General features: G+C 37.3%; 1 protein-coding gene, 1 long non-coding RNA gene, 1 other non-coding gene and 1 pseudogene across 7 annotated transcripts; 2 read left to right on the top strand and 2 right to left on the bottom strand.

Moving 5' to 3' along the window:
- Positions 1–108,129: 108,129 nt before the first annotated feature.
- GUCY1A2 (guanylate cyclase 1 soluble subunit alpha 2) lies at positions 108,130–537,936 on the bottom strand. Of its 4 annotated transcripts, XR_004815602.2 has the most exons (10): positions 536,971–537,342; positions 507,249–507,310; positions 498,929–499,050; positions 465,702–466,420; positions 338,964–339,449; positions 317,395–317,538; positions 252,547–252,701; positions 209,538–209,640; positions 108,396–108,576; positions 108,130–108,263 (listed from the first exon to the last, which is right to left on the bottom strand). XR_004815602.2 is itself a non-coding variant. In XM_035715874.2 (9 exons), the coding sequence occupies exons 3-9, from the start codon at positions 498,972–498,974 to the stop codon at positions 209,433–209,435; spliced, it is 1,839 nt and encodes a 612-aa protein (XP_035571767.1). In that variant the 5' UTR covers positions 498,975–499,050; positions 507,249–507,310; positions 537,816–537,936; the 3' UTR covers positions 195,345–209,432. The 4 variants fall into 4 exon arrangements, 3 of the variants coding, with proteins under 3 accessions (XP_035571767.1, XP_035571766.2, XP_025321454.3); XM_035715874.2 differs by lacking the exons at positions 108,130–108,263; positions 108,396–108,576; positions 536,971–537,342 and adding exons at positions 494,480–494,560; positions 537,816–537,936 and having other exon boundaries at positions 195,345–209,640; XM_035715873.2 differs by lacking the exons at positions 108,130–108,263; positions 108,396–108,576 and adding an exon at positions 195,345–195,544.
- On the top strand, positions 372,065–373,802 carry LOC112671418 (protein dpy-30 homolog; annotated as a pseudogene).
- On the top strand, positions 473,054–473,163 carry LOC112671587 (small Cajal body-specific RNA 7). The gene has a single exon (XR_003143713.1). It is a non-coding gene; the product is annotated as a small Cajal body-specific RNA 7 (non-coding RNA).
- Positions 537,937–544,293: 6,357 nt separating the features above from the next.
- On the bottom strand, positions 544,294–576,485 carry LOC118354684 (uncharacterized). 2 transcript variants are annotated; one of them, XR_004815604.2, is made up of 4 exons: positions 575,987–576,485; positions 550,215–550,465; positions 549,295–549,427; positions 544,294–544,895 (listed from the first exon to the last, which is right to left on the bottom strand). It is a non-coding gene; the product is annotated as an uncharacterized LOC118354684 (long non-coding RNA). The 2 variants fall into 2 exon arrangements; XR_004815603.2 differs by lacking the exon at positions 544,294–544,895 and adding an exon at positions 544,978–546,356.
- Positions 576,486–576,716: the final 231 nt, after the last annotated feature.

Below are 576,716 nucleotides of genomic sequence, written 5' to 3'. Positions count from 1 at the left end.
TCTAACAAGGTTGCCAAAGTACTTCACCATCAAATACTCTGTTATTATTAGCCTTGTGCGTGGGAGGAGTTTAGGCTTAGGACTCAATATAATATTGAAGTTTACATAGCAAATCAGTAGCCAAGAGAGAAAATGAGCCCTTCTTAGGTCTCATCCTGTGCTCTGGCCTGAGCACAGCATATCATCAGCATAATCTGCTCAGAGCATTCAGAGCATTCATTAACTAGGTCATGTGGATGTGCCTGGAATGTACAGTGATGTTACTGAGCATTGTGGAATCACAAACAGCAACACTGAGTTAAACAGACCATGAAATTTCAAGTCTGCAAACCAATAAATACATATTGCAGAGGGGAAAGGAGATAAAATAGCATTTCCTTATTCTATTAAATCCTATTTTATAAAGTTTTATCATAACGAAGAAGGCAAAACTATTGGAATAATCATATGGAATAAAGGTATCAATAAGCAGCTTGTTCAAACAGTTATGAAATTGATAAAGAAGTATTTGTTTGCAAATAGGTGTGGTCATCTGGATCACAAGTTATTATCAGTTGTCTTTTTTATTAAGCTACCAAATAACATGGAGGAACATAAAGTTGATATTTTAAATCTGAAGTTTGATTCTTGACTCCCTTTTCACCAGCTTTACAGAATATTTTTGAGAAAGACATTAGACTAGCAATATTACATATCTTCATTTGGTCAAGTATGTGCATTTGGTAAAAAAAAGAAGCCAAATACAGATTTAAGATTTGTACACTTATCTGAATATATGGTATACATCAATAACATTTAAAAACTCCTTTAGAAAAAAAAAAACTCCTTTAGTTTATTTTAAATGACAAAATTTTCTTGTATAAATTTATTTTTTTTAATTTTTATTTATTTATGACAGTCACAGAGAGAGAGAGACAGAGAGGCAGAGACATAGGCAGAGGGAGAAGCAGGCTCCATGCACCGGGAGCCCGACGTGGGATTCGATCCCGGGTCTCCAGGATCGCTCCCTGGGCCAAAGACAGGCGCTAAACCACTGCACCACCCAGGGATCCCTTCTTGTATAAATTTATATAACATGATCCAGTTTTCATTAAAAGTTTTAAAAGTCTGTGTTCATCTATAATACATCATCATACATACGTGGAGGAAGTTATAGAATAGATACCACACTGAGGATTTATGAATTCTCTATGGAAATGGGAAGAAAAACAGAATTGAAAAATTTAAAGAAAATGTTCTATTATGTATTAAACTATGTATGTGTGTATACATGTATATATATGTATGTTTATGAAGATACATGCATATATATGCACATATATGTATGCACATAAATGTGTCTACATTTATACACATGGACATGCACTGTTTTAATGAATTGTGTCATGTATTACTGCAACTTGCCTCTGCATTAGAAGTTTCCAGGTTGGGAAGCCCGGGTGGCTCAGCGGTTTGCCTCCGCCTTCAGCCCAGGGTGTGATCCTGGAGACCCCGGATCCAGGCCCATGTCGGGCTCCCTGCATGGAGCCTGCTTTTCCCTCTGCCTCTCGGTCTCTCATTAATAAATAAATAAATAAAATCTTAAAAAAAAAAAAAAAAAGAAGAAGAAGTATCCAGGTTACCACATACAGATTTACCTCCTTGCCACTTTTTTAAAAACTGCTATGTAGTATCCATGGAAAGAATGGATCATGTGATTTTACAAAAAATCTCTCATTGATGGATTTTGAAACCATTTTCTTTTCTTCTTCTTCTTTTTTTTTTTTTTTTTGGTTACTACAAATAATTTTTAATGTACCTCATTGTATATTTGTTTCTCTAGGGTAGGTAGGAGTTGATTATTCACAGGGTATGAATCTAATTCTCCGATGTAGCTATACCAATTTATATACCTACTAGAAATATGTAACAATCTCTTTTTCCTCACTTCCTGTCAAAAATGATTTTATTATCTTCAATTCTTTACCTGAAAATTGAAAAATAACTTATATTTATCTCATTTGTATTTGCTGCCTTCTAGAAAATTATATTGTTTGTATATAATGCATATTGAGGTAATGTCCATCTTTATAAATTCTCTATTCCTATTATTTTCCCATTTTTATTGGGTTTTTCATATCTTTCTTCCTGATATGTCTAATATATTATTTACAAATAATTTTCTGCTGTTTGGTTTTTTTATCCTACAGATATTTTAAAATATAGTATGATCAAATTACTTGTTCTTTGTAAATTTGTCTTGTGCATATTATTTAATAAGTTCCACCAAAAAGTTCATTAAATGATTATTATCTTTCCTTCTAATAGAGTAATAATTTTTTAAAGTAATTTTTTTTTATTTTCATGAATGATATTACGCATGTAACTAACATTTTACCTCTTTATTTTTACTGGACTTTAATTGAATAGAATAGTATTGTTACAATCCTTTATTCATCAGACTTTTAAACATTAGTCCAAACATTTTGTTTGTATGTTTGTTCTTTCTCATGTGTGAGCTCTTCTAAATCAACTATCTCAACAACAATAGGATCTTGAAAATAATGTACATATGCCTTCTCCCACTATGCCATCCTTGGTCACAAGGCAAACTTTATTTTAAATTCTGAATTTATTATCCCTTTTTTTCTAGTGTATTTTAAAAATTAACTTTATTAAAGCATACATTACATATAATAGCACCTTTTAAATGCAAGGTCAGTGATTTTTGGTAAATGCAGATACTAATTATGTCCTTAATCTAATTATATATCATTTACATCCCCTCAGAAAGTTTGGTCATTCCTTTTTGTAATTACATTCCCCTACTCTCCAGTATACACAACCACTGATCTAATTTCTACTATAACAGATTAGATATGTATGCCCCAGGTGTCAAAAAAAGGCTGCTACTTCTCAGAATAATGTGTTTGAGATTCAACCATATTGTGTGAAGCAGACATTTCCTCATTTTCATTGCTGAATAGCCTTTTAGTACACAAATATATATATTTGAATATGCAATATATAACATATATACATATATGAATATATTATTTGCTAATGGAATCTTTTTCCTAATTTGGTACTATTATGAATATACCTGCTCTGAGCAGTTACAGGTCAATATTTTATGGATGAATGTCTTCATTTCTCTTGTATAATTTTCAAGATGTGGATATGCTGGGTTACATACTAAATGTGTTATATGATTCTGTAAGGAACTGCCAAATAGTTTTCCAAGGTGGTTGTACCATCTACACTCTTACCAGCAATGTATGAGAGTTCCAGTTGTTTTAAGCCTCTGTCAACGCCTGGAGTTGCTAATCTTTCTATTTTTAGTCATTTGCATGGGTTAAAAAAATCTTATCTTGATGCAATTTTGATTTTTGTTTTTATGTTACTAATGACACTGAGCATTTCTATGTGTGTGCTCATTGACTAGTACTGGTATAATGTCATTTGTGAAATGTTTGTTCCAATTTTTTGTGTTATTTATATATTGGGATATCCTCTCATTGACGTCTGAGAACTCTTTCTGTATTCTAGATAAATTTCCTATGTCAGATATAGGAGTTTCTACTATTTTCCTCTAGTCTGCAACTTACGTTTTCATTTTCTTGACAGTGTTCTACAAAGGGTTATATAGTATATATTATTTGATAAAGCCAGTTTATCAATTTAATTTTTTATGGTTCATGCTTTTGGGTTCTGTGAAATATTTGTCTATCCTAGGCTATCAATTTTATTCTCTGTTTTCTTCTAGAAGCTTAATGATTAGGTCGATAATCTATTAAAAATAATTTTGCCTATCTTGTGAGATTATTTGCTCACAACATGGATATCTAGTTGTTCCAACTCTACTTGAAATAAATTTTCTGTTATGCATTGAATACATTGAGTGCCACCATTGAATTACACTGACTGTCATGTTGAAAAATCAGTTGGCAATATATATATATATATATATATATATATATATATATGGACTCTGTTCTGTTCTGTAGAGTTTTATAACTATCATTATTCCAATATCTGTCTTGATAAGTATCCCTTTTTTTTTATTTTGAAGAAAAGTTGGCCTAAGTCCCCCAGTATTGTTATTTTTGTTGAAATGGTTTCAATCATCAGGTCCTTCGGATTTTTACCCAAATCTTAGAATTACCATGCATATTTTTATAAAAATATTTCTGGGGTATTTGATTTAGATAGTATTTTATTTATAGTTCAATTGGGGTAGAATGGATATCTTTATAATAGTAGACATTCAAATACATTAATGCGTTATTTATCTACATTTGTTTAGGTTTTAATTCCTTTCAGGATTGTTTTGTACCGTTCAGTGTACAGGTCTTCCATATGTTTTGTCAGATTTATCCCTGAGTATTTCATGTTCATTATTCTACATAAATATATTTATTTTAATTTCTGATTCTTCAATGAAACTGTGTAGAAATACAATTGATTTTTTATTACTAATCTCATACCCTACCACCTTGCTAACTGACTTGCTAGTCTATAAATAAAGACAATTTAATTCTTTCTTTCCAATCTGGATGCATTTGATTTGTTTATCTTGCCTAATTTCACTGGTTAGGGTTGCCAGTCAATGTTATAGTGGTGGGGGAACATTCTTCTCTTGTTAATTTTGGAGGAAAGCATTTATTTATTTAATAAACTTCTGTTGCTGATTTTTTTTCTTGTTTGTTTTTTAGGAGAGAAGTTGGTTTTGTTGAAAGCACTGTGGCTTCTACTGAGAATTATAATTAACTTTTTCTTTTTTGTTGTTTGTTCTTTTGGTCCTTGACTGTCTTTTGAATTTTAAATCAACCTTGTATTTGAAAAAAAAAAAAAAAAAAAGAGCCTTCCCTATATATATTGAATCTATTGCTTAAATTCTTTTTATTGCTTAAATTTTTGTTAGAAGTTTTGCATGTGTTCATGAAAGATATGGGTTTGTAGTTTTCTATTCCTGTAATAGTTTTGGTCAAGTTTTGGTATCAGGTTAATGATGGTTTCCTCAATTTTTGATGAAGTTTGTTGAAAATTGGTATTATTTATTTCTTAAATGTTGCTACAATTGACAAGTGAATCCATCTCAGCCTGACATGTTTTTTGTGGAAATAATTTTAACTATAAACTCAGTTCTTTCAATAGATATAGAACTACTCAGGTAATTTATTTCTTCTTGAAGAAGCTGTGGTAGTTTCAGAAATTCATCCATTTCACCTAAATTTGTTGGAATTATTAGCATAAACTTGTTCATAATATTTCTTTTCTATCCTTTTAACATTTGTAATAATGCCACTTTCTCTTCCTGATATTGGTAACATGCCTTTTCTTTTTTTTCCTCATCCATATGGCCAGAGGTTATCATTTATTGATCTTTAAAAAAAAAAAGCTTTTGTTTTCGTTGATTTCCTCTATTGTTTTTGTTTTGTGATTTCCATCAGTATTTTATTGTTTTTCTTTTCTTTTCTTTGTTTTGGTTTTGTTTTGGTTTTGGTTTTTTGTTTTTTTTAGAGAGAGAGAGAGAAAGAAAGAGAGAACAAGTAGTGTGCAGAGGGCAGAGGGAAAGGGACTGAAAGAATCGTCAGCAGACTCCATACCCAGCACAAGCCTGAGGTGCGGTTCAATCTCACAACTCTGAGACCATGACATAAGCCAAAATCAAGAGTCAGACCCCTAACCAACTAAGTCACACCTCTGTTTTCTTTCTTCGACTTACTTTGAATTTTATTTGAACTTTCTTTCCTGGTTTCTTGAGAAGGAAGTTGAGGTCCTTGCTTGATTCCTTCTTTTCTATTGTAGGCACTTAGTACTCTAATTTTTCTCTCAGTTCCTGCTTTAGGAGCATCCCATAAACCTTGGTGTGTTGTATTTTCATTTTCATTAAGTTCAAATTACTTTTCAGTTTTCCTCTATTCTAATTTGTTGACCTAGAAGGGCTCTTTTGTTGGTTTGGTTTGGTTTTTTGATGTGTATTATTTAGGTCCTATCTAGAGATTTTCTGAAAATCTTTCTGATAGAGATTTCTAATTTAATTCCATTATAGTCAGAGAATATACTTTGACTTGAGTTCTTTTTAACCCAGAATTGGTTTACTTTGGTAGAGATTCTGAGGTTGTTGAAGTAGTCTGTAAATGTCATTTTTGAATGAAGTATTCTATGTCACTTAGGTCAAGTTGGTTGAATTTTTCAAGTCCTGTATATGCTTATGATTTCTGTCTGCTTGTTTTGTCAAGTTCTGAGAGAGAGATAGTGAAATTTCTGATTTTTATTTTGGCTTACCTGTTTCTTCTTGCATTTGAATCAATTTTTCTTTCATGGATTTTGGAGATGTGTTATTAGATGCATAAATGTCCTCCTGATGAGTTAGCCCTTTGATTTTTATTAAATACATTTTTTATTCCTGCTTATATTCTTTGTCTAAATATAACTCCAAAATCCACTTTGTCCTATAATATATAGCCACACCAACTTTTTGATTTATGTTAATGGGGTATATTGTTTTCAAAAAATTCTGTGACAAATTACCACAAACTAGATGGCCTAACACAATAGAAATGTACTCTTTTAGCAGTTCTAGAGGTCAGAAGTCCAAAATCAAGGTGTCAGCAAGGCTAGTTTGTTCTCTAGGCTTTGAGGGAGAATCTATTACTTGCATTTCTTCTAACTTCTAGTTGCTACCAACAACTAATAATTATTAGCATTCCTTGGCTTGCAGACACATGAATCTTTAACTCTGTGTTCACATGGCTTTCCCTTCTTTGTGTCTTGATCTGCTTCCTCTTCTCTCTTATAAGAACTTGCCATTGCAAGGACTCACTCATAGGACTCACTCTAATCCAGGATGATCTCATTTCAATATCTTTACCTTAATTACATCTGTAAAGACATTTATTCCAGATAATGCTACATTCTGAAGTTCCAGATGGACATATCTTTTAGGTTCTACAATTCAATCCACTACATTTGGTGTATCATTCACCTTCCTTTTACATGTAACCTATTTGTATTTTTATATTTATAATGAGTCTCTTTTAAGTATGACACGAATGGATCTTTTTACATATTCTAGTTAGGCAATAGCTGTCTTTTATTTAGGTTTTAGACCAGTTAGGTTTTATGTGCTTATTGATAGTTAGGTTTAAATCTACCCTATTGCTATTTGTTTTCCCTTTCTCTTCTTTCTTTTCTTTTCTCTATTTTCTTCCTCCTTTTGTATTAATGATACATAATAATGTATTTTATTTTCTGATTTTGTTTTAATTTCATTCTTTCCTTTTTCAGTGAGGATTTTAAATAGATTAATTTTGTTAAGTTTCTTCTTGTTATATAAACAAAAACACTAAATAGGACACCAGAGCAGATTTCCTCTAAGCCAAAGTATAACAATATACTGTCTCATAATAGCAACTACTATGAATAAGGCACTATTTTAAGTATTTTACTCATACCAACTCATTTAACACAGCTACTCTATCAAGTAGATGCTATTTTATATCTATTTCATAGATGAGAAAATGCAGGGATGAGGAGGTTAATTAATATGTTTTCAAAACTAACATACCCAGAGATCATGTTCTTAACCAGAATTCTAACAAAGCTTCCCAGGTGCTGACTTTGTTGGCTTGTTGTGCTTGTTGTTGATTTTCTTTGTGAGCTTTGAGTGAAAGGATTTCTTTTAAGTTTCCTTTCATACCTGTTGATTTGATTGTTGCCTTCATCTAGATACTGTCCCCAGCTGAAAATCAGGTATTAAATTGGTGTTAGCAGACTTTCTTCTTTTAGAGTATCACAAGTTCAGGTTCTTAATCAGCAGCAGCTTTTTTTAAAAAAGATTTTATTTATTTATTTATGATAGAGAGAGAGGCAGAGACACAGGCAGAGGGAGAAGCAGGCTCCAGGCCAACATGGGACTTGATCCCGGGACCCCAGGATTGTGCCCTGGGCCAAAGGCAGGCGCCAAACCGCTGAGCCACCCAGGGATCCCCAATCAGCAGCAGCTTGATGCAAATTCTGCCTGGACAGCCATCTCTGCTTCTTTCTCAGCACTTGTACAGAAGCCTGGTGAAGGCCACAGCTCCAGAAAAGATTTAGCCTCCACACTTGGGGCAGAAGTCATGGTCCTACACGCCTGGTTCTATTTGTTACCTGTGGGTCTTTTTGGGTCCTGGTTCCTTGTGTCCCTGAGGGATTAAAACTCTAGGCAACTTCTGCTGGATTTTGGTTCAGAAGTCATGTATGTATTCTTTTTCAGCATCTCTTTATTATTTCCCTCTATTCTAAGATAGTTATTATTATGTCCATTTGGGCAAATGTAGACACTGGGTCTCAAAATAGCTATGCAACTTTCCCAAGGTCACCTAGTTAGTAATAGAGAGTCAGATGTAAAATCCGTAGCAGAAACACTCAAAAGTCTATGCCATCCCACTTTCTTTATACATCCTTCCAAGACATAGAATTAAGTGTTTACCCTTTGGGCTAGGACTCTGTAATGACACAAGATAATACAGCCCTTCACATTCTGTGGAAAGCGTATTTCCCTCTCTGTGGAAAGCTTTTTCTCCTCATTGCTTTTCTCTGCTTCATTGCCCACAAGGAGGGCAGTGTCAGCCCTTTCTAATGAGAAAGATGGTAACATAATGAGATTAAAATAAGGGTCAAAGCTGAGCTGTGTCATATGCACATACATTTAGTAAAGGCAGAGTGAATTTATTAAGCACCTGCCTCTAGAATAGGCTGAAAAGATTGATTCTATTGGTGGGATAATCTTAGCAACAGTATGTGAAAATGCTACCCAGGACACAGATTGCCCCATGGCCCCAGACAGGACATGTCAGAAAGAGAAAGGAGTTACATGCAGCATTTGTATAGCTAGGTTTCCATTAAGAAATTTTACATTCAGGATGCCTGGGTGGCTCAGCAGTTGAGCGTCTTTGGCCCAGGTTATGATCCCAGAGTCCAGGGATCGAGCCCCACCTTGGGCTCCCTGCATGGGAGTCTGCTTCTCCCTCTGTCTGTGTCTCTGCCTTTCACTCTCTCTGTCTCTCATGAATAAATAAATAAAATATTTTTAAAAAGGAAATTTTATATTCATTAATTTGCTTGTTTAAAAAAAACTGAAGAGTATTTAATGAATAATTGCTATCTTTAAGAAAACAGACTTAGAGGAATTAAACAATTTGCTCACCATCACAAAGGAAGTAAGCAAAAGCCCGAGTTTCTCTGATTCCATTATCAGGGGCTTTCTCTTTTTTACTGGCAAAGTTGCCCTTTGTCTATCTTCTTACCAGGCACTTGATGGAAGACATCTGCTTGATAAGCAATTTTTAGTTTTATAAGTGCTTCCTTTATCATGAAAAAAGGAGCTACAACTTCTGTTAATACTGGTACATGTATTGGTCTTTGTTCCTGGACTAGGCACAGAGGTTGATCTGTCACTGAAGAGGCTTCTCTGAATGACGTTGCCTATGTTAGCTTCTATGGCAACAGACCTTGCAACTACTACTGCAAAATGACCCTGGCTGGGCCATTTATGGGTCTCTCTCACCTGGACTCAGTAACTGGTTCGACAGGTAGATGGATACTTGACCCATAGGAGGCAACTCTGAGCTTTTCCCTTGATATGATATGATGGAGACAAGACATATCTCTGCAGAGTAAGTTAAGGTCATCTTATGAAGTTGAGGAGAAAGTACACTTAAATTTGAAGACATCAAAGCAAGTAAACTGAGAGAAATGTGTGTGATGGGCAGTTTCCTAGTGTCTAGATCCAGACATCTCTAAGAACAAACCTCCTCCTGCCTGTTCATGATTGGCTTATCTAAGGCATAAAGTTTGCTAAAGCTATTTTGAGTTGGATTCATATTCTTTGCAATCAAAAATATCTTGCTTGATACAGCTTACTTCTGAAGAGAACAACAAATTACAAATGAGAAATCATGGAACTTTTACCCATGGAGTATTTTTATTTTGTCTCTCTCCCCAAACCTGCAAAGAATAACATTGATAGAAGACATTTAATCGGGTGATACCATCACTTTTATGAATGTCATGACTTTTACAGATTACACCAGAAAGTGCAAGCTACACTCACAAACCCTCCCCTCAAATTATACAAAGGAATAAGTGCTTTGGAGTGTGTGGGCATTTTCTATTTGACATTGCCAAGAAACAGGCAGAAATGTGAAGAATCGATTTTCCCAGAACTGACCACAGTGCTCTCAACAATGTTTCTGGCTCAGAGAGTTGGCATGACAGGCAGGTAAACCTTCAGCTGAACATTGAAAACTTCCAGTTAAGGCACCAGAGGCTATTGATTGCTTGTTTCCTTTTATCGTTTAAAGAGAAATGCCTTGAGTAGGCTGTGTGGCTCAGCGGTTTAGCACCGCCTTTGGCCCAGGGCATGATTCTGGAGACCTGGGATCGAGTCCTGAGTCGGGCTCCCTGCATGGAGCCTGCTTCTCCCTCTGCCTATGTCTCTGCCTCTCTCTCTCTCATAAACAAATAAATTAAAAAAAAAAATAGAAATGCTTTTAATTTCCCCTCAGAAACCCTGAGGAACCATCCTCAAAGTGGTACACTCTTGTCCTTTGCTGCTTCAAAAAACTCTGACTGCCTCTCTGAGGAAGATACCAATGGTGTCTCATGATAGGACAGTATCTTTCAGGTCACCCATTGACTACTTAAAAGTGAAAAAATTAAGAAAATAGAAAGCCCGGAAGTGGCTTATGCTAATCGGGGTGCCTCATCTCTAAAAAGATTTGGTCCCTTAAGACAACTTTTTTCCCTTTGAACTGTACCTTAATTTTTTAAAGCCTCTCTTTGGGATAAAAAGATTTTTCTTATTGTCACCCATTCAGTTCTGAAATACTTTATGCATTTACTCTCAGCTTCCTTTATGCTATGTACCAGTTATGTTGATGAATTCTCCATTCTTCCCTAGATCAGCTCTCAGGGAAGTTCACTCTTCAGCTCACCCTTTTCTCTGACTGTTTCTTACACAACACTGTTATAACCATTCTCACTATGGTGGCCACAGACCAGTTAATCATCAAACACAATGGTCTCTGCTGTCTATGTCTTACCTAACATCTTAGAGGAGATTAGGAAATCTCTCCTTTGGTATTTGTGGTTCTTCCTTGGTGGTCTATTTTTGTAGTCACTCCTCAAATTTATTTCCTGGACTCTGTTCTCTTCTAAACATTAGTATTTTTCTGAAATTATTTTAGGCCTTTTTTCATACTACTCTCTTCCTAAACTATACTATTAATACTAGCTATATATTGATGACTCCAACACCTTCATATAAATGTCAGATCCAAGTATCTAACTGCCTGTTGGGTATTCTTAAATTAGGATTGCAAACAGAATCTGAAGCTCAGGTTATTTAAACCTAAACTCATCATTTCTCGGATTACTTCAAAAATTCTTTCTTGGCCTATATTTTCCACTTAAGTGATTTACAGCACACAATAATCCAAGATTTTTCATTCTATATCAGTTTCTACGTGTTAAGACCTCTCGAGTTAGTTTCTCAATAATCCTTCAGTTGGCTCTCTCCTGCAAATGACTTTGCTTCTTTCATAGAACACATTCTTATTATTTTTGTTCTTGGCTTTAGCTGTTGTCCTGTGCCTACTCTGTTTTCTACACTACTGCTGAGATGAGCTTTCAACAGTGGAAATTGGATCAGATTCCATTCCTTCTGGAAATCCTTCAGTGGTTTCTATTGTCTTTGGTATGAAATTCAAGCCCTGCTCTGTAGTGTTTATAGCTCTTCATCTCTCCAACATCATCTCCTGTTTCAATCACTACACTTGATCCATGTGAAGTTCTCAGATTCTTTTTCACGATTCTGTCCCTCAGCTGTTGTTTCTCATTAGACACAATCATATTATAAAACAAGAAGCCTGATTTAGAGGTGTGTGTATTTCTGTAATTCAAAGTATCTTCCAAAATGTAACATATATTGACTTGTAGAAATTTTCTATAAGTATCTAAATGGTTCTGGAAGGACTATAATATAATCCAATACAATGTTTTTCTGATTCTGTTGGAATACTTAACAAATATAATATATGTAACAGTAACAGCATCTTGCATACTTTCATACTGCATTCATACTTGTATCAATTTACATGTATTCTTCATCAACAACATCATTGTCTCACACTGAAAAAACAAAAACAAAGGAGATGAAATGAAATACTTGGAGAAAAAAAAAAAAAAAGAAATACTTGGAGTAATAAGTCATACCCATGGATGAAGTCTTGATTCACTGTGTGTTGGGATCATGCAGGAACTACCTAAAATGGTGAAGGGAATCATCTGAAAATAAACTTAGAGATACATGTTTTACTTACACTTTTGTAGTTTTGGACTTAATGGTGTACTGTTTATATTTGACAGTATGCTAAATTGGTCACTAGCAAACAAAAATTAAGTACATTCATTATGTCCAAGAAGCAAGTATAGTCTGCAAAGACTAAAACGCTAAAAAAGAAATACTTCTTGAATTTTAGAGAAACAAGAATAATAGAATAAACTATAATAATAACAATACTAGAAATCACGGGGCATTTATTATACTCTAGTTGTTTGTATCCATTTAAATGTCAAAACTTTCATAGATTAGGAAATTGATCTTCATAAAAGTAAAATTATGATCCCAAATCCACATACTTAAAAGTGGCAAATCTAGTTTTTTTCCCTACTTTCTGAAGGGAAATTATAAAATAATTATTATTCATCTCTTGGTGATGATGTTAGAAAACCTTTATCATACACAGAACAGAACAGATACATCTGAAAAGCAGAAGCCAAGAAAGAAGTTGCCAGTAATGAGTGTTGAACCATATACATTAAATCAATATATGGCCATTTCTGATACAACCACATTAAAACAAGCACTATCTCATCCATAAGCTGGACCTTGTGTCCATTTGCTGTATCTTTACTTCTGTAGTTTCCAAGATGTTTTGGCTGTGATGAAAATTGTGTGTTAGAAAGATAGAATACCTTGTTAACTGGGCAAACAAAAGCTTTTGTGCTACAGAGAGCTCTTTCCTGACAGCACAAATAACTTGTAGAGAACTAGAATGTCTGAGGAGCATTGGATCTCCGCTTACCATCCTGTTAGGAAGAGAACATTGGTTTTTATCTTCACAACACTGGGTTCAACTCCTTCTTTGAGATTTTCCCTGTGCAAGCTCTGAATTCACCTGAGTAAATTCTATTTCCTTTTATCATAGACATTTCTTTTGTGGCTTTAGAAAACACATCCTCTAGTGGAGCTGAAATGGAAAAATTATCCTTCACTTCCTATTTTGAATTGAGGACAAAATAATTATTCTTGGAAGTGCCTCCCTAGAATCAAATCCATTGTACTGTGTGGATTGTACCTTTTATGCTTTTAAGTGATGGGACATTTTTATTTAGTGCCAATCCAGAAGTGACCACAAAATAAATTAGCTTTCTGGTTTTGCAGCATTTTATCATTCGAATATTAAAGCTTTTAGAATTATTGCTAACTAAAGAATCAGAAGGTAAATTCGTAGAACTTCACCTCTGTATTTTCAAGTCTTTGTATTCATGCACTACTTTCTTCAAAAATCTTTCTCCAGTTCTTCATGAGAAAATCAACAGATAAAGCAATGAAAAACTGTGCTACCTTGACTGAAGTGGGAGATGAGGAAGGGAGAGTCCCCTTGAACATTCTCTAGTCTTTATCATGGTCTCTGAGAGAACTCAACATTTTGGTTGACAAGCACAAATCAAAAAACACCAGACCTCAGAAACTAAGAAGAAAATTGATAGGGCATTTTTACAATGCTTTCCATAGCTTCCTTGATGTATGGTCATATAAATGTCTGTTTGAATATTTCCAGAGCCATAATGTTTTTCACTTAGCCTTTTACCTTTGTGACCAAATTGGTGAGTATGTTTTTGCTTATGCTGAACAAAAGCAGTTACATCTCCTCTATGCTACACACTAAGTCAATTCATTTTTCCTTAAACCTTCTTGATATGATATTATGATTTCTTAAAGTAATCCCTTATCAAAACCAAATGCCATTAATTATTTCAGTCATTCCACAAAGATAGTTCTGTAAACCACTCTCTTTTTCGGCAAATCTTCTCCAGAATTGATCCTTCTGTCAATGCTCTTTTTAAAACCAGACTTTCTAAAACATAAAGCTACCTACATGGGATCTGACTAGGGTAAAATACACTAGGACATTACTTTTTTTTTTTTTTTTTTTTGGATTGCATATTAGGTTTCTATTATGTCCAGATTTGGAGAACTTCTTTAGAAAGAGATACAAAATAGGATTTGGAAACAAGGAATACATAAGAATTATTCAAGATGAATATTATTACAATTATTATTCCCAGTCTCTGCTTGCTATTTTGGCTTTAAGTCTTTAAAGTATCAAAAGTAAAAGGGAATATAATTACCCTCTAGCATAAACTACTAAAAACACAGACAGAACATATGAAACAGTGACACTCAAGACGTTGACTACTAGACAACAGATGATAACAAAGCCTGCAAGATGAAAACAGAAGGCAGGCGTCCTACACCTGCCTGAGTTCACAGTTTGGTGAAAGCTTCCAGGCCACACAGGGCAGGGAGGGGAGTGGAGGCATAGTGTAGAAAATCTCCTGGATTTGAGGATTTGTGTGTCCAGGAAAGCCAAGGAAGCTAGAGTTCAAAAAGCGCCAGAAGGGAGAGAGCTACACAGAAAGAAAATTCTGGACATGTGCAGGTGATTTCCCTTGAGTATCCAGTTGAGGACTAGTCAGTGCCTATGCACGAGAAAATAACTCAAGGCTGGGAAAGAACCACTCAAAAAGCATTACAAGGAACAATGCCTGGTGCTTGTGTACCAAAAATAATAATTACTTGGTTAAAAACGGAGACTATTTTTTATTTAAATCTCTTTAAAAGAAAATCAACTCTTCAAAATAAAATAATGACATATGTGCAAACTTATAATTATGTAGAAGTACAACAAAACTATAAAAGCTGAAGGAAATTTGGAAATACAAGGCTTTTACATGTATTTTAAACTACATGTGAGGTGGAATGCTATCATTCAAGCTAAATTAAAGAGCTATCCTTTAACTTTAAGAAAACCATTAAAATAACACAGCAAATAGTTATAGCACCAAAGAAGGGGAAAAAAAGTGAAATTATAATATCTAATCAAAAATGCAGATAAAAAGATAAAAGGAATTAATAATAAATAGAACACATATTGCAGAGTATTAATCAGTATTTGTGTGTGCTGTATGTGTGTGTAATTAGCTCATGCAATTTTAGAAACTGGGAAATCCAGACCAGGAGACTTGATGGTACAATATTCAAAGGCCTGAGGAGCAGGAAAGTTTACAGTACAAGTTCCAGTCTGTGTCTGAAGGCCTAAGAACTAGGAGAGCCAGTCCAAGTCCATCTTCTGTTTTTTTATCCAAAGATAGATTGGGGGCAACTGGCTGGCTTAGTCAGTAGAACACGTGACTCGGTCTTGGAGTAGTGAGTTCAAACCCCATGCTGGGCATAGAGCTTACTCTAAAAAAAATTATAATGATAAAGATAGATTGTTAGATTGAATATAAAAGGCAAGACCCAAGTACATGGTGCCTATAAGAAACCCACTTTAAATATAAAAACACAAACAGGTATAATGTAAAAGGAAAAAAAAGAAAAAGTATACAAACACAAACTAAACAAAAGCTAGATTGGTTATACTATATTAGATAATGTAGATGAGGTAGGCAGAATAATGGCTCTCTCAAAGATACCCACATTGTATGTTACATTACAGAACAAAGGAGAACTAAGTTTGCAGATACAGTCACCTATTAGTTTGGTCGCCTAAACTGCTATTACATTTGGGTGGGACCAGTGGAATCATGATTTCCTTAAAAGTGAAAGGGGATAAAAAAATAAAAAGGAAAGAAGTGAGTATGAAAGAATGATCAGACAATGCTGGCTTCGATGTATACAGTAAGGGCAGTGAGTCAAGAAATGTGGGTGGCCTCTAGAGGCTGGAAGGAAATGGATTCTCTTCTAGCCTCCAGAAATTAACACAGCCCTTCTGACACCTTGACTTTTAAAAAATTGAAGTATATTTAGCATAGAATGCTATACTAGTTTCAGGTGTTCAACATACTGATTCAACAATTCTGTATATCACAATGCTCATGACAATAAGTAGACTCACCATCTGTTAGCATACAACACAAGTACAATATCAAATGATTATGTTCCTTATGCTATACTTTTCATCTCTATGAGTTACTTATTTTATAATTGGAAGTACATACCTATCAATTTCCTTTATCTTTCCCCATCTACCCACTAACCTCTCTTCTGGCAATGACCAGGTCTCTTCTTTGTTTTTGTTGTTTTGCATTTGTTTTGTTTCTTAGATTCTGCTTATAAGTGAAATCATCTGGTATTGATCTTTGTCTGATGACATTTCACTTAATGTAATACCCTCTAGGTTGATCCATGATGTGACAAATGGCAAGATATCATCCTTTACTGTGGCTGCATAATATTCCATTATATATAAATACCACATCTTTTTTATCCATTCATCTAGCAATGGATACTAGGGTGGCTTCCAAATCTTGACTATTGCAAATAATGCTCACATAAGCAGAGGGGTGGATATAACTTTTTGAATTAGTATTTTCTTTTCCTTGGGTAAATACCCAATAGTAGAATTACTAGATTGTATGGTATTCTGTTTAATTTTTAAGGAACTTCTATGCCTATGTACATAGTGGTTGTATCAGTTTATATTCCTATCAACAGTGCACAAGGATTCCTTTTCTCTATCATCTCACCAACACTTGTTATTTTTTTGTCTTTTTGAAACTAGCTATTCTGAATACTATGAAGTGACATCTCCTTGTGGATTTGATTTGCAAATACCTAATGATTAGTGATGGAGAGCATCTTTTCATATGTCTGCTGGACATTTGGAAAAATGTCTATTCAGGTTCTCTGTCCATTTTTTTCAGATTTTTTTTTTTTTTTTTTGGTGTTGAGTTGGGTAAGTTCTTTGTATACTTTGAGTACTAACCCCTTATTGGATATGTCATTTGCAAATATCTTTACCCATTCACTAGGTTATCTTTTTGTTTTGTTCTTGGTTTCCTTTGCTGTGCAAAAACTTTTTATTTTGAGTCTTAATAATTCACTTCTTGTTTTGTTTCCTCTGTCTGAAGAAACATATCCATAAATAGGTTGCTAAGGACATGTTCCCTTCAAACCTACTTTGTTGAGTTTTTTGTCATGAATGGATATTGTATCTTGTCAAATCCTTTTTCTGCATCTATCAAGATGCTTATATAATTTTTATTCTTCCTCATGTTAAGATGATATATCATATTGATAGATTTATGGATATTCATCACTCTTGGATCACTGGAATAAAGCCCATTTGATCATGCTGAATAAATTTCTTAATGTGCTGTTGAATTGAGTTTGATATTTTTTTCAGGATTTTTGCTTTTATGTTCCTCAGAGATACCGGTCTCTAGTGTGTGTGTGTGTGTGTGTGTGTGTGTGTGTGTGTGTGGTCTTTGATTTGATATCAGGGTAATGTTGGCTTCATAGAAGGAACTTGGAAGTTTTTCTTCCTCTTGTATTTTTTGGAAGAGTTTGAAAAGAATAGGTATTAACTCTTCTTAAATGTTTGGTAGAATTCAGCTGTAAAACCATCTGGTCCTGGACTTCTGTTTTTGGGGAGTTTTTTGATTACTGATTTCATTGTAGTTCTCTGTTCTCTTCCTTCATGGTTTGATGGCTTTCTTTAGTGTTATACTTGGATTCCTTTCTCTTTGTTTTGTGTGTGTATCTAGTATAAGATTTTTTTAAGGTTTTATTTATTTATTCATGAGAGACACACAGAGAGGTAGAGACATAGGCAGAGAGAGAAGCAGACTCCCTGTGGGGAGCCCAATGCAAGACTTGATCCCAGGACTCCGAGAACAAGACCTGAGCCAAAGGCAGATGCTCAACCACTGAGACACTCAGGTGTCCTAATAAGCCTATATTGTTAAAACCACTAAGTTGGTTGTAATTTTTAACAGCTGCAGTAAGAAATTAATATAGTAGATTTCAGAAAACAAAAATCGATCAAGATTAAAGAGAGTTATTTCATAAAGATAAGATGGTCTATTCAAGAGAAGGACATAAAATTTTTTAAAATTATTTGTACATAGTAGCAGAGCTTAAAAATGCATAAACACAGACATGTAGGAGACTGCTAGAACACTCTGGAGATGGAAACTGGTGGATGCCATATTCATAGTCTCCCTTTGCTATGCTCCACATCACCAGTATCTTTTTGAAGAGAGCTTTTACACATATCTGGTGCCCTGATTTTTGTGGCATCTTCCTAAGGGAGGTATGTTGATCACCTGGTTCTAGATACCAAGAAAGCTCGTGTTTTTGGTCCCATGGGACTGTAATAACTGTTGTCACCCAAAAAACAGCTCCTATCCTGTCTCTTCCTCAGTTTTTGTGACTCCTTTCAGGGACTCTGCTACATTGCTTGGCCCTGATGGCCAATGGGGCTTACACTAGTGGGTGAGTCTCACAGGACCGTAACTAGAGAAATAAGGTTTCAATAGCTACCTCACCCAGGGCACAGCAAGAGACAACAGACTTAGGAGCTTGGCCTTTCTGTGAAGGGGTTTTTTTAGCTAAACATCATGACTACAGCTGTAGGGCAGACTTCTAATTAAACATACATTTTGAGGGTGGCTATAATCCATTCCAAAGACCTCAGAAGATGGGTACTATTGTTGTACTTACTCTCTGACATACTCTAGAGCACCAGTGTGTTCTGGAGGGGAGTTTCACATGCATTGGGTGCTCCAGGTTTTGTGACTGTCACCTAGGAGATGCCCCTCGATTAACTGGCTTTGGTGGCCTGTGGAGACTTGTATATCTACACCCCATGCAACTGTGTAGTTGCCGAGATGTGGAAGTTAAAAGAAATAAAAACAAAAATAACAACTAGGATTGCAATAATTAGTTAAAGGATATGCAAAATAAATAGAGGTAAATGTGACATCAAAAACATGAAAAGGGAGCAGCCTGGGTGGCTCAGCAGTTTAGCGCCACCATCAGTCCAGAGCCTGATCCTGGAGACCCCAGATTGAGTCCGACATCGGACTCCCTGCATACAGCCTGCTTCTCCCTCTGTCTGTATCTCTGCCTCTCTCTCTCTCTCTCTCTCTCTCTCTGTCTCTCATGAATAAATAAATAAAATATTTAAAAGAACATGAAAAGTTGGGTGGGAAATAATAACATTGAGCTTCACAATGGGACCAAAAATAAGTTGTCATCAACTTAAAATAGAGTGTTAATGGTATAAGTTGTTATATATTAGCCTCATGGTCACCACAAAGCAAATCCTATAGTAAACAGACAAGAAAGACAAAGAAATACAAGCATACCACTAAAGAAAATTATCAAACTCAAAGAGAGGATTAGAAGAAGAAATGAACAGAGAGTAACTATAAAAACTGCCCAAGAAAAGAATAACAAAATAACAGTAAGCCCATATCTGTTAATAACTAGTTTAAATGTAAATGGACTAAATTCTTGAACAAAAGACATGGAGTAGATGAATGGATAAAAAACAATATCCATCTATGTACCACTACACAAGACTCACTTTTATGTAAAGACTGAAATCAAAGGATGAAAAAAGATATTCCATGCAAATGAAAACCAAAAGCAAGCTGGAGTTACTCTACTCTTATCAGACAAAACATACTTTAAGACAAGACAGTAATGAGAGATAAAAAGAAGGAAGTTGTATAAAATGGTAAATTCAGCAAGAAGATAAAACCCACTTTGTAAATATTTTTGCACCCAACCTAGGAGTACCCAAATATTTAAGGAGATATATTAGCTTTAGTGGTATGAAACTAGAAATTAATTACACAATGAAAACTGGGAAAATCACAAATATTTGGAGATTAAACAACATGTTACTGAACAATTAGTGGGTCACAAAGAAATCAAAAGAATAATTTAAAAATACCTTGAGAAAATATGATCAAATAGGATTTATTTCAGGATCCAAGGATGGTTTGACATCCACAAATCAGTCAATGTGATACACATTAACAAAATATAGGATAAAAATTATACAATCATTCCCAAAGATGCATAAGGAGCAATTTGACAAAATTCTATATCCTTTTAGGATTAAAAACTCTCAACAAAGTAGGTACAGAGGAAATGTACTTCAGCATAATAAAGGCTCTATATGATAAGCCTACAGCTAACAGCATACACAAAAATGAAAAGCTGAAAACTTTTCCTTTAAAATCAGAAACAAGACAATACACCATTTCTATTCAGCATTGTATTGGAAGTCCTAGGCAGAGCAAGTAAGCAAGAAAAAGAAATAAAACATATCCAAATTGGAAATGAAGAAGGAAAACTGTCACTATTTGCAGATGACATGATGTTATACATAGAAAACCCTATAGAATCCCTCAGAAAACTGAAAACTAATAAATTAATTTAGTCAAGTTGCAGGATTCAAAATCAATACACCAAATTATCTGTTACATTTCTAAACAATATCTCTTTAACTTCTGTACACTAACAATGAACTATCAGAAAGAGAAATTAAGAATGCAATTCCATTTATAATTGCATCAAAAAAATACCTAGAAATCAATTTAATCAAGGAGCTAGAAGACCTGCATTTTAAAAATATTAAGACATTGATGAAAGAAATTGAAGATTACACAAATAAATGGAAAGATATTCTATGGTCATGGATTGAAAGAATTTGTCTACACTACCAAAGTAATCTACAGATTCAGTACAATCACTATCAAAATCCTAATGACATTTTTTCATAGTACTAGAACAAACATACTAATATTTGTATGAAACTATAAAAGACCATGACCAGCTAAAGCAATCTTGAGAAAGAAAGAAAAATCTCGAGGCATCATGTTCCCTGATTTCAAACTATATTACAAAACTATAGTAATTAAAACAGTGTGGTCTTGGCTTAAATACACACATACACATCAATGGAACAGAATAGACAGCCCAGAAATAAATCCACGCATATAAGATGAACTAAAATAAGAATATACAATGGGGAAAGGACAATCTCAATAAATGGTGTTGGAGACACTGAACAGGCTCATCCTAAAGAATGAAAATGGATCACTATCTTACATTGTACACAAACATTAACTCAAAATAGATTTGAAACTTAAATGTAAGACCAGAAACCATAAAACTCATGGAAGAAAATAAGTGATAATCTTGACAATATGTCTTAACAATGACTTTTTTTGATTCTGACACCAAAAGCAAAAGCAAAACTAAGTAAGATTGCATCAATCTAAAAAGATTCTGCACAACAAAGGAAACATTAGCAGCATGAAAGATAACTCCCTGAATGGGAGAAAATCATTAAAAATCACATATCTGATAAACAGGTAATACTCAAAACCTATAAAGAACTCATATAGTTCAATAGCATAAAAAATCTGATTAAAAAATGGTCAGAAGATCTGATTGGCATTTTTTCAAAGAAAGCATGCAGATGAACGACAAACACAGGAAAAGATGACCAACATAATTAATCATTAGGGAAATATAAATCAGATTCACAATGAGTTATCACCTCACACCTGTTAGAATGGCTGTTATTAGAATGAGAAGAAATAACAAGTATTGGCAAGAACATGGAGAAAAGGGAATGCTTGTACACTGTTGGTGTGAATGCAGACTGATGCAACCACTGTGGAAGAGTATTAATGTTCATGAAAATATGAAAAATAGAACTACCATATGATTTAGCAATCCCATTTCAGGGTATTTATCTGGAGAAAACAAAAACACTAATTCTGAAAAGCACTTTGAGAAGTTCACTATAAATTATTAAATGTTGAGTCTCACTGATGAGAAAAATATTCTAATATCAGGAATAGAGGTGATATCATTACAGATTCTATAAATATTTTAAAAGGTTAATAATGGAATATTATGAATGAATTTTGTCACTAAACTAAAAAAAAAAATATTGAAGAAATAGACACCCCTTGAAAAACACAAGCTCTCTCATTCAAGATGAATTATATAATGTGAGTAGTCCTGTATCTACTAACAAAACTAAATTTATATTTAAGTAATTTTCCACAAAGAAAGTCTCAGGACTTAAGTGATAAGTTTACCAAACATTTAAAAAAGAAAGAATACCAACTGTACTCATTTTTTTCCCAGAAATTGGAGAGATGTGAATTTTTCCCTATTAACTCAATAGGATCAGCATTATTCTGATTCCCAAAACAAGACAAAAACATTAAACAAAAAAGTACTAATAAGCAAACATCTATGATGAACATAGATACAAAAATTTTAGGAAAATTGTCACCCTTTAAGCCCAAAAGTATAGAAAAAAAATACATCACAACCAATCATGATTTATTTCCAGAATTCAAGTTGATTTAACATTTAAAGATCAATTTAATTCATTATAATAACAATCTGGAAAAGAAAAAAAATAACTATGGTCATCACAATAGATTGAGAGGAAGTATTTAACAAAGTTTAGTATTTGCCATCTATTTATGACAAAATTCTCTAGCACAAATGGAATAGAAGGGAATTTTATAATAAACCTAAACTAACATCATATTTAATGACGTCAGACTAACTGCTTTCCTCCTAAAATCAGAAATGAATACCCATTCTCATCAATGCTTTTCAATATTGTACTGGAAGCTCTAACCAGTGCAATAAGAAAATAGTAAAATGCATCCAGATTGAAAGGGAAGATACAAAGTTGTTCATTCACAGATGACTTTCTTGTTTACATAAAAGACCCTATGGAATCTACAGAAAAAGCTATTGGAATTAATAAGTGAGTTCAGCAACACTGCAAGATAAAGTCCATACAAGAAAAAAAATCAAGTGTTTATCTATATACTAACAATTTAAAAAACTCATTTATAATAACATCAAAGTATAAATTTTTTACAGATATATCTGACAAAAGGTACACAAGACTTGAAAACTATAAAAATATTGCTGATAGAAATTAAGGAAGACTAAATGTGTTCATGAATTGGAAAACTCAATATTGTTAAAATTTCAACTCTACTAAATTTATTTATAGATTCAGTGCAAATAAGTAAAATTTAAAGCAGAACTTTTTGTAGAAATTCAAAGTTGGTTCATATGGAAATGCAAGACAACTTTGAAAAAGAACACATTTGTTCGACTTACATGGCCAGTTTCAAAATGTATTATAAAGCAACTATAATTAGACAGCTCATGTTGATATCAAGGTACACAATGGATCAAAGGAATAAATAGGCCAGAAATAGATTAATATGTATGTTATGGACTGAATGTGTCCCCCTGAAATTCATATGTTGAAGCCCTAACTCCCAATTTGTCTATATTTTGAGATAGGACCTATAATTAGGTAATTAAGGTTAAATGAGGTTATATAGATTGGAGCCTAATCCAATAGAATTAGTGTGTCCTTATAAGAAGACAGCTCTAAGGCAACTATATGCAAGCCAGAAGAATAGCTTTCACCAGAAACCAAATCACCTGAAACTTTGATCTTGGACAGTTCACCTCCAGAATTTAAAGAAAATAAATTTTTGTTGCTTAAGCTACCCAGTCTAAGATATTTTGTTATGCCAATCTGAGCAGGCTAATACAGCATATATGGTAAATTAATTTTTGATCAAGATGCAAAAGCAATTTTATGAAGAAAGGATAGTATTTTCAACACATAGTACAGAAGCAATTGGAGGTCCATTTTTGTTAAAAACACATTTGTGTCTACATTTTACACCCTATCCAAAAAATAACTTATACTATATTATAGACTTCAATGTGAAATCTAAAACTCTAAAACTTCTAGAAGAACATATGAAATATATGTAACCCTGGGTAAGGGAAAGATTCCTTAAACATGACACAAAAGAACAATCCGTGTAGAAAAAAATTGACAAACTGGATTTCATCAAAATGAAGAACTCCTAATGTTCCAAAAGACATGTCAAGATAATGAGACACAAGCCACAGATTGAAGGAAAAAAAATGCAGATTACTTATCTGATAAGGGATTTGCATTCTTTGTTTTGATAGGCACTTTGTTAACATAATAAAAATTGGGATGAAGAAAAGTTTAGTTTGAATTGAATTACACTTACTAAATACATCTTTGATCCTATTATCTTGGGTCATTACTTTTTGAATGGATGAGACATTGATCAGCATCAGATTCACTGGTGAAAAACAACTAGTCTTCAGTCTCTGGCTCTGTCCTTTTTGGTGGTATGTATCTCAATGGCTAAAGTTTTCTTTTTTTCTTTTTTTTTTTTTTTATTGGTGTTCAATTTACCAACATACAGAATAACCCCCAGTGCCCGTCACCCATTCACTCCCACCCCCCGCCCTCCTCCCCTTCTACCACCCCTAGTTCGTTTCCCAGAGTTAGCAGTCTTTACGTTCTGTCTCCCTTTCTGATATTTCCCACACATTTCTTCTCCCTTCCCTTATATTCCCTTTCACTATTATTTATATTCCCCAAATGAATGAGAACATATAATGTTTGTCCTTCTCCGACTGGCTTACTTCACTCAGCATAATACCCTCCAGTTCCATCCACGTTGAAGCAAATGGTGGGTATTTGTCATTTCTAATAGCTGAGGAATATTCCATTGTATACATAACCCACATCTTCTTTATCCATTCATCTTTCGTTGGACACCGAGGCTCCTTCCACAGTTTGGCTATTGTGGCCATTGCTGCTATAAACATCGGGGTGCAGGTGTCCCGGCGTTTCACTGCATCTGTATCTTTGGGGTAAATCCCCAATAGTGCAATTGCTGGGTCGTAGGACAGGTCTATTTTTAACTCTTTGAGGAACCTCCACACAGTTTTCCAGAGTGGCTGCACCAGTTCACATTCCCACCAACAGTGTAAGAGGGTTCCCTTTTCTCTGCATCCCCTCCAACATTTGTTGTTTCCTGCCTTGTTAATTTGCCCCATTCTCACTGGTGTGAGGTGGTATCTCATTGTGGTTTGGATTTGTATTTCCCTGATGACCAGTGATGCAGAGCATTTTCTCATATGCATGTTGGCCATGTCTATGTCTTCCTCTGTGAGATTTCTCTTCATGTCTTTTGCCCATTTCATGATTGGATTGTTTGTTTCTTTGGTGTTGAGTTTAATAAGTTCTTTATAGATCTTGGAAACTAGCCCTTTATCTGATACATCATTTGCAAATATCTTCTCCCATTCTGTAGGTTGTCTTTTAGTTTTGTTGACTGTATCCTTTGCTGTGCAAAAGCTTCTTATCTTGATGAAGTCCCAATAGTTCATTTTTGCTTTTGTTTCTTTTGCCTTCGTGGATGTATCTTGCAAGAAGTTACTGTGGCCGAGTTCAAAAAGGGTGTTGCCTGTGTTCTTCTCTAGGATTTTGATGGAATCTTGTCTCACATTTAGATCTTTCATCCATTTTGAGTTTATCTTTGTGTATGGTGCAAGAGAGTGGTCTAGTTTCATTCTTCTGCATGTGGATGTCCAATTTTCCCAGCACCATTTATTGAAGAGACTGTCTTTCTTCCAGTGGATAGTCTTTCCTCCTTTATCGAATATTAGTTGACCATAAAGTTGAGGGTCCACTTCTGGGTTCTCTATTCTGTTCCAGTGATCTATGTGTCTGTTTTTGTGCCAGTACCACACTGTCTTGATGACCACAGCTTTGTAGTACAACCTGAAATCTGGCATTGTGATGCCCCCAGATATGGATTTCTTTTTTAAAATTCCCCTGGCTATTCGGGGTCTTTTCTGATTCCACACAAATCTTAAAATAATTTGTTCTAACTCTCTGAAGAAAGTCCATGGTATTTTGATAGGGATTGCATTAAACGTGTATATTGCCCTGGGTAACATTGACATTTTCACAATATTAATTCTGCCAATCCATGAGCATGGAATATTTTTCCATCTCTTTGTGTCTTCCTCAATTTCTTTCAGAAGTGTTCTATAGTTTTGAGGGTATAGATCCTTTACATCTTTGGTTAGGTTTATTCCTAGGTATCTTATGCTTTTGGGTGCAATTGTAAATGGGATTGACTCCTTAATTTCTCTTTCTTCAGTCTCATTGTTAGTGTATAGAAATGCCACTGACTTCTGGGCATTGATTTTGTATCCTGCCACGCTACCGAATTGCTGTATGAGTTCTAGCAATCTTGGGGTGGAGACTTTTGGGTTTTCTATGTAGAGTATCATGTCATCGGCGAAGAGGGAGAGTTTGACTTCTTTGCCAATTTGAATGCCTTTAATGTCTTTTTGTTGTCTGATTGCTGAGGCTAGGACTTCCAGTACTATGTTGAATAGCAGTGCTGAGAGTGGACATCCCTGTCTTGTTCCTGATTTTAGGGGAAAGGCTCCCAGTGCTTCCCCATTGAGAATGATATTTGCTGTGGGATTTTCATAGATGGCTTTTAAGATGTCGAGGAATGTTCCCTCTATCCCTACACTCTGAAGAGTTTTGATCAGGAATGGATGCTGTATTTTGTCAAATGCTTTCTCTGCATCTAATGAGAGGATCATATGGTTCTTGGTTTTTCTCTTGCTGATATGATGAATCACATTGATTGTTTTACGGGTGTTGAACCAGCCTTGTGTCCCAGGGATAAATCCTACTTGGTCATGGTGAATAATTTTCTTAATGTACTGTTGGATCCAATTGGCTAGTATCTTGTTGAGAATTTTTGCATTCATGTTCATCAGGGATATTGGTCTGTAATTCTCCTTTATGGTGGGGTCTTTGTCTGGTTTTGGAATTAAGGTGATGCTGGCCTCATAGAACGAATTTGGAAATACTCCATCTCTTTCTATCTTTCCAAAGAGCTTTAGGAGAATAGGTATGGTTTCTTCTTTAAACGCTTGATAAAATTCCCCTGGGAAGCCATCTAGCCCTGGACTCTTGTGTCTTGGGAGGTTTTTGATGATTGCTTCAATTTCTTCCCTGGTTATTGGCCTGTTAAGGTTTTCTATTTCTTCCTGTTCCAGTTTTGGTAGTTTGTGGCTTTCCAGGAATGCGTCCATTTCTTCTAGATTGCCTAATTTATTGGTGTATAGCTGTTCATAATATGTTTTTAAAATCGTTTGTATTTCCTTGGTGTTGGTAGTGATCTCTCCTTTCTCATTCATGATTTTATTAATTTGAGTCTTCTCTCTCTTCTTTTTAATAAGGCTGGCTAATGGTTTATCTATCTTATTAATTCTTTCAAGGAACCAACTCCTGGTTCTGTTGATCTGTTCCACAGTTCTTCTGGTCTCGATTTCGTTGAGTTCTGCTCAAATCTTTATTAACTCCCTTCTTCTCTTGGGTGTAGGATCTATTTGCTGTTTTTTCTCTAGCTCCTTTATGTGTAAGGTTAGCTTTTGTATTTGAGTTCTTTCCAGTTTTTGAATAGATGCTTGTATTGCGATGTATTTCCCCCTTAGGACTGCTTTTGCTGCATCCCAAAGATTTTGAACGGTTGTATCTTCATTCTCATTAGTTTCCATGAATCTTTTTAATTCTTCCTTAATTTCCTGGTTGACCCTTTCATCTTTTAGCAGGATGGTCCTTAACCTCCACGTGTTTGAGGTCCTTCCAAACTTCTTGTTGTGATTTAGTTCTAATTTCAAGGCATTATGGTCTGAGAATATGCAGGGGACAATCCCAATCTTTTGGTATCGGTTCAGACCCGATTTGTGACCCAATATGTGGTCTAATCTGGAGAAAGTTCCATGTGCACTTGAGAAGAATGTGTATTCAGTTGAGTTTGGATGTAAAGTTCTGTAGATATCTGTGAAATCCATCTGGTCCAGTGTATCATTTAAAGCTCTCGTTTCTTTGGAGATGTTGTGCTTAGAAGACCTATCGAGTATAGATAGAGCTAGATTGAAGTCACCAAGTATAAGTGTATTATTATCTAAGTATTTCTTCACTTTGGTTAATAATTGATTTATATATTTGGCAGCTCCCACATTCGGGGCATATATATTGAGGATTGTTAAGTCCTCTTGTTGAATAGATCCTTTAAGTATGATATAGTGTCCCTCTTCATCTCTCACTACAGTCCTCGGGGTAAATTTTAGTTTATCTGATCTAAGGATGGCTACCCCTGCTTTCTTTTGAGGACCATTCGAATGGTAAATGGTTCTCCAACCTTTTATTTTCAGGCTGTAGGTGTCCTTCTGTCTAAAATGAGTCTCTTGTAGACAGCAAATAGATGGGTCCTGCTTTTTTATCCAGTCTGAAACCCTGCGCCTTTTGATGGGGTCATTAAGCCCGTTCACATTCAGAGTTACTATTGAGAGATATGAGTTTAGTGTCATCCTGATATCTATTCAGTCCTTGTTTTTGTGGAATGTTCCACTGAACTTCTTCTTAAAGGGGAATTTTAAGAGTCCCCCTTAAAATTTCTTGCAGAGCTGGTTTGGAGGTCACATATTCTTTTAGTTGCTGCCTGTCTTGGAAGCTCTTTATCTCTCCTTCCATTTTGAATGAGAGCTTTGCTGGATAAAGTATTCTTGGTTGCATGTTCTTCTCATTTAGGACCCTGAATATATCCTGCAAGCCCTTTCTGGCCTGCCAGGTCTCTGTGGAGAGGTCTGCTGTTACCCTAATACTCCTCCCCATAAAAGTCAGGGATTTCTTGTCTCTTGCTGCTTTAAGGATCTTCTCCTTATCTTTGGAATTTGCAAGCTTCACTATTAAATGTCGAGGTGTTAAACGGTTTTTATTGATTTTAGGGGGGGATCTCTCTATTTCCTGGATCTGAATGCCTGTTTCCCTTCCCAGATTAGGAAAGTTTTCAGCTAGAATTTGTTCAAATACATATTCTGGCCCTCTGGCCCTTTCGGCACCCTCGGGAACACCAATTAAACATAGGTTTTTCTTCCTCAGGCTGTCGTTTATTTCCCTTAATCTATCTTCATGGTCTTTTAATTGTTTGCCTCTTTTTTCCTCAGTTTCCCTCTTTGCTATCAACTTGTCTTCTATGTCACTCACTCGTTCTTCCACCTCATTAACCCTCGTCGTTAGGACTTCTAGTTTGGATTGCATCTCATTCAATTGATTTTTAATTTCTGTCTGATTAGCTCTAAATTCTGCAGTCATGAAGTCTCTTGAGTCCTTTATGCTTTTTTCTAGAGCCACCAGTAGCTGTATAATAGTGCTTCTGAATTGGCTTTCTGACATTGAATTATAATCCAGATTTTGTAACTCTGTGGGAGAGAGGACTGTTTCTGATTCTTTCTTTTGAGGTGAGGTTTTCCTTCTAGTCATTTTGCTCAGTGCAGAGTGGCCAAAAGCAAGTTGTACTGGGAAAAGGAGTAAAAGGAGAGAAAGAAGGAAAGAAAAGAGAAAGAGAAAAAAAAGGAAGAAAAAAACGAAAAAGAAAAAAAAAGGGAAGAAGAAGAGAAAGAAAAAGGAGAAAAAAAAGGGGGGTGGGGGAAGGAAACAAATCCAAAAGCAAAACAAAACAAAACAGAACAAAGAGGGATCCCTGGGTGGCGCAGCGGTTTGGCGCCTGCCTTTGGCCCAGGGCGTGATCCTGGAGACCCGGGATCGAATCCCACGTCGGGCTCCCGGTGCATGGAGCCTGCTTCTCCCTCTGCCTGTGTCTCTGCCTCTCTCTCTCTCTGTGTGACTATCATAAATAATAAATAAAATTTAAAAAAAAAAAAAAAAAAAAAAAAAAAACAGAACAAAGAAAAAAAAAAAAGAACCACGGGGGAGTATCTTCTGATTCTGTGTACTTTAAGTCCCTTGGCTTCCTCTGGAAGTTGTCAATCAGTCCTGCTGGTCTTCTGGGGGAGGGGCCTGTTGTGCTGATTTTCAGGTGTTAGCAGTTGGGGGAGCTGCTGTGCCCCTGCCTGGTGCAGGGCTCAGTGGGGGTTGTTTACCCCGTGAGGCCGCAGGAGGAACAGCCCCAGTGGTGGGGCCAGCTCTAGAGCCCTGGAGTCAGACCCCGCAGTAACTCCGGAGCTCTCCGCCTGCAGGGCCTGGAGGCTCCGGGGCGGGGCCGCTGATCTGCTCAGCTGAGGCAGGAGCGTCCTCGCCGTCCTGGGCCCTCCCGGCCTCTGCCTGTCCCGGGGGAGGCGGGATCCTGGGCTGTGTCCCGGCGCCCTGTGCTCCGGGGCCTGCGCTGTTGGATTCGCGCTCCCGGGGCCGCGCAGCCCCCTCCGCCGAGCCGCCGCCCGAGCCCCTCCGAGCTGCTCCGGGTCCCGCCGTGCGCTGCAGCCCTTAGGGAGCTCGGCGCACTCTCCCGGGGCGCAAGTGTCTGTTAGTGTCCCCGGGAGCCCGAGGGCATCCCCGCCCTCCTGGGTCCTGCTCCACCTCCCTGGAGCCCCTTTCCGCCCGGGAAGGTCGGTGCAGCTCCTGCTCCTCCGGGACGGGCTCTCCTGTCCTGGGGACACTCGCCCCGGCCTCCGCCCGGCTCCTCGAGGGGCCCCTCCCCCTTGGAGGCCTTTGTTTCTTTATTTCTTTTTCCCCGTCTTCCTACCTTGATAGAAGCGCAAACTCTTCTCACTGTTGCATTCCAGGTGTTCTCTCTTTAATTCTCAGGCCGAATTCATAGATTTTCAGGATGATTGGAAGGTTTTCTAGGTAATTTGGTGGAGACAGGTGATTTGGGGACCCTACTCTTCAGCCATCTTGCCCCTCCCCCCCCGGCTAAAGTTTTCTAGGATCACAGTTGTACAAGTTTTCAGTGCTCTGGTGATGGGGGTGACGTGAAGAAATGAGAACCTAGGGGACAGGCTTAGCAGTTTCTTGATGATCCAAAGTGCTACTCTAATTTATAGTATTTGGTACCAGATAATTTCTAGATTCCTTCCCAAGTTCAGATACTAGGTTTTTGGTTTAAGAAAAAAGAGTACCCATCTATCATGGTGATTACATTTACTTATCTTTGCTCCCAGACATCATCAAATGTGTTTAAAGCCCCTGAAGATAAGGATCTGTGGGCATAGAGGATAAAAACAGCCACAGGGATGTGTTGCTTTTAACCACTTTTGCTGGGTTCTCTTCATTGACCCAAAGATCACAAGGCAACTGTTGGCTGGCTGCAATTTTCAATGTTTACCATCTCCTTTATCTTATTCCTTAAAGCTTCCTTGTCTGACCTTTGCTTTGACAGGATTATCATCTCACTCCATTTATATTGCTGGTTCTAGGAGAATTCTTTTCAGTACATCCATCCTTATGCATGTACATTAAGCCTCATCATATTTATTTGCATTCAGAGCACATGTTCAAACTTACACATATATATAAGCACATATGTTATACCTTTGCCTTTTTGATTGCACTGTGCATAAAGACCAGCCTCTTCTATTCTTTATTCTAAGCTCCTTATGGACAGAGCAATCTGGAAATTCAGTTTTTCTTAATGGACCACCTTGAACACAATATTCACTCAAAGAGCATTTGCTGCTTCTTAGCTCATAATGAAAACATGAAAATAGAAGCTAGGCTCAACACACACGTTAGCCGTTGCTTTTAATTTGCCAACACATGCAGTGGCTGGAAGAGCAGTTAACAAGTGACAGGATTGAATTAGGTGTCCTCTTCTTGATGGAAATTTTAATGAGGTGGGTAATGAACCAAAGGGAGAGAGAATCAAGCAGAAAGCAAAACTAGATGCATGAATAGTTTGGAAAACATATAATCCACCAGACTGATAATGCCTGGACTAAATCAATGAGTTCTTGGCATATTTAAGCAATGAATATTTTTAATGGGGTCACTGCTGTTCTTTCAAAAAGAACAAACCAAGAGAAATAAGCCCTCACAACTTTAGAAGACTGGTCATTATTTAGGTCATTTTTGCTGTCAATAACTAATTTCCTTGATATTTGAATGTGATATTTTCTAAATGTTAGAACTTGAGAACCTATTAGAGAAAGCAGGAACTTGAAATTTTCAAGGATATCCTTTTTTTTGTTACATTGAGGTCCACCTGCCATTCATCTGGAATGTTCACACATATAGTAGCACCCACGTCAAATTGGCAAATATGCTCCTGAGGTTGTGCGGCAATAATTAAATTTCGGGTGACTAAAAGGTAGAAGGGATATATAGAGTGTCAGCTTATTTGGGGAATTTTTATATTAACAGCTTTTATTTGCATGCTGCTCTTTTCAAACTTTGCTTTTTATATTTAGCTAGAAGATTCTAAGTATTTTTTTTAGCAATCAGGGAATTTTTATAGTATACATAAATTTATATGTAAAATAAAATTTTCATGAATAAATATATATATAAAGAGAATATTTATTTCATATATATTTAAATTCAAACAAGTTGTCTTGGAAACAAAGAAGGGATTGCAAATGTAATTTCAATTTAACTTGATTTAGCATATAGACAGTGTGACGTGGTAGAAAGATCACAGTCTTTTGGAATAAAACAGGCCTTGACTTAAACCTGACTTTGCTGATTGTAAATTGCACATGTTGGAACAAAGGACTACCAATCTGTCTGCGTCTTGATGTCCTCATCTGCAAATTGGGGTTAATTCCTCTGTATGTCATTATATATTTTCAAAGATTGAATGAATTCATACAAATAAAAGATGTAGTATTTTTTTCTTGAAGAGAGGGAAACCCATAGGGTAGCAACAATAGACATAAAAATAATCCCAAAAGAATATAAGTATGCCTGACTGGAGAAACATGATGGGGACTGCTATTCTAATAAAAAATAAAAATAAAAACATCTCACAGTGAAGTTAGAACAATGATGAAAGACATTAACCACCAATGCATACTTACTAGAAATACTATTCTGTCAAAAGTAGAGACAGAAACATGCTTTACTAGTCTCTTCTCTGATAAACAAGAAAGAACCAATTAATAAAGGGAGAATGAAGGCAATATTGGGGGGTGGGGGATCATTATATCATTCTTCAGTTTTGACAGCCAAGAAAAAGAAAACAGGCCAGATCATTAGGAAATGAAAATTGCTGTACGAGAAATCTTTGAGGAGAAAATTTAAACAAGATTTTCTGATCCTATTCCCCAAGAATCACTGGGTATGGATGGCTCAAGAGTCTGAACTTGAAAAGTCTTCCAGGTCAATCTTGTATTAGCTAGGGTATGAAACAGGTGTCCAAGACAACAGAGTGACAAATATAACAAAGGTCATAGAAAAGCATAAATCCATAAAGAGACGATAGACCTGGAGGAATGGGAGAGTCTCAAACAGGGTTCTGGATGAGAAGAAGAAGTGGGAGTTTTATAAAGAACTGTCAAAGGCACTCACATTTTCAAAGGGCTTGTACATTAGATGGGAGAAATGGTATTTTAACCAAAACCATAGTGACAAAACTTTAAGGATTGCTGAAGTTTCCATGAACCAAAGATCTAGTACTTGGGACAGATAGAATACTCTTAAAAATCAGAATAAGTAAAAACATTCTGAGCATGATTTTTCCCCCTCTCAATTTCTATATAATAGAGACTATTATTATTATTATTATTATTATTATTATTATTTATTGTAGTTGACACACAATGCTACGTTAGTTTCGGGTGTACAACCTAGTATTTAACAAGTCCATACATTATGCTGTACTCACCACAAGGGGAGCTACAACCCATCACCATACATTATTACATTACCATCAATTATATTCCCTGTTATACCTATCATCCCCATGAATTATGCATTCCATAACTAGAAGCCTAAACCTCCCACGATCCTTCACCCATTTTGACCATCTCCCTTACCCCCTGCCCTCTGGCAGCCATCAGTTTGTTCTCTTTATTTATGGGTCTGTTTCTACTTTTTTCTGCTTATTCATGTTTTGTTTTTTAGATTTCACATATAAGTAACATCTTACAGTATTTGTCTTTCCTTGTCTTATTTCACTTAGCATTATATCCTCTGGATTCATTGATGTCACAAATGGCAGGATCTCATTCTTTTTTATGACTGATATTTTATTGTATGTATATACTGCATCTTCTTTATGCATTCATCAATGGACACTTGGGATGTTTCCATATCTTGGCTACTGTAAATAAACCTACAATAAACATGGAAGTGCATATATATTTTCCAATTAGTGTTTTCATTTTCTTTTGATAAAGGTCCAGTAGTGGAATAACTATCATTTGGTATTTTTAACTTTTTTTGAGGAAACTCTATATTATTTTCCACAGTGGCTGCTCCAGTTGACATTCCCACCAACAGTGTACAAGGGTTCCCTTTTCTCCATATTCTTGCCCATATTTGTTATTTCTTGTCCTTTTAATACTAGGCATTCTGACAGGTTTAGGGTGATATCTCACTTTGATTTGCATTTCCCTGATGATTGGTGGCGATTAGTATCTTTTTCATGTGTCTGTTGGCCATCTGTATTTCTTTTTGGAAAAATGCCTATTTGGGTCCTCTGTCCGTTTTTTAATCAGATTTTTTAGTGTTGGCTTCTATGAGTTTTCTTTATATAGTTTGGATATGAACTCTTTATCAGATTTATCATTTTAAAATATCTTCTCTCATTCAGTAGGTTGCCTTTTTGTTTTGTTGATGGTTTACTGTGCAAAAGCTTTTTATTTTCATGCAATTCCAATAGTTTATTTTTGCTTTAGTTTCCCTTGACTGAGGAGATATAGCTAGAAAAATGTTGCAACAGCCAAGAATGATCTTTTAATTGGACAGGATAGAACAGGTTACTAGTAAAATATTGCTTCATGTTAGCTCATCCTCCTCCTAGAACCAGCAATCTATCCAGGAGGCGTTCTTGTGAGGATGTCAGATGGACAAGAGGGCATGCTCTATTGTGCAAGCTAATGCCAATGCCCTGTTCGTACTGTGTTTACTTAAATTCCATTGGCTAAAGGACATCACATAGCTGAACATTTTGGAGGAAGAATTTCCAAGTTAAATAACAAAGGGAATAGTTGTAGGGATAGGTGGTTTAGGGCCAGTAATCCAATGTATCACAAACATTGATGAAATCATAGTATAATACCTATTTTACTATATCATAGCATTTAATGCCAAAGTTATTAAAGATTTTCTTAGGTGAGGAGGCCGATAAAACATATGGAACCTATCTGTGAACCTAAGCTCAATGTTCTTTCCAATAGAAATACACTGCTTCAGAATATACAAGGCACAATTAATGTTGCTGAATATTCAGGAATGTTTAAAAATTCTTTGAAAATGTATTTATCTGTTCAATATCTTTTGAGTTCTTGCCATGTGAGGGTTAAAACTCAACTGTGGAGATTTTATAATAAGCAAAAGAGGGTTCTTTATATTAAGGAATATGTAGGCTAGTGATAATTTTAAAATAAGTCATATAAACATTAATAAATATCTTATTAAAATTTGTTTTATTTTCTATTAAAAAAACTAATAAAGATACAGTTAACACTTAATAAGGTAGAGATTTGGGACACCTGGGTGGCTCACCAGTTGAGCACTACCTTTTCCTGGGATCAAGCCCTACATTGGGCTCCCTGCATGGAGCCTGCTTCTCCCTCTGCCTGTGTCTCTACCTCTATCTCTCTGTGTGTCTCATGAATAAATAAATAAAATCTTTAAAATAAATAAGAGATTTTTAGAGATTTTTAAAGACTAATGAAGAATTCTATAGTGTAATTAGGAGAAAACACTGAATTAAAATCAGAGGATATGCTTGAGGTGTCCCTAACCCCCAGAGATGAAAGGAGAGATTGGATCAACCATCAATGGTCAATGATTTAACCAACTGTGTCTATGTAATGAAGCCTCCATAAAAGCCCAAAAAGATGGAGTTCAGAGAGCTTCCAGGTTGGTGAATATGTGGTGAATATATGGAGCTGTGGTGAGAATGGTGCATTGAGAAACAGCATGGAAATTCATTAGCCTTTCCCCATACCTTGTCTAGGCATCTCTTCCACCTGGTTGTCCCGGGAATTGCATCTTTTTACAATAAATAAATTACATCCTTTTACAATAGCTTGTTGCCAATCTAGTAAAAATAAAATTAAATTAAAAATTTTAAAAATCAGAAGATATTCATTCCAAGTATGAATCTGTGCCTTACTAGCTGTGCTGACATTAAGAGTGATGTAACTCCTCTCACCTTTTGTTTTCAGGTTACTAAAATTGGTATAATGATACCTATTCTTTCTATCTCAGATAAATATTACATACCAAACTCACTGTAAAGTGCTTTAAAATTGAGGCACCATTGAAAAGTTATTTTAAAAGTATCAGAAAAATAGACAAAATAATGATTGGACTTCCTGGCATAAACTTAATCTGGCATTTTTTTTCTAAAACTCTCAGTTCTCCAAGATCCAAACCAGAAAGTTAGAAGGAAAATTATTTCCAAGGACTTTTTACTGCTGTGACTCTACTTGTGTAAACAATTACAAAAAAAAAAAAAAAATCTTATTTTCCCTGGGCCACTAGAGCTTGAATTTGTTGCCATATTGCAGAAGGCTGATTGAATATCAAACACCAACATATGCTCCTGCTTAAGCATCCCATATGGAGATTTCACTGCTATTTTTGATAATCTGTTACTCTGGTAAATCAGATATTGTCCACTCCCTTGAAAGCTGAGTAAAATTACTTAAAATGAGATTAATTATTACTTATGGTTGAGTTTTAATTAGGGATTAGCATTTCATTCAGGAGCTCACCTTCATACTGTTTTGTGTGCTGCACTCAAAGAGATTTCCTAAGAAATTTTTTTAGTAAAACAAGGATGCCCCCACAGTCTTTGCCACCATTACTTCTGATATCATTCTAGACAGCTTCAACATGCTGGAGAATGATTTTTTTTTATTTGACCTCTTAGTTTTTTTCATATTTCTGGTCCTCAGTAGCCTTCCCATAAGGCACTCCTCCCTGGATCATATTCTTGATACTGTCTTGCTCAAATAACATATGACTTCTAAAATACTGACCTCTCTGTCTACTACCACCTGTCCCTCCAGCTTACTCAATTTGATAGTTTCATCCTAGCAATTATTTACTTTCTGGAGACTTTTCTCTTTTTTTTTCTGCATTTGTTTTTAAATGAAATTTCAAATTGTAGAATAGCTTAGATTTATAGAAAAATGGTAAGGAGAATTGTTAGTTCTCATCTTAGTTCTCATCTACTCTACACCTAATTTCCTCTATTATTATTTTACTTGTTGCAATTGAACCAATATTGATATATTATTAACCATTGTGTATACTCTATTGAGATTTCCTAGGCTTTTACTAGTGTTAATTTTCCTTTAAAGATTCCATACAGGATATCTTGACACATTTGGTTTTATATCCTTTGACTCCTCTTGGCTATGACAGTTTCTAAGACTTTCCTTGGCTGTATTGATGAGTACTAGTTTAAAATTTTGCAGGATATAGATTTGTCTGATTAGAATAAGGTTATAAGTTTTGGGGAGGAAGACCATATTGTCCTCATTATCATCACATCAAGGATACTTACAAACAACATGTCTTTTTGCTGTTGATGTTAACCCTGATTAACTGACTGAAGTAGTATTTGTTACTCTTTTTTCTCTAATGTAAATCTACCTTTTTCTCCTTTTCCCATATTGTACTCCTTAGAAGAAAGTTACAACCTACATTTAAGGAGTGAGGAGGTATACTCCATTTTCTCTTTAAAGATTCCATTCCAAATGTATCTTGACACATTTGGTCTTATATCCTTTGTCTCCTCTTGGCTATGACAGTTTCTAAGACTTTCCTTGGCAGTGTTGATGAGTACTGGTCTAAAATTTTGCAGGATATACATCAATCAGTAGATTAAGTGACTGAAGTAATATTTGTTAGTTTTTGTTTTTTTTGTTTTTTTCTCTAATGCAAATCTACCTTTTTCTCCTTTTCCCATATTGTACTCCTTGGAAGAAAGTACAACCCACACTTAAGGAGTGAGGAGTTATACTCCATCTCCTTGAGGTTGGAATATCTATATAAATTATTTGAAATTTTTCTGTACTGAACATTGTCTCTTTTCCATATTTACTTAATCCTTTGTCTACCTCAGTATAAACCATGGATACGGGATCCCTGGGTGGCCCAGCGGTTTGGCACCTGCCTTTGGCCCAGGGCGCGATCCCGGAGACCTGGGATTGAATCCCACGTCGGGCTCCCGGTGCATGGAGCCTGCTTCTCCCTCTGCCTGTGTCTCTGCCTCTCTCTCTCTCTCTCTCTCTCTGTGACTGTCATAAAAAAATTAAATAAAAAATAAATAAATAAAAATAAACCATGGATACTTATTTTTTACTTTGGATTATAATTCAAAGCTACATATTTTTAACAGTGTTTCAATTCCAGTATAGTTAATATACACTGTAATATTAGTTTCAGGTATACAATATAGTGATTCACTTCCATACATCACCACCTGTACATCACTCCTTAATCCACATCACCTGTTTCACCCATGCCCCTATTCACCTTCCATCTAGTAACCATCACTGTTTTCTATAGTTAAGAGTCTGTTTCTTGGTTTGTCTCTTTTTTAGTTTCTTTGTTCCTTTGTTTCATTTCTTAAATTCCACATACGAGTGAAATCATATGGCATTTGTCTTTCTCTGATTGATTTATTGCACTTAGCATTATACTCTCTAGCTCCATCAATGTTGTTGCAAATGGCAAGATTTGACTATTTTTTATGGCTAAACAATATTCCATTGTATATATATATATATATATATATATATATATATATATATATATACCACATCTTCTTTATTCATCTTTCAAGGGACACTTAATCAGCTTCCATATTTGGCTCTTATAAAGAATGCTACAATAAACATAGAGGTGTATGTATCCCTTTGAATTAGTGTTTTTGTATTCTTGGCTAAACACCCAATAGGGTAATTCCTGCATTGTAAATAATTCTAACTTTAACTCTTTGAGGAACCTCCATACTGTTTTCCAGAGTGGCTGCCCCAGTTTACATTCCCACCAACAGTGCACGAAAGTTCCTTTTTCTCCACATCCTTGCCAACACTTGTTTCTTGTGGTTTTGAGTGTAGCCATCCTGACAGATGTGAGGTGATATCTTATCTTAGTGTTGATTTGCATTTCCCTTATGACGAGTGATGGTGAACATCTTTTCATGTGTCTGTTGGCCATCTGGATGTCTTCTTTGGAGAAGTGTCTGTTCATGTCTTCCACCCATTTTTAAATTGGATTATTCATTTTGGGATGTTGAATTGTATAATTTCTTTAGACATGTCGACTACTAGCCCTTTATCAGATATGCCATTTATGAATATCTTCTCCCATTCCACAGGTTGCCTTTTAGTTTTGTTGTTTCCTTTACTATACAGAAGCTTTTTATTTTGATGTAATCCTACTAGTTTACTTTTGATTTTATTTCCCTTGCCTCAAGAGCCATATCTAGAAAAAATGCTGCTTTGGCTGATGCCAGAGAAATTACTGCCTGTGCTCTCTTCTAGGATTTTTATGGTTTCAGGTCTCACATTTAGGTCTTTAAGTCATTTTGAATTTATTTTTACATGTGGTATAAGCAAATGGTTTGGTTTCATTCTTTTGCAGTTAGGCTGTCCAGTTTCCCAAACATTTATTGAAGATACTTTTTCTTACCTCTCAAAGTTACATATTTATTTTGTTGTTCAAATTGTTCTATCTTTGGCCATTATAAGATCTTTCAGTTAGCTTCTGTGTCCCTTTGACATACCTTTCATCATTCTATTTTCTCTTGTACCACTTTCTTACTTTCTAGCATTACAGGATGCTTCAGGCTCATCTTGTGTATTTCTTGCTTCAGTTTTAGAATTAGCTGTTTCTCCAAGGAGCCCTGGTTTCTTGTACTGGAAAATGATTTTAGATAAACCAAGATCTAGGTACTATCCTGGATACTTGGTTCATTTTTCTACCACTTTCTTTTTTTTTTTTTTTTAGTTTTTATTTATTTTTTTTTTTAATTTATTTATGATAGTCACTCAGAGAGAGAGGGAGAGAGGCAGAGACACAGGCAGAGGGAGAAGCAGGCTCCATGCACCGGGAGCCCGACGTGGGATTCGATCCTGGGTCTCCAGGATCGCGCCCTGGGCCAAAGGCAGGCGCCAAACCGCTGCGCCACCCAGGGATCCCTACCACTTTCTCACTATGAACCAGTCTCTAGTTTTTCTTCCTGTGTTCTAATTTCTACTCTTCAGATGACTATTTGATACCTTCTCTTTTCTATTCAAACTTTAACACTCTGATGCATCCCTTTCATACTTACTTGATTATTTTGACTCACATTTTATTTATTGTATATATTTATATTTATTATTTTATTATATATATTTTATATTTATTTTATTTTTTATAAATATTTTATATTTTATAACATTTTATACTTTTATTTTATTTTATAAAATATATCTATATATATCATCGAGAAAATTGATGCAACAAGGAAATCTCCCATATTTTTACCACCTGAGCTACCCATATATCCATCTTTACCCAAATTGTGCCACTTTATCCAATATTGAAGTTGAAATGTCTACATTCTGGGAACTGAGGAAATGAGATAAAGATTAATTTCTTGTTCTTGCATGTGAAAAACCCCACCTAATTTTTTTGTTGTCAATATTCTCTTCACCCTTGTTCACAGCTATTTCTGTGTCTTGTTTTCCTGAGTCATCTGCTTCTTTGGTTCAACTTCTCTAGACAATAACTTCCATCTTCTGCCAGAGTGGAGACAAAGTAAGGTACTCATTGGTAAAGATAGAAGAAATTGAGTTTCAGTCTGCTTCAAATCCGATTTTGAGAGATACCTAGGAAACCACTTCCAGATATTTTCTAGGTTCTGTGGTTTGAAGAAATCCCTTTGGGGACTCCATTCTCTACTTCCATTATACTACTCCCACCTAAGTCTGCAACCCATCCCCAGTCACTTAGATTTTATTTTCTTTGCCAAAATAGTTGCCATTCACAAATATGCTTCCATGCATAACTTATTACCTCCAGTTTTCTCTTCTCATTAATCTGTAAGATCTATGATTTTTATATTTATTTATTACCACTTTAGTGAGATTTTGGGAGATGAAATAAACATGCTCAATTTGCCATTGTTTATCAAAAGTCTCAGATTTCAACAATCCTGCTACCTCAGATTAACTTTTCTATTTAATCCTGTATTTCTTCCCAAACTTCCAGATTCCATCATCACTGCTGGAGTTGAAGGATCAAAATCTAGAGGGAAAAGAACGTTTGTCTTTCCAAGAGGCTCTAATTTGGATCCTAATAACTCTGTCTATTGTTACATAACATCAGAATTAGGGGTGTAGTCTTAAAACAGAAGAAATTCTGTTTCACAATCCTGTAGGTCAGAAATGCAGTCTCAGTGTTGCAGCAAGGCCACACCTTCTTCAGAGGCTCTAGGGGAGATTGCAATTCCCGACCTCTTGTACCTTCACTGTTCCTTGGCTTGTGGCTGCATTTTCCCAATTGCTGCCTCTATCTTCACATAGTCTTCTTCCCTGTGTGTGTCTTTCTCTGCCTCTCATTTATGAGGACACTTGTGGTTCCCTCTTGTCAAAATCCTTAATCATTAATTGCATCTGCAAAGATACTTTTCCCAAGTAAGTCAATATCTACAAGTTTCAGGGATTGGATCTTCATATTCTTGGGTAATCATTATTCAACCTACTACTGTAGGTGTGTCAATGAGGGCATTTGCTTGCAAGCAACAGGAACTGAGCCTGGTTGTCTTAGAAAGAGCAAGAATCTATTGCAAGAAGGTACAGGAAGCTGATGACTGGAGACCTGAAATTCAGCTTGAGGAAATGGTGAACAAGAGCGAATGTCCAGAGGCTAGGCAGTAAGTGCATTCTGCCCCAGGACAATGTCACTGTGAATAAATTGTAATCAAACTTTCACCTTTGAGTTATTTGATCAAGATTCAAAAATTTTTTCCAAGGGCAGCAAGTTGGCTAGCCTAGGTCAAGTCTCTGGTTCTCAAAGGCAGAGAGTTTAGGGCACTTGCCAAAAAGAAGTATCCCAAAATAGGAGAATGGGATTAGATGTTAGGAAAAGAAGAAATGAAGGTGTCCACTATAAGGAATAACTATATTCCTCAGTTTAAAAAGATAAAGAAACAGGTACTCAATTCAATAAACATGGAAAATAGGATCAAATTTCAGGGATCAAATTCCAGGATCAAATTATATATATATTCCCTAATTCGCAGGGTAAATAAATTTCAAAAACATAAATGAGGAGTTTGAGTGAAAGTTTGGCTCTCCTCTCTCCTAGAATATAAAAAACATTCAAACTTCATCCTTCAAATAAATATTAAACAGGACTCATTCAAATCTAATTCTGAAAATTCTATTTTTTAAAATAGTGCTGTCATTACTCAAAGCAATTTTAGAACTCCTATTTTCAAAATTAAGACCACAGTCCCCACATTGCAGGTCTGTATCTTAAGGACCAATCATGCATGTTTAATTTACATTATTGTGTCTACTGAAATATTTATTTTAAATGACATCCTGAAAAATAAAAAGATGCTTTCAAGAAACAATTTTTAGCCTAAATTTTACTCTGCAAACATCTCATCAGAAAATGCTGGTTGCTACAGAAACCACTAAATTCAGATTTCAAGTTCTATAAAAAGTTAGAAAGGGAAGCCAGCAACCTTTATGAAGACACTCTTGACTTGCCAGCTTTGTAAGAAAACAAAATCTCTATTTTATAATTAAAGAAATTAAGAGTTTATATATATCTATTTCAAGATCTTAGAGCTATAAGCACTCAGAGCTTTAATCTTAAACTGATAAGAAAACCCAGGCAAATTTTCAACTTAAAGATAAAGGAAAGTAGGCTTTATATAGCAATTTTCATTGCAAAAAAGACAAGATAGCTTGTAAAATACAGCTGGGGAAAAAAAATCAGTTTCTTGGTTTCTCTCACTTGAGGCAAAGTTGAGAGAATCTCTATGAGAGAGAAAGAGACAGAAGGAGGGAAAGAGAGAGAAGAAAGGAGAGAAGGAAGGAAGGAAGAGTAAAAGAAAGAGAGCACATAAGCACAATAGGGGGTGAAGGACCCTTCACTGGAGGGTAGTAAATAATCCCTTCATTGTTTACCAAGGAAAAACAAAACAAAGCTTATTATGTAAAACAAGTGCTTAGTGGAAGAAATATTAAATTGCTTTAGTTCATTCTTTCTTTTACAAAACGGTCCTTATAATTCTAAGTTTAGTTGTTTGAATGAACATTTCCCCTGTCCATTGTTTCAAAAAACAATATATGAGAAGGAAAACACTCTTCTTTTTTTCTCTTATTTAGCTATTTAATGACTTTTTTTTTTTTAAGGACATGTGGTTCAGGCTTATTAGACCATAGTCTCAAATATTTGGAATTACGGTTTATACTTAATGGCTTGTTACATAAATAACTTGACATGTGCTGTACCTGCTGACTAAACATGTGGCCCCTTTTTATCTGGTGGCTTCTGCTCATTCTTTCCACTCAGCTCACACAGTGGCAGCTCTGCAAAGCCTTACTCAGCCTTCCCAGACTACCACAATACTTGATAATATTGATTCTGAGTTATGCTATAATTACTTATGAGCCTGTCTCACACATGTCCATGAGTACCTCAAAGATAGGAATTGTGTATTACAAAGTTTTTTATTCTGAATGCCAAGTATAGCATCTGGTGCAACTGACTAAAGTTATCACAAATGTGCTTTTTAAGTGGATACAGGATATCTGAGTGAATGAGGAAAAAACTGAATGAGCAAAATTCTGTCTCCCGTGGGTTGAATAATGGAATACACTGATTCATGGAGTCAGTCATATTTTTCCATTATGAGCTCTAGCTTTTATTTTCTGTAATTGGTTATTTTGTCCATGTTGTTGAGAAAATGGTAAGAAGGACAGTAAAGAATGATTATAAAACAGCTGGGAACTTAAGAGTTATTAGAGAGGCTAGCCCTGTACTAATCCCTGCCAATTATTCAAAGTCTCCCACACCAGTTCTTGGAGCCAGCTAAATAAATGCCTGTGAGGGGCAGTCCTGGTGGTGCAGCAGTTTAGTGCTGCCTGCAGCCTAGGGTGTGATCCTGGAGACTCTGGATCAAGTCCTGTGTCAGGCTCTCTGCATGGTGCCTGCTTCTCCCTCTGCCTGTGTTATCTCTCTGTGTGTGTTTCTATGAATAAACAAATAAAATCTTAAAAAAAATAATTTAAAAAAATAAAATAAATGCCTGTGAGTTAGAAGAGGACTCTACTTCTGAGCTGGGGTGTCCAGGGCAGAGTCTGATATTCAAGTGGCAAACACCAGAGTATATTTTAACTCAATAAGGTGAAGCCATTCCTGGTTATTTAGCAGATTTTCCCCACCCTTACATGAATTCCTTGACAAAGCTCTAGGTCGTTAGAGCTGAAGACTTACTAGAAAAGGAAGTATTTTCTTGTTTTTCTTGTTTTTCTAAATATTAAAAAGCAGTCATTTCTGAGATTTTTCATCTGAACTTTTGGACTCACTCTCAGAAGGAGAATTGTGATGGGTGAAAATTCTTGCCATAGTAATGTTTTCAAGATAATGAAAGGCACTTGTTTATTTCTCTAAGTAGACTGAGAGACCTCTGACATCTTCTATGTAAACTGGTAGCTTCCTTGTAAACATTTATAGGAGTTGGAAAAAAATCATAAGGAAAGGAAGCGAATATATACATTTTCTCATCTGTTTAAAGAGAATACTGTAAATACCCTACCTTACTCAGCCTGGGAAACATCAAAACTATTGTTTAGGGGGAAATGATTGTTAAATCAATTAGTAAAGAATCAAAACATTAGTGTATGCTATTTATATACAAATGTATTAAGCAAAATTTTTCTAATTCTGCAATGCTATAGAACTTATTACACACTAAATCTACAATTGCTGGAAAAAGTCTGATTTTCCTTTTAACCTAAAAACTTTTTAAAGAAACAGACTATTTCTTTTGTAGCTCTGTTGCCACTCTCTAGCTCAATATATTCTCACTGTGGAATATTAATATTAACCCAAGAGTCATTTTTTTTCTTTTTTCTTAAAGGCTCTTTTCTTTAATATTTGGAAGAAGCAGGAGACAGGTTGCCTGAAGCTCTCCTCTACTTCATCCACTTAATCACTGCTCCTGTGAAATACTTGATTTTAGCTTGGAGTGAAGAAGTATAGAAAGATAAGCCTGGAAAATCATTTTCCAGAAATAAGAGGACTGTGAAGGGAAATGAGGTATTGTCAAAATGATACATGAACCTCTTGAATAGACTCTTAATGTCCAAAGATGGGACAGTTTGAGTTTCAAAAATAATAATAACTGTGATTGATTAAAACACATTTAATATACAAAAAGTGATGCATTCATAATTGTATCTTTAAAAAGTGAGAAAAACAAACCAAAACTCATTGGATTTTGGACATCCATTACAGATTCTCCGGGCACCAATTCAATATTCTGAAAATTGGCAACTGAACGGAATGAACTCAGCATTTACACTGCCATCTGAAAGTAAGTGGTATTTCAGGATATCCCTTAGGTCCTATGGATGTAAGAAAGAGTTTCATATAGAAGCATTCCCAGTTAATAAATGCAGAAAGAATGATGGAATTAGAAAATCATTACACAACCCTAAATGAAGTAACTAACAGGTAATCATCGGTAGATGATAAAATTATTAAATGTGAGGTTGATGAGTGATTTGTTGTTCAAACAGAGACACTTTGCAAATGAAAGATGTACTGTGAATAATAAGGCAGGACAACAGACATGAACTGGGTAAATCCAGGCAAAGGTATGTCCTGTCATCTGATGCTCAGGAAACTAACAGTGAAGAAAACAGCCTGTCACTGTCTGAATTGACTGATCAACTTTAGTAGATCAAAAGACAATCAAACATAATGTGCCTTCTGATGTGTACAATGAAGAACTCAGCACTATCTATGATGTATTCCTGCAAAATAACACATAGATATGTGTATATATGTATATATTATATAATTATATAATGTACTATGTATAATTTATCATATATTATAATGCTATATCAATTACAATTTATAATATATACATTATGATATATTATCATATATATGCATATATCGAGATTTTAAATCTTATCTCCAGTTAACAAGAAACACAGGGGATGGAAAACCAGCCAAATGATCCCAGGGGCAGTACTTACCCAAATCCAGAAGATGGAGTCTGCTGCAGTTCCTTGAACATTGCAACAATGTTTTAGAAAATGATTTAAACAGATTTAAAAGAGACTAAAACATATTAAAATGGCTTTTAAGTTGACTTTGAAAAAGCATAATTCAAATAAATTAACTGAAAAACAGGCAGTCTGGGGACTAGCTGGGTAAATTTTAATATGAATTTGGCATGAGGTGATATTAAAGAATTGTTAAGTCTAGAGGTGACATCAAGACATCATGATGCTGTAAGAAGTCCCTTGCCACCTCCACCCCCATTTTTTTTTAAAGAAATGTGTTGAGATACCTAGGAGTAAAAGACATAATGACTGGAAATGGTTTTAAATTTCTGCAGCCAAAAGGGAGGGTGGTAGATGAAACATGTCTAGCAAAATACTGATGATTGTTGAATGAAGGCAGGTGAATTAGGTTTGGCAGACCCCCTGCATTGCTTCTCCATGTCTCCCAACCCTCTGCACTGAGCCACGGGCTTCCACTGCCTCCTTGCTACTCGCTGTGGACTGGGAGTTACCTTGAGCAGTCCTCTAATCTCTTTTTCACTGATTTGTTATTTTCCTCAACCTACTACCATACAAAGTTGTACTGTTACATCAAACTTCATGAACAGGGGAAAGTAGAAGAGAGTAAATGGAATGACAAGACAGGAAATAATGCATTCCTAGCTTTTATTCTGACAGCTGTTTTGTAAAATTCCATGTATAGGAGTGGAAAACTTTCCCCTCCTCCCTTTTAGATTCCTTGGCTTGTCTAATGATTCAATTGACATAAGATAGATTAACAGGGGAAAAAAACAAATTTTGTATGTATGGTAGTCTCATAGAAATATAAGATGGCCTGGTAGTCAGGTATTTGAGACTTATACCATCCTGAGCTAAGGAGTAGAGGGTAGATGATTAAAGCTTGGAAAAGGATGAGAGCACATGTTTAGTAAATAAATATTTGCCATGTAATGCAGACATCTTTCTGATATATAAAAAAATTAAAGTTATCACTGGTAATAGCTTTCTTCCTAGTACAGGTCCCCTATCTAAATTCTTTTACTCAGTTAAGGGGGAGGTTAAAAGCTCTACCTAAATCTGCTGGGCCTTTATTGTCTTCAGCTTAAAATAATCCACATGCCACAGTGGCACATTCTGGGATAGCATATTCTGGGACGTTGATGGTAAATTCTCGCTACAGTAGTACATTTTCTCTAAGTCTGAGTAAAACTATTGGATCTCACACACAGGCACAGATGCACATTCACACACATGCACCCCACATACCCACACACTCCTCCTAATGGTCTATTGAGGGGAAAAAACCTATTTCTAACTGCTTCGTAACTGCAACTCTTGGTCAATTAGTCCTTTATATTATTATGCATGGTGGTGGTAGTTTCTTCTCTTTAGTGACATCTTGGTCCAAAATAAGTATTGTTGAATAAACTAGAAAAATTAAAGAGTCTGTTGAGCCACATACCCTTTAATGACATATCCCTTAGATATAAATAATTCATGTCATGGCTTTAAAATTGTAGTTTGTAAAGACCCAATTATGTCTCCAGACCTGGTACTGACCTTTTCCCCAGTCTGGCATGGAAGTGGGGAGGTGGTTTCCAGTCTCCCAGTTACATTAATTTTAATCAAATTAAATTAAGTTAAAATGAACTGAAAGCTCTGAAAGTCATGCTGTTATGTAAAGTTTGAGTTTTGAGTGGTATAATTTATTCTAGGGAAAGTAGCATCAAAATCATCAAAATGAGGGCAAGTACTACTCCAATTACTTCAGGGAATTAGACTGACTCTAGATAGTACTGATTCTCTTTCAACAGAAAAATTAGAAGCCATGGAAACAAAAGCTGTAGGCTAAGGATTGCCTGCATGAATAACAAAAGCTGACATTGAACCATATCCCACAGGATTACAGATTTAGGCATATTCTGTAACCTGAGAACTTAATGGGCTTGGAATCACACTAAAAGAAGCAGTAGAGTTAGAATGGAGTGTATACTTGCTGTTTCATAGCATGGGTTATTAATCAACACTAGTAACCTGATGGTAGGTATTGGGCTAGATCCTATGTTTAGGACCTCCTAACATGAAGGGTACTTAAAATCATGTTACATAGATAAAAACAAGCCTGATTATATGAAAAGTCAACATACAATCTACTTTTAAAACTAACAAAATAAGAAATGCTTTGAAAAGTAATATAGTTTTCAAGAAAGAAGTAAGAACAGTGAGTTCTGAAAAAGTTAGAAGTGGACAGATTCCATTTTATCCCAGGAGATCAGAGAGACATTCTAAAATAGATGGAACTTGATGTTGGCTTTGAGGGGCGGGGAAATAGGAAAGATGGGTTGGTACTATTGTCTTGTGGTTCCTTACATAGTGCCTCCTAAGCATTAAGATTCTGTCCTCTGTTGGGTACACACAATGCCACGGAGCTTACCCAGCAAAATAGTGGGTCAGTCCTGTGGCTGAACACCGTAGGACTTTCTTCTAAGCATTTCTTGTTCTCCCCTTCTAAAACATAGCAATCCTGTAACTAGACTTTGCCTGATTCTTTGCCTCTCATTGTTCCAGAAGCAAATCATTCATGAAATGTCCAAAACAAGTCCATTCCTGATATAACTCAACACTACAGCTTTGAATACATTTATTTTATTACACAAATCCAGACTTCAGATTTCTAATTTTACTGTGACTTTCTCATTTCCAAACTAAGATATTTGTTATTTTCATTTATTCACTATTCCTTTTTTTTTAAACCCATTTGTAATGTTCCTCATTGCCATTTATTTTTTACTCTGTCCAGCGGAATACTATTTTCTCATTTATTTTAATTGGTTCAGGAGTTCACCTCCTTGACTATTTTTCCTGAAATGGGCTTGATTTAAGAAAACGGGCCCTGATTGTTTTAGGTAATTGCTTTTAACAATGTACTATTATGCAAAACTTTGTTAACTTTTTCATTAAATGCATCTTTAACTCCAAACAAGCAAAGCACTATTAATCATCCCTGCCCCACTATACTACCAACCTTGCCCACTGCCGAATATAAGCAAATGACTGTAGGTTACATTAAAACCTAATAGGGTTTTTGGTTGCTTAAAGTTGATGGCTCATTTATTTGCAATGAACAAATATCTTCTCACACTAAGTCAAAGAAAGGATAGCTTATTCTACAAATACCAATGAACTAGAAAATAAACATTAACAGGAACTAAGGCAGCCCTAGGGACTGGCTACTCACTTTCTCTCAATTACCTACCACATTGTCCTCTTTTAGTGTCTTTGCTTTACTCTAAGAATACACTTTAGGCACCTGTCTGTATCAATCAGCATTTTTTAAACTTGTAAAAATTCTGATTCTTCAAAATTTCAACTTTGCCTTACCATGACTGTTGTAGCCTGGACCCACCTCACAGGATTCCTCTAGATAAATGTTGTCTTCTCTCTAATATTTTTCAATGCAATAATTCCTAGAGAAGAAAGTGATTGCCTCAGTATATCTTTTCATGCCAAGCCATGGATTTAAAATTATAGATTATACAATAATATGTTGGTTTGCCAATTGGCTCATTGTACTTAGGTCAAGTGCCCAACTCTGACAGTCAATGACTAAGAAGCCAACATACTCTAGTACAAGTTAGTCACTATCCCCTTAGCAGTGCCCTAGGTGGAGCTATTTCTCTTTGAAGGGAAGTAGACATGGAAAGCCCTAAACCTTTTAAATATAGATGTACCACAATCCCTGAGAAGTAGACCCATGGAAAGTATGAAAGGACCAGACTTTGTACTCTTATGAGAAGAAGAGATTCTTAACTCATTGTTAGTCTTAGGGAAAAATGCAATAGGTGTTGATTTTTTTAGGGGTGTGAGTGAGGCTCTGGATTTATTCACATACTGAAGGATGCCTGAGGAAACTGAAAGTTATTTCCTTCTGAAAAACCCCTCTGCAGAATTCCTGACAAGGGGTCATCCTATTTTATTTTGGTACCTCTGGTGATAGGGAGCTCATTTAAAGGCGCTCTGATCCTTCTAAGGAACTGCCATCCATGAAAGGAAGAGTATGTTCAGTTATATTCAATATTTATGTTTTATTATGAAGAACAGAGTTCTCAGCTGCTTATGCATTAGTTAAGACATAAATAACAGAAACAGACTCTGAGAGCTAAAACACAAAATAAATACATGGATGGAGTATTTTGTATCAAAAACTCAAGAGGAGGCTTGAGGAAAACAGGAATCAGAGCATCCATGGGAATTTCATGAGTTAGTAAATCTTTCCTCTAAATATTCCAAGTAATGTTACTCAGTTACCAATAACTCTTACTCTTGTATTTTCAAATTTAAAATTCTGAATTCTTAAAAAGAACCATTTGGGTGAAAGAGGGTCAGCAATTCACCCTTGAGTAGTCAGCTTTGGTTACAGGGTTAACTGGTAGAAATATCTTCTTGGAATCTTCTCCTGGGAAAGGTGGTGGGCAGTTCTGGGAGAAGGGTGATGCAGAACACAAAATGACCATCACAGGCATAAATAAAAGTCCAAACTCTTTCAGATAATATTCCAATGTCTTAGGATCCAGTCTTAACCTCTTTTTTCAGCATGATGTTTTATTACTTATTTTCCCTGTCTAGCCTTTTATTTGGGTCACACTCGATGACATGATAGTGACTAATGATACTTACCATCACATGTTTCTCATGTATGGAAATATACATGAGAAAGGGTGAGAGGAGGAAGAAGGGGATGGAGGGACGGTTTATGAACAACACCTCTGTTCATACTGTTCTCACTGCAGGGAAGCCACATCCATAACTGTCCCATCAATATCTCTTTTTTAAATTTTAATTCCTATCAGTTAATTTAATAGCATCATTTTAAAAACATATTGTCCTTACCTTTCCTCAGTCTTATTTCTGCTACCTACAGGCAACTGCTTTCCACTGTTGTGGCTGCTTCTTATGATATTTACATCCAGATTGCCTCACATAAAATTTGTATCCTTCCATTGTACTTTCTATTTTTATTTTTTTAAATATGATTTTTTAAAAAATTTTATTTATCCATTCATGAGAGACAGAAAGAGAGAGAGAGAGAGGCAGAGACACAGGCAGAGGGAGAAGCAGTCTCCATGCAGGGAGCTCTAGGTAGGACTCCAACCCGGGTCTCCAGGATCATGCCCTGGGCTGAAGGCAGCGCTAAAACGCTGGGCCACCAGGGCTGCCCATCTATTTTTATTTTCATTCATACTTACTGGCCTCCCACTATGGGAGCTTTCTTCTCTAGCCATTTACACTTTCTCTTCTCCATGTTTCCAAGATAGTTTATATGTTTATGTTTTAGTGTGATAACTCCCCAAAGTATACAGTACTAAAACAATGTAAATATTAATTATAAGTAAACCATATTGTGTATGTCTATTTTCTTGTGTAAACTTTTCTTTTCCATGAAGCTAATAATTGGTTAATTCTTAGTTGCTGTATTAATTGTGTATCTAAATATCATTAACTTATCCACAATTTCTCTACCATTAATATAAATCTCACTGATATGTTTAAAGGTATTGAATAATGTATCCACCTCATCTTTTTCTTTGATACATTCCTTCTAGAGTCTTCCTTTCTCTGAGTACAATCTAGATGGGCTATCTTCTAGAACTGACAACTCTATTACCCTTGGACATCTCTTTACCATCTTCTGGGACCTTCTCTTTCCTTCTCTCCAGTGTTAACTCCAATATCTTCCTATTTTTTCATGTTCTCCCACAGTTCCCCCAAAGTGCATGGATGATTAGATGTAAAGAGCTGTATGGCAGAAACTATCCTTATTCCAACCTTACCCTTGATTACTTTGGCTATATATAGAATCTTGTTGAAATCATTTTTCCTCAAAAGTTTGAAAACAATGAATCATATTAATGTAGCTTCCACATTGACCATTATAAATTCAATAGCATTATAATTTTAAAAACCTTGGACATAAACCGTCCCTCTATCCCCTTCTTCCTCCTCTCACCCTTTTTCATGTATATTTCTATGTTTCAGATTTTAGGATCTTCTCTTTGTCCACGGTGTTCTCAAATTTCATGATAATGCAGGTTGCCCTGTGCCTTTTCTCATCCATTTTGCCAGACAATTGAAGGGCCCTTTCAACCTGGAAACCTTGATATTTCAGTTTTAGAAATTTCTATTGCCACTGCATGATTTCATATGGTAATAATTCCTTTCTGAATCATGGTGGTGGCTATCTCATTACCTCTCTACCTTCAACCTTGCCCATATTCAATTCATCCTCTATACTTTGGTCAATGCTTTTGTTACAAAATATATAATTGATTGTGTCTGCCCACAGCTTAAATTATTCTTTTTATTGGGACCCATTAGTTTTTAAGGAAAACCCGAATTCTGAACCATGCCAATGAAGCCATTTTATGAACTGAAGTCTTGTAGACCTCACTCCTGCTCATGGAAATTTATGTTCCAGCCATAAGTGGTACATCATTTGTGGAATCCACCACAAAATAAAAATATAGTTGACTTGTTAAAGTATTAAGAATTTCAAGATGATGATGGAAAAGCATTAAATCAAACATAGACTCTTTCTAAATGTGGGATTAATGTGATTGTACAGATTGCATACTCATGAAGCCAGTTCTTGCCCCAGCCTTTAGTACTAAAATTAATTATAGATAATGCTACCACTAATAAAGACCTTTTTCCTGTGACAGTTTTCAAACCCTGAAATGGGCCGTGATTCCCAATCCCCTACCTTTTCTTCTTTGGCTCAGATAGTTTCTTAATCCTGTGCCTGCTGCTCTTCTTCCATCTGGTATACTTACTATTTCATAATATACTACTATTCGATAGGAATACTAAGATTAAAAAAAAAAAAAAAAGAATACTAAGATTTAGCCAGCTGTACCTGGCTGAATCTTAGTATTCCTTATAAACTCAATTCAGTTACCTTCAACTCTGGTGACATTTTCCTGGCCTCTCCCCACTTCTTAACTTCCATCTTGGATTACATGTTTCCCTGATATGCTCCTATCATCCCACATGTGTATGTTTATGGTGCTTTCTATAATTAAATCACTTATATCTTTGTCTTTCCCCCAGATGTGGGCTCTTTGACATCCATGAAGGCTCAGACAGCCTTGGCTGGCACAGAGTATATGCATAATAAAAGATTGTGGAATTAAAAAAAAAAAAGATTGTGGAATATAAGATTAAAGATAAACTTATTTGAATAATAAAGTTTAGAATTTTACTTCTGTATTTCATAGCATATGATTCGTACCCTTGCACACAATAAAAAGTATCTATATTGTTAGCATATACAGCATATACTATGGGGTTTTTTTGTATATTTTTTTATTGGAGTTTGATTTGCCAACATATAGTATAACACCCAGTACTCATCCTGTCAAGTGCTCCCCACAGTGTCCATCACCCAGTCACCCACCCCCTGCCCCACCTCCCCTTCCACTACCCCATGCTCATTTCCCAGAGTTAGGAGTCTCTCATGTTTTGTCTCCCTCTGTGATATTTCCCACTCATTTTCTCTCCTTTCCCCTATAATACCTTTCACTATTTTTTATATTCCCCGTAAGAATGAAGCCATATGTTTGTGCTTCTCTGATTGATTTACTTCACTCAGCATAAAACCCTCCAGTTCTATCCATGTCGAAGCAAATAGTGGGTATTCGTTACCTCTAATGGCTGAGTAATATTCCATCGTATATACAGACCCTTCTTTATCTATTCATATTTCAATGGACACTGAGGCTTCTTCCAGTTGGGCCAATGTGGACATTACTGCTATGAACATTGGGGTGCAGGTGTCTTGGATTTTCACTGCATTGTGTCATTGGGGTAAATCCTAGCTGTGCAATTGCTGAGTCATAGGGTAGCTTTATTTTTAACTCTTTGAAGAACCTCCACGCTGTTTTCCAGAATGGCTGTGCCAGTTCACATTTCCACCAACAGTGCAAGAGGGTACCCTTTCTCCAAATCCTCTCCAACATTTGTTGTTTCCTGTCTTGTTAATTTTTACCATTTTCACTGGTGTGAGGTAGTATCGCATTGTGGTTTGATTTGTATTTCCCTGATGGCAAGTGATGCAGAGCATTTTCTCATATGCTTGTTGGCCATGTCTATTTCTTCTTTGGTGAAATTTCTGTTCATGTCTTTTGCCCATTTCACAATTAGATTGTTTATTTCTTGGGTGTTGAGTTTAATAAGTTCTTTATAGATCTTGGATACTACTAGTCCTTTATCTGAAACGTCATTTGCAAATATCTTCTCCGGTTCTGTAGGTTGTCTTTTAGTTTTGTTGACTGTTTCTTTTGCTGTGCATAAGCTTTTCATCTTGATTAAGTCCCAATAGTTCATTTTTGCTTTTGTTTCCCTTGTGTTCATAGATATATCTTGCAATAAGTTGCTGTGGCCAAGTTCAAAAAGGGTGTTGCCTGTGTTCTCCTCTAGGATTTTGATGGATTCTTGTCTCACATTTAGATCTTTCATTCATTTTGAGTTTAATCTTTGTGTATGGTGTAAGAGGATGGTCTAGTTTCATTCTTCTGCACGTGGCTGCCCAATTTTCCCTGCACCATTTATTGAAGAGACTGTCTTTTTACAGTGGATTCTTTCCTGTTGTGTCAAATATTAGTTGACGATAGAGTTGAGGGTCCATTTCTGGCATCTCAATTCTATTCCATTGATCATGTGTATGTTTTTATTGTGCCAGTACCATACTGTCTTAACCACAGCTTTGTAGTACAACTTGAAATCTGGCATTGTGATGCCCCCAGCTCTGGTTTTCTTTTTCAATACTACCCTATCTATTCGGGGTCTTTTCTGATTCCACACAAATCTCCAGATGATTTGTTCCAACTCTCTGAAGAAAGTCCATGGTATTTTGATAGGGATTGCATTGACCGTGTAATTTGCCCTGGGTAGCATTGACATTTTCACATTATTAATTCTTCCAATCCATGAGCATGGAATATTTTTCCATCTCTTTGTGTCTTCCTCAGTTTCCTTCAGAAGTGTTCTGTCGTTTTTAGAGTATAGACCCTTTACCTCTTTAGTTAGGTTTATTCCTAGGTATCTTATGCTTTGGGTACAATTGTATATGAGATTGACTCCTTAATTTCTCTTTCTTCAGTCTCATTGTTAGTGGAGAGAAATGCCACTGATTTCTGGGCATTGATTTTGTATCCTGCCATGTTGCCAAATTGCTGTATGAGTTCTAGCAATGTTGGGGTGGAGGACTTTTGGGTTTTCTATGTACCATATTTAATATCCCATTTAAATATTTGTGTGTATCATGTCATCTGTGAAGAGGGAGACTTTGGCTTCTTCTTTGGCAATTTGAATGCTTTTTATTTCTTTTTGTTGCCTGATTGCTGAGGCTAGGACTCCTAGTACTATGTTGAATAGCACTGGTGAGAGTGGACATTCCTGTCATGTTCCTGATCTTAGGGGAAAGGCTCTGAGTGTTTCCCCATTGAGAATGATATATGATGTAGGCTTTTTGTAGACGGCTTTTAAGATGCTGAGGAATGTTCCCTCTATCCCTACACTCTGAAGAGTTTTGAGCAGGAATGGATGCTATATTTTCTCAAATGCTTTCTCTGCGTTTATTGAGAGGATCATATGGTTCCTGTTTTTTCTGTTGTTGATGTGATCTATCACGTTGATTGTTTTACGAGTGTTGAACCAGCCTTGTGTCCCGGGGATAAATCCCACTTGGTCATGGTGAATAAACTTCTTAATGTACTCTTGGTTCCTATTGGCTAGTATCTTATTGAGAATCTTTCATGTGTTCATCAGGGATATTGGTCTATAATTCTCCTTTTTGGTGGGGTCTTTGTCTGGTTTTGGAATTAAGGTGATGCTTGCCTCATAAACTGAGTTTGGAAGTATTCTGTCCCTTTCTATCTCTCAGAACAGCTTTGGGAGAATACATATTGTTTCTTCTTTAAACGTTTGATAGAATTCCCCTGGGAAGCCATCTGGCCCTGGACTTTTGTGTCGTCGGAGGTTTTTGATGACTCCTTCAATTTCCTCGCTGGTTATTGCTTGAAGCAAATAGTGGGTATTTGTAATTTGTGGTTTTCCAGAAATGCATCCATTTCTTCTAGATTGCCTAATTTATTGGTGTATAGCTGCTCATAATACTTTTTTTAAAAACATTTGTATTTCCTTGGTATTGGTTGTGATCTCTCCTCTTTCATTCATGATTGTATTACTTTCAGTCTTCTCTCTTTTGTTTTTAATAAGACTGGCTAGCGGTTTATCTATCTTATTAATTCTTTCAAAGAACCAACTCCTGGTTTTGTTGATCTTTTCTACAGTTCTTCTGGTCTCTATTTCATTATGTTCTGCTCAAATCTTTATTAACTCTATTCTTCTGCTTGGTGTAGGTTTTATTTGCTGTTCTTTCTCCAGTTCCTTTAGGTGTGAGGTTAGCTCGTTTATTTGTGTTTTTCCAAGTTTTTGAGGGATGCTTGTATTGCTATGTATTTCCCTCTTAGGACTGCTTTTGCTGAATCCCAAAGATTTTGAATGGTTGTATCTTCATTTTCATTAAATCCATGAATCTTTTCAATTCTTCTCTATGTTCCTAGAGAAGGGTTGATTCATCCATCTTTTAGTAGGATGCTCTTTAACCTCCACTTGTTTTTGAGTTTCTTCCAAATTTCTTCTTGTGATTGAGTTCAAGTTTCAAAGCATTGTGGTCTGAAAATATGCAGGGGACAATCCCAATCTTTTGGTATCAGTTGAGACCTGATTTGTGACCCAGTATGTGGTCTATTCTGGAGAAAGTTCCATGTGTACTTGCGAAGAATGTGTATTAGTTGCGTTTGGATGGAAAGTTCTGTATATATCTGTGAAATCCATCTGGTCCAGTGTATTATTTAAAGCTCTTATTTCTTTGGTGATGCTGTGGTTAGAATATCTGTCATTTGCAGAAAGTGCTGTGTTGAAGTCTCCTACTATTATTGTATTATTATCTAAGTATGTCTTTACTTTGGTTAATTGATTGTTATACTTGGCAGCTCCCACATTACAGGCATAAATATTCATGATTGTTAGGTCTTTGTGTTAGATAGACCCTTTAAGTATGATATAGTGTCCCTCTTCATCTACTACTACAGTCTTTGGGATAAAATTTAATTTATCTGATATGAGGATTGCTACCCCTGCTCTCTTTTGAGGACCATTTGAACAGTAAATGGTTCTTCACCCTTTCATTTTCAGGCAGTAGGTTTCCTTAGGTCTCAAATGAGTCTCTTGTAGACAGCATATAGATGGGTCTTGCTTTTTTTATCCAGTCGAAAACTTGTTTTTTTTTTTTTATCCAGTCTATCCTGCGTCTTTAGATGGGATCATTTAGCCCTTTCATGTTCAGAGTTACTATTGAAAGATATGAATTTAGTGTCATGATAATACCTATTCAGTCCCTTTTTTTGTGGATTATTTCTTTGGGCTCCCTCTTTCTTTTACAATGTCCCTCTTAATTTCTTGCAGAGCTGGATGGTGGTCACATATTCTTTCAGTTTCTGCATATCTTGGAAGCTCTTTTTCTCTCCTCTATTCTGAATGAGAGCCTTGCTGGATAAAGTATTCTTGGCTGCATGTTCTTCTCACTTAGGACCCTGAAATTATCCTGCCAGCCTTTCTTGCCTTTTAGGTCTCTGTGGAGAGGTCTGCTGTTAATCTGATATTTCTCTCCCATATAAGTTAGGGATCTCTTGTCTCTCGCTGCTTTATCTTTGGAATTTGCAAGTTTCACTATTAAATCTCAAGATGTTGAATGATTTTTATAGATTTTGGCAGGGAGACCTCTCTATCTCCTGGATCTGAATGCCTGTTTCCCTCCCCAAATTAGGGAAGTTCTCAGCTATGATTTGTTCAAATATATTTTCTGGCCTCTCTCCCTCTTGGCGTCTTCTGGAACCCCAATGTTACATAGATTCTTCCTCCTCAGGTTATCGCTTATTTCCCTTAACCTTTCCTCATAGTCTTTTAATTGTTTTTGTCTTTTTTCCTCAGTTTCCTTCCTTGCCATCAACTTATCTTCTATATCTCTCACTCTTTCCTCCACCTCATTAACCCTCATCATTAGGACCTCCAGTTTGGATTGCCTCTAATTTAATTGATTTTTAATTTCAGCCTAAGTAGATCTAAATCCCGCAGTCATGAAGTCTCTTTAATCACTTATGCTTTTTTTCCAGAGCCACCAGTAGCTTTATAATTGTGCTTCTGAATTTGCTTTCTGACATCAAATAGTAATCCATATTCTGTAACTCTGTGACAGAGAGTACTATTTCTGTTTCTTTCTTTTGTGGTGATTTCTTCCTTGTAGTCATTTTGCTAAATACAGAGTGGCTGTATGAGTGGGCTGAGTCAAGAATATCAACCACAACCTTAGTAAATTTCAGCCTAGATGATTCTGATGAGGTCAGACACCAGAAAACGAAAATAAAGATCAGAACAAAATAAAACAAAAGGACCACTAAAGTGAAAATAAATCTTAAAACAAAGTAGTAAAAAATAAAAGGCCAAGAATCCCAAAGAAGAAGAAAAAGGGGGAAAAAATGAAAAAAGAAGAGAAAAAATCAAAAGAGAAAAAAAAGAGAAGAAAAAAGGGGTGTTACTGGGAGATGGTGGTGGTGAAGCAGTTGTAGTGGAGGGAGAATGTAGTCTACCTGAGGGGTCCTAGAGGGTGATCCTCTTGCTTCTGGGTGTATTAAGTTCTGTATGTTAGAATATGCTTAGTCCTAAATTTATATAAACAGGCAATACTTGTAGAAAGCTCCAACTTTGACCACAGATACATAAAGGAGATAAAAGAAGGGGCAGAATGGGAATGAAATCAGAATATAATCTCACAGAATGAACCAGCACAGTATCCCACTTGGTTCTGGGTGCATGCTGGTCATGTTTTAGAAGGTATTAATTTCCACCGTTGTAGAACAAAATGAGGCAGAGAAAACAAAAAACATAAAACAAAAAAATATATCTCATATACCTCCCAAAATTAAATTGAGTATGTTGACGGGAATCTAGAAGTGGAAAATATATCTAAGACCTGTTATTGTAGAAATATGAAAGTCAAAAAGGAAGATATTAAAAATGATGAGGTGGTAGAATATTGTAGTTAAGGTGGGAAAAGAGAAAAAAATATTGGAAATTTATAGTCTGATATAAAAACAAGTTGTATTGGAAAAAGAAAAAAAAAAGGAGGGGTACCCGCTGGTTCTAGAAACTGTAAATCCCTTGACTTCTCTGGAGCTTTCCAGCACTACTTGGTAAAGAATTTGCTCTTCCCCTGTACTTCTAGATGGTGTTCTCCAGGAGAGGCCTGTTGTGCTGATTCTCAGGTGTGTGCACTTGGGGGAGCTGCCCACCCCCCGCTAGGTGCCAGGCTCAGTGGGAGCTGTTGACCCCCTGAGGCCAATGTCCCCTGGCAGCCCCACCCCTCCCAGGCACAAGGTGACACCAGGAGGAACAATACCACTGGCCATGGCCAGCTCTCTAGCTCTGGAGTCAGCTCCCCGCAGTAACTACCACAGTCTCCCAGTCCTCACTGGCCTAGATGCTCCCGAGGCGGCACAGGGGGACTGACCTGCATAGCTTGGGGGTGCCTGGTTGCAGGAGAGTCCTCTCTGTCCTGTGTCCTCCCCACTTCTGCCTGTCCCAGGGGGAGCGCAGGATCCTGGGCTGAGTCCACTGGGCCTTTGGGATCCAGGGCCTGTGCTGCTGGAATTGCATTCCCGGGGAGTGGCTCCCGAAGGCATCAGGGTGCGGGGCAGCATTCTAGCTCTTTACCGAGATTGGCCCACAGTGTGTGCTGCACTCTCCCCCAGTTGCACTTCCTCTATTAGTGACTCCGGGAGACTGGAGGCTCCACTGTTCCTCCTGCGGTTCTGCTTGAGTTCCCAGCAGCACCTTTCCCGCATATGCTATGTTAAAACAGTCTTCACTATGTGTCATGAAGATTAAAGGGAATAATTTGACCTTTAAAGTTAATATGAGTCTATACTACAGTTATTAAATAACCAGTTTTAATTCAGCCCTTTGAAGCATCAGATTGTAGCCTAATGAATAATGAACTTTTCAGAAATTTTGCATATTTTCAAATTCTCTGGAGCTTTTTAATTGATTTTTATATGTTTCTTAGCTCCTTGCTAATATTTTCAGTGACATTTAAAATCTAAAATTAATCTAAGAACCAAGGAAATAAATCTGTCAGTATTTCCTTTTTTCTCAGGCTCTGTTTTTTGCTGTCAGAAATGATGTATCAGTTCATATTTACAGTAGAATTTTAGAGCAAAATAGAGTTTTTCATGGAGTCATTTAGACAAATACAAAATCTCCTTTAACTCACACTGAATTTTAAAGAGGAAAAACTAAATTCCTAACATAATAGTTTCCCCAAATCTTTTTACTAATAATATTTTAAGAATAACCTAACAAACCAATTACTTAAAGCATCCACAGCTGAAGTGTTTCTTCCAATGCAATTTTTAGATATTGGAAAGATCAGTACTGAAAATTTCCCCCCCCACACATAATTTACATTAGTTACAGTACTTAAAATTTTTATTTAATCTCATATCAAAATTATGTCACCATGTTATTAAAAAACATATTAACATAAATGTAAAAATTATATAATGCTTTCATATCAAGATATGAAATAAGTATAAATATAGCTTTATTTAATGATTTCCTTTTTTGTAGGACTTCTCAATTGTTTTCATTGAAATGAATAGTACTCGAATATATATATACTTATATATATATGAAATATATATATATATATAAACTTTTTAAAGTTTTAAAGACTTTAAAGTTTTATTTTCCTAAGACACAGATAAATGGGTCAAATTGCATTACCAAATTACTTCCCATCAGGATTCTACCAATCTGTATTGCAAATATCTATGCATTGGCCATTTCTAACATTGTATATTTTCTTTTACTTCATCTCTTTTAGAAAATATTTAGTAAAAATATTGTTTAAATATACATTTGTTTAGGGATGCCTGGGTGGCTCAGTGGTTAAGCGTTTGCCTTCGGCTCAGGTTATGATCCTGGGGTACCCAGATCAAGTCCCACATCAGGCTCCCAGAATGGAGCCTGCTTCTCCCTCTGCCTGTGTCTCTGCCTCTCTCTCTGTGTCTCTCATGAATAAATAAATAAATAAAATCTTTTTAAAAAAATAAATATACACTTGTTTCATTACAAATGATATTTATGAATTTTGTACAAATGATATCTTTTATCCATTGAAAAAACATATATCGAGCACCTATGTTTCCATCATTGTGCTATGGACTAGAGCTAGAGCACTGGGGGGCAGCTCTGCCCCCAGGGGACATTTGGCAATATTCAAATAGTTGTTTGGGTGTCTCCACTGGGATGGAGAGGAGTGCTAGTGGCATGTAGTGTTTAAAAGCCAAGGATGCTGCTAAACATCCCACAATACAGAGCAGAGGACTGCTCTCTGTAACAAAGAATTATTCAGCTCTGAATATTAATAATACTGAGGCCGAGAAATCTTGAGGTAAAGCAACAAATTAGATTGAGATAATCCCAGCTCTCAGATGGTCCCCACTCATTGAACTTGTGGTTAAGGGGGAAAAAGTTCCAGGAGTGGAAACATGCCTGTAAATATAATTATGTCTGATTCATATTATACTAAATATATTTAGCACAGCTTTTAGCCGAAAGAGGGTAAACAGTGAACATGCATTGAGTAATAGAAGAGGTGATACAAACCTCCTTATTTTTGCTCTGTATATTGTTATTCAAGTATGGATATATGGATTTGTGTGTGTGTGTATTTGCATGTGAAAGAATATGTGCTGTTGGAATGTTATATTAATTTATTTTAATAGCTTTATTCAGATATAATGAACAGACACTGTACTATGCTATTTGATAAATTTTGATATGTGTATATACCCATGAAAACCTTACAAAAGTCAAGAAAATGAAATTATCCATTGCCACCAAAAGGTAACTCATGGTATTTTGTTATCCCTCATTCCTGTTAACCATCCATTTTCTAATACCAAGGCAGTCACTGATCTGCTTTCTGTCACTGTAAATTAATTTAACTTTCTATAATTCCATATAATCAAATCACAAAGTATGCACTCTGTCTTGTCTATCTACTTTCAGGTGGTAAAAATATTTTGAGAAGCAACATAGTTTTTGCATTATTACTTCATGCCTTGTTGTTGCCAAGTAGTGTTCATTTTATAGATATACCAAAACTTCTTTCTACAGATATACCAAAATTCATTCTTCCACAATGGACACTGGGTCTATTAAAAATAAATTGCTGTAAATACTCATGTGCTTTTTTTAAGCATATGAGCATTCATTACTTTTGGATAAATACCTTGGATAAATACTAGGATACATATCATATGATAGGTGTATATTTCATTTTGGGAAGAAACTCCCAAATTATTTTCCGTAGTGGTGGCATTACTTTACATTTTCATCATTACATTACTCTTTCATTGTGAAAGAGTTCCAGTTTCTCCACATGCTAACTCTTGCAATAGTTACTCTTTATAATTTCAGCCATTGTAACAGGTTTGTTGTGATTCATGGATCTGTGGGTTTCAAATTTGGAAATGCTTTAGTCTTATTTAAATATATCATATAAAAAATAAATAAATATATCATATGATTTTATCTTCAATTACACATATATTAGGCTGCTTGAACTTTTCCCATGACTCAGTGATTCTCTTTCCATTTTTCTTCAGTCTTTTTTCTTTGTGTGTTTTACTCTGGATATTTGTTATTCCTGTGTCCTCAGGTCCACTAATTGTTTCTTCTACAATGTCCAATCTGCTATTAATTTCATCCAGTTTATGTTTCAACTTAGACATGATAATTTTATATCTCTACAATTTTACTTGCTTCCTTTTAAAATATATTACTTGTTTCTACTCAACGTCTCCTCTACTTTCTTCAACATATGGAATGTTTAAATGTCATTTTCTAATATTTCTATCAGATAGATCTTCCCCTGGACTTAGAAGCTTTCCCCCACAAGGTTTTACTTGTAAGTTCTCACCTGAGATCATTAGGAGGACCCTGTGTCCATCTCTGGAATCATCCCTCTCCATGGCTCCCTCATTTCTAGTACTCTGCCCTGTGAGCAGGCTGCATTGGCTTCTTCAGACTTCTGTGTCTGTAACTCTGGCAGTGTATCCAGGTTTACCATGGTTTTCCTCCTTGTCCTCCTGCAACTCACTCAGGACAGTAAGATGGGGTAATTATGGGATTAATCTTTATTTTTCGTCTCTCAACATCACTGCCTTTTTTGTCTCATGATTGATTTTCCTAGTTTGTTCAGTTCATTTAGTTATGTCAGATGGAAGGGTAAATCCAGTCCTGGTTACTCTCTCTTGACCAGAAGTGAAGTCACTGTTCTTGGAAAATGATTATTTTGTCCCCTTAGATTCAGGTCTATCATAGGCCAGCTGGCTGAACAGTCCATTTTGTCTCATGTACCATCTTCCTTAAATAACAGTCTTTTAGAGACCAATGTTTGGTGCTCCACCAAAGACAGGGTTCCTATTTATTATATATCAGAGATTTAGAAAGATGTGACTATTACTTATATTCTGCAGTGTAATTAAACATGAAATGTAATGCACATGATCACATTCTGTGTTTTAAGTTCTGTGATCCTAGTAACTAAAAAGAAAGAAAAAGTGATCAATTAAAGATGTTCCCATGCTGAAGGCATTTTCATATTAATATAGAAAATCCAAAAGCACATATGAAGGCACATAAATATGACAGAATGCATCATCATAAAGTTATAAGAGATAACTAATAGGTTTCTTAAGCTCTGACAAACTGTATCTTCTTGGAAGAGAATCAAGAAAACCATTAGGAAAACATCCACAAATTCTCACCATTACATCTGCTAAATTGCTGTTTTCTGTACCCCCAGGCTCTGACTTCTCTTCCAAAACTTTACACATTCCAAACTCTGTGCATCACTTACTTTCTTTTCTATTCATAAGCATTGCTCCAGAAATTCTTTAATCTCCTGCATCAACAATTTTTCATTCCTCTTCTATCTTTCTCACTAGCGCACTAGCTTACAAATCTGTTTTTAATACTCACATTAAAAAAAAAAAAAACTACGTCTTGACAGTTATTTGTTCATCTACAATGCCATTCCTCTCCTTCCTCATGCAGTCAAATTCCTTACTTTCTCCAGTATCTCTCCTTGACATTCTTGAGTCCCACTCTAATCTGGTTTTATCAGATTTGCTATTATCAAAGTTACAAAAACATCTCTATTTTGCTAAATACAAGGATAAATTCTCAGTTCGCATTTTCCATGCACTAAGAACAATATTTCACACATTTGGTTTCTAATCTCATGAAAAAAACAAAACAAAAAATCCTTCTTTGCCAAAACACAATTCTCCAGGCTTCTTATCACTCTCGGTAATCTTTTTTTCAGTTTGCATTGCCAGGATCTCCTCTCTCCCAGCCTCTTGGGCTCCACCTCAAGGATCAGAAGTCTTGGTCTTTGAATTATTGCTTTTTTTTTTTTTTTTTTTAAGATTTTATCTATTTATTTTAGAGAAAGAGCATGCACATGCATGTGTGCACATGAGTTCAGGGATGGGCAGAGGAAGAGGGAGAGATAATCTTAAGCAGATTCCACACTGAGCATGGAGTCCAACATGGGGATGGATCTCATGATCGTGAGATCATGACCTGGGCCGAAATCAAAGGTTGGATGCTTAACTGACTGAGCCACCCAGGGAACCTCTGGATCATTACTCTTAACTACACTAATTTTCTTGATAATCTCATTCATTCTCATTATATTAAAAATGTTTTGCTATGACTCCCAATGTGTATTTTAAGCCTAGCACATTCATCTAACCTCTTCTACTACCTCTTTTATAGCGTTCAGGGTATATTTTTTAATATAAAGCCCAGGAAGATATAATAAAAACACTAAAACATCAATTTTTTTTAGCTTTCCCTTAGATAAGACTATATGTATATATTTTATATGTTTATATACATGAAGAAAGTGTACTGCTGAACTGTAAGTCTTCCTATTAGATGTTTGCATCCAGCTACCAGGTTTTTTTCTATTTGTCTTTAAGTAATGAAGGCAATGATTTGAACTAAACCAAACTTCTCCCAGGCTCTACTGCCTCTTTAGCTTCTCAGATCTACAACTTGTTTTATTTTTACGAAGTTCACACACAATATATTTCTTTCCTTCTTTTTGTTTCTTGATATTTCTACTTTGCTTTATTTAAAACTTTAGGTGGAAAAGTTATCTTTTTTATTAGCCTACATCTACAAATGTTTTTCTTCCTTAGGATTTCTTTCTGCATTTAACTTTGCTGTATTATTAGAAAACTGACAGTATAAATCACTTATTTCATAAGTCTTCTGTAAATGATGACATGCACAATGGTATTTTTAAGTAGAACTTGCAACTCTGATCACTGATGGCAAATTTAAAACCTTGGTAACATGTGTAGGTGTTTTTTTTTTTTTTTCTTAGTTTGCCAGAAATGATGGCTTTCCCTTTTACACTGCTTTCTGTTACTAATGAGAATATTAATGTGAACTAAACCTAAGTAAAATGTACATTAGAAGCCAGAATTATTCACTTAGATTTCTGGAAAGGAAAGCAAAAAAAGAAGACAAATAAATGAATTTATAAAATACTGCATTAGGACAACTGATAAAGAAGAAATTAAAGCAGAGGAAAACAGACAAGTATTGCTTTTAGGAAGGGGAAGTTTGAGTTAGTGTGGTCAGAGGTGGCCTGAGGTGATGTAATTTGCCTAAAGAAGGTGAAGGATTTACAAGTACCTGGAAAGTGATGAACAATCAGAAAGAACAGTAAGTTAGTTGCCTGGAAAGTTTGAAAGATAGCAGTGAACCTTTGTACTTGGAGATGAATATATTAGAGAATAATAGGACATAAGAGCAGAGAAGTGAAAGAGAGCATGTTGTGTAAGACTCTAAGATTATACTGAGAATTTAGACTTTTCTCACAGTCCATTTTAAATATGTTGGGGAATGGGAGGAGTGGTTCAGCAGAGGAGTGCTATGAGCTCAAGTAGATTTTGCTATGGACTGAATGTTTGTGTTCTGCCCCCCAAATCCACATGTTGAAACCCTAATCCCCATTATGATGGTATATGGAGATGATGCCTTTGGTAGGTAATTAGGTCATGGGAGTGGAGCTCTTATGATGGAGTTGGTGCTCTTTAACAGAAGAGACAAGAGTGCTTGCTTCCTCTCTCTATGCCACATGAGGACACAACCAGATTTGAGAATCTAGATTTGAGTAAATTTGAGAATTATCAGCACATAGATTATACCTAAAGCCATGATATCATGAGATCACCAAGGAAGTGGGTATAAATTGGGAAAAGTAGAAGTCTAAGTACTAAGCCCAATCACATATTGAAAATAACAAGTTGATGAATTAGAAGAAACCAGTAAAAGAGAATAAGGAGAAGTAACTAAAGGGACAGAAAGAAAACCAGCAGAAGGGTCTGGCAGACCTTTGAAGCAAGTGTTTCAGGAACAGGAAAGAGAAAATAATCAACCATCTCAAATGCTACACTTAGATCAAGTAGAAAGAGTCTGCTCTTGGTTTCAGCACTATAGAGGTAACTGGTGACCCTGATCAAAGAGATTTTAGTAGAGTGTTATAAGAGAAAGCAAGATTAGAATGGCTTTAAGATAGAATGAGAGTTGGAAAATTGAAAGCAGAAAGTATGGAAAATTTTTCCAAGGATTTTTATTGTAGAAAGAAGGAAAGAAATGGAGCAGTAGCTGAGAGGTAATGTGAAATCAAAGAATTTTTTAAAGATGCAGATAATAAAAGTATATTTGTTAGCTGATAACAAAGATCCAATGAATATCTGGGACCATATCTTTGAGTGAAGGAAAAGGGAGTGTGATTTGCTTCTCTAGTGTAAGGTGTGGTATTTAGTAGGATCACTGATATTTATATAGACAGAAGAGGGAGCTGATTCCTTGGACATCCATAGAGGCAGGAGAGAAACATACTGTGGGAATGAGTGGAAACTTCTCTTGATTATTTCTACTATGTTCACAGTGAAATTGAAAGGAAGATCATCAGCTGAATATGATGAGGAAGAGATATTGGAATTGGAAAAGGAGATATGAAATAGTCACCTCAGAGAGTAAATAAATGAATACATGGAATAGACAAATACGGTAGACATAACCAGGTTGTCACATGAATTCAACTGTTGTTTTGGTTTACAAAAGTGAATGCAACAAAGTGAAAGGGGAGCAAAAGAGAAGGAATGATTACACTGATGATAACAAGTTAGCAAGTTGTAGAGCTAAAGGGGGAGTGAGGCATTAGGAATCATGAAATGTTGATAGGATAAATGGATTTTAGCTTTCTTTGTTGCATTGAAGAATTGCTGGAATTGGAGAACTGGAGGGAGTAAGCTAAGTTAGAAGTGGTGGTTAAAGGCTACAGCACTTGAAATTGAGCCTCTAGAGGGGTTTCAATTATTGATAATTATATAGTAATAGGATGTGCCCATGGGCAGCACTGCCTGAAGTAGGGTAGAAGACAATGTTACTTGAAGAAAAATGGTCAAGGGACTGAAATTATTTTTTTTAAAGATTTTATTTATTTATTCATGATAGACATAGAGAGAGAGAGGCAGACACAGGCAGAGGGAGAAGCAGGCTCCACACAGGGAGACCAATGCGGAACTCGATCTCGGAACTCCAGGATTGAGCCCTGGGCCAAAGGCAGGCGCCAAACGGCTGAGCCACCCAGGGATCCCCAAGGGACTAAAATTAATGTGGATGTTGTCAGTAGACTTTAGTCTCTGCTTCCATTAGCTGAAGTTCAAATGGATCCATAGGACTTAAGTGTGCTCCTGGTCAGATCCTTATGTCTATCTGCCTGGCGACCTTCAGGACTTACATTGTTGTTGTTGTTGTTTTTTCCTGTTTACATATGTCACCACAGGAAACCCAGGATTCCCTACTCATGCACCGTCCTCCAGACCTCCAAACTCCCAGTATGGCTCTGTACATTCCTTTCCCTGACATTGTCTTCTACCTTAACCTATTTTCTGAATCCTTTCACTCTACTCCCTGGATCTCAGGATCAATCATCAGCAAAATTTCCCATATTCTCTTCCCAACATCTTCTTCATTTTCTTTCTCTAATGTCAACCTGTCTCTTCTCTAGGCATAGCTTCTTTACTGATCCTCTCCAGTGATAGATGTGTTCTCTCCTACACCCCTCTTACCTCTGGACCTGGAGATGGGGGCTCCTCACTGCCTTATCCACATCCCTTTTCTCATAAACATACCAGCTGTCCATCTTGTGTCACTAAAAAGCACCACCCACAGACTATTTGTTTCAGGGATCTACTGGCCCTGTGTAGAAGGGGTAACCTTCTTACCCCTTAAAGGTTTTAGCTACATGCTCCTTCCCCATCACATTCTCAAACACTATTTCTACCAAAATCCTTGGTGATTTAAATATCCTTGGTAACATGGCCAGTGTTACATTAGATTACCAACCAGTGGTCTGCCATGATGTAGGTGCAATCTCCCTGGAAAATCAGAAATAATATGTCTTGGTAGACTGAGAAAAAGAAAGATAAACTGTTCTAAATAATTTTCTATTAAATATTTAATAAAATGGTTCTGAACTGAGGGTGATTTTGCCTCCCAGGAGATATTTGGTAATGTCTGGAGTCACTTTGTTGTCACAAGTCCAGAGGTTGAGTGTGCTACTAGCAGCTAATAAGTAGAAGGTATGGATGCTACTAAGCATCCTGCAAGGCACAGGACAAATCCCCACGACAAAAACTTATCCAGTCCAAATTGTCTACAGTGCTCGTTGAGAAATCCTGATTCAGAATGGTGAGTGTTCATCACTTTAAGATCTTCACCCATGAAAACACAGTGGCTTATCTCTCTTTAGTCTGAAGTAGAACACTAGCAGATTTAGATAAAATTAGGAATATAGAAAATACTTTTTAAAAAACAAAACACTAAAATCTCTAGAGGATTAAAAGATTTCTTTAAATATGAAAAGATAATGTTCACATTTTTAGTGCCTCCAGGTTTTTATAATCCCCTCCCTCATGAGCACAAAAAGTCTCACTAGTTGAAATGGGGCTTAGTTCATAGCTCCAAGTTTCTGTTTCTCCTTTATAGCCCAAGGAGCTTTTTATTTAGCCTCTTTTCTCCTGGGCCTCCATTTGGAAGAAAAATATTTTGAAACAGAATGTGGTACCATTGACAGAAACTACTCTGTTTGTGAACTTGGACTTTGGTGTGGTCCTTGGAGTTGCTTTCTTTATGTAAACTGGGTAAAAGAATGTTAACCTCACTGGTAACCAGTGGCATTACCATTAGGATTGTTGCCTTTATTCCATTGTCATTCATTTCCATCCATTCACATATTTATTTCAAAAGGATTTGTTGCATTTCTACTAAATGATAAGTGATGTATTGTCAGTGAGGATGTAAGGATGAATAAGAAAAGGGTTCTGACCTCAAGTGGCTTTCACAGTGGTAGAGGAGAAAACCAGAGAAAGTATAATAATTTAATAAAATATTCTTTAATGTATTATTTTAATATATTATGATAAATAATAAAAAAGTGTTATAATAGCACACAGAAAGAAGGAATTATAATTCTGTGTGGTGTTGGAAAGAAGTTCCAGCATATTTACAAGATCAGATGATACTAGAGCTGAAAGATATGGATTAAAAGAGTAATTTCATATTTTAGGGGTATTCACCATGAGCCATACCCTATGCATCTGATCTTTTTAATGAACTTTTTTGTCATTTAATTCTTTCTATAACCCTGGATAGTACATTATCTACATTTTATATATGAGGAGACAAGCTCAGATAGACTGGTCAAGGTTACCGAGTAAATAAGTAGTAGAATGGCGATCTGGCAATCAGACTCTTCATAACCACATTCCTTCCAATAAACCAAAAAGAAGGGGCATTGAGGGTGCAGTATACACACATGTTCCCAGGTATGCCAGACTTATTCTCCTGTAACCTGCCTTGTCTATAGACCCTGAAACATTTGATTCCATCTTGACTGCTAAGTACAGCTAACCTGGCCCACAGTGAACCTCTCAACATACAGAGCTGAGTCAGTAAGATTGTCTCCCAAGAATTCATGGCAGTGTCCTTGTGATGATGGTTTGCTGCTCCTGTAGGACACATCATGAAGAAGCTGAAGTAGACTGGAGAGAAGGAACTGAACCAGTCATTTGTAAGCCATCATGCTGTAGGATCAGAAACCATGCTTGAGCAGAGAAAACTGTCAGAAGTAGAAGAGATGAGCAAAAAGAAGCTTCTAGAAAACATAAGACACTGAGACAGCAACAGAGTTCTTGAAGGAAGCTTTCTGTTTCCCATTAAGCCTGACTCAACGTCTTACCTCATTATCCTTCTTGCCCATATATACAAGCCTTTAACTGGAGTTAATTTTTTTTTTTTTTTTAGAATACTTGTAATAAAAAGAGATTTGACAAACATTAGTAAAGGTAAAAATTAATTAATTAATTAATTAATTAAACCATATATGAGAGAGTAAGGGATGAGATCTTAGAATCAATGGGACAAATCAACTTGTTTACAGTTGTGAGCCTGGAGAGGGATGGGACAAGGATATGAACTGTTTTTTAGGCTTCTCCAAGAACTAAGACCCTATTCTCAAAGCATTCTGGAGACTTGAACTATAATGTGTGGCTCTGTTATCCCTGTATCAATAGCAGCTGGCTGAAAGACTTGTACACAATTTATGTTTAATAAATATTTGTTGCAACAATGAAACAAAGGAGAGAAATAAAATTAATCAAGCAGTTCATTTATTCTATTCAGTAACACTGACCTCTTTGCTAGTCCTTGAAGACACCAGGCATTGTCCTATATCAGAGTCTTTATGCTTACTCTGTTCTGTACCAAACACTCTTCCCCAGCACATCCCAGAAACTCACTCCCACATTCTCTTTGCTTTCTGCACAATGTCACCTCAGGAAGGCCTTCTTCTTTAGTATCTTAAAATCACACACCCCCTAACCCCAACATTCCCTTTCCTTCTTCCATTTTATTTAAAAGACTATTGTTTTTTTCAGAGCACTTTTAGACTGACAGCAAAAGTGAAAGCAGGCACAGAGATTTCCCATATACACTCTATTGGCACACATACGTAGCCTGCCTTGTTACCTACCTCTGCCATGAGAGGTATATTTGTCAAGCTTATTCTATGCTTTTTAAATATAGCATTTATTATCATCTACCATACTCTATATTTTTATTTTGTTTATTATGTCTCTCTTTATTAAAATGTATGCTCCAAGATGACTCCAATGTATTCGGTGTGACATATTCCTTGGTTTCCCCCAGGACAGTGGCTCTCCACAGCCTCCCATTCAGACCATAGTGGGAGTTTCAATGGATTATATCCTTGCTAACACGTGGCATTGTAAGTCTCTTTCTCTCTGGCCATTCAGATAGAAGGGGGGAGGATTTGCTCCCTGAAGGATGAAAGATGTTGTTTCTGGAAGAAGGAATATATACTATGGGACAAAAGTACCAGGATATACACACCAGCACAGAGAAAACACAACACTATACTATGTACCAGACTTGTAATAAATAAAAGTGTGGATGAGCTCAAGCCAATCCAGACTTCTCTAGGTTAAGCATTCAACTGAATGACAAAGGGATAAAAAGGTGGAAAATTTTAATGACTAGATGGCATGTGCCAAATTATTTCTCTTCTTCTTCAGTAGACACCGACAGAAAATCCCCGTCAGGCTTTTGGAATATGAGGCAGATAGTTGTTAATTTCATGCTTTTGAAAAGTTGGAGAGATTTTACAGTTGTTATATAAAACATCATTAAGTTTACTAGAGCTAATTTTAACTGTGTAGAATTTTCTTATTTTTTTACATTGTTGAAATAGAATTTAAATACAGTAAATGGCATTTATTATAAAGTGACAGCTCAGTCAATTTCACGAATTGAACACATTAGTGTAAATGTTACCCAGATCCCAAAGTCAAATATTTCAAGCATTAATGGGTCTTTTTTTGCCTTCCATTCTACTATCTGTTGTAAAGAATAACCACTATTTGGGTTTCTTCCTGATTACGTTTGCTTTTTTTTTTTTTTTTTTTTTTAACTATTTTGGTAATAGACTTCTCTTTTTCAATGTTATTTTTGTAAAACGAATTCACTTTGTTGACTATAGTTGTAGCCTGTATTCTCATGCTGTATAGTACATAACAATTCATTTACCCATTCTACTATTAGTGGGTATTTGAGTATTTGCAGCTGGGGCTATTGCTCTTAACTGCTATTAATGTTCTAGTGCATGTCTTCAGTGAACACAACATACACACACAATATACTGTATATACACAAAAGAGAGAAATTATTAGCTTATCATTTACTGTTTATTTTTTTAGAATACAAGGGTTTTAGTTAATTTTCAAAAAATTTTATGTAAATTTCAGTTAGTTAATATATACTGTAATATTAGTTTCAGATGTACAATATAGTGATTCAATATTGCAGTACAACACCCAGTGCTCATCATGGCAAGTGGACTTCTTAATCCCTGTTACCCATTTCATTAATCCCCCAATTACCTCCCCTCTGGTAACCATCTATAGTTAAGAGTCTGTTTCTTGGTTTACCTCTTTCTCTTTCCCCTTTATTGAATTGGTTTTTTTTTAACAATAAACATATTTTTCATTGGTGTTCAATTTGCCAACATACGGAATAACACCCAGTGCTCATCCCATCAAGTGCCCCCCTCAGTGCCCGACACCCATTCACCCCCACCCACCGCCCTCCTCCCCTTCCACCACCCCTAGTTTTTTTTCCCAGAGTTAGGAGTCTTTATGTTCTGTCTCCCTTTCTGATATTTCCTACCCATTTCCTCTCCCTTCCCTTCTATTCCCTTTCACTATTATTTATATTCCCCAAATGAATGAGAACATATAATGTTTGTCCTTCTCTGATTGACTTACTTCACTCAGCATAAAACCTCGAATTCCATCCACATTGAAGCAAATGGTGGGTATTTGTCATTTCTAATGGCTGAGTAATATTCCATTGTATACATAGACCACATCTTCTTTATCCATTCATCTTTCGATGGACACCGAGTCTCCTTCCACAGTTTGGCTATTGTGGATATAGATGCTATAAACATCAGGGTGCAGGTGTCCGGCGTTTCACTGCATCTGTATCTTTGGGAAAAATCCCCATAAGGGCAATTGCTGGGTGGTAGGGCAGGTCTATTTTTAACTCTTTGAGGAACCTCCACACAGTTTTCCAGAGTGGCTGCACCAGTTCACATTCCCACCAACAGTGTAAGAGGGTTCCCTTTTCTCCACATCCTCTCCAACATTTGTGGTTTCCGGCCTTGTTAATTTTCCCCATTCTCACTGGTGTGAGGTGGTATCTCATTGTGGTTTTGATTTGTATTTCCCTGATGGCAAGTGATGCGGAGCATCTTCTCATGTGCATGTTGGCCATGTCTATGTCGTCCTCTGTGAGATTTCTCTTCATGTCTTTTGCCCATTTCATGATTGGATTGTTTGTTTCTTTGGTGTTGAGTTTAATAAGTTCGTTATAGATCTTGGAAACTAGCCCTTTATCGGATACATCATTTGCAAATATCTTCTCCCATTCTGTAGGTTGTCTTTTAGTTTTGTTGACTGTATCCTTTGCTGTGCAAAAGCTTCTTATATTGATGAAGTCCCAATAGTTCATTTTTGCTTTTGTTTCTTTTGCCTTCATGGATGTATCTTGCCAGAAGCTACTGTGGCCGAGTTCAAAAAGGGTGTTGCCTGTGTTCTCCTCTAGGATTTTGATGGAATCTTGTCTCACATTTAGATATTTTGTCCATTTTGAGTTTATCTTTGTGTATGGTGCAAGAGAGTGGTCTAGTTTCATTTTTCTGCATGTGGATGTCCAATTTTCCCAGCACCATTTATTGAAGAGACTGTCTTTCTTCCAGTGGATAGTCTTTCCTCCTTTATCAAATATTAGTTGAACATAAAGTTCAGGGTCCACTTCTGGGTTCTCTATTCTGTTCCATTGATCTATGCGTCTGTTTTTGTGCCAGTACCACACTGTCTTGATGACCACAGCTTTGTAGTACAACCTGAAATCTGGCATTGTGATGCCCCCAGCTATGGTTTTCTTCTTTAAAATTCCCCTGGCTATTCGGGATCTTTTCTGATTCCACACAAATCTTAAAATAATTTGTTCTAACTCTCTGAAGAAAGTCCATGGTATTTATATAGGGATTGCATTAAATGTGTAAATTGCCCTGGGTAACATTGACATTTTCACAATATTAATTCTGCCAATCCATGAGCATGGAATATTTTTCCATCTCTTTGTGTCTTCCTCAATTTCTTTCAGAAGTGTTCTATAGTTTGAGGGTATAGATCCTTTACCTCTTTGGTTAGGTTTATTCCTAGGTATCTTCTGCTTTTGGGTGCAATTGTAAATGGGATTGACTCCTTAATTTCTCTGTCTTCAGTCTCGTTGTTAGTGTATAGAAATGACTTCTGGGCATTGATTTTGTATCCTGCCACACTGCCAAATTGCTGTATGAGTTCTAGCAATCTTGGGGTGGAGGCTTTTGGGTTTTTATGTAGAGTATCATGTCATTGGCGAAAAGGGAGAGTTTGACTTCTTCTTTGCCAAATTGAATGCCTTTAATGTCTTTTTGTTGTCTGATTGCTGAGGCTAGGACTTCCAGTACTATGTTGAATAGCAGTGGTGAGAGTGGACATCCCTGTCTTGTTCCTGATCTTAGAGGAAAGGCTCCCAGTGCTTCCCCATTGAGAATGATATTTGCTGTGGGCTTTTCATAGATGGCTTTTAAGATGTTGAGGAATTTTCCCTCTATCCCTACACTCTGAAGAGTTTTGATCAGGAATGGATGCTGTATTTTGTCAAATGCTTTCTCTGCATCTAATGAGAGGATCATATGGTTCTTGGTTTTTCTCTTGCTGATATGATGAATCACATTGATTGTTTTACGAGTGTTTAACCAGCCTTGTGTCTGGGGATAAATCCTACTTGGTCATGGTGAATAATTTTCTTAATGTACTGTTGGATCCTATTGGCTAGTATCTTGTTGAGAATTTTTGCATCCATGTTCATCAGGGATATTGTTCTATAATTCTCCTTTTTGGTGGGGTCCTTGTCTGGTTTTGGAATTAAGGTGATGCTAACCTCAGAGAACGAATTTGGAAGTACTCCATCTCTTTCTATCTTTCCAAACAGCTTTAGGAGAATAGGTATGGTTTCTTCTTTAAATGTTTGATAGAATTCCCCTGGGAAGCCATGTGGCCCTGGACTTTTGGGTCTTGGGAGGTTTTTGATGACTGCTTCAATTTCCTCCCTCATTATTGGCCTGTTCAGGTTTTCTATTTCTTCCTGTTCCAGTTTTGGTAGTTTGTGGCTTTCCAGAAATACGTCCATTTCTTCTAGATTGCCTAATTTATTGGCGTGTAGCTGTTCATAATATGTTTTTAAAATCGTTTGTATTTCCTTGGTGTTGGTAGTGATCTCTCCTTTCTCATTCATGATTTTATTAATTTGAGTCTTCTCTCTCTTCTTTTTAATAAGGCTGATTAATGGTTTTTCTATCTTATTAATTCTTTCAAAGAACCAACTCCTGGTTTTGTTGGTCTGTTCCACAGTTCTTCTGGTCTCGATTTTGTTGAGTTCTGCTCGAATCTTTATTAACTCTCTTCTACTGCTGGGTGTAGGATCTCTTTACTGTTTTTTCCCTAGCTCCTTTAGGTGTAAGGTTAGCTTTTGTATTTGAGTTCTTTCCAGTTTTTGAATGGATGCTTGTATTGCGATGTACTTCCCCCTCAGGATTGCTTTTGCTGCATCCCAAAGATTTTGAACGGTTGTATCTTCATTCTCATTAGTTTCCATGAACCTTTTTAATTCTTCCTTAATTTCCTGGTTGACCCTTTCATCTTTTAGCAGGATGGTCCTTAACCTCCACGTGTTTGAAGTCCTTCCAAACTTCTTGTTGTGATTTAGTTCTAATTTCAAGGCATTATGGTCTGAGGGGACGATCCCAATCTTTTGGTATCAGTTCAGACACGATTTGTGACCCAGTATGTGGTCTATTCTGGAGAAAGTTCCATGTATACTTGAGAAGAATGTGAATTCAGTTGAGTTTAGACGTAAAGTTCTGTAGATATCTGTGAAATCCATCTGGTCCAGTGTATCATTTAAAGCTCTCGTTTCTTTGGAGATGTTGTGTTTAGAAGACCTATCGAGTGTAGAAAGCGCTAGACTGAAGTCACCAAGTATAAGTGTATTATTATCTATGTATGTCTTAACTTTGGTTATTAATTGATTGATATATTTGGCAGCTCGCACATTCGGGGCATATATATTGAGGATTGTTAAGCCCTCTTCTTGGATAGATACTTTAAGTATGATATAGTGTCCCTCTTCATCTCTCACTACAGTCTTCGTGGTAAATTTTAGTTTATCTGATCTAAGGATGGCTACCCCTGCTTTCTTTTGAGGGCCATTTGAATAGTAAATGGTTCTCCAACCTTTTATTTTCAGGCTGTAGGTGTCCTTCTGTGCAGACAGCAAATAGATGGGTCCTGCTTTTTTATCCAGTCTGAAACCCTGCGCCTTTGATGGGGTCATTAAGCCCGTTCACGTTCAGAGTTACTATTGAAAGATAGGAGTTTAGTATCATCATGATATCTCTTCAGTCCTTGTTTTTGTGGATTGTTCCACTGGACTTCTTCTTAAAGGGAAAATTTAAGAGTCTCCCTTCAAATTTCTTGCAGAGCTGGTTTGGAGGTCACATATTCTTTCAGTTCCTGCCTGTGTGGAAGCTCTTTATCTCTCCTTCCATTCTGAATGAGAGCCTTGCTGGATAAAGTATTCTTGGGTGCATGTTCTTCTCATTTAGGACCCTGAATATATCCTGCCAGCCCTTTCTGGCCTGCCAGGTCTCTGTGGAGAGGTCTGCTCTTACCCTAATACTCCTCCCCATAAAAGTCAGAGATCTCTTGTCTCTTGCTGCTTTAAGGATCTTCTCTTTATCTTTGGAATTTGCAAGCTTCATTATTAAATGTCGAGGTGTTGAACGGTTTTTATTGATTTTCGGGGGGGGGGGACTCCCGAGGGGAGTCCACCTCGTTAACCCTCCGTAGTTAGGACTTCTAGTTTGGATTGCATCTCATTCAATTGATTTTTAAAATCTGCCTGATTAGATCTAAATTCTGCAGTCATGAAGTCTCTTGAGTCCTTTTTGCTTTTTTTCTAGAGCCACCAGTAGCTTTATAATAGTGCTTCTGAATTGGCTTTCTGACATTGAATTTTAATCCAGATTTTGTAGCTCTGTGGGAGAGAGGACTCTTTCTGATTCTTTCTTTTGAGGTGAGGTTTTCCTTCTAGTCATTTTGCTCAGTGCAGAGTGGCCAAAAAGCAAGTTGTATTGGGAAAAGGAGAAAAAGAGAGGAGAGAAAGAAGGAAAGAAAAGAGAAAAAGAAAAAAGGAAGAAAAAAGAAAAAAGAGAAGAAAAAGAGAAAGAAAAAGAAAGAAAGGGAAAAAAAGGTGGGGAAAGCAAACAGAAATCAAAAAGAAAAAAAAAAAAAAACCAGGGGGAGTATCTTCTGATTCTGTGTACTTTAAGTCCCTTGACTTCCCCTGGAAGTTGTCAGTCTAGCTGGTCTTCTGGGGGAGGGGCCTGTTGTGCTGATTTTCAGGTGTGAGCAGTTGGGGGAGCTGCTGTGCCCCTGCCTGGTGCAGGGCTCAGTGGGGGTTGTTTACCCCGTGAGGCCCCAGGAGGAACAACCGCAGTGGCGGGGCCAGCTCTGGAGCCCTGGAGTCAGCTCCCGCAGGAACTCTGGAGCTCTCCGTCTTCAGGGCCTGGAGGCTCCGGGGCGGGGCCGCTGATCTGCTCAGCTGGGGCAGGAGCGTCCTCGCTGTCCTGGGCCCTCCCGGCCTCTGCCTGTCCTGGGGGAGGCCGGATCCTGGGCTGTGTCCCGGCGCCCAGTGCTCCGGATCCTGTGCTATGGATTCGCGCTCCCGCCGCCTAGCCCCCTCCGTGGAGCCGCAACCCCAGCCCCCCGAGCTGCTCCCGCCCCGCAGCCCCCTCCGCGGAGCCTCCGCCGAGCCCCCCGAGCTGCTCCAGGTCCCGCAGCCACCTCTCTGGAGCCGCCGCCCGAGCCCCCCCGAGCTGCTCCCGCCCCGCAGCCCCCTCCGCGGAGCCCCTCCCCCGAGCCCCCCCGAGCTGCTCCGGGTCCCGCCGGGTCCCGCGTGCGCGCTGCAGCCCTTAGGGAGCTCGGCACACTCTCCCGGGGCGCAGGTGTCTGTCAGTGTCCCCGGGAGCCCGAGGGCATCCCCGCCCTCCTGGGTCCTGCTCCAACTCCCCGCGAGCCCCTTTCCCCCGGGAAGGTCGGTGCAGCTCCTGCGTCTCCGGGACGGGGCTCTCCTGTCCTGGGGACACTCGCCCCGGCCTCAGCCCGGCTCCTCGCGGGGCCCCTCCCCCTTGGAGGCCTTTTGTTTCTTTATTTCTTTTTCCCCGTCTTCCTACCTTGATAGAAGCGCGAACTCTTCTCACTGTAGCCTTCCAGCTGGTCTCTCTTTAAATCTCAGGCCGAATTCGTAGATTTTCAGGATGATTTGAAGGTTATCTAGGTAATTTGGTGGGGACAGGTGACTTGGGGACCCTGCTCTTCAGCCATCTTGCTCCTCCCCTCTATTCCATTGTTTTGTTCTTAAATTCCATATCTGAGTGAAATTATGTGGCATTTGTCTTCCCCTGACTGGTTTCGCTCAGCGATTATCCTCTCTAGCTCCATCCACGTCCTTGCAAATGGCATGATTTCATTCTTTTTGTGGCTGAATCATATTCCACTCTGTGTGTGTGTGTGTGTGTGTGTGTGTGTGTGTACCGTATCTTCTTTATCCATACATCAGTTGATGCACACCTAGGCTACTTCTACATTTTGGCTATTGTAAATAATGCTGCTATAAACATCAGGTGCATATATGCCTTTGATTTAGTGTTCTGATAGTCTTTCGGTAAATATGCAGTATTGCAGTAATTGCTGGGTTATAAGGTAGTTCTATTTTTAATTTTTTGAGGAATCTCCATAATGTCTTACTCAGTGGCCATGCCACTTTGCATTCCCACTGGCAGTGCAGGAGTGTTCTTTTCCTCCACATCATGTGCTCAGCTTCAAATGTTAATAAATACTGCTGGCATTGCCATTTGCTTCCTTATAATACACAACACATTTGATTATAGGAAACAACATATTTTACTTTGGGGTTAGTACAAGGAAATAGGTAAGTTGCTGATATATGCACAATTTATTTTGCAATTATATACTGTAACAAACCCTCTTTATTTTCCCTTAGGAATCATAATCCTGTGCTGCCTATTGACAACATGTGTTTTATATATCGTTTCCAGTTTTCTTATTTTTCCAGCTTTGAGGAATAATGGACAAATACAATTGTATATATTGAAAGGGTACAATATGATGATTTGATACACATATACCTTGTGGAGTGTATATACACATATACCTTGCAAGATCAAGATAAGTTATCCATCACCTCACGTGGTTAACTTTTTGTTGTTGTTGCTGTGAGAATGCTTAAGATTTAATCTCAGAATTCCCAAATATGCAATACTTAATTGTCAACTGTAGTCACTGTACTTCCCATTCAGTCCTCAGAATGGATTCTTCTTATAACTGAAAGTTTGTACCCCTTGACTTAAATCTCCCCATCTCTCCCTCTCTCCAGCCATTGGCAACCATCATTCTATTCTGTTTCTATGAAATCAGCTTTTTAAAGATTCCATGTATATTGTTTCCATTTTTCTATCTATTTACATATAAAAAGAAATTCATTCATCTACCACAGCTGGAAAGGAAGTCTCCTTTATCTTCTTGCAGTTGGTTTTGAAGTGTAGAGATCTGGCATGAAATTTATTAATTCCTAGGTGTTTGATGATTTTTAATACTATGATAAAATACATCTTTAATATTTTTTTCTTCTATTTACCTTTTGTTGGTATATAGAGAGGCATGGTTGATTTTTAAACACTAACCTGGTATCCAGCAACCTTGCTAAATTCAGTGATTAATTCTAATAATGTATCAATGGATTATTTTTGAATGTTTTAGTAGACAGTTAATCATGTACAGACTGCCCAGCTCTAATCTAACTGGAAGTCAAAGAGAAGATTAATGAAAGGCTTCACAGTGGTGGTGACTCACACACTCAGCCCTGAGTAAAAAACTTGAGTGTGTCAGTTAGAAATGAGGGAACAGGCATTTTGGGCAGAGAGGACAGTTGGTCCAATGATAGAAAGAATTGACTGGGAAGGATGGATTCTGAGATTCTTAAAAAAAAAAAAAAAGAAAAAAGAAAACACACAGAAAGAGTGACAGGAGATGCAACCAGGGAAGTAAATGAGCAACTAGTAAAAATTCCTGTAAGTCAAATCAAGGAGTTTAGAGCTTTCCTACTGAGACTTTAGAGTTACTAACATATTTTTAGGCAGGGAATAAAGTGGTCAGTTGGAGACTGAAAGACTTCACTCCTGAGGCCCAAACTACCCTCTGTGATGATAGACATTACATTTGTACCGGTCCAGGGAGTGCTCTTTACCTCCCAGCCAGGTAAACAGTACCCCTGAAATCGTGTGCCTTGTGGAAGCATAGTGGATAGATTGGAGAGGTGTTCCTGGAGACAGGGAGACACCTCTGAAATAAAAACAAATCCAAACTTAAGTGAGAAACTCTGTCTGAAAAGAATATGGTAATAAGGAGAAACTCTGACTGTAAGATATGCAAGGGTCTCAAGGCAAGACAGAAAAAGGCCTTTCTTAATATAGGGAGGAGTAAGCAAGGCTTGAAAGAACCAAGGTGAGTCAGTAGGACAGAATGCACCTCCCGCCCCACCTCCACCCAGATCAGCTGATGATGCCTGGGAAGGGTCCTGAGAAAGAAGGTTCTGCATCCTGATGCTGGTCAGGCTCAGGTCTAAGTTCAGGGTCACATGGGGAGAGGAGACTCTCAAAGTCAAATTCACAAGCATTTTGTTACTGTTGACCAGTGGGGACAAACTATTCAGCTAATCACTGATAAAGTAAAAAAAGAGGGGGTTGGGGGGGGGACTGTGCAGCAATAGGCTGGTTATTCACAAGTCTTTCAAAGACATTTAGGAATCTTGGCTTCTTGTGGTAAATCTTTTCCTAGTACACAAGGGCTCGGGGAACTCATTGAACAATTGCTACTTCCCAGGTTTAAGGGGCTTGAGTAAAGTTCAAAATTATCATTATTGAGGAAACTTCTGTAACTGTCCAGGTAAAAAATAGTTAGAAATTAATATATTTAAAATGAACATATTACATGTATCCAGAACCCTCTTGGCTTTTGAGTCATATTAAGGGTCAACAGAACAACATCCTTATCTTGCAAAAGAAAAAGGAGTTAATGGGATGGATTTTTGTTTGTTTTTGTTGTTTTCTTTTGTGGAGAAGATGCCTCTGCCTAACTGTCCCAGCAGCAGACCTCTTTTCTGTGGTTTTACTCTTTTACCCAGAGAAACCTTGATATTCTTTGCATCCCACTATCTCATTAGGGATGTTGTAAGTCCTAAAAGTCGTAATTAACGTGAAGTATTAACATATAGCTTGGTACCCAGTGAGGTCTCCATAATTGTTAGCTTTTTCAGCTTTTCTTTTTCTTGTTTTGCTGCTGCTGAACAAGGAATATGTGGTCACTGGGTATGCAGATCCGGCCCACAGTCTTATTTAATTCATGGGTATGGTAGATGAATGAAAACTAGAAATTTGATTATTAATTACTGGTCAAGTTCTTTGGAAGCATAATGCAGATCTACTGTCTACAAATCACTGTTCCAAAGGCCAAGGATAAAAGAGATCTTCCTGCCCCCAGTCAGCCCCGCCTAGCACACGGGCATGCACCCTTTTCTGTGGTGGGAATTCACAAGTGTGAATTATTTCCATCTTTTATTTTCAAGTTACATGCTCCAGCACTGTATCCTGTTATAATTCATTGTATACAAGTTGTTGGGCGGTCACAGGGAAACTTTTTCTACATTCTCTATTATACTATTACTTCCAGTAATCACTTCTAATTATGCCTCCAACTGAGACAATTAGTAAATAATTACAAATTCCTTTTCTTGTGATTTTCATTGGCTCTATTTAAATTCTGAGAAGATGTATTAATTTTGGTAGCTTTTAGTAATTTCGCTTTTCCTCCCCTAAGAAAAAAAGAAGATTTGGTGTTCTCAAAAGCTTCCTTAAGAATCATTGCATATTAATGGATTGCACGCAATAAGCAAGACCGATTTTCTAAAGGAAAAGCCAGATTACCTCAGTGAAACCATTGAGGCCATAGGATAGTTACAAGTTATATCTGAACAAAGAAAGGACTCTGAAGCATTCCATAAATATTTGTTTACATTCATAATAATTGATTGCATTAGTTGGACGTGTCATTTTAACTACCTATCCATACATGTGTTGATATTTTTCTTGAGAGAAAATTTTTAAAAAGAAAAAAAAAAACAGAAAAATACTCATTTGCTCAAATGTCCTGCCTTTAGATATTGTTTTATGTTCATTGAGTCCTGGGGTGCTCTTATATGTAAATTTTAAACAGCAATTTACTCTGCAATCACAACACATGCAATCATACCCCAATTCAAACCAATGAGAAGACATATTTATCTTTTTAAAGATTTTATTTATTGATTTTTGCAAGAAACGGTGAGAGAATTCTAGAGAGCAAGCATGAGCCAGAGGAGGGGCAGAGAAAGAAGCAGACTCCCCACTCAAGAGGGAGCCCAAAGTGGGACTTCAACCCAGGACCCTGAGATCATGGCAGAGCCAAAGGCAGAGCTTTTATTGAGCTTAACTAACTGAGCCACCCAGGTGCCCATTATATATTTAATTTAGGTATTTTATCTCAAAGAGGTCACCCAGGAGCTTAATGGAAACTTAAGTAATCTCCAAAATCAGAATTTGCTCTTTATCAAGATCCCAGGTGAGGCAAATACCTATAAAGTTTGAGCAGCTCAGTGAAATTTCAGCTATGTACATCTCCCTCATCTTAAAACAATACAACTGCCAAGCTCCTAGGCCAGATTTACTGGAAGTAACTCTTTAAAGGTGAGATGTAGGAATTGCTAAAAAAAAAAAAAAAAAAATTAAAGTTGATTTTGATACAATGCCAGAACTGGGAATTACTGATCTAAGAGAATCTTAAATTTATAGGGTGATTTTACCTCTGACGCTAATTTGCTAAGCCACTTATCTACAATTTAGAAAAGCAGTCTGCAAAAATAAAGATTCAGGATTGTATCTGCTCCCATAGACAAAGGTCCAAATATAGAAAATACCTAAGTAGGATAAAATCAATACTTGCATAAATGGGTGCATCTTAATAATTTCTGGAAGGAAGAAATAAGTGAAAGAATCCTTGGTTGCTAAGTAGTGATCAGTCCAATTTGCTAAACTTTTAATAGATCATGTACAAAAAATGGCTATAGTTGGCTAATAAAAATTATAGCTAAGTGACACAGACTATATAGTGTGAACACTATAACTCAGAATATATTCATTTGTTTACTTTTATTTCCTCTCATGTATTTGTTCTGACAAATATTATGTTTCATTGAATGCATCCTAAGTGCAAACCTTGCCACCAGGAATTGAATAAGCTAACATGTAAAACCTTGAATGCAACATATATATTCTCACAGCTACGTTCAGATCAATGAGATCAGATAGATCCCTTGTTTAGAAAAAGCTATAATTTTAGCAAATAACAGAGTAAGCAGAGTGACTCAACCCTTACTTTACTTCTCTCTTCTCTACCATTAAGAACAATATACTAACAGGAAAGAGTAGATCAAACATTCTATAAAAGGAATTAAAACCCCAAAAAGGAAATAAATCATTAAGAAAACACATAGTTATCAATTGACATGCCTGCAAAATTACCTGCCGATGCATGGCAGAAACTTGCAGATGTGTTCCCAGAAATAGAGTAAGCACTGAGAATGTTAAAATCACAAATGATGCTTGCTTTAGGGCTTTGACTCCCTGTATTTTGCCTTTTCCACCGCACTATGCTATATATTCCTTCAATATTTTTACCTGAATTTCCTCAACCAACTCTTTTGTTACAAACAGCACAAAATAACTTTTAACCTGACTTCACTGTGTCATCAATTTAAAATTAAGAGACACCACTTGTGGGATCTTAAATGTGTTATTAATAATGGCTTACATTCAGTGGTATTCTGGAGCTAGTCCCAACAGACCTAGACAAGCTGATTGTGTATATCTCTTCCCAATCTTCGGTTCAGGACATCTTATTGGATAGTTTGAAATTGGCCATGTTAATATTTACACAATTGAAATCAGTAAGTGCTACAAATGAGGGTCTTTATTTTGAGAGCTGGTATGTCACATATCATTAGACATTATGTTTGAATGTGTTGGTTAAGGCTGATTTAAAAAAATGCACTGCTGAAACAAAAAATCAGGGAAAACTAAAATTTGTTTAATTTCCTTTTTCCCCCCATTACCAGCACTTTTTTGTTTTCTAGCTGCTATGATTCTAGAAGAGACCTTTATAGTTCTTGGATAAGATATTGGAATAACCCTCTTAATTCTTGCAACTCTATGGATTAATTTATTTTTGTAACTCCATAAATTAATTATGGAATAAAATGTTAATGGAAATTTTATAAATGGTTTCATTCACTCTAAGTTCTTTTATATCTGGCATCTTTTTTTTTAAGTTAACATACAATGTTATAGTAGTTTCAGGTATATAACATTGATTCAATAATTTTATACATTAATCAATGCTCACCACTCTAAGTATAGCCACCATACACTGTGGAGGCCGAGAAAATTAAGGCCATTCCACTTTAAGTTCAGCCTTAGCACAAGTACAGCCATCCCAGGCCCCTGTGAATAAGAGCTGAACTTTACCTTACTTCAGTTACAGGAAGAAAATACCTAGAAAGCCCCTATTAGAATGAGAACAGAGCCCAAGCCAAGGGCAGGAAGCCCCTATTAGAATAAGAACAGAGCTCAATGCCCTTGAAAGCCCCATATCAAAATGTAAACAGAACTTGAGAAATTCCTCCACCCCTTCTGAAGATCCCCTAGACCAGCCTATAAAAACTAAGCTGAAACCCACCTCTGGGCCCAAGTCCCTGCTCGGCTGTGTCGGGTGTACTTGGACCCAAGCTCGAGCTTGTAAATAAACCCTCGTGTGTTTGCATCGGTGTCGGCTCCTTGGTGGTTTCTCGGATTCGCAATCTTGGGCACAACATACACCATTATCACAGTATTATTAACTATATTCCCTATGTTGTAGTCTTCATCACCATTACTAATGTATTTTATAACTAGAAGTTTATAACCTTTTAATCCCTTTATCTAGTTTACCTATTCCCCCATCCCTCCCCTTTGACAACCACTAGATTGTTCCCTGTATTTAGGAGACTTGTTTTGTTTCTTTTTTTGTCTGTTTCATTTTTTAGATTCCACATATAAATGGAATTATATAGCATTTGTCATTCTAGGACTTATTTCACTTAACATAATACACTGTAAGTACATCCATGTTGACATAAATAGGAAGATCTCATTCTTTTATGACCAAGTAATATTCCCCACTTTTAAAAAATTATTTATTTATTCATGAGAGACACAGAGATGCAGAGACATGGGCAGAGGGAGAAGCAGACTCCCTTTGGGGAGCCCTTTGCAGTACTCAATCCCAGGACCCTGGGATCATGCCCTGAGCCAAAGGCAGACACTCACCTGCTGAGGCACCCAGGCATCCTGCCCCCACTTATTTATACACTCATCTATTGATGGACACTTGGGTGGCTTCCTTATCTTGGCTATTATAAATACTGCAATACACATAGAAGTGCATATATATATTTTCAAATTAGTATTTTCTTTTTCTTCCCAGTAGTGGAATTATTGGATCATATTTTATTTCTGTTTTTTGTATTTTGAGAAAACTCCATACTGTTTTCCAGAGTGCCTGTGCCAGTTTATATTCCCACCAATAGTGCATAAAGGTTTCTTTTCCTCCACATCCTCACCAACATATGTTATTTCTTGTCTTTTTGGTACTTACCATTCTGATAGTTGTAAGGTGATATCTCATTGTGGTTTCGATTTACATTTCTCTGATGATTGGTGATGTTAAGTATCTTTTCATGTGTCTGTGGACCATCTGTAATGTCTCCTCTGGAAATATGTCTGTTAAGGTCCTCTACTCATTTTTAATAGAAATTTTTTTTTTTTGTTTCAAGTTGTATGTTCTTTATGTATTTTTGATATTAACCCTTTATTGGATATCTCATTTGCAAATATCTTCTCCCTTTTGATAGGTTGCCAAGCTTTTTATTTTTGCTTAGTTCCGATAGGTTATTTTTGCTTGATTTCCTCTTCCCTCATATTTAGAAACAAGGGACATATCAGAGACAGATCCAGAAAAATGTTGCTAAGATTAATGTCTAAGAGATTACTGTTTTGTTTTAGGAATTTGATGGCTTTGGGTCTTAGATTTATGTCTTTAATCCATTTTGAGTTTGTTTTTGTGTATAGTTTAAGAAAGTGATCCAGGTTCATTCTTTTGTATATATCTGTCCAGTTCTCCCAGCTCCACTTAATAAAGATTCTGTCTTTTCCCCATTTTATGTTCTTTCCTCCTTCATCATCGATTAATTGACCATATGGGGTGTGGGTTAATTTCTAGACTCTCTATCCTGTTCCATTGATATCTGTGTATATTTTTGTGCCAGCACCATACTGTTCAGATTACTATAGCTTTGTAGTATATCTTGAAATCTGGGCTTGTGATACTGCCAGCCTTGTTCTTTTTTCTCAAAGTCACTTTAGCTATTCAAGGTCATTGGGGTTCCATAGAAATTGAAGGTTTCTTTGTTCCAGTTTTATCAAAAATGGTATTGATATTCTTATAGGGATTGCAATAGCAGATTGTTATGGGGAGTATGGATATTTTAATGATATTCTTCATTCTTTGAGCATGGTATATCTTTCCATTTGTGTTGTCATCAATTTCTTTCATCAGTGTCATTGTTTTCAAAGTGTAAGTGTAGTTTTTTAAATCCTTTTCATACAATTGTAAATGGGGTTGTTTTCTTAATTTCTTTTCCTGTCACCTTATTAGTATACAGAAATGCACTAGATTTCATTATTATAATTTTGTACCTGTAATACTACTGAATTCATTAGTCATATCTAATAGTTTTTTTTAAGTCTTTTTTTTAAAGATTTTATTTTTTTAATTTTTATTTATTTATGATAGTCACAGAGAGAGAGAGAGAGAGAGGCAGAGACACTGGCAGAGGGAGAAGCAGGCTCCATGCACCGGGACCCGACGTGGGATTCGATCCCCGGTCTCCAGGATCGAGCCCTGGGCCAAAGGCAGGCGCCAAACCGCTGCGCCACCCAGGGATCCCTAATAGTTTTTTTGGTGTTTAGTTTTCTATATACAGTATTATGACATCTGCAAATAGTGGCAGCCTTACTTCTTCCTTACCAGTTGGATGCCTTTTATCTCATTTTCTTATCCAATCATTGCAGGTAGGACCTCTAGTACTAAGTTGAGTAAAAGTTGCTAAAATGGACATCCTTGTCCTCTTCCTGATCTTAAATGAAAAGCTCTCAGGTTTTCACCAATTAATATGTTTGCTCTGGGTTTTTCATATATGGCCTTTATTATATTGAAGGAAGTTTCCTTGAAAATCCAATTTGTTGAGAGGTTTTATCATGAATGGATGTTGTATTTTGTCAAATGGGTTTTCTGTGCCTTGTGAGAGGATCATGTGTTTTTGTCCTTTCTCTTATTAATGTAATATATCACATTGATTGATTGGCAAATATTGAATTCCTACAATAAATCCTATTTAAGTGTGGTGAATGATTTTTTTAACGTATTATTGAATTTGGCTTGCTAATATTTTGTCAAGGGTTTTTACATCTATGTTCATCAAAGATAGTGGCCTGTATTTTTTTGTTTTTTTTTTTGTTTTGTTTTGTTTTTTGTAGTGTCTTTATAATAAGGTAATTTGTCCTTGTAGAATCAATTTAGAAGTTTTTCTTCCACCTCTAATTTTTTGAATAGTTTGAAAAGAACAGGCATTAACTCTTCTTTAAATACTTGATAGCACTGCCCTTTGAGGCCATCTGGTCCTAGACTTCTGTTTGTCAAGAGACTTTTTTATTACTGATTCAATTTTATTACTCCTAATTGGTCCGTTTAAATTTTTTATTGCTTACTGATTCATTTTTTGAGAACTATATGTTTCTAAGAATTTGTCCACTTCTAGGTTGTCTAATATGTTCATTGTACTCTCTTATAGTCACTTGCAATACTGCAGTGCCATTGTTATTTCTCTTTCATTCCTGATTTTAATTTAGCATTTCTTGATGAGTCTTTTTTTTTTATTTTTATTTTTTTTTTATTTATTCATGAGAGCACAGAGAGAGAGGCAGAGACACAGGCAGAGGGAGAAGCAGGCTTCATGCAAGAAGCATGATTTGGGACTGGATCCCAGGACTACAGATCATGCCCTGAGCCAAAAGCAGACACTCAACACACCCGGACATCCCTCTTGATGAGTCTTGAGAAGGGTTGATCAATTTTGCTTATCTTTTCAAAGAATGAGCTCTTGGTTTCATCATATTTTCTAGATTTATACTCTTTATTTCAATTATTTCTACTCTAATCTTTATTATTTTCTTCCTTAATACTGGCTTTAGACTCTATTTGTTCTTCTTTTCTTGCTACTTTAGGTGTAAAGTTAGGTGGCTTATTTGAAAATTTTCCTATTTCTTGAGGAAGAAGGCCTCTAGTGCTATAAAATCCCCAGTTTGAATGTATTTTGCTCTAACCTGAAGAATTTGTACTGTCATGTTTTAATTTCATTTGTATGCATGTATTTCTTGATTCTCTCTTTGCTTTCATGGTTGACCCATACATCGTTTAGTAACATTTGATTCTCCTTCTCATGTTTGTCTTTCTTCCATATTTTTTCTTAGGATTGATATCTAATTTCATCCTGTATGGTTGGAAAGCTGCTTGATGTGATTTAAATGTTCTTAAATTTATTGAGACTTGTTTTGTGGCCCAACATGTGACCTAGTCTGGAGAACATTCCATGTATACTTAAAAAGAATTTGTATTCTGTGGTTTGGGATAGAATGTTCTGTATATATCTGTTAAGTCCATCTAGTCTAGTATGTTGTTCAAAGCCACTGTTTCCTCTTGATATCCTATCTGGATGATCGATCCACTGATGTTAGGTGAGGTGTTAGAGTCCTCTACTATTATTGTGTTACTGTCAATATTTCCCTTTATGTCTGTTAATATTACTTTTATGTATTTAGGTGCTTCAATGTTGATTGCATAGTTATTTTTAATTGCTATATCCTCTTGTGGGATTAATCCCTTTATCATTAGGCAATGCTTTTCATTGTCTCTTGCTAATGTCTTAGTTTTAAAGTCTATTTTGTCTGATGCAAGTATTACCACCCCAACTCTTTCCCCCCACCCCCCATTTGTACGGTATATGTTTTTCCGAACTTTCATTGCCTCTGTATGTCTTTAAGTCTGAAGTGAGTCTCTTGGAGGCAAAATATAGATGGGTCTTGTTTTGTTTTGTTTTATTCATGTTTTATTCACCCTGTATCTTTTGTTGGAGTATTTAGTCCATTACATTTAAAGTAATTTTTCATAGGTATGTACTTACAGCCATCTTGTTAATTGCTTTCTGATATTTTTGTTTGTTTTTTTTTTGTTTAAGGTTTTGTTTTGTTTTAGTTCTTTTCTGTTCTTTTCTTCTTCTTTTGTTCTATCCCCTTGTGTTTTGATGGCTTTCTTTAGTGTTATTCTTGGATTCCTTTTCCTTTATTTTTTGTGTACCAATCACAGATTTTTCATTTCTGATCATGATTGGGTTCCTATATAACATCTTATGTGTATGGCAGTCTATATTAAGCTCATGGTTGCTTAAGTTTGAACACATTCTAAAAGTACTGAATCTTTACTCCCCACCCCATTTTACATATATGATTACATATATTACATCTTCTTATTTTGCATATCCCTTGACTAATTTTTCATTTTCATAATTTTCATAATATCTTACCTTTTCTTTCAACTTAAAGAATTCCCTTTAACATTTCTTGTTTGGCTGGTTTAGTGATGATAACCTTTAAATTTTATGCCTGGGAAACTTTTCATTTTTCTTTCTAATCTAAAAGACAAATTTGCCAAGTAGACCATTCTTGATTACAGGTTTTTCCTTTCATCACTTTGAAAATATCAGGCTCTTCTACCATGCAAATTTCTGCTGAATAGTCAGCTGATAGCTAGATGAGGTTTTCCTTATATGTAAATGTTTTCTCTTGCTGCTTTTAAAATCTCACTTCATCAGTAATTTTTGCCATTTTAATTAATATTTGTCTTGGTGTGTACCTTCTTGGGTTCATCTTGGTAAAAGCCCCCTGTACAGCCTGGATATGGATGTGTTATGGGGTTTTCATTTCAGATTAGGGAATTTTTCAGCTACTACCTCTTTGAACAAATTTTCTGCCCTCTTTCTCTCCTTTTGGGATGCCTGTAATGCAAAGGAATTATTCTTGGCAAGGTCGCTGAGTTCCTTTAACCAATTCTCATTTTTTATTACTCTTTTTTTTTTTTCTCTTCAACTTGGTTACTTTCCATTACCTTGGCTTCCAGATCACTGATCTGTTCTTCTGCATAATTTAATCTGCTGTTGATTGCCTCTAGTATATTTTTTTATTTCATCTGTTAAAATTCTCCCTTCTGACTGGATCTTTTTTATATTTTATCTCTCTTTGTTAAAGTTCTTATTGAGTTTATCCACTCCTTTCTCAAGTCCAATGAGTATCTTAATAATCATTACTTGAAATTCTTTATCAAGACATATTGCTTTTCTCACATTGCCTTTAGTTCTTTTACTGTGATTTTTGCCTTTCTTCAATTTGTGACATATTCCTCTGTCTTACAATTTTGTCTAACTCTCTGTATATGTTTTTACCTATTGGGTAAGTCAGGTATGTCTCCTGGCCTTGAGAATAGTGGTCTTGTGTAGAAGTGCTGCAGTGCCCTATAGCGGGATATGCCCTGGTCATCAGAACCAGGCATTTAAGGAGTGCCCACTGTGTGGGCTACATGTGCAAAATGTTGTAGCTCAGCCATAATTGCCATTAGCCCAGCTGGCTGAAATGACTTACTTTTTCTGTGGGTGCACAATTGCATTTGTTGCCTGCTGAGAGATCTGCCTGAGGCCAGCAACTGAGACTCTAGTTTGTGGGTGTAGTCAGCAGTCAGCCTCACTTGTATGATTAACCTATCTGCTACAGTTTCTGGAACAGCAAACAGTAGGGTTTGTTCCATGCATAGCCAAATAAGGCTCTCATTGGTGAGTTGGGCTGGCACTCAGACTAACTGTCCTCATTAATCCTCTGTCACAGCTTCTGGGCATTGCTTGCTCTCTGTGCTACCAACTAAGAAACCAGGCTGCTGGAACTGTGGGCATACTGGTGTGTGATGTTAACTCTCTCCCTCCCCAGAGCAGGAGTCACTTTGGAGCCCCTGCTGGGGCTGCCAACAGGATGTGGTGGGGCAGGAGCCATTTTGGAGGGATGCCTGCTAAGGTAAGCATGTTGGGCAGATCTTCAGAGGAGCAGCATGGCAGGGAAGAAGTGTCCTCTGCAATGTCTGGCATCTACACTGGGGAGACAGAGATAAATGGCACCCACAGCAGTATTGTCCCTGGAGACATTTCCTGAAGGCCCTTGCCCTGCAGTACACATTCTTAGATTAGTCAGTAAATCTTATTCACTTTACCTCAGACACTTTGCAACCTCCTGCTGCTGGCTATATCTTGGGCTGAGGTATTTATTATGTTGATTATGTAAAGGCAGGCACTCCATTTCCTTTCACCCTCTAGTTCTCCCACAATTAAGCTTCGCTGGTTTGTAAAGCTCCCAAAGTTAAGCCCTGCTGGTTTTCAAAGCCACATATGATAGGGACTTCTCTTCCCAGTGTGGGTCCACTGTGCCAGAGCTGCCTGGTGTGGGGTCTGAGTCTCTTGTTTCTCCATGCTTGCAGTGTCCCTCTCAGCTATGTTTAGTCCTACCAGGGATTTGCTTCCAGCCCCATCTCTGTGCTTCCTAGCCTTTTTGATGTGGCATCCTCTTTAGGATCAACTATAGGGAGACACCTGGGTGGCTTAATGGTTGAGTGTCTGCCTTTAGCTCAAGGTGTGATCCCAGAGTTCCAGGATGGAGTCCCATGTTGGGCTCCCTGTGAGGAGCCTGCTTCTCCTTCTGCCTATTTCTCTGCCTTCTCTCTATGTCTCTCATGAATAAATAAATAAAATCTTAAAAAAAAAAAAAGCATCAACTGTAGGTCTATTCTACAAATCTTAACATTGTTTTCAGAGTTACTTGTTTAGACATAGATGCTACCTCCTATGTTCATGGAACAAGTTGACCTCTGGATCCTCCTGCTCAGTTTTTCTGGGTCCTTTGACCCATGTGTGGCATCTTTGTTCGGTGTTAGACTATTCATATTTATTCATATAGAATTTATTCATTTTCATTGTTGTATAATATAGCTTATAATATATAACATTTTTTCCCAGCTACTACTGATAGACTTTTGAATTGTATCCTGTTTGGTATTATTACAACTGCACATTTATATGCATTTTGTTGGCCAGAGCTAGGACTAAAATATCTGGGTCAAAGAATATGTGTATGTTTCAACTTTAGTAAATATTGCTACAGACTGTTCGAAATTGCTATAGCAGTATATATTCCTGTTCAGCAATCTATGAGATTTGAGTTACTTTATATCCTCATATGCACTTGACATTGCCAGTCTTTTTAAATTTACCCATTTTAGTGGATGTATAGTAGATTGTCATTGTGGTGATAAGCAAAGAAGAAAAACATCTTTTCAATGCTCATTGGTCATTTGGATGTGCTCATTTTTAAAGTTCTTCTTCAAGGTTGTTGTTTTGTTTTGCCAGTTTTTCAAATGATTTTACTTTTTCTATTGATTTGTGGAAGTTCTTTATATATTCTAGAAATGAACCCTTTATCAGATGTAATTATTGAGAGTGGATTTACCTTGTCACTCTCTTAATGGAATATTTTTATTAATGGAAATATTTCAATTTTAATATTGTCAAATTTATGCTTTGTTAAGATTAAAAATTAAAAATATGTAAATTATATTTTATGCTTTCCCCTTCATGTTTAGATTTAATTTCACATGGAATTTATGTTTCATTATGAACTAGAACTCAGATTTCCATCTGCCCCAAACAGAACTAATTGTTCCAGCATCATTTTCTGAACAATTTTTACCTATAACCCTAAATTTTATAATCACATGTCCATATATGTATGGACCTATTTCTAGAAATTCTAGAACCTCTATTCTAAATCATTGGCCTATCTGGACAATAGGCCAACTTATTTATTTAATGTAGTTCTAACACATCTTGATATATGACATCTAGTATCTTCATATGTGCTCATTTTCATCAAGATTGTCTTAATGATTGGAGAACTTTTAATTTACATATGCATTTTAGAAATGGCTTGCCAATTTACACACACACACACACACCCTGGAATTTTGAAAGAAATCATATTGAGTCTATTATGTATGTTTTCCTTTTTCCCTAGGTTTTAATACCAAGATTGCACAGAATACATACAATATCTTGGGGAGTATTCCATTCCTACTTACTCTTTAGAAATTATTTATAACAGTGATTTCATCATTTCTTTAACCATTCATTAGAAATCATCAAACAGATGGGAGGAGAGACAAGATGGTGGAAGAGTAGGGTCCCCAAATCACCTGTCCCCAACAAATTACCCAGATAACCTTCAAATCATCCTGAAAATCTACGAATTCGGCCTGAGATTTAAAGAGAGAACACCTGGAATGCTACAGTGAGAAGAGTTCGTGCTTCTATCAAGGTAGGAAACGGGGGAAAAAGAAATAAACAAAAGGCCTCCAAGGGGGAGTGGCCCCGCAAGGAGCCGGGCTGAGGCCGGGGCGAGTGTCCCCAGGACAGGAGAGCCCCGTCCCGGAGAAGCAGGAGCTGCACCAGCCTTTCTGGGCTGAAAGGGGCTCGCAGGGAGTTAGAGCAGGACCCAGGAGGGTGGGGATGCCCTCAGGCTCCCTGGGACACTAACAGAGCAACTGCGCCCCGGGAGAGTGCGCCGAGCTCCCTAAGGGCTGCAGCGCGCGCACACACAGCTCGGAGGGGCTCGGGCGGCGGCTGCGCAGAGGGGGCTGCATGTCCCGGGAGCAGCTAGTAGGCGGCTCCGGCAGAGGAAGAGGCTCCGTGCAGAGGGGCTTCCCAGCTCCGGGAGCAGCTCGGAGGGGCTCGGGCGGCGGCTCCACAAGAGTTCAGGTTTTGCAGCTCAGTCCATACACCAAAATGTGTATTACACTATTAGAGGTGGCTGCGCGCGGCTGGAAGCGCGAATCCAACAGCGCAGGCCCCAGAGCACAGGGCGCTGGGGACACAGCCCAGGATCCGGCCTCCCCCCCGGGACAGGCAGAGGCCGGGAGGGCCCAGGACAGCAAGGACGCTCCTGCCCCGAGCTGAGCAGATCAGCGGCCCCGCCCCCGGAGCATCCAGGCCCTGCAGACCCCGAATAGCCAGGGGAATTTTAAAGAAGAAAACCGGGATCCCTGGGTGGCGCAGCGGTTTGGCGCCTGCCTTTGGCCCAGGGCGCGATCCTGGAGACCCGGGATCGAATCCCACGTCGGGTTCCCTGCATGGAGCCTGCTTCTCCCTCTGCCTATGTCTCTGCCTCTCTCTCTCTCTCTCTGTGTGACTGTCATGAATAAATAAATAAAATCTTTAAAAAAAATAAATAAAGAAGAAAACCATATCTGGGGGATGCCAGATTTCAGGTTGTACTACAAAGCTGTGGTCATCAAGACAGTGTGGTACTGGCACAAAAACAGACACATAGATCAATGGAACAGAATAGAGAATCCAGAAGTGGACCCTCAACTTTATGGTCAACTAATATCCAACAAAGGAGGAAAGACTATCCACTGGAAGAAAGACAGTCTCTTCAATAAATGGTGCTGGGAAAATTGGACATCCACAAGCAGAAGAATGAAACTAGACCACTCTCTTTCACCATACACAAAGATAAACTCAAAATGGATGAAAGATCTAAATGTGAGACAAGAGTCCATCAAAATCCTAGAGAACACAGGCAACACCCTTTTTTTAACTCAGCCACAGTAACTTCTTGCAAGATACATCCACGAAGGCAAAAGAAACAAAAGCAAAAATGAACTATTGGGACTTCATCAAGATAAGAAGCTTTTGCACAGCAAAGGATACAGTCAACAAAACTAAAAGACAACCTACAGAATGGGAGAAGATATTTGCAAATGACCTATCAGATAAAGGGCTAGTTTCCAAGATCTATAAAGAACTTATTAAACTCAGCAGCAAAGAAACAAACAATCCAATCATGAAATGGGCAAAAGTCATGAAGAGAAATCTCACAGAGGAAGACATAGACATGTCCAACATGCACATGAGAAAATGCTCTGCATCACTTGCCATCAGGGAAACACAAATCAAAACCACAATGAGATACCACCTCACGCCAGTGAGAATGGGGCAAATTAACAAGGCAGGAAACAACAAATGTTGGAGAGGATGTGGAGAAAAGGGAACCCTCTTACACTGTTGGTGGAAATGTGAACTGGTACAGCCACTCTGGAAAACTGTGTGGAGGTTCCTCAAAGAGTTAAAAATAGACCTGCCCTACGACCCAGCAATTGCACTGCTGGGGATTTACCCCAAAGATACAGATGCAATGAAATGCCGGGACACCTGCATCCCGATGTTTCTAGCAGCAATGTCCACAATAGCCAAACTGTGGAAGGAGCCTCGGTGTCCATCTAAAGATGAATGGATAAAGAAGATGTGGTCTATGTATACAATGGAATATTACTCAGCCATTAGAAACAACAAATACCCACCATTTGCTTCAATGTGGATGGAACTGGAGGGTATTATGCTGAGTGAAGTAAGTCAATCGGAGAAGGACAAATATTATATGTTCTCATTCATTTGGGGAATATAAATAATAGTGAAAGGGAATATAAGGGAAGGGAGAAGAAATGGGTGGGAAATATCAGAAAGGGAGACAGAACATAAAGACTCCTAACTCTGGGAAATGAACTAGGGGCAGTGGAAGGAGAGGAGGGAGGGGGGTGGGGGTGAATGGGTGACAGGCACTGAGGGGGGCACTTGACAGGATGAGCACTGGGTGTTATTCTATATGTTGGTAAATTGAACACCAATAAAAAATAAATTTAGTATAAAAAAAATAAAGTTTTTGTGTTTAAAAAAATATATCATTTCATTCTACAGTGGTCAGAGAACATATCTGGTATGAGTCCCACACCGGCTTCCTAAATCTGTTCAGACTAACTTACCACCTTTTATATTGTCAATTTAGTAAATATCCTATGTACACTTAAAAAGAATGAGTGTTCTAGAACTTTATATACATTGTTGTACATAGTACATTAGGACAATTTTGTAAATATGATGTTCCATATTTAGTCATGGTGACTTTTGTTTGTTTGTTTTTTTAGACTGTTAGTTACTGAGAGAAATATACTAAAATATTCCATTACAGATGTTGAAAATTCCTCCTTGTATCATTTATTTTTCCCTTTTATCACTTGTTTTATTATTATAAGCCTCATCATAAATTAGCACCCTGAAGTATTAGATGTGAAGGTCGAATAGGTTATAAAGCAGATATCTTCTTTTAAATCTTTTATTAAACAATCATAGTTATACTGTACTTTATCTTGATTAACACAGTATAATGTACAGAAATGACCACTTTCCTACTCCTGCTCAACGGAGGCTCACAGTTGTATTTAATAGACAAATCCAGAGAGCTGCAAGCTAACAAAGACTAGATTCAGTGCCACTGCTGGGAGCTGTCACTGGTGAATAACAGTCAAGAGTTCAGGTTTTGCCGCTCAGTCCATACACCAAAATATGTATTACACTATTAGAGCTGTGGGCCATGGGTCAATCACAAATTAAGTATCCAAGGGAAAATAATCAGTTTCATTAGGCTGCCACTCAACATGGAAGTACAAATTAGTAAAAACATTCATAATTCTTAGGCATGAAGAAAACCTTAAATATTTGGTAAATTAACAGAGCTCCTCAAAGACAGAAACTATGCCTTCTGGATTATTTCAGTCCTAGGGCTGGGTCTTCTCCTGGCATTTGGTGACAGTCCATAAATATTTGTTGAAGGAAATTCTTGGTTCTGCCTGAACAGAGAGGAAAGAACAGTAAGTCATATATTTCAGTGAGCCTGGAAATCTATGACAGCACAGGTTGGGTCTCTAAGGCTTCAACAAACTCAAGAAATAACACATTTTCTCTTACACACAAGACAGGTAAAGCTACCTACACTAGGATAATCTCTCCTGTGACTGTTACCTTCCTGTATCTTAGATCATTGGAAGAAATGGTTACATTCATTGGCTCTGGAAATTGGATAACCTAGCTCAAGATAAATCTAGGCAGCTTAATGATTCTTTCTTTCTCTTCCTCTTTTCCTGGTGTGCAAACTTAAAATGGCAGCATCCATTCTCAAGAATGATTAATGAAGTTTCAAAGGAACAAAGATATATTTAACCTAGAGCCCCATGGATTAGTCTATATATGTAGTATATTTTCAGAGGTAATTGTTTTAAAAGTAATATGCCCTTTTTAAAAAGCACCCTGATTGTGTAATATTAGTCCTTAAGAAGAGAGTGGAGACTAAATACCAGTGAGTTTAAGGATCAAATGTCATTGTACTTGATTTGAGTAATTTACACAAAACTTGTGAGACAGATGCATCTTATCAAAGTGTTCTTGCTTTGTTTCCTTGCCTCCTACTGAGTTAGGGACAAATGGGGCTAGGCAGGGCTAGGTAGAGGGCCAAGGAAGTAGACTCACAAAAATTCCAAAAATGCTGAGATGAAAGTAAACCAGAGCATCCAGTCCCAGGTGCCAGATGTGGGGTCTTATTTTAACAGCTACTTGTGACCCACAAAGAATTACTGGAGCCTAAAATGGAAGTAAGCCATTAAGATGTTATCACTAGCCCTTACTCAATGGTGATATCAATAGATATGTTAAAAGATTTAAGTTCCCTGTTTGGCTTTAAATAAAAGACCAACTCTACAAGCCCTCAGTGGCAACCCTGTTGGGACCCCTCTCATTCCTGAAACCTTTCTCTGTATCTTTGCTTAATAAACTTCCATCCCTTTACTCATTCTCCTGTGTCTCTGCAAGATTCATCAACTCAATGAGACAAGAACCAAGCTCTTCCGTATCACTACCCTCTTCCTGTTCTTATTCTCCCTTTCCTTCTTTTCCTCTCACTTTTTCTCTCTCTCCCTCTCTCCCTCCTCCATACCTGCCTTGCCTTTATGTTAAATTCTGAATAATCTGCTCTTCCACCCACCCCAACCCTCTTCCACAATACACACTATTCCCTGCTTCTTATTCTTTCCTTGCTAAAACTAATTTAACCAAGATGTTAAAAACTACATATTGCATCTTTTCTTTTTTACTTTTTTAAGGTAACTTTTATGTAGTAACAATGGGTTTTATTTGAATAAATCCAGAGTAGAGAATACCTTTAATCTAGCAAGACATGATAATGCTGTAGTGACAAGCGTGGACTTTTACATACTAGAGAGAGAGGAGAAATATAATTCTCATATTGCTACACATTAAGCAAATGGGTGGAGAGAATAAAATAATCCAGGTTGTTTTATTCATATTATCTCGACAATCTAAGTGATAAAGACCTCAGTGGCATCGTTTGCTCAGAGAGGCATGAAATCCCATGAAGTTAGCTTTGTCTCAGACAATATCTTAGGATCATCTGGAGCTCCAAAAAACAGTGTCTTAACCCCATATTTATTGCAAATTGCAATTTTCATACATTTATTTCTCATTCATTTGACTCAACTACAATATTTTCCTTCAATCCTTGGATCCCTAAAATGATTGACCTTTAGATTCCTCTTTTATAAAATAGGAACAACAATTATTTAAAATAAACAATTATTTACTTTGAAATTTAAGTAGAAAAACAGATGTAAAGTATCTAACATAACCTAGCACACAGCAGACACTCTGATAATGGAAGTAGTATTATCACCCCCCAAACCTTCAAAGGGATCTCTCCCATCTCTGATCACCATAATACTTACATCACTGCCTTTCTGCCTGATTGCCTTTCTTGAATTCTTTAAATATATATATATATATATATATATATATATATATATATATATATATATATATATTTAAGGTTGACCACTTGTAGAGTAGAGCCCTGGAAATTCTGGAGAGACAAATAAAGAAATCAATTCACCTTTAACAGTATAGGCCAAGTGAGCTGAAGAGAATTTCCCTTAGCTGATCAATATTTGGGGTCTTCATGACAAAATGCAGTTTCCCCAGTGTATACAAGGGAATATTTCTGTAGCCCCTTTACAGCTCAGAGGATAAAGATCCACTATGGAGGCCAGTGTACTGACACCTGTAAATTTGGTCATGATCTGTCATCAGAAATAATGGCCTGGAGATAATTGTCTTTTAAGTTAAAAGTCAGCCAGGCTGCCAAATAGACCAGGACAGGTTATCATTCACTCTGCTATTTCAAAGAGCTTCCTATAATTGTTTCCTTTTTTTTTTTTTTTTTTAAGTCACCAGAGAAACAATTAGAAGAGTAAGAATTACTATGACCTTTCTTCAAAAATCACCTTTTTTAGGGAAACACCAACTGCTTCCTTTGGTTTATAATTGTCTCATCTGTGTTTGGCAGCTGGCCACTGCTAAATCTAGATGATCTGCTTCTGAGTGAGTTGCATCCCATCCAACAGATGGTCTTGAATCCGGGCACTGTATATTCACCACAGTTTTGGACAAAGTTCTAGTCTAAGTACAGCCAAACTACAGAGATATGGGATTTGGCTTACTTCTATTAGGGCAATGACTTACACTGAAAACCTTGCTGGGTAGAAGCTGACCAGGGTATATTAATATTTAGGTCTCTCTTGCCTTCCTGCTGTGAGTCAAATACCAAGCCAGTAGAGCTATGAGACTCCACTGATTTCCCAAGAAACACTGTCCTTGGGCTGCCCGGGTGGCTCTGTGGTTGAGCATCTATCTGACTTCAGCTCAGGGCGTGATCCTGGGATCTGGAATCAAGTCCTGCATCAGGCTCCCTGTGAGGAGCTTGCTTCTCCCTCTGCCTATGTCTCTGCCTCTCTCTCTCTCTCTACCTCTGTGTCTCTCATGTCTCAAATAAATAAATCTTTAAAAAAAAAAAAAAGAAACATTTTCCTTGCTTCTTCTCACCCAAATCCATTGCAATGACAAGTCCTGTCAAATTTATCTTCCTCTTTTTTTTTCTTTTTTTTTCAAATTTATCTTCCAAATACCTATTGAATACACTCACATCTCTCCATTTCCACTCTCTGTCTATCCCAACTACCATATATTCTAATTTAGTCTACTTTAATGTCACCTAACTGACCATCTTCTGTGCACTTCTGGTCCCCTTAACTCTTCTGTGCACAGTAGCAAGAGTAATCCCTTAGAACATAATTGGGATCACATCACTGCTGAACCTAATACCCTTTAATGTCTTTCACTTAACTCCAAACTTATGGTCATATCCCTCATCTTTTCCTTCATTGGAATGCAAATTCCATGAGGTAGAGACTATATCTGTCTTGTTGACAGCTAAATTATAGAACCCAAAATTAATTAGTGGAGTTGGTGGAACTAGAATCCAGCCTTCTCTCCTAGCAAACTCATCATAGCATTAGTGGAGGTATTCCTCACCCAATTCAGGAAACCTTTTCTAGACAAGACTCTGAGGTCTGGGCCCTAGAAGCCTGGGTGCAAGGAATAGTGGTCACATTTCTCATGCCCCATTTTTGCAGCATGAAAGATGATGGGTGAGTGAAGACAATATCTAGAGAATTTCAGGCTGAACACAACCTAAAAATGAGTCAACAAATCAAGCAGGCATAAACAAAGAATAGAAAGGTAAGAGGACAATTAAAATGAAGAACAAGGGGGAATCTGAAAAAAGACCTTTGAATCAGATGCTAGAAAACAAGGATTGGAGAAAACCTTGATCCTCAGTGTAAGAGTCATAAACTTTAATACTCATGGCTTGACCCTGATAAGTGTCAGAGGCAGAGTGCACAGAAGTTTTCAAGCCCCACCACCTTCTTCAAATACACACAGTGCACTTCACGATGTACTTAGTGTTTACTCATTCACTTATTCATTCACTCATTTATAATATCATATTTATTGAGAATTTGTGAATGTCTTTGGAAACTAAATACACTGAATTGCAGCTTATCTCAAAGCATCATATTATCACAAGGCAGACTGATCTTCCCACTTCTAAAACTATTCCTTCTTTCACTTGTCCTCAATGATATAAAGAACAAAAGCAAAAGAAAAAAGATTAAATTTCCTTACAACTTACAGCCCATTGACAAATCCTTGAAACAGGCAGAGTGACCTTCCTGTAGGAAATCAACTGCCTCAATGTTAATACTTTGCTAAGGGCAGATGGCAGCCTTAGCTTAACATTAGCCTGCCCTCCAGAACCTTGTAAATCTTCTTTAACATATAAAATTTCCTTTGGAAACTTCCTTTATCTCTACTTCCAAAGCTATATATTAGCAATCATCCTCCAAGCATATGGCCTACTGATATATATCTGCAGGGTCTCATGACTCAGGTTTTTTATTGAACAATAATAATAAATGATCTTTTCCTGACAACAGCTAGCCCCTCAAGGTCCTGGAAACCTTGCTTCCAAATTATTTAGAGACGTATGCTCTCCACCTCCAAAAAAAAATAAAGGGGCACTGGGGTGGCTCAGATGGTTAAGCATTTGTCTTGGGCTTAGGTCATGATCTCAGAGTCCTGAGATCAAGTCTCACATTGGACTCAGCTCAGCAGTGAGTGGGCTTCTCCCTCTCCCTCTGTGCTCTCCCTCACTCACTCTCAAATAAGCAAAATCTTTAAAAAGAGAGAGGGAGAGAGAGAGATTTATGCTCTCCCTAACCCCCTGCCAACTTGAGAATATATAAGCAGCCACTCCGTACAACCCCAATGCAGCTCTTTCTGTGTATAGGTCCTGTCCCTGTTCTTTAATAAAACCACCTTTGTGCACCAAAGACATCTCAAGAATTTTTTCTTGACCATTTTCTCCTGAACCTCAATATTTTCCTATCACTCAAGATTCAGGAAAAGTCCCCCTGTGATCTAGGGTTTTTAAAATTTCCTCCAGTTGTCCCTTACCTGAAATTCCTTTGCATGTACAATGGCCTCACATCTTTTAATCCTTGAAGGTGGCTTAGGGGTAGAGAGTCTGTCTGACTTTGGCCCAGGGTGTGATCCCAGGGTCCTGGGATCCAGTCCCACATGGGCTCCCTGCATGGAGCCTGCTTCTCCCTCTGCCTGTGTCTCTGCCTCTCTCTGTGTGTCTCTCATGAATAAATAAAATCTTAAAAAAAAAAATCCTTGAAGAGTGGCTATCTGTAGAATTTCCAGATTGTGTAATACCTTAAAAATGGCACATCTTGGTATATCTTTGTGTTTTCCTTATGGAACCTAGATATGGATATTTAGCATATGATAAGTGCTCAGTAAATATTTCAGATCTATTTGGTGCTTTGTAGGGTCAGTATCCCCAGGTTAGAACTCCAGCTGAGTTATTCCTCTTACTTGCTAGTTAATTTGGATATATGAGACCTTTCTCAGCAGTTTCAGACTTTTATTGCCTCTGTCTCCTAGCCAGAACCCATTCTCCTGTCCTGCCAGCTTGCTCCTGTAATAGCTCTTTGGCACATGAAAGCCAGAGTAGATTTTTGTTTGTACCATTTGATTCTTGGACACCTCAAATCCTTTAATGTAACTAATCCAGGAATTCACAAACATTAAAAGTAAATGCACTTTAAACATACACATATGTATTCATTTAGAGAACCTTATTAAAGGAGCATTCTTTCAAGTTTGTTATACTTTTTTTTTTTTCATTTTTAAAGTAACACATGGAAATTAGAAATTTTTGCCAGAGAAAAGAAAATCTTTGTAAGTCCAGCTTCACAATGAACTTTGCATTTGGAAGTATGATTGCATTTTTGTCCATTTCTCTTTCCCCATTTTATCTATTCATTTTGGAGTCTGCCTTTTTCTTTCCCACTTAATATGGAAATCTTTCATGATGTACATATCAATTCCCTCCTATTCTTTGTTATCCTCTTTGCTCCAAGTCTGTCAACTTCCCCTGAGAGGTTTAAATGAAATAAAAGGAGGTGCAATGTACTGAATATTCTATCAGGAACAATTTTCTGTGTTGTTGTATATGCTTCAAACAATTATCTTTTAATATTTCTGTGAACTGTATGTATACTCCGTTGATAATATTTTCATAATTCACATTCAGAGGCAGCGATGCCAGCATGGGCTCATTTTATTTTGGCTTCTATAACTGTTTCACAGCTCCTAGAGGTCCATGGTCTGGGTCACTGACACAAACAACACACCTGCAGGCTACAGCTCCATGGGGGTGGTCAGGAGAGGGGCATCAATCTCAGGAGGGAATGAGAAGGAAGGCACACAAGGCAGGATGAAAGCAACTCTCAAGTGGAGGCCTCTTCTGGTTCAATTGCTTTTGCAGCTTTTCTCTTGCTCTTTGTACAGAGTTAGAAGTGTGACATTTTAAAGTTAGTTTTTATAGAAACAAATGTCAGGAGAGGTGAGTCATCCTAATATCTCTAAAAATAGATCCAGATTGTCAAAGAAATCAAAACTTTGTTCTCAAGTTTAGCTGGCAAGAGAGCAAGAGTCTTCCCACCCTGTGGGTTGTGCAGCTGCTTCAGGTAATCCCAGAATCCGAGGGTTGCATGGAGCTGAAAAGGCTGAAAATAGGAAGCAGAGAGAACTCAGAATTTGGTCCTTATTTAACTGGGACGTGGCACTTAGGAAATGTACTATATTGAGAAAGAGAGAAAGGATTTGACTATTTCAGATGAGTGCCAAGACAGGCTTCCTAGGGGAAGACCCTCTATTGTTCAGATTTAAAGTGTAGCTTCTGTGGCAGCCTAAAAAGTTTATATGTGACCATCAGCATCCATAGTAGAATGAATTCAGAGGGAGAAAAAAAAAAATTCCAAACCCCTCCGTGGAATATTTGGGATCCTAGGCTACACCCAGTATGTGCCCTGATTCAGACACATCAGCGCCAAAAGGAAATAAAAATGGAGTCCCAATTTCAGAGATGGTAAAGCCATCTGTGTTTGGTTTTCTCTCATGTTCCTTCCCCATCGCCCTCTCTCCTGTTTTAACAGCCATCCATGGACCAGTACCCTTTGGCTTTCTTGCCCAGGCCTGGCCATGGAATAAGTAAATATTTTTCCCTCTCTGCTCTCTTGAAAACAGCAGTTGGTCAGGTTTTGTTGTTGTTGGTTTTGTTTGTTTGTTTGTTTGTTTGTATCAAGAACATCCCTGCATTGTGCTGGGGATTGATGATACAGTACTGAGGGAGAAAAAGTCTCTGCCATCACAGAGTTTCCATTCTACTGTGAACACCAGACAGTAAACATACTGACCATAAATATATAATAGAACTAATGCGGGGTCATTGAGAGCAATGATCAAGAAAGAATTCTTGAGACATTTTATGGTGCAAGAATGTGTTTTTTATTATAGCACTGGGACAGGACCCTGGGGGCAGGAAGAGCTGCACTGGGATCGTGAGGTGCAACTGATTCTGTATTTTTAAGTTGGGGGCAGGTGGGTGGAGCAGAGGTAACTGAAATCTCTAAAGTGATTTCCATAGGTTAAAGAACCTTTGCAGGATCCTGGAGGTCTGACTATTGTCAAGCTAAGATTGATTTCAGTTTCTAGCAAAGCATTGACATTAAGGCCGTTGTGAGTCCCTTGAGGAATATCACACTCAGCACATCTCAGGTATTTATCAATGGACTGCAAATTGTAAGATAATCTAATTTTATCTACATTTCTCTTGCCTTTGTACTCCTCCTCATTTCCCCCCCTGAGCAATTTTGACCCTTAAATCTTTAAGGTTGCTGGTGGTGGAAGGTCTTATCTCCTAAAGCTTCTCCCTGCTGCACAGGGGCACAGGTGATGTAGTTTTGGAATATTGGCAGGTTTGGTGGGGTGGGGTCCAGAGCCAAGGACTGGAAGGAGGTCTTGAGAGGTCTTTGGTGCAAAATGGTGGTTTATTAAAGCACAGGGACAGGACCTGTGGGCAGGAAGAGCTGCTGTCCCAGGGTTGTGAGGGGTGGCTAATTATAGACTTGGGAGTTGGGGTAGGTAAGGAACAGGGAGGTTTTAAGAAGATTTTCTTATATTAAAGAGAACCTAAGGATGCTGAGACCTTGCCATTGTCAAGTTAAGGCTGTTTTTCCCTCTAGCAAGGCATTAACATTAAGATGGTTCAGAACTTCCTGGAGGAATGTCACACATATCCCATCCAGGAGTAGGGGGAGGGGTTTGCAGGATGTCAGCTTGTGTTTTGTCATCAGCTCACCTTCTGCTCCCTCATCATAGTGATGTCTCTACCTATGGGTTAACATTGGTCAGGTGGGGAATTCTATATATCAGAGTTACCAAAGGGAGAGACAGCCAAAGCCAAGGCAGGCAACATACATGAACCTCCTTGAGCAGAAAGCATCATCTATCAGCTGGAAGTTATAGCAGTGTAGGAGTCTCAGCATCAGGCAAAGAAACATCAGAAAATGCAACAAAATAAGATTAGGATTACTATGATAAAAAGAGGCCCAATAAAAAGACCTGATAGTTGTCCAAAACCCACCTCCAGTCCAGGAGTTTAGCAAATCACTAAAGTAGAGAGAGATCGTTTAAAACACCAATCCATATCTGCTGGCAGTCCTGTTACATTTTTGTGATAATCTGGAATATATACAACATTCTATTTTAATAATGGCTCATGTTCCTCCTCATGTTGCTGTCAAGACTTTTAAGGCCATTCAGTTTTATAGAACTGCTTTACTCATTTGTGTTATTTCAGTGTTTGATAATGTAATGCTATTTGAAAGTCACTTAAGGCCTTAATTGTGTAGCAGGTGGTGTTAGCCATCATATGGACTCTGTTTTGTTTAGCAGGAAATCAGGTAATTATGAGGAACTTCTATGGAAACAAAGGGAAAATTTAAGTTAATGGTTGGAGCAAATGACAAACTCAATGTCCAAGTCTCCAGCGCTGCCACTGAGATTTTTAGATGTCAGGCTTGAACCATCTTCAGATAGAATGAGAACAGGCAGTGTGAATCAGATGGGTTTTCCTGGTTTGTAATTCAAATGTCTTTGGTGATCCTTTAAAATGGCCCATAGAGCGACAGGTGCAAAGATTGACTTTGCCAATCTTTGGCTTTCTCTGAAGCCAACCTCAAGTTGTCCAGCATCATTGTTTAGGGCTTCCAGAAAAACAGCAGTTTTAGTTTTTAATGACATCAAGTTAAGAGACTAGAAGAAGAGTGGAAACCTTAGTTTGGAGACCCATAGCTAGATATTTGTAGAAACCAGAAGAATTCATAATTTAGTCCAGTTTATAATAAATTAAAATCTAATATCCACAAAGATGTGTTATTGAAACATTTTCTCTCTATATAGTCATCCTCATTTTTTTAAAAGATAGCCAAATCAAGACTAATTTGTTTGTAAAACAAGTCTCCTTTTAGATAACTTGGCCTTGAGCTTAACTTTACATAAGCTCAGCAAGAATGTCAATTGATCATACAGATCTTTTAAAATCTGCTTTGGTGGAACTTTTATAAGGAATCTCTAGATTGAATTTTTTTTTTCTAAATTGAATTTTTAATTGCCTCTTTTTTTTTTTTTTAAGATTTTATTTATTTATTCATGAGAGACACAGAGAAAAAGGAAGAGACATAGGCAGAGGGAGAAGCAGGCTGCCTGCAGGGAGGTCGATGCAGGACTCAATCCCAGGATCCCGGGATCATGACCTGAGCCAAAGCCAGATGCTCAACCACTGAGCCACACAGGTGACCCCTCCTTTTAAAAATATTTTATTTATTTATTCATGAGAGACACAGAGAGAGAGAGAGAGAGAGAGAGAGAGGCAGAGACACAGGCAGAGGGAGAAGCAGGTCATGCAGGAAGCTCGATGTGGGACTCAGTCCCGGGTCTCCAGGATCAGGCCCTTGGCACTAAACCACTGAACCACCAGGGCTGCCCCAGGTGCCCCCTTTTAATCATGTGGGACCCAAGAAATTCAGAAAATGTTCCCCACCCTTGGCTCCTAGATAAGCAACAGGAAAAACCGCTGAACGCCCTTGAAAGCCCCATATCAGAATGAGCACAGAGCTTAAGAAATTCCTCCACCCCTTCTGGAAATCCCCCTAGACCAGCCCATAAAAACCCAGCTGTAACCCACCTCAGTGTCCAAGGCCCTGCTCCGCTGTGTGGGGTATACTTGGACCCAAGCTCGAGGTTGCTAATAAACCCTCCTGCGCTTGCATCAGTGTCGGCCCCTTGTTGGTTTCTCGGATTTGCAATCTTGAGCACTACAACTGCTTCTTGAGGCTGGAAGCTAAACCAAATACTTGTCATTAGACTTGCCTGCATTGCCTGGAGATTTGAAATTTGAGAAAATTCCTATTCTTGAGTGCCCCAAATATCCTGAGTTTCCTGCACCTGACAGGAGGTAACATTCTCTACTCACCTGGGAAGGCTTCTAGGAACTCTGTAAGCAGGTATCACACCAACACTTCCAAGGGACTTTATGGCTCCATAAAGTTAGTTCCTTAAAGCCATCTGGTTATATCTGAGTCTATGCATGTCTCTCTCAAATATGACATCCCAGTCAAAGCCTTGGTAATATAACCAGTATTTCCAATGGTGTCCTGTTATAAGGAGAACAGATTCTCATTAAACTTAAGCAAATAATTGTAATTGCCATGGATGAAAGAATACTCACTGAGAGTTTCTGAGTTTCAGAGGGACCAGGTAGGGGGAAAAGTTAGATGCTTCAATTTGTTCAGAAAGGAATATTTTATCAAGTTTTTATATATCATGGATACCTTAAGAGAAAGTTTCCTTAATCTTGAAGAACAAACATTAGAGAACCAGTAACGTTTCAAACAAGAGTAATAAAAAGTATAGTCATCTTCTTCATTTCATTTAGTATCATGTTACTATTTCTGGTTCAGTTTGAATGCAGATTTTTCCATTAGTTCTGGAAATTCTTAGCCATTTTAGTTTTATGGTATTAAAGATATCAAAAACCTGTATTTGTCAAAAGTCATTTCCATGAATCTCCTTGAAGATGAAACACATTTTGCAAGAGAATAAGAATAATAACTATAAATGACAAAAGATTCAAGAATGGACATGGTTAAAGTTCTGATATGAGAGTTCATTATAATATAGCTGACAAGGAAATCTGCTTGTTTCGGTGACACATAACATTTCACTAATCAAAATATCAAGTGAAGATCTTATACCAGAATATATTAAAATGTCAGGAATTTCATGTCATTTCTGGAACAGTTATAGCATTTATCTAAATAATACAACCTAAGGTTTATTATTATTTATTTGACAGTGCTTCCCAAGTACCTTAACATACCAAAGTCAAAAAGATTTCATTTACAATTCAGATCTTGTGAAATTTGTTAAAACCCTCAGAAAAGGGACATCTGGGTGGCTCAGTGGTTGAGCATCTGCCTTTGGCTCAGGGTGTGATCCTGGGTCCAGGGATCGAGTCCCACATGGGGCACCCTGTGAGGATCCTGCTTCTCTCTCTACCTATGTTTCTGCCTCTCTCTGTGTCTCTCATTAATAAATAAAGAAAATCTTTAAAAAAAAAACAACTCAATATTTTAAAGCTCTTGCCTTAAATAGGATTACAGATAATTATAAAATTAAGACTTATATTTAACCAAGATAGCAATAAGGGATTCTACAGGGAGTTGTATAGGTGTTGGTAGAACTTCGCTTCTTTAATATTGAGGAAGTTTTGACTTTATTAAGTAAACAAAGACTTGAGAAAGACAAAACATAGAAACTTTGGTTTTCTGAGCAGATGAGGAATCTGCTTTTTTAATTTTTTAAAAATATTTTATTTATTTATTTATTCATGGAGACACACACAGAGAGAGGCAGAGACACAGGCAGAGGCAGAAGCAGGCTCCATGCAGGGAGCCCAATGTGGGACTTCATCCTGGGACTCCAGGATCACGCCTGTGCTGAAGGCGGTGCCAAACCGCTGAGCCACTGGGGCTACCCTGCTTTTTTTCTTTATCAAGAACAAACCAACAATTCAAGAAAACTTTGTTTTTAATGGAGAGAAAAGCAGAATTTCAGTCTTATACCAGTGCACTTTGAAAGTCCATTCATTTCAACCTTAGTCCTGATCATATATAAAATTCTTGTGCAAAGATTTCCCTTCACAAACCTTCTACAACTTTCTTTTTTTTTTTCATTCAGATTTTGTCCTAAGCTTTTTCTCCCTAAATAACCAGTCTCATTTTAGGGAAAAATTACTTTCTTCTTCCTTCAACAAAATATATTCTCATTCCTTGTATCTTTCTCCTATAGCTCCTATTTTTCTATTTTTTGCTTCCCCCATTGTTCCCAGTATTCTGAGCTATATTTATCAGAACTTTTACTCTCAGAAGCCTCAGTCTCCAGTGAAAATTAAGTGATAACCAATTGTGAACTATTATACCAGAATTCTCTAATTCTGAGATTTATAAATGTATTTCATAATATATTCCATAGTACAATCTTATAATAAAGCACAAAGCATGTTTACCAACAGACCCAAGGATCTTCAGTTTCTCTGCAATAAGAAGCCAGAAGCACAAACCTCTATTCAGTAATCAATGCTTCAGTACTTTATCTTATTTGGAAAAGACTTAGTATCCAATAAATTCAATTCAGTTTATTATCTAGCTAAGCAGAAGTTTAAAGTTTTATGTTACCAAATATTTTTTTAATCTCCATCTGCGATTTTTTAAAAGATTTTTATTTATTTATTCATGAGAGACATAGATAGAGTGACAGAGACATAGGCAGAGGGAGAAGTAGGCTCCATGCAGGGAGCCCGATGTGGGACTCCATCCAAGGTCTCCAGGATCAGGCCCTGGGCTGAAGGCAGGCGCTAAACCGCTGAGCCACCCGGGCTGCCCATGTTACCAAATATTTTGAACCAAGAAGCTTTTTATTTATTCAACCTACTTGTTTTTTTTAACAATCACCCATGAAAACTTTTTTGACCTTCAGTAAATCTTGGTAGATTGAACATTTTATACTTAATGCTGATAATTCTAAAAGCATATCTATTGGTTTTGGCTCAGGTCATGATCTTGGAGTCTTAGGATCAAGCCCCACATCAGGCTCCTTGTTCAGTGTGGAATCTGCTTAAGATTTTCTCTCTCTACCTCTTCCTCTGCTGTTTCCCCCTCTGTCAGTACCACCCTCCCTTCCACTTGTTCTTGCTCTCTCTCTCTGGAATAAATAAATCTTTACCAAAAAAAATTTAAAAGTTACTCAATTTGTTCCCCACTGTCAATTTTTACCTGGACACCTGTGGGAAAATCTGAAGTAGGTGGTTTAAGTACAGGAAGGTGTTCCTGGATTAGGGAGGTGATCCACTTTGAACCTCATAAGGAGATGGCCCAACAGTTTGGGAGCTATTTGCTCCTTGATAGCAAGGGTAAAAGAAGCAGAACCGGTGGTACAAGAGGCATTGAGGATGATGTAGGAGCAGGTTATGCAAGCCATGTCCATGGTGGATGTGTTTTTGTACCCTAATCCACAGCCAAAGAGGTGAGGTGGTGCCAGCAAGGGTGGAAGAGATAAGAGCCTTGAGGGCAGAGAAAGAGGATTCTCAGTCCTAAGGCTCATCAGCTTAGATGAACAAATATCTGTTTTCCTTCCACCAGCAAAAAGTGAAAATAGGCAGTCCATGTCAGGCAAGAGAAGAGAGGCAACCTCCCCTAAACAAAAGAAGTTTTGGCAGCTGCTTGGGAATATTCCTTAAAGTCCTCATCCCAAGGTAGATTAACCAGACAATTGGCTCCAATTATCATAGCTATTAACCCGAGAAATGAATGAGGGAGAAAAATCTCCCATATAAGAGTCAGGCCACATTCATCTACTTCTCTTAAGATATATTTCAGATCTTGAGAAGAAACAAAGATGGGACAGGTAATTCAGGAAGAAGAGGGAAGCATGTACAGGATCATGGCAGAAATAGTACTGAAGTTTAAGAACCCACTAATGGGCTATCTTTCCTCAGCTCCTAAGGAGTACTGAGGCCATGTGTCATTGTAGAAGATGAGTTTTTTGTTTTGTTTTTTTTTTCTTTTTATCTTGTAATCCAAATTGGCTCCAGTGGGTTAAGAGACACCCCAAGGCAGACTCCTTGGGGACTGGAGAAGAAAAGTCTATTATTATAATCCCCCCAGATTCATGGGTCACATATCACTCAGGATAATGTCAAGGGTCCCCAGTGTTCAAAACAATCAGAAGTGTCCCTCAAAAAGTCATTATGAACACCTACCTGTCCTCCTGAAAAGGTGTTGATGCTCCTTTGCTTTTCTATTATTCTTCCTGGGACATAGTAGATGCCAATAGACCAAAAGAGACTGCCTGTTGTTTTAACCCATGGAGATGCTAAGAATTTTTAGGAGGAATGTGACAATCTAAGTAGTCAGTAGGGGTCATTGACATAGAATAGCAAAATGTAAATAATAGAATGGAAATAGTGAAAATGGAAATCCACCGTGGCCTAAATGATATTCCAAAATGTGTGGTCTTTATAGCGATATCCCTACGAAATGGTCCCTGATTGGGTTTTAATTAATTGGGTACTGGTTTTGATATGGGAGAGCTAGGTTCTTGTCTCATGGAATCAAAGAATGAATCTCACAAACAAAGGAGAGTGAGTAAAGGGACAGAAGTTTATTATTAAATAAAGATACAGAGAAAGCTCTCAGAAGTGAGAGGGGTCCCAACAGAGTTGCCACTGAGGGCTTGTAGGGTTGGTCTTTCATTGGAAGCCTAATCAGGGAATCTAAATCCTTTTAACATCTCCATTGATATCACCTGATATCACCGTTGAGTAAGGACTCATGATAACCAGGGTCTGGTTATTCTTTGTTGGTTGCCAGTAGAAGTAATAATGAGACACCCTCCCCACCCACACCTTAGGGCTGGGTGGTCTAGCTTGTTCATTTATCTCTGGTTTCCTTACACCTCAGCATTTTTAGTAATGTTGTGAGCCTGCTTCCATGGCCCCCTACCTAGCCCTGCCTAGCCCTGTTTGTCCCTAACTCAGTTTGGGCCTGCTCCATGTGGAGGTCTGTTGACCAGAAGTGGCTAGACCAGGTGTGTAGAGCGGATCACATGAGGCCAATGAGAAGGAAATCCTACAGTCTTAAGATTGAAAACTTCCTAGTGATATGAGGGGCTACTACATGCCCAAGAAAGACAGCTTTTTAGAAGAATAGAAATAAAAAGGGAGCCTCAATTTCTGGGTCTTATTCCCATTTGGCCAAGGTACAAACTTCCAGCCAAAACTCAGGCTTTTCTTCCATCCCATAGAGCAACCACAGAGTAGAGGTCTGTATCCTGAGCAATTGACATGAAAGTGTTCCAATAAGACTGCACTCCTTGAAAAGCCCCTGAAATGAAAGTAAAGAGAGAAAGAGTAACTCACCAAGTTTGTACCGGTGCTCAAAGTCCCAATGACAGAAGATGCAATTCCCTGTATGTACAATGATGTACATTGTACATCAATGATGCAGGATCATTGAGCTCAACAGTCAGAAAGAATTCTGGAGATATTTTCCAGTGTAAAAAGGTGCTTTTTATTATAGTGCAGGGACAGGACCTGTGGGCAGAAAAAGTTGTGCTGGGGATCTGGCTATTGTCAAGCTAGGATTGATTTTAGTATCTAGCAAAGCATTGACATTAGGGCAGCTATAAGTTCCTTGATGAACGTAACACTCTGCATGTCTTAGGTGTTTATCAATGGGCTGCAAACTGTAAGGAAATTTAACTTTATCTACATTTCTCTTGCCTTTGTTCTCTTCATCATAATGTTGTGCATCATAAAGATAGCATAGAGTAAGAAAATAGTGATTTACTGATTATGTGTTGGTGTGGAGAGGTCTTAGAGACATCCCTTCTTCCAATTGATATATATCATACGTGCATATGGTATATATTTAGAAGTACAGGAAGGCATACAATTAAAAGAAAGCCTCTCTGTTCCACTCTGGTGTTTAGCAATATAGTACACCTCTAGGAGACAACCACAAGCCAGTTATACTGGCTTCTCAGATATGTTTCCGAAGGTATTCTATGCATATGCAAGCATAAAGTCATTTATATATTTATACTTACATAATATTATGAAATCTTTAAAATATATAGCAATGTTGAATGAATTTTACAGTAAATTCCTCTAGACCTGCCACATAGACTCTATCATTACCATTTAACAGCATTCATTATATCATTTGTGTTGCGCCTAAGATCGGGAATCCGAGAAACCACCAAGGAGCCGACACTGATGCAAACACACGAGGGTTTATTTACAAGCTCGAGCTTGGGTCTAAGTACACCAACACAGCGGAGCAAGGACTTGGACCCCGAGGTGGGTTTTAGCTTAGTTTTAAGGGCTGGTCTCCGGGACCTCCAGAAGGGCTGGAGCAATTCCTCAAGTTCTGTTTACATTTTGCTATGGGGCCTTCAAGGGCATTGAGCTCTGTTCTCATTCTTTTTTTTTTTTTTTTTTTTTTTTTTGAGCTCTGTTCTCATTCTAATAGGGGCTACCAGCCCTTGGCTTGGGCTCCGTTCTTATTCTAATATGGGGCTTTCTAGGACAATAAGCTGTAAGCTGTTTTTTTTCCCTGTAACTGAAGGAATGTAAATTTTAGCTTTTATTCACAGGGGCCTGGGATGGCTGTACTTGTGCTAACACTGAACTTAAAGTGGAATGGCCTTAATTTTCTCAGCCTCCACAATTTGTCTATCCATATACCTATCCTTTATCAATCCATCTTACTCTCCATGCATTTCAAAGTAAACTTCAGATATTACAGAACAACTCCTAAACACTTCAGTATACATATCATTAACTAGAGCTCATATTTTTTAAGATTTTCTTTTAATGTAGAGTTGAAATGGAGCTTTTAAATCTTTTCCAATCTATGATCTTGCTAATCATGCTACATTTATTTAGATCTCCTCTAATTTCTCTTAGCAATGTTATGAAATTTTTCATTGATATCTGATAAATATTTTGTTACATTTATTTATGTGTTTTCTGTTTTCTGTTGGTACTCATCTAACAACATACCCAATGGTGAAAGAGTGAAATGAAAGCTTTTCCTCTAAGGTCAGGAACAAGACAGGATGCCTGCTTCTGCCATTTTCTTTTCTTTCTTTCTTTCTTTCTTTCTTTCTTTCTTTCTTTCTTTCTTTCTTTCTTTCTTTCTTTTTCTTTCAGATGTTATTTATCTATTCATGAGAGACAAGAGAGAGAGAGAGAGGCACAGTGTTGTGCTCAAGATCGCGAATCCGAGAAACCACCAAGGAGCCAACACGATGCAAACACATGAAGGTTTATTTACAAGCTCGAGCTTGGGTCCAAGTATACCTGACACAGCGGAGTAGGGACTTGGACCCCAACGTGGGTTTTTTTTTCTTTTAATTTATTTTTTATTGGTGTTCAATTTACTAACATACAGAATAACCCCCAGTGCCCGTCACCCATTCACTCCCACCCCCCGCCCTCCTCCCCTTCTACCACCCCTAGTTCGTTTCCCAGAGTTAGCAGTCTTTACGTTCTGTCTCCATTTCTGATATTTCCCACACATTTCTTCCCCCTTCCCTTATATTCCCTTTCACTATTATTTATATTCCCCAAATGAATGAGAACATATAATGTTTGTCCTTCTCCGATTGACTTACTTCACTCAGCATAATACCCTCCAGTTCCATCCACGTTGAAGCAAATGGTGGGTATTTGTCATTTCTAATAGCTGAGTAATATTCCATTGTATACATAAACCACATCTTCTTTATCCATTCATCTTTCGATGGACACCGAGGCTCCTTCCACAGTTTGGCTATTGTGGACATTGCTGCTAGAAACATCGGGGTGCAGGTGTCCCGGCGTTTCATTGCATTTGTATCTTTGGGGTAAATCCCCAACAGTGCAATTGCTGGGTCGTAGGGCAGGTATATTTTTAACTGTTTGAGGAACCTCCACACAGTTTTCCAGAGTGGCTGCACCAGTTCACATTCCCACCAACAGTGTAAGAGGGTTCCCTTTTCTCTGCATCCTCTCCAACATTTGTTGTTTCCTGCCTTGTTAATTTGCCCCATTCTCACTGGTGTGAGGTGGTATCTCATTGTGGTTTTGATTTGTATTTCCCTGATGGCAAGTGATGCAGAGCATTTTCTCATATGCATGTTGGCCATGTCTATGTCTTCCTCTGTGAGATTTCTGTTCATGTCTTTTGCCCATTTCATGATTGGATTGTTTGTTTCTTTGGTGTTGAGTTTAACAAGTTCTTTATAGATCTTGGAAACTAGCCCTTTATCCGATATGTCATTTGCAAATATCTTCTCCCATTCTGTAGGTTGTCTTTTAGTTTTGTTGAGGTATCCTTTGCTGTGCAAAAGCTTCTTATCTTGATGAAGTCCCAATAGTTCATTTTTGCTTTTGTTTCTTTTGCCTTCGTGGATGTATCTTGCCAGAAGCTACTGTGGCCGAGTTCAAAAAGGGTGTTGCTTGTGTTCTTCTCTAGGATTTTGATGGACTCTTGTCTCACATTTAGATCTTTCATCCATTTTGAGTTTATCTTTGTGTATGGTGCAAGAAAGTGGTCTAGTTTCATTCTTCTGCATGTGGATGTCCAATTTTCCCAGCACCATTTGTTGAAGAGACTGTCTTTCTTCCAATGGATAGTCTTTCCTCCTTTATCGAATATTAGTTGACCATAGAGTTCAGGGTCCACTTCTGGGTTCTCTATTCTGTTCCATTGATCTATGTGTCTGTTTTTGTGCCAGTACCACACTGTCTTGATGACCACAGCTTTGTAGTACAACCTGAAATCTGGCATTGTGATGCCCCCAGCTATGGTTTTCTTTTTTAAAATTCCCCTGGCTATTCGGGGTCTTTTCTGATTCCACACAAATCTTAAAATAATTTGTTCTAACTCTCTGAAGAAAGCCCATGGTATTTTGATAGGGATTGCATTAAACGTGTATATTGCCCTGGGTAACATTGACATTTTCACAATATTAATTCTGCCAATCCATGAGCATGGAATATTTTTCCATCTCTTTGTGTCTTCCTCAATTTCTTTCAGAAGTGTTCTATAGTTTTGAGGGTATAGATCCTTTACCTCTTTGGTGAGGTTTATTCCTAGGTATCTTCTGCTTTTGGGTGCAATTGTAAATGGGATTGACTCCTTAATTTCTCTTTCTTCAGTCTCATTGTTAGTGTATAGAAACGCCACTGATTTCTGGGCATTGATTTTGTATCCTGCCACGCTACCAAATTGCTGTATGAGTTCTAGCAATCTTGGGGTGGAGACTTTTGGGTTTTCTATTTAGAGTATCATGTCATTGGCGAAGAGGGAGAGTTTGACTTCTTCTTTGCCAATTTGAATGCCTTTAATGTCTTTTTGTTGTCTGATTGCTGAGGCTAGGACTTCTAGTACTATGTTGAATAGCAGTGGTGAGAGTGGACATCCCTGTCTTGTTCCTGATCTTAGGGGAAAGGCTCCCAGTGCTTCCCCATTGAGAATGATATTTGCTGTGGGCTTTTCATAGATGGCTTTTAAGATGTCGAGGAATGTTCCCTCTATCCCTACACTCTGAAGAGTTTTGATCAGGAATGGATGCTGTATTTTGTCAAATGCTTTCTCTGCATCTAATGTGAGGATCACATGGTTCTTGGTTTTTCTCTTGCTGATATGATGAATCACATTGATTGTTTTACGGGTGTTGAACCAGCCTTGTGTCCCAGGGATAAATCCTACTTGGTCATGGTGAATAATTTTCTTAATGTACTGTTGGATCCTATTGGCCAGTATCTTGTTGAGAATTTTTGCATCCATGTTCATCAGGGATATTGGTCTGTAATTCTCCTTTTTGGTGGGGTCTTTGTCTGGTTTTGGAATTAAGGTGATGCTGGCCTCATAGAACGAATTTGGAAGTACTCCATCTATTTCTATCTTTCCAAACAGCTTTAGGAGAATAGGTATGGTTTCTTCTTTAAACGTTTGATAAAATTCCCCTGGGAAGCCATCTGGCCCTGGACTCTTGTGTCTTGGGAGCTTTTTGATGACTGCTTCAATTTCCTCCCTGGTTATTGGCCTGTTAAGGTTTTCTATTTCTTCCTGTTCCAGTTTTGGTAGTTTGTGGCTATCCAGGAATGCGTCCATTTCTCCTAGATTGCCTAATTTATTGGCGTATAGCTGTTCATAATATGTTTTTAAAATTGTTTGTATTTCCTTGGCGTTGGTAGTGATCTCTCCTTTCTCATTCATGATTTTATTAATTTGAGTCTTCTCTCTCTTCTTTTTAATAAGGTTGGCTAATGGTTTATCTATCTTATTAATTCTTTCAAAGAACCAACTCCTGGTTCTGTTGATCTGTTCCACAGTTCTTCTGGTCTCGATTTCGTTGAGTTCTGCTCGAATCTTTATTAACTCCCTTCTTCTCCTGGGTGTAGGATCTATTTGCTGTTTTTTCTCTAGCTCCTTTATGTGTAAAGTCAGCTTTTGTATTTGAGTTCTTTCCAGTTTTTGCATGGATGCTTGTATTGTGATGTACTTCCCCCTTAGGACTGCTTTTGCTGCATCCCAAAGATTTTGAACGGTTGTATCTTCATTCTCATTAGTTTCCATGAATCTTTTTAATTCTTCCTTAATTTCCTGGTTGACCCTTTCATCTTTTAGCAGGATGGTCCTTAACCTCCACGTGTTTGAGGTCCTTCCAAACTTCTTGTTGTGATTTAGTTCTAATTTCAAGGCATTATGGTCTGAGAATATGCAGGGGACGATCCCAATCTTTTGGTATCGGTTCAGATACGATTTGTGACCCAATATGTGGTCTATTCTGGAGAAAGTTCCATGTGCACTTGAGAAGAATGTGTATTCAGTTGAGTTTGGATGTAAAGTTCTGTAGATATCTGTGAAATCCATCTGGTCCAGTGTATCATTTAAAGCTCTCATTTCTTTGGAGATGTTGTGCTTAGAAGACCTATCGAGTATAGAAAGAGCTAGATTGAAGTCACCAAGTATAAGTGTATTAGTATCTAAGTATTTCTTCACTTTGGTTAATAATTGATTTATATATTGGCAGCTCCCACATTCGGGGCATATATATTGAGGACTGTTAAGTCCTCTTGTTGAAAAGATCCTTTAAGTATGATATAGTGTCCCTCTTCATCTCTCACTACAGTCTTTGTGGTAAATTTTAGTTTATCTGATCTAAGGATGGCTACCCCTGCTTTCTTTTGAGGACCATTCGAATGGTAAATGGTTCTCCAACCTTTTATTTTCAGGCTGTAGGTGTCCTTCTGTCTAAAATGAGTCTCGTGTAGACAGCAAATAGATGGGTCCTGCTTTTTTATCCAGTCTGAAACCCTGCGCCTTTTGATGGGGTCATTTAGCCCGTTCACATTCAGAGTTACTATTGAGAGATATGAATTTAGTGTCATCATGATAACTATTCAGTCCTTGTTTTTGTGGACTGTTCCACTGAACTTCTTCTTAAAGGGGAATTTTAAGAGTCCCCCTTAAAATTTCTTGCAGAGCTGGTTTGAAGGTCACATATTCTTTTAGTTGCTGCCTGTCTTGGAAGCTCTTTATCTCTCCTTCCATTTTGAATGAGAGCCTTGCTGGATAAAGTATTCTTGGTTGCATGTTCTTCTCATTTAGGACCCTGAATATATCCTGCCAGCCCTTTCTGGCCTGCCAGGTCTCTGTGGAGAGGTCTGCTGTTACCCTAATACTCCTCCCCATAAAAGTCAGGGATTTCTTGTCTCTTGCTGCTTTAAGGATCTTCTCTTTATCTTTGGAATTTGCAAGCTTCACTATTAAATGTCGAGGTGTTAAACGGTTTTTATTGATTTTAGGGGGGGATCTCTCTATTTCCTGGATCTGAATGCCTGTTTCCCTTCCCAGATTAGGAAAGTTTTCAGCTAGAATTTGTTCAAATACATATTCTGGCCCTCTGTCCCTTTCGGCACCCTCGGGAACACCAATTAAACGTAGGTTTTTCTTCCTCAGGCTGTCGTTTATTTCCCTTAATCTATCTTCATGGTCTTTTAATTGTTTGTCTCTTTTTTCCTCAGTTTCCCTCTTTGCTATCAACTTGTCTTCTATGTCACTCACTCGTTCTTCCACCTCGTTAACCCTCGTCGTTAGGACTTCTAGTTTGGATTGCATCTCATTCAATTGATTTTTAATTTCTGCCTGATTAGCTCTAAATTCTGCAGTCATGAAGTCTCTTGAGTCCTTTATGCTTTTTTCTAGAGCCACCAGTAGCTGTATAATAGTGCTTCTGAACTGGCTTTCTGACATTGAATTGTAATCCAGATTTTGTAACTCTGTGGGAGAGAGGACTGTTTCTGATTCTTTCTTTTGAGGTGAGGTTTTCCTTCTAGTCATTTTGCTCAGTGCAGAGTGGCCAAAAGCAAGTTGTATTGGGAAAAGGAGTCAAAGAGAGGAGAGAAAGAAGGAAAGAAAAGAGAAAGAGAAAAAAAAGGAAGAAAAAAGAACGAAAAAAAAAAGAAGAAAAAGAGAAAGAAAAAGAAAGAAAGGAGAAAAAAGGGGGGTGGGGGAAGGAAACAAATCAAAAAGCAAAACAAAACAAAACAAAAAACAAAAAACAAAACAAAACAAAAGAACCACGGGGGAGTATCTTCTGATTCTGTATACTTTAATTCCCTTGGCTTCCCCTGGAAGTTGTCAGTCATTCTAGCTGGTCTTCTGGGGGAGGGGCCTGTTGTGCAGATTTTCAGGTGTGAGCACTTGGGGGAGCTTCTCTGCCCCCTGCCTGGTGCAGGGCTCAGTGGGGGTTGTTTACCCCGTGAGGCCGCAGGAGGAACAACCGCAGTGGCGGGGCCAGCTCTGGAGCCCTGGAGTCAGCCCCCGCAGTAACTCTGGAGCTCTCCATCTGCAGGGCCTGGAGGCTCCGGGGCGGGGCCGCTGATCTGCTCAGCTGGGGCAGGAGCGTCCTCGCTGTCCTGGGCCCTCCCGGCCTCTGCCTGTCCCGGGGGAGGCGGGATCCTGGGCTGTGTCCCGGCGCCCTGTGCTCCGGGCCCTGCGCTGTTGGATTCGCGCTCCCGGGCCGCGCAGCCCCCTCCGCGGAGCCGCCGCCCGAGCCGAGGTGGGTTTCAGCTTAGTTTTAAGGGCTGGTCTCGGGGACCTCCAGAAGGGCTGGAGCAATTCCTCAAGTTCTGTTTACATTTTGATATGGGGCCTTCAAGGGCATTGAGCTCTGTTCTTATTCTAATAGGGGCTTCCTGCCACTGGCTTGGGCTCTGTTTTTATTCTAATATGGGGCTTTCTAGGAAGTTAAGCTGTAAGCTGTTTTCTTCCTGTAACTGAAGTAAGGTAAAGTTCAGCTCTTATTCACAGGGGCCTGAGATGGCTGTACTTGTGATAACGTTGAACTTAAAGTGGAATAGCCTTAATTTTCTTGGCCTCCACAAGAGACACAGGCAGAGGGAGAAGCAGGCTCCATGCAGGGAGCCTGACATGAGACTCGATCCTGGGTCTCCAGGATCAGGCCCTGGGCTGAAGGTGGTGCTAAACCGCTGAGCCACCCAGGCTGTCCTGCCATTTCCTTTCAACATAGTATTGTGAGTTCTAGCCAGAGCAAGTAGGCAAGAATGAGAAATAAAAGTTATTCAAATTGGAAAGGAAGAAATAACATTTTTTCAGTTCACAGATGGCATGATTTTATATGTAGACAACCCTAAAGATTCACAATCACATGCATACATACAATCTGTTAGGAAAACTGTTCAAACTAATTAAAAAATTGAGCAGAGTTACAGGAAACAGAATCAACATGCAAGAATTGTGTTTTTTGTATTTTTTTAAGATTTTACTTATTTATTTATTCATGAGAGACACAGAGAGAGAGAGAGGCAGAGACACAGGCAGAGGGAGAAGCAGGCTTCATGCAGGGAGCCCGACGTGGGACTCAATCCCGGGTCTTCAGGATCAGGCTCTGAGCTGTAGCCAGGCGCTAAACCGCTGAGCCACCTAGGCTGCCCCTAGTTATGTTCTTATACACTAACAATGAACAATCCATAAAGGGAAAAAGAATTTCCACTTAGAGTAGCATCAAAAAGAGTGAAATACTTAAGAACAAACTTAACCAAGAAGGCAACAGATTTGTATAATGAAAATTATAAACATCACCGAAAGGAATTAAAGAAACAAATAGAGGTATACTTGAGAGATATTGCAGGTTCAGTTTCAGATCACTGCAATAAGATGAGTCGAATGAATTATTTGTTTCTCAATGCATATAGAAGTTAAGATTACACTATATAGTAGGCTTTTTTTTTAGTAGTTGAAATTTATTTATTTTTAAAATATTTTATTTAAATTCAGTTTGCCAACATATACTATAACATCCAGTGCTCACCCATTAAGTGCCCTCCTTAGTGCCCTATGGTAGGCAATTCAGAATGCAATAGCAGGGGCAGCCCTGGTGGCGCAGTGGTTTGGCACTGCCTGCAGCCTGGGGTTTGATCCTGGATACCTGGGATCGAGTCCCACATCCGGCTCCCTGCATGGAGCCTGCTTCTCCCTCTGCTTGTGTCTCTGCCTCTCTCTCTCTGTGTATGAATAAATAAATAAAATCTTAAAAAAAAAAAAGAATGCAATAGCATTATGTCTAAAAAAAAAGTATGTAGTTTAGTTTGAAAAATACTTTATTGAAAAACAATGGTAATCATCATCTGAGCTTTTAGGGAGTCATAATCTTTTTGCTGGTGGAGGGTTCTGCCTCAATATTGATGGCTGCTGACCCCTGACTGATCAGGATTGATCACTGATCACTGCTTTATCAACAAAGTTTATGTAATATTCTAGATTCTTTGTTGTAATTTCAATAGTCTTCACAGCATCTTTACCAGGAGTAGATTCCATCTCAAGAAACCACTCTCTTTGCTCATTCTTAAGAAACAATATTCATTAAAGTTTTTTTTTTTAAAGATTTTATTTATTCATTCATGAAAGATAGAGAGAGAGAGAGAGAGGCAGAGACCCAGGCAGAAGGAGGAACAGGCTCCATGCAGGGAGCCCGATGTGGGACTCAATCCAGGGACTCCAGGATTACTCCCTGGGCCGAAGGCAGGCGCTAAACCACTAACCCACCCAGGGATCCCCTATTAAAATTTTATCATCAGATTGCAGTACTTTAAATATAATAATGAAAAATATTGAAATTGTGAGAATTGACAAAATGTGACATGGAGACATAAAGTAAGCAAATCCTGTTGGGAAATGGGACCAGTAGACTTGCTTGGTTCAGGGTTGGCACAAGCTTTAGCTCGTGTAAAAAAAAAAAAAAAGTATCTAGGAAGCACAATAAAATGACATATGCCTGTAAATGGAAAGACATCCCGTGTTCAGGAACTAGAAGACTTAAAGTATTAAAATGTCAGTACTATTCAAAATGATCTACAATTTCAAAGCAATCCTATTAAAATTCCAATGACAATTTTTTGCAGATATAGAAAAATTTATCATAAAATTTATATGGAGTTGCAAAGACCCTGAATAACTAAACCAAACATTATTTTTTTAAAAAGATTTTATTGATTTATCCATGAGAGACACAGCGAGAGAAAGAAGCAGAGACACAGGCAGAGGGAGAAGCAGGCTCCATACAAGAAGGCCTATGTGGGACTTGATTCCAGGACTCCAGGATCATGCCCTGAGCCAAAGGCAGATGCTCAACCACTGAGCCACCCAGGCACCCCTAAACAATCTTTAAAAAAAGTTGGAGAGAAAAAAAAAAGAAAGTTGGAGATCTCACACTTCCTGATTTCAAAACTTAATACATAGCTGCACTGTGGGTACATTTATATATATATATATATATATATATATATATATATATATATATATATATATGATTTTTTATAAAGGTGCCAAAAGCATTCATTGGAAAAGAAAAGTCAAGAAGAATTTTTTGGGGGGTGCCTGTGTGGCTTAGTCAGTTAAGTATTTGCCTTTGACTCAGGCAGGTCATGATCTCCTGGGATTGAACCCCTCATCGGGCTCCACACTTAGCAAGGAGTCTGCTTGTCCTTCTTCATCATTCCTTCCCCAACTCATGCTCTCTCTTTCTCAAATAAATAAATAAAACCTTTAAGAAACTGTGGGAAAACTGGACAGTGAAAACCATGCAAAAACCTTACATTAGACCCTTATGTTACACCATATATAAAAATTAACTCAGAGTGAATCAAAGACCTAACCATAAAAGCTAAAACTGTAAAACTGTTAGAATTAAACACAGGAATAAAGCTTCATGCATGGCATTGGCCTTGCCAATGATTTCTTGGATATGACACCAAAAGCACAGACAGTAATAACAAAAAAGAGTAGATCAATAGGACTATATCAAAATTTAAAATTTCTAAACTTTACAGAGTGACTACAATGTCCACAGAATAGGGGCAAATATTTGCAAGTCATATATCTGATAAAGAGTTAATATCTAGAATATATAAAGAAAACTACTATAACTCAACAAAAAACCCCTCAATTTTAAAAAATGGACAAAAAATGTGAATAGGCATTTCTCCAAAAAAAGACACACTAATAGCAAAATAAGCTCATGACAAGATGTTCTATATCACTAACCATTACGGAAATACAAATCATAACCACACTATGTTACCACATCATATCTACTAGGCCACCTATTTTTAAAAATCAAAAAAGAAATTTAAAAAACTGAGTGTTGGCAAAGTTGTGGAGAAATTTAATCCATGTGCACTACTGGTCAGAATGTAAAACAGAGCAGCTACTAAGGAAAAAACAGTATGGTAGTATCTCTCAAAAAAAAAAAAAACATTAGAAATAGAACTACCATATTATCTAGCAATTCTACTTGTGGATTTATACTCAAAAGAATTTACAGCAAGAACTCAGACAGATATTTGTACAGCCATGTTCATACCAGCATTATTCACAATAGCCAAAAGGTGGAAGCTTCCCACGTGTCCATTACTTGATAAATGGATAAGCGAAATGTGTTATATGCATATTTTGAACTATTGTTCAGCCTTTCAAAGGAATGGGATTCTGATACATGTTAGAACATACATGAACCTAAAGAAAATTACGGAAAGCAAAATAAGCCAGACCCCAAGGGACAATTACTGTATTATTCCACTTACATGAGGTATATAGATAGTTAAAACCATAGAATGATGGTTACTAGGGACTGATGAGAAGAAGATATGGGGAATTGCCTTTTAATGGATACAGAGTTACAGTTTGGGCTGGTAAAAAAAGTTTCAGAAATGGGTAGTGTTCATAGTAGTTATGATATGTATGTTCTTAATGCCACAACTGTACATTTAAAAATAGTAAATTTTATGTTATGTGTATTTTACCACAATACAAAATAAATAAAATGTCATAGTATAGAAGTAGGGAGGCATATAGAAAGCTTCAGTGCTCTTCTCTTAATTTTGGTGTGAACCTGAATCTGGTCTTTAAAAATGTTATGCTGGGATGCCTGGGTGGCTCAGCGGTTGAGCATCTGCCTTAAGTTCAGGGCGTGATCCCTGTCTGGGGATTGAGTCCCACATCAGGCTCCTCCACATCAGGCTCCCTGCGAGGAGCCTGCTTCTCCCTCTGCCTATGTCTCTGCTTCTCATTCTGTGTCTCTCATGAATAAATAAATAAAATCGTCAAATATAAATAAATAAATAAATAAATAAATAAATAAATAAATAAAGTTATGCCATTTGGTTTTCTTCTGGTTGTCCCCTTGTAAAACAAGGGTTTGAGATGAATTTAAAACATTTTGGCCAGGATCAACAATAAAGAAAAGGCAGTAGTCCATCATACTGCCATCATCCCACCTTGAAGTGTATGCTGGGGCCATTTTGCACTGGCTGTACCATTGCAAAGTGCTTACACCACTTGCATTCCCACCAGCAATGAATTAAGAGCACCTGTTGCTTCTCATCAGCATTTGTGTTATCAGTATCCTGGACTTTGACCATTCTATTAGGTGTGTAGTGGCATGACATTGTTGTTTTAATGTGGATTTTCCTAATGATGTATGGTGTAGAGCTTTTATCCATATACTATTATCCATCTGTGTATCTTTCATGAGGTGTCTGATAAAATCTTTGGCTCATTTTTAAATCTAGGTGTTTTCTTATTGTTGAGTTCCAAGATTTCTTTGTATATTTTCAATAAGCTGCCTCTATAAGAAGTGTCTTTGCAAATATTTTCTCCCACCATTTTACTTGTCTTTCCATTTTCTTGACATTGTCTTTAACATAAGAAAAGTTTTTCATTTAAATGAAGTCTGGTTTACCAATTGTTTCTTTCATGGTCTCTGCCTTTGGTCTTTTATCTAAAAAGTCATCTTCCCCAAGGTCATCTAGATTACCTTCTGTGTTATCTTTTTGAAGTTTTATAGTTTTGGATTTTGCATTTAGGTATGTGGTTCATTTTGAGTTTTTGGTTTTTATTTGTGTGTGTGTGTGTATGTGTGTGTAGACTCTAAGGTCTTTGTTTAGATTCTTTTTTCTTAATTTTATTTTTGCATGTCAATGCCCAATTGTTCCAGCACCATATTTTTTGAAAAGTCTTTGCTCCATTGTATTTCCTCTGCTCCTTTGTCAAATATAAGTTAACCATATTTGTGTGGGTTTATTTCTGAGCTGTCTATTCTGTTCCACTGATGCATTTGTTTATCTTTTTCACCAACACCACACTGTGTTAGTTACTGTAGCTTTATAGTAAATCTTGAAGTTAGGTCAGGTCAGTCCTCTAACTTTTTTCTTTTCCTTCAATATTGTATTGGCTACTTTGAGTCTTTTTTGCCTTTCCATATAAACTGTAGAAACAGTTTGTCAGTATCCACAGAATAACTTGCTGGGATTTTGATTGGGATTGCATTGAATTTACAAATGGAAGGAACTGACATCTTAACAATATTGACTCTTCCTATCCAGTTAGATTTATACTTTGGAATTTTATTTAATTTTTTGGATTGCTAATGTAAATGGCATTGTGGTTTTTTTTTTTTTTTTTGGCATTGTGTTTTTAATTTTAAATTCCACTTGTCACTGCTGGTATATAACAAAATAATTAACTTTTGTATATTAACGTTGTATCCTAAAACCTTGCTAAAAACCTTGTTTATTATTTATAAACCTTGTTAATGATTTCCAGAAGCTTTTTAGTAGTTCTTTCTGATTTTCCACATATACAGTTACGTCATCTGTAAATGGAGTCAGTTTTATTTTATTTTTCCAATATATATAGCTTTATTTCCTTTTCTTGTCTTATTGTATTAGCTAGAACTTCCACTATGAAAATGAAATGGAGTAGTGAGAGGGGACATCCCTGCTTTGTACTTGATCTTATTAAGAATGCTTTGAGTTTCCCACCATTGAGTATGTAACTAGGTTGTTTTATAGATACTTTTGTTTTTTATCAAATTGAGGAAGTTCCATTTTATTCCTAGTTTACTAAGAGTTTTTATCATGAGTGGATGTTGGATTTTGTCAATTGCTTTTTCTGAATCTATTGATAGGATAATGTCATTTTTCTTTTTTTGTCTGTTGATGTAATGGATTGTATTTATTAATTCTCAGTTGTTGAACCTGACTTACCCTTTACCCAGGGTAAATCCCACTTGGTTGTGGTATATAATCCTTTCTATACATTGTTATATTCAATTTCCTAATATTTTATTTCATATCTGCATTTTTGCATCAACAATGGCAAGGCATCAGGCCTATGCTAAAGCTTTCAAGCAGAAATCAGGGAGGAGAATGTGATCCCACTTCTACAGACCAGTCCCCACTAGTAGATCGTTCCATAGTTATGATATACATTTTGAGTTTTGGTTAAGAATCTTGAGTGCTCTATCTTGTAGAAAGATGCTGATTAAATCAGCAGGACTGTAAAATAGCCTTTTAAAAAGTTATTGGATAAATTTTTCACTCCCTGCTACACTGTAAATTCCTGTGAGAAAACAAAGAATTCACAAAGTTGGGACAAACATGTTGAAATAGAACTATGTCTTTAGCTTTGAACATTATGTGAATCATGGGGTTGCAGAAATAAGATAAATAACTGAACTTAGGAGCCACCATAAATAATAGGTCAAATAATTAAACAATTTTTTGACTTTTCTGAAAATTTGGCCTTGTTGATTTTGTATCTAATTTTTTAAATTGTTACCTTGGATTTAAATGGTGGAAAGTTGGTACCCATGTTTCTTTTTGAAATAGACTGAATTTACATGATCCTTTTTTCTACTAAGGTGCCTAAAGTACTTTACATTATCAAAGTGTTCCATCAAATGTCCTATTGAAGGGGAATAGGGACACCTTTCAATGGGTAATAGATGACTAAGAGATAAAGTAATCTCCACCGGATTACAAAAGAAATTAGAGGAGGACACTTTAAAGAAAAAAGAAGTTCTCACATTCTCAAATGCAATATGTTTTATGGGATTTAAGAGCTGCTGAATAGCTGTTTCTGTTCCAAATTATCCTTTATTTCATTTTTAAATTCTATCTGAAATTATGCCAATTAGAGATTCATTTTAGATAATTCAGTATTAAATAAGAAATAACTCTAGTACTCAGAAGCTCTTTGTGGTTCACACATCTTTATGGTTTAGTTTTTTTTTTTTTTTTTTTCCTAATTGAGCTGAACTGTACTGAAGAAAGTAATACTGGATGATGGGAAGGAAGTGAAGGGATAAGAGATAATTGAGAAGACTAGGGCACTTAATACACTATCATTAACCACACCAAGGTAGTGGTCTGAATCCTGGCTATATGTTAAAACTACCAAGGGAACCATTTTTAAATGATCTAAACCACAAAACAAACAAAGATCAATGCCTCAGCTCCTCATCCCCCAAAGACAATTATATCAGAATCTTTGTAGGGGGAAGGTTTTTGGTTTTTTATTTCCTTTATTTCCTTTTTTTTTTTTTTTTTTTTTTAAGATTTTATTCATTCATTCATGAGAGAGAGAGAGAAAGAGAGAGGCAGAGACATAGGCAGAGGGAGAAGTAGGCTCCCATGCAGGGAGCACAATGTGGGACTTGATCCCAAGACTCCAGGATCACCCTGGGCCAAAGGCAGGTGCTAAACCCCTGAGCCACCTAGGGACCCCCTGTTTTTCATTTCTTTTTAAAGTTTCCGGGATGATTGTAATTCAACAAAAGAAATTGAGAACCACTCTCTCAGTCCTGAGTGAGGTCCAGGTTATACCTTGTATCAGTTAAATTAGAGTATCTGGAGCAAGGGAATTGAGCATTGGTGGGTTTTCCCCAAAGATCCCCAAATGATTCCACTGTGTGGTACAGCTTAGGGACTTGAGCTCATATCAGAATAACCTGGAGGACTAGTTCAAAGAATTATTGCTGGGCTCCATCCTCAACATTCATGATTCAGCCGTACTGGAGAAGAGCCTTTGAATCTGTATTTCTAGCAAGTCCCCAGATGGTGCTGATAATACAAGTATGGGAACGTTCTGGGTTGCATCTCTTTGGGAACCTGTACAGTATTAACTCCTAAAGGAGTTAATATAACTCCTATATAACTATATATGACTTATCCAACAACTTTCCCCTAGTATGTTGCCTGTAAAAATTCATATTTTTATGCACCAGGAGACCTGTATAAAAATGATTCTTAGCAGTATTATTTTTAATGACCAAAAACTAGGAGCAACCCAAATGCCCGCCAGTAGTAGGATGATAAAACAATTTGTGGCATGTTCAAACAGTGAGATAACATACAGCAATAATAATATAATAAAAACTTATATGTCTACACACCACAATATAGATGATTCTTTAAAATGTAATATTGAACAAAAGCCAGACCTATACACAAAACATATACAATATTATTTCATTTATATACATTTCAAATAAATTGGATAAGTCTCAAAACTTATACTGAGGAATTTATACTTCAAGGTTAAAACTACAAAAAAAGGTCAAATATTTAATTAGTTTCCTTAGTATTACAGTGGTTTCCTCTGGGAGTGACAGGATATTTTTATTGGGAAGTGTCTTGTGGGGGCTTCAAAGAAATGGCAGTGTTTCATCTCTTTACTTGGAAGATGGCTATATAGATGTTTTTTTTATAATTGCAAAATATTTGTGTTTTATGTACTTTTGTATATGTCTATAATAATTCACAATAAACCATAATCAAACATCAAACAATAAAATTAGGAAGTCACTAGTAGAAAAAAAATAAATAGAATTAATGCTAAATTAAAAACTGAAACAAGATGAATTTCAAGTTATCTATAGTAAGGAAAATTTTATTGAAATCAGTTCTATGAACTAAGTAGAGAATATTTCAATCATTTTGTTTAGAAAGTTAGAGCTATTGTGATTGATTTTGATCTTTTAGGAGAAAATGATGACAGCCAGGGCCTTATGAGATAAACTGGTTTATACCTCTTGCCCCAGTGTATTCTTAATCGTACCATTTCATTCCCAAAGTGTCCTTAATAATGCTTTTTAGCATTATTTAGTTAGACACCTGAAACATTAGGAAAACATGTCTTTCCAATGATGAATTTCAGTCTATGCAATAAGAATTTCCAACTGGGGGAGGAGGTGCCTGGGTGGATCAGTTGGTTAACCACTCAACTCTTGATTTCAGCTCAGGTTATGATCTCAGGGTTATGAGATGGAGCCCTGCTTAACATTCTCTCTCTCTTTAAAAAAAACAAAACAAACAAACAAAAAAACATTCCAAATGGGCAAATGGAGAATGGCTTATTCATATGTATATTGTTTTGAAAAAAAAAGATTATGCATTTTCAAAGCTATACCTTTTCTTTTATGTTACAAGGTATTTTCCTTTCTCTCTATCTAAAAGATTTGGCCTAATTTAATAGTTCCACTGAAATTAATCCGTTTGAGTGCTCACATCCAACTTGCCAAAAAACAAGTGGACTTCTTAAAAAATAAAAAAATAAAAAAATTAATTAATTAATTAATAATAATTTAGAAAAAGACCAAGTACACTAAGAGCCCCAAACCTAACAATTAAATATTCAACATCTGCAGTGCCAATGCTTTTAAATGTAGATGTCATTTTCAGAAGTCTTCCTGATAATCAGTGAAATTGAAATTCTGCAAGAAGAGTGCAAGAGGACTAGAAGGAAGTTAGGGAGGGAGGTGAGAGTCAAAGCAGAGAGGAAGAACCTGTGCTAAGTTCCTTCCAACTTGAACTTCCCAAGTAAAATCACCAAGTAAAACACAGGGAACATCACCATGTTCCCACATAGTCACATCCTCCTCTTCTACCCGCGGGAAGGAAAAAGCTAAAGCTTTCATATCAGATTGAAATAACTCAGCAAAATGTATTAATACTCCCCTAATTCTTAGGCCCTCAGGATAAACTCCCATTGACATCAGTAGGAGATTTCTTTTGCAGACCGTTGTGAATCCATCTCAATATGTCTCCACTGTGTTATTTAGACCACTGCAGTTTTAGGAGGAGCTTCAAAGCCCTCACCTACTGATGCTAGGGAATTGGCATGGAGAGCCCCAAATGCCCAGATGCAATAATTTCCTCCTGGTGTTTCTGAAGGATGCTGCTTGAATTTTGTTATCTGCAAAGGAGAAATAGGATGAGAGTTTGCCCAATTCTGGAAAATTCTTTCATGGTCATTGTCAATTTGAAAGTGTAAGGATTGGCCAATACAAATGATGTTGCTGACTGGAGGAGCCAAGAGTCAATTCAAACCATGTCTACACACAGACTGCTTAGGGGAGGGGGAGCTAGTTACATTCAGTCACAGACCTTTCTAGAAATTAACATATCAGGTTAGGATCAATCAGTGCAAGGAATAAAGCCCATTTAAACCAGCTTAAGGGGAATTTAGTTTTAGCCTAAAATAGGTGGCCTCATAGCCTTAAAGACAAGAAATGAAATAGAGCCTTGCCTCCTAGGGACAGAAACTAGGACAAAAAAAATCTTTTGCACACTCTTCCTTTGCCTTTCTAAAGCATGAAATTGTCCCTCATCTCCACTGCTTCCTTTTTTTTTTTTTTTCTCTTATTGAGTTTCCTGTGGTTCCACATTCCTCTACTTGCCCTGACATTTCCATTATCCATTATCATCTAAGTAATAACTCGTATGTCTCCAAGTGCAACTTCTCAGGAGAAAGAATCTAATTAGTTCAACTCAGTCTCAGTACTGGTTCTTCTTGTGTTTGCTTTCAACCCTCACCAAGTAAGCAAGTAGGTGAGGACTCACTTCCTACAAAAGGGGCTGTGAATGGGATACATTCTAGAAAAGGCAGCATGACCTGGGTGAGCACTGCCAGAATGTTTGCATAACAAGTTGATACAAATTATTTAAAATTATTGTATCCTCTATAGACCTGTGTAGAGATGCTTAAATCTCCAACTCTTCTTCCAGATCCATATGAAATTCTATCTGGAAATAGATAACCAGCTTTCGGATGACAATGTCGAGGCCACAATTGGAGTTTTTAGTCTCCTGCAGTGGAAATGTATTTTTTAAAAACTGCATGAAAATAAATAAATAAATAAATAACTGCATGATCTCCAATATCTATGCCTTTCTTTATCAAAGGCCTCTGAGCTTGGGTTGCTTCCATTCCCTTAATGAAGGATTATACATTTCTAGCATATTTTAGGCTAACACTCTTTTCCCCAAAACCTGAAATGAGGAGTTGCTTATACTTTACTTTAATAATAAGAATGCATTTGCATTTTGTTAGTATGATTTCCAAAGTGTTATGCATTTGGGTCCTACTGAGCTTCTCAGAGTATATTTAAGAGCCAACGGAGTAGTTGAAATCTTGATATTTGGTTGCCCTGTTTTTCTGTGGTTTAAATTTCATCTTCTAGCTAATATTTTCTCTAAAAATAGAATAGTAAGTTCATTTTCTCTTACTTGAAAGAAAAACAAATATTAGTTATTTTTTGATAATTTCAAAGTTAGTTTTTGCAAAAATTACATATTCTATTTTGTGCTGGCTGCTAGAGATTTATACAGGGCATATCTGATCCATTTCCAGGAAGAATGAACTGTTTTTCCTAACACATTTGAGGAGGATGAAGAAAAGTCACCAATGCAGTGAAAAACATTAGATTTTCCTCTTTTATTTGGACATATTTTCTTGGTTTTAATATTGCAGGAGTAGAAAGTTTGGGGTGCTTCTTATCTTAATTGTCAATATATTATGTTATATAAATGTGTAAAATTTCCATTTGAATTTTTAGGCTTTTCAGGATGTAGCTATCACCACTTAGGAGTGTAATAAAACTTAGTTTTGCAATTTATTTATTTATTTTTAACTAACTTATTCTCAAAACTTATGATCTGAGGTGGAGTAGGGAAGGTAAATAAAAGCTTTCAGTTGCTTAATCTTCAGCTGGGACATATTATCTGTGGCCAATCTCTGATAACTAAGTTCTGGGCATGGAAATAGTTTGGCCTCATTATGGAAATCATGCACGCTGAGTGTCTCCTGGCTATGCAGTGCTGCACATGTCACTTGAATATCTGTGGCAGTTAATACCAAAGGAAATGTCAGCTATTAAGGATGAGCTTTTATTTTTTTAAGTGAGCAACTTGATTAATGGATTTAACCTTATTCAATCATTTACTGGTTCAGCCATTCACCCAATGAAGCAGCAAATGTTTAACAAGTGTTTTTCGAACAGCTAGTATGTACCAAGCTCTCTGCTAAATATGGGGATACAAATGTACTTCAAAATAATGCAGTCCGTACTTAAGCTCAGGGGGGAAGAAGTCACACAGATGAATTTTTTTTAAGATTTTATTTATTTATTCATGAGAGACACAGAGAGAGAGAAGCAGAGACACAGGCAGAGGGAGGAGCAGGCTCCATGCAGGGAGCCGGACATGAGACTGGATTCTGGATCTCGGGATCATGCCCTGGGCTGAAGGTGGCGCTAAACTGCTGGGCCACTGGGGCTGCCCACAGAGATGATTTTCTGTAAAGGGCCATAGGGAGCTGTGTGAAGGAGAGGACGAAGGCATAACTGAGGTCCAAAGGATGCTTTAGGTAAATAAATGAATGTTAAGTAGGAGATAGGCAGGATGGTTGTGAAGTAGGAAAAAGATTTTATATTTGGAGAACTGAAGAGTCATAGTTCTTGGCCCATAGAAAGCTTTGGATAAAGTGGCTCATGGCAAAACTGACTCTGAAGAACAAGAACCCAGTAGCCTGAGTTCAGAATCCACATTAATAGATTGGGGTTCCATCTTAGGTACATTGGAAAACAGTGCATGCATTCTGAGCCACGGATGCTGTGATCTCATCACTGGAATGAAAGAGTCAAGAGGGAATATTCAGTAAAGTGACTTTAAATTAGAGTGAAGGCAATGGAAATAAGTAATAGCAGATTGATTGAAGCCCCTTGGGGTGTGTATCCAGTCTGTCAGCTGCTCTCTTGTTGATGTGAATAACAGAAGCAAAAACCATGATTAGGGTTGAAGCATTTGGGTGTATCGGAGTGCCATTTACTAAGATAGGGAAGATTGAAGAAAGAGCGTGCTCTGGATTGAATTGTGCCACCTCACATCCCTGTGTTGAAGCCTCAACCCCCAGTGTGACTGTAATGGGAAAGGATCTTATAAGGATGTGGTAAAGATATGAGGTCATAAGGGGTAGGCTTAGATCTCTTACAAGAAGAGGAAGAGACTTAAAAGTTCTCTTTCATTCTGCCACATGAGGACATAGTGAGTAGGGGGCCAACTGCAAGATAGGAAGAGAGCCTCATCAGAAATCAAACTGGCTGAACCTTGATCTTGGATTTCTATACCTTTCTGAGAAATAAATTTCTGTTGTTTAAGACACTGGCCTATGGTATTTTTGTCATGGTGGACCTAGCTGACCAGATATAGGACTTCAGAGGATGGACCTAGCTGATGGACACATCAAAATCTAGACAGCATTAGCATTTATAAGCTATTCGAAGTCACCAATCTAAATGAGATCATCTAACACAAGTGTGTATATAGAGAAAAGAACATGAATCAAAACCTGATTATCCCTTATCCATAGAATTTGTGGCAGAATTTGGCACTTGCCAAATACATTGAGAAAGAGTGGCCAAAGAGGTGAGAGACTGGTTATCAGGACTTTGTGATATTACTAAGGGAGGCTAAGAGAAGAGCGTATTAAGCAGAACAATAGTAGTCAACTATGGTGAATACTGCTGAAAGGTTAAATAATAAGAGGAAGACAAAGAAGCAACCATTAGATTTGGCTGTGTGAAAGTCACTGGTGACTACTAGAATGGTTTTGGTGTGATGGTGTAGTCGAATCCATATTTGAGTGAATCAAAGGTAAAGAAGTGGAGGCATCTTTCACAGATTGTGTATGTGTGTGTGTGATATTTGAATGTGACAGGAAGCAGAGTAGTTAGAGGATAAATGATCTAATGTGTGTCAATGATTCCCCGGGGTTGGTGGGGGCGATCACGTCTAGGATGAGTCATGTTAGTTGCTCCTTAGGCAATGAATGTGTCTCTACATCTAGTACCCAAAAAATCATATAACAATGTCTTTCACTATCATCTCTTTTGGAAAAATTACTTTTGATATATTTATTTTGGGGTTAGGTTTTCAAGAATGTACCTCCACTGTTATGGCAAGAGCTGTCTATAGTTCCATTTGTTTGAAAATGGAAAACTTTTACATCCTTTCTCCAGTCAGGAAGTAGCTTTGTGCCCCTGAATCCTGGTTACTTTGGTTGGGTCCTTGTGACTTACTTCCAGATCTTTGGAGCAGGCTACCTGCCTCCCCAGTCATCTGCCTATTTCCTGCTTTCTTAATTTCTTTACATGGAACTTGGCCCATTTTCAGTGAATGAAGTCCTGCATACTTTTAGATCTCCATGATGCCAATCTGAGTTTCTGGATCATGTTCTGTCACCTGGTGTTTGAGCCTCTTTGTCCACCTGCTCTGATTTTCCATCATCATGGCATCCAGGTTGTGTATGGGTTATACACATAATGGGTTAAGAGTTCTCTAAGCCTGAATCTTTCCCCTGTAAAGGTCGCTGAGAGTACTAAATTAAATACCAGCTATAACATTTACCTAAAACAGAGAAAATTCCAAATTAATGATGACTATAATTATTATATCCAGTAGTGACCTAAAATAAATTCTTTAGCTAACTTCATTTTCCTTCTCAGATTTATGATTTTGTTTGTCTTATTAAGTCAGCTGGAGTCTAAATAATAGGAAAGGTGATCTTTAAATCTGTCTCACTTCTTCACTTTAGAAATTAATGAACTTTAAACAATCTATAACACTGTTTTAAATGGTATTGTGTCCTTCTGATTGTTTTGTGACTTAACTCTTTTTGGCAAATAGGAGAAAAAGTCTTCACAAATGGCTCATTGGTCATTCAATTACTTAAATCATTTACCATTTCTGGATTCTAGTAGAATCATATACTCTAAAGTTTAGGGAAGAACACAGATGAGAAAAGAGTAAGTGATGTGATTAAGAAAGTGAGAAGTGAATGTTGGATTTACCACTACATTTTTCTTTGTACTGCCAGAATTCACTTCACTTTAGTACCAGTTAAATGTTAGGCAAGATATGCTTGGTAGAAACATAAAAAGCCACACATGTAATTAATTTTTTCCCACATATGAAATTTAAAATTTTCTACTAGTGACATTTATTTTAATAGTTTTTTTTAAAGATTTATTTATTTATTTTACAGAAAGAGCCTGAGCTTGGGAAGGGGTAAAGGGAGAGGAGGAGAGTGAGAGAGAGAGAAAGAGAGAGAGAGAGAGAGAGAGATAAATAGACTCCCTGCTGAGCATGGAGCCAGACTTGTGGCTCAATCTCATGACCCAGAGACCATGACCTGAGTTGTAATCAAGAGAAAGACACTTAACAGACTAAGCCACCCAAGTGGCCCTTAACAATTCATTTTTATTCACTTGTTTATTAATTTTTGTTTAATCAACTTTATTGGTACATAATTGGCCTATCATATAATTCACCCATTTAAAACCTACAATTCAGTAGTTTTTAGTATATTCACCAAATTGTACAATAATCCCTACAGTCAATTTTGGAGTATTTTCATCATCCTCAGGAGAAACCCTGGAGCTTTTAGCTGTCACTTGCCATTTTGCCTCAGTTTCCTATCGTGGCCTTGGACAGTCATGAATCTACTTTCAATCTCCACAGATGTGCCTATTCTGCACATTCTCCTGGGCTGTCATTCACATTATGTAGCATTTTGAATAGACCCACTTTCATTTAACATAATGCATTTGAGATTCATGGGTATTGTAATGTATATCAGTGGTTCATTCCTTTTTATTCCACTATATGCTACATCAGTTATTCATTTATCTATAGATGGAAAATTGTGTCATTTCCAGTTGGGGTGATTATGAATAAACTTGTTATAGACATTCCCTTATTATAGACCTAAGTTTTAATTTCTCTTAGATAATACTTGGCGGTAGGATTGGTGGATCACAGGGGAAGTGTTATATTTAACTTCATAAGAAATTGTCAAATTGAAAAAAAAAAAAAAAGAAATTGTCAAATTGTTTCCCAAATGCCTGCCCCATATTACATTCTTATGGCATTGTATGGAGTTTCAGTGGTTTTGTATTGTTGCTAGCACTTGGTACAGAATCAGTGTTTGCTTTTGTCTTTTCTTTGCCAATCCAAAAGGTGTAATGGCATAGCTACATTTTAAAAACAGTAAAAAAGATGAAAGTAATGTCAATAATATATTGTATTTAATCCAATGTATAAAGATTTTATCACTTCAGCAAGTAATAAATACACCAATTACCAATATATTATTTTCTAATATAATTTCTCATATCAAATGTGGAAATCTGGTATTTTACACTTACAGCACATCTCAATGTAAATGCTAAATATTCACAATTAGAGTGAGGTAGAATCCTATCAAAACAAAGTTCTGTTTAACTGAAAATATTTTATACTGCTTCAGTTTTTAAATTTAAGTTGAAATATATTGAAATAAAATAAAAATGCAATCCCTCAGGTGCACTAATCGCATTTCAAGTGCTCCCTAGAGAGATTCCCCATTCACTCTCACCCACAATACCTGATTGATTTCCCAATCTCTGAACCATGGGGAACATATGCCTTCTCTAAGAGGTACAGACCTACTCAAGACTAAACAATATTTAATGCCATCACGTTGGATTAAGTGCCTCATTTGAGGATCCCAAAATAATTACACTCTAATAGTGGATTTAATTTTTACTCACTTATTCCAAGTTCCTCCTTGCCACATGCTATGTCTATATTTTACTTACCAGTGCATCCCCAACACCTAGACTAGCGCCTAGCATACTGTAGTAGGTACTCTGTAACTATGTATTGAATGAATAAAGGAAATTAATGTGAAAATACTGTTGGATTACTGCAGTGACACTTGGTCAAAACAAAAGGTTAGTTTCCTATTGTATATATGGTATTTAGTCTATTGGCACCCAGTTGAGGATGATCTTACCTATCTTCAATGATGAGACTGGCATCTAGTTGAATTTTTACTTCACATTGAATTTTATCAGTTTTAGGGAAATTCTATTTCAATCAGCTGCAGCCAGCTCATAGAATTCAGTTGTATTCCAGATAAAGAAAATTACTGAGAGAAAGCATGGACCAGCCTCAGAGGTGTTCCTTCTTGTCATTTGAGAACAGGAGCTGTGTCTCTACTGTAAGTTCTGGCTCAAGCTCAGTGGTGGAAGCAGAGGAAAGCATAAATGTAGTCCCTGTAAAGCAAAGATCTAAGATGAGCACAGTGCAGAAGGCCTGGGGACCAGACCAGTATTCAGAGAGAGGGATGGGGTTGAGGAAGGGGAAACATTGCTCAGAATCACAAAATAAATATACCACTGAAGAAGAAAGAGGAGAAAGAGGAGAAGGGAGGAGGAGGAGGAGGAAAAAGAAGAGAAGGAAAGGAAGGAAGGAAGAAAATAAAAAGCCCTCAGAAGATCGTTGGAGAAGATAAGTAGTCCAAGTCAGAAGCATGAATGTTAAAGGAATCTTGGGAATTATGTGTTGAAAGAATCTGAAATGTAGGCAGGCATCTTATACCTGTCCATGCTGGCAGAGAGCCCCCTTGTTTACATTGTTACACCTGAGACTGCTTCCTGAGAAAGGCTTGCCAGGGCAAAGACAAAGGCACATTAGGCCTTAAGACCAAAGGACCCATCATTGATTGGCAGTGTGAGTGAAATAAACAGGAATAACAGGCCATGCATAGACAACAGCCTTAAAACTGTGCTTTTAGAAGTGACTTTTGTAGACTTGAATAACACAGCTCCTACCAAGAGGCAAGTGAGCAGGGCTTCTCTGGTGGTTCAATTTATGTCTTGTCCCACCATGGGGAGAGAGAGCATGGTGTGATGGGGAGAGAGGATGCTTAGGCTGACTGCAGCTATTGAGAGTGCAGGGGCTGCTCACTGAATGGAACACCAGATACTAGAGAGAATTGGGAGCTGTCTCAGGCAACCAGCAAATTCATTTACTGTAGATGTATTACACTTACAGGCTGAATTTTGTCTCCCCAATTTTCATAGATGGAAATCTTCATCCTCAAAGTGACTGCATTTGAACACAGGGCCTTTAAGGAGGCAGTCAAGGTGAAATGAGGTCATAGAGGCAGGGCCTGCTTTCAGCAGAAAGCAACACCTTGAGCCTGTTGGTGTGGTACTTGTGGCCTCCAGAACTGGGAGAAAACACATTTCTATTGTTTCAAGCCACCTCATCTGCCGTTTTAGTCATGGCAACCTGAGAGGACTAGAACAACCACCCAATCCACTCTTTATTTCCTTGACCAGAGCCACAACCCGAGGAAAACAGAGGATCAGGCCTGTGTTGCTGGCTCCTCAGCATGTCCTCATTTCAGGGGGATAGCGCTGAAGTGGTCCTGGAGTTAGAGATCAGTTTCTGAATCAGGTATTCTGGTTCTGTCCACATGGTATTCCTCTTAAAAACAAAAAACAAATATGTAAAAAAAAAAAAAAAAAAAAAAAAGCCAAGCTTAATCAGATATTCAAAGGATAAAGTCATGATTATTCAATCCCAAACTGTGTTCCAAAAAAAGTTAGGAATTGGAAGGCAGAGTGTAGGAAGAGCCAAGGGTAAACTGCTTTGATTTTGTTCAAGCGAAAGGTCACCAATGGAAGTGGAAAAGGCATGTGTTTCTGTTTGGATAATGGTACTGGTATTCCCCTTCACATTTATGATGTATGCTCTGTGTCCTAAGCACCCTTTTAAATCAGTGAGATCTATTCCTTCTGTTTAAATAAAGTATCTGCATATGATAGACTATCATAGAGTCATTTAAGACACTGTCTTGATAAGGGAAAATGTCCACGATGGTGTTAAATATATTTAAAAAGTAAGCTTCAGACCTATTTGTATACTATTTTAAGTATGTAACCGCCTATAGAAATCTAAATATTATAAATATAAATGCATATGCATGGGAGCTTTCTGGTAGCATACCCATGAATCTGATACAGATTCCATCTGGAGAGTGGACTTAGGGATGGAGTTAAGGAGGAGGGAGATAGTTAATTTCAATAGGCATGGATTATAGTTGGTCTCCAGGAGAAGTTAATGAATTCACAATCTAGTTACAGAAGAGATGAGTAAAAATAAATGCATTAACGCATTCTAAGGGACACCTGAGTGCCTCAAGTTTGAGTGTCTGACTTTGGCTCAGGTCATGATCTGAGGTTCTGAGATCAAGTCCTGCATCAGGCTCCCCCCGGGGAGCCTGCTTCTCCCTCTGCCTGTGTCTCTTCCTCTCTCTATGTCTCTCATGAATAAACAAATAAAATCTTCAAAAAAATATAAAGCATTCTAAGTATAAGATAGAAATACGCATAGGGGGGTGCTTGGGTGGCTCAGTCTGTTAAGCATCTGCTTTCGGCTCAGGTCCTAGGATCAGGTCCCACATTGGGTTCCCTGCTTAGTGGGGAACTTGCTTCTCCCTGTCCCTCTGCCCCTAACTCATGCTTGCTCTGTCTCTAGTGCTCTCTCTCTCTCTCTCTCTCTCATAAATAAATAGATAGATCGATTGATAGATACATAAATAAAATTTTTACAAAGGAATATACCTATGGTTAAGCAAAGATATAAAGAAGAGAGTGTTCATTTTTATATGGAATGGTCAGAAAATACTTTTCAAGGAGAAATGATGCACAAGCTAAGGTTTGAAAACTGTGAAATTAAAAAAGGAAGCAGAGAAGCCCCATATGAGGAAGAGACAATCCGAGCTAGGAAACATCACGGAACATTTGAGAATCTGCATGTAGTCCTTTAAACCCACTCTAGGAAGCTTAATACATGGGGGGCGATGTAGGGAGGTATGGCCATGGATAAGATTGATGAAGGAGGTAATAATAAGCATATTTAAATATTGTCCTAAGGGTATTGTCTTTACAGAGGATGGTGGAGAAGTTGAGACAAACTTTGAGGAAAGATTGAGTGGACAACAGTATCAACTAGTACATCCAGGATCAGCCTGGAAAGAGCTCTCTGATTCAAGGATTATGAGGTCACTGGTTAGCTCTCTCACAGTGTCTCATGCGTTGAAGAATAACACGTATTCTGGCCTGTGATAGACCTGTAGCTTGAGACACAAGCTGAGATGATTAGATTGCCTTTTGCCCCACAGGTAGACTGGAAGTTGCTTAATATCCATTTTCAGCCAGTGAAGAAAACTGTCCACAGGAAATGACAGAAGAGGACACTGACCTGGAGCTAGAACCCCCACAGCCATGGTGGCTGGGTCTTCTACAACTTCATGATGTTGAACCCAAGAAGCTTGGAGCATCTGGGGGGAAAGGACCCAGATGGCTGGGAGCCCAGAAGCAGCCTAGGTAAAATAGCCCTTGAATGAAATAGTTCTCTTTTGAAAGTCATATAGGTAATTTGTTTTTTGTTTTATTTCTTTTAAGATTTTATTTTTAAGTAATCTCTACCCAATATGGGGCTCAAACTCCTAAGCCCAAGATCAGCAATCACATGCCCTACCAACTGAGGTAGCCACGTCTCCCTTAGAGGTAATTTAGAACTTCTTTCCTTTGAGATTTCTGGGGATAGACATCTAAACACATTCCCATATGGTTCTATCCAGAGCTCTTGTTCCCCATAAATAATTCCTTGTGCCTTAATTAAAATGTCTCATTGGGTTCACTTTTGCTTGAAGGTTAGAAACTAGGCATTCATTGTTCCATACTCTGACTTAATAACATATGAAAAAAGTGTTGTTAAAGCAACCTTTGATGAATACCAAAATATGTTAGCAGAAAAAAGTTGTCTGAAAATACCAAACAATGAGCAACAAACCCAAAAACCTAGTGTCAGGCATCAGGCCCACTTGGACTCAAGACTTGGCTTTGCCACTTGGCTAGGTTGACTTCAAGCTTCCATGGCTCTGCCACAAATTGGGAAGAATATGTAAACTACCTCATGAATTTTATTGGACATTCAATTGAGAGAGGGTATTTAAAGGCTTCAGCATAATGTCATACAGAAAATAAGAACCTTTAAAAGAGCTGTATTTCATTACTATTATTTTAAGAGTTTATCACTTCATAATTTTATCTGACGAGTTTTGTTTGCAAATGAACTCAATATAGTTTATTTTCAGGTAGGTAGTTGAAGGCAATCTCAGTTTTTAATAAATATTACCGAGGGTAAACCATCTGAAATCCTTTGGGCTCTATGGCATATTTTTTTAATCTAATAACAAAGCACTGACTATGTATAGGAATTCATTTTCTATGACTCTGTACTCAAAGGGTAGTGAATTTATATATTACTCATTGCCCACCTTAAATATATGTGAAGTGCCCCCTTTGTACTGATTTGAGTGATGTGGTGTAGTAGAAAATGTGATTTTCTCTTTGAGGGTAAATAAGTCCAGATCTGATTCCTGGAAGTGTTACTTACTAATTCCGTGGCCTTCTGCAAGATACTTTAAATTCCAGCTGAGCTACGTGGTGCAATCACTATACGCCAGTGCATTGCCAGTTTGATTCTTAAAACACAACCCTGTACTAAGTACTGATCATTCCATTTCATGAATAGGAATATGAGGGAGGCGGGCACCTGGGTAGCTCAGTAGTTGAGCATTTGCTTTTGGCTCAGAATGTGATCCTGGGTCTGGGATCGAGTCCCACATCGGGCTCCCCACAAGGAGCCTGCTTCTCCCTCTGCCTATGTCTCTGCCTCTCTCTCTCTCTCTGTGTCTCTATCTGTTTCTATCAGTTTCTATCTGATGACACATTTTACCACATGCTTATTTTGTGGGAAGTAAGGAAGAACTGACAGTTCTATTAAAATTTTTAATCAGGTTAACAAGGAATTTGTGGGGTTTTTTAAAATGCCTTTTTTATTCAAGAAAATAAAAATATGAGGTAAGTCAATTGGAGAAGGACAAACATGATATGGTCTCATTCATTTGGGGAATATAAAAAATAGTGAAAGGGAAAAAAGGGGAAAGGAGAGAAAATGAGTGGGAAATATCAGTGAGGGAGACAGAACATGAGAGACTCCTAACTCTGGGAAATGAATAAGGGGTGGTGGAAAGGGAGGTGGGCAGGGGAGTTGGGGTGACTGGGTGACGGGCACTGAGGGGGGGACTGGATGGGGTGAGCACTGGGTGTTATGCTATATGTTGGCAAATTGAACTCCAATAAAAGAAAGAAAAGTATGTTCACAATATTTTGTTATTATTCTTTTTACAATTTTATTCTTAATATTTTTCTCTCTGTTTTTACCAGTTTTAGCTTGGGTGAACTCAATGAATACATGAAAGCGAAAAACTGACATCATTTTCAAATACATCAAATTATGCCACAGAGATGCCATTTTGCCATATATATTTTAAATTGCAAGTAATGATTAGCATTCCTGTGTTTGTTCAACTTCATAAACAGAAAAGTAGCCACACTGGTGTGTTTTACTTTATATCAAAACAGTTCAGGGAACTGCTAATTAGTGAGCCACCCCCTATCCCCTTTCAAGTCCTCAGGTTCCAGAAACACTAAATTATCCAGACTAACAGACTGGAGAGGAGGTGTAGGGTGGTGAGGGGTGCTGCTCCCAGTCCCTCTGGGAATGGGCTTCCCATGTTGATACCATGTAAAACCCTGTCCAGGTACCCGCCCTCCCCCCCACACACACACACAGATTGCCCAAAGAGCCGAAGAAAGAACAAACCTTAGTCTTGCTCAAGGAGTAAAAATAAGCCCAGCCTCTACTCGTGTATAATTTTGGATTTAGTGTCCCCCAGTAGATGAATACAAAGTTAGGACAGCTCATTATGGTTAGACCAGGGGACATGCTCACCCTCCAAAAGTATTGATATGTCAGTTTTCATGATGCACTTGACCTCCTAGTCCCCTATCTCTGCCAGAAATCAGCACCGCAGCTCATTTCCAATCTATGATTAATAATTGAAATAGCCTAAGTAAGCTCTTTTTTTTAAATTCAGTTTTGATTCTGTTGTTATATAAGTCTACATATTTTGGAAAATCAGCTAAAATGTTAAGTATTTGGCTAACACTTTCCAAATTAGCATTTTCTCCCCTTCTCTCTCTCCTTTTCCTTTTATCCCCTTTCTTCCTTTTTCTCTCTTTCCCATCTCTCTCACCCTCTATTTCTTCCTTATTACCCTTTCTGCCTTCCTATCCTATCAGCATTTTATTCTGTGTGCTATGGTTATAATATAAACACATATATATATATCAGTTATCTTATACTAAAAGATGTGGCAAGATCTTATCAAGGACCCTTAATCCAGCTGACCAACTGGCCATTTAGCTTATTCATTAAAAGCTAATCAAGGAAACCTTAAAATGATTTACCTTAAAATTTTTCAAGTACTAGACCAAGCTTTGGTATATCGCAACCATACCATGGAGAAAACAAAGAATATTTCAAGTCTTTTTCTCCCTTCTAATGTAGATTTGTGTCCATACATCAGAAGGCAGGATATCTTCAGTCACAATTCTCTTCAAATTATAAGATTTTTGTTGAGGAAACTAAGCAGAGAAAATGATCTCCCTCCCAAAGCTTTTGTGAGACAGACAAGAGGTACCTGAATCAGGAAGAGACTTATTTTTCTATTATTTTCATCATGGAAATGCTAACATTAAAACACTGTGCCTATTTTTCTCTATTCAAGCTGTGCTGCAAGCACTGTTCATCTGCTTCTTGCACCACTAGTCCGGCATGTGACAATTTCATCAGGACAACTTTTATTGCAAATACACTCTTAAATGAAATTCAGGGCAAAGGAGCTAAAGCTAGGATGCCATTGGTTTACCAGTGCCAATCTTCTACTCACAAAATTCAAGTGCTACTTGTCTTTGTAATTGCAAGTATAGGGACACATCTTCCCTCACTTAGAAGCACTCATGTAATAACTAGATCATGATCAGGCAGGACGGCATATGAATCTTAAATTTTCACCAATCCACATCCATGGTGCAATTTGCTCTATAGTGATTTGGAGGGTCAAGTAGGAAATAAATTTTGGATTTCTTTTGATTCAAGTGGGGACATCGAATAGGTTTAAATGTTAGTGTTCTTTTTTCAAAGACCAATATATTATAATTTTTTAATGCATATCCATTTAAATATGAATAAATTGGTACATTTTGACCATTGACTTTCAGGGTTTCTGTCCACCTAGTGCTAACCAGTGTCCAGAGGTTATCCTGTTATGATTGGCAAGGGGACAAATGTCAAATAGAAGGATGAAGCAATGATGTCTTCTCAGTAAAGACAGGCTGACAGTGAGGATGGATAGCCACCTCCTTTATATTTAATGTGAAATATATAATTGTGAGCCTATACAGGATCCAGTGTGTTCATGATGGTGAATGATCTTTCTCTTTTTTAGTTTCTGCTCCCTATAATGTAGGTGGAATTAAAAACGGTTACTGTGGAAAAGTAATCTAAGCCTTTCTTCAGGTGGATTGTAGAGAGGTGGTTAAAAGTCTTGCTTGAAAATAGGACGTAAAAACAAGATGCTTTCTGCAAGAGTTTGACACAGAGTTAAGAGTATACTGACCTTTTGTACTTCAGGAAAAATATAGAGCTTAATAGATTTAGAATAAGAAAAAATTTCTCATTAAGCTAGAATGAGACTAGTTAATTGAGTAACTCCGGATGATATCTGTATTTGCGGGCAACTGTGCTTCTAGCAGTATGAATATAGGCTAAGTAGCATCTAAATATTGGCATTATAAAAATAGGCACTATTAAATTCAGACTGCTTTCATTAGCATATAATTGCATAATATTTAGCAACACTCATTCATACAATTTTTAAGACTCTGCTTTCTAAAATTTAAGACAATATGAGTTGCAAGACCCACTGTTATTTATGAATCACTATGAAAAACAAAAAGTCTGCCAAATAAAATATGGCACAACGCATTAAAGAACATTTTTTTGTGATGCATGAATTGTTGACACAGCATCTTACTGTTTGGAAATTACTTTCCTCTGTTCTAATCTATGGATCATGGTGATTTCCCCAGACTTCTGTTGTGGGTACTTAACATGTTTGAGACAATTCCTCATGTTACAAACAGAATATACCTTGGCTTCATCTTCTCATGAGTATCTTCCTTTCTTTGAGCCTATACAGCACTTGGTCATTATTTTGAAAGACTATACAGAATTGTGGTTATTCTCCAAACTATGGATATATGCTTCACTCGCTTCTTTTCCCATGTCATTTTGAATAAAGAGAAGCTTTATTTTTCTATAAAAATACCCACTATGTAATCTTTTAATGCATTTTAGATAAAACTCAATCCGGGTAGTATTGCCAGTGTTCATAACTTTAGAAATGTGAGTAGCTGTGATTTAGTCCATCCTTGCAGGAAAAGAAGACAATGGCATGACTTCTGTGTAGTCCCAGAGAGCTGTAAGCACCATGGATTTTAACAAGTATCCTTATTCCAGAGATTTTAGGATCAATGAAAGCAGTACTTACTTTATAAAAGTGTATCTTTACATAAATATATATCGATTCCATGACTGTATTAATAAATACTCTGGGACAAAGGAGAAGACCATAAAAAAAAAACAAACAAACAAACAAAAAAAAAACTTTTCCAAGCCACCAGGGAAGTTGAGGGCTTGAAAGCAAAGTGCCCCAGAGGAAGTATACAAATTCTAGAACACTCCCTGCAAACTCATATCTATAAAGATATGTCAATGTAAAGTGATAGGAAATTATAAAGCAGAGTGCTGGTACTTTGTTAAAAATATTAGAGTGAAAAATAGTAGAGTTGAGAGAAATTGACAGAGGTGGTGAGGGTGTCAGGAATTAGTTGTTACCAATTACTGAAAACTAAATAGTAGGAATAAGTCAAGTCTAGTCTCCTGAAAAGCATAATCTAAGTCAGGGGGTCAGGGGTTAGCAGACTTTTTCTTTAAAGGCCAGATAGTAAATATCTTAGGCTTTGTTGGCCACATACATTATCTGTCATATATTCTTGTTTATTTTTGACCACCTTTAAAATCATAATATTTAAAAAAAATAAAATAAAATCATAAAAACTATTCTTGTCTCAGGGCCCTACAATGAGATTGCAAGCTAGATTTGTCTGTCTGGTATCAGTCTACAGACTCTGGCTTAGATCACTGGTTGTCAAATTTTAGCTTGCATCAGCATCATCTTGAGGGTTTTCTAAAACTGACTGCCTCCCTTAAAATTTTGGATTCAGAAGCTCTGAGCTAGAACTTAAAATTTTGCATTTCTAACAGGTTCCTAGTCAAGGTTGGTGCCAAAGATCCAGGAACTACATTTGGAAAATTACTGGTCTGGTGGTAAAGAGTGGCTTGGGAACAGTAACATTTAGGTTAAAATTCTCACCATTTTATTCTACACCTGTGGGAACTTGGGCAACTTACAGAACTTCCTTAAACTCATAGCTTCAGCTATACAATAGAGTCTCATATTCTGGGCTCCTATGAAGTTTATTTTATTTTTTATTAATTTTTATATTCTATTATAGTTAACATACAGTGTTATATTAGTCTCAGGTGTATAATATAGTGATTCAATGATTCTGTGCATTATTCAGTGCTCATCATGGTAAGTACACTCCTTTTCATTCCTTTCTTATCATCTCCATTACCTATTTCACCCATCCCACCACCTCCCCTCTGGTAACCATCAGTTTGTTCTCTACAGTTAAGAATCTGTTTCTTAGTTTGCTTCTCTCTCGCCTTTCTTTCCCCATAATCATTTGTTCTGTTTCTTAAAATCCATATCTGAGTGAAATTTTATGGTATTTGTCTTTCTCTGACTTATTTCACTTAGTATAATACCCTCTAGTTCCATACATGTCATTGTAAATGGCAAGATAACATTCTTTTTATGCCTGAGTAACATTCCATTGTATATATATATATATATACATATATATGTATATATATATATATATATATATATACAGAAGATGTAGTGTATATATACCATTTATCCATTCAACTATCAACACTTGAGCTGCTTCTATAATTTGGCTTTTGTAGATAATGGAGCAATAAATACCAGGGTGCATGTACCCCTTTGAATTAGTTTTTATATTTTTTGGGTATGTGCTCCTGTGAAGTCTAAGATAATATTTGTAGAGCACTTAGCACAGTGCTTCACACAGAGTACTTGCTACATAAATGTTAATAATTATTAGTCATATCAGGTGGGAAACCATGTTGAAGGAGCCCAAAATGGAATGAAAAAAAGAAGTTATAATCTTTTACTTTATATCAATTTGTTTGAGGTGAGGAAAAATATAAGTGAGAAACTTTAAAAGAACACAAAGGAAGTAGTAATGTAGCAGAGCCTGGGTGGCTCAGTTGGTTAAATAACTGCCTTCAGCTCAGGTTGTGTTCCCAGGGACCTAGGATAGAGCCTGTTGTCAGGCTCCCTGCTCAGGAAGGAGTCTATTTCTCCCTCTCTTGCTCATGCTCACTCTCTCTCTTGCTCTTGCTCTCACTCTTGCTCTCACTCTCACTCTCGCTCTCTCAAATATATATATATATATATATATATATATATATATATATATATATATATATATATTTTAAAGGAAGTAGCAGTGTAGGCATTTCTGGAAAAGATATAAGATTTTTTCACATGTGAAAATGCATGGCATTTTTTCTGAAAGTGGTTCATGAAATAAATGGCTAGCTTAGTAGTTCATGATCAAACCTTGTGATGACCTGAGTGCATAGGAGGCTGTTCAAAAAGTAAAAGCGCTGAGAGGTTCTTCTACAGGAGAAATGTGGAACTCATTTTTAGTGGCAACATATGTTTTTAAACAGCTGCTGATGTTTTGTTGTCCTAACGCTCCAGCTGCTCAGAAGGTGCTTGAGCAATGTCTCTGCTACCTGGTGCAGCTGTTAGATAGCTGTGAACAGTCCCTCTGGTTCTGTTTGGAGTTCATTCCTGCTGTGTGGTAATGCCAACAAAGAAGTAAACAGCTCAGTTATCAAAAACACCTTTGGGAGTTGCTGGAAGATGATCCACCTCCACCAAGACAGAGATAAAATGAGTGGGTTCCCCATGTTAAGAAGCTGGCCTCTAGTGTGCCTGGTACATAGGATATTCTCACCACAAACAATGAGAATGAAAAAAATGCTCCTAGCACCCAATGAATGGATCTATTTAGCAGATCACTATTAAAAACATTCATAATAAACCACTGAGCCCCATTTGTCTTTGCGTTAGGCTGCTTCCATTACACGTGTGTGCATCTTCTAAAACAAGCATTCTCATGTCCAGACACTGATGTAGGGATAAAGGATCCCAGTCTTTGGGCCACATAATCCTAGACATGCATTATGAATCTACAGGAAGATCTTGGCAAATCACTGAACTTCTCTAAGCATTAGGTTTCTTCTACATCATTATCTGTCCCATCCTTTACTCTTTATTTTGTAAAAGCCATCACCCATTTTTTTTTAATTTTTATTTATTTATGATAGTCACATAGAGAGAGAGAGAGAGAGAGAGGCAGAGACATAGGCAGAGGGAGAAGCAGGCCCCATGCACTGGGAGCCGATGTGGGATTCGATCCCGGGTCTCCAGGATCGTGCCCTGGGCCAAAGGCAGGCGCTAAACCGCTGCGCCACCCAGGGATCCCCATCACCCATTTTTGAAAAGTAAATCCTGTCAGTTCATTACCTGCTTAAAACCCTTCTGTAGCTTCAGTGACACTTGTAATTTTGTACTAACGTCTTATCAAGATCTGCAACATCAGATCACCTGGGAGCAGAATAGCCCTACCACAGAGCTCCTAAAGCAGTTATTGTTCCCTAACGAGATGGCCAGATAATTCTTATGTACATTAAATTTTGAGAAGCACTGACCTATAAGGCCCTCCTGACCTCCCCATGAATCTCCTACTTGACTCACTTAACCTCCCCTTCATTAGACTCCAGGCACTTGATCAATCCTAGAATCAGGACGTGTAGGGTCTTTGCCCTCTACCTAGGATATCCCGCACTCAGATCAGCTCATGACCGGGGACTCTTTGTTATTTGAATTTGAGCTTAAATTTTGATTCCTCAGAAACATTCTTCATTTGTTTTCTTCCTTATCATATGCTTCCACCCAGTATAAAAACTGTTAGAACTGAAATCTGACCTATCTTGTTCATTGCTCTATCCCTAGTGCATAGAATGGTGCCTAGTATATAGTATATGGTCAATAAATAACTTTTAACACATCAAGAAATTACATTAACAACCCAGGATTGTACTGGGGATTCAAGTACATTATAGTATATAGTGGTTGCTTACTTTACCTATTTAATTGCATTGCCTTCATCTTTCCCCCCTGCCTTTGTCTGTTTAGTACTGATATGCCTGGACTGTACAGACTGTGTCTGTGGTAATCCAAAGCAATCTATATTGAGATCTTAAGAAAGGACCTAATAATTGTGTGACCTTTTGACTTCTTTGAGCATCCATTTCTTCGGAGTCTAACCCTAACAATTTTCTCCAATAGATGATAAATCTGAAGCACACTGAGGTAAAGCAATAATGAAAGAGATAATAGAGGCATATCTTCTTACTGATATTGAGACATAGCTGTACTCTTTACCTGAGTCTTGATGGTCTTAGATCTTAGGTGAGGATAATCTGAGCAGGAATGTGCAACATAACTGCTCACTTACATACAGGAAATTTGGAGTGCTGAGAGTTCGAACCTGTATAGTTATTCATATATTTATTTTTTTAAAGTTTGGTTGTCAGAATGTGGAACACAGTGTGTGGCTAATGTACCCAATTGTGTAGCCATGATATCTGAAATGGTTCACTTTCAGTACAGTTGAGAATACTAGGAAAATGCTGGGGGTTGAGAATTGTGGGAGTGAGCACAGCAAGAATATCTGTGAAACTTGAGGAAGTGAGTGGAATGATGTGTTGATGAGAAACAGTTTGGAGGTGGCTTTGCAGGGGCAAGACCATGGGCTTCAGAGTGCTATGGATAGATGTTGGGCTTGTCTGATAACTAAGTATAGCAACAGTAATTACCATTGTTTGCTAACTGTGGAGCATTACTTAATTCTTCCGGCCCTTGGACTCTAATCTGCAAGAGGTAGAAAATATTAGTACCCTGCTCACAGAGTTGTAAGGAAGAGATGAGATCTGCAAGTAAAGCTTCACAGTGCACACGGCAGGCAGGCAGAGCACCTGGCAGATTGTAGTTACTCAATACACACCAGTAATTACTATAATTATTGGGATTCAGAGAGCAGACTGACAGGGCAACATTAATGCCACCTTCCTATCTCAAATATACGTAGACATCTTCCAAATGTCCCATTTGTCTCTGTTTGTGCTCTCATACCTTCCTATTTCCCTCTACATTTATCTTTTTCCTCTGGACAGAAATTCTGCAATGACCAGATAGGCCAGAAACACAATTGGAAATGAGCAGAGTAGAAGAACGAAGGGACCAGGTGGATAGAAAAATCAAACAAGCTCCATTTTGTGCCTCATTCAGATAATAAAACCTAAGAATTCATTCCTGCCCCCAGATAGCATTGGCTGCTTCAGGAAGTAATTGCCACCAGGACCAGTTCGGGAACATCCAGGAAAGCAGTGGAAAGAGAAGCATGAGACAGAGTGGAGGAATAGTATTACCTACGCTGGGGTCATTAACTGTAAGGGCAATTCCTCCCTGGCTGGCAAACCAAAATGAGATGAATATTCCACTTGATAGAACTTGAGAAATGAAACTAAAAGTTAACACGGATGGAATAATTTTAAACAGTGTCAGAATGAGTATATAATTGATCTAATATAGGAAGGTCAGCACTGATAATTTATTACAATGAAATATCTGATTTTTTTCTTTATTAATTATGTTGGTGGTAACATTGAAATAAACTTAATTCGTCTCTATGAGGTTTTGTAAGCTTGTTTCTTTACTGTAATGATATAAAGGAACATCCTAAATATCATCTTTTCTTTCTACTCTTCATGAACTTCTAATTCTGTGCTATTTATTTCCCATGAGCTACAGAGCTGGAACTATTTAGCACACTTCATTTATTATTCTCCTAATTAGCTGGCATAAATGTGGGCAAATAATCTGTATCATTTCTGATAAACAAATTTGCTAGATGTGCCATTAAAAATAATTTACTTGTATTCTAACCCTCATGTTTTCCAACAAAGTCTAAGAATATGAATGATTTGTCCAAATACTTATGTATTTGGCTGAGATTGTTTTACTTTTATTTCATTTCAAGCTCTCGTCATGACACTACATGGATTCTTTTTGCATAGAAAATGGATTATACTTTAAGTGACTAATACTGGAAACTCCAGGCTTTTAAGATTGAATTTTTGGTAGTTGGCCCCGGACCTGTGGTTAATTCTAAAACCTGCTAAAATATAAACCAGTGAATGTCATTAAATCTCCAGACAAGAAGACTACTGTGTCATGAACAGCTTTATTAGACAGGGTGTATTAGTTACTGATTGCTGCTGTGACGAGTGAACCACAAAGTAAGTGTCTTAAAGTGAAACAAATTTATTATTTAGAAGATCTGGAGATAAGAAGGCCAAAGTCAGTCTCAGTGGGCTAAAATCAACAGAGCTGCAATATGATCAAGGAATGAAAGCATTTCCTTGTCTTCTCTGGTTTCTGGAGGATGCCTTAGGTCGTGGCCTGGCATCAACCCAACTCTTGTCACATCTGGATCTCTGACTCTAATCCTCCTGCCTTCTCCTATAAGGCCCTTCATGATATTATTGAACCCACTTGTACAGTCCAGGATAATCTCACCTCCAGATCACAACTTAATCACCAATTCCCTTTAGTTAGGTAAGGTATCGTATTCACAAATTCTAGGAATTAGGATGTGAACTTCCCTGGGGAGATTATGCAATTAAGTTCATTTCATATAAATGAACTATTTTGTGTAAGATTTGTTCCACTCAGCATACCTTTTTGAGATTTATCTATACTGTAGTATGTATTATGAGCACCTTCCTTTTCATTGCAGTAATATTGCTCTGAGTAAATATATCACATTTTATTTATACATTTTTCCATCTAGGGACACCTGAGCTGTTTCCAGTAGTTGAGGAGTATTAAGAAAAGTGATGTGAAGCATTCTTGTGCAAGTTATTTTTTTTAATAAATATATGTCTAATTCTTTTTTTTAAAAAAAGATTTTATTTATTTATTTATTCATGAGAGACACAGAGAGAGAGGCAGAAGGAGAAGCAGGCTCCACACAGGAAGCCCGATATGGGACTTGATCCCAGAACTCTGGGATCATGCCCTGGGCTAATGGCAGATACTCAACCACTGAGCCACCCAGGCATCCCTAATTCTTTTCAGTAAATACCTAAGAAGTGAAATTTTAGGGTCATAGGGTGAGTACATGTTCAGTTTTATTTTTTTAAAAAGTGAAATTTTTGCTCAAAGTGGTTATATTCCATTTACATTCCCACCAAACATTGTATGACGATCCCAGTTATTCCTTATTTTTTTAAAGATTTTATTTATTTATGAGAGAGAGAGAGGCAGATACACAGGCAGAGAGAGAAGCAGGCTCCATGCAGGGAACCTGATGTGGGACTTGATCCGGGGTCTCCAGGATCAGGCCCTGGGCAGTGCTAACCACTGAGCCACCTGGGCTGCCCAGTTATTCCATATTTTGACTAGTTTTATAGTTGTCAAGTCTTTTGAATTTTGGCCATTCTGATGGGTCTGCAGTGTCATCTAAAGGTGGTTTTAACTGGCATTTTCCTGATGGGTAATGCGGTTAAGCAGAATTTCACATGCTTATGGGTTATTTCTATATGTTTGCAAGGTGTCTTTTCAAAACTTTACCCCATTTTATTGCATTGTCTTATTCTTGTTGGAGTTTTTATATACACCGAACCCTAGCCGTTTGTCAGGTATAGGTTTTGTATTGCCCAATAATTTGAGAATTAGCATGTATAGCAACCATGAGTATTGAGTATTTACTTCATGAGCCATTGAGTATTCAGCAGAATTCTGAGGCTGCAGAGATTACACAGGAAAGAATCAATAATCCATTATCAAGGTGTACAATGAGTGCAGGAGAGAAAATATATATATATATATATTTTTTTATTTTTGCCTTTGACTAACATAGTACTAAGTGCAAATGGAACATATTTTAGTCAGCATGGGTTTTTATAACAGAATTCCAGAGATGGGTTGGCTTAAGCAACAAACATTTATTGGTTTCCATTTTGGAGGCTGCGAAGTCCCAGAGCAAAGCACTGGAGGATTTGGTATCTGGTAAGGGTGTACTTTTGGGTTTATAGATGGTACCTTCTGGCTTTAACCTCCCTTGAGAAAAGAAGCAAGCTGGTTGTGGGGTCTCTTTTATAAGGACACTAATCCCATTCATGAGGGTCCCACCCTCTTGACCTAAGTAAGCCCCTACTAAAGGCCCCATTTCCTCATACCATCACATTGGGCTTTAGGTTTCAAGGTATGAACTTTGGGGTGAAACAAACATTCAGATCCTAGCAGGAGGATAACAGAATAGAAACAAACTGCTGAAGTGAAATGCAGACAGTGGTGATCACAGGATAGATGGTAGGCCTGAAAGAGATAACAAAGTTGAGTATGATTCTAGATGGCTAGCTCATACCACACAAGGGCTCAGGTATAACTACAATAAAAAAGAGGAAGAAAATATAATGAGATTGATTTGGGACTTGCTGTATTTTGAGATTTGGACATGAAAGTGTAGATGTAATGAGAAGTTGGACATGAAGGTCTAAAACTCTTTACAGAACAGCAATTCCATGGCTCATTTGACTGATTTGGAAACAAATATCCTAGAAAGGAAGAGTAACTTGATCAAAATCCTGGTGGCAGGTCCAGGTCTAGAACCCAGGGTTCTTGCTTCTTTATCTTATATTTTGTCTACCCCTCAGGGCACTCAGTACCTACTCAGGGTACTCCCACAGTGAAACTTAGAATATTAGTGCATAAACAGAACTTTATTTGGTAAACATTTAAATCTTTTCTCCAAACAGCAGTACACCAAAGGGAACTATCAGATGCATTTCTGCAGTTCATTAGCTGCTTTAATGCCAGCTGCCAAGTTTGTTCACCAATGGTGATTAGAGGTACAGGTTGCTTCAAATGATGCCAGGTGTAGTTCAATTCCTTTGGCTCTTCCATCTTTTCCTCTTTAAAGGAGATTAAGATTTGGATGCCAATGTGGTATAGCTTATTGACTACCTGATATCAAATAAACTTGCCAAAAACAGATGTTTGCTAAAGCAGATGCAAAAGTGAAAGAAACAAAACAATGGCTGTGATCTTTTTTTGGAACAGATTGGCTCTACATTCTGTCTTGCTTCAGCAAATTATTTTTTAAATAGTAAATAAGTTCCAATTGTTCATGGCTAGTATATAGAAATACAATATATTTTAGTATATTGATCTTGTATCTTACAACCTTGCTAAACTCATTACTTCTAGTATTTTTTTAAGTTTTAATTTAAATTCTCATTAATTAATATACAGTGTAATATTAGTTTCAGGTGTAGAATTTAGTGGTTCATCATTTATACATCACCTGGTGCTTATCATGACAGCTACCCTCCTCTTTCATCCACCCTTCCCACCTCCCCTCTGGTGACCATCAGTGTGTTCTCCATAGTCAGATTCATCTTGATTCTGATTCAAATGCCAACAATTTCACATGTACCGTTTTATAAAAGTCTTGAACTTGACCTTTTAATTACTAAAACCAAGACCAATGACTTCTTTGTAGACTTTGTAGACTGGCCAGCAATACAGTCTCTGTCCACCAATTGTGCAGAGTCCAGGCATTATTAAAATTAATTCATTTCCAAGAGTCACTTTAAGCATTCTGGGATTCAGAAAAGAAGCTCATGAGTATAACTTTATTATAGGGAATACCATAAATTCTAGCTTGGAGGCTCTTTCATATTCATGAGTAAAACAAAATATAAACATGCAGACTTAAGAGGATTTGATGTTATGCATGTGGAAGCAAGAATTAAAATACTATGTCTATCTGTTTATTAAAGAGGTATCTTACCAGTGAGTATAGAATTAGAGACTTTTAAAATTGAGATTCCAAATGAGAATTGCATAAGAATTCTAAGCAAATGCTCTATGGTCCCAGAACTTCTTCCAAACTGATTTGTTTCCTTGATCAGCCTATGCTTAACTAATTCAGAACTGCCACCTCAGATGCGACTCTCCTCCCCTATCTTTCCCTCCCCTCTAACTCAGAAACAAATGCTCATGTAGAAACAATTGTGCTTTGAAAATCATAATAATACATCTAAGAAATTATTTTCCTTCATCACCTTATATCACTAGTTATCTGGATTTCATCATTGTAATCAGGTCCAAAAATTCATTTAACAAATAAAGTGCCAGCTGTGGATTAAGAGTTAGGTCCTATGACCTAAGAAACACAGCAGGGGATCCCTGGGTGGCCCAGCGGTTTGGCGCCTGCCTTTGGCCCAGGGCGCGATCCTGGAGACCTGGGATCGAGTCCCACGTCAGGCTCTCGGTGCATGGAGCCTGTCTCTGCCTCTCTCTCTCTCTCTCTCTCTGTGACTATCATAAAAAAAAAAAAAGAAACACAGCAATAAACAAAATATAAAGGAAAATCCCTGCTACCAATGCATATATGGTCTACCAGATAGTAAGTATATCTGTATAGTGCCTCTTCTGCTACCCATGTCCTAAGTAATTACATATTTTGTATCATTGACTTGTTTATTCTAGAAAACCCTAGTGTTTTATCATACAGATAAGCTGAAGTACAGAGAGGGTAAGTAACACACTTGAGGTCAGACATCCAGTACATGTCAGTGTTACAATACAAATTCACATCCTGGTTTTCCTTTCTACTCATTTCATACTCATCCAGTCTTCTGTCTTTAAATAACACTGACAGGGGCATCTGGGTGGCTCAGTCAGTTAAGTGTCTGTCATTAGCTCAGGTCACGATCCCAGCGTCTTGGGATCGAGCCCCACATTGGGGTCCCTGCTCAGTGGGAAGCCTGCTTCTCCTTCTCCCTCTGACCCTGTTCATGCTCTCACATACTCTCTCAACTAAATAAATCTTTAAAATAAATAAAATAAACACTGATATGGCTATGGACCCCCAAATTTATATCTCACATTTTTTCCCTCCCAAATACTAGGTTCATATATCCCATTGCCTATCAAATATCTCTGCTTTGACTTCTAACAAATTTTAATTTAAAATGTACCAGATTGATTTCCTGATCTCCCCTGGACTATTTATAGTCTTTTCCTTCTCCATGGATGACATCTGTATCTGTATCTTTCCAGTTGTTCATTCCCCAAACCTCTGTTTCTACTATACCCAACATCTTGGCTCTACAATCAACATTCTCTAATGCTTCTTGTCAACTCGTTGCTACCCCCAACATGGGAGCCACATTCTCTCTCCCTCGAATTGTTGCAGTCTACTTTAGCGACACTGTACTTTTGGTCTTCATTGAACAGACAGGCTTCTACTTTATGGCAACTGCACACAGTCTCTGCCCTCTACTAGGATGTACCCCACTCCCCCAAATATATATGTACATCTGAAATCTTGCCCCTCCTTCAAACGTCTGGTCCCACGTTACTTTCTTAAAGAGGCCTATCATGAAATTGATATTTAAAACTGTAATATCCCCTTCACTGTTTTTGTATTCCTGCTTTAATTTTTCCCCCTTGACACTAAATCTCCTCTATTACTTTTCCACAGGATTTTTCATTTCCTAAGAAATTACATAATTTATCTGTGTTACTCATTTTTCTATTCTGCTAGAATGTAATCTCCAAGAAGATGGCAATTTTTATCTGTTTTAGTTCATATTAGTGTTTCCTGACAACCTATAACAGGGTCTGATACATAATAGCTGTTCAGTAAATAATTCTTACATCAATTGAAAACGAGTTCTTTATAAAAAGTCAGGGAAAGTAGCATTCCAGAGTTAGGCAACCATTAAAGAAAAGAACTTAGGTGAGTGTGACCTTGGCATTTTTGTGAAATTGAAAGATTAGTGTTGCCATATTCCATAACTGGGGGAGAAGTACTATGAAGTTGTCTTGCAGAGGTCAGAAGAAGCAAGGTTGCAGAGGGCTTTACAAGCAAGGGTAAGAAATGTGGGCTTTATTCTAAATGTTATGTGAATCATCTGAGGGTTTTTAAGCAGAGTAGAGACATAACCAAGCTTAAATTTAAAAATACAAACTGGCTGCTATGTGCAGAGTGAATTGTAGGGAGGCAGATTTCAAGCAGGCAGGTAATTTTGGAAAAATGCTTGGCATTATGTACTAAGGTTGAACATGAGTATATCCCAGATTCTGCAATTCCATGCTTAGTTTTATACAGAAGGTAAGTGTGTTAACATGTGTTAACATGTGCATTAAAAGGGCCGGTAGATGGGATCCCTGGGTGGCGCAGCAGTTTGGCGCCTGCCTTTGGCCCAGGGCGTGATCCTGGAGACCCAGGATCGAATCCCACGTCGGGCTCCCAGTGCATGGAGCCTGCTTCTCCCTCTGCCTGTGTCTCTGCCTCTCTCTCTCTCTGTGTGACTATCATAAATAAATAAAATTTAAAAAAAAAAAGGGGGGCCGGTAGAAGGTGGCTCATGAGAGTATTACTCATAATAGATGAAAACTAGAATTAAGACAAATGACACCAACAGTAAATTGTGGCACATTCATGCAATGAAATAAAACATGGCCATAAGAAGACCCTGAACATGGAACCACATAAATGAAGGTCACAAACATATTCTTAAGTAAAAGAACCTGGACACAAAAGATAACACCATTGTGGCAGCTATCCCCCAAAATGGCCCCAAATAGACTAGGCCACTAGGAATTTTATACAGATGCCTACAGCAATATGGCCTCACCTGTGACTAACTTTTACTCATAAATGTGGTAGAGGTGACGTGTGCCAATTCTAGCAGAAAGGTTTAGAAGGCTGAGAAGTTTTCACTTTGGTGCATTTGAGATTTCTGAGCCGCATGTAGCTACCCTGCTGGAGAGACCAGTTGGACAGGCCACACGGAGAAGAGAAGCCTGAGACTCTCATTGGCTGCCATCTGAGTGTAAGCACATGAGACAGGCAAGCAGAACCATCCACTGAGTCCAGTCAATCCATAGAACCATGAGAAACAGTAAACCATTATTTTAAGCCACTACATTTTTGGATGGTTTGTTGGGCAGCAATAAATAACCCAAACATAACTTAGAGGTGGGCTACTGCTCTAACAAAACCCTAAACATTGGCTTTGCCCATGGGCAGCATACTGAGGCATGAAAGCCTCATGGTTACTGTTGAAAATACATTTTCTGTGGAGGCTGCAGTCATGGTGACCCATGTAATGTGAGGATGGATGGAGTGTCAACACTAATCTGCTTTAACATGGAAATAGAAGCTGTACCTCATAAACTTGGTGGATTTGGCTAAGGGAATTTTCAGGCATGATGTTAGAAGCACCAAACATGTTCCTTTAGCTTTACTTAATAAAATATGGATATACAGAAAGACAAATGTAAGTGGGAACTGTTTGGTTTTTAAGCAAACAGAGGAAACATTTCCAAGTTAGAACCTTCTGAGTCCCCAGAAAAAGAATCTCTGTGTAAGAGATGGCTTGGAGGAAACTAGGAAATTCAGAATTGCTCAGTAAAAATGTGATCTTCTGGTTAAGATCCCAAAGGTAGTCCCTTATAGACATTCTCAGTGCATGTAGGGGCTTTTTAAAACCTCAAGAATGTTGTTTGTTGGCACTGTCATGCTAAACGCAGTATAGAGAGAGTCGTGTCTTGAAGAGATGTGTGGGTATGGCTTTTGTCTAAATGAGCAAATTGTCATTTGAATTATCAGAAAGCTGACAGAGTTTTTAAAGAAAGTATAGCATTTGGGACCTACTGAAACGGTGAGGGACTATTCAAAATGCTAAAAGGCGTTGGGGGCCCTAAAGCCTTATGGACAGGAAGCTGGCTAAGGAGGCTATGAGATGGGTTATCTCTTATGGAAAATGAAGAATGGCTCAGAGGCTGGAGCCCAAAGGCATGCAGAATAACTTCCATCAGAGGAACAGGATGGGCCTTTGTCAGGCACTGGCAACTCCTATTCTACAATAAACCCTCTGAGAGTCCTAATGTAACATTAAGAAAATGACTAAAATATAATAGATGCTGTTTGATGTCTGCTATAAAACTTTCTCTTTATGACAATACTACTGGATCATAAAATCCAGGCTGGAAGACTATTTTCAGCAGCTTTTTAAAAAGAAAGATGATTTCATACTGCATTGTCTTTCAGAGCAGAAATGAGGCATGTAAGAAAAGGGCACAAGAATTAGGTCAGAATGTCTGTGTTTGAATCAGGGCTCCGTCACTTATTAGTTGTGTGACCTTATTAAAATAGCTTAAGCTCTTTGAGCCAGTATCTTTATATGTAATTTAAGGATAATAACCCCCCCACACACAGTTGAAGATCTGTGTGAAAATATTCACATAGTTCATGTCACAAAGTAGTCACTTAATGAATAATCCTTTCTTCCTATACTATGTTTTACATTTGCAAGTATTCTATTATGTCCAATTTAAATTTCTTATGCTCTTTGTTCTCTATTGCAAATGTGTTAACAGAAACTATGCCACAAATATGATGCTTCAGAGGTTGTATACTTTATGGTTTCATACAATTTTTAAAATTATTCTATTTCTGTGAAAAATACACCATTGGAGTTTTGATAACAATTGCATTGATCTATAGATTACTTTGAATAGTATGACTTTTTTTTTGATAGTATGACATTTTAATTCTATTATTCCATTCCATGAGCACAGAATATCTTTCCATTTATTTGTGTCCTTTTCAATTTCTTTCATCAATGTGTTATAGTTCTCAGGGCACAGAGCTTTCACCTCCTTGGTTAAATTTATTCCTAGTTATTTTATTCTTCTTAATGCAATTATAAATGGGATTGTTTTTGTAATTTCTCTTTCTGATAATTTGAAATTAGTGTAGAGAAACACAGATTTCTGTACATTGATTTTGTACCCTGGAACTTTACAGAATTCATTTATTCTGACAATTTTTGGTGGAGTCTTTAGGGTTTTGCATATTTAATATTTCATCTGCAAATAGTGACAATGTTATTTCTTTCTTTTGAATTTTAAAGCTTTTTAGTTCTTTTTCTTACCTAATTGCCCTGGCTAGGATTTCCCATGTGATATTGAATAAAAGCAGCAGGTGTGGACATCCTTGTCTGCTTCCTGATCTTAGAGGAAATGGTTCAACTTTTCCCCATATGGTATGACGTTAGCTGTGGGTTTGTTATATAAGGCCTTTATTATGTTGAAGCATGTTCCCTCTATACCCAGTTTGTTGAGTTTTTAGCATAAATGGATGTTGAATTTGGTCAAATGTCTTTTCTGCATCTATTGGGATGATCATATGATTTTTACCTTTCATTTTTAAAAAAATGGGTGTATCACATTTTTTTTTTTGCAGGTGTCAAACCATCCTTACATCCCTGGAATAAATCACACTTGATCAAGTGTGTGATTCTTTTAATGTACTATTGAATTCGGTTTGTTAATATTTTCTTGAGGATTTTTTGCTTCTATGTTGGTCCAGGATATTGACCCATAATCTTCCTTTTTGGCAGTGTCCTTGTCTGTAAAATGAGTTTGAAGTGTTCCCTCCTCTTCTACTTGTTGGAAGAGTTTGAAAAAGTTTGGTGTTAATTTTTTGAGTCTTTGGTAGAATTTAACAGTGAAGCCATCTGGTTCAGGATTTTTGGTTTTGGGAGGTTTTTGATTATTTGTCCAAACTACTTAGGAGTAATTGGTCTGTTCAGATTTTTTGTTTCTTCATGATTCAGTCTACAAGTTTGTATGTTTCTAAGACTATCCATTTCTTATAGGTTGTCCAATTTGTTGGCATATAATTGTGCATAGTAGTCTCTTCTGATCCTCTCCAGTTTCAAGATAACAGTTATAACTTTTCCTCCATTATTTCTGATTATATTGGGGGAGTCCTCTTATTTTCTTGGTCATTCCAGATAAAGATTTGTTAATTTTGTTTATCTTTTCAAAGAACTATCTCCTGTATTCATCAATCTTTTCTATTGTCTTTTTAGTTTTTATTCCATCTGTATCATCTCTGATCTTTGTTATTTCCTTCTTCTTACTAACTTTGGGCTTTTATTGCTTTTTCTAGTTCCTTGAGGTATAAAGTTAGGCTGTTTGTTGAGTTTTTCTTATTTTTTGAAGTACTTATTTATTGCTGTGAACTTCTCACTTAAGACTGCTTTTTACATCCCATCTGTTCTGGTATATTTGGAGGCATCATGCTCCTTAATTTCCAAATATATTACAAAGCTATAGTAGTTAACATAGTAAGGTATTGGCAGAAAAACAGACACAAATCGATGGAATAAAGTAGAAACCAGAGAAATAAACCCATGCATATATAGTCAATTAACCTATGAAAAAGGAGCCAAGAATATACAATGTGAAAAGGACAGTCTCTTTAATAAATTGCATTGGCAAAACTGGATAGCCGCATGCAAAAGAAGGAAACCAGACTCATATCTTACAACACTCATAATAATTAACTTAAAATAGATCAATGACTTGTATGTAAGACCTGGAAATGTAAAACTCCTAGAGGAAAACATAGGCAGTAAGCTCATTAACAGCAGTCTTGATGATGATTTTTTGGGTTTGTCACGAAAAAGCAAAGGCAACAAAAGAAAAAATAAGTGGATAACATCAAAGTAACACACTTCTGCACAGCAAAGGAAACCCATAACAAAATGAAAAAACAACAGAATGGGAGAAAATAGTTGCAAATCACATATCCAATAAGGGGTTAATATCCAAAATATATATAAAGAACTTATAAAATTCAGTAGCAAAAAGAAATCTGATTAAAAAATGAGCAAAGGACCTGGATATATATTTTCAAAAGAAGACATCCAAATGGCCAACAGACACATGAAAAGATGCTCAATATCACTTATCATCAGGGAAATGCAAATCAAAAGTATAATGAGATATCACTTCACACCAATTGGAATGGGTGTTATCAAAAAGAAAATATATAGCAAGTGTTGGCAAGGGAGAAAAGGGAACCCTTGTGAACTATTGGTGGGAATGCAGACTGGTGTAGCCACTATGGAAAATAGTATGGAGGTTCTTCAAAATATTAAAAATAGAACTACCACATGTTCCAGCAATCTGGTTTCTGAATATTTATCTTAGAAATTGAAAACACTAATTCAAAAAGATATATGCACTCCCATGTTCATTGCAGTATTATTAACAATAGTCAAGATATGGAAACAATCTAAGTATCTATCAATAGAGGAATGGACAAAGAAATTAACACACACACACACACACACACATACACATATTTAAATGGGATATTATTCAGCCATAAAAAAATGAAATCTTTGGGACCACATGAGTGGACCTAGAGGGCATTATGCTGAATGAAGTAAATCAGAGAAAGACGAGTAGTGCATGATCTCACATGTGGAAGATCATGTGAAGGGGAAATCTCAAACTGATAGATACAGAAGACATTGGTGGGTTAGGAGGGTGAAATGGGTGAAGGAACAGAGATACTAACTTCCACTTCTAAAATAAATAAATCTTGGGGATGTAATGGACAGCATGGCAGCTCTAGTTAATAATACTCTATTGCATACTTGGACATTAATAACAAAGTAAATCTTAAAAGTTCTTGCCACAAGAAAAAAAAATTCTATAAGTATGCATGGTCTTAGATATTAACTAATAGTGGTGATCATTCTGCAATATATATATATATATATAGTCATTATGTTATATATCTGAAACAAATATAATATTTTATGTCAATTATACTTCAATAATGAAAAAGTTATAATTTTCTAATTAAGAAGGATAACCAGCTTTTTTTTTTTTGTATATATTTTAATTGGAGGTCGATTTGCCAACATATAGTATAACACACAGTGCTCATCTGGTCAAGTGCCCCCTCAGTGCCCGTCACCAAGTCACCCCACTCCCCACCCACCTCCCCTTCCACTAACCTCTGTTTGATTCCCAGAGTTAGGAGTCTCTCATGTTTTGTTACCATCTGATTTTTCCACTCATTTTCTTTTCTTTCCCCTATAATCCCTTTCACTATTTTTTATATACCCCAAAGAGTGAAACCATATAATGATTATCCTTCTACAATTGACTTACTTTACTCAGCATAATACCCTCCAGTTCCATTGACATTGAAGCCAATGGTGGGTATTCATCGTTTTTAATGGCTGAGTAATATCCCATTGTATATATAGACCATATCTTCTTTATTCATTCATCTTTCTATGGACACCGAGGCTCCTTCCACAGTTTGACTATTGTGGACATTGCTGCTATAAACATCCGGGTGCAGGTGTCCCGGCCTTTCATTGCATCTGTATCTTTGGGGTAAATCCCCAGCAGTGCAGTTGCTGGGTGGTAGGGCTCTATTTTTAACTCTTTGAGGAACCTCCACACAGTTTTCCAGAGTGGCTGCACCAGTTCACATTTCCACCAATAGTGCAAGAGGGTTCCCCTTTCTCCACATCCTCTCCAACATTTGTTGTTTCCTGTCTTGTTCATTTTCCCCATTCTCACTGGTCTTATTGTGGTTTTGATTTGTATTTCCCTGATGGCAAGTGATGCAGAGCATTTCTCATATGCATGTTGGCCATGTCTATGTCTTCCTCTGTGAGATTTCTGTTCATGTCTTTTGCCCATTTCATGATTGGATTGTTTGTTTCTTTGGTGTTGAGCTTAATAAGTTCTTTATAGATCTTGGAAACTAGCCCTTTATCTGATAGGTCATTTGCAAATATCTTCTCCCATTCTGTAGGTTGTCTTTTAGTTTTGTTGACTGTTTCTTTCGCCCTGGAGTCAGCTTCCGTAGTAACTACCGCAGTCTCCTAGCCCACACTGGCCTGGATGCTCCCGGGGCTGCGGGGGCGTTGACCTGTACAGCTTTGGGGCACTCGGCGGCAGGAGAGTCCTCAGGAGAGTCCTCGCTGTCCTGTGCCCTTCCTGCCTCTGCCTGTCCGAGGGGAGCGCAGGATCATGAGCTGTGTCCCCTCGGCGCCCTGGGATCCGGGGCCTGTGCTGCTGCCATAGTGCTCCCAGGGCACAGCTCCTGAAAGCAGCAGGGCGCAGCCCTCTCCACTCCGAGCAGCAGCCTGACCCACCGGGTTCTCCCTGAGGCCCCGCCAGGCATGAGCTCCAGCCCTTCCGGAGCTTGTCCCACAGTCTGTGGTGTGCTTTCCCCCAGGGCACACTTCCTCTGTTAGTGACTCCGGGAAACTGAAGGCTTCTCTGCCCCTCCTGTGATTCTGCTAGATTTCCCTGCTGAAATTTTCCATCTGGGAAAAATCCAGTGCAGATTTTTAAAGTTCCCACTTCTCCAGGGCTGGGCTTTCCTCTCCCAGAGGCTTTCATCACCTGGTTTTAGCTGGGTAGTAGCGGAGGCTCTCCCCCACTTGATTCTTTTTTATTTTATTTTTTTCCACCTTCCTACCTTGTTAGAAGTGAAAACCCTTCTCTCTGTAGTGTTCCAGCTGTTCTCTCTTTAAATCTCAGGTTGAATTCATAGGTGTTCAGGATGATTTTAAAGTTATCTAGGTAAGTTGATGGGGCCAGGTGAGTTGAGGACCCCTACTCTTCCACATCTTGCCCTGCCCTTTGATAGTCTGTTTTATAAATAAAGTTTTATTGGAATATAACCATACCCATTCTTCCACATATTATCTATTTTGAGGCTGCTTTCATGCTAAAACAGAGGGTTAAGCTGATGCACAAGACACACCATGAAAGCTCAAAATATTTAATCATGGCCCTTCCAAGAAAAAAAAAGGCTGACCTTTGTTTTAATCCATTGTCATGCTTACTTTTAAGAAAATATAAAATTTAAAAAAGATTTTTTAGGGTAACCTATTCAAAATAACGCAAAAATGCATAGGCGATAGGCCATTGCCATGGGGAAAAAAAAACTCCTTAAAAAGCCAATTCCAAAAAATCTTAAAAACCTTATTTTTTATTTTTTTTGTTTTTTTAAATTTTATTTATTCATGAGAGATACACAGAGACAGGCAGAGACATAGGTGGAGGGAGAAGCCTGCCCCTCGCAGGGAGCCTGACGCGGGACTCGATTCCAGGACCCAGGATCACGTCAAGCTGCAGGCAGGCACTTACTGTCAGGAAATAACTGCTGAGCCACTTTGGCATCCCAAAATCTTAAAAACTTTATTCAGGGGAAGAAATATTTTCCATGTCAATCAATGGTTCAGAAATGGGATCAGTGCTCTCCCCTAGTGGCTATTTGGCAATGCCTGCAGATATTTGTTGTCACAGCTGTAGAGTCAGAGTACCCACTGAGTGGCCAAGGTGGTACTAAGTACCCTATAGCACACGAGACAACCCCTACAACAAGGAATTGTTCAGTCCCACAAGTTAATAGTGCCTGGGTTGAGGTTGAAAAATCCTGGGTTTAAATGAGCTATATATATGATTAAACAACTCCCTTGGAATCTGTTGTTTTTTTCTAGTATGGAAACTACTAGAAAATAGTTTTCCAACACATTTTTACTTTGCTGACTGGCTCTCCAAGGAGAATCCAGAACATTCATTCAAATGAATCTGCCTTCTATTTATGACTTACTGGCAAGTAAAAATCTTTTGATAATCTGTTGCAAGGTCACGGGTGTTTTTGTTGTTCACACATTCCCTTTCCCAGAATGCAGACAGTTGCACCTTCCCTGCTGCCAAGAACCTCTGTCTACACCTGAGATCCTGGAACAGATTCCCTCAGATCATTAGCTCCTAAATGTTGTTCACTGTCAGGAAACATCCAGGTAGCATCCAGGTGTTTCTGCTAACCATTCTTAGCCAGAATTTCCATTATTCTCCCCACTATGAGTTGATTTTAAATGTAGACTAAAATATTTGTTTCTAGTAATCAGGCAGTAGATAGAAGCAGTGAAGTCTCTGTGGAAACTGACAACAATTTAGTGCATTCTTAATGATTTTGTCATTAAAAATATTTTTATGGAAAAGCCACGCTATCAAAGGACCTATGTGAACACATAAGGTGCATAGCATTCCCCCCATTGCTTCCTCATGCTGCCCATGGCTATGTTGGATCCATGGAGCTTCCATACCAAGCTTGATTCATTTTTAAATAAAACATACTATGGCTGTTATATAAAATAATATCTTAGTTTGAGCCTATTGTCTTTTTAATGCCATAGATATTAATGAAATAGAATGTTTAATAGTCCAAAGGTATTTAAATTCCTGTGGTTGACGTTGTGGCCCTCCCTCCCACCCCCCATATCCAATTACATGCACAAACAGGAAGTGTAACCAAGTCTTTATGGCTATATATAGATCTGGGGTTAGTCTATTGGCTTAGTCAGGGTTCTTCAGAGAAACAGAGCAAATGGGAGGTAAGTCAGTTGATTTATTGATTGAACAATCTCAATACACTGCTTTATTCATCTTTCAATCATACATTTAGAGAAGAAAGATTTATTTTAAGTAATAGGTCTGCAGTATAAAGATCTGAGAACCAGGAAGGATAATAGTGTGAATTCTAGTCTGGGTCCAAAGGCAGGATGAGACCTCTGCCCTAGCTCTAGAGTATCAGGCAGAGAGTCAGTTCTTTCTTGTTGAGCTTTTTGTTCTATTCAAGCCTTCAACAGATTGGATGAAGGCTGCACATATGGCTCAAGGCAATCTGTTACTCAATCTACTGATTCAAATGTTAGCCTCACCCAAAAACACTTTAACAGACATCTCTAGGATAATGTTTAAACAAACATCTGGATGCTCTGCATCCCAGATAAGTTTACAGAAAAAGCCATCACATCTATGCTTATAATATACCCCCTGGGGTAAAAATGCTATTAAAAAACTATGGAACAGGTTCTATTATATATAAATACAAATATTTGTGTACACATATGTGTGTACACACACAATTTAAACTGACATTCATGTCAACAGCAAGTTAGGTAGGACAATATTTCCTTTATAACCAATCTTAAAAGAAAATATTTTAAAATATGCTAAAACAGAGTTGAAAATTCTTGAGAAGAGCTTCTGTTCACTCACTGATATTATAGTTAGTTTAATCTAAAGAAATAAATAATTGGTGGGGCAGTCTGGGTGGCTCAGAGGTTTAGCGCCACCTTCACCCCAGGGTGTGATCCTGGAGACCCGGGATCGAGTCCCACATTGGGCTCCCTGCATGGAGCCTGCTTCCCCCTCTGCCTGTGTCTCTGTACCCCTCTCTCTCTCTCTCTCTCTCTCTCTCTCTCTGTCTCTCTCTCTCTGTGGGTCTCTCATGAATAAATAAAATCTTAAAGAAAAAGAAATAAATGATTGGTATTAGAATTTTGGATATTAAGACACTGGAGGTGAGGATGGCTATTGGCTGTCTGCCCTGGGTGCTGATCAGGTTAGCGTTAAGCTTTGCCTGGCATCTCTGTTTCTGTATCTCACTTGTATCTCACATGTTATGGATGAGTGGAGCTGATAGAAAGGAGATTAGTTTGATAGATCACAGTTCTGGAGTGCCATGTTCTATTAATTACTCCAGACTCTGTCCCCAGTTCCAGGCTTGGGATTTTGTAGTCATTTCAGAAGGCAGAATGGAGAAAATATCAAGTTAGCTAGGAATTTGCTTGTGAGCGGAAATTGAGCAGTGGTATAGAAATTCAAGGTCATTTTTGTTATGCAGGAATAGCAGCAATAATATATTTCTATAATGAAGTCTAGAAGGACTAGATAAACATAAATATTTCCAAGAATATAAGAAAACTACTTCAGGAATATTTCTGTAAAGATCAAAAGGACATCCCTTTAACCAACTACTTAACAGCACTGTGTCAGGTGACAAGTACTTCAGGCAACAGGTGAATTTAGTGGCTGGTTTGAATTCAAAGAACAGCTCCCTGCAATTCCTTTCAGTAGAGACATACCTATTAAATCTAAGATGATGAAAAGTTAAAATTCACCTAACTACCAAGCCACCAAGATCCATTTGCTGCTTTTTACAAAATGATTTTTGTATACAAAGGCTGGACCATGATAAAGGAGAGAGGGCTGGTGGACTCAAAGAGATACATAGCACATTATTGAAATTGATTCACCAAGCAGTTTACTCAGACCAGATAAAGTCAGGGATCTAAGATGATTTCTTAGAGACTTCTACAGGGACTTAGGTAGGTAATATTTTATAAGAGAAACAATCTTGGTGTAAAAAAAAAAATAAAAGGAAATGGGAAGGGCTGGTGAATGCATTCATCTCAACTTAGTCATTTCAATATATTATCTGGTTCAAATAATACCCTTCATGCAAGTTAGTGACTCACGAACACAGTAGTTGAAAGAAGTGTGTAGAGAATCTTTAAGTACCTAACAACCATGTGGATGTTAATAAGGTTCCAAGGGAAAATCTTTAGGAATTATTTCTAGGACTGGGAATCTGTTATTTTTTATAAAAAATAATTTCAAGGGCAACAAATACTCAAACTCTAAGAATTTACTTAAAATTTGTGCTAGATTCATTAAAATACATAAGAAGTATTAATATGAAATATCCCTCCTCCCCAAAAAAAATACCCAGAGCAGTTACTTTTAGAATGCTGAGATACAAAAAAGGAAAGAAAAAATGGACAAATCTAGAATAGGTGACTTTAACATACTCTTCTTAATATTAGAAACAAGTGTGTAGCAAAATAGTAATTGTATAAAAACTGTAAAAAAAATCATAAAGTGGCTCTTTTAGTCAAATATAAAACCTGAAATACATGTAATGGAGTATATGCCTTTCTTTTGAGCATACATGGGATATATTTCAAACACTGACCACATGTTTTTACACACACACACAGACCTCACAAGGATTCAAGGGCAAAGAAGAAAGAATACATAAAACATTTTCCTGCCCAATGCTATAAACTGGAAATTTAGAACAAAATAAATAACAACAATAACAAATTAATTCCTCTAACTGGAAATTTTACAATCCTCTGTATTCAAAGAAAGAACTTTTCATCTATTAGAATTTGTAGAAATCTGGGGCACTTGGGTGGCTGAGTTGATTAAGCATGTGACTCTTGATTTTGGCTCAGGTCATGATCTCAAGGTCCTGGGATTGAGCCTCACATGGGGTTCCCCACTTGAGGGGAGTCTGCTTGTTTCCCTCTCCCTTAGTGCCCCCACCCCTACCACTGTTCACACTCTGTCTCTAAAATAAATAAATCTTAAAGAATTTGTAGAAGTCTACCAAAAATAGTAGTAGTTAAAACACATCATATAAGAATCTGTAAGTTGTAACCATATTCAGAGGAAAATACATAGTATGAAATATCTACTCATAAAAGCAAAACAAATATCCACTCAAAAAGTTAGAAAAAGGGATGCCTGGGTGGCTCATCAGTGAATCATCTGCCTTTAGCTCAGGGCATAATCCTGGAGTTCCTGGATCAAGTCCCACATTGGGCTCCCTGCATGGAGCCTGCTTCCCCCTCTGCCTGTGTCTCTGCCTCTTTCTCTCTCTCTCTCTCTCTTTCTGTGTCTCTCATGAATAAATAAATAAAATCTTAAAAAAATAAAAAAACAAAGTAAACTAATAAAGTAAAATCAGAAATCAGATTATCAGTTTCAGCTCTGACATGTAAAGAACTTAGAAGCCATTATGCCCATCATTATAAGAAAAAACCTGAACAAGCTGGAAGTCAACAACTTTTGTTGGACTGAGAGAATTTAAACAGGTAAATAAAGAGAATTATAGCCACAATAGCAGAACAGAAGCCAGTGTAGGCATAAAGTATTTGGGACAATTAAGTAATAGATTTGACAAATTTCTGGAAGGCTAATTTAGACCAGCATGTAAGTAAGAAACTGCTGCAGTCTCTGGGAGCTCCCGCATTGTAGTGTTACCTCCAGGAACCCATTTTCACAGTAAAGACACACAAAAATACCATCATGTTTCTTACAGGAGGATGAGAAAGTCACAGTATACCCAGAGTATTCTTCATAACCAAGGTTTACTTTGTAGAAAATGGTTATGAGAGACTTACCTGACTTGAGTGAGGGGCAAGCGTTCAACTCCAGTTTGCTCTAGCCTTCCTGTTTGACCTGAGTGGGGGATATGGTAAATCACATTCCAGGGACATGGACCTCCTATAAGATTGAGATGCAGTCATAAGTTTACAGAATGGTCCTCTTCCCCTGTACCTCACCTATACCTTCCTCCATATCACTATCCATAGGGCTCTAGGATAATCAAAATATAATAAAGCTGAAAGAGCTGCAAGAAACACACTCTATTTAAGGAGTTTTTAGGGGGACACAATGACAACAGAGGTAAAAAACAAGATATGAGAAATGATTGAAGACTCTAATACTTACAGCTACAGCAAACATTAAAAACAACCCAACTCCTAGAAAGACTGACATAAAACCTCACACTAAAGGCCATTAAAACTCAGTTCCTATAATCTGATACATCATGTCCAGATTTCAACAAATATATAAAAATGTGTAATGGGATTAATCATGATCTGCCAGAAGATATATTGATATCCCAACTCACAGACTCTATAAATGTTACATTTGATGGGGGGAGGAGGAGTGATCCTTGAAGAACATAATTAATTTAAGATGAAGTAAGCATCCTTGATTTTCTGGGAGGAGTCCAAATCCAATAGAAAGTGTCCTTATAAAAGTATGCAGAGAAAGATTACACAGGAAGATAGGAGAAGGGCCATGTGAAGACAGAGGTAAAGAATAAAGAAATCCAGCCATAAATCCCAAGAATTTCAACAGCCAACAAAAGCTGGAATCAGTGAAGACCAAATTCTCTCCTGGAGCCTCCAGACAGAATGTGCCCCTGGGGATACCTGGATTTCAGAATTATGACCCCCAGAACTGTTAGATAATAAATTTCTATTGGCCTAAGCCACTAAATTTGTTGTGATTTTTCAGCAGTCAGAGAAAAGTAATGCAGCATGCTGAGAGGCAAGAAGAATATCTAAAAGTCACAAAGCAATCTCCAGAATCAGAATCAGATATGATTCAAGTCTTGGAATTATCTGATAGGATATAAAAATAACTTTGATTAATATATTCAAGGATCTATGGAAAATGTAGACAACATGCTGAGTAATATAAGAATAGTTGGGTAATGTGGACACAGAGATGGACACTTTAAGAAAGAATCAAATAAAACGTTAGACATCAAAAGTATTGTAACAGACATGAAAAATGCTTTTGATGAGCACATGAGTAGATTTGACACAGACAAGGATAGATTCAGTGGGCTTGAAGAGAAGTCAATAGAAAATAACCTAACTGCATGAGAGACTCCTAACTCTGGGAAACAAACAAGAGGTAGTGTAAGGGGAAGTCAGTGGGGGAATGGGGTGACTGGGTGATGGGCACTGAGGGGGGCACTTGACCAGATGAGCACTGTGTGTTATACTATATGTTGGCAAATCAAACTCCAATAAAAAAATATACAAAAATAAAAAAAAGAAAATAATGTAACTGAAATTCAAAGCAGAAAAAAAGAAAGAAAGAAAGAAAGAAGAAAGAAGAAAGAAGAAAGAAAGAAAGAAAGAAAGAAAGAAAGAAAGAAAGAAGAAAGAAAGAAGAAAGAAAGAAAGAAAGAAGAAAGAAAGAAAGAAAGAAAGAAAGAAAGAAAGAAAGAAAGAAAGAAAGAAAGAAAGAAAGAGAGAAAGAAAGAGAGAGAAAGGAAAAAAAAACCATAGCAGATTATTCAAGAATTGTGGGAAGTTTTCTAAAAGTATAACATAAATATAATTAGAATATGACAAGAATAGATGAGAGAACAGAAGGCATAATTAATAATGAATAAGAATTTTCCAGGTTAAGGATAGACATCAAACCACAGATACAGGAAGTCTGAAGAATACCACAGAGGATAAACACCAAAAGTCTATACACAGGCATAGCATACTCGATCTGTGGAAAACCAAAGACAAAGAGAAAATCTTGAATGAACTCATAGAAAGAAAACACCCTATCTTTAGAATAAGAAGAAGAATTAGTTTGGACTTCTCATTTAAAAATAATGCAAGTAAGAAGAGAATGGAAATGTTTACTTATTTATTTTTTTAAATATTTTTTTTCTTTATTTATTTATGATAGTCACACACAGAGAGAGAGAGGCAGAGACACAGGCAGAGGGAGAAGCAGGCTCCATGCACCAGGAGCCCGATGTGCGATTCGATCCCGGGTCTCCAGGATCGCACCCTGGGCCAAAGGCAGGTGCCAAACCACTGCGCCACCCAGGGATCCCAAGAATGGAAATGTTTAAACTGTTAAAAGAAATCTAGAATTGTATATCCACTAAATTCTTCAAAAGTAAAGATAAAAGATTTTCTTGACCCTCCCCCCCACAAATTAAGGGACTTACCAGCAGACTTGCTCTGAAAGAAAAGTTAAAAGAAATTCTTCAGTAGAAGGAAAGCTATATAAACCAGATGCTTAGATCTACAAGAAGAAAAAAATGAATATTTACAAAGGAATAAATAAAGGTATAATAAAATCCTGGAAAAAAAGTAAAATTCTCCTTGTAGCAGAAGGCATGACTGTGTGGTTAGAAAATCTTAAGGAATCTACAAAAAGGTACCACAACTTAAGAGTGCCAATTTAGCAAGATTTCAGGATAAAAAGTCAGTATACAAAAACTGAATGCATTTCTGTGTACTATCAGCAAAGATTTAGAAAATGAAATGATAAAAATACCATTTATAGTAGCATCAAAATTATTAAATAATGATTAATAAAACGTAAGATTTTTATACTTAAATATATCAGTGATAGACAATAAAAGAAAATTATATAAATGAAGAGCTATATCATAGTTATGGATTGGATGAATTAATATTGTTAAGATTTCAATTCTTCCCAAGTTATTCCATTAATTCAAAGAAATACCAATCACATTCAAAAATACCTGGAGGCCTTTTGTAGAAATTCTCAAGATGATTCTAAAATTTATGTGGCAATGCAAATGATCTCAAACACCTTGATTAAATCAATTTTAAATACAAAATCAAAATATTTAAACTACCTTATGCTGTATAATTTATGAGACTTACTATAAATAATATTAATGAAGACAGAAGATATTGATGTAAGGAAAACATTATAAATCACTGAAACAGAATAAAGGTACAGAAAATGACCCATACTTTAATAGTCTATCGATTTTTGAAAAAGGCACCAAACACATCTGTGGGAAAGGACAGTCTTTCCAACAACAGATTTTGTAATAGTTGTATATCCATGTGGAAAACTGAATTTTAACCCCCATTCTCAAAAATAATTTAAGATGAATTGTAAATTTCAACATTCTTCTCCAACAAAACAAAGGAGAATATCTTCAAAATTTGGGTATAGGCAAAAGATTTCTTGGGACATAGAGAAATATTTTGAACTTTGTTAAACTTAAAATCTGTTCAGGAAATAAACATATCAAGAAAGTAAGTAGGCCATCCTTAATTGGGAGAAAATAGTCACAATATGTGTATCTGACAAAGAATTTATATCAACAGTATGTAAAGAATTCTTAAGCTCAATAAAATTCCTAAAAAACTGAAACTAATTAAAGAATATTTCCAAAGGGAATGGCTAATAAGCAAATGAAATAATTTCTAAATCATTCATTGTCAGGAAAAGTCACCATATGAAAACCACAGTAAGCTACCACTACACACACTAAAATGGCTAATATTAATAAACTTGATATCACCAAATGTTGATTAGCATGCAGGACAGGCATTCACATATTATTGGTGAAATGAAATATTTACTCTAGAGAATTAAAACTATATATCTACAAAAGACTTGCATGATATGTTTATATAACTCTTTTATTCAAAACAGCCAAAATAAAAAAAAATCATTAGGAGAATGAATTAACTGATCTATTCATTTAATGAATTTCTGCTTAGCAATAAAAACGAATGAATTACTGATATGTGCAACTGTATTGATAAATCTCACAAATATTCTGAGTTAAGAAGTGAGCTAAATAAGGCTAATTACTGAATCTTTCAATCATTTAAGGGCCTAGAACACATAAAACTAATATCCTGCAATGGAAATCAAAGAAGTAGTCACCTATGGAAGTGAGAACTAATTAAAGGTAGACATAAGAGAACTTCTTGAGTGATAGGAATTCATTGATAAGACAGTGAATCACATGAGTTTATGCATTCATCAAGCCTCTTGGAATTGTATACATAAGATTTGTACATTTCACTGTGTATAAGTTATATGTAAAAAAATCAAATACCAACAAAATTATCAGTGAAGCCATTTGAAAAAATCTTATTAACTTTGGCTGGCTGTAATATTGGGTGTCATTTTACTATGTTCTATTTTTTTTTTTTTGTACATTTAAAATGCTTAAAATAAACATTTACAGGAGACCTAATGTTATTATTATTTATTCTACCTAATGTATGCATAAAACACTAATGACACAAAATTATCAAAACATAATGTTACACTATTCCTCATCTCCTTTGAGAGAAGATGAGACTCATACATTCGAATTACCAAATGTCCAGATTTTACCTTTCCTTCACCTGTTTCCTTAGGATGCTAAGGAACTCTTAGATACTAATTCAGTTTTTTGGATTCTGGGACCGTGGCAATGCCAGTAGCTGGTTTATGCTTCCTATAATCTCTATTAGTACCACAATTCCCTCAAATAATGATACTGACAGTGATAATAAAGATGATAATGTTAGAAGCTGTAAGTCTCTACCTATCATAAAAAGAATGCATGAAACCAGTGTGCTTATATACAAATACTGCTTCAAAACAAATCTATGAGCTCTGCCTTCCTAGAAATTGCCAAATCTAACCTCTCCTTTACAGATTCCAGAGCTGCAGTGGGAGATAAAGTATTCCATTTTATCTTCAGCCCTCTCAACCACTCACATGCTTCTCTTCTCTTCTCTTTCACAAGCAATTCCAGGGCTTGATGAGGGAAGTAAAGAAAGGCAGTCATCTTTTCAGGCCATTTCCAGGTGTTTGATCTATTTCAACTATTCCTTTTACTTTCAGCACTTCTGAAGTCAGTAAGTCCTAAAAAATTCTGTGCTCGAGCAATGTTTACAGACTCTGCTGAGGCTTCTTCAAAATATATTTCTCTTTGCCCACTCTGTCTTCATGAGTGGACATAGAGATTTGGATTCATAGGAATCATTATCTGAGTATAGAACATTTGCTTTGAACAGAAAAATCTGGGACCCCTTTGTCACAAAGTATTTTCCAAATGCTTTTCACAGCAGAAGTGTTCCCAGTTTCATCCCTTTATATGCTTTGGACATTTCCAGCCTCTTCCTTTAACTTCTCTCTGGGAAGCTTTTGATCCTTTTCTCTTCAGAGACCTACAGTTCATCCTAGTTGTAGAATGTCAGTCTCATCTTAAACTAGCTCCTCAGGGAAAGCATTGTTTTTCTAGATTTTAGAAGAAAAACTTATATTTCCAATTCCTCAACTTTCTATCATTGAATAGATGGCTGACCTTTTGCCTTTCCTTCACATACCAATATATACACTTACCAAGAAGTTGTAAAAATGTAACATAAAAAACTTAGAAGTTCAAACAAAGCTAGTATATTAAATCTTTCTCTTATTTCTATTTCTCCTACCATCTGTTCACCATTGAGTATAGGGCAAGATGATGTTAATAATTCAAAGCATCCAACAGTGGACTCTGAATTAAAAGGCTCTGTCAGTCTACCTTTCTGTTCAACCATTATATTATGCTACATTAAACAGCCCTGAAGCACTTCAAGAAATGAAAAAATATTGGAATCACCAAAAAATTTAAAAAGCAAAATCTGCATTAATTTGGATAAAGTTTTAGAACTGATTATATGTCATTTGACCTATTTATAACCAGACAATTTTTGAGTGGTGAATACAGGAATTTTTGTAAACTAGAATGTTTCCTTAAACCATACTATTTCAAAGGAGGAGTGATAGCCAAAATATTTAACAAACAGTACAGCATCAGGGGAAACTCCATCAGAATGGCACCAGTCATAAACCACCAGGTTGAGCTATCTTACTGAGTTTCTAGTAGTCCTTTTGACCTCAAAGATTTCTAGGTGCTTTTGACCTCAAAGATTTTTTCAGCTTTAGTGTAGACTGTTTCTCTAGCCCCCATGCTACTCATATTAAGTTCTAAATATATTACTTAATGGCACTATGTTGAAAAATCTCAGTAAAACCACCTCACATAATTCAAGACATGTTAGATTACAGGATTGTTCTGTATGTAGCTATACCATCCAATTATAAAATAAATGTATGGTTCATTAAATGACCTGTAAGTTTTGATCTACCTCTAAATTTGCAATCAATATGTTATCTTAACTGATAAAATGGAATCCAGAGAGATAATCCAGAGAGATTAATTGATTTGCCTAATATACTTGAGAATGAGCCCAGGATCTTAAGGTGAACTCAGATCTTAAAACTGTACTGGTTTTTTTTGAAATATAGCTCCATTATCCTCAATGGCATTAGTATTTGTTTATTGACTGTCCTCCCCAAGCCAAGCATTGTGTGTTGGACACTAGGAGAATAAACAATGAAGATACAGCCCCTCCTTAGCTATGGTGCCTCTTGCAAATGGATGATAGACCCATAACACAGTGTGATAAATACTGTGTAGCTGTCATTAAGGTAGATAGTATTTGTTTATATGGGCCCCAGAAACAGGTCAGAGATGAGATGACAGATATTTCAGGTGAATTTTGAGGATGAGTTGGCTTTCACAGGTCAGAGAATTATTCCAGAATAGTACGTGCTATTGCCTATATCTATACATGGTATCCTGCTGTGTCTTTTCTTATTTTTATCCTTACCCTTAATACATAATTATTATTATATATTTCAAACACATAAAATTATACAGAGTATAATATGGATATCATGTTCCATCCCATCATTTAAATTTGTCAAATCCTATCATTTTTGCCTAGCTTGCTTCACGTAACTCTCTCTTAAGAAATAAAATATTAAAACCATATAGATGAAGTGACACCTTCTGGGCATCTGTTCCTGATCATCTGTCAGAAGTAGCCACAGTTGTAACTTTGAGATTTAACCATGTAGATTCTTACAATTCTAGTTCTAGCCAATTAAAATGATATTGTAGGGATCCCTGGGTGGCGCAGCGGTTTAGCGCCTGCCTTTGGCCCAGGGCGTGATCCTGGAGACCCGGGATCAAATCCCACATCGGGCTCCTGGTGCATGGAGCCTGCTTCTCCCTCTGCCTGTGTCTCTGCCTCTCTCTCTCTCTCTCTCTCTCTCTGACTACCATAAATAAATAAAAATTAAAAAAAAATAAATAAAATGATATTGTATAACTTTATTATCCTTTATTTTTATACATGTCTTCTTTTGTGCATATGCATGAATGGATATCAACCTAGGTTTGGAATTGCTGGATTTGGGGCCTGTGGTATCTGAAACTTTAACTTGGCTTTATATCCTTGCCAAATCATGGTTTTGTGACCCTTTTAAATTTTTGCCAACATCTTGATTTGAAATGGGATATCTTTATTATCTTAATTGGGGTTTCCTTGGTAGCTTTAGAACCCAACCACATATTGGTGTATCTCTGAACAATACATTTTTAGATTTTTCTCCTTTGAGCTTTCTGTAACTAAAATTATATGAATTTTTTGAAGCTTATTTCTTTTGTTCAACATTATGTTTTAGAGATGCATCAATGCACCATTTTATTTCATTAACTTTACTTTGTTGTAGGTAATTTTAAGAACATACCATAAGAGACTTAATTTTTCCATTGCTGATGGACATTTGAATAGTTATTGTTTGTTTGTTTTTTTAATAACAAGACTTCTGTAAATATTCTTGAACTTGACTTATGGTGCATATGGGAAAAAATTCTCTAAGGTATATATACAATAGTGGAGTTAATAAGTCTGAGGTTATAGTTTTTTGTGTGTATTTTCAACTGAATTAGTCACACCAAACTGGTTTTCAAAATAGCTTTACTGTTTTACATTCCCATCAGAAGTGGATGAGCATTTCTATTCCTCACATTCCAGCCATCACTTGATAATGTTTGACTTTTAAATTTTGCCCATCTGAAGGATGGAAAATCACATGGTGGTTTTGATTTGTATATCTCTAACGATTCATGAGATTTAACACTCTTCATATGTTTGAGTGAATTGTACTTTCTTCTCTGAAATTCCTTTCCATTTAGTTTATTTACTGTTTTCTCATGAGTTAGAGTTCTTTAATATATGTTAGATAGAAATGATCTGTTGATTATATGCAGTGAAGATATGTTCTTCCACTTTGACTTTGCATTTCTACTTTGTGATTCTTAAAATGAACAGAATTTCATGCAGATGAATATACCCATATTTTCCTCTGTAACTAAGACTTTCTATGTTTCTTTAAGAAATCCTTTGCTGAATTTAGATCATACAGATTTTCTACTCTATTTTCCTTTAAAAGTTTTATAGTTTTTCCTTGTACATTTAAATCTTTAAGCCACCTGGGATAAATGTTGTGTATGATACAAGGTCTGATTTAAATTTTCAACACAGATGTTACAAGGATCAGTAGAAAAGTTTTCTAGTTTTGAAATTACAAAATTCAATGATTTATGGGTCAAAGAACAAACATAAGGGAATTTGACTAACATTTAAAACTGAAAATTACTAATCTTCTGGAATTTCTTCAGAAATCCCATGGCTCAGGGTGATACAATTTCAAACCTATTTTATGCACTAGAAAAGGAAGAATATTTTGTAGCAATTAGGTAAAGTGTTCTATATGTGGTGTTGTGTGTTATTTAAATGTTTCATATCCTTGTGGATCTTTTATCTGCTTGATTCATCAGATACTGAGCAGGATCTAAAATATATCTTTCGGGATCCCTGGGTGGCGCAGCGGTTTGGCGCCTGCCTTTGGCCCAGGGCGCGATCCTGGAGACCCAGGATCGAATCCCACGTCGGGCTCCCGGTGCATGGAGCCTGCTTCTCCCTCTGTCTGTGTCTCTGCCTCTCTCTCTCTCTCTGTGTGACTATCATAAATAAATAAAAAAAAATTGAAAAAAAAAATTTAAAATATATCTTTCATATAATTGTTGATTTTCCTAAATTACCTCCCACCCAAGGAACATTCTTTAGAATTTTCTTTAATAAATTTATGCCAGAGACAAACATTCCATTTTCTTTGCCTTTTAAAAAGGTTTTGGGGGAGGGGACAAGAAGGTGGAAGAGTAGGACCCCCAAATCACCTGTCCCCACTGATTACCTAAATAACTTTCAAATCATCCTGAAAACCTACGAATTTGGTCTGAGATTTAAAGAGAGAACAGCTGGAATGCCACAGTGAGAAGAGTTCGCGCTTCTATCAAGTACAACTTGTTTTTGGCCACTCTGCACTGAGCAAAATGACTAGAAGGAAAACCTCACCTCAAGAGAAAGAATCAGAAACAGTCCTCTCTCCCAGGTTACAAAATTTGAATTATAGTTCGATGTATAAAAGCCAAATCAGAAGCACAATTATAAAGCTACTGGTGGCTCTGGAAAAAAGCATAAAGGATTCTGGAGACTTCATGACTGCAGAATTTAGATCTAATCAGGCAGAAATTAAAAATCAATCAAATGAGAAGCAATCCAAACTAGAGGTCCTAACGACGAGGGTTAACGAGGTAGAAGAACGAGTGAGTGATATAGAAGACAAGTTGATGGCAAGGAGGGAAACTGAGGAAAAAAGAGAAAAACAATAAAAAAATCATGAAGATAGGTTAAGGGAAATAAATGACAGCCTCAGAAGGAAAAATCTAGGTTTAATTGGGGTTCCTGAGGGCGCTGAAAGGGACAGAGGTCCAGAATATGTATTTGAACAAATCATAGCTGAAAACTTTCCTATATGAGAAGGGAAACAGGCATTCATGTCCCCCTTAAAATCAATAAAAACTGCTAAACACCTCGACATTTAATAGTGAAGTTTGCAAATTCCAAAGATAAAGAGAAGATCCTTAAAGCAGCAAGAGACAAGAAATCCCTACTTTTATGGAGAGGAATATTAGGGTAACAGCGGACCTCTCCACAGAGACCTGGCAGACCAGAAAGGGCTGGTAGGATATATTCAGGGTCCTAAATGAGAAGAACATGCAGCTAAGAATACTTTATCCAGCAAGGCTCTCATTCAGAATAGAAGGAGAGATAAAGAGCTTCCAAGACAGGCAGGAACTGAAAGAATATGTGACCACCAAACCAGCTCTGCAAGAAATATTAAGGGGGATTCTGTAATAGAAAGAGGAAGTCCAAAGGAACAATCCACAAAAACAAGGACTGATAAGATATCATGATGACACTAAACTCAAAACTCATATCTGTCAATAGTAACTCTGAATGTGAACGGGCTTAATGACCCCATCAAAAGGCGCAGGGTTTCAGATTGGATAAAAAAGCAAGACCCATTATTTGCTGTCTACAAGAGACTCATTTTAGACAGAAGGTCACCTACAGCCTGAAAATTAAAGGTTGGAGAACCGTTTGAATGATAAATGGTTCTCAAAACCATTTATCAAAAGAAACTATCAAAACTATTTCTCAAAAGAAAGCAGGGGTAGCCATCCTTATATCAGATAAACTAAAGTTTATGCTGAAGACAGTACTAAGAGATGAAGAGGGACACTATATCATACTTAAAGAATCTATCCAACAAGAAGACCTAAAAATCATCAATATTTATGTCCCAAATGTGGGAGCTGCCAAGTATACCAATCAATTAATAACCAAAGTTAAGACATAGATAATAATACACTTATACATGCTGACTTGAACGTAGCGCTTTCTACAATCGACAGATCTTCTAAGCACAACATCTCCAAAGAAATAAGAGCTTTAAATGATACACTGGACCAGATGGATTTCACAGATAGTTACAGAACTTTACATCCAAACACAACTGAATACACATTCTTCTCAAGTGCACAGGGAACTTTCTCCAGAATAGACCACATACTGGGTCACAAATTGGGTTTTAACCAATACCAAAAGATTGGGATCGTCCCCTCCATATTTTTAGACCATAATGCTTTGAAATTAGAACTAAATCACTAGAAGAAGTTTGGAAGGATTTCAAACACATGGAGGTTAAGGACCATCCTGCTAAAAGATGAAAGGGTAAACCAGGAAATGAGAAAAGAATTCAATAGATTCATGGCAACTAGTGAAAATGAAGATACAACCGTTCAAAATCTTTAGGATACAGCAAAGATTTCCTGAGGGGGAAATACATCGCATACAAGTATCCATCCAAAAACTGGAAAGAACTCAAATACAAAAGCTAACCTTGCACTTAAAGGAGCTGGAGAAAAAACAGCAAATAGATCCTACACCCAGCAGAAGAGAGTTATTAAAGATTTGAGCAGAACTCAATGAAATAGAGACCAGAAAAATGTGGAACAGATCAACAAAACCAGGAGTTGGTTCTTTGAAAGAATTAATAAGATAGACCATTAGCCAGCCTTATTAAAAAGAAGAGAGAAAAGACTCAAATTAATAAAATCATGAATGAAAGAGGAGAGATCACCACCACACCACGAAAATACAAACGATTTTAAAAACATATTATGAGCAGTTATATACCAATAAATTAGACAATATAGAAGAAATGGATGCATTTCTGGAAAACCACAACTACCAAAACTGGAACAGGAAGAAATAGACAACCTGAACAGGCCAATAACCAGGGAGGATATTGAAGCAGTCATCAAAAACCTCCCAAGACACAAAAATCCAGGGCTTCCCAGGGAAATTCCATCAAACCTTTAAAGAAGAAACCATACCTATTCTACTAAAGCTGTTTGGAAAGATAGAAAGAGATGGAGTACTTCCAAACTCGTTCTATGAGGCCAGGATCACCTTAATTCCAAAACCAAAGACTCCACCAAAAAGAATAATTATAGACCAATATCCCTGATGAACATGGATGCAAAAATTGTCAACAAGATACTAGCCAATAGGATGCAACAGTACATTAAGATTATTCTCCATGACGAAGTGGGATTCATCCTCGGGATGCAAAACTGGTTCAACACCCATAATGCAATCAATGGGATTGATCGTATCAGCAAAAGAAAAAACAAGAACCATATGGTGTCTCCATGGATGCAGAGAAAGCATTTGACAAAATACAGCATCCATTCCTGATCAAAACTCTTCAGAGTGTAGGGATAGAGGGAACATTCCTCAGCATCTTAAAAGCCATCCACGAAAAGCCCACAGCAAATATCATTCTCAATGGGGAAACACTGGGAGCCTTTCCCCTAAGATCAGGAACAAGACAGGGATGTCCACTCTTACCACTGCTATTCAACATAGTGCTAGAAGTCCTAGCCTCAGCAGTCAGACAACAAAAAGACATTAAAGGCATTCGAATTGGCAAAGAAGAAGTCAAACTCTCCCTCTTTGCAGATGACCTGATACTGTACATAGAAAACCCAAAAGCCTACACCCCAAGATTGCTAGAACTCATACAGAAATTCAGCAGTGTGGCAGGATACAAATCAATGCCTAGAAATCAGAGGCATTTCTATACACGAACAATGAGACTGAAGAAAGAGAAATTAAGGAGTCAATCCCATTTACAATTGCACCCAAAAGCACAAGATACCTAGGAATAAACCTAACCAAAGCGGTAAAGGATCTATACCCTAAGAACTACAGAACACTTCTGAAAGAAATTGAGGAAGACACAAAGAGATGGAAAAATATTCCATGCTCATGGATTGGAAGAATTAATATTGTGATAATGTCAATGCTACCCAGGACAATTTACACGTTTAATGCAATCCCTATCAAAATACCATGGACTTTCTTCAGAGAGTTGGAAGAAATCATCTTAAGATTTGTGTGGAATCAGAAAAGACCCTGAATAGCCAGGGGAATTTTAAAAAAGAAAACCATAGCTGGGGGCATCACAATGCCAGATTTCAGGTTGTACTACAAAGCTGTGGTCATCAAGACAGTGTGGTACTGGCACAAAAACAGACACATAGATCAGTGGAACAGAATAGAGAATCCAGAAGTGGACCCTCAACTTTATGGTCAACTAATATTCAACAAAGGAGGAAAGACTATCCACTGGAAGAAAGACAGTCTCTTCAATAAATGGTGCTGGGAAAATTGGACATCCACTTGCAGAAGAATGAAACTAGACCACTCTCTTTCACCATACACAAAGGTAAACTGAAAATGGATGAAAGATAAATGTGAGACAAGATTCCCTCAAAATCCTAGAGGAGAACACAGGCAACACCCTTTTTGAACTTGGCCACAGTAACTTCTTGCAAGATACATCCACGAAGGCAAAAGAAACAAAAGCAAAAATGAACTATTGGGACTTCATCAAGATAAGAAGCTTTTGCACAGCAAAGGATACAGTCAACAAAACTAAAAGACAACCTACAGAATGGGAGAAGATATTTGCAAATGACGTATCAGATAAAGGGCTAGTTTCCAAGATCTATAAAGAACTTATTAAACTCAACAGCAAAGAAACAAACAATCCAATCATGAAATGGGCAAAAGACATGAAGAGAAATCTCACAGAGGAGGACAAAGACATGGCCAACACGCACATGAGAAAATGCTCTGCATCACTTGCCATGAGGGAAATACAAATCAAAACCACAATGAGATACCACCTCACACCAGTGAGCATGGGGAAAATTAACAAGGCAGGAAACCACAAATGTTGGAGAGGATGCGGGGAAATGGAAACCCTCTTACACTGTTGGTGGGAATGTGAACTGGTGCAGCCACTCTGGAAAACTGTGTGGAGGTTCCTCAAAGAGTTAAAAATAGACCTGCCCTACGACCCAGCAATTGCACTGCTGGGGATTTACCCCAAAGATACAGATGCAGTGAAATGCCGGGACACCTGCACCCCGATGTTTATAGCATCTATGTCCACAATAGACAAACTGTGGAAGGAGCCTCGGTGTCCATCGAAAGATGAATGGATAAAGAGGCTGTGGTCTATACATACAATGGAATATTACTCAGCCATTAGAAATGACAAATACCCACCATTTGCTTCTATGTGGATGGAACTGGAGGGTATTATGCTGAGTGAAGTAAGTTAATCGGAGAAGGACAAACATTATATGGTCTCATTCATTTTATATTTGAATATAAAAATTAGTGAAAGGGAATAAAGGAGAAAGGAGAAAAAATGAGTGGGAAATATCAGAGAGGGAGACATAATATGAGAGACTCCTAACTCTGGGAAACGAACAAGGGGTGGTGGAAAGGGAGGTGGGCGGGGGATGAGGGTGACTGGGTGATGGACACTGAGGGTCGCACTTGATGGGATGAGCACTGGGTGTTATGCTACATGTTGGCAAATTGAACTCCAATAAAATAAATAAATAAATAAATAAATAAATAAATAAATAAATAGGTTTTATTTTATATTCACTCTTGAGAAAACTTTGTGGTGAATAGAATTTATTAAAGTGACATTTACCCTTCATTTGCCTACAGTGGAAACCATCCATTGTCTTGTGAATTCCATTGTTGCTATTAAGTCTACTTCTCAGTCCTTTGGAGGCAACCTCTTTTTTTTCTCACTAATGTAAAAATCATTGTATCGAAAGTTCCGTTGGTTTCTAGTTTTCTTCTTATTTGTTCTCCTTTAGTTTTATTTGGCTTCCCGTTGTTCTGGAAAGTCTAAGCCACTTTCTATTTTTATATTCCTTTTGCTGCATTCTCTCCCTGGATGGCATTCTGGTTAAAGAGTTTAATTCTATTAAGTCTGTTCTGCATTTGGTCTTTATTTTATATTTCCATCTCTTTGTTTCTCTGATTTGTCTTCCCCCAATCTGTTTATTATTCACTATTTTTTGTTTATTGTATCTCTTCTACTGTTAGACCAAGAGTTTGTTTTAAGATTTAATTTATTTATTCATGAGAGACACAGAGAGAGGCAGAGACATAGGTAGACGGAAAAATAGGCTTCCTGTGGAGAGCCCAATGTGGGACTCCATCCCAGGACCCCAGGATCATGCCCTGAGCCAAAGGCAGATGCTCAACCACTGAATCACCCAGGTGCCCCCAAAGGTTGAGTTTTAAGTTATATTATGATATTATGTATTTCTATAAATTCTTAGTTTTCTTTAAATTTTGTTTGTTGTTTATACTTACTGTAAATCTTCTTGCAATTCCTCAAAATACATTAAACATACTCACGTTATATTGTTTTGCATTGATTCCATCATCAAAAGGTTTTACAGTATTAGCTTTGTCACTTTTTTCTGCTGCCCTTTGGTTATTTTTATCTGTAAGATAGTACTTCTCCTGAAACATAGCTGAGCCAAAGTTTTTGTGGCCGGGGGCAAAGGTACAGCCAGTCTGGGATAACTCAAAATAATTCTTGGTTTGGAAAAAATAATCATTCTTGGTTTGAGTTTATTTAGCCAACTCAGGTAGTGTCATTTTGGCTTGCACACCTGTATATGTATCATATTATGGCTGTAATTGCCCAAGGAGATTTTTATTTCCTACTCCAGTCAATATCAGTGAAAGAGACAGATGAATGTGTTTGCTATTTTCTGGGTGGCAGAATGTGGCAGGGTGAAGAAATCATTTTTTAGCTTACCCGTACAGTAACATTATGACTCTGTATGTTTTAATACACAAAAGATGGATTTATCTTCTATTTTCTGATATTATAAGTCCTCAACTCACAAATGTTCATTTTCACTGGGCATGGAGATGTGTTCAAGAGGAAATGTTGGCTCTATTTAAGAATATGATATTATTTCACTTGTACATGTGATATATAAACATATATATGACATTGGTATATATCACATTATTTTTTTTTTTTTTAGTTTTCCACAGCATGGCCCAGGTAGTAAAACTCTGTATTTTCTAGAAATTGAACAAATTGCACATTTTTCTTCAATATCTTACGTGAAAGGTCTCATTATTCAAATGTCAACACATTAGCGTTGTTGCTCTTATATTTGATTTATATACATTCTTTGTATTTTTTCTTAACCATGCTTTTTCATCATTTCTTTGTGTTGACTTTCTTTTTTCCTGCCCTCCTTTTCCCCCCTTTATATATTTGACAGTTTACAATTTTCTGTTTCTGTGAGGTTTAGTCTTCAACTCTGACCGACATAACTACTGTAGGAAATCTAGTGCTAACTAACACTCATACCTTCCTTTGAGACAATAGAAGACTTTAATGTACTTCAGTCAGATCATTGACTCCCACCTTACATGTCATAACTTTTTACATTACTTCCAGCTCAACTTTAAAAAAATCTCTTTAATTGGCATCATGGTTATTATTTATTTATATGGTCAGTGCTTATTTGGATTTACCAACCGAGGCATTGGTATGTTTGCTCCTTATTCTCCCTACATCTCAGGAAGCTTTTCTGAGATCCACTGCTTTCTTCTGGAAGTATATTTATAAGCTCTTCTAATGAGCTCACCTTTATGTCTTTATTCTGCCTGAATTATAAATTCACTGTCTTTTTCTCTCAGCACACTGAAATAAGCCAAGCTCTTTCTGGCTTATGTCATGGCTCCTGAGAAACATGCTATTTGTCTAATTATTATTTCACTGTAGGACCCCTGCCTTTTTCCCCAAGTTGGTTTTAAGTTCTGCACTTGTGTAGGATGATTCTGTTATGTTTACTGAGATCAAGACCTCCCCTCCATATTTTCCCGCTATTGTTTTATTTTATTTCTCCTGGGGGCAGTTTCCCCCTGCTTCTATGTTTTAAAACATAGATCTGACCTCACCTTCCAGCTTCTCCCTTCTCCAAACCCCATCAGACTTCTCTGCACCATACTCACATGTTCCTTTTCCTTTGGATTTCTACTTCATTGCCTTACTTTATTCCCCACACTATCCATTTTATACTTAATTTCTAGCTCTTTTTTATTTTTATTTTTTTTAGAAAAAGGGTTTCCACTTTCTAATACCTTCCCTTACTATTTTCTATAGAATTCTTACCTGTCAGTTCTCAGCTCAAAATTTACATCTGCAGTGATGTATTTCTCCATCTGTTAGATGCTATTACAGCATTTTGTAAGCTTCCCACTCCATACTATTTGCAATTTTTAATTATGAATCACTATGCAATTCTGATGAATCTTTGTCTCCCACGCAATTTACTCAGTTTCATCACGAGACAAAATGTGTATATTTTGCTTACTCATGATGATCCCAGAACCCAGTACAGTTTCAGGCACAGTTTATGTTCAGTAACTACTTGATGAAAAAATGAAGAACCCCAAGAGTGATGATAAGCTAGTATATAACATTCAAGTGCTAGAATGTAGGCTCTGTAATGTAAGGTGAAGAAAATTGAAGCTGATTTTCAGATGAAGAAAAATGTAAAAAAGAAAAACAATGTCCTGTAAATCCTGGAGAAATACAGGGAAGGGCACTAAATCTGATGGCTAGCTGTATAACTTATCAAGTTATTTTGGAAATGTTGCCCATTGTCTTTCTCTCTATATATATATGACAATAATGCTTACCTGGTAAGGTTGCTATGAGAATAAGCAAATTAAAGAATATACAATGCGACCTAGCACATAGTCCAGATTTACTAATAACTGTAGTCCTTTGTCATCTGGGAAACTTTAGAAGAGAATTTACTCAGGTGAAAAAAGTAGACTGGTCCTAAAGAAGCCCCTCCCTCCCAAGTATAAAGATGTACAGGAATGGACTGGTGAGGGTGGGGGGTTTTGTCAGCTTCTGCTGGAGGCCCACATCTGGGGCCACTGTGATGATACCTAGCGGGTTGAGTAATCCTGACTAGAGAGGTAGGGGGCAGATGAGTTGGCCATTTAAACATTTCCTACTTGGGAGTTTTGATCAATTGTGCATAAGCAGGGAGAACAGCAGAGGCTCTTTGAAGATTTCACTTCATCTTACTGGCTGAAAAGCTTGTTCTATATTTGAAAGTGTTAATATTAAGCATTTCAATCACTTCTCACTCTCTCACATTAGCACTAATAAGCTCAGAGCTACATTATCTTAATAAGGCATCTTGATAATGAAGTGCTCCACCTGTGATCCTGAGAAAACTTAGCCCTCTGGTCATATCGAGACAGGAGACAGCTGTTCCCACAAGCTCAGTATCCTTCTGAACATGAACCCCCCACCCCCACCCCACCCCCCACCACCCCCCGCAGAGAGAGCGTGCAGGACTTCTTCCAGGTGAAAGATGATGAACAGAAGGAAGGAAGAGAACCTTTTAAAAAATCTGTTTAGATTAAGATTTTAATAGCCCTTCACATGGTAAGCTCTATCCCAAAGTCCCTGTCCTCAATGCAGTTAATAATTTAAAAGTGGTATGATTTAGCAGTGACAGTAAACCTCACATTATATAATGTCTGCTCACAGAGGTGACCTTGTGTATGCACAGAGCAGAAGGCTACTTACATGATGTGATTTAAAGAACATTGGATACTATCCTGCATCCTGAAATGTTAGCTGCTATACAGCATCTCTCCTGTGCAGTTGATTCCTATTTTGAAAATGCAAATGCAAATGTCTCTAATATATTGAATTGGCTACACCAGGATACCAGGGGTGTACAATAGGCTGCATATTCTGGATGGTCCATAAGGAGACTAAACAACCATGAGATATTTTGTTTCATTATGGCTACCTCCTCCATCCACTCCACCCCTTCCCCATTGGATAAAAGTCAATCAAAAGATGTTCCTTATAGCCAGCCGTAAGCTAACTGTATATAATCTCCCACTTTAAACCATGGTGGGTTTAAAGGACAGTGAGAGCACAGTATTCTTCACGTGAAAGTAATTACTTGGGATTTGTTTCAGGCTTTACATCTATACAGATCATTATGGAGAGGGAGAGAAAGGATTTTCTCTTCTTTAAATGATTGAACAAAGTACTACCAAAGCCATTTTATTTCCATGAGGGAAGCCAGTCTGAAGACCAAGCCAGTATACAAGGGAAGATGGAATCAAACATAAATGCAGTCCGTTTGCCACATCCAAACTCTTGTTTTCATGAGCCAATATGGTTCATTTACCTTAAAAAACAACAACAAAAAAAAAACAAACTCACCCACTGAGTTGAATTTTTGTTACTTGCCAGTATATCTAAGAAGACAGAAAGAACTTGCTTTTTAATTATTGGTTATTAAAACATAATGGTTTTCTTCTGTTTTAGATTTCTAAGGCAGGTATAACCTCATTCCAGTAGTACCCCCACTGTGGCAGTAAAAGGCATAGGGGAGCAGTTACGGAAAATTTCATAAGAGATGGCATGAGAATGTCCACTCTGAAAAATGAATATATGTTCTGTGGGCAGGTCAGGGCAAAAGGTGAGTATTCTTGAAAATAAAAGCAAACCAGGGACACCCACAAAACCACCTATTGTCATCAGTACCTCTCAATACAGCTAGTTTTCTATTAATCTCAAATTGAAAAGTTTCTTGAATCAATTGACTTAGTTTCATGAAGTTTTTCCTTTTTTTTCTTCTTTTTTTCATAAACAAAGAAAAGTTCTTAGAGACAAGTGTTGCACCAGGACCAGTGCTTGTGAAGGACTGGTCTAGATAAGAAATGATTGCATGTTCAGAATCTGTAAGGCCAAGAACAGAGATGCTTTAGGTTGGGGTGGAGGAGAAGTATCTAAGGCAGATACTTCAGGATTTGGTGACAGCAAACACGTGCTATGTGTACTATTGAATTATGTATATGCCACGGATGTATCTTATATAAACTCATCTCTATAGACTCGGTGACATTTTTTAGCTTAAATCCTTTCTGATACAGTTTAAGAGGTCTTTATAGGTAAGATGGGGAGGGTTTTCCTTCCTCCATCTCTGTCAACTTCATCACCTAGACTTTGAAGCAGCACTCCTTGTGGTCCAGTACCTCATGGGTTCTGAGCAGAACGACTCCTTAACATTTGTGGGGCTTCTTCCTGTATGAGCTCACACTTAACTCCCTGGGGCCACGCTGGGGAGCAGATAACCTGTTGCTTCTCATTTTCCAGTGTTCACTAGCCTTTCCCCTCAGAGCGCATCTACATCTCCTCTTTCTCTTAAGTATATGAATCAATTTCTTCAGATAAATCGGCGCATGCAAATAATCAGGCTTATTCACCTCAACTCTTCTTAAGGTTCACTGGGATATTCTGTGCCAGATTTAATATCATTGAAGAAAGAGATATTTAGCATTCATTCAGCACAAATGCATGAATATATCACAGCCAAGAACATAGGGAGAGGATGTGTAGAATAACACATTTAAATTTTGATTAAGAGGTAGATCCAAATAAGATAGGGTAGATAGAAGCACTAAGGTACAACTGCATTCTGATGAATTTACTCCAAGTAACTTCCTGCTAACCCAGCACTGACTTGGTTGCATTGACGGTACCACATAAATAAATCTTGGATATTATTATTTAAATACAGCCAACATTGTAACTGCAGCCATTGAAAGGAAATGTAATTGGTCTAGTCTTGCATAGTTAGCTCTTTGTTACAACAACAACAAACCTAAGCAGTCATCTGAATCATTCACTAATGTTAAAAGAGGTTTGCACTCAGCTCACTTGAAATCAACAGATACTTCCCTGTTCTTTGTATGTGATTTTGAATTGGCCTCTCAATCATCTGCATGGAGAAATAAAAGTCTTATTAGTCAGGGATCCATCATCAAAGAATATTTAAAAAAAACGAAAGGCAATGCCTTCTTTGAAGTAAGAGCATCACATAAATTATATGACAATAAGGAAATTAATAAAGCTCTTCTAAAAGAGCTTCATCTTGTCTTTAAAGAGGGACGACTCATGCTGGTCTCACGTTGGGGTTTAGCCAGAGGGGCAGGCAGAGAGTTTTCCTTCTGTGGAAATGAAGGCTGACAGAAGCACAATTGTCAAATTGGACAGGAGTGTTTTCCTATCATTTCCTTAGCTAATAAGTTGCATGACTGGGATTGGTCCCAGGTCTGTATAATCCCAAATATCACACACTTAACTAATAACTTGTGCTTCTCTGCACATACTTTGGTAGCTATAACTTTCAAGTAGAAGGCATACAGTGTGATCAAAATTTGGTAAAGTGCTTCTACATAACTTCCATACCTTGAAAGTTGAAATCTTATATGCATTGCCTGTTCATAATGGATAATAACCTGGACTTGAGGTCCAAACCTGAAAAAAGCAAAAGTGTGCAAAATCTGTACTGCACTGTTGTGATTAGAGGTTTCTTACTGGTCTGTTCTGGTCATTGTAATTCCATTTAAATTAACATCGGAAATCCTCCTTTAGCACTCTGCAATGTATCAGATGCATACATGGGAAGGGCTCTGTCTCCTGAGGAATGTGTGTCATCTTCCATCTTCTTATCTGATCATGGTGATGATGACATTTTGCAATGGAATCTCTTCCTGATCAGTAGAGGTCACTGAACAGGAATCTGGGAGCCTTGTGAGAATCTGTGGTCTGGTCAGTATGTTTTATTTGGAAGAATTGTTGGCAGATACTAATCATTAAATTTAGAATGTCTCTGTCCACAAGAATTAGAGAACCAAGACACCCTCATAGCAAATATCATAGGCATGGTTTCCGAAAGATTCCAGCTCTGTTTTAAATAGGGCGTCATAGCCTTATGCCTGAGTTGGTTTAGGTTTTTTTGAGAATAAGATAATAAAAAAAAAAAAATCTCAAGCTAAAAATATAACTGTGGCCGAAGCTGTGAGGTGTTGATCAAAATCCTTATCGTTTTCCTGGATCCACATTTGGAGTGCTTTCATAGTCCTCTTTGGCAGGTGGAAGTGGCCATGGGACTCAGTGCAGAGGCAGGTGTGTGAATAAAGGTGGCCTGTGCCTGTTGCCGGGCCTGGTCCCTGAACGACAGCATGAAATAGCTTTACACTAACTTGGAACCTTTCTGTCCCGATAGATGAGTGAGAAATACATAACCATTGCATGAGGTCTCTCTCTGGTTGGATTTCTCTGTAAGTTCAGCCTCTCCATTCCAAATCAATAATGCAAAGTGCTGCCATAACAGACGCCTAAACTCCGTGGTACTGGTGTAGAGGCAACCTGGTCTGTGTGGTTGAAAAGAGGAGGACGTGTGCTTTTTGTGACCAAAACGCCCAGTAAAACTGTCCCCCGTGGTTAACTGGGAAGGGAGGTCAGCCGCCTTCAGTGTGCAGCACACGTGGTTGTAGGGAGGCACACCATTAGTGCACGTTGGCTGCATCTTACCGTAGTTGGCAAGGGATGAAGAGAAGGAAATGAGCTCAGGCCCATGTGGTTTGCACACAAAATGTAGAGAATGCTAAGGACTTCTGTATGGAACAAAGGAAAGAAAAGACAAAACTGAAACCGTAAGAAAAAGATTAAGACTGAAGTGAGTGAGATCCAATGAGACTTCTCGGTATGACAAAGGGACAGCCTATGGCAAAGATCGGGGTAAGAGTGTCACCTCCCCTCGGGTAAGATGTGACACTGAAATAGCTGCCATTATGTTATGAGACAATCCTGGGGACAAAGGACATAAGGCAAGACTAAGAACATTATCTCAGAAGAAAACCTTAGTTTGAATGCTGGCTGATGGCACTGACTAGAAGCAAATAGATTAGAAGCCTTCTGAGTTCTAAGGGGATTATTTTGTCTAACAACAAAGATAAACACAATCCTGTACTGACAACGCCTGTGAGTTCATGCCAGTGCTTCAGCCTACAAACATGGGGCTAGGAAACCTGCCAAGGAGGAACTGCTGCCCCATGGCCCAGCAGGTGCAGCCCGAGCTAGCACTGCCCATCCTGCTATGAGCCCAGTAACTTTCTTCTATTTCCTAGGGAATTTTAATTGGAATTATCTTGTGTGTGTGTGTGTGTGTGTGTGTGTGTGTGCGCACGCATGTGTGTATACACACCTCCTTTACTTTTTTCTGCCTCCTCAGTATTACAGGGTCAGTAAAGTAATTCTCCATGGCATGACCTTGAAACAGCAGATGTCTACCAGGAGACAAGGGCAGAAGATGAGAAAACCTCTGTAGACAAAGGGTGGATATCCCCTTGGGAACTGCCAGAAATAGCGAGAAATAGATTTGTACAGCTGAGAAGACCTAATGGTTATGGGGGAGAGGGCCAATAGGTAACAAAGATAACTTGATTTTGTGTATATTTACTGCAGAAATATAGGAACATGGGATGAAAATGGTCTTCTTTTAGGGATGTGCAGCATCTATAATCTCCCAGGCGAGGCCCTGACCAGTACCCAGTGGGTGTTCAGTTGACATTTTATGACAATAAAATGATCCCATTTCTCTGTCCTTTCAGGGAAGCAAACTGACGATAAAACAAGTGAATCATGCCATTTCTGTGTGACATATTTTCAGAGTGCATAAAACTACAGAAGTGGTGACCTGGACTGTTTGGTTTAATAAGAGAATTAAGAGATTTCCTACCATAAAAATAAATAATAGTTGTCGCATTAACATCATCTGCAGCTATAATGATAATGCATTGAAAACATTTGTTCATATTTTTAATCATTGTCACTCATGGTGTGGAAGAAGAAGCTAAAAAGAATCGACAGACTCCACTTTTTTGGTATCATTTATTGATTTAAATATTTTTATAAGTGACTGTTTGGACTTACAAGGTAAATAAATGCATGACTTAATTTTGTAATGAATTATGTAAAATATAACACACAACTGTCATTTCCACTTTGTTTCTTAAGAATCCCGGGCTTTCATCAATCATTTTTCATATAGAAATTTACCTTGTTCTGCAGTCTGTAAATACAAAGACATTTTTCATAATGAAACATGCTATTTACACTGTGTGTGATTTAGGTTAATTACAAGTAAAAATAATCACATGAGTAAAAAGTCGTGTTACATGAAAACCAAAGAAGATACAGTGGATGTTTATAATCTTGTAAGTGCTTATATACTTTTACACGTACTAGTATTCTTAAAATTCTAGTGAAACGAGGCATATTTTATCATTTCATTCAAAAAAAAGGTTCTCTTAACCTGTACTACTAGATAAAGGAAAATATTTTAAAATAAAATATTAAACACCAAATGAAACTTTTTAATGAATGGTACAGGTTTAAGAGATGCATTCATCTTTTAAAAATAATAGCTTGACATTTCAAAATATATGCATTTAACCATGCCTTACAGATATATTAGTATATTGACCTGGTATTATTAATGACATTGTAATTCAAGATTGTGATAACTAGATATTTAAAAGAAATGACTCACAAAGTATAATCCGATAGCAAAATAGCAGATGTACAATACTATTTACATTGCAAGCCAAATCAAAAATTTAGACCCATGAAATCACAGCAAATGAATTGGCCAAAGTATTAAAATAATTCAGGTATCTCCTTACATAAAAACTACCCCATGCAGAGGAAGCAAATGAAGGCCTAGCACATTATAAACTATGTATTTTTATTGAGTTGGGAAACCTATTGATGATTATATATATATAGTGCCAGAAAGTTTGATGGAAATGTACTGGCTATTTATCTTATACATTGAAATGAACAGGCAAGTTTTTTGTTTTTTGTTTTTTTAATCTACAGTATGGTTTTGGGAAATGAGACCCTTTGGTTTTCTAAAATGGCTACTCACAGTTGAAGAGTCAGAATTCAGGTAGGTTGATTTTGAAATGAAGAATGATATGTATTATTTCTGGAATGCACTTAATTGGTACGTTTTAAAAGCATAATGAGACAGTTCTGTCATTTGATTACCAAAGTTATAATGTAGTTGCAGGCAGATGTCATAAAATTTCAGAGTTTTTCCAAGGCCAAACACCCAGGAAGGTTTTTTTTTGTTTTTGTTTGTTTGTTTTGTTTTGTTTTGTTTTTAAATACAGGAAAAGCTGTTTATCCACGTCCAAGAAAAATCAGAAAGTCTTTCTCCCCATGGACCATTTTTTAAAAATATGAACCTAACCTGATTTTCATGGTAATCAAAACCTGCCATTATGGTGTAAATAAATGTCCACATGGTTGGAATAATTTTTGCTTATCTTCAAATGCTTAAAGAAGACAGTGATAGGCTGCCAATCTGGGCCTTAGATGCCAATTCAGCCTGAATGACACAAAATGGAGAAAATAGGACTCTCTTCACATTTGATCTTAATTTCTTCTGTGTTCCTCAACCACATTTCTTCTATTTTTACAGTCATTATTAAACATATTTCTCTAAAGAAATAAAAATGGTAAAGACAGTGAAGCCGAACAAGTATCAATATTGTGTATTATTTCAAGGCACAGGCTTTTTTAACACTGGAAGACACAGGAAGAAATTTATATTTTCCTAAGTGTCAATTTATATGGTGGCGGCCTATTTCTTCACAATTTCACAAGTCAAGGTGAAATAAGTAAAAGTCAATTGACATTGAAATGTACTCTTTTAAAGTTTTTAATTTTTCTGTAGTTTTCATATCTCTTCCCTGGACTGACTGACTAATTCATTAGAGTAGAATATCCTCAAGATGTATTTAAAAAAAAAAGTCTAAATGAGAAGTAAACCAATATTCAAAGATATCTGACTTACAGAAGCATATATTTCTAGAAAGAAAAAAGCTCTATTATTTCTATATAATTTTCTGTTAATGAATACAAATTTATATCATGGTGAAAACTTGATAAGTAGTTTGAATATATTACTAATACACTACCAAAAAACCAAAAATATTTTCAGTTCAGGGATTAAAGATTCTTTAAATCTTATCCAATACTTGTTCAAATGATTATAGTGTTGGGGATACCTAAAATGAAAGGGCATAATATCTTCCTCATTTTTACTCTCTTAAATAAGATAATTCACATCTTTTCCCTTAGGAATCAAGTACTTTGCTAGAAATGATTGAATTTTCCCCGAAAAAAAAAAAAAGGCTTTGTATTGGGACTTGTAAATGATCCAACCTGTGTATTTTTGTGTTTAAAAGCATAGTAATTAGTTAATTCTGGTGACTAAGTAGAAATTGTGATTATAAACAGTTATCTGAATACACACTAAGATCTCAAAGGCAGAGAGCTAAGAAATAGGGACTACATTGTATATTGCTTGTTCGATACAGCAGACTTACAGAATTGATGGCAAATGTTTTCATACCCTCAAAAAAGAAGCCCAGACACCATACTGTGCCAAATTGAGTTACAGAGGGGTACACAAGAAGCCGGACAGGTAATTTATCTCTAGATAAAGAGCCAGTAAAATCAAGTAGCATTGGATGTACTGGCCTTATTGGAAAGTTGTTTTTAAAAAGCAATCTCTTTACAAATGCTATCTTCTCTTTCAATGATGAGCAGAGTGGCGCACCCAAGTAAAAACTTACTATTTGAAAATGAGAAGATTTTTCTAAATGAAGATCTTTGTAGGGGCAAAAATAGGAGGTTGTCCAAAAAGGCTGACCCTGATACTTCCTGAGAAAGTGTTCAAATTCAGTGCAAAAGAACAACATCTATGTATTTTAAACTCCTGATTTGTTAACTGAGAAGACAATGTCTCAATGATCTCTGTCATTTCCCTCCCCAAATGATCTATGTTTAAATGTTCACCTTCTGTTCCTAACCTCCTAAAGCCACACTGTGCTCAGTGACGTGCAAGAAAAAAAGAGAAGCCTCCACCCAAATACTGAAACACTATTTTCACATCTGTCATAAAAGCTAGAAAGAAAGAAAAGAAGGAAGGAAGGTAGGAAGGAGAGAAGAGATGGAAGGGAAAAAAAGAAAGAATGAAAAGTAAAAAAGAAGCTGAGGATACTGGCCACCTGTGAGGACCTGATTATTCCTGCATACAACACAGAGGCCATGCAATTTACGCTTGCCCAGAGTCTCCCTCAGAAACAGTACCAAATTCTACTGATGCACAAGTTACAGCCACACTTGAGACTGGACCCTTTCACTGTTTCTCATTATAATCAAGATGATACTAGTGTTTAGTGAGGACATACAACACATACTGACATAGTACCACATTTTCCCAACAGAAGACAAATTCTGTACCAGGGTGAGGTGGGGTAGGGGTAGGGCATCTATAAGGCAAGAAGTTCTTCTTGTACTTTTAAATAGATTCATTCTGATGAGCATATTTTTAGTTTTTTGTTTATCAAAGTTTTGACATGATGAACTTTCAGACATTCTGTTAAATATGAACTTTGTATTTAAAAATCTATAATCAGTTCATCTTTTTTTCAGCTGTCTTCTGGGTTAATGGGGTTGGGCTACAGACATAATTTTAATGTAGGTAAAATTTGATTTGTCTCTTTTCGTCTTCCCTGTTGCTGTCTTTTCTCCTGCAATCTAGTTGAATCCAGCCAAAGTATTTCACATATAGTCATAAAATGGGATACTTCCTCATTTGCATGTTAGTAGGAGAATTCTTTTAGATAGGGAATAAAGTGTTTTTAAGGATCAAAAAAAAAAAGCAGTGAGTATCCATTATTCCAGATCATTGAGTGGTATAACAAAGAAAGGGATGGACTTTACAAATGCCTGGTGACACATTTGAAACAGATAAAAAAGACAGGAAGAATTTGGCTGTCATCCACTAATAATTATCTTTGCCTAACAAGAGCAAAAATTAAAGAATTTTTAAAAACCCCTCCCTGAATTAGTGTGGATAGTCATACAGTCATCTAGGTTGTTGATCTCTTCCTGGCTAGAATGACATCTATCATAAATAAGAGTTCACCTTTTCCTGATAGTTCTTTCTAGCCAAATAATATGAAAACAATTCATCTGAGACTTCAAGCCAAGCTTTGGCTTTAATTTCAACATGATAAATTATACCAATAAAATTTGGAAGGGGGGGTTCATATTGTTGATAAACTATCTGGCCATTCTAATATTTGGCTTCACTTCATGGAGATTTGAATGAAGAAGTAGGAAAAAAAAAAAAGGATGTTTTAAGTGGTTTTACATAAATATATTGACCCAGAACACCCCTTTCTCCTTAGAAGAAAGCTATCTTCTCCTGCTGCCATGAAAGTTAGCGATATTGAGCATTAAGGAGAGACAATAAAAGTAAAGCAGTTCTAGGATTTGATGTCTCACTGGGTACAGAAATGTATAGATTCTTGTTAGTCAGAGGTGATGTAGAACATTTGTATTTATTGTTCAAATGATTTGAATATAAATTAGCTTTGACTTAGGTTTTATTATGAGAGTAATAGTAGTATGGATATGAATAATTCTAAAGCGAACAAGTCTTAATACAGTACTGACTATTATTCTTATCCCTTATATCATTAAAAACAGCTTAGTATTTTAAGTAAAAGAATGTTGCCAAATTTGCAAACCATGGCTTACTGCCACAATTTGTCAGTCTTTCTGTGACATCCTTTCTATCTTTTCTGCCACAAATGGAAAACATAGAGGAAAAAATAAATTTTTTAAAGATTTTATTTATTTATTCATTAGAGACACACAGAGAGAGAGGCAGAGACACAGGCAGAGGGAGAAGCAGGCTCCATGCAGGGAGCCTGATGTGGGCCTTGATCCCAGGTCTCCAGGATCACGCCCTGGGCCAAGGGTGGTGCTAAACTGCTGAACCACCTGGGCTGTCCAGGAAAAAAAAAATAATTTAAATGCGTTTTATAATTATATGTTATCTCCAGGGGATAAAGCCTTAAGGAATCCATCAACAAAATTATTTTTCTTTCTTAGTGCTGAAGAACTTGATACATTTAGAAAACTTTCAGAAGTGTCTAGTATTCTGACTTGGGGATATAAGTTGACTCTTTCAAGACATAAATTATCATCCTAAATTCTTTTTCTAGCTGGTAATTCTGATTAAAAGCTATTCAGATTTGTTTCCTCTCTTAAAACTTTTCTGTTCTAAGCAATCTGCCTGAATTAACCAGTTGCGTATCAGTGAGACATATTTAAATGAGGATAAGAGGCTACCTAGCCCCTTCTAATTTTGGAAGGCAGACAATAGTACCTCTTCTCTTGGGCAGAACACCACCAACTGCTGGTGTGACTCCCCAGCTCCAACTCTGCAGCATCCCTGCAGGAGCAGGACAGGCTTTGGGTCAGAAAAACTTCTATTGGGGCACCTGGGTGGCTCAGTGGTTGAGCATCTACCTTCAGCTCAGGTTGTGATCGAGTCCCACATTGGGTTCCCCACAGGAAGCCTGCTTCTCCCTCTGCCTATGTCCCACCTCTCTGTGTGTGTCTCATGAATAAATAAATAATAAAATCTTTTTAAAAAAAAGGCAGGCTTCTATCTAAGGTCGAGCACTTGTTTTGCTAGCAGCCAAAGCCCAATGCGAGAATACTGTGAAGAAGAATATGGAATAGAGTATAGCTCCAAAAATGATTTAGAACACAGGGTATTTCTCATTCTTTGTGATTAGATTTCCCAACGAGGGAAAGATATTGTTTCTATAATGTCAGAACACACACAAAAAGGATGTATAAAATAAAATTGTGTTCTTCTTACTGCGCGTTTGCTCAGTCAGGCATGTTATCAAGGGGAAAAATATTTTAATATCACTTGCACCCTAATTTTAGCAGGCTGTTCTGTGACATATGGCAGAGCTGCTATGTGGTTTTCTTTGTTCCTTCAGTCCAGATGTTCTGACACCTTCATTTACCTTCATCATGGTAACCAAGACTAGTGCTATCAGCCACCTTCAGAGAGTTTCTATTTATAGCCCTGTGAGGTTCTAATCCCAGTTTCACTGAAATGTGCGGCTGCTGAGAGGCAGACCCACCTCCTAAGAAAACTGAAAAGGATTTTGTTTTCCTCTTTCCTTTCTGAAATAAGAATGACCAGCAGTCAAATAAGTCATCTGGCTTTCATTAAACCACATGTATCTCTTATGGAAATTGCCTCTCCTTTACGAGTAACTATACCTTCATGCAGAAAAAAATTAAACCTTTTTGCTTCATCTCTCCTAAAGCTCTTGTGCATCCCATCCTCTCCATCTGGCCCTGGGTCTTGAGTCTGATGCATAACTGCCAAGCAGCAAAATAAGCTTATCTTTCAAAAGTGAGGTGGTGTGAAGAAGTAGTTTTATACGTTTCTGATTTTTACTCCAATTAATGCATTACAGTCCTACTTATATTTAATTACATTTAATAGACCACAGTAAAAATATATTTAGTAGAATCCCTTTTTTATCTCCAAATAATGAAAAGGCCACAGAAGAAGGTTGAATTGTGAACTGATTCCCTTCTTTTTAAACTATGTGTCAAAAGAATCAGAAACAAGCTGTGACTTAGGCCTGCTATTCTGTTTTCTGCATTCAGAGAATATGCAACAGTACGTAAGTCTAATATTTTGAATGATCTGATCACCAGCTAGATGAATTAACTGAAAGGATAAATTCACTATAATAGGTTCAAATTAAGTATTTTTCATTATTTATTAACAGTCAAAAGCATGTTTTTTATGAATTAAGCATCCAATGATATGCAAAAAGATAATTATCAAAAACTTTCTCAGGAAATCAACAGTCCTGCTGCATTTTTATAAGGGGATTTTCTAAGTTGTGAGAAGAAGGATGTTACCTTCACTTTTGCAATGGTTATTAAGAAGGTAAACTAGCAGCAAGCCCAGCCACCATTCCAATTGTATTCAGATTCATGATTAGTAGAGAGTTTGCCCAGGGAGGCAATAATAGGAGCTGTAATCTTATTTAGAGTTTTAGGAATGGATCCTAAATTTATATGACTTTGCTAAATAATAACCCAAGGTTTAGAAGTTCCTCATTGTAACATAAATTTACCAATTGCCTTGAGTGTAATCCTACTATGTTATGCTACATGATGGAGGGATAATTTAACTATTAAATTATCTGACTGATTATTGACTATGCCATATTTGATTAAAATTACATTTAAAAAATAAAAATTACATTTTAATACTAAAAATATTAATTACTCATTTTGAAATATATAGTCTTTAGTGCTATCATAAAAACAGCTGAGAAGGGCAGGTTATCTTCAATAAGGCTACATAATCATTTTCAGATGTTTATTAATTATACTACAGATGACATCCAATCAATCATATTCTGGAGCCAAAATACTATTATATTTACTAAACATTTGCCATCACAGAAAACAGTAGTAATGAGCTCTTTTTATCTTTAATCTTTCATCTTCGAATGCTTATCAAACCAAGAATTCGAATTAACCTGTCCCAAGATCCATCTGTATTTTTGCAAAGCCTAAATTCTCAATCAACTCATCCAACCTATGCTCTACTTTACTCATTTATCCATCCTTAACTACTCCTCACTATCATATTCTACAAAGACCTGAAAGTCTGGGCAACTTTACATACACAGGTCTCTTGGGAGGAACAGAAATCATATTGTGATAGGTTATTTTAAAAATTATACAACATGGGATCCCTGGGTGTTGCAGTGGTTTAGCGCCTGCCTTTGGCCCAGGGCACGATCCTGGAGACCCAGGATCGAATCCCACGTCGGGCTCCCGGTGCATGGAGCCTGCTTCTCCCTCTGCCTATGTCTCTGCCTCTCTCTCTCTCTCTCTCTCTCTGTGACTATCATAAATAAATAAAAAAATTATACAACAGAAATAATGTGATAGGAGTCTATTACTTTATAGCATGTGTGCAAATGAATGGCTTCTGAGACAGATGAACCCATGTTATTTGCTCAGATAATTTTTACCTAAATTATTACTTGCTTCTTATTTTGCTGTAATAGAATCACGAATATCTTTTGAAAGTCCACACCAGCCATATTATTGCTTGTATAAAACATGTCTCTATTTCCCTAAAGGTGCTATGAAGTGCACAGAAGTGCAGGTTTCATATGGTATCATACCATGGCTTAAATTATTGCTTGAAAGGTTGTTATAAAGTATTGCTAGGAAATTATTTTTAGATGAATGCACAATTCAATGTGAAAAGTACAGAGTGATACTAAGTATTAAGTTGGTGATTTTTTATGACATAAAAATCAAAGCGTTCAGAAATCATGTTGTCACTTTGATATTTGTTTCTCCAAAACAAAAACGTTTATAGTTTTTTGTAGTCCAAAAGTTTGTAGTTTATAGCTTGGTGGTGTGGACCAGCATCTACTGTGATATACTGCACAGCTCAGGTGGTAACTAAGAAAATGGTACCAGGTCTACTGTGCCTAATAGCCCTATAGTGAGCAATAATCATTCCTCAGGCTTATTAGTTTTGACTTTTGTTTCTAAGTTTGAAGTCTCCTGCTTAAAAAGCAGACTGTAAATTTGAGACCAAAGCTAAAATTAAAACTTGTGAAAGAAATAATGCTACAAAGCCCAGAATACTTAGCTTTTCAAAATAACTACAAATGAAATAATAGACTGCTCTCTTAGTCACCTTTATTTATTCCTGGTAATTGAGATTATTTGAGAACTCTTCAGTGAAGCTCAAATCTGGCTTTATATTCTCATTACCTAGAGTGATTTTCTAAATACAGATTCCTAGGCCATATCTGCCACCTGCTGAATCCAAATCTCTGCAGGTGTAAAGCTCAGTAATTTGTATTTCTGAAAGCTTCCTAGGTACTTCTTACTTGGGCAGCCAGATGATCCCACGCTGATGAGTTGAACCATTGAACAGGATCATTTCTTAATAAGGATGGGATGGCAACCGAAGGACTTGACTGAAGTTGTGTTCTGGTCACAACATATTGGAAATAAAAATGCAAACCTTCCTTATCGGCATTCCAGGTCCTTCCAAAAGGTCACTCCTTTGAATCATGTAATATCTACGTGCAACACACACATGCACACATACCTACACCTGTCCACAAAGAGGATTCATTACTTTATAAAACTGGAACTAGTTTACAACATAAGATTGGCCGTATCATGGACTTTTTTTAAATATGAAAGGAAAAGGAACAAAGGAAGGAAACAGAAAGGCAGCAGGACAGAAATACTTAGGTTTCAGTTGTTTGAATCAAGTGTGAGGAAGGAATTTTGCACACTATCTCAGTATATTCTGGCAAGATCGATCTATCTATCAATCTATCTATCTTTCTATCTACTATCTATCTATCTATCTATCTATCTATCTATCTATCTATCTATCTATCTATAACTGCTTGTGACTGAAGTATATATCAAGAGCTACCCATAAGGAATCATCATTCAGACTGGCGTATGTTAACCCTCATGACTCAGTCTCTTGTGTACCATGTTTTTCCATCTCTATCTGGTACATATGCTTATAGAAGCCTCTGAAATAACATGATTTTTGTAGTTGAAGATCTATATTCTAATAATAGAAATACCTAGGCTGCAATTGATTGGTTCTTGGTTCTTGGACTTAGTTTATCAGTATTCTTGGCTAAAAGGCATCTTGTGTCACCCAAAGCCTATTCAGTCATATATAATTCATTTTGAAGGAATTTTTGGTAAAGTTACACCAAGTGCTTGGAGTCAGGCTGTATTTGGAAGAAAAAGCACAGGGAAAAGCTGCAGACATTAGCAATGCCCCCAGACCAACTGAAAATGGTTAGTTCACTTCAGAAGTGCCTTGTTACTTGGGCCTGAGGTTGTGTGGGTCTTCCTGTCTGCCTCTTGCAGTGGCCATGTTAGGTTCAGAGGTGCTAGTGTTTGTTGAGGCCAGGTTTGAAGGAATGAGATGGTTTCCAGTGACACCATGGAGTAGACAGGGTCAGGGCACGGGCTCAGTAGTGCATAAAATGCATGATAAGACAGAAACCTATGTTTACAAGTTTTGTTCTCTCCTGATGATCCATGACACTTGTCCTCAGCAAGTAGGGATTCCCAAGAGCCTTCAGTAAATAGATTTAATGACAATCATAATCTCAAGGTCTTTCTTGGTATCTCAAAACCTCAACTATGTGATTTCAATAGGTAGCAATATTTCTGTATAAAACACAGAGGTTGGTAGTTTACCAAATTCTGAGGCTTTGCCTTTTGAATGTATCAATTTAATTTTGCTTTATTGCTGGAAATCTTTGGAGCATTTTGCAAAATTAAAAACCTTACTGCTCTTGTGAATGAAATTTTGTATAAGTTGTTGCCTTGTTTTGCTCTGTTTCCTGGAAGGGCACCCTTTGCACTTTAACAATAAAACACTGTGTCTCTGATACTATTATCCCTGGACAAGAGATCCAAGTGTGAGACCATGAGAGCTCCTATTTGGAGTGCTGAGTCCATGGGCCCACTCTAAGTCTCAGGTTTCAGTGACAGTCTCAGAGTCACAATAGGTCACAGCTCATTGGACTTCAGAGAGTCAGATATTAAAAGGGAAATCCAAAATAATTTAAAGTAGAAGAAACGAATATCAAAGCAGGTTTTAGACAATCACCTGTTATATAGAAGCTTTATCTTCTTTATCTTCTTTCTCTCACTATACCATACTACATAGATGAGAGATCCAATGATATGTATTATCATGGCACTGAGAATTATTCTTTTTTTATTATGGCTAATGTTACCTGTTTATTAAGATTACCAAAGCACATACTGTGCACTGTTTGGAATACATATGGGGAGTTTGTGACTTTGTTGGATTACAGATTTATTTGCAAATGATGATGACTTTCTTTCTATCAAAATAATACTGATGTCAGTGTGGATCTCTGGTACTGATGCTTAGTTATGTAATGACTTCTTCAAATTTGTTACCCCAAAGCACACTAATCTAGAGGAGATGTAAGTGCCAAATTATATTTGAATGTATCCATTTTAGAGTGGGTTAAAGCCATTTCCCTAATTTAATAACACTTGACTTCTAATAGGACATCCATTTACATTCTTTTTAATCTGCCATACTAAAATGCATGACGTTTGCAGTAATTTTTAGGTAAGAATACTGTACATATATTAGTCAAATGAAGTACTAACTATGACCCATTGTTGCAGTCACATTTCCTAAATGGAGGATACGTAGACTGTATTACATAGGACAAATAAAAGTATAATAGTTTTTCACAGCTTCTAACTTCTATGAGTGCAGCTTGAATAAACAGCCATTTTATGCAGTAACTTGCTAACACATAGCAAGAGGGTAATTAATAATGAACTGTAATAGGTTGGCAAAATGGTAACAGGTTAGACTATTGTCACAGACTACAGCTTCAAAGATACATTTAGATTACATTGTTTGAAAAGTGTAGTTTACATCCTGTGATATATAATAGATCTCTGGTATATTTTTCATTGTGATATTTGCGACAATGTAAATGGCTACTTCTTTAAGTAGAACCATATAAGCTAAGAGTTTGTTATTCTTTTGACAAATTGAATGTATATACAATTTGTGTCTTGGGCATTATCACCAATTACCGGATAATGAAGTAGCTTTTCAATGATGCTTTTAAAATATGCTTCCCACAGATATTCTTAAGTATAGAAAGAATAATCATATACTTAGAATAGTTGTTTAGACACATCTTTATAAAAAGCAGAGAAATAGATTGGATGATTACTGGAAATCCTGATGGTTACAAAACACATTGTTTACCACCAAAATGTTTATTGATTTACTTTATCATAATAAGCTCTAAGCTCCTGTGCAGAAAAAGCATAAATGACTTCAGGAAGCTGGGTTCTCTGTCCATGCCCCTGTGCTGTGCAGAGCACATGGTTAAAGTGTTGCCGGCTTTTAGCAAGAGGACTTAGGGGCTCGCAGCTTGTTAAGCCCACACTGACTATAAACCTGCCCCCTTGTTCCCAGTGAAGGAAGTGGGTTAACCTCCAAGGCCCCTGAAGAAATTCTTTTGGAACTATCCTCATGAAGGCACCCTGTCCTCAATCTACAAAACTCCACTTAAATAAACACCCTGGCCTCTGGCCTCCACGTTGTTAAAAACAGAGACCTAGGACCAGGGAGGAGAAACGACTGGCAAGGATTCAGAGAGCTCATGGTCTAGATCCTGTCTGCACAGTAAGTATTACATTCGTGTCTTCATAAGCCTTGGGGTGAAAACAGAGTTCAACGATTACAGGAGTGGTCACTATTATATAACACATACTTTGCATGTCTACAAATGTTTTCTAGCTACACACTTAGAGAACTTAAAAACATGAATAAACCTCGTAGACTACATTGGACACCAGTTAATATGCTCTGTAGCTGAGTTATGTTACAAACAAATCATAATGCAGCCAAAATGCCTGACTGGAGAAATCACTCTATTACATTCAGTAGACATAAGCTCTCAATGAGCATACTGTCTGGAGTAAAGAGCCACTTCAAGGTTTCAAGGAAACAAATATTTCCAGTTCATTAACCTCAGTAGAAACTTGGTTTATATTAGATCCAAAATAGGAAAACTCTAGATGTACTGTACTCCTAATTTCAGGGTGCATCTGTGATAATATTTTCATGTGGTGCTAATTAGTGGGAACAGGTCTTTATTTTAGCACCACATATGATCGAAGCCTATCTGTCACAATGGCAATGGCTGGGCCTGGAGGCTAGACCTACCTCTGTGTTCATGAAGGTGATTCACTGAATTTAAGAGCCCCATCAATCAAACTGCAGAAGAAAAATTCTTCTTTTTTTTTTTAATCTCAAAGCCATAAAATACAGGGTTTCTCCATCCTTGCTTATTTTTCAAGAAGAAACAACATTCTTGGCAAAATGTCCTACAGCATCTAGGAATTTGCTCCCAAGAGTGGCAGGTAGCCCTTAGGAGGCATCCAGTGGGGAAGGTAGAAAGGTAGGGGAAGGAGTAATAATATAGTGGGGATTCCGCTTATTAGAATATAGTTGAGTACATTGTACACGCTACCTATTTATAAATGCTAAGTTGAAAAGGGTCCACTGTAGCAAAACATTTCATTTTAAATGACATTTGTTAGAAGATGGCAATAAGACCTTTCTGTAATCCTTGTTACAGATAAATCTGTTATTAGGAAATTCTATTTCCTTTGCATTCCATGCTACATTAATTAAATCTAAAGGATATATTTACTAAGCAGACATACAATGCTTTCTCAGCATCTGAAGTCCTTGGTTATATGTATTCTCAGTCCAAGCACTAATCTGTCTAAATAAGTGAAGCTATATTTGATTAATAGGTTACAGTTACATAATATACCAACTACACAGTAGCAGATTCTGAAAATCGAGTAATGTTGTGTGAAATGTAATTATCTAGAAGAAGAGAGATGTATAAAAATAGGTAATATCCCTAAAATATTTTGCTGAGTTACAGTTCTTTCTGCTGGGAAGTTGACCACACTGCCATGATGTATGTATGAAATGTCTGTTCAAAAAAACAAAATTAGAAAATATTCCTCACATACCAACTCATTAAATGTAGGAATATATCATCAAAACTGGCTCTCAAAAGTGATAGAGATATATGGGAAAAAATACCTGTATGTGTGACAAACAAGAAAACACAGAATCTATTTATTGGTTAGTTTTGAAAGGGGGCCCGTACTTAAAATATATATAATATATATATGACCAAAAAACACTTACATGGATGGACACATCTTATTATCCTCACCTCTCTCTCTCTCTTTTTTTTTTTTTTTTCAGTCATCATCCACCTTTTTCTAGGATTATTGCCTAACATAACACAGAAATTCTGCTGCTTGTTCTCAGCAAGGTAGTGAAAGAGAAACCACCTCTTTCCACTCTCCAGTCATGACCCATGTTCGGGCTTGTGCTTTTTGGAGGAGTCTTTGATCTGCAGTAGGTCTCAGAGGCTTGTCTCCCGGAGGAACATGGTGCCAATGTTGTAGGAAACTTTTTTTATTCTCGAGGAAGAAAGAGAAGGCTTTGGCTGCTTAGGACCAGTCCTTACCTCCAGGAAATAGCAGATTCCAGGGATTTCCTTTGGAAAGTTGTCTGGAAGTTCTTCACGGGACCGAGGAATGAATGTGAAACTTTCTTCCCGTTTTAATAATCTAAGGAGAAGATACAGATAATATGAATCAAATAGGCAGGTCAGATGAGAATACATGGACAGAAAATTTAACACCCCTATTTCTTTGTAGAGATGTGCCTTTCACAGGCCTCCATATGCTAGAAGATGTTGTTTCTAAGGAAAGATACCTTCATGTCATAATTAAAAAAAAAATACTGTGCCTGGTCTCACTTGAAAATATTTTTTGCAAATTTGATTTTTTTTTCCTAAACAAAAGGTGAAGAAAACTGTTTTATGAAATTTTTTATTTGAATCTGTAGTATTTACCCTTCGTGTTTTTAAAACCTGCCTAAATTCTGGAGCACTCCTCTTATGTTTTATAGACTCTCTCCTTAGGTTTCAAATGTGTATCCTGTGTGTCAAAGACAACAGTCAATTATTGAGCATTGTAGAACAATATTCAAGACTGCAAGTGTCTGCCATAGCTTGCTACTGATTTCTAGCAACTCAAGTTTTGTGAGTTCCAGCATTTACTGCTCAGTGTGACTCTTCCCTTCTAGTCATACTTAAAGACTCTTTCCTAGCACACTAACACTGGAGACCTTCCTTGTCCAGGTCCCTGACACATTAAGTTTGATACCCAGACCTAAAATGTGGCCCAGCAATTCACTTTAATTCAACAGCTCCTAGGGGTTGCTTCTTATTGCCCAAGAACAATCTCCTAGGCACTCCTGTGACTATATAATGAATAGAACACCACACCACCAAAGAGAGAGACCAACCATAAGAGACTCTCAACTATGAGAGTTGCTGGAACAGAGATGGGTAGGGGGATGGCATAACTAGGTGGCGAGCCCTCCTTAGGCTCACCAATGAACACTGGGTGTTATATGCAACTGATGAATCACTGAACTCTACCTCTGAAACTAATAATATGCTATTTGTTAATTAACTGAATTTAAATAAAATAAAAACTTTTAAACACCACATTTTGTCGAGAGATAGAAACAAAGAAATAAAGAAGCAGAAAATAAAGACTGAAAAGCAAACAAAGCCCACAGTAATACAGAAATTTAGTATTAGTATCATCATGTATCCATTTAATGCATTTAATAGCATTACAGAATCATGTAAGAGAGTGAGAGTGAAGCCTGATGAAGTAGGGTAAGATGAAGTTTTGAAATCCTAAACTAAATGCTTTGACTTTATTTGGAAGACACAGTGGAGCCAAAACCATCATCCTTTCTCCTAAAAACAATTCCTTTTCCTAAGACAGGTGAATGTTAACAGAAGATCCATGTTGTGCAGTGTAAGAGATGGGTCAGGGAGGAGGAATGTGGTGATAAAAGGCAGGGTCAGAAAGGCAATGAATGCAAGGAAAACAAAGAATGTATAGAAATGCAAGATCACCATATAAGCAGGGATGACCACCTTTATGCTAACAAGGGAAAAATCATTCTTTGATTCTTGATAAAAATATCTAAAAATAACAGTTGGTAGCACTATGAATTCTTATAGAATGAGTGACCTATATTTACTTTATGAATGGGAGTTATATTTTGCTTTATAAAGGATTTTTGTTTAAAGTTTTAATTGATCATTTCTTTAAAAATATTGTACAATGATTACACTAACTTGGAATATAAAAAAATGAGGCTTAGGACGCCTGGGTGGCTCAGGGGTTGAGCATCTGCCTTTGGCTCAGGTCATGATCCCAGAGTCCCAGGATCGAGTCCCACATTGTGCTCACTGCATGGAGTCTGCTTCTCCCTCTGCCTATGTCTCTGCTTCTCTCTCTCTCTGTGTCTCTCATGAATAAATAAACAAAATCTTAAAAAAAAAAAAAAAGAAATGAGGCTCATTCTGATATTTCAGAATATATCATCAAAACTGGCTGAATATTTCAGAATTCTTTCAGATACTTTATTCCATCCATATTACCTTATGCAAAATCTAAACATGCTCTTCTCTGACAAATTTGTGAAGGGTAAAAGTAAGTCCAGAAATAAGTTAGAGTGATTTGCTCACAGAAGCAGTAAGGCAGTGATGGCATTGGAACTAGAATCCAGATTTGTTAAGTCCTAATCAGGCTCAGCCCTACATTAAGTAATAAAACTACACTAGGATAATTCTATCACAAAACAAACTGAGATGTAGGTAAGGCATTCATGACAATCAGAATGGAAATCATTGGTACTCTTTGTTTTCCTTCTGTGTTTATAGATGTCAATTTTCTTTACATATAATATGTAATCAATTACTTCAGAAGTAAAATGCAAAGTTCCCTAAACAATAGTTAAATTTAGTATTGGTTTCCACAATAATTTTGCTTAGCTCAAAAAGAATAGTCATCAACGTGAAACATTTGGGTATCAATGATGTCAATCAACAAACGTGTTGAGTGCTGGGGACATGCTATAATAGTCCTCTGGAATGGAGGAGAGGGAGTAGAGATATGCAGGGCATGTTAATACAGAACCAAAAGGGCAAACAATACTGACAGGAATGAATTAGCAGCAATGCAAGACAGTATATAGGAAAACATTTGATAAAATCCAAAGGAGTAAATTCCTTAGGGTCATAGGACAAATGATGATTGTGGATCTTAGTACAAATTCAAGAACCAGGGCATTAAAATTCACACTTACCAATTATAAAATAAAGTCACAACCCCAACCTTTCAAATAAGATTCCCTAAAGGCCCAAGATATAGGTAGGCCTCAGCATGAGCTGCATTCCTCTCTCCCTATATGTTAAGCCCTCTGTTTTTTTCATGCTTTATTTGACTCACCAAGGTCTTTATATTTTGCTCTAATGGAGATGTTCTGACAGTGAAAATGAACACTTGAGTTCACATCTATGGCAGTACTTGTACATGACTGAAAGAAGGGTGCACACTAGCTGCTTTGGATGCCAGGACTTTTAAATAATTCACTGCACTTTAGTAGGAAACTCTTCACAATGACTTGACTTCTTGACATTTTAGATGCGTCTCCTATTTACTGTGCTTAAAAAGGACAAAGACAGCAGTTTCTATGAGGCTTTATTCTTTTCCAAATAACATATTGGTATTCATAAACTAAATGTAGTTTTAAATTTCAATAATATAAATGAGAGTGCACAGGGTAAATTGATCCAAGCTCCTGTGATATCCAGGATTTGGCAGTGTTTGTATAAGTGAACACTGAAATGCAATATTCAGATGATTTCCAATAGGCCAATCTGAATGAGCTCCTGGTGGGGCCATGCAGGAGGTCAGGGGAAACATTTCACACAGCATGCCTCGTGATGATGAGTTGTGGTGCTGAATAAATGATCAACTGTGTATACAAGGATTAGGAATTTATACCCTGATCACCCCAGAACCTCTGTGCCTCTGAAATGCTTTATTAAGTCCAGTCCCTGGGCTGGCTCTAAAGCTATGCCTAACAATCCATTTTTCAGTAACTTGGGACTGATATGGAAGCTTAGATTCTCCACAAATCTAAATTAATCCCTAGCTGTAATCCCCAGCTGGTTGATATACAACCTGGGAGTTTTGGCACATGTTTAATAAGTATTTGGAAGCCACACAAATCCTAGTTCACCTGCCTGTCACTATTCCTCCTCACAACAAAGTTATTCCTACAAACTGATTTTCACGATGAGAATTTGTTGCTGGTTTGGATCACTGAGTGGCCCCAAAGCATGTGAGGGAAGCTTGATACTACGGAGGTCTGTTGACCTGTCCCCTCACTGCTATAAAAATGAAGCCCATCCCAGACTCACTCAGTTCTTGTTTGCATGCTCATTTCTGCCTGTTTGCACCAACCTATGTGCTCTATTCTGTATCTGTCCTGTAAATGGAACTGAAACTTACTGACACTGAAGTACAAATGACCTACATGTAGTTTACATTTTAACACAAGTCACATAGTTTTAAAAAGATAATGGAATTATAATGGTGATATTTCAGGAAACTTATTCTGGGATTTATTACCTTCTGTAGATCATACTTGGTCATCTATAGGCTAAGGTCAGAATTCAGTCTTTTATTCTTTCATATCCTTCTATATACTTTTCTCCAAACATGCATTGGTTTCATTGTGATTTAGGGTGGCCTTTATGGCCACTTGATATGTGCATTTCCCATACTGCTCTAGACTGCACGATTAGAAAAGGTAACCAATCATGCAATTCTCTCCACCTTCATGCAGTCCTTGGTCAGGGAGTTCAGCAGTTGGCTGGTCCACAGTTAGTTATTACACACATTCTATGAGCTGGGTGCTGACCCAATGCATCCCTACTTCTGATCATATTAGTTATGGGGTAGGAGAAGACTGAGAGAGAAAGAAGAAAGAATTTTTGTTTTTGCTGAAGATGGCTCTCCATAAAGTGGTTGTAATTTTGTTTTGTTTTAGTTGAGTTGACACCATGGACAACTCCATAGTCACAGCTAACCTTGCTGAAATTAATACATCTAGTTGCAGCTTCAAATAGTGACCAACTAGTACATGCAGCTTCTAAGACCTGCCTGTATGAAGTTATTATATGAGATTGGAAAATCTCTGTTTCAACAACTGAAAAGGTCCATGTAATGTACAGAGCTCTGAGACAGTGACAATTCAGAATGCTATTTATCAGCTTGGTCACTAACATGTCCACTAATTACTGTGCTACCAAAAGATGCTATAAGAAAAGGTAAGATAAAGCAGTATATAGTGCATCTTTCAGAGCTCTGGGCTAGAAGGAATACCTGGAAAGTGACCTTTTAAAGACTTTGGATGTCTGAAATGTCTTTGGTTCAGACATTTAGTCTAAACATTTAGTTCAGACTCTCAGCTTGACTGGTTTCATTAGGCATTAAATTCCTGTTTGGAAATTACTTTCCCCTCAGAATTTGTTGCTAGAAATTCAGATGTTGTTCTGTTTTCCACTCCAGTGTATGTGATTTTTCTCCTCATATGTCCATCAATGTCTCTCATCATCATCTTCCGATCTCTGGTTTTAGGAAAATTAATGACAGTATATCTCAATGTATCTTTTTCTCTGTTTCTTTTTAATCATAGTATAGTTGACACAAAATATAACATTAGATTCAGGTGTACACCACAGTGATTGGACAACTCTACACATTAGGCTATGCTCACCACAGGTGTGGCTACCCTCTGTCACCATACGACACCATTACAGTACCACTGACTGCATTCCCTATACTATACCTTTTACTCCCATGACTTACTCATTCCAAAAATGAATGTCTATACTTCCCACTCCACTCTGTCCCTTTTTGCCAACCCCCTCATCTATGGCAACCACCGGATGGTTTTCTGTATTTATGGGTCTGTTTCTGCTTTTCATCTTTATTCAGTTTTTTTTTTTTCATTTCTCAGATTTCACATATAAGTAAAATCATATGGTATTTGTTTCTCTGACTAACTGACTTCACTTAGCATTATACCCTCTAGGTCCTCTCGTGTGGACACAAATGGTAAGACTACTTCATTCTTTTTTATTGTTGAACAATACTGGATGTTTTAAATGTATACCACATATTCTTTACTATTCATCTATGGATACTTAAGGTGCTTCTGTAACTTGGCTATTATAAATAATACTGCAAAAAAATATAGGGGTTTTCTTTGGGTAAATACCTAATAAAAGAATTACTGGATCATACAATATTTCTAATTTTAATTTTTTGAGGAACTTCCATACTGTTTTCCACAGTGGCTGCATCAATTTACATTCCTAGTAGCAACAGTGCATGAGTGTTCTTTTATATCCACATCCTCATCAACTCTTATTATTTCTTATCTTTGTGATACTAGCTATTTGGACAGGTATAAGGCAATAACTCATTGTGGTTCTAATTTTCATTTGCTTTAAAAAAAATGTCAGATCAGGTCCTCTGTCCAGTTTTTAATCAGACTGTTTTTTCTGGTGGTAAGTCCTATATACATTTTGAGTGTTAACCCCTTATCGGATATATCATTTGTAAATACCTTCTCTCATTCCTCATGTTGCCTTTTTGTTTTGTTGATAGTTTCTTTCACTGTACAAAAGCTTTATATTTTGGTGTAGTCCCAGTAGTTTATTTTTGCTATTGTTTCCTTTGCTTGAAGAGACATATCTAGAAAAATGTTGCTAAGGCTAATGTCAAAGAGATTACTACCTATGTTTTCATCTAAAAGTCTTATGGTTTCAAGTCTCACATTGAGGTCTCTATTCCATTTTGCTTTCATTTTTTTGTGCACGGTATAAGAAAATGGTCCAGTTCTCTTCTTCTGTGTGCAGCTTTCCAGTTTTCCCAACACAATTTGTTGAAAAGTCAATCTTTTCCCCATTATATATTCATGTCTCCTTTGTCCGTGTGAGTGTGGGTTTATTTCTAGGCTTTCTGTTCTGTTCATTTATGTGTCTATTTTTGTGCCAGTACCATATAATTTTGATAAATGTAGCTTTGTAATATATCTTGAAATACCTCCAGTTTCTTTGTTCTTTCTCAAGATTGCTTTGACTATTCAGGGCCTTTTATGGATTCAAGCAAATTGTGGAGTTATTTGGCTAATTATTTGGAAAATGTTGTTGATATTTCTACAAGCATCAACTAAATCTATAGATTCAGTAGTATAAACATTTCAGCAATATTTATTCTTCCAATCCATGGCATGGTATGTCTTTCCATTCCTTTGTGTCCTCTGCAATTACTTTCATCAATCTTCTATAATTGTTCGGTATAGCTCTTTAAACTCCTTGGTTCAGTTTATTCATAACTATTTTATTCTTTATTCTTTTTGGAGCCACTGTAATTGGAATTGTTTTCTTAATTTCTCTTTCTGCTACTTTGTTATTAGTTACAGAGCAACTGATTTCTCAATTTTGTATCCTACATTGTTAAATTTATTTATTACTTCTCTTTTATGATGGTGTTTTTAGGGTTTTCCATATTTCCTATATATCATGCCATCTGCCAATAGTGACAGTTTTATGCCTTTCTTACCAATTTGGATGCCTTTTATTTCTTTTTCTTGTCTAATGGCTGTGACTAGAACTTCCATTTCTATGATGACTAAGAGTGGTGAGAATGGACATCTTTGTCTGATTTCTGGTCTTAGAGGCAAGGCTCTGAGTTTTTCACCATTGAGTATATGCTACTTGTAAACGTAGCATATACTCTATGGTGAAAAACTCAGGTTAATTAGGTTGGGTATATTCCCTCTAAAAATCCACTTTATTGAGAGTTTTTGTCATGAAAGGAGGTTACATTTTGTCAAATGTAACTGCAGCTACTAAGATGAGCATATGATTTTTATTCTTCATTTTGTTACCATGGTGTATTGATTGATTTGCAGGTACTAAATCATCCTTGCACCCCAGAATAAATCTTATTTGATTGTGGTAAATGATCCCCTTAAAGTACTGTTGAATGCAGTTTGCTGATATTTTGTTGAGGATATTTGCATCTATTTTCATCAGGGATATTAGTCTATAATTCTCCCTTTTAGTGGTGTTCTTTTCTGGTTTTGCTAGCCTCATAAAATGTGTTTGGAAACTTTTGTTATATTTTTTGAAATAGCAGAAGAGAATTGGTATTAATCCTTCTTAAGTTGGGTAGAATTGACCTGAGAATACATCTGGTCCTGGACTTTTTTTGCTATTTTTTTGTTTACCAATTCAATTTTGTTACTAGTAATTGGTCTATTCAGATTTTCTATTTCTTTCTGATACTGTTTAAAGGTTTTATGATCCTAGAAATTTATCTATTTCTTTGAAATTGTCCAATATCTTAGCATAATTTTAGATAATTATGCTTAGATAATTTTTCATAGCACTCTCTTGTAATCCTTTGTATTTCTGTGATATAGGTTCTTTTCTTCATTTTGGATTTAATTTATTTGGTTCCTCTCCCTTTTTTTCTCAAGGAGTTTAGCTGAAGCTTTATTAACTTTGATAATTTGCCTTCTCAAAGGAACAACTCCTGTTTTCATTGACCTTTTCTATTGTTTTTTAATCTCTATTTCTCTTATTTCCACTTTGGTCTTTTATTTACTTTTCTCTACTAACTTTCAGCTCTGTTTATACTTTCTATAGTTTCTTTAGGTGTAAGCTTAGATTATTTGATATTTTTCTTGTTTCTTGAGTTAGACCTGTATCACTATTAGTTTTCCTGTTACTGCTTGCACTTCATCCCAAATACCACTGTATCGGATTTGTCTCCATGTGACATACTTGTTGCTTAATAACATGTTGTTTAGCCTCCATATGTAGGAATTTTTTCCAGTTTTTTTGTTTGTTTGTTTTGTTTTTTTTTTGTAACTGAGTTCTAGTTTCCCGTGATTACAGTCAAAAAAGGTGCCTGGTATAATTTCCTTCTTCTTAAATTTATTGAGAGTTGTTGTGTCACCTAATATTGATCTATCCTGGAGAATGGTCCATATGCACTTGAAAAGAATATATATTCTATTGTTTTTGGACAGAATGTTCTGGATATATGTTAAATCCATCTGACCTAATGTGTCATTCAAAGACACTGATTTTCTATCTGGATGATCTATCCACTGATGAAGTGGAGCATTAAACTCGCTATTATTGCATTATGCTCAATTTCTCGGTTTATGTCTGCTAATATTTGCTTTATGTATAGAGGTGCTCCAACATTGGGTGCATAGATATTTATGATTGTTTTATCTCCTTACTGGGTTGATCCCTTTATCATTATGTGGTACCTTCCTTTGTCTGTTGTCACAGTCTTTGTTTAAAGTCTATTTTGGCTGACAGAAGTTTTGCTTCCCAGGCTTTTTTTTTTTTTTCCACTTCCATTTGCATGAAATTCTTTTACCATCCCTTCACTTTCAGTCTGTATGTCTTTAAGTCTGAAGTGAGTCTGTTGTAGTCAGCAGATAGATGGGTCTAATATTTCCATCCATTCTGTCACCCTGTGTTTTGATTAGAACATTTAGGCCATTTACATTAAAAGCAATGATTGATAAATGTGTATTAATTGGCATTTTGCTTGTTTCCTGGTTGTTATTGTTTCTTTTCTTGCTCTCTTTCCTTGTGAGTGATGGCTTCCTTAGTATTATGCTTGGCTATTTTTCATGGCTACAATAGGTTTTTGCTTTGGGGTTACCATGAGGTCACATAATATCCTAAGTATACAGCAGTCTACATTAAGTTGATGGCCAGTTAAGTTTGAACACATTCTAAAAGAGCCTCATTTTTAATACCTGATTCCACATTTTATGTATATGTTGTCCTACTTTACATCTTAGTTTGTAAGTGCCCTTAACTAATTTTTTTGATGTAATTGATTTTACTACTTTAATTTTTAACCTTCATACTAGCTTTATAAGTGATTGTTCTACTATCTTTACTCTAGTTTCCTCTTATGGAATTTTTTCTTTTCAAAAATTTTTTCTAACTATGGCCTTTTCTCTTTCACTTTAGTAAGTCCCTTTAATATTTCTTCTAAGGCATGTTTAGTGATTAAGTCCTTTTATTTTTGTTTTTACAGATTTCAGAACATTCTTGGTTGCAGGTTTTTTTCCTTTGTAGCACTGTGAATATATCCTGCACTCCCTTCTGGCCTGCAAAGATTCTGCTGAAAAGTCAGATGCTAGGCTTATAAAGTTTTCAAAGTATATAACTAGTTGCCCTTCCATCTTTAATATTTGATATTTTATTTGATTTTTTAAAGATTTTATTTATTGATGAGAGACACAGAAAGAGAGAGGCAGAGGGAGAAGCAGGCTCCATGCAGAGAGCCCGATGTGGGACTCCATCTGGAACTCCAGGATCATGCCCTGAGCAGATGGTCAACGATTGAGCCACCCAGGTGTCCCTAATCTTTGACATTTTAAAATTATATGTTTCATGGTGTGGTCCTCTTTGGGTTCATCTTGTTCAGAACTCTCTGTGCTTCCTAAATCTAGATGTAAGTTAGAGAAGTTTTCTGCTATTATTTTATCAATTTTTCTGCTCCTTTCTCTTGTCTCTTTCTGTGACCCCCTATAATGCAAATTTTTTTTTCACTTCAAGGCATCCTTACTTTTCCTCATTTTTAAAAAATTCTTTTTTCTTTTCACTGTTTATCCTAAGTGCTTTCCATTTCCCTGTCTTCCAGATTGTTGATCTGTTTTTCTGCATCTTCTAATACACTACTGATTTCTTCTGGTATATTTTTCATTTCAGTTATTGCATTTGTCAACTCTGGTTCCTTTTTATATTTTCTCTTTGCTGGAGTTCTCACTGATTTTATTCACTCCTCTCTCCAGTCCAGTAAGCATCTTTATGAATATCGCTTTGAACTCATTATCAGGTATATGGCTCATCTTAATTTCATTTAGTTGTTTTTTCTGAGGTTTTGTTTTATTTCATTTGGAGCATATCCCTCTGTTTCTTCATTTTTCTTGACTTTTTGTGTTTGATTCTATGAATTAGGCTGAACAGCTACTTCTAAACTTGAAAGAATGATCTTTATATGGTCATCTATATGCATTGTATGTGCCTGGTGACTTTGGCTATCTGGTTGAAACTGTGGCTATCATAGGCTGGGAGTCCCAGGGCATTCTGAGTTGGGGCCACCCTAGAGGAGTGGCTGGAGGGAGCTGACGTTGGGTGCAGGCTGGGGAGGTCCTAGGGCTCTCTGTACAAAGGGAATGCAGGCCAGACAGCTGAAGCTGAAGTGGGTGCAAGCCAGGGACTCCCACTGCTCTCCCTCAGTACTATTCCTTCCCACTGCAGTTCATGGTGTTGGGGGAGGGGTTGGGGATGGAGCTGGTGATCCCTTCATTACCATGTCTCCATTTCTTTTGAGGTTCTCTTAGGTAGTCTATCTTTGTTGTGCTGATGCTGTTCAGTCAGCCCTCATTTCTTCAGGAAGAATTGCTCTATAAATAGGTATAGGTCTGGTGTGTCCACAGAGGAGGGGAGTTCAGAGTCTTCCTGAATCTCCATCTTGGACCACAGCTCCCATCAATGCATCTTTTTTAATCATTACAATGACCCCTAATGGAGCCTTTAAATATAGCAAGTTGTATATTTCTTTTAGCTCTGGGAAATTTTTTTGTTATTTCTTTGATAATTTCTTATGCTTTTTCTGTATGTGTTCTTTTTCTGGATTTCTGCTTAGTTGGATATTGGATTTGATATTGATTCTTCAATTTGTTTTCCTTTCTCTCTGATCTACTTTCTACTTTCTGAGAGTCAGTCTTCAGTATTATCTTCTCATCTTCTATAGAATTTTAAAAGTTCAGATATCACATTTTTAATTTCCAAAGGTCATTCATTATATGATTGTTTCTTTTTTACTCTTCTGTGCTCTTAATTACCATCTGAAACCTATGATAATACGAATTGATTTTTGGTTTGGGTTGTTCTCTGTATTGTTTCTGCTTCTCCAGATGTTAATTAGCTAGTTGTTGTTTTCCTGTTTATTTTGGTCTTTCACATTAAAAGCATTCAAGAAATGATTAATATGCTTGGAAGTCTCTGTGAGGCATTAAAATCTGATTGTAGGCTTTATGATAAATGTAGTGGGATTGTGTGGAATTTGGGATTTCTGCTAATCATGTCATATGCTCCCCCAATATAAATACATGCCGTGGCTTTCTCTTGGGCTAATTTGTCCAAGTACTAATGTAATCACGCCCATTGCATTACACATAGCTTCCAGCATTCTGGAAGCTGAATGGAGGAAATGAGCCAGAAATCTCACTGTTAAGTATGTAGACTTTTACTTAATCCCCCTATATACACCTGCCTAAATTTAGAACCATTTTGGTTTAATATCTCAAGGAACACAAACCTCTTATATCCTTCTAAAGTTACTTGTCCCCTCAAATCTATTCTTTCTTAGTAATGGAGCTTCAGGTAAGCACCTAACTACCCAGCTAAAAAACTTTTTTTTTCTAAAATTTCTTGCAACTATTTCTGTGTGATTATTAGGTTCTTATAGTTAGATGTATTTGTCTAATATTTGAATGGCATAAATGAAGTAGACTCCATTTTCCTATGGTAACTATTAACACTGTCAAGATTAGAATTTTGCAGAGGATGTCTCCAGTTTCTAGTTTTCTGAGTGTCACAAAATGGCCCAGTATCAGTGACTTTCTCACCTAACTTTCTAATTACCAAAAGGTATATGTAGGCATCAGCTTTTCAGCTTCCTTATGTTCAGAGGCAGGTATGGCTGTGGCCATGGCTCTGGTGATAACCTCAGGAGTGGGAGCTTTCCTAACCAGCCAGTGCTATATTTTAGGGACATCTAGAGATAACCAGTTTCGAATCTGTTCTTTTTTCCCTTTTCATTGGATCTGTAGATATATCATTCATTGTATGAAATCTCTTCTTGCTTAAAATACCTGGGGTGGTTTCTACTTCTTATTTTTTATTCTAGAAATCCTCTGTTTTATATTGCACTTGGTAGATTAATCCTCTAATTAGTTCCTTTCTTTCATTCTGTGTGTATGTGTGAGTGAATCAGCCAATATTTAGATTTAGAGTGAATATGGTTGCTTCTTATCTGTACCTTTTTCATTGGAACCTGAGACTTCATTCAGCTTTCTCCTCTGTACAAAGCCAAATACCACTCATGTTTGTACTTTCCATCTTGCGCTCTTCCATTCTTTGTGTGTGTATGTTGGGAGAGGGCTATACTTCTTTTATATATTTACCATCATTTTACTATTGTTTCAGAAAAAAATGACAATAAATTCAGGCATTCAGTCTGCTGTGTTAAATTACAAGTGTTGGGCAGCCTGGGTGGCTTAGAGGTTTGGTGCCTGCCTTTAGCCCAAGGTGTGATCCTGGAGACCCAGGATTGAGTCCCATGTCGGGCTCCCTGCATGGAGCCTGCTTCTCCCTCTGGCTGTGTCTGCCTCTCTCTCTCTCTTTGTCTTTCATTAATAAATAAATAAAATCTTTAAAAAAAAAACAAAAAATAAATTACAAGTCTCTTTTGCTAATTAGTTATTTGAATATCTTTTTGATAAGTAATGTATTTGGACTCTATTATGATAGCATTAGATGTTATGCCTTTGAGTACTGGAGAATGACAGTTTTGAAAAATGCAAATAAAAAAGATGAAGATTCTTTGTGTTTTTTTTTTTTTACATGTTCTGCAGGTCTTGAATTTTTCCTATTTACCTCTTTCCAACTGAGTTGAAGAAATGGGACTCTGCTCGATGTTTTTGCTTTGTGCTTCATTGCTCCATGATCTGATGCAGTTTGAAGATAGGTCCAATGAAACTATAGTTATTGAGTCAGCTAGGCAGCCTAAAATCGCTTGAAATTCAATAATTCATGCTCTGGAAATAACACTCCTGTTCAAATAAGGAAAGTAAGAATCTAACTCACTATGAAAACCGAAGGAGGATCTCTCCAAATTTGTATGCAATTTAAGATTACAAACATCTGAAAATATAGATTTTGTGGCAGTTCTATGGGATTATCAATTTGTGGGTATTAAAATTCAAGTTAAGTTATCAAAAAGAGATAGTCTTCCTGTATGTGCTCTGAAAAGTATAGGACAGAGAGCCTTACTCTGTGATTCATTTTTTTCTGCAAGCACCCATAGTTAAATATTGATGGCAAAGTGTGCTTACTGTGGATTCCATAGTCTGCGAGCCTGGTGCTTTTGAGAGAGTGCACATCCTGGCATGCATTTCCTATTTGAATGGTGAAACAAATGCCTCTTAAATTCATAAATTTCAGGATGTTAAATAGTTAAAGATGATTCAGTCCCAGTGGATTCTGTGTACATTGTCAATTCTGACCTTTACTAGCCTAAAAACACCATCTAACAGACTAAATACCAAAGAGATTTAAAATTGAAAACACTCAAAAGTTTTCCATGTCTACAAGCAGAACTTTAGAAAGAGACAATAACTAAAAGATTAGAAAAGATAATTGTAGTTAGCTCTTGTCAATTAAATAATTGCCTCACATTTTTTCACTTCTCTCTGACCAAAATTACTTATTAAAAACAAGTCCATCATTATGCTGGCCATTTTGTATAGAAAGGACAGACTTGGCAGTCTGGGTGGCTTAGCAGTTTAGTGTCACCTTCATCCCGGGACCTGATCCTGGATCCTGATCCAGAATCGAATTCCACATTGGGCTCCCTATATGGAGCCTGCAACTGCCTGTGTCTGTGCCTTTCTCTCTCTGTCTCTCTCTCTCTCTCTCTGTCTCTCGTGAATAAATAAATAAAATCTTTTTTTTTAAAAAAAAGGACTAGAAAAAACATTCACATTTATTTTGAAAAATGGACAATTCTCCATTGATTTCATTATTTTAATAATTACAAGTTTAATCAATTTTAAGGAATTCTATGTTCTTTATTTTAAATATTTCTGAGCCAATCTCACATAGAATTAGCCTAGATAACATGTAAGGAGACAGAGTTTTAATGACTTCAGGCCCAAAGGAGGCAAGCCAGCCTGAGGAAAATATTTAGAAGCTAAAAAACAGAAGCAAATGTTTTCCTTTTCTTCAAGAGTTTAACCTGCATCTTTTTGAACAATATTTTATAGCAAGCATTCCTTGCAACTTTCCGTAAAATCATGCTTCTCAAAAATACTAATTTTTGTGGGGAGAAAGGGAGTAATAGAGATGAGACAGGAGAAGAGGCTGGTAGACAAACTATGTAAATCTGATCTCTTCAATTTTGGCACTCCTGCCCCCCACAGATGACACAAGAGCAAAGTAGCAAATAACCTTGGTTAAATCACTGAAATTCTCTGATTCTCAATTTCCTTGTGGAAAAAGAAAGATTTTGATCTAATTTATTTCAAAGCTTATTTATGGTTCTAAAACATAGCACAGGTTGAAAATCCATAGATCATTCAATTTTGCTAGATGAGACTTTTACTGGCATATTTAAAAGTGTAGTATTAATGTTGTTATCAGTAATTTTTTAAAGTAGAAATATAATTCTTGAAGCACAACTCAAGTTTTCCTTTTGGGAAAACCATTAAGTCATTTGTCTTCAATGATTATTTTTCTTTTGTAAAACATAGTGTTTACTGTTTTGATGCTTTTATAAAAGATGATCAATAAAGTCAGTTATGAGGCTGACCAGACAGTATAAAATAACATACCAAATATTTATTTTCTTTAAACATCAAATGACTGGTGCAGATAAGCATTTTGATCTTTTAAAAACAGGAGGCTACAGGGAAAGTACTAGTAGGAATTTTCTGAAGCTCTTTGGATATCTTCCCCCTCATTAAGTATCTGTATGAAAAGTAAGTATTTACACTGTAGGCAGCCCAGAGTTAAGGCTCTAGAGTATAAATCTGAATTGTGACTCCCACATTTATTTAGCTGTGAGTCCTTGTCAACTGATTTAATCAAAGTCTCACTTTCCTCTTACCTGAAAAATAGACATTCATAGGCTTGCTGTGAAGATTAATGAGGTGATGATGTGAATGAATTGCTTCCAGAGAATAAGTGATTCAGTAAGCATTTGCTATTAACTTTTAAAGCTAAAAGATATTTTAGAGAGCATCTTGGTCACCCTCATTATAGAAGGCCAGGAACATTACCTTGTTTGCTAAAATTACACAGCAAATTAATCCCTTAACCAAGATGAGATTCCTAGCCTAGAACTCAGGAGAACTGGGTCTATGCACTATAATAATCTCAAGCCTCCACAACATGGTTTGTGGAGATTTAAGGTTGGTACTTTAAGTTAAGGATTACAACTTTCGAAGTGTCTAGCTTTTTAAGAGATTATATGGGGGGTAGCTATGTCTGTAAGCAGATTATGAGGTGAAGAAACAGCAGTCATCTTTATAAAAATTCCACGTTTCCCAGAACCACTCCTTAATCTCCTCCTCAAGCAAAGGTATCCACTGCTGCTTAAATGGCAAAGTGTAATTCAGCTCTTATTATGGACTGAACTCATTTGTGAATGAGTTCACACTTACCCTGAAGTGTGATGGTATGTTAGGATTAGGCAAGGTCATGAGAGTAGAGTCCTCATGAATGAGATTAGTGCTCTTCTAGGAGTTGTAAGAAAGCTGGCTTTCCTTCTCTTTCCACTTATACGAGGTTATAAGGAGAGGCCAGCCATCTGAAAGCTCCGAGGAAGCTCTCACCAGAACCAAGCATGCTGGCACCATGATCATGGACTTCCAGCATCCACAGCTATGAGAAATACATTTCAGTTGTCTATAAGCTGCCCAGACTATGGCACTTTGTTAGAACAGCACCAAAGTACAGGGCTATAGTTCCAAGCAGAGTTAGCCGTCAGATTTTTTCCTTGTTACTGGCAGAATAAACTGCTCCCTAAGAAAATGCCCACGTCCTAATGTCTGGAAACTGAGTATGTTAGGATGCTGGCAAAAATGAATTAAGGTGGGTTATCCAGTGGACCCAGTGTCATCACAAGGATCCTCAAAAGTGGAAGAGAGAGGAAAAAGAGTTAAAGAGATGTGCCAACAGAAGCAGCATTAGAAAGATGCAGTATTCTTGGCTTTATGATGGAGGAGGGAAGCAGTGAACCAAGGAATATAGGTGGCCTCTATTATCTCTTAGAACTTCCAGAAAAGAATGCAGCCATAATGACAATTTGGTTTTATCACAGTGAGACCCCTATTAGAATTCTATTCTACAAAACAGAAAGATAATAAGCTTGTATCATTTAAGCCAAAAAGTCTGTGGTAATCTAATTAACATATATGTAATTATATACCCCTGCTTAAATTTGGAGATTTGCAAAGAAAATAGGCATTTTGTTTAAATCACGTTACTATAACTTAGTCATCAGGAAGAGGCTTTTGCTAATAAAAACTCGTAGGAATAAGCTGATTACTACTCAGTTCTGAGTCATGGCTTAAAATGGCTTTGGCTAAATTACCAAACACAGTGTTTCTTTGGGATTGCCAGATGAGGCCTGTAATCCAACTATCACACATCATTCAACATGGCTAAATTTATAAAATGAGAGTCAAGTCCAGAAATAAGATGATCTGTTCCTTCATGGGAATAACAGGATGGAGCTCTGCTCCCAGTGGCAATGTAGGAAGACCCTGAACTCACCTCCTCCATGAACATACCAAATCTACATCTACTTATAGAGCAATTTCTCCTGCAGAAGAACTGAAGGCTGACTGACCAGCTTCTGCACACCATAAGACAGACCATAGAAAGAATGGCAAGAGAAATGGAGACATGGTAAGAAAGGGAACCCCACCCTAACACTGTGAACTGCAGTGGAATGGGAGGGATAGTATTGAGGAACACTAAATAGATATGTCTGCCTTAACAAATGAAAAGTCCCAATATAAAAGGGCAACTAGAATAGAAGGAACCAGTCCTAGAATCCTGCCAAATCAGGGGGTAAGGGGAGGGTGCTGCTGGAATTCTCCCCAGTTTGAAAGGGCTGAAGAGCATCACTATTTATGTTCCCCACCCACCTTGAAAGCAGCCCTGGTCAGTGCTCACCATAGCTCCAGGCATCTTGCGGAGTTGACACAGATACAAAACATCATGGAATGCCCCAGGCTGACACCTACTCTGTGCTAGAGGTGTCCTGGCATGCCCTCTGGTGCCAGAGTCCCACAGCACCTCCCAGCCTATGCCCACTTAGGGTGTCTTATATGTGGAGCAACCTAGAAAGCCCCAGCCTTTGCATGTCATAGTTCTAGCCATACTGCCAAACAACACCCTGTAACACACTGGCCCATGCATACCTCAGCTCCAGCTCCCTGTTAGGGTAACCCCTGTATGGAGTGCCCCCAAATCAAAGACATACTGCCTTGCATGTACCTCAGCTTCAGAGCTCCTACTTGGATGTCTGTGTGAAGAGTCCCAGGATCCTCCCCTTTGCAACCCCTGGAGCTCCACTTGTCCTGCTGGGGCAAACTCTGCACAGAGAGACTAGAAATGTCTCAGCCTGCACCCATTGCAGCTCCATATATGCCACCAGGGAAGCCCCAGCATGAAGTACCACAGAACCCCCAATAACCCCCAATCTACCACAGCCAAAACTCCAGCCCACCAGTCACCAAGCACGCGCAGTTTATACAGGCACAATACACAAGGCCATTCCTTCACATTTAAGAGAAGTAGCTTTTCTGACTAATTCACAGAAACAAACATAGAAAGTCAAACAAAATAAGGAAACAGCAAAATGTTCCAAATAAAAGAACAAGATAAAACCTAAGAAAAAGAATTAATATATGAAGATAAGCAATCTAGCTTATAGAAAGTTGAAAGTGATGGTCAAAAAGTGCTCACCAGACTGGAGAGAAGACTGGATGAACTCAGAACTTCAAGAGACAGACAATATAATAAAGAACCAAAATTGAAAAATACAGGGAATCAAAGTGCATTAGTGAACACAAGTTAAAGCACTTTGAGGACAACAAGTGAACAAACATTCACATTATAAAGGTCCCAAAATGAGAAGAGAGAGAAATAAAAAGATGGAAAACTTCCCTAACCTAGGGAGGGAAACAGATATCTGGGTCTAGGAAGCACAGACAGTTCCAAACAAGAGGTCCACACCATGAAACATAAAGAGAGAATTTAAAAGCAGCAGTGACAATTAACTAGTTATGTGCTACATAAGCTCTAGAAGACTATCACCTGATTTTTCTAGAGAAATTTTGCAGGCCAGAAGGGAGTGACATGATATATTAAAGTGTTGAAATAAAAAAGTAAAACAAAAACCCTACAAACAAGAATGTTCTACAGTGGCAAGATTGTCATTCAGAATACAAGGAGAAGTAGTTTCCAGGCAAAAGAAATTAAGGACTTCATCACTAAACATGCCTTAGAAGAAATGTTAAAGGACTGATTCAAAGGGAAAAGAAAAGACTATAATTCAAAGAAACTTATGAAAGGAAAAACTTTCATGAATATAAGCTAACATAAAGGTAGTAGAGCAATAATTTATAAAGCTAGTATGATGGCTAAAGAAATAAAAGTAGTAAAATTTATTATCAAAAAATTAGTTAAAGGGACTCACAAAATAAGATGTAAAATAGGACAACATATAGATGAAACGTGGAGGCTAGCAATAAAAGTGAAGTTCCTTTAAAATGTGTTCAAACTTACCTGACCATCAATTTAATATAGACTGCCGTCTACTTATGATGTTATATATGAGCCTCATGGTCATGAAAAAAAACAAAAACCCATAATAGATACAGACAAAATAAAGCCAAGCATAATACTGAAGAAGTCACCAATCACAAGGGAAGAGAGCAAGAGGATAAAAAAGGAATAGAGAAGAACTACAAACAACCACAAAACAGTTAACAAAATGCCAATAAGTACATACCTATTAATTATTACTTTAAATGAAAATGGTCAAAATGCTCCAAACACCCAATGTGACAAAATGGATGAAAAAACAAGAACCATGTACATGCTGTATACAACAGTATCGAGAGATAAAGAAGGGCACTGCATACTGATAAAAGGATTAATCCAACAAGATGATATAATAAATGTAAACATCTATACACTCAACATGAGAGCACCTAAATACATAAAGCAAATATTAACAGACATAAACAGAGAAATTGACCATAAAATAGAAATAGTAGGGGACTTTAACACCCCACTTACATTAATGGATGGAACACCCGGGCAGCAAATAAATAAGGAAATGGTGTCTTTAAATGCCACATTAGACCAGATGGACTTGATAAATATATACAGAACACTATCCAAAAACAGCACACGTAAGCTCTTTTCAAGTGCAAGTGGACCGTTTTCTAGGACAGATCACACGTTAAGCCACAAAACAAGTCTCGATAAATTTAAAACTGATATCATATCAAGTCCCTTTTCTGATGGCAATTATATGAAATGAGAAAGCAATTCAAGAAAAAAAAAATCGTGGGTGGGGGGACCCATATGGAGGTTAAACAACACGTTAGTAAACAACCAAGAGGTCAGCAAGAAATCTAAGAGGAAGTTAAAAATACATGGTGAAAAATGAAAATGAAAACACAATGGTCCCAAATCTTTGGGATGCAGTGAAAACACTTTTAAGAGGGAAATTAATAGTGATAGAGGCCTACCTCAAGAAACAAGAAAAATCTCAATCTAACCTTACACCTGACAGAACTAGAAAAAAAGAACATATGAAGGCCAGAATTAATAGGAGGGAAATAATAAAGATCATAGTGAAATAGAGAGTAAAAAGAATAATAGAAAAGATCAGTTAAAGCTAATTCTTTGAAAAGATAAACAAAACCAGGAGGCACCAATTTGTTACTATAAGCAATTATGCTTTTGAGGAAGAAGAAGGTACTGAGGAGGAGGAAGCTGACTTGTGCCTGATCTTGCCTGCCAAGAAGCAAGGAGGGTAGGCTCTAGCCTCCTTGGTCAGCTATTTGCCTCCCACCTGTATCATGCATCGGGTTCCTGTACAAGTTTCAAGAAATTTAAATATGTCTTCTCTGTTAAGAGGGGTGGGTGAAGTCTTGTGCTGGTGCTAGGAGAGAGGGTAGTCCTATCCTTCATAGGACCTTGGTATTTTTCTAACCTTATGCCATACCTGGGGCTTCCCTTTTCTCTAGGAACGGGAGAAATTCTGAACTTCTATCCTTGCCCTCTTTCCCCAATTATCTATGAGATCAGGGAGCAGCATTTGAAGCTCAGGACTACACATTTTAATTCTTTTTACGTTTTTGCATAAAGGTTGAAATAAAGTCATGTGGATTTTTTTTGGGGGGGGGAACACCTTTAGCCAGACTCATCAAGTAATACAGAGAGAGGGCCCAAATAATTAAACTTAGATGTGAAAAGATTTTAAGAGACTATGCCCCCCAAATTATATGACAACAAACTGGACAACTGAGACAAATGTATAAATTCCTAGATATAGACGATCTCCCAAAACTGAATCAGAGAGAAATAGAAAATCTGAACAGAATGATTATTGATTTAATTTTCTTACTAATGAAAAACAGAAAAAAAAAAATTGAGGACCAGGTAAATTCACAGATGAATTCTACCTAACATTTAAAGAAGAGTTAATACCTATTCTTCTCAAACTATTCCAAAAAATAGAGGAGTAAGGAAAACTTCCAAATGCATTTTACAAGGACAGCATTACTCTGACACTCAAACCAGACAAAGACACCATAAAAAAGAAAATTGCAGGCCAATATCTCTGATGAACGTAGATGTAAAAATACTCAACATAATATTAGCAAGCCTCTTTCAACAATACATTAAGGGATCATTCAGGGGGTGGTGCAAGATGGCAGAAGAGTAGTTCCTCAACTCACCTGGCCCCACCACTTACCTAGATAACTTTCAAACCGTCCTGAACACCTATGAATTCAACCTGAGATGTATAGAGAGAACAGCTGGAACGTTACAGAGAGAAGGGTTTTCACTTCTAACAAGGTAAGAAGGTGAAAAAAAATAAATAAAAGAGAATCAAGTGGGGGAGGGGAACTGGGACTAGCAGGGCTAAAGCAGAGCGGCAAAGGCCTCCAGGACAGGAAAGCCCTTAAAAATTCGATCTGGAGTTTTCCTTGATGGAAAAGTGCTCAGCAGGAAAATCGGGCAGAATCATAGGAGGGGCGGTGGAGCCTCAAGATTCCCAGAGTCACTCTTATAGTAACCAGGGGCACCTGGGGGAAAGAAAGCTCACTGAAAACTGAGGTCCAATATCAGTAAAGTGCTGGAGCGCTGCAGCCCTCGGGGCATTTGGGAGAAGCCTGTGTGTCAGGTGGGCTGGTTCTGGAGCTGCCTTTACCCTGGAGGCTGACAACGGAGGGATATGGCTGTACTCTGTTACCTACAGGAGCGCCCCGGGTGCACAGGCCAAGTGACACAGAGCCCCAGACAGGCAGAGGCTGGGAGGGCACAGGACAGCGAGGACTCTCTCGCATCGGAGTGCCCCGCAAGCTGTACAAGTCAGCACTCCCCGTGCCCGGAAGCATCTAGGCCAGTGTGGACTGGGAGACTATGGTAGTTACTGCGGGAGCTGACTACAGGGCTGGAGAGCTGGCCGCTGCCAGTGGTGTTGTTTCTCCTTGTGTCACCGTGTGCCTGGGAGGGGTGGGGCCACCAGGGGACAGAGGCCTCACGGGGGTAAACAGCTCCCATTGAGGCAGGCACCTGGCAGGGGGGCAGGGCAGCTCCCTCAGGTGCACACACCTGAGAGTCCACAAGCAGGTCCTCCCCCAGAAGAACGGCTAGAACAGGGGAAGAGCAAATTTACTGAACAAGCAGCACTAGAAAACCCCAGAACTGAGGCAAAATAGTGTATAGAACTAGAGGGTCCTTTTTTCCCTTTTCTTTCTTTTTCCATTATGATTCGTTTTTATATCAGACTAAAAAGTTCCAATGTTTTTTCTCGTTTCCCACTTAATTACAATATTTTACCAACTCTTCATTTTTAAGTTTTTTCCTTTTTGACTTTCATACTCCAATAATTTCATGTCTTAGATATACTTTTCACTTCCAGATTCACTTCAAAATATGCAATTTAATTTTGGTAGATATACAAGATATGGGTATTTGTTTTTTCTGCCTCGTTTTGTTTTACAATGGTGGAAATTAGAACCTTCTAAAACACGACCAACGTACACCCAGAACCAACTGGAATACCATGCTGCTCCATTCTGTGGGATTATTTTACTCTTCCCATTCTGACTCCTTTTTTATCTTGTTTATGTTTTCGTGGTCAGTGTTGGGGCTTTATATAAGTATTGCTGGTTTATATAAATTTGGGATTGAGCATCTTCTAACATACAGAACAGAATACACTCAGAACCAAGAGGATCACCCTCTAGGACCCCTCAGGTAGACTACATTCTCTCTCTTACCACTTCCTCATCACCACCATCCCCCCCTTTTTTTTCTTTATCTTTTCTTTACTTTTTTTTTACTTCTTTTTGTTTTTGTTTTTTTTGCTTTTTATTTTTACTACTTTGTTTTAAAATATGTTTTTCATTTTAGTGGTCCTTTTATTTTGTCCTCTTCTTTTTCTTTTGTTTTCTGGTCTTTGATGTCTTCGGAATCATCTAGGGTGTATTTTGCTTAAGTCGTGGTTGATATTTTTGACTCAGTCACTCATACAGCCACTCTACACTGGACAAAATGATTAGAGAGAAGAATTCACCACAAAAGAAAGCACCGGAAACAATACTCTCTGCCACAGAGTTATAGAATTTGGATTAAATACGATGTTAGAAATTCAATTCAGAAGTACGATTATAAAGCTACTGGTGGCTCTGGAAAAAAAGCATAAAGGACTCTAGAGATTTCATTTTTGCAGAATTGAGATCTAATCAGGCCAAAATTAAAAATATATTAAATGAGATGCAATCCAAACAGGATATTCTAACTGCTAGGGTTAATGAGGTAGGAGAGTGAGTGACATAGAAGATAAGTTGATGGTAAGGAAGGAAGCTGAGGAAAAAAGAGAAAAACAACTAAGAGCCCACAGGCAAAGGCTTAGAGAAATAAAAGATAGCTTAGGAAGGAAGAATTAATGTCTAATTGGGATTCCAGAAGAGGCTGAGAGAGACAGAGGATCACAAAGGATATTTGAACAAATCATAGCTCATCCCAAATCTGGGGAAGGAAACAGGCATTCATATCCAAGAGATAGAGAAGACCCTCCAAAAATCAATAAAAACCATTCAACAAATTGGCATTTAATAGTAAAACTTGCAAATTTCAATGATAAAGAGAAAATACTTAAGACAGCAAGAGACAAGAGATTTTTACTTATATGGGGAGAAATATCAGATTAACAGCAGACCTCTCCACAGAGACCTGGCAGGCCAGAAAGGGCTGGCAGGATATATGCAGGGTACTAAGTGAGAAGAACATGCAGCCAAGAATACTTTATCCAGCAAGGCTCTCATTCAGAATAGAAGAAGAGATGATAGACAGAAACTGAAAAAATATGTGGCTACCAAGCCAGCTCTGCAAGAAATATTAAGGGGGACCCTGTAAAAGAAGGAGGAAGTCCAAGGAAACAATCCACAAAGACAGGGACTGAATAGGTAATATGGTGACAATAAATTCATATCTTTCAATATTCACATACTCTGAATGTGAATGGGCTAAATGACCCCATCAAAAGATGCAGGGTTTCAGACTGGATGAAAAAGCAAGACCCATCTATTTGCTGTCTACAGGAGACTCATTTTAGACAGAAGGGCACCTACAGCCTGAAAATAAAGGGATGGAGAACCATTTATCATTCAAGTGGTTCTCAAAAGAAAGCTGGGGTAGCAATCCTCATATCAGATAAATTAAAGTTTATCCCAAAGACTGTAGTAAGAGATGAAGAGGGACACTATATCACACTTAGAGGGTCTATCCAACAAGAGGAACTAACAATCATGAATATTTATGCCCCTAATGTGGGAGCTGCCAAGTGTATCAATCAATTAATAACCAAAGTAAAGAGATACTTAGATAATAATATACTAATAGTAAGAGACTTCAACATGGCACTTTCAGCAAATGACAGATCTTCTAAGCACAACATCGGTCCTTACATGATATACTGGACCAAATAGATTTCACAGATATATACAGAACTTCCCATCCAAATGCAACTGAATACACATTTCTTCTCAAGTGCATACGGAACTTTCTCCAGAATAGATCACGTTCTGGGTCACAAATCAGGTCTCAACTGATACCAAAAGATTGGGATTGTCCCCTGCATATATTCAGAACACAGTGCTTTGAAATTAGAACTAAATCACAAGAAGAAATTTGGAAGAAACTCAAACACATGAAGGTTCAAGAGTATCCTACTAAAAGATGAACGGGTCAACCAAGAAATTAGAAAATAATTAAAAAGATTCATGGAAACTAATGAAAATAGGATACAACCATTCCAAATCTTTGGGATACAGCAAAAGCAGTCGTAAGAGGGAAATACATCACAATACAAACCTCCCTCAAAAAATTGGAAAAAAACCTCAAATACACAAGCTAACTTTGCATCTAAAGGAATTGGAGAAAAAAAAAAAAAAAACAGCAAGTAAAGCCTACCCCAAACAGAAGAAGAGAGATAATAAAGATTTGAGCAGAACTCAATGAAATAGAGACTAGAAGAACTGTAGAACAGATAAACAAAACCAGAGGCTGGTTCTTTGAAAGAATTACTAAGATAGATAAACCCCTAGCCAGCCTTATTAAAAAGAAAGAGAAAAGACTCAAATAAAACCATGAATCAAAAAGGAGAGATCACAACCAATACCAAGAAAATACACATGATTTTTTAAAAGTATTATGAACAACTATATGCCAACATATTAGACAATCTAGAAGAAATGGATGCATTTCTGGGAAACCACATATTACCAAAACTGGAACAAGAAGAATTAGAAAACTTGAACAGACCAATAACCAGCGAGAAAATGGAAGCAGTCATCAAAAACCTTCCAAGACACAAAAGTCCAGGGCTAGATGGCTTCCCAGGGGAATTTTATCAAACGTTTAAAGAAGAAACAATACCTATTCTAATAAACATGTTTTGAGAGATAGGGAGTGAAAACTTCCGAACTTGATTTATTAGGCCATCATTACCTTGATTCCAAAACCAGACAAAGACCACCAAAAAGGAGAATTATAGTCAATATCCCTAATGAATACAGATGCAAAAATTCTCAACAAGATACTAGCCAATAGGATCCAATGGTACATTAAGAAGATTATTCACTATGACCAAGTGGGATGCAAGGGTGGTTCAACACAAACAATCAACATGACAGATCACATCAACAAGAGAAAAAACAAAAACCATATGATCCTCTCGATAGATGCAGAGAAAGCACTTGACAAAATACAGCATCCATTCCTGATTAAAATTCTTCAGAGTGTAGTGATAGAGGGAACATTCCTCAGTATCTTAAAAGCCAATTGTGAAAAGCACACAGCGAATATCATTCTCAATGGGGAAAAACTGAGAGCCTTTCCCCTAAGATCAGGAACACGACAGGGATGTCCACTCTCACCACTGCTATTCAACATAGTACTAGAAGTCCTAGCCTCGGCAATCAGACAACAAAAAGAAATAAAAGGCATTCAAATTGGCAAAGAAGAAGTCAAACTCCCCCTCTTTGCAGATGACATGATAATGTACATAGAAAACCCAAATAGACTCCACCCTAAGATTGCTAGAACTCATACAGCAATTCGGTAGCGTGGCAGGGTACAAAATCAATGCCCAGAAATCAGTGGCATTTCTCTACACTAACAATGAGACTGAAGAAAGAGAAATTAAGGAGTCATTCCCATTTACAATTGCACCCAAAAGCAGAAGATACCTCGGAATAAACCTAACCAAAGAGATAAAGGATCTATACCCTAAAAACTACAGAACACTTCTGAAAGAATTTGAGGAAGACACAAAGAGATGGAAAAATATTCCATGCTCATGGATTGGAGGAATAAATATTGTGAAAACGTCTATGCTACCCAGGGCAATTTACACGTTCAATTTACACGTTTGAATTTCTATCAAAATACCATGGACTTTCTTCAGAGAGTTGGAACAAAGAACCTTAATATTTGTATGTAATCAGAAAAGACCCTGAATAGCCAGAGGAATATTGAAAAAGAAGACAATGCCGGGAGCATCACAATGCCGGATTTCAACCTGTATTACAAAGCTGTGATCATCAAGACAGTATGGTGCTGACACAAAAATCAATGGAACAGAATAGAGAACCCAGAAATGGGCCCTCAACTCTATGGTCAACTAATATTTGACAAAGCAGGAAAGGAAAAACTATCTACTGGAGAAAGGACATTCTATTCAATAAATGGTGCTGGGAAAATTGGACAGCCATATGAAGAAGAATGAAACTAAACCATTCTTTTACACCATACACAAAGATAAAGTAAAAAATGGTTCAAAGATCTAAATGTGAGACAAGAATCCATCAAAATTCTAGAGGAAAACACAGGCAACAACTGTTTTGAACTTGGCCACAGTAACTTCTTTCAAGATACATCTATGAAGGCAAGGGAAACAAAAGCAAAAATGAAGTATTGGAACTTAATCAGGATAAAAAGCTTCTGCACAAAAGGGACAGTCAACAGAACTAAAAGGCAAACTACAGTATGGGAAAAGATATTTGCAAGGGACGTATCAGATAAAGGGCTAGTATCCAAGGTCTATAAAGAACTTATTAAACTCAACACCCAAGAAACAAGTAATCCAATAATGAAATGGGCTGAAGATATGAACAGAAATGTCACCAAAGAAGACATAGACATGGCCAACAAGCACGTGAGAAAATGCTCCACATCCCTTGCCATCAGGGAAATACAAATCAAAACTGCAATGAGATACCATGTCACATCAGTGAGAATAGTCAAAATTAAGAAGACAGGATACAACAAATGTTGGAGAGGATGTGGAGAAAGGGGAGCTCTCTTGCACTGTTGGTGGGAATGTGAACTGGTACAGCCCCTCTGGAAAGCTGTGTGGAGGTTCCTCAAAGAGTTAAAAATAGAGCTACCCTATTGCACTGCTGGGGATTTACCCCAAAGACACAGATGCAGTAAAAAGCCAAGACACGTGCACCCCAATGTTTATAGCAGCAATGTCCACTGTAGCCAAACTGTGGAAGCAGCCACAATGTCCTTCGATGGATGAATGATTAAAGAAAGCTGAATACTACTCAGCTATCAGAAAGGACCTAGAACTAGAAGCACCCATAGAACTAGAACTACCCATAGTTCTACCCATAGAACTAGAACTACCCAAAGCAACCATTTGCTTTGACATGGATGGAACTGGAGGTATTATGCTGAGTGAAATAAGTCAATTGAAGAAGGTCAATCATCATATGGTTTCACTCATACATGGAACATAAGAAATAGTGAATGGTATTATAAGGGAAAGGAAGGGAACTGAGTGGGAAAAATTAGAGGGAGACAAACCTTGAGGGACTCCTAACTCTGGGAAATGAACAAAGGATTGTGGAAGGGGAGGTGGGCAGGGGGGATGGGGTAACTAGGTGATAGGCACTAAGAGGGCACTTGATGGGATGAGCAGTGGGTGTTAAAGTATATGTTGGTAAATTGAAATTAAATGAAAACAAATGTAAATAAACAAATAAATAAATAAATAAATAAATAAATAATCATTCACCAGAATCAAGTAGAATTCATTTCAGAGATGCAAGGATGGTTCAATATCTGCAATCCAATCAATAGGCACACCACAATAGCATTGTGGATGGTCATCTTAGTAGTTACAGAAAAAGCATTTGATGAAATTGTATATACTTCATGATAAAAATCTATGAAGTAGTTTTAGAGAGAACATACTTCAACAAAATAAAGGCCATGTATGAAACAAACACACCTAACATCATACTCATGGTGAAAAACAGAGCTTTTCCTCTAAGATCGGGAACAAAACAAGAATGTCCACTCTTGGCATTTTTATTCAATGTAAAGTCCTAATGATACAGTCAAATGACAAAGAAATAAAAGTCATCCAGATTGGTAAGAAAGAAGTAAAACTTTCAGTACATCAGATGACACAATATATAAAACCCTAAAGATGTCACCAAAACCTATTAGAACAGTTAAATGAATTCAAAATGTGGCAAGATACAAAATTAACAGAGAAATTAGGTGCATTTCTGTACACTAATAACAAAGTAGCAGAAAGAGAAATTAAGCAAACAATTCCATTTACAATTGCAATAAAAAACGAATCAAATACCTGGGATGAAACTGAACCAAGGAGGTGAAAGACCTATACTCTGAAAACTACAAAACACTGATGAAAGAAATTCAAGACAACACACCAAAAGAAATGGAAAGATACACCATGTTCATGAAATAGAGGAATATTATTAAAATATCCATACTACCCAAAGCAATCTGAAGATTTAATGCAATCCCTATGAAAATACCATAGCATTTATTACAAAACCACAACAGATTATCCTAAAATTTATATGGAACTACAAATAATCTTGAAAAAGAACAAAACTGAAGGTAACACACTCATAGATTTAAAGATATACTACAAAGCTATAGTAATCAAAATAGCATAGATTAATAATAGAACTGGATACAGACACCAGATATACACCCATATTCACATGGTTATTTGATCTATGACAAAGAAGGCAAGTATATACAATGGAGGAAAGACAGTTTCTTCAATATATACTAGTGGGAAAGCTGGACCACTTTCTTACTTCATACACAAAAACTTACAATTCACTGAAGATCTAAATGTGGGACCCAAATCCATAAAACTTTTAGAAGAAACTCAGGCGGTAATCTCTTTGACATCAACTTTATCATCATTTTTCTACATAGGTTTTCTCAAGCAAGGAAAACAAAATTAGAAACATGAAGTAGCAGAACTACATAAAAATAACTTTTTACACAGTAAAAAAGGCAACCTACTTGATGAGAGAAGGGATTCACAAATTATTTACCTGATAAAGGGTTAATAACCAAAATAAAGAACTTCTACAAGTCAAAATCAAGCAAACAAAGATCTGATTTTAAAAAGTGGGCAGAGGACATGACTGGACATTTTTTCCACAGAATACATACAGATGCCAACAGACACATGAGAAGATGCTCAACATCACTAATCATCTGGCAAATGTAAATCAAAACCACAGTGAAATATTACCTTATACCCATAAGAATGGCTTGTATTAAAAAGACAAAAAATAAGTGTTGGTAAAGATGTGGAGAAAAAGAGAACCTCGTGCAATATTGGTGGAAATGTAAAATGGTGTAGACACTATAGTAGACAGTATTGAGATTCCTCAAAAAATTAAAATTAGAAATATCAAATGATTCAGTAGTTCCACTACTAGGTGTTTACCCAAAGATGAAAACTTTAATTCCAAAAGATATATGCACCCCTATGTTTACTGCAGCAATGTAAATGTCCATTAATAGATGACTGATTAAAGAGGATGTTGTATATATCCAACTGAATATTATTCAGCCACAAGAAATAATAAGATCTTGACCCTTGTAAAAACATGGATAGACTTAGAGTGTATTATGGTAAGGGAAATAAAACAAAGACAAGTGCTATATGATTTCACTTATATGTGGAATGTATGAAATAAAATAAGCAAATGAAAAAACAGAAATGGGCCTATAAATATAAAGAACAAACTGGTAGTTGCCAGAGGGTAAGGAAGGGAGGAAATGGGTGAAGGAAAGTGGTAGATACAGGCATCCAGTTTTGGAATAAGTTACAGGGATGAAAAGTATAGCACAGACAATACTGTCAGTAGTATTTTAATAGTGTTGTATGGTCCTAGACGGCAGCTACACTTGTGGTAAGTGTAACATAGACTTGTTGAGTCACTATGTTTTACACCTGAAACTAACGTAGCATTGTGTGTCAACTACAATAAGAAAAACAATGGGATGAAGCAATTAAATGAATTTTGACTATGTTCAAAGTATTAGGTAATTTATCAACAACATATTTAATCTGAACAATAATTATTAAAAACAGGTACTAATCTTAAAGGAAAAAACTGGGTCCAAAGAAATTTAGGCACTAAATTTCACACAGATATCAAGCTTTAGAGCCTGGATTCCAACCTCAGCACTCTGATCATGGAAATTGTGCCCTCAAATCATTACCTTATCCTATCCATTGCAGATCCCCTAATATGATGAGCTCTACATATAGCAGTAGTTAGACGGTGACTTGGTTTTAACAGAAAGGGACTTTCACAGTGAATGAAAAATAGGTATTTTGAAAAGCCTAGAAGCAGATCAACTGTAAAATGAGAAAAGCAAAAATGTTTGAAGGTTAAGGAAAATTTCCTATCACAGTAATTAAAGAGTCTTTGCACATTTTTAGTTTGCAATTAGCAAGCAAATCAATTTTGCTCAGGCAAATCATTTGATAATTCGTGCCATTTCAAAATTTGCTAAACTATCCTTAATGTAATCAATTATTTTAGTTTCATAGATCAGTAACATAATGATAAGAGACAAGTGTTTATCATGTGTGCACTATTTCAAAACTGGGATGAGTGAGAATAAAGATGGGTGGGTATAAACTTCACATTTATTGGAGAAAAAGGGGGAAAACATCAAACACGGAAAACTAAAAACTAATTAACTGTTTCTTTTTTTCCCAGAAATAAAACAAGTAATAAACTGCTCTAGGTGGAGAAGGAATGGTCCTTGGCCATTATTGCATGCAACAAAGATGACTCACACATGAAAAGTCTAAAAATGAAGACTATATAGAAGTTATGACTCTGAATTTTAAATTTTTAAATTTTATTCCTTATGTCCACAAAATTCTGAGAAAATACCCAATTATTCCAACTTTACAAAAGAAACTCAATTTACATGATATGAAATGTAAAGTGACTTAGGTAATTACAAGCAAATGGTTTCATAGGAACACACTTTGTAATAGTTAAAAATTAGGAAAAAACAAGTGTCAATCAACAGAGGAACAGACAAAGGAATATTAGAATATGGTATAGTCATACGATGGAGTATAATAATTAAAATGATGAGCTAGAGCCATATGTCTCATCATTGTGTTGATAACAAACATACAAAGTTTTGTTTAAATAAAAACCAATGTTACAGAAACTTTCATATAGTGAGATATCCCTTTTGCAAATGAAAATACATAAAATTCTATTGTACATGAATATTTTTAAGGAAGTTAATGCACAGAACAGTGAACTTTAAACACACCAAACTCATTTGGATGTTTGTCACAATTAATTCCAAAGGAAAGGTTGTATTTCATTAAGCTATAGCTGAGGCAAATATAATAATGTATTAAATCAGTGGTGAGATCATAGGTATTGCTGCTTTTAATTTTTAGTGCTTCAAAATATTTATAAAATTTCATTGACTTAAAAAATACTATTTCAGGCAAAATGTATGTGGAATAAAAAAATTCAGAAAATTATTTCAGTTTATCATAATATGCAAATAATCCATTCAATGTTTATGATAATCATATAGTCTTAGTAAAAATAAAGTGAATATAAATGTCTGAAGATTTCAAGATAAAAGACAATACTGGACATTCTATTTCTTTTTTTTCAGTTCTGCAACAAAGTTTTAGACACTTTATTAAAGCACTTTTTTTGGCAGAAGGGGTGCCTGTCCTTTCTGTGGGGGGCACACTGGGCGTGGCGTCACACGTGTTCACAGGTGTGTGCATGCGCACGCGCCCAGGATCGCGGCCGCCCCCAGCGGGCACAGCTCCCGGCCCCACCCCCTGCACACGGCCGCCTGTCCCCCGAGAGCCAGTGCAGACCAATGTCCAATTCCTGGACATTCAGGATTTAATTCAGGAAAGAAAAGTGGGAATTTCAAGCTTTCATGAGCTAAACTTTCAGTTTTATTTCTCAAGTTGCCATTTTCTCTAAAAAAGTGCAAATTGCCTCCTTATAGAGAATGTCCCTGAGAATTCAATCCTGGTTAACTCTCAGCATCCTTGGAAAGGGGAAGTACATTCTACACGTGTGGGTCACTATTCACCTTGTGCAGTATGAAACACAACAATTATACATGACTGAACTGTGCAGATTAGCACAGATAAACCAACACAAGGTACTTAGTCACACTGAGATCATTGCCAGGTCCAATGTGCATCGTTTGTAATGGTATCTCCGATTTAAATGGATGTCAAAGGTCACTGAGTCCAAATGCTCTTCTGAAGCATGGGAAGACAAGTAGAAATAGCAAAAGGAGATTGCAGTATCATTAAGTTGTGCCCCCATCAATCAAATGGGGATAAGATTATCTGCTCTCAATCAATGGAGTGTTACCCTTCTGTACCCCCTAATCTGTTCTCCTTTCTACAACCTTGGAGATTTTTAAACCACAAATCTGATCAAGTCACTCCTCTGCTTAAGTATCTCTTCTTAACTCTTAGTGTTAGTCTGAAATCTGTCAACATGACCTACCAGCCTCATTTAAGCCCAATGTTGGAGCTCCTGTTGCTCCAACATTCTAATTGTGGTTACTTCACCTCAGCACTATTCTATTGTAATTAATTTTCTCAGGTACATTTATCATCTAGTCTCTGATCTCATACCTGAGGGCAGAGATCCTATTTATGCTACATCCTATTTATGAATATAATTGTAGCATTGGTACCTATCATACTGCTTGGAATATAGGAGGTTCCCACAAGTGTTTGCTGAAAGAAGGGAAGGAGGGGGGAACACAGGGTAATAGGAAGAAAAGGATTTTGTGTAAAATACAGTAAATGTAAAAATATTTTTATAAAACATTAGTAAGAATGGCATGGTTTGGGGCCAATCAGAAAAAATATCTTTTATAATCTATGCATATGGCAGCTCGATGTGTCTGCCTGTGGCTCTATTTGATTTTTTGTGGGTGGGAGTGGGGACAGACAGTAACACAACAAAATGTTTTGGTGCCTACAGTGGTTGAAATGATTCAGGCCTAAAGATCCTCCTTACTGAGGATCATCATAAACTCAGTATGAAAAAGATTATGAAAGAGGTAGGATGCAAGTACACAGGTCCTGTGTGGCTTGTAGGGGTTTCCTTTATTGTTCACATGTAAACAAAGCCATCTACAGCTATCATGTCTCAGCTAAGAGCACAAACTTCTCAAATACTTAATCCATTCTTTACATATCATTTTTAAAAATAGAAACATTTTAACATGAAAACTGTCAGATCATCTGTATGCCCAGAATTGTGTTAGAAAAAGTGGAATAAGTTTAAAAGAGGCAAAACCCTTATATAAATACCCTTTAAATGACAGGTAGTTCTTAAGCAACTTTCTCTTGAATTTATATTTGAAATTGCAGTTCCTTTCTCATCACCTCAGAAATCTGTATATATTTTTCATCTAAAAGAGTAACTTTCTCTATAGATACATCAAAATTTTCAAAATATCACCATTTTGTTATCATAAACTTTCATATATATATATACACAATTTTTTAAAGATATAATTTCAAAAATCAAGGGAAACTCAGGGAAGATTGCAGAGCAGGAGGATCCTGAGCTCACCCTCACCCAAGACGCACTAAGATAATAGATATATCTGCAAAACTAACTCTGAAAAGGACCTAAGGACTGGCAGAGGAGACCTTGCACAATTAGTCCTTGAGAAGAGGCAACATTGAATAGGACAGGAGAGGTGGAGTTGGGAACCAAACTCCCAGCAAGACTAATTGTAAGTGGAAGAGACATCACAAGCATAGAAGGCAATAGGAAACTGATACCCTACCCTTAAAGAGCCAGCATAATAACTCTCCCTGAGAAACAACACAGAAGCAGCAGTTTGCAAAGAGCTTGTAGTACATGTAAAGGAGATTTATTTACTCATCTCAGAATATGTTCTGGAGGGGCAGAGATCTTCAAGAGATTTCTCCAGGAAGGAAAGTACTGGTGGGCATCATTTTCCCCCTCCCCCAGCCTAGGTAGCTGGACACTTGCAGAAGCCAGCATTAACACTTTGTGGACACCATAATCCAACCCACTGACCTTAGCAGACATCTTCCCAAAGCAGCAGCTGCCCTGCCACACCCTGTAAACAGCTCCAGCATGGGCGAGAACCACTCCCAAATGACTTTGCACTGGGGAAGGGGCAAAATAACTCCACATCCCAGAGTGCCCTCAATTCCAGCATCCTGGCCTCTTGGCTGTATGCAGAGGCAGTAATCTCTGCCATTTAGGGTGCCAACAGCTGTGGCAAAGATACTAATTGTAGAGAGTACGACCACTGCCCCTCCTCCCCACACACACACCGATGAGAACCTCTCAGATTTGTAAGGAGCAAGCCCTGCCCTTTGGTGATAACTACAGTTCTGGCAGAAAGCCTAATTACAGACAGCCAGCTGGACTTCCAAACTTGCCCACTAATGAGCCCACAGCAACAATGGGGAAACTAAATATTGCTCAGTGCACCCACATGATGCAAAGCAGGTAATGGCAGCAGGTTGGGCTGGGCTGGAGGCAATCACGGCTCAGCCACAATGGAAAGGTACATGTGGTCCATAAAGGGAATACCCCTGAGCACCTAGTTTTGGTGACCAGGGGGGTATCACTATAGGACACCACATGACCTCTTCTACATAAGACTTTAAAGACCAGGAGACATAGCTGATTTTCCTAATACATAGAAACAAACACAGAGTCGGACAAAATGAGGAGACAAAGGAAGATGTCCCAAATGAAAGAACAAGACACAATCACTGTAAAATAACTAGATGAAATGGAGTTAAGCAATATGCCTAATAAGGAATTCAAAGCAAGGGTCATAAAGATATTCACTGGACTTGAGAAAAGAGTGGATGAAATAAGTGAGAATTTCAACAATGAGACAGAAAATAGAAAAAACCTCTCAGAGTTAAGGAATTCAATTAATGAAATAAAAAATACACTACCTAGAATTAATAGCAAATGAGAGGATGAAGGAGAATGGATCAGCAATCTGGAAAACAGGGTAATGGAAAGCAACCAAGTTGAACAGCAAATAGGAAAAAAAGTAATAAATGAGAAAAGGTTAAAGGAGCTAAGCAACATCATCAAGCATAATAACATGTGGATCACAGTAGGAGAAGAGATAAAGAAGGGAAAAGAAAACTTATTAGAAGAGGTAATAGTTGAAAACTTCCTTAATCTGGGGAAGGAAACAGACATCCAGGCCCAGGAAACACAGAGAGCCCCTGACAAGATAAACCTAGTAGGTCCACACCATGACAAATAGTGATTAAAATAGCAAAAAGCAATGATAAAGATTCTTACAGCTGCAATACAAAAACAAACAAACAAAAAACAATACAAGGGAAACACCATAAGACTCTTAGCTGATTTTTCAGCAGAAACTTTGTAGGCCAAAAGAAAGTAGCATGATATATTCAAAGTGCCACACCAAAACCACACCAAAAGTACTCTATCCAGCAAGACTATCATCTAGAACAGAAGGAGAGATAAAGAGTTTCCCAAACAAAAGTTAAAGGAATTCATCACCACAAACCAGCCTTATACAAAATGTTAAAGAGAATTCTCTAAGTATAAAGGAAAGTCCATAACTGGAAGAAAATTATGAAAGGAAAAAAATTTCACAAGTAAATTTTACTTGTGAAAATTAGATCAGAGATCCCTGGGTGGCGCAGCGGTTTAGCGCCTGCCTTTGGCCTAGGGCGTGATCCTGGAGACCCAGGATCGAATCCCACGTCGGGCTCCCGGTGCATGGAGCCTGCTTCTCCCTCTGCCTATGTCTCTGCCTCTCTCTCTCTCTGTGTGACTATCATAAATAAATAAAAATTTAAAAAAAATAAAGTTTAAAAAAAAAAAAAGAAAATTAGATCAGTCACTTATAAAGTCAGTATTGAGATTAAAATACAAAATTGTTAAAATCAATTATATCTACAAAAATTAGTCAAAGAATACACAAAATAAAAAGTTATAAAATATGACATTATAAAACACAGAAGAGGAATAAAAATTTAGTGCTTAGAATGTGTTTTAACTTAAGCAACTATCAACTTAATATAGACTGCTATACACATAAGATGTTACATATGAACGCATGGTAACTACAAATCAAAAACCTATAATATATATACAAAAAAATAGAAAGCCAAGCATAACACTATCAAAGCCATCAAATCACAAGGAAAAGAGCAAGAGAAGAAGAAAGAAACATAGAAGAACTATAAAAACAACCAAAAAACAATGAACAAGTATATATGTATCTATCAATTATTATTTTAAATGTAAATGATCTAAATGTTCCAATTAAAACACACTAGATGACTGAATAAATAAGAAAAATCAAGACCCATATGTATGCTGCCCACAAGTCTCACTTCACACCTAAAAATACATGTAGACTAAAAGTGAGGTGCTAGAAAAACATATGCCATGCAATGAAAGTGCACAAAGGGCCAGAGTAGCAATTCTTATATCGGACAAAATAAACTTCAAAATAAAGACTGTAGCAAGAAACAATGAAGGCCATTACATAACAATAAACGGAACAATACATCAAGAGGACATATCAATTATAAATATCTATGTATACAACAAAGGAACACCAAAATACATAAAGCAAATATTAACAGACAGAAATAAAAATCAACAATAAACAATAATATTAGAGGCCTTAACACCCCATTTACATCAATGGATAGATCATCCAGATAGAAAGTCAATAAAGAATGAGCAGCTTTGAAATACACGTTAGACCACATGAACCTGACATACATACAGAACATTCCATCTCAAAACAGCAGAAAACAAATTCTTTTTTAAGCGCACATGGAAAACTCTCTAGGACAGATTATATGATAGGCCACAAAATAAGCTTCAGTAAATTTAAGAAGATTGAGATCCTATCAAGATTGTTTTCCAACCAGAACTGTATGATACTAGAAGTCAATTATAAGAAAAATCTGAAACACACACACACACCAAACAAACAAGCAGAGGCTAAACAACATGCCACTCAATAATCAGTAGGTCAACCAAGAAATCAAAGAAGAAATCAATAAATACATGGGGACAAAGGAAAATGAAAACACAACAGTCCGAAATCATGGGGATGCAACAAAGAAGTAATAGGGAATTTTATAGTAATATAGGCCTACCTCAAGAAACAAGAGAATTCTCAAATAAACTAACTTTATACTTTAGGAGCTAGGAAGAAAAAAAAGAACAAATAAACTCAAGGTTAGTAGAAGGAAAGAAATAGATATTTGTGCATAAATGAACAAAATAGAGACTAAAAGAACAATGGAAAAGATCAATGAAACCCAGAGTTGGTTTTCTAAAAATATAAACAAAATTGATAAGAATTTTAGCCAGATTTATCAAGGAGAAAAAGAAAGAAGATTCAAATAAAATCAGAAATGAAGGAGAAGAAATAGCAACTGACACTACAGAAACTCAAAGGATTATAAGAACATATTATGAAAAATTATATGCTAAGATACTGAATGACTTAGTCAAATGGATAAATTTCAGAAACATTCAATCTTCCAAAACTGAATCAAGAAGAAATAGAGGATCTGAACTAGAGCAACTACTAGTAATGAAACTGAATCAATAATCAACAAACTCCCAACAAACAAAAGTTCAGGACCACATGACTTCACAGGTAAATTCTACAAACATTTAAAGAAGAGTTAATACTTACTTTTCTCAAACTGTCCCAATAAATAAAAGAGGAAAGAAAAGCTCCTAACTTATTTTACAAGGTCAGCATTACTGTGATACCAAAACCAGACCAAAGACATCACAAAATAAAGGCGGGGGGGGAGGGGGCACTTAGGTGGTTCAGTTAGTTAAGTGTCTGACTCGGTTTTGGCTCAGATCATGATCTCAGGGTCCTGATATCAAGCCCCACATCAGGCTCCTCACTCAGCAGAGTCTACTTGTCCCAGTTCCTCTGCTCCTTCCCCTGACTCAATAAATAAATAAAATCTTTAAAAAATATAAAACAAACAACTAACTATAGACCAATATGTTTGATGAATGTAGATGCAAAAATACTCAAAAGATTAGCACAACTAAATCAACAATATATTAAAAAACATTAGTCACCATGATCATGTGGGATTTATTCCAGGGATGTAAGGGTGGTTCAATATGTGCAAGTCAATCAATATAATATTTAACATTAACATGAGAAAGAATAAAAACCATAAGATCATCTTCATCTTCAGATTAACATTATTAAGATATAACATTTGATATTTTCAACATCCTTTCATGATAAAAACTCTCAACAAAGTGGGTTTAGCGGGAACACATCTCAACATAATTAAAGGCCATATATAACAATCATCATACTCAATGTTGAAAAACTGAGAGCCTTCCCACTACGAACAGGAACAAAACAAGGATTCCATTCTTGCCACTTTTATTCAAGGTAGTACTGGAAGTTGCAGTCATAGTAATCAGACAAGAAAAAGAAATGAAAGACATCCAAATTGCTAATGAAGAAGTGAAGCTGTCACTCTTTGTAGATGCCGTGTTATTATATGCAGAAAACCCTAAAGACACCACCAATAAACTATTAGAAATGATAGATGAATTCAAAGTTGCAAGATGCAAAATCAATAAAAGTATGTGTCACATCTAATTTCCTGAATTAAGGAAATCAATTTACAGTTGCACCAAAGGATAAAATACCTAGGAATGAATAAATAAATAAATACTTCTTTTTTTACACAGACAGGCAGAGACATAGGCAGAAGGATAAGCAGGCTCTCTGTGGGGAGCTCAATGTGGGACTCGATCCCAGGACCCTGAAATCATGATTTAAGCCAAAGGCAGATGCTCAACCACTGAGCCACCCAGGTTCCCCCCTAGGAATAAATTTAATCATAGATGTGACTATATCTATGTCACATCTATGTCTAGATGATCAAAACTATAAAACATTAATGAAAGAAATTGAAGATGAAACAACAAATGTAAAAGTATAGCATGCTCATGGATTTAAATAATTAATATTGTTAAAATGTCCATATTACCTAAAACAATATATAGATTCAATGCAATCTCTTTCAAAATACCCACAGCGGGATCCCTGGGTGGCGCAGCGGTTTGGCGCCTGCCTTTGGCCCAGGGCGCGATCCTGGAGACCCGGGATCGAATCCCACGTCGGGCTCCCGGTGCATGGAGCCTGCTTCTCCCTCTGCCTGTGTCTCTGCCTCTCTCTCTCTCTCTCTCTCTCTGTGACTATCATGAATAAATAAAAAAATTAAAAAAAAAATACCCACAGCATTTTTTATAGAACTAGAACAAATAAAATTTGTGAAGAACCAGAAAAGGCCTTGAATAGCCAAACCAACCTTGAGAAAGAATAAGTTGGAGGTATCACAATCTCAGATTTCAAGATACACTTATAAACCTATAGTAATCAAAACACCATACTGGCACCAAAAAAGACACACAGATCAATGGAACAGGATTAGAGAATCCAGAAATAAACCTACACGTATATGGCTGATTAATCAGTGACAGAGGAGGCAAGAATATACAATGAGGGAAAGACAATTTTCAAAAAATGTTTTTGAGGAAACTAGGCAGCTGCACGCAATGAAACTGAACCACTTTCTTACACCATACACAAAAATAATCTCAAAACGGCTTAAAAGCCTAAATGAGAGATCTGAAAACAAAACTTCTAAAAGGAAACATAGGCAGTAATCTCTTGGACATTGGCTTTAGCGACATTTTTCTGATATGTCTCCTGAGGCAAGGGAAACAAAAGCAGAAATAAACTTGGGACTACACCAAAATTAAAAGTTTTGGGATGCCTAGGTGGCTCAGTGGTTGAGCATCTGCTTTTGGCTTAGGTCATGATATTGGGGTTGTGGGATGGAGTCCCACATTGGGCTCCCCTTGAGGAGCCTGGTTCTCCCTCTGCCTATGTCTCTGCCTCTCTCTCTATGTCTCTCATGAATAAATAAATAAAATCTTTAAAACAAACAAACAAAAAAACAAAATTAAAAGCTTTTTCACAGCAAAGGAAATCATCAGCAAAAGGAAATCTCATCAGCAACCCATTGATGAGAGATGATATTTGCAAATGATCTAATAAAGGGTTAATATTCAAAATATATAAAGAAGTTATACAACTCAACATAAAAAAAAACTGATTAAAAAATGGGCAGAGGACCTGAATAGACATTTTTCCAAACAGACATAAAGCTGGGAAACAGACATGGAAATATGCTCAATATCACTAATCATCAAGCAAATGCCAAAGAAACAAACAAAGCCCCCCCAAAACAAAACACAAAATCCAAACATGATGAGACATCACCTCACACTAGTCAGGATGGCTAGTATTAAAAGGATAAGAAATAATAAGGATGGCGAGGATGTGGAGAAACAGGAACCCTTGTCACTGTTGGTAGGAAAGTAAACTGATACAGCCACTGTGGAAGACAGCATGGAATTTCCTCAAAATATTAAAAACAGAAATACCATATGACCCTGTAATTCTACTACTGGGTGTTGACCCAAGGAAAAAGAAAAGACTAATTCAAAAACATATATGCACCTCTATGTTTTTGGAAGCATTATTTGCAATTGCCAAGATATGGAAGCAACCTAAGTGTCTGTCAATAGATTAAATGGATAAATGTGTAGGATATGTGTGTGTGTGTGTGTGCATGTGCAATGGAATATTATTCAGCCATAGAAAATAATGTGCTTTTGCCATTTGTGACATTAATTGACCTAAATATAGAGGCTGCTTTTAGGTAAACAGGCTTGAGAAATGGAATGGAACAGAAAGGACCATAGTGACCACTGGCTGACTACACACAGGCCCGTCAGGCAGTCTACCTCAAAACATAAAACATCCATAGGCCATAGCTGACTAATAGGCTACTTACAACCAGGCACAGTTACCAAAAAAGAGAGAGAATTACATATGTTACCATACCTCCTTACCTTCCCTCTTTAAAAGTGGCCCCCACACACTGCTTCCTAGTAGACAGCCTCCCCTCTGCTGTCCTGCCCACCACTCCCTTGCAGTGTATTCAATAAATTTCTACTTCCTTTGTTCTGCCTCGGGTGAATTCTTTCACTGCCCCTGCTACTGGCTTCCAGCCAATCACCGCCCTATTTAGAGGCCCCCATCTGATTGAGAGACACTCCCGTTGGGCACCACACTATGGTATTTGTCAGTAAATGAAATAAGTCAGAGAACAACAAATACCATAGGATTTCATTTATATGTGGAATCTAAAAACCAAAACAAATTAGAAAAGAGACCAAAAAAAAAAAAAAAAAACCCAACCCCCCCCGCACCCCCCCCCCCCAAAAAAAAACTCCTTGATGCTTAAGTACACAGACCAAACTGGTGGTTGCCACCAGTGGTAGGTTGGAGGATTGGTAAAGTAGATAAAGAGGATAAAGTAGTACAGAATTCCAATATAAAATAAATAAGTCACAGAGATGAAAAAATACAACAGGGAATGTAGCCAAAAATATTATAAAAACATTTTATGGTGACTTAAATTAACTATACTTATTATGTGAGTACTGAGTAATGTAGTAATGTTTAGGATTGTCGAACTAATATGTCATACACTTGAAATTAATATAAGATTGTATGCTTTACTTCAATAAAAAATTAATAATAAAAGAAAAATATCAACGGTCACTATTTCCAGTCTACAGTCTTACAATATGATTTCTTAGTTATCCAAATCATGGCACCAATTAGCTTGCACACCAATGCACAGCACAAAACTGAAGTCTAATATATAGGAGATAGTCATACTGTTTTCTTATTCTAGAGAAGTCTACCTACCAATGCATTTATTCATTAATTCAACAAATATTATAGAGTGCTTATTATGTGTTAAGCATGTTCTACAAGTTTTGGGAATATAATGATAAGCTAAAGCAGGCATGGTCCCTCCCCCTAGGAAGTGTAGTAACTAGTGGGTGAGAGGACATCTACCAGGTACAAAATACAAATGTGTTCATCTGTCAGCTATATGTGTAGACTTGCCAATTTATGACCTGTAAGATAGAGTTTGAAGTTTTACTCTGTACCCAGTATATATTTAACTTTAGAGAGTCATTATTTACTTTAGTTATTCCAAAGAATAAAAGCAGTCAAAATATCTTTTCTATCTTATTCTTTTGACTTTTATAAATATTGAGGAACATTTTGAAAATGTGCGGACTTTTTGTGTAAGGCAGATCTTCAACATTTGTTCTCCTGTATTTAAACAGGTGTATCTCAAAGGACAGCAACTATGGGAAATGACAAACCTATGTTTACCTCTCAGTCAAGTCAGGCTCTACATGTACTCTCTTGGGGTGCAAATAAACGTTTATGTCACAATTGCTATTTTTCAGACTGGGTGGATCTACTCCTATTACCTTAGAGAAAGACAGGATAAAAAAAAATACAGTGTCTCACACATGACAGGACATTAGGTCAAGGCAAGGACATAGACAGGAGGAGGAGGAAGCCAGAGAACACTTACTGGTAAGTGGTTGGGCTGACATTGATGCGCCGAGGGTGACTTCCTGATTCGAATTTGCTTGCCAGAGTGACATTATTTCCAAACAGGCAATATCGTGGCATTCTCACCCCAACAACTCCAGCCAGCACAGAACCCGAGTGAATGCCTATCCTCATCTAAAAAAGAAAGAAAAATGGAAGGGATATACTTATGCTTTCTTTTGGTATGCAATTATTTTAGTGAAAGGTAATTATGTAAGCCACTGAACTTGGATCTCCTCAAAGACAAGAACTGTGTCTTGGTCATTTTTGTGAGCCTGATATCTGGACCATTAAAGTGGCAATGAACATGAATACTGTGGAATAAATGAATAAATTAACTAAAAGGAAAAATTATGTTTAATTTGCTGAGTAAATCCCATTCTAGGTCAAATCGCTTTTCATTTGTACATAATACGTCCTAATACATAAAAAATGTATTATTCTCCCTCTAGTTATTTTTACATACAACCATATTATTCCCTTCATGGAATTAAGCACAATTATAAATTAAATACTTATATTTCTGTTTATTTTGTTTAAATGTTGGATTGTCCTATGAGAGAAAGATCCATATTTATTTCCTTGCTGCTGAATATTCAGTACTTAGTACTGTACCTAGAGCAAAGCAGGTCATTCATAGTAAGTGATAAATGTTGATAAACTGTCAAACTTCTTCTTGAACATTATATTAAAATGGAGTTATAGAGAATTTAACCCTTGAGTCAGTCAAGAAGCGTTTATTGAAAATCCTAAAAAATAAATTAAGTTATGTATATTTTATACTCCATGAATCTGATAAATAGTAGTCTGGCCCATACCTTGAAGCAATCCTCAATATGCAGTTGATATACACTTAAATGTGCTTATGGCAATGAAGTTGCTTCTACATGGTCTGCACCAAAATAACCGAAGCTAATGTTGACCAAGTAAGAAGTGATGTTCTAGGTGAATGTGGGAGAGAGGGAAGAGATCTGACCCCTAAATGCCTCCTACATAAGTGTCATCCCTTCACTACCACGTCTGCTTTTGCCCTTGTAGTTGTAAAGACAAAAAGTCATTCTGTGACTAACCTTTGTCATAGGACTGGAGAGTTCATACTTATCAACTATTAATAAGACAGGCTGAAACCAAGGTGATCTAGCTGCAACTCTTAGTAACCTCTTCATGTACTTTTAAAAAAATGATTCTAACATTTATTTGAAAATCCAACATGCTAGGGAAGAATCAAGGTACATTTGAAAAAAAGTATATTTTTCCTATTAGTATAAACATATCTAATAAGTGCACAGATATCATAATACTGTGTATACACAGGGAGACTAACAGAAGAGATAGCACAGGAAGACTTCCATGCATACATAGGTGATTGATATATGATAGAGTTGGCACTTCTGATTAATGAGAAAAAAGATGGCATTTCCATTAGTTGCTCTGGATCAACCATGTATTCATGTTGAAAAAAAAATCCAAGTAGATTAAAGATCTTAATGTAGAAGGCACAACTTTACAGCTTTAAAAATAATTGGTTTTTTAAAAAAGATTTTATTTATTTATTCATGAGAGACACACAGAGAGAGAGGGACAGACATACAGGCAGAGGGAGAAGCAGGCTCCATGCAGGGAACCCAAAGTGGGGGACTCAATCCTGGGACTCCAGGATCATGTCCTGGGCTGAAGGCAGGCACTAAACCTCTGAGCCACCTAGGGATCCCCAAAAACAATCGTTTTAATTAGGATAAAGGCCAATGTGTAGTATCAGTAGTACTCTAAAATGCAGAAACCCTAAAAAGTATAATTTTATTAGTCTCTTAGTAACAGTCTCTAGGTGAGTGGTCCAGGTTGTCAGGAAAGGTCAGTTTGGCAGAGACCAGTTCCGTGTCATCATCTTCTTTCTCATGCCTTATCACCTATTATTTGTTGGGAAACCTGAAGCTGAATCAGGAGCACCCTCGTGTGCTAACTCCTGATGGGGCAAGATACACCCTTCTCATCCAGGGGAAGGGTCATGACATTACCTTTTCAGGTGATCATCATTCCTTTGGGTAGATCCAGATTTACATCTGCTATCATTTTTCTTCTGTCTACAGGAGTTTCTTAAACATCTTCTGTACCGTAGGTCCACCGCAGATGAATTCTTTCAGCATCAAAACCACAATGAGATACCACCTCACACCAGTGAGAATGGGGAAAATTAACAAGGCAGGAACAACAAATGTTGGAGAGGATGCGGAGAAAAGGGAACCCTCTTACACTGTTGGTGGGAATGTGAACTGGTGCAGCCACTCTGAAAAAGTTTTATTTTGCCTTCCTCTCTGACCAATATTTTCACTGGGTATAGAATTCTAGGTTGATCTTTTTTTGTTTTCTTTCCTTTCCATCTTTTAGTCCTATTGCTTCATTGTCTCCTCCTTTGCATTATTTCCTATGAGAACATTGCTGCCATGCTTATCTTAGTTCTTTCATGTGTAATAGATCTTTTTCCTTCTGGCTTCTTTAAGTTTTAGTATTTTTTCTAGTTTTGCAAACTTTAGCCATGATTTCTTTTGATGTTTTTTTCTTCATGTTTCTTATATTTGGGGTTTGTTTAGTATTTTGCATGATCAAATTTGGAAGACTTTCAGCTATTACTTCTTTGAATATTTTTTCTATCCACACTTCTTTCTCAGAGATTCCAAATATATGTATATCAGGATATTTGAAGTATTTCCATGGTTGAAAAATTTATTCATTTGAAATATTTTTTTGGGGGGGGCAGCCTGGGTGTCTCAGCAGTTTAGCGCTGCCTTTATCCCAGTGTGTGATTCTGGAGTCCCGGGATTGAGTCTCACACCAGGCTCCCTGCATGGAGCCTGCTTCTCCCTCTGACTGTGTCTCTGTTCCCTACCACCCCCCGTGTCTCTCATGAATTAATAAATAAAATCTTTAAAATATATATATGTTTTTTTCTGTTTATTTTGGATAACTTCTATTGTAATGTCTTCAAATTCACTAATATCTTCTTTTGTAATATCTAATCATTTGTTAATGTCATCCAGTGCATGTTTCATCTCAGGCATTGTGAATTTCATCTCTAGAAGTTCAATTTACCAATTTTTTCTTTTTCAGATATCAAATTACCTTTTGACACATGGAATATAGTTAAAATAACTGTTTTAATACTCTTGTCTGCTAATTCTATACCCTATTAGTCTATTTCAGTTTTGATTGGTCTTTCTCATCATTATGGGTCATATTTTTCAGCTTTACAGCATGCTACTAATTTTTGGTTGCATGTTAGGTATCATAAATTTGACTTTGTTGATGCTGGATTTTTTTTATATTCTTTTTTTAAGATTTTATTTTATTTGAGAAAGAGAGCATGAGTGGTAGGGAGGGATAGAGGGGGAAGGAGAAGCAGACTCCCCATGGAGCAGGGAGCCAGACATGGGCTCAATCCCAGGACCCTGAGATCATGACCTAAGCCAAGGATGAGTCACCGAGGTGCCCCTATTTTTTTTATATTCTTATAAATATTCTTGAGTTCTATCTACATATATAGTCAAATTACTTGAAAATATTTTTTTTTCAAGTCTTGCTTTTCAAGATTTTCTGGGCAAGTCCTGAGCAGTATTTCATGTAGGGTTAGTTATTCCCCACTACTGAGGCAAGAACACTCTTGAGTACTGTACTCAGTACCTATGATTTTATGAGGCTCTCCAGTCTTTCTGATGGGAACAGGTTTTTTTTTTGTTTTTTAGTTTGTTTGTTTGTTTGTTTGTTTGTTTGTTTCCAGGTCTTGTGTGAGTGCCAGGAACTTTTTCCTCTAGTCCTTCCAGGTGATTTTCCCTTTTGGGCTCAGGTAATCTTCTCACATATAGACAATAATCAGTGCTTTGCAAAACACATAGGAGGCCCCTTGCTAGATTTCTGGTGGTCTCTATGCAGCTTCCTCCTTGCTAGTACTCTGCCTGTGACCTCTTGCTTCTCTGATCTCCCCAGACTCTCACTTTCATCTCTTCCACTCCAGGAGTTTGTTGGATGCCTCTGGTTTGCTCCTCCTCACACCATAGCCTGGGTGTTCCCAAAGCAATATACCAGGGAAATCATATGTTTCATCTTACTTGTTTCCTATCCCTCAGGAATCACTATTTTCTATTGCCTAGTGGCCAGTGTCATAAAAGCTGTTATACTGTATTTTTTCTCCAGATTTTTAACGTTTAAGCTAGGAGCATAAATCCAGTCTCTGTTTTTCCATATTAAGTGGAAGCATAAATGAGATAATAGTTTTTTAAAGAAATCTAACTTTCTGAAAAATGTAGGCCTGTTTCTGATGAGTGATTGTCTATTTGGGTTTAAAAAAAGGTAAAAAAAAAAAAAAGAGTGACTAATAATAGTCCTTTTAATCAAGATAATTATAAACTACCTTTCTCTAAAATTATGAAAGCATTTTATAATATTATTATATTTCTTTAGGTTTCTTTTTGCTTTTATAAGGCCTATTTATATTAAATTCCTTGTGTAATGCAGGCTTGCCTGAAAAACACCCAGACCTCAGTTACTAAGATTGTCAGTTTGGGCCTATGATCACTGTACTGCTCCCTTTAAGCAGGCGGAAAAAGAAGTGAATATTACATTGATACATCTCACAGCCTCTTTATTCTGTGCTTTTTGTTTGAGAAAAAGACTCTACACCCCACACCAATTGTATAGAAGGCTTATAGACTTCCATCACTGCCTCCTTTTCAAAAGGCCTCAGGGTTTTTAAAAACCAAATTATCAAAATGAGAATTATTATAAACTGAAAAATGCTCATGATTAAAACACTGATATCCCTGATGGGGGGTGGATGGAGAAATGGTCATTTAAAAAAAAAACATTATCTCTTAGATGGCCACTTAAAACACGCACAAAAATATCAACAACCACACAAAAAGCACAAATTTGTTGTCATTGTCTCTACTGTATAGTGAAATTAAACTAAGAGTATTATTTAATCTTGGAAGTAAGGAGATACCATGAGGTACTTACAAATCGAATCATCAGACTATTTTCTTTGAATTTCTTTTGACAACTTATTAAGATTTCCCAAGAATTATTGCCTATATAAGGAAGTGAATGACTGCCTCACTCAGAATATATCAAGAACATCTAGCACTTAGACAGAAGAGATACATTTAATTCTCAATGAGGAATTTAGATTCACTTTGGCAAGATTTAACATTGTTTAATTAATTTAACCAATCAGTAACATTTGTAATCATCTGCCTAGTATGTCCTAACTAAAGAAGGCTGCTTCATAGTAAACTAGTGGTTGTTAACTAGGGACGTTTATGACCTTCAGTGAACATATGGCAATGTCTTGAGACATTTTTTATCTTAATAACTGGGATGAAGAGCTGCTACTGGCACCTATTCAGTCAAGCTAGAGATGTCCAGGATAGCTTCCCCACAGCAAAACGTTTTCTAGTCCAAAGTAGACTAGAAACCCTGCCGAGTCTGAGAAACCCTGCACTAAACACACTTCTGGCAACTTAACAGATATTTAGTAGACCAACATACACACAAAATAATAAATTCTTCAATCAGATCAAAGCTTTGATGCATAACAGTAGACTTTGCTTTTTAGAGAACATTTATAGAAAAAAAATAGTTTCTGACCTAGGGATTTATAGAAAAACCCTATAACTTTTGAATCCATCCTGAGGTTAGGATATTTGTTACCAGTCTCCTATACCTATATGAAATGTGTGAAATACTATAAAATTCTGGGAAACATCTAAGTCCCCAATTATCAAAAGACGCAGTTATTTTCATAATACTGTACTAATTATTCATTAGCTGAAGCACACAAACAACTGCATTTTTAGATAACATTTCTCCCACGACTCCTAAAAATAGAAGGCTTATACAGTTCAACCTCAGTTAGCCAAAAATCTCCCTGGTTTAGTCAAGAAGGAATCTTTGGGTTGAGAGGGCAGCACAAATTCATTAGTCCTGCTCATTTCACAAATAAACTCAAGTCCAGAGGAGCACAATGAAAAACAGCAATTGTCCACAGCAAGCACTTACAAAAATCTCAGTTCCCTTCCCATACCTCATGGTACCCATTGCACAGCTATGGTGTCAAGGACAATGTTACAGACCCATGTGTAATTCATTAAATAGATTTAGCAATTCCCCAATGTCCAAATCAAACCGAAACCATGATTAACATGAGTAACGAGCTGACATAACAACTTATTAAACTAATACCAGTTTGTGTTGAAGTAGTCCAAGCTGAGCAAGGCAGAATTTCTAAATTAAAATAGAAGGCCGAGGATCCCTGGGTGGCTCAGTGGTTTAGCGCCTGCGTTCAGCCCAGGGTGTGATCCTGGAGTCCCGGGATCCAGTCCCACGTCGGGCTCCCTGCATGGAGCCTGCTTCTCCCTCTGCCTGTGTCTCTGCCTCCCTCCCTCCCTCTCTCTCTCTCTCTCTGTCTCTCATGAATACATAAATAAAATCTTAAAAAAAAATAGAAGGTCTACAGCAGAAAAAACAAGACAGACTTTTAGTAGAAAAAGCCAGTTAGCCATTTACTAATGTTTGCATTTAAGTATTATTCTTAGATTCATGTAGTTAAGATTTTAAGCTGTTAAAAACAGTTAATTAACTGTTTTAATAGGACACTAATATCATAATTCACATTATTAGGAAACAGGGAGGAAAAACAAGTACTTCATTCATCCTTCTACCAGTATTAACATGCACTCTAAGTTTTTTCATAAGATATTCCTTGCACTAATAAAATGAAATAATTGAAATCTATCTTCACATTTTTGTCTTGTTATTTTATTAATAGCCATTATCTCCTTGACAAAAAAAATCAATTAATGCTTTAAATTCTAATTTTAAGAGTTCAAGATTCTCAGGCAGAATATAATAAACTCATAATAACTTATATAGTTTTTCTTAAAATTTCTTCTTATTTCCCCCATGCGCAAGAAAACAGGGAGAAATAATCTCTGTAGATATGTGACATTTTTCTATCAGAGGACTGAGCCTCCAACTGATGGTGTCAAAATGTCACATTCTCAAGTAGCATGCTTGGACAAATAGTATTTTGGGCAAAATGTCTTCCTGTGTTTACTTTAAACATTACAGAGGTATCATTTATAGATAAATTTCAATTTATAGAAAATATTTGACAAAAAATGGTTCTCATCATGGTATGGTGATATATAATTTCAGACACAAGAAATACAGTTACTTCTATAAGATAAAATGGTGAAATTTTAAATAATTGGTACTTTATAGAGTTAGGAAAGAAAGTGAATTTGTGATCTTGTTTACATTTTTTGAATGGGGAAGGATAAGACTTTACAAAAAATTATTAGGAGGGCATGCCTGAAATCCTAAAACAGATACCCCTGAAAACGTTATCAGAGACTGCAGAGAAGAGACAGTAATATGGCTCAGTTTCACTGCCACCTTCTTACAGGGCACTGACCATTGTGTATGTGATTATTTAAATATGCTGGATCTCTAATAAAAGATTTACATTTGACTGAACCTGTAGGAGTGTTAACATTAAGGTCCGTGTTGAATCTGAAAATTACCTTTGTGCAGAAAAAAAAAAATGCTCCAAGATTTGTTTTCCAAAGGGAGAAATTGATTTAAAGCAATTGACATACTTAAGCTAAATGTGCATATATTTAGGAGTAACCAACATATAATTTAGCAGTTGAAAAACATACCATTTTGTGCCAGAAATAGGGAGAGTTGATATATCATCTAACACAGTGCTATCCTTTAAACACATAGAGAATTGTTCATTATAATAAAGATTGATAGAATTAAAAAATATTTTTAAAATTTAAGAAAGTGTTACTACTTTCTAACAGCATTTCATTTTCATTCTCATATCCAGAAAAGAATTTGAAACCTTTTTATTTTTATTTAAGATTTTATTTATTTATTCATGGGAGACAGAGAGGCAGAGACACAGGTAGAGGGAGAAGCAGGCTTCCCGTGAGGAACCTGATACAGGACTCAATCCCAGGACCCGGGGATCATGACCTGAGCTGAAGACAGACACTCAACCACTGAGCCACCCAGGTGCCCCTAGAAACCTTTTTCTTAGGAAACATCTAATCTTTGGCTATCTAACTAGGGATGCTAAGGAAACACTTATCCTACTGATCATATCCATAACATTAATCAAATCATTGTACTACATCTTTACTGTTTAATTGCACAGTTTGAAATTTATTTCTAATATCATAAAAGTATTCCTTGTTAATGGATTCATTTTTAACCAACAAAGTCTGTTAATTGTTAAAACTTCAAAGCTCTTAGAAGCTTCTATTTTAAAACTACCGCTTAAAAATATTGCTACTAATTCTCTCTGTTAACTGATGAAAATCATCTTCTGTCAAAATGTAGATCTTAATAGATAATCTGGAGCAAATTTCTAGTCTAAAAGAAACTTTACAATATTGTGAATTCAAAAAAATGATTTAAAGAAAGCTTAAACATGTAGAAATGGGATAAAGGGATTTAGTAAAGAATTCTAATAGTAAGGAATATGTGTTTATCATTTTATAAATTAATCCATCTAAACTATAAAAATTTGTATTTGTTTTTATGTATTTGTATTTTTAATATTTTTATCTATTTATTTATCTTATTCTCAAGACCAAGGACCCAAGTCAACCAATAGGATTACTTTGCTTTCAGCAAAAATATTTCAAAGGTTGAGCCCTTTTAATAATAACCTGGGAAAGGCACAATTTCAAATAGAAAATAACTCCTGTTTTTTCATCCCTCAAAGGAATGCGGGATGTTTAGGATGTTTGTCCTTCACCCACTCATTCCTTATCTTTCTTTCCCTTCATACCACTCTCTTCTAAAGATTATTATGTAACAATTCAGCCCCAAACACCTGCTGGGCATTGTGGAAGACAAGAAGGACAGAATGACTTTATTCACTTCATGGAACCTGATATCTTACAAAGTTAAGGAAAGATAGAAATCTTATCTAAGAAAAAATACACACATGGTCAACAAATATCACCTTCAAGATTTTAGATATTAAAATTACCATTTTGCAAAAACTAAAAATAAAATTTGCAAATATATGATTTTCCACTTAGATACTACTTAAAACAAAGTTCCTCTATGAGAATATGGCATATATTATATTATGATGTCCATGTTTACCACTGATAAATAAATTTCTTCAGGGAAAATTTAGTTCATTTCATGGCTCAGAAGTTCTCTATCTCATAATGCACATGATGTGTATGTAAAAAAACTTTAATGAGTTTGATTATTAAACAGGAATAATTATCCTTTTTTGCAAGCCATACCTTTCTTGTCTACAAGAATTAATGACATAGGGCAGCCCGGGTGGTGGCTCAGTGGTTTAGCGCCGACTTCAGCCCAGGGCCTGATCCTAGAGACCCAGAATCCAAGCCCATGTCAGGCTCCCTGCATGGAACCTGTTTCTCCCTCTGCCTGTGTCTCTGCCTCTCTCTCTCTCTCTCTCTGTCTCTTATGAATAAATAAATAAAGTCTTAAAAAAAAGAATTAATGACATAGACATGTTTATCCCCTCAGGTAAAAGTAAAGTAACAATTAAACTCCTGAGTTACAAGGTGTAACTCTTGGTACACATCAGAATCAACTGGGGAGCTTTAAAACTGCTACTTTGGTTCTCACTTCCAGAGATTTGATTTAAGGAGTCTGGAATGAGATGTGGGCATTGAGACTTGCAGCTCTCTCTCGAGTTTCTAATGTGCATCCAAAGTTGAGAACCACAAGTGTAGAACATCATTTTAAGTTTCACAGATACATTAACAAATTATCAATACTGCAGGAGCCAAGTTGTTGCAACAGCCTACTCTTTCCCAGCAAATGGTATTAGCCAGCGCTGTGAAAATATGTAATTACTGTCATATTCATACACATATACCTTTCAATTTTTAGAAGGAAACTCACTATTCCATCTTGCTTCCAGAAAACAACATTCCTGTGTATCGCTTGAAGACTTTTGAAAACAATAAAAATATATGTTTAATTAAAACATTAGCAAACTGGGGGACACCTGGTTAGCTCAGTCAGTCAAGCCTCTGCCTTCCACTCAGGTCATATTGGGATCCTGGGATGGAGCCCTGCTTCTAGATCCCTGCTCAGAGGGCAGTCTGCTTTCCTCTCTCCCTGTGCTCCTCCCCCTACTCATGCTGTCTCTCTTTCAAATAAATAAATAAAATCTTAAAAAAATCAGCAAATAGGGTAGAACTGTAAATATTCCTCAGACTTAATGCATTTTGGTTGGTTGGAGACAAAGATTTCTTTCAGACGTCAGAACATCTGTTTTTGGATGGGTGGTGACCCAGGCTCATATATAGCATTTTATAGCACATCCCATGGCTAGAGGCAATATGATTAGAAAAAGAAACTATCTCATCTTGGAATGTTGGTCTTTAGGGGAGTCCTAGCATAAGAATGGCAGCTAGGATGGAGAGCACTGTAGGTTTATGGATGCTGAAAGGAGTGCTGTCTCTTTGGAAGTTTCATGCTGGGAATCTGATCCATCACTTAACTTTAGCTAGATGATCCTGGGTAAATTACTTATCTAAATCTTGTCCTCTATAATATAGAGATAATGGATCAGCTTAGGTGGGTATGTAAGAAGTCTTCACTCGTATCCAATAGGAAACATTAGGACTTAACTTGTACTGGTGAAATGTTTTTTAAATTTTCTCATAGTGCAAGGGCTAGGGAATTTCCTGGTTCACAGACCTTATTCCACAATATGGAAACTAAAACAGAAGGGTAAATGGCCTGCTAAAGAATAGAGCAGTGAGGATTAGACTCCAAATGGAAACACAATTCTTATGGTTCCTACAGAATCACATCTTGGTACTCCTTTTTTTTTTTTTTTTTTTTCATCATTACAACAGATGAAAATGCACAATGATACTTTATATAAACCTCTATAAAATCTGCTTAAATAGCTAAGCATTATCAAAGGAATAAAACAAGGGAAAGTGTTTTCTGAAAAATTTTTTAAAAATATTTTGCACACTAACAGAAAGCTACAATAAAATTGAAATAAACAATGCAATTGTCATAACTAAGCTTAAGGAGACATACCATTAAATGCAATGTGCTCTCTTGGAACAGAAAAAGAACAGTAGGAGAAAATTGAGGATATCCAAATAAATTATAGATTTTAGTTAATAATATGTATCCATGTCAGTTTATTAATGGTAACAATAGTGCTATACTATTTTAGGGGGAAACTGGATGTAGAGTTTTGGGAACTCTTTGTACTATCTTTGTAAATATTTTGAAAATCCAGAAGTGTTATAAAATAAAAAGTTTATTTTAAAATGTAAAATATGATCCTCCACCAATAAAAGGACAATTGTACAAATGTTTTTTATCTTTACAAATGTTCCATACCCTGATCCTGTTATTACTGTTGTTACCGACATTTATTCCATTTGGGCATTAGATGGCGCTCATGATCGTTTCACTGAGCAGGTTGGCTTCTGAATTATCAGCAATAGATCTCTCGATAGATGTTTCTGGAAGATTTGGCCCAATATTGATTTTAAAGGTAAATTTTTTGAAAACACATTTAACCCCATAATAAAGTTTAAAAAGATCTTGGGATGGGAAGCAGAATTCAAACAATGAACAAAACTAGAAATTAAGAAATCATTAGGATTCATAAATCACAAGAGGTCCAATGGTAGACTTCGAGGCATCTACAGGTCTCCTGAAGATGTGCATCTATGCTATATCCATCGTGTTTATCAGCTATTTGAAGGAGGCATGGATACCCCATTATCTGAGAACCATTACTTTAATATTCTTTTCAGTTTCAAACCACATCCATATCTTCAACGTCTATCACTGAATTTTGTATGTAGTATACAATCTTTAAAAGTTTGTTGACTGAATGAGTGAACTGATCAGAAAAATAAATGAAATTCTATGCTAAGCACAAATTCACCCTTTCTTTCCTCTAAAAACTTAAAGCAGTATATTTTTTTCACTCAAATTTTTGTATACTTATTTATCTCTATATCCCTCATTAATATTTGCAAGCTAAAAATGAAAGCCATCTTTTAAACGATGGACCTTGAATCAATGTTTTATGCTCAATCCTGCTTCTGCTTGTCTTATTAGCCTACTAATTGATAACGTAACATCATCCCAGAACTTTATAAGTATCTTTAGATCATCCCAAAGCTAGCTCAAAATGAGTAGAAACTAGTTAAAGGCTCCAAAAAGAAAATAAAAAGCTTAGCAACTGGGCTAAAATTACTACTCAAATCTCAAAATTTGGTCTTTTAGTGCTTCTTCAGTCCAGCTGTGATGTTTTTATTTTTGATGGTGTTCTCTCATAGAAAATACAAGGATAATAGATTCTCACTAATCAATGAATCCATGGACTACAGTAAGTCATCTGATTTAACTAGGGCTCTGCTTTTAATGTGGGCTTTGAGAAAAAGCTCTGAAGTTTGAAATGAAAGGCTTTGTAATATTTACTTCTAATTAGCATGGCGCTGATGCCATCCAAACAAGCAAAAGAAAAAAAGAGTACAAAACTTTTTTTCTTCAAAAAGGTAACTTGGTAAGTGAAGAATCTATATAAAGCAGTCATCAAAGACCAATACTGTGTGTGTGTGTGTGTGTGTGTGTGTGTGTGTGTGAGAGAGAGAGAGAGAGAGAGAGAGATGCACACAATGTTAACTGTAAGAAATCTCTCCACATATAGAACTCAGAACAGTTAGTGTTTATGGATTTGTCCTGACCCTATTTCTGAGCACATGAAATGCAGGATAAGAACTCAGTAGCTTTAACCAAATAATTTTTTAATTAAAAAAAAAGGATTTTTGACTCTTACTTTGTGTTTATTAATGTATGACTTTATAAAACTATTAAAATATATATAGTTCTTTTTATATATTTTATTATGTTGCCAAGTCACCTACAGATTCCTAAAAATATCAAACTGCTTTACTCCCTGAGGCCTTCATTGTTGCTTCTTTACCTGATCTGACTCCCTTCTACCACAAACAATGAACCCATAATCTTCATAGATGTAGCTTAGCCATCATCTCCACCTCATGCTCCCCTTTACCACTTCTCTGGGGTAATTCTCATCATCTTTGTAGACCCAGCTTAGCCATCATCTGTGCTCCATGCCTATACATAAACTGCTCCCCCTGCTTTCCTTAATTCTTGACCTATCTGGATGGCTTCTCATCTCTCAGACCACAGCTTTTATATCACTTATCCCAGGTAGCCTTTCATCAGGAAGATAGGTATCCCTGGCATGAACTGTAGTCCCCATATTTCCCCTGACAGTCACTACATTTTTTTTTCCATTATCAATCTCCTCTGCTTGGTGCTAAGCTCTGGGAAAATAGAGAGAGCATTTGTCTTGCTCACTGCTATATTCCAGCACTTACCAGAAGGATCCTGCACATAGTAGTGGCTCAGTAAATCTTAAAGTGAAATATGAATAAATCACTTCTTTAAACACTTCAGAATATTACTATACATTTTGAATTAGGAGTTTGAAGTGTATTTGGTTTTCTTCAACTGTTCCTGTTCATGAAGGAAGTATCCTAAAAAAATGGATTTAAGTAAAGAATAATTTGCCAGAAACTTGCCTAAGGTATTCCTCCATTCGTTTTCACTTTGCTTTCTCTACCAAGTTAAAAACAATCACATGAACAAACAGAAGTAACTAAGTCAGGTTAAGTGAGGGTGTCTGAGCAATGGCACTTGCCCTCTGGGACAATCTAAGGGTTGCCTGTGAGAGCTGTAACCAGGAGCGAGGGAAGAGCAAAATGCAGCCAGTACCTACCTTCTTATTGACACTAGCCATTAGAAAATTGTACAATGATATCTCCTCGTTGTGTGGAGGAGGACACATCTATCCTACAATTACCAAAATTATACCAAATACTTCAAATTAAACACACACACATACATATATATTTAAAGTTATTTCAGCTAGGGAGGCGTATTATTTTAGTATAAAATAGTGCATTTCAATATGTAATCACTTTCTGTCACAATATTAATGAAGAGGATACTCTCACTGAAAGGAGCTGGAAATGTTGCAGAGGACTTTGAACCAAATATCAAAAATGTTTAGATACCAATTTATATTATGAACTTGAGAGGTAGTTGGTAAAAGGCATTTGCATGTTTAATTAAGTGCCCGAATCTCCAGTGACTATCACAGTGACAGCGGTGGACCTTAGCTTCTTACACTGGATTATCTCTTCCCTTTTATATAGCCATGGACTACTCAGTATTCTTAGGGGGACAAAGCCAAATAAAGCATATCCTACTCAGTATAATTCCCATTTTTTCAATGGTAAGCAAGAATAGACTGTGGATTTTAAGCATTATAAGGACCTCTGATGTGATTCGGAAAGCCATCAAGAGACTGAGACTCAATCTTGTCTCTCTTGTAAAGAGTATTGACAGTATTGACAAATACTTATGTATTAGGTGAACAGCAAAACTTAAGTTGGCAGATTATATTTCTGATTTAGAGTATTAATATGGGCTACAGGATGGGAAATGAGTTTAGGCTTTTGGCTAAGCAACAAAGACTACAGGCTATAGGATTCCTGGTGAAATGTTGAGAGTGATAATGCTGATAGAAAGGAGGAGCCTTCTTAGAGACACAGGTAGGTGGTCAATTGACAGGACTTGATGACTAAATGCAGGTAAGGATAAAAGAAGAATTACAGGGGAGGATGCCTCAAACCCTGGGTGTGCCGGGTGTCATGGATTGAAATAAGAGCTAAAGAAGAAGACATTCCTTTGGGTGTGATGAAGATTTGAATGGGAACACTAAGTGTGAGTTAGAACTGAATGGGAGATACCAGCTCTGAAGCAGTTCTAGAAGCCATGGCTTTGGCAGATTGACAAGTGAAGTATAGGGAAACAAAAAAGAGCTAGTTAAACAATTTTAAAGGGCAAAAATACTTAAAAGATTCATAATCAAAGTAACACCAAGGACCTAAATCCAAATCAAGAGATTTAAATTGTAGAGCAGACATGTAGAAGTTGTAGATTGGAACAAAATGGCAGGACAAAACCAGAAAGTAAGTGAGGCATGAGGAGTCAAATAATGATTTGAGGCAATGAAAGAAAGGAAACCTTGATCATAAATAAAACCTGTCAGAACAAGAGTCAGTCCCTCAGCTGAGCCTGCAGAGATTCTGGAGAAAGAAGAAGGTAGGTAGAAAGGACACCCATGTTGTGGGGAGCAAAGTACTCAGAGGTCCATTTTGACAACAGGAGATCAAATTTGTGAGATGTTCTGGTAAAGCCCATCTGGAGAGTTTCCATGCTCAGAGTCCCCTGAACCAGACTCACTGAATCTGGCAAACAAAATCTAGCCACTGGCATTTTCCCACATCTGCAAGATGAGAACATGCAATGGAAGACATGAGCTTCTCAATTAGATGACCTTAGTCTCTTGATCTTGGAAGGAAACCACAGACATTCTTAATTTCTTAAGCCTCAGAAGAATTTTCAATCTACTAAACACAGCACTAAGGTCACATTTTTGAATTGTTTCTTTGCTCCAGTCATTTAAAAAGAATTCAACAAGAAGAAAAATACTGTAACACTTATGGAAAAAAATATCACAGATCTCTTAAAAAGAAAAACAACTCCTATTCAGAAACCAGACTTGGTACACTGAAATTACTTAGAAATCTCTCTTTACTTGGCTTCTCTTCTCCATTCCTATGGTTTCTACCTTCACTGGAACTGTCATCCTCTTACCTGGATTATCATGCTGATCTCCTAGCTTGTCTACCTGTGTCTAGCCTGGTTCTTCTTCAATCTTCCAATACATAGCTGCCACTGGTACTTTCTAAAACATTCTAAGACACTCATCTGAAAAGGTGTCTCCCAGTTAAAATTTCTCAATGGCTCCTAACTTCCTCCTGAATAATATCCAAACCGCTTTGCAAGGAATTCATATATTTTTTTATAATGTGGACTATGATTTTTATTTATTTTAATTTATTTTTTATTGGTGTTCAATTTACTAACATACAGAATAGCCCCCAGTGCCCGTCACCCATTCACTCCCACCCCCCGCCCTCCTCCCCTTCTACCACCCCTAGTTCGTTTCCCAGAGTTAGCAGTCTTTACGTTCTGTCTCCCTTTATGATATTTCCCACACATTTCTTCTCCCTTCCCTTATATTCCCTTTCACTATTATTTATATTCCCCAAATGAATGAGAACATATAATGTTTGTCCTTCTCCGACTGACTTACTTCACTCAGCATAATACCCTCCAGTTCCATCCACGTTGAAGCAAATGGTGGGTATTTGTCATTTCTAATAGCTGAGTAATATTCCATTGTATACATAAACCACATCGTCTTTATCCATTCATCTTTCGTTGGACACCGAGGCTCCTTCCACAGTTTGGCTATCGTGGCCATTGCTGCTAGAAACATCCGGGTGCAGGTGTCCCGGTGTTTCATTGCATTTGTATCTTTGGGGTAAATCCCCAACAGTGCAATTGCTGGGTCGTAGGGCAGGTATATTTTTAACTGTTTGAGGAACCTCCACACAGTTTTCCAGAGTGGCTGCACCAGTTCACATTCCCACCAACAGTGTAAGAGGGTTCCCTTTTCTCCGCATCCTCTCCAACATTTGTTGTTTCCTGCCTTGTTAATTTGCCCCATTCTCACTGGCGTGAGGTGGTATCTCATTGTGGTTTTGATTTGTATTTCCCTGATGGCAAGTGATGCGGAGCATTTTCTCAAGTGCGTGTTGGCCATGTCTATGTCTTCCTCTGTGAGATTTCTCTTCATGTCTTTTGCCCATTTCATGATTGGATTGTTTGTTTCTTTGGTGTTGAGTTTAAGAAGTTCTTTATAGATCTTGGAAACTAGCCCTTTGTCTGATACGTCATTTGCAAATATCTCCTCCCATTCTGTAGGTTGTCTTTTAGTTTTGTTGACTGTATCCTTTGCTGTGCAAAAGCTTCTTATCTTGATGAAGTCCCAATAGTTCATTTTTGCTTTTGTTTCTTTTGCCTTCGTGGATGTATCTTGCAAGAAGTTACTGTGGCCGAGTTCAAAAAGGGTGTTGCTTGTGTTCTTCTCTAGGATTTTGATGGAATCTTGTCTCACATTTAGATCTTTCATCCATTTTGAGTTTATCTTTGTGTATGGTGCAAGAAAGTGGTCTAGTTTCATTCTTCTGCATGTGGATGTCCAATTTTCCCAGCACCATTTATTGAAGAGACTGTCTTTTAAGATTTGTGTGGAATCAGAAAAGACCCCGAATAGCCAGGGGAATTTTAAAAAAGAAAACCATATCTGGGAGCATCACAATGCCAGATTTCAGGTTGTACTACAAAGCTGTGGTCATCAAGACAGCGTGGTACTGGCACAAAAACAGACACATAGATCAGTGGAACAGAATAGAGAACCCAGAAGTGGACCCTGAACTTTATGGTCAACTAATATTCGATAAAGGAGGAAAGACTATCCATTGGAAGAAAGACAGTCTCTTCAATAAATGGTGCTGGAATTCATATTTTTTAATGGCCTGGCTCTTTGACAGTGGTCCCATTTCATCTGACACTATTTATAATCTTTGCTCTTACAACACCCCATGCCTTGTCATTTACTAAATTTGCTGAATAATTTTGCATTTCTAGGCTTTTGTATATGCTGTTTCTTCAGCTTCTACTGTCCTCCCTACCTCAATTATTCCTATTTATCCTATTTAATCCTCAATACTTATTTCAAATTCCCTCTTAATAAAGATTTTCCCACTCTCTTGACTTTCCACTTCTCACCTCTTACCAGCTGTAGCTTATCATCCCATCCTTTCCACTCTCTTGGTTTTTTGTACACTCCTTTACTTTAGCATGTATAAATAATAGTACTCTTAAAATTTTATAGAAGACATAAAGAGGGCATTTCTTTGACAATCCAAACAAATCTTTGGAAATTCCTAAATTCACAATTCTACAGCAAAAAATAATTTCCCCTGAAAATGTTTATTTAAGGAGACAGGGGCAGCCCCAGTGGCTCAGCGGTTTAGCGCCGCCTGCAGCCGAAGGTGTGATCCTGGAGACCCGGGATCGAGTCCCACATTGGGCTCCCTGCATGGGGCCTGCTTCTCCCTCTGCCTGTGTCTCTGCCTTTCTCTCTCTCTCTCTCTCTCTCTCTCTCTCTCTCTCTATGTCTATCATGAATAAATAAATAAAATCTTAAAAAAAAAAAAAAAGAAGGAGACAGTCTCCCTCTCTCTGCCCTAAAAAAGGGGAGGGGAGTGCCTGGGTGGCTCAGTTGAGCATCAACTCTTGATTTCTGCTCAGGTCTTGATCTCAGGGTTGTGAAATTTAGCCTGTGTCAGGCTCTGTGCTCCACAGGGATCCTGCTTAAGACTGTCTTTCTCCCTCTCCTTCTGCCTCTCCCCCTAAAAATTTAAATTTAAAATAATTTAAAATTAAAAAAGGAGACAGAACACAAACCATGTGAATGTGCCGATAGGGAACAACAATTTAAGCTCACTGACTATTCTTGTAGCATGGGTGATTTAAATATGTCTACATAAAAATATTATTTATGATGTATAACTACTCTGTACTCACTAATGAATAATTAAAACTGAGGATGTAAGTGTTACAAATACCAAGAATCAATATTATAGCACTCAGTTGTTTAAACATTTGCCACCTCATCTAAATCAACATTCCATGAGAGGAGAGACTGTGTCTACTTATTTTTGTGTGAGAATAGTAAATGCTTAATAAATTTTAAACAAATAAATGAACCAAATACTTGATATTCAATTGCAATGTTTAAAAAAAATCATAAAATGCTCATTTCCTTCTCCCCTGGTTTGAGAAGAATATAACTGCATCTTCCTATTTACAAAAAGTATTATTGCCAGAAGAAAAATTTATTTCATTCGGTACTGATTTATCTATTTTATGTATTCATTCACAAACCAAATTATTTGTGGAGTTCTTAGTATATGCTACACAAGGTTCTATGTATTGAGGAGACAGGCATAAATACAATAAGATGAGATCTCTGCTTTGATGACATCTGCATTCTAATGGACATGCAATAAGCAAATACAAATCTCATATTACCACAAATTCATATTTTTAAAAATGTGTCTGTTCTTTTTAAAACCTGGTAAAAACCTAGATATGAGGGCTAAAGTTAGGAGGGAAGAACTGGTAGGGGTCTGCTCTCTACCACTGCCACTTACAGAATATAAACTCTGAGCCTTGCAATTTCAGATCTTGAATATTTTTCAAATCTTTATATTATTCTGAACCTATTTGTATAAATAGCATTGCCAACTGAATGACTAAAATGATTTTTTTATTTTTCTGGGCCGGGTGTGTGACTTTGCAAACAAGCAACTTTGCCAGGAAACTGAGAGGTAAAAAGGTCTTACTTTTTGTCATAGGGAGGAAACCAAAGGAGAACATACGCAGTCATTTAGTGGAAACTGCCCTTTAGAAATTCAGTAAAATTTAATTAGAGATCATTTTCTATGATGACGCAAGCCAGCCAATCATTGTAAAATCAGTAGGGAAAAAAATTACTCCTTCAATGACAAACTAGCTCTTTTTGTAAATTTTGAGGATGTCATACCTGCCAGGATCATCAGTTAATTATGGCAGGCCTAGGAAGATTGATAATAGTGTGATAGTTTCTCACAAGTATTCTCTCCTTTAGAATCATTTCCCCTCTGCACTCCTCCAAGATCCCACTTAAGGAACCCATCTTTCGAACACTTCTCGCATGACATTTAGTACCACTGTACTCTGTATGTATTTCAACTAGTTCATTGATCACATTGTACTTCAATTATTTTTATAAGCCTGCTTCCTATTCTAGATCATAATCTTCTTGTGCCCATGTACATCTTTAATCCCCAGAAGCTATCTTTCTGGAATGGATGGAATGAATGAATAATTACAGTCTATTTTTAACATTGGCTTAACCAAGTATATTATTCTAAAGTGATATGGAAGTTACTCCTTAAATGGCTAAACAACTTCCTTTAATTAAAATGGTATATATTCATTTATATTCACATTTTTCCATTTTAGGTGTATACAGTTAGCTTCAGAAGACATTTAATCTACCTTTGCTGAATTTGTTCGTGATGACAAAATGGAAAAGTTAATGAACTTTAACCTATGATATTAAATATCAAATATTATGATTGCCTTTCTGTATTGCCAACAACATATCTGGGCAAAAATGATGACAATGAAGCATTTCCTTGAAGGAAAAAAAAATACAGTATCCCTAACAATGAAATATTTAATGGGATTAGACTTCACAAAAAACCAATATGAGGAGCAGGAAATTCTTCAAGCTCTGACTTTAGGATAGGTGATTTTTCTCACTACAAAATGTAAGACGGGGATCCCTGGGTGGCGCAGCGGTTTGGCGCCTGCCTTTGGCCCAGGGCGCGATCCTGGAGACCCGGGATCGAATCCCACATCGGGCTCCCGGTGCATGGAGCCTGCTTCTCCCTCTGCCTGTGTCTCTGCCTCTCTCTCTCTCTCTCTGTGACTATCATGAATAAATAAATAAAATCTTAAAAAAAAAAATGTAAGAGACCGTGAACTCATTTGTGAACAAGGCAAACAGATCTGGAAATCACTTCTTTCTTTCTTCTTTTTTTTTTTTGGAAATCACTTCTTTCTTAACCAAAGCTAAGTAAGAAGGAAGGTCAAGATAGGCTAAAAGAGAATAGAAAATACAGACTAGATTTTATAAAAACAATATCCTTACTCTCTCTATCTGCTACAAAATCATGTGTAGAAATTTAGTCCTGAGACAAAAGTAATGCAGGAATTGAAAATTCAGAATTGGAATAGTCACAGATGATTGTGATCTAAGACTGTTACATTTTAGCACTGCAATGCTTTCTGAAATACTTATTTTCCAGCAAAGTAACTTATTTGCTACCAAACATATTTCTGATCAAGCTTGCCATAAGAACTAATTTTCTAAATCAGTGCTTTTTAAACTGCTGGTTCCAATCTTTCAGTGAGTTGTTAGATTAAGTGTTGCTTAATTATTCTTTTGTTTTAATTCTGTGTACCTCACATACACGTATGAACATATATGTGGGTCAGGGTGTAAAATATATTTATTATCCATTACAGTTAGGTCATTTGAAAGCCATCATTTTAAATAACATGAATATATTAACTCTGTTTAATGGAAATGTTTAAATTCCCAGGCAAGGTTAACTCAAGCTACAAATGAATGAAATGAAGGCTTATAATAAGTTGATGGAAGACTCTAGCACTATTTCCTCAACAGGTTAATTCCCCAACACTGGCCAAGGCACCATGTTCTTTCTACCTCACCTTAAAGTCTCACCATTAGCGCCACTCGCAGTTTTGAGATATAATTGACACAGAATATTGAAAGTTTACAGTGCATAATCCATTGCTTTATTTTTTTACCTTTTTTTTTTTTTTAAGATTTTACCCATTTATTAATGAGAGACACACAGAGAAAGAGATAGAGACACAGGCAGAGGGAGAAACAGGCTCCATGCAGGGAGCCCGACGTGGGACTTGATCCCAGGACTCCAGGATCACGCCCTGGGCTGAAGGTGGCGCTAAACCGCTGAGCCATCTGGGCGGCCCTAACCCATTGCTTTAATTTACCACCACACTATTAGCTACCATCTCTTGTGATATAGAACATTGAAATCTACTCTCTTACCAACAAGTCAAGTACATGATGTAGTATTGTTAGCTATAATCACCATGTTCTGTATTAGATCCTCAAATTTATTAATCTTATAACTGAAAGTTGATACCCTTTGAGCAATATCTCCCCACTTCCATTAATACTTTTTTAAAACTGAAAAAAAAGTCTGCTTCTAGATCATTTTTAAAGTACTGATTTTTGTTAAAAAGATTATTTTTAAAGTCTACTTTATGATATTAGCTATTTAAATAGACTGAAGCCACAGAAAGACTGGCTCTAAGGGAATAAGAGATACTGAGCACAAATACCACATCTTCCTAATGAGAGCACCAATGGAGTGGTGTTTGGGGTTGTGGGGGTGCAGCAAGGGGCACTACCTGATAAAGGAAGGGAAGCTCGGGCAGGGACCCTGGTCTCCTCAATAGCCAGAAGGAAACAGTGAGGATGCCTAGCCAGGAGGCAGAACCTCATCAAAGGGATGCCCTAGCTTGAGTAGCAGAGGAAATCAGGGAATATCTCTTAGAAAAATTACAGTCTTCTCCTGAGAATGCATTCTTCAAATCCTAGAGGACTATTCCTCTAACTCCTGGAAACCAAAACATCTGGCCACATCTAGACTGTAGACTAATAGGTCAGTCATAGCATATGATTGTGACTGTGAACAGCTAACATATTAATCTCCCTCAACCCCATGTCATCCAGACAAATAAATGAGTTCCTATTTTATTTGTAAAACAAGAAGGATCATTTAACAATAACTAATATTGTAGAGTGCTTTTCATATGTGCTTTTTATGTAACCACCTTCTAAAAAACACAAGGCAGGTATACTGTTTTCCCCAGAGAAAACCCAGAGGTGGTAAGACCCATTGAAGTTCAAAAACCAGCAATTATTGAAGCAAGAACTAAAAACCCAAGTCTTTGCCCTCCAAATCCTTTGCCCTTTGATTGTACTGACCCACTTTTCCATTTGAGAAAGAACAAAAAGAGCCAAAATCAAAGATACACTTTCCTTACTACATGGCTTTGCCCCTGGTCTGCCAAGACATTTAGTCACATGAAGAATATCCTGGGAACCTGAGGATATTATTCAGGACTTCATCTCCTTATTTATATTTTCTTGCACAATAGGTTGAAAAAATACTGTATTTCATAAACTCCAAGACTCCATAAATTGTAAGATGCATGATTATTTTATGTACCACTAAGAAAGGAAAAAAAAAAAAACCCACCAGCAATTAAACCATAACATAGTGCTTTCATATCTCTTAGAATTTCCTATAACAATACTAAAATATTTCTTTAGACTTGTTTAGATAAAAATTTTTTACCACACTCACTCTGTGCACTCATAAAAAATAGTAGGAGCAAAATAATTGGGTGAGGCTATTCCTAAGAGATCCTCATGTCCTGACTCTGATTATTCTGACACATTTTTCCATGGTTTCTCATTTGTGTCATCGTCTGTGACCACAGGTTCCACTTTTCAGCAAGCTTGAATGTTGAAACCTCTGGATTTTACCAAAATACAAACAAAGGAATGTTTGCAAACAATCACTATGACCCATAGCCTTTCTTCAAATAATCTTTAAATGATTTACAGATTGAAATATTTAGGGTTGCATACACATGCACCAGAGATAGTAACAACTCTACATATACACAGACAATACCAACTCCTTCAGCCTGGTGGACTTCCTTATGATGCTACTACTATAAGGTAGCTCCAAGGTTCACAGAGGTTAAATGGGGTGGGAGGAGGATAAATGTTTTAGAATTCTTAAAATATATTTTCCTTGAATTGTCTTTTTACTTTCCCCTTTAAAAAAAAGGTGACAGGAGGAGGGGCAAGATGGCTGAAGAGCAGGGTCCCCAAGTCACCTGTCCCCACCAAATTACCTAGATAACCTTCAAATCATCCTGAAAATCTACGAATTCGGCCTGAGATTTAAAGAGAGACCAGCTGGAAGGCTACAGTGAGAAGAGTTCGCGCTTCTATCAAGGTAGGAAGACCGGGAAAAAGAAATAAAGACACAAAAGGCCTCCGAGGGGGAGGGGCCCCGCGAGGAGCCGGGCTGAGGCCGGGGCGAGTGTCCCCAGGACAGGAGAGCCCCGTCCCAGAGACGCAGGAGCTGCACCGACCTTCCCGGGCGGAAAGGGGCTCGCAGGGAGGTGGAGCAGGACCCAGGAGGGCGGGGATGCCCTCGGGCTCCCGGGGACACTGACAGACACCTGCGCCCCGGGAGAGTGCGCCGAGCTCCCTAAGGGCTGCAGCGCGCACGGCGGGACCCGGCGGGACCCGGAGCAGCTCGGGGGGGGGCTCGGGGGCGGTTCCGCGGAGGGGGCTGCGGGGCGGGAGCGCGAATCCAACAGCGCAGGCTCCGGAGCACAGGGCGCCGGGACACAGCCCAGGATCCGGCCTCCCCGGGACAGGCAGAGGCCGGGAGGGCCCAGGACAGCGAGGACGCTCTTGCCCCGAGCTGAGCAGATCAGCGGCCCCGCCCCGGAGCCTCCAGGCCCTGCAGACCGAGAGCTCCGGAGTTCCTGCGGGGGCTGACTCCAGGGCTCCAGACCTGCAGCAACCACTGGGGTTGTTCCTCCTGGGGCCTCACGGGGTAAACAACCCCCACTGAGCCCTGCACCAGGCAGGGGCACAGCAGCTCCCCCAAGTGCTCACACCTGAAAATCTGCACAACAGGCCCCTCCCCCAGAAGACCAGCTAGACGGACAAGTTCCAGGGGGAAGCCAAGGGATTTAAAGTACACAGAGTCAGAAGATACTCCCCCGTGTTTTTTTGTTTTGTTTTGTTTTGTTTTTTTATGTTTTTTGTTTTTGTTTTTGTTTTCTTTTTTTGCTTTTTGATTTCTGTTTGCTCCCGCAACCCTTTTTTTCTTTCTTTCTTTTTCATTTTCTTTTCCTTCTCTTTTTTTTCTTTTTTTTCTTCCCTTTTTCTTTTTCTCTTTTCTTTCCTTCTTTCTCTCCTCTCTTTGACTCCTTTTCCCAATACAACTTGTTTTTGGCCACGCTGTACTGAGCAAAATGACTAGAAGGAAAACCTCACCTCAAAAGAAAGAATCAGAAACAGTCCTCTCTCCCACAGAGTTACAAAATCTGGATTACAATTCAATGTCAGAAAGCCAATTCAGAAGCACTATTATACAGCTACTGGTGGCTCTAGAAAAAAGCATAAAGGACTCAAGAGACTTGATGACTGCAGAATTTAGATCTAATCAGGCAGAAATTAAAAATCAGTTGAATGAGATGCAATCCAAACTAGAACTCCTAACAACGAGGGTTAACGAGGTGGAAGAACGAGTGAGTGACATAGAAGACAAGTTGATGGCAAAGAGGGACACTGAGAAAAAAAAAAAAACAAACAAACAAAAAAAAGAGAGGGACACTGAGGAAAAAAGAGACAAACAATTAAAAGACCATGAAGATAGATTAAGGGAAATAAACGACAGTCTGAGGAAGAAAAACCTACGTTTAATTGGTGTTCCCGAGGGTGCCGAAAGGGACAGAGGGCCAGAATATGTATTTGAACAAATTCTAGCTGAAAACTTTCCTAATCTGGGAAGGGAAACAGGCATTCAGATCCAGGAAATAGAGAGATCCCCCCCTAAAATCAATAAAAACCGTTTAACACCTCGACATTTAATAGTGAAGCTTGCAAATTCCAAAGATAAAGAGAAGATCCTTAAAGCAGCAAGAGACAAGAAATCCCTGACTTTTATGGGGAGGAGTATTAGGGTAACAGCAGACCTCTCCACAGAGACCTGGCAGGCCAGAAAGGGCTGGCAGGATATATTCAGGGTCCTAAATGAGAAGAACATGCAACCAAGAATACTTTATCCAGCAAGGCTCTCATTCAAAATGGAAGGAGAGATAAAGAGCTTCCAAGACAGGCAGCAACTGAAAGAATATGTGACCTCCAAACCAGCTCTGCAAGAAATTTTAAGGGGGACTCGTAAAAATTCCCCTTTAAGAAGTTCAGTGGAACAATCCACAAAAACAAGGACTGAATAGATATCATGATGACACTAAACTCATACCTCTCAATAGTAACTCTGAACGTGAACGGGCTTAATGACCCCATCAAAAGGCGCAGGGTTTCAGACTGGATAAAAAAGCAGGACCCATCTATTTGCTGTCTCCAAGAGACTCATTTTAGACAGAAGGACACCTACAGCCTGAAAATAAAAGATTGGAGAACCATTTACCATTCAAATGGTCCTCAAAAGAAAGCAGGGGTAGCCATCCTTATATCAGATAAACTAAAATTTACCCTGAAGACTATAGTGAGAGATGAAGAGGGACACTATCTCATACTTAAAGGATCTATCCAACAAGAGGACTTAACAATCCTCAATATATATGCCCCGAATGTGGGAGCTGCCAAATATATCAATCAATTAATAACCAAAGTGAAGAAATACTTAGATAATAATACACTTATACTTGGTGACTTCAATCTAGCGCTTTATACCCTCGATAGGTCTTCTAAGCACAACATCTCCAAAGAAACGAGAGCTTTAAATGATACACTGGACCAGATGGATTTCACAGATATCTACAGGACATTACATCCAAATGCAACTGAATACACATTCTTCTCAAGTGCACATGGAACTTTCTCCAGAATAGACCACATACTGGGTCACAAATCAGGGTCTGAACTGATACCAAAAATTGGGATCCTCCCCTGCATATTCTCACACCATAATGCCTTGAAATTAGAACTAAATCACAACAAGAAGTTTGGAAGGACTTCAAACACGTGGAGGTTAAGGACCATCCTGCTAAAAGATGAAAGGGTCAACCAGGAAATTAAGGAAGAATTAAAAAGATTCATGGAAACTAATGAGAATGAAGATATGACCGTTCAAAATCTTTGGGATGCAGCAAAAGCAGTCCTAAGGGGGAAATACATCAATACAAGCATCCATCCAAAAACTGGAAAGAACTCGAATACAAAAGCTAACCTTACACATAAAGGAGCTAGAAAAAAAACAGCAGATAGATCCTACACCCATCAGAAGAAGAGAGTTAATAAAGATTCAAGCAGAACTCCATGAAATCGAGACCAGAAGAACTGTGGAACAGATCAACAAAACCAGGAGTTGGTTCTTCGAAAGAATTAATAACATAGATAAACCATTAGCCAGCCTTATTAAAAAGAAGAGAGAGAAGACTCAAATTAGTAAAATCATGAATGAGAAAGGAGAGATCACTATCAACACCAAGAAAATACAAAATTTTAAAAACATATTATGAACAGCTATACGCCAATAAATTAGGCAATCTAGAAGAAATGGATGCATTCCTGGAAAGCCACGAACTACCAAAACTGGAACAGGAAGAAATAGAAAACCTGAACAGGCCAATAATCAGGGAGGAAATTGAAGCAGTCATCAAAAACCTCCCAAGACACAAAAGTCCAGGGCCAGATGGTTTCCCAGGGGAATTCTATCAAACGTTTAAAGAAGAAACCATACCTATTCTCCTAAAGCTGTTTGGAAAGATAGAAAGAGATGGAGTACTTCCAAGTTTGTTCTATGAGGCCAGCATCACCTTAATTCCAAAACCAGACAAAATTCCAAACCCCACCAAATAGGAGAATTACAGACCAATATCCCTGATGAATATGGATGCAAAAATTCTCAACAAGATACTAGCCAATAGGATCCAACAATACATTAAGAAAATTATTCACCATGACCACGTAGGATTTATCCCCAGGACACAAGGCTGGTTCAACACTCGTAAAACAATCAATGTGATTCATCATATCAGCAAGAGAAAAACCAAGAACCATATGATCCTCTCATTAGATGCAGAGAAAGCATTTGACAAAATACAGCATGTATTCCTGATCAAAACTCTTCAGAGTGTAGGGATAGAGGGAACATTCCTCAACATCTTAAAAGCCATCTACAAAAAGCCCACAGCAAATATCATTCTCAATGGGAAAGCACTGGGAGTTTTTCCCCTAATTTCAGGAACAAGACAGGGATGTCCACTCTCACCACTGCTATTCAACATAGTACTGGAAGTCCTAGCCTCAGCAATCAGACAACAAAAAGACATTAAAGGCATTCAAATTGGCAAAGAAGAAATCAAACTCTCCCTCTCTACCGATGACATGATACTCTACATAGAATATCCAAAAGACTCCACCCCAAGAGTGCCAGAACTCATACAGCAATTCGGCAGTGTGGCAGGATACAAAATCAATGCCCAGAAATCAGTGGCATTTCTATACACTAACAATGAGACTGAAGAAAGAGAAATTAAGGAGTCAATCCCATTTACAATTGCACCCAAAAGCATAAGATATCTAGGAATAAACCTAACCAAAGAGGTAAAGGATCTATACCCTAAAAACTATAGAACACTTCTGAAAGAAATTGAGGAAGACACAAAGAGATGGAAAAATATTCCATGCTCATGGATTGGCAGAATTAATATTGTGAAAATGTCAGTACTACCCAGGGCAATTTACACATTTAATGCAATCCCTATCAAAATACCATGGACTTTCTTCAGAGTTTTAGAACAAATTATTTTAAGATTTGTGTGGAATCAGAAAAGACCCTGAATAGCCAGGGGAATTTTAAAAAAGAAAACCATAGCTGGGGACATCACAATGCCAGATTTCAGGTTGTACTACAAAGCTGTGGTCATCAAGACAGTGTGGTACTGGCACAAAAACAGACACATAGATCAATGGAACAGAATAGAGAACCCAGAAGTGGACCCTGAACTTTATGGTCAACTAATATTTGATAAAGGAGGAAAGACTATCCATTGGAAGAAAGATAGTGTCTTCAATAAATGGTGCTGGGAAAGTTGGACATCCACATGCAGAAGAATGAAACTAGACCACTCTCTTGCACCATACACAAAGAGAAACTCAAAATGGATGAAAGATCTAAATGTGAGACAAGATTCCCTCAAAATCCTAGAGGAGAACACAGGCAACACCCTTTTTGAGCTCAGCCACAGTATCTTCTTGCAAGATACATCCACGAAGTCAAAAGAAACAAAAGCAAAAATGAACTATTGGGACTTCATCAAGATAAGAAGCTTTTGCACAGCAAAGGATACAGTCAACAAAACTAAGACAACCTACAGAATGGGAGAAGATATTTGCAAATGACGTATCAGATAAAGGGCTAGTATCCAAGATCTATAAAGAACTTATTAAACTCAACACCAAAGAAACAAACAATCCAATCATGAAATGGGCAAAAGACATGAAGAGAAATCTCACAGAGGAAGACATAGACATGGCCAACAAGCACATGAGAAAATGCTCTGCATCACTTGCCATCAGGGAAATACAAATCAAAACCACAATGATGGGATCCCTGGGTGGCGCAGCGGTTTGGCGCCTGCCTTTGGCCCAGGGCGCTATCCCAGAGACCCCCGGGATCGAATCCCACATCGGGCTCCCGGTGCATGGAGCTTGCTTCTCCCTCTGCCTGTGTCTCTGCCTCTCTCTCTCTCTGTAACTATCATAAATAAATAAAAATTAAGAAAAAATATTAAAACCACCATTAAAAAAAAAAACCCACAATGAGATACCACCTCACACCAATGAGAATGGGGAAAATTAACAAGGCAGGAAACCACAAATGTTGGAGAGGATGCGGGGAAATGGAAACCCTCTTACACTGTTGGTGGGAATGTGAACTGGTGCAGCCACTCTGGAAAACTGTGTGGAGGTTCCTCAAAGAGTTAAAAATAGATTTGCCCTAGGACCCAGCAATTGCACTGCTGGGGATTTACCCCAAAGATACAGATGCAATGAAATGCAGGGACACCTGCACCCCAATGTTTATAGCAGCAATGTCCACAATAGCCAAACTGTGGAAGGAGCCTCGGTGTCCATCGAAAGATGAATGGATAAAGAAGATGTGGTCTATGTATACAATGGAATATTACTCAGCTATTAGAAATGACAAATACCCACCATTTGCTTCAACGTGGATGGAACTGGAGGGTATTATGCTGAGTGAAGTAAGTCATTCGGAGAAGGACAAACATTATATGTTCTCATTCATTTGGGGAATATAAATAATAGTGAAAGGGAATATAAGGGAAGGGAGAAGAAATGTATGGGAAATATCAGAAAGGGAGACAGAACATAAAGACTCCTAACTCTGGGAAACGAACTAGGGGTGGTGGAAGGAGAGGAGGGCGGTGGTGGGGGTGAATGGATGACGGTCACTGAGCGGGGCACTTGACGGGATGAGCACTGGGTGTTATTCTGTATGTTGGTATATTGAACACCAATAGAAAATAAATTTATTATAAAAAATAAAATAAAAAATAAAAATAAAGGTGACAGATTTGGATGAAGACACTTAACCAACCCAATTCCTGCTAGAGGGTCAGTCAAAGTTAGAAAAATATTCAAAATTAGTGAACCAAGAGTGGTCAAACATAATAGCTAACAGTTATCAAATATCACAAAGTACCACTCACTGTGTTTTATGTTATTTCTAATTTTTACTGGTCTGCATGGAAGGCTTTGTTATACATTTTACAGATCAGGAATCTGAAACTCATAGAGATGAAGCAATGTGCCCACTATCAAAAGGCAGTGCACACGCCAGAGCCTTCATTTAAACTCTTAAAAGACACCCCACTGCCTCAGCTATAACCCTCACTTTTCTTTTACCCTCCTCATGGTCTTATCTCCATCTATAAAACATTCCTTTTGGAAAATGGCCACCCCCGCCAACTTCTTTCATTCCTTTCTCTGTTTCTTGTGTTCACTTTCCTGCTCATGAAATGCTTTTTGGTGAACACTGAGAAATCCTAATTCTAAGAAGCCACACTGCTAGGAATCATACTCTACTCTTCCCATTCCCTGGTAGGGTTACCCACAGGTGTCATGTGAGCTATATCATGTCACTCCCTTCAGGAGCCATAACCCAAGATGAGTTCAGGACCACCAGGACTGACCTGCATCTTTGCAGTGGCCTGCGAACCCCAATCCATCTGTCCTCCTCTTCACCCACAGGACTGGGCTGGCAGGAGCAGGCATGGTTTTCTCTCCTGAAATGCTAATGTCCTCTTAGGATGGCCCAATATCACATCTCCTATGGATCCCTTCTCAAGCACTCTGTCAGAAGTGATGACTCACTCTCTTCTTCACACACTTATATGGATCTTACCACATTATGAGGGTATAGTTCCCCTCACCTCAGAGCAGAAAGTATGACTTATTTAACTGCGACATTTACTGCAATGCTGGGCAACAGAAATGCAATGCAAGCCGCATATGAAATTTAAAATTTTCTAGTAGCTACATTAAAAAATCAGAAACAAGTTATCATATATTTTATTAAACCTACTTATACCCAAAATATAAACATTTCAAAAGGTAATCAAATTGAAAATTGAGGTTTTATACTTTTTTTGTTATAGGAAGTAAATGTGGTATTTTTTATTTTTTATTTTTTTTAGAAAGAGAGTAGAAGGGAGGGGCAGAGAGAGGGAGAGAATCTCAAGCAGACTCCCCACTAAGCATGGAACCCAATGTTGATCTTACAACCCTGAGATCATGAGCTGAGCAGAAACCAAGAGTCTGAGGCTCAATTGAATGACCACCCAGGCGCCCCTTACAGGTACTATTTGAAATCTGGTATTTTTGATTTACAGCATATCTCAGTTGAGAGCAGCTATATATAAAGTGCCCATCCCCCACGTAGCTCAGGGCTAGAATAATGGACAGCCCAGCTCAATGGTTACACACTGATGCTCAAATAGGAGAAGACAGATCTTACATTTTTACTGAATGAAGACAGCACTGCACTGAGATCAGCAAGGTATGCTGGCATTGTATCTCATGGGAGAGGGAAAAACAGAAAATAATCATAGAAATTGAGATTTCAAGAATCAGAGATAGTGTTTCTTTAGTAGAAATAGAGAAATTACTGGAACCAGAGGATTTGAGGGACTAAAATAAAAGGTAGTAAGTTCTATACCATTGTCAAATTATTCTGAAGGAAAGAAATATAATGCTTTCAGCAAAAGAGTGGTACCTCTTCTAGCACCACTCACATATGGGCATTTAGAAGAAAATTTACAGTGGTCATGGCAATACACATGACCACTCCTTGTGCCAACACAAGCAATTACATCAAACATGATGGATTTTTACCATTAAATGTCACAAACAAGTGCACTGAATCTTTTTAGTTCTTTTTTTAAAAAAATTTATTTATATTTATTTATATTTGTGTGAGAGAGATAGAACACAGCGGGAGTAGCAGAGGGAGAGGGAGAAGCAGATTCCCTGCTGAGCAGAGAGCCCAATGCAGGTCTTAGTCCCAGGATCCTGGGATCATGACCTGAGCCAAAGGCAGATACTTAAGTGACTGAGCCACCCAGGCACTCCATGAGTCCTTTTAGTTCTTAATCTAGATAATCACTTCATGAATTGGACTCATATTCATTTCTATATAGTGCATATGGCTAAATAGACAAGCTTGAATAAAGTTTTGACATTTGAATATGTAAGGAGTCTGCTCATTGTTCTTTCCTCAGGCTGGCAGATTTATTATTGGATAACAAGAAATGACCTCACTACATCTGTTCAGTATGACTTACTTAGCATTTACAGTCTTTCAAGTAAGTATCGTTAGAGCTACTTTGCCACAGTTCATGTTGTTATCAAAATACATTCAACAAAATCAAATAATAAGTGGAGGAAAAAAAATAAGACAAGCATTCAGAATTTCAATTGGATGATGTCTCCATAGGTAAAGATATACTGAAAATATTCTGAACTTCAGAAGTGCTCTTTCCATGAAGATCCAATTTTCCTTTGGTATTTTTTTCCTTTGGTATTTGTCTGTTAACCTAAAGATTTTCTTTAGGCTTTAATAATAAGGAAAAGTAAATAAAAATGATGTTTTGGCCTTTGATGGTTTCCTGTTAAGGTCATAGTATCACACCACTAGACTGCTGCCACCCAAGCCAAGATCCTGGGAGCAGTCTTTGTTCCCGCAAGCACCCTGTCTAATCAAACAGGGATTGCGGTCAGCTCAGATTCATATATGGCTTTGAACACTTTTTTATTTCCTCCAATACTGCTGCCTTAGTTCAGACTCACGCCAGCTCTCACAGGACTCCTGCAATAATCTCCTAATTTATCTTTCTGTTCTTAAGCTTCTCCCTTCAAATTCAGGAGCCACCGAGCTACCAGAGGGGTCCTTTTCCCTGCCTGGAAAAAGTCATGCTCCTCAGCCTGACTGCAGAGTCCTCCGTGATGTGCTCTCTGCCCATCCTTGATAACTCTTCATTCACTCTGTTCTAACACTGAACCTGTGTTTTTCATGACTATAGCTTGGATTTGGGTTCTCCTTGATCTTTCATATGTTATCCACACATGAATTGTTCACTTACATATCATCATGTATTTATATGTCCACTAGTTTGTGAGCTCTCTGAGGTCAGGAAAGTCCTTAAAGCTTTTTAAATCTTTAGTTCTTCACATAATTTAATACAGGCCAGGATCTTCTCCATTCAAGAACCTGATTCTTCTGAATAGTGTTTCACACGTAAAAGGCACTAAATAAATGTTTGTCAAAATGAATTAAATCTATGAACATGCCCAGAATTGGATACAATATTCCAGAGTTTAATATAATATTCTGCAAACTAAAAGGTTACTTTTTTTTTAGGTCCTTAGTTTAAGAATCCACCCCAATCTTCGATGAATCATGTTCCAATTTAGAAACTAGGTCAGAAATGAACTACCAAGAAAACCCAGGAGGTACAATGTACATAGTTATTAAATGATGAGTATACCTATCCATTATCCATTACTGCATTAAGTGGAGGAAATACGGTTTGCAATCACTCAGGATTGAAAAGGGCATTGAAAACAAGGTAGCTGGGGAGTGTTTAAGAACCTTTGGAAACTTTGATTTAGCAAATGTCTTCCTATGTGTTCATCAAAATAAAGAGTTTTTTCCCCAAAAAATGATCAAATCTGTTGCCTTCTTGAAAGATTTAACTTTATTTTGTACACACTTTCCCCAACCTCATCCTTGTGACCCTTACATTTTCTTAGGCAATTCTGAAAGATATGTTCAGGAAAGGTAGTTGATAGAAGAGTTTTCCCTAGCATGTCAGATAATGAGCCTGTTTTATGCGCTGTTTGAAGAGCAGCTGAGAACCTGAATTACTAAGTGAAAACAGAGGCAGCTAGGACTTTCCTAACATTTGAAGATTGTGATGTGTCCTCATAGAATGAGGATCTATGGTCTAGGAGCAGAACTCATTTTATGGTCCACAGAAAAGCAGCTAATTACATACTTCCTCCAAAACTGTATTTCTGTATGTACTTATATTGTCAAAAGTAGATAATGATTGACTTTTCTTTGTCCTTAAACTGCTACCTTTTAAATTATGTTTCCACTTTGACATTTCCACAAAGGTTGCCTAACAAAATATTTTCTTGTTTTTGTTATGTTCCTGAGTGTAAACCACTTGGTAGAAAATTATTTAAAATGCTACAACAAAAAAAAATAAAAAATAAAATAAAATAAAATGCTACAACACTGTGAATCATAAAGAAAAAGAATAAAAATAATTAGATTATGGAAAGAGAAAAATAAGTTAGCTTTACCATGAGTTACCAGAGTATGTACAAAGTATAGGAACGACTGCACTGTTGGCAGAGATTCACTCATCCTACATGGTTCACGTAAGTGGGACTAGCAATTGCTAGAATACAATATTCAAATTAAAAATTATTTGGCTCAAAAATAAATAAATAAATAAAAATTATTTGGCTCTTGTATTTTTATTTAATGGTATCTGTATTTAAAAGAGTCTTACCTAACTCCACAATTCTTCGGTAATGTGTAGTGATAGTTGTAGACACATATCCATACCCACACCCAGACATGTACTTTTAAAAAAATAAATGAGAAGTGTTTTGTCTAATTGATTTTTGCCTTCTTCAAAAAAACACATAGTTATTTATTAGCCATTTTATTATATCACTGGGCATTATATCCCTCATTAAATGCATCCCATTTTTAAACAATAAAACCCTATCAAATATTTATTTTAATTACCCCTTGTTGCTACATATCAGTGTTTCAGTGGATTGGGATTTTAATATTAAAATGCTTTTTATGACATGGCATAAACATGAATCAGCATTTATTCCATAGAAGTAAGAGCTAATGGATACTTCTTCTTAATTAGTCACCCATTTGTCACAACAGATAATCAATAAGTAACCATACATGAAGACTGCCCTAATATGCAACACAGCCACTGCCAGAACAAACTATCTGCAGCTTGGCCTCTCATGGTCAGTGTGATTTGATGTCTTGTATCTAGATAACAATTTTTATCTTTTGCCAACACATTCCTCAAGCATTTCTTAAATGCACTAACAATAATCAAAGGGATATATTTTGAGTCCAGAAAATATGTTTACCATCTAATGTAAGTTATACCCTTTTTTAGGCCTTTGTTTTCAAAATTGCATATTTCCAATTATTTTGCTAGTCATGATCAGTATCTGTTAGAGAAACACACAGTGAGTTTCCATCTTTAGCCCCACGGTTATGATTCAAGAATAAAAGTGTTCTCTTTTTGGCTCAAGGCTCAGGCACAGTCGTGGTAGAGCAGAATCAGGAGGTAACCTACTGAAATCTAGGAGCACATCGGCCCCTGGTACCTAAGAGTTGATCAATATTGGGGAGCAGCAGGTTCCGGGGTGGGGAGGAGGGGGAACAGCTCTGTGCTCTAGTGGCTTAGGTTTAATTTCTAGCTCTGTCATTTATTACCATGTGAGCAGACAAGTCACTTTATTGATCTGAGCTTTTTTTATTTGTAAAGTGAGAAAATCAAGGCAGGCATACATTTTGCTGAGAGTACTAAAGAAAATTAATAGTGACATATGTTGTCACATATGCCTGGCAGGAAGTAGACACTCAATCAATGACGAGTCCTCCTAACAACAAAATGAGGATGATGATGATGATGTCTAAATGGATAAATGAGGATCAGGGAAGTAAGGTAATAGTCAAATGCACATCTATATTCTCTATTTTCCTTCTTCTCAGCAGTGTAGTCAGCCCCTCATCCCTCCAGCACCCAAACTCTATATGGCTTTTGCCATAATCCAATACTGCTGCATGGAGGTAGGAAAGCAGAGGAGGAGTTCACTCCTCTAGAGCACAAAAAGCCACACTGGTATGCCAAGTGAATCAAAGGACAAGAATTAAGATCAATATTGGGACTTTTTAGATCTGCATATACAAATAGCCATGACTGTGTGGTTTATAGCTAATATCACTGAAGTAGACAATGGTGGTACAATAAAGCAATCATCCAGGAGAGGAAGGTTTGTTTGAAGGGATGAGAAAGTTTTCCAAGTGAACTGAGGATAAAAAAGCATCGTAGAAAAAGCGATGGCAAGGTTATCCAGGAAAAAACAAAATGGTACTCTGGGTAGAAACCTGTTTTCCATACTGACTTATGCAAATAATCACTGTCTTTCAAGATATCAAAAGATGGTTTATGAAATAATATACTTAGGAAATGCGGGGTTTCAAAAGTCATATTTCTTAAACTTGAGACTTGTCAGAATCTTGAAAATGCACGCCTGCTTTGCAAATGCTCATGCAGTAGGCAGTACTTCCCAAAGTTACTTCATTACCAATCTCAAGTTTCAAAGGACACACATATAATGTCACATGAAGTCCGTTTCAGGTTGCCATACTAGAAGCTCCACCATAATGTGAAGCAGGCAACCACTGCCCAAGGGTTCTTACTAAAGATGCTTCTTAGAAACAGGGGTGATCCCAGTTGCAGAGGATATCCAGCAATAAATGGTAAAGGGTTCTACCCCTTTCCCCCACCAATCCCTCTGTTGTTGCTTTTTTTTTTTCTCCACTATTGGAAGATAAAAAATCACAACTGGGATTTTGTGAGCGTTTAATACTGATAAGTAACCTGCAGATTTAGTGGTGTGTGTATGTGGGTGTGTGTCTATGTACATATTGCTAACTCTCCCATGAGACGTTTACAGGAGTGCTGGTGGGGGGAGCTCCCAGAAGGGGCTTTCTACACCAGCAAAAGTAGTATTCCCGTATGTAAAAGACCTTAGGGAAGGTTGTGGCTGATGTGAGGGTTACTATCCCTTAGGTGTTAATTTACACTTTAACAGTGCCCTTTTATTATTATTATTTTTTAAAGATTTTATTTATTTATTAATGAGAGACACAGAAAGAGGCCGAGACATAGGCAGAGAGAGAAGCAGGCTCCTCATAGGGAGCCTGACATGAGACTCGATCCCTGGATTGGGATCATGCCCTGAGCCAAAGGCAGACAGACACTCAACCACTGAGCAACCCAGGCATCCCAACAGTGCCCTTCTATTAGAATGTGTTACAACTGCCGTTACTTGAAGATTCCCATGGCAATGACTTTTTCTGAGAGAAACAGACCACACATAGTCAGGGGGTGGGCACAGAGGCAGAGGGAAATCTCTGCCTCTACCACCCCATCCCCCCCTGACCCCAAGATCATGATCTGAGCCAAAAGCAAGAACTGGGTGCCCAGCCAGCCGAGCCACCCAGGCACCAATCCCACGGCAATGATATTCTTTTTTAAAAAACATTTTATTTATTTATTCATGAGAGAGAGAGAGAGAGAGAGAGAGAGGCAGAGACACAGGCAGAGGGAGAAGCAAGCTCCATGCAGGGAGCCTAACATGGGACTCGATCCCGGGACTCCAGGATCACACTCCAGGATCACACCTCAGCGCTAAACCACTGAGTCACCCAGGCTGTCCCAGCAATGATATTCTTTTTTTTATATATATGAACTTTTATTTATTTATGATAGTCACACACAGAGAGAGAGAGAGAGAGAGAGAGAGAGAGGCAGAGACACAGGCAAAGGGAGAAGCAGGCTCCATGCACCGGGAGCCCGACGTGGGACTCAATCCCGGGTCTCCAGGATCGCGCCCTGGGCCAAAGGCAGGCGCCAAACTGCTGAACCACCCAGGGATCCCCAGCAATGAAATTCTTAAGCACAATAGCTGACATCAAGAAGAAGCAGGTGAAGCTCACGGAAGCTTGGTGGGATTTCCCAGATTCTCAAGCTCTCATTTCCTCCAACGAACATGAAGAAACAGGAAAGAACGAAGTAGTTTCTTTTTTAAAAAAGCACCATTTGATTTTGAGGGTAAGGTGGGTAGTTGAATTATTATGATACACCTTCAGAGCATAAAAATTACAGGTAATTTTCTCTTTTCTGAAAGGTGATTATGATAATAGAGCTCTGCTCTTATGAGACTAAAAGCTCTTCCTCTAGGAGAGGAGAAAAGAAGCTTAAAAATGACAACTGTCAAAACAATAAACCTGAAACAAACATAAAATGCAAAAGGATCCTGAGATAATACATCAGCCAGCTTTAACAATAAGCAACATAGAGCTGGCTGTGAATAGATGCATGGACCTACGCAGAATGTGCATGATGCCTCCTCCTGTATACACATGTGCTGGGATGGCAGGAAACAAAGCTGCTGAGGGAAGGAGACACAGCATCTCATTATTCAGTCCTTCTGTGTTCCCACCCTGTTCGTTCTCTTAGGGAGCTAGATGTTCTTTACCCATTTATAGATTCTAAAACACTGACAGATGAAATTTAGAACCATGGAACATGAACCCAAGCAACCCTATTTCCTAATTTCTTAAAAATTCAGTCTACTCTTTGAACTGACCTTGATAGTATGACCCTGATTTCTAAAAATTTCCCTGTATGTGGCTCCAGTTCAAATGATTTTAATTATACTAGCATGCTATTTTTTAAACTTCTTAGTAAATTAGTTTAATTATCCTTTCAGCCAGTGTTTTCCAAACTATGGGCTAATTTCAAAAATTAATTTAGAGTTATGAACAGCATGCTTTAAATTAAGAACAAAGCAAAACTAAACAACAGCATAATACAGAACAGAACGTATTAGATTGCTTTGTACATAAAGGTATACATTATTTAATAAATTTTTGTCTTTGTATGCCCAGTGGACTCATGAAATATATATTTTCTTCTGTTGTTCATGAGCAAAAAAACATTATTTGAAATCTGTTGTTTTAGGCAATATTTGGGTATCAAATTTTCATTTGTGCTGTGGAATCAGCAACAATGCCAAGCTTCTCCCCCTGGTACCCCGCTTTGCAGGCTCTGGGACACCACTGAGGTCAGCCGTAGCTTTAGTAGACACTGTTGAAGCTTTTAGACTCATGCCTATCCATGTTTGTTTTCTTTGTCCCCTAAAGTTTCTCTAATGCTGTGGCATTCACTTGGGTGATTTAGCACAGACTGGGAGTAAGAGGGAGTTAGTGCCCTTGGGGTAACCTTCAACCCATATAGGATAGAGCCAGTGGATATATGCTTTTTCCTGCCTTTCCCTAGACAGAGAGCTTTGGAGGGACGCATTCCCTTCTGGGAGGAACTCCCAGGACAATCCAATCCACATTGCTCACAGGAGTGTGACCTTGAAAATGTAACCTTATGCTGTTCTTTCCTCCATCTTGGTTTCACTCCTGACTCCTGGTATCACCTTCCAAACAGACCACCTACACCTCTGATCTTATCTCAGACTCTTCTTTCAAGCAATTCATGCCATTACACCTACATTTCAACCTAGAATTATCAGGTATTAGTTCAGAAGCTTCCTGAGAAATAATCTATTTCCAGGACACAACTTGTGTTAACTTCACTGACAGAGGTCTGTATTTCCAATGAATACATACACTTCTGCCAGTTGCACTGATATTTAGTGGTAAATACTTCTGAAATATCTGAAAGGACCATGTGCAGTATTCATCAAATATTTATCATGCAGATTAATTTTTATGGAAATATTCTAGAAAACTCCACCTTTCTACTTATATAAGGAGAAGAAAAATACTAAGGAGGCCTGAAGGTTTCTGTTGTTTGTTTGTGTGAAATGATGTGTTTCCTTCAATCTATTTTTTATAAAGGTAGGAGAGTGAAACTTGGGACATTGGAATTGTATCGCCAATTGCCCTATTTGAAAAGCAGGTAGGAAAGTCCAGAATCCGTGAAGTAAAGAAATGGACTCATCAATTTCACCTGTAGCTCTTCATAGAACCACCCAAGTATTGATCTTAAACAATGCACAATAAGGCCTTTCTTCAAAAATTTTTATGGAAGAGACTGAGCCTTACCATTTTTAGAGCAATATTATATTTCAAAAGGATTGAAAAAATAACTGCCAACCAAATAAAATCTCTACAAGAAATGTATACTACTTGAAGGCAGGAATTCCTCAAAATCCACATGCAAAAAAGATCATGCAAGGTCCAGATGAAATTTTTATTTTAAAATATGGCTTTTAAGATGGACAATAATCACAAGGGTTGGCGAGATGAGTAAATTAGAACCCTCAATCGTGGCTGGTAGAAAGCAAAATGGTGCAGCTTTGGAAAACAGGTCAGCAATTCCTCAAAAAGTTACAGAATTATGTATAAGCCCTCCACTGTTTTCCCAGGCATGTGCTCAAGAGAATTGAAAATATATGTTCACACCAAAGCTTGAACTTTGCAGGACTATTCAGAGCAGCAGTAGTTATAGTGGCAAAAAAGGAAGGACATGGAGCAGTAAAATGCCATCCAGAACACAGTCTCCAAAGCTACAGTTCTGTTTGTCTGTCTGTCTGTCACTCTCACTGTGGAAATGGGTGATGAATGCCACATTTCACATGGTTTAGATGACCTCCAACATAACATAACCACATGTAAACACTGAGGGCTAAAGGTACCAGTAATAACAACATAATAAATTATCGACTACTTCAATAAGCTATTCAAAACTAAAATTATGAATTTTTGTACAGGAAAGATAAGCCCTTCCTGTAATCACAAAATAAAGTACCAATTCCAATTGCATGAAAGTACAGAATGACACCACTAAAAATTAAATGAATGGTACTATAAATGGTTGCCAAGTAAGAATGAAGTATTTGATTTATACCAGTCACCCAACAATTAAGGCATTTTTCCAGTCTAGTGGTTTTAGCACCATAGTGGATATAGAAAAATGTCTATATTTTGTCTTGAATATGTTCTTAATCAGAAAGGCTGTTTTCTTTTTTTCCCCTTCCATATATTTCTTCCTTTCCTCTTAGGAAATATTTTCAAGGTGTCCCTGAATTACAAGAATAGAAACCTACTTGATGGGCCCTACTTGTCAATCAAGTTGACAGCTATAAAATAAAATCAGTTATTCTGCTAAAGTTGAACTTTTAAGGATGAATTTTTAACTCTGAGATTTAATCATGTGAGTGCTCCTTAAATGAAAAGATGATGCCTGGTTAATTCCCTGTATGTGCCCCTGCATATTAATTCACAGGTCTCCTCTTTAAGGATACTGTCATAATAGGATAATGCTGCCCTGCAAAATGTTTCAAAACCGCAGCCATTGGTACATTTTGTGCTTTTCACTGCAAAGGGTTGATAATGACTCTAATAATAGTTAATGAGAGAAAGGGCTAATTATTCAGTCTTTGGTAACCTCAATGAATTTCAAAAGTAGCCTTTAGATTCAAGACATTAAAATGTATACAAATCAAAATGAAGAATCTGCTCTACTTCTAGAATCTTGTCAGCTTGGGCAGTAAAGGATGCACAACAGAAATGAACATGATAAGTTTAATTAAGCCCAGTTTACAAGACTTTCTTACGAAGTTTTGTTCTCCTTTCAGTCATTAGATTATATCACTTTTCTTTTTTTTAAAGCTTTTAATTCTAGTTAGTTAACATACTATGTTACGTTAATTTCAGGTGTTATGTAATTCCAGGTATACAATAGAGTGATTCAATACTTCCAAACATCACCCACCTATACATCATTTTTCTACCCCCTATGGATTCCCGTTCTCTTTTTTTTTTAATAACAAATTTATTTTTTATTGGTGTTCAATTTGCCAACATACAGAATAACACCCAGTGCTCATCCCATCAAGTGCCCCCCTCAGTGCCCGTCACCCATTCACCCCACCGCCCGCCCTCCTCCCCTTCCACCACCCCTAGTTCATTTCCCAGAGTTAGGAGTCTTTATGTTCTGTCTCCCTTTCTGATATTTCCCACACATTTCTTCTCCCTTCCCTTTTATTCCCTTTCACTATTATTTATATTCCCCAAATGAATGAGAACATACAATGTTTGTCCTACTCCGATTGACTTACTTCACTCAGCATAATACCTTCCAGTTCTCAGACTTGACAGAGGGACCTGGTTTCCAATGTGTCTAACTACATGAATAGTATGATGTTGCAAGCTAGGGTCCTGAGTTATGGTTATCAATAGACCACAGGAAAACATCACAAAAATTTTCTGATTTATTTTTTAAAGTAAACTTTTAAAAGATATATGCACCTATATGTTTATGGCAGCATTATTTACAATAGCCAAGATATGGAAGCAATCCATGTGTTCACCTATAGTTGAATTGAGAAAAAAGATGAGGCATAGATACACAATGGAATACTACTCAGCCATGAAAAGAGAACGAGCACTTGCCACTTGTAACAGCACAAGGTAGATCTGGAGGGTATAAGGTTAAGTGAAATAAGAGAAAGACAAATACCATATGATTTCATTCATATGTGGAATTTAAGAAACAAAAAAAATGAACAAAGCAAAAAAAAAAAAAAAGACTCTTTAACTACAGATAACACACTGATGTTTTCCAGAGGTGAGATGGAGGGGGGATGAGTGAAATAGGTGAAGGGGATTAAGAGCACATTTATCATGATGAGCACTGAGTAATGTAGAATTGCTAATTATATTGCACACCTGAAACTAATATAATCTGTGCGTTAAGTATACTTAAAATTAAAAGAAAAATATGAGGGAGGAGGAAGAGAGGCTGTGCAAAAGAATTATTAAAATATTAAGATAAAATTATAAAAGTTCATAAATATATTCAATTAGATGCATGTCTCCAAAGAATTACAAACTTCTTTTGTTTTAATTTAAAATACGTTTGGAAGCCAGCTTTCAACTAGCTTCGTTCTTTTTTTTAAATTTATTTTTTTATTGGCGTTCAATTTGCCAACATATAGCATAACATGCAGTGCTCATCCCGCCAAGTGCCCCGACAGTGCCTGTCACCCAGTCACCCCAACCCCCCGCCCACCTCCCTTTCCACTACTCCTTGTTTGTTTCCCAGAGTTAGGTGTCTCTCATGTTTAGTCTCCCTCACTGATATTTTCACTCATTTTCTCTCCTTTCCCCTTATTCACTTTCACTATTTTTTATATTGCCCAAATGAATGAGACCATATAATGTTTGTCCTTCTCCAACTGACTTATTTCACTCAGCATAATACCCTCCAGTTCCATCCACGTCGAAGCAAATGGTGGGTATTTGTCATTTCTAATGGCTCAGTAATATTCCATTGTATACATAGACCACATCTTCTTTATCCATTCATCTTTTGATGGACACCGAGGCTCCTTCCACAGATTGGCTATTGTGGCCATTGCTGCTATAAACATCAGGGTGCAGGTGTCCTGGCGTTTCACTGCATCTGTATCTTTGGGGTAAATCCCCAGCAGTACAATTGCTGGGTCCTAGGGCAGGTCTGTTTTTAACTCTTTGAGGAACCTCCACACAGTAATAACAGTAAGTGGTTAATGAGTGGCAGTACCAGTTCACATTCCCACCAATAGTGCAAGAGGGTTCCCCTTTCTCCACAACCTCTCCAACATTTGTTGTTTCCTGCCTTGTTAATTTTCCTCATTCTCAATGGTGTGAGGTGGTATCACATTGTGGTTTTGATTTGTATTTCCCTGATGGCAAGGGATGTGGAGTATTTTCTCATATGCTTGTTGGCCATGTCTGTCTTGCTCTGTGAAATTTCTGTTCATGTCTTTTGCCCATTTCATAATTGGGTTGTTTCTTTGCTGTTGAGTTTAATAAGTTCTTTATAGATCTTGGACACTAGCCCCTTATCCGATATGTCATTTGCAAATATCTTCTCCCATTCTGTAGGTGGTCTTTTACTTTTGTTGAATGTTTCTTTTGCTGTGCAGAAGCTTGTTATCTTGATTAAGTCCCAATAATTCATTTTTGCTTTTGTTTCTCTTGCCTTCATGGATGTATCTTGCAAGAAGTTGCTGTGGCCAAGTTCAAAAAGGGTGTTGCCTGTATTCTCCACTAGGATTTTGATGGAATCTTGTCTCACATTTAGATCTTTTATCCATTTTGAGTTTATCTTTTTGTATGGTGTAAGAGAATGGTCCAGTTTCATTCTTCTGCGTGTGGATGTCCAATTTTCCCAGCACCCTTTACTGAAGAGACTGTCCTTTTTCCAGTGGATAGTCTTTCCTGCTTTGTCAAATATTAGTTGACCATAGAGTTGAGGGTCCACTTCTGGATTTTCTATTCAGTTCCATTGTCTGTTTTGTGCCAGTACCACACTGTCTTGATGATCACAGCTTTGTAGTACAACCTGAAATCTGGCATTGTGATGCCCCAGCTATGGTTTTCTTTTTTAATATTCCCCTGGCTATTCGGGGTCTTTTCTGATTCCACTGAATTCTTAAGATGATTTCTTCCAACTCTCTGAGGAAAGTCCATGGTATTTTGATAGGGATTGCATTGCATGTGTAAATTGCTCTGGGTAACATTGACATTTTCACAATATTAACTTTTCCAATCCATGATCATGGAATATTTTTCCATCTCTTTCTCTTTGTGTCTTCCTTAATTTCTTTCAGAAGTGTTCTGTAGTTTTTAGGGTATAGATCCTTTACCTCTTTGGTTAGGTTTATTCCCAGGTATCTTCTGCTTTTGGGTGCAATTGTAAATGGGATTGACTCCTTAATTTCTCTTTCTTCAGTCTCATTGTTAGTATAGACAAACGCCACTGATTTCTGGGCATTGATTATGTATCCTGCCACACTGTCGAATTGCTGTATGAGTTCTAGCAATTTTGGGATGGAGTGTTTTGGGTTTTCTATGTACAGTATCATGTCATCTGCAAAGAGGGAGAGTTTGAATTCTTCTTTGCCAATTTGAATGCCTTTTATTTCTTTGTGTTGCCTGATTGCTGAGGCTAGGACTTCTAGCACTATGTTGAATAGCAGTGGTGAGAGTGGACATTCCTGTCGTGTTCCTGATCTTAGGGGAGAGGCTCAGAGTGTTTCCCCGTTCAGAATGATATTTGCTGTGGGCTTTTCGTAGATGGCTTTTAAGATGCTGAGGAATGTTGCCTCTACCCTACACTCTGAAGAGTTTTGATCAGGAGTGGATGCTGTATTTTGTCAAGTGCTTTCTCTACATCTATGGAGAGGATCATATGGTTCTTGTTTTGATAAGATCAAAATGATCTTGTTGATATGATCTACCACATTGATTGCTTTACGAGTGTTGAACCAGCCTTGCATCCCAGGGATAAATCCGACTTGGTCATGGTGAATAATCTTCTTAATGTATTGTTGGATCCTACTGGCTAGTATCTTGTTGATAATTTTTGCATCTGTGTTCATCAGGAATATTGGTCTATAATTCTCCTTTTTGGTGGGGTCTTTGTCTGGTTTTGGAATTAAGGTGATGCTGGCCTCATAGAACGAATTTGGAAGTACTCCATCTCTTTCTATCTTTCCAAACAGCTTTAGGAGAATAGGTATGGTTTCTTCTTTAAACGTTTGATAGAATTCCCCTGGGAAGCCATCTGGCCCTGGACTCTTGTGTCTTGAGAGGTTTTTGATGACTGCTTCAGTATCCTCCCTGGTTATTGGCCTGTTCAGGTTTTCTATTTCTTCCTGTTCCAGTTTTGGTAGTTTGTGGTTTTCCAGAAATGCATCCGTTTCTTCTAGATGCCTAACTTATTGGCATAAAGCTGCTCATAATAAGTTTTTTAAGTCGTTTGTATTTCCTTGGTATTGGTGGTGATCTCTCCTTTTTCATTCATGAGTTTATTAATTTGAGTCTTCTCTCTCTTCTTTTTAATAAGGCTGGCTAATGGTTTATCTATGTTATTAATTCTTTCAAAGAACCAACTCCTGGTTTTGTTGATCTCTTCCACAGTTCTGGTCTCGATTTCGTTGAGTTCTGCTTGAATCTTTATTAACTCTCTTCTTCTGATGGGTGTAGGATCTATCTGCTGTTTTTTTTCTAGCTCCTTTATATGTAAGGTTAGCTTTTGTATTTGAGTTCTTTCCAGTTTTTGGATGGATGCTTTTATTGCGATGTATTTCCCCCTCAGGACTGCTTTTGCTGTATCCCAAAGATTTTGAATGGTTGTATCTTCATTCTCATTAGTTTCCATGAATCTCTCTAACTCTTCTCCAATTTCCTGGTTGACCCTTTCATCTTTTAGCAGGATGGCCTTTAACCTCCACGTGTTTAATTTCTTCAAAATTTCCTCTTGTGATTTAGTTCTAGTTTCAAAGCATTAGGGTCTGAAAATATGCAGGGGACAATCCCAGTCTTTTGGTGTCTGTTAATACCTGATTTGTGATCCAGTATGTGGTCTATTCTGGAGAAAGTTCCATGTGCACTTGAGAAGAATGTGTATTCAATTGCATTTGGATGTAAAGTTCTGTAAATATCTGTGAAATCCATCTGGTGCAGTATATCATTTAAAGGTCTTGTTTCTTTGGAGAGGTTGTGCTTAGAACATCTGTCAATTACAGAAAGTGCCATGTTCAACTCTCCCAGTATAAGTGTATTATTATCTAAGTATGTCTTAACTTTGGTTATTAATTGATTGATATACTTGGCAGCTCCAACATTAGGGGCATAAATATTCATGATTGTTAGGTCCTTTTGTTGGATAGATCCTTTAAGTATGAGATAGTATCCCCCTTCCTCTCTTACTACAGTCTTTGGATTAAGTTTAATTTATCTGATATGAGGATGGCTACCCCTGCTTTCTTTTGAGGACCATTCGAATAATAAATGGTTCTCCAACCTTTTATATTCAGGCTGTAGGTGTCCTTAGGTCTAAAATGAATCTCTTGTAGACAGCAAATAGATGTCTTGCTTTTTTATCCAGTCTGAAACCCTGCGCCTTTTGATGGGGTCAAATAGTCCAACGTAAATGGACTATTTACGTTCAGAGTTACTATTGAAAAATATGAATTTAGTGTCATAATAATACCTATTCAGTCCCTGTTTTTGTGGATTGTTCCTTTGGACTTCCTCTTTCTATTACAGAATCCCCCTTAATATTTCTTGCAGAGCTTTTGGTGGTCACCTATTCTTTCAGTTTCTGCCTATCTTGGAAGCTCTTTATCTCTCCTTCTATTCTGAATGAGAGCCTTGCTGGATAAAGTATTCTTGGCTGCATGTTCTTCTCATTTAGGACCCTGAATATATCCTGCCAGCCGTTTCTGGCTTGCCAGGTCTCTGTGGAGAGGTCTGCTGTTAACCTAATACTTCTCCCCATAAAGGTTATGGATTTCTTGTCTCTTGCTGCTTTAAGGATTCTCTCTTTATCTTTGGAATCTGCTAGTTTCACTATTAAATTCGGGGTGTTGAATGGTTTTTACTGACTTTAGGGGGGATCTCTCTATCTCCTGGATCTGAATGCCTGTTTCCCTTCCCAAGTTAAGGAAGTTCTCAGCTATGATTTGTTCAAATATGCTTTCTGGTCCTCTGTCCCATTCAGCGCCCTCTAGAACCCCAATTAAACGTAGATTTTTCCTTCTAAGGCTGTCATTTATTTCCCTTAACCTTTCCTCATGATCTTTTAATTACTTTTTTCTTTTTTCTTCAGCTTCCTTCCTTGCCATCAACTTGTCTTCCATTCACTCACTCGTTCTTCTACCTCATTAACCCTCATCATTAGGACCTCCAGTTTGGATTGTATCTCATTTAATTGATTTTTAATTTCTGCCTGATTAGATCTAAATTTGCAGTCATGAAATCTCTTGATTCCTTTATGCTTTTTTCCAGAGCCACCAGTAGCTTTATAATTGTGCTTCTGAATCGGCTTTCTGACATCGAATTGTAATCCAAATTCTGTAACTCTGTGGCAGTGAGTACTGTTTCTTATTCTTTATTTTGTGGTGAGTTCTTCCTTCTAGTCATTTTGCTCAGTGCGGAGTGGCCTAAAACAAGTTGTACTTGACCGAAGCATGAACTCTTCTCACTGTGGCAATCCAGCTGCTCTCTCTTTAAATCTCAGGCAGAATTCGTAGGTTTTCAGTATGATTTGAAAATTATCTAGGTAAGTTGGGGGGGACAGGTGATTTGGGGGGGGTCCTACTCTTCTGCCATCTTGCCCCGCCTCCCAGTGTATTAGTTCTAAGTTGATTCAACTAATATTATAAATTGCTTGTACTACAATGTAGAAAGATAAAGATATCATCCCAGATATGGATTCCTATAGACTAATTCATAATACAGAATATACATAAATAATTTTAATGGTAAATCTCAGAATTTATTATTTAAATTTGCTATGTAACAGGACATTTTACTTCGGAGCTCATAATTGGTGACTATAATATACATAAACAATTTATTTGTAAGTTAGTATATGTAACAAAAGTTTCCTAAAGAAGCAGCAAATAATTGCTACTAAAGAGAATGAGAGTGTCAGGGATGACCCTTGGCAGGAGTTAAGCTGGACCAGGAAGGATAGAGAGACTAGGAAAACAAACAAAGGAAACATCACAGTAATAGGATGACTCCTGTAAAGAAGCAAGCAGGATTGTATAGGATAGAAGTTAGCCTGGTATATTTAATGCCATAATACAGTGGTGAGATGTTATTTCTTTAGCTGGATAGAGGTCTGAGAAGATGGCTGGGGGACAGATTGAAGTTACTGATGAGGACTCAGTTCTTATTTTACAGGCACTGAAGAGCCAACAGAATGGCTTTGCTGTTGTTCAGTCACAGAGAAGCACAGTTAGAGAGGAGAGCTTTCAACATGAAAATTTTAGGTTAATAATAGAAGAAATTGTGTTGACACATGGGGACCAGGTGAGGAGGAGAGATGAAGAAAGGACAATGTTGGAAAGCAGTGTGGGAGAACAGATCAATTCATCCATATTGATATCTTCCAACATTTCACTCAATTGGCAAAGCAAGAGTCTGCTGAGAATCAAAGTAGCAAGGGTAAGAGAAAAAACCTACTTAAAGAGTGAAAAATATGAGCAAGAGTCACCATGAAGGGATAGTAAAATGACATCCCTGAGAACTTAGGGACCAGATGCATTTAAAGGTATGCATTTGTAATGGATATTTAATTACCATGATTGTGTCATTTTCTCCAATAATGCTCATTAATTCCAGACCCAGAATGGTCTATGTTGGTAATCCAGGGTGATGTGGGATAAAGAAGAGTAAACCTAGAGGGCTGTTAGGAACAGTGTTGAGTTGGAAATGAGACAATGGGATCCTGGCTAGGTAAGATGTTTATGGGTTGGATTGTGTCTCACCAAATTCATATGTGGAAATTCTCATCTCCAGTAACTCAGAATGTAATATAATGTAGGAAAATAGAGTCACTGTGCATGGAACTGGTTAAAATGAGGTCAGACTGGAGTAGGGTAGGGTCCTCTGATCCAATAAGATTGATGCCCTGATAAAAAGAAGAAATTTGGACACAGACAGACACACAAGCACGGCAAACACTATGTGAAGACTTGAAGTTATATTGTCGCAAGCCGAAGAACTATAGACAGACCCTTTCCTCATGTCTTCAAAAGGACTTCTTGGCCATGCCAATACCTTGATCTCAGATTTTGAGCTTCAGAAGTGTGAGACAACAAACTTCTGGTGTTTTAAGACACCCAATTTCTGGTAGTTTGTTATGGCAGCCATAGCAAACTAACACAGAAGGTGAACAGCCAGAAGACAGATTACAGGCTGAAAACCTATGAATGGATAAGGCTTAGAGGTTGTGGTGATCTGTGGAAATGGGAGAATACAAAATGGCAGAAGAACAAGAGTTGGTGACAGGGGCAGAGCATCAGGAGTTGGAGCAGTTGGAGGCTCTGATGAATCCTGAGGCTATGTGTGAATCCTGAAGTGGGTTTTAACAATAGGTAATGTAGAATTATCATTCATATGGGCATAATTTCTTAAATGGTCATAATTTTTCCTTAGAATAGCTTCTTATGATAAGTTCATAGTATTTATAACTTGATACTTAGGCAAAGTATCTAAAAATAATTTTTCTGTTATCAATTTCTTTGATATATTTCTTGTGGCTTTTTATTAAAGGTTTTATTTATTTATTCATGAGAAACACAGAGAGAGGCAGAGACATAGGCAGAGGGAGAAGCAGGCTCCTTGCAGGAAGCCCGATGTTGGATTGGATCCTGGGATTCCAGGATCATGACCTGAGCCAAAGGTAGATGCTCAAACACTGAGCCACCCAGGCATCCCTCTTTGATATATTTGAAGATTACAACAAATATAAGAAATATGAAAAATGTTCATACCTGAAGACACATCACAACATTCTATTATTTTCAAAAACAATTATGTTGTTCGAGATGACAAGGAAGAGGCAAGAGTTATTCAGAAGGGCACTCATGTACTGGTATTCTCCCCTTTGCAAACTAACAACTGACGCAACCTAACCGTAGGAAAAGCTGAAGGTCAAAAGAAGAAATCTACTTGTCAACTTTGGCCAAGTTCTACTGGAATAGTTGTCCCCAAAATCATAATGAGAGTCTCTCACAGAAGGAAGGCTCAGGAACTGGGAAAAATAGTTTTTTACAAGAATTAAATGAAACAGTAAAAATAGCAATATTCTGTTAATAGAAATGACACTCAAGAGGTCAAAATAACTGGACTTCCTGACACAGCTTGTGCAATGTTTTCGACTTCTTTTATATAACAACCTCAAAAAGACTCCAACTGATATTTCTTCTATCACAATAAGCAGCTGCTGAGAAAAAAAACCCCAAAAAGTGCAAAATTATTTTTCCTGCTTCTGTCTGGCCCTTTTTCTTCATTAGCTTTCTTGGTAAATCTCAAATGTTGAGATTCCACTTCTAACTAGTTTCCTAATTTTTTTATACCTGTTTCATTGCATGTGGAATGAAAGAATTATCCTCCAGATTTTTCAATTTTAAAAATCTTAACAATTATCAATTATTAATTATTCACAACTGAATTTCCTAAGCTCCTCTATAATTATCCTTTTGTAAATTTTTTCTGGTTAGTTCTAGCTGAACTAGTCTCTAAGAAAGAAAAAAAAAAAAAACAAGGAAAGTCATATCTCTAGTAAAGCCAAATACTGAAATTAAATCAATAGTCATATGTCTTTACCAGACAACAGCAGCAAATCAGAAAACATCTGGAGTCTTCAAGACAAATAATTTGGCTGTAGAATCTGGCATTCATTGGCCATCCAAAGAAGGCCACAGAGCTACAGAGAAACATGTTCACCTTAGAAAATTTTGCAAATCAAAAAACTAATCTACTTAATGCACTCCTAACTTTTCCAAATTAAAAGAAGGATTAGTCATTTTGGAGCAAATACTTGAAGTCATAAATAATTCATGAAGCACCCACCTTGAAAGGAAGCTTTGCCATTGTTGTTTATGGGCAACATGCTGTACTTAGACTCTAGATAGTGTGTGTATTTAAAAAATATGGTATGACTCTTGCTTCCTTGGGTATGCCTTTTTAATTGTAAGATAATCTGCATTTTCACAAATTAGAGTTAAAAAGAAAGAAAAGGAAAAGAAAATTTCTAGGCAATAATGTTTGGCTATAGCTTGCTATAATAGCATAGCTGCCAGGTAAAGTAATTTTAGTATAGCACAGGATGCATAGCGTACAGACCCCATAGTAAATATTCTCAGTATGGGCATGATGAAGAGTTCTACTTTGTTTCAATATATTTTTGATAGCACAATTGCTGATTTCTGCCTTTAGTGGCAATAGTGAAATATGAGCTGGCATACATTTAACATTTTTCAAAAGATGTGATTTTGAATATGCAAATTTAGAAAAAAAAGGAATTTGAGAAGATAAAATAAAAGAAATGGAGATCACTATAATTTCATACAAACACCAGAAGTCAGTGCAGCTACTAGTATACCAGGTAAATGATGTGGTAAAAAAAATTGCAAACTATAAAGTTATATTTACTTGTACAGCAAAGGATCAGAGAGAAGAAACTATACACATACAAGCAAAAATAAGATAGCTATCAATATCATAACAACCAAATTCTGTACTTTCTCCTTTCCCCACTTGGAAAAATTTAATTCAATTTATTGAGCATAGATGTCTAGAACATCAAACAATTCCTATGACTAATAAAACACTTATAGTTTGAGGCATTTGGAATATAATAATTGAATGAAGAAATTCACCAATGCTGAAGTTTATCATGAATACTTTCTGAACTGTCATTAAGAAATTTAATTTCTTAAGCTATTCTCTATATAACACAATTAAATTGATTCTATTTTACATTTTATATATTTTACATTTCTAGTTGTATTCCTCTGAAAATATTTTAATTGGCATCAATTCTTTCCCATTTAAAATTTACGATGATTTGTGATTTGGTAATCAGATATTTGCTTAGATTAATTTCTGCCAGCACAGTTTTCTTTTATGACCAGTATTTCTACCAACCCTCATTTTCCTGGCCAAATGCTTTAGTGCACAATTTTGCCAAAAAGATTTGATGTCCCTACTAATTTTTAGCCAAAAATACTTGTTTACCCTGTTCAGTTTTAGGCATCATCTGCTGATTACTCCTTATGAATTGAATACACAGGTGAAACTTTGTGCTTACTTCACTTTTAAACTATATTTATGTTTTTTAAAGTTACAGATACCTATAAGGAAGGGAAGAAAAACAATCCATGACAGCACTGCCTATATAACTCCTACTGATACTAAAGACTAATAATACATAAGTAATTCACACACACATTTGGGAAATTTAAATAAATATAGAACTTCAAGGTTAAAGGCAGAAAAAGCCCCTTCTCCTAAACGGATCAGTATCAAAAGTTTTTATGTGAGTTAGCCATAACGATATTATTTTGTATGAGTAATTCAAAGGTAGCCCATGGGAGCATGACAAGTACTTCTATGAAATGGGCAGAGAAAGGGAGCAGGAGGGCCCAAGAGGAGGGTAGAGCGGCCTAGAGAAGGAGAAAACAAATTCACAAGGAAGACTCTTCGAACAGCACACAGATCTGTGCAGGCCCTGGACTGAGGCCCCAAGAAAAGCAGAACTTGCATTTTCTCTCTTCCATGTCTGTACCTTTCCTTGGGAAGGTGCCTGCCAAGCTCACTCAAACATCTACATTCAGGCTAGTGACTACTTGACATCACTTTCAGATAAACTAATAATTAGAGCAAACAAGTTGAATGGAATCCTAGAGTCTGAAAATCTGGGAGGCTGATTGCATTTTTGACTGAATGGATTTAAGTGACCAGATGTTGTGGTATTGTGTAGACAGAATTTTTACTTAATGAGAGCCAAGAAAAAAGCAGATTAGTATTTGGCACTCCTGCAGCTCAGTCTGCAACTCAATTATGTAGTTTTGTACATGAGAGAAATTCAGTAAATGCTTGCTGGCTGAGTGATCAAACCATTTTACTACATTTTCCTACTTCCCATCAGTGCTATGGTTATTGTAAATATAAAAGTAATCTTGGATAACTTAATATACAAAAGAGTCAACTGATACCATCTGGAAAATGCTACATCCTGAAGAACAATATTTCTTTTGGATTCTCTGCCAGGTTTTAAATCCCTGTTTTCCTGGTTTGGGATTATTATATTGCCACAAACCAGAGATCTCATCTTCTATTTTTCATATGAAGCTATTATTACAGAAGTTTATATTTCAATATTACGCCCAACTTAATTTTTCCTTCAGAGATTCTGAAATTTTATAAAACGACCAATTTTGGCTCCCTATATTAAATGCAGACAAAATTATCCTTTTTATTTCAACATCTTCATGGACAGTTATAGTCAATAGAGTTTGCCTCAAATTAGAAGGCCTGCAAGTCATTGCACTGCTACTACATCTGAACATTTCTTAAGAAAGACAGAAAAGTAGCTTTTTCAAAGGAGATTAAAATTATTAGATTAATTGTAAGATTAGAAGTCATACATTCTCATTTTATTGTTGAGGCAGTGTAGGGAAATGGTTAAAGATCATGGACTTTGAAGCCAAGCAGATTTAAATTCCAACTCAGAATCTACTCTTATTTACCTGTTTACTCTTTTTGACACTAAGACCCTTAACCTCTCTGAGTCTTGGTTTTCTCCTTTGTAAATAAGGATGGCATTTATTCATGGTCCATGATTATTGTAGGGCTTAGATGATAATATTCAATACCTGTATATTTCACAAATAGGAAGACATGCTTATAACATACATGCATATGTGTGAATTACACATATGTTTGTATAGACAGATGACAGAGCGAGCATGCACACACTCTAACTTAGCATAATGCCAGGCACATAGTAAGTGCATGATGAGAGGCAACTCTTTCTAAATGTTCAGGTCACAGAACTGTAGTCTGGGCATTCTGGTGAGGTACTGGCCAGCTTGTATAACAGAAGTTCAAAGATTTCTTTTTTCCCCAAGCAGACAGGTCCATGTTCAAATTTAGTTCGGAAATTGACCAGCTGCATAATCTTGGCCAAATTACATAAACTTCTAAATCTCAAATTATTTAAATATAAAATAATATTAAAGAAGTAAATGATAAGATTAATTTTACTTTGCAGGGTTTTAGGGGTGGGCAAGATGAAAAGGGATAACTTATATAATGCACTTGGCACAAAGTGACATATGGAAGATGTACTATATATATTATTTTTTCCATGATCTTACACATATTCTTTAGCCCCTGACATTTTACTTCATCTTTAAAATATATAAAAACTATATCTGTGCCCCTCCTAGGATTATTGTGTAGACTGAATGAGATGATACATAATCTATCAACCCAGCTACCAGCACATCGTTGGTTTTCATAGTCTTTCCACTCCACTTCCCTAGATACATACAAAATCTACCAAGACACCAAAATAATTTAGGTCCAAATGGATAGCAACAATATCTTGAATATTCTAAGAAGAACTTAAGGTCTTTGCCAAATGTCTTAAAAAACCTAACAAAAATTTCTCACTCAGGATGGAAACAGTACTGAGAAAAATCCATGTATCTATTTCCACTCGATAACAAAGTCATTCGTTTACAGGTGCTGGTTCTATGAGATTGTAATTTCTAGGAGGGCCAGGGCCATATCCATTTCTATTGTCCTTATATCCCCAGTGCCAAACCAGTTGTCTAAAAAATGTAAGTACTCAACAGTTGTTGAACACGTGAGTAAAATGCTCCAGCCAGGATCATGCAGAATCAGCAAACTGCACACTTCCAAAGAAAAAGCCTTTCAGCCCAAAAGCTTCAGAGCCGAGTCCAGGCCTACATTCCTACCAACCTGCTGATTACCTGGTCATCTGACCATCAAAATTAGTCTGTTTCTTCAATTTTACCAGGCCTCCTGCTAGGGCCAGGCCTCTGCTAGGAACTATTTGCAAGTATTTTGGACGTTGTCAAAATCACCATATTTCCCCAGAGTGCAATCTGAATTAATCAGGTTTTACTAAATCTATTTTTTAATGGTTGGATTAACCTTTGAATGAGTACATTAATGGCAAATGATAAAGAAGAATAATTTCTTAGAATTGAATCTATGTATAAATTTGATGTTGTAACATTTATACACAAGGTGACAATTTCTGATGCAGTGGGAAGCATTACAAATGTGCAGAAATCAAGTCAGCCATTAGAAAAAGGCAAGAGTTGCTAGGAAACCAAATAAGGAATATTATAGTGGTGACCCAGACAATTACCCTATGCCTGACATGCCATCAACACAAAGTGTAACAGATTTTTAAATGCACTGGTGACACCGAATTCTTCCGACCACATTTGCAGCTCAGGTGATTAAAGAGTTGCCTTTCAATGACTTGAAAATTCAACTGTCAGAACAGGAAAATGCAAAATCAAAGTGAGTTAAGAACAATGAGAGATGTTTCCTAGGACTTAGTAAGTCTCTGCTGTGTATTTAGGATGGAGGTATCTCTATGGCACAGTGTCGCCTAACTTTACAGAATGAAGTCCATTCAATTTTAAAAGAATCTACTTTTTGAGTCTGTATACTCTATTTCTATGTGTTTGTATAGTCACGGGGGAAAAAAGCCTTTAAGGCTATACAACAAAATTTAATATGTGGTTATGGTTTGTTGGTAAACTGTAGGTGACGGGCACTGAGTGGGGCACTTAATGGGATGAGCACTGAGTGTTATGCTATATGTTGGCAAATGGAACTCCAATAAAAAAATATATTAAAAATAAATACATAAATAAATTGTAGGTGATTTTGATTCTCTTCTGCGTGTCAGTTTTCACAGGTCATTTTACCTTTTGTAGTTTTGGAAAACTAATAAAGTTACTCTGAAATAATTTTTAGATTTTGATTTGGAGCTAGATATTAGATTTCAAGACAGCATAAGAAACCAGAAACATAAATCCTAATAGTAAGGTTAGCATGCAGAGAGCACATTACTCTCTCTCTTCTATATTATTCCATCTTTCGATTTTCACATCATTTTTGGTATTATAAGATTTGAGCTGCCGGTGTTGGCATATATACATGTCCCAATTAGCTCTTAAAGAGAGTAAGTTAAACTGGCAGTAAAAGATAAAACCTCTCTTGTTAATGCCAGTGAAAGAGACCATATTCTAAAATACGATGGGCTAACCTACCCCCAAAATGGGTAGGCAAAATCACATCCTAACGTCTTTTTAGGGGTAAAACGTGGTAGACAGATTCTTATTCTTTACATAAAACTCAGATACATAAGCCACCTAACTACTTGAAGGCTTCACACTTCTAAAGCATACCACACAAGAATCAAATAAAAACGAACGCCTTTACGAATGTAATTTTTAGCCTCCTCTTAGGACGCTGCACAAATACTCCAGGGAAGGACCCTCTCTGCAGACAGTCTGAAGGAAATGAAACAGATTATAACTTATTGAATGTTCACCCCATAGTGATATCATTTAACAGAGTAGCTTTATAAAACATTTAACTATCTCCAGTAAAGAATGCATTTCTCTTCTAAAAATGTGCAAGCGGGAGGACTGGTCCATGAAATCAAGCTAAGCAATTTTGTGTTTTAATGCACAGTTTCATGCAAATCAGTTTAGCTTTCCCTTCATTGCTGGGTTTTGTTTTCCCTTTCACAAACTTACTGCTATTTTTTTTTTCGTGTAGCAAAAATACGCAAATACTTTCACAAAAGCACTGCTTGGAAAATCTGTTTGACAAAAATTATAACAAAACTCTTCGATAAGACCAGCATTTTCAAAAGTGTGTGTCTAATAAACTATCTCTTTCCACAGATTGAAAAGGTGACCAACAGTCTAATTATATTAGAATCAATCAAGATTAGAGAAACAAGCTAAAATTAACTAGCAAGGGAATTCTGTATCATTGACATACACATTGCATAAATAATAATGTCTATTAAATCATTATGCCAACATTTTATAGAAAGATTGGAAGGCAGGAAGTGTGCTCTATTACAGCTCAGTACTTCGGCATCATGCCAGGAGAGCAATTCTATAATTAAAACAAATTTCTTGAGTAATACATAAAAATAATTAATTAGAATATAAGACACAACCTTTAAATTCAAAGACTATCCCATGAAAAAATGTAAATATGACATTTTGAAATATGTATCTTCTGCATTACAATCCACAATAAACAAAGGGAAAATAAACAGAAAACAAAAACAAAACGATGCAATAAAATGGCTAGTGGATGCACCCAATCAATCTGGCTGGGGATTCTCATTTTTGAAATAATGATGGAATCACAGCCATTCCCCTCCCACATACATCACTGAACTGAGCTCTCTCTTTATAATTTAAAAAATTAATCATTTTGGATGGAATATCTCTAAAACACATTATTTATACCCATTCTCTTAAAGAAGACATCTAATATAAGCTTACATTTTCTTGACTAGAGCCATGAAAAGTCTCATTTATTAGATAATGGAATACTCAAGCAGTAAGAAAAATTTGACAATATGAAATTTATTTACTACAATTCTATTTAACAAATCTATAGAGTGCGGTAATTAGGAGTGCTGGTTAATTAATTTTTTTATTCCTTTCTTCAACTGTAAAATGGAAATAATAGTAATATGGTCCTCCTAGATTTGTGAGACTCAGAAAAGCTATTATTACATGGCAAGGACCTGGATCAGTGCTGTCTGGCACACCGTTAAGTGCTTCAATAGATGTTTATTTATTGTTATTCTTCAGTAGCTAGTTTAAATACAGTTAGATGTTTTTGTCTTTTCTATTTAAAGATAATGTCATCTGTGACTTGGGTTGAAAATAGGCACAAATGTAGATTAGTAAGGATGAATCATTATTAGTGAAATAAAACTCATAGAAATGTACACGACTTTGAACTTCTATTTCTAGTAAGAGCAGATTATATAACTTGAACACCCTTCTGCAGGTCAGCCCACAAGACAATGAAAAAATATTACACCAAGCTAGGGAGGAAAATGAATGTCAAGGAGAAGTGAGCACTAAATCCAAGGGTGCTTATCCACTACAGGCATCTTCCAACCAGAAGGGTTAAGGAACCGAGCAGGACTTTTGGTACTCTAACTACTTATAGAACCATGGAGACAAAATCCAAAGTCCAGGGATTGCCAGGGGGAAAACTTAGCAAACCCTCCATATGTTGAGATGAGACGTTGACAGCCAACACCACAGGTGTAAGGGTGATACCAAAAACAGAAGACAAATCAGAAGTAAACTGGCCCCCATAGAAAATGAATCCTAGCATTAAATCATTTGATCCCTGATTGTTAGAATTCCTCTTACCAGAACACAGAATTTCCCTTTTGGAGGGATGCCTGGGTGACTCAGGGGCTGAGTGTCTGCCTTTGACTCAGGGCGTGATCCTGGGGTCCTGGGATCGAGTCCTGCATCAGGCTCCCTGCAGGGAGCCTCCTTGTCCCTCTGCCTGTGTCTCTGCCTCTCTTTGTGTGTCTCTCATCAATAAATAAAATTTTAAAATCTTTAAAAAATATTTCCATATTGGAAAGAAATTATTTCTATAATTTTTTATACACAATCTCTAGCACTCAAACAAAAAATAACAATAATTAGGCACACAGAGGTAACATGACTAAAAATTAAGTGAAAGGTCAGATAATGTAATAGACGACAGGCCTCCAGAGAAGAGATATATCAAGCAATAGATTTAAAGTTAATTACAGCTGATATAGTCAAAGAAATAAATAAAAACAGCATGAAATTTTTTGTTGGATGAATGGAAACTTAAACAACTATAAATTGCTATCATATTAAGTATCAGGATGGGCTGAATGGATGATTTTCATAAACAGTTAAGGGGAGTATTAGTGAGTTAGAATATCTGAACAGAATATATAGACTCACACTCATAATTAAACAGAAGCAAACCACAGAAGAGACTCTACTATCATCCCATGTACTGGTAAACTCTCAGTGAAAAAAATACTTTAAACATATTCTTTAAAAACAGAAACACTTTCCTAGTACCAAAAATTCACTATACAGAACAGATCTATTAGAGAATATATTTAGCCATAAATTTCACCAGTAATATTATAGTAATTTTATATGTTATTTCTATAATAAAACAATAATTTACTAAAATTATGACTATTTATAGTACCTAAAAGATTAAAAGTAACTTCAACTGTGGATAAACATGGATGTGAGAATAGCTGGGCTCAGCATCTTAACAGTGAGTACATACAATGCCTAAGTAGTTTTTTCTGACCCCCATAGGTTTTTTTCTGTAGGCTTATATTCCAGAGGTAGAACATCTCAGGTAAGTATACATACTTCGGGGTAAAAGTACCAATTAGAATTTTATCCACAAACAATTATCAATTAGTTTTTCTTTTTTCTAAATATAATCTTGGGCTGTAATCTCATGGCGTTAATTTAATACCGCAATACTTGCAGAGAACAAATCCCTCCAAATATTAAAGTAACAACATCAGATTTCCTTTATAAATAACAAAAGGTATTTAAAAATTAATTGGAGAATAATTATATCATAATCTCAAGAAAAATCCTGTAAGCTCATTAGGACACTAAGTTGAAGCTTAAAAGAGCCACAATGTAATGTATTACATGCAAATTATAAGTATATGTAAATTATATGTTAATATTTCTGCCTTTGGACTAGGCAGTTAGAAAAGATTCAGTGTTTCCCTGATTTGCAATTAAGATTGCTAAGCACATTAGTATTACAACATGATGATACATAGCTTTTTTTTTTAAACTCTCTTTCACCATCTCTGTATAATTGCCTCATTATATGAAACGTACTGTTCTCTAAATTGATGAAACTAATTTGAACTTGTGTGCCTGTGTGATAATTTTCAATGAAAATATTTTTTCAGAACTGGAGTCCCGAATTAAAACTTAGATATTTGGACACACTAACTCAATCTTCTTTAAAAACCTTAAGTCGTGAAAATGCTACTTGTCTTTCCAATATAGATTTAATCACATTCTCTAATCAGTCCACAGCTTCTCCTTCCCTATCAACATTTTTATTTTCAAGAAATAAAGCATAGGTAGTAATAAACATTTTGTTATTTTCATCAGAGTGGTTAAATTGTTAGTAAAAGTTAGCCATTCAGCATTAAAACCTATTCAAAATACTTTGGTTAAGATTAGGGTCATGAGGTTAAAGTACAGCATGGATTCATACAATTTTCTAGTGAAATCACAATACAGCTAGCTCAAACAAAGGGGGAAGAACATAAATTTGATATTACTTTTCTTCAAGTGTCTAAGATGTAAGAAAATCAGATTTCCTCTGAGGCAAAAAAAAAAAAAAAAAAATGGAATAAGAATAATGCTGACATTACTATAAATTCAGCCAGTCAGCCAGTAGGCTTTTTCATCGTATTGAAAAAGTATTAAAAATTCTAATCATTATTTTTAAAAGCAGTCTTAATTAAAGTCACTTTGGCTGATTTTTCAGATTTGTTACAAAAATAGACCATGTTTGTATATGCTTCGTAGATGCAGTCTATAACTAGCCTCTGAGTTTCATTATTCATAAAAACAAATGCTTGAGCATTATAAACTAAATAAATGACATGCTATATATTCTTTTGTTACTTTTACAATTTTAAAAATTAACTCAATTTTATAGTTAGTGATTCAAGGACATTACCAATCGTTTGCAAGCAATTATAATTTATAATTCATGTTCCTATTTCCTATGATGAGGGGTACCTGGAAGGTTTATAAAGTCATATAAATATTATCAATTTCCTTTTCAAAATATGAGAGGTTTGGGGAGTTTTCTTTTGAATAATTATTGTAGCTCCAATAGCTTAAATTTTAACATCCTAAAACTTACAGAGTTTGAAGTAAACAGTCAGCTGATCACATAACCCTACTGCATGCCCAAGCATTTTTAATAAAAGATTCTTTCAATAAGCTTAGAAATGTTCCCATGGCACCAAGTTAGAAGCCAATTCAAAGTCAAATTAATATGCCAAAAACAATCCCAAACCATGAAAATAATATGAATTAGTAATGAAGCTAAAATTATTAAGGTGGTTTTATGATTTTGAATTCTCTCTCTGCATTCTTATTAAATCTTTATAGACATTTCCTCTTCTGATTTAAAAAGACTGATTCATAAGACAGAATAATGTTATATCCCACAAATGAAAATATGGATGAGCACACTGTAAAACACAATTCCCTGGTTTTGTTTTATGGTAATTTAAGTTTGCTTTGACAAGGCTGAATCAATACAAGCATTCTATCTCTGATAAAAGAAAATCCAACATAGAAAAACAATCCCAAATGATAAGACTGCCCAGCTAGTAGTCTTGAAAATTTGAGAACTGATATGAATTCAATCTGGACTGTGTGTATTTGTAGTCTGAAGCAGATCTGAGGCAGTGTCCCTTTGGTTTGTTTTCCCTGGCAGTGGTAGAAGTGTCTGTCATTCACGTACTTGAATAACTTGATAATTATGTCCTGAGGGGACTTAAACTATTTTTTTAATGCCCCATCCTTTCCTGTTTTCACTACTGATAGTAGTGGTGAGAAAACTCTTTCTCTTTCTACATTTTAAAATTGCCAAATATAAATGTATATATGCACATAAAAGAGTAGTGGTAAATGAGTGCTCTAACCATGCCTGCACTTTCCCTACTGCATCCTCCCCCTTCCCATCATCTTCTTCCTTTCCCTTGGAGTTAAGCACCATCTTGAATTTGTATCAACCATTCCCTTTCTTTCCTTTATACTTTTTCCATCAATGCAGATATTTCTAGATCACATATTTTTTCCAGTCTTGAAACTTAATGAAACAGAATACTACAACATTCTATTACTTGCTTCTTTTGCTCAATATTAAGTTTTGACATGTTGATGTCAATAGCTAAAGTCATTCATTTTCCCAACCATACAGTATACCAAGGTATAAACATATCACAGTTAATCTATTCCATCAGATGGTTATTTTATTTATTTACGGAGTGAGGCTCTTATCAAAGTGTTGCTGTGAATACTCTTGTGACTGTTGCTACACCTGTACATATACTTCCTAGGCAAAGATCCAGGCAAGGGATTGCTGAGTTGTAGGCAAGGCAAAGTAAACTTAGTTGTTAATGCCAAGGACACTGTACCATTTACACTCCCACCAGCTGTAGGTGATTACCTGCTGCTCCAGATCCTTGCTAACAATGGCGCTGTCAGACTTTCCACTTTGTGCCAAACTAGGAGATGGGAATGCTGGGATATGGTGCTAGCAGTATGTATTTATACATGAGGTTAACCAGAGATACTTTTAATGGTTAAATGTGTTGTAAGAAAAATCCTTCCAGTCTGTGGTTATCTTTTATTTTTAGGTGCTATTTGATAAACAGGAAGGTTTTAACTTTAGTAAAATTTACATATATTTTCCCTTATGATTTGATAATTGTTGACTTCACTGGTTTACAAAAAAACAAAAAACTGTTCCTTCCACTAACTTATAAACTTCAAATTACAGATTTATAGTTTGAGAGTATGGCCCTTTACATTTAACCCACCTGGAATTACTTTATGTGCAGATTCATGAAGTAGAGATCCAGTTTTAATATTATTGTCTATGTGGATAACCAGTGGTCCCCAACCTTTTCTTCAACAGCTCATCCTTTCCCCACTTATCAGTGTCACCTTTATCATTTAGCCAGTCCTCCTTTTCTCTAATGCACTACAGCATTATTAAGACATGTTTAGTTCTGAATTCCTATGATTTACCTTCATAGAATCCCTTAAGATTATTGTGTGAGAACTGATTCATGTATTTTATTTGTTCCAGAAAAAAATTCCCCTTTTTGCATTACCTATGTTTGGAAACCCAACTGAATACACATTTTCCTACTCTGTCTTAAATACTTCCCACATATTTTATATTTTATATTTTATATTATCTTATTCATATTGCCACATGTTCAAGTCTCTGGACCTAATTATGGGTTATTTCTTCAGTTCTAACTTTCAGTGTACTAATTTTTCCTTCAGCTGTGTCTAATTTGCTTTTAAACTCATCCACTGACCATTTTCTTTCCAAAGTATTATGTTGCCAGCTTAGGAGTTCTCAGGTTCTTTTCAAATATACTATTCCTGCCTCATATTTTTAAGCTGCTTCTTTATTTCTTTAACTATATAAAACATTGTCATTTTTATTCCAATTGAAATTTAGTATCTGAAAACACCACATTGTTTTTCTTATCTAATACTATCCTTGGTTCTCATCCATAATACTTTGACTTCTTGTGTGAATGGGTGGCCTTGGGGTTTTGGGGGGGCTGGGCAGAGGACAAGGGGTTTTGTTTTTTAGTATTAGCCATTCATTCTCAAAGTGCTTTACCTGCAGAAATTCTTTGAAGATGGGATTGAAGTTGACATCCTCCAGAAAGAAGTAGTGTTTCCTAGTTTCCTGTTACCACTGCTCATGACAGAGAACTTAATTTAAATTCTCCACTTAGTCTACACATGTAACTGGCATGTTTTTTCTTTCCTATTAGTTCAGTGATGTGCTTAATAGGTTTAAAATGTTAATAGTGTTAAATTTTTTTTTTAAATTTTAACATGCATTTTAATAATTTTAGTCAGAAAGGACATTCAGAAAATCTAATTTGCCATAACTCCAGAATTAGGAATGTACTACATTTTGAGGCTTTCTTTTTTTTTTTTAATTTAAAGTTGATGAGCTGTTATAAAAGGGCTGCTTTACATTCATGTTACTTCTCCAAATACACAACTTCTGGTTTAAAAGAGTTCACAGTGACAATACTCCTGGGATCCACTGTATCCTGGCAAGATTAGAGGTAGATGACCTCATCAGTTTTTAGAGATAGATCTTAGATTGTGGAGAGCCATTAGTACCAAAAAAGTACAATATACCAGGAGGTAATTTTCTAACATTTTAAAATTTCCTCAGTTACTGGACTCCAACCTTCAAGCTCTGTCACATTAAAAAAAATGCAGAATTAACCCTGAGTGCTGAGGTTTCATAAAGAACACCTACCCAAAGGAAGTTGTTCAAATCCTCCATTTTCTTGCCTCCTTGTTTTATGCTTTTATGGATTATCTCTGCGACTCTGATTGTCACTACTGTTCTTGCTTAGTAGTGTTAAGTTGGTCACTGACAAGTTTTTCCTTGGTCTAATCCTTTAGCTCTTTCTTTTCTCCATGGTGATGAGCCTTTCACACACCTTTTTCCATTTTGGACCTTACTCCATTTGCTCTTTTCCCAGATCTATGAGTTATCTCTAGTTAACCCCTCATCCTTCTCATCCTTCTTGAGCACCCTACTTGTCTAAAAGTGTAAGTTACATAAGTAGAACTCAGAAGGGAATTTCTTGCCCCTTCAGTTAAAGGTATGCTACTACTCAAACCAAATTGTAGAAAAGTTACCTGAATTGGTCTTCCATCGGGTGTCAGCACCTCTTCTGAAAGTTCCATCATCTTGAGGGCCATCAGAGCAATGGGCTTAGCGTGGCAGAGGCTTTTCCTATGGAGTCCTGCAGCAACACAGTACGCATCACCTATTGTTTCCACCTGCAGCCATCAGACAAATCAAATGCAAACATATGATAATGAGCCAGAAGAGAAATGATTAGTTATGTGCAATCACAAATGTTGCTGAAAACATGTCAGCAAAACATCAATAAATTAAGCAATTAGACAACTGAGTGTAATCACAGCAGAGTTTGCAAACAGCCATAGTCAAATACTAACATCTCACTCCGGGGCTGTTTGTCAATGCTATCGCCATAGATGATCATTGAAATTGGGAACAACTGGAATACAGAATAATTATCCTCTACAAAAAAAGAATTACCAGTATTTTGCCTGAACAATTTTCAAATAATGACCTTTTACAAAGCCACTGTCTTGTCTCTTTCAAATTTTCAATATTGGTTATATTTGAGAGGTGAGAAATTAATGTGCAGAAACCCTCCATAATCTTACAATTAAAGAGTTAACAGGCACTGGCAGAGTCTTTTCAGACCCTATTCTAATGTTATTGTCAGCATCCATTCTGAATAGCCATTGCTTTTGTTAAATATTTTAAGTATTTAAGTTAAAATCCTCAAATTTCCAAAGCATATGGCATGGTATAAAACTAGGCACAACTTCTTCTCAGAGGAAAGTTCTCTAATTATCCAAAGTAAAGGTGGTAGATTTTGGATAATTTGCAAATGATGTAACTAGTAAAGGGTTAATATCCACAAACCATAAAGAAAACATAAAACGCAACACTAAAATAATAATGATAATCATCATTATCATCATCATCATCGTCATCATCATCATCATCATTTGATTAAAAACAAACAGAGGACTAGAACAAACACTTTTCCAAAGAAAACATACAGATGGTCAACAGACACATGAAAAGATGCTCAGCATCACTATTCATCAGAGAAATCCAAATCAAAACCACAATGAGATATCACCCTACACCTGTCAGAATGGCCAAAATCAAAAAGACAAGAAATAACAAGTATTGATGAGGATGTGGAGAAAGAGGAGCCCTCATGCACTGTTGATGGGAACATAAATTGGTGCAGCCACTGTGGAAAACAGTACGGAGGTTCCTCAAAAAAAAAAACAACAAAAAACTAAAAATAGAAATGTCAAATGATCCAATAATTCCATATTGGGTATTTATTAAAGCAAAAGGAAAACACTAACTTGAGAAGATATATACACTTCTATGTTTAGTGCAGCATTATTTACAATAGTCATGACACCGAAGCAACCCAAGTGTCTAAAATATGGGATATGTACATCTAAGAATATTATAGAGCCATAAAAAGATGAGATTGCACCATTTGAGACACATGGATGGACCTAGAGGGTATTATGATAAGTGATATAAGTCAGTCAGAGAAAGACAAATATCATATGCTTCCACTCACAGGTGGAATCTTAAAAATATGAATAAACAAACAAAAAGCAGAAGCTGAAATATAAATACAGAAAACTGTTAGTTGCCAGAGGGGAGGTGGTAGGTAAAAATGGGTAAAGGGGACGAGGAGATAGAAGCCTCCACTTATGGAATGAGTAAGTCAAGGGAATAAAAGGAGTATAAGGAACACAGTGTTATTGTAATACTAATGTAACGGAACAAATGGTAGCAACACTGTGGTGAACACAGCATAAAGTATTAACTTGTGAAATCACTAAGTTGAACACTTTTTTTTTAAAAAAAGGCTTTATATAAATGCCAGTTAACATACAGTGTAATACTGTTTCAGGTGTACAAAATAGTGATTCAACACTTCCATACATCACCCGGTGCTCATCACAACAGGTGCACTCCTTTATCTCTATCACCTACTTCACCCATCCTCCCATCCAACTCGCCTCTGATGACCATCAGTATAGTCTCTGTAGCTAAGAGTCTATTTCTTGGTTTGTCTTTTTTTCCCCTTGGCTCACTTGTTTCTTAAATTCCACATATGAGTGAAATCATATGGTATTTGTCTTTCTCTCATTTTTTAGAATTTGTACCATAAGACAGGTTTAGTTATATGTTGCACTTTCCCTTTTAGCAGTGTGTAATGTAGTGGTATGGAGAAGATGGGCCAATAGATTACCAATGGATAACGGAAATCTAATAAAGTAGAAGATAAATGTATACACAAAAGAACAAATTCACATTAAAATCTGTATGTTATCATGCAAGCTCTTATACTATTTAGTTTCTAACTAGTTGAAGTCAGTTTAAAGCTCAGAAACAATAGGATCAAGAACTAGGCAAGAAACAGACATCAAAAAATAATGGCCCATATCAAGATGTGCAATTCTCACAATAATAAATATTCAACATACAGAAAAATTCTAAAAGATATTTCCATTATGCTAGGCTAGATTATGTTGCAATAACAATATAACTTCCAAATCTGCATGTCCTAAAATAACAAAGGCTTATTTTTGATTCATGCTATGTATTCATGTGGGTTAAGGGATCGGAAGACAGAAGAAATACGGTGCCATGTCTCTTCACTCTAGGAACAAAGCTACCAGAACCTCCCCACCTGGGGCTGATTGCTGTGGCAAAGAAAGAGAGGTTCTAACAAAGTGTACACTAGCTCCTGCAGCTTTCACCTAGGTGTGACATATAAAGCTTCTTAAGATTCATTCACTGAAGCAAATCACAGGACCATGCTTAACATAAAGGGGATGGGAAAATTCAACTGCTCTTGTGCCCAGACACCAGCCAGAAATATCTGGGGGAGTAGCACTAGTAAGTACATGAACAAATAGTAATAGCTTAAAATTTTCCAAACACCCAACTGTCTGTAAAGTACAGGTAATACATGTTTCTTTCATTCCTTACAAATATATTCAGTATCTTAACATGAAAATCTTGACAGAAATGCTACCACCTTAGTATTATATCTTTCTGCAAAAGTTCCATTCTTCTCCCCTTTCCTTTTATCTAATTTGGGTCTGTGCAAGTTTAGCAGAATTAAGCATATATGCAAATTTTAGTGGATTACCTTCAAAAGCATTAGTCGATTTTGCTTCACAGGGAGCAGAGAAAGTGAAAACATTATATATCCATTACAATTACTCCTGAGGTTGTTTCCTTGAATTAAACCAATTAAACAAGTGGACATTGTAAATATACTGAAACAAAACAACAGTCCAAAAAGTTGAGTGTGTTCTGAATTCCTTTACATCTGCCTCAATATTTTTAAAAAATACAATCTTAAGTACAACAGATACCATCTAAAAATAGTGCATCTTATTTATTTTTGGCATCTTCAACCTCTTCTTGAATGACATATAAAGATGGCTAAACTAATCATGGAGATGGAAAAGATAGTCTTCGCATCCTTTTCTCAATATAGAAGAGGAGGCTTATGTGCTAAAAATAGTATGTACAACTGTTGCTCCACATATTATAGATGCTTTTATCATAGTAAAATTTTACCTATCTTGGTATATTATCTTTTTAATCCTTTATAGTAAAAACCTTCACAATATTCCAGCAATAAAGGTGGTGTAGATAAACTCCTTAGAGCTGTTTACTTGTTCTTTTTATTTACTTTAGTTTTAAAGTAATTACTTAAAATAATTTATTTTAGTTCCTAATAGAATTTCATTCCTGTAACATTCTTTACCCTCCTCTTCAGGCTAATGCTCAAGACATATCTACATGTTTTCTTGAAAATCTGGGCACAGTGAGGAGGCAGGAATGTGTGTGTGTTGTGGTACTGGCTAGGCTTAGCCTAAAAGAACACTGCATATAATGGGTAATGAATAATTCCTGTTCCATGGGACTCACACCCACCTTAGTCCTTCAATCTCACAGTCCTGGGTCTGTCTTCTTTTGAACTTTCTAGGACTTGTGAAAGAAAGCTTGGGGAGGGATCATAGAAACAGAGGATCAGAAAGCTCTGACCAGCCTATCTTACTGGACAACTTCCCTCTCTCCCTCTAGATATCATCAAGAGGAGAAGCAAATTAGAGTCTGCTGTCTAATTGTTTACTTTCTGTTTTTCATCCCTAAAGTCATTAGAAACAGATAAAGAAGGAGAGAAGAAGGGTGAGAAAGAGAGACAGAGAAGAGAAGAGAGGTGTTGGGATGAGGTATAGGTAGACAGATGAAGCCTACAAATGAAACATGTCTTTTCTCTCCTGGCATCTCACAGAGCACTTGGTCAGGCCATCACAATCAGGTGGGCAAAGGGGGGCTAAGAAATATGACACATTCTTCATGGGCTCATTAGCTATGGCTAAAAACACATGATTCTCAGGAAGGATACCATATTCACCCTTGCTGAGAGCATGGAGCCACACTTACCAGCCAATCACCCGATATCAGATCACCCTTGCTGAAAGCATGGAGCCACACATGCCAGCCCAATCACCTATCTGACATTAGGTATGGTTCCTGAATGACTGAAAAGAGCCAGACAAGAATTTTCTAGTAGTTGGTAGGGAGCCTGAGTCCACAGGTGATTGGGAAGTTCTCCATCACCTAGAAACTAGACAGTGGGGTTGCTGGTGGTCTGGACACAAATTATCCAAAAGGATGGCCAGAAAAGGTAGAGCATGGCACAGGCCTTCATGAAGTCTTACCAGTAGCAAAGAGCAGGAAAAACTTTGGACTTGGCTAGATTTAGAGGTCCCTTACATTTTGCCCTTAACCTCAAACAGGGTCAGCAGCTCTCTGCTGTTAATGTCCCTGTTTACCCAGATACTCAGCAGGTTGGGTGAAAGGGCTCCGGGCCAGTGATGAAAATTCAGGTCGTGGTGGCCAAACAGAGGTCTTAAGGCCATGAAATTATCCCCTGGAATATAAGCAACATGCCACAGACATTACACATGAACCCAGCTTTTCATTGTTATTGAGATTGTGGTTCTTGAAGATACAATGATCTTCTTCAAATATGATCCTTAAGTAGCTACATTAGAAGCAGGTGGGAAGGCTCTGACAGAGACAAATGTAGATGAATGTCTTTAACATCATTTCCTTGGCTTAGACAAAATGATGGCCATGTCCATAAAAGCTATATCGTGAGGATGAGAGAGCTGAAGGAGCAGGTGAGCCACAGATCAGAGAGGCCAGCAGATACACATCACTGTTGACCAAGCAGAGGTCCAACAACTGATGGCAAGTAATCTTGAGCAAGAACAATTTCCAAAGGTAGAAGTTAATCACACTAGTACCCAAATAACTTGAGTATCTCCATGGGCTGTCCTGCAGAAAGTAGTCTGATTTCCCTTCACACAGTAGGTAGTTTTATAGGAATTGGGCCACAGTTCCCCTTTAGCAATTATAGCAGTTGTGTCAGATTCAGGGAGGCTGTAGTCTGAAGAAGAAGAAGTGACAGGTGATGTCTTGCTCCTGCAGATGAAGGACATAGAGCAGGGATTCCTGAGCCTACGCTTAGAATGGAAATAAATGACACTTGTCCAGAAGATCTGACCTCATCATATCCTTTAATAATAGCATTGTTTCTACAGTAAGAGTTTGTTCAAAAGAAGACCCTGGGGGTGCCTGGGTGGCTCAGTCAGTTAAGCGGCTGCTGTTGGCTCAAGTCATGATCCCAGGGTGGTGGGGGCTTTACTCCTGAAAGTAGGTCACTCACCAGTTCCAGAGGTGTAGGACAAAAATGAGACTTCATAGGTGATGGCTGGCAGGATGGGATAACCTGGCTATTGCCACACCACTGCCACCCAACTCTAAAGGAGGGGGCACCAATGATCCTAGTTCCTGGGATTAGACAGAACAGTAACTGCAACTGAGCAAGAAAAGCCTCTATCTCCCATGGGGGTCAAGAAGCAGCCTACACCTCCTTAGCATATTCATTTAGACACTATATTGGGAATCCACCTCCATGTATTTATCCCTTTCTTATACAATATACAGAAAGCAAAATTATTAAGCTGTCCTTTTTAGTTTTTGTAAATAATCTTATAGTCATCAAATATAAGCACCTTCATTATAGGGTCCTATTTTATGATGTTAAAGGTTGATATTCTGGAAATAATCTTGATGTATTAAAGAGTTAATGTTGCAAAGGTCCTGTACCATCATTGGCAAGAAGAACTAAGGTGTGATGAGTCATTAGAGTAACCTCATAATACTTCTAACTCTCTATCCCTGTTACCCCTTGTTGCACAGGAACTGAAAGTCCTCATTTGGCACAGTCATTAACCAGACTGGCACTTCAGAGAGAGGCGTCTCCATCCACAGACACTCTTTGCACACTCTCCGGAAAATAAAAGGTCATGTGCACTAAAGTCTCCTGTCATTTCTACCAGTGGACTGCTGTTTTCCCCAGGATAGCTTTAAAGTCACAGCCTGATTATCCTCAGAGATCCTGACTCAGAGGATGGGTTGAAACCAGGTTTATTTACTCTTTTGAAGCCTTGAAAACATCATGGATATGCTCATTATTTTGAAAGATGTTTCACAAAGAGAAGGAATTATTTCTACTTTAGTGGGTACACAGTTTTTCGGGCACATTCCAAACACTGCAAACTAGACAAACAAAGGCTATCTCAAGATGGAGCCCTCACTTTCAAGTTTTCTTTCCCTACTTCTGGGTAACTGGCATTCACATACCCAATGGATAAATTTCTCTCTCTAGCACAGTATCATGCTGGTTTATGAGGGTGTGTATGCATGTGTGCGTGCGTGTGTGTGTGTGTTTATATTCTCTCTCTCCTAGATATTTAACTTTTTATATCTGTGGACCCTCGCACAGTAGTAGGATGGTCTTTAATAGTTTTATTGAATGCTTAAATTGCGTCTAATTTCTACAATTATAGGTTGGAATTGTCAAATTTTTAAATGCAAAACTCAGGACCACCTACATAAAAATCACCCAGAGAGTACCTGTTAAAAATGAGATCCCCCGAGGTGTCACAACTAGATCTACTAAATCAAAATATAGGTGTAATACCCAGCTATCTGCATTTTCACATGCTCTCAGGAATATTTTATGATTTCCAAAGTTTGGAGACTTCTGGTACATTATGTGAGCTAAAAACACTACAACATTCAACCAAATATACACCTTTTTTTAAAGACCCAATGAGCTCTTGAAAGGAAGAAAGAAAAGAAAAGCACTTCTACTCTTGTACCCCAGCAATTTCCATATACTCCTGCTTTGTCTTCCACCCTATCCATAGGCAGTAAACTTCTCCAGGGATTTCTTTATATATCGGAACTTTAAACTACAACTCCTAGCCCAGACATCCCTCCCACCCTGCCAACACACCTAAAACTCAAAGAGTCATTTGGCACAGTGGGTATTCAATGATCCAAAGAAAGTTTGAGTTCAGTTAAATATATCCAAGTCAATTGTGTATAATGGCTTAGCAGTTCAAATGGAAACAACTTTAACTAAGGATTTACTGATAAAGCTACTTCAAAAAATCCCTCATTTAAAAAAAATGTCTAATTATACTCATTTTGGTTGATTTTCTGACCCAAATACTACTTCTTTTAAGGATGTCTCTACAGCGCTCAGCTGATACAGCACTGGAAAGGAGGTCATGGATATAAATAGAATGGTGATTTGGCCTGGGAACTACTCCCAAATGAGGGAAAATAGATTCCAAATGACTGCCTATCAAAGAAAGCTCTTTTCCTGATAAAATGCTCAATAGATCCATCAATGTAAACTCCACTTTCAACCATGTGGAAAATGCTGTTGTCAGGCCCCAGGTTTTACCATAAAAGTTATCAAATACTGGGTCATGCAAACAAAAAAAAATATTGAAATAGTCAAAATTTCTTTCTAAATCTTCAAGTTAGATGCAGACAACTGAAAATTTCTTTCTGCTGTCCAGTAGTCTGTCCTGTCACAGGGCACCCTTTCTACCGTTTTAACTTACTCTATGCTCCAATAAAAATGAATGACTCAAAGTTCTTTGCATATATTCTGTATCTCCCACCACCATGTTTATACGCAGAATTACTGTTCTACTTTGAATCATCCATTCTCTTTATAAAATAATTATTGAGTCTATTATTTTAAAGAAAAGGGATTCCTGATTTGCTAGAACCTTAAACATTGTCCCTGGAGAGCAGTGAATGTCTGCTTTATCTTCAGTAAACATATAATGAGTGTTAAATAATGTGAGTTGATGTCACAAAAGTAAATAGTTTCAAGACTTACAATAAAGCTATAGTAATCAAGACACAATGATATTGGTGAAGGAATACACAAATCATCAGTGGAACAGAACTGTGAAGCCAGATGTAGATTCCCATAAATATAGGAAACTGAGTTTTGGCAAAGGAGCAGGAGCAACACAATGGAGCAAAGATAGTCTTTCAACAAATTATGCTGAAACAAGTGGACATCCACATGCGAAATAAATGAATCTAGACACAGACACAGAACTTCACAAAAATTGACTCAAAATGGATCAAGATTTAAATGGAAAATGGAAAACTATAAGACTCCTAGAAGATAGGAAAAAACCTAGATGACCTTGGGTACAGTGATATATTTTTAGTACAATACCAAAAACATGATCTATGAAAGAAATAACTGAAAAAATGAAATGGCATTTCATTAAAATTAAAACCTCCCACTCTGTAAAAGATAATAGCAAGAGAATAGGAAAACAAGACAGAGACTGGGAGAAAATATTGATATCAGACTGATCTATCTGATAAAGGACTCATGAAACTCTTCAAATTCAATAAGAAAACAACTTAATTAAAAAATGGGCCAAATACCTTAACAGACACCTCACCGAAAAAGATAACATAGATGGCAAATAAACATATGAAAAGATGCATCACATCATATGTCATCAAACAACTGCAAATTAAACAATAATGAGACACCACTACATGCCAAAATCCAGAACACTGAAAACACCAAATGCTGATAAGGATTTAAAGCAACAGGAAGTCCTTCTTTGCTGTTGGGAATGCAAAATGGTAAAGGCTCTATGAAAGACATTTTGATGGTTTCTTTTGTAGAAACTCAGTAAAACTTGACTTTAGCATATCTGCCACTGCAGTCATTTGTCTTTATACTTTGTTCTCATCTTGTCTAGATTACTAGGTCATTTACTTTTGAAGGCAAGGATAATATCTTAGTTATCTTTTTAAGTCCTGCAGGGGCTAATAGAGTGCTAACATACTAGATGCTTAGAGAATTATGACTGAGTCAAACTGTATTATAAACACCTCTATTAAGAGCTAGGTCAATAAAGATAATGTATAAATTATCTTTCAACATCAAAGTTATTGTTAGCAAGCAACTCAGATTTAGCCTATATATATCAGAATATATTCAGATGATCAGGCGATTTGCATGAATAATGGAAGTATTTCCATTAAGTAGACAAAATTAACCACTTCCATCATGTTTCCAACATTGACACAAGCTTCTCATACACACCTGCCAGCCCAGGTAATGCTACCAACATTTCTCAGTTGAACAACAGCAATAATATCCTTATGTTCTGCTCTTGCTAACTCCTCACCTCAGATCTATGCCCCACATCACTTTTAAAGTGATTTTTATGAAGCAAATCTACTTGTGTCACTCCTCTATTCAAAATCCTTCAATGACTTCATTTTGCTCTGATAATTAAGAACAAAATTCTTAGAATAGCTAAAACACCTATAGGTTCTAGCTCCTATATACTTCTCTATCTCTATCTTGTGCTACTCTTGCATTATTTAAGTTAGACCATGGTGATCTTCATTAGTTGCTCCCATTTCATCATGTTCCTTTCTGACTCAGAGTCTTTACATACCTTGACTCCACTGCATAGAATCCTCCACTCCCACCATCTTTCCTATCCAGTTAGTTCCTTCTCATCCTTCAGACCTCTATTTAAAGGATATCTTCTCAGAGATGCCTTCCTGAGCTCTCAGAATAAATCAGGTGTCTCACAGGCTAACACCATGTAATTTTTCTCAGTCATTCTATGGTAGTTAATATATTTTTTGAGTAGTGATTAATCACTGTCTTCATCATTAGACTGTGAACTTCATGGAGGAAGGTGTCATGTTGACTTAGCTCACTACTACATGTGGTGCCTGACATGCAGTATGTGGTCAAGAAACATTTCTCTAAGGTATAAATAGGTAAACGTTTTTGGTCAAAGTTATGGACCTCCGTAGGATCAGAAAGTCTTGAGACCTCGCCAAGCACCCTTCTCTAATGGAAAAAGCCTGAGCAATGCTAAATTCACCATCTTTGTGACCTCAAACAAGTTCTTTATAACATTTTCTCATTTTCATCTCATTTTCATCTTCTGTGAAAGGCAGATAATATCTATTTTACAAGGCTGCTGAAAAGATTAAATAATTTTATACCTCTCCAGTGATAACCATAATTTTATTTAATTATTAACTGTCTATGTAATTATTGTTTAATGTTCAACCCCCATAATCAGTTATAAGCATCTATGGATTTGGACCATGTCTGCCTTAAGTACTACTATGCTCCAATGCTTATTAGCTTAGCATGTAGAATACAGTAGGTGGTCAATAATTATTTGTTGAAGATAAAAATAAATCAATAGGCATATATAAAGAAACTTAGCATGATATCTGGCACATAGTAGGCATTCAACAAAATATCAATGTCTACTGTAGATTGAGTGTTTATGTTCCCCACAACGTCCTACGTTGAAAGCTAATCCCCAGTGTAATGATATTGGGATATAGGAATTTTGGGAAATGATCAGAGACTTTTGGGAGGGCTCTACCCTCATGAATCAGATTAGGGTCCTTATAAGAGAGACCACAGAAGGTAAGCATCCTTGTCCCTTCTACTATGTGAAGATACAGCAAGAAGACAGCCATCAATGGAACCAGTTGTCCACTAGACACTGAGTTTGCTGACACCTTGATCTTGGAATTCCCAGCCTCCCAGAACCAGGAGACTCCAGAACAACTTCTGTTGTTTACAAGCTATCTGGTCTTTGGTATTTTTGTTACACCAATCCAAATGGACTCAGACACTCTTCTTCCCTCCCTTCATAGCAAATTTCCCATGGCACTCTTTAGCCCTGGTCTTCTTTCTTTTTTTTTTAATATATATTTTTTTAGATTTTATTTATTTATTCATGAGAGACACACAGAGAGAGACAGAGACACAGGCAGAGGAAGAAGCAGGTTCCCCGGGGGGAGCTTCATGAGCTTCCCAGGATCCTGGGATCATGCCCTGAGCCAAGACGCTCAACCACTGAGCCACTCAGGTGTCCCTGGTCTTCTTTCTTTTCAGTGAGGATGGAGTCAGCTGCTTGCACTGTTTATTAATTCACAAGGTATTTACTGCAGATAGTGTTATTACTTTGAATTTATGGACAGAAAAAAATCCCAACAACAATGATCTACTGAGCACAATTTATGTGCCAACTGCAACAAAAATGTTAGATCAGTACTACAGTTCCCACTTTGTAGAAGCAGAAGGTAAGCACAGGTATGTGATATAACTTAAGTAACAAAGAATTAAAATTAGCTTTTCAGGATTGATATCTAATATGCTTCCCCCTCTGCTTAAATGTCACTGCACAGTCATAAGCAAATTCAATAGTCTAATCTGGCTTCCCTGGGAGAGTTACAGAAACTCCTTTCATCAGAGGGCTAAAATATGCCCTACTATGAGGCAGTGACATGAGTAATGAAATTAGGTTAAGTGGAAAATGGGAGAAGCACAAAGTTTTCTTTCCATGACACTTTGGACTATCTTAAGAACAGCATTATCTTAATAGGCAGCTTTCATACATTCTAACATGTGGGTGCATGCACACACATAGTTGGACCAGCAGTCCAATAAGAATTTTGTTTCAGCTGATTTCTTAGTTTTCTAGATTATTAAAAGTCCTATTAACAATTTCAAGGCTTGAAAAATGCATCAAAATATGCATACATTTATAATCAAATACCTGAATTTCAGAAAACAAAGTTAAATCTCACTTTTCCACCTTAAAAAATCTTTAAAAAATAAATCTAAATAATTTCAAATTTGCCATATATGAATAACCTATTAATAGAGAATCACCAGGGCTAATTTTCACTTTGGGAACATTTTCCTAGCCAACTACGTATAGCTCTAACATGGAATATTTAGAATTGTAGAATCTCATGGAATGAAGTGACCTTTTGAGATTTCCTTCTACCTATCCCATTGTAGATTGTGTTTGATTCAGTCCAGTGAGCAGAACATAGAGCTCTAACCAATCTCTTTCATTTTGGGGAACACTAACTTTCATAAGGATATTCTATTGTGCTTAAAGTATTTTTTTAACTTCTGCATAAAGATTCTCTTTAGCTTCCTAGAACCAAAGAGAATGAGTCTTTATGAAGTCCAACACATATTAAAAAACAGTACAGATTTGCCTTAAAAAAAGGAGACCTAGTTATATTCTTAACTCTAGGCTAAAATTCAAATCACAATTTAAAAACTCAAACTCATCCCCCAACTATTATTTCAAGAGCCTCGTGTTCATAATAAAGAGTTTTGGTTATTAGTTTTCATTGCTCTTTCAACAGTCCTGTGACATACCCAATGTTCTCATTGTAACAATATGAAATTTGTCTTGTGACTATCAACTACTGGATGCAGGATATTAATTTCTGAAATATACATATATAAAAGCTAGAACAATCTTTGGTCCTACTTCTGCATCTAATTAGGAATGGTAGTTATCTGAAACATGAATGATTTCAACCACTGTTTTCGACAATATAAACTTTTAGCCGAATCAGATCTAAATTCAAATGACATCTCTGCCACTTACTAAAACTTATCTTCAAAAGGGATGAAAGAACACCAATGAAATAGTGTTCTTCTGGAAAATAAATAAGATACCCCAATTAAGGCATTCAGCACTGTGTTTAGAACACAGTTTATATTTAGTATATGTGAATTCCACTTTTTAAGTTCCATTTTGTTTTCAGGGATTTGCGTTTTTTAAATCAGTGTTTCAAGGGGTAAAAAGTGAGAAAATTGTGTATTACATTTCTGCTCTATAACAAACATTAATTGAGGTTTGGTGAGGAAGGTAACAGAAACAATCCAATTAAGATTTGCAGATTGCACTGCGGCTACCCTATCAGATAAGTGAGAGACAGCTGTCCTATCTAGAAGATCAATTTCCATTTTAGTAAGCTCATCCTATACTCACGTATTACAAACCTTGATGTGACTATAACTGACATGTTCACATTCTAAAGCTTGCCAGAATTCCTCTGCTAAATGGCCTCAGGGTAACAGAAATGATTATGTAATGACAATTTTTCACAAAGAAAAAAATTGATGTTTTTAAGTGAAATTTTTAAGTTAACATATTGGAGTAACTCACTGACTAGGTGGTAGACTTAAAATTGCAAAATATATACGGAGTAAAAGCTAGGTTCTCACAATGTCCTGATATAAAGGTGTTGGTGACAAGGGCAAACATGCTGGTGAGCTCAGAGCTTAACTTCTTTACAGCTGATTGATACACAAAAGACAGGCACTCTGTAATAACATAAGCTGCATAAAGGCTAGTGAAAAATCTTTCACTTATACCATAGAGTAACATTTATCCTTACAGATACAGGAAATCCTAGCAACATGGGCTTCATATACTAAGAAAACTTGCTAGAGACTTATATCATAAATTTCCAGACTGTTTTTAGACTTGTAGAGATTTTCTTGGTGTCTTATTCCACTCAGGCTGCTATAACAGAATATCGTGGACTAGATGGCTCAAAAAACAGGACTTTCTCACAGCATTGGTGGCTGGTTATTTAAGATCAAGGTGCTCTAATTCATTTCCCTGGTGAGGGTACACTTCCTGGCTAGCAGGTGGCCACCTTCTCCCTGTGTCCTCACTTGGCAGAAACAGAAGGAACTCTGGTCTCTTCCTCTTCTTATAAGGACTCTGATTCCATCATGGGGTCTTTCCCTCATCTAAACCAAATTACCCTTCCGAAGACCCCACCTCAAAACACCACTACATTGGGGGGTTAGGGTTTCAATAAATGAACTTTGGGAGGATGCAAACATTCAGTCCATAACACCTGGTAGTGTAAAAATCAAAAACGTCAATCTCTGAGCAGCTGCCACCACTCTTTAGAAGATTAAAAATCATTAAGGATAAAAAGAACCACCCTCAAACACTTTGTTTGATAAAGTCAGCAAGACACTTCATCAATTTTGATTTCTGAGTGGTAATCCAAGTTATTTTACCCTTCTCTCTGTTTCAGAATTTGTCACAACACTGAAAGAAAATGTTTGAATGTAGAAAGCAAACCATTCAGGATGACAGATTAGAACATAAAAAAATAAACATTTTTGGTTCCATTTCTTAATGTTGGTCATAACATTGGGAGAGTCAATGCTACTGAAAGAAATACTGTCATCTTTATAAGTTACACTTTATTCAGATTAAAATGAAAACAGACTATGGATGGACTCATCTTCAGGAATGAGGATCCGTGAGGACCCAGTGATGATGCTACAAACAATGCATTTCAGGGGGCTTCTCTTAGCCCTGACTTTTACTTCTCTCCCTATCCTCCTTTCATACACTTTCTGTGGTATACAATGTAATTCTCATGACCTGAAAGAATGAACCCAAGCAAATTAACATTTTATCTATCTCTAATAAGCACTGGTTAGGAGCATCTGGATGTCTCAGTCAGTGAAGCATCTGCTTTTGGCTCAGTTCCTGATCCCAGGTCCTGGAATGGAGCCCCAGGCTCATTCGGCTTTCTGCTCAGCCGGGAGCCTGCTTCTCCCTCTCCCTCCCCCTCTCCCTCTGAGCTCTCCTCTCTTCTCTATCAAATAAATAAAATATTTTTAAAAAGATTTTATTTATTTATTCATGACAGAGAGAGAGGCAGAGACACAAGCAGAGGAAGAAGCAGGCTCCATGCAGGGAGCCCGACGTGGGACTTGATCCGGGTCTCCAGGATCACACCCCAAGCCGAAGGCGGCGCTAAACCGCTGAGCCACCGGGGCTGCCCAATAAAATATATATATATTTTTTAAATCACTGGCTACACTGTATTTATATACAAACACATGCACATATAAGCGTGTGCATATAAAACACACACCCACTCACCATCTATAACCAGAAACACCTATTTGAGAAAGGACAGTTAGCATCTATATTTACTACCATGGGCCAGACACTGCAATAAACACTTTATGCCTATTTCATTTAAAAACTCATAAAATATAACTATGTGGTAGATGAAATTAGTCTATTTACAGATGGTAAAACTCAAGTAGAGAGGGCAAATAAGAGGTTAAATGTAAAAGGACCAGAACTCCACGTAGCATATAGTAAAGTAGCACTGGGGCTCGGCAGCTTTATCTGAATACAGGGCAGGAACATGGAAAAGTATCCACCCTTCCCCTTGTTTCTCCCTTATCTCCAACCTAAGTATGCTGAAGGCAAGAATTTAAATGAGGCAAAACCCTCATCAGGTAATTTTTAGGGCATTAATGTATTTTGAAAGTGACAATACAATCCCCCTAGTAGAAAAGATATCAGAATAGAATGCTTATCTGTGACTTTCACCTTACCTTACAAAGCATGTAAATTAGTTCTTCTCTACTCATTAAAATTGGGCTAAATATATATATATGAATTTCCATAACACTTTGTAGGCTTCCATAGGAGCCACCCTATTATCAAGTGAGTGAGGCAACAATATTTATTGGATGAGTGAATGAATGATGTGGAAAAAATATATATATCTATACACACATATTTTTACTTTAGAAATTCCTGTTTTCTAGATGTATGAGAAGACACTGTGACTTCATTTCTAGTAAAAATCAATGGCATTGATGCTGATGGAAACCACTGAGGACTAGTATAAATCTTTGGTTAGCTTTAATTTCAAATGTATGTGTACTGATCATTAAAGCAGAAAATATGTAAATCTGGCGGGGGGGGGGGGATGAACCAGTCACTCAGTATTTACCATATGGAATGGGCATTCAGTGCTGGGAAATGGAGTAAGAGGATATACACATGTTTCTAAAATTCCAAGAATAACCTAAGTACTTAAGTATTTTAAAAGGCTATTTTATCACAAAACAAACCAAGTTGGAAGGGAGGCATTTCAGTATTTTTTTTTCTTGCTGAATCCAATTCACTCTAGAGTGTATCCTTGAGATTCTGCTTCATTTCCTGGAAACTGGCTGAAGGTCCAGTGGACAAAGGCTGTAGTAGCTCCATTTGGTCAAAAGACAAGAAAAAAAATTCTCGAGGCATAGAGTTCTGTAGCCTGGTAAGTTTATATGAGAAACATCTGCTCTCAGCTCCTACAAAGTAGGTTAATGATGGGAATTTTAGTCTGGGATAGCTCCTTATCCAATTTACAAACCACTAGCTTGATAGTGCAAAGTATACACAGTCTTCACTAAGACGTCTGAATCCAAAGGGGAGCATGACTGTTTCCTTGAGGTATTAATGTGCCCACTCAAGATTGAACTCTGTCCATCTGATATATAAACCTTACTATCTTGGATATTTATCACTGTGTACTTCTGTATTCGCTATTCATTTTAGGACTCTATAGTTAATAGACCAAAACAGAACAATCTACTTATATAAATTATATGAAATGTATATGATCTTAACAGCTTTCTAGCTCTTTTTATTTGTGTTGTATTTACAGAAGTTTGGAAGTTACAAAGTCAATAGTGTCTCCATTGGTTTTCGGAGATTTTCAGGACTCAAGCTATCTCACAATTTTCAAATTATAGTAATGTCAAGAGTCTCCAAATATGTTCTATTCATTTTCAAGAATGGATAGAACTAACCTGCTAACTCTAGCTCCTCTGTGGGTCTAACTCCTGTTTCAGCATTTAAAAGCTCAGTGGTTATCTCTATATCCTTTGATGAAGTTGCATTATTATATTACCTGTTGACTCTATAGAGGGGAACCTATGCATCCCCTGGTTCTAAGAGTCCTGGACGGGGAAAAGACTCTGGCTCTGTATCTGTTTGTCCTGATGCTTGTCTTCATACTTGCTGCCTGGACACAATGCCTTGTTTCCAGATACTGTATCATTGTTCTCAGTCCCAAAGGTTTGTTCCCCTAAGAATGGGTCTGGATTCCTCTTCCTTCCTATTTTGTTACCCTCAGCTTTTCCACACGAACTTAGAATACTTGCATTCCCTTGTCAATATGAACTTTGTGTTGTTTTTCAGATACTCAACACCAGTTCCCTGATCTAACAAATCTGGCATTTTCTGGCTACTCCATCTTGTCTTTCTACCCATTCTCTCCAATCCAAGTCTGGCAGTGATACTTAATGTATAACTTCACTAACCTCTGCAAACCAAGTTTGGGGTTTGCAATGGAAATGCTTCTTCTACCCCCACCACAAAAGAGGAAAAGATTTTATTACTAACGTTTTTTTAAGAGTTGCCTGGCCAAAATTATTTTTAAAAATAAATTTTTATTCATTTTATTATTTTAAAATTATATTGCCCATGGCCTGCACTTGGGACCACTGATCCCATTGTTCCATTCTTGGTATGTTATTCTCCATAAAAGTAATGAAGAGAGAAGATGCTACTGGTTTCTGATCAAAAAGGAGGACGGCAGATGGGACAGTCCCCAATTTTTTTTTTTTTTGAGAGAGAGCAAGCAGGGAAAGAGGGACAGAGAGAGAGAGAGAATCCTAAGCAGCTTACACACCTAGTACAGAGCCCAATGTGGGGCTCTATCTCATGACAATGAGATCATGACCTGAGCTGAAATTAGGAGTCGGATACTTAACCAGTTGAGCCACCTAGGCACCCTGAGAGCCCCCAACTTGTAAACACAGCTTCTCAAAACTCTGAACTATTTGCTACTAGAAGGGAAGTGGGCAGATTTGGACAAGATGATCACAGGATTTTTCTTCAACAGGTGACAGTCTAACTATAGTTACTGATGACATGACATAGTTTTAAAACCGGTTCCACTATTTGTTTTTGTTCTTTTATCTTTGTCTAGATCATAGCCCAGACTCATGAAAATATTATAGCCTTTAGAATCAGACAAGCTCTCGTTAAAATACTGATATATGAGTCATGTTGTCTGGATTATTTAACCTTTCCCAATGGACATAATGAAACCACCCCACCTGTTAATCATGGGAGATTAAGTGAGATATTTTATTCTTTTGTCATAAGCACAGAGTACACTCTTGTTATCTACATATGAAAACACCCAGAGTAGTCTCATAGGCACACTGCTGTATGTCCAGATGTACTTGTCTGAGAACTAACAATGCCTGCTCCCCTGTACTTCACTACCTCACGCCAGTTGCTGTTATAAACACTTTGCCTCTATCAGCTCACTGAAATACAGTAACTCTGAGGTGGATACATTTAGCATCTTAACTTTATAGGTGACAAATTGAGAAAAGTGCAGTTTACAAAGTGCTTAAAGGTATGAAGAAGCGATGTCTAAGAAGTGCATTTAGGATAGCACCGGGGGACTGCATCCTTGGCTCAATGGAGTGAGAGAAGCATGAAGGGCTCACTAACCCTTCTTGCTTCTCCCTTGTTTCTAACTAATGGGCTTGCCAGAGGCAAAAGTAAGGTAAAACCCTCACTAGGTTGCTTCAATATCTAATGCTATCATTATCATCTATATGCCAAAAATAAGAAAGGTTAGAATTACTGGTTCTTTGTTCATTCTCTATACCCTATAAAATTAGAGGAGCAAAAACCGTGCACTCTTTATGTTGACTTTTTACTAAATATTTACTTTTCTAATTATAAGAGGATCAAAATTATAACCCATGCTTCCTTCAATTTACCTAGATTTTACTTGTATTCATATACCTGTAACATCTTGGCAGCCAAGCATTGTAAAGATTTTAATTTTCTAAATGCTTGAAACATGCACAGTAAAATCTATAGCTTCCTCTTACACTTCCTTCTTTGTAGAAGGTTTATTTCTCACTACAGCCTACTTTAGCTGAATTCTACCCCTGGAATTATAATCTATCACTGCGTCATCCTCCCAAATGATAGGTAAACATGGAATAAAATGATGATCAAGAAAAGGACAACCATCAGTTTGGGTACTGGAGTCTCACTGGACAGTGGCAGACTTTAAATGCCCCTCTGTGGGGAACTCTTTCTGCGTTTTTCTTGGCATTCGGCTCTACTTGGTTTCCTTTCACATTTCTAACATAAAATTGGGCTCCACCATATTTTTCTGTGAGGTATAATTATTCCACAAAAATTCTAAATGGACTCTAAGTCCAGCAAAAGTCTTAGTTTTATGAAATCAGCAGGTGTATGGTCCTTTAAAAATTCTACCACCTTTAGAATTTTTTTTTCAATAGCCATTAAAAATTTAGCAGATAGCTCATGGTAAAAAACAGCACCGTGTAAATTTTCTAGAAAATAAGCTAGTCTGCTTATGATGATTAGAAATCTCAAATTAGGTAACTCAGAGGATCTCTAATTTATGTTTCTCCTAATAAATTTCCTATAAGGTACATTGCTTGATCCTATGCAAGGGTAATATTCTCTCTTTATTTTGTCTTTCTCTCTCTTTGGCCATCCTATCATCACTCTGCTTTAGCACATAACGTGTTTCCCTGTCTGGACTCTACACTCAACCCCCATTACCTGAGTGAACATGAAACCTGCCACAGACACCTATTCAAGATACAAACACATACCAGCACCAAAGGTATGTTAAAAATACCTGGCCTTAAAATTGTATTATTTTATAAACTTATTGCTGAAATTTCATAAGCAAGTTGAATTTAAGAGAATTTGTGAACCAGGAATGTTTTGTTTATATATGAAGGCTGGAAAGCCAATCCTTAGAATCAGGGAAACAGTAAATTCATTTTATAACTGAAAACTTGCTGATAATTATTTACTACTTTATGGAACTATCCATGGTGTAAAAAACATACAGAAAAATTTGAGGATCATGCAGGATAGTCCCATAAATTTTCTTTTACAATGAGGTATCCTAGCTTATCTCAAGCGAAAGGAAACTTGATGTCTGTGAAATCCATATTTCAAACCTCGAAGTGGTAGTACCCTCAGAAGACATCATGTTTTTCTTTTTTTTCTCAAAACCTGATGCTTATATTAAATTAGGGATTCCCTTGCTCTTTCAAAGGAGAATCTAGTTATTTGTTTATCATTCTCATTTAGTTTTAAGAGCTTAGGGCCAAAATAACATGACAACTTTAGTTGGAGAAAGCTAACACAGCAAATCAGGGGTTCGTAGAGGAAGGAGGTTGGTCATTGCTGAGATTAGTACAATAGAGCCCTCAGTCTGGGGAAAGGAATATGCTGGCAGATTCAGGCCAAGCTGCTCTACCTTCTGGAAATGACCGAGTGTAACAGTGGCAAACTCACTGTCATGTCTCTTTGATTTAGGATCAGATATTTGACAACCTCTGCCATATATTATATAACAATACATTATAAGGAAGTTTGCTTATACCACACACTGAATGTTCACCCCTCCAAAGAGACTTATTAAAATATTTAGCATCAGCTAAATTCCATTATATATAATGGAACTAGAGAACATGTTTCTCTAAAGGAGAAACACCATAATGAAAACACCCTGTGGGATAATAATATGAAACTACAATGCTTCTTTTCAAGTCTTCTTATGTGTAGATCATACTATAAAAAGAAAGCAGTGTAAATGGATTAGTAAAGAGAAAATAAAAGCCTACAGTTCACTACTGTTTATACTCAAAGTACTTTCTGTTCTTCATATAAAAAAACCATGTACCTCAACAATGCGTAATCCATGGGAAATTATGTAAAGTTACAGAGTTATTCATTAGGTGGATAAGAGGCTGAATCACTCAAGAGATTGCCCCAATTTGGGTAATACATTCATAAGGAGTTCACCAAATCAGACCCCAAAAATGGTAACTGGTACCCATTTTCAAAGCTCTTCCACTATTTGGCTTGGAAAAGTAAAGTGCTTCCACTAAAAACCACTGGTCATTTGGTAATAGATAGAATATTTACAAGTATTCCTTCAGAATTAGAAGGACTTACCTTATTTGACAATGCAGTGCAAAACACTGATTAATCATCATTTACTGATAATGCAATGCATATTTTAACATAACTTACTTCTTCATATTAACTGTCAAATAAAAATTCTTAGTTCATATTGGAATCCTGTTCTCTAAGAAAGACTAATTATGTTGTGAAAAGTTGTCTGGAACTCAGCAATTTAATTCTATAATAATAATAATGAACTTAGAGAAGGAGCTCTACAGCCTTTTCCTTACTAAACAATATTATGATTCAGTTACCTATTAGTCAATACTATAAACTGACTTATAATGGACATGTACCCATTAAACAGGAATACTTGTAGTCTGTCTAAAATTTCTAAATTAAAGAGATTTCCATTATTTACTACCAAGTTTAACTTTACAAAGAAAATTGTATCCTTGCAATTTCAGATCACTTATGATAAAAAAAATACTTGTGTATAAGTAACTAAACCCCTTTACCTTATAAATATCCAAAAATCCACACTGGTGGTCAAACCTGGTATACAGTTCATTCAGCATGCTGATCACCTGCATGGGAGTACACTGGGCACATATGGCTGTGAAGCCAACAATGTCCGAGAAGAGCATGGTAACGTCATCAAACTTTCTTGCCTGCACCTGCTGCCCTTGCCACAGCTGCTGGGCTACATCACCAGGGAAAATAGAATACAGAAGATCCACTGTTTTCTTTTTTTCTTCTTCCAGGGCCTGATGAGTTCTTTCCAAAGTTGCCTTTAATTTATCCATCCTCTTCTTCAAGCCATCTTGTGCCTTTGCCTGTTCACCAACCAGAATGACATCTCGGGTGGCATCATGAATAGGGATGTCTGAGAGATGCAGCCCTCGGCCCATGAGTTCATCCAACTTGTCCACACATGGAGAGCCCAAGAATAAAATGGAATTTGATTCTGGGACATGGATCATCTGTCCTTTGACTTCCATCACCTGCAAAATTAACATGAAATTTTAATCAGTGCTCTTCACATAGTAGGTTCACAAAAAAAGTTAATTTACTATCTGATGAAGAGAAGGAACAAGAAATGTATATTAGCTATGCTGAATTTCTGCATTCATATGAGCAAATTTGAATATGGTTGGCAACCTGTGTAAAATTCATGGTTCTGAACAGAAATCTTTGTTATTATGCCCCACTTTGCCACTTCCTAAAGACAATGATGAAATGATGAGTGAGATCAATGAGAAATGAACCTGAAAAACATTTTTTATTCAAAATGAAATTACACTCAGGCTCATCATGAAATTGGCTCATGAGTCAATTTAGCACCTTTCAACCTGCTTAATAATAAAATTAGGATAAATCCATCTGTCAAAACAACTGTATTCAAGTCATTAAAATAACACTCAGGGAAAAAAAGTCCAGAAATTCAAATAAATCAAAATAATTGTTTGGCCTTACATAAGTCATTTTTCAAGGCTTGTAGACCTTTGAATATATAGTAGTTCTTGCACTGACTTACAGAATGATTCACTTTATCTTTAAAAATAAAAATTTAAACTAGATGTGATTATGTCTGTATTATCAGGAAGTAATTTTCAATCAAATATCATGTTCACTATGAGCTGAAAATATACCCCCTAAATCAGAATAACACTAAAGGAATTCAGTTAGGAAGATAAAGAATCTGAAGATGCACTACTTTAAATTGGTCCCTCCTTTCTGTATTCTTTGACTACAGAACTTGGGCGACTGATGTTTCATGTGTTCCATCAGTGGACGCAAACTGATGCTAGCTTAGCATGGCACCCTATGAGCCATTCCAAGGGAAGGAGCGGCAGCAGGAAAGGAAATGCACTTAGGATGTTGCTGTACAGTGGGACTCAGTGGCTCAGTCAGTTAAGCATCTGCCTTCGGCTCAGGTCATGATCCCAGGATTGGGATAGAGTCCCACATCAGCCTCTACACTTGGTGAGGATCCTGTTGCTCCCTTACCCTCTGCTTATCCCTCCCCTGCTCATGCTATCTCTCCCTCTCTCTCTCTGTCAAATAAATAAAATCTTTAAAAAATAATAAAAATAAAAAAAGGATGTGGCTGTACAGAGTTATCTGGGCCAGAGTAAGGTATCTCCTGGAAAGGAGAGAGGTGGTAATGACCTAGAAAGAACAGCCCAAGAGTTGACCACCAAGAGTGCATATCTGTTTAACCTATATCACCTTCCACTGCCACATGGATGTGGCTCACTAAATTTATTTTCCTTTATTATTTGTAGCATGAAGTAGTTTGGCTGGCTGATGAAACTGAAGGCATAGAACAAACATACAGTAAAACTGAGAGATTTGGATGTGTAGGCCTGCATCTATGTTTTACATGATTCCACCTGTACCATTCATCAAGATTCAGTACAGACATGGAAATAAAATCAGGTCCTCCCTTGACACTATAATTTTTATGAAATGAAATGTTTGCTTTATCTTAAGTGAAGTTACCACGAGTGTTCAGTATTTCCTCCTCTGATACCTAGTACTCTCATTTCTTCAATGAAATATTTATTGTTTCCTATTTACTCACACTGCTCTAGGTCATTAGCATAAAAAGATAAAAGAATATGCCCCTTCTCAAGGATACATAGGATGGTGATGGAGGCCAGAAAATGGTGTGCAGAAGACACTCCCAATCCCTCCCCCCGCCGCCCACCACCACCACCAGGGCAGTTTCCCAAGGCTGCAGGCTATGGCCTGAGTACAGACAGAGATGACTGTTCTGAGAATATCCAGGCTGTGTCCTGTGTGCTGTGCCTGGCAGGCTGTGTTGAGAGGACTGCTGTTAATGGCACATGCTTGCCCACCATCGGGATGGTGAAGGTGTCATAAGGAAGATACACAAAATCTACAACATCAAAGCTAAAAATTGACCATGATCCATTTATTCATAAAGTTTAAGTTTTGTAAAAGCAAATCTCTGATGCTCAGAGATCTAAATCTAGATTTAGACGTATGTGGTCTCTCTCTCTCTCTCTCTCTCTCTCTCTCTCCCCCCTCACATTTCAGATGTTTTCTTCTTCTCCATCTTACTTTTTTCTCCCTTCTCCCCTTTGTTTTATGGACTTATACTTCCAGCATCCTCTCTTCACTTGGTCTTTGTCTCTCCTGCTGCCTGTCTCTCTCTCTTATGAACACTCCCTGCCCCTCCCTCTTTCCTCATTACTTCATTCTCTTCCAAGACATCAACCTCCACGTGTCCCATCACAAATGGACCCCTTTCTCCCTTGCCACCATCTCTCTTTATGTCAGATACAGAATCAGCCTATGGTACATGCACTAACAACATTATGTATTATTTGCTATATGTAATAAACAATAGTGTTTTTGTTTAACTTAAAAGAAGCTGAGTCGAATATCTGCAATTCCTAGCTCAAAAATATAAAACATAAATAGGTTCTTGATCTATACGTGGCCATTAGCTGTTTGGGTGGTTTTTATTTTGAAATCTCTGAATCAACAGAGTCTGAGGAAAAAGTGATTGCTTACCTCCTACACTACAGAATAACAACTCATAAGATAAGCCCCAATGTACATGTAAATAACTTTTAATATTTTTTCATCAGTGAATTTTTCCCTTATTTAATAAATGGGCAAATATAACTGAAGCATTTGTGTCTCTATCATAAATGTGTTTTTACTTTAATTGGTAATAACATAAATTATTCCTTTTGAATTACATTTGTACCATTATAATCATAAATTCAGGAATTCACCATCATCTTCACTTGTTCATTTAGCAATGTGCAGAATTATTATAGAAATTATATATTCTTATGTATAGGAAGCAGATTTATGGGAAAATACATAAAATGGAAACATGTAAGTTCTTAATGCATTTCAAATTATACTAAAATTTAAATGAAAGAGCATAATGCCTAAGAAAAATAAACTGTTTTTAAATCTATCAGATTTCAGGGGCGCCCAGGTGGCTCAGTTGGTTAAGCACCTGCCTTTAACTCAGGTCATGATCTCAGGATTCTGGGATCAAGCCCAGCATCAGGCTCCCTGCTTGGCAGGGAGCCTCCTTCTCCCTCTGATGCTCTTTCTACTTGTGCTTTGACTCTGTCAAATGGAGAAATAAAATCTTCTAAAATCAATCTATCAGATTTCAGAAACTGGTAAGCATAATGAAAAAGGAGTATTTGGGCAAAAGGGTTAAAAGTCATCCTTTTACAAAGTATGGTGGTCAGGTTATATTAAACTAGCTGTGTTTTTTATTTTTATGCATAGGTATATCTATAAAAATATTTATCACTATAATCAATAATTAATTGAAAATTGAGTATGCTTGGCTCTAAACTATACATTCTTGTATTTTTGCATATCCGGAACATGGACTGACTAACCCATGCTCCCACGGAGACTCAAGTCTCACAAGATAATCATTTGTAGCATGGTTATATACAATGGTTAGCAAAAAAAGATTTGTAAAAAGCAGATCTGGATTTGAATTGCTGCTCTCTTGACATTAAGAGGGCAAACTAACCCAGGTTCAATTATTTTTACTTCCAAAGCTTTTCTAAAGTGGAGACGAAATGATAATGCTATTACTGAGGATGAACAACTAGCTAACTCATCACATCTGTTGCGTGCTTGTCACCAGCCAGGTACTGTGCTGAGTACTTAAGCTATATGTTGTTATTAAATTTTACTTTACCCTATGACTGTCATCATTTTTTTAGATGAGATTTAGGAAGGTAAGAGACTTGCTCAGAATGCACAGGCTAATAAACAGCAGGGTCAGCATTTAAACTCAAGTTGGACTCCAGAGGATCTGCTCTTAACCACTGAAGAAGCAGGATGGGTAGGGGGTTGGGCAGGGACTGAGGAGGCAATAATAATTCTACATGCAAACCAATGTGACAGCAAAATAACCTTAATGAGATATTCACAGCAGGCAGGAAAAAAAGACAGAAGTTGTTGCTCTTCATGTAGATTTAAATAGCTACTTTCATGCCTACCCACCTAAATCAGTATAGTAAAAGTCACTTCTAGCTGTGATTTCAGATATTTCAGATCTTTAGGATATAACTTACAAAAGCACAGACAGAATGATATGTCCCCATGTGTCCAGATGGGCTTTTGTTCTCACAGAGTAGCATTCACTTTGAAGAATTAGATTCAGAAGAAGAAGAAGAAGAAAAAAAAACCAACTAGGAGACAAATGGGCAGCTTGAGAAATTTCTATGTCCTCAGAGTGCTGAGATTCTCCCTCTTCTCAGGGCCCTTCCTGAGATACCGCATGGCTGAAGCCACCAGGAATAAGGATCTTGACATCAGTCCAGTCAAGAAGTGCTCATTTCCCACAAGCATGGAGATAACCTCCTCTTTTGAATAAAGGTCGCAGGCCACTTTGCATCTGGGAGTTTGCCCTTCCCCCTCAAGCAGCAGCAACAAGAGCCAGTGGGAGCCCCAGAAGCAAAAAATAAACTCAAAAGATGAAAATAGCAGCATGTGAGCTCTGAAAATTACACTGCCATTGCAGCCACTTGACCACAGAAGTAGGCCAGGACCTGCATGCCAAACCTAAACAGAGCAACTGCTTGTTAAAATAAAAATTTTAATAGGGTCTGGTGTCTTCTCACACAATAGCCAAACTGTCCAGTACACAATAGGAAGCCACACATCGTAATTCGAACCAGGAAAATTAAGATCTTGAATGAGGAAAGGCAATCAATTGATGTCAACACTGAAATGAATCAGATATTGGAATTATCTGTCAACGACCTTAAAGAGCCCATCATAAAATGCTTCAACAAGCAATTACAAATTCTTTTGAAGAGAGCAAAAAAATTAGAAAATCTCAGTGAAGCAATAGAAGATATAAAAATAACCAAATGTTGATTATAGAGCCAAAAAATGCAGCAAAAATAGCAAATTTGCTGGGTGGACTCAAAGAAGGAGCAGAGATGATAGGAAAGAATCAGTGAGTCTGAGGATAGTTCAAGAGAATTTACTCAGTCTGAACACAGAGAGAAAACAGACTAAAATAAATAAATAAAAATAAATAAACAGAGCCTCAGGGGCCTGCAGAACAGTAACAAAAAAAGAAAAAAAAAAGTCCAACCTTCATATCATGGGAGTCCCAGGAAGAAAGGAGAGAGATTAAGACTGAAAAAAAAAATTGGAAACATAATGGCAGAAAATGTCTCTAATCTGACAAACGATATAAATCCACAGGTTCAAGGAGCAATATGAATCTCAGACAGGATCATCACAAACAGACTCAGTTTAATTCAATCCCTAACTAAACTTCTGAAAACTAAATTCAAAGAAAATTTCTTGAAAGCAGCCAGAGGGAAAGGATGCAGTACTCACAGGGAATAGTACAATGCATGGAAGCAGGTTTCTCATCTGAACTAGGGAGGCCAGAAGAAAGGAGCAGGCTCTTCTGAATATCAAAAGAAAAGCCTATCATAAATTCTACAACTGGGTAAACTAAACTATTCTTGAAGAACGAAGAGACAATCATCATATGGTTTCACTCATAAGTGGAATATAAGAAAGAGTGAAAGGGATTATAAAGGAAAGGAAGGGAACTTAGTGGGAAAAATTAGAGAGGGAGACAAACCATGAGAGACTCCTGACTGGGAAATAAAGGGTTGTGGAAGGAGAGGTGGGTGCAGAGATGGAGTAGCTGGGTGATGGACACTGAGGAGGGTGCTTGATGGGATGAGCATGAGTGTTATACTATATGTTGGCAAATTGAATTTAAATTTAAAAAAAAAAAAAAACAAAGAGAAAACAAACACATTGGCAACCGAAGAAAAACTAGAAGTCTGTGTCCTCATAGACCTACCCTTAAAGAATGGCCAAAGAAAAATTTTCAGGCAGAAAGATAATATGAGAAGGAATCTTACAGCATCTGGAAGGGGGAAAAAAAAAAACAGAAAAACTAGAAATATGGGTAATTACCACAGAATAAATATCCTTCTCCTGAGTTGTCTAAATTATATGTACTGAGTGTGAAACAAAAATTATGATACCACCTGCATTCATCCCAGGTATCCTTAGCACAGAGAAGCACAGGGAAATTGTACACACAACCCATGAGGATGTGGAGGCAGAGACACAGGAGTAGTGTCACTACAAGCCAAGAAACAGCAAGGCTCGCCAGTAGCCACCAGAAACCACAAGAGTCAAGGAATAGATTCTCCTCCAGATGTTATGGAGAGACCATGGCCCTACCCACACTTTGATTTCAGACTCTGACCTTCAGGACTGTGTAAGAGTAAATGTCTGTTGTTTTACATTCCTCAGTTTGTGGAAATGGGTTACACTAACCATAGGAAGCCACTACAGGCTGAAACAGCAAAATTAAGCAAATAGGATCTTAACAATATATGTAGGATGATCCACCTAACAGCAATAGTACACATATTTTTCAAGAACTCATAGAACATACTCTAAGCCAGATCATATCCAGATCATATCCACATTAAAGACAAAAACAAAAAACCACCACAACATTCAGGTCATGATCTCAGGGTTGTGAGATCAAGCCCCCATCAAGCTCCACGCTCAGTAGGTAGTCTACTTGAGATTCTTCCCCTCTCATCTGCTCCATTCCTGCTTGTGCATGCTCTCAAAATAAATATGTAAATAAATAAAATCTTTTTAAAAATTTCTAAAATTGAAATTGTACATAATATGTTCTACATGGAATAAAAGTAGAAATTTTTTAAAAAGTAGAAATCAATCACCATAAGATATACTCACAATGGCCAAAACTGGAAAAAGTCCAGATGTATTTTAGTGGGTAAATGGTTAAACTAACATAGAATACCATATAATAATATAAAGAATATTCTACTTACAGAAGTAAAATTGTGGCTTAATCTGTAGGGAATTATGCTAAGTGAAAAATCGCTTAGTTGATAAAATAGCAGAGCTTTTGTTTTCCTGCTTTGCTTGTTTATTTTTACCATTCACTTGTTTGTGTTTTGATTTTTAGTCCATAATTATCCAGAGAAATATACTGTTTTGATACAAAACCAATTTTCTCCCAAAGGGCTATTAGTTTCTTAAAATTCCAATCTAATATCTACATTTATAATAGCTATAATTTTTTATAACTGCAAAATTTGTTTTGATTTTCTCTGAAAAAGAATCCCTCATTAAATATTCTTATTTAAAGAGGCAATATAAAAATTCTTAAGTACACTAAATAGAACTTAACAGAAATTAAAAGCATTCATTTACTTATATATTCATCTGTTTTACAAATATTTACTTAATACCTACAATCTATCAGTACTATTTTACTCACTTTAAATATGCAGGAATTTAAGCAGAACATCTTTGCAATTTTAATAAATTAAACAGTAAATTCGATTGTAAGGTATATGTACAATTATAAGGTACAATTGTAAGGTATATGTATCTGGGGGAATATTAAAATCTCAGGCTAATTATGATACTTAATCTGTAGGCTAAAATGAGACAATAAAATTCATACTGTTTGTTGATAGAATCAGAAAAAAAAAACATAACCCTCCAGACATTATATCTTAGCATAGAAGTGCTTGCTTTCCCCTCCCCCCCCCGCCATGTGTTTATACTTAATTTCATTGCTATTCTTGAAATCTCAAAACCAGTGAGAATGGGGAAAATTAACAAGGCTGGAAACCACAAATGTTGGAGAGGATGCGGAGAAAAGGGAACCCTCCTGCACTGTTGGTGGGAATGTGAACTGGTGCAGCCACTCTGGAAAACTGTGTGGAGGTTCCTCAAAGAGTTAAAAATAGACCTGCCCTACGACCCAGCAATTGCACTGTTGGGGATTTACCCCAAAGATTCAGATGCAGTGAAACGTCAGGACACCTGCACCCCGATGTTTCTAGCAGCCATGTCCACAATAGCCAAACTGTGGAAGGAGCCTCGGTGTCCATCGAAAGATGAGTGGATAAAGAAGATGTGGTCTATGTATACAATGGAATATTCCTCAGCCATTAGAAACGACAAATACCCACCATTTGCTTCAACGTGGATGGAACTGGAGGGTATTATGCTGAGTGAAGTAAGTCAATCGGAGAAGGACAAACATTATATTTCTCATTCATTTGGGAAATATAAATAATAGTGAAAGGGAATAGAAGGGAAGGGAGAAGAAATGGGTGGGAAATATCAGAAAGGGAAACAGAACATAAAGACTCCTAACTCTGGGAAACGAACCAGGGGTGGTGGAAGGGGAGGAGGGCAGGGGGTGAGGGTGAATGGGTGACGGGCACTGAGGGGGGCACTTGATGGGATGAGCACTGGGTGGTATTCTGTATGTTGGCAAATTGAACACCAATAAAAAATAAATTTATTATCAAAACTTCATTCTAAAAATGGATTTGAATTCTGTTTTGATAGATAAGTCAGTAAACCACATAACAAAGTCGATTTAATGTTGCATGATTAGATGCCACTTTTCTTTTTGAATCACAGCAGGATTCATACAATATTTAAAGGAAATAGGTTTATGCTTCATAGTTGAAAGAAGTACATCAGAGAATGTTTTGATATTTTGTTGTGCAATTTTCTAAATGCAAAAGGCTTATGTTTTGCTTTTTGATTCTTTATACATTTTTTATTTAACAATTTCACATGATGTGAGGAATATTAAATTGATACACAGTTTTTAAGACTCGTGTGCAGTGATTATCTTTTCTCCCAAAGAGCGCAGATGATTTTATTGTTTCATCACATTCACACAATCAGTAAATCACACACATTCAAGGACAGCACTGAAAGTCTTCCTTACTTTAACACACATAGTCTGCACCTCTGGGGTGCCTTTGTCACCACAAGGCCACTTATACATCCCATGGGAGATTTTGGTTACATTTCTATATAATGAGTTGATAAAACTACACTTCAGAACGCTGTAGTAAATATTTGAAACAACCACTAAAATATTCTGCAATGACAGGAAATTCTATACTCTCTTCAGGATATATTACAAAAATAATCCTGCACAAAGCACTAACTCATTGTTACATAAGGATGAAGGAAGCTGCCTTATAGTAACAGAGTACAAATTAATAAGAATTGGGAATTATAAAAAAAGTTAGCCATTCTGACTCAGCCCATTTAACATGAAAATATTCTGATAAGGCCTCAGAAAAAAAGAGAACAAACCCTAACTTCCAATTATCCAAGTCTATGTTATTTATGTGTGAGTTATATGTGTATGTGTGCATTTATATTAAAATATTTGTTCTCCCATTCCTCATTTCATTCTTGTGAATCAGAGGTCAAATGAAAGATCAAGGGTGGCTATTTTTAGTAATAGAAATAGTGTTTTCCATTTTGTCTCAATTGCATAAACATTTAAAAGAAATAACTAGGAAAATAGTGTGACCAAAGAATGAAATTTTAAGTTTTACTTGATTTTCATTAATTTAAACTACATTGCATAGAGTCACATATGGCTACTCACTGATGTGTTAGTAAATTCATGGTTCTGATATTCCATCCATCATTTGATCTAAGTATAATTTTTCATTTCTTTGTGGTAAGAAATGAATTAGTATTTGGGTCACAGAGATGTTCTTGCTTTTGACAATGTCACATAGAAGGTTTGAAGAAGTGTTATATGTAAGAACTTTACTCAGTACTAAAGATAGAATTGAGTTTAAGACAGTCATGGTCTCTGCCTTTAAGAAACTTATATTTAAAAAAAAAAAAGAAACTTATATTTTAACAGAGGAGATACATATTTTAAAAACAAAGAAAGAGGAAAGAATGGACAGGTTATGGAGAGCTGAGGGATCCTCCTGCTGCAGAACAAGTAGATCGTGATGAAAACATACTGTTGAGGCAGTGATCTCTTAAGAGGTAGGAGAGGTTTGTAAGGACACTCCCACGTACACACATCAGAAAATGGAACAACCAAATGAAAACAAAGGAAACAAGCAACAAAAAAGCAAGATGTTGAGCTGGATCTCTGAGAGGGTCAGAGAGAAGCCGGGCTTCCCTGAGAGCCAAGGGGAGAGGGCATGGGTAAGGTGACTCTGAGACCTGGGACATGTGCACGGTTAGGGACCCTGGTTACACACTTCAAGCTGAAGCTCCACCCTCAGAGAAGGCTGGAGTGGCCCTCAATCACAGGCATCTAACCCCTCCCCAGTTTAGAGTCTTCAGACTGTCAATATGAATAGGCTCAAGCAATGGACAAAAGCATGGAAACAATGAACACAAGATTTAGAGCTCCAAAACCAGCCAGTTGTCAGGTTCAGAACATAGAGCCACCAGGTATGTATAAGTAAGGATACAATCATAAAGATAAGCAAGGACCTAGAGACTATAAGGAATGAGCAAGCAATTAAAAACTTGGCATAGGTCATCAAGGGTATAAGAATAGTATTTACCTCAAACAGTTGTAATGTTACAAAAAGTCCTATGTGCCATGTTGAGCACAATATCCATCACAAAGAAGTCTTCAGTAACTACTAGGCAACCTCACTGTGGATTTTTTTAAATTTATTTTTTAATAATAAATTTATTTTTTATTGGTGTTCAATTTGCCAACATATAGAATAACACACAATGCTCATCCTGTCAAGTGCCCCCCTCAGTGCCCGTCACCTATTCACCCCCACCCCCCGCCCTCCTCCCCTTCCACCACCCCTAGTTCGTTTCCCAGAGTTAGGACTCTTCATGTTCTGTCTCCCTTTCTGATATCTCACTGTGGATTTTGAGCCTGCCTCAAATGTACTGAATCACAACCCCCTGTTGTTGGGCTCAGAAATTGATTTTTTTTTACAAGACCTCTGTGCGATTCTGAAAATTGACTAGACTTGGGAACTACTGCCTCAAATATCATTTTGCCCAATCCATCCATCTCACACATGTAAATGAAGAATAAGTTGCATGGGGAGGACACTTTGCATAATGGTGCCAGGCAAGTTGGTTAAAGGGCAAGGACTCAAACCAGACCTCTCAGCATACACAGCCTCACTGTGGATAGTTCAGAGCTAGAAGATATGTTCTGAATAAAACAGAGAGGAACAGAAAATTCAGGAATGGCTCAGAGCTAGGAAATTAACAAGCTCATAAATACTTTCATCAAAGGTGAATCACAAAACTTTCAACAAACACTCTAGACAGTATTTGTTTTGACAACTTTATGAATGACTTTCCTCCATATTTGTGGAACCATTAAAGATGTGAAGGGGGTCCCTTACATTTTTTTTCCATTGGCACACCACTGCATTTTGAGAGAATAATGTTTATTTTGTTATCAATTTGGAGATTTGAGTTTTCCAAGTGCATCCTTAACGTTTGCCAAGGTCTGCCTGACAAATAAAGCCTATTTGTGACCAGTAATATCTCTCAATCATCCCTTGGAATTGTACAAGTTTTAAAATGTTTCTACAGACATTGCTGTATTTTGCTCTCTGATGTTGGAAGGAGTACACAATCAAGGCTACTATAATTAGAGAAGCCGAGGCCAGGGAGGGCTGAGTGCCAGAGATCACACAGAGGTAAGTTAGAGAGCCCTGACAGCCCTGACCATTGTTCTTTCCATACATAGTGTGGAGAGATGGATGAAAAGAGTGACAGCTTTGAAACTAAAAATTATATGAGTTTAGAGCCTAGTTCCATCATTTGCTGTCTGAGTAACCACAGACACATCACATGGCCCTTCAAGGCCATAGCAACCTCATCTGTAAGACTGGAATAATAACAATTTTAATGGAATAGCATTAGGGTGAAGTTTAAATGAGGTAATATGCATAAAAAACCTTACCTAGTACCCAATATACATGCACTCAGTGATTATTATACTATTGTTACTCTTGTTATTAAGCATTATGACAATGATGATGATTTGGCTGGTGCTAGAGACACATAATCAAATAAGAAATTATAATGCAATTATGTTGAAGAAACTCTGATGGTAATATATTTTATGAAGCTGCATTGAATAGGCATAGGATATGGGTTAAAAATACATCCCTTTATTCACTGTAGCATTTTCAGTAACAGTAAGAAAAACAGCAAATAATTTAAATGTCTGTAGTAGATTTCTACTTCAATGAGTTACGTCCCATCAATCAAAAAAAGCTTCACAAATCATTACAAAATACTACCATAATTAAAATATCACAATGAAGGTTGACTTTGCATTGGCTAAATTTCTCAGATACATATAATCAGTATTCGTCTTTGTAAACATCCCCAGGAACATGAACAATGCGTATGAATTCCTTGTCAAGATAATAGCATTCAACTGAAGAAGCATGCCTTGGAGGTTGTTTATGAAAGTGAAAAGCACAGGAGTTGTTGGCATATGGCAAGGGAAGTGTTCCACAGTGAATGATGGCAAGTTCAAAGGCCCAGATAGAAAAGAGAGCATGGCACATTGAGGGCATGCAAGAAGGTCCGGACCGATCAAAGCAGAGAGTAAAAGGGTCTAGTCAGGTCAAGGCCATACAAGTGAGTCATAACCACTGGAATGTGAGCTTAGTCATGTGATTCTCCAGTCCTCCCTCTCCTCTTTCCTCTGCATGGAGGACATGTGTCCAAGATGGTGGAATAAGAAGGAGCCTGGGTTCAGAATTCTCTCTTGCAACCCAGCTGCTCAGATACCGAACCTGCCCTCAGATGTATCATGGGAGCAATAAATCCATCTTCACTATGTCGAGGGAGTGGGATTTGATGATTATCACAGCCTTCTTTACCTTGACTAAGCACCGGGTCTTGATCAAAGATCACTTTCCCCCAACTCCATCACCCACTTGAGAAGTGGTCTAGAGTTGCATCCCCTCTATGCTGTGACCTTGGAGAAAAGAATCCATTATAGCTCTTTCCCATCCAACCTGATTATATTCCTTATCATTCTAGTTAATATCACTCCCACTTTAAGGTTCTAGGCCATCAATGAATTACTAGAAGAGTCCTGAGATTAACATAATTCAATGTATAATTCTGAATCTAAAGCTTCGCATAAAGGACTAACATATGGTTGGTTTCACACTTACCCAACATAAATAACTTGCTATCAATTCTTTATCTCTTTGAAACTGAATTACATGTGTATCTTTCATTCCACTGAGATATCAAAACCTCTCAAGTATACTGTAAATAATCTAAATTATTTCTTAGATCTAAGTATTTACAAAGAGTATATAAATTAATACATTGTTTGGGAGATATTGCGGAGATATTTCCTCTAAAAATAAAAATCTCCAGGGCAAACTATGGGTTGGAGACTTTCTCTTTGTTGTTTATTTTTAAATTTAAATTTATCCTCTGATTTAATTTTGCAGTTATTTAGTTAATATGAGCAAGTGTAATGATGGAGATGGAAGAAAACTAAGTGATGTGCCCAAGATCTGTGGCTAAAGAAACTCAGAAGTGGGACTAGAACATGGGTATCTTTGTCTTGGGTATGCCTTTTCCCTGAACCTTTCACTAGCACCAACAACAGGACTTCAAAAAATTGTGTGTTTACACATGTTGTGGGGAAACCCTCAAGAAAGCTTCCTATACAAGGCCCAAGGATCTCTGCATGGTCATGTAATGTTTGTTCAAACATTTTCCTTGGGAAATGGGAAGTAGATAGCATGACCAAAATGTGACTCTCCATCTGTAAAATGGCAATAATGAATGAACTTCAATAACAGGATTGCTATTTGAATACATATTGGCTAATACAAAACACCCAGAATAGTCACTGGCATATAATAGCATTACGTATTTGTTAAATAAAAACTGCCTGGGTCATAATAGGCTATCAGGAGTTTTCCAACCCTTTTGCTTGTCATCTCTCATTGTCCTACACGCTGTTAAGCTTTAATTACAATGAATTACTGATTGCACTGGTTTGTGAGGGCTCCTGTTAAAAGTACCACCAATTTGAATGGCTTGAACAACAGAAACTGAAACAGAAACTTTTGGAAACCAGAAGTCCACGATCAAGAGACCCTGCTGCTCTAAATGCCTCTCTCCTAGCTTCTGGTAGTGCCTTGGCCTATAACATTTGACCTCACCTTCACATGGTGTTCTCTTTCTCTGTGTGTATGTACATCTCTATGTCTGAAGTTTTCCCTTTTTATAAGGACATCAGTCATACTGGATTAAGGCCACCCTAATGACCTCATTTTAACTTAATTACTTCTGTAAGGACTCTATCTCCAAATACGGTCACATTCTGAGGTACTGGGGGCTAGCCTTCCAAGACATATTTTTTTGAAGGACACAATTCCACCCATAACACCAACTTATTTACTGGACCATAAGAGTGTTCTAGCTGTGACACATCATATCATATTCTAAGGTTCTTTAGTAAAGTGCTCGGAACCAGTAGAACCATCTACCCATCTGTTATTTTAGCCCTACCACATTTTATTCCTTTTGTGATGTTTATTGTTCTCCCTAGCCCTTACCATCCTGTCATACTATTTTCCTACTCTTCCTTGTTAATGTCTGTCCTGATAATAGAAGTACAGAGACTTCTAACTGTTCCTTTGTTTTCTACCATATGGAATAGTACATGCCATATAGTGGGTAATCTACAGATAATAATAAAATTATTAAATAAATTTATATGAAAATAATCATTTTACTATCTAATGGAAGGATGGACAAATGGTATCTTTGGTCTGACTTCACAGATCTCTGATTTCTTAATGGACCAACTCCTTTTCTCTTCCTTTGAACATTCTAAAGTATATGAAAAGAAGAAAAATAAAAATTTTAAGAAGAGCTATCCACTAGTAATCTCCTAGGCTCCTAATGGCCTAGTTACTTCTTAGAACAGGAACACTTCAAGTATTTTATTAATACGATATTTTGGGTAATATCCAAAAAGCACAAACTAGCAAGAATTGGTATAGATAACTAAACTGAACAAATCAAGATGCCAAATTAATGTCTGTTTGTTTTCAAATATTCCTGTTTTTCTTATTTATATTGACCAAAGAATTTTGGTAATTCCCATATTGCTCCTGTGTTACAATAATCTATCACTCGGCTTCCATCAACAGGCCAATTTAGAGGCTCTAACAAGAGTATCTTGAAAAGAAAAAGAAAGTAGATCCTGTACAAAACATAATTTTTATAGCATTTCTGAGCTTTAAATAGGTGAAATAAAGCTCCAAGTGGCCTCAGCAAAAGTAAAAGCTATCATCTGGAGCTGAAATCTTAACCATGAGCTATATGTGCAAACTTAAAGAAAGAGTAGCTTGAGGGTAAACGCCAACGCAGGCACCAAGATCTGTAGACTTAGTTTTGCATTAGAGGTAGGGATGGGGAGCTGAGCCTGAGATGCTTAGATTGTACCAGAGACCCTTAAAGGGGTTCAAGTGGTCCCAGGTCTGCACAGCCCCCATGGTCCCTTTGGAAACACAGAAACCTTCTCTCATATGGAACACATACTGCATTCAGGCTCCAAGTTCTTCTTCAGGATAAAATAATATCAAACAGAAGATAAAATTCAACAATCACAAAGCATTCAGGGAAACGAACCACCAGAAATGAGACTTGGAAGAAACAAAAAATAGATTTAAGACTTCAGACACTGATGTCTCAGAGTTAGCATGACAAAACAGGTATGGAATGTTTAAAGAAATAAAGGGTAGCATCACAAACAGGCAGGGAGAGATGACCAAAACCAACTAGGAAGGTTTAATAACAGAAGAAGATAGGTTTATCATTGAAAAATATAATGGTTGAAGTTTAACAAAACCAAAAGGCAGATGGGCTAAAGAGAGTATGAGATGCTACCCCCAAAAAATCAGTGAACTAGAATCATAATACAGATCTGAAAATCCTGTGACATGCCACATGGAGAGACACAAAGGTAGGAAATATGGAAGACAGATTGAGTGATAGGTAAGAAAAAATGTGAAAAACCTAACCTAATTCTAACCAGAGTACATGGAAGAGAGAATAGAGAAAAAGGATGAAAGGTAATATTGGTAACAATAATGACTGTGAATCTTCCCGAACAAATGGAAAATATCAACCCACACCACCAACCACAATATCCACCAGGAAATAGAAATATGAGGAAATCCAGGATTAGACATTGTAATGAACCTGCAGGATACCCAGTTTTGACCAAGATCGTAAGAGTAGCAGAAAAGATTACCTGCAAATGACAGATAGACAGCCACAATATGAACCGGAGACAATATTTCAAATGGACTCAGAGATACTGTCATCCTAAAATGATGCACTAAAAAAAAGCTACATTTTAAAAATGCCAATGAGATAAATATGTCAACAGCGCTTATGAACAATAAACTAACACACAAAAATGTATTATTGAAAGAAAAGGAAAACAAACCCAGAAGGCTAGTCTATGATGGAAAAACAGATGGTTAACAAAAAGGAGGTAAATCTAAAAAAAAATATTGTCTATGAAATAGGACACGAAATATTTATAGAAATTGTCATATGCTACTTCTTTACAAGCATACAAGATGTTTTGTTTTGTTTTTACTGAATAAGCTTAAGAAACAATGATGTAATGGAAAACATTAGAGGTAATAAAAAAAGGTATATTATTGGGGATCCCTGGGTGGCGCAGCGGTTTAGCGCCTGCCTTTGGCCCAGGGTGCGATCCTGGAGACCCGGGATTGAGTCCCACGTCGGGCTCCCGGTGCATGGAGCCTGCTTCTCCCTCTGCCTCTCTCTCTCTCTCTCTCTCTCTCTCTCTCTCTCTGTGACTATCATAGATAAATAAAAATTTTTTTAAAAAGGTATATTATTATGAATGAGAAAAGTACAGTGAAAAACCAGGGCATGTAAACTTATAGTCACTGCTACTTTGCAATTCTTTCTTGTAAAATAAACAGTATATAAATAAATAATCTCCAGAGTATTCTCTGTTATTTCTGTTGAGCACTTAAGGTTTTGGTCATTTGCCTGTAGACCCCATTCCAAGCCTTCTCGGGATCTAGTCTCAGTCCACACTTTGCATCCTTACCTCTACTATCCTCCTGACAAAACCAAACCACTCTGTTCTAAGTACATATGCTATGCTTATACTTTACTCACAGACAGAAATGTGATTTTTTTCCAATCCTACCATGGCTCTATCCTATTTATGAGAGATGCTTCCCAAATGTCACTTCCTTTTGGAAATTGTTCCTGACTTCCAACTCTATCTTTTCAGGTAGAGATAACCTCTCTTACCTCAGAAGCAGTATGGTTTTGCTCAAGCTTCTCTTTTGGGACTTAGCACATTCTCTCCGACAATGACTCTTCACATCTTATCCCTCTACTAAACTCTAAGCTTGTTGAAAACAAGATCTATTTAAGAGTAACCTTTAAAAATAGAGCCTAGTATAGGACTTTACATAGAGTTTCAATATTTGTAAAATAAATAATTGCATGAATGAATGAAATGGAAAACATCTCTGAAATAAGCAAAATTTCAGGAATAATAGGAGAGGGAACAATATTTGCAAACTATATAGATTATGTGTATACATTTATAATTATATGTTCATATTTATATTTAGCTAGCAACTAATGGCCAATAAGATTCCATCTTTATAAGCAAACAGACACCATGAGTAAATGGTCTAATCTATTATAAACTATGTATTAGAGAAATTCCACATTTGGCAAGATCAGAACAAATTATATACAACTTTTCCTGTCCTCTACATTATGGGAAAAGCATCTGCGTTAAAATAATTTAAAATGAGCCACTGAATCCATAAGGGTTTTGAAAAATATGACAGCATAACCTGGTTGAGAAATAATTCCTTCTGTGGAGAAATTGAGACCATCATACATTGCTAGTGGGAATGTGAAATGGTGCAGCCACACTGGGCAGTTTTCCAAATGGTTAAGAGGAGTTACTTATGACCCAGCTACTCTACTCCTAGGCAAAGATCCAAGAGAACTGAAAACATGTCTACACAAAAACCCATACACAAATGGTCACAGTAGAATTATTAATCATGGTCAAAAAGTGGAAACCACACAAATTTCCATAAACTAGAGAATGGATAAACAAAATGAGGTCTATCCATATAATGGAATATTATTCAGTCATAAAAAGGAACAAAGCAGTGATATCCATTACAACACGGATGAACCTCAAAAACATTAAGCTGACTAGAGAAACCAGGCACAAAAGGCCACATATTGTGCAAATCCCTTTATATGAAATATCCAGAATAGAAAAATCTATAGTGCTACAAAGTAGATTCATGGTTTCCAGGTGCTGGTGGCATTGGGAATTGATTTTGGTGGGCATGGAGGACTTTTCTGGGGTGACAGAAATGTTGTAAAACTAGATTTTGCTGGTGTTTCATAACTTTGCAAATAAATTTAAAATCACAGAATAGTGAAGAAGAAGAAGGAAGAAGAGGAGGAAGAGGAAGAAGAGAAGAAAGAAGATGAGGAGAAAGGAGGAGAAAGCAGATGAAGAGGAGGAGGAAGAAATAATTTGTTCAGTCATGCCTATCCACGCATAGATTCATGTGTCTGAGAATAATATATTACCTCTCATCTACACCAACAATGACAGCCTTGGTATTGGAAGAAATAAAGTGTTATTGATTGCATTATTTATTTTCCTGTGTTAGAATCCATCAGAACTACTCTAGTGGTGAAAGAAAACAACTGGAAAAGTAAGAGGAAAAAGATGACTGGCAGGATCTGCAACACTTCTGACTGCTCTTATGATGGATTTTTATAATAAATATTTTTATGAAATAATAGTGTCTGCATAGATGGTTCTAGCACAAGGGAGACTCTATGTCCTTTTCAGTTGGCTAGCATTCAGAGAAATACACATTGGCCATAAGGTTATCTTCTTCAGAAGGCAAAGTGACTGCATTGTTATAGACGCATCAAGGGCCTGAGGTACCTGATGAAGGAATCTGAAGGTGAGTGCTATTAACTAATAAAGAGAATTAAGATTTTTAAAAAAGATTTTATTTATTTATTCATGAGAGAGAGAGGCAGAGACACAGGCAGAGGGAGAAGCAGGCTCCATGCAGGGAGCCCGACGTGGGACTCGATCCCGGGTCTCCAGGATCACGCCCTGGGCTGAAGGTGGTGCTAAACCGCTGAGCCACCGGCGCTGCCCGAGAATTAAGAATTTTCGGGGGGAGGGGCAAGATGGCGGAAGAGTAGGGTCCCTAAATCACCTGTCTCCACTAAATTACCTAGAAAACCTTCAAATTATCCTGAAAATCTATGAATTCGGCCTGAGAATTAAAGAGAGACCAGCTGGAAGGCTACAGTGAGAAGAGTTCGCGCTTCTATCAAGGTAGGAAGACGGGGAAAAAGAAATAAAGAAACAAAAGGCCTCCAAGGGGGAGGGGCCCCGCGAGGAGCCGGGCTGAGGCCGGGGCGAGTGTCCCCAGGACAGGAGAGCCCCGTCGCGGAGGAGCAGGAGCTGCACCGACCTTCCCGGGCGGAAAGGGGCTCGCAGGGAGTTGGAGCAGGACCCAGGAGGGCGGGGATGCCCTCGGGCTCCCGGGGACACTAACAGACACCTGCGCCCCGGGAGAGTGCGCCGAGCTCCCTAAGGGCTGCAGCGCGCACGGCGGAACCTGGCGGGACCTGGAGCAGCTCGGGGGGGCTCGGGGGCGGCTCCGCGGAGGGGGCTGCGGGGCGGGAGCAGCTCGGAGGGGCTCGGGCAGAGGAAGAGGCTCTGCGGAGGGGGCTGCGCGGTTCCAGGAGCAGCTCGGGGGGCTCCGGCGGCGGCTCCGCAGAGGGGGCTGCGGGCCGGGAGCCCAAATCCAACAGCGCAGACCCCGGAGCACAGGGCGCCGGGACACAGCCCAGGATCCGGCCTCCCCCGGGACAGGCAGAGGCCGGGAGGGCCCAGGACAGCGAGGACGCTCCTGCCCCAGCTGAGCAGATCAGCGGCCCCGCCCCGGAGCCTCCAGGCCCTGCAGAGGAGAGCTCTGGAGTTACAGCCGAGGCTGACTCCAGGGCTCCAGGGCTGGCCCAGCCACTGGGGCTGAACCTCCTGGGGCCTCACGGGGTAAACAACCCCCACTGAGCCCTGCACCAGGCAGGGGCGGAGCAGCTCCCCCAAGTGCTCACACCTGAAAATCTGCACAACAGGCCCCTCCCCCAGAAGACCAGCTAGACGGACAAGTTCCAGGGGAAGTCAAGGGACTTAAACTACACAGAATCAGAAGATACTCCCCCGTGGTTCTTTTTTTATTTCTTTTTTTTTGTTTTGTTTTGGTTTTTTTTTTTTTTTTTTTTTTTTGCTTTTTGATTTGTTTCCTTCCCCCACCCCTTTTTTTCCTTTCTTTCTTTTTCTTTCTCTTTTTCTTCTTTTTTTTCTTCTCTTTCTCATTTCTTTACTTCTTTCTCTCCTCTCTTTTTCTCCTTTTCCCAATACAACTTGCTTATGGCCACTCTGCACTGAGCAAAATGACTAGAGAGAAAACCTCACCTCAAAAGAAAGAATCAGAAACAGTCCTCTCTCCCACAGAGTTACAAAATCTGGATTACAATTCAATGTCAGAAAGCCAATTCAGAAGCACTATTATACAGCTACTGGTGGCTCTAGAAAAAAGCATAAAGGACTCAAGAGATTTGATGACTGCAGAATTTAGAGCTAATCAGGCAGAAATTAAAAATCAGTTGAATGAGATGCAATCCAAACTAGAACTCCTAACGACGAGGGTTAACGAGGTGGAAGAACGAGTGAGTGACATAGAAGACAAGTTGATGGCAAAGAGGGAAACTGAGGAAAAAAGAGACAGACAATTAAAATACCATGAAGATAGATTAAGGGAAATAAACGACAGCCTGAGGAAGAAAAACCTACATTTAATTGGGGTTCCCGAGGGCGCCGAAAGAGACACAGGGCCAGAATATGTATTTGAACAAATCATAGCTGAAAACTTTCCTAATCTGGGAAGGGAAACAGGCATTCAGATCCAGGAAATAGAGAGATCTGCCCTAAAATCAATAAAAACCGTTCAACACCTCGACATTTAATAGTTAAGCTTGCACAAAAAAAAAAAAAAAAAAAAAAAAAAGGTTAAGCTTGCAAATTCCAAAGATAAAGAGAAGATCCTTAAAGCAGACAAGAAATCCCTGACTTTTATGGGGAGGAGTATTAGGGTAACAACAGACCTTTCCACAGGGACCTGGCAGGCCAGAAAGGGCTGGCAGGATATATTCAGGGTCCTAAATGAGAAGAACATGCAACCAAGAATACTTTATCCAGCAAGGCTCTCATTCAAAATGGAAGGAGAGATAAAGAGCTTCCAAGACAGGCAGCAACTGAAAGAATATGTGACCTCCAAACCAGCTCTGCAAGAAATTTTAAGGGGGACTCGTAAAATTCCCCTTTAAGAAGAAGTTCAGTGGAACAATCCACAAAAACAAGGACTGAATAGATATCATGATGACACTAAACTCATACCTCTCAATAGTAACTCTGAGCGTGAACGGGCTTAATGACCCCATCAAAAGGCGCAGGGTTTCAGACTGGATAAAAAAGCAGGACCCATCTATTTGCTGTCTCCAAGAGACTCATTTTAGACAGAAGGACACCTACAGCCTGAAAATAAAAGATTGGAGAACCATTTACCATTCAAATGGTCCTCAAAAGAAAGCAGGGGCAGCCGTCCTTATATCAGATAAACTAAAATTTACCCTGAAGACTATAGTGAGAGATGAAGAGGGACACTATCTCATACTTAAAGGATCTATCCAACAAGAGGACTTAACAGTCCTCAATATATATGCCCCGAATGTGGGAGCTGCCAAATATATCAATCAATTAATAACCAAAGTGAAGAAATACTTAGATAATAACACACATACTTGGTGACTTCAATCTAGCGCTTTCTACCCTCGATAGGTCTTCTAAGCACAACATCTCCAAAGAAACGAGAGCTTTAAATGATACACTGGACCAGATGGATTTCACAGATATCTACAGGATGTTACATCCAAATGCAACTGAATACACATTCTTCTCAAGTGCACATGGAACTTTCTCCAGAATAGACCACATACTGGGTCACAAATCGGGTCTGAACTGATACCAAAAATTGGGATCCTCCCCTGCATATTCTCAGACCATAATGCCTTGAAATTAGAACTAAATCACAACAAGAAGTTTGGAAGGACCTCAAACACGTGGAGGTTAAGGACCATCCTGCTAAAAAGATGAAAGGGTCAACCAGGAAATTAAGGAAGAATTAAAAAGTTTCATGGAAACTAATGAGAATGAAGATACACCGTTCAAAATCTTTGGGATGCAGTAAAAGCAGTCCTGAGGGAGAAATACATTGCATTAAAAGCATCCATTCAAAAACTGGAAAGAACTCAAATACAAAAGCTAACCTTACATATAAAGGAGCTAGAAAAAAAACAGCAGATAGATCCTACACCCATCAGAAGAAGAGAGTTAATAAAGATTCAAGCAGAACTCAACGAAATCGAGACCAGAACTGTGGAACAGATCAACAAAACCAGGAGTTGGTTCTTTGAAAGAATTAATAACATAGATAAACCATTAGCCAGCCTTATTAAAAAGAAGAGAGAGAAGACTCAAATTAATAAAATCATGAATGAGAAAGGAGAGATCACTACCAATACCAAGGAAATACAAACGATTTTAAAAACATATTATGAGCAGCTATACGCCAATAAATTAGGCAATGTAGAAGAAATGGACGCATTCCTGGAAAGCCACAAACTACCAAAACTGGAACAGGAAGAAATAGAAAACCTGAACAGGCCAATAACCAGGGAGGATACTGAAGCAGTCATCAAAAAGCTCCCAAGACACAAGAGTCCAGGGCCAGATGGCTTCCCAGGGGCATTCTATCAAACGTTTAAAGTAGAAACCATACCTATTCTCCTAAAGCTGTTTGGAAAGATAGAAAAAGATGGAGTACTTCCAAATTCGTTCTATGAGGCCAGCATCACCTTAATTCCAAAACCAGACAAAGACCCCACCAAAAAGGAGAATTATAGACCAATATCCCTGATGAACATGGACGCAAAAATTCTCAACAAGATACTGGCCAATAGGATCCAACAATACATTAAGAAAATTATTCACCATGACCAAGTAGGATTTATCCCCGGGACACAAGGCTGGTTCAACACCCGTAAAACAATCAATGTGATTCATCATATCAGCAAGAGAAAAACCAGGAACCATATGATCCTCTCATTAGATGCAGAGAAAGCATTTGACAAAATACAGCATCCATTTCTGATCAAAACTCTTCAGAGTGTACGGATAGAGGGAACATTCCTCAACATCTTAAAAGCCATCTACGAAAAGCCCACAGCAAATATCATTCTCAATGGGGAAGCACTGGGAGCCTTTCCCCTAAGATCAGGAACAAGACAGGGATGTCCACTCTCACCACTGCTATTCAACATAGTACTGGAAGTGCTAGCCTCAGCAATCAGACAACAAAAAGACATTAAAGGCATTCAATTTGGCAAAGAAGAAGTCAAACTCTCCCTCTCTACCGATGACATGATACTCTACATAGAAAACCCAAAAGTCTCCACCCCAAGATTGCTAGAACTCATACAGCAATTCGGTAGTGTGGCAGGATACAAAATCAATGCCCAGAAATCAGTGGCGTTTCTATACACTAACAATGAGACTGAAGAAAGAGAAATTAAGGAGTCAATCCCATTTACAATTGCACCCAAAAGCATAAGATACCTAGGAATAAACCTAACCAAAGAGGTAAAGGATCTATATCCTAAAAACTATAGAACACTTCTGAAAGAAATTGAGGAAGACAGAAAGAGATGGAAAAATATTCCATGCTCATGGATTGGCAGAATTAATATTGTGAAAATGTCAATGTTACCCAGGGCAATATACACGTTTAATGCAATCCCTATCAAAATACCATGGGCTCTGGGTGTTATTCTGTATGTTAGTAAATTGAACACCAATAAAAAATAAATTAAAAAAAATCACCATCATTAAAATAATAACAAATCTGAGTAAATGATGGTGGCATTAATGAGTCAAACAAGTTTCAATTCTTATTGATTAATTGGTGAAATGTATATCATAAGCACTGCAAATCTACCTTAAATAAATGTAAGAGTGGAAAAAAAAATACCATGGGCTTTCTTCAGAGAGTTAGAACAAATTATTTTAAGATGTGTAGAATCAGAAAAGACCCCGAATAGCCAGGGGAATTTTAAAAAAGAAAACCATAGCTGGGGGCATCACAATGCCAGATTTCAGGTTGTACTACAAAGCTGTGGTCATCAAGACAGTGTAGTACTGGCACAAAGACAGACACATAGATCAATGGAACAGAATAGAGAACCCAGAAGTGGACCCTGAACTTTATTGTCAACTAATATTCGATAAAGGAGGAAAGACTATCCATTGGAAGAAAGACAGTCTCTTCAATAAATGGTGCTGGGAAAATTGGACATCCACATCAGAAGAATGAAACTAGACCACTCTCTTTCACCATACACAAAGATAAACTCAAAATGGATGAAAGATCTAAATGTGAGACAAGATTCCCTCAAAATCCTAGAGGAGAACACAGGCAACACCCTTTTTGAACTTGGCCACAGTAACTTCTTGCAAGATACATCCACGAAGGCAAAAGAAACAAAAGCAAAAATGAACTATTGGGACTTCATCAAGATAAGAAGCTTTTGCACAGCAAAGGATACAGTCAACAAAACTAAAAGACAACCTACAGAATGGGAGGAGATATTTGCAAATGACATATCAGATAAAGGGCTAGTTTCCAAGATCTATAAAGAACTTATTAAACTCAACAGCAAAGAAACAAACAATCCAATCATGAAATGGGCAAAAGACATGAACAGAAATCCCACAGAGGAAGACATAGACATGGCCAACACGCACATGAGAAAATGCTCTGCATCACTTGCCATCAGGGAAATACAAATCAAAACCACAATGAGATACCACCTCACACCAGTGAGAATGGGGAAAATTAACAAGGCAGGAAACAACAAATGTTGGAGAGGATGCGGAGAAAAGGGAACCCTCTTGAACTGTTGGTGGGAATGTGAACTGGTGCAGCCACTCTGGAAAACTGTGTGGAGGTTCCTCAAAGAGTTAAAAATAGACCTGCCCTAGGACCCAGCAATTGTACTGCTGGGGATTTACCCCAAAGATACAGATGCAATGAAACGCTGGGACACCTGCACCCCGATGTTTATAGCAGCAATGTCCACAATGGCCAAACTGTGGAAGGAGCCTCAGTGTCCATCGAAAGATGAATGGATAAAGAAGATGTGGTTTATGTATACAATGGAATATTCTTCAGCCATTAGAAATGACAAATACCCACCATTTGCTTCAACGTGGATGGAACTGGAGGGTATTATGCTGAGTGAAGTAAGTCAGTCGGAGAAGGACAAACATTATACGTTCTCATTCATGTGGGGAATATAAATAATAGTGGAAGGGAATATAAGGGAAGGGAGAAGAAATGTGGGGAAATATCAGAAAGGGAGACAGAACATAAAGACTGCTAACTCTGGGAAACGAACTAGGTGGTAGAAGGGGAGGAGGGCGGTGGGTGGGAGTGAATGGGTGACGGGCACTGGGGTTTATTCTGTATGTTGGCAAATTGAACACCAATAAAAAATAAATTAAAAAAAAAGGTCCCACTTTCTCAGAAAATAAAATAATATAGTCTATGCTTAGTTAAAAAAGAAAAGAATTTTCAACAATAAGCATAAAACACACACACACAGACGTATTAAATGTACTTGCTGTTAACCTGATCCTATGATACATTTTTCATCCTACTTTGGCAATAACCAAATAAACACTGTTCTGGGCAGCCCGGGTGGCTCAGCAGTTTAGTGCCGCCTTCAGCCCAGGGCGTGATCCTGGAGACCCACAGTCGAGTCCCATGTCGGGTTCCCTGCATGGAGCCTGCTTCTCCCTCTTCCTCTCTCTCTCTCTCTCTCTCTCTCATAAATAAATAAAAAATTTTAAAAAATGGTTCTATCTTCAGAAGGTTGTTAATAAAGAACACTGTCATAAATTTCCTTTAGAAAGATATATTAGCTTGATGTACAGCAAAATATGACAGAAAATTTGGAACAATTCAACTATTTTTCCTACATTAAAGGAAAATCTTAAACTTGGGGGAAGTTTTACAAAAAGTGCCTTCTGGCCTTATTGTTCAGAAAAACTTCAGGGGACAATTAATTCAAGTTTTAGCTGAAGTGGTAATAGTAAGTCCAAGATCTTATATTCATAATTTTCCCATTTAATCAACCGATTCAATAATTGAAATAATCAATAACTCACATGGCTTTATAGTACCATGCTGCCTTGCTCTCTGCACCACATATAAGAGATTCTCTTCAGTTTATTAAATATTGCATAATCTCTTTTTCTCTATGCTTTCTGAACTTATGATCTGCTCCGGCTGGAGCACCCCAACTGCCTTCCCATCAGCACCCACACACATTCTCACCTCCTCTGCTTCCCTCAACTTCCCTTCACCATTACTACCTTTTATTACCCGGCTGTATTCCTATTTCTATTTCAGATCTTAAGTGCCTCAAGATTTCCTCCTCTGGATCTACATTCAGTCAGGTGTATCTGTTACAAAGTCCCAAATAATATTTCTCTTTTCATCTCACTTGAACCATAACCATAAATAACCTTCCCAATGAGATTTTAAATTCTATGTGGATAGGGACAATATCATTTTTGACTCATCTTGTAAACTTTAGTCACAAAGATACTGTTTGGTATTCAGTAGGTGCTTAAAAAATATTGGCTGAATAAATGCAACTAAATATATACCATATGTATATTCTAGATGTATTTTTTTTTTTTGCTTTTAACATGGATGGGGTCCATGTTTTGAACATGAGTGTCTTTAATTGTATCTATCAAAGAGCATACATTAAATAAATACAGATCAACATTATTCTGGTTTTTAAAATTTTCACAGAAGGATAAAAATACTTCTTCAAAGCACACATTCTGCTACATCTCACTTTTTCCTAGAAAATTCTTCTTGTTCTTTGATATACATTCATGTTACATGTGTTACACAATATATAACATACATTCATATACATATCTGTGTATAAATATATATGCAAACAAATAAAATAAATCTTTCCTTTAAAACTTTATTTCCTATTATCCTATTTATAAATCCAACCATCTTGGCTACTGTGTTGGCTATTCTGTGTTCTCCAGAATCACTCACTAGCCTTCTGTACCTTGCACTGTGCCCCAAAAGGATGATTTATATGGACTTCATCAATTGGCTCTCCAGTTGCACTCTGGTTTCCAGTTGGGTTTGGCCCATGGTAGCCACCAGGAGGTGAGCAAGAGAGGAGAAAAAGTGTAGTTTATTTATTCTTTTGGTTTGACCCATGCTGGTGTGTTGTTTGGCAGTGGTTGTATCCTTCCACCTAAGGCAAGAGCTCCTGTAATGGGCTCTTCTTGAAAGGTACTTTTCCTTTCCTTGCTCCATCAAGATTAGGAGTGCCAATGGTCCCCACCATGACTAGTCCCTGCATACTTCATAATCCCTTATTGGTTCTCTTAACCCTGTGCACAACTCTGTAAATACCCCTTCTATTAGAAAGACTTGCCAATTATCTTAGTTGAGTATATCATTAAGTTTCTGCTGGACCCTTGACTCATAGACTAACATACATAAAGACCATTACATAGTTCCTCCTTGAAACAATGTTGTAGAATAGACAGAGCACTGGACTGTCTGTGAAATAAAATACAACTATTCATTCTTGATTCCAAGACTCTACAAATGGCATTGCTTCCACCACTACTTGTTGTTCTTGCCCAGTGGGCTTCCAGCTGAGGACTGGTCAATGTGGTATATCAAGGGGCAAAAAAAGTACCATTAATCCCTGTGGGTTAACTAGTCCAGTAGTTAGTTTTCAAATAGACTTTCAGGAATCTCTAGAGATGGGCTTCTCAAACTTTACTGTGAAACATATTACTGGTATACCCATTAGAATACAGAGTCTCTGATTCAGTAAGCCCAGCAGGGACTTCAGATTCCCCCTTCCTAACTAGCTTTGAGGTGCTACATCTCCAATCAGCTGCTGCTGCTGCTGCTTCTAGACCACACTCAGTGTCAACACCCTCCAGTGTCTGTGGTTGCCCCTCCAAGTAGGTCTCAGAAGTATGGGGGAGGCTAGGAGAAATGACTTCTTCTCCTAACATCTTTACTCTCAACCGTTTTATATATTATGATTCCAAATAAGATTTTATTTCAGGGGGCAGTCCGGGTGGCTCAGCGGTTTAGTGCTGCCTTCAGCCCAGGGTGTGATCCTGGAGTCCCAGGATCGAGTCCCACGTCGGGCTCCCTGCATGGAGCCTGCTTCTCCCTCTGCCTGTGTCTCTGCCTCTGTCTCTCTCCTCTTTGTGTTTCTCATGAATAAATAAATAAAATCTTAAAGAAAAAGATTTTGTTTCGGGGGGAAAATGACTATTTCTCTAAACATTTATGAATTACTAAAATACCAGCCTCATGCTCACATTGCAAGTGACATCAAGAGGTAAGACAATTTATTTTGGCCAACTAGTCATAGCTAGTTGTTGACAGAGACACAACTAGAATTCAGGTCCTGACACCACAGACAGTCTTACCACTTTACTGACTCTGACTTTTTTATTTTCTTTTTCTTATTTCTATTTTTGAGTGTCATGGTATTTTGGAAATGGTGAGATCTAACTACTCATTTTTACATGAGTTGTTGAGTCCCAGAATGATCAGACTCATCTGGGGGCACTGAGAACTCTCTAAGGAATGGGGTGTAGCACTGAGTCACCATCTTGTAATCCTGTTGGTAGGCATTCAAGGTAACTTATAAGCATAGGTATTATTCTAGGTAATGTTTTAAAATGCAAAGAAAAAATAGTGCTTATATTTCAAGTTTGGCTGGCATTACTTTTCCTCTGTATTCTGAAATATGTGGGCATAAATATTCTTAGCCTCAGGACCCTATACTGTCTGCTATTTTGCTTATCTGATTCTCTAAAACTTGTGCTTTTCCAAAAATATAATAGAGGAACAGGAAATATTTCCAAAGGGTTTCTTTCTAACTTTTTACATAATATATGTATTTTTACATTACGAATATGTGCAAATCCCAAGAAACATTTATCATCAGAGAAACTCAATAGTTTGTATTATCAATATTTATTCATATTCATCTTCCATTTGGCCATTTTCAGTTGATACCAAAATTGAAACTTACTCTGATCTGAAGCCCTGATACAGTTGGTTTTAGGCTTTTCATCCACTATATGTGACTCACTGCTTTTGATTAATATCCCTTCAAAATATTTACATTCTGTTTCTTGTGTCTCATAACCAGTATTTACAAGCTTGAAATCCAGTTTTCAAACCTCTGGCTAAAGCAGAAAAATGAAAACCAAGCTTGGACTTTTTTGCTCTTTTACAATATCATTGCCGTGTCAGAACACATTTTTAATAAACTGAGTTTTGCTTAATATCCTGGCAAACCCAGGAAAGAGTGTAACATCCTTCTGTGAATGGGCCTACCAGGACTGAGATGACAGGCTCTGCTGTGCTACAAAGGATAAGCTGCAGGACATTATCAAGAACAGTACCTTTATCTTCTCTAGATAACACAATCACAGCAATCCTTCTGCCTGAGCCTTTCAAATGAGTGAACCTTATTTCATCATCTTTCAGGTTACCTTCCAGGTAAACATGCCAAAGAAAAAGGGTTCAGATAGGAAGAAGAAGAGCCAATATTTGCCATCAGGTGTTTCACCATTGTTCATGCTCCTACCTTCATTTGGACAGACCTCCCTCAATTTCTACGTGTCCAACTTCTACCCATCTTTAAAACTGGAGTTATTTCTTATTCCCCTACAAGTTCTCAATCCTGGCCACATGTTAACATCACCTGGAGAGACATGAAGTGTCCAGGGTCCACACCAGACCAAGTAAATGAGAAAGCAGCTTGCTCATGTTTCATGGATGCAATGTTCTCTTCTTATTTAAGAGAGCCAAACAAAACCAACATAACAAACAAGTAAAACAAAACAAAACAAAACAAAACTAGGGGCAGATGTTTTCTCAAATACTCTTTCCATTTTCCTGAAATGAGTAAATTTCTGAGTCCTTAGTGCATTACCCCCCTCCCCCTTATCTTGTGGAATGGCTTTACTATTTGGAACTGGGTATTTCTTTACTTTTTACTTGCAGGAAGACAAATCCAAGTCTTAGCACCAAAGAAAAACATGTTATGTGGGTTGTCTTTGTTTTCCTTAAAGATAATGTACATGTGCTTGAATTCCTCTCTCATAATGGAAGTTCGAGTGCAAGTTAATATAGGTACATTTTTATCTGTGTTCTTGGTGTCCATCAGACATCTAACATGTATATCTTTTCTATCAAGAGGATCTCATTAGGGCAGCCTGGGTGGCTCAGCGGTTTAGCACCTGCCTTCAGCCCAGGGCGTGATCCTGGAGACCCAGGATCGAGTCCCACGTCAGGCTCCCTGCATGGAGTCTGCTTCTTCCTCTGCCTTTGTCTCTGCCTCTCTCTCTCTCTCTCTCTCTCTGTCTCTCATGAATAAATAAATAAAATCTTTAAAAAAAAAGAGGATCTCATTATAATTCACTAGACAGAAAAAAGAAGCAGCTCAGCATATTCAGGGCAGTCAGAAATACTTTTTACTGAGGTCATAGTTATGCTTAAAAGACTAAGAGGCAGAATTAGAAAACTGCCATTATACCACAGCCAACATAATAACGGATTCAGGTGAGCATCATTAATGAATATTAAATCCACTGAGTGAAAGTTTGTTGGAGAACGGGATATGTTCACATGGTTCAGAGTGTCGCCATACAAAGAACTTGTTAATTACCAAATAAAAGTTACCTTTTCAATGGAGAGATATAGTATCCAAAACCTTAACCAAGTGATCTAAGTTAGCATTACAAAGAATGGGATAAACTGATATTATGTGCCTCTTGGTGTGATACAATAGGAGGTACACAATATTGCCTATCCAATACCTTTAACCCGAAAAGAGAGACAGACAGACAGACAGACAAGCCAAGAAACAGACTCTTAACTATAGAGAACACACTGATGGTTACCAGAGGGGAGGTGTTGAGGGATAGGTGAAATATATGACAGGGATTAGGAAGTGATGTATGGGTGGGTGATGTATGTAAGTGTTGTATCACTGTATTGTACACCTGAACCTAATATTATCTGTCTGTTAATAATACTGGAATTCAAATAAAAATAAATTTTAAATAAACAAAAAATGTCTTCTGTGGTTTTAATACATTCAGATAATGCCATCAATTGGCTCTAAGGAAATAAAACTTTGTGATAATTAAAAAACAAACAAAAAGTACCTATTAGCTTATCACATTCAAGAGAAAACACCAGAAAAACTCAGATCACAGAACTTTTGAAAATATGTTAAAGTCATAAAAACAGTAGTGGGAGTCTATTTTGAATAAAGCTGGCTAAAAAACATGAAAACCAAATATACCATATGCTCAACTAGATCCTAGGAGGAGAATTAAACTTAAAATTTTGGAGGCAATTGGGGAAATTTGTATATGAATTATACTGTAGGTAATACACTCTCAGAGTCAATTTTTGGGTGTTTGATAATGGTATTATGGCTGTGTAGATGAATCTTGTCCTTAGGAGATACATGCTAAAATCCTAGGGATTAGGTGGTAGAACTGAATTTCAAATACTAAAGAAGTAAAACTCTCACTATTTGCAGATGACATGATATTATACAATAGAAAACCCTAAAGATTCCATCCAAAAACTGTCAGAACTAATAAATTCAATTAAGTTGCAGGATACATAATCAATGCACATAAATCTATGTTTTTCTTTACACTAGTAACGAATTCTCAGAAAGAGAAATCAAGAAAACAATTCCATTTAAAATTGCAATCAAAAAGAATACCTAGGAATAAATTTAAACAAGAAGGTGAAAGCCTGGCATATTACAAACTACCAGACATTAAAGAAAGAAATTAAAGAGGACTCAAATGGAAAGATATTCTGTGCTAATGAATTGGAAGAATTAATAGTTACAACAATCTACAAACTCAATGCAACCCCTGTCAAAATTCCAATGGTATTTTTCACAGAAACAGGACAAACAATCCTAAATATTGTATGGAACCAAAAAAGACCCAAGCAGCCAAAGAAATCTTGAAAAAGAACAAAGCTGGAGGCATCACACTCTCTGGTTTTCAACTCTATACTACAAAGCTGTAGTAATTAAGAGTTGGTGGCACTGTGGGACAGGGCTTTTATAAACAAGCCACTTGGGTGCAGGTAATCAGCTCCCCCCCCACCCAAATTCCCACTTACTCTAGGTTCTGGGATCTACTATGGAGCTTCCAGGGCCGATGTAGGCACCTGGTCTTGGACCATCCCACTATGCTCTTCTACTGCTCCAGGTGCTCTTGTGCCCAGGTAGTGGTGAAGGGCAAGGTTGGGAACTGGGCTGGACTCCATTCTGGCATCTTCATGTTAAAATCTTCTGGGTTCCTCACAGTTCTTGTTTTCCAAGACTGGTTTCTAGGGATTTGTTTGCAGGGTCTGCCATGGAGCCAGAGCAGATGATGGAGGGACAGATACAGGCTATAGAAAACCCTCTCTGATTACAGTCTTGGGACAATGTTGAGAGGATAAGAGGCAATGAGATGGTGAACTAATATTCGACAAAGGAGGAAAGACTATCCACTGGAAAAAAGACAGTCTCTCTTCAATAAATGGTGCTGGGAAAATTGGACATCCACATGCAGAAGAATGAAACTAGACCACTCTCTTGCACCATACACAAAGATAAACTCAAAATGGATGAAAGATCTAAATGTGAGACAAGATTCCCTCAAAATCCTAGAGGAGAACACAGGCAACACCCTTTTTGAACTTGGCCACAGTAACTTCTTGCAAGATACATCCACGAAGGCAAAAGAAACAAAAGCAAAAATGAACTATTGGGGCTTCATCAAGATAAGAAGCTTTTGCACAGCAAAGGATACAGTCAACAAAACTAAAAGACAACCTACAGAATGGGAGAAGATATTTGCAAATGACGTATCAGATAAAGGGCTAGTTTCCAAGATCTATAAAGAACTTATTAAACTCAACAGCAAAGAAACAAACAATCCAATCATGAAATGGGCAAAAGACATAAAGAGAAATCCCACAGAGGAAGACATAGACATGGCCAACATGCATATGAGAAAATGCTCTGCATCACTTGCCATCAGGGAAATACAAATCAAAACCACAATGAGATACCACCTCACGCCAGTGAGAATGGGGCAAATTAACAAGGCAGGAAACCACAAATGTTGGAGAGGATGTGGAGAAAGGGGAACCCTCTTGCACTGTTGGTGGGAATGTGAACTGGTGCAGCCACTCTGGGAAACTGTGTGGAGGTTCCTCAAAGAGTTAAAAACAGACCTGCCCTAGGACCCAGCAATTGTACTGCTGGGGATTTACCCCAAAGATACAGATGCAATGAAACGCTGGGACACCTGCACCCCGATGTTTATAGCAGCAATGTCCACAATGGCCAAACTGTGGAAGGAGCCTCGGTGTCCATCGAAAGATGAATGGATAAAGAAGATGTGGTTTATGTATACAATGGAATATTCCTCAGCCATTAGAAATGACAAATACCCAACTTTTGCTTCAACGTGGATGGACCTGGAGGGTATTATGCTGAGTGAAATAAGTCAATCAGAGAAGGACAAACATTATATGTTCTCATTCATTTGGGGAATATAAAAAATAGTGAAAGGGAATAAAGGAGAAAGGAGAAAAAATAAGTGGGAAATATCAGAAACGGAGACAAAACATGAAAGAATCCTAACTCTGGGAAACAAACTAGGGGTGGTGGAAGGGGAGGTGGGCGGGGGGTGAGGGTGAATGGGTGACGGGCACTGAGGGGGGCACTTGACGGGATGAGCACTGGGTGTCATTCTATATGTTGGCAAATTGAACACCAATAAAAATAAATTTATAAAAAACAAACAAACAAACAAATGAAAGCCAGATCCCATGCCCCGCCTCCTACAAGCTGGCTTCTCTGGAATAAATCCAACTCAATTAAAACAATAACAAAACAAAACAAAAAAGGCAATGACAAAGGCCATCAAAACACAGAGAGTGGATCTCCAATCTGCCAACTTGTGTCTACCTGAATCAGACAGTTATGCCTATTTTTATTAGAGGGACTTGCTGTACTTGCAAAAGAAACACCACCAAGTCCCATTGAATTTCTAGCATCCTATCTTTCAAAAAACAAGGCACAGTTTGAAGATTGAAACTGACTTATCGGTAAGAACAGAAAAATTTGGTTCCTACTGTAGGAAGGAGATTTATATGATTTATATGATTAAGAGGGAGCTTTAACTGCCATGATTTTTCCCCTTTTTGGAAGTGTAAGAACCTTCAGGACAAAAGAAATTATTTCCAGAACTGCAGAAGAAAATCTATTTCCTCTGTTTTCATTTAATCGCCATACTAACTTAGTGTATTCTGTGCAATTTTTCTCAGATTGTGTTTAACTTTGTCTTTAAAATGACCTTCAAAGTGAGCTGTTCAAATGTCTAAAAAAAAGCTATAGTAATTAAAACAGTGCGTATTAGCAGTATTGGCATAAAAACAGACATGTAAATCAATGGGACAGAAAATAAAGAGCCCAGAAATACAACCGCACATACATGGTCAATTAATTTACGATAAAAAAAAAAAAAAAGCCAAGAATGTACAATGTGGAAAGGACAATCTCTTAAAAATGGTGCTGGAAGGCAGCCCCAGTGGCTCAGCGGTTTAGCGCCACCTTCAGCCCAGGGCGTGATCCTGGAGACCCCAGATCGAGTCCCACATCAGGCTCCCTGCATGGAGCCTGCTTCTCCCTCTGTCTGTGTCTCTGCTTCTCTCTCTGTGTCTCTCATGAATAAATAAATAAAATCTTTTTAAAAATGGTGTTGGAAAAACTGGACAACAATATGCAAAAAAGAATAAAACTAGGCCACCATCTTATGCAATACACAAAAATTAACTCAAAATAAAGACTTGAACTTAAGATTTGAAACCATAAAACTCCTAGAAGAAAACATGGGATATAAGCTCCTTAAACTAGGTCTTGGCAATGCCATCAAAAGCAAAAGCAACAAAAACAAAAATAATCAAGTGGGACAATATCAAACTAAAAAGATGGTGGACAGCAAAAGAAATGAAAAACAAAATAAGGCAACCTACTGAATGGGAGAATACAATTACAAATGCTATATCTGATAAGGTGCTAATATCCAAAACATATGAAGAACTCATACAACTCAATAGCAAAATTAAACAACAATCTGATTAAAAAATGGTCAGAAGATCTGAATAGACATTTCCCAAAGCATACAGATAGCCAATAAGTACACAAAAAGATGCCCAACATCACTAGTTATCAGAGAAATGCAAATCGAAACAATGAAATGTCACCTCACAGCTGTTAGAAAGGCTAGGATAGGGATCCCTGGGGGGTGGCGCAGCGGTTTGGCGCCTGCCTTTGGCCGGGGGCGCGATCCTGGAGACCCGGGATGGAATCCCACGTCGGGCTCCTGGTGCATGGAGCCTGCTTCTCCCTCTGCCTGTGTCTCTACCTCTCTCTCTCTATCATAAATAAATAAAAAAATAAAAAAAAAGGAAGCCTAGGATAAAAAAAATACAAGAAACAAGTGTTGGCGAGGATGTGGAGAAAAAGAAACTAGTGCACTGTTGGTAGAAATGAAAACTGGTACAACCACTATGGAAAACGGTATGGAGTTTCCTCAAAAAATTAAAATAGAACTATTGTATGATTTAGTAATTCCACTTCGGGGTATTCATCTGTAAAAAATTAAATCACTAGTGCAAAAAGTTGTATGCATCCCCATGTTTATTAGGGCATATTACAGCTTAGATATAGAAAAAATCTAAATGTCCATCAATGGATGAATAATATATATATATGAATATATGAATATATGAATATATGTGAATATATGAACATATTTTTAATTCAACCACTAACAAAGGAAGTCTTGCCATTTGTGACAACAAGTATGGACCTCAAAGGCATTATGCTGAGTGAAAAGTCAGAAAAAGACAAATGCCATATTTCTTATACATGGAATCTTAAAACAAAAACACCAAGCTCATAAATACAGAGAACAGAGAGGTATTCACAAGAGGTAGGATGTACAAAGAAGTAGAAGAAATGGGTGAATATTTTTTGTTTTATATATAAAACAGTCCCATCAATGGAGGCATAGTGCAAAGTTGAGGTTTCCTTCTAGAAGCCCTTTGTAAATATTAGTGGTACAGAGAAAGATGACCTGTTAATTAAACATTTGAGTCTGTGGAAGAAGAACCCTAGAAAACTTTGAAAGATGTATAAATCCATTTTATTGTCTTCCTCTTCAGCAAATGTATCTATTTTTCACAGAATAAAAAGCAAACGGATAGGTAACACAACTAAGTTTTGGAAGACATTAAAGGAAATAAACACGTCTTGAGAATGAGAAATGCCACCAATTTATTAAAGCAGAAGCAAGAACAAGATAAATGACACTAGAAAATTATACTTTCAGCCACTACTTTAAGGGGGCCGGAAACCACGACAACATAGGGAAGGACACGGATGCTGATTACTTGAACTAATTAAGTGCATTTAAACCTGTGTCCCCATGATGCTCACGACACAGACATTTAGAAATGAGCTGAAGGTGTCAGCTTCACAAGTCATACAGGGATGACATGGAAGGCTGGTGAGAAACAGGCAACAAGTTTTCTTTCTAGTCATTACTTAGATTTGTTTTCATAATTAGGCAGGAGATAAATGAATAGAACATATGCCAACATAAATAGGTCGAAAGCCATTTCATGAGCAGGAGAAAAACAAGAGTTCAAATAGCAAGCAATCAGTAAATGCATAGTATGAATGTGAATTATTTTAGTTTTGAGAAACATATAAAGATATTGTTAAATGAGTATTATCCTTCTCAAAGTAGCACAAAGTAACATAAACATGATATTCAGTTGGTCATTCAAGCAACCTTTAACTGAGCACTAACATGTGCCTGGCAGTGAGCCAAGAGATGCATTTGCTATAGGGCAGAGGTCAAACCCCATTTTAAAAAAAAACATTATTGGGGGCAGCCTGGGTGGCTCAGTGGTTTAAGCGCCTGCCTTCATCCCAGGGCATGATCCTGGAATCCTGGGATCAAGTCCCACATCGGGCTCCCTACATGGAGCCTGCTTCTCCCTCTGCCTGTGTCTCTGCCTCTCTCTCTCTCTTTCTCTCTCTCTCTCTCTCTCTGTCTATCATAAATAAATAAATAAATAAATAAATAAATAAATAAATAAATAAAATCTTAAAAAAAAACCATTATTGGTAGCATGTTATCTTGCTTTGAGAGTGGATATAATTTTGGAGGCACCCTATCACGATTCTGAGCTAAGCCTAGAATAAAGCAGTTGACTGACCTGCGTGACATAATTTTGGTTAAAACCCAGATATGATTAAAAAGTAAGATTGCTTACTCATGTAATTTGTATACTGACTTTGACAGAAATTTCAAGAGGAAAATCCAAAAATTCTTTTGTGACATCACCATCAGTGAAAAAAGTGTGTTGCCTGCCAAGAACCTGCTCTGAAAGATGCCTATGTGAATGTCTGGTCATTTATTGACAATTCCATCTTATTGCTATATTACACCTTATGTAATAAGCCTAGGAACTTAATGAAGTATTGTCTGCATTTGTTTTTCACTTTTAAATATGTATGGGAGGAAAATTTGTATTTTGAACCTTATTTAGATTAAGGAAGTCAAAAGTCAAGTGACTTTTAAAAGAGTTAAAATTTTCTGGATAAAAAAGCTGCCCACTAAATGATAAGCCTAAGAGGGTAGGGAGCATCCTTAATCTTCATCCATTCTATAGTTTTCCAAAATTACCAAAAAGGCCATTCACAGGGATTAATATTCAACTCCTCTTCCCTGGTGTGGAGACTGGCATATCAACTATCCAACTGAAACTCTTACTGGTTAGTTCATATAGAGAGAAAACTGTTAGGTCTTCAAGAAACCAAAAAAGTTCTCTTCCACAGACTTACAATTTTAAAACGTAGTTGAATATATAGGATATATATAAAATACATATTATACATATATAAGATACGTAATTATACATATGCATGGTTAAGTCTATACAAGCCTACATATGCTGACAAATTCTGAGGGGAAAAGGCACAGAGGTTCATTCAGAAGAAGTGGCAATCAGTGTGGTTCAGGAATTCAGCTGCTCTATTTGCAAGTTAGTAAATAGCTCTTATGGTCAATTTATTTGACTGGCTGTATTTTAAGAAATAAAGTAGAAAAACATGTGCCACAATATGTAAATCATCTTTCTTCCCAGCTCTAAAATTAAACCTTTTATCAAATGTCTGCAGCTATTTTTAGAATAATTGTATAATGTTCTAAAAGAAAGGCAGCTCCCATTTAAGACTCTCTTTTGAGAAATGTCTGATGTAGCCAAATACACCTGATAATTCCAGTAAAAGCAGAACTAGTAATCGGTCTCAACTAGGCATAATATTGGAGAAAATTTAGGAAAAATGTCATAGACTGGAGTACGTAATACACAGATGAGGAGACTCCATTGTCTTCATTTTGACTCTTTGAGGTATTAACCATATATCCAAAAATTCACCCCTTCACAGTGCGTAATTCAGTGGATTTTGTAATAGATTTCACAGAATTGTGCAATCATCACCACAAACCAATTTTGGAACATTTCATCACCCTCTAAAAAAGCTTTGTATTCATCAGTAGTCAATCTCTGTCCCTCTCTTCCTCTCCTCCACCCTAAGCAACTACTAATTTACTTCTTGTACATTCACCTCTTCTGGACATTTCACACAAAAGTTATCATACATCACATTTCCTTGAAGAATTTTATTGCTTTAGCTCCTACATTAAGTCTAAGATCCATTTTGAATTAATTTGTTTATATGGTGAGAGATGGAGTTTAAATCCATTCTTTTGCAATGCACATATCCATCTGTTTCTCATCATTGGAAAAAAAAAGACTATTCTTTCCCTGTTGAATTATCTTAGCACCTGAAAAATCAATTCACCACAAATGTAAGTGTTATTTCTCAATTTTATTCAACTGGTCTCTATCTATTCTTATGACAGAACCATACTGTTTTGATTATTGTTGCTTTGTAGTAAGTTTTAAATCAAGAGATGTGAACCCTTCACATTTCAAGATCTCCCTTGCATTTCATGAATTGTAGTATCAGTTTGTCACAGTCTTTCCACAAAGCATCTGGCATTTAGTGACATTGATTTTGTAGACCACATTGCATACTATTCCCATCGAAACAGTTTTAAGTTTTATAATCCATTAACAGAGACACCTTTCCATTATTTAGGTCTTAATTTCTTTCAATGATGCTTTGGAGTTTTCTGTGTGCAAGTCTTTCACCTGTTTGGTTATACTTTTTCCTAAGTATTTTATTTATTTTGAGGCTCTTATAAGTGGAATTCTTTTCCTTATTTCATTTTTGGATTGTTCACATGTCATCTATAGAAACGCAATTTATTTTTGTACAGTGATCTTCTATCTTGCAACTCTGATAATATTGTTTGTGAGTTGTCATTTTTTGTGGATTCCTTAAAGTTTTTCTATAGAGAAGATCATACCATCTCAGAATAAATACAGTTATACCTTTTCTCTTTTCCAATTTTTAAAACATTTTATTTATTTATATATTTATTTATTTATTTATTTGAGTGAGAGAGAGAGAGAGAGAGAGAGAGCACGTGCATGAACTGAGGGAGAGGTAGAAGCAAACTCCCCACTGAGCTGTGACCCTGACATGGGGCTCAATCCCAGGACCTGGAGATCATGACCTGAGCTGAAGACAGACACTTAACTGACTGAGCTACCTAGGGACCCCTTTCTTTTACAATTTGAATGTCTACTGTATCTTTTTCTTAGAAAATTGCCCTGGTAAGAATTTCCCATGCAATGTTGAATAAAAGTAAGAGCAGATATGCTTGTGTTGTTCCTGAAATTAGGGGGAAGCAGTTACTCTTTCATCATTAGTCATGATGTTAGCTGTAGGTTTTTGCCAGATTCCCATCCTTTAGCAGGTTGAGAAGGCTGCCTTGTTATTCCTGGCTTACTGAATATCACTATCATGGAAAGATGCTGGCTTGTCAAATGCTTTCTCTGCATTTACAAAGATGCTTGTGAGGCTTTTGCCTTTTATTCTTAGGTGTATTACAATAGTTGATTTTCAGATGTTAAATAAATCCTACATTCCTGGGATGAATCTTACTTGGTCATGGTGTATCATCATTTTTAAATGTTGCCATGTTCAGTCTTATAGTATTTTGCTAAGAATTGCATATATATATTCATTAGGGATATTAATCTGTGCCTTTATTTTCTTGAGATGTCCTTGCTTTTGGTATCAAGGTAATAATACTGACCTCATAAAATCAGTTTTCCCTCTTCTTCTATTTTACAGAAGGAGTTATAAGTTTTGGTATTAATTCTTCTTTAAACATTTGGTAGAATTCACCAGTGAAATGTAGGCATTGCTTTGTTTCATGTGTGTTTTGAAACTTGTGTTTTTTCCTTGATTCTCCTATTGAGAAACTGATTTTTGGCAATGTCATTCTCCATGTTTGTAATTTATAGGTCAAACTATCCTTTATATCTACTTTCAAGGATTATTTTTGAAGATTAAATGAAATTATAGATGCTAAAGCTTCCTGCAACCAGAAAGTACCATTCTACTATGCCCTATTCTGTTTAAGACTTTTTGGCTCTACTATAGAAAATTCTTTCTGAAGACAGTTGGAATTTTCATTAAGGATCTAAAATGCAAGCCTGGTACTTTAACCTATGTCCCTGGGGCAAATATGGCAACCATAGTTTCCTTTATACTGAAATGAGTACCTGTGGCAATGTACTACCTGGTTATTTTGCTCCCAGTACTCTTTCTTGAAAACCTTTTACTGCCACTCCCAGTACTCTTTCTTGAAAACCTTTTACTGCCAAATGTGGAAGTCAGAGCTGTGCCAAGTTCCTTACTCATCAATAAAATTGTGTTTATAGGAAAATCAGCCACTATCTGGACATTTTTTTTTACTTAAACTCAACAATGAAGACTAATCCGCAGAGTGCTTTTCACTGTTTAGAAAATAAAGCCAATTTCCAAATAACTGGAATGTTTTTATTTTTTTCATAAAATGGACTACTTCCTACTTAGAGAATTACCAAAGAGGCTTCTATATATCTACTTAATGCCAAACCTGGCATTAAGTGAATTAATGTGTTTATTTCTCTAACTTTGAGAATAAAGTTCATCCCTTACTTACTCCTGACTGCATAAAATCTGCCACCAATGCTCCTCATATCCTACTCCCCCAACCCTTCCCTCTGTTGAGGTCTCACTGCCTCTGCCACAGAATTTATAGTCTTCAAAGACTGTTTGCTTTACGAAGAGGAAGAAAAAAAAATACAACAAAAAGATTAAACTTCTGATTGCTGAATCTGAGATAAGCCTCTAAATAGTGCCAATCAGCCTGAATGGCAACGTGCCACAAAAGTACCTTTTTCCTATATTGTCTACAGCCTTTATTTTGATTTATTCCCTCGTCTACATCTTCAACAATTAATTATATTGAAGAAAATAAAAAATCTCTTCTTAAAACACAAATAATTCTTAAAGGGTTATGGCTCCCAGTGACTCACAGCTTAGTAAAAATTAATGTAATTAAATTGCTTTCCTTCTAAATTCTATCTGAACTCTGTCCATTACACTGAAAGAATGAATAATTTTATTTGGCAAGAAACAAAACGTAGATTAAGATAATTTGGAATGAGAAGCAATTTGTAAAGCTGAAAAGATTTGGCAGATACCATAGTAAAGTACTTAGGACATCATAATGGTAACAATTATCACATACTTAGTATGGCACAATTCCACGTGAGTTATTACTTAATCTTTGACAACCCTATGAAACAGGTACAATTATTATCTTTGTGTAATAGAAAATTGAGACAAAGAGAGATTAAGAAACTTGTCTAAAGGGGCACCTGGCTGAGTTGGTTAAGCATCCAACTCTTGATTTGGGCTCAGGTCATGATCTCAGGGTTGTGAGATCCAGCCCTGTGTCAGCCTCTACAGAGTGTGGAGTCTGCTTGAGATCCATTCTCTCCCTCCCATTTCTCCCTACTCACTCACTCCTAAATAAATAAATAGATAAATAAAATCAGAAAGAAAGAAAGAAAGAAAGAGCAAGAAGTGCAAGAAAGAAAGAAAAGCTTATCTAAGGATACATCATGAAGAGGTAAACCAGAATTTAAACCTAGCTCAATCTAAACTCAGAATCAGATTTTCAAACTTCAATGATGACTGGCCACCAGAAGCACTAGGTGCTGAAAGACCAGAAGCACTAAGATTTATAAGACAGATGAAGATGAAGTACAGAAGAAAGGTGAAACCCTTTGTGACCAGCTTTTACTGGTATCAAATATTGGTCTAGATCCAGATCTAAAAATAGCTAGCAGAAGCATCACCCAGCTCCTTGCTCCTACTTCTTGAGGTCAAAATTTTAGATGCATACATTCCCTTATTAAGATAATAGGCTTTTGCCAAGTAGTGTGGAACCTAGTAAGTTACCATATCATCTGAGCAGACAATTGCTGTGTAAATTACAATTAGTGGATTAAACATAATCTATTGGAACAGTAGCCACTCAACAGGTGAGGATTCCTTGACCACATAAAAACATAGGTAGGTTGTGAATCTAAAAAGTCTATATTAAAATGAGCTCTGGCCTCCTTTGTCATAGATTTTGGGGACCATAGATTACTGTTATAATAATTTGACCTACTACTGACATTATGTATGATTAAATAACAAATTCAGATTAAAATGAAAGGTAAAATGGCAGTAACTGTAAATGTGCTAACATCTAAAATTAGAATACCTAATTGTGAACCAAGGTTGTTCTGAATTGACAGTTTTAAATCTGAATTAAGTCTTGTTTTAGGGCCTATTTTTCTTCTGTATGAATATTTAAACTTCCCTAAAGAAATAGTAATTTATAACCAACAGAGGCTAATAAATATTGTCTCATGCTTAACTTGAGCTAGCCATCCATGCTTAATTTATGCATTTGTTCTGCTAAACCTCATACATAGCCTGTTAAGAAATAAATTACAAGAAAGGACATAGAGTGCCAATGAAATTTTACAGTGGATTTAATTAATTATTAAGCCCATAAAATTTACTAAGTTTCTATTATGCAAAAGGATGATCAAAAAAACTCAGCAGGGATCCCTGGGTGGCGCAGAGGTTTGGCGCCTGCCTTTGGCCCAGGGGCGATCCTGGAGACCCGGGATCGAGTCCCACGTCGGGCTCCCGATGCATGGAGCCTGCTTCTCCCTCTGCCTATGTCTCTGCCTCTCTCTCTCTCTCTCTCTGTGACTATCATAAATAAAATAAAAATTTTAAAAAAACCTCAGCAATTAGTCATTAATATTAATAATAATACAAGGTACAGAATGATATAGCCTAGCTCTTGATATAATCTAGCTCTGATGGGAAAATAAGACTCTCATCTGATTCAGAATAAATATGATAAATAAATGTGTTAATACATATAAAGTGCATAAAATAGCTTTTATTAAAAGCAGCTATTATTACTGTTTGACATGTCTGAATTTTATGAATAACTGAACTTCCTATTTTTAAATGCCAAAATATGTTTCCATGCAAACATTTCAGGTTAAAATGAGCTTATAATATACCTATACCCTGCTCTGCTACTTTATATAGGGTACTCTGATCATAAAACTTCTCTCAAAATCAGGGCAATATTAGGAGCACTGATTTGGGGGGCTGAAATATCATACAATAATGTTTTCAGAGGGAAAAGAAAAAGAGAACATAAATTAAGTATCCAGTATTTACCCAGCACTTTATGTATTATGTCTACATGAAGTGCATATTTTAATGTCCCTACCATTAGAGTTCCTGTCTTCTAGATTATAGGTTTTTTCCTTTTAGCTCCACTGACATCAGGCTTTCCATGGTCAAACATGCTGTTATTAGAAACAGTTCCCCCCACTATAGTGCATTTTCAACATATCTAATCTGCTGTAGATTAAGTAACCAGATGACCAAACATGTTAAACTATGTACAGAGAGACTGAATGAAAGCTTAATGGGCTCTAATCAAATATATGGGAGACATGCATTTTGTAGCCTATATTTTGGCTTCTCAGTGCTATTTGCCCTTTCTCATACTTAGCTCAATTCAGAAAACTTGTCAGCAGTTTCACTTAAAGCGTTAATGTCTATGCTTTCGCTTATTATTATAATGGATGAATTAACCGACAAATATTAAAAGGGTGCAACTTCTAGCTGCCATTAGATATATAATGCCATCATTAAGAGCTTAAATTAAAAGCACCCATGCCAACCCTCATTTTAGTTTGACTCTAGTCCAAGGAATGGGTCACAGACCAGTAAAGAGAAACTCCATTCCTCCTACTGTAAAGACAAATTTAAGAAGAAGAATGAGGAGGAAAGGAGAAAAAAGAAGAGGAGAAAGGAAAGGCTGGAGAGAAGGCAACAAGGAGAAGGAAGATGAATTTTCTTTGATTCCTAAGGGAAAGGAGGCCACCACCTTCTCTCCCACTCCTGAAAAGGTCTTGAAAACCAAGGGAACTGGAGTCCTTCCTCTATTCTAGAAGAATGAAAACAGGTCTCTCCAGGGGTTACATAAACCCAACCTTTAGTTTTAAAAGGCAAATGTGTTACCAAGGTTTCTGGTCTCTATCTCCCCTGTAAGGTAAATTTCCTCCAGAGTTAACCTAGGAGCCTTTCTTGACATGTAACAAAGAAAATATAAGAAATGTTATTGTATTTCCTACCCATTTCAGTATTATTTATATTCCCCAAATGAATGAGAACATATGATGTTTGTCCTTCTCCGATTGACTTACTTCACTCAGCATAATACCCTCCAGTTCCATCCACGTTGAAGCAAATGGTGGGTATTTGTCATTTCTAATGGCTGAGTAATATCAGAAAGGGAGACAGAACATAAAGACTCCTAACTCTGGGAAATGAACTAGGGGTGGTGGAAGGGGAGGAGGGCAGGGGGTGGGGGTGAATGGGTGACGGGCACTGAGGGGGCACTTGACGGGATGAGCACTGGGTGTTATTCTGTATGTTGGCAAATTGAACACCAATAAAAAATAAATTTATTATTAAAAAAAAGAAATGTTATTGTATTTTCTTCTACTTTGCTGTATAATTTGTAGAAAATGTAATCCTGACTTCCTGGGTTTCATGGGCTACCTATATGCATGTACTCTTGTATTCATTCAGTAACAAATGTTTTTTTTTTTTTCCTTCCATATTGATGAGGATGGGCTTCTTTCTGTTGGTAGGACATTTTGCTTACCCAATAACTTGTCATTTGTTGGTCCTATCTGTCAATTTTCAGTCCTGAAATAATTCCCCTCCCCCAAAGCACCAAACTTCAGATACAAATTTGGGCTACATCATCCACGCAATGTTGTTATAGCTATCATTAGCAAGTTGTAGGCATGTTTTTAGGATAATACATCACTAATTCTGAAAGCAGAGACGTGTGGGAAAGAAAAGCATTTAAAATTGGGATTTCCTTTTATATACTGTGTACTTAAGGTTAAAATATGATAATTGCAAAATTTTTCTTGAACCAACAAGCTATTAAAAATGAAATGCTCAGAAACAAATATAGGGAAATCTCCCAAGTTTTTCTTTTTAAGTTTTCTTTGCTCCATCTCATCTCCCCATTTTGTTCTCTTAACAATGCTTATCATTATCTAAAATTAGCTTTTACTCTACTTTTAAAAATTGAAGTATAATTTGCATATACTTAAATCACCACTTGTATGTACAGAAAAGCACGTTCTTATCCCAAATTTTCTGTAAAATCAATCTCTGACAAATAGCAATTGTTAATTATCTTACTTGGATTTTCTCCTCACTGAGCACTGTAGAAAATTTTGTGCATAAAGACACAATAAGCTAAAATTGAGAAATTACGTAGTTGGCCTCTTTCTTCCTCCTAAAAGGAAGCAAGCTATTTCAATAGTGTACATGGATGCCCTCAAGTACACCATGAGAGTGCTGCAGAGAGACAAGAGTTGCTCTGCTCATCTCAATAACAGATGTAGAAGGTGATCTCGTTCAAAAGAGGCAATGCTAGGAGTGGAAAGAGGATGCATGGATGGGCTTGGAGGTTGGGGAAGATATGTGTTTGAACTAAAGACCTATTACTTATTGACCTCAGAGAAGTCACTTACCTCTCATTTGTAAAATTGACATTGTTATATATATATAATATATATATTATATATATACCCTTGTTATATATATATATACCCTATATATACCCTATATATATGTTATATATATATACACATATATATATATATATATATATATATATATATATATATACCCTTGTTATATAATGGTGAATGTAGAAAAGACAGATACTGAATTAATTTCCAGTACAAACAGTAGTTGATGATGTCCGCATGCAGCCACCCTTGCTACCCCAGCCAGAGGCATCTCACTCTTCTCTGAATAGCTCTTGCAATCTCAGGCAACTGTTCGTGAAGAGATAGCCTCTGTGGTGAAAACTGGAGAAGCAGTACCTCACTGAAGGAGGTACTCAAACAACATCTCAGATGTTGTTTGCATCCTAGGGGAACCCAGAGAAAGACAGTCATTGCTTTCTCCCTTAGAAAGGTAATACTCTATCATACAGTTTTACCACAGTGGCTAGAAATTCTAGTCCAATTCTTTCCTTTGGCACAATTTGGGATGAGGAGGAAACTGAGGTAGGAAGCTCTCCGGTTCCTTCCCGAGGGTTTGGATTTAAGAGAAGGAAGGTATAGAGGGGGCTCTATAAACTCACCAAACACCTCTGCTCTGGCTGGATGTTCAGATTCACAAGGATGAGGAACCTGGTAGTGTTCTTTTCTCTATGCTTCCATAGTTGCTCTATTTTGACTCCTAAGAAGACTTCTTTTGAAAAACGCTGAGCTTTGTAAACTAAGGGGGAGAGGGATTCTTCCAACTTCACAGCATTATGAGTCACCCATGACCAGGGGCTGAAGTGGATGTGGCTGGTGCTGACTCTGCCAACCTACTCTGTGCCTGGGCCTCCCTGAAAGCTTGTAATTACAGAGATGTGCAATAATACAAAAGCAGAGGGAAATAAAAGATGACCCTAGACTTAAATCCTGCTTACCTTGGATTTAAAAAAAAAAAAAAAAGAGGCAATGATCACATATACATCACTTTTGCCCCTGGTAGAAGGCAAACTATTTGAGGAAACAGCCTTTGTCTCATTCACATCCTGTAGATTATAGCACCTCACATACAGAAGGTACTCAGGCTGACATCATATGCTCTTACGGCATGTATATTATAAGGAGGCAATATGTGTGGTGCAAAAAGACCTGGATCAGAAAAATTTAGGGTGTAGTTCTAGTCCTGGTACTGTTCAACCTATCTGGGCCTTCATTGCCTCAAAGTTAAAAAGTTAAATTTGATTATCTCTAATTCAACCTCCAGCTCTAAAGTGGAAGCGAGGGGGGAGGAGGGTGAGGGAAAGGAAGGGAAGGGAAGGGAAGGGAAGGGAAGGGAAGGGAAGGGAAAGGAAGGGAAGGAAGAGAGGGAGGGAGAGAGAGAGGGAAGAAGGAAGGAGAGAAAGGGTGCTTCCATCAGAGAAAATTCAATCACAGAAAACTCTTTAGGAAGCATACTTGTCAGTTAATGGCTTCAGAGAATGGGAAAGTCACTGTGACTGTTTCAAGACAAATTTTGGTAGAATAAGAAGGATTTGGGCCAAGAAAGAAATTTTCCATCCCAGCCAGATGCAAAAAAGAGACTGTGGATGAACATTGAAAATGAATGATTTCCAGTCATTCTGCAAGTTGGTCCTGGTCTGCTGAGTTAGCACATCTGTACCTTTTCTTTTCTTGGCCTGTGGTCATAGTGAAACTACTCTCTTTATTTGCTAAGTCCTGTAATTCGTAAGGTGAAGAGGCAAACCAGTCAGTTAAAATGCACAGCATCAGGAGTGTGCACTTCCATGGTTTTGAGTGGCTATCCACTGCTCCATGGAATAATGCAGGAGAGAAAAGTCTTTTCCGAAATGCAGATAACAAGAATCTTATCTCACAGTAACAACCTCCAGCAATCAATTATGTTGCTACTAGCTGATCGTAGTAAGACATTTTTCAATACATGAAATTTATTTTAAAAGACAGCCTATATCATATCTGTCCACTCAATTTCCACAAGCCCTAAATACTCCCTTCCCGTAAGTTCAAATGTGAACCAATATTTCTTTCAACTACTCCCTGTGCACTTCAACACCTAACTTGACTTTCCCCCCAATTAATGAACTGGTTAATTAATTAATTAAAAATAAAATGCTACTTACTGGGCTCTTTCCTTTAGGAAAAGCTAAACTATCTGATGGTTCTCAGATGGAAGCAATTATCAATGTTTACTATAGTTGGTTTACTATAAAAATGTAAGATTCATTTCTGAAACATTATCCAAAGGATGGTACGTGGTAAACCCTGTATAGGGAGGGGCACCTGGGTACCTCAGTTCCTTGAGCGTCCAACCCCTGCTCTCAGGGACCTGAGGCCAAACCCCATGTTGGGTTCCATGCTAAGCTTGCAGCTTACTTTAAAAAGAAAAAGTTTTTAAAAACTAGATACAGGGAAATAAAAGAAACACAAAGATACTTAGTAGCCTGCAGTCATAACCTCAGTCTTATTTTCTATGATCCCACAGCTTGAAGACACTGCAAAATCTGGGAGACAGACACAGAATATCAGGCAGTAACATAAACCATGAGCAACAGAGTCTCCCTTTGTAGACAGAGCAAGTAGAGCACACACTATTAAAACACAATGACCTTCTAGAGATTAATTGAGAAGTCATTTCAATTTCTCAGTATGTACAGAATCCTCTAGAGGTAAAATTTACTCAGATTGGCTAATCTTTATTATGGTATCATTCAAGATTCAAAATATCTAACCAGTATCTTATACCATATTTAACATAAAACGGTAGAAATCAAATCCCAGTCCAAAGTCCCAATATGAATGCGAAGGGCCACTGTAACACTTTACAAGTGAAATTCAAGTTAAATAGCTTACTTAGAAAAAGTTAAAAGTTCCAAAACAGAATTAGACCAAATGAATTTTTAATGTAGAGTACTATAAATAAAGCTGACTTTATATCAAAGACTAAAAGATCAATGCATTGGTTTAACTACCATCTAAATAATACCTCTTCCAAAATAAATAAATAAATAAATAAATAAATAAATAAATAAATAAATAAATAAAACCTCTTCCAATTTTTGAAGCATTTAGAACACAAGGAAAATGAGAAGAATGAGAGGGGATTAAAATATTTTTACTGCCCATCCTGTCATAGCTTACTCAGTGCTGGTAAACACAGGATTGATTTATTAGCTAGTATGAATATGGAATAACACGAACTCCCAGTCTATTCTTGAAACTTTATAAGATTCACTCACTCCTACTAACACTCCCTTTGCTAGCCACCCTCCCCTTGCAAAAACCTTTTCCCTGGTCTGGTTACAGATACCAGAACAAATTAGAAGCAAATCCTAGGAGTTCTGTCTATCCCTTAGACAAGTCACAAATGTAGACATTTTTTTCATTTCAGAAGGTCCATGATAAAATACTAGATAAAACTAGATAAAATTCAGGCCAGGGCACATAACCAAAAAGTGATAGCTATTGGGGCGCCTGGGTGGTGTAGTCAGCTGAGCGTCCAACTCTTGGTCTCAGCTCAGGTCAGGATCTCCGGGTTGTGAGATCAAGCCCTGTGATGGGTTTCACGCTCCGCGAGGGTACCCCAAAGTTTATCGCTTGAGTTTCTCAAAGCTCCTTCTGCCCCTCCCCCTCATCTCTCTCTCAAATAAATAAATAAATAAATAAATAAATAAATCTTTTTAAAAAGACATAAAAATAAAAACCAGGAGCTACAGCTACAGAGCCATGCCTGTATTTGGATACGGCAAAACCGAGTAGGTAAAGTGATTCATAGTGATCACAATGAATGATTTACAATTAAGGAAAACTATACCTCACATATGTAACCTTATAAGCAATGCAGTTTTGATCATAAATACTACTTGAGAGTAAGCAGAGCTCCCACAGGAATACAATGATGTTGAAAGATAAAAGTGATGACTAGAGATGCAGTCCTTGAACTTCCTGGCGATCCTAGTGTAGTCATGACAGGTGACTTTTAGAACATCTTTATACTTATTGTAAATATGTAATTAAGGAACGTAAAGCTCATTGAAAAGTATCCAATTCCATGCAGACCAAGAGAATTAAAGCAAAATTTTCTTTTACATTTTAAAAAGAATTTTTTTAATTCCACAATTCCAATATTGCCTCAAGAACATCCTCTGTTACTTACAAAGTCTCTTACAAAGGTTTGCTAAGGAAGAATTTCTAAACAAGAGTTTTTTAATATAGTTCCTATATTGCAATGATTTTATTATATTAATATTGTTGTTTAAGAAAGATTACATTAAAATAAATGCTTTTATATGTGAATCCCTTCTGATTTGGTATCTGGATAGCTATTGCTATTTACAAAGATTATATATTTGAAATAGTTCTCTTTTAATAAAAAACCTGAAATCCAATTTATGTTATCAAAACTGTAAGATTGTTCAGAGTATCAAAAAACAAACCAGAGCCATTATTAACCAAAGCACTGAGTATAAACAGTGCAATTTAGAATAACACAAGTATATAATATAGTTTAATTACAAGTAAAATTCATCTTCAGTGTCAGCTAAAACAAGTTTTAAGTATTTTATGCAGTTACAAGTTCACAATGTTTTATCAAGTCTCTGATAGTCAGTGTGGTCCAGTATAATGGCCACTAGCCACATGTGACTAATGAGCATTTGAAGTGTGGCTTGTGTAACTGAGGAGCTGAATGTTAAATTCTATTTTATTTTAATTAATTTAAAATTAAATAGCTCCATGTGGCTAGTAGTTACTATATAGGACAGTGCAGTTCTGTACATCGAAAACTTATATAATTAATTCTGCTCTCCAAAGATACTAGTCAAGCTCAGCACTAAAGGTGATGCACTCGTTACCTATAAAGACTTAAACTTTAGGAATTTTTAATCTACCACTATATCCACAGTAATTGTCTGAATGCCTGAGTAATTGCTATATAAGTGACCAAATACATAATGCTAAAAGATAGGGGGGAATGGGAAAATATTCCTATTTTGTTCCTATTTTACTCTTTGCTAACCATGTGGATAATCTTCAAACAGGAGAGAATAGAACAAACCTGGTAGCAAATAGGCAAGACCAGTTTAAAATGTTGCTTTAGAATCTCTTGCTTTAAAATGCTTTAATACAGAGGCACTCGGGTGGCTCAGTCGGTTGAGCGTCTGACTTTTAACTCGTGGTTATCCTCAGGTCATGGTCTTAACTTATGAGATCAAGCCACAAGTCAGGTCTGCATTCAGGGTGGGGTCTGCTTGACATTCTTCACCCCATCCTCCACCCCACCTCCCACCCCCGCTTCCCCTCTGCTCCTCCCCATGCTGGCCCTCTATTAAATAAATAAATAAATAAATAAATAAATAAATAAATAAATAAATAAATAAAATCTTTAAAATACTGTAATACAATATTTTTCCAAATAGGATCAATTGACAACATTTTAAACAAAATGTTGGCCAAGTTATAGAATACATTTAGTATTAGCATATTTTGAGTTATAATTAAGAATTATTAAACCGTTTGAGAGCTTTTGTATTTTAATTTTTGTTATCTTTAGCTCTAAGCACCCATGTTTTATTGTCGTGGGTTAATGAGAAAAAAAATAGATCACATTTGTGCTAAGTGAAAGAGAGAGATTATCAGAAAGAATATGATGGTGAAGGTTCTAGAGTGGCTCAAAGAGAAAAAAAAATTGGTGCCAGAAATGAGTTATTACTCAGCACATAGTGGTAAAACATATAGTATAGCTAATGATACTACTAGTTTGGCTACAGTTTTTAAAACATGTAATTGGAAAAAAAGCTATGACTTGCATTGAATTATTAGGTTTTTCTACATTCTCTTGTTAAATAATCAAGACTGCCTTGGACAGTGTTAGTTTTTATTCCTTCTTGTGCCATTATTTGTATTTTTAATACAAAATAAATGTATTTCTTTTCATGAAATTTTATTAGATTAACAAATACACTTTTGGCTTTTGGTAGACTGGAAAATCTCAGAAGCTAAATTGCGTATTTTCACCCAATGGTACATAAGAGAATGCTGATTTTATCAATGTCACATGGACAGGTTAAGAGATACTACTCACATAAAAGTACAATTCAGCCTCAGAAAATCATTTATTTTCACATAACTTAATATCTATAAAGTTTAAATAGGTTAATTTTATCGGGTTTGGGTATTTCATTTATAAATATATTTTCATTATATATGAATTATATGCACAAAAATTCCAGACACATTTTTTAAAAGATTTATTTATTTGCCTTAGAGGGAGAGAGAGAGAGAGAGAGGGAGAGAGAGAGAGGGAGAAAGAAAGAGCTACAGAAGAGGGGAGGGGCAGAGGGAGACAAACAGACTCCCTGCTGAGTGCAGATCCTGCCCCCAACCTCACCACACACACACAGGGTTTGATCCCAGGACCCAAAGATCATGATCTGAGCTGAAACCAAGAGCCAGAAACTCTACTGAGTGAGCCACTCAGGTGACCCCCAAATTCCAGACACTTTTATGTTTATGCATAAGCAATTAAAGTTAAAATAGAAATGATTTAAGTCAAAATTGGGGATTAACAAAAAGTTGTTTTGGTTTTTCATTGTTATTTGTTTCTTTTGGAAGAGTTTGGCTTAGTATTTTAGTTGTTTGGCTGGGTTGACGGTCACTCTAATGGCTGCCTATGACCTTCAGGAAGATATTTAAAATCTGTCACAAACTGAGCTCTGGCCACCTTCTCCAGCTCTTTCTCTTTCCTGACATGGACCCTGCATTCCAAACATGTCTACTTATCGAAATTCCCAGAAAGCTTCTTGTTCCCTCATATCTCCATGCTGTCCAATGCTCTTTCATCCCTTGGATTTATTTTTAATTAATTAATAAATACATCTATCTGCCTATCTATTTATTTAGTTTTGCCTTAGGCTACTGCCATACATTGCGCTGTATTCAAAATCACACTCGGTGCTGTGGTAAGCTTTCCCAGGTAGGTGTATTTTTCATATTTTCTCCTGGGACTACTGGTATTCCTCTCTCAAATGCTCTACATTGTACTGATATTTTAATTGTCCTATCACCCTATTTGTCCATGACCTCTTCAAGCCCAAGGATATGTATTTCCAGTGCCTAGCTGATTCTCAAATACACAGCAATCAATAGTTTTAAATGAGTAATAGTGGGGTGGTCGATCTAATGACTAGAAACTTCTGTACACCTAGAGAAATTATATCCTAGAAGACTAAAATATTTTGAAAATGTTATTATTAATCCATCTTCAATAATCTTTGGAGAATTACAGAGAACTAAAACATTGCCACAAGAATCAAGATGAGTAGATATTAGCCTAATTTCAAAAAGGGGGTACAAGTGAATTCTGGACACTTATATCCATGTCTAGATGTATTCGTTTTCTAGGGCTGCTACAACAGAGTACCCCAAATGTGGTGGTTTAAAACAACAGAATTTCTTTTCTCTTACAGTTCTGGAGAAAGAAGCTCTATATCAAAGTTTTGACAGGGCCATGCTCTCTCTGAAGGCTTAGAGCGAGAATCTGTTCCATGTCTTTCTCTTTGCTTCTGATATTACTGGCAATCCTTGGAATCCTGTACTTGTAGACACATCACAAAATCTCTGCCTGCACCATCACATGGCATTTTCCCTGTGTGTCTGTCTCTGTGTCTTTTCTCCTTCTATAACGATATCAGTTACACTGGATTAGGGCTAACCCTAATGACCTCATCCTAACTTGATTACAACTGCAAAGACCTCATTTCCAAATAAGGTCACATTCACATGGAAAATGAAATGGAAATTTCGGTACTTAACAAATGTTCAGTAAGAACAAAGGGATGCCAAACTGACAATATTTCCATTTGCTTTAAGGTTATTATACTGCTTTATCTGGCTAATGTCAAAGACATAGCATACTTTTATTTATATTTTAAAGATTTATTTATTTATTTATTCATGATAGACAGAGAGAGAGAGAGAGAGGAGAGAGAGAGAGAGAGGCAGAGACACAGGCAGAGGGAGAAGCAGGCTCCTCACAGGGAGCCCGATGTGGGACTCAACCCGGAACTCTGGGATCATGCCCTAAGCCGAAGGCAGACGCTCAAACGCTGAGCCACCCAGGCATCCTATATTGCATATTTTGTACATTATAAACCTTGATGGGTGGTCTGTAATGCTCTGTAGGATGCTATAATACATGCTTTGAAATTGTCTATTTTTATCAAAAAGTTATATGAGTATGTTTATCTAACTCACAGATGATTCAAAAATATAAAGGGCTGATAATATAGAAAAACAAAATGAATATTTGAGCACCTCTACAAAGAATTATGCTAGACTGATATTAAATTTAAATTAATTGAAGTGAACAAAAATACATGTGCCTATTCTTCTAATTCTGTAAACAGGAAAAATATGAAAAGAAGATTCACCAACCTGGTTCCAGCCCTCATTAAGACAATGAAATTCTGTTTTCCAAAATGCTTTCACTGGTGCTACTAATAATAGTATTTTATTTGCAGAGACGTTTATGACTGCAAATTATCAGGAGGTAGTGAACAAGTCCAGATAATCAACACTGACAGTACAAAATGAGCAAACAGGACAAACACTCTGAAGACCTTGGTCAATATTTCATAGGAAAACCTTGAAGAGAACATGACACCCAGGTGAGATTCTAGGCACTGTATGTATACGGTATCAGAATTGGAATCCTGATTGAAATTGAGAGATGTATAACTAAAATCAGCTTAATGAAGAAAATATACTGGTTTAAAAAACAAAAATGTAAGGAAAAATTTCAGCATCAGTCATTGTGGGATCCTAGAGTTCGAATAACATCACCAGGATTAAGGCTTCTCCTCTCCTCTCCCCTCCCCTCCCCTCCCCTTCCCTCCCCTCTCTCCCTCTCTCTCTTTCTTTCTTTCACTAGGTTTGCTTTCTTCTGCACTGGGTTTATTATACGAGAAACTCTCTCTAATGCCAACTTTCAGCAGCCTAGACTTAGACCCTGCAGCTCAATCATTTCAGTAAGGAGTGGGCACCTCAGTAATTCTAGCAAAAGTCTCAGGTCTAACACTCACTGACTCAAATTAGGTTAAAAGCCAGCAACAGACCTCATGATTCTGACACTAATTGGCAATCAAGAGTGGGGTTAAGGAAAGGGCAAAATTCATAGATTGCCATAGGAAAAGGATGGGAGAGCCTATAGATGCTAGGTAAACAAAAATAATAAATATCTATTGTATGTGCAGTCCTTTCCCTTCTGGTGCTAGAGGACATGTGATTCTTCACAGTTGTTACATATAATTCAGGCTCCATGGTTTTGAAACAATGCAAAGCAAAGACAAAAATAAAAACCAAACAAACAAAAAACACATATCACAGAAGATATTCTATTACAATGATAAGGATTAATCCTTCATATCCAATTAACTCTTGATCTTTTCCAGTTAAAAGCCATAAAAGCTTCAGTTAAAATGCATTTAAAGGGACACCTGGGTGGCTCAGTGGTTGAGCATCTGGCTTTGGCTCAGGGTGTAATCCTGGGGTCCCAGAATCAAGTCCCACATTGGGCTTCCTGGAGCCTGTTTCTCCGTGTGTGTGTGTGTGTGTGTGTGTGTGTGTGTGTGTGTGTCTCATGAATAAATAGATAAAATCTTTTAGGAGAAGATGGCGGAGGAGTAGGGATCCTCAACTCACCTGACCCACCAACTTACCTAGATTACTTTCAAACCATCCTGAAAACCTATGAATTCGACCTGAGATTTTTTTTTTTTTTTTTTTTTTTTTTAAATTTTTATTTATTTATGATAGTCAGAGAGAGAGAGAGAGAGAGAGAGAGGCAGAGACACAGTCAGAGGGAGAAGCAGGCTCCATGCACCGGGAGCCCAATGTGGGATTCGATCCCGGGTCTCCAGGATCGCGCCCTGGGCCAAAGGCAGGCGCCAAACCGCTGCGCCACCCAGGGATCCCTCGACCTGAGATTTAAAGAGAGAACAGCTGGAATGCTACAGAGAGGATTTTCGCTTCTAACAAGAATCATCTAGAGTGAAATTTACTTAGGTCGTGGTTGATATTATTAACTCAGCCCACTAGTACAGCCACTCTACACTGAGGAATATGACTAGAAAGAAGAATTCATCACAAAAGAAGGAATAAAAAAAAGTACTCTCTGCCACAGAGTTACAGAATTTGGATTACAATTCGATGTCAGAAAGCCAATTCAGAAGCACAATTATAAAGCTACTGGTGGCTCTGGAAAAAAGCATAAAGGAATCATAAAAGACACTTCATGACTGCAAAATTTAGATCTAATCAGGCCAAAATTAAAACTCAATTAAATGAGATGCAATCCAAACTGGAGGTCCTAATGACGAGGGTTAATGAGGTAGAAGAAAGAGAGAGTGGCATAGAAGACAAATTGATGGCAAGGAAGGAAGCTGAGGAAAAAAGAGAAAAACAAATAAGAGACCATGAGGAAAGGTAAAGGGAAATTTATGATAGCCTAAAAAGGAAAAATCTATATATAATTGGGGTTCCAAAGAATGCCCAGAGGGACAGAGGGCCAGAAAGCATATTTGAACAAATCATACCTGAGAACTTCCCTAATTTGGGGAGGGAAACACTCATTCAGATCCAAGAGAGAGAGATCCCCTCCCCAAAATCAATAAAAACTTCACATTTAATAATGAAACTTCAAATTCCAAATATAAAGAGAAAATCCTTAAAATAGCAAGAGACAAGAGATCCCTAACTTATATATGGAGAAACATCAGATTAACAGCAGACCTTTCCACAGAGACCGAGCAGGCCAGGAAGGGCTGACAGGATATATTCAGGGTCCTAAATGAGAAGAACATGCAGCCAAGAATACTTTATCCAGCAAGGCTCTCATTCAGAATAGAAGGAGAGATAAAGAGCCACCAAATAGGCAGAAACTGAAACAATATGTGGCCACCAAACCAGCTCTGCAAGAAATATTAAGAGGGACCCTGGAAAAGAAGGAGGAAACCCAAAGAAATAATCCACAAAAACAGGAACTGAATAGGTAATACGATGACATTAAATTCGTATCCTTCAGTAGTAACTCTGAACGTGAATGGGCTAATCCCATCTAAAGACGCAGGGTTTCGGACAGGATAAAAAAGTCTATTTGCTGTCTACAAGAGAGTCATTTAGCCTAAGGACACCTACAGCCTGAAAAAAAAAGGTTGGAGAACCATTTACTATTCAAATGGTCTTCAAAAGAAAGCTTGGGTAGTGAACCTCAAATTAGATAAATTAAAGTTTATCCCAAAAACTGTAGTAAGAGATGAAGAGGGACACTATATCATACTTAAAGGATATATCCAACAAGAGGACCTAACAATCATGAATATTTATGCCCCTAATGTGGAAGCTGCAAAGTATACCAATCAATTAATAACCAAAGTAAAGACACACTTAGATAATACACTAATAGTAGGAGACTTCAACACGCCACTTTCTGCAAATGACAGATTTTCTAACCACAACATCACCAAAGAAACAAGAGCTTTAAATGATACAGTAGACCAGATGGATTTCGCAGATATATACAGAACTTTGCATCTGAATGCAACTGAATACACATTCTTCTTAAGTGCTCATGGAACTTTCTACAGAAGAGATCACACACTGGGTCACAAATCAGGTTTCAACTGATACCAAAGATTGGAGTTGTCCCCTGCATATTTTCAGGCCATAATGCTTTGAAACTTGAACTCAATCACAAGAAGTTTGGAAGAAACTCAGACACGTGGAGGTTAAAGAACATCCTGCTAAAGGATGGTCAACCAGGAAATTAGAGAAGAATTTAAAAGATTCATGGAAACTAATGAGAATGAAGAAACAACCATTTAAAATCTTTGGAGTACAGCAAAAGCAGTCCTAAGAGGGAAATACATTGCAATGCAAATATCCCTAAAAAATTGGAAAAACTCAAATACACAAGCTAACCTCACACCTGAAGGAACTGGAAAAAGAACAGCAAATAAAATCTACACCCAGCAGAAGAAGACAATTAATAAAGATTCGAGCAGAATTCAATGAAACAGAGAACAGAACTGTAGAACAGATCAATAAAACCAAGAGTTGGTTCTTTGAAAGAATTAATAAGATAGATAAACCATTAGCCAGCCTTATTAAAAAGAAAAAAGACTCCAATTAATAAACTCACAAATGAAAAAGGAGAGATCACAACCAATACCAAGGAAATACAAATGATTTTAAAAATGTATTATGAGCAGCTATACACCAATAAATTAGACAATCTAGAAGAAATGCATTTCTGGAAAACCACAAACTACCAAACTGTAACAGGAAGAGATAGAAAACCTAAACAGGCCAATCACCAGGGAGGAAATTGAAGCAGTCATCAAAAACTTCCCAAGATACAAAAGTCCAGGGCCAGATGGCTTCCCAAGGGAATTCTATCAAACGTTTAAAGAAGAAACAATATCTATTCTACTAAAGCTGTTCTGAAAGATAGAAAAGGGCAGAATACTTCCAAACTCGTTCTATGAGGCCAGCATCACCTTAATTCCAAAACCAGACAAAGACCCCACCAAAAAGGAGAATTATAGACCAATATCACTAATGAACCCAGTTGCAAAAATTCTCAACAAGATCCTAGCCAATAGATTCAACAGTACATTAAGAAGATTATTCACTATCCAAGTGGGAATTTATCCCCAGGATGCAAGGCTGATTCAACAATTATAAAACAATCAACGTGATAGATCATATCAACAAGAGAAAAAACAAAAACCATATGATCCCCTCAATAGATGCAGAGAAAGCATTTGACAAAATACAGCATCCATTACTGATCAAAACTCTTCAGAGTGTAGGGATAGAGGGAACATTCCTCAGCATCTTAAAAGCTATCTACAAAAAGCCCACAGCAAATATTCTCAATGGGGAAACACTGGGAGCCTTTCCCCTAAGATCAGGAACACGACAGGGATGTCCACTCTCACCATTGCTATTCAACATAGTACTGGAAGTCCTAGCCTCAGCAATCAGACAACAAAAAGAAATAAAAGGCATTCAAATTGGCAAAGAAGAAGTTAAACTCTCCCTCTTTGCAGATGACATGATACTGTACATAAAAAACCCAAAAGACTCCACCCCAAGTTTGCTAGAATTCATACAGCAATTCGGCAGTGTGGCAGGACACAAAATCAATGCTCAGAAATCAGTGGCATTTCTATACACTAACAATGAGTCTAAGAAAGAGAAATTAAGGAGTCAATCCCATTACAATTGCACCCAAAAGCAGAAGATACCTAGGAATAAACCTAACCAAAGAGGTAAAGGATCTATACCCTAAAAACTATAGAACACTTCTGAAAGAAATTAAGGAAGACACAAAGAGATGGAAAAATATTCCATGCTCATGGAATGCAGAATTAATATTGTGAAAATGTCAATGTTACCCAGGGCAATTTACACGTTTAATGCAATCCCTATCAAAATACCATGGACTTTCTTCAGACAGTTAGAACAAATTATTTTAAGATTTGTGTGGAATCAAAAAAGACCCCGAATAGCCAGGGGAATTTTAAAAAAGAAAACCATATCTGGGGGCATCACAATGCCAGATTTCAGGTTGTACTACAAAGCTGTGGTCATCAAGACAGTGTGGTACTGGCACAAAAGCAGACACATAGATCAATGGAACAGAATAGAGAACCCAGAAGTGGACCCTCAACTTTATGGTCAACTAATATTCGATAAAGGAGGAAAGACTATCCACTGGAAGAAAGACAGTCTCTTCAATAAATGGTGCTGGGAAAATTGGACATCCACATGCAGAAGAATGAAACTAGACCACTCTCTTGCACCAGACACAAAGATAAAGTCAGAATGGATGAAAGATCTAAATGTGAGACAAGATTCCCTCAGAATCCTAGAAGAGAACACAGGCAACACCCTTTTTGAACTTGGCCACAGTAACTTCTTGCAAGATACATCCACGAAGGCAAAAGAAACAAAAGCAAAAAGAAACTATTGGGACTTCATCAAGATAAGAAGCTTTTGCACAGCAAAGGATACAGTCAACAAAACTAAAAGACAACCTAGAGAATGGGAAAAGATATTTGCAAAGGACGTATCAGATAAAGGGCTAGTTTCCAAGATCTATAAAGAACTTATTAAACTCAACACCAAAGAAACAAACAATCCAATCATGAAATGGGCAAAAGACATGAACAGAAATCTCCCAGAGGAAGACATAGAGATGGCCAACACGCACATGAGAAAATGCTCTGCATCACTGGCCATCAGGGAAATACAAATCGAAACCACGATGAGATACCACCTCACACCACTGAGAATGGGGAAAATTAACAAGGCGGGAAACCACAAATGTTGGAGAGGATGTGGAGAAAGGGGAACCCTCTTACACTTTTGGTGGGAATGTGAACTGGTGCAGCCACTCTGGGAAACTGTGTGGAGGTTCCTCAAAGAGTTAAAAATAGACCTGCCCTATGACCCAGCAATTGCACTGCTGGGGATTTACCCCAAAGATACAGATGCAGTGAAATGCCAGGACACCTGCACCCCGATGTTTATAGCAGCAATGTTCACAATAGCCAAACTGTGGAAGGAGCCTCGGTGTCCATTGAAAGATGAATGGATAAAGAAGATGTGGTTTATGTATACAATGGAATATTCCTCAGCCATTAGAAACGACAAATACCCACCATTTGCTTCGACGTGGATGGAACTGGAGGGTATTATGCTGAGTGAAGTAAGTCAATCGGAGAAGGACAAACATTATATGTTCTCATTCATTTGGGGAATATAAATAATAGTGAAAGGGAATATAAGGGAAGGGAGAAGAAGTGGGTGGGAAATATCAGAAAGGGAGACAGAACATAAAGACTCCTAACTCTGGGAAACAAACTAGGGGTGGTGGAAGGGGAGGAGGGTGGAGGTAGCGGTGCCTGGGTGATGGGCACTTGGCGGGATGAGCACTGGGTGTTATTCTGTATGTTGGCAAATTGAACACCAATAAAAAATAAATTTATTATTAAAAAAAGAATTGATGAAGAAAATTTATAGCAATGTCAAAAGAAGTAGCTGATCATTCTTTACATCACATTACTTCTAGGTATGCCTGGGTGGCTCAGGAGTTGAGTGTCTGCCTTCTGCTTAGGGCGTGATCTCAGAGTACAGGGATGGAGTCCCACTTTGGGCCCCCTGCATGGAACCTGTTTCTCCTTCTGCCTACATCTCTGCCTCTCTTTGTGTACCTCTCATGAATAAATAAATACAGTCTTTAAAAAAATAAATTTAAAAAAAATTTTAAAAGGGTTACTTCTACAGGAACAAGGGAAATTTCTCCAACTGAGAAAAAAAGCCCCTGAAATATAGACATTAGTAGGGGCACATACCACCATGAGGAAATAAGGAAAAACCACTGACTAACCATTCAAAAAGGTACAGAATCAGGCAAGGAAACACATCTAATTCTACACCTGCCAGTGTCACTGCATCTAACTTACTGTCTACTAGGCTCTTCTACAAACCCTACTTAAAAAATCTCTTATAAATATTATTTTCACAACACAAGCTGCTTTACAAAAATTTGAAATGGTTCCCTGGTATTCAGTGCATTAAACCTAAATCTTCTGTCCTCAATTTTAAAGCCCTTTGTAACATATCTGCTCAGTAGCCAGTCTATTCACCATGGTCCCTAACACATACACTATGTCTTATTTTTATCATTTTATCATTTTATGATAAAAATACTCCATGGTCTTTTCTACTTCCAGAACTTTGCTCACACTGATTCTCTACTATGGTAAGAAGAATAAAGTCTCCACAAATATTTCCGTGTTCTAATCCCCAGAACCTGTAAACATGTTATCTTACGTGATAAAACGGACTTTGCAGATATCATTAAGGATCTTACAATGAAGAGACTATTCTGGATTACCCAGTTGGGCCCAAAATAATCAAAAGGTCCTTTTAACAAAGAGTCAGGAGGGTTCCAAGACAGATTCAGAGGTTACAGGGATGTGCATTAAAAATACAATAAAGGGCCACAAGCCAAAGAATGCAGTCTCTTGAAGCTAGAAAAGGAGGAATGGATTCTCTCCTAGGAGCCTCCAGAAGGAATGTAGCCCTACCATTCCTTTCATTTTAGCCTCATAAGACTAACCTCTAGAACTGCAAGCTAATAAATATGTGTTATTTTAGGGCACTGAGTTTTCAGTAATTTGTTATAACAGCAGTCAGAAACTAAAATATCTACCAACACCACCTTCACTAAATAATAATTTTCAACACCAGATTCTTTCTGAAGACTTCTCTGACCTTGTTCTTTTATGGACATGTCCTATATCAAGAGTTTAAATACAGAATGTTCTTTCTTTTTTAGTGTGTCTTAAGTAAACTCGAAAGCTCTTGACAGAGGGATCACCAGAGTTAATGCTTCCCATTCTCCACTGTAGTTATGCACTATGTGTACAATGCATGCCTGTTGGTTCTGTCATGTGGTCAGTCAGCCAACATTCATCCAGAGTATGATTCATACAAAGTAATGTGCCAGAACCTGTGAGACTTAGTAAAAAGAACAACTAACATTCTTATCCCCTAGAACACTATCTTGGGGGTTATAAAACACATACTCAACCAACTAAATTCAAATCCAGGACAGGCTAAGTAAAACAAGAGAGCTAAGAAGGAAAAGTTTTAGGAATTTAGATGTGGAAGAGTTTTCTCATGGGATTCAAAGATAATCTCACAGAGGAAGTGCCAAATTGTCCTACTTGTCTTTGGCACACTTATGTTTGATGTCCTTCCTTCCTATCTACTTCCCTCAAACTAATTATCTTCCTCATAACACTTTCTGGTATTTTTATTTGAAGATGACCCCAGTGAGCAAATGACTGGCCTCAGAAAACTATTCCTCTGAAATGGCTCTGACCTCTCTCCTCTTTACTCTTCAGTCTGTATCCACTGCCAAAGCCTATCACCTATATTTCCATCATGGTTACTACCATCTTCATGAGCATGCTCAGTTTTCATTAGAGGGAACCTCATACTCTCTCCTCAGTCCCCTCGCTATGCCCTGAGTGCAAAGTTTTACAAGCACTTATGAAACACTGACTTCTTTATTGAGAGACTGTATGTCAAGGTGGACCCATACGTTCTATATCAGTTAACCTAATTTTAAAAACTGATCTGTCATTGATTAGACTCCATAATAAAAAGTTGTCATTCATACTTCTTCAAAAGGTACTGAGTGTTTCATACAACAGGGGTTGCACTGTTGAAAAATTTGGGGAAAAGTGGTTTAAACAATTACAGAATCCTTTAGTATAGAGCTGCTCAGAGGCTTTATTACACTAAAGCACACAGTAAATCCACAAGGATGCAATATACCAAAAAGTTACTTTACCACAAAATCCTAGTTTTATTATTGCTGTTTATTAGTTTTGTTTTGGTTACATTCATATGAACAATTTTGCAGGCTGACAGTTCGAGAACTATCAATACAGGGAGGAAAGTTCTGAAATCACAGAGAACTAGCTCTTCCACTATCTGTGTGGCTAAAACTCCTGTGGACTGTAATCATTTCCCTATTTAAAATTGAAGGGTAAAATTAGATTATCTCTGAGGTTCCTTCCAGCTCTAACCTTCTATGATTCTATTTCCCCAGAATTAATCCAATTGCCCAGTGGTTTGGATTGTGTTCAGACAATGAACAACTTTCATTTTCAATTACACTTGATTCTAGAAAAGGCACCTCCATTTTAAATGTTGGAAGTCTTATAATAACTTCATGTGCATATAAAGCAGAGCTGCTTATAGCATCAACTGTATGTGAACATTGGCTATTCCATAAAGGTTCAAAGGATGAATAAATTACAAGTGACCTAATTATTGGTTATAAAACTGGAGTAGTCTTCAAAAGATGGCCATACTTTGGTCAATCTGACTTCATAAATTATTGTGTTTATTGTTTTTTTTTTTTGGTTATTTTTACATATAGTCCATTACAACCCAGAATGATTACACAATTTCCTAGCTCAAATGCACAAAACTACAGACCAGTAAGCCTGCCTTAAAATATAGTATTCTAATTAAAATTTTATTACATATGAAAAGGGATAATACTGAAAATACCCATTTACCCATCATCCATCTAAAGAAATAAAATGTCAACAATATGTATGAAGCCCCTTAATACTTCTCTCTCTCAGATTATATTCTTCCTCTTCTCCTCAGAGGTAATCCACCATACTTACATCCAAAGTAAGACAAAGAGATAAACATGGAAAGCTTTAAAGTAAATACTACTGCAACCAATTCTACAGAATTGTCCAGAATAATTTCTGACATATCAATTTTATTCATTTCAAAATTATCTGCATGAATACATATTTTGTTTCATAGGATTTTTGAAATTTTAATCACTAATGAGGATGTACCTGCTATATATTGTTATATAACTTACCTGAAAATGAGTGGGGAGTGATACAAACGTCATCACAACATATGAGAAGAGCATCTGTTGGAAGCTTGTTCATAACATCCCAGATTTTGCCCTGATTTATCAATGGCAAAGCATGATGAGTCACTTCCCCCCATTGGAAATTTTTGCCAAGCCCTTTTCTTTCTCTCTTTTTCTCTCCCTCCCTATCCTTTCTCTCCCTCCCTTCAAGCTTCCAAGCTTCCTTCCTTCCTTCCTTCCTTCCTTCCTTCCTTCCTTCCTTCCTTCCTTCCTTCCTTCCTTCCTTCCCTCCTTCCTTCCTTCCTTCCTTCCTTCCTTCCCTCCTTCCTTCCTTCCTTCCTTCCTCCTTCCCTCCCTCCCTCCCTCCTTCCCTTCGTCCCTCCCTCCTTCCCTCATGTTTATTTGCCAAAAGAAAATAAAAATTAGCTCAGCTCTCCACACTCCATTTCAGTACATAATACCTGGAGGTGGGAGGTTTATAGATGCATCACCATCATCCAAGTGACCAAAGAATTTACTCGAGGTTATTACATAATTTGTGGAGATGCTAAAGAGAATATACAGTGAGTGGGATAGGACTTGCCTTGCTCAAAATAGAATCTTATATGAATCAAATTATTCAGATGATTTGTCAACTGTGCATTTCACTTTTCTCTAATGGCTCCAGTTTCTAAAATAATTCCTGTAAGAATTTAACATGGTCATGATGTGTAACAAGCAACTTAAATTAGAGTTTTGGGAGTAAGAAGAGAAAGGATTGTTTAAACAATCACTAAATTACCATTTCCCAAAGGTTAGGTTAAGATAAGATGTGTATTATAAGATTTAAAATATCTAGTGAGAACAAGTACAAAGTATTCCCTTAGGACATCACAAATCTAATCCAGAGGAAACTATCTTGGACCTAGGGCTGAGTATGGATGTTCATTCTCACTTGACAATATCTGCAATTTTCCCACTATCATTTCATAAAAAATTACACTTGTCAAAAATACACATTTTTGTCATTGAATTATCCCCAAAAGAATAAAATATGTCTCTAGGGGGAAAAACCATATGCTTGGTAATAAAAGAGTATAAGATGGTAACCAACTCACATGTTGACTAGAGATGTGATGTTAAGACTGTATCAGTTCTGACCGCAAACTACAAAACTGATCTATGCTTTCACAATTCATCATTCAATCCCTTAGACTCACATCAGAGAAACACATGAAAACTGAGGGTCACCATTATTTAACTGGTAGACTGCCCTGTGTCATCTTCTCTGTGTACATAAGCCTGCATTTGGATAAGGAAAAATGACATTTGGATTTGATATTATATGTGGAAGGTACCCAGAGAAAGTGAATTCTTATTGAAGGGGATTAAGGTGACACTATCTAACCTTTTATACTCATTCTGTTCTGTGCCTGTAATAGCATCTTTTCAGTCCCACAGCTCTTAGAATAAGGCTTCATCTCACCCTGGAACCTAAAGATTTGCCATCTGCCTTTCATTTTTTGACTCTGCATCCATATCAACTCAACCAACAGAAGAGGAGACTTCCGGATATACTTATATCCACATGTATGATTTACACAAAGGATGTTTTTGTAATGGGTAGTGTATGTCCACAAAAGTGTACTCATTCATACCCTGACAATATTTACTGTGACTCAAAAGACAAAGATTATAGACACTGGGAATTAAGTGGTGAGCAAAACAACATGGACTCTATCTCCACAGACATGTCCCTCTGTTATGTCTAGAAGAGCTGATGATGCTATGACAACTAGAACAGACAATTTTACTAATCAGAGTTCAGGGAGGCTTCCCTGGACAGCCTGGTTAAATTTAGATCTAAAAGACTAACTGGAGCTAACTAGATGAATATTTATGAGAAGGATATCTCAGGCAAAGAGAAGGGCATTACAAATGCTCCAAGGTGAGGAAGACAAAAGAGAAAAAAAGGTGGTTGAGGAGGGGAAAGCAGGAACAGCTCAGGTATTAGCCCCATCCAATGACTTCATGGACAAGGATGAGCTGGCAAAGTAAACCAAGAGGAGCATGGAAAGAGAAAAAAAGGGCAGGAGGGGAGTTATAGAAACCAAAGGGAAAAACTGTCTCCAGACGTAGAGAGAATTTAATGAGTTGGTGTTGGGAAACAGAAAGGTGTGACGAGGACAAATGTTCTTGGAGATGGTTATTGTTTGTAAAAAGCTGTATTTTTTTCTTTTCTACAATATATAACCTTACTAAGAATAAACAAAGGAACTCCATGCCAGATCATCTTGTTTGAGCCCTTGGTTAGCTGTCAGTTTGCTTCTTATCAAAGGAGAATTTAAAATTTAAACTAAGACACTTAAGGTCTTAACTAAAATTTAAACTATGTTGCTTAGTTTTTTAACTACAAATTCAGTCTTTTCAAAAAATAGCTATACATATTCATGGCTCAACTCCTTGCCTGGTCAGTGACTCAATAATTTGCCTTCTCCTTTGCTACTTTTAAGACAAAGGTATCCTCAGAAAGTTTACTCCTGCAGGTAATAGGCTAAAAACACAGTCCATTAATTGGAAGGACCAATGGATGTTGGGATGCCTGGGTGGCTCAGTGGTTGAGTGTCTGCCTACAGCTTGGGGCATGATCCTGGGATCTAGGATCCAGTCCCGCATCGGGCTCCCTGCACGGGAAGCCTGCTTCTGCTCCCTCTGCCTATGTCTCTGCCTCTCTCTTTCTGTATCTCTCATGAATAAATAAATAAATGTTTAAAAAAAAAAAAAGGAAGGACCAATGGATGAGAAACTATAAACTATATCCTCCTAAGCAATATATGGCATCAGCTCGAAACACATGGATTTGAGTAACTGATGGTGTTTGCTTCACTTTACATCTATGGTGATAATATTTATCAGGGTACCATTTTAATATTGTAGTAAAACAAACATAGTTGAATTCTCTGGTTATTTTGTACAGTGACTAAATCAAAAAACAGTATGTAGATACATTTTGTGTGCTACCCTGGCAGGGAAATGGTTGATATTTACATTAATGAGCAACCCCAAATACTTCAAGTATCCTGGTAGGAAAAGAAAACAGTCACATTTATGGGAAAATTCGATGCTCTAGAGTCAAGAGATCATGCTCAGGTAAGTGAGAGGAAAAAATAGATTCGTGAATGCTAAGTTTTCAAATGACAAGAATGTCATTGTCCATTACTAGCATACCTTCATTTAAACTAAAATATAAACTATTTTCTAATTATCTTCTGTTTTCAAAATTCCATGCTATTACTCCATTATATTAGGCCTTAGAGTAGGGGGCCAATGACACTAATTCCAGTTTCAACATCAAACCATATGATTCCATTTCTCTGGTAATAAAATGCGGATAGTTCTGTCATCCTATTTACTTCAGAAATGCTAGACAGATTATATGAGGTGGACATGTGTGGTACTCTGTGAAAATTTTTAAATATCTATAACAAATGTAATTTACTATAATCACTCCATGTAGTATATACTAAGCCAACCACATAAACGCAATTATTTTGAAAAATGCTTATACTTGCAAAATGTTATGACTGTCCATGAAATATGTGATTTTATGTTTCTCCAAATGAAAGAAGAACTTCTGAGAACATGTCAGCTTCATACGCACACACTCACATATTATCTAGAGAGAATTGCTGGAGGAGAAAGAAATGAAGCAGGACTTCTATTTCTCATGCTGTATTCCTTCTTCCCTTCTTCCTCATAGGGGAGCCATCACTGTTAACCGGGCATATTGCCATCCAGAACAGACAACATTTTATAGCTTCTCTTGCAGCCAAGAGAGATTGTTAGGCTAAATTCTGGTCAATGGGATGGAAGTTGAAACTTCATGTTTAATATGTCCTTAGAGTAAAAGGGTTCTTGAAGTAAAGGTTATCTGTTTCTTCCATCCCTCCATCCTTCCTGTTAGTTGGAATGTGTATATGATGCTGGAACTTAAGCCATAAAGAAGAGTCTAGAAGCTGAGGTAAAAGGAGCAAAAAGATAAAATATGTCTGGGTTCCTGGTACACAAATACCAGCTCTAGATGGCATACATATTTTTCATGGGAGAGAGAAATAAATTTTTTTATTTTGGGTCTTCAATTATTCACAGGCAAACCTCATCCTATCTGCATGCTATATATATTAGCTATATATATTCATTTATATGCATAATCATTTATAAACACAAGCACAAATATTAATACATATGCATACACATATATGCACACACCTACTGCAAAAATGAAAGCAAAAGACTATGTCTGTTCTATTCAACCCTTTAGTGGAACAGATACTTTGAATGCAGAATGCCCCCCAAAATGCCTAGAGCATCAAGCTCTCCAAAATGACTTCTACACAGTCAATAAAAGAGTCACTAAAAATTCTAATTCCAAATCTGGTTTCATCACATCCCATCTTAAAATCCTCCAATGGCATTCTATTTCCTTGAAGATAAAGTCCAATAATATAGCAGGCACACAGGTCCTTCTTAAGGAAGTTCAGTAGTCCTCTCCTGTGGCATCCCATACTCCAGCCTCACCTTGCCTCTCTGCCCTTACACTGAGAGGCATTCTTCCTACTTGGAATCCCTTACCCCAGTCTCTAAATCTAGCTGGCAGATGGCTAAGTATCCTTCAAAATTCAGCTCAAATCTCAGCTCCCCTAAATGTCTTTCCATGATACTCTTCCAAATCACTCCCCTGTTATCCTTGCTGGGTTGGTTCCATCAGGCTCCCTTAGGATTTCATGCATGTGTTTATTCTTTCAACAAAAATTTATCCACTGAATAGCAGGTACTATCAATCTCTATCATAATCATCAAATATATTGTGATTGATTTTCTTTTATTTTTTATTTTTTGCTTTTTTAAAAAGATTTTATTTATTCATGAGAGACACAGAGAGAGAGAGAGAGGCACAGGCAGAGGGAGAAGCAGGTTCCATGCAGGGAGCCCGATGTGAGATTTGATCCTGGTACTCTGGGATCATGCCCTGAGCCGAAGGCAGACGCTCAACTGCTGAGCCAACAAGGTGTCCCCTGTGACTGATTTTCTAATCTGTTACCAACAGTCTTAAAGACTATAAATGGTATGTTTTCCAATTCCTTTCACGCTTATTGCCCTATACAGATGTTCAGGAATTGATTTTTTTTAAATTTATTTTTTATTGGTGTTCAATTTACTAACATACAGAATAACACCCAGTGCCCGTCACCCATTCACTCCCACCCCCCGCCCTCCTCCCCTTCCACCACCCCTAGTTCGTTTCCCAGAGTTAGCAGTCTTTACGTTCTGTCTCCCTTTCTGATATTTCCCACACATTTCTTCCCCCTTCCCTTATATTCCCTTTCACTATTATTTATATTCCCCAAATGAATGAGAACATATAATGTTTGTCCTTCTCCGACTGGCTTACTTCACTCAGCATAATACCCTCCAGTTCCATCCACGTTGAAGCAAATGGTGGGTATTTGTCATTTCTAATAGCTGAGTAATATTCCATTGTGGAAGGAGCCTCGGTGTCCAACGAAAGATGTATACAAAGGAATTGATTAACTGGTTAATTATCGGGAGTTGGCTCTACTCACGCTTCAGCTAGATGACCATCCAGTACCTTGTCAAGGTTCCTTGACTTCATTTATTTCATCGCCCTTCCTTTTTCCACTTACATGACCTCAATTAGATAGGATCATCCACAGACAAAGCTATCTTAAATCTCAAAATCTGAAAGCTGTCTTATTCATCCTTTCAGCCACCAAACATATACTTAAAGCAACCAATCTCCTGACTTCAAGTTCTTCTCCAGTCACCACATCCGTACACCTGCTTCACTTCCTTCCCTGCCCAGCATGGACCTCATTGCAAACACTTCAATCACCCTCTCTTGCACTTTAAATGCCCTCATTCCTCTCATCTCATCCTGTGTTGTGTCACACCTACCTCATCGTTATACCTGGTTCAAATCAATCACGTGTTTATAATGCTAGCTGTTCCTGGAATAAGAATAGGTAGCTGGTGACAGAGAAGACTTTTAGGTTAAGTGGAGGCATCAAAACTAAAGCAGATCATTTCTCCTTTCTAAAATATTCTAAGATCTTGACATTCAGTAAAAGCCATAGGATTAAGTCTCTCCAGTCAGAAGTAATACTAGTCTTGTATTCTCATTTTTCCACTAGAGATTGTCAACTGCTGCAATGTACAGTATCATCTTCATCTTCATCTGTCGGTAGGGCCAGAGTCCTGCCTAGTTCTTCATCAGCCTCTGATGGTTCTTACCCCAGTGACTCTATATAAATCACTTTAAAAGTTGCCTGAGAAAGTCTCTCTTTGAAGGGAAAGAAAATGAACAGTCACCGTACCTAACTACTATGCTCTTAAGGGTAAGTTGTCTGAAAAGAGTCTTGTAAAGATGTTCAGACCTAAAGCAGACTCTGAATGAGCACACTATCTTTTAGTTCAAAGGCTCTGCAAAGGAAATTCATCACTGCATAGGAAATTCATCATCGTGTGCTGTTGGGAAAGGAACACAATTGTTTTATTTCCCTTGCCTTTTGCTTTTGTTCAAGGGCTATACTTTTTCTTCTATAGCCAACAGGTATTTGTGCCACAATAAGTATAATGATTTAGTAAATGTCTAATTCATCATTTCTGGTTGCTGGATAGTATGGTTATGGCAACCTCCTGCTTGTCTCATATGAATAGTTGGAAAAGTTCATTTCTTTGGTGCTGTATTCTCTTTGATCATTGGAAAAGCAATTGATTTCCATTCCAATTTGGCATCTTGATGTATCCTCCTACTTTGGCCCATTCCCTACTTTAGAACAACCAATTCTTTTAAGATTTATTGAGGACAGGAAGAGCACCATGAGCTATAGATAGTACAAAATGGCTATTCAAGACAGCAAGAAAAGCTCTCTTCAAAGGTATGACATATAAGGTTGTATTTTAATACATTATTGTTTATTTTTTAAAGACTCAAATTGTCTATCAACTAAAAAGAAATTATTTGCAATGAATGGTATCTCTTCTTCACATAATACATATAAATTAAATGTATTAATTTATAGGTCCTCTCAATGTTTTTCATTGTCATATCTCTGGAGTTTGTATTTTCTATTCCTTATTCTTCTTGAAATTTAAAGTCACTTAACAATATTTCCTGAGTAAAATGTACTTTACCTCTTGTCTCTCACATTATACATTTCACAAAGAGGCATCATGTTTTTGGGTTTTTTCTTTTGTTTTTGTTTTGTGATTATTGGGTTTTAGGTTTGTTGTTGTTTTGTTTTTTTCCAGGATGAGCTCCCCTACTTTTAAAAGGTCCAGAAAAAAGCTTAAAGAAGGACAACTCAAAGTCAAATGAGAGCAAATAAATAACTTGGTCATGTCACAGATTCTCATAAATTTCTGAAGAAGTGTGGAACCTTGGCTTTGTAAACCTTGGATCTGACTAAATCCAACCCATATGGCAAGCTCCAATCTCTAGAGTCTTAAGCATTTCAAAATCTATTTCTAGCATCTCATGGCTCACTCCTGCAGTACTGACATATTTATTACAGGACCCTTCAAACCTGAAGAAATTTTAAAGCAAGGATGAAACATAGGATTTTTATGTTTCAAGTGCTATTTTTTTTTAATTTTAAAATCTCTTGATATGTCTACAAAACTATTGTCTATTTGGCTGCTTTACCCTCTGTTGTCCAATAAAATTTCAGTTGTTTCACAGTATCGGTCAGTGACATCTCGTATATGTGGTTCTGTATTATTTACTGAAAAGTGTTGAAAGAATCAAAAACCTGTGTTACAAGCAAAGCTTCTTTAGCATGACAAAGCATATGAATTTTTCACATTATGCAATTTCTTATCTTCAGAGGATTCTTTTTTTTTTTTATCTTCCAAAATGTTTCTTTATATTTATTTAGCATTTTAATTTTTTTTCCATTTAGCATTGCAATTTCTTGAATTTTAACAATATGAGTATTTCTGTTTTGCTCATTATGCTTTGACTGTCTTTATCACAGAAATTCTGTAATAGGTAGTTTCCAGTTAATTAGGAAATTAACACAGAGTTTTAGATTTGCATTCTGAAAATTCTGTCAAGTCAGACTGATATTGAAGTGTACTTTATTCCTTTGCCGGGTACAGGGGCTTCCTACTAAGTCTCTAGGAATGCATAGGCCTACAATCAGATATATCTCATGTGCACATTTAATCTGAAAAACTAAACTTCATATTTATTGCCAATGCAAAATTTATATAATACATTGTTCTTACCTTCCCACACTCCTGAATTTTTCAGTAGAAATAGGTTTTAAAAACACAAAATACAATGGCTCTATAAGAAGTCATTATTTAAGATTGATTGATTAACTTATATAATTTTCTTTCAACAAAAGAATTTAAGAAAAAAAATCCATAATCTTTCCTTGATTCATAAGAAAAATATTGGGTACTTGTTACTAATTAGAGATATTATAAAATCAATTGATGATTTATGGAAAATACATAATTTTAAAATTATATATAAATATGCATTATGATGAGTATGATCTTTTTTTTTTAATTTATTTTTTATTGGTGTTCAATTTACTAACATACAGAATAACACCCAGTGCCCGTCACCCATTCACTCCCACCCCCCGCCCTCCTCCCCTTCTACCACCCCTAGTTCGTTTCCCAGAGTTAGCAGTCTTTACGTTCTGTCTCCCTTTCTGATATTTCCCACACATTTCTTCTCCCTTCCCTTATATTCCCTTTCACTATTATTTATATTCCCCAAATGAATGAGAACATATAATGTTTGTCCTTCTCCGACTGACTTACTTCACTCAGCATAATATCCTCCAGTTCCATCCACGTTGAAGCAAATGGTGGGTATTTGTCATTTCTAATAGCTGAGTAATATTCCATTGTATACATAAACCACATCTTCTTTATCCATTCATCTTTCGTTGGACACCGAGGCTCCTTCCACAGTTTGGCTATCGTGGCCATTGCTGCTAGAAACATCGGGGTGCAGGTGTCCCGACGTTTCACTGCATTTGTATCTTTGGGGTAAATCCCCAACAGTGCAATTGCTGGGTCGTAGGGCAGGTATATTTTTAACTGTTTGAGGAACCTCCACACAGTTTTCCAGAGTGGCTGCACCAGTTCACATTCCCACCAACAGTGTAAGAGGGTTCCCTTTTCTCCGCATCCTCTCCAACATTTGTTGTTTCCTGCCTTGTTAATTTTCCCCATTCTCACTGGTGTGAGGTGGTATCTCATTGTAGTTTTGATTTGTATTTCCCTGATGGCAAGTGATGCAGAGCATTTTCTCATATGCATGTTGGCCATGTCTATGTCTTCTTCTGTGAGATTTCTCTTCATGTCTTTTGCCCATTTCATGATTGGATTGTTTGTTTCTTTGGTGTTGAGTTTAATAAGTTCTTTATAGATCTTGGAAACTAGCCCTTTATCTGATATGTCATTTGCAAATATCTTCTCCCATTCTGTAGGTTGTCTTTGAGTTTTGTTGACTGTATCCTTTGCTGTGCAAAAGCTTCTTATCTTGATGAAGTCCCAATAGTTCATTTTTGCTTTTGTTTCTTTTGCCTTCGTGGATGTATCTTGCAAGAAGTTACTATGGCCGAGTTCAAAAAGGGTGTTGCCTGTGTTCTTCTCTAGGATTTTGATGGAATCTTGTCTCACATTTAGATCTTTCATCCATTTTGAGTTTATCTTTGTGTATGGTGCAAGAGAGTGGTCTAGTTTCATTCTTCTGCATGTGGATGTCCAATTTTCCCAGAGGATTCTTACTGAGGATATTTTACTTATACTACAAAAACAGTTACCAAAACATACAAACTCATAGAAATTTTCAAACTGAGAGCACATCTTATGTAAATAAAATATGGACCTCTCAGACCCTCACTTTGCTAAAATGATACATCTCCAATTATATGTCAATACTGTTTCTATTGTATACTTTAATATCACCATCTAGTTCATCAACCTCGCCTGCCCCAAGTTGTCTTTTCTAATTTTAGCTATTGTCATTAAATCTGCCATTGTGTTTTCTGCCTTTAAGGTGAAAATTTATTAACTTATTATCTATACCAAATAAGCCTACTCCATTAAAACTCAACCCTCCACTAAATGTTTTGCTGGTCTTTTACATTCATTTGTTTTCCATAGCCAGCAACCAAGTCTCCCTAAATCCTGTGACTTCTCCTTTATTATGCTTCTCAATCTTATTGCTAAGAGACCACCGCTGACACAACTCATTCTTGTTCTGCTGATATTCTTCAGCATGCTAGTTCTAGCTCTCTGGATAACTCCTTCACATCTTCCACAGAAAGCTTGAGTTATCTAAAAGGCTGAGCATATGGCCATCATTACATTGCTTCTCTACTCTAGGAAGTTCAAGATTCTAATTTTCTGTATAGGTGATGGGTTAATGACCTTAACCTCTCACACATCAGCACTGTATTTTTGTTGGCCAGAGAATAGCATCACTTGGATAGTATGCAATCCAATCATTTTTTATACAAAATTTCATCTAGTGAAGTCACCTGCAACACCACCTCGTAATCTAGCATGTAACTGTAGTCTTCACAGCTATATGTGCCTGCAAAAACATTGTTTAAAAAAAAAAACATTTGAAAAACATCAGGCTTCTGATAAAGGTAGCTCTTTAAGTCTAGAGAAACCACTGAACTTCAACCAAATAGCAATGTTGGACAAAATACAAAAAGATAACATTATAATGCTACAACCTATTAAAGAACATTTGGGTTATTTCCAGTTGTTAATAAAGCTACTAGCAATATTCCTGTGCAAATATGTTTATGAACATCACACTTATTTCCCTTGGGCATATTCTCAGTAATGAAATCATTCAGTTATATGGTAGGAATATGTTTAACATTAATAGCCACTGCCAAAAGGCTTTGCAAAATGGTTGAACCAACTCTATCTTCTATTGTATGTATAGAGTTCTATTTGCTCCCCATCCTTGCCAACATTCAGAATTGTTGGTTTTTCTAATGTGACTCATCCTGTAATGGCATATCATTGTAGTTTTAGTTTACATTCCCCTAAAGACAACAATTTTAAGTTACTTCTTCTATACTTTTTGCCAACTTATAAAAATGTTTGAGCAAGATTTCTGCCCATGTTTTTACTGAGTTGTCTTTTTATTGAGATATAGGAATTCCATATATATTGTAGATACAAGTCCTTTGTCAGAACTATGTATTCTCAATCTAGAGATGGCCTTTTCACTTTCAGCCTTTTGATGATAAAAGTTTTTAATCTTGATAAAATCCTATTTATATTATTTTCCATTACTGTTAGTGCTTACTCTGCCCTTAAGAAATCCTCACCTGCCTGAAGATCATGAAAATATCTTGTGATTTGTTCTAGACCTTTTAAAATGTTAGCACTTACATTCATCCCTATGGGGGTGATCTTGGGTTGATTTTTGTTTAAATATGAGACCAGTGTGGAGGTTCATTTTTTTCCCCATATGAAATATTCAGTTACTGCAATACTACTTTATTGAAAGTTCTTCTACTTATGGAATTGTCTGAGCACCCTTTATCAAACATAATATATATGTTTGGGCCTATTTCTGAAGTCCCAATTCTGTTCTGTTAATCTACTTATCTATTAGAGTGCCAGTACCATACTGTGATAATTACCACCAATTTATAGTAAGTCTTGAGTCTGGCATGTTCTGTTCTCCAACTTTGTTCCTTTCCTTCAAGACTATTTTAACTATCCTAGTCATTTTTCATTTTTGTATAAATTTTAGAATTTTCCTCTTCTACAAAAAAAAAGGTACCTATATTTTGCCTGGGATGCCCTGAATCTATTGATCTATGTATAGAAATTGACATCTTCATAATAGTTTTCAAATCCATGAACATAGCATATTTCACCATTTATTTTTTCCTTTATTTCTCTTAGCAAAATTTTATAGTCCTGAGTAGAGAGAACTTGTACATCTTTTATTAATTTTTTCTAGACACTTCTTTCCTAGTATATCCTGATACTTAGGTACCCTAGGTATTTGTTAGACATTATTTATTGGGTTAAATGAAATGGGGGGTTAAAAATTACTTGTAGTTATGTATTACATCTTCCAATGGTTTTCTAGCAGCACATAGACTTGTCCATTGTGATGCAGTAAATAATAACTACAAATTTAGGGATATTTCCCCACAACTAATGGATCTCTTATCTTCAAATATTCTTCCATACTCTGGGCTGGCAATAGATTTGCATTCATCATCCTAGCCAGATTATAATACAAATTTTCTAATAATTTCTTGTTTTCAAGATTGTCACCTCAAAACTGAAATGGTAGCAAAATCATAACTTTTCTTTTTTAATTGATGTGAGTCTGCATTCCCAAGGATACTTACTTATTGAATGTTTTTCTCCAGAAAAGATCAGGGAAAATATTTAAGGGGCACTTTAAAGCGATTTGTGTTTTTCAATATTTCAAGTAAACAAAGAAAACATGATAAATAATCTTTAAAGATCACCCCTGAAGTTCTCTGTAGTTTCAGGGGACTAGCATACCATGAATTACACAATTTACACAAAGCCAGAAAAGGATTTGACAGTGGGAATCACCATATATTTATTTGTAACTGATGAATTAAAAGTATGTCGGCTAAAGGCATTTGTCTAAACTCAAAATACACAAACTCTCAAAGAGTAAAAAATGAAGTATTTGGGGATGCCTGAGTGGCTCAATGGTTAAGTGTCTGCCTTTGACTCCGGTTGTGATCCTAGGGTCCTGGGATCGAGTCTCACATTGGGCTCCCCACAGGTAGCCTGCTTCTCCCTCTGCTTATGTCTCTGCCTCTCCTTCTGTGTCTCTCATGAATAAACAAAATCTTTTTTAAAAAAATGAAGTATTTGATGTTTGAAAAAATATATACTTCTTCAATATCTGGGGAAAGAAATATTCCAACTAATTCTTTTTGTTCTATTATTTGCATCATATAATAGCCCTAAACTCTAAGCCAAATATAAGGGAAGCTATATTGAAATATAAAACTGTGAATAAGAACATGAGATACATAACTTAAAAAAATTTAGTAGTGACTTCTGGTTTCTGGGCCAGCATATAAAATGTCTGGAAGTTGCTACTCTGCCCTGACATCAAGTAAAATGCTAAAAAAAAACTGAAAAATCAAGTCTTCTTACATCCGTAAGAGAAGGGGAATCTTCGGCAAATCTGCTCCCAAACTTTGAGAGGTATACAGGTGAAAACACAGAAGCACAATAAATCATAGCAAAAACCCATGAGCAGAAGTCTCTGTAAGGACCAGCACCAGGGTAGGAAAACCTGAACTGTAATGGATGAATTGCTAGAAGCTCAGTGTGTAAAAGTCTGAGAGATGAAAAACAGAGGAGTCCAGTCATGGAGAGGTGTGGGGAGAAAGGCATTTTGTAAGTTTTACCCCCTGAAGCTCCACCAGGCTCTCATAGTGAATATCAAAGAAAAATTCCTTAGTGCTTCCAGTGAGGAAAAGGAAAAATGAGCCATTTCGAAATATACTAGAATATTCTTTTCTTACCAAGGCCTGCCCACAGGAGAAACTCCCTGAGCCCAAGAAGCTGAGGTTTTATCAGAGCCTAACTGACATGCAAGAAGAGAAAGACCCAACTCCAGACAACTTTCCATGTGCAGAAAGGAGAATACCCAACTCAAGGCTATTTGAACCATCCTGTTCCACCTGAGGTGGAAGGGGAGCACACAGTAACTGAAACTTGTGAAGTTCACAGTCAGGAGGCATAGATTCACAAAAAGACTGAGAGATAATCATAAGAAGATAGAATGTCTCCTCTACCCTACCCCTTACTACCACACCACTAAAGGCCTGTTGACCCAGTACATCATGTCTGGCTATCAGGAAAAAACTATAAGGCATATTAGAAAGCAAAAAACACAGTTTTCAGACACAAAACAAGTATCAGAACCAGATTCAGATATGGCAGGGATTCTGGAATCATCAAACCAGGGATTTAAAACCATTCTAATTAATATGCCATGTGACATGTAATGGATAAAGAAGATATCACATAAGACCAGATGCACAGTGTAAGCAGACATGGAAATACCAAGAAAAAAACAATAAAAAATTCTAGATGAATAACACTGTAACATAAATGAAGAATGCCTATGATGGGTTTGTAAATAGACCAGACAAATTGAGGAAAGAATCTCTGAGCTTGAAAATATCTCAATAGAAACTTCCAGTAACAGAAAGGGAAGAAGGGGGGAAAACTGCCAAAAAAAAAATTATCCAAGAACCAAGGGATAGCTACAAAAGATGTAATGTACATATAATGGTAATAACCAACGGAAAACAAAGAGCAAAAGGGACCAAAAAACAAAAATTAAAACAACCAAATCACAGATCCAGGAAGCTCAAGGAACACTAAGCAGGATAAATGCCAAAAAAATAACTATGCCTACACATATCATATTTAAACTACAGAAAAATGCAGATAAAGAATAATCTTAAAAGCGCCCAGAGTGGGAGTGGGGGGAACTTAACCTAGAGAGAAGCAAAGGTAAGAATTATATCTGACTTATCTCAGAAACCACACAGGAAGGAAGCACTCCATTTAAGCATGGAGTGGAGTAAAAATATTTAAAGTGTTGAGAGAAAAAAGTCCACTGACCTAAGATTCTGTACTCTGTGAAGTTGCCCTTGAACAGTGAAGGACAAATATTTCCTCAGACAAACAAAAACTGGAATAATTTATTGTCAGTAGACCTGGCTTCCAAGAAATGTTGGAAGAAATTCTTGAGAGATATGGAAAATGGTAGAGGTCAGAAACTCAGATCTACATAAAGAAAAGAAGAGCATTAGAGAAGTAATAAATGGAGATAAAATAAAAATCTTAAATTTCTGATTCTTAACTGATCTAACAGATAACAGTTTGTTCAGAATAATAATAGAAATATTGTGTCTGATTATGTTTGCTATGTATAAGTGAAATGAATAACAGAAATGATACAAGGGATGAGAGGGAAATATTAGAAATATTTTTATATTATAAGGTACTCATATTGCCCCTAAAATAATATACTATTACTTGAAAGTGGATTTCGACCTATAAAATATATTGAAACTCTAGAACCAGCACTAAAAAATAAAATAATAGAAAAACTGGTAACTAAGAAAAGAGAAAAAATGGAATCTTATGAAATGTTCAATTAAAATCAGAAAAGGGAGAAAAAGACTAGAAGAAAAATAGACAATAAGGACAATAATAGAAAACAGCAACATATAATAAATACTAATCCAACTATCCTAATAATTATTTTGAACACCAGGGGTCTTCTAAATGAACCACTTAAAACAGAGATTGGCAGACTGGATTTAAAAAAAAAAAAAGACAATTATATGTTGTCTATAAGAAACCCACTTTAAAGAAACATCAAAAGTAAAGAGATGGAAAAATATATTTCATATTAACACTAATCAAAAGAAAGCAGGAGTCCCTATTTCAAAGAAAAAAGACTCCATATCCAGGAAAGTTATCAGAGATAAATAGATATTTATAGATAGATATATAGATAAATATTATTTATAGTAATAAACAGATCCATTCTCCAAAAAGACATAACGGCTTTTAATGTGTATACACCTAACAACAGAGTGTCAAAATACATGAGGTAAAAATTGATAGAATTGTGAAGAAATACACATGAATCCATTATTATCATTGGAAGTTTCAACATCTATCAAAAATGGATTTATCCAAAAAAAGAAATGGATTGATCCAGCAGACAGGATTAGTAGGACATAGTTGAGAACTCAACAACATTATCAACTGAATATAATTGACATCTATAGACTACTTCATCCAACAGCAAAATATAGATTCTTCTCTAGCTCACATGGAACATTCACTGACACAGACCACATTCTGAGCCATTAAACACATTTTAACAAATTTAAAAGAACAGAAATCATTGACACCAGCTCTCAGACCACAATGGAATTAAACTAGAAATCAGTAACAGAAAGATAACCAGGAAATCTCAAAATACTTAGAAATTCAACAAAAACACTTCTAAAAAACATGAGACAAGTTTCCAGAGAAATTTTTAAATATTTTGCACTATATGAATATAAAAGTACAACCTACCAAAATTTGTGGGAACAGTGAAAGCAGTGCATGGAAAACACACTGAACACTGAATGTATATGTTTAAAAAGAAAGAAAAATTTAAAAAAAGAAAGAAAGAAAAGTCTAGTAGATCTAAAATCAATAGTCTAAGCTTCCACATCGGAAAACTAGAAAAAAAAAAAAAAAGAACAAATTAAATCCAGAGTAAGCAGGGGTGCCTGGGTGGCTCAGTCATTTAAGCATCTGACTCTTAATTTCTGTTCTACTCCACAAAAGACTTGTCAAGCTTTGGTGAAAATACTCAAAAAATACATATCTGATAATACCTATTATACAAAATATACAAAGAAGACTTGTTACTTAACAATAAGAACACAAGCTGATTAAAAAATGGGCCAAGACCTTAATAGATATCTCACCAAAAAGATATACAATAGCAAAGAAGCATATGAAAAGATGATCCACATCGTATGTCATCAGAGAGATGCAAATTACAACTATATTGAGATACCACCTACTATTAGAATACCCCAAATCCAGAACACTGACAACTGCAAATACTGACTAGGATGTTGCACAACAAAAATTTTATTCACTTGGGGGACGGGTGTCAAGCAAAATGGCACAGTTTCTTTGGAAGATAGTTTGATGGTTTTTACAAAACTAAAGGTAGTCTTACCATATGATTGATCCAGCAACCACCTTCCTTGGTACTTACTCAAAGAAGTTGAGAACTTATGCCCACACAAAAGCCTGCACACGAAGGTTTACAGCAGCTTTATTCACAGTTGACAAATGTAGAAGCCAACAAGATGTTCTTCAGTAGGTGAATGGATAAATTAACTTTGGTACATCCAGACAAAGGAATATTATTCAGTGCTATAAAAGAAATGAACTCTCAAGCCATGACAAGAGATGGAGGAATAAAGACATATTACTAAGTGAAAGGAATCAATCTGAAAAGGCTGCATATTGTATAATTCCAGCTATATGACATTCTGTAAAAGGTAAAACTATGGAGACAGTAAGAAGATAAGTGGTGCTAGGGGACAGAGGGGAAATGGAGGAATGAATAAGCAGAGAACGACAATCTTTAGAACAGTGAAATTCCTCTATATGATGCTATAATGAGGGATACATGCTATTACACATTTGTCAAAACCTATAGAACGCAAAATACCAAGAGTGAGTGGTAATATAAACTATGGACTTTGAGTGACTATGATGTGTCAATGTGGGTTCATCATTTATAACAAATGCCACTTTGGTATTTGGTGGGGATGCTGTTAATGGAGAAGGCTATGCAGGTGTAGGCAAAGGGTAGATGGAAAACATCTATCTGTACCTTCCATTTGATTTTGCTGTGAACCTAAAATTACTCTGAAAAGCAGGCTATTAAATTTATACATAGAGCCGCATATCTGAAATTTGGAAACTTTGCTGTATGTAAGTTGTGCTTCAATAAAAATAAAAATACATCACAGAGTATGTACATAGAAAACACTTTTAATGTAGTCCCCCAAATGAGAATTTTTTTAAAGTGTAAGATACCAAGAAATATCATGAGAACAAAACTATTGGAATATGTTATAACAAGGAAATCAATCCATACAATGAAAAGTTGAGTCATTCAAAATGCACTTTTTAAAAAGATAATTAAGATTTACTGCATTTCCAGAAATAGTTTAAATGAAATAGTATATTCCAGAAGAATATGTTTTTAAATACAAAAGTGGAAATGTCCTGCATGTGAGAAATTTAGTAGCAGCCCAAAGCGTGCTGTTTCCATGGAGTGATAAATAGAACAAGTGTGGGTGAATTTCATGTATTGTAAATTAATTCAGACACAATTAAAGGACCTGCACTTTGTCTACATAATGCCAAATAACAGTTACAGGGAGAAAATTCAAGCAACCAGTTGTTCAATCTATTCTGTGTTAAAAATTATATTTTCTTCCCCAAAGAATTGAAATAAAGTATTTGTAGCCACTTCCTTAAACATAAAATAGCCAGTAGTATGTATTTCTAAGAAAACTTTTTGATAATTGGATGGACCTTCCCCTCATAAAAAGTTATCATGTACCAAATTTTGCATATTAATTATCCAGGAGCCCCCAAAATACATCCATATGTTCTTGATTAAGAATCTGTGAGGGGATCCAGGGGTGGCTCAGTGGTTTAGCGCCTGCCTTTGGCCCAGGGCTTGATTCTGGAGTCCCAGGATCAATTCCATATCGGGCTCCCTGCATGGAGCCTGCTTCTCCCTCTGCCTGTGTCTCTGCCTCTCTCTCTCTCTCTGTGTCTCTCATGAATAAATAAATAAAATCTTAAAAAAAAGAATCTATGATATATGCAGTCAATCAATGTATGCTATGTGGTAACTGCTATCATGTTTTAACAAAAGCCAAGCATAATTAAGAATCCATTAGTGATAGTTGCATGGCTCAATTTAGCAAAAAAAAAAAAATTAATAATATATTTATACTCAAATAAACACATAATACCTATAGTAAATCTGAAATAAGGATCTTGGTGTTTCTAAGGATAAGGCTTTTTTTCCCTAAAACATCTATATTTTCAGGTTATGCCATAAGCTCCCATGAAATGTTCATATAAATGCAATACATTTTAAGAAAATATATGAAACTTATTTTCATCACCAGTTAAATAAAACATTGTTCAGTATTATGCAAGTACTTTTTTTCCAAAAAACTAGTGTCATTCTTCTAAAGGAGGATACTAGAAATTTAGGCATTAAAGAAAATAAACATTCCTGATGTTATTGAATTTAGGGACTTTTCAAATAAGAGTTGTACTTTCAAAATCAAACAGAAGGAATAGCTGAAAAGAAACAATATGCCTTCTCTCCTCTGTGGATATCCTATACCTAGACTTCCATACTTAAAATATGAGTCTTGGATCTCTAGAATTTTTAGAAGTAATTTCAGGGAATCCACAAGGTGAAACTTGTTTTCAAAGTAATACTAAGACAGTATTTGCCTTATTCATTTTGATATTTTCATGGATAGTGCAAGAACAATGATGGATGAAATTACTGTCATCTTAACACAGAGCAAGGCAGTGGTCAACCTGCACCAGATTCTAGGAGTGCCAGTTTTCCATTATAGTCATGAAAGCATTCACATGTATCTTGATCACGAAAATCTGTCCTACAGAGACCGTTTGGATAGAAACTTTAACCTAGCCTCTAACACATGTCCAGCAACCTCTTTTGTCCTCAAACTCTGATTTCAGTCTTTAGAAAGTAAACTTTCAAAAAAAAATCTGTATAACATTAAACAGATGCCACCATAGTCCCAAACACAGTAAAGTCTTAAATATTTAACCAACTATTGCATTCATTGAAATTACTTAAAATTTTTTCATTACCAAGTTCTCAAGCTTTGTACAGCTAAACTCCATTTCATTTTACTGTTGTCTGGCTAAATCCAATTTTTTTCGTTCATATGCACAACTTCCCTATCTTGATTCAATCTAAATTTGACCTTTACTGAACTGTCTCTAAAGAAACAATGATATAGAATTTCTTTATATTACAGTTCATCTTTGCATTATCCATTATGGCATTATATTGTATGACAACCTAAAAGCAAGGCCACTGGTTATCTTACAGAATTTCCCCTGGAGCCCAGTAAATTTTGGTTTACCACACCAAAGAAGTATTTGCTTCCCATAAATTTCCCACAACCAATTTCAACTTAACCAGACCCAAATCTTGTTTTTAGACAAAACCATGAATGTCTGGTCAGGGTTCATTTTAAACATTCATAGTCCTCAGGCTCTGATGGAATCTATAGCTAATCACCCAAAGGTAAGCCAGGTTTTTATGACATTTATGACTTTGGAACTGGTAGATATCTCTCAAATGTAGATTCATGATTTTTTTTTTTCTAGACATTTTTGTAGGGCAGTTTTAGGTTCACAGCAAAATTGAGTGGGAGGTATAGAGGCTTTCCATATACCCCTTGCCCTGACACATATATAGGCTTCCCTATTATTGACACCCCTCAACAAAGTGGTACATCTGTTAAAACTAATTAACCTACAGTGACACACCATAATCACCCAGTCATATACATTCTATAGATTTTGACAAATGCATAATGACACATACCTATCATTATGGTATCACAGAGTAGTTTCAGTGCCCTAAAAATCTTCCGTGCTCCACTTGTTCATCCACCCACTCCAAAACCCTGATAACCACTGATCTTTTCACTGTCTCCAAAGTTTTGCTTTTTTCAAAATGTCACACAGTTGGGAGTATACAATATGTAGCCTTTTCAGAATGGCTCCTCTCACTTAGTATTATGCCTTTAAGCTTCTTCCATGTCTTGTCGTGGCTTGATAGCTCATTTATTTTTAGCACTGAATAATATTCTATTTTCTGGATGTACCAACATTTATTTATTCATTCACCTTGAAGGACATTTTGGTTGTTTCCAAATTTGTCGACTGTGAATAAAGCTGCTATAAACATCCGTGTGCAGGCTTTTGTGTGGGCATAAGTTCTCAACTCTTTTGAGTAAATACCAAGAAATATGATTGCTGGATCAATCACATGTAAGATTACATTTAGTTTTGTAAGAAATCACTAAACTGTCATCAAAGGGCTAGACCATTTTGCACTCCTGGCAACAATGAATGAGAGGAGGATTGTTTTTTAATAAAAATTCTGAAGTCTATCATCAACTAAATAGCAAAGGAATCAAAATCCCCAAGGGCAGGGAAAATTCTAGAAAAAGACAAAAGGTTTTCTGTGAAGTATTACCTCTAATTTACCATCAAACTATAGCACGGTCACACTCGGATAAAATTGTCTATAATTGCTGGCAAGCCTTCTTGTAAGAATACTCACAACATAGTACCCCACAATTCCCAGATAATAATATAAAAATGAAATAGGTATTGTAGAACTTTTCTTACATGATAAGAAGCATTTTCCATCCCAGGTTCAAAACTCTTTTTTATATCACAAACTGACTACATAGACAAACTGAAGGAACCAAAATTATTCTCCTCACCACATTGAGTCACTCAAAGCTATCCATAGTTTATTGAACCTAAGATTCTTTCTAAGCAATCAGGCTTACTGAATAGCAAGACTTACTGGTATTAATAGTCTCAAAACAATCAAACAAACAAAAACGCTAAACAAACTATGCCCCACTTGACCTGTACGTGGTCCTCAGAGCAAAGCAATGGCCACTTCCCCACTGCAGACTGAAGCTCTGGAGGGCTTTCTCTAAAGGACTTTACCAGCATTGTATCCAAAATGAAGGTGAGTAACATCCTGAAAGTGTTTATCACAAGTTTTCTCACCTGTTTTCCTTACCTTCCATGGCAATGGCAGTGTTTAAGTTCCTATAATGTCTCCATATTGCATTATGTTCATTAGATGTTTAGAATATGTAATCATCAATTAATTTATTAATAACCATCTCTATCCCAGTAACTCAGAAGTTTTCACAGACCTCTTTGAAGAAGTTGTCTTTATTATTATTCTTTGGGAAGTACTTCAAAGTCAGAATCCTACAAATTCTCAAATGGATTAATTTTGATATGAAGAAGTTTTTTAAAGTTGTTTTATATATATGACAAATAACTATCTACCAATTGTCCTGACACATTTCAAGCATGGAAGAAGGTGTTAAAGAAAGTGAAATAAAGACAAAATTTCTTTACCATACTTATAATGAAGCCCATGTTTTATTTAAAATTCCAAATCTACCATCAATTTAATATATTCGATCAGAGAATGAGGTCTCAAAAATAGATATGAGAAAACATCTGATTGTTAGAACATATTCCCTTGAGGAAAAATATGTACAATACTGATTGATATTGAAAGCAATATAAGTGCAATTATCTAATTTTCCAGGTAGCTCTGACTCTTGAAATGGCCCCTGCTCTGAAAAGAGAAAGAGAGAGAGAGAGAGAGAGAGAGAAGAATAAGATATATAGGCAATATTATTTTGCACTTTAGAAGCCCAGATTACACCAAGTGTCTCAGATGACCTAAATAAATTAGACAGCAAAATAATTTCATAGCTGGAGTGTCAGCTACAGCAGAAAGCTGAACCATGATATAAGGCACAAAGATGGCTAGAAAATGTCATTGCCATTTCACGTCGTTCATTAGGAGTCAGCAAACAGGGACAGACATAACCAATGGCTCATTTATTTTCTTTAATGCCTAAACACGCTAGAACAAAAATAGACTGTAATAAAATGATTTCTATTGGAAAGCTGACTCATTACTCTATCTGCCAGAGCATTAATTAATATGGCAATCATTCTGATGTCAGATAGTGAGTTAGCTCAAGCCGCCATAACAAAATACCATAGACTGGGTGGCTTAAGCAATAGAACTTTATTTTTTTCCAGTTCTAGAGGCTAGAAGTCTGAGATCAGGGTGCCAGCATGGTCAGGTGCTTGGTGAGGGGTGGTGAGGGCTCTCTTTCTGCTTGCAGACAGCTTCCTCCTTGCTGTGTGCTCATGTGGCAGAGAGAGCTCTAGTGTCTGGTTCTTACACCTGCACCAGTTATATAGGATCAGGACTCCGCCCTGATGATTTCATTAATCACCTACTTAAGGGCTCTATCTCCAACATAGTCAGAGGGAAGGAGGGAGGTCTTCAACATGTGAATTTGGAGCGGGGGGATATAATTCAGTCTATGGCACTTACAGAATTGAGACCCACCACACATCACTGGCAAAAAAAAAAAAAAAAAAAAGTCCAAAAAAGCCAAGATCCATTTGCCTGGGACTGTTCTAGCTATAGTTAAGACACAGCAATGGTTGTTATCTTCATGCAAGTAAGTTTATCAAAGCAATATCAAGAAAGTACAGAGTTTCAAATCCCTTTGAAAGACTGCTATAAAAAATTTATAAAAAATAATAAAGGAATACTTATCAGCATTTTAAGAGAAACCTGTGTGTAACTATTATAATAATTACCTAAATGTTAGTTCATGTACAGTAATATGCACCAAAAATGCAGTAAAAATAATTCAAGCTTGGATACTAACAGCATCATCAAAAAGACATTAGGCAAATGACACTAGGGCTTCCTTGTTAAAAAGAAACAGACATTATCAAGTGTAATTTATATCATTCAGACCTTTCTTTATGAGGCATGTACTAAATACAGTGATGAACTCAATTTTTTTTCAAATTAATCTAAAAATTCAGTGGAATCCTAACCAAAATTCTAGACAAATATTTTAAAGGACTCAACAAATTTACTCAAATGTATATGAAATAGTAGAGATCCAAAAATAACTATGTAATTCAAAGAGATATGAGACATGTGAAACACACGCAAAACACCACTGGTTTTAGAAGAATACATCCATACATGAAACAGAAAACCCACCGTGAAATGTGGAGTATGGGAATGGGAGCCAGTGATAAAGAAGAAATGAAAATAACCAAATAAATAAAGTATGAGAAGAAAGGGTTGGCACAAATTGATAACGGAAAAATGCTTAGAAACAGAGAATGTTAGGAATATAATTATTTCCATTCTCCCTATTAGAGCAATTTGCAAAACAAAAAAAGTGAATTAATAAGTTTCTATTTTGATAAAAGAACACTCTTAACAGCATCTTATTGACCTAGAGCATATAAGAAGGTACAAATGGTTCATTATGCACCAAGACAATCAGGGCTATTGCAGACTCTACATCTAAAGAAAACAAAAACACAAATTTAGAAATGAGGCTGAGGTCAGAGCTACCCTAAAGACATGTCAGTGAAAGATTCATGATCATATGTCCAAACAAAAGGGTGAGAGGCTGAGGGAATATTTTTGAAATTGCAATTATATTAGAAAAAATGCTAAAAAGGAAAAGAAGATGGGAGCGAGAAACTTTAGGGCTCGCCTGTATTGTGAATGTTTAACCAGCAGCTAGGAAGAGCAGGGAGGGAGAAAGGAACAAGTTCGTAATTACAAGTGCAGGAAAGCTTAGAGACCTCAAACAACAGAACTTTTATTGTATGGAAAGAACTAAAGCTACATGATAAATTTGTACACGTTAGTATTTTTAACAAAACTTTTTACTTTGAGAGGACCATAGATTAATATGCAGTTATAAGAAATAATAGAGATTTCATATGCCCTTTGTCCAGGTCCCTCAATGATCTTGCAAAACTCTCAAACAATATCAAACTGGGTACTGACATTAATACAGTCTACCACTGATCTTCTGATTTACCCACTTGTCCTCAATTGTGTATGTGTGTGTGTAATTAGTTCTATACAATACTTTTATGTGTGTACATTTGTGTATCCACTCTCAGTCAAGACACAGAACAGCTCCATTTCCACAAAGATTGTCAGTCCCTGGCTGGTCTCCCCACCTAATCCTTGCTCCATGGAAACTACTAACCCATTCATTATGTATCTTCTATTCCAAAAATGTATATAATCAGACTCATGGAGCATTTTATTTTTGGGATTGTCTTTTGCTCATGCAGCAAATATTCTGGAGATCCATCAAGTTCTGCATGTATCAATACAGCTCCAGCCTTCTTGCTGAGTAGTGCTCCATGATATGGACACCACAGGTTGTTGACCTTTCACTTGTGGAAGGACACCTGGTGTGTTTCCAGTTTCTAGCTATTATGAATAATGCTCCTATGAAAACTCCTCTATAGGTTTTACATGAACATAAGTTCTTACATCTCTGGAATAATACCCATGCCTACTATTGTTGGGTCATCTGGTAATTGTGTGCAATATATGGGTCCATGTATTACTGCTGTTGGGGGTTAAATTGTTATAATGTCTTTGAAAATCAAATTAACATGTATTAAGGACCTTAATTATATTCCTGCTCTTTGAGTCATCAAGTATACTAAGGTAATAATTAGAAATACAGTCATGGATTTATGTAAAAAAGTCATTCACCAAAGACATATTTATAACAAAAAATAGAAATATCTTCAACTCCATAAATAAGAGAAGGCTTATCTAAACCATGGTTCATTCTTATGATAATAATCTAAAGAGCCACAACAAATAATATTTTCAAGTATTTTTACTGTCATTAGGAAAAAATTCAAAATTTTAGTTTTACATTAAAAACTTGAATCCTATGTACTATAATCCCAATTACATTTTTAAATTTGTATTTAAATTCAATTAATTGACACAAAATGTATTATTGGTTTCAGAAGTAGAGGTTCATGATTCATCAGTCTTATATAATATTACTTTTACTTATTTATTTTTAATTTTTTATTGGAGTTCAATTTACCAACATATAGCATAACACCCAGTGCTCATCCTGCCAAGTGCCCCCCTCATTGCCCATCACCCAGTCACCCCAACCCCCTGCCCACTTCCCCTTCCACTACCCCTTGTTCATTTCCCACAGTTAGGTGTCTGTCATGTTTTGTCACCCTCACTGATATTTTCACTCATTTTCTCTCCTTTCCCTTTATTCCCTTTCACTAATTTTTATATTCCCCAAATGAATGAGGCCATATAATGTTTGTTCTTTTCCGATTGACATATTTCACTCAGCATAATACCCTACAGGTCCCTCCACTTCGAAGCAGAGTTTATCTTTGTGTATGGTATAAGAGAATGGTCTAGTTTCATTCTTCTGCGTGTGGATGTCCTATTTTCCCAGCATCACTTATTGAAGAGATTGTCTTTTTTCCAGTGGATAGTCTTTCCTGCTTTGTCGAATATTAGTTGACCTTCAAGTTCAGGGTCCACTTCTAGGTTCTCTATTCTGTTCCATTGATCCATGTGTCTGTTTTTGTGCCAGTACCACACTGTCTTGATGATCACAGCTTTGTAGTACAACCTGAAATCTGGCATTGTGATGCCCCCAGCTATGGTTTTCTTTTTTAATATTTCCCTGGCTATTCGGGGTCTTTTCTGATTCCACACAAATCTTAAGATTATTTGTTCCAACTCTCTGAAGAAAGTCCATGGTATTTTGATAGAGATTGCATTAAATACGCAAATTGCCCTGGGTAACATTGACATATTCACAATATTAATTCTTCCAATCCAGGAGCATGGAATATTTTTCCATCTCTTTGTGTCTTCCTCAATTTCTTTCAGAAGTGTTTTGTAGTCTTTAGGGTATAGATCCTTACTACTTTGGTTACTTTATTCCTAGATATCTTATGCTTTTGGGTGCAATTGTAAATGGGATTGACTCCTTAATTTCTCTTTCTTTAGTCTCATTGTTCATGTATAGAAATGCCACTGATTTCTGGGCATTGATTTTGTATCCCGCCACACTGCCGAATTGCTGTATGAGTTCTAGCAATCTTGGGGTGGAGTCTTTTGGGTTTTCTATGTACAGTATCATGTCATCTGCAAAGAGGGAGAGTTTGACTTCTTCCTTGCCAATTTGAATGCCTTTTATTTCTTTGTGTTGCCTTATTGCTGCAGCTAGGACTTCTAGTACTATGTTGAATAGCAGTGGTGAGAGTGGACATCCCTGTTGTGTTCCTGATCTTAGGGGAAAGGCTCCCAGTGTTTCCCCATTGAGAATGATATTTGCTGTGGGCTTTTCGTAGATGGCTTTTAAGATGCTGAGGAATGTTGCCTCTATCCCTACACTCTGGAGAGTTTTGATCAGGAATGGATGCTGTATTTTGTCAAGTGCTTTATCTGCATCTATTGAGAGGTTCATTGGGTTCTTGTTTTTTCTCTTGCTGATATGATTAATCACATTGATTGCTTTACGACTGTTGAACCAGCCTTGCATCACGGGGATAAATCCCATTTGATCATGGTGAATAATCTTCTTAATGTATTGTTGGATCCTACTGGCTAGTATCTTGTTGAGAATTTTTGCATCCATGTTCATCAGGGATATTGGTCTATAATTCTCCTTTTTGGTGGGGTCTTTGTCCAGTTTTGGAATTAAGGTGATGTTGGCCTCATAGAACGAATTTGGAAGTATTCTATCTCTTTCTATCTTTCCAAACAGCTTTAGGAGAATAGGTATGGTTTCTTCTTTAAATGTTTGATAGAATTCCCCTGGGAAGCCATCTGGCCCCGGACTATTGTGTCTTGGGAGGTTTTTGATGACTGCTTCAATTTCCTCCCCGGTTATCAGCCTGTTCAGGTTTTCTATTTCTTCCTGTTTCAGTTTTGGTAGTTTGTGGTTTTCCGGAAATGTGTCCATTTCTTCTACATTGCCTAATTTATTGGCGTATAGCTGCCCATAATAAGTTTTTAAAATCATTTGTATTTCCTTGGTATTGGTTGTGATATCTCCTTTTTCATTTGTGAGTTTATTAATTGGAGTCTTTTCTCTCTTCTTTTTAATAAGGCAGGCTAATGGTTTATCTATCTTACTAATTCTTTCAAAGAACCAACTCCAGGTTTCGTTAATCTATTCCACAGTTCTTCTGGTCTCTATTTCATTGACTTCTGCTCAAGTCTTTATTAATTCTCTTCTTCTGCTGGGTGTAGGATCTATTTGCTGTTTTTTCTCCAGCTCCTTTACGTGCAAAGTTAGCTTTTGTATTTTGAGTTCTTTCCAGTTTTTGGATGGATGCTTGTATAGCGATGTATTTCCCCCTCAGGACTGCTTTTGCTGCATCCCAAAGATTTTGAGTGGGTGTATCTTCATTCTCATTAGTTTCCATGAATCTTTTTAATTCTTCCTTAATTTCCTGGTTGACCCTCTCATCTTTTAGCTGGATGGTCCTTAACCTCCACGTGTTTGAAATCCTTCCAAACTTCTTCTAGTGATTTAGTTCTAATTTCAAAGCATTATGGTCTGAAAATATGCAGGGAATGATCCCAATCTTTTAGTATCGGTTAAGACCTGACTTGTGACTCAGTATGTGGTCTATTCTGGAGAAATTTCCATGTGCACTTGAGAAGAATGTGTATTCAGTTGTGTTTGGATGTAAAGTTCTGTAAATATCTGTGAGATCCATCTGGTCCAGTGTATCATTTAAAGCTCTTGTTTCTTTGGAGATGTTGTGCTTAGAACATCTGTTGATTGTAGAAAGCGCTACATTCAAGTCACCAAGTATAAGTGTATTATTATCTAAGTATGTCTTAATTTTGGTTATTAATTGATATACTTGGCAGCTCCCACATTAGGGGCATAAATATTCATGATTGTTATGTCCTCTTGTTGAATAGATCCTTTAAGTATGAAATAGTGTCCCTTTTCATCTCTTACTACAGTCTTTGGGGTAAAGTTTAATTTATCTGATATAAGGATGGCTACCCCTGTTTTCTTTTGAGGACCATTTGAATGGTAAATGGTTCTCCAACCTTTTATTTTCAGCCTGTAGATGTCCTTAGGTCTAAAATGAGTCACTTCTAAACAGCAAATAGATGGTTCTTGCTTTTTTATCCAGTCCAAAACTATGCGCCTTTTGATGGGGTCCTTAAGCCCATTCACATTCAGAGTTACTTTTGAAAGATATGAATTTAGTGTCATAATAATACCTATTCAGTCCCTGTTTTTGTGGATTTTTTCCTTGGACTTCCTCTTTTTTTACGGAGTCCCCCTTAATATTTCTTGCACGACCGAATTTGTAGGTTTTCAGGATGATTTGAAAGTTATGTAGGTAACTTGGTGGGGACGGGTGACTTGGGGACCCTACTCTTCCGCCGTCTTGCCCCGCCTCTCTAATATTACTTTTAAATGCATGTAACAGTTAAAAGGGAAAACAACAGTATTATGATAACTCTCTGAGCTATATGACTAGGGACAGATTTAGCATTCTTCTGAATAGTTTATATATAAAGCAATCTATAAGGAGCAGGAGCACTTTCTGTAAACAGGAAATTAAAAGGCCAGAAATAATTTTTTAAGGTTTTTAAATTGAAAACTAATTATAATAGAGTGTATCTTTGTAAAAGCTACAGATTAGTTCTGGCTCAAGATAGCCATCCATGACTGTGATCCATGACCATTAACTATAGATTACTTTTTTCTAGGTACAAAACTAGATTTCCTTGCTGTTTTTCTTGCACTTAGTGTGAATATGTGACTAAAAAATGTATATAGAACTTACGTATACTATCCCAGGTCTGCTCCATAAACCTCTCTTGCACAACACTCCATGCTTTCTTCCACCTTATGCAGGCTGATACAGCAAACACCTGAAAGCCATCCCTCAGCCTGAGTCCCTCAGTGACTGGAAGAGCAGAGCCCCATTCTCCTGACTTGGAACATTGGCCAGCCACTGTTATTTGAGAAAGAATTCAACATTTCTTAAGCTATTATATACTGGGTGATACTTGCTGCAGTAACATAACTTACCCTAGCAAATGCAGTAACTGAAGAAAGAGGATTCTATTTCCACTAAAACAGGTCAGCTAGTTCTATCCAGAGACAGATACCTGATTGTGTCCTTAGTTTGACATGAAAAACAAAAACACATTTTCCTCCAGGAGATGCATTGTTAAGACATAAACATAGACACCTGACACAGAGATGACATTCAGGATTTGTCACAGGAAACAAGAGGGGCGGGGAGAAAGAAAGGGGGGGAGGGAGGGAAGGAGGGGTGAGGGAAGGAGGGAAAGGGGAGGGAGGGGCCGGGAGGAAGAAAAAGAAGAAAAGGTATTTGAAGAAGGAAAATGCATACTCAGGAAAGGAATTCAGACTGAAAACAAACCACACAATTAAAAAAAATGTTTACCCAGGGGGATCTCAACATATATACTAAAGATAAAAATATATTTAAGATGTTTCAAGATCTCACAACGGCAACCTCTACTGAAAACTATAAAGAAGAAGCCAAGCCCAAAGTAAAAGCAAATTCTTTACTATCCAGGAAGACAGAACCATAAGTTGACTGAAACCCAGAGAGCAGATTGGGTGAAGCCCTACTTGAACCACTTGGTTTCAACTCTCTTTCCAAAACCTAGCCATCAGTCATAAAACTGACGAATATTTATTGCAGGATCTATTTTTCCCTCCTTCTTCCTTGGACAAGATTCCAATTAGCAAAAAAGTAAACAATAAACAGAAGCAGAAGTTAGAAGCACAGGATTTAGATAATCCTCAGATTTGACCATCATCCCTTAAATGCCCAAACATTGGTTATGCATGTAAATTATAATGTGAAAAATCCCAAGGGCACAAAATGATACCAAGTGTGCGCACAGCATTTAATATTTTTGTTTACCATCAAGAAGACTTTTATCTCTGCAAACATGAACTATACTTTGAAAATATTAAGATGTTCATTTCTTTTTTCATTTTAAAGCAAACTATTAAAAGCTATGCATAAACACATAAAATTAGCTTGAGAATTTAGAGGTTTCTAAAATAAAATTTTAAGTTTTACTATATAGTTACTGAGATTATGGATAAAAAGTAACCAAATATTCTAATATTTCTGGTACTTCAATTCATCATTTGCACTGGATTGGTTGCTCAAATTATTCAATCTATATAATGTATTTAAAAGCAGTAATAGCTTTATTGCTAGGAATTAGTCTATGTAGAGATCCAAAATCACAGGAAATCTATATTCTATAGTCAGTACCTATTCTTGTTAGCAAACTAGCTGCTGGAAAAAAATAAAAATACAAGTTTTATACTATAAGTTACCTGCACACTTTATATATACCCAACAGTTCACCTTAACTCACAAGTTCTTAATTCATACCTAAATTCTCCATCAACTCCCATGTTTTTTTGTAACCAGCTCTCAATGCAAATCCACCTCAAAAACACTAAGGTAGGAGCAGCTGGCTGGCTCAGCAGTTTAGCTGAGCCTCTGGCTCAGGGTATGATCCCAGGGTCCTGGGATCGAGTCCCACATCAGGCTCCCCACAGGGACCCTGCTTCTCCCTCTGCCTATGTCTCTGCCTCTTTCTCTGTGTGTCTCTCATAAGTAAATAAATAAAAATATTTTTTAAAAACCCCACTAAGGTAAAATTTCTCAAAAACAATTCCCCTTGCAGCCTAGAATGCTGTCCTCCACTTAAAAAAATATTTTAAAAATAAGTGAGTTGTTCCCACCATTTTGAAAACACATTGGTGCAGTGAAGGCCAAATTTTCCATTAAACCCAAGCTTTCTTCTCTCACCCAGATATTCTTTGAGTTTAAAAGAATATTCTCTCCTGAACCCTATCAATAGCTATGAAGGCCGGGGAGCCATGTAAATCTCTCTTCTTGAGCATTTTCTACCTCCACACACTCAAGAAGTAACTTTTCCTCTTCAATTTGAGATAACTGTCATAAGGTGAGGTTTGACTCCAAGATTCTCTGTATTCAATCACAGTGAAGGCTTGGTAAGTAGCTCAGCACAATCCTGCCAGCAGAATAGATTGTATGATCTCTCCAAGCCCTCACCACACTTGGATACTAAAATGATGCAGATGAAATACCACCCTTTGAAAAGAAAAAGCAAAAATAAAATTGTTAACTGTGCCCACTAATGATACCTGTCATTTCCCTGTTTGATTGAGGTTATGTCCGCACAGCATTGGAGCAACCAGCTGAGCAGTGAATAAGAGTCAATCAATTAGAAGCTTGGTCTGCTTGCTTTCTACACCGTCTGCTACCATTACATTCATCATAACAACCAAATATTTTCTCATCATATAGACACAATCTATCTGCATTTGGCAAACCCACTGTGAAGATGTTTGCCAAACCTAGGGAAACGTGTTGGCTTTAAACACAGTATTCTACAGTTACAGAAGTAAATTGATACTCAGCTTATGCCATGGAATGTGTTTTTTAATAGAAACATATCTAAAAGCAAATGTTTCAACACAATTTCTATCATCTACAAAACACACACACATGCACACACATACACCCAGACCAAAATACAGCTCTTCAAAATACAAATCAGTAGCCATGTGAGGCTACACAGGTGTAGACCTAATGTACTCTGTGAATTTATAGTCATGACTGGCTTAATTATTTAAATAATATACTGAATTTTATCCCAGTAAATTTTTCTTAAATTTCAAATAGATTTCCCGTCAGGGAAAATACCCTATACTCGAGGGCCAAAATATTCCTTAGCCACAACACAGAAAATGTCCTAACCTGATTCAGTACTGCCCATCGTGTATAATTTGGGTAAAGACTAGAAGAGTGCTCATGTTTGTCAAATTGTCAATTCATGTCAGATATAGGTAATGGGCAAAAAAGCTATTGGTACAGGAGACAGGCAGGTCAAACAAGCAAATACAGTGCAGTGGATATACACCAAATGCTATGGAAGTATACAGTAGGAGCTTTTAACTTACTGTGAGGGCATCAGTGACTGTACAGATTTTCTTCCAGAGATATGCCTCTGAACTTACTAGACCACACTGCCCCATAGCTCTTCTCAGCAAATATTCATCCACAGCTCCACTGTGATCAACATAATTAATGGGAAACTGACTCTACTACAAATTTTTATAGAAATAAAATTTAAAAAAAATAAAAATTAAAAAAAAGAAATAAAATTTAACTGCAGAATGATGCTGGTACCATTAGCAAATGGTGCTAAGAGACATGTGGGCTCGTGGTTAGTTGCCTTATCGTGTAGTAAGGAATCTCCAGTTTGGTGTGTCATTTCTGTGTTTGATTTTGAGATATTTTGAAACTATTCCTAGCCATGACATGTCCATGGAGTGGAAATACAGTGACAACATTAAAAGTGCTCATAAAAAGAAAAATCAATATAAGGGAGATTAAATAAAGATTTAAACACTGAAAACCTGAGAAAACTAAGTCTAGTGTATGAGGTTTGGAATTTTCTAATAGTAAGTAGTATTTTGAAGGACAAAGAATAAGTCATAAGGGGATTTTTGTCTTTACATTTTGTAAATGTAAAGAGTCTGGAAGTAATCATCCCATCCTCCAGCAAGAAAAAAGGCTGAACAAAGTAAAAATCAACAACCTTTCTTGGATCAAATAATGCCAACAAGAAGAGAGTAGGGTGAAATATTTAGTGTCAAAATTTTAAAAAAAATCAACCTAGAATACAATAGCCAGCAATCCTTCAAAAGTAAAGGAGACATTAACACTTTGTCAGATCAACAAAAACAGGGAATTCATTACCAGCAAGCCTGCCCCAAAGGAAAATGTTAAAAGAAGCTCTTCATGGAGGAGCAAAATAGCATTAAGTCAGAAACTTGGATCTATATGAAGAAAGTAAGAGTGCGGGAGAAAGAATAAATCGAGGTAAAAAATTTCTCTTGTTCCTAATTGATTTCATACTATATTCAAAACAGTAATAGTAAGTGTATTGTCTGAATATAGCACATGGACCAGTGATTGACAACAATGTTACAGGGGATGGGTACTAATAAAGCCAGGAGGTATCTGTGCTACCCTTTAGGAATAGTGTTCTTTGAAAATGGACTTAAGATTAGTTGTAAACATAATATTTTCAAATTGAAAGCAATCCACTAGATGAAGTCACAACAAATGTGAAAAGTGCCATGTTGATGCCATCAACAATTTGTCATGGAATAAAGAAAAAAACCAAACCCTTTTAAAAGTGTGACTAAAAGGAGAATCTGAGTGGCTCAGTTGGTTAAGCACTGGACTCTTGATTCTGGCTCAGGTCATGATCTCAGGGTCAAGCCCCATATGGGGCTCCACACTGGGCACAGAGTCTGGCTGAGGGTTCTCTCTTGCACCTCACTCCCCCTCGCACACTCAATCTCTCTCTCTTTCTCTCTCTCTCTCTCTCTGAGTAAATAAATAAATCTTTAAAAGTGTGACTACAATGTTGCATACATAGGGGTCTTATGCTAATCCTGGGCAAGGTAAATGCTTACTCATGAACATAAAGGAAACAGGTGATAGTCTTCCTGGGGATTCAGTAGTCACTGCAGCATTTCTAGGTCACTTCTGGAGATCACCAAAAAGAGGGCTTCTTGCTTTAACTCAGTTTCATTATAGATAAACCAGGTAAACCAAGTTAAAAAAAAAAGATTATGCCTGATTTTAAGATTTCATACTATTTCTACGTTTAAATCTCACACATGTTTGTGAGAAATACATTTGAGCACTACAAGCTGAAATCCCTTTAGCCACACTGGACTTACCAACTGGAGAAAAAAAGCCTTCTGGAACCTAATGTGAAAGAGAGGAGCTTTTATATACCCAGCATTTTTAATCAATCATGGTTAACACCATTCTCACTGCAAAAATACATAAAGAAGAATAAAGGCACTCAGGAAATTAAGATACACAGAGAACATGATCAAAATATACCAAGATCAACACACTAAGCTGAGATTTTGTTTTTGAAATCAACTTTCTAAACACTGGTCACAAGATATACTCCTTTCATTAAACCTTAAAAGACAAAAGATTCATTTGACACCTTAGTGAAACATACGAATTGCTTTTTAAGTTAAATATTAAATTTAGACTACTTCATAAATCATAAATGACAGCAGCTGTTACATCAATCCTGTTCACAATCCATTTTAGTTATACAGGAAAAAATATGTTAAGCAAAAACTAAACCTTAAAAATCTCATTGTTGCAGAGTTATCAGTCAGTATATATAAAAATAAATATTATAATTTACTGACTCTCTAATTCCCCCATTGGTAAAATGGAGATAATACTACCTATCTCATTCTGCTGTTCTATTAAATGTCATCAATCAAAGCATCTAGCCCTGGACCGAGATCATACTGTGTCTCTCAATTCTTAGCAGTTACTTTTATGGAAGTGAGTTTGAGATGTCAATTTGGCTCCTCCTTAGAGGATCATAGATAAACTAGTTAATTCCTAACTCAAAAATCTCTGATATGATTATATTCTAATAAAGCTCAGAAGCAATATACACTAGAGATCTATCTATTATAAATATATATTAGTACAAGGCTATTATAAACAAAACAAAACAAAAACATAGAGGAGTGATAATAATGAACCTAGGATGAATTATTTCCTAGCAGGTGGAGTAATGTAGGATCAGAGGGTGGGGTAAAGAATGACTTCAGCAAGCTGCCCAGCAGAAAACTGGAAATATTTTAATTGTCACAATAAGGAGTGAATTCACAGGCTATTATTCTATTTTTATTTTTCATAACTTGCATTAATGTTACATATACATTATATTCTTCCATCTGTATTAAATATCATTTAGTAAAAATTACTTAACATAAAAAGGGAAAAAGAAAACTTTTAGTGCCACTTAAGTGTTTGGGGCAAATCTATCCCTTACACTTAACATTTTGGTCAATCTAGTCCAAATTTAACACTGAAATCATGCAAAGTATTTTAAAGCTGAAGGGGAATTTTAAAAAATCAACCCAGTGATTCCCACTTCTAGACAAAGGTCAAATCCTTATACAAATAAAGGAAATGAATTCAAAGTTCCCTATTAATTCTCCAGTTTAAAGACAGTATGTTAATAACTGTTAGGGCTTATAAATTTTAATATAAGTTTTTAAATTAGTCTAACTCCTTAAATCCCAAATTAACAATAGCTTGGGGAAGCTAAAAGGAATAGATTATAAGCAATTCATAATTTATTACTTAACAAATACTTTTAAAAGATGAACATCTTAATTTTTATATGCCTGGTACATACTAGATACTCTATAATTTATGAATGAATACAGGAAAAATTAATGAATGAGGGACGCTTCGGTGGCTCAGCGGTTTAGTGCCTGCCTTTGGCCCAAGGCGTGATACTGGGGTCCCGGAATCGAGTCCCACATCGGGCTCCCTACATGGAGCCTGCTTCTCCCTCTACCTGTGCTTCTGCCTCTCTCTCTCTGTCTCATGAATAAATAAATAAAATCTTTTTAAAAATTAATGAGCTTCAGTTACTATAAAAGTGTGTATACGGACTTTTCAAATGATTTTTGATCATTCCTTCTTTTTATTCACTGTTTAGTATTCCCATTAAGTAAAGTCCTTCTAAATACTAAGAATGGGGCTTATGTGTCTTTGTGTTTGAGACAGACAGAGGGAGAGCCAGAGTCAGAGAGAGAGAGAAACTCTTCCACTGAATAGTATTTTAGAACCTTATTTCATGAAAGTATACTTTCATTTTCTAGAACTTTAGCTTGCACCTCCCTACTCTACCCAGTTTTCCTTTCTATTATCAATTCGAGGATGACATGATCAGGTTTTTCTGAGATTCTTATCACTTTTATTTCTATGACCAACCATCCTTGATAGAAAGAAACATTCTAGAGAATTGATCCATCCATTACCATATTTTCATACAAGTATCCTAAAAGATAGAGTTTTCGTAGAAGCAGGTAAAATAATTTACACCATGTGCTCCACTTTCAGCCACATTGCCAATAGACTGTCAAACTAGTGGATCTTAGTTGGATGGTAATTTAACAATTTCTGTTAAGGAAGTATCAGTCACATCTTCTAGCCACCTTCAATTTAGAGGATACTTGCACCAAACCATCACTCCAGTTTATCTCTTTTTAATTGTACCTCTAATGCTTGCAGGTTTTGCCTCATCGGTTTACGTAGAAATCACTTCTTTGTTCATCTGTGTCTCTTATTTCTGTTTTCTAAAACAAAGCTTACCTTTTGAGTTACAACTCTGGTAATATCAGTGATGCTAGTCATGGAATTGTAACATATGACGCTTCCTACCTCAATTTATTATTATCCAACAAATGTGTATCACTGTATATCTTTCAGAATCCATAATAATTGTTCTTGACTCTTCTTCCCTGCTACTTTTTCCTGTCAGTTATTACACAAAGGCATTTTCTTTCTATGCCTTCTGAGATGTGGTTTACCAAAACTTGTCTAAGCTTCATATTTATTGCCACCTTAAATTTCAATTAAAAGACCTCTTGCTGAGGTCATTGAAACTACTAAACACACTCATGGGGGTCTTTGGGATCTGTATCCTATTCCTTCCTACAATAGCAACCCCTGATACCATAAGCAACAGTGTGTAGAACACAATCCTGGTCTTAGCACCATCAATTACACCTAACTTTTCTCCTTACACTTTTTTTCTTTCTCCCTGTCAAGGATTTACCTTCAAATGGCACAAGAACAAGAGTAGTTCTCAATATATTTGAGTCCTTTTTCTATAACCACTCGTTGGTTACCTTGAATAATTAGAAATTGTCAGCAGTCTGGTGGTTTTGATAGATCTTATGAAGAGATGTCCTTCTGAGTCTTCCAAGCCATGACTATATTTGACTGCCTCCATGGCTCTCAAAAAGAAAGCCTATATATTGTTAGCACCTTTCTCATTTAGATTTTAGAAAAGGGTTCCTCACAAATGTTAGTGCTCATAAATCCTTCTGCAATTCTATGAGGGAGGGCCTCAGTCCCTGGGCCCTAAGACATGATTCCACAGTCTGCGGCCTTCAGAAGCCTGGGGAAATTATTTTAGTTCATTGAGCATCAATTTCCTCATTTGTAAAGAAACAAAAATTCAAACCTCATAGCAATGTTGTAAAAATTGAATCAGCCACATTTTGTATAGCTACTTTATGACCCATAGAGTTTATTTAGTGCATATTAAATGAATTAAGGCCCCCATGGGGGGTATCCTTTAACAGGACTTCACTCCATCCATTCTTTTCCTTTCTCTTTATGCCACATCCTTCTATTTACCTACCTCTTGTAAAGTTGATTCAAAGACATGGCTGGTGAGTGTCTTGGGCAGGAAGAGATGGCACACACTTTCCCTGGTCACTCATAAACCTCTCCTAGTGGTCATCCCCACAGCCTCAGGCTGAGTCTTTATGGCTCCCTGAACACTGCCTGACTGCTGCACCTATTGACCACAGGGCTGCTGAGCTGTGCAAATACCAGTTTTATATCTATTTGCTAAAATCTGCTACATGTTGGGGATCGTTTCTCCCAGCCAAGTGCCTGTCCAGCCAACTTGGGCAAATGTGTGCCTCAGAAAGTAACTCATACAGTTTCTCATCACATCCATTCTGCCAGGGGCCAAGCTCCTATTCTGTTCACTCCTAACTGAGAAGTCCTCATTTTCTCCTGAAAATTGTAAAACCCTTCCTTAAAACAAGAGGACAGCATGTTTATTTTTTTTACAGTTTAAGAGGTTTACGTTAAAGCTGAAAAATCCCTTTATATTAAAAATACTTACTAAAGATGAGACAGAGAAGTAGTAATCCCCCTCCTAGCTAGCTGCACATTTGTTTACTTCGGGTAATGGCTCATAAGACTAGCTTATAGTCAAATGCAAATCTTTTAGAGAAAAAAAAAGGCTTTTCTTTCTTGACAAAAAAAAAAAAAATCCACGAATTATTTTATTCTTTTTGATTCACATTTATCATTTTATTATTCACATTTATTAAGAAAAAGCAAGAATAAATGTCTCCTATTGGAAAATGAGGTAAAACTGAATTAAAAGTGAGTGAAAATCAGTGAGCAACTTGCAGACTGTGAGCAAGTCCGTGTCGGCAGGGCTCTGGAACAGACCTGAGAGCAGCGGAAGGACCAAAGGCCAATTTCATTCACTCACACACATTCTTGTTCAATGACATTTACTGAGTATTGATGCTGCACCTGATCCTGGATTTTGTACTGGCATAAAAAGAGGACTATGGCATGGCTCATCACTCCGTGAAGTGACACTGGACAAATTATGCATAAATAGAGATGTAAGAGTGTTTATACTCTGCTGTACAACAAGAATACTTAATGAGTATCATTGAGGATCATCTAGTTACTCTGTTAGAAACATGGGCAGCCCTTCATGAATTTAAAGATGGAGTGGTTGTTCAGTTTTACTTGAATCAGGAAAAGCTTCGTTGGGGCAGGGGTGGGGGGGGGGTACTACCAAATACTGAAAGACAGCTAGCAGTTATGTGGTTGGGAGAGGTAGAGCATAATCCAACACAGCCTCTTTGTTTGCATCTTTTCCTGAAACTTCAGAGACCAGAGAAACAGACATTAAGGCCATAGGCATTAAATTATAGGAGATCTAAAAAATAATAATAATCAAAGAGTATATAACCTGAGACTATAGAAAAACAGGTTGATTTATTGCTTAATAATGACAGTTTATGAGCTTTTGTGAAGAGAACTAAAAACACTGTAAAATCCATCACTAATGTAATTACAGAAAAGAGCTTTCAACTGTCAATCATAGTAACAATCACATAAATGCATCTACTAAACTCCCTTAAAAATATTTATAAATAATTAAGTAAAGGAAGTCTGTTATCCTGGTAAAAAGAAAAAATAGCAAGGATGGTGCATATGTTTCAAATACATGTATCATGTATTTATGATGCGTTGTTGTTAGTAATTAGCTCTGAGAGCACATGTAAATATGAATGGAGATTTCTACCATGTTGGAAATGGGAAGTAAACAGTATAGAATACCAACAATTACTGTTAAAACCTTCACAATATCATCACTGGCTGGGTTTTTGATAGGAGTTCCCTACTTTATTTTCCCCCACTTCCCTTCCCTTCCCTTCCCTTCTTGAATCAGCCACATTTTGTATAGCTACTACTTCCTGACCCATAGAGTTTATTTAGTGCATATTAAATGAATTAAGGGCCCCATGAGGGGTAGTCCTTCTTGAAGATATTTCTTTAGAAGGAATTTCTAATACACTAATGGCAGAAGCAGTCTTCAAAAATATTCCAATAGCTAGAGCAATAAGCTAAAACTAAGAGAAGATTTAACAGTGATAATTATGCAAAGATAAAATTCAAAGGCAAATAGAAGACCCAATTCAAAAGTTTACTTCAAAATGACAATGGAATATTACTCAGCCATTAGAAATGACAAATACTCAACATTTGCTTTGACGTAGATGGAACTGGAGGGTATAATGCTGAGTGAAATAAGTCAATCAGAGAAGGACAAACATTATATGGTCTCATTCATTTGGGGAATATAAAAAATAGTGAAAGGGAATAAAGGAGAAAGGAGAAAAGATGAGTGGGAAATATCAGAAAGGGAGACAGAACATGAAAGACTCCTAACTCTGGGAAACGAACTAGGGGTGGTGGAAGGGGAGGTGGGCAGGGGGTGGGGGTGACTGGGTGACGGGCACTGAGGTGGGCACTTGACGGGATGAGCACTGGTGTTATTCTATATGTTGGCAAATTGAACACCAATAAAAAATAAATTTATAATAAAAAAAATGATTCAGGCATGGACATTGACTACCAATCCAACAGGAGACCAAAGCATATGTTTCTGGGGAGGGGTTTGAGAAGGAAACACTAGGTGCATTAATGGAAAAGGCCTGGTTTCCAGGCTAAGCACTCTCAACCCTTCCAGGCCAGACTACATCCAGACTATGCATTTGTTTCAGGACCGAGTGACAAAATGACAGCCTGCCCATTGGTGAAGCAGGCAGGAGAATGCAACCTCTTAAAACCATATCACATGAGTGATTCTACAATTCTTAGTCACGCCCCAAAAATGACTTACAGTACTTTCACAATCTCCCAATCAGTAACCTGGGAATAGGTCTGGCTGTCCATATGTACCCAGGATGAGAAGACACACTCAAGGCAGACAGATGTACCCAGCATTAGAGTGGAATGGAATTAATTAGCATGCAAAAGTACAGACTTAAATGTTATACTTCTATCACTGGAAATGAATGAAAAAGTCATTAAATCACATTCCGTCAATTCAAAACGTATAATATATCAATGTGGGTGAAGTGTAAGTTTATTAAATCTCATTAAAAGTGTAAGCAAGATTGCTATTTCAGGGCAATTTTAATCTATTAAAAGAGACTCAACTATGTTTATTGGCTTAACCATTTCCAATTATTTGCCATTTGTAGGATGTAATTACTTAGGACTCTTCTGTAGCCACTACAGCAAGGCCTACAAGCTGCTTCTCACTAACATTTTGTTAACAGTTCAAGTGAGTAGCAGAATATCAACCCACAGGTTTCTTTCACAACACTGAATAAAGTTGTGTGTAAGAAAATTGTATTTCTTTTTAAAAAAAATCTCTATTTCATGAGTTCCCTTATTTAGACTGTCCTTACTGCAATTACACTCAAATAATGACACTTCAGTGCTTCATCAAATACTGAAAGCAAGGACATCCTAGTAATAAAAAGCTATGGAGCCTCTACTTTCTCTGAAATTTGCATTATATTCAGAGTCCTATGATGACCCTAGTTTTTATTTTCTTTTCATATTTTATAGTCAATTCAATGCATGTAATATGTCCTAAAGCCAGTGAAAGGTGTCAGATTATAAGGCCAATGGCAATTTACCCTGTCTAATGCAGTCCATGTGCCATGTAATGTAATTAGGTGACACCATGGGAAAAGCCAAGGATGGGGCATGGAAGTCACCTATTTTTAAATCTTGTTTATGGATTTCTCATCATTATTTCCATGTTCACTGAACTCAATTTCCCATATCCTGAAATGCTCCAAGTCCAGAACTTGCACTATGATTTCTGTTCCTTCTGGACCTGACCAGAAAAATCCCTCAGATGTTTCCATACTTCCAGCCAACTGGAACATTCTATGAGGGCCTTTCTTCATATTCCCAGGAATTTGTGCCAGAAATGTGTTCTTCAAGACAAAATGTGATTCAAACATGGCTTTGAAGATGATTAAAAGACTAGAGGAATTCTGGTGTAAAATTGCCACTCTTTTATTAAGAATATTCTTTCTTTTTTTAAAGATTTATTTATTTATTTATTTTAGAAAGAGAGAGAGCATGCACGAGTGGGAGAAGGGGCAGAGGGATAGACACTTCAAGCAGACTCCTGGCTAAGTGCAGAGCCCAATGTGGGGCTCAATCTCATGACCCATGAGATCACGACCTGAGTTGAAGCCAAGAGTCAGACACTTAACTGACTGAGCCACCCAGGTGCCCCAAGAATATAAATCCTCCAGGACTCCTTATTGACTAGTATTAGCACATCCTTCTTGTATTTCCAATTTCCTTCTCCAATTTTTCTATAAAGAACATATTATGCAGTCTTCAATGATCTCACAAAATAATATTCATATGATCTATTTTCTTATCTGTAAAATGGGAATAGTGGTTTGACCTTGTAGGGCTGTTGGAACAATGAAATGAAACCATAGAGATAAAGCATCTAGTCCAAGGCTTTACTCATAGTAGCACCACAAACAGTAGCTGTTTGTGACAAGTCAGACTAACAAACCCCTTTCATTAAGGACTACTGCAACGTACATTTACCACAATGTATTTGGTCTTTCCCTTCTCCAGGATGGAAATTCATTAACAACAGACGGCTTCTTCATCACCGTGTCCTAACATTGAGCACAAGCTGGCAACCGGGACAAAGGACATTCTCAAGAATGAAGTTACTGAATTTAAGAAAGAAGTTCATTTCTTTTTCCCGTGAGAATCTTGTCATTAGGCGCACAGCAACTCCAAAAAAAAAAATTTATTTGTCCTATAAAAGTTCAAAAAGTGCTATGCGCTTCACACCCTGAACGATTAGCTTTGGCACAGGCAGCCTTCCTCATGGAAATGATTCCAAGATTACCAGAGCATATGGTAAATCATTTCTATCATGTGCCCCTCATTTCTTCCATGACAAAATAATGCTAACATATACCTGTCCTCTTTAAAACGCTCAAGTGAAAGAAGAATTTTAACTGAGGTTTATTCATGAAATGGTTTTACGTGTGCCCTCCTAATAAAGGATGGAGTCTCTGTGAGTTTATTCATTTGATCGATGATTGCATGCCTGTTTTAGGCCAGGCACTGTACAGGGTACTGAAGAAATACAGATGAAGAAGTTAGAGTTTGTATTCTTTTCTAATATTTTTTTATTTTATTTATTCATGAGAGACACACAGAGAGAGAGAGAGGCAGAGACACAGGCAGAGGGAGAAGCAGGCTCCATGCAGGGAGCCTGACGTGGGACTTGATCCCAGGTCTCCAGGATCAGGCCCTGGGCTGAAGGCAGGCGCTAAACCACTGAGCGACCTGGGCTGCCCTAAAGTTTGTATTCTTACACTCATAACTTAATGAAAGAGAGAGAAACACAGGAACAAAAAATAAAATATAACAATAAAAACAAAATAACAATAAAAATATATAATATGGCAATAAAAGAGTCCTTAAGGGCTGGAACTCCCTTAAGGGATGTGTATTCCCGTGGGCTTCAAATGAAGTAAAATGTTCACTGAACATTCTTGCATTGAACCATGACCGAATAGGTGCAAGTAGTAATGATAAAGGAAGGAGGGAAATAAACATGACAAGGGACTTGAGGTCAAAATTTGTAATACCCATTATAGAAACATGCTAGACGGGACGCCAGTGTGGCTCAGTGGTTGGGCGGCTGCCTTCAGCTCAGGTCATGATCCTGGGATCTGGGATGGAATCCCACATCAGGCTCCTGCGAAAAGCCTGCTTCTCCCTCTGCCTATGTCTTTGCCTCTTTCTCTCTGTGTGTCTCTCATGAATGCATAAATAAATGTTTTTTTTTTTTTAAAGAAACATGCTAAACGATGAAGGAGAATTATGTAATAATACAGAGAGAATGATGGACTTAAGATTTTTAGGATATCATGTAAAGCCATCAAGATAGTATTAGAATTTCCTGTATCATTTTGTAACAGATAAGAAAGAAACTTAGATTAGCACAAAGTTTGCTCATACCACAAAATAATATAATGCAATTACTTTGTTATGGTTTACAGTTGTGCTTATAGGACAATCAAAAGAATTACCTAAATGTGATATTTAAAAAGACAGCTTCTCTCAAAGAAAGCATTATAAGCTCACTCTGACATTAGGTTAGTCAAGAACTTCTTTGTATCTTTTGTATTAATCATGACCTTCACAAATATTTATCTTATTTCCCAAGTTGATTTATGAAAATAGGAACCTTATAAGTGCCTATAACAATCCCTTTTGCAATAAATGCTCCAAAAAAATCTTCTATTTGATATGCCTTCAGCAGAATTCACAGATGAAGTTCATTCAAGGCCATGCATTGTAGTAGAGCCTCTGGAGCCTGACTGCTGGGTTCAAATACTGGCTTTGCCAATGACTAACTAGCTCTAGAACCTCAGCAAAGTTTTAGAATCTTTATACCTCACTTTTCTTGTCTATAAAGTGGTCCTTAGTAACTGTACCTACCTCACAGAGTTGTTATACGAACTAAATGGGATCATACACAGTAAATGTTGAGAAGAGGGCCTGGTTGTGAGCTCGCGCTATGTCACATTATTGCTGCCATCATAATCCTCGTCCTCAAAAGGGTAGCAAGGAACTATGATGGTAACCCATCAGGCTATTACGAGCTGTTTTCCCAAAGTACATTAAAATCCTGAGAAAAAATTTTAAAGGTTTAGTCCCAAAGATCATGTTGTGTTTTTTTTTTTTTCCCATATAGTAAGATTTTTGACCAGAAACTGGAGGTCACTAATTTTAAAGAGCTTCATGTTAGTTTTAAACTTCAATTAATTTCATTATCCTTCACAATAACTGGGGTGTCTAGGTGGCTTAGTCAGTTAAGCATTTGCCTTCAGCTCAGGTCATGATTTCAGGGTCCTGGGATGGAGCCCTGTATTAGGCTCCTGCTCAGTGGGGAGTCTGCTTCTCCCTCTCCCTCTGCTACTCCCCCTACTATGTTCTCTCTCACAATAACTGCTATACAAAACTTGTGTCATATCTGCACTATCAGTGATAGAATTTTAGAGTACATTCTTGTCTCTCCTACTGTGAGCCAATTCTATACTGAGTGGTATGAGACCCACTGTAAATTATCCTTAGTTCTAAAAGAATAAAAGGTATAGGAGCTCTAGGCCTCACTTTCAGTAAATAAAAATATATTCTTTTAATGTTTGATTAATTCTAGTGGAAAAAATAAATAGATAATATTCTACCCTAGGTTTTACAAGGTGAATAATTTTTGACTTTTTATACTAAAAACAAAGAAGAATATCTTCTACATTATCACAAATAATAGTTCATAAATAAATCAATAGTCCAACTAATAAGTGACTTTTTGGCATCTGTGTGATCAATACTATAAGGCTTCTTCTCAATCATAAAGTGTGCTTTTGAAAAAGAGACTCAAACTTACAATATGTAAAATAGTGTCATAGTTAACCCAGCTATGGTAAACCAAGAAAACCAACACAAATACAGAACACAAATAATGAAAAAGGAGATAAATCAAATTGGGGAATGGAGTATCTCAAATAAAATAAACTTAACAATTTGATATAAACCATCAATTTTGGTGATAGCAATTACTGTTAAGATAGAGAGTGAAGGGAATATAACCAAAAGTTAACCCACAAAATCCTCACACCTTGATACTATAATAGATAAAAATAAATGTAAGTTAGGCATTATGACTGAAGAATAATTAGGGTAAAAACAGGAAAATAATAAAATAGAGTCAATTTTTGTACACATAACAAAAGCATTTCAAAATTTGTGAGAAATTTTTTGCTCCAGGAAACATGAGATCAGACCCTTGTTCAAATTATAAAAAACATTTCATACCAGACCCACTTAATAATTTCTTCTCCTTGGAATTATTAAATTAGTGGTTAAGGGAAACAAAGCAGATGTACATAAACTCTATATTTAGACTTTAAGAAGACGCTCAACACACATTTTTTAAATTAAATTACTTTAAATTGTTATATGATAGCGGTGAGAAGCAGCCATATAAATTGAATATTGGCAGTACTCACGAAGTCACACTGCAGAACAGCAGTTCTCTTCAAAGAGATGTCTGAGCAAAGAGACCAAACTAAATGTAAAGTCTTCAAGATAATGTTCTTTAAGAAAATCAAACACATTTTTAGAGTGTCCAATGATTCTTATCAGGAACAGAACACTGGAATCCTTTTTCTCATATAGATGAAGCTATTCTTCCTCTTCTGTAATTTAGTAATATGGGTTCAAGTTTAAAAAGGCACAGCCAAGGCATCCCAGGTGGCTCAGCAGTTTAGCACTGCCTTCAGCCTGGGGCATCATCCTGGAGACCCAGGGTCAAGTCCCATGTCAAGCTCCCTGCATGGAGCCTGCTTCTCCCTCTGCCTGTGTCTCTACCTGTGTCTCTGCCTCTCTCTCTCTGTGTCTCTAATTAATAAATAAATAAAATCTTAAAGAAAAAAAAGGGGGGGCGGGGAGACAGCCATGGGAATAAAGCTTCAGTAATGCAGGAGGAATAAGTCCTAGAGATCTGCTGCACAATATTGACCTGTGGTTAACAACAGTGTATCATACACTTAAAAATCTCTTAGAGAGTACAACTTATGTTAAATGCTCTTATGACAATAAAATAAAATTTTAAAGTATCTACTTACAGACGAAAAAACTGACAGACAAGTAAAATCTATGAAATACTTAGTCCCTCTATCAAAATGGTTATATAGCAACAAAAAACAAAACCTGTAAATAATTTATTAGATACTATTTCTATCTGTAAGTAAGGGGGTGTAATAAATAAAGACTCTAACTTCACAACACTTTCCTTTTGAGTTTATGTAAAATGTAAACATTATGTATAAAATAACATGTAAATTATTTCACAGAATAATAAACTTAGTATGAAAAAAACTACAAAGAAGAGTTGAATGGTAGTTAAACCACTGAAAATAGTTATCACAACTAGTTGGAAAGATCCTAAGATTAGAATAATGTATAACCTACCTAGGAAATGCATCTAAGTAGCACAGAATCCTTTCAGTGTAAAAGGCTTATAAAAATTTCTTTCTAGCTCTTGTTTACTGAAATTCTAGTATTAGAGGAACATGTATTGCATTTCTAGTAGCATCTAAATTAGAAAATATGGAAATGCAAGACACTATAAATTCTAGTACAAATCCTCTGTATATGTAGACGGAGATAGGTTCCATGACATCATTACTAAAGTGGAAGAACTTCTGAAGCCAGTGTTCAATGATCAATAGAGAATTATTCCATTCATTCTCTCACTATTTTGAAACACAAAACTTAAAAATCTCAACCCTTTAAGGAGTTATATATGTTGCCATAAGCATTCTTGATATTCACCACCACCAACATCACAGATACCTCTGCCTAACATGATACAGCTCTGGACCTCTCCTTCGAGGGAGAGTTTAGGGATGAATTTTCTTTATCTGCTTGTCTCTGGAGCTGAGATTAGATTTTGACTCCTCTTAACTTCCATGAAAAACACATATGCTGCCTTAAAGGAAAAGTAAAAATGAACCAAGACAATCATGTGATTCAAACAGAAATACTTTGATTCTTTTCAGAAAAACATGACGTGGTGAACTCTATTCCTTCTCTCACAAAATAAGGAAACACTGTTAAATATGACCAAGGGTTCTCCATCATATTTTTCAAGTATTATAGAAATAGATCAACCTAAGAAGAAATCAGAGTCTAAACATGAATACACTTGAACTTGAAAACTGTGATTTTCTAATAACTAAATAAGTCTCAATAAAACTTATTAAAGACTTATATCCTAATGACTTATTTAGTATTTCAAGATTTCCTAAGGGTTCAAATTCATAGATACTAAAACACATAAATAAATAACTTTCTTATAAATATCCCTGTAAGTTGAAAATGTTGTAAAGGCAGCTTTTACGATGTTTTACTATCCATAATAGGTCAGAGAAATTGAATTTTCATTGCATTTTGAGAAGTGGAAACTGGCTGCTAAACTCAGAACCCAAATATAGGTGGCATTTCAAAGATACTCTAGTGAGTTGAATTTTGCAAGACATCATGTACTCATTTTAAAAGAACAAGGACTGATAAATAGAATTAAGCTTTTACAATACCACCAATTTCACAAATTCATAAGTTTTTCAGGTGAAATCACATCTACAATGAAAACAAAATGGTATCAAAGTTGACCCTAATAGCACAGAAAGTCTCTAAGTCTCACATACTACTCTTACTAAGTGCAATAAGTCAGACTGAGAAAACTGCATAATTTCATTCATATGTGAGATCTAAAGAAACAAAAACAAACGCATCAACAAACATAAAGCAGAAACAGACCCATAAAGCCCTGAGACCAAACTCTCAGTCATCAGAGAGGTGGGGAGTAGGCAAAAGGACTGGATGGGAATGCAGAGTCCAATTAAATGGTAGCTACCCTTGTGGTGAACTAGGGTTATGTTCAAGCTTATCAAATCATCATGCCGTACACCTGCAACTAATGTAATATTGTGTGTCTACTATACTCAAATTTTAAAAATTAAAAAAATTAAACTTAGCATGGTGCCACCTGTCAAATGTTAAGCACAGAAAATGTCATCTGGTGTTACTGATAGACAAAAAGAGAGCGACAAGTACTTCTCTTATTTCCTAAAATAGCATTATAAAAATAATGTGGCATTATTTACCTATGAAGATTTTGGGATTCCCTCTCTGAATCTTCTATAAAATATCTTTAAGATGTTATCAGATATCTTGATATTTTGGAACTCCCAAGTATTGCGTAGCTATCTCACAAGGCAACTCACTCTGTTTTAAATGTATCTAATTGTTGGAAAGTTCCTCTTAATCCTAAACCAAATCTACTTCCTTATAATCTATAGTTTGATCTTGGTTTTGCCTTCTGAAGTTAAATAGAATAAATAGTATTCTTCTTCTATTTGATAGTTATTCAAATATTTGAAGAGTTTCCACATCTTTCTCATGAATATTTTCATGCAAGGCATTTAATATCTTTCAGTATCCCAGGTATTGTTTTGAGTGATTTGAATGAAAATACACACACATACAAACACATATACTTTTAAAATATTAAACCACATTAAGAATAAATAACATTCAACTTTAAGAACAGGAATAGGGCTTAATCAAAACTAAGATTTAAAAACACAGAAAGCCATTAAGGAAATGTTAAGTACGTTTGTTGGTAAAATGGAAACAAATAGTAAACTTATTTGTAGACATCAGAAGAATCTGATAGGTGTTGCAAGGAAAATAGGAGAGGACAAGAGAGGCCCACAGGCTACGAGGCTGGCAAGAAAACCAAATGTTCAAAAGTTAAAGTGCTCAAGGTCATCAAGCTGGTAAATGAGAGACAGTGTTTGAACTCAGGAAGTTCTGCTCCAGAGACTACATTCTTAATCACACATAATACTGCCTCTCAACACCCATTCTGTGCTTTCTCAAGGAAGATGCCCAATCAAGACACAGGTAAAGCTGACTCTTTCAATCAGAATCAAAACAATGACACACTATCATAAAATCCACCTGAAAAAAAGAAAGACACTATAGTTTAAAGAACTACTTACAGGTTGCTATCACAATCAAGAAGTAAGATGTGATTGGTGTGCTGGAACTCAATTATAACAAATCTCAGAATCCTTGAAGAACAAAGATGGAGTGTTTCTAAAGGAGTTAAGAAAATCTAGTATATTGTGTTGTCATACCTCTGATATTTTCAGGAAAACAGAGCAGTTATCAGAACTGGCCAAACTACCTTAGCACCACACGGGTAACAGAGTAACCGGGCAAGCTCTGGGGTCCTCCTTTGATGAATACAGGATGAAGTTTGCTACAACTGTTGTGTGTTTTCTTAGGCGACACATCCTGTGGTGTTGTTATAACAATACTAACATGTCAATAATGTTTGTCTAACTACCTTAGAGTACTCCACTGGCCCACTGATTTGGTTGCTTCTCAGAGTGAAAAAGGAAGTCCAAAGGTACATACCTGCCTCATGGTTCCATTACCATAAAGGCAGACAAAAACAACTCAGAGATACACCTGTCATCTCAACCAATGCTATGAATAAAAAAGACAAAGTATGAGAGAAGGCTATACCAAAATATGCAAATAGTGCTGACTTACAAAGCTTCGACTTAACATTTGTACAGAACAGAAGTTCCTGAGCAAAAGTTTCTCCATAACTACTTTTTACAGGAGAGTACATTAAAGATTGTACTAGACAATTACACAGGAATTAACATGGAGAGGATTAGTAGATGTGCCAAAATATATTAGACTGCTGCTGAGTTACCAGAAAATATGACACACAAAAAAATAACTGCATTACTAAAGCCAATCCAAAAAAAAAAAAAAGTAAAGACTAAATTGGCACAGATTACTCTTTAAACAGAAAAACAATTATAATCCAATTATCTACAACTATATAAATAATGAGTTTTATACGGAAAAATAGGTAAATCAAAATGTTAGTGGATATTTCAAAGTACTAATAAAAACAGTTTTTTTCATTATGTTCTGCATTTTCTGCAATTTCAAAGTATAAATTATTTCATAATAAAAGAACTTAAAAAGATTCCAGTAGCAGATTGAAAAAATATGATAAAAAAGTCTGTAGTAGCCAAAAAAGAATATGTGGCTTTATTTATTTAAAATTAAAAAAAGAAACAAGACAGAAAGAAATTAAACTGGATGCCCCAGAAAGGAATGACACAAAATGTGTCAAATGGTATAATGTTGTAACCACTATGAGAATATATATATACATATATCTTTTATATATATTTTATATATATATAAAAGATATAAAATCACATGCCACAATCACAGTGAGGTCTTCTCTTCCCAATCAATCTCTTCAACCTCTAAGACTACTCACTCTGTTAATAGCCATGTGCTATATGTCCTTCCTAAAAATACAAAGGAAGAATAATACAATTTGTGACTAATTTTTCATTAGAAACAACAGAGGGCAAAAGATGCTGAACCAAATATCCAAACTGCTTGAAAAAGAGTACTGTCAACCAAGAGTTCTACAACCATGGAGGCCTGAGTGGCTCAGTGATTGAGTACCTGCCTTCAGCTCAGGCATGATCCCGGTGTCCTAGGATCAAATCCCGCATCAGGCTCTCCGTAGGTAGCCAGCTTCTCCCTCTGCCTATGTCTCTGCCTCTCTCTGTGTGTCTCTCATGAATAAATAAATAAAATCATAAAACATATTCTAAGACCAAATAATCAAAACTGAAGATGATATGGTATATGTACACAACAGAATATTACTTGGCCATAAAAAAGAATGAAATCTGGCCATGTGCAATGACACAGATGGAGCTAGAGAGTATTATGCTATGTGAAATAGAAAAAGACAAAAATCATACAATTTCATTCATATGTGGAACTTAAACAAAACAAACAAGCATAGGGAAAAGAAAATACAGAGAGGCAAACCAAGAAACAGACTCTTAAGTATAGAGAACAAACTAATGGTCACCATCAGGGAGGTGTGTAGGAGGATGGGTGAAATAGGGGGTGGGGATTAAGGAGAGCACTTGTTGTGATGAGTACCGGGTGATATATGTAAGTGATGAATAACTAAATTGTACACCTGAAACTAATATTACAGTATATGTTAATTAACTGGAATTTAGATAAAAATTTTTAAAAAGGGTATATTACACACTGGAATATAGTTTTCCTTTCTTTTCCTAACTCCTTTAAAAAAACAAATATATGGCTACAATTATTATACATAATCATAATTATTATACATAACTAGGTTTATAACATATAAATATACTACAAAAGGTGGTGGGGGAGGAGGAATGGAGCTATACAAAAACAAAACTGTCTACCAATAGTAGGGTGGTATTAATTTGAAAGAGATTGTGATAAACTAAATTATAATCTCTAGAACAACCACTAATAAAATAACTTTAAAAACGTATTTGTAAAATCAATAAGGAAATAAAATGTCATGCTAAAAATATTCACTTAATACAAAGGAATTATTGAAAGAGGAATAGGAAACAAAAAGACATGAGATACAGTGAAAAAAAATAAAATGGTACATATAATTCAAACCAAGTCAACAATTACATTTAATGTGAATATACTACAATACAGTCAAAAGGCAGAGATTATCAGACCATATAAAAAAGTAAGAAACACCTTCTGTAAGAAACACCTTCAAAGACAAACACCAAGTTGAAAGTAAAAAGATAAAAAAAGATATACCATACAAACAGTAACTATTTATCAAACATTCAAAGAAAAAAATATGGTAACAATCCTACACAAAGTCTTTCAGAAAAAGAGAAATAAACTCTTACCAACTCATTCTCTGAAGCCAAAGATATCACAAGAAAAAATTTAAAAGAAATGAAAAATTCTACAGACCAATAGCTCTCATGAACAAAGATGCAAAAATCCCTAACAAAATATTAGCAAACCAAATTCAGCAACATCTAAAAAGGTTTATAACACATAAGCATGACCAAGTGGGATTTATCCCAAGATTTATTTTATTTTTAGTTCAACATCTGTAAATCGTTAATATAACAGAACTAAGGGCAAAGCCATAAGATCTTTCAATAGATAGATAAAATAGACTGGACACATCTAACATCTATTTCTTAATAAAAAGTCTGAAAAAAGTAGGAACAGAAAGTAATTTTCTCAATCTGATTAAGAACATAAATAACCTACAGCTAACATCACACCTATGGTAAAAGATTAAATTTTTTTTAACTTCAGAAAAAGGCAAAGACATCCACTATCACCACTCCTATTTAACACTGTACCAAAGGTTCTAACCAGTGTAATAGATAAGGAGAGAGAGAGAGGTAAGGGGAAGGGAGGGACACAGGGAAGGAGGGAAACAAAGGTTAATTAAAAAACATAAGAACAACTATCTCAACTTTCAGACTATGTGATCTCTGATGTAAGAAATCCTAGAGAATCAACCCCCCTAAAAACAGCATTTTTTCTATTCCACAATATTAAACTATTCTGAATTTAATTACCAAGGCCATAGGACTCAAGATTAATATACAAAAATAATTTGTATTCCTATCTATTAATAAAAATAAAATTTAAAAACATTCTCTGTGCTATATCAAGAGAGAAAAAAAAAACAAAACAAAAAAGTCTAAGATCTATACACCTCAAACTGTAAAACCTTTGTTGACCAGGGCACTTGACAGCTCAGTCAGTTAAGTCTGGCTCCTGATTTTGGCTCAGGTCATGATCTCAGGGTTCTGGGATGAAGCCCCACATCAGGTTTCCCCCTTAGCATGGAGTCTGCTTGAGGCTCTCTCCCTCCCTTCAGTCACTTGTGTGGTCTCTTTAAAATAAAAAAAAATTTAAAAAAAACCTTTGTTGACAAAAATTAAAGAAGATCTAAATTATCTGAGAGAGATATCTTCATGGAACATAAGACTCAATATATTTTTTTTTTTTAATTTTTAGTCACACAGAGAGAGAGAGAGAGAGAGAGGCAGAGACACAGGCAGAGGGAGAAGCAGTCTCCATGCACCAGGAGCCCGACGTGGGATCGATCCCGGGTCTCCAGGATTGCGCCCTGGGCCAAAGGCAGGCGCCAAACCGCTGCGCCACCCAGGGTCCCAGACTCAATATTTTAAGACAGCTATTCTTTTTTTTTTTTTTAATTTATTTTTTATTGGTGTTCAATTTACTAACATACAGAATAGCCCCCAGTGCCCGTCACCCATTCACTCCCACCCCCCGCCCTCCTCCCCTTCTACCACCCCTAGTTCGTTTCCCAGAGTTAGCAGTCTTTACGTTCTGTCTCCCTTTCTGATATTTCCCACACATTTCTTCTCCCTTCTCTTATATTCCCTTTGACTATTATTTATATTCCCCAAATGAATGAGAACATATAATGTTTGTCCTTCTCCGACTGACTTACTTCACTCAGCATAATACCCTCCAGTTCCATCCACGTTGAAGCAAATGGTGGGTATTTGTCATTTCTAATAGCTGAGTAATATTCCATTGTATACATAAACCTAAATAAACCTACAAATTCAATGTAATCCTTATGAAAATCCTAGAAGCTGTTTTAGAAATTGTCAAGTGTATCCTAAAATTTATGGGGAAAAACAAAAGACCAAGAGTAGTCCAAAAATTTTGAAAAAGAGCAAACTTAAAGGACTTAAAATACCCAATTGCAAAACTTATTTGGGTACAGTAATCAAAACACTTTTATCACCATATGGTTAGATATTTTTTAAACATGGATTAACAGAAAAGCTAGAAAAAATTTATAGTCAATTGATTTTTGACAAAGTTGCAAAGGCAATTCAGTGGTGAAAACAATTTTCTCAAAAACTGTGCTGAGACAACTAGATGTCTATGTACAAAAAAATTTAAAAAATAAAAACAAAAACTTGGTCCATGGCACACACAAAATACGCTTCAAAATGAATCACAAATCTAAGAGTTAAAATTATAAAATACCTAGAAGAAAACAAAGGGGGAAATCCCTGTGGCCTTGAGTTACACAAAGATTTGTTAGCTATCAGACTAAAAGTATGCTTCATAAAAGAAAATAATGGGGGATCCCTGGGTGGGTGGTTTAGCGCCTGCCTTTGGCCCAGGGCGCGATCCTGGAGACCCGGGATCGAATCCCACCTCGGGCTCCCGGTGCATGGAGCCTGCTTCTCCCTCTGCCTATGTCTCTGCCTCTCTCTCTCTCTCTCTGCGACTATCATAAATAAATAAAAATTAAAAAAATTTTTTTTAAATTTAAAAAAAAAGAAAATAATGGTACCATCACAGTACTTTTGTGCTTCAAAAGATAGTTACTTTTGAAGTCAATATAATATCAAGAATGAATATTTTTTTAACAAAAAATACCATTCAATGAGAAGACAACACGGATATGAGAAAAACATTTGATTAGACATTTAACCAAAGAAATTGTACTAATGGCTAATAAGCAGAGAAAAGATGCTTAACATCATTAGTCATTGGAGAAACATAAATTAAAATCTAAGATACAACATTACATCTACCTTGGGATGCCTGGGTGGCTCAGTGGCTGAGCGTCTGCCTTTGACTCAGGGCATGATCCTAGTCCTGGGGATCAAGTCCCACATCGGGCTCTCCACAGTAAGTTGGCTTCTCCCTCTGTCTGTGTCTCTGACTCTCTCTGTCTCTCATGAACAAATAAATAAAATCTTTAAAAAAAATTACATCTACTGGGATGGTCATAATCAAAAAGAATGCCAATACTTGGTGTTGGTGAGAACGTGAAGAAACTTGAATCCGCTTATGCTGGTCAAACGTGAAATGGCATAGCCTCTTTTTTCAACAGCATGACAGTTCCTTTAAAGGGTTAAACATATACTTAGCACATGACACAGCAATCCATCTGCTAGGAATCAGCCTAGGAGAAATAGAAATATAACCAACACAAACACTTATACGCAAATGTTCATGGCAACATTATTCATAACAGCCAAAATCTGAAAACAATCCAGTGTCCATCAGCTGGTAAATGGGTTAAAAAAAAAAACTGTCATATTCTTGTGCAATGGAACACTGTACTGAAAATGAACAAGTTATTCATACATGTGACGACATGGGTAAACCTTATAAAAAACAGCAAGACGAAAAAAAAAAAGACTACATGTTTGTATGATTACATTTTTGAGAAATGGCTGCAAAAGACAAATACAGGGGATCCCTGGGTGGTTCAGCAGTTTAGCGCCTGCCTTCCACCAGGGTGTGATCCTGGAGACCCGGAATCGAGTCCTGCATCGGGTTCCCTGCATGGAGCCTGCTTCTCTCTCTACCTGTGTCTCTGCCTCTCTCTCTCTCTCTCTCTCTCTGTTATGTGTGTGTGTGTGTGTCTCATGAATAAATAAATAAAATCTTAAAAAAAAAAAAAGATTCATATAAAAAAAGGCAAATACATGCAGACGCAAATAGGCCGATGGTTGCCTAGGGTCAGGAGCCAAAGCAAAGATGAACATTTAAGTGAGCCAGGAAACTTTGGAGGGTGATAAAGTGTTCTAAAACTGTATTGTTGTGATAGTTGCACAATTATATACACTTAGTAAAAATTATTGCACTGTATACTTATGAAAAACGTTAATGTTAATAAAGAGAGCACCATTAAAAATAAGGAGGTAGGTAATGAATTCAAAACAGCTCTTCAGCTTTTAATTTACTGAGAAAAAAGCTACCAGCTAAAACAAAATGATTCTAAGTTAAAAACCAAAGGAGCAATTAAAGAAAGATTTGGAACCGTTTGTAACTAAAAGGACCAATCCTCCCCACCCAGAATGTACCACACTAGAACTCAACGATGTCTAATCTTTGGTAGGAGTACTTCCTTTTTAAGTACAGGGGTGCAATCTTTCCTGCTGACAAAATTAAAATATGGTAAAATGGGCACTTAAAGCTTGAAGATCACTGTAGGGAATATATAATTCACCATGTAACATCCACCTTGTCAGTTTTTATACAGTAACATAGCACTATGCTGGGATTTTAACATTATAGGCATTGTTTTTTAAAGTGAAAGAGCCAGAATGAACCTCAGGAAACACTTGCATCTGCATCTGAATTCCTCCAACCTTTAAAAGGCAGATTTATGGTCTGGGAGCTGTTGCAGAGGTAAAAATCAAAACAAACAAAAACACCAAAACAAGAAAAACTCCAAAAAGTAAAGCTCTCATTTGTAATTACAAGAACAAAGAAAACTCCAGATAATTTTGAATGAAGCTATGTCTATGTTCTATAATGCTAATTTATAGAGAAAGCCCTAGTGGCATTTTGTCCATCACTAAAACTATTGTTCAATATTTGAAATTCTCTAACAGAATGTTTTGACTTGAACAGAGGAGAAATGCTCACATTTTCCCAGGTTAAATTAAATTTTTGTTGAAGTCAAATATGTATTCTTGACAGCCAGGTGAAATCCATCTTTCAATGGTGTCATTGTGCTATGGTAAGATTAATAAAAATATTTTCAACTTTTCAATCATCATGTCAGAAGAAGATGGGCATCTGTCTAGGGAAGAGAAAAGACTAGTTTGGAAACTGATCTGACCATAGTAAATCAGAGATTTACTCTTTTATCCTCCTTTATCTTCTGAAAATTATTTCCCAGCATTTGTTTTGCTGCTTCTAATTAAGAAGATAAATGTGACAATATTTCTAGGGACTGACCAAGAAATGTGTCGTCATTAATGCTTTTCCCCAGTTCCCACCCTGAGAACAAAGGTGAACGAGGCCACTGCTCTATTGTAGGGATGATGTATTTCAAAAGCTGGACTCCTTCCACAATGTTATTAAAGTTCTTTGAAGTGTTGTTACTAAGAAAAAATGTCAAAAGAACTCAATGTTGTTTATTGTTTCTCAAATCCACTGCTATTTCAGGTTGTACCTAAGTGAACCAGTCCATCTTATTTTGGAACCCACTGGCATAGCAAAGTGCTATAGCACATGCACATAATAAATATTAGTAGACACAGGAAAAGAAGGCTTGATTCCAAACTTTAGTGAATCTGAAAAGGAGACCAGGGAGGGATTTTAAAACAATAATAGTCTATAAAGAAAAAGCAAATCCCTAAGTCATGTTTTAGGAAGATGTTAGGTAGGCTTGGTATTTCATTAAAATTATTAAAGCTATGCTGTCCAGTGCTTTCCTCTCGAAGGCTGTAAGTGAGGAGGAGAACAGATAGAAGGAAGGTCACAAGTGCAGAAGAACAAGAACAATAATAGTGGTAGAAGTAATAGTAACCAACATTTATTCAGTGATGGACGCTGGTGCTGTAGATAGAAAAATGCTACAGGGATTGTCATTTAATTTTCATAAATGGTGTTTGAGGTAGGCAGCCTAAGCTGTCAGAGAATTACTTTAACTTAGTCCTGATAATAGGATGAGCTCTTCATGGTTGAAAAGTCAGAGTCCCCTCTGCTTCTCTTTGAAATGCACCTGAATTCACTGAATCAAAGAGATGACAAAGTTTCATGACCAAATGACTTCCTATAAATTTACACATGTTAAAGATGACTTGTAAGGAGTAAAAATAGTAATTATTCATCTAGGCTTCCTACTTTCCAGATGAATTCATCTGAGGCTCAGATTAGAGGGACTTGGCTAAAATCACAGTTGTAGAGACACCCCTCCCCTAGGCTGCTGCCACTTCCCCCACACACCATCAGCCTCCAGCACAGAGAAGGAAGCTCTGTGCCACTCCTCCACTTTCTAAGAGCCCCATTAACAAACATAGCTCCCTCCACACAAGGCTTTGGAGTCTATGTCAATATTAGGTTTATATGACCAGATGAGAACCCCCAAACAGCACATCGGATTGCAACAAATTTCTTCTTAAATTCACCATAATGCCTCCAAAGATTTAGGTGATTGATAAACTTTCAAATTCTCACAACAACAGTTAGATAAGAATGACATAAAGATGCACAACACAAATTAAAATACATTCATAATTCACCATTATTTCCCAGTGCTGAATCTGTTCTTTTTTAATAGCGAACTAATTCATGTATATGTAATGCTTGATAGGTGAAAAGGAAAGATGATGAAAAGCAGTTGAGCTTTTAAGGAAAGATAAAAAACACAGGAATGTCATCTGGGAGGAAAAGAAAAGAGAGAGAGAGAGAGAGAAGACTATATAAGTAACGGATGATTATTTAGAAGATGCAAAGGGAGCCATATAATGGGACTCAAAGCTTGGTCGGTCCATCTGCAAGGGTCCCTTCTGACCTCAAAACTCTGTTAAATTGAAGCCTGCCACCAATTACTGCATCAGATGTCTCTCAGTGACATTCTCCCTTCTGGTAACCAACCCTTAAGTCTTTGTAACTCATTATGCACAATCAAGATGCAAATTCTCTGGAACTAGGACGATGGCTTCCTGTTTCATTCATATATCACCAAATTGCTCACAATCATGTTCTACCTCTAGCCATATAGTTAACCAATAACTGATGACACAAAATGCCAAAGATCATGATTTAGCAAAAGAATTACAATTCATTCTGCAAGTAATTTACTGTCATTCAGCTGCATGATTAGCTCTTGGTTTTCTTTTTTCTTTCTTGTTTTTGGACCACAGGAGTCGTGGTTCATTGGTATGAAGTGCATTAGCCAAAATAATTAAATTATCACTAAAGCCTTCATTTTTAGACAAAGGAATAACCTAAACTATTTAAAAATAGTACTTTCTTATTAAGACCCAGTAAAAAAAAAATTAGGAACTTCAGACAACATGGAGTTCCTTATTAAAAAGAAGAGCTATTATGGGGAAAATATGAATATCAAGGTCAAATTTATTAACAGTCATAATTTTTAACCTTCATTTTTCCTTCTTCTTTCCATGTGTTCAGAAAATACAAATTTAGAATTTGGAAACGCAGTAATTAAAAAATGTTATTCATCTGGCTGAGACTTCATGCCTTAACTTTATTGCCCAGTTCCAATCTGGTCCAACAGTGGTTTCCCAAATGTCCCACCGTGGCAAACCCAGGTGAACAAACAGAAAGGTAAAAATAAGGATGAGAGGATTACTATCCTTATTCTAATTACAAATCCTGCCCATTGCTTTCTTTTTAAGCTGTCACTGCCATGTTTAAGTTATAACTGCATCTTCTCAATGAGCACAGGGCCTTATTACTGGAATTGGCAGGGGGCCTTGACATTTGAGTCATCATTTCATTATGCCTATTCTTTACCCTGGTATACAAATTAAATAGAAATACAAGCCAGATGAAATATAGGGAGGAAAATCTGAAGTACTCACTTTAAACTGAATTAATTTTTCTCAAATCTACAAAATGTATAGACCAATTAACATGGATAATAACATATTCCACTTCAGGCACATTTTCAAAAATATTAATTTCGATTTCAAAGGCCAAAACTGCTCAAACCCTTCTAGCCAAACACTTCACTTCTGTAAAACAGAACCAACAGCTTTAATATTCTCTAAATTTAAAAGATAGAATAATTCCAATTTTAAATCAACTATAAGTATGGGCAAAAACACATATTTAACAAGTTTCCTCTTTTCTAAACAGTCTCAAAAATGAATAGCCATCACTGAACATATAAATATATATAAAATGTGCACATGTGAAAAATATTACTTAAAACATACGCAATCACATAGAAAAAAAACAATTCATTCAGACTAAAATAACCAAATGTGCCAAGCTGGAATTTCGGATTTATTCTTAGACATTTTGAAATCACTGAATTTAAGTGATGAAAAATGATAAATCACAGGACCCAGTCATCCTGAATAAATGGGCATCCTTTCCTATTTCTAAGTATTTTGTTGAAAACTTTTCCATTGAATTTCAAAATTATAAAAATCGGTTCTAAAATGAACACTATATAAAATCCTCAAAAATGTCTTTGGCTCTGCTTTCAGGTTAGTCTCTCGTTTACTTATTATGGCAGGTGTTCCAGAATATGTGATTACTCATTCATTGAGTTTTTAATCATCTCTTCCTTTAGCCCAGAGCAGCCTGTTTATTTCAAAAAGCCACAGCTTTCCCCAAAATGCTTGGGAACAAGCCGAATTGCCTATTAAGAACTTTATTTTCCTCATATAAAATACTGAAAATCTCTACTGGAAGCTGAACACATGTACATTCAAATGTCTACTCGGAAGAACATCATCTATATTACTTATTATTATATTTTAAAATACTGTATTTTCTTTACATTTTATTATTTTAATGTTGATTTCTCCTAAAAGAATTTTTTTTTTACCTAAGGGAACATGTTCGTGTAAACTAATATAAGATTCAGCTTTTAGCTTTTCATTTCTTTGTAATTTATCACCCAGATTTTCCAAAAAGGGATTCAAAGAAATTCACAATAATTCCTCGTGTTCACTGAGTTCTCCAAGCAGTGAGCATGTTATAAAGGAAGGAGTCTGTTTCAATACTAAAATGTATTTAGAAAAGAAGCCCTGAGATTGTCACTTAATTTTCCAACTTTTAGAAAACGTATTATTCTGCAAACTGGGACAAAAATAGGATGTGAACCAGATGTTCCTAGATATGAAGTTTAGAGCAGAGCACAGTCATAGCGGAGCTAGCTTTTCACCCATATTTATTTTAGGAGGAGGCAAGTGGGCCCCACAGTGTGGGATTCAGTCCTACTATTTCTCTTCTAGTTTGACTTCAACTGGTGGAAATATTCATGGGTTTACAGTATCAGGTTTCTAGCGAGTCCTATCATTTTTGTAATTACTATGGCTGGTATTAATAAGCGTCTTCTTTTTACACGCTGAAATAAATTAATGGAAAAGGCAGACACTATGCAAAATGGCTGGGAATAAGGCCAAATCTTTTTACATACATCCAGGGACCAGTGATTTCCTAAATGGCACTTTGAGCTCTCTTGCCTAAATAATTACAAGTACAGCCAGCATGTAATTTACTGAAATAATTATGCACTCCTTTCAGTTCCCATCACCCAGCTCAAGCCCCTGGCCATTTACCTTGTCTTTATTTTCAGTGCCAGAAGCCTCGGGCTTGGTCCTGATCACAAACGGGGTGGACAACCGCAGGAGGACCCTCTCAAAGGTGGCATTCACCCTGGGAGACACTATCTCGAAGCAGTCCTCAAACTTGAGCACTTTGTGAGTGTCACACCGCAGCTGCTTCCGGAGGCCCTCCCCCAGCTGCAGGACTGACATGTGGGGGTCAAACATCAAGTGGAAAGGGAAGGCTCTGCAGAAGGTGCTGATGCTGATTCTGAGGTCCGCAGGGACATGGGAGGTGCCCTGTGCAAGGTTCTTTGTGATGGTGGTATTTTCACATTCTTTGATGAGGAAGGTAAGACAGCTACAATTGCCTGGGTTCGAGCCATCGGAGCACAATTTCTCACTGGCAACCTGTTCCACTTGCAGGTCCAGCCGGTAGATCTTCTTGCCAGCGGCCTTAATCATCCCTGGCATAGCAAACCCCACGACATGGTGAGGATGGAAGTAGTGGAGCACTAGAGTTCCTTCAGGGAGCTCTTTGCATAGGAATGATGGTGACTCCAGAGTGGCCTGTTTTCCAAAAGAAGTTCTAATGTGTTCCAACAAAGCATCAAAGCCATTAAAAAAGTCCTGCAACGTGCCACCCACAGCTCGAAGGACTCTCTCATTCTCATCAAAGCATATATTAAAAAATTCCTCTCCAAATCTTTCTTGAATTTCCTCAAACTTCAAGCCTAGGGGTAAATGGGAAGGAGATGTTAGGGAAGTAACATAAAATCATCATATTTATAGCTTTTAAAAATGCTTATCAAATGAGGTAACTAGTGAGTGAGGTAAGAGAGGTACTTCCCTTTGACCCACATATTCCCAAAGAGATTAATTCATTTTGAATCAGAGAAAGCAAATTTCAATTCATCTTCTAGAAGCTTCTAAGGTGTTAGTGAGCATAAACTTCTTTTAATATTTCTGTTTGTTTTTAAATAGACTTTATTTTTTAGAGCAGTTTTAGATTCACAGCAAAATTGAGGAAAAAGTAAGGATATTTTCCACAGAACCCTCTCCCAGCAAACACACAATCTCACCCTTACCCCAATATCAGTCATCATGCACTATGGTGGTACATTTGTTACAATCAATCACCCTACAATGACACAGAATCATCTCCCAGAGTGGGTAGTTAACACGAGGGTTGACTCCTATTATTGTACATCCTTGGGTTTGGACAAATGCGTTACTATATGTGCCTACCATTATAACATCATACAAAGTAGTTTTGCTGCTGTAGAAATCCTCCGTTCTCTGCCTTTTCATGCCCCACCCCTCTCAACTCCCATAGCACAAACTTTCTAAATGCTGCTCATCTAGCCGCTCATTTTTCTTTTCAATATCCTACTGAATTTGCTATAATCAACACAAATAAGATTTTCTTAATGATTTCCCTCTTAGTTAAAGCAACTTTTTAGAAGCAACTATAACACTGTTTCTCTATTACACCCATCTACTATTACTATCTTACTTATCAAAATTCATTTGTTAAGTGGGAAATACCAACCAGAGAGGGATTTATGGTTACCTGAATGGGGAAAGGCATCAGATTATCTAGTGTCAACAGAAGGACTTAAGTGAGACCCCAGTGAGAGAGAGACCAAACAAGGAAGTAAAATGACAGAACTATGGGCTGATTTGCATTGTTTCACTCACAAAAATGAGACTAGCCAAGGGTGGAGTAGGCATCTCACCAGAAAGAGTTAAAACCCTTTGCTTTCTCCATTCATACTTCCACATGCCATGGCAAAAGGAACTCTATATTATAGCAATGGAATTATAACAAAAAATACATACATACATACATACATACATACACACATACAATACATTATGTAGAAATTAGAGCCAGTCACATGTGATCAAGTTAGATCCACCCTTAAGGATGATCTGAGGAAAAATATGGAGAGAATTCATGGTCCAAAGAGGAAGGATACAGCACATATATAAGAACTGAATGTGTGTGCTGAAGGAAACCTCTACATGGAGTCATTCTACTACTTATCCTTTGACTTTGGCTGAAATCAATACATGTAAGTTTACGTATTCATATTTTCTTGCCTCATCTACTCCATCTTATAAGGAGATCCTGAAGATAAGGCAAGATTGGGAAAAGACAGTGGTCATCTTGCTAGTGTCCTATTAAAGTACAGAGCAGTCTTGGTTTGCTATTCCTATCATTATAGGAAGAGAACCGGAGGGTTCTCCCCATGCATGAATGAGGGATAAAATGTCAACAACACTATTGAAAAATACAGCCAAAACACATCAAATATTTTTTTGTGAGAGTACTATAGAGTATAAACATTGTGATAGCTAAATGAAGAAGTCAGTTTGACAAAAAAGTTCTTAACATCAATGTGAAATGAAAAGCAGTAGAAAATCTAAGCAAAAAAAGAGTCCTTTTATTAAGAAAAATTTCATAGTAATTTTAGTTTCATAGATCTGACATTCAAATTAAGTTGAGAAAAATCCCTTACCAAGATAAAAATATGATGGCGCATCTTACACAGTCATGGTATAAGACTGCCCTTCAGCATATACTGCTTTCACTAACAATAATGCCAGCCCAAACTGATAGTAATAGCATTTATCTGTCCAGTTCTCCAGCATGGAAGAAAAAAAGCAAAGTGGATGACACTCACTGCAGTTTGGTCCCTGTTCCAACTACTCCATTGAAATTGTTTTTACAAAGGAGTAAGCCAATGCATATTGCTTGATCCTTACCATAGTTAACCGTGTTTGTTGTTTTTCTTTAATTTTTTTATGAAGTTTTAAAGATTTTATTTATTTATTTATTTATTTATTTATTTATTTATTTATTCATTCATTCATGAGAGACAGAGTGAGAGAGAAAGAGAGGGGCAGAGACACAGGCAGAGGGAGAAACAGGCTCCACACAAGGAGCCCGATGCGGAACTCGATCCCAGGACTCCAGGATCACACCCTGTGCCGAAGGCAGACACTCAACCACTGAGCCACCCAGGCATCCCTGTTGTTTTTCTTTTAATTTGACTCTACTGATCATCTCATTCTCCTCAATCTCCCTCCTCTCTTGGCTTCTAAAAACCATGCTTTCTTAGTTTGATTACTGTCTGAAAATTCCTTCACTAAAGTGTCTTCCTATGCCATATCCCTGTATCACCATCACTGCATAACTAAAAGGTCCTAATACAAATTCAATGTCTATCCCTTCAAAGACAATGTTCTTGATTTCTATTAAGTTTTTAAATTACAAAAGTCTAACTAAAACTAAATTCAAAATAAGTAAAAATTCCTATAAGCTGACTATACTTGATGGAATACAGAACTTCATATGCCACTAAAATGTCTTATGAATTGCTTCTATCCTTTAAAGAGTTCTACCTTAAAAGGACTCAGGGTCTTTATGCACAGAAAAGAAAAAGATAATTTCTTCTAACTTGGTTTTTTTTCCCATAACATTGAAAATGCCCTTGGAGTTATTAAATAAAGAACATAGACATAAGCATAATACAGCAAGTTTATATTCTGTTTCCACAGAATCCCCCAAAATCATCCAGAAAATAACAATCAAATTCACCAGGGGCACAAAATAAAAACTAGTCTGTCAGTACAGCATACCATCAGCTAGAAATCCATGCTGTCTTACAAAGCACTTCTGTTCTTTAAGATACAAGGTTGTTAATTCTCATGATGACACTGAGGCCTCTCAGGATGCTACACTGACTTGTATCAATAAAGTAAAGCTAAAATATTTTGAATATTACAGTCAAATACTATATATAGTAATTCTATAAAATCACAATACTTGATTAATAAAAATTTTTGTTCACATAATTATTAAACTGTACAAGATCATGAAAGAAGAAAAAAATTATTTAAGTTGGAAACATGCAAGAACTAGGAAAAGATCACTGTAACTTTTGCAAATATGCTATAATCAATAGCCAAGACACATTTTAAATCTTATATCAAAATTTAGGAAGCACAGAGAAAGTAGTTCAGCACAGACAACTGGTAAAGGCTCTACCTACGACTGATGCAAACCCCCTACTTACAGTAAATCACTTGAAACATATAGACAATGCTCATCCTCTCATAACAGAAGACACTATGACAGCTTGACATTTGGGTCTATAAGAATATATTCTTCTAAAGGCAAAACTTATAATAAATCTGCTTTCATTAACAAGTAAGTTAGAATTTTAAATTACTGTTAATTCTCCTCTTTAGAGAAATGAATAGCCTAAATGTGACATCCTTTAACTGAAAATATAATAATCTATTCACTGATGATATGAATCTTCTGTCCCTCATCTGCTCTTCCTACTTCATATTATGTCTTAAGAACAATGTGTCTTAAGGACATTATCCCACTTATGTCTGCATACCCATCTCTAGCATCATGCCTGGCACATAGATACTAAGACTTCATTTGTAGAAACCAAGCTTTTGGGACTTCTGGGTGGCTCAGCGGTTGAGCGTCTGCCTTCAGTTCAGGGCCTTATCCCAGGATCTGGGATCAAGTCCCACATTGGGCTCTCTGCAGGGAGTCTGCTTCTCCCTCTGCCTCTCTCTCTCTCTCTCTATCTCTCTCTCTTTCTCTCTGTGTCTCATGAATAAATAAATCTTAAAAAAAGAAACTAAGCTTTCATCTAGGTATCTGTTTGATAATATAATCAAGCTTTTAAAGCCATAGTTGTGCCATGTTTAAGGATACCTAGATAACCAGACACATTCTTTTCTGATATGAGACTCCACAGATAATTTTATCACAATGTGATTAGACTATAACAGAGGCACACAGGAATATCTATGAAGGTATCGAGAAAAGACTGTCTGACTCTCTCCTCAGGGAGATAACATCTGAAGAGAGATTTGAAGAAAAAGTGAGTGTTCAAAAGCCTAACAAGGAAGGAATAATCACACTAATGGATGGACAGTAATGGAAAACAGATGAACCAAGGAAGCAGAAGAGTCTGGCATGGTCAAGGGAGGGCAAAGAGAATAGATAACATCTGGGCAACAGGAGTGAGAGTATCAGCTGTTAACTTGGGCAATGCAGAGGCTGGACTTAAGGATGCCAAGACCAGAGTCAAAGACACCAGCCAGAGAGATGCTGCAATGTCTTTAAAAGATTATATTGGCTGAATTAGAGAAGTCCCAGTGAGAAGAGTGTTAAGCAACGTGCCAAATATTTTCATAGATCACCTTAGACTTTAAAAATTCACATCACATAGGTATTTTTAATTGTTCTCATTTTACAAGTGAAAAATGTTAAGAAATTTGTCCAAGTTCACACAACCATAAGGAGCAAAGTTAGGTCTCAAGGTGAAGTCTGTCTAATACTACATCTTGTGAAATAAGCATAGTATCAAAAGAAGTAAAACATCTGGGGGGGTGGGGAATGCATGTCTTGCTCAATGCTCTGTGATCAATGCCTAACATTTAGCCTGATATTTAGTAAGGCTTAATAAATATTAGCTGGATATTGAATGAATTAATGTATCACTAAAGCCAACAGAAAGGAGCTAGGAGGAGAAGTCAACAGTTATCAAATGCTATAGCAAAGTCAAGTAATGTCAGGACAGAAAAACTGTAAATTGGATCAGTCAGAACTTTGGGGATCTTTGCCGCAATTTCAGTGGAGGGATAAGGGTAGAATACTGGGTATAAGAGGTTAACGGGTTTGTGGCAGGTAAAGAAATAGTTCTCAGCTGAATTAATATTATTATTGGGATGCTAAAATTACTTACTTTATACAAGTGTAATAAATCTGACCTCTAGACTTGGAAAAGGAAAGATTGCCTTCATGAGAACCAAGTAAATACAGAGAGATGGCACCAAAAATACACATTGACTAGAGGAATACCTATCAATACAAGAGAGAAATTAGTGGGTTTTTAGGTCCAGAGACTGTCCTTATCACCCAATAGGGCATTGGTCTTCACTAAAAGGAAAAACGCCAAAGCAACAGGTATATCCTTCGTGGCCTAAAGTTCAGTTGAGGAGCTGAATACCTGCCTACTACACACTGCTATGAGCTATAGACATCCCATAATTATTTTTTAATTATTTAAGCTTCATCAACCTAATATCTAGCTAATGTAACTCAAGAACAACTATACCTCGAATCCAAACTGTAAAGAGAGTTCAACATTTTAAGGAGATAATTACCTCTTTAGAGAAACAATTTTTTCAGCTTTACTCAGCTATAACTGACACATAACATTGTATGTTTAAGGTGTACAGTGTTCTTTTGATATACTTACATATAGCACTATTTATATATCCTACTTTTTTGTAGTCAGAACACTTAAGATCTACTCTATTAACCACATTCAAGTATATAATACATTATTGTTAACAATAATCACAAAGTTGTGTAACAGATCCCAAGAACTTATTCATCTTCTCACTGGAAGTTTGTACCCTTTGACTAACATCTCCCCAATTCCTCTATCTCCCAATCCCTGGGACCACCATTCTCTGAGCTTGGCATTTTTAGATTGCACATATAAGAGATAGCATACGATATTTGTCCAGAAACAATTCTTTTATCTTTTATCTAGCGAGACCCTAAGGTTTTTATCAGCTAGTTTGATGACACTTTTATAAAACTATTATTCTAGTGTCATGCCAATCTACAAAGAAATTACTAAAGTTGGTCTCGGCCTCCCAGAAAAGATTTAACAATAAATATTATATGTCTAAATAATAAACAGAGGAGAAAGGCCCTCAAGAAATTCCACTGCTCGAATTCTAATTTTAAAGAAAATTGTTTTCAATCTGATCTATTAATACAGTTTCATTTGAATCTCTGTTGGAGTGATATAAAACATTTGTAGTCTCGAGTATTCTACAGTTAAGTAAGTAAAAGTACTGGGAAAATAATGAAAAGAATGTTCCCTATCAATTTTGATCTTAATCTGTGAAGACTTAAACAATGCCTTTCTACTATTTTGGAGGTATATAATTCTCCCTTTACTGAATTTGTGGCATCTCTCTCTAAAAAAGAACACAACTTATATCATGTATTTATTTTTAAGTATAGGTGAACTAAAATTAGTTAATAGTTTTAAATTATATGATATACTTAAAGAAAACAGGACATATATTCAGATTCTTAAAAAAATAGAGTTTTAGTATTAGCAAAAAGAATTTCCTAAGAATAACAATAGGGGACCATCTAATAGATTTACAGATTTAACATCAATCTTGAATACCCAAAGGAATAGGCATTATCAGAAGCCTATAAAGTGCTTCAGGGACAAAAATGTTTTTTCAGGAAAAAATATGTTTTTCACCCAAAAACTATATCTAAAAAGTAGAACATCATATGGAAATGATGAAATAGACATAATTGGGTGTTGAATGTTATATGATAGGAAATTTTTAATATGTAAGTTATATAATTAATCTAAGTTTCTTTAAAAAGTACAGCATCAAAAAAAAAAAAAAAGTACAGCATCATAAAATTACACTCCAATATTATCAGTTGTTACACTTCCCTTTCAATTAGTGAAGCCTATTTCTGTGCCTCTCTTATAAAATAGCAGATTTTATAAGGGAATATTTAATATAAGGAAATATTATATATGTCTTTTTAAAATTTTATTTAAATTCAATTTACCAACATATAGTATAACACCCAGTGCTCATCCCATCAAGTGCCCTCCTCAGTGCCCATCAACCAGTCACCCCATCCCCCCACCCACTTCCCCTTCCACAATCCTTTGTTTCCCAGAGTTGGGAGTCTCTCATGGTTTGTTTCCTCTTCTAATTTTTCCTCACTCAGTTCCCTTCCTTTACTTTATAGTCCCTTTCACTATTTCTTACATTCTGCATATGAGTGAAACCATACGATGATTGTCCTTCTCTGATTGACTTACTTCACTCAGCATAATACTCTCCAGTTCTATATTGTATATGTCTGTGATCCCTCTGTTGACTATAAACAGGTTTAGTAGGACAACTCCTGAAAAGTACAACAATCTAAAAGCAGGGTGATCTAGAATGAGAAAAAGAAACCAATGTAGGAAGAAATGTAACTAAGCCAAAAATAGAGATAACTTCTCCCTGAACTGTAGAAATCCTGAATCTACAGATGGATACGCACAAATTCCAGTCAGAATTGATATAAACACATACACACACACACACACACACACACACACACACAGACACATATGTATAACAGATGACAGATTATCTGTAAATTTATAAAATAAATGTTAAATAAAAACTAATGAAACAGAGGGAAAAATTATTGACTCCTGTAAGGTGCATTTTATGCATAATCTGGAATTAAACGATCTTCATAAAATCCAAGAGATGGGAGGGTGGAAGGAAATAGGGGAGGTGGTAGAAAAGAAGGAAGTATCAGCATTCTAAAAGTCTCTTCACAATTCAATGGAATTTGGGTGAGTAGAGACAAAATATAATCTTAGGAAGAAAATAAGTAATAATTTGTTTTCAAATAATGAGAAAACATGCAGGTCTAATTTGAATAACAGCAAAAGGAAGATAACCAATAATGGGAAAGCAGAGTAGGACTTTCAAATTATGAAGGTAAAAATATATATACATATATTGATTCAACATTATCAATATAAAAAAAGTAAGGAAAGAAGATGTAAAATAAATAATCAGAAATCAAGATAGAAGAAAGAAAATCAAGTAAATTACGTATCTCTGCAAATGTAAACCAATCCACCAATCCAGTGGCAGGAACTCTCATTTCTTCCACAAGAATGGCACTTATAAGAGGGGATTTTAAAAATAAAAGGTGGGGGGATGCCTGAGTGGCTCAGTGGATGAGTGCCTGATCCTGGGGTACTGGAATTGAGTCCCATATCGGGCTCCCTGCAGGGAGCCTGCTTCTCCCTCTGCCTATGTCCCTGCCCCTCTCTGTGTGTCTCTCATGAATAAATAAAATCTTTTATAAATAAATAAATAAATAAATAAATAAATAAATAATAAGGGACAGTAGACAAAGGATTCCAAGAAACTACAAGAAAAATAAGTGAGGAGCAATATTACTATCAAACAAGGTAGAATTAAAGTGAAAAATGTGAATCAGGATAAAGACATTATATAAGAAAATCACAATTTACAAAAAAAACCTCAGAGACACAAACCTGAACAAACCAACCAACATTGTAGCTAAATATACAAAGCAAAAAGAATTAGGAATTAATTGCTAATGTATTCATGTTTTTTTTTATTGGAGCAATAACAATATTCTAAAATTGAGTTAGTGATGGTTGTACAACTTTATGAATATACTAAAAACCCTGAAACATACACTTTAAATGGATGAGTTGTAAGATATGTGAATTATATTTTGGTAAAGCATCTCATATCTCTCAGGATCATATGGATCTAATAGACAAAAAAAGCAGTATCATAGAGAAATTAAATAAAAATATTTACAACATAACAATAAATAAACTTAATAAAAATAAAACTATACTGGAAAACTTGAATGTGCCTTTTTCAGAACCATAAAGATCAAAGATTTAAAAAGAAAAGGCATTGGTTAACTGAATATATATCAACAATAAAAAGCAAATACTAATCAAAAAGTCAAGTCACAGGAAAAATGAAATTAAAATAAAATTTAATAACAGGCAAAATTCAAATGCATATATACATGTACACAGATGTATATATCTATGTACTTGCATATATGTGTTTTTATGCATGTGAAGAATTATAAAAACTCCTCAAATACTTGGTCAGAAAATTCCCAAAATATATTTTTAAGTAAAGATTCTGCAGATCACATTTTCTAATAGTAACAAAAATAATAAATATTTACAAATAAGAAAAAGATGACAAAAAATCCTATCTACTTAATAGTTAAGCAATACATTCTCTTGAATTGAAGAAAGAAAGAATAAAATTGAAGAAAGAAAAAATAAAAATTGGAATTATAATTTCTAGAAATCAATGAAAAGACTACTTCATGCAAATCCTGAGGTACAGCAAAAACTGTGCTCAAGAATATATGTATATGCCAAAAATATTTTCAGCAAAAAGCAAATAAAAAGCTTCTAAATTCAGAAAATGATGTTGAGCTTTTTTTAAAAAGTAGGTAAAAGCTGAAATTAATAGAAAAATATACTAAATTAGGAATGAGAAAGATGACATAGGTACATATTAAGAAGAAACAGAGGGGGCGCGTGGGTGGCTCAGTTAGTTCAGTGTCTGCCTTCTGCTGGGGTCATGATCCCAGGGTCCAGAGATCAAGACCCGCATTGGGCTTCTTGCTCAGTGTGGAGTCTGTTTCTCCCTCTACCTCTGCCGCTCCCTCTGGCTCATGCTCTCTCTCTCTCTCTCTCTCTCAAATAAATAAAATCTTAAATAAAAAAGAAGAGATGGAGGAATTGAAAAACTGCAATGTTCTGCCATCAAATATATAAATGTAATGTTAAACAGGTAATTCTCTGGCAAAATATAAATGACCAAAATTCACCAAGAAATGGGCAATCTGAGTTCTGTCTGGTCTTTAAAATAAATAATTTGAAAGTTATTTAAATATTTCCAGTCCACAGAAAAAAATTAAAACTACTCAGTTACCTTTATTAAGACCATTTAATGCCAAAACTTTATGAAGTATGCTAAAACCAATTTCTCTTATGAATATTTGCTGAAACAGTAGCAAATAGAATCAATAAATTATAATACTTTCTGACCAAATAGTGTTTATATCAAAAATGAAAGGTATGGTGGACCTGGCTGGCTCAGTCGGAGGAACATACAACTCTCGATCTTGGGGTTGTGGGTTCGAGCCCCACATTGGGTGTAGAGAGTACTTAAAAACCGAAAGAAAGAAAGAAAGAAAGAAAGAAAGAAAGAAAGAAAGAAAGAAAGAAAGAAAGAAAGAAAGAAAGAGAGAGAGAGAGGGAGGGAGGGAGGAAGGAAGGAAGGAAGGAAGGAAGGAAAAGAAAAAAAGTAGTTCAATATCACAATATCAGAAAAGCTATCAGGAAAAATTATCACATTCATAAAATTGAGAAAATAATTTTATTAGTGCTTTCTGAAGTCTAAAATTTAACAATCTTGATAAAAATTTTGAGTAAAATAGGAATATAAAGAAACTTCTCAAATAGAATGCTGCTTTCCAAAAACCAGAAGCAAAGCTTCTTTTAAAGAATAAAACACTTAAAAATGTTTCAACTAAAATCACAAATGAGATCAGTGTGTTTGCCATCCCCATTGTTATTCAATGTTATGTTGGAGTTTCCAGCAAATGCTAGGAGATATGCAAATAAAATAATTGTGTACACACTGGAAAAAAGAGTAAAATTCTCTTTTTGATAATGAAGAAGATTGTACATTTAGAAAATCTATAAAGTCTTCTAATTTGGATCATTTTCTTGCTTGTTTTTTTGTGCTCAAAACATGTATAACACATATTTAAAATGACTAGAATTTATTATTTATTTTTAATAATAAATTTATTTTTTATTGGTGTTCAATTTGCCAACATACAGAATAACACCCAGTGCTCATCCCGTCAAGTGCCCCCCTCAGTGCCCGTCACCCATTCACCCCCACCCCCCACTCTCCTCCCCTTCCACCACCCGTAGTTCGTTTCCCAGAAAAACGACTAGAATTTAAAAACTGGTAAAGTAGCTGAATACGAAATACAGAATTAATAGCTTTTCTCTGTATTAACAGTAAGAATCTAGAAGTAAAACAGGAAAATATTCAAAGTAGAAATAAAAACTGCAAAGTCATATATTTAATGAGAAGGGTGTAGAACTTATATTAAGAAAATTATAAAATCATAACAGCAAAACCTAACAAATGGAAAAATGTTCCATATTTTAGAATATGAAGATCTTCTATTATAAAACTATCAATTCTCCCAAAATTAATACATAAATTTAATGCATCTCCTGCTATAGTCTCAAGGCTTCTTGCCAGTACAATCATTTAAAGACTCATATATAAGAACAAATGCATAGAATACCCCAAAATGCTTGAATAGGAAGACTATTCGGAAGAACCAGATACTAGAATAAATGAAATGGACTACAACTACATTTGTTATTTACACAGGAACAAATAAAGAGAGTCAAAATAGAGAATTCAGAAGTAAATCTGTGTATACGGGAAGTTTTAATGTAGCACAAAATAGCATTTTAATTCAATGGAGAAAGAATGGTTTACCTAATAAATGGCACTAGCCATGTGGAAAACAAAATTAAATCCCATCTCACATCACAAACAAAATCAAATTTTATATCAATTAGAAGCTTAAAATGTAAAAGACCAAACAATAAATATTATAGAAAAAAATCTAGGAAAGTACATGTATTCCTTAATTAAAAGTGGCAAAGTAACACAGAAAAAGGCAAAGACAAATTTGAGTTTTTAAGATACAAAGCTAAATTTAAAATGTCAGAATAATGTATAGAGTACAATTTTATTTTAGTAAAAATGTGTGTATGCGCATGTGTGCATGACACACCTCCCCTGCCAGTCTGCCCGTCTGTCTGTCCTGTCACTCTGTTCAGGCAACCATGATCCACAGTCTGGAATTATTCCCACAGCCTCCTAACTCACTTTTCTGCTTTCTAATCTCTCTGTAATCCATTCTCTATACACTCTTCAAAATCATAAATTTTATATTTCGTTTCTCTGTGTAAAGCCCTCCCAGGATTATCCATGACCTTTAGAATTAAACACAAGCTCAACAAAGCTTCATCCAGCCATTACTTTGGGCTCCTACCTGATCATCCCCAATTTGCCCACTTCACATCCCTGCACAAGCCATCAGGAACCACTTGGAATTTCCTGAATATGACCAACAGTCTCTCCCTCACTTACAGGCTACTGTATGTGCTAGCTTTATATTTTGTTCTGTTTCTTTAATGGAATTCTGTTCTCCTAACCCACTTAGTTAGTTGTCTGCTTAGACTCATCTTGCAGATCCTCACACCTAAATTCCTCCAGAATGCTTTCCTTGATACTTATACTGAGATAGCAGCCTTTGCTTTTTAGGCTTCTCAAGCACATTGTGATTATCTCCTAGCATTTATCACACAACACTTGCTGGTTTGTCCATCCCTCAGCCTGACTTGACTCCTCTGAAGACAAAAAGTTGTGTCCTTTTCAACATTTATTCATTCCTTTATATAAAAGAGAGAGAGAGAGAGAGAGAGAATACCTGGTCAGTTCAGTCTCAGTGCTGAGTATAGAGAGTACTATAGAGACCAGAATAGACGTGGGTCTTGCCTTTATTTAGCTACATTAAAGATTAAATAATCAAGAAATCAAACACATAGCCATCAATAAACCAAAGTTCCTGCAAAGTTCCTGGAAGAGAAATTCATATAGAGTTTTAGAGAAGTAAAGACCACTATTGGAACTCTAATCACTTGCACACAGGCTTCCCTCTACTGGGAAGCCTACTGGATTTTAAAAAAATCTACTGGATTTTTTAAATTAATAGATAAAAGAATAAATGATAAATGAACAAATAAATACAGCTGAAACTACCCATATGTATAAAATATTTGGTGAATGTTATAAAATATATATGGTAAATATACTCCACTATGCTGTACATGTATAAGTTTTCCATTGCTGTTTCTCACACTCTTCAATACTTGCCAACAGCATGTCAAAGTTACAATAAATGAAAAAATTAATCAGTATAAATGCTTATTTTATGAATTCTTGTTCCTTTGCCAACAAATAGCCACAGGTGAGAGCTAAGGAATGGACAGACTCAGGGGAGCACATGTGCCATCAAGCAACCTTATCAGAGCTCTGTGCTCTGCTTGCTGTCAGAAACTGGCCACCTGTCTGGTAACAAAGTGCTCATCGCATTTTCCAGCCTTCCTTCCCAAGAACCCTGGCATGTGGCTATGGAAGACACCAAGCCAAAAGCCAAGCAGTGTTGTAGTACAGATTCAGAGAACACACCCGCATAAGCTAATTATGAAGAGAGCTGGACGTGCACCTGCCTCAGCCCCATACCCACACTGGGTCCCCGCTTCTGAAAGGCAATCTGCCACATTGCAAAGACTTGGCAGTGGCTCACAGGCTTTGGAATCTCCCTACAGAGACATGCTCATCATTTCTCATACCTGTACTTATACTCATCTTTCACCTGATGGCTAAGAAGGTAGGAGAGAGAATTACAATGCAAATGCATGGACTCTGGCTTTTGTAGATGATGCCTGGCCCTGTCCAAATTGGAGTCCACTGTAGTGGCAGCAGGAAAGCATAATTTCCACCAGGATAGATGCTCAGAGGGCTTACTCAGAGCTGTTAATCACTGCTAATGCCTCTTTAATTATTACGCTTTCTACAATTGCTAAATTGTGATTCACCCTCCTCAACTGCTTCAACCCAGTCTTAGGAGCTATGCTTCTGTTCAATTTGTACAGAAAGGATTAGTTTTTGGAATGAAAGCCATGCTGTAGTAAAGAAATAAAATTATAGGAATCCGAAAATTTTTACAACTTTCCAAACAAATTAGGTAATAAATAGCCAAAGGCAAAAATATGTGTTTCCTTAGCCAAATAGCATCAGATTTTAAGTGTGATAGAAATTAGTGCATCATACATCCACAATGTGGCTTTTATAGTAACATATGACAGAGTTTACTGCATTCACAAAGAAGTAATCCTAATGGTTTTATATTTCTGGGGGAGGATAGCATGGGATTATGAATGTGCTTATTTAAAAGAGAATTTCTAGCTAGACTGTTTCACATAAGATCAACACACAAGGTCACTAAGTGCACTGGGTTGCACTGGTTACCCAGTCTAACCTCCATCAAAATGCAATGGTCCTCATAAACAGTCACCCTCTACTTATGACAAGGAGCTCCTGAAGCTTGCTCTCCCAATAACATCTCTAGTAATCACAAAGTTCCTTCCTTCTGCCACTGAGGCAAAATCAATTGCTTCCTATAACTTTAGTCCACTGGCTCTATTATAGCCTCTGCTCTCCCCGACAGAAATCTCTTAAAGCACCTGAAAATAACTCATATGTTCTCCTTTATCTTCCCATATTGTTTTCAAAGAACTAATTCAAAATGCATTAAAGGCAGCTCAAAAGAACTATTTTAAATAGATATGAAAGGAAAGAGTACATTAGAAAGAAGACAGAGTAAAAAAAAAAAGACAGAGTAGGTATGATTTGGAAGGACATTGCAAGTTATGATGTGGAAGGAAACAAGAGAGTAGCAGAGATAGAAGAGGTCTATTTCAGATAAAAGGAGCTAATGTGAGATGCCTTTAAGCCAGGGTTGCGGTCTTGTGTGTGCACATGCTCTAACTTCCGGAAATAGATGTCTGTGTTTATTCCTCCTCACTAGCTTGTACACTTCAAACTGCCTTTCAGTATTGTATTTGATTTATTTTCCCTGCTCCAACCACATTTTTCATACTCACTTCTCTTTTGATCATGCATACATAAGATGTTAGGCTGGCTAGGGAAGCAATTTAGGGCTGGAGGGGGCGGGGGGAGTATGGATGTGGCACATGTAAAGATTGAATGCATAACCACCCCCTCTTCTGCATCACAGATAAGGCCATCCTGGGAATGGATGAAGGGAGCCCCCCAAGCAGAGCAACTGTTCATATGTGTTACCATCTTGACATGAATCTGACATACCACACCTGAGCATGGTCCACAAATAAGACACAAGGGAAGATCTGATACATGCAAGAATTAACAAAAATGATAATCTTCTTAAATAAAGAGAGGAGGAGACAATAGACACCTGAGTTCTTCTGTTTTGTAAGCAACCCTACAATCTATTTGGATTCATCATTTATTTGGTGAAAGGGTTATGTTCTTATGACTTCTTTCAATCTTGTAACACAGCTATGTTCATTTTTTCTGTGTCCCCTTCCAGTTTTTGTATTTACCCATATGTACATCACACAGTTGGACTCATAATGTACACAAAACACTTTGCTTTTGGCTTTTTTCTTTTCATGTAATATTTTCTCTCTAGCAGATACTAAGGGTAATTGCAGCTGTCAGCTCTCATCTGAGTCTTGCTCTAGAAATTGCTTTCAGCTGAAAAAAGCTGCCCAGCCCAATGTCCTGTCCCCTCCCCAAGGCAGCGTGCATCCAAAGATGGTTAGTGTTGAAAGTGAGTTGGAATACAAAGATAAGGCCTCCTTGCCTCCTGGAGGGTGATTCTGAAAAGATGAGTGGAGACCTCTGCTGTGACTGCATTTGTGCCCCATCACCCACTCTATTTTCTTCACATCCTCACAAGGAATTGATCTGGTGAGACTCAGAAGGTGCAAACATGTGTTCCCTAACTTTCGGAAAGAAGGATGACTGGAGGGTGGAGCCGTGAGCCACAATGAATTATTCTCAGGACTCAAAATCTAATGAAGTTTGCCTGGTTGGGTCATTGATCCTAAGGGATCCTGAGAACAAATCTTCAGCAGAGTCTGTTTCCTGGGAAACCAGAGCTATGACAACATCATAAACATTCGCCCCTGCTATAGCATAATCTTGCCACATCGTTCTCATTGCAACAGCTGCTTAATGTTCTTGGAAGCAGATTTATCATATTTTAATTGACCATTTCCTCATAGTTAGACTGTGGATTGTTGCCAATATCTTGCCATTATGAAGAGCATTCAATAAACACTATCAAGCCATTATTTAATGTTTCTTCTTCTTGTTTTGAATTATTTCTTTAAAAAAAAATCTCAAGTGTGGGCCATAACTAAGAAGACCTGAAGGTTCTAGTCTTTGATAGGTATCCAATATTAAAATCTATAAAGCCTTACTAAGTCTAATAGTAAGGAATTAGGGCAGACTATTTTCTATATTATAGTATCTTGACCCAAGACTCAGAATAGGATGCTTCAGAAGCCCAGAGAAAAAGAGAACAGAATGGTCTACAATTAACTTATGGAGCGTTCTACTATACTTGGCTGAGGAAATCAGAACCTACACAATGTGCCCAGTGGGCAATAAATATTTGTTGAATAGATGTATGGGTGAATAAATGAATATTTATATTTCTTTAAATTTTAACTGAAATCTAAAGGGGGCTCATCAATATAGAAATGTGGATAATGCAGAAAACATGGACTGCATACTGATAAACCTTTGGCTTTAAGTTCTTAAACTGTTCCCATTACAAACCAAAAGTGACGGTAGTACTAACAGTGACAGCCTGTGTAGGTACATGTTAGATCCTCTTTTATGTAAAAAACCAAAGAGGAAATTTTAAGGAGGAATAAAATAAAGTAAGATCTAATAAAAGCATACAGTCAACTAAAAAAATCCAGAAAGCCACATTTATTACTATCACAATAGGTCACATACCACAAATTCATGGGAATGAGTGCCAGAGACTGGAAGATTCTAGTGAAAATCTAAATCATTTAAATTTGAGGGAAATGAACGAAGATGTTAAGTGGACCATGGGACATCTACTGAGATACACTGGGACATCCTGCAAAGATAGCATAGGAATCATGTCCTCTTTTAGTCTCTTAAAATGTCCCAGCAAGACTCATTTCTCAAATCAGGTTGGTTTCATCAGTGCCTTGTGAGCATGCCCTGCTTATCCAACCCATGTGCCATCACTTGTACCCTCCCCTGGTGTCACCAATGGAGAGCAGAGGAGGGCAAAGAAGAGAACACGCCACTTCTCAGGGTGGAAAAATCATGCGACACAGGAGGTGCAGAAGGAAGAAAAGAGCACCAAAGGCTTCGTTTCTTCTTACAGATATCTTAATAAGCTATTTTACCCAAAGGAGATATAAAACAAAAACATCTAAGTTCAGAGCTCTTTTTCCCATAAATGTTTATCACTTTCCCATCACTCCTTAACTCCTAAAGAAAACAAAAGGTTATATGAGAAATCTTTCTTACTATTTGAAAGCAAACAAAAATACATTATCCAAAGGTCAACCAAATCCAGTACTTCACAGGAAGAAGATACTACAGAGCTGTAAGATCTCGAATCCATAATCGACGAAAGATTCACATTCTTTTCAAAGCACTTCTTCAGTGCACTGTTGAAAAAGTCAGAATTGAAAGGGGAAAAAAACCCACCAACACTGGTTTTCCTCTCTTCGGCCCATTCCCAGGACTTGCCAGAATACTGCTATTTCCTTTCTAGCTTCCAGAAGGATGTCAACGGTCAACACAGTTTGTTTTTTCTATCCCACTGACAATGAAGTGGTTGGCCTGGTGCCGTAAAAGGCAAACAGATTTTTTTAAGCTTTGTGACCATGGTAACCTCGTTCTAAGTGCAAATCTCACAATGTGGGAGATCTTCTCTTAAAACAAACAGTGAGCTGATAAACTTAAGTTCTGCTGTCTACAGAACCTACACTATAGTGAAGCTTGCTAACATCCCTGTTTCCCTTACCAGAATTATCCAAATACTTGGATAAATAAGACAAGAAGGAAGCCAAGAGCAGGGAAGCTCCTCCGTGGTAAGCAGTAAAAGAGTTACTCTATCTCCCAGATCTCTCTTGTTTGCCCAGCATACTCAAGTGGAAGCAGGGACACTGGTTTGTGAGTACCACTGTTACCTGGATTTCTGCCTCCCAAGTTTTAATTAAAACCTTGTCCCCTAAGGATCAAGATTGTGAGGGACACAACCACATGAAAATGTATGTGTGAGTGTTGGGTGGGAGGGGATAGTTAAGAAGACCACAGAAGACACAAAATGACATGTATCCGCCTCCTATGTTTGCTTAGGATCCTAAACCAGTTTCAGACTTGAGTATAATTCACTATATTTTATGTGAGTATATTTCTAAACAACAATTAAGGTTTTAAAGAATTAAATAGATATGTATTTAAAATGGTTATGGTTTTCAAAAAGTATTCCATGTGTCCAACAAGAAAAAAAATGAGTATCTAGCATGTGCTGGATACTCTGACCTGCTATGAATTTAAGCAAATGGGCCGTGGTAATTGAAACCATAGATAGTTATCGTCACAGGATTTTCCATCACCTTCTAAATAGTTCACTTTAAACTCGTATTCACTCAACTTAAAACACTCAACAGCTACTTAGTGTGATGTTCCGCTTCAGGTGAAAATACTGTTTAACTGTCCATACCCTACATGGAGAGGCAGAAGGTACTGCTGCTAAATATAGAAAACACTTGTAGAGCACACCGCAATAGTATCTAATGACTGATGACAGACTGTGAAAAATAATTTACCCTGGGTATTTAAAATGTCAGGGAAGCAATCCAAAAAATCACAGTCTACAGAAGAGATTATGTCAATGATTGATGAGGCTTTTGAATTCAGTGAAAGTATTTGGGAAGTCCAGAAATGTCATAGAGTAAAAGGATTACAAGAAGAAAGGAGTATGTCCTAGTGTAGGTGTCATTTACTAGAGCATCAGGAAACTATAACAAGCAATACAAGTAGTCAACACTTTTATCATTTTCATTGTTTGGAAATGTATGCTCTCATTCTTGAATATTTTTCTATGTTGGAAAACAGTAAAATGATCTGGAATACAGAGAAATGAATCACCCATTCTGGTATCAATTTTCTGCAATATTAGATAAATAGAATGGGGTTATGTTCAGATAACTATTCTAATTTCATCTTCAAGGTCCTTATCACTAAGGAACTTGAAGGGTTAATAAGACCACAAAACTTGAGAAAATACACTCCATAGATGGGCTCCAATCTGGACACTGATTATACATATAAAATGTGATGCTTTCATGGCTGATATTAGAAAAACCAGAACACAGTGAAGTATGAAAGTAGACCACAAGCTCTTAACTCATTGATGTGTTTTAGCTTAGGTTTGGATTTTTTTAAATTGGGACTACAACCAAGTAGAAATAGAAAGTCCCTTTGGACTATCCATCCTAAATATTATTTTATTCAGTAGCTTTGGTTAATATTCTATTTTGATATGATTTCAAACTTAGAGGAAAGCTGAAAGAATAGTCCCCAAAACTCTCATATTTTTTACAAAGATTCACGGATTTGTTCACAATTTACCCCATCTGTTTCTATTCTCATTCTCTCTCCCCCTCAACACACACACACACACACACACACACACAATTCGAGAGTAAATGGCACACATCTTGCCCCTCTTTCCCCCCAAATATTTCAGTATGTATTTCCTAAGAACAAGGAAGCACCTGTATATAACCACAGTACAATTTTTTTTAAGATTTTATTTATTTGAGAAAGAGAGAGAGAGAGGGACAGAGAGCACAAGCAGAGGGAGGGGCAGAGAATGAGGCAGCCTCCCCGCTGAGCAGGGAGCCTGATGTGGGGTTCCATCCCAGGACCACGAGATCATGGCCTAAGCCCAAGGCAGACACTTAACCGACGGAGCCACCCAGGTGCCCTTGAAGTTACTGTTTTTGTTACTTGTGTGGTTTTTGTAGCCTGTCTCTGCACTTTGTTTTCCTCCCTGCTGATCACCAGCATCCAGAACAGTACCTAAATATTTGCATTGATGGAACAAATACTTGCAAACTCTCTGATCAGACCAATATTCTCTACAATATTATATATACACATCATTGGATTAGTAAACTTTTCCTGTAGTTAAACAACAAAACGGTTTAGCCCAGCTAAAATCCCCATGACTGTGTAGAAGCTTAAGCAAGTTTTATAGATTTGCAACAAGTTAGAGTCTCCTGATTAATTAATTGACCATCTAAAACAATAAGCTTAAATATGACATGAAAGCAGAAAATAATGACAAATTAAGAGAAGCCAATTTTTAAATGGTTGGAAGGTTTGCATTGTTCCTTTTTATTAATATGTAGGACCGAGAATCAGAACAATAAAGAAAGGGTATGAAAACAAATAGATAAATGAAGAACAGTGTGAAGTACCAGATTTGCACATAGAAGGGAAACGTGTCAGATGTTGCAGGAAGTACACAGAATGAGAAGCAACGGAATGAAAAGTCAGAAATTGATCGCAATCAGGGGTATTTTCACTCAAAATGTTTCTGGCCTCCAGTCATTCCGTTCAGTAACTCCTAAAAATCAGGATCATTTGTCACTGCTCTGCTTGTTCTGGGGCTGAAATCCCTCCTAGTCCCTCCTTTGTAAAGATCCTAAAATGACTCTATTCTAGGAAAGCTTGCAGACAAGAGTGAACTTCTCTTTCCCATGGCAGCTGCAAACTCACCCTCCTGCCCACTTTATCTCCCCCTAGGCCAACTCTATCCTCTGGTGATAGGATTTCTAGTTCTAGTATAACAGGAGAGAAAAAGGTTACTAAAGCTGGCATTTTACTAAATCTACATGTGACCAACAGTTTCTGACATTAGATGAACAACCTACCACACATCTTCACAAAGCTAATGTAGGATGAAGAGAGGGAGAATTGACCCTTCACTCGTATGTCCACTGAGGCAGACACAGGAGAACAATCAGAAAAAAACATGGTATCATAAATGTATAATATACAAATGGAGCAGTGGAAACAATCAGTCCTCAGCATCAAAAAGATCTGGCAAAGGGATAAAGAAAGGGGAAAAAGAAAGCAAGCTTGACTAGATAGAGCAGAGAGCATCTAGCAGGAGGCATTAAAACTTTATCTGAAAGATAAATGGCAGAGAATGGAAGCAGGGCTCCAGCTTCTCTTTAGAATTCTGAAGCAGAACTGAAAGTCCCGAGAGAGAAGTAGAATAAGTCAAAAGAACTGAGTGGTGTACTAGGCAGCAAACTCTCTCAGAAATAAGACAGAAAGAGAAACCCAGATTCTAGAACACTCAGCCAGCAAAGATGTAACTCGGTACCAAATTCCCTACGAATTCAACAAAATGCCCTAGGTACACTTGCCCAAGAGCAGGGTGAGCCTTGGATTTAAAGTATCAAGGAACCCAGCACACCAGAACTCTCTGAGGAGCTTACTTTGAAACATATTCTGGTCCCTATCCTAGACCTGATGAACCAGAGTATCTGGTATTTACAGAGTATACAGTGTCTGCTCGCTGGTTTCTTTGTTGTGTTTTTGGTTTTGGTTTTTGTTGTTTTTTAGTTAATGTTTCCAGATGATTCTACTGTACCATCACTAGAGCAATCCACTGTTTTAGACTCTGGAGTAGAAATTATCACTTCTGGAAGTAGGACTCAAATCAATAGATGCAATACATCTCCCTAGCAAAGGCAAAAGCATAAATTCGTAAATGTTAAATAAAAGTAGATTCCTTCAGAGTTGGCTTTTCTTCTTTTTTTCCTCATCTAGCTCTAGACAATGTTCAATCCTGGCCAATGTGTAGGAGTCAGGAATTACCTCAGCACCCTTGCTTATGAATATCACATCTGCCTTTTCTTCAGCTGACTGCTATCAATACTCTGTTGGTTTCTTTTTGTACCTGTCACTAACACTTTCCCTTCTTTCAAGTAACACTCTACCCATGCACCATCCATGATTCATCACTTCTGTGGGGGACTCACCACAATGGCTCTTCTGATTCCCATTTTTTATGTGGGAAGTGATGCCCAATCTTTTGTAGTCCCCAACCATTTCTCTCCCAACCAGATCTGGATGGTAACACTGGTGGGCAACAGGGTACAAGCTGCCTACAAAGACTATAATAAAATTCATCTATATCACAGGGAGCTAGTATTTCCAGCTCTATATCTTCTCTCTCCACACAGGGAAATTACCATTTCTTATTTCAAAGTTAAGACTAGAGCTGGTCAAAATACAAGACAAAAAAAAAAAAATAGGATAGGCCAGAAATTGGAATTTGGGGCTCAATCATGCTACATCTGAAATGGATCTCATCTCACTCAACCTATCATTAGAGGTAACAGAAATAGGCAAAGAGAACTCTAAACTCACCTATAAAAAATCATTCATGATCCACAATCCTCCTTAGATCCCCACATGGAAAATAAATCCTATGGGAATCTTTAACTGGACAGGCTCATGAAAAATAAATCAAAAGAGACTAATATTTTTGCTTTTTAAAAATAGACTAACAGTGAGATAATAATTTTTACCATACATAAAAAGCCTAAATTTGAGTAACATTTTTATTGTGACTCATAATACTCTACTCACGAAATTAAATTAAATAGCTCCAAGAAATGCTGTCAAAAACACTTAAAACTGACTATAGATCTAAACTCAAGGCAATAAGAATGACCACTCATCTAGCACAGAACCTATGATGTTTGAATTTAACTTTAATCTTAATTTTCATTAATTTTCAGGATGATTAAATAGTATGTTATTAAAATGTATGGTTGAGTCAAAGAGTTCTGTGTCAAAGAGCAATGAAAACAGAACATAAAATACTAAAAAAAAAAAAAAAGAAAAGAAAAGTAGACCTACATGTAGAAATGACTAATCTGATGAATAAGAGGCACCTGGGTGGCTCAGCTGATTAAGTACCTACTTTGGCTCAGGTCATGATCTCAGGGTCCTGGGCTTGAGCCCCACATAGGGCTCCCTGCTCAGTGAGGAGTCTGCTTCTCCCTCTCCCTTTGCTCCTCCCCCTACTTGTGTTCGTGTTCTCTCTCTCTCTCTCTCTCTCTCTCTCATAAATAAATAAATAAATAAATAAATAAATAAATAAATTTTAAAATTTTAATTTTCAAATAAAATCTGATGAATAAAAGTCATCAAATCAAAAGCAAAAAAGTGAAAGCAGAAGAGGTGGTGTTCATTTGAGTGAAAAGGCTCAGAACACAGTATTTAGATTAAAAAAGGAACTATGGCCAAATCACTACAAAATGGGTCCAAGGATGGCAACCCAAATGGGCTCTGAGTCTGACATAGGAAATGCTATGCACTCACATTCCTCTTTCTCACACAGTATGGGAAGAATAAGCTTCTTCCTAACTCAGAGGGAAAACAAAAAGAGCCATTGATTCTTTCTAACAGAGGCAGTAGAGAGGTCAGTCAACAAGGCCGCACAATCTCCTGTGGGAGCCTCACAATCTTGTCTCCGTCCCTACACGCTAACGGGGTGACCCTCTGCGAGCGGCCTGACCTTCTATGCTTCCATTTCTTCTGCTCTAAGTCAGACCTAACTTGTTCCCATATTAGGAATGTTGCAGATACAAAATGGAAGTGATACAATCTCCTGAGAAGAGTAGTGGGAGATTGTTTAAGAGGCTTGAGAAACTTGCTTATGAGAACAACCTAAGAAATAGGAGATTTAATTAGGTGAATGACTCACTGGCCACAGATAGCTTTGAAAGGAATTCAAACTACAACCCTCTGGGGAGCTGGGGACACATAAGATATTATGACTGCTTGTGAGTATCTTCAATTTTGAACACCTTCAGCAAATAGGATTTTACATGATGTCACTTAATTTACACCAAATTCCTAAAAGATTTCTAACTAACTCTGCTCCAGGAACTTATTTTTAACAAATAAAAGAAAAAGATTCTACTTATTGGTACCATGGACAATTTCTGCCATGATTAAGAATTTTTCAAGCAGTGTGTCTATTCAGTCATAAGATCTTGAAAAGGAATGACAAAACAGAAAACCAAAATTCTTAACTCTCCTTTGTATATGTTGAGAAGACAGCAAGTGCTGTTTATTAAAATTTCAAGGGAAAAAATAAAATAAAATAAAATTTCAAGGGAAAAGTCACAGCAATTAAAAGGATGAAAATCTTAAAAAAAAAAAAAAACCCTGAAAATACTAATTTCTGGATAGGATAAACAACAAATGGTACAGCCACTTTGGAAGATACCTTAGTAGTTAGTGGTTTCTTACAAAACTAACAAAGTGTAGCAATCACACTCCTAACTAATTAGAAAACTTAAGTCTACATAAAAACCTGCAGTTGAATGTTTACAGCAGGTTTATTTGTAATTACCAAAAACAGAAGCAAACAAGTTGTCCTTCAATAGATGAATGGATAAGTCAACTGTGACATATATGTATGATGATACACTCAGAGATAAAAAAGGAATCAGCTCTAAAGCCACTGAAGTAATGTATTAATCCTAAATGCCTACTGCTAAGTAAAAAAAAAAAAAAAAAAAAAAAGCCAATTTAAAAAGTTTCAGAATTGTGTGATTCCATTTATAGGACATTCTAAAAAAGACAAAACTACAAAGAGGCAAATGGATCAGATGGATCAGTATTTGCCAGGGGTTTAGTGCAAAGAGGAGGGCAGGGCTGAATGGGTAAAGCATAGGGGATTATTTTTAGGACATCTCAGGTATTCCATATGATACTGTAATGGTAGATAGGTGATACCATGCATTTATCAATACTCATAGAATTTTCCAGCACAAAAAGTAAACTTTAATGTATGCAAACTATATATTACATATATAATATGTATATTTATATATGTATTTAGGATATCAAAGAATTACATGATAGAATTAAGAATGTGATAAAATAATATAACTGTATCATAAATATATGAAAAACACCTCACTGGAAGTGGTGGAGGAGAAAGATGTGGACCTAAGTAACACCAGAAATGAGTGGAGTCTCTAAACCTCCGTATGTAACTTCATACTCCAAAAATGTACATTAACACTACACTCTGGTTGATAAAATTTCCCCCATGGGCATACATATTAACAATTCTGAAACAATTATACCTGCACACTACAAGCCAACAATTAGCTAGACAGATGGGATGGCTAACAAGAGCCAAGTTTCTCAATGGTGTAGTAGGAGGTTATAGACAAGGAAAGGGGAAAGGGTTAGAATGATCCATATGATTGGATCACTATGGACTCACATTTAGCATAATATTGATGTAGCAGAACACATAGAGAAATATTTACAGACAGGCATATACACAAGAGTTCTATGTATTTTCCTGCTCTGTCAGCCGAGAGGGCTAAGAAACAAGAATACCCCAATAGCAATAGTACTTCTAATGTCCAGATTTTGGTTTCTTTTTTTTTTTTTTTTTTTTGTCAGATTTTGGTTTCTAATACTATCCTCCAATAAAAGGAACCATGACTCCTCAGATAAACAGCTGACTCTAGGACTGGAGCAGAAAATACACAAGATGAGCCTGGAGCATCTCATAGCACTAAAAAGGGAGGAAATGTTCAAAACACACACACACACAATTATGGGCATGTGTCAAGTACACATCAGATAACTCCTAAGACTTGACCAGGACTCCTCAAAACTGTCAAGGTCATCAACAACAAGCAAACTCTGAGACTGTCACAGAAAAGAGATGTCTAAGGAAATATGACAACTAAGTATAATATGGTATCTTGAGTGGGATCCTGGAACAGAAAACAGGGAAAGACCAAAGGTATCTGAATAAAGCATGGAATTTAGTCAGTGATAATGTATGGATACTGGTTCATGAATTGGGACCAAAGTAAGATATCAACAATAGAAGAAAGGAGTATGGAATATATGAGAATTCTGTATACTACCTTCACAACTTTTCTATAAATCTAAAACTATACTGAAATTAAGTTTGTTTAAAAATTTAAGGACAAAAGGAAAACAAAAGCCTACCTACTGAAAAATTCAGAAAAGACAATAGTTTGAGGAATTTAGGATGTGAGAATTTGCCCTCCCATACAAAGAAGTGCCAGGCAAAATTAGTAGTGGCTAGGAGACAATGCAATAGAGATGAACAGAGATGACAAAAAAAAGGGGGGAAAAATGAATAAAAATGTCAGTCATGATTTTCCAGTAAGGAAAAGAAGCTAAGTGTGGAGAAATCCAAATGGGATAAGGCCAATTATAAGATTCAGAAGAATGGGATCCCTGGGTGGCGCAGCGGTTTAGCTCCTGCCTTTGGCCCAGGGCACGATCCTGGAGACCCGGGATCGAGTCCCACGTCAGGCTCCTGGTGCATGGAGCCTGCATGGAGCCTGCTTCTCCTTCTGCCTATGTCTCTGCCTCTCTCTCTCTCTCTCTGTGACTATCATAAATAAATAAAAAAAATAAAAATAAAAAGATTCAGAAGAAAATGCTCCTAAAATAAAAAAGATTATGTATGGGAGGAGAGAAAGCATTTCACATCTCTGTTCAACATACTTGGATCTTTTAAAACTGATCTACATGAGTGAAGTTTCCATTTCTATTAAAGCATTTATTTTACACATATTGGAGCTAGTGTCCCCCACCGTCCACCTCCCCCCACCCCCCGAGCGGTCTCATTCTTTCTCAGACCTACCTGCCATATCTAATCACTTCGAGCAATGTATGCAAGCAGAAAAGGGAAAACAAAAGTTCTTTCCAACTAAAATAGACCCACTCCTCAAGACCTTGGCTAGGAATTATGTTGTTAATTCATTATTAAATGAGATACTATAACAACTTTCCTAATGAGATACTATGACTGAGTTCCTAAACTTTAAAAGGCAACATCCATTAAAGAAAAAATCAGTGGCATGAGAATACAACCATCTAGAGGCTTTGTGCCCCACCCACGAGGTCTAACATATTAAGCCACTTAAGTACCAAGATTAGTTTGAAATCTTGTAGCCAACAGAATTGGCATATTGTTTATAACAGCTTAACTGTGAAACCTTGTTTGTGTCGTGAGGACAAAGACATCACCTTTCATTTGCATTGCCAACACAAGAAAGGAAAGTACCATTTCTAAACTGTAAAAGATCCAAATTATGAAGAAACTGTGCTCTCCTCAATACTAATGAGAAACGTTTGGGATACTACTTGTCACATACAAGCAGATATTCCAAGAACACTTTCAAATAGTAATAAACGAAGTAAAATATGCACGGTTCACAGACCCAGAAAGACTTGTGCAATTAGCAATAGAAATGTGATGGCAAGTCAGTCTCAGTCCAATGACTCTGGAAGGCATCACAAAGCCCTGGAAAGGACAAGAGAGGGGTTTGGAATCAGACTGATCTGGGTTGAAATCCTGCTTCTGTGGCTTCTCATCCAACGCTGACAAAGAAACCTAAGTTAACATTTCAAAGTATTTCCTCACCCACAAAAGTGAGCAATCTAGACCTCAGAGGCTGATGCAAACTTTATTATGTGAATATTCAATACTAAAAGCAAACACTTGTGTAGCATTTGTTATTAGGCTGCCTTCAGTATTTTATATAAATTCAATTATTTTGTTTTCCTAACAACTGCAGGAGGTATGCAGTTCTATTAGCACCATCTTACAAAATGAGAAATGCAAAGTATGGGAAAGATCAAGTAACTGGTTCCAGTCCATACAGTCATGAAGTAGCTGAGCTGCACATTCAACCCAAGTAGCCTGGATCATTTTAGCTCCGAACCACTAGTATATTATAATACCATTATTAAGTCAATTAATTAAATTAAAATAAATTAAATCAACTAAAGAGAAAAATTATCAGTTACCAGTTTACAGTAACAAGAATTATATTAGTAGAATTTATTTATCTGTTGCTATTGATCTTAATTCATCAATGAAAATGGTAAGTGGTATTGCACCAACTAGTTCTCCAATATTCTAAATATGTTAAACATAGAATTGTTTAGTGAATTGGAGTATGTGCAAGAGTTATCCCAACTAAACCCCCAAGGTAATCTTAACCCTAAGTAAAGCTAACTAGAAGTCTGCTAAATGCACATTCCAAATCATGATATAAGCCAAAAAGCATATGCAATTTAACATATAAACAACAAATTATTGCTTTTTTAAAAAAAAAAAAAAGCTCTATATCTGCTAATGATTCTGGAATGGGTGGCACTTTTATATAGAGAGCTCTACATTCAGATTATTTTAGACAAAAAATAAAAAAGGAAGGAAGAAGCTGTGAGGTCTAAGTCCCAAAGGCCGGCTCCTCCACCCTCCTCATTAGCACTTTCCCAACAAATACCTCCCATGACATCACTCTGATTCCGACTTGAGATGTGCCATGGTTTTTTTGGAGACAGTAAAGCCCCATTCTCACAGCAACCTTTAAAAGAGAGAAAACTTGAATGAATATTCTTTCGCCATTCATGTCCTTGCAATTACTTGGAGAGAAAATGCACTTAGCAAAGGCAGCATGCAACTAAACTTTGTGAATACTTGTAAATAATCAGTACTTCCTGAAACAGCAACCCCAAGTTTGCTCTCCATCACCAATAAGTGAATTACACAGAGCATTCATTCCTGATTTCCATCCTACTGTGCAAGGACCCCTTTCCTACACCATCTCCTCCATCTTACAGCACCAGATGCTGTACAACCACCACACCCAAAACCCCTCAACAGAAGTAAAACTGGCCAGAAATGAAACAACCCCATCAGAGTACAGGACCAAACTTAAGGCCACCACGTTAACATCTCTTTTTTTCTATCTCCAAGGCTCAAAGGGGGGCTGTGGCGTTGGCACTGCTCCAAGGTGATCAAAGCCCTGGCACCCTGTCTATTTCGGGAGACACACCACTGAGCCCTTCTGAAGAGAGGAGGTCACGAGCACACGGAAGCAGTTGGGCTGTCTGTCCATCTGTTGTCAAGCATATCTTGAATGTCCCAGACTCTGCTTAGATTGACAAGAAAAAGCCAAAAGAAAACAAACCACTTTAAATAGCCAAAGCCCTCATTTATTTTGCATTGCAATCTGTAAGGAAGCTGTGCAATGTATTGTCCTCCCTTAGCTCTGCCTCCTCCCTCTGTCCCCCAACATCACCTAAGGCCAAGCCACAGGACCAGGTGGTAACACTTTGGCAACAAACACGGAAATACGATATTGACCCTTTAATGCTTTCTCACAGATATTCCTTTGTACCATTCAAACATTACAACATCCGAGAAAATACTCAATGTTGCACCTAAGAACATAAATGCATTTTACTATTTAATTGAATCTAAAAATGGGCTTTGCAGATTACAACTGGAAAAGCCATAATTTTTCAGACAACTAAAATTAGATCATTTTGGTGAATAGAAAACATATCCCAAGTAAAGCAATAAATTTAACACAGAAAGCCTCCAGCAGGGAGGGCAGAGTTCATGACTATCTCTCTATAGCCTTTTCCAGAGTTTAAAAGCCTCTTTGGAGAACTGTCCTGCATTAACCACAGGGACTGCCAGAGCACCAAAAGGAGGTGAATAGATGACTCTGAGCAGTCTGCCTTTAATATCCCTAATTTGTAAATGATGAAACAAAAAATAGCAACAACCAGTTTCTAAGCCAACAAAAGAGAAATAAATGGCAAAATGTTGATCTGGAAACAATTCTGTCCCATTACTAGTAGGGGTATGAACCACTCTATAATGCACATGTGTTTCCAGGGAGTCCTAAGGAGGAAGCGACAACATATGTAGGACAAAAAGTCAAACTGGTTTTCCACAGCAAGATTTCTCCCACTCTTCAGGTCCATCTTTTCACTGCAGGCCAACCATTCAACTCAAACTTCAACCTAAAAAGCCAGCACATGATCAAATCCTTGAGAGGAGTACACATTAAGCTGATGGGTATGGTCATTTTGAAAGAAGAAAATATGGCTTCCTTGGTCCTATTTTCTGATCTAAAGACTTTAAATTTTCCTTGATAATAGATGAAACATAAGTAGCCCAGAGATGAGTGAACAGACATATTTCTCAACTCTACCACAACCTCCTTGTTGATTAAGAAGACAATAGAAATATGTATTCCCTACCCCAATCTACCCATATTCTAACCATGCTCCCCAAAGGCAATGAATATAAATCATATTGTGGGAAAATTACCTTCTGGAAGGATTCCAGGCATCAAAATTTCTCTGAGCCTGGTTGAGACTCTCTATGCCCAGGCCAAACTCCCTCACTCAAAAGATGGCTTCCTTTCTCGTGTCATGTTTTTCTGTTCATGGAGTTGATTGGTTCTTGCATTCTCACAAATGATTGCACAGGAGGATTTAAATGTCATTTTAAAAGAGAAAATCTAAGCAAGCCGAGACCAATCATAGTTCAGTGACTTGTTGAAAACAAAGCTTTCATTGACTCTGATCAGTAAAGCTGTTACTTTTATCTTTGGCCAGTCTATATTGCAAAGAGTCATGGAAAGACATTACTCAAAAGAGAACAGCTACCTCTTAGGTATATAATCACCGTCAGATCCATGCCAGTCGCTGATCAACACATGGCAGGCATTTCATTTTATTCTTCAAAAATTAAAGTTTTATGAGATTATCCTTTTTACATTTTAAGAACAATTCATTATTACTAAATAAACTCTAATTTCTCTTGTTCATTAAAACCACTTTCTCTAGTATCCTGCCATTCTCTTGCCTAGAGAAACTTAATATTCATGAAATCCAAACACTGTTATAGAGTCACCTTCTAAATCATAAGCACCTCACTTAAAAGCACTCTTCCCCTAATACCACCAGGTAGCATCATGCCTACAGCAGATCTCACTCACTATTTGATCTGCAACTCCCAGCATCTTGACAGGCAACGAAGCTGTACTAGGCCTACAGTTTCCCCTGGTGGTTACTGTGTCCAGCTGTCGGATCTACAGTTTGTGGGACTGGGGCACACCCAAGTACAGATCAGTTCAGAAGCCTTTAGCGCTCCTCATAGATTTATCATGAACATTTTCTACTCCCTCTCATTGGCAAGGTGGGGAGGAGGTGAGGAGATGTGAGGGGCAGTGAAATATTTAAAAACTGAGTAAGTAAAGAATCGCTTTTCAAAATAGTAAACATCTGTCTGCCAAGATTCTTATATATCCCTTTAGTGAGGCAACATCTCTCACCTCAACCCTGGAAAATTACATCTCAAGAGAAATGTTACAGAATGAGTTGAGTTTTTTCTTTTTTTCTTTTTCTTTTTTTTGTCATTGAGCTAAATTTATTCCATTTAAATGCCCATCATTTATTGGAGGTTAGGTCTCCTTTGTGGGGAGTTAAAATGTCCCTTATTTTATAAAATGGTGGCATGAAAACATTATCACTTTAACAAATTATCCTTACTTGCCAAAGTTAGCAACCTTATTTTGGTCTTTTTAAAAACAACTGATGCACAATTCTTGAAAATAAAAAATCAGAAAGCTATAAAGAGCTCCTGGGTAATGCCCAGTCTCAACCTCCATTTATTCTCATCCCTGCTCTTCTATAATAATTAAGTTTACTAGAGTAAAAGGACATCCCTGCAGGTGCACTAAGATTGAGGTAAGTCCTTGGGCTTCCTTTTCACTGTCCATCACTCTCTTGCCTGTATTATTGACAAACTGCCCTTCACAAAAGATCCATGTTCTTAATACAGAATTTTGTGTTTACCTAGGATGAGAACATTACCAATGGATAGATGTCATCAAGGCTCAAGTGTAAAAGGGGTCAGATAGATTTAGAAAAATCTGGTAGACTCATGGTTTGAGGTCCTGGAATCTGTAGGAGGGACTCAGACATCTCCAGAGAAACCATTTACTCTAAGGGTAAAGAAAGTCAGGCAAACAAGTTTGCCTCAGTCTTCATCATCTAATCCTGAGGGAGAGGGGATTCTGAGTTCTATGTGGAGTCAATCACTAAGATTTGTTGTCCCTACCCACCCCACAAATCCCCTTCTGAGTAATAAGGAAAAGGGAGGATTCCAAATAAATTGAAAGAACTTTTTGTGTTTTTTGTTGTTATTGTTTGTTTGTTTGTTTGTTTTTACTAAAAACCCATGTTAGACATGAGGGCAAAATATATCCCTGTGATGATATCTACTTTGAGTATAAGTCAATATAGCTCTCACACACCAAGACATCGGATAGTAAGATAGCACAGCTCACTCATGGTACCTTAAAGCAACATGATTCAGTGGCTTAAAACATCACTCCTTAGCTGTGTTGGGAGCATCCAGAAACATTCCCCTTGTCATAAATACTAAGATCTTCAAGATGGATGGACACAGACACACACACACACACACACACACACACACACAAAGACCTCAGTAGATGAGCTCCCTCACCGCCTCTGAGTTGTTGAGTCTACTGTGAGTATATGTGAGCCACTCTCCTGCTCCAACCAGGGCCTCTCACAAATAATAGAGGGATAATATTATTAGAAACAATAAGAGTATGGGCTCAGAGAGGAAGATCCCTAACTTCAGTTGAGGTCAAGAGCCAGAAAAATATGGATCACAGGAGGCTATTACCAACACATGAATTCCAGGATTCCCTGGAATGTGAGCATTCTCATTATTATGTTTTTCAACCTCCAAGTAAATGGCATGCATGTAATTTGCACTTAAACATCTCAAAGAGTGTCAAAATTAAATCACTCTTCATTTGCCTTGGCTTCTAAACCTCCGATCACTAGTACTTTCCCCTTTCCTCTCATTTTCTCATATAAATATGTAGTTAATATACCGAGTATATTAGCAGTGCACTGAAGAATTCCTGGGATGTCTTCCATTTCCTCTTTGTTGGAATGGTCTGCATAGAAGCATCTGTTAGAGATATTGTGGAAATTCCTTTCTGCATCCCTGTAACTAAGAAGAAAACAAAATTAGCATATGGAGAAAATTTTTAAAGCATCTGCAAATGCACTTGTATGCATACACACACAAGCACACGTGGTCTGTGCCCCTGGCATAATCGCATTTTTATATAACTGAAGCCCTTAGACACCATTTTTGGCATAAGCCGCCACTAACATCAGCATTGGGCGTGTGGCTGGGAACTGGAGGCTGTCATTGATAAAGAAACTGAATGTGACAAACATAAATGAAGAGAACCAAAATATCCATCAGTTTGTACTCCCAAGTGTTTCCTTGTTGATGTGCTTCAAAGCCACAGGTAATCTGTTCCTATAAGGAAGATACCCAGCAAACACCCTAATTCACAGTACTTACTTGGTGCACTAGCACTGTGTTAAAAGTAGACACGTCTTAACCTCCCTCACAGTTGAGAAGATAAGCAATGTGGGTGCATGGATAACAAATTAGCTAAGGAAGTATTTAGAGTCTGACAGAACTTGAATCATGGTCTTACCATTGTCTATCTATGAGACTTGGGGCAAGTGACCTCATCTCTATGGGCCTAACTTGCCTCCCTCATAAAATGGAGATCCTCCCCCCGCCCCTCACCCCACCACCCCCAGAGTTTCTGCAAGGACAGAATGAGAAAATGCCTGTGTCATCAGATGTGGCCTGGAACCTCTCCAGTTGCCCCTGGATTAAAGCTAAGGCACCAAGGTTGAAGATGATACAGGCATTCCCCAAGAGCAGCTGTTTTCATCAGAACTTAAAGTACTAGAGTCACTGCTAGCTGACAGAAGCAAAGGAATAAAAAGAATTTGAAAGGCAATCCTCAGAAGAGTAAATAACTGGTCTAGGAAGATAGTGCTGTTGTCATTACTCCCTGGGTATTGCATTCCACCATGAATGTCTGCTGAGGTAGTGTAATTCCTGAGTGGAGAGAGAAGGTTTCAGAAAGAGTTATCAATAGGGAAAAGAAAGAAGAGAATTGGGAGCAGCCTACGATGCCTCCATTGGGCAAAAAATAGGAGTTTCCCAGGGGTGAGGGAGATGGTAGGAAAGAGAGACATGTCTCCACTGTCTCCTCTGCCTGCCTTCCCCATCTGGAGGCTGCCAGCAGGAGACAGACCCCACAAGCAAGACTGGAGTGCAATCCGCGGGGCCAAGAGTGCAAGCATCTGAAACAGTCAAGGCAGAACTCATACAGGCACCTCACTGAGGGCACCACAGAGTAGGCAGGACCATTACAACCATCGGTGAATCAAAAAAGGATTCTGCCATTTTCCATTTTACTCCTGCCTCATAACAATACACAGAAAGGGGTGGCCTGGACCTTCGGAGTGAAAAAACGCAGGATACCCCCTCTACACTGCGTTCCCAGTGCCTCAGGCCAAGGCCTGACACAGGCAGAGAGAGGTAGGAGGGGGAGAGTGGATATGGGATTAAAGATATGAACCTGTCTGGAGTGGACTTCAGACTCCCTGTAAGTTCCCAGAAATCAGGGCAATCTGCCCAAGCTAGCATCAAAGAGGACCCATTCTCACATGTTTGAAATGACTGGAGAGAAAAACTGATGGGGCCTCGTGTTTGCACACCTCAAGGAGATCAGATTCCAATAAGCCAGGGTGGCAAATACTGCAGTTCCCAGAAGGTAGGAAACTCAATAAAAGTGGAGTGGGGAAGGCAGATATTAAAAACAAATACAGGGTTATTTGTAAAATTTAGCTCCCTCATTTTAACTGGAAATATAAAGACAAAATAGTTTTTCTCATAACCTCAATTTCTTTTTCTGTAAAATGAGCTTTATACAATGATCTTAGGAAATAGATGGTCAGAATTACAAAAAAAATAAGAGATATAGAGTGCCCAGTACATTTCTCAAAAAAGTGATCAATCAGTAGATAATACCTTTTATCTAACATTGTGTTTATTTATTCTTTCAGATAGTCTATGTAAATACAGGAAAAAGAAGCTAGATCACTTTTTAAATAAAATAACATAGAGTCGCAAAAATCTGACCACGACAGCATAAATCATACCATTAAAGTTTGCTTCCCAGAATAATTAGGGTTCACCCACTTCTCATGTTCTATGGAAATTACTGTAGCTTAATCCCTATTCAATTGTCCAAAGAAAAAAAGAACAGAAGGTTGGCTGTACAAAACAAACACAGAGCCCATGGTGATAATTGGAATAACAGAATTTAATTTTAGATGACTATAGGAAATGTTGTCCCAAACTAATAGGAGGTTGGCAGCAGTCCCACCTATTAGCATCATGATGCTTATTCTGGCCAAAAAAAAAAAAAAAAGAACAAAATGAGTGGCATGATTCTGAATATATATTTATTCATACTTCAGTTTTTAAAATATATAATGATGGACCATGACATCCCAGGAAGCCAGATTATCACATGTTTTCCAATCGCAGATTTAAAGACATCTCTGCTTTGACTACACTGTGCTGGTAATCCACCCTCGGGAGCTACAGACCAGTAGGAGTCACATAGTGTAAACATGAGTGAGGGTGGCTGGGGGAGATGCTCTCGAGGCAGAAATTTAAATGAAGGGAAAAAAAAATCCAAACTCTCTGTAACAAGAAGCTGCAGCTAGAACACAAATGGAGCATGTTTAGCTTCTGATGGTAAACAAAGGATTGCAAACTTCTACAGACTCCAAGAGGACAGGGCAAGGATGCAGGAGAGTCAGACACTGACATATAGTGGCAATAATAGTGATTCAATGAACATATTGATTACTTTGTGTACCAGGCACTGTACTAACTTTATGTGATGACCTGACGTTATCATCGACATTTAAGTTCACCCCAACCAACCCTGTAATCACTACCATTTTTAAAATGAGAAAATGGAGGTTCATGGAAGTTAAGTCATCTGCCCTAAATCATTCAAAGGCAGAATCTGACTTGAGATCTAGTAAATCTGCTGTGTGGTATGTCTACTCCAAGGCACATTTTCTCAGTCCTCGGCTCTAAAGTACAAGACAAAGATGCACAGAGAGGAAGAAGGACACAGTATAATGATAAAAACAACATCAGAGGAAAAAGTCCTCATGAACCAGACTTTCCTTAATCCCGGTGCCTCTCAATTCCAAAGGTGAACCTGGTTTGCCTCCTACTTACCTCATTTGTCTCCCACTGTTCTTTCCAGCCCACACTGTCCAAGAAGTGAGCCCACCCCCTAGAAGCGTGAGTTACAGAGACACAAACACAAAGATGTATACTCAGTGGCCCCTTTCCATATTTTACAACAAAGGAAGAAGACTATGCTGCATGAACAGAACACTGTGAAGGTGAGTGAGCTCATGCAGAGTTTACATAAAAAATCTTAAAAATATAAGAAACTTAACCCCAAGCCAATTGGACACACGGCAGCAGAACATTAAGCATAAATGAGACATTAACTTAATAAATCAGTAAAATTTATGCTCTACAGGAAAGGCTCTTGGCACTAGAACTATGATGGACCTGAGAGAGTTGTCAAACCCTCCTTTTATACCCACTTTCAAGCCTAATCTACCCTTTTATCCACTCTACCCAAACGTCTGTGTATATACCTCCAGGGTGCAATTCTTCAATTTATTCACACTCTTCCCCACCCGCCAAAAGAACATGTGAGTCCCTCTTATGAACCAAGCAATTACAAAAGCATAGGATGATAGAGGTAAATAATTTAGATAAATCAACAACATAAGCCATGATAAGCACTATGGAAAGGAATAACAAAGAAGAATGAATACAAAATGGGTTGGAGATGGAAGTAGGGGATGGAGATTGGGTAGCCAGGGTATGCTTTTCTCAAGATAATGACATTTAGACAGAGACCTGAACGTATAAAAAAATAGTAATCCATGCACACATCTGGGGATAGACCATTCCAAGAAAATGGAATGGTCCATGCCAAAGCCCTGAAGCCAAGCGGGACTTGGGAAACCCACAGATGCCTAGTGGGGCCAACAAAGATCAAAAAAGGGAAGTGGAAGAGGATGCAATCAGAGAAGTGAACAGAGGCCAGGTTACAGGAAAAGTTCACGCTCATGGGGTCAGAGGACCTGGGGGTGGAGTCCAACAATCTAGGTTTTAACAAGCCCGCAGGTGATCCTAATGCGCATTAACATCTGAGCCCAGCAGCCTTATGTGAGAAAGTGGCATGGTCTAATTCGTTTCATCACTTTGTGGTGGTGGATATACAATGCTGAGAGACAGGAGTAAAAGGAGATCGGGGTGAATCTGGAAGCCACAGTGACAGTAGAGACAACTTGAATGGTCTCTATGAATAAACCAGTGAACGAGAGAACAGACAAGTTGAGGAACAGAACAAATGTTTAAAGACAAAGTTCCTAGGGCACAGAGAAACTGTCTCACTCCCTGATGGAGGCTCCATGGGTTACTCCCTCCAGTCCTCCATCTGTGTGATCCTTTGAACAGCTGCTCCCTGCACTCAAGTCTACATCTTGGAGACTAAAAAAAAAGTCTCAGAATTTCTACAAATGACTGGTGTAAGCATGCATCAAGGAGCAGCAGACAATTCTAAGGCTCTCGTAAATAAAGCGGGTCCAAGGGCACTTTTAAAGGAGAAGAGAGGGAGGCTGGGAGGCCAGTGGTTAGACTCAGACTTAAGAAAATAAGAGCAGGAGGGTTAGCACCCTTCTGGACATGGATGGAGCTAGAGAGTCTCATGCTAAGGGAAATAGGGCAGTCAGAGAAAAACAAAACTATATGATTTCACTCAGATATAGAATTGAAGACAGAAAACAAGTGAGCCCAGGGGAAAGAGGGAGAGACAAAGCAAGAAACAGACCCTGAACTACAGAGAGCACACTATTGGTCACCAGAGGGGAGGTGGGGGGGGATGGGGGTGAAGGAACGCACCAGATGGGATGAGCACCGGGTGACTTCGGGAAGTGCTGAGTCACTATATTGCACACCTGAAACTAATATTACACTGCTAACTGAATTTAAATATTTTTATTTAAATAAATAAAAATTTTAAATAGATGTTTATAAGAAATAAATTTTTAAATAACTTTTTATTTCAACTGAAAAAAATTTTAATTAAAAAAGGGCTAAAAAATAAAAATTAAATTAAAAATAAAATAAAAAATAAAATAAAAAGGGCTAGCTTATACTCCTTGTTATCCATCCTGATTCGTCCTCTCAACCTAAGGCACCTAAGACTTGATAAACTTTAGGCAAAGCCCTATTTCAGAGATGTGGAAAACCACCTCTTTCCCATCCTCCCTCTGCCCCCCAGAAATACGTAAACTGATACTCAGCACTTCTTACCAATTGCTAGAAATCCCTTTCACTGGAAGAAACATCGTCCTTTTCAGTGAGAGATAAAAAGCCTTAAACTGTGTCTTCCTAAGAGGAACAGCACACAGGTGTGAATACATTAATTCAAGTGTTAGTCATAGAAGATGCTCTCCTGTTTCAGTAGCAAGGAGAAATAGCAAGAGGGTGGTGGACAGGGACACCAGGACTGTTGGGAGAGGCAAAGTCAGAAAAGCAGACGTCACAATTCTGACAGCCCACTGGTCCTCCTCATGAGCATGCAGGTGAATAAGGGCAGTGAGCACAGGTACTTGAAGTCCTCAGAAGGTAGCCCACATCCAGGTGGAAATGTGTTCACGGGGCTCTTTGGAACCAGCCAGACACTGAGTCACCTCTTCACATCCGAGTCACAGGCACTGTATTCTTTACACTATGTCTGCAAGAAGTAGAGCTAGAAAAGACCATTTTGGGGCCATGAATCTCCACAGGCTAGGTCTACATAGAGTTAACAGGAGTGTTAAAGCAGTGATTTAGATAAAAGAGAACTCCATCTTGATGTGGGAAACAAAGGCAGAAGAGAAATTATTAAATGTCCTTATGACTGACAGCTCATTGACATACCCTTGAAACAGGCAGAGTGACCTTTGCCTTGGAACACAGATGCCTCCATGTTAACACTTTGCTAAGGGCAACAAGCAATCATAGCCTGACCCTCAGGACCCTGTAAGTCTACTTAACATATAAAAATTCCTTTGGAAACTTCCCTTATCTCAACCCACCCCCCTGAGACACATGCTGGTGATCATCCTCTAAGCATATAACTCACCAATGTACATCTGAAGGGTCTCATGACCCAGGTTTTATAAGACAGTAATAAATGACCCTTTCCCAACAACAGCTAGTCCCCTTGGAAACAGCAAGGTCCTGGATACCTTGCTTCCAAAATTCCTTACAGACTTAGGTTCACCCTAACTCCCTCCCAACTTGAAAGTATAAAATGGGCCACTCCTCATGACCGGGGTACAGCTCTTCCTGCCCACGGGTCATGTCCCCATGCTTTAATAAAACCACCTTTTTGCACCAAAGACGTCTCAAGGATTCTTTTCTTGGCCATCAGCTTAGAACCACATCTTGCTAATGGAAAAAAAGAATTTTCTGCTGATTATGGTAATATTGTTTAGTTACCTCTTCTGCATAGTTCTAACATCCCCATTCCAACTGAATCAGTTATGATTTCATTTCAAAACAGAGGGCATTCACTATTCCAGGAAATGCTTTGTGGTTGATTACTGGTATTGTCTTTAAAATATTAAAAATAATAAACATAAGAGCAAACAAGTATGTAGTGCTCGCCACACACAGGAAACTGTTCTCAGTATATTGACTAATTTTTTTTAATTTTTTTCTTTTTTTTAAGGATTTTATTTATTTATTCATGAGAGGCACAGAGAGAGAGAGGCAGAGACACAGGCAGAGGGAGAAGCAGGCTCCATGCAGAGAGCCTGACATGGGACTCGATCCTGGGTCTCCAGGATCACACCTCGGGCTGAAGGCGGCTCTAAACCGCTGAGCCACGGGGGCTGCCCTATATTGACTAATTTAATCCAAATGTCACACTGTGGAAGCAGCAAATCCAATGAGAGTGATTAAGTTTTATTTTAGAATACGTGGGGAGAGATTAATTTGACATCATCTACCTCCGTTAGGATAAACCATTTAAAATCACTAATGGCCTCAAACTAAAAGCCATCTCACAAGTTTAAATAATATGCTTTTCCTAGTACTGCACTTTTGAGGATTGATGTGAAAACGTTTCAAAGCAATTCCCTTTGAAATGACAATTAACATAATTATCAAGCACTTGAAGTATGTGGCATTGTACTAGAAACTGAGATTATTTTTCCACTAAATTTTCTTTTGTTCTGTTTTTGTTTAAAAAAAAATTACACTACATCCTAATAGCCAAAAATACATCCCTGTTCCCCATGGCATTGACTATTAGCCCCAAGTGTTAAAGGATGCTCGACACCATTTCACGAGGTACCAGGGTTTGAATCTTGACTCCTCAAAAGTTCTTACAATCTTACACAAATAAATCGCTGCCACGCATACAGAACATTCAGATATAAATTAAAAATACATACTGCCCCTCATGTCAATGAGTTTAATTCATTCATTTTAAGCTAGATTGCATCAGAAAGTGAATTTAGGTTTCTGTATTTCCAACTGTTTTTCTGCCATAGCCAATCAAAGGCATACCTTACACTTATTTGGAGTTTTCTATTTACAGAATATGCTCATTGAAATGACCTCATTTATCCATGCATCTCATCCTCGATTAGTTGTTACCATCATCCTTTGCAAAACAGATAAAGTTACTTTAAAGTTCTATGTGCCTGTGAGGCCTTGGGCTCCTGTTTCTCAATCTTGTCTTCTTATGTTACTTCATATCACCACAATGTCAAGAAACAGAAGATTAAGGAAAACCATGTAGCATGTGACACTAAGGAAACCAATGCCTCTCACTGAACTGTAAGGCTTGTAATGATTTTGAGTAAACTTTACTAAAGAATTCTAAAATCTCTTGTAAAGCCTCTCCTTTGGTACCATTAAACCTTACCATATTCCCAGGGCAATGGATTCAATGGTTGAGAAGAGGAGGTTAAGAACACAAGAAGAAGAAGGAAAGAAAGGCAATACCAAAAGGGAATCATTTAAAAGGGTTAAATGCAAGTAAGCAAAAGGCAAAAGGAAATCACTGCAGGGGTCCCAACGAGCCCCCACCCCACATTGGGAGCACCGCCAGTGTGAAATAAGACCCATCTGGGTGGCAGAAAACCACATGTTCAACAGCTAGCTATGTTTGAGTAATTATCTTTAATTTGCCCCAAATAATGATGAAAATCCATTTTACTTACCCAATAACTTGGTGCTCATAATACTGCAGTGTCCTCTTGAGAGTCTGCTGTATCGTCTGAGGCTGGAGGATAACAATAATAATAAAATATATTATCAGCAAATCAGTGCCATTCCCATTCTGAGCATCAGAGACAGATACAGAGCTTCTGATTTATCTCATACGTATTTTCACTTTACAATATTAACCCATTATGCATTTTGCCATGTATGTTCCCCACAGGAACTAAGAGGCATTCAGCAATTACCCAGAATTTCTCGGTTTCAAGTGTGATAGCATTTCTTAGCCATATTTTTCCCAATTCTTTAGTACCAGTCGCCGACAATAAACCAAGGCATTGTGGGCAATAGAGGGGAGGTGTATTGAAGGAAATGTAGGCCATGCCCAGGTCAAACCTGACTCCCTCAAGGAGTCCTCCCAGGCAAGGGTTCCAGCAAGGGTTCCAAAGCCCCCTGGAGCGGCCACAAGTGCTCTGGACAAGAAATAGGCAAAGACCTAAGTCATTCTTGACCAAACAGCATAATCCTTCCCTCTTCATGACAGCTGAAGATAGTTTCTTAATTCCAGATCAAGACATTTTTCTTAGACTTACTTAGGCAACAGAGCCTGAGCTTGGAGTTTCTTGACCCAGGGAGCCGTAAAGATCCCAGAACATAGATATAATTAAGAAATTATGGTGAAAACCTAAGTCTCAGTGGCAAGAGTGAATTTTTTAAATATAAAAATGCAGTCAGCTGGGCAGAGCACAATGTGTCACAGGCTCATCAAACGATTGATTCATTATAGCCATGGATGAATTTTAGGGGAATATAAGGACTCTAATGCAGAGCCTCGGCATGCGAGGCAGCTTGGTAGTTTAGCAGTCTCATGGACTGCCTCTAATTAAGCACACAAACCCAGATGAGGTCTAGAAAGGTCTCCTACAGGAAGGACCTACCACAGCGCTGGTGCCTAACAAGCAGTTAATAAACACCAGTGTATTACCCACCCCTAATCCTTCAAAGTGGCTATCTTTAAAATTTTAAATTTAATTTAAAAAAAGTAATTTAAAAAAGACTACAGACATTGTTGGCCAAGTTCTTAAAGTCCTTCCCTGTTTACCTCCCTATGAAAACATCCGGGACAGAAGTAGCAACCTCCCCACCCAATACTCTTCCAAGTTTTAGCCTCCTTTTTGGTTGGAAAGGGTTATTCTAGAGCTAAAAGAAAATAAACTTCGATTAAATCAAGGGCATCCACTGAAATATGTTCTATGCTACCACTTAGGAAAGCCCTTTCACTGAGCAAATCTAAGGCTTCACTTTAGCCAAACCAAGTCAGAAACTAATTTTAGGAGGAATCAGCCTCCAAATGTTCAAGGAAATAGGTATAGGGCTAATACTTTCCAGGGCTGTTTTTCATTTATACCACGTCAAAAAGATGAACAGGAAGCTTCAAACTGTCAGATGTTTCTGCTCTTCAGGATGGAATCCAAGCAGAGTAAATAGAATGTATCTAAGGAAGAAAATCACGTCTAATCCAAGAAGCAATGGGGCTGTTGAGAAATCTAAGGAGGACAAGTAGACACAGCAATCCTAGCGCACGGGAGAAGTGTCCTTTAAAAACTCAACCCAGGGCCAACCCAAACCAAGTCATTATCAGTCACTGGCTCAGTACCCTTGGGATCTGGGTCTCCAGCACTGGCTTGGCAGTTTGTGAGCTAAGATAACTTTCTCTTTGGCAACACGCCCTAAAAGCAGTGAATATGCACAGAGGGATTATCCTTCCAATAACCTTTGGTCACAAAACAGGGAACAGAAAGCAGGACCTCAAGTGCACAGGGCCAGTTAAGACCAAAATGACCTCATTTGTACAAAAGGACATTTTTTTCCTGCACCAGGAATTTCCCAGTCATTAAAAAGCACATGTTTGTAAGAAGCATGGAGACTTTGAAAGAGTGTATTTTTTTTCCTTTTGTAAAGCAATTACTTTTTTTCCCCAGCAGGAGTTAAATTTATAGTTTCCAAATACATTAAAAGGAAAACATTCTCTGGACATATCTGACGAAGCTTCAACTTGGAAAAGCATTTATACAGGCCCTATTGGTGGCTGAAGCCAGTGGGCATGTCCTGGTGGTCTAAACCACAAGTGTGGAGGCTGAGGGCAGAGCATCTCCTCATCATCAGCAAGCCACGCCTGACTTCCACACACACTTGACTCCCTAAGAACATCTTGTCACCATGGATTCACTGAATCTTCTTCAGAGTTTCCCTGTTTGCTCACCCAATGGCTCTGATTACCAGTGAAGACATCTTCACGAAATCTTAGGGCCTCTCTGATCTGAATTAAAAAAGCAAGACACGAAGACCCACATGTGGGCCAAAGCCTTCCACAGGGGCAACTTCTGCCTTAAGAGCCATAGGGTACCTTTCATAGTGTCCATGTCTGCCGGTGATGCAAGGCGGCATATTAGGGGGAAAAATAGGGGCTTTGTAGATATGCAAATTATATTCTCTCTCTCTATATATATATATATATATTCTCTCCTCCACACCTGTCCCCTATTCAACATTTCTACAGGCCACAATCCCATTCCTCTTATCCATATCTATCCCTTCCTTCTTTTAAGAAGGTGGTTAGAAACATGATTTTAGAAAAGGGGATTTAATAACAAAGTGAGTTCAAAATCCAGCTCTGTGACTCACTAGCTAGATGACCTTGGGCAGTTTACTTAAGTTCTCTGAGATAGGATTCCTTATGTACACATTATGTTTATGGAAATTAATTGAAATAAAGCAAAGTCTCTGGTGCACAGTAGATACATAATAAATACATAAAAAATGATAGTTATGACTATGCTCAGCTGAAAAACATGGCTCCCACCCTCAAGAGTCTGGTAATCTACCCTGCAAGCCTAATGTTCCAAGATCCGTATCACCTAAAAAATCAATAGATCTACTATTACTGCTGGTGCAAATTCCAGTAGACAGAAGAAACAATTTTTTAAAATGGCAGCAGAAAGTATAAATACTTCCAATGAAAACTTCAGATCAGTCCAGAGATGGTGATAAAAGCAGAATTCTGAAAATTAAGGTTGAGGACAGACCTAGGAAGCAGGCTTATAAGTGAGAAGGGCACTGAGGCACCACAGCTAGGTCAGGACCCCAGGAATTAAGCTCTACAAGGAATAAAAAGCCACAAACCTCCTTCCTAGAACACAAAGAATGTGCAACAGAAGAATCAGGTGGCCTCATAAATTTCTAACCATATGCTGCAGGATCTGAGAGACAAGGCTGGGTAAAAAGACAACCCACACTTCCTTTCATAAAAAGACAATCAAAGAGATCTGTGATTCTTCTCTGCTCACCCCAAACTAAGATAGAGATAGAACCCTGCTCAATAGGAAGAAGCACTAGACAGGAAGACAGCTGGACAGACAGGGCAGCCATCTGGGTCCTTACACAGAAGGTACTTGAAAGCTGCCATCAAGTGGCCAAAAGAAGCCATCTTCATCTCTAGTCTCATGTACAGCTTCACTCTGCTTGGCCAGCAGTACTGACCCTCACAGATTAAATGTTATGCTCCTGGAAGGTCATGGGATCCAAACAGCCAGCCATGAAACAGTCCCAACAGAGCCGGAGAAGTGGTCCCCGAGGAGTGGGAGGAAGCAGTTCCCAGCAGCTGCCCCTGCAGGCTGAGGCAGCCCTGCTCTGGATCCATCTGCACCAGATGGATCCCAGGACCAGGCAGGAGCAAGGAATCCAGATGCGTGCATGTGTGTGCAGGAAACACGATCATCACCAGGTAGAGCACACACTCACCTCAATTTTAGAGATTAAGAAGTTGATTGGTTAAGTAAATATGGCGTAATCACAAAGCTGGTAAGTGAATCGGCCATGGCAGGCCAGGACTGGCTTCCAAGTGCACCCTGTTTCTACTAGATGCCTTGAGGGTTCCTCTCACCTTTAACATTCTGGGATTCTACACTGTTTAATATTGACAGCACTTCATCATGCCAAAAATAGCCACAACCTCGCAGGTAATTTAAACACAAACTTCTCATTTCTGCTTTATGGCACAGACCCACAGGCTACAGAATTAATGGAAATAATAAATCCATGCTCCTTTAAAGAAATATCTGTAAATAGCCATGTCATTTTATTTACTTAAATACAAGAAAATTAAGTATCAATGTCAGAAACTAAATGATATGAATAGACATTTAACTAATAATGCTCTAAGCCAGTAGTTTTCTATTCTGTCTGCACATTAAAATCACCTTGGAGAGTTTTTAAAAAATACCAGTACCTGAGCTCCACCTCCAAATTTTCCAATACAACCGTCTGGGAGACTCCGTTGCTTCTAATGTACAGTGAGGACTGAATATCTTTCATTTAAGGTATAAACATGATGATCAAGACCATAATCCTCTACAAATCTTTCTTGAACTGAATAAGTCAGCATTAATGAGAAGTTTCTTTACTCATATATCAAGAGAAATAAGCTTCTGAGGGGTGTTCATACATAATTGCCAAATTCAACACAATTCATTCATTAACTGTCATAAATGGCTTATAATCAAATATGAATTTCTTAGATAAACAAAGAGCTATGCTGCTTGAGGCATAAACATAGGATTTTTTTAAATTTCCACATAATTCACTCCCATGCACTCACATCAGCATTAGATGTTACACAGACAAATACATATAACATAGCAGCTAGTATGACACTTACTGCATGTGAGTAGAATGGTCTGAGTAGAATCAATCTGATGAGATGTAAGCTGTCATTATTTTACAGATAAGAAAATCAAGACACACAAAGTTTGTGTTGCCCTACGTCACACAGGTAAAAAGAAACAAAACCAGGGTTGAGTCTCAGGTAATCTGCTCCAGAATCCAAGCATATAATCTCCAACCTATACTGTACTTAACATTTAAAACTATATTTGGTTAAGCGCTTTACAGTTCACATTTTTTAATACATGTTATCCCAACTGATTCTTGCACCAATCCAGTGAAATAGTGAGGCTGGTGTTATCATCACTCTCTGACTGAGAAAGAACCAAAGTTAGAGACATTACAAGTCCTCTTTTGCAAAGAGAGCATTTCTACCCTTAGGAAATTGTCTTCAAACAGAAAGCACTTTTTTAATATCAACATACAATTAAAGAATCACATGGATTCAAATTAGTTGTCTGCTTCTTGAGAACACATTTAACATTCTTTCCACCAAACCTGCATACACAAAGAAAGCCACAGGCAAAATCATGAAGTCTTGCCTAAGATGCAAGACTTAGCTCCCCCTCCCTTAGCTTCTTTTTTTAAAAGATTGTATTTATTTATTTGGGTGAGAGAGAGTGAATGTGAAACAGCACACAAGCAGCGGGGAGAGGCAGAGAGAGAAGCAGACTCTTTGATGAGCAGATGAGCAGGGAGCCCTATGCTGGGCTCATCCCAGGACCCTGAGATCATGACCTGAGTTGAAGGCAGATGCTTAACCAACTGAGCCACCCAGGCACCCCATCCGCCCCATTAGCTTCTTCTCCTCCTTTGCCTCAGCCCTTTCCTATGCGCTGGGAGTCTAATACATTTATGCTGCATTCTGATGGGCCAATTCCCTGCCTCCATTACCTAAACTCCCTAAACAGGTCTCCAGAAAAAACAGTGCATATTCTCCTTCCTTTTCTCATCAAAATTGTAAATCTTTTTAGTACCCTGATTTCAGATAGTGTTCAGAAGGAATTACACCTCCATTTCCTCAAAAAAGTGATCCCCGGGCCTAAGGTAGATGACAGTAAAAAATGAACTTCCCTACGTGATAAACCATGATCTGAAACACTAATCATGGGATTGCGGTGAATAGGCCTATCAGTGAGAGAGAAACTTTGGACCAGGAGCATTTCTCAGCCTCCATATCACACTAGGGGACCTCCACATTCTCCAGGACGTAGGAACATTTTGCATATTAGGAGATAATATGCCAAATTCCATCATTGAACATGACCAAAATTACAATGTTAGATACCCTGCCTTTATGGTGAAGCCTGAAGACACCTATGGGTCAAATGATATGATTGGTATTACTAATAAAACTAGTCACAACAATAAGTCACTTCCGACAAGCGGCTTAACTACTTCTGAAAGAGATGTAATTGCAGTAATCATCAAACTTGCTAAATATGCAGACAAAATATTCACTTTCCCAGCCTCTGACTAAACTCACCACATATAAACCCAAAAAAAAGAAAAAAAAAATAGACGGCAAATTAAATATAGAACTTTGAGTCAGGACCTCTGTATTTCAAGCCCAGCTGTGCTACTGACCTTTTTATAAAATTAGCCAAAATCTCTTCACCTGGGAGTAGGAAACCTTGGGAAAAAAAAAATTCCTCTATTTTCCCATCTGAAAAATGCTAGTAAGAAATTCGTAGTTCTCAGGAACGTTTTGAAGTAAAGCCTTGCAGAGTTAAGCACTGGAAATGGAAAACAGAGGGTCAGATCATACTGGAGATCCCACCATCTCTCAGGAAGCTGAGCCTTACCATTTCTAGTGAATGACACCAGTAATTTGCTAAACAAAACTGGCACTCCAGGTAATTAATCACAAAAATCAAAAGTGAAAAGTGTGCTAAGAGAAAAAAAGCAAAAACTAAAGATGCACTATAAAGTAAAGTTCTACCCATACTGGTTGAAAATCTGCATGATTTCCTCCAATCTCCATTTTATTCTCCTTGTGAACACAAGTACACATCTGAGTGACCTCACAAGAGCTTAGGGTGAAGGCTGACATTATGCTAATTGACCCATACAGGAATTCAAAATAATGACCTTGGCCTTATTAGAAGTATGTTCTGATTAGCAAAGCACAGTGCTTATCATCATTGTAATTACTGATTGTAACTGAATATACTTACCATATAATCCAGGGTATAATTAAGTCTTCCTTTACAAAGTATGTTTGCTTTCCAAGCATTTCCCTCTTTTTTATCTTAACACCTTTACAAAAATAGCCATTGAATTTCAGTTTGATACAAGACCTAATACCAACAATACTCACTTAAGCTGAAAACATACATTCCTTAAACTGAAAAAGCTCCAAAGGGTGATTTATTCAGCCCTTCCCCTACCTCAGACGAGAGCACATTTATGTTATCCAAGAATTTTGGATGTTTTTCAACAAATAACACCACCACTTTCAGTTTGTATAACACTTCACAGTTTACCAATCACTTTCTTTTCTTTCATCTCATTAGATAGTCACAACAACCTCATGAGTCTCAGAAATAATTATCCACACTCTACAGATAAAAAATTGAGATCTAGAGGTCAAAGTGGCTTGCCTCAGCTACACAGCTGGAAAGAGCCACCAACAAGACAAGGAGTTAGGTCTCCTATGATTTTTCTCCCAGGCAAGTTCTCGCCCATTAGTAATTTATTTGGCTCTGCTGATGATTAAAATAGCCTTCCATGTATCTATCTGAAATCCCTTGTTTCCTTTATTTATTTGTAATGTATATGAGAACAATATTTTCATTTTGTTTTCCCAAATTCACAAATTGTTATTCTCATTTAAATAGTTCTGATATGATTGTTGTCTTCTGTATTGGGTAATTTGGGGAGAAACATGCTTGACTGGTCACATCTTTGTCCACTTGGCCATCTGAATAAAAAGTAAACTGAATAAAAATATGGAGACAAGATGGTACTGGTTCTAGACACCTTCTCAGGGCAGTGGATCATGCTGTCCTACAAACCAGGAAGGACGTGGCTCCTTCCCAAACCCTCACACCAAACAGAATCTCACAGATGGCCCAGGGCTGACTCAGTCCACAAAGTGAAATAATGCTAAATTTTCTGGATTAAACATTGTCAGAGAAGTCAACACATTGTTGACTGCTAAGTATCAAACACCAAGCCCAACATGTTACATGCAACAACTCATTTAGTCCTTACAAAAATCCCATACAAGAGGAAGAAATATCACCCCAATTTTATAAATGTGAAGGAAACTCACCCCAGACAAATCAAAAAACATGCCCAAGTCATGTAGGTAGTGTCTAAGTCTACATATGTGTCTCCTCTCTGTATGCCTGCCTCCAAAAAGCCAAGCTTTTAATCTGCTTTTCTAAACTGAAATCCATTCTTCTATACTCAAGACAAAAAAGGTTACGGTTGAAAGGAATTAACTCGGCTAGATTGTGTGATTTTGGGTACAGCTTTTTATTTTTCTAAACCTCAGTTTCCTTTTTTTTATAAAATAGAGAAATTCCTAGCACAACTACTTCTCAGGGCAAAATGAAATAAAAGTACAAAGTATGATACATATATATGCGTTAAACGATGATTCTATGAAAAACAAATCTCTTGATGAGCAAGTAGTCAAAAAATTGTTAAATTGAACTAAACTGACCATGTCTAACATCTAGGACAGTTGCCAGGCATGCCTCACAGCCCGAAGATGCCAATTAGATGCTGCAAAGCTAATTAGTGCCATTTCAACTCCTGAATACCCTACCGGATAGGAACAGTCCTCATGTCAGGAAATAATTTCTAGCCCTTTACGACCTCTTTGCAGCCTTCTGCTTGAAGATTTCCAAAGAATTCCCTATTGTTTCCAGTGCTTGGAAGCCACAGAGTGGTGTTTTCCCAACAAGAGCCTGGAAATAAGGGAAGTAATATTTCCTGCCTGACAGTTAAATTATAAAATTAACACACAAAGTGGGGAAATGTTTTGTAACCCTAAATGCACCAGCTTAAACGTTAATTTGTAAAAGGGTGACAGAGAGTTAACTCCAATCATGCAGCCCAACGTGCAGCTCTGGGCAAAGTGGGCCACTGAGACACAGAAGCAACATTGGTAAAGGAGATGAAGACAGGGCTCTGGGAAAGAGGGCAAAGTTAGAGAGGGCAGCCCAAAGGAAAGAGAAATGAGGAGAATAGTTTATGAAACTATCCAACTGTCCAACACTGTTCAGGGGCATACTGGCCCTCTGTCACATGGAGAAAGAGAATTCCTAAACTAAAGAAATTCTCCAGCCACCTTGACTAAAGGGGACTCTTGGGAACGGCCGTGGTGCATCAGGTGTCTCTAGCAAGTCTACACCCTACAACCAGAGAGCCAGCTCCTTAAACCGGATTGAAGAATTCGGCATGAGTTTTGCTTTGATGCCAAGTGGATGAAAGCAAACTTTTAATTATGACTTGGCTCATCATGTAGCCTGAGCAGGTAAGAAACATGCTGACCAGACAGACATGGAGTAATAAGCCTCATTTCACAGTTACTGATCATTATAAATAAGTAAATTGTCATGCAGATGCGAACCCAGGTGATGTGGGGTGAATTGCTTAGCCAGTCAGATGCTAAGAGTCTGATGATTTCAGGACACTGACAAAAACAGGTCCTTGGAGTTTAAGAGTCTCACATACTGAACCATCCATAGACTACCTCAGGCGGGTCCTGCCCAGTTCTGCTGCTTCCGCCTCTCTGGGAAGATAGAACTCGAGAGCCTAAATATAGGCAGATTTAGTGTTAACTACAATCTGATGATCCAGACGGATATGAAACGTGCTCACTAGGCAGATAATGACGGCTACGTCATCAGTGTTTATGATGTGCTACATTCCTGAGCAGAGGTACAGAATCGTCACATTTCACTCTGAAAAAAACATGCAGGTAGGAGAACATTAATGCTGCACGATGTGAAAAGCCTTACTTTTTTTCATTTAACTCTATATGAGCACATTTTTAAAATCTAGGGATAACTCCATTATATAATAACTATTACATTGCTCCCCCACTCCTTCTAGCAAAGTGTTACACCAAGATATGTGTATGTATGGGTTATGCACAATTATATGCAATCTAAGAAGAGAAATATATGCCCTCACTCATGAAACAATTTCTGTGATCACCATACCTTCCTTCATATTCAGAAACCAAGCTAGAAGTAACGTCACTGCTCTTCCCAGGCTCTGCAGCATAAGCTAAGCTGTTGGCAGTGTAATGGTTCTGTCACTCCCGTCATAGATGCCTTACCCATGGGAGCCTGGAGCACACAATCATGACAGTGGACAGGAGAACTGGGTCAGCCTGAAACAGAGCCCTGATGAACAAAGAGCCCTTGTGGTTTCTGACACAGGTCTATGTGGGAGTCACAGCACACTCAGGATCTCAACAATTCACAAGAAGAGGTAAGGTTCAGGAAAACCTGGAGGAAATTGCTAGCAGCCACCCCTTAGCAAGTCACAATAGGAACCATATAAGGGGTGAAGTAGGGAGTTCCTGCTGAACAATGTACACATACAATGTTTGCTGAGGATGGAATAATTCATGGACATGTGGACAGACACACCAGGGTGGAAAGGGCTAGACACAGGACACAAGGTACACGTGGTTGCCGGCTTCTTTACTTTGGGCAAGTCACTTCTCCTCTCTGAACTTTAGCTTCCTTATCCTAACATTGGAGTTAATGATAATTCTTGTCCTGTCTCCTTTATGCCATCTCCTGCATGAATCAGGGTGGGATAATGTGTCTTAAAAAATATGCTTCGTAAACTCTAAAAAAGATGTCATTCACTGCTAGTGGCTCTTCTGTACGGAAAGTGTAGGTTACCACATCATTCCCTCACGGTCCTGAAGTGGGGAAAATTAAGAAGGAAAAAGAAATGTCACTATGCTTTCTGTTCTTTGGTGTTAAAAAAAAAATACAGTGGGTGAAAGCCCCTGATTTTTTAAAATTCTCTTCAAATCGGCTTATACTAACAACTAATCAAATTAAGCTATTTATCACAAAAATGCCCATCATAATAAGAATGGTTGTGGTCATTTTAGAAGAACTCCAACAAAAGACATCAAAATTTGTTCACATTAGAACCAAACTTTTAGCTATGTAGTAATTCTTAGCCATTTGTTCGTCTCATTACCTAACGGAAAATTAGGAAATGGGAAACGGAGTGGGGGGTAAAAGGATGTGAGTAAGAAAGGGATATTGGGAACAGCTGCCTACAGAAGAGAAAGGTTTCTGGCACAGTATTATTTTTTCAAATTCTTTCTAGAATACTATACAGGTTTTAAATATCTTACTCTGCCAATCAGCTCTACAAATATCATTCAAATGTTGACCCATGCAAGTCATATATACACATTCACACCAAACAATGAGAATTGTAATGATATGATGCTTAGGAGCAAGATAGTGACAGGATATCATTCAGCACTTCCCAGCTTCAAAAACATTTTAATTTCCTTGTGCGTACAAGGGCTCTTAACTGGAGTTTCCAAGGCAAACCCAGTGCAGTGGCATCAATAATGGACACAACACATATTAATCAGTAATTTACTCATTTAAGTAGCAAAATCTCCAGAAGCTCTAAGCATTATAAAACATAAGGGCACCGGCTGCCTCATTTGGCCCTGTGAGCTTTATTTCAAATGAACTCTGAAGTAGCAGTGATGGCTCTCTTAAAATAACACATAATAGTTTATGATACCAAATTAATAAGTATAACACCACACAAAGAATTTATATAGATACATCAGGATATATATATATATATATATATCCTGATGTATCTACTTGATTTCTACAGACCAAGAACATTAGATAACCTACTGCAGCTATATGAGGTCATACCACTTGTATGGCCATCAATATATCCTAGAGCTTTGTGGGACCAGACAACCAGGTTTGATTTTAGGATTTTAGGTTCACCAAGAGTGTTATCTCCATCCCATCCATTTCCAATCCTCCCAACCCCAAACTTACTTTCCACTCCTTTAAGGCACTAAAATCAAGGGAGGTAGTTTTCAACTAATAATTTAATATAAGCTATTTAAAATACAGTCTGATTAAAATACAGTCTGATTTGTTTAGTGGGAGAGACTCATGGCAGATTTTTGTGGCATGAGATTTTGATAAATGGAGAGAGGGAGAGAGAGATAAGTTGAGAAGAGGGACAACCAGACATAAATGTCCCTACTTCACAATTTTTCTCAATCTTAACTCATAACGTATCAGGGTTTAAACTACTACAAAACACCAGGGCAGAAACCTTGATATGCTCTACTTTGATATGCTCTCACTTACATTTCTGTTAGTTACTCCGGAAGAATAAAATAATAAACTTTGTTACCTTAGGTTTTTAAAATATTTCCAGGCAGGCATATCTTGATTTGATTTATAAATCACATAAAGTACCTGAATACCTTATTTAATGGCCAAGAATTGCTGGTCTGATCACATTTTTACCCTTATACCTTATATATGGTTTTACCATAAAAATGGTAACATTTTTATAGACCCATACTTGAAAGTTACTTACTAATATGTATGCTTTGAAAAATTATGATATCTCTTGGGGTAACTTGCAGCCAAATGTTTTTTCTAATTACATATCCAATGAAATTAGCAATTTCTTTCATTACTGTCATCATTAATGCCATTGATTAAGATGATATATCCCACTGCTATAATCAATAATTGGATATCTGTGATAACTAGATATTTGAGACCTAGACTTTTCTCAACAGTCAAGAATGCAAGGCTAATAGTGGGAAATTACACTTAGAACTTAACTCAGTATTTGATTTCTTCCATCTTCCCCCAACTCCCATCCCTAAAACACAGCTGAATAAGGAGAAAACTCCCCAAGTGCTTAAAATACCAGCAGGCAGCAGCCTCACACACTAGACTTTGCACAGTTAGCTCCTTCCAAGCTGTGGATATATCCCATCCATTCTCCTGCAGCCCAAAAGTTAGGTTCGTACTTTGAAAGCACACTTTGGTTTCTTTTTGTTTGTTTTTTTTTGTTTTTAATTTGTATTTATTTATGATAGTCACACACAGAGAGAGAGAGAGAGGCAGAGACACAGGCAGAGGGAGAAGCAGGCTCCATGCACTGGGAGCCCGACGTGGGATTCGATCCCGGGTCTCCAGGATCGCGCCCTGGGCCAAAGGCAGGCGCCAAACCGCTGCACCACCCAGGGATCCCCTGCAAGCACACTTTGGAGAAAGAATTTAACTCAGAACAAAAGGAAAGGCTGGTTTTCTTTGAAACATGTTTAGAATGGCAGTACGTTTACGAGAGAGAGAGAGAGAGAGAGAGAGAGAGAGAGAGAGAGAGAAGGGAAGACTTCATAGCTTGCAAACACTGTCAGGTCCACAAAGTGTTACTGATCTTTATGTCAGGAGGAAACAATAAACTTTCTTCTCCAGCATCCACACTAAGGAACTCCCTCATATGTGTCTGAAGCATCAGAGGGAATTACAATAGTAGCTAAAATTTACTCTCAGTAAATGTTCCCTCAGTCTGTGTTCCATTACAACACAATTATCTCATCATTATCGCTCCTTACAAGAAATGCCTTTAGAGGCAGATTCTTTTGTTATGGAGGTAAAAGACATTTTCACTACTTGTGGAAAATTTTTAAAAGACACAATGAGAGTAATTACAGCTACTCCGGATTTCTACTGAATGGCAGTTTTTAATTCAGAATCCAATGACAGAGCTATTTCTCTTCTGCCCCACATAATCAATAGTAGATAGACAGATACACACATACATACATACATTTGTTACATAGACACATAAAGGTAAATACGTAAATATATAACATGCTCTTAAAATAAATTCATGTTTCTATCTGTAAATACCATACGGAAACCACATCTGAAACAATCTCTGCACCCTTTCCTTAGTGAAAAGCAAATAAATTCCTTAAATTAAAAATCAAATATTTCATAAGACAATGTTCAAAAATCAAGACATCTCTCATACACAAATTAAACCAACCACACAAGGAAAACGTCCAATTGGAAGACAGAGTAACCCTGCACTGGGAGAATTTGGTCAACAGGCATTTAAACAAGATACTTGGTTTTGTTGAGGTCTCCAGAAACTTAACTGAATTAAGATGACAGGCTTCTCGCTAGTATGGCGTCAGGTTCTCCTTAAATTTACTGTTGGGGTAATGCGAATTTTTCTTCCAAAAGTTCTTGCTTTCCCTTGAGAAGACTTTACTCAAGAAACAGTTTGGAAGAAAGATAAACTCTTTTTGAAGATTGGATCCTGAAATGTTTGCAACAGAATTCACAAGATAAAGGGGCTGACTTTAAGTATTCTTTCTTCCCATGTAACTAAGACATTGCCAATTTCTAGCACAGAAAAAGCCAACAACAAGTCTCTGTTTAATGAACTAGTGTTGAATTTTTTTTAATATAGTCTGATCATGTAGAAAAAACTTATTCTTTCCTCCTAGTACATCATGTAAACTTACTAGTATAGTGGATGTAAGAGTACATAAGGAAAACCCAATACGATTTCATTTTCAACCTGCCGATTACTAGCCTCATTTTCTCCTCCATAGATCTTATGTTTTGGCTAATGACACAATAAAGTCAAGTATGCACAGTGCACATATAGTAAATATATGATTAAGGAAAAAATAATAAGGTGTAATAATTACTTACATCTGTATAATCTGCCTTATTTTGTTTTTGCTACTGCTACTGATTTTCATCCTAAAGTACATTATTTATCAACTCATTTGTTTCTCACACATTTGCATGGTACAGTTAGAATAAATATTCTTAATTCACTCTGAATTTATTCATTTAACAAAGATTTATTGACTAGCTACTACTATGTGCCAGGCACTGGGAACCCGGGGATTTGCCAGTATATAAAATAGACAAAAATCTTTATTTGATGAAGTTGAGCAAAATTCATCCCAAGAAGGAAAACGAGAGAGCCAATAAGCTACATTTGATTGCGTATGCCCTGCCTGACCTTGTTTTACCTTCCACATGGCCTTTCAACCGTGTGAATTACATTTGATATAACAACAAAGTAGTGTCCTATTCACTTGGCTCCCAATCCCTGGAGAGAACCTTCCATTAGTGACCTTTCCTTCTGGGTCAAAAAGCTCTCACACTAAGCAAAGTCATATCAGACATGGCAAGGGTAGGAAAAGGGGTTATGTATATAAAATATATATCTCAAATTACCTTTAAAACTGAAAGAGAACACAGTAATACAAGCACAAATCAAAGAACAGTCCCTGCCACATGCTAATCAGCTTACAAAATCCTATCTTTAGTAGTATTAAAATCTGGCGTTCTCAGATCGGTAAAACAATCCAAAAGTTATATTCAGTAGAATACACAAATGAAAAAAGGTACTTCATGATTTGAGTATAAAATTTCTGAGGGATGAATTAGTGACATTTCTGGCCTCATTTGACATCCCATCATCAGTGTAGCTACTAGAGTTAAAATATACCTAGAGAACTGCAAATAGTATGACTATTTAAATTCAACACTCATTAGGTATAAAAAATGACCGATCACTGAGTTATAAAATCAGGACGAGACTGTAATAAAGGAGGTGTAAGTAAAACCAAACACTGCCAGCTGCCTTTGCACCACACCATTCATGCACCATTGTTTCCCCTTGGGTAAAGGGAAAGCATCATCATGCTTAGCCAAGGAGCTCACAAATGTCGCTAGATCAAGCCTATCCTTTCCGAAAGCCTATCTATCTCATCCATCTCCAACTTTTTTTTGACTATTATGTCACCTTCAAACCTGAGTCTCCACTTCTTTAATAAACTTTGATTTGGCCTCACCCGCGCTTCCAACTGTTTCTCTATTTTCACTTGTATTGCCAAAAGTCTTGGATGAGAAATTTATGCTTACAATATCCTTTGTTGACTCATCCTATATTCCCTCTTTAGGTAGGCTTCTATCTCAGAGGCAGGATGGACATCACTTTTCTAAAGCCCCCAGCAGAATCTTGGTCTGGGCTTGAAAGCACCATCCTTAAATTCTCATCATTTCACAAATATCCACCACTACAGCCCTTGTTCCCAGCTGCTCTGCGGCTACCTCCCACACCCACAAGCAAACAAACAAAAAAGGCCCTTACATTCTTCTGGTTCTCTTTGTATAATGCTTCTCGATGCTGTTATTATCTGTGCCTCTCTCTCTTTCACTCAGGGAGCTTGTCAGTTTTCAAGATATTAGCTACTATCTCCATCAGCCCTTACCAAAACCCAATCTCACAGCTCTCACTGTCCATTTAATAAGGAGATTGCCTACCATGTGACAGGCACCCAGTGTGCTGAGGCTGGTGATCCGGTACTGCCAAGTCCTCAAAGAACTCACACAACAGAGCTAACCATGTGCACCTAAATTCAAAAAATCCAAACCCCAGGTTATCATTATAGTTCTCCCAAATGCTACCTCCCCATTGCTGACTGTGGCACTTTTATTGGTTCTCAAACCCACTGTCTCAGGTTGGACTCCCTGGAAAGCACACTCTGAGAAGATGAGCATTCAGAAAGCTTATTAGGGGGTGCTCCTGGAATCAATACCCCTGAAAGAGTATAGAAGGAGGCAGACGGGAAAGAGGAGGAGTTGGACTGGGGGGCAGGCTCAGGGGAGGCCTCAGGTGACCCTGCACAGAGTTCTCCCTTCAGAGCTGGCTAAATGAGGACAAGAAGATCAAGCTTTCCTAGCCCCTGCTCATTAGTCACTGGAATGGGGCATGACCATGAGCAAGGTAGCTTTCTTCAGTCCAGGCAATGCATGCCTGGGGACCGACAGTGGAGGGTGACTGTCAGCAGCATGGCTAGCATCTAGGGGAATAAGCCCTTCATTTCTAAAGGGGCATCTGGGTGCTGCATCAAAATGTCTACCACACTCACAGAGGCTCAAAATACACAACACATTGGAGGGAACAGAGAGTTCGGAGACAAACACACCAGGATTCTAATCTTATCTCAGTCATTAACTGTGATCCTAGGCAAGTTACTCCACTTCTCTGAATCTGATGAGATTATTTTACAAATGCACAGACACACACTAGGAAAACCTAAACGCCTAACACACGTTAATTCCCCTTCTCCCACCCTATAAGTTTTGTGGATTCTTTTAGATTCTGTTCTTTCTCTTCCAAGTGCTACGACTTCTTTCAAAATGACACTTGCTCATCGAGTCAATAAAGATCCGCCGCGAACCACCCACCACCAGCCAGGACTATGGGAGGCACTGCAAAGACCACCTTGAACAGCTCTGAGAGCACCTCTGTCCTGACAGGGCTTACATTATATGTAGCACATATGCACACAGTAAATAGAGAGGATAACATCTGATGTGAGTGTCCTGATGAAAATAAACAGGTTGCTGAGAGCCTTGGTAAGGGGGGGCTGCTGTCTGCAGAGCCTGCAATCCCCTTCAGAGCCTAAAGCTGTAGGAAAAGCAAAACACCTTCACTGATGCTTCAGGGAGGCTCAATTCCAAACTAATCTTTTTCCTATCTCTTCCCCCAAAGTCCCCTCTCTCCTAACCCTTTTTTTTTTTTTTCAGGAACCCAGTACCACCCTAACAACATGCCTAATGTACCACATACACAGTTCCCATCGAAATCGCCTTTCCCTAGAAGCCCCACAGCCCCTTCCTCCGGGCAGACGGGCAATTTTGAAGATCTTAGCCTGCTGCAGCCTCCTTGGCCCACAAAGCAATAAAGCTGTTGTTCGTCTTTATACCCAAACTCTGCCAGAGGTCAGAAAGGTAGGCTCTTTGATGCCTAGTAGACCATGCATGGTAAAGCATCACTCCAGCAGTACTGCTGGGAGGACCTAATTAAACAAAGCGTGTACAGCACTTAGCCTGGTGCCCGGTACATGGTAAGGGCTTGGTAAGTCAACACTATTATTACTGTCATCATCATCATCATCATCATCATCATCATCATTGTATTTCAAATGGTCTTTTTATTTATTTGTAAGAAACACAGAGAGAGAGGCAGAGACATAGGCAGAGGGAGAAGCAGGTTCCTCACAGGGAGCCCAATGTGGAACTTGATCCCCAACCCCAGGATCATACTCTGAGCCAAAGGCAGATGCTCAACTGCTGAGCCACCCAGGCGTCCCCAAATGGTCTTTTTACATACAAACTTTTCCTTTACCCATATAGCCTCTGCATATGCCAAATAAAGAAAGGCTGGTGTAGGATGGAAGGGAAAGACAGTGGGAGGGGCAGAAGTAGCTCTTCTGTACATTATTTGGTAATTTTTTAAATGTGGGTTTTATGTTTTTTAAATCCAAAAGGACCATATCGAATTTCTGTCTAAATGTCCTACTTCATGCATGCTGTTGAATGCACACTGCGTGCACACTGAGTGAATCACTAAGTGCTCATTTGGTAAATAAATGCTCTCTGAATGAATGAATGTGAGAGTTAAGGGAATGCATGAATGAAATAGAGGCCAATGAGCTTGTGGTTGTGTTTTGGATTTCTAGGACAGAATTCCTGGAAGATTTCATAACCCTGAAAGGTTGCATACCCAAAGATGTTGAAAATATTTCCTACAAAAAGCACAAGAATGCTGAACAAGATACTCCTTATAACAAAAGGGAGTAGCTACAGATTTTGCCAAAAACTGGCTGAAGGTAACTGAAGGAGATGTGATCAACAATATGCAGATTGGTTAAATAGCTGATAAAAAGGGGTTGAAGAGGGCAGCCCGGGTGGCTCAGCAGTTTAGCATCACCTTCAGCCCAGGGCCAGATCCTGGAGACCCGGGATGGAGTCCCATGTCGGGCTCCCTTCATGGAGCCTGCATCTCCCTCTGCCTGTGTCTCTGCCTCTCTCTCTCCCTCTCTGTGTCTGTCATGAATGAATAAATAAAATCTTTGAAAAATAAAAATAAAAAAATTAAAAAGAGGATTGGAGAAAGGAGCTAACATTGATTATTTACTGTATTCAAAATACTGTGCTATCATTATCCTTCTCATCTCCATAATCCAATAAATTAAGTATTACCTTCATTTTATCAGCACCATGCTCCAACCAACTGAGCTAACCAGCCACCTTCATTTTATAGGTAAGAAACTGTGCCTTCTAGAGGCTTATCCAAGAATGCACAAAATAATGACTAGAGATCATGTCTGACTCAAAAACCTGTTCTTTTCTCAGAACGTAGGGAGTAAAAGAATCGGACCAATGCCTTGGTCCTCAAAAAATCAGCAAAGCAGCACAATGAAGCCAGTCATAATAGTTAAACACAATGTCTTCACTTCACTATTCACATTTTATTACATATTTACCCTTAAGTAAGAGATTAATATTATTATATATGATTTCAAAATGGGAAACAGAGACGGAAGTTATTTCCCCAAAGTCAAATTAAAATAAAAATCAGAATGCAGCATTTATTGAATTTTAGCTTCCGTGCACATACACATACACACACATACAGGCATTTTTCAAGAAAACAAAACAAGCACATCAGCCAAATGATACAGAGAACCCTAAAAGTTAAAAATTCTTTTAAAATCCACTCCTACTTTGCCTCCCTTTGCCTAAGAGACCCCACCCCACTGGATGGTGAGAACTTTGAGGCTACAAGAACTGTGGTTCTCTGGTGACTCCATATCAAAGAAATGTCCTGTTATGAAACATCTGGTTATCTAAGACATTCCACTTGCCACAATGTCCACACATCTACATGTAAAGTGGTCATTATAATGCACAATGATGACACTGAGGTACTGAGGCACTAAATCCTATAAGACAGGCTCTGGGACGATCAAAGACTAATTAATAAGAAAAAATTGCTTAACCTTTAAGAGTATTTTATTGAAATTCATCTATTCACAGATTGCTACTGCATATGTAACAGTTTACTTAGAATGTCTGGATCACCAAAAACTACCTGAAAAGATAAAAAAAATATCTGCTAGAAAAAGGAAGGAGGGAGGGAGGGGAAAGAGAGAAAGAGAAAGATGGAGAGGAGAGGAAAGGAAAGCAAAAGAAAAGAAAAGAAAAGAAAAGAAAAGAAAAGAAAAGAAAAGAAAAGAAAAGAAAAGAAGGAAGAAAATACTATTATCTCCAATATAATAGGAAACGTATTGGCAACCAGCATTACTGTAATTTCCGTAGGTTTTCATACTCAAGAAGCAACGTATCAAGTCTGAGAGGAGGAAACTTCATTGTATAGCAACTAGGAGCCCATAAACAATGCAATGAATGATGTAACTGAATGTTCTTCTATTTTTCTTTTTTCTTTTTTTTTTTTTTTGTTCTTCTATTTTTCAAGGATTAATTCTGACTCTGAAAACATCATGTAAGTTCCAATCAAGCAGATAGAACTGAGTTTCACAATCACTAACTTGTTATGAGTTATTGAATCTGGGGTTTTGGGGGGTTTTTTTTTGTTTTGTTTTGTTTTGTTTTTGGAGGAAGGAGGGAGGATGACCTGGAGGAGGACCAATCAGCTATTCTAACAGAATTAATTCAATAGCAAAAGAATAAGATCCAGATATAAGTTAAATAAGCTTGATATCCGATCTGCATCCAATACGGATGGTTAGAAATGACTTTGACTATCACAGCCTGCCCCACGTGACATTCTCCCTCATTATTTCCCAAGACAAAACCCTCCACTTCAATGATTGCCCCAAAACACCTCAGACTCAATCTGACATATAGGCCTTTTAATGCATAATGCATACCTTTGCCCCTTCGTACCTACCAAGTCATACTCGTCATCTCAGTTTAGGAATTTGTAGGCTACAAATTCATTATCTCCAACCCCAGCTAGGCCCTCAAAAAATACCCAACAATACATCTACCTGATTCCAGTCAATTTTCTTCTCCATTCCTTAAATCAACAATTTCTAACTTTACCACTTTCCTAAAGATTCTATCCCTCCAAAGCCTAGTTTAAAAAATATATCTATAATAAATATTTATTTATTATTTATTAGATATTATTTATTTATATTAAATATTTATTATTTATTATAATAAATAAAAAATATATCTTTTAAGACTTATTAATTTTAGAAAGAAAGAGACAAAGCATAACAGGAAGCGACAAGAAGGGGAAAGAATCTTAAGCAGACTCCCCGCTGAGTGCAGAGCTCAACATGGGTCTCAATTTCACGATGCTGAGATCATGACCTGAGATGAAATCAAAAGTCAAACACTTAACCAAGTGAGCCACCCAGGCACCCCCAGTGCCATTAGTATTCTATAGTGGTTACTGTAGGATAGGTATGTGGATGTAATGGTTTGTGAAGATTTTTATTTAGTATAATGTTTGATAACATAAGATTTCTTAAACATTTAAATAATAATGAATAAAATAGCATAGTGGAGATACTATTTCTATATCTTATAGAGATCCACATCTGTTTAACAGAAAATATACAAATGCCTATAAAGTGAGAGCACATATGCTCTCCCAAACAGTTACTGTGTTTATAGTCATGTAAGATAATTTAAGATAATCATACTAACTAAATGGAATAAAATCTATAGATTATTGTGAAGCTCCAATAGAACACACAATACAGAAGTGTTCCAAAAATATCAAAGCACTGTAAAATATGTTATATTTACACTTTTTTGTAATTCAGCTACAACTACAAACAGAACAGTTAAAACAATCAACTAAAATATGGCAGCACAAAATTGTGGTAGCCTGCAAAGCACTACCAGATACACCACAAACGATACAAGGATTTATTCAACATTTATTCATTCTCGTAACATTTATTGGGTGCCTTTGTAAATCAGACTTTCTGCTAGACATGAACATACATAGATCTCTGTTTCAAGGAGGCAGAACAAACCAAAATCACATTACCACACAATAAGTCCTATTATAGAGATATGAGTGGTAACTTAGAATTCCCCAGGGAAAATAATGCAGTGACAAGAAACAAGATGGATGCGTCTATTTGTCCATCTGTGGTTGTGTATGCACAAAACTAATTAGAAGAACCAGTCTTTCCCAGTATTATGTTGGAGGGTTCATGCATGAAAAAGCATAGGCATAAAGCAACAAGAAATAGAAGCATGTTTTAGAATGTTTTTATTTCCTCCACTGGGCACAGCAGACTCACACATAACAAATACAACACAGTTAAAGGAAAAGGAGTCAAGGTGACTTCAAGGACTTACAATTAAGAGATGCAGGATTTCCACACACACACACACAGCCTCCTCTCATGACAGACTGGTTCTAGAGTTCTCTACAAATGCAAATTTCTGCAAATGTTGGATCACCATTTATTTGGAGAGTTCAACTAGACTCCTACCCAATTTAGCCCCTGAAAGAGAGAGAAAGACTAATTGGCTACAGAGGTAGATATTAGCAACTATTATTGTATTTGTCATGTTTTAGTAGGGTTTGAAGGGGGGTTCTATATGTCTGCTATCTGAATGTCCTATCACTTCTTTTCTAGGAAAAAAAAAAATTCTGGCATCCAGATCTGTTTCTCTCTCCCTTCACCTTTAAGAAAGAAAATGTATTGGCATACAAACAAGTCACTGCTCCAAAAGGAACCGGTAGGTGGAACATTTGAGAAATGCCATGTCAGTCTCATTCTGAAAACCAGACGCTGAAAGTAATGTCAAGTGGACCCTCAAAACAATCTTTCTCTTCCCTACTCCTCCCTTCTTCTCCCGTCTCCTCTACTGGCTCAAACATGAATATCTGTTTCTGGGGATGCCTGGGTGGCTCAGTGGTTGAGCATCTGCCTTTGGCTCAGGTCATGATCCCGGGATCCTGGGATCAAGTTCCACATCGGGCTCCCGGGGCGGGGGGTGGGGGACCCTGCTTCTCCCTCTGCAGTGTCTCTGCCTCTCTCTGTGTGTCTCTCATGAATAAATAAATAAAATCTTTAAAAAAAATACCTGTTTCTGAATTCTGAGGAAAGAGGCCACAGGACACTGAAAGCAATGGCATGTGACCTACTGAACATGAACTTAGGGAAGCTAACAAAGCATCCACAGGAAAAATGGGAAAAGAGTCACAAATAATCAAAACTATAAATAGTGAAATGTTGGATACCTTCTACAGCACAACCAACAAGATTATTCTGAACATTAATGATACCATATAAGATGTGGCTCAAGTCACCACCTTTATTCTGTCCCTGTTAGGGCAATAAGTGCCTGGGACATATTCACTGACAAAGTAGTCACTTCCAGATTCAGTCTTTAAAAAAAAAAAAAAAAAAAAAAAAAGCAGTCTGTACAGCTCACTGAACCTAGATCAATGACCCTGAAGCCTTGAAGATCCTGAAGGTACAGAATTCAGTCTCCTTTAGGCACAACTTTGGTGTGCCTTTATCAGTCACCTGGAGCATGGTTTAAAATTTAGTCTTGGCCCCTCCCCAGAGCTACAAGCTAGACCTTCTGAGGAAAAGGCCCTGGATTCTGCATTTCTGTATCTTCCTTCAGGTATTTCTTATGTTCACTGAGGTTCGATAACCACTAGCTTAAAGGAAGATCTGTTTAATAAGCCTCAAATAAAGCCTGTACAGAAAGTGACTTCTCACTGTTCTATTTATAGGAATGTTCGCTGTTTCTCCATTTCCCACCACAGCCCAACAAATCTCCAGGCTTCAGAGATATTTCCAGCTCCCTGACTTCCTAAATCACTCTAGTCTGGAATTTTCAATTTTATGAGGTGCTCTGAGCTTACAGCACATACTTCTAGGTCTCCGGATCCTGTCCCGAAGTGATATTTGAGGAGCAAGATTATGTCATTCCATCCCCTAACACTGCATTTTTGGCAGCAGTAGCCCACTTGCTGACAAACATTTTTCTCTCATTTGGGAGAGAACTGTACAAAAAGTCTAAGCAGAAAATATAAGGAAAGCGGAGGAGAGTCACCACATTTACCTAATTCCTTAAAATACACACGGGCCACTCAACATGCTGCAAGAGGAGGAAACTATTCTACCTGTGTCTTACAACACGACTGCATTCTGAAGTCTCACTTTAAATGGCAGATGTAAGTAAAACTTGAACAGGTTTGCATACTGGAAAGTACCTCTCACAGGCCGGGTACAAAATCTAAATATTTTGTTTTGATGGAACCAAATATAACACCACAAACATCAAATACAAAACAAATTATGTAATTGGACAATTAAACAAAGAACATCCATTCATTTATTCTGAGCATTTTATTGACCAGCCATCAGGTCCCAGGTACTGTGCTAAATATGGGATAAACATAAGAGTATCAAGGTAAGGGATGCCTGGGCGGCTCAGCAGTTGAGCATCTGCCTTCAGCCCAGGGTATAATCCTGGAGTCCAGGGATTGAGTCCCACATCGGGCTCCCTGCCTGGAGCCTGCTTCTCACTCTGTCTCTCTCTGTGTCTCTCATGAATAAGTAAATAAAATCTTAGAAAAAAAAAAGTATCAAGGTAAGAGAATTCAAAAAGGGGAACTTTAACTTTTGAGCTAAATCTCTAGCTCATGCATCAAATAAGGGCCTGCAGAGAAACTTCATCACCAGATAGCCCTAGCAAATATTCTCCCTGCTAGGTCGGTTAATTTTTTTTCTTCCTACATAGGTGTGAAATTCCAAGAGATCATTCTATCTTCTTGCTAACTCACAGCAAATGACATATATTCAGAGACAATGCATTTATTTTACTATCATATTCAATGAAATATGTATTTTTTTCAATTTTTACCTTCAGCTCCATTTGACAGAGGGAACAAGACAAAATAAAGGACAACGACGAGAGCCATGATGATAGCAGAGGGGTAACAGGTTACAGTGCTCTCCCCACACATCCCCAAGTATTTCAAGGTACATAAATCAAATACTAAGACGAATATATAGTCACTTATCACCTCTGCCTATAAACTAATTACCCGATGGCATTTCCCATTGTCAAAATTCATCTTCAGAAAGAAGGCTTAACAATTGAACCAGTAGCCAAACTGGAATAGAGTGCTGTCCACAAAACACAAATGCCAGTAGCTGGGTAACTGTTGCACCTCTCAGTTGCCTAAACCCCTGAACACATGTACAAACTAGTTTGAATGCAATGGATGGGGAATGCTTGAAATTCTCGGGCAAATAAAATAAGCAGTTTCTCTGTCACCTCTTTTATTTTCTTTCTAATCTAAAAGTGATTTATTGTGAAATATCCAAATTCCACCAAATATATATGTGCTTGTATTTTTAGAGAATTTACAAGATTAGTTTTCATCTTGCCACACAGCATTCAGCAGTTTGCTGGAAATATTTGAATTTGCAATGATTACATATGCTTGTGCACACACAGGAGTCCTAGCCAGGGAGCCAAAATGGGACTCCAATTTTAATTTTTTTAATGGATTGGTTGGGCTATGCCAACAAAATAAACTCCTCCTTATCACCTTTTTTTTTGTTTTGTTTCTGACTACATGACATCAGTTTACCCATAAACTCTTTCCATAAGGTTACTAGCAAGTAAATTATTGTAAAAAAAAAAAAAGGAAAAAAGAACAATTTTAGATCATTTAGAGACATTCAACTTTGGTTTAAATTAATGGATCTTGGTCTGAAACTAACATTTGATTGAGTTGAAAAGTTTCACAAAAAAGAGTGCTCCTCTTTCACAACAAATCTAGAAGGTAGTTTTTATTCATATTCCACAAAATGTGAAACTAAGGCTCTGAGAAGGTAGGAGTTGCCTTTCCAGGGTTTCACACTTAGTAAGGAGCTCATAGAGGTATTGAAACCCACCACTGTCAAATTCCCAATCCTTCAGCCCCGCCATGTTGTTTCCTGATGATTAGGGATGAGGCAGAGAAAGGCACTAAATGGCCATTAAATTCCAGTTTCAGATTATAGCATCTAATTCCTACAAATACAAAAATATAGAACTTTTAGAATATCTTTTGTCTAACTTTTTAATTTTAATGAATGTGTTTCAGAACTTTGTTAGCCATGTTGAGCCCCAAATTATAAAAACTTCAAAAAGATACGTAAATTGATGAAACATCCTATCTCACAAATACACTTTATCTTTCGCTATTTACATGTTAGAACATGGTCACATTCTAAGGGTTTTTTTTTCTGAGGGTTTATACATGTCAGAGAATGTTAGAGAATTCCTTTTATTTAATATCAGGGGACGCTAAATATGTATTTTTTATGTCCTTCTACTTTTTCCTAAGCATGTATCAATATAAATTCTTTTCTACAAATAATGAAACAATTTAGGGGGTTTTTTTGCTACTTGAATCCAGGCTTCTGTCACATTTTTTTCCTCGCTGTTCTCTCGGTTTCTTGGATTATTTTCCATCAGTAGGTTTCCTTGAACCCTTATGTGCAATACTTCAGTTTTGTGACTTTTTTTTGTCTGTCATTCTGCTGCCATAGCTTCTGAGGTCTTCAGAGCCACCTGCAATGCTGTTAACAGCCCATAGTTCTCTGACAAGTAAACTAGGGAAGCCATGGCCTTAAATCAGTCTCCTGGAATATCTTCACTGACAGGCTGACATTAGCAAGCCCCAAACCAATAAGTAACAGGGGCTAAGTGATAGGGTTCCCAGCAACTCCAATTTATAAGAACAAAATAGAAATAGATGAGTTACTCAATTCACCCTTGATGTAAAATCCCCAGCTGTTTCTCCATATGTGTTCCCAAGTAAATTATTTCAAAATAAATAATGTAATAAGCAATTTATGCATCTACATCCAGGTCTTTAGGTTTATTTTTATTGTTATGGCTGTGCCCTAGAGATTCACAGTAAACAAAATTATCCAAAGTGAATGATAAATAAACTTCCCCTAGACAGCTCCAAGACAATTGGCGTTCTTTTGTTTTCCTTCAATATAGCTTCCTTAAAATAAAGGCTATAATTAAAGAAGTTCCATGAGGTCAAAGACTGGGAATGTTTTGTTTGGAATTTGTATTACCACCACTTTACACAATACTTGCCACACAGTAGAGCCACAAAATTTTTTTTTTAATAATTGCATCAAAAAATAATACCGTGGTGTCCCTATTTAAGGAAGTAATCTACTCTTTTCAAAGTTTTAGAACTCATAGGGCCTGCTTTTCTTTTATATGCCCTTATAAAGTTTATCAAAAACTTAAAAAATATGTCTTCATAGAATGCAAGAGCAGGGAGGGATCCTAAGTATAACACCTTGCAGCCAAGAAGGCTTCTAGAGAGTGAAAGTCATATGCACAGAAATATGTAGGTAGCTAGTCATCCAAGGCACAGGGAATGAGAATCAGGTCCCCCAAATTCCAGAATTTTTTCGATTTCATCAATTCACATTACTTTTATCATTAAAATGGTGTGACGTATCTAAATGTGACTATCAAAATGTCAAAAACCTGAGTTTGGATTTTCCAATGATCAAACAACTAACTTAATTACTTGGCAATACTCATATTTATTAAATTCATTTCCTCCTGGCAGATTATTCTGAATAAAGAACCAACCTCCAGTGATTGAGATGACATTCCATGATGAGGCCAGTAGGAAAGCAGGAACTTCCACAGCAAGGATGAGTGTAGGAAAGGTTCCCAGAGCTCAAAACAGCTAGATATTCCCACCTCCAAATGCTCTGGTAACAATTATTCTTTATGAAATTATTTATTTAAAAAAGTCATTCGGCTCTAATGAAAGAGAATGGAAAAGACATCATTTGTCTCCCCAGGTGTTTTCAGAGAAGTTTAGAGTGCAAACCGTGTAGGAAAACAAATCTGCTGAAACTTCTTGAAACAAGGTTCTAGACAGGCAAATAGAAAAACAGGAGTGGATATTACAAAAGTAAGCCACTGCTTTGAAATATAATCTTTCTGTTGTCTTTGTGTTACCAAGTCTATACGGTTTGCTATGGTTAGCAAATTTGTTTATACGTGCCTTATGAGGCTGAAAAGATTCACATTATATTTACCTGTATATTGTCAGTATGCTAGCTAATAGAGTTCTTATCCTTATCTTACCATAGCCATTATGTAGGTACATGCTTTTTATCCGTCAAACAACTAGCGTCATTCAAAATTGACTTATAAAGGTAAAAGCCAGAAACTACTTCCTCGCTCTTATTCTGGCAGTAAATATTTGGATTCAGATTATTTTACCCACCTCTCACATAAGCTGTTGAGAATAGTCTTCAGTGACAGTGGCATTACCAGAGGCACATGCCATAGAGATTTGTAAATTCTGATTCGCAGGCAAAAAGAAAACTCGGATATTATAAAAACAAACCTTTCTTATAAAAATTAAAAAAAAAAACCTTTCCAAACTAGTCATTATCTTCAAGCAAATCACTGTATCAGAGACAAATCTGTTGTACTGAGGAATTACTACACTGCACAAATGTAGCTTGAAATACTGACACAAAACTACAGACGAGCAGGATTACTGTCCTGCTTTTGTAAAGGTTTATAATTTCAACAATCTGCAACATCAAATAGTTTCTAAGATTATGCTTCTTGGAAATATTTGCAATAAAGAATAGCAAACAGTAGTCACCCCATTCTGACTTTTGTTACTAGGTTATCAATGGAACAAGTGGCAAAAGATATGTGCAAGGGAAAATGCACAAGGCAAAGAAGATGCGAAGAAGAGTTTCATCGTTAAATGAAAGAGAAGGTTGTTTTTCAATGCAAAGGCCACGGAAATATTTGTAGGAATGCCTGGTATTAATACTCTGTAACTGAAACTCCAGAGTGGTCAAATAAGATCAATGATATTCCCATTCATTTTGGAAACTTTGAAAAACTAAGGAGAGTCCCAGGGGTGCTTAGGTAAAAGTTCTTCTGTCAGGAGTGGAAGCCCTGGGACCCAAGACCGGAATGAGAATAAACAGTGGATGGATGGAGGTTTGACACCGAATCTCCAGGATTCTGTCTGCGGTGGAGGGGATTCCTTCCGAACAGAGCTCATCGGCCAGAGAAAGACTGGAACAGGGGTCCGGCATCCCTGCAGTCGGTAAAAATCAAGGGCAGCTGAGTAGCCTGAGCAGGAAGGAGGCAGAAGTGCTACGGGAAAATGCCTAGAACGTGGGGCAGTCTGAAGTACACCTGCAAGTACCTGCAAGTACTGATACACACACCCCGAGTGCGTACAAGTTTAGAGAGGGTTAGGAGGGCACCTGGTAATTCAAGACATTTATAAAGGAGTAAAAATACAGAAGGCGGCCACGACAAAATGAGGGAGGAAGCACTGAAGAACCAGGGAAAAGGACCTGAAAGAGGAGGCAGGGGTGCGAGAAACAGCAGACCGTTTCGGGAGGCAGACACCAGGTTTACCCAGAGAAGAAAGTTGAGCCAGTGGATGCTCAGGGAATAAGGAGGGGGGAGAGGGCTGGGGAGAAAACCGAAGAGTCGAGGCTGGAGGTTTCATCGTTTGAGGGCAACTCAAAAAAGTATCTGACAGCCAGTTCCTGAAGATGCTTGGGAAAAGGGATGCAACACAGGAGGCAGAGCGCCTGTGGAATTCCGAGATGTCAGAGAAGGTCAGGCTGCGACCAAGAGAGTGTGGGAAACCAGAGCGGAAGAGTTTCCTGGAAGGGGTAGGGGCTCCTCCGGGATCCCGGAGATGCAAACGAGGGACCCGCCAGGGGGACGTGCAGACACAACACGGCGCCTGGGAAAGTTTGCGGGACGGAGAACAGGTGGGTGTGAAGCAGCCAGGGCCGCCGGGGGCGGACGGCGGGCCAGGCGCGCGGCTCGGGGGGACGCCCCGGCCCCGGCCCCGCAATCGGGGCACCCGGACGCCTCAGCCCGCCCCGCCGCGCCCCGCCCCGCCCCGCCGCGCCCCGCCGCGCTCCCGCGCCCCCCTCCGGCCGCGCTCCTCGCGCCCCCCTCCGGCCGCGCGCAGGGCCGGGGCCGCCCGGGGCTCGCCCCCCAGCGGCCGGGCTCGCCGCGCACGCCCCGCTCTCCCGGCGCCGCCGTCCCGATCCCCGCTCACCGAGGGCGCCGTCAGGCGGCTGATGCTCTCGCCCAGCGAGTCCAGGTTGACCCGCCTCCGGCGCTGCGCCCTCCTGGCCCCGGCCGTGGCGGCGGCGGCGGCGGCGGCGGCGGCGGAGGAGGAGGAGGAGGAGGAGGAGCAGGCGGCCGGGGCCGGGGCCGGGGCCGGGGCCGGGGCCGGGGCCGCGGCGGGGGCTCGGGCGGCGGCCGCGCGGGGCTCGGGCGGCCCCGGCGGGCTCCGGCTGCCGTTCCAGCAGAGCCTAGCCAGCGGGCACTCCCCCTCGTCCTCGGGGCTGGTCTCCAGGTAGTCGGAGCCCAGCGAGCTGAAGGACTCGGACGAGATCTTCCTCCGAGACATGCTGCGGGCGGCGCGGCGGCGGCCGAGGCGGCGGCGGGGACGCGGGCGGCGGGTCAGGCGCGTCGGGGCCGCGGGGCGCTGCGGCGGCGCCCGGCCGGGAGGGGGTCCCCGGAGCCGCGGAGCCCGCAGAGGCGGCTGCTCATGGCGGGAACTTGCGGCCCGGGCGCGGCGGCGGCGGCGGCGGCGGCGGCGGCGGCGGCGGGGTGAGGCGAGGGGCCGCCGCCTCCGCTGCTGCTGCTCGCGGCGCCGCCTCTGCGCTCCTGGGGCTCCGCTCGCGCCGGCGGGGAGGCTGCGAGTGCGCGACCGCGGGCGGCGGGCGGCGGGCGGCGGGCGGCGGGCCGGGAGGCTGAGCTTCTGCCGCCCGCGCCGATCGCGCCCCCCTTCCCTCTGTCCTCCCGCCCCTCGCCGCCCGCCTCCCTCCTTCTCCCTTTATCGTCCCCCCCCCCCCCACGCGCTCCCTCCGCCGGTATCACGTGTCGCCATCATACTCATTGCGAGTCTCTGCCTCGCCTGTCGCCACGTTTCGGGAGCAACGAGGACACTCGGCCGCCGTCCCCCGCGCGCCCTCCCCGTCGCCCCCTCCGCCGCCTCCAAGGAGGGGCGCGCGGTGGCTCGGATCGGGCCAAAGGGCCCCAGCGCCTCGCCCCGGCCCGCGCCCGCGGGAGACGCAGCGGGGGGCAGGCGGGGGCGGGACGCCTCCCTCCGGAACCTCGGGGACGCGGCTGCCGTCTCCCTGCCCTCCTCCGAGTTTATGGAAGTTCTGAGGCCAAGGGGAAAGGCCAGTCGGCGCAGCCCGCCCGGCCCAGAGGACGCGCGTACCAGGGAAGGGCAGCGGCAACGTGTCTGCGCGCAGCCTGCGGGGAGCTCGGGCGGGGGGCGGGGCTGACGGTGGGCCTGGGTCGAGGCCGCGGACGCTCGGGGGAGCCCCGGGCCGGGAGGCGGCGACCGAGGACGGCGTCCCGGGCGAGAGCCCCGTTGCTGCGCGTCGGCGGGCTGGGCGCTGGGGCTGGGCGCTGGGGCTGGGCGCCGGGGCTGGGCGCTCGTGCTGGACAGCGCCGCTGGCCACCTGCAGTCGCGCGGCCGGAGCGCGGGCCGGGCGCGCTTCCTCCGCCCCTCGGTACCTGAGCCCGGCCGGGGGAGCCCCGGGCAGCCTCGGAACGCCTCTCCTGCTCCCGGCTCTGTACGCCAGGCACGCGGTCTGTTTGCACTTGGCTGCCAGTGCTGCTCCGAAACCTTAAGGAGAACGGAGAGAAAGGCTCCTCAAAGCCCACGAACACACTCGCCTCCAGTTTGCGCCGGAGCTGCTCCATTCCCGAGCTGGCCTCGTGGCAAACCAGCAGCCGCTCTGGGCGCCCGGCCCCACTGCGCCTGCTTATTTAGCTCCAGAAAAGCCCCAGATCTGTTCTGACGTTAGGGGAAGGGATGGGAAGAAGCGGCAAATGAGAGTCCCCAAAAGAGGGGTCCCAGGCTGTGCTTCCCCCTGTAGCAAAGAGGATGAGCACCCCCCCCCCCCACCTTCTCCACTCCTCTAGAAAAGTTCAGGAGCTCCAGCTTTAGCTCCTCTAGGATACAGATGCTAAAGCATCTTTTGTGTATTATGGGTTTTTTTTTTTTTTTTTCTTAAGGACTGGTCCTTCCAAGGTGTGGGCTGTGTGTATGTAAACACAAACAACAAAAATCCAAACACCTTTGCTGTATACCCGACCCCAGTTTGCTTTTAACTTTAATTCGACCCGATTGCTTATGAGGACCCAAATAAATATAAATGCTTTTTGAGGTCTCCTTTTATATTTTGGAAACATCCACTCAGTTGATTCAGAGACATCTCTTATCCACAGATTTTAAATAGGCATTAAAGTTATAAAAAGTGTGTACTCTCACATGTGACCTTTCAAAAATATAAATATTCTTGGGATGCCTGGGTGGCTCAACGGTTAAGCGCCTGCCTTCGGCTCAGGACGTGATCCCTGAGTCCCTGGACGGAGTCCCACATCAGGCTCCCTGTATGGAGGAGTCTGCTTCTGCCTCTGCCCATATCTCTGCCTCCCTATCTCTGTGTCTCTCATGAATAAATAAATAAAATCTTTAAAATATATGTACATATAAATATTCTTTCTCAACCTGCTGAATAAATTGCTAACCACATAGGTTCTCTTAGCACAGGAAATTTAGGCTTCTCTTTTAAAATCATAATATTGGGGATCCCTGGGTGGCTCAGTGGTTTAGTGCCTGCTTTTGGCCCAGGGCGTGATCCTGGAGTCCTGGGATCAAGTCCTGCATGGGGCTCCCTCCACGGAGCCTGTTTCTCCCTCTGCCTGTGTCTCTGCCTCTCTCTCTCTCTCTCTCTCTGTGTCTCTCATGAATAAATAAATAAAATCTTTTAAAAAATAAAATAATATTATAATTATAGTTATTATACATAATCACATATAATAATTATTACTATATTATTTTGATTGTATAGTGTATCTCCTGCTGATTTTCCCATTACCTCATTTAATTCTATATGTATCTGCTTCCACTGAAAATTAGACACAAATTATGCTTTTTACCATTAAGAATAGTCATTGATTTTGCTAAAAAGTTTCTCTGGCCCCTCTTTTTTTTTTTTTTTTCTGAAATATAGTGAATGGTTCCTTTGAAAATTGCATTACTACAACTTTGAAGAAACTGTTAATCTTGCTGTGCAGTATCCATCACAGCATAAATTGAGTTATTATTTCTCTTCTTTAGTAATGCTGATGTAATTGGCCTGTTCTTCAGACTCACAGGATTTTAGAGCTTCTGGTAAGGATACTAAATCACATGCCCTTCATATTCTATTAATGAACCACTGTTCAGAGCACCTGTGCGTGCACACACATTCTTTTATGGTAATAGTAAATACTTGTACGTTAATTTAAAACCAGAACTTTTACTAAACATTCCAACTCTTGTCTCAAAGTGAAAATGACTGAGTACAACAACGAGTATCATTTGTTTATAAAACCACAAGAGGCCTAAGAAGTCTTCCTGTTTATACTGGAAGTTTATTGCCAGAAAGAACTCTGAACCATTGGGACATTTCCGCCTTGTGTGAACCATTTGAATCAAAGACTCTTTACAGAACCTAGCCAGCTGAAGTGGTCTTTCAATTTTCTGTATAAATTATCCTGCCTTTCATCATGATTTTTCCCACTGATTTCTATAAACAAATGGAGGTCTAAATATAGACAGTAGATCATCTACATTACTTTCAAGAGTTTCCTTTGTATTTCTGTTCAGGAGCAGGGTTCAAAAACTCTCAATATAAGGAATGCTGCATTCTGTTCTCAAAAGGAAATACAACCTATTCTCATAATTAAAAAAAAAAATAACCTTAGGCCTAGTATAAGGAATTCAAACACTTTAGGAAAGAATGGTCCTAAAATAAAACATGATGTGTTTGCTCTCTGATTTTAGGAAAAGAGACTTGCACAGACTCATGCCCACAAATCCAGTCCTGCTGGATGTATCATGCTTCAATAAATTCCTTAAAGCATAGTCTCCTACTGGAAAAAAAAATGCACTTGGTTTGTTTATGAGGCTGGTGAGGGCACCTGAGGACTCACTTCAGATTGATCAGACATTGGAGAGAACTCCTTAGGAAAGCAGATTCTCATGGTTAATTAATTTATGACAGAGAAGCAAAGAATACACAATGGGGAATGGATGTTTAAATGGTATTTGGATAACTGGAAAGTCGCATGCAACAGAATGAAACTGGACCACTTTCTTACATCATATACAAAAATTAACTCTACATGGACTAGAGGTGAATAGAAGACCTGAAACCATAAAATTTTTAGAAGAAACATAGGCAGAGAGCTCCTTGGCATTGGTATTAGCAATGAATTTTTGGATCGAACTCTAAAGGCAAAGGCAAAAGGGGTACTTGGATGACTCAATGGGTTAAGCATCTGCCTTCAGCTCAGGTCATGGTCTCAGGGTCCTGGGATTGAGCCCCACGTCTGGCTCCCTGCTCAGTGAGGAACCTGCTTCGCCCTCTGCCCCTTCCACTACTCTTGTGCACACTTGTGCGTACTCTCTCTCAAATAAATAAAATCATCTTTAAAAATAAAAGCAAAGGCAACAAAACTAAAAACAAACAAGTGGGATTACATCAACCTGGAAACCTGCATAACAAAGCAAACTATCAACAAAATGAAAAGGCAACCTACTAAATGGGAAAAGATATTTCTACATTATATATCTGACAAGGAATTAATATCCAAAATATGTACAGGACTCAAACAACTTGATAGCAAAACCAAAACCAAAACAATCCAATTAAAAAATGGGCAGAGGATCTAAATAAACATTTTTCCAAAGAAGACATACAGATGGTCAACAGACACATGACAAGATGCCCAACATCAGTAATTATTAGGGAAGTACAAATCAGAACCATGGTGAGTTGTCACCTCATACTTGTCAGAATGGCTATTATCAAAAAAGACAAGAAACAAGTGTCAGAGAGGATTTGGAGGAGAACTTTTGCACACTCTTGGTGGAAATGTAGATTGGTATGGCCACTACGGAAAAGAGTATGGAGTCCCTAAAAAAACTAAAAATAAAATTACCAAATGATCTAGCTAATCCACTTCTAGGTATTTATCCTAAGAAAATGAAAACACTAATCTGAAAAGATACATACATCCCTATGTTCGCTGCATTATTTATAATTGCCAACATATGAAAGCAACCAGTGTCCATCAAAGAAAGTACGAGTGGATAAAGAATATGTTACATAGTTATAAATCTAGTTGAACAGTACTCAGCCATAAAAAAGAATGAAATCTTGCAACAACATGGATGAACCTTGAAGATATTATGCTAAGTGAAATAAGTAACAGAGAAAGAGAAATACTATATGATTTCACTTATATGTAGAATCTAAAAAAAAAAAGAAAAAATAAATCTCATAGACACAGAGAAGAGATTAGCAATTATCAGAAGGGGAGGTGGGTGGGGTAGATAAAATGGGTCAAGGGGGTCAATTGCATGGTGATGGATAGTAACTAGACCTACTGTAATAATCATTTTGTAGCATACACAAAAAAACAAATTATTAGGTTGTACTCCTGAAATGAATGTATTATATATCAATTTTACTTAGATAAAAAAGGAAAAAATGCTCCAAAATATTTTTTAAAAAGCAAGCAGATTCTCCACCTTAATTAAGATGGTGACTATTCCCCCCTTTAAATATAACACTGAAGTGTGTGCCTTACCTTTATCTACATCACTATTTATAAACTTCTCTCTCATACATTTCTCATTTAATTTAATACTCATCCTTTCCAAAGAGTTTTTTAAAAATCACCTGTGTCAAATTCAAATAAAAACTACAGGGGATCCCCGGGTGGCTCAGTGGTTTGGCAACTGCCTTCGGCCCAGGGTGTGATCCTGGAGACCCGGGATTGAGTCCCACATTGGGCTTCCTGCATGGAGCCTGCTTCTCCCTTCGCCTGTGTCTCTGCCTCTCTCTCTCTCTCTCTCTCTCTCTCTCTCTCTCTCTCTCTCGCTCTCTGTCTGTCTCTCATGAATAAATAAAATCTTTTAGAAAAAAAAGAAAGAAAAGAAAGAAAGAAAGAAAGAAAGAAAGAAAGAAAGAAAGAAAGAAAGAGAGAGAGAGAGAGAGAGAAAGAAAGAAAGAAAGAAAGAAAGAAGGAAGGAAGGAAGGAAGGAAGGAAGGAAGGAAGGAAGGAAGGAAGGAAGGAAGAAAGAAAGAGAAGAAAGAAAGAAAGAAAGAAAGAAAGAAGAAAGAAAGAAAGAAAGAAAGAAAGAAGGAAGGAAGGAAGGAAGGAAGGAAGGAAGGAAGGAAGGAAGGAAAGAAGAAAGAACTACAATCAGTCCTCAGTCCCCAAATTCTTTGCATTTCAGAGCTTCAAACTCTTTCCTAATTTCTTTTCATCCATCTAAGTTTCCAGCAAGAAAATCTGCAACATCTGCATAAATGATCCCTGGAGCTGAGCTCTTGCCTGATATCAGAAACCTGAGGAAATCTCTCCCTCTAGTCCATCTTTACATAAATCTGGTGCCTCCCAGGAACTGTACATGTAACATTAAAGCAAGTTCCCTAATGAAATGTAGTAGCTGGTGAATTCTTAATTAGGGCAAGTTTTTCTGGATCCCTAACCTAGAAAATTACATACACACATACACACACACTCCTCACCTGCAGTTTAACCCTATGGACACACCTCCCTGAATGAGATGTCTATACCTCACACTTTCTCACATTCTTCCTTTGAAAAGAGAGCAAACACACTTTCTAAGTGAAGGTTTGTGAACAATAAGAGTGGAAATATGTTTTTGCATAATTGTGTAAGTGAAACTGCTTCATGTTTTTGCATAATTGTGTAAGTGAAACTAAATATCAAGGATCATATCAAATTGAGAAGAACCATCTGCTTTGTTCATATATGAAAGGATAGATGGGAGACACTGAAGACCATTATCCTATGGTTCTATCCCACCATAAAACCAATCCGAAAGGATAAAAAGTACTTGTTGTTCAAATCAAGAAAAGGCAACAGGCCTTGGTGCTGGAAGGAAAATAATAATGCAACACCAAGTAGAATGTGCACTCATGATGGCTGCTTCTTTTTGATGCTATTATATCCAAGAATGTAAGAAAAAGGGAAAGTAATCAGTGTCTTCTGGTGCCTCTGACAGACAACCTCTCTTTCTTAAGTGGCTCTAAATGGCTTTGCATTCTCCATGATGCACTGCAGAAATCTATCCTCCTCTAAGAAAAGACCCTTGTAAGTCAATGCTCCTATAATTCCCAGCCTTTTTGTCTTCAGCATCGTTAGCTCTCCACACACTTTACCTAAGATGGAATTCTTTTTCAGATACTAAGTATAGACTATATTTCAAAATCATTGTGCCATTTTCTTTTTTTTAAAGATTTTTAATTTATTTATTCATGAGCGGTACAGAGAGAGAAGCAGAGACACAGGCAGAGGGAGAGGCAGGCTCCATTCAGGAAGCCCGAGGTGGGACTCCATCCTGGGACTCAATCCTGGGACTCCAGGATCATGCCCTGGGCTGAAGGCAGGCGCTAAACCACCGAGCCACCCAGGCATCCCCCATTGTGCCATTTTCGATATGTTCTTGTAGACCGCAGAATTGTCCTTATAAATCTAATAAGAGCAATACTTTGTCAATAAGTGATTCAGTTTCGGTCCACCATAGCCTTTACTCATTTTCCTACGTATCTCTTTCCCCTTTTACCCAAATCTTTTATTTCCAAGCCATCCCCCCCTAAATCTACATAAGTCAAGGCAAACTGACATTTGTTGAGAACCTACAATGGACCAGGATCTGTTCATTCGCTTCATTTAATCTTTTCAATGCCACAAAAGGATGTAGTATCCCAATTTTATAGACACGAAGATTCTTGCACCGAGATTTTAAATATCTTCTCCAGGGTCATGGAGCTGATAAATATGAGTCATAATTCTAGTCCTGAGTCCTAAGCCTTTGCATTTTCCACTGAAACACCTTTTCCTGCCTGCCTCTTGTAATTGTCCTCAAATGTCCTAAAAACACAGAGAAAAACAAATCTGATTAATTAAAATCACAATGTGAGTGGTTTATTGCATTACAAATAAATACTGCATACACAATTAACATGTTGGAATTATTCCCTGGCACAAAATGTCATGGAAAACCACTGAACTGTGCAGGAGCTGTATTTCTAGTAGTTGCTCTGCTAATAACTAGCCACGTGACCAAAGGCAAGTTGCTTAACTTCTCTGGGACCAGAACCCTCACCTCTAAATTAAAATCTTCAGGGTATGATCAATCTCAAAAATTTTATAGTTATTCTATTTGTATAGTTACTCATTTTTATTCCAGATATACCCTGTGCCTAGAAAAATTGCCCCCTGTACATCCTAAGGTCAGCTTCACTTCCTCCCTATCATATCCTTTCTAAGAAAACAGTTCCTCTGCAAATCCCTTCTTTAACTGCCCAAGACCTTCTGTTTACACAAAGCTGCCATGAACATGGTCCACAGAATTAAATGGATAAAAAAAAATTTTCAACTCAATTGTATTTGGTTAGATGTTCACCATCTCCCTGTCTTTTCATAACCTAATTCCTCTGTCTGCTTTATTATATTATAGAAAGGAATCATATCTTCCTGTCTGCAACTTATTAAGTTTGACAGCTAACAAAAATAAGTATGAATTATCAGTAATAGTATCTTGATATAACCTTGTTAATGTTAACAGACATTTACTTAATATGCCCAATTTGTTATGAATATACATTTTGTTATTTAATCATTATCTTAAAACACTGAATCTATTCTTTTAAAATCCAATTTTATATATAAATACTAGAATTCTTAAAAGTATTAGCATTAAGTATGAAATGTTATGCCCTTGTCAGTAGATATTAAATAAACATTAGCAAAACATTGCTAGCAATGATTAAATGGCAATGCACTTAGATCCATTAAAATAATTAATAGGAAAAAATTATTAAAGAAATTAAGAAATCACAATTTATACCAATGCTATAATCATTTCTGGAAAACGTTTCAAGGTCAATATTGAAATGAGTGACCTCAGCAGTGAACAGATCACTTCAAGCATTAAAAACAGTGTTCAAATAATTCCAAAACATTTCCCCACCAAAAGATGTGAAACTTTTTAAATAAAATATATGTTTACTCATTTCTGACAGTTCTCCTTAGGGTGAGCAAAATGAGCAATAACTTCTCTTTCTGGTGGATCAAAATAGATGAGCATCTGTACCACCATAGTGAACTAGAAAATGTTCCATTTCTCTAATTCAAAATAAGATCTCATCAGGGTCATAGAAGCAGAGAACTCCTTGCTTCAGAACCAGCACTCTGTAACTGGGTAGACAGTAATTCCAAAGCACACGTCCTCTGTACCAGAATCCCACAGGTGACTCTGTGTCTCCATCCAATTATACAGACATAAACTGGACTTATCCTTGCTCAATCCAAAAGCCTTGGCATTTTCATCTAGGAGAAGAAAAATCATAAATTTTCTTGGTTTTCAGGTTTCCTAAGCAATTTTAACAGCACCCTAGACCAAAAAAAGTAGCTAACAATTCAATGTATAAGGTAGTTGCATCCAAACAATGTAATAAGCATTCATATCCAAACAACTGGGTAGCATTTAAAAATATGTGTAAAGTGGGAAAAAATTATTTCATTCCCAAATAATTATAATTATTTAAACTAAGTAATTAATGAAATTGATCCCTCCACAGCTTCTCAAATCTTGGGATGAGACTGAGCAATGTCACTCTTGTTTCTTGTTCCACACTGATTTTCCTGTGCCTTTTGCTTTTTATCGCAGCAACTTCTAAAAACCCAGCTTCACAAATGTACGAAGTGAGTGAAATAATGTAGCACAATCCAATATTAAAACCATAAACTACTTCAAGCTAATATTCTGGTCAGTTTTCAACAGATGTTAAGTATTGGTGTGTATCCCTCAAATGTTTAGTACATCCTTCTATACCTCTGTGTGTTCACTACAGCAGCCCAGGAATTTGTTGTTGTCCAGACTGGGAACTAGGATTCTGGTTGCCTAGCGCTTGAAAAGTTCTCAAAAAAGCCCACCTTTTATCTTGATTACAGACTCTACCTGAGTAAATAGACATGAATAGCTTACAAATGTAAAGTGAAAATTGTGCATTTTAAGGTCATCTTCTGCTATAATAAATTTGTGTATAGAATATTAAGTATGATTTATGTGTAGTACATTATTCTATGATTTAAAAATGTATGACATTTCAACTAATTATCAACTAAAGCTCTGAATACCTAGTAAGAAAGAAAATAATATGGAAGGACACATAAAATATTTATTTTTAATATTCCTTATACATATAATTTTTTACCAAAGGCTGTATATGCTAATAGTTAAGCAAAACATATTATCTCATGAAATACTTTTTTATGTTGTTTTCTTTTAAAAAACTGACCCTGAGGGGTCCCTGGGTGGCTCAGTGGTTTAGTGCCTGCCTTTGGCCCAGGGCATGATCCTGGAGTCTTGGGATCAAATCCCACATCAGTCTCCCTGCATGGAGCCTGCTTCTCCCTCTGCCTGTGTCTCTGCCGCTCTCTCTATTGTGTCTATCATGGATAAATAAATAAAATAATAAATAAATAAATAAATAAATAAATAAATAAATAACCGACTGACTCTGAAATCTTGGTTACTATTCTTTGTTTGAAAAGAACAAGAAAGACAAAGGTAGGACTCATTATTCCCTATAACGTCTACTGTCAAGCAGAGAAAAGAAGGAACTTTATAGCATTTGTCAATAAAGAAACAAAGGCATTCAGAGATTGAGGGACCTGTCCATGGTCCAACAGCACATACTTAATCACAGTACAGCTCTTAGCACTGCAAAATCTCATTTCATAGTTCTGTTGTAGAAGACTATTTCTGAGAAAGACTCCCTTGGGGAGGGAAAAAAAGTCTAGCTCATTATTCGTAAAGAATATGATTTGAGTTGTTTTCTCAGGTGGTAAAAATAGGCTTGCATTAATCCAGTTGCACATGCACATTATGGCTGTTAATTCACCCATATCTATGCATACTCAACATATTTGAGTAATTAAAAGTACATCATTAAACCAAACACAGTGGACATTATGAAGACAAAACATGGTTCCCACCTTTGGAGAATTTATACTCTACAAAGCATAAGGAAAAGTTAAATAATACCAAACTTATATGGCCATACAAAATAGTACCAGATTAGAGGTCCTATGGAAAATAAGTTACAATATTTTAGAGGGAAAAAAAAAAGATGGACTCCATTTACATATGAAGGGGAAAAGATCTAAATGGGTTTTTGAAGAATGGGTAATACCTGAAAAGATGGAAATGAATTGGACATGGAGGAGAGTGTATGTTGTGTTCAAAAATACTGTGTATACTATCCAAATGGGGGAGGAGAATAAATACTAAGGAGTCATGGGACATGGAATAAGAAAACAAACGCCAGAGTGGAAAAGGCCTTACTTTGGACTTTCTCTGAAAGAAGAAAAATAATTGCTTTAGCTTCTTTGACCTGGAAAGTGACATTAAGACAGTATTATACAGCTACCCATTCATCTCCAAGGACCATTATTTCCAAGAATATGATTCAGCAAAACAGACTGCCTCAGTTGTCCAAGAAATTAGCTGCATGTGATTAAAATGACAGTATGTCATCTCTTCATGGTATCCCCTTTCCACATACACACACACACACACATATGCACATGTACACAGACAACCGTTTTCTATTTTACTCAAATTTGGGGCACACTTGCTATATTATCTATGATATTATCCAAGAATATAATCTGAGTCAATAAAGGACATCAGCTTCCAATTTCAACTTCCTATAGTTTAAAATGACCAATTTTCAAAGCACATCAGTCATTAATGAAGCAACAGGAGAAACAGCTACCCTCTACAGAAATCATGTTTTTAAAAATGGAACTCCTGGAGATGCTTGGGTGGCTCAGTTGGTTCAGCATCTGCTTTCAGCTCAGGTCCTAATCCTAGGGTCCTAGGATCAAGCCCCGTGTCCCAAGTTCTGCAGGGAGTCAGCTTCTGCCTCTCCTTCTGCCATTTCCCCTGCTCATGCTCTCTCTCACTCTCTATGTCAGATAAATAAATAAAATCTTTCCTCAAAAATAGAACCTCTAAAAGACCCAATAAGTGTCACCCCTCTGATGTGGTCAGTGGTGTGTCTTATACTTCACAGACAGACAGAAAAATCCTCCTTTTGGTGTCCTAAGACAGTCATACATTTGACTCAGTGAAAAGGATTCTAAACCAACCTGGACAAGAAAAATCATCCCACCTTGACTCAGACCAAATACATTGTGCTCTTACATTCAATCTCATACATTGCCTTTTTCTATCAGAGAAAGATTGTGAGCTTACTACCTCTAGTTTCATCAGCTGAAAGAGAATGCTCATCCACACAAACTGAAAAGATTGGCTCCCAGGAATTTCTTGTCAGTTAGTGGGCCAGTGCAAATTATATTTGGAACACATTTTCAGTCAGGTCCCGGGGGTCCTAGAGGCCGGGAGGAGGAGAGAGAGATAGAAAGATGGCTGTGTGAATATTGAGAATTGTCAAGATAACTATAAGATAATTGGAGGGGAACAGATATCATGGGATCAGCATGAATATAAGTGTAGAACAAATACTGGCCAATAGGAGTGAAGACACAGTGTCTGAAATGACCAGACTGAAAGGAAAACTGCTGCATGCTAGTTAAGTTTGTCAATTGAGCTCAACATGTAGAAGAGTATCTTAGCAACATGGATGAATACATTAATGAACATTTTCACAAATGGGATTTCTACTCAGAGACAGCACAACTGAGTGTTGATTACTTGCGCAAATAAGCGAAAAACGGTTGTAAAATCAAGATTCATCGCCTGGAGTGCCTGGATGGCTCAGTCGGTTAGGCATCTGCCTTGCACTCAGGTCATGATCCTGGAGTCCCAGGATCAAGCCATGCATTGAGCTCCTTGCTCAGTGCAGAGTCTGCTTCTCCCTCTCCCTTTCCCTCTGCTCCTCCCCTGCTCATGTTCTCTCCCTCATCTACATAAATAAAATCTTTAAAAAAAGAGTCATCCCCAAAATGTCCCATAAATAATGGCTAAGCAGTAGCCACCATTTGCAACTTTGTTCAGAAGTGCCTCAAAAAGTACTTCAAGTAATTTGATTCGAGTACAAATGCGAATGTCCTGTCCAAATATCACAATTAATTGCTTCTAAACTATTCTTTTCACAGGATAATTAAAATATTTTCAAAACCAAAATAGCATTAAAGCTACCAGAGAAAAATGCTCACCTTGCTCTCCATCCATAGCTCTCATTGCTCCTTCATTTGTCTTAGTTTACACAGTGCTTGTATTTCCAGAAGGTTATATAAGGAACCATAATAAAATTAATTGTCTCCAGGCTGATGAGGTCATAGATGTTCAGTGTCCTTGATTTCTAGTTCTCTTAGCAGAATTTCTTCCTCAGTTGTCCCTGCTCTATTTGGTGTCCTATTTCAAAAATGAACACCTTTGCTTTTTGCTGTTTGCTTTCTGTTGGTAGCTTTCTATTAGCAAAACAAAACAAAACAAACAAATAAACAAAATCCAATACTTTTTTTTTTATTATTATACAATTGACATAATTTCTGTGCACTCTGGCCAGATTTAAAGGGAAGTCAATAATCATCACTAAAGAATAGTGTCAATTTATAAAATAGATCATAATATCCTTCATACACTTGAGAAATAAGTAAACAAAACTGGCAAAGTTAGACTGTCACTCAAATTCTCGGGAATACAGCAAGCAGTGACAAGTTGACATTTTACTGTGGTAAGTTTCAATGTTCTAAAGCAAAGTTATACATTTTTTCACAAAGAAAAACAATCTTTTTTTTTCTAAGTTATTTTTACCCAGTTCCTAAGCTACAAAAGAGACATATTTTTGTTATGTAAACTGATCATTTGGAATAAGCTATTGATACTTTCATGCTTGAATGGGTACATATACAAACAAATATTTCACTTCTACCACTAGTTATGAGGAATTTAAATTGTGTGAATAAGATTCTTTACATTTACTCTTCATTATACCTTCAACTTGTATAAACAGGAAAAAATAGAAAATGTTTTCTTAAGAGTAATAAAAGTGTTTTTCTTTCTATTTAACATTAATTTCTTTATTTTTATTTTTTGTATAAAACAATTCCTTATAAAAACAGTAATCCATATCAAGGATGGAATTAAGTTTTCTTTTCTCAGCATGGTAATTGACTCTACTATGATTATTATTTAAAGACTTAGAGATAATGGCTTCATGCAGAAAAATGAAGACTGTTCTTGATTTTATTGAGGAAAAAATAATAAAACCAACATACATTTGTTAACTCATTCCTTCCTCCACAAGCATTTATTAATATTTTCTGTCAGGTGCTCTATTAGGCATTGTAAAGAAAAAAGAGTATAAAATATAGTCTTTTTCCTTAAGGACCCAGCAATCAAGTTTAAAAAAAAACACATTGGAAGAAACAGATACACAAAATGACAAACATTTTTTAATGGTAGGTTTAATAATGGTAGAGATACACATAGGATACAAAGACATACCTAATACAAACTTAGAAGGAATTCAAATGCCTTTGGATGTGAGGATGCCTAAGCTGAATTTCACAGAATAAAGAGGACTTTGAAAGCAGAGGTGTTAAGGGCAGAGTATCCTAGGCAGTGGACTAGCCAGAGTAAAGGCACAAACCTGAGAAACAGCAGGTGTGCATAAAGAAATACAAGATGCTCAGAGTTGCTGGAGTGTGGAGTAAAAAGAGCTCAGCAGGATATGGTAATGAGAGATGGAGTGGTCCCAGATCACAGAGAGCCTTGTATATCTCATTGAGGAGTCACTTTTGCATATTAAAAAGATCTTGTGACACCATGGAGAAGATCCTGGAAGATGTTAAGCTGTTATCAAAAAAAACAGTTCAGAGGCTATTGGAGTAACTCAGAAAATATATGAAGAATTTAATTAGAGCAGTGGAAGAAGCTGGACCCCGTGGTTAAATCCCAACTCTCTCACTAGGTAACCTTACACTAGGTCCTCATCTCCCCACGCTTCAATTCCTTTATCTGTAAAGGTGGCATAATAATGCCTACAAGAATTACTAACTACGGGTACATGGGTGCCTCAGTCCATTAAGTGTCAGATTCCTGGTTTCAAGTCATGATCTCAGGGTCATGAGATCAAGTCCTGCATTGTGCTCCATGCCAGTGGCAAGTCTGCTTGAAATTCTCTCCTTCTCCCTCTGTCCCTCCCCCGACCTCAAGTTCTCGCTCTCTAAAATAAAATAAATAAATCTTTTTTTAAAAAAAGAACTACACACTATCACTTCATTTTGCAAATGAGGAAACTGATCACTGAATATAAGGATGAATTAGAGTGGGAAGATTAGACAAGTATAGAGAAGTTAAGTTAGCAGGACACGGTGGCTGATTTACTAGAGGAACTGAGAGAGGGCTGAGATTTAAGAATGACCCCATGTTTCAGTTTTGGTACTGTCAACTGATATAGAGAACACAGGAAGAGGAGATGGTCTGGTGAAGATGATAAGGTCTCTTTCTTATAATTGAATTGGAAATAGATTCAGATGAAAATGTCTGCCAAGCAGTGAGATATACAGATCCTGAATGCAAGTGAGGGAGCCGGATAAGGCATGCAGATATGGAAATCATTAGCAGTTGGGTTTCAATCAACACCATAAGAATAAAGGATATAGAAAAGAGAGTAGTAGGCTAATTAATACCCCCTCTGAACACAGCAGAATAGTCTACTAATAATTTTTTTGTATGTACAAATGTATATCCCCCAACTACTCTGACAAGTGATACTCAACTAACAAAGTTCCTGGGTATCCAATCAAATACTACAGAATGGCAAAGGAGTTTGAACAGATGCAGGATAAGAATCTGTAGAAGAAAGAGAAAAAAACAAAAAAATGAGAACAAATCCCTACAGTACAGAAAAATGCATATACCATAACACATACAGTGCTAAACAAAAGAGTAGCAGAGAAAAGAATAAGCATTTTGATACAAAAGATGATTGGTATAATGAATTATTTATAATAAAAATGTATGACATTATCCTCCTGAAGGCAGTAGCGGTAAAGAGAGTTTGCCTAAATAGCAATAAAATGGTGTTTCTACTGAAAACAGACTAAAGACAAAAGGACTGCATATAAACACAGTCTACTAGTTAGTGAATTTGTTTCTCACAGGAGTATCAGTTAACATTCTGAAACTATTTTATATGCCTAATAGAATTGAAAAAATAAGTGAAAAAATGCTAGATAAATAGGATCTAGGTTTCTCACCATCAGAGCAAGAAATTATAAATGGCAGTGGAGGTGGTCTAGGATAAACTCTGTGGTACTTGATTAGAGTTAGAGACATCAGTATGGACTCATGTTCTGGATAGTTGGATGCATGGATAAAAAGATGGATAGATTATGGATAGGTGTTTATATATATACTTTTAGTATATATACACATATTTCCTAGCTCTGTCTTCAGAGAGATCCTAAAGGTAGTGACACTCAGTAAGCACACCCCCTGCTCAGATCTTAGTGTTCTAGGACAATTTTCCAACAATGGAACTAGGGATCCTTGAAGAAATAGCTGATTCTAGGGCTGCTGCAGAGAAAAGAGAAACCAAGATGATTCTAGAGCACCTTCCAATGCCAAAGAATAACAAAGCACTGACAAGGGAAGTAAATAAACAAATAAATAAGGGATATGTATTTCAAAAGAACATTGGAGCCAACATAAAATAGCTCCCAATGGTCAACACTAGATGAATTTGAAGGAAAATGTTTTTATTAGAATTTAACCCAAAGTATAAAATAAACTTCAATGGTCTATACTGATACAAATTATTGAATAAATAAATGTAAAGAAAATTTTCTTTACTGAAAAGTTTCCAAATAATACAAGTAGATATTCTCTGGCTCCATAAGATGAAACTTAATGCCCTTCCTTCCCACCCTCTGCCATAGGTACACATGTGTTGAGTGTGGACTGAGTTTAATGACTCACTTCCAAAGAATAGAGAATGAAGGGGAAAAACTGGAACTTCCGATGTAGAAATATGACACATACCACCTTGTCTAAGTGACCAAGGTCAACAACACCAGTCATGTTGGTATCATCTACCTCTGTACCTCTGTGGTATTTGTTTCCCCCAAACTATAATCCCTGTCTAATCATCCGGAAAACATCAGACAATCCAAATTGAGGGACATTCTACAAAATATTTGATCAGGACTCTTCAAAACTATCAAGATCCTGAAAAACAAGAAAAGACTAAGAAATTGTCACAGATCTGGGGAATCTAAGGATACGTGACAACTAAATGTAATGTGACATCCTGGATTGGATCCTGGAACAAAAAAAAAAAAAAAAAAGACATTTAGTGGAAAAACTGGTGAGATCCAAATACAGTCTGAAGTTTCTTTTCTTCCTTTCTTTTTTTTAGTTTTATTTTTAGGTAATCTCTACATCCAACATGGGGCTAGAACTTCTACCCTAAGGTCAAGAGTCCCATGCTCTAAGTAAAGTCTGAAGTTTAGTAGCAGTAAAGTATCAATGTTAATTTCTTAGTTTTAACAAATGTACCATGATTATGTAAGTTGTTAACATTATGGAAATCTGCGTGAAGAGTATATGGGACCTTTGTATCATCTTCATGACTTTTCTATAAATATAAAATTATCCCAAAATAAATGTTCATTTTTTATTTTATTTTAAGTAGGCTCCATGCCCAATGTGGAGCCTAACTCAGGGCCTAAAATTATGACTTTAAGATTAAGCCCTGAACTAAGATCAAGAGCCAATTGCTCAACTGATTGAGCCACCCAAGCACCCCAAATGTATATATTTTTAAATAAAGTTCATTGGCAAGTTTTAAAATTCAGAATTTAACATTTGAGATCATGAAATGTAAGTACAGTGATAAGTGACTTGTTTAATGCAAATATCTAAATGTATTAGCTCCATCAAACCTACAATCAATAAATGTCTGCCAAAATGTTTTGATGACCTATGGCAGCAATAAATTCTGCATTATACTTTGAGTAGACATTATGTTTATCCTACTATGAGAGATCTAGAGAAAGCTCTTGTCTAGCTATGATTAACAGACGATTCCAAATCAAAATATCCCATCTGTAAGTGAGTCTGTGTAAATGGCAAAGTGTGAAGAGAATATTTAATATTAGGATATACTCTTCAGGATGAAATGTCCCCTATAACAGGGTTTAATTACTCTAACAGAGTATAACCAGTATTTTAAGGTACCATTTGAGTAAGACAAAGAAGAGGATCTGGGCTGTCATAATTCGAACATTCCACCTTCATGTAGACACTTTATAAAGTTTAAACTACCAATTGGGCTACACAGAGTTAAACGCATACATATCTGAGGTCTTTCACTGCTCCTACCTGCACTTTTTTTTTTTTTAATGACTCTTAACCTCCCTTACTTAGCTGCTCAAAATGAAAGACTCAGATCATCTATCCCCTCTCACCAATAATCTCATCCTGATGCTACTTTGTTTTTTTCTCGCCCAGAGTCCTCTTTTCACTCTTGATCTCCCAGGTCTCCCCACCATGCCCTCCAGGGCTACAGTAGTATTGCCAACAATTGACTTAGGTGTACATCTTCACAGTGAAATGCTACTTCATACCCCCTAGTGTGGCTAAAATTACAACTGGCTATACTAAACGTTGGTGAGGATGTGGAGCAACTGGAAACTTCTTATATTATTATTGGGAGTGTAAAATGGTATAAACTCCTTGGAAGACTATTTGGCAATTTCTTGTAGAGTTAAAAAATGTACCTATTCTAGAACCCAGCAATTCCATTTTCAGATATATATCCCAAAGAAATGAAAGTATATGTCCGCAAAAGATGTGTACAAGAATGTTCCCAGCATTCTTATTTGTGATAGTCAAATACCATGAGCGACTAAAGTATCCATCAATAGTAGAGTGGACAAGCAATCTGTGGTATATTTATACAACAGAATATTATAATAAAAAAATCACATTATTGATTCACCCAACAACATGTATAAACTTCAAAATGCTATGTTGAATAATACAAGTCACATATTAAAAAAGCACATTCCACTTATATGAAGTTCAAGAAGAGGCCAAACTAATCCATAGGGATAGAAATTAGGATGGTTGCTATAAGCAGGGTGTATCAGGGGGAACTGCCTTGAAATAGAAGTGACATGAGGGGACTCGCTAGGGTGATGAAAATGTCTTATATCGGGACACCTAGGTGGCTCAGTGGTTGAGTGTCTGCCTTTGGCTCAGGTCATGATCCCAGGGTCCTGGGATCAAGTCCTGCATCAGGCTCACCAGAAGAAGCCTGCTTTTCCCTCTGCCTGTGTCTCTGCCTCTCTCGGTTTCTCATGAATAAATAAATAAAATCTTTAAAAAAATGAAAAGAAAATGTCTTATATCTGGACTTGGATGTTGGCCCCACAGATAAATATATTCTCCAGAAGTCATCAAACTGAAAATTTGTGTGTTTACAAAAACTTGATTATAAAAGAACTCATGTTTGTCTTATTAACTTAATGTATACCTAACACCTATAATTAGGTAACATATACTTAATAACTAACACATATTTAATATATAGTACAATTAACATATATTTAATAACATACATACTTAATACATAGTATAATACCTAGCTAGAGTCAGTGTTCAATGAATAGTTGATTAATGATTATCAATATACTTTAATTGTCATCAACATTTGGCACCTGAGAGATCCCAAATCCTCCCAGTACATGCTCTTCCAACCCAGAGAATCCCTTCAGTTCTGAGCATGGCTGGCTTAGCCTTCTCATTCACAGTAGTGGGAGGAGATATAGGAAATGAAAAAAAAAATCCTTAGCATATTAGTCATCTGGTAAAAATGGGAGACAGATGGAAAAGGAGACAGAAAAAGAAGGAGGAGGAGGAGGGATAGGAAGGGAGAGGGAGGAAAGAGGAGAAGGAATTGGGAAAGAAAGCTAGGACGAGGTATATTATCTTAAGGAAGGCTATAAAAAAAAAAAACCTCTTTAGAAGTACCACTTTATGTTATACATGAAGATGCGTAATCAAGTAAAATAACTCAGGCTATCTACATAGTAAATGCAAAAAACTTGAATTCACTATTTGGCAAGAAAAAATTATATACGTCCACTAAAATTAAGATCATTGGGAAAGAAGAAAGACTTATTCCAGAATTGTTTTAAAATATTTCAACTGCTAGTTAAAATTTGTAAGCTCTACATTGTTGCAAACTCATTCCCCCTTCCCAATAGCAGCACTAACAGCAAAAATAAAATTAGGTAACTGCTTGCTCTCATAGATCCCAAAATTAGCTGGCTTACTTATAATTTAGCCCCATCTTGTGGTAGTCTAGCAAACTGTGGCTAAAGGCTCTCCCTGTCCTATTGTGTTTTTGAAACTGTAGGCATAAGTCATACCTAGTTATGTTTAGGCTAAAAGAAGCTGGGCTAAAAGACAGACATGGCCAAGGAGCCATCTAGGCGATAAGGGCACTCATGGGTGCCTGTGAACCACTGTGGATTCCTTGAACCAACCACTTCTCACAGTGTAACTGTTTTCACAGAGGACCCATCTCAAAACACGTCTTCATGTAGCTTTTTGGCTTCTGACTCAGCAAACCAAAAGTCAGAAAGCTCTAAAGGCATCCCTGGGAAGTAGATAAGAAAATCTAAACCATTCAAAAAGAACAGAAACATGTTGTTCTATCATCTCTTCAACCATTATAACTTTGGAGTGACAGTTCACAAAGCTATTAAGGAAAGACATGGTGGCAAAGATTCCTGCTGATCGGTGACATTCAGCTAAAGGATGAAACTGAAATTAATTTCTTTACTACCCTTTTTTGCATTCAAGATTATGTGGAGAAATGCATCTTTTACTGTCTTTTGGCAATGAAAGCACTGTAGTTTTTGGAAGTGCCATTTAAAAATGTCATCAGCCTGACCTTTCAATGCTAAATGAAACTTGTTCTGTGCAATCCAAAATAGAGATTTCTTCCTATCTCATTTGGATACCTAACTGCACTATGGTTCTGAATATCATGATTACTCATATATGATTATTGGAATGAGATTTACTCATACATGACCATATAATTGAATGTGATTGAATTAGGTACTTCAGTGACTTACAAAGAATATTTATATTTGGATCTGTGTTAAGGTGGCCTACAAATTCAAGCATGAAGATGACATGAATTATGAACATACTTCAAGTGATATTGCCCAGTACTTGATTTACTGTACCACTAATATGATATAATACCACATAGTCCAAAAACCCATTTTATATATTACCATTTCATTTAACTTTAAAGAGTAAATGTAAATGACACAACCTGGGATAAGCGAGACATTTTCATTTAATAAAATAGATTCTTAAAATATACCCAGTTACTCTGTAGGTTGGGTAATATTTTCATATTAATTAAATGACATATTTAACCATACATTTTTCACAGATGTTTTATCTCTAATTGATCATAGTTCACATATAAATGTACTAAGCATCCATACTTTCACATGTGCCCACCAAATAAACTTTGCTGAAAAAATAATAATTTTGGAATAAAAAGTTTCTTCTTTACCAGCTTGATGCATTTAATTTTCCTTTGTAGGATTTCTTAAAACAAGACAAACCAACAAGCTTCTAACACTTCCTTTCCACCAGATGATATAATTCTCATACACTTATCACTATTGGACAATCACTTCCATAGATTAATGTATCAATTAACTAAAGGTTGTTCTGGAAAGTTGTTGAAGAGTATGATAACTATAGTCAACAATACTGTATCATACACTCGAAATTTGCTACAAGAATTGGTCTTAAGTGTTCCCACCATAGAGATAAAAAAAAAAAAACCATCCTTAACCATGTGAGGTGATGGACGTGTCAAATAGTTTGATTGTGGTAATCATTTTACAATGTATATGCATATCAGAACATTACCTTAAACATACAAAATTTTTATTTGTTGATTATAACCTCAATAAAGTGGGAGAAAAAAAGAAGTGGGTCACAGAAGACCACATATCGTACGAATACATTTAGATCAAGTCCAAACAGGCAAATTTATAGACCTAGAAAATAGATTAGTATTGCTTAGGACTGGGATGGGGGAGGGGAGTGGGACTGACTGCTTATGGGCAGGGGATCTTTTAGTGAACTATACAGTATGCGACATATTTCAATAAATCAATAAAAATTAAGGCTTTCTGTTTTTTAAAAAATAAATGAGAATTTTGATTTATACATTTTAGACATTTTTTGAAATGTGTGTGTGTGTGTGTGTATTCCCACTGACTTCCATTTTGCAGGAATTCTTCGATATTTCATTCCCCCTAAATTTATAGTAAAATCCCTTTTCTTTCCTCTGTCTCCTTGATTCTATCCTCTTCTCTCTTCATTCATCCTCTGATTCTCTCTTACTCTTCCTGCATCTCTCTTCTCTGTTTTTAATTCCTTTCTTTTAGTAGTACATAGTAAACAACAACAAAAAAGTATAATTCTTTTATCTCTCTCTTTCCCTCTCTCTTTTTCTCTTTACAGTCCTTTGCTTTTTCTTACTTAATTGCCCTCACTATAAAACTGACTTAATTAGTATATATGTGTATGTTAATTAATTACATATTAAAAATAATTTTAATGATAGCTCAGTGCAGAAGAAATGTATTAAAACTTAGAGCTTCTGACTATACAGTATTTTTAGATACTTTAAAATTATATATGTACAGTCCATTTTCATTATTCATGTTAATTATGGCCTATAAATTTGCTAGGAAAAATGCTAAACCACTGCTCCCTAGAGACATCCACATAACTGTGTGTGCCTCTAGTAATGACATTTTCATCAGTTGAACAACATATAACCTTGTTTTTTTTGTTTTTGTTTTGTTTAAAAATATATTATTTAATATATATCTCTGATTCATTAACATTGAACTCATGGCCAACAGCCAACTCATGCCTGGATAAAGCTTATCCAACACATCTATCCTCTCCATGAGAGCATAGCACAGCATTTGTGAGTTTAGGAACACTAGACAGCACTTTTGCACTCCACTCGGGAACTATTTTAAACAAGGAAATCACCAACAAAAAAAGCACAAAAAAAGTAAAGAATGTGGCAACTAAATAGACCTTTGTAACATGAGAGGCAGAACAAGAAGGTGATCAAAATATTTACCTGGAGGAATTATTCTGTTGACTTAAATAAGATAATACAAGAACATTCTGTATAAAAGTATAAACTGTAAGTGTAATGATGTGGGAATCAAAGGCAGAATATAGATTATTAAATTTCCTTATGACCTACAGCCCATTGACACATCCTTGAAACAGGCAGCATGACCTTCCTCTAGGAACTCAGATGCCTCCATGTTAACATCTTGCTAAGGGTAATAGGCTAACTTAGGCCAATCCCCAGAACCCTGTAAGTCTACTTTAACATATAAAAATTCCTTTGGAATTTTTGACATATTTAACCATACATTTTTCACAGATGTTTTATCTCTAATTGATCATAGTTCACATATAAATGTACTAAACATCATACTTTTTTTTGGAAACTTCCTTTATCTCTACCCCCAAGACACATGTTGGCTATCATCCCCCAAGTGTATGACCCACTGATGTACATCTGAAGGGTCTCAACACTCAGGCTTTATTAGACAATAATAAATGACCCTTTCCCAACAACAGCTAGTCCCCTCAAGGTCCTGGAAACCTTGCTTCCAAAATTCCTTAGAGAATTAGGCTCTCCCTAACCCCCTCCCAACTTGAAGGTATATAATGGGTCACTCCTCATGACCGGGGTACAGCTCTTCCTGCCCACAGGTCATGTCCCCATGCTTTAATAAAACCACCTTTTTGCACCAAAGACATCTAAGAATTCTTTCTCGGCCATTGGCTTTAAACCCTAATGCCTTTCCTACATCAATTAACATTAATAATTATAACAGCTATGTGCTTCTAGAACGTACCAATGTTCACTATTTTTAAGGAATAAATCCTGGAAATTATACTTTATGTCTCTAAAACATCAACAAAAGCCTAACTAAAACATCGCTCTTTCTTTTCTTTCTTAGCAATAATTTTAATAACTGATCAGAACTTGTGAATTACAGCTGCTGTTATTAAAATGGGAAGAAATTTTACTTCATACATGCAGCTTGATTGATAATTTTCAAAACATGTTATGTTTGATGGAGATAAGAAATAAAAGAGATTCCTAATGATCAAAATATAGGAAACCCTTTATAATCCAGAGTCACTTTTTTAAAATACCAGAGACCCACCAGGATTTTGCCACATTTCCCTTAGAGATCTCACCAACACAGACTCCTATGAAAAATGATGCTTTGTTGGGCAAAGAGTAAGCCTTCTAAAATGTAAATGAGACAAATCTGTGGCTATTTATAGCAAACAATAAGCTGGTGGCATGTAATTAATTGTACACAATAATGAGGAGATGCTTCTGTAGCTCAAGAACATTCTAAACCCATGGCTTCCACAGTAAGGGGAGACCATATCACACACTCCCATCTGGCACATATAAAATCCCCCTCAGCTCCTCATCCACAGGATGCATCCTTGCACTCTTGCAAACATGACAGGTCAAAAATGGAACGAACAAGGACAACAAACTAATCTAGGTACTTGCCCATAGCAAAGAAACTCCGCCAAAAGCACAGAGGCAGTGCAGCAGATTACAGTGAAGTTTCCGGGTCCCAGGCTCCAGGTTGCTAATGCTTCTTTCTTGCTCTTATGCCTGCCTCTATTTTTATTCTGGAAGCTCCTTAAACCTGCACCTGTTCCATCACAGGAATGCAACACATAACCTACCAGCTTACTAGTTAAACATAAGGATTAACGTGATTGAGGGAGATGCACGACTATCAAGAAAATACTCTCAGGCAGTTTCACACAGAGCCCTTTATGAATGCCACATGTTGGTCAGGCTTATTAAAGAGACAGACTAAGTCAGAGTTCTGCCACGGAGCATCTCTAGGCTGCCAGGCCCACGGTGTGCACGTGAGGAGGAAGACTCAGGGATCACAGTCAGTCACACGTGATAACACTACACGGAAGGCTGCATTCAGGACACCAGGAATTTTGCATCACAAGTCTCCTTTGCAGCCCAGGCCTTTCTCTTTCACTGCCACTCATTCAAGCATTGAGTCAAACTGATAAGACCTAAATGAAAACAGCTCTCCTACATAAGATCCCAGCACTGGATATTATTAATTTCTTTCTCCAGATAAGGAGCCTGACATGTGAGAGAAAAGAAGGAAGCTTCTCAGGTTCTTGTGGCAATTATGAGAACAAAAGCTCATCCAGCCTTGGCCAGAGCTCAATGTTTTCTTCCCGGACATACATCCTCAGCCTCATCTGATACCATCACAGTAAGAAAGACCTTACATAAAAGCTTGAGGAAAGCCACTGAAACGAGACCAGCCAATCCTACTAACCTTATGACAGGTTCAAATGCCCAAGGCACTGACTTCAGAGAGTCTCACTATTGCTCCAAGCAATACACAGCAGAGCTGAAAATGAGCGAGGGCAAAGAGCAGCATTGTGTGTGGTACATCCAAAAAAGCAGTGCTGACCACACCTACAAGCCAACAGAGCTTGGTCTAAGTAAGAATGTAGAAAGTTTTCTACATTTTAAAATCTCTAGTCATGAATGCATGAGAATGCTTATCTTCCAAAAATCTAGGTTTTTTTACACCACAAAACTCCCCATTTTATATACATGACCACACTTCAACTTTGCAGCTAACAATTATGCTTTTTTTCTTTACCAGTCCACTTCCTGCTTTATTCACAGTGAATTATTTCTACCATCTCTGAATTATTTGTATCGTTTGGTTAATAGATCCTCCCCTAGCCTGGCTATCCCTCTACATATATTAATGTTCCTTTTAAATTGTGGTTTCGTGTTTTGTAAAACTTTACTTTTCTGCTACGCAGAAACAAAATAATGATAATAACTACCAGCTTTGACCTTTCTTGGGTCCCTAGACCCAATTCCAATGTGTGTGTGGGCAGGGGTGGGGGAGGTTTTGCAAGGTTCCCACCATGCCAATAAATGATTCAGGGCACCAGAAGGGTGTTCAAGGAGAATCGACCCAATTCTGACAGTACCCCAGTACCCACCTGCAGAGAGGATCAGGTTCCATGGGTGAAGGGCTCACTCCTACAAGACTATCCTCTGCCACTTTAGACACAAGTTGAAAGCCCAGGCTGTCACTCATGCTTCTTACCACCTGGCTATAGATTGGGGGTTCCTACAACCTGGACTTCAGTTGCCAGCTGCAAGTCTAGGTTGTTACCTGGCAGACTGGCTTTAAATCAGAGGTTCACATGACTCCCTCATTGGGTTCACTTATTTTGCTACAACAGCTCACAGAACTCAGAGAAACATCTCACTTAGATACTCAATTACCAGTTTGTTACAAAAGGATATATCTCAGGAGCAGTCCCATGTAAGAGATGAATAGGGCAAGGTATGGAGAAAAGAGAGGAGCTATGGTGCTCTCCCCAGGCACCACTTCCTCCAAATCTCTGCAAGCTCATCAACCCAGAAGCTCTCTGAACCAAGCCACTTGGGGTTTTTATGGAGGCTTCATTACATAAGTATGGTTGATTCAATCACTGGTCATTGGCAACTGATTCAACCTCAGCCTCTCTCCTCTGGAGGCGGAGGCGGGGGGTGAGGCTCTAAGTTCCAACTCTAGAATCATGAATCACGTGGTAACTAGCCCCATCCTTAAGTGGGATCCAAAAGTCACCTAATTAACATAACAAAAGACACTTTTATTGCTTTTATTACTTAGGAAATGCCAAAGGTTTAAGGTGCTCTGTGCCAGAAACAAAGACCATATATATATTTCTTACTACAAATCACAATAATATAGGGCCCATAAGTCATGTCATTCAGTATACTAAGTGCTTTACAATAATTGTCTCTTATGATGCTCAATTAATCATTATTATCTCAGTTTACCAACAAGGAAAGTGAGGTGCAGAGAGCTTAACCAAATTTTTCAGTAACCTGCAGCCACTGAGGAGCCGAGAGACAAACCCAGGTCTCTGACTCCATCACTTTTGCTACAGTGATGCAATTGAGTGGATACCAGGGAAATATGCCATTATATTTGGTATATCACATTGTAATATGTACTATCTTATATACCTTATCCTCTTGGTACTAAGGAATGTATTTTTCTCCATATTTTCAAGTTTCTGTAGTCAGGGTATCTCTTAAAACTGGTACGGACATCTAATGTAGCTGTGTTTCCTTGCACCTCCTTAACACCCTGGTAATAGAGCTGTTATTATGGAAGTGTCACATCTTAGAATTAAAGTAGAATCGAGGAAATATCTGACTTATGTTTAATTGTGCCCAGGTCTCACCCACCTGTCTGCCTCCAAATGAAAGCACATCAGTAATCATCATCATCATCATGAATTGCCTCATCCAACTCTGGCAATACCTCAGCCATCTAGAAAGAGCCTTAAGGGTGTTCACACTTGTGTTCACCAAGTTTCCAGAGCTAGGCACCAATACTGCCCATCTGGGCAGAAGCCAGCTTACAACCCCATGTTTCACAGACACCTTTGCTAAAAGAGCTTCTGTAGCATCTACCTGGAGTTCTCTCTCCAAAAAGTCTGAAGACTGGGCCAAGCACAGCACCCATTCTTGCCTCCCTACCATGCCTATCCACATGTGCTCCTGCAGAAACTTCCTCCCATTTTTATTAGGAAATAAAAACTTAAAGCCTTTGCAGCATTATTCACAGACATTTATGGAAACAAACTAAATATCCATCAATGCATGAATGGATAAAGAAGATGTGGTGTAATAAAAGCCATGAGAAACAAGGAAATCCTGCCATTTGTAACAACATCAGCGGACCTTGAGGAGATTATGCCAACTGAAATAAGTGAGACAGAGAAGAAAACACCATATGGTATCACTTATATGCAGAGTCTAAAAAAGCCAAACTCATAGAGACAGAGTAAGGTGGTGGCTACCAGTGGCTGGGTAGGGAAGGAAATGTGGAAATATTGGTCAAAGGGTACAAAATACCAGTTTTAAGATTAATAAATTCTGGGGATCTAGTGTACATCATGGTGATTATAGTTAGTAATACTGTGTCATATACTTGAAAATTGCTAAGAGGTAAATCTTCAATATTCTCACCACAAAAAGGAAAGAGTAATTATGTGATACGATGGAGATGTTAGCTAATGCTACAGTGGCAAGCATTTTGCCATGTATCAGATAAATGCAATGCATATCTTTCACTTTCACAATGATACATGTTAACTGTGCCTCAGGAAAGCGGAAAAAAGTCTTCAAACTTTCCTCTCAGGTAAGTTTATAGTTCAATCCTTTAGTCATGTTTCCTTCTATTAAACCCTCAAAAAGCTTTTGAGATTGGATGCCTCCCAGTTATTCTAGGAAGTAGTTTGGGAAAGAACTCAGTTGTCCAGCAAGGATCCAGGTAGAACTGATCAGGGCTTCTTGATGAAAGATCCCTTTAGTAGAGGATCTTTTGTGAATATCATCCTTTGTGTAAATAGCATAATTCCTCTGCTTAAAGTTCTATTTTGTATACCTATCACACTTAGAATAGAACTCAAAGCTCCTAAAGCATGAATCAGGATAGGCCTAAACCTTAACCCTCCACTGTCCTCCCCAAATCCTCACTCCCTGCACTCAAGCAACTCTCACCACCTTGTTGGTCCTTAAATATGGAAAGTTTGGGGATGCCCGGGTGGCTCAGTGGTTAAGCGTCTGCCTTTGATTCAGGGCATGATCCTGGAGTACCCGGATTGAGTCCCTCATCGGGCTCCCTGCAGGGGGTCTGCTTCTCTCTCTGCCTGTGTCTCTGCCTCTCTCTCTGTGTGTCTCTCATGAATAAATAAATAAAATCTTTTAAAAAAATGGAAAGTTTGTTCACCCCTCAGAGCCTCATCCTCTTTACCTGATGCAATTTCCCCCCATGCAATTTCATAGCCTAATGTCATACTTCATCCAGGTCTCTGGCCAAACATATCCTTCTTAGAGAGCTCTTCTGTTTCCACCACACATTAAAAACACCTCCTGCCATGTTAGTGAATATCTCTGTACCTTACTTACTTTTTATATCCTACATAACTGCCTGAAATTCTATCACATATTATATCAACTTCTATCAAAACACACACGTGTTTGTTTGTTTATTGTTTGCATCTTGCCCACCTCCTTCCAATCAAGTCTTGTCTGTCATGCCTATTGCTGTGTCCCAGCTCCAGAGTACTGGTTACATTGATGCATGAGCTCACTGATCTTTGTTTATTGTATTAGCTGCTTTGAGAAAGGCCATCCATCCAAGTCTTCACTATTTCAGGCATGGGAAACTCTTGTGCAGGCCAACTGTAGGAAAGACCCTCAATTAGGTAGACTGGGGACAAATCTTGACTCTTGCAATTACATAACCTAGCTGCAGGGCACTTAATCTCTCATAGCCTTGTTTTCCTCTTTAAAAAATCTAGATAATAGGGATGCTTGGTTAAAAAAAAAAATAGGGAAGCTTGGTTGGCTCAGTTGTTGAGTGTCTGCCTTTGGCTTGGCTTATGATCGCGGGGTCCTGGGATTGAGTCCCGTATCAGGTTCCCCACAGGGAGCCTGCTTCTCCCTCTGCCTGTGTCTCTGCCTCTCTCTATGTGTCTCTCATGAATAAATATATAAAATCTTGTTTAAAAATGTAGTAATGATGGCCTAATAAGTCTTTATGAAGATTAAATTATCTATAAAATCCATGAAAGCACATATGTTCCACAAAGAGGGATTTCTATCTATTTCTTCTCAGCCTCGATAGTATCTGACAACTGTCTATAAGGGATATGCATTGAATGCTCTGCATGATCAACTGACTGAATGTGCTATGGTGCCCAAGATGTCCAGGAAGCACAAAGATCAGAGAATTCCCTTCCCCATCATCTTAATGTCAGACAGAGAAAAGTCAGAATATTGAAGGAGAATGTTCCCAATGAGGAAATTTTGCAAAAAAAAAAAAAAAAGGAAGAAAAAGAAAAAGGTTAAAACCTATGAAAATGACCAATATGTCCTGGATATTATGAAAATTCTCAGTGATGAGGCCAAAAATTCTTGTCATTTTCCCTTGGGGACTTTCCAGCCTCCTTTTTAGGCATGCAGAATGTATTCTAGTAACGTTAAGATTAAGACTATAAGATTAATGTGTGCTTGGCACACTCACTATCTGTATTCGTGCTACCTGTAGAGTCAGGTCCTCTATAACCTCCACCTGAGCCTCATGTCCAGCTAGATCAGCACACATCCCTAAACTTTATCCACGGATCCTTGTGGCACTGGTGACCTGAAGCCAAAGTCAGGCACCAAGTCACCTCCTGGTTGAGATAGTCACAAAAGGCGTGTAGGATGGGTCTGGAATGGCCGTAAAAGATATGTCAGGTCCTTTTAAATATTGCAGTCTATAAACTCAAAGAACATGTTGAGCCTTTCAGAAACACATAAAAGAAACTGCATGATTAGGGAAGGATAGTGTGGGGAACTGTTTGCAAAGAAGCCATAGTCTAACGCTAAAGTTGACTCTTGCCTCTTGAACAATAAGGATGATGATTCCAAAGGTCGGCTCAACTTTTCAGTTTTCTGCTCCCTGGATACCTTAACCATTTTAATCCTCATTCCCTTTTCTTCAATATAGCATATTCTTCTGCAGAGGGAAAAATGAAAGCTGTGCTCTTTAGAGAAAGTACTTAATGAGAATGATTTACAGAAAGAAAAACATGTAACCAAACAAACATTTAGTATGACTCAGAGGGATGTCAAGCCCAGTTCTCTCTGATGTATGCATGCCATCTGGCTCATCAGGCAACAGGATCTACAACTCAAGCAAAGATGATAAAGGACAGGCTGTACAGCATGATAGACATGGGCAGCGCTGAGGTACTCTTGTCATTAAGTAAACATTCGTTCTTTTAAACATTATTGTAAAGGCAATACTAATATAAAATTACTGTAAGACAAACAAAAGAGGAATCTTGTCAAAATGCATGCATAAATTTAAGTATAATATAGCAGAATACACTTTATATTTTCATTAGCATATAGCATAACCCTTCTTCCAAGTGGGTTCACAATTCTTATATCTGATTATCACATTAAGACTCCACTGAGGAGATGAACCATAAATTATGTAACCCCCTTCTTCCAGTAGACAAGTAAGGTCATTTATGCTGTATCTTTATTTAAAGTGATGTAAGAAAAATACATGTGAAGATAACTTTTAATCTTTTCATGTGAATTATTTTATTTTTAATGTTCAATATTCATTTTAAATGATTCACTCATTTATCCAAGAAATGTTTATAACTTACTATTTTGTTCAAAGTAAAGACAGCAACACTAGGTCAAAAAGGATTTCTCGATTCCTCAACTGCTGTTCTGTAATGACTTTCATCATTTCCTAATGTGTCATAAAACCAGCAGTAAATGCACTCTTTAAAAAAAATCCCTGATATCAAGAAAGCTGAAGAATAGATTTCTTCTGTCCAAAAATTTCCCCGTGTCTTAGTCTGCTCAGGCTGCCATAACAAAATGCCATAGACTGGGTAACTTAAAAAGAAATTTACTTTCTTACAGTTCCAGAGGCTGGCAGTCCAAGGCCAAAGTTCTGGCCATGTGGCTTCTAGCAAGGGCTGCTTCTTGGCTTGTGGAAGAAGCCACCTTCCTGCTACATGCTCTTATAGCCTTTCCTTGATGCATGCACAAAGAGAGAGAGGGATCTCAAGAGAGTGGTCCAGGGCCTCTTCTCCTATTGGATCAGGGCCCCACCTGTAGGACCTCATTTAAACATAATTACTTCCTTAGAAGCCCCATTTTCAAAGACATCCACACTGGAGATTAGGGATTTAACATATGGATTTGACAGTACCCCACACATCCAGTCTATAACATATGCAGGATTGTTGCATCGTGTTAGACAGAATATGACCCTGCTATTACTACCTTCACCTAGAGATTAAGTATGGTTTAAGAAGAGGTGTATGGGTGCCAAATTGGGACCACAGAATGCCCAGATATTTGGTCAGACATTATTCTGAATGTTTCTGTAATGGTGGTTTTGGATGAGGTTAACATTTAAATTGGTGGGCTGAGTAAGCAGATTTCCTTTCCTAATGTAGGTGGGCCTCATCCAATCAGGTGAAGGCCTGAGTAGGACAAAAAGCTGACCCTCAACTCCTCCCCACCCCTCTCAATCAAAAAGGGAATTTTTCCTGCCTGATTTCTTTCAAGCTGGGACACTGGGTTTTTTTCTGCCTTCAGACTTGAAATGTAACATCTGTTCTTCCTGTCTCAAACCTGCCCACTTTCAGACCAAAACTACCATCAGCTCTCCTCTGTCTTTAGCTTGCCAACTGTGGATCTTGAGACTTATCTGCCTCCATAATGGCATGAGTCAAGTCTTTACAACATATCTCTTTATATACATAAATATATATTCACACTCTATTGATTCTGTTCCTCTGGAAAACCCTGACATACATCTTTTCAAGATGCTTTGTAAAACAGATCAAAACATCTTCAAATTCAAACTGAAACCTGCCTTACTTAAGAAACAAGTGTATTAGTAACTAAGACTGAAATATAACACCACATTTCTGGGGTCAGTAAAATTCTGGATGCATAAATATAGTCAGCTTTGAAAAAGAATCATGGCATATTTTTCAGAATTTGATGGAGTTCTATTCAAGTGCAAGTCTCCCACTTAACTTTACCGATAGCAAGACCCTCAAATTATTTCAAGTGAAGTGTCACAACCAGATACAGCCTCATGAATATTCTAAGATAAACCTCAGCTTTGGAGATGTCCAAAGCAAAAAATTGACTAAGCCCTGGCCTTTGCTTTCTTCAGGAGCAAATCTTAAGAATTTATCCCCTCTTCCTATTCCAGCAGAATACCAAAAGTTAAAATATAGATATATTTTACACACACACACACACACACACACACACACATATATAAACTCTTAATATTAATTAGTGGATTTTGAAGTATTTTAGAATATGTATATATAAATATATAAAATTATATATTCTCTGTATATATATTTATCATATCTTACTATATATAAGTATACATATATTACAATATATAATATATTAAAATATATATAACATGTATGTAATTACAATACATATTATATATCCATGTAATATTATGTATAATATATTATAATATATCCGTGTGTATTATGTATAGTGTTGTGTATAATAATTGTAATAAATAATTATATGTAATATATTTTACTATATATGTAAAATTGAGAACCATACTTGCTACCCTACCCTTTCTAAAATTCTATTATAATATATAATATATAATATATATGTATATATATGTATAGAAGGAGAGAAAGAAACCACAATAACAACATAAACAACTAGAAACATCTTTTTTAAAATTTGCACATTAAGAAAGGAATGAACACTATATTTATTCTGTATCTTTGCTTCAGAGCCACACGTCACCATTGGTAAAGACAGGGAAGAGTTCTTTAAAACCTAGCGCGAGGGGGGCTTTAACATCATCTTCTGGGCAGCTCAGGTAGCTCAGCAGCTTAGCGCCGCCTTCAGCTGAGGGTATGATCCTGGAGACGCAGGATCGAGTCCCATGTTGGGCTCCCTGCATGGAGCCTACTTCTCCCTCTGCCTGTGTCTCCGCCTCTCTCTCTCTGTGTCTCTCATGAATGAATAAATAAAATATTTTAAAAATAAAAAAATAGGGGATCCCTGGGTGGCTCAGCGGTTTGGCGCCTGCCTTTGGCCTGGGGGCGCAATCCTGGAGTCCCGGTATCGAGTCCCGCTTCGGGCTCCCCCATGGAGCCTGCTTCTCCCTCTGCCTGCGTCTCTGCCCCTCTCTCTCTCTCTCTAATAAATAAATAAATAAATAAATAAATAAATAAATAAATAAATCTTTTTAAATAAATAAATTCATATTCTTCTCTATCCACTACCTACAAGGAAAGTCAACTTAAAATTATTAGGTCTTGGCCATCTGATCTTTCTGACTCATAGGAAGAAGGAAAAGTTTGAAAATGTTAACAGAGAAATTCTTTTAAGGGAAAATCCATTAGAACAAAGAAAATGGTTTCTGTAGATTTGAGGGTGAAGAATAAAGGCAAAACCATGTCTTTGGAAAACGCTCCACTAGGGCAGCCTGGGTGGCTCAGCGGTTTAGCGCCGCCTTTGGCCAGGGTGTGATCCTGGGCTCCCAGGATCAAGTCCCACATCAGGCTCCCTGCATGGAGTCTGCTTCTCCCTCTGCCTCTCTCTCTCTCTCTCTCTCATAAATAAATAAATAAAATCTTTCAAAAAAAAAAAAAGAAAAAAAATGCTCTGCTCACTCCCAGAAAGAGACTCTTCCATCCACTAGCGATCGCTGAAATATACAACACAAACACACTGTGAAATGTATCAAATAATTTAATTATCACCCTCTAGACTCAGAGAACATCAAATCACTCATTCATTTATTGATACACAAACTATTTATTTATTCAACACATATTTATTAAACATCTTTTCTTTCTTCCTTTCCCACATCCAAAACTCCAGAACCTTCCATCATCAGCACGCTCCAATACCACCAGCTAATGCCAGGGTGATTTTCAAGGGCTATTTATAGGGCTTCATCCAGATGTCTTCTCCCAGAAGTGGTCTAAGTTCTAAACAAGAGCTTCAACATCTCTTCCCCAACACACATACATACACACTCAGCCAGCCCTTTAGCTAGGTGAAACTCTCATTAAAGGCAAGTATGCTATGAAAGACTACCAAAAAAAAAAAAATTGCTCACAGAGGACATCGGAATTCATAAATATTAATTAGTGGATTATAGGGTATTTTGGAAAAGGGATGATAGCAAGTGTATTCGACACACAACGAATACCACCCACCTATATGCCACATCCTCCATCACACATAGATATACACACCCACGTTGTTAGAAGAATAGGGATTAGAAAGTTAGGAATTAACTTGGAAAAGTTTTCCGTTTTGAAAATGTTGCCAAATTTGTTTCTAAAATAACAAATCACTGTCTAATCTACAAGGACAGTGTGGAAGAAAACAGTCTTTCTTGGCAATGAGAAATATTTAAATATCCCAGTTTATCTAGATATCTAACCAAAAGGCAGAAGTGAATTATTCCTTCACTGTATTAATATAGTCGTCATCATCATCGCCTCTCTAAAGGTGAGTAGAGTGGAGTACCACCTAGTCCATACAACCTTCCTGAACCATTTGGATTAGTTTAATCACACGCTCACAATGTTGGATACTATGCATTTTCTCCCTTTCCAGTTAACAAAATATTTTAGGAAGAACTCACATTTGCTGATCATACTTAACCAATTACAAAGATTAAAAGGGGACAGTGAGTCTTTTTTGGCTTCGCTTGCCTATATCTTTGGCTGTATATCAAAAGCACTCAAGCACTCAATTTTGCCATCATAATTCTTTAATAATGTGGCTTGTAGTATTGATTTCAGTAAACAGACCCTAGAGAGCCTAATAGATTTTAGAGATTTTATGAATGATAAGTAGGCCCATTTGGTCATGTCTTACAGGATAATAAATGTCTGAGCCAATTTCCTTTGCCTTTGTACATTCAACATCTCCTCTGTCTTATACAGGCTTTGAAAGGAAGTGAAATTAGCTGAATAAGAAAGAGCTCGGCCTCTAGTACCTGACTACGAGGATGGGACCCTGACTCTGCCATTGACTAGTAACTTTGGAGCAATTTATTCCTTCATTCAAAAATATTATTCAATCATTCAAAAATATATATTGAATACTGGCAATGTTTTAGGTACTATTTACATGCTTGAGATCCAATGAAGAACCCAAATCCGTTTGGAACTTATAGTCTAATAGGAAGAAAGAATAAATAATAGTTAAAATAAAGAGGTAAGTAACTAAACATGGCCCGTTAGAATGTGTTGAATGTCATGGGGGGAGAGAAAATACAGAGTAGGATGAAAGGGATAGTAGGGAGTTGTCATTTTTAGTAGGGTGGTTGGGGTAGGCTTTATTGATATTCAAACAAAAATATGAAGGTGATTTAGCTATGCCTGGAAGTTCAAGGAACATCACAGCCATTTTGGCTCGTGTGAGCTAAAAGCCAAATAATAGGGAAAGGACAACAAAAAGGTAGAGGGGTAGTTGGGTGTTCAGATCATGTAGGGTCTTAGAGGACATTATAAGAGTTGTATCTGGGCAAAGTAGGGACAGAAAGCATCACTGCATGGCTTTGAGCAGAGAACTGACATAATCTGACTGTTGTTGGAAAGAGTTACTTCGGTTTCTGTATGAAGAGTGGATTGGGGGAGGGGCACCTGGGTGGCTCAGTGGTTAAGCATCTGCCTTTGGCTCAGGTCACGATCCCAGGGTTCTGGGATCAAGTCCCCGAAGACAGCCTGCTTCTCCCTCTGCCTATGTCTCTGCCTCTCTCTCTGTGCCTCTCATGAAAAAATAAATAAAATCTGAAAGAAAAAGAAAAAGAAAGAAAGGAAGGACAGGGGGAGGAGTTTGGGAAGAATGGAAACAGAGATCCGTTAGGAGGCTATTTCAATAATCTGCAGAAATACAAAGATAATAGCATGAGGGATAGTGAGATATGGCCTGATCTTGAATGTATTTTGAAGGTAGAATCAAAAAGATTATCTGAGAGATTGGATATGAAGATTAAGAGGAAAAAAAGAATCATGAATAACTCTATCTTGGTTGAGCAGCTGCATGAAAAAAATAATGTTGCAACTAGCTGAAATGAGGAATGTTATAGGTGAAGCAGGTTTGGAAAGACAATAAGTTCAGTTTGGGGACATACTGAATGGGAAGCTTCTAAGGGAACATGACAAGTAGGTAGTTGGATACTACATCTGGAGTTTGGGAGAAGTCTAGATTGGAGATACACAGTTGGAAATCATTTTCATCAAGTAATCACCAAAGGAGTCCATACATTCAGGAAAATAAGGAGAACAAAGGGCTGATCCATGAAATAGTCCAATAGTAAGAGGTGAAGGAGAAAAGGACAATCCCCAAAGATCCTAAAGGAACAACTCACTAAGCAGGAAGAACATCAGGATAGTGTGGTGTGCTGGAATACAAAGGAAGAAAGTATACAAAGCAGAACAGAGTGAACAATTCCAAGTGCTGATAAAAATTCAGCTTAAATGAGAACTGAGAATGGACTATGAAAATCAGCGACAGGAAGCTCATTGGTGACACTGATGAAAGCAACTTAAGTGAACTAGTGATGGTGAAAGCATTGGAATTGGTTTAAGAGATAAAGAGAATAATTGGAAACAATGGAAATAATTAGTGCAAGCAATTACTGTGAGTGTTCCTAGAAAGGGGACATAAATAAATAAGTCTGGAAGGGAATTTGGTTTTATTTCCTTTTCTATGTTTTGGAGAAAGAAGAAATAACAATATATCTGCATGCTGATGAGGATGTTCCCTTGCAGAGAAAAAGTTGATCATGTACGAGAGAAGAGGAACTGCTGAAGCAGTATCTCTAAGGAGGTGAGAGGGTGAGGGAGGAGAGTAGTCAGCAAATGATAAGATTGATTTTAAATATGACTGTGAATAGATCACATATGGTTACAAGGGAGAAAGCAGAATGCAGGTTGCAGATGCAGGTTGAGTTGAGAGAGGTGGATAAATGTGGGAATGGTAGTCAGTGTAAGACCCTGTGAGTACTTGCATTTTTTTAGTGAAGTAGACTCATAAACTGAGAGTAGTTTGGGGAAGGTGGTGTTGGATGTTTAAGGAGAGAAAAGGTCTGAAATAATTGTATGAAGAGTGTGAAAATGTCTGAAAACAGACTTTCAAGCAACACTAAGCACAAATGTTTGGGTTTGTGGATTTTGAGTTTAACAGGATTGAGGGAGTCAAAGAGCATACAAGAGAGTGATTATAATAATTAACTATAAAATTTAAGCTGAGAAATGGCGGGGGGGGAAGAGGACATCAAGGAGGTAAAGATCAATGAAAAGAAAGTAAAAGTCAGGCAATAGATTGGTGATCCTAGTGAGGCTAACAAATGTTGGAATTGGAATACTAACAGCAGTGAGGTGGAAAGAGAGATGATGGAGGGGTTGCAGCTAACAAGATCCAGGTTATGTGTCTGAGAAATGTGCTGCTTGGGCACAGGGCCAGACCCTTGGAGAAGATAAGTTCAAAGAATGAGCATGCAGTTATTTTAAAAATATGAAAAAAAAACCCAAAAGTTATGATGAGCCCTAAGAAAGAGTTCTGGGTAGGGAGAAGCTAAAATGAGGGAGAAAATAGGGGAAATGCTTCAGGAGAAGGAAAATAAAAGGAATGATAACTGGTACTGGGTAACATAATCAGGAGGGTCAGAGATGGAGATTTTTAGAAGGGGAAGAGTAAGCATGTTCTGAAAACAGCAATGGAGGGCAAACGGGGCTCCTCTCCCATCTCCAAGCCTGCGGAGTAGTGGAAGTGAACACAAGCACCAGTGAGGATCACTGTAAGGAGAGCAGGACCCTTTGGGGAGGGCTAGATTTTAGTTAGAGCAGGAAGGACAGAGGGATGCTCAGAGAAACGATTTAGATCTAGAAACATTTGTCAATAATGGACTGTGATTTTCTGAGGGCATAACTGGAAGGATTTCAGGAGTTGAGGAGATAGAAGAGAATGTAATAGGAGATGCACGGGTACTTATGAAAATCTGAGTATAAGAATGAGAAGAAAACAGAGATCCAGGGTCTTAATAAAGCCATGACATGGTTAATGACCACAAGAAGATTATTCCTATAAATTCAGAGCACAGGGTGCTGTGAGGAAGTGGTGAGTGTTGGAAGTTGTGGAAAAATATAAACAATATGTACTCACCATCCAATTTAATGCATCCAATCTGGCTTCTGCCCCAAATCTTGCTGTGAGTTTCCATGAAGATCACCAGCAATGCTCATGGGCCAAATCCAGTCCTCATATACTTGTCCCCTCGCCAGCACTTTGTAGACTTCTTTCCCTCATAGAATCTCCTCTCTTGGCTTCACCAATATCATTCTACCCTGGATTTTTTCCTCTTTCTAGCTATTCTTTCCCACACTCTTTTGTTGGCTCTTTCTCCTTTATCCTGAACTAAGTCAGAGTTTCTGACTCTGATTCCTCTCAACTTGACATCAGTGACTGAAACACCATCTGAGCAACACCTTACCTCTGAGCTCCCAGCTGATATATTCAGTTACCCACCTACTAGTGAACAGCTACAACTGGATGTCTCTCCAAGATGTCAAACTTTACATGTCTAAACTAGAACTAGATTTTCTCTCACAAAACACCTCCCTGCTGCCAACACCAACTGTCTTCATTTCAGTGAGTAACATGACATCCACCTAACTGCAGAAGTGAAAACACCTAGGAGTCAGTCCTCATTCTTCCCTGTCCTGCAGCACCCACATCCAGGATGTTATTAAGTCCTATCAACACAATCTCCAAAATATCTTGCAATTGTCTGCTTCCCTAGAGCTCCCTGGCTATCACATTAAGCTACCCCTCACCACCTGCTTTCACCTACCTGCCACCCAACTGGTCTCACCATACCCACCCTTGCTCTCCT

Source organism: Canis lupus, chromosome 5 (assembly GCF_003254725.2).
Source record: "Canis lupus dingo isolate Sandy chromosome 5, ASM325472v2, whole genome shotgun sequence".
Lineage (NCBI taxonomy): Eukaryota > Metazoa > Chordata > Mammalia > Carnivora > Canidae > Canis > Canis lupus.
The sequence above is the reverse complement of the archived record's forward strand: the minus strand, read 5'-3'. Positions and strand labels throughout refer to the sequence as shown.

Excerpts from the sequence above, each read along its gene's own strand:
- GUCY1A2 (XM_025465669.3), bottom strand. The coding sequence starts at position 537,327 with ATGTCTCGGAGGAAGATCTCGTCCGAGTCCTTCAGCTCGCTGGGCTCC. Across the intron at positions 339,450-465,701 it reads GCACTGAAAATAAAGACAAG|GTGATGGAAGTCAAAGGACA; the intron begins GTAAATGGCCAG and ends TTAATTTTGCAG. Across the intron at positions 252,702-317,394 it reads CCGATGGAAGACCAATTCAG|ATGAGGATAGGCATTCACTC; the intron begins GTAACTTTTCTA and ends TTTCTTTTTTAG.